This window comes from Homo sapiens, chromosome 13 (assembly GCF_000001405.40).
Source record: "Homo sapiens chromosome 13, GRCh38.p14 Primary Assembly".
Taxonomy (NCBI): domain Eukaryota; kingdom Metazoa; phylum Chordata; class Mammalia; order Primates; family Hominidae; genus Homo; species Homo sapiens.
This window is the reverse complement of record NC_000013.11, coordinates 71,420,713-71,997,428: the sequence shown is the minus strand read 5'-3', so window position 1 is coordinate 71,997,428 and position 576,716 is coordinate 71,420,713. Positions and strand designations below refer to the sequence as shown.

Genomic DNA, 576,716 nt, shown 5'->3' with positions numbered 1-576,716 from the left:
ATCAACACACAAAAATTAGTTACGTTTCTACACACTAAAAATGAACCATCTGAAAAGAAAATTAAGTAAATGATACAATTGATAATAGCATTAAAAATAAAATATTTAAGTATAAACTTAACCAAGAAGGTGCAACACTTTTATACAGAAAACAATACAGCTTTTAGATTGAAGGAAATTAAATAAGACACCAATAAATAGCTCCCTCATATTTGCAGATTGAACACTTAATATTAAGATGTCACTACCCAAAGCTATCTAAAGATTCAATATAATCTCCATCAAAATTTTCAATTACTCAGAAATAAAAAATTCCATCCTAAAATTTATATGGAATCGAAAGAAAACTTCAATCGCCAAAATAATCTTGAAAAAAGCAAAACAAAGTTATATATCTTGCACTTCCTGATTTCAAATTATATGACAAAACTATAGTAATCCAGACAGTGTGATACAGACATAAAGGCAAACAGAGACTAATAGAATAGAATAGAGATCTCAGAAATAAACCATCACATATGTGGTAAAATGATTTTTGACAATGAAGACCCACCATTCAATGAGGAGAAGAGTCATTTTAACAACTTGTTTTTGGAAAGACTGGATACCTTTACCTTACATCGTATACAAAAATTAACCGAAAATGATCAAAGCCCTAAGCAAATGTAAGAGCTAAAACTATAAAACTCTCAGAAGAAAACAGGAAGAAAGCTTCATGACACTAGATTAAGCAATAATCTCTTGGGTATGACACCAAAGCACAAGCAAAAACAGAAAAAATATATAAGTTGGACGTCATCTAAATTAAAAACTTTTGTGCCTCAAAGAACATTATTAACAGAATGAAAATGCAACCCACAGAGTGGGAGACAATATGGCAAATCATATATATGATATCATATATATGATAAGAAATTAATATTCAGAATATATTAAAAATTACATCTCAAGAACAAAGCAAACAACCCAATTAAAAATAGGCAAAAAACATTAATAGATATTACTCCATAGAAAATATACATTAAGTACATGAAAAGATCCTCAGCATTACTAATCAGCAGGGAGATGCAAATCAAACCCACAATAAGATAACACCATTAGGGTATAACCATTAGGGTGACTATTATTAAAAATAAAACAGAAAATACTTGTAAGGATGTGGAGAAATTGGAACCCTTGTGCATCGCTGGTGGGAAGATAAAATTGTGTGGCTGCTAATGAAAACATTATGGTGGTTCCTCAAATAATTAAACATAGAATTGCCGTAATATACAGTCATTTCAACTTCTGCATATATATATCCAAAAGAAGTGAAATCAGGGACTCAATCAGATAATTGTACATCCATGTTCATAGCGTCATGATTTGCAATAGCCAAAAGGTGAAAGAAACTCAAGTGTCTGTTAAAAGATAAATAGATACATGAAATGTGATACACACACACACACACACACACACACACACACACAATGCAGTATTTCTCAGTCTTAAAAGGAAGGAAATGTCACCCAGTGTGGTGGTGCATGCCTGTATTTTCAGCTACTTGGGAGGTTGAGGCAGAAGGACCACTTGAGGCCAGGGGTCCAAGACTTCAGTGAGCTATAATCATGCCTGTGAATAACCACTGTACTCCAGCCTACAGTGTAGAAAGATCCCATCTCTAAAGCAAACAAATGAACAATTAAATAAATGGAAGGAATTTCTGATATAACACTAAGTAGACTTGTACATACTCTTCTTTGAGTTGATCTTTTCCTAGCTATCCCCATAAATATTCATAAATTTTTTTGAAACTCTTTTTAATGTTTTATTTGCTCATTTAGAAAAATAATTCAAACATGAAAAAACAAGGAATGACCTCTTGTAGTGTAGAAAATCAAAACATTCTATTTTTAGAATAACAAATGAACAGAGAAAATGAAAAAGGGCAGAAAAACATTTAATTTGACAATCTGTCACACACAAAATAGAGCAGCAATGCTGTGATGAACAGACCACTACATATGGAAGAAACAATCATTTATCCTCAAGTGTTCTTGCTTTTATTCTTATTCCACAATTCTTTGTAAACTTGCAAATACAAAATATTCTAGCATGAATAGAAGGGAAGATGCAGGCACAACAAATTCAAGAGCAAATGTGTAAATTTAATTTACCACTGAGGAATATGAGAAATTTGCATCAATAGCTTAAAGTTGCGTCTTGGTTCCTTTAAGACAACAAGAGTTTTCAACTCCTTCTATTGAAATACATTCAAAAGGAGAAGCTTTCTTCTTTCCAAAACATTTTAAAGTTGAAATTCAATCGAACTATAAAATTGCCTTTCTTCTCAGGGAAACACCCAAATTCATCTATTCTTTTTTAAAGATTTTTTTTTTAGAAGAAAGAAACCTCTTCTGATGAAAACCCTACAAATGTTTGGACTGATGCTATTAAAAAATGCATGATCATTTTAGTTCACTTGAATCCCTTGTTTCCTTTAGAAAAATGCGTTGGTACAGCTCTCTGCCATTTGCTTTCATGACTCTATCAAGCATCTCAAGATCACTGCCTAATAGTTTGCAACTCTCCTTATTCTCCCACAAATGAACTCATCAGCTTATTGTGACAGCTTAGTTTATCAAGAATCCACTTCTTCACATTCTGACTCATTATATACATCTGAAAACATTCGTATTTTCCTTACACAAGTGCTTAAACTCATCATACATTAGCTTCTTCATCTGTCAAATGGGCTAATACAGGGTGATGTGTGAATTGATTGATATTAATAATAATAGCTTACATTTATTGAGTATATTATGCACTAAGCACGGTGCTTAATGTTTTACATTTGGAGGAGCATCATAGTGCAGTGGTTAAAGACCTGGGCTCTGGGTTCAAACAGCCTGATTTGAAACTTTCTCTAATTATTCCCTACCAGATATTCACATGTAATTGTGGGCAAGTTGCTTCATTGCTCTGTGCCACAATTTCCTCATCTGTAAATAATAATTCCTACCTTATTGAGTTGTTATGAGGATAAAATGAGTTACTAATAGGGCCTGTTATTTGTTAAATAAAAATATCCTTACATGAGTTAAATATTTTATACCCTAAACACATATGAAGTGCTTGAATATCATGAATACTGAAAAAACTTTTTTATTCTTAATCTGAGTTTACATATATTTTGTAATATTGATGTTATTGATAAGCAAGAAACAATGATTAAAGCAAAAGAGAAAATCAACACTTAGAGGTCTGACTTAACCAGACCTTCTGCTTTGGCCGGTTGCAGGGATGAATGTCTTTGTAACAGCTGGAGGAAGGTTGGTGGAAGGGCTTGGTTATCTGAGAATGTGAGAATGAGTAGTGTCTTTTTGGGATTTTTCTCTGTTCTCCTTGTGCACATCTCCTAATTACACTCATCCTGCTGATATATTCTCTCCATACTGGGACTTCCTCTGGCTCCAGCACTAGGAAGACGAAATACAGTTGTAAATTCTGTAACCTCTTTGGTACCATTTCATGATAACCTTGAGGGTCACAGTGCATAGTTTGAGGAATACTGGTTTAAGCTATATTTTCTCTGCTTGTTGATGAGTGTGTCATATGGGACAAAATCAGAGGCCATCCAGAGGTTGAGATGTATTGCATGTATTGCTTTTCTGCTATCTACAATGTCCTCTGCTCTGTCAGCAAAGGCTATTAGATTGGTCTTTGATAACTTGCTCTTCTAACTGGTGTTAGTTATTACCTTGCAATCTGAGTGTTTACAAATTGATTTTCATGCTCCAATATTTTTACATAAACTGAAGTTAGCATGGATTGGTCTATAATTTCTAGCATTTACAATAAGTTTTTAAGCAAATCTTCATAGAATCTTTCTCCTATCCTTTGAGCATCTCTCTTATCACCTGTAAGTTCTCAGGATAATTCAGCCAATTCATTATTTCACTGCAAGATGACTGTTGTCAGCCCTGCTGAGATAAGCACACACCTGTATTTTAGGCTGTTAGACTCTGCTGTTTGTATTTTATCTTGTTAACCTTCCTTTTTATCTCTCTCTCTTCTTCCCTCTTTCTCTCCCCACCTTCCCTCGTTCCCTTCTCTTTCCTTTGCTATACGAGTAAAAATAAAGGCCACATGAAAAATTGCTTGTTATGAATTAACTTTCTTTAATTTTCTTTCTTACCATAATGGAATATTAATAATGCCTGCTGCTTGAAGTATGATAATCATACTGTGGTCATGTTTTTTGAAAGAGTTTTTATCTTTCCATGATATGTGCTAAAACATTTCAGTTTGAAGTTATATGGCTGAGATTTTCTTCAAACTAAAGCCAAGCCATAGGCAGGTTCAGGTATCTAATAAATATACCAGGGCCGGAAAAACACAAGAGCTTGCTGAGTACCTGGTGTCAAAGCAGGTGGTTCATGGAGGTCCTGATTCCAGACTGATGAAGAGAGCTGACAATGCTCCATGTGTGGCATTATGATAACATCTCGGAGGTCTTTAATTCATACCTACTTTATATTTATAAATAATAACTTATCCGAGTGTGCTTACACAGAAAATGCACAACATGAGGATTTGGCTGGTATTTGTGTGTTCTTGTTCTTTTTCTGCAAACTCTACATCAACACCACCACTCACTTCAACATCATTTCTATGCTGATTTTTCTTCCAGCTCAAATGCCATCTCTGCAAGAAGCCTCATATATAATAGTTCCTTTCTCTGGATGAGTCTGTCTTGACCTCCTTTATGGCTCTTCCATGCCCTACAATATATTGTAGCTGTGTACATATCTGTGTCCATATTCATATCCTCTACTTAACAAAAAGCTCCTTGAGGGTGTTTTCTGTTTGTTTGTTTGTTTGTTTGTTTTTGCTCTGTTGCACAGGCTGGAGTGCAGTGGCACGATCTCAGCTCACTGTAACCTCTGCCTCCCGGGTTCAAGCGATTCTTCTGCCTCAGCCTCCTTAGTAGCTGGGACTACAGGAGCACGCCACCACACTCAGCTAATTTTTGTATTCTTAGTAGAGAAGAGGTTTCACCATATTGGCCAGGCTGGTCTCGAACTCCCGACCTCGTGATCAGCCCACCTTGGCCTCCCAAAGTGCTGGGATTACAGGCGTGAGCCACCGCGCCCGGCTGAGGGTGCTTTCCAATCCAATATGTCTTTATGTCCACCAGCACCCAGTGCTTTGCTAAGAAGTCTTCAATAAATAAATGTCTGTTGAATGAATAAATGGTGGGTGCAAAAGTTTCCAGACAAGGAAAGGCAAAAGCAAAAACACATCACTTTGGATCTTTCTGCAAAGTAGTCTTCGTAGATGAAAAGACTCTTCTAGACTTAATTAACAATAAAAACTTCATTAACTCATAACAGCGACTAGTATTTGCTGCAGCCTTTCTACAGAACATTGTCTCTTCTTTCAATAGCAGATCAATGGCCACATTTTGTAGAATGATTTGCTCATAAGCTGTCAACATCCACATAGCTCTTTTGTACATAAAGCAAGATAAACTGAAGTTGGAATTGGCTATCCGGAAAGTTAAACTACTTCTCTAAATACAGAATGCATGTTTACTGCTTCATGAGCCTTTTGGCAGTTTCCCTAAAATGACCAGCATTACAGCCATGTGAACATTTTGAAGATTACACCACAGCCATTCTTGTCTTTTTTCTTCTCCAACGATTACTATAATGTGTTCATTATGGGAAAGCATGCCCTAACAATGCCTCGCTGAATTTTAAGGGAGCAGTAGTTGAGAGAAGCACTGTAAGTCCGACAACCGTTAAGAAATCAAAATGTACAGACCAAAACTTATTTTCAAAGAAATTAAGTTCCAAAAAAGTCTCTGGGTGTGTGTACTGTTTTGGAGAGTTTATATTCTGCTGCTAAATACTGTAGTGGCCGGAATAAAAGCTGACAAGAATTTTTTTAATCTATATTTTAAAATAAATAGAATAACAAAATTGGCACTCCTCAAATTCAGAGATATTTGCTAAGGATTTTTTAAATGTGTAAATGTAATCATCACAGTCTTATTGCAAAGAAAAACAAAAGGAAATAATTTCTGTTTTTGTGTTTATATATGATGATGAAATAGGTAAGCATCAAACATTGAACATTCTATTTCTTTTCAGTCTTGTTAGGTAGATGGATGTGGCAGAGACTGTTTCCCTCCCAAACTGTGTACTTTGGTCCAAGACCAGGGTGAGGCAAGCAAGGCAGCTAGGGCTGGAATATGTAAGGAGACTCTCAGATTTCTGCAAATCCCGGTCCTGCATTTGTGTGACCCTGAACTGGCTGACCTTGAGAATGACTGGCTGACCTTGACAGTGACCCCTTAAATTTTGCATACTCAGCTTCTGGCTTGCTTCATTCAAATCGTGGCAATTGCTTTGCTTTGCAGCTTGACTGCATTTCCCAGCCTCCCAGATTAGGACGTATCTTGTAACTGAATTCTGTCCAGTGGAATACGGATAGAGTTAGTGTTTGCCCCTTCCAGTCTTGACCTACAAAGTTCTCTAAAGTATTGTGATGGTTAATTTTATGCATCATCTTGATTGGGCTAAGGGATGCCCAGATAGCTGGTAAAACATTATTTCTGGGTTCGCCTGTGAGGGTTTTTCTGGAAGAGATTAGTGTTTAAATCAGTAAGCTGAATAAAGAAGATCTACCTTCACCAACGTGAGCAGGCATCGTCCAATCCGTTAAGGGCCCAAATGGAACATAAAGGTGGAGGAAAGGCAAATTCTCTCTTGTTGTGTGTGTGTTGGGACATTTATCTTTTCCTGCTCTCAGACATGAGAGCTTCTAGTTTCGGGGCCTGTGGATCCTGGGACTTACAGTACCCTTTCCCCTGGTTCTCAGGCCTTCAGTCTTGGGCTGCAAGTTACATTAGCAGCCCACCTAAGTTCTCAAGCTTTGGACTTGGGCTGGATTATACCACTGGCTTTTCTGGATTTCCAGCTTGTGGACAACATATCATGGAAGTTCTGGGCCTCCGTAATCATGTGAGCCAATGTTTACCATAAATCTCTTACATGTAGATATCCTATTTGTTCTGTTTCTCTGGTGAACCTTGAGTAATTCAAGTACAATCCTCCATGCTTCTTTCCCTCTACCAGCTGATAGAGAGGGATTTAAGGATGTAAACTAGGGTGCAGCCACAGTTTGGAAGGAAACTGAGTCACAGAGTTGCACAGAGAGAAGAAATGCTTGGGAGAGCTGTCCAACCAGAGACATCCATGTTAGATCCTTGAGTAAATAGAAATTAACTTTTATCATTTTAAGAAAATAAACGTAGGGAGTTGTTTGTCAAGCCATTAGCCTACTCAGGTTTATAGTCACTATAATTTCTTTATTTTTTTCTTTTTGGAGATAACAAAAGCTCAAAAAATCTGTTAGTTGCTAAAGGTCACATAGCCCAAGTAAGCCTAGGATTTGAATTCTAGTCTATGTGTCTTTAAAGTGCACATTATTCAACCCGCTCATTTTGTGTTCTAGAAATCACTAGAAGTGACTACTGAGAATATACTTAATTCAATTAGTAAATCTTTCCAAATATGTATCCAAAATGCTATATGATAGTTTCTCAAACACTCTCAACCATAGAAGCTTTAAGTGAGAAAATAAGATGGGATTGTTCTTTACAGTAAGTCTTTTAAATTAAGTAAATTTACCATAAAAATGTAGCCCTGTTTGGATTTGAGCTGCACCCCACCTCCCACTCCACACACCACACACACACTACAGGCCCCCTTTCCACTGTGGCTCACCAGATCCTCCCAACTTCCAGATTTCTGGCTCTGGTTCTATTAGATTCAGCCACAAATTGTGGCAAATAAAAGTTGATGCAATACTAAAGCGTCATAGAGAAGAAATATTCCCTCTTCTGCTTTATTGATCCCCAAATTTTACTGGGAGAAACTCATATTCAAACAGTGAAGCCATCAGTATCTATTTGTTATTCTTACAAAGGATAGTTCATTTGTAGATCTATTCTGCTAGGTAAACACATATCCAGGGTCTGTTTGGGGTTTGTTAGTTTTTTGTGTAGAGAATCAAGCCAATTACAGGGAGCAACACGAGACAAGGGCAGGAGCACAGCCTGTAGAAATCAGCTCCCAAGTCCAACTAAGGCACATTATCCCTCCAAACCATGAGTTTACTGATTTTTCTCTCTTCAAAGCAAATCAACGAGGAGACATGTACATTTAAAAATAAAATAACTAGAGTTATTTTTAAAATCTCTATGGTTTTAATAAATAGCTCTATTTATTAAATAGAGAAATAAATAATAAACATTGTAAAACATCACAATGTTTTTTTTTAACTTGATTTTTATTTTTTTTATTTTAAGTTCCAGAGTACATGACCAGGATGTGCAGTTTTGTTACATAGGTAAACATGTGCCATGGTGGTTTGCTGCACCTATTAACCCATCACCTGGGTTTGAAGCCTAGCATGCATTTGCTCTTTTCCCTAATGCTCTCCCTCTCCCCACCCTCCCCTGACAGGCCCTGGTGAGTGTTGTTTCCCTCCCTGTGTACATGTGTTCTCATCCCACAATGTTTTCTTACTGAAAATGTGGAAACGTCTACAACTGTTTTTTGTTCTTTTTTCTTTTTAATTGAAAGGTAAAAATTATATATACATTTCTGTATTGCTTTTTTCATATGATAAAAAAGGATATAGTAACCCCACCTTATCCTCGGGGGATATGTTCCAAGACCAACCTTGGATACCTGAAACATCAATTAGCACTAAACACTATATATACTATATTTTTTTCCTATACATACATACCTATGATAAAGTTTAACTTATAAATTAGGCATGGTAAGAGATTAAAAGCAATAACTAGTAATAAAATAGAACAATTATAACAATATACTGTAATAAAAGTTATATGAATGTGGTCTCTTTCTCTCTCAAAAGAGTCTTATTATATTGTATTTACCTATATTCAGACTGTGGTTGGTTGCAGGTAGCTGAAACTGTGGAAAGTGAAACCACAGATAAGGAGGAACTGCTGCAAACATGAATATCTTTGAAGCTGGTTTTCTTAATTTAAGTAGTGAAATGATGTGGCCTAAGGAAAAGATCGGAGTATTTGCTTTTGAACGAGCGTGATTATTTGCCTGGTTCTTTCATATATTATATAAATAACAGGAAAATCATTTAATATCTCCAATATTCAATGTCTCATTTGTAAATCAAACACATTAGTAATATCTAAATTATAAAGTATAATGATATGAATATCTTTGTGATAAAATTGATCGTAGAGGATAAAATTGTATTATGTGTGATAGGGCTTAATACAGATACTTATTCTTTTGTTTTTTTTATTTTTATTTTGTTTCTCTCTCTTCCAGGTTTTGTGATGTCATAGTAAATTGTAAATGTTCACATAAAGCCAAAGTGTAATATAAGATTTTTTAAAAAGGGCCCTGCTTACTCAGTTTCATGAGCAAAAGCACTGCAATTCTGATTGCAGCTTTCTGGTAGAGTGATCATTGATGTCTCCCCATGCCCTGTCTTTATTCTCTCATCCAACTAATTTCCACATCCAGTAAAATGTACCTCCTAAATAATTTCCCATTTCTGCCTCTGCTTCCATTTTGACATCAGTGGGACCTAATTTAAGCCCTTGTCAATTTTATTCAGATTATTACAATATACTAACTGGCCTCTCTGCTATTACTGTTATTCCTTTCATCTCCATTTTCATTTTAGATTCTTGGGGTACATGTGCAGGTTTGTTACGGGGGTATAATGTGTGGTGCTGAAGTTTGGGCTTCTATCTATCCCATCACCAAGATAGTGAACATAGTACCCAATAGGAAGTTTTTCATCCCTTTCCTCCCTCCCTCTCTTCCTCCTTTTGGAGTCTCCACTGTCTATTATTCACATCTTTATGTCCACATAAACCCAAGATTTGGCTTCCATTTATAAATGAGAATGTGTAATATTTGGTTTTCTGTTTCTGTATTAGTTTGCTTAGAATAACGGCTTCCAGCTGCATCCATGTTGCATCTAGCTGCAAAGTACATGATTTTGTTCTTTGTTATGGCTACTTAGTATTCCATATTGTATATGTACCACATTTTCTTTATCCAACTCACCGCTGATGTAGCTATGTTAATTCCATGTCTTTGCTATTGTGAATAGTGCTGCAATAAACATAGAAGTGCATGTGTCTTCTTGGTAGAATGTTTTATTTTCTTTTGGGTATATACCCAGTAGTGGGATTACTGTGTTGAATGGTAATTCTGTTTTAAGTTCTTTGGAAAATCTCCACAGGGGCTGAACTAATTTGCATTCCCCCACACAGTGTATAAGTGTTCCCTTTTCTCCACAACCATGCTAACATCTGTTATTTTTTGATTTTTTAGTAATAGCCATTCTGACTTGTGTGAGATGATACCTCATTGTGGTTTTGATTTTCGTCTCTCTGACGATATTGAGCTTTTTTTCACATGCTTTTTGGCCACTCATATGGCTTCTTTTGAGAAGTGTCTGTTCATGTCCTTTGCCTACTTCCTAATGCAGTTTTTTTCTTGTTGATTTGTTTAAATTCCTGATAGAATCAGGATATTAGTCCTTTCTCAGATGCATAGGATGCAACTATGTTTTCCCATTCTGTAGGATGTCTGTTTGCTCTGCTAGTATTTCTTCTTCTGTGCAGAAAAAAATAGGTCCCATTTGTCTATTTTTATTTTGTTGCATTTGCTTCTGGGGTCCTTGTCACAAATTCTTGCCTAGGCAATGTCTAAAAGAGTATTTCCTAGGTTTTCTAGAATTTTTATAGTTTGAGGTCTTACATTTAAGTCTTTAATCTACCTTGAGTTAATTTTTGTATATGATGAGAGGTAGGGGTCCAGTTTTATTATTCTGCATTGGTTAGCCAGTGTTCCTGTGCCATTTATTGAATATGATGTCCTTTCTGCATTGTTTATTTTTCTCAACTTTGTTGAAGATCAGTTGACTATAGGTGTGTGACTTTATTTCAGAAGTCTCTATTCTGTTCCATTGGCTTATATGTCCATTGTTGTACCAATACCATGCTGTTTTGATTACTATAGGCTTGTAGTATAGCTTGAAGTCAGGTAATGTGATAACTCCAGCTTTGTTCTATTTTGTTAGGATTGCTTTGGCTATTTAGGCTCTTTTCTTGGATCCATATGAATTTGGGAATAGTTTTTTCTAATTCTGTGAAAAAAAGAGATTGGTAGTTTGATAGGAATAGTGTTGAATCTGTAGATTGCTTTGGACATTATGGACATTTTAACAATATTGATTCTTCCACATATTAACATGGAAAGCTATTCTGTTTGTTCTTGTTGTTTATGATTTCTTTCAGTAGTGTTTTGTAGTTCTCCTTGTAGAGATCTTCCTTGGCCAGATATATTCCTAGGTATTTTAACTTTTTTGTGGCTACTGTAAAAGAGATTACATTCTTGATTTGGTTCTCAGCTTGAATGTTATTGGCATATACAAATGCTACTGATTTGGGAAAATTGATGTGGTATCCTGAGTCTTTGCTGAAGTTGTTTATCAGGTCTAGGAGACTTTTGGTGGAATTTTTGGGGTTTTCTAGGTATAGAATCATATTGTTAGCAAAGAGAGATAGTTTGACTTCCTCTTTTCCTACTCAAATGCCTTTTATTTCTTTCTCTTGCCTAATTGCTCTGACTAGGACTTCCAGTACTATGTTGAATAGGAGTAGTGAGTGTGGACATCTTTGTCTTATTCCAGTTCTTAAGGGGAATGCTTATAGCTTTTGTTCTTTCAGCATGATGTTGACTGTGGGTTTGTAATATTTGGCTCTTACTATTTTGGGGTATATTCCTTCAATGCCTAGTTTCTTGAGGGATTTGATTGTGGAGGGATGTTAAATATTATTGAATGCTTGTTCTGGGTCTATTGATATGATCCTATGGTTTTTGGTTTTAATATTTTTATGAGGTGAATCACATGTACAGATTTGCATATGTTAAACCATTCTTGCATCCCAGGGATAAAATTCACTTGATTGTGGTCACTTAACTTTGTGATGTGCTGCTGGACTCAGTTTGCTAGTATTTTGTTAAGGATTTTTCCATCTATGTTCATTAGGGATATTGGCCTATAGTTTTTATTGTTGTTGTGTCTTTGCCAGATATTGGTATCAGGATGATGCTAGTTTCGTAGAATGAGTTAGGAAGGAATCCCTCCTCTACAATTTTTTGGTATACTTTCGGTAGAATTGGTATTAGCTTTTCCTTGTACATCTGGTAGAATTTGGCTGTGAATCCACCTGATCCAGGACTTTTTTAATTGTTTTTTTTTTTTTTGGTTGGTAGATTTTGTTATTACTGATACAATTTCATTACTTGTTATTGGTCTGTTCAGGATCTCTGTATCTTCCTAGTTCAACATTGAGAGGCTGTGTGTTTCCAGCAATTTATCCACTTCTACTAGATTTACTAGTTTGTGTGCGTAGAGATGTTCATAGCAGTCTCTAAGGTTCTTTTGTATTTTGATCAGTTGTGATGTCACCTTGGTTACTTCTGATTGTGCTTATTTAACTCTTCTTTCTTTCTTTTCTTTATTATTATTATTTTTTTAATGTGAGACAGAGTCTTGCTCTGTCACCCAGGATGGAGTGCAGTGGCACAATCTTGGTTCACTAAAACCTCCACCTCCTGGGTTCAAAATCAAGCTAGTAGACCATCAGTCTTGTTTATCCTTCCCCAAAAAACAAATTTTCATTTCATTGATCCTTTGTATGGTTTTTGGGATCCCAATTTCATTTAGTTCTGTTCTGATTTTAGTTCTTTATTTTCCTCTGCTGTCTTTCGGTTTAGTTTGTTCTTGACTTTTTTAGTTCTTTAAGTGCAAATTTAGTTTGTGAATTTTATATCTTTCTTTGTGTAGTAGGTGTTTCGTACTATAAATTTTCCTCTTAACACTGCTTTTGCCGTATCCCAGAAGTTTGGGTATGTTGCGTGTCTATTATCATTGTTTCAAATAAATTTTGATTACTACACCAATTTTGTTGTTTACCCAAAAGTCACTTAGGACTAAGTTGTTTAGTTTCCATATATTTATGTGGTATTGAGAGTTCTTCTTGGTATTTATTTTATTTTTATTCCGTTGTAGTCAAAGAAGATCCTTGGTGTGATTTTGATTTATTTTGAATTTATTAAGACTCGCTTTATGGCCAAGCATGTGGTCAATCTTCAAGCATGTTATATGTGCAGATGAAGAGTGTGTGTTCTGTTGTTGTTGAGTGGAGTATTCTGTAGATGTCTACTGCGTCCAATTCAATTGTCAAATTTAAGTCCAGAATTTCTTTTTTGGTTTTCTGCCTGTGATCTGTCTAATGCTGTCCGTGGGGTATCAAAGTCTCCCACTATTATTGTGTGGCAGTCAGTGTCTTTTCTTAGGTCCAGAAGTAATTGCTTCATAAATCTGAGTGATCCAATGTTGGGTGTAAATCTTATTATTGCATTGATCCATTTATCATTATGTAATGGCCTTTTTAGTACTGTTTTGCTGTTGCTGGTTTAATGTCTTTTTTAATCTGATACAAAAATAATAACGCATCCTCTTTTTTGTTTTCCATTTGCATGACCAATCCTTCTCTATCCCTTTACTTTGAGGCTATGGGTGTCATTGCATGTGAGATAGGTCTCTTACAGACAGCAGAGGATAGGTCTTCCCTTTTTATCTAATTTGCCACTCTATGTCCTTTAAATGGGGTATTTATGCCATTTACATTCAAGGTTAATATTTATATGTGATGTTTTATTCCTATAATATTAGCTAGTTGTTTTGTTGTCTCAATTTTTTAGTTGCTTTATAGGGTGTGTGGGCTATGTGCTTGTGTGTACTTTTGTGGTAGCAAATATTGTTCTTTTTTTTCCATGTTTAGAACTCTCTTAAAAATCTCTTGTAGGGCCAGTTTGGTGGTGACAAATTCCTTTAGCAATTGCTTGTCTTGGAAAGACATTAATTCTCCTTCAGGTATGAAAGTTTGTTTGTCAGGATATGAAATTCTCGGCTTGCATTTCTTTTCTTAAGAATGCTAAAAATGCATCCCAATCTCTTCTGGTTTAAATCATGAAATTAAGTCAGAAATCAATAGGTTCTTTGATACCAATAAAAACAAAGAGACAACCTACCAGAATCTCTGGGACACAGCTAAAGCAGTGTAAAGAGGGAAATTTATAGCACTAAATGCCAACATCAAAAAGCTAGACAGATCTCAAATCAACACCCTAGAATCACAACTAAGAGAACTGGAGAACCAAGAGCAAACAAACCACAAAGCTAGAAGAAGGCAAGAAATAACCAAGATCAGAGTGGAACTGAAGGAAATGGAGGCACAGAAAAACTCTTCAAAAAAATCAATGAATCCAGGGGATGGTTTTGTGAACAAAATAATAAAATAGAATGCTAGCTAGTCTAATAAAGAAGAAAAGAGAAAAGAATCAAATGGACACAATAAAAAATGATAGAGGGGATATTACCACTGACTACACAGAAATACAAACTACCATCAGAGAATACTTTAAACAGATCTATGCAAATAAACTAGAAAATCTAGAAGTAATGGATAAATTCCTGGGCATATGAACCCTCCCAAGGCCGAACCAGGAAAAAGTTGAATTCCTGAATAGACCAATAACAAGTTCTGAAATTCAGGCAGTAACTAATAGCCTACCAACCAAAAAAATCCCAGAACCAGATTGACTTCCAGCTGAATTCTACCAGTAATACAAAGAAATTCTACCAGAAATACAAAAAAAAAAAAAAAAAAAAAAAAAAAAAAATGCTATCCACGCTCATGGATAGGAAGAAGCAATATTATGAAACTGTCCATACTGCCCAAAGTAATTTATAGATTCAATGTTATTCCTATTAAACTACCATTGACATTCTTCACAGAATTAGAAAAACCTGTTTTAAAATTTATATGGAACAAAAAAAGAGCCAGTATAGACAAGACAATCCTGAGCAAAAAGAACAAAGCTGGAGGCATCACCCTACCGGACTTCAAAGTATACTATAAGGCTTTACAATAACCAGATAACCAAAACAGCACGGTACTGGTACAAAACAGACACATAGAGAAATGGAACAAAATAGAGAGCTCAGAAATAAGATTGCACATTCACAACCATCTGATCTTTGACAAACCAACAAAAACAAGCAATGGGGAAAGGATTCCCTATTCGATAAATGATGCTGGAATAACTGGCTGTCCATTTGCAGAGAATTGAAACTGGACCCCTTCCTCACACCTTATACAAAAATTAACTCAAGATGGATTAAAGACTTAAATGGTAAAACCCAAAACTCTAAAGATCCTAGAAGAAAATCTAGGCAATATTGTTTAGGAAATAGTCACAGGCAAAGATTTCATGATGAAATTGCCAAAAGCAATTGCAACAAAAGCAAACATTGACAAATGGGATCTAATTAAACTAAAGAGCTTCTGCACAGCAAAAGAAACTATCATCAGAGTGAACAGGCAACCTACAGAGGGAGAAAATCTTTGCAATCTGTCCATCTGACAAAGGTCTAATTTCTAGAATCTACAAGGAATTCAAACAAATTTACAAGAACAAACAAACAACCCCATTAAAAAGTGGGCAAATGACATGAACACACACTTCTCAAAAGAAGACAATCATGCAGCCAACAAACATATGAAAAAGATTTCAATATCACTGATTATTAGAGAAATGCAAATGAAAACCACAATGAGATACCATCTCATGCCAGTCAGAATGGCCATTATTAAAAAGTCAAGAAACAACAGGTGCTGGTGAGGCTGTGGAGAAATAGTAACGCTTTTACACTGTTGGTGGCAATGCAAATTAGTTCAACCATTGTGGAAGACAGTCTGGCAATTCCTCAAAGAGCTAGAACCAGAAATACCATTTGACCCAGCAATCCCATTACTAGGTATATACCCAAAGGAATATAAATAATTATATTACGAAGATTCACACACACACACACACGTATGTTCATTGCAGCACTATTCACAATAGCAAGAACATGGAATCAACCCAAATGCCCATCAGTGATAGACTGGATAAAGAAGATGTGGTGCCTATACAGCATGGAATATTATGCAACCATAACAAGGAATGAGACCATGTCCTTTGCAAGGACATGGATGAAGCTGGAAACCATTATCCTCAGCAGATTAAAGCAGGAATAGAAAACCAAACACTGCATGTTCTCACTTATAAGTGGGAGCTGAGTGATGGGATCACATGGACACGAGGAGGGGAACAACACACAGTGGGATCTGACAGGGGCTAGGGTGTGGGAAGGGAGAGTATTAGAAAGGATAGCTGATGCATGCTGGGCTTAATATGCAGGTGATTGATTGATAGGTGCAGTAAACCACAATGGCACATGTTTACCTATGTAACAAACCTGCATATCCTGCACATGTACCCCAGAACTAAAAATTTAAAAAAATTTAGAAAAAAAGAATGCTAAAAATGGACCCCCATCTTTTCTGGCTTGTAAGTTTTCTGCTGAGGAGTCACTATTAGTCTGATGGGTTTCCCTCTATAGGTAATATGATCCTTTTCTCTAGCTGCCTTGAAGATTTTTTCTTTTATGTTGACCTTCGATAGACTAATGACTATGTGCCTTAGAGATGTAGTCTTGTATGGTATCTTACAGAAGTTATCTGGATTTTTTGCATCTGCATGCAGACCTCTTGGGGACATTTTCCTGAATTGTATTCTCATACATGTTTTCCAAGTTGCTTACTTTCTCTTTACTCAGGAATACCAATAAGTCATATATTTGGTCGCTTTACATCCCATGTTTCTCAAAGGGTTTTTTCATTTTTTTTAATTCTCTTTTCTTATTTTTGTCTGATTGGGTTGATTCAAAGGACTAGTCTTTGAGCCCTGAAATTCTTTCTTCTGCGTGGTTTAGTATTTTGTTAAGGCTTCCAAGTGTATTTTGAAATTCCTGTAGTGAATTTTTCAATTCCAGAAGTTCTGTTTGGTTCTTTCTTAATATAGCTATATCATCTTTTAAATCTTGGATCATTTTTTCTGTTTCCTTCGTATTGGATTTCAACTTTCTATTGGATCTCATTGCATCTTTTTGCCATTCATATTGTGAATTCTATATCTGTCATTTCAGACATTTCATTCAAGTTGTGATCCATTGTTTGAGAGCTTGTGAGATCCATGGAGATGATGAAACACTCTGGATTTTTGTATTGCCAGAGTCCTTATGCTGGTTCCTTCTCATCTGAGAGAGCTAGCTGATGCTTCCTTTTTTATTTGAATTTGCTATCATTTGTATAGGGCTTTTCTATTTTTATTCTTTTTTCCCTTGGTGTGTGACTGTGGTGTACATTGTATATCATTTATTGGCTTCAATTCTGTGTGCTTTCAAGGTGCCAAGGCCCTGTGGGGGTTCCTTGGTTGCAGATAGTTTTGTGCAGTGGCTTTTCAGACATAGCATGTTGTAGTGATATAATTTTGTTTCAGGATATAGTTCAAGCTGTGGTCCAGTAGGTGGCACTTAAGAGTAACAGCTAGCAGGTAGGAGCAGGAGCAGAGGTAAGAGAGAAGCATGAAAAGTGCCCTCCCCGGCCCCATGCATATTTGCCTTTAGTGGGGGTGGAGCTCCCCCACCCTAATGGGAAGAGCTGCCGCTGAGTCCACAACAGTGCACTGAGGTTGGGGGCAGGAGACGAGAGATGGTTTTCTCTCCACATCTATTACTAGACTATAATGGTGCTTCCTCCAGGAGCTTGTGCCACTCCCATGTTTCCTTTGATCCAAGACAGACTGGTGAGCTATGCACCCCCCTCCATTAGAGGCAGATCATGCTGAGGGTTAGATCTCTGGTTTCGGGTATTTTCAGAGGGAAAGAGTCTGTGTAAGTTCCTTGATTATGTATAGCCCTTATATGGTGGCTTACCCAAATGCTAGTTGTGGTAGTGATGTACTAGGCATTTGAGCAGAATCACAGTGTCCTGTGGGTCCCAGGTGGCAGCAGTCTCAGGAATATTATCTTATTCCCCAATGTTAATGCACTTGTGTCAGATTTCCTATTGTTTTGTACTGCTGTTCAACCTCTAGACCAGTAAATGACTCTTATGAGTAAGAGCCAGCTATAGCCAATACAGGTGGTATATACTTGACTCTTGTTTACTGAGAGATCTCTGTCACCTCATACAATGGGCTAATCCATGGAGTGCACAGTGGTCTGATCTCACTGCTCAGCCCTGGGAGACCAAGATGGGTGGGGCCAGACTGGGCAGGCAGCCCTACAAGTCACCCAATTGCAGACACAGACATCAGATCTGTGGAGGGGGGAGATGGGGCAGCCAGCAAGTGCCCAGAGGGTGCCTAGGCATGGAGCTGGGAAACATCCTTAGCCCCAAATTCTCTGCATGGGGGCCTCTGGAGGTGACCTAATCTCCTAATCCAGAGGAATGGATGCTCTGAATGCCTGGAGGTCTGCCTGAGTATGGAACAGAGGGGGCTCCACTGCACCACAATCTCAGGAGAGCAGGCTGGGGCACCCAGCAATGACACACACAGGCTGCTTCCAGGTCGCCAGGCTGGTCCTGGCTGCAAGTCTTTTTGCCCAGGAGAAACCACTGCTGTGGCATTTCTCCTCCTACTCTGGACCCGTGAAGGGGGAGAGTATAATTCCAGCACCTACTGCTGGGTGCTTTCAACACTCATTGCTCAATTCTGGCTGTGGAGGCCCTTTCTCCACTCCAGAATAAGCGCTCCAATCTCTGACCCAAGAATAAAATGCCTGCATAGTAGGAATTTAAACAAATCAACAAGAAAAAAATGAGCTGCACTAGAAAGTGGGCAAGGGACATGAACAGACACTTCTGTCTGGATTAGAAATTATCAAAGGACATAAACAGACACTTCTCAAAAGAAGACATACAAATGAGTCACAGTGGGGAGACTGTCTACCCCTCTTATGTACTGGGGCTTGACTCACTTTTATCAACCAGATGCCGTCACGGAGGCTGTTTGCTCACTTTCTCCTCCCAAGGATCTGGGATGTCCTTTGCTATTCCAATGGATTCCCATTTTCCTTCTTGAATTAGAGCTCACACTTTAAGCATGATTTTGCAATTTCCAAATGGCTGAGGAATGCTAAAAGCCTCTAATCCACCATCTTCCAGACATTTCTTCTATTATTATTTTTTTAAAGCTTGCAGCACTCCAGATTCCAAGGCAATCTCCCATCCACGTCCTACTCAGGCCTGCCCCTGCTTAGCTCCTGAGCTCAGATTAGATCAGGCATGTTCAGGGTGGTATGATCAGAACCCTGACATTATTCATCATCATTTTAAAGCCATTTTTTATACTGTACACAGAATTATCTAATTAAAAAATCAAGCCTGATACCGTCCTAACAAAAATTTTTGTTGGCTCTCTAACACCACAGGATTAATTGTTCTTGCCATGACATTGCCTACAATAATCTGGCAATTTTAAACATCTCCAGCTTCATCAGTGCCCACTCCCAGCTCTAATTTTATTTTTTTAATGTCATGAAACGACTTACCATTTCCCTGCCACAATTTGCTATTCCTCATTTGGGTCTATGCCTTTGTTCATGCTGCCTTCTCTTTCTGGAATGCTCTCCCATTCCAAACCTTTATTCACCTAATATATTCCTATCTATTAATTCTCATCTCAAGATGTCTTCACTGATGTAATCAGGTGGGATGATGCCTCTTTTCTTCCCTACCATAGCAGATACACTTATATTTACCATAGTAAATATTTTGTTTAAATTCCTACTATGCAGTGCTGAATAAATTACATTTTCAGTCTTCTATTCGTAATCTCCGGAGTAAGCTTTTGTGTATTCCATCTCTCCCTTTCCAAATGAGACCCTGAAGTTTGGAGTGAAATATACCTCCATCAGAAGTTTAGAATGAAATATAGCTCACCCTCAGGCCTAGGGGATGGGCCCTGATCAGCTTGAGACAATCAGCTTATCCTATCTTCCTCATCTCTGGGATAACTTGGTCCCATCGTTTTCATCAGGGATGACCAGGAAACCCAAGCACCTGTACCTGGCACCCCTCTGAAAACAGTAATGGTTTATGGATGGACTAATTGAAGAGAATCTCAGCACTTTTGCTGGGAATTACAGAATGTTGACGTCACTTCTTCTGCTCAGCTTGATGGTGAGAAGACGTGATATTTGGAACTGCTGTAGTCTCGGTGAGAGAGTCTGAAGCTGTCAGAGGATCCTCATGTGGAGCCTGAATGTGGATGCCACTTGAGGAAACAGCATTACCCACTCCTTCGTGTCGGTGACATTGCTTTAGTTCAGAAACAGATAGCACGAGATATTAGAGTATCTGCTCAATAATATTTATGCCCCAAATTTCCCTTTTGCTAAGCAAGTTTGGGTCTAAGATTTCTTTTTTCTGTTTCACTTACAACCAAAAGAATTATAATACTAAATATCCTCCATAGCTTATGAGTACTTCGAAGACAGACATTGTGCTTTACTCATTTTTGTTCCTTCAATGTCTCATGAGGTCCCTAACCCATAAAAGGATCAGAATAAATAATTTCTTAACTAATAAATATATTTGCAGCACATCCTGAAATTATTCTATAATGTAAAGCTTATCTAAATCAATATATTCACTCAAATTGAAAAAGACTGACCTTCCCCCCTATGTATTGAAAATAGAAATTCCCCAATGTTGAACTAGTTATGTAACCAATGATAAATAGTGCATAGTAGAATTTTGACAGTCACTTCTAATATAGGAAATTATGATAATGTTATACCTATGGAAAATGTCCCTTTCCTCTTGCTTAATTTTTTCTGGGTCTCTATCACCTTCTCATCTCTCCTATCTTACATTGTTCCATGTTCCATTTACAATTCTACACAATACTTGTTTTCATATGTTCAGCTGTTTATTCCCACTTAAAAATATTATTGTTTGCTCTGACTGTGATTATTAAAAAGTTTCATTTTAGGTTCAGAGTATTCATTTAAGGTATTTATGTAGCTCTAACTACTATAGCTCTAATACAATACTTCTCAAGTTTGGGCAATACTGTTAATGCCAGTGTCACATTGGACAATGTCTGTTGTTTGTTGCCTGTTATCCTGAGAAGAAATTCTCTCTTTGTAAGTCTGTACTAGAGGAATTTCATTGTTTTGCACTGAAACTCTCCTTCACCCATGTGAATGGGAAAAATTATAAAGTCAGTCCCAACTTTTTTTTGCCAAAATCGCTATAAGTGTTTCTACCAGTTTATGGTTCCAGCAGTTTTCACTACAGGTCAGCAGATCTCAATTGCTGTATCTTTCGGGATTTACCTGTCTCCCTAGATATGAAGGCACCAGTCAGTTTACCCTGCTACCTCAGCACTCCGAAGGGTGAAAGAATAGCCATTGATTTTCCGTTTGTTCATGTTTTCATGTAAGGGTGAAAGTGATGACTTCCAAGATCTTTACATGTCTCAGGTAAAACCACAAGTCAGCTTAGGCTTTTTGAAGGTAAAGACAATTTTATCTGGGATTAGAGATAAACTTCCCTGCTTCCTATGAACTGCTAATCCTATTATATTTTCAGTGTCACTAAATATGTCTGTGAGTTCTCAGGGACCATGATTTTAACTTTTAAGGGTTTCATACAAATGCTGGCGAGGATGTGGAGAAAAGGGAACTCTTGTACACCATTGGTGGGAATGTAAATTAGTACAGCCACCATGGAGAACAGTTTGGAGGTTCCTCAAAAACACTATAAATGGAGCTGCCATATAATCTAGAAATCACACTGGAAGGTGTATACCCAAAAGATAGGAAATCAGGATATTGAAGAGACATGTGCACTCTCATGTTTGTTGCAGTGCTGTTCACAATAGCCAAGATTTGGAAGCAAACTAAATATCCATCAAAAGATGAATGGATAAGGAAAATGTACATACACACAATGGAATACTATTCAGCCATAAAAAAAGAATGATATCCCGTCATTTGCAACAACATGGATGGAACTGGAGGTTATTATGTTAAGTGAAATAAGCCAGGCACAGTAAGACAGACATCACATGTTCTCACTTATGTGTGGGATCTAAAAATAAAAACAATTGAACTCATAGACATAGAGAGTAGAAGTATCATTACCAGAGGCTGGGAAGGGTAGTGGGAGATGAGGGGGAGGTTTGGGATGGCTAATGGGTAGACAAAAATAGGAAGAATGAATGAGACCTAATATTCGATAGCACAACAAGATGACTATAGTCAATAATTCAAATGTACATTTTAAAATTACTAAAAGTATAATTGGATTGTGTGTAACACAAAGGACAAATGCTTGAGGGTATGGATACCCCATTCTCCATGATGTTATTATTATGCATTGGATGCCTGTGTCAAAACTTCTCATGTACCCCATAAGTATATACATCTACTATGTACCCACAAAAATTTAAAATTAAAATTTATTTAAAAAATAATAATAAGATAATAAATTGAAAATTCATCTATTAATAAAAGTGACTTTTATGCCTACTATCAGGGATTTAAGGGATTTTTTTTTTTTTAGGAATCATATTTGAAAAAATAAACAACTGCTTTCCTAATAGTTTTAACACTCATGTGCTAGTTGTGATACCTGCCTGGCCAAAACTTGATCTAATGGAAATAGTTCTGACTGGATGGCCACTTATCATGGATTGTTCCACCAAGAAAGAAATGGAGATTCTGACTTAATGGATAGGAGTTTCAAAGGTCAGAGTATCAAGGCACTAGTAACAGGAGAGGTAGCTAAAAAGATATACTAACTGAGTTTATTATGTAAAGGAGCTGTGATGAGGGGTGTGATCACAACTGAGCCAAACCTGAGGAAGCAGAATATAAGAGCAGGCAGATGCTCAGAGGCATTAACAGAGGGCACTATAGTGGGAAAAGGCAACCAAAATCCAAAGAGTAGCCAAGAGGGAGAACTGAATCCCACCAGCAAGATTTCAGGGGCCAAGCTCTCCTGCTGCTAGGATCCCAGAGGGGATGTGAGGTTTTTACTAATACCTCCAGCCCCACCAGCATCATCATCAGCATCAATTCTTACATCATTGAAGCTCGACTCTATTGTAGTTCCAGCTGCCACTAAGATCTGCTTGGTTCATTTTCCTAGTTTGTTTGTTTTTATAAGACCTACTTGGCTAAAGACCTTGATTTTTTTATTCCAAAAGGCATCCAGACAATAAACACCTCTACCACTTAAAATAACTTGATCAACTCTCTGCTCTGCTAAACTAGCATAATCTAATGAAGAAATTATGATCTTAGTCTTAGAGTTTATGCAAGGGTGGAAAAGTCAGCCAAAATGTCAAATTTTAAGTAACAAACATTTTTCTAGCATTTTAATCTAGAACCCCTTTCAACATCTTTTCTATCTTCCATATTAATATGTTTTTAGTGGACTCTTATCATTCATTGCCCAGCATCCATGATGGAAATTAATATGATAAAACAAATGTCAATGCATTAGTGGATGTTAAGGGTGGGTTAATGTGTCAGCCTTTCTTTAGATAATATATATGCTTTTGAAAGGGTTTTTTTTCTACAATAGAAGTGGAGGCTGGAGTCAGATAAATAATTTTTGTCATGGTTATAATTAAGACAATCTAATTTTTTAGCACATACTAGTAGCCTAGAAAAATAAGTTGTTTATCTTACACCTTTCTACAATTGGGTATTTCACCTGTAAGGTTTCAATAATTGTTAATTGAAACTATTTTAATCAAATCAATGACATTTTGACAGAAAAGAGCCCTCTATTTTGTGCATTTGTCTCACAATGCAAATTTATAAGCCCTTTAATATTCACTTCTACATGCTTCTCCAGATTTCTTGCATACAGCCCTCTTATATCCATTTGCTATTTGTAAGATTTCATGGTTGCATTTTCTGTGTTAACATATCACAATTTGTTCTTCCATGAGATAATAAAACACATATTTCAAAATTTTTCTTTACCTATTAAACATCTTTTTTCCCCTGATTTGGAAACGTCCTTGACGTTATCCAATTTCAAAGATTTAAGCTAATCCAAAGAAAAAGCAAAAAGTCAAGAATGTTTCAAAGGTTTTTTTAAAAGGTTCAACCTAGAATTTAGAATACTTGACTTTCACTTAATTTTTGGAAGCTACATTGAATTACTGATGAAGAAATCCTTCCTTTCCACCTTCCTTTCATCTTTCCTTTGTTTTGTACCCGATGATTTCTTAAAATTATGCCCAGAGAATCCCTTAAATATTCTGCAGAGATTCTCAAGTGCCCTCTCATGTAATAAGACCAACAGGTAATGTAGTGACAAAAATCTTGTGAATAAAAACTCTCACTACTTACAACAGAAAGTCTAAAGTCATTGTCATGAAATATAATGTAGTAGATGCCCATATACTTTCAGTCCTAAAAATATCACACAAACATTGAACAACTACTGCCACGAGGAAATCAATATATCTGAATAAATATCAGTATGATTGTATAATTTAAAACTCAAAATGAATGCCACTACTTTTGTTTAATCAGTTTTATTGTTTAATCCATCTTGACAATGAGGTACATTTATTTTCCAAAGAGCTGTAGGATCATTGTCATATGGTGAGTGATTCCATAAGATGGTTCAACCTCCACTCAGGGAGTTGATCACACTTCCACAGTGCAAGACCATTAAGTCATTTTTGTTTCCTCCCTCAGTACCTGCCCTCCAAAATGCATACTCTGCAGGTAAATCCACAGGACATAGTCAAAATGTCCAAATGTTCTCTAGAGTAATCCAACCCTGCATACTGATCAATCAGAGAATACTTTGTCTTGCATACTGATCAACCTTGAAAAATAAAGTTCACTAGCAATGAAATGGAGAAGGAAAGCAATAATCTGTTTAAATTTGGACCTAAACATGATTTGCCTGAAACATCTAGACAATTTCATGGAAGTAGAGCTTGAGATATATATATATTTAAATTTTCTGGGTAATTGCTTTGGATCTTTTCTTTTTGCTAGCATAGACCTTGGGAAGGTCACATTAGTCCCACAAACCTGTAAAGGAGTAATTTGAAATGCCATAAATAACAGAATATGTGGGCACATATTTATTAGGGTTCCTAAAATAAAAATAAAAATCATATATTTATATGCTTTGGGGCTATAGGTGATTATCACTGTGCAAAATATTGTACCATGTATTCAATTTCTATAGCATTTCTTTTAGCATACTATGATTTATAATCCTATAAAAGCTCATCTATTGCAAAAACCTTTGGAGAAGTATGTAGTGAGAGCCAAATGGAAGAAAAATCTGCTTTTTAAGGAATATATAAATGCATCCTAAGTGCACACCATTTGATTCATATACAGCAGCTTTAAAATGCAGCATACAGTTCACAAGCTATTGGTAGACATGCCTATCTGAAAGCAGGGATAAATATGTGATGGAATATTGGAAACTTTGATAAAGTATAATTGGTATCAAAAGTCAGTAGTTATAAAAATTATTTATTACTTATTTAGCCAGGCTTCTCTAAGTCTGTTTTTGCTAACATTTAAAGAAGCAAAACAAAACCTTAGTCTTACAGTAAATTTCTTTCTTTTTTATGTTTTCTGTTATATTTCTAACTTGTATTCTAATTAGGAACTTCCATAGATCAAGAACCAACAGCTTCCTTCAGCAGCTGGACTCCTATCTGAGTGTGTTGTGTGTGTAATAGCTTCAGTAATTTCCTTTCTTTTCATGTGTCTTTTCTCTATGTTGGCTGCATTGTTTAGAATGAGATTTCCTTTACAGTCAGTACCAGGTTTTGGATATCTAACTTGATTTATAAGCTCTCTATATTTTTATATTATTTTAAACGTTACTAAAATTTTCTCGGATCTAACTGGTTTTTGCCAAAGCTCTTTATTCTCATCATTATTCTAATATAAATTCAAACATTTAAAATAATCATTAATATTTTATATAGTATGATATTTAACAAATAGTTGACATTAAACTTTAAGATGCATGTTGTTTTCAAAATCTGACATAATTTTTATTATTCTCTTTCATAACAGAATACAGAAGGTATGTTTAAAGTAATAAAGAATATTCATTTTAGATTTTAAAGATCTTCAAATGTAAAGAAAATCAGAAATGAATGAAACATTTAAGTATAAGTTAAAGGAACTGGAATTTTTGTCGTGGAGTAGCGTGGTTAAGATATAAGCCAACCAATCAGTGCCCTGATACAAAATTTCAGTCTAGGCTTAAACAAAAAGACACCACTTCTCATTTCTGTCCCCTCACTGCCCTTCTGTGGACTTACTTCTTTTTTGTGTAGGTCATTCTAACCTAGGTATACAGATAAAGTTGCATTTTCACAAAAGGAATTCATAGCAAATATTGATGGACACAGTCATGTCCATGCTCTACAGATTCATGAAAACATCATGAAAAAAAGCCTAATTCTGGACGGTAAACACTATACTATTATATATATATTAGTCTTTTACTACAAAGAACTTTGAACTGCAGGCAAAAAGGCTTGAATTTAAAGACTTTTCTGCTCTAGAATAACGTCTATTGTTCAAAGTCTCATAACTCATTAAAAATATCTGTCACTTCAAGAAAATTTCCCTAATTCTTTCCCCAAATCAAAATGATTGAGAATCTAAGAGAATGAAAGAAGGAATGACATTTTATAAGATAAGAACTAATTTTCATATATAGAATTAAAGAGTTAATATAAAGAAGCAACTTAGAGATCATTAGGTTCAGAACATTCTTTTCACTTGCTAATTGGCTTGGGCTTTGGATAACTAGACAATGTGACTTACTGGCAATGCCTTTAAAAAAACTGCCTTAAAACAAAAATCAAATATAAAAATAACAATCACCAGTATGGTCTTCTTTAAGAGTCCAAACCTTTGGAAGGCAGAATGATTTTGTGTGACACTGATTCCTTTAGCTCAATGAAGGACAGGCAGTGATGAAGAAATACGCAGCCAGGTCAGAAGGAAACTGCAGCCACTTTCTCTTTAGCAACAGCAAGTTTGATTCTGAAATCAGGTTATAGAGAAGGGGTAGAAGAAGAAAATTAATTTCCTCTTTCTTTCTTGTGTTTCTAATAATAGTTATCATTTATTAAGTGTATTCTGTCAAATACCATAATAGGTGCTTTAAATATATTATTTAATTTAAGCAGAGAAGCAATCTTAGAAAGTTTAATATTTTTATTTTCATTTGCAGATAAGTACATTGAGGCTTAGGTAGATTAATTGACTGCTTGAGGCCACACAGCTTATAGTGGCAGAGCCAGAGTCAAAGCACAGACATTGACACTGAGGTCCATTTTATTCCATTCCATTATGCTGTTAGGGTACTTTGGTTGCAGGCAATAGAAACTGACTCTGGTTAATGTAATGTACGCAAAAAGGAAACTCATGGGAAGGCTATAGGGAAAATCATAGAATCAAAAGGAAGAGTAAATTTAAAAGCTGGAAAAACCCAAAAGACTTGGTGGAAGGATTTCTAGAAGACACCATATCACACCTCCTTGAGTGAGCTTTAAACATTGTCAATAATTATGTTCCTGTGACAGGATTATATTCCAAGGACCAACTTGCCTAGGTCTGGTCACCCACCCGGTAAGAAGGAGAGCTTACACTTTGGCAAGATCTCACAAGAGTGTGTCCAGTGAGAGAGAAATAATTCAAAAGGAAATTAGAACGTTTTCACCTCCCCTGAAAATTGAGTGATTGGTTGCTAGTTTGCTTTTTAAAAAAATTTAAAAAGCCCATGGCAGCTCATATAAATTTTTCCTATTATGAAAGGTTCTTTAGTCTTTTATATGTTACAAAACTATAGATTTACTAAAGGCTCCACATCATCTTCCTTTCCTTCCCCTGTGTCCCTTCTGCTGCACTTAGAGCAACACACTCCATCTTGGGGGTATTCCTAGGTTATAGAGAGGTGCATATTAACACCTTAAAGGTACACATTGGAGACACCGTGTTTCAAGCTTCTACCAATCGATATCCAGGTTGCCTTTATTTAGAAAATAAAGCACCGTCTTTGGAGTTAGGCAACAATAAGAACAGCAATTATCACCAATGCTTAAACAAAGCACTTATTAATGCCGAATATTATTCTAAGAGTGTTCCGTATTCTAACTCATTTAATTTTCACAGCCCTATGGAAAAGGTACAGATGAAGAAATGAAGACTAAAAACACTTGCTTCAAACTAAAGACCTGCTACATTACCAAATAATTTGAGTAAGTCATCAGCTTTGACTGAATCAGTTTTATCATTTGGGATAAGATAGTGTCTCACTCATCGGTTTCATATGACGAAATAAAATAGTGCATTTAAAGTTACAACACAAGTCATTGATGAATAGAAGGCACCAAGTCTTCTTCCTGCAAACTAACAAACAGCCAATATGATGAGCTATATTAGCTCCCATAATTACTCCTTTTTTTCAGGAGCCTTATCAAGAACAAAAACTTCAAGTCCAATATTCAGTGTAAGATGCAAAAAGTTACAATTTATTTCTACTTTAAACAAATCATCACTTTATTTCAAAAAGTCTTTATTTCTTACATGAAAAAGTAAGTTCACAATATATATGTTTCTGGATGACAAAATTTATTTTATAATAAATAAATAAAGATTGGGGTGCAATTTTGGCAGAATTGATAACACAAAATCTATGTCACTGTTTGACAAAGTTGTGATGTCTATATTCATGAGTAATGGAATTAAAATACCTATCAAATCATGGAGTTTGAGGAAAAGTGTTTTGGGAGAAGTAACTAGAATACCTATATGTGATAATATTAAACAGTACAGCTTCTTTTTTATAGTAGAACTCTATTATTTGTATTTAATTGTATTCAAGGATGACAGGAGAGAAAGAAGACAAGCAGGGAAACAAATAATGGAACTGTGTTCAAATTATACAGCTAGCATAGAAAGAAAATGACTAAATCTGTACAGGGATAGCATCCACAGAGAGAAGGTAATATTGGAGCTTGGATTTGAAGAATGAACCAGAAGCAAGAAGAAGGCCAGTCAGAAGGAAAAGCATGAACAGTGGCTTGGGGTACTAAGAAAGCCTCCGGCCATTGTGTCTTCTGCAACTCCAACTGTGAAAGGAATGGCGAAAAGCAGGAAACAAAGCCAGAGACAGGAAGGGCATTACCAAATTCTTATATAGCGTGCTCATCATGTTTTCTGTAATACATTCTTTATAGCTTTACTCTCCACTGTCAGGAAAAAAATGATGAAAACCTATTGTCTTACGAGCAAGACAAAGAAACCATATTTTTTTTTTATTCCCTCAATACCTCTGACATTGTCTTAAGAGTAAAAGCGACAGTAAGGTTCAGAAAACAAAATAACTTGCACCGTGGCCATTTTTCCACAGGCAGAATGTAGAATGGAATCATTAGGAAGTAATCTGTAAAGTTAAAGTGTTTTAAAGAACAAGAAATTTGAGCTCAAAGAGATGAAATACCTGCTTTGCTCAAATCACTAAGTGAATTAGGGATGGAATGTGAAAGAAATCCCAGGTCTCCAGACTCTGATTTATGTTCTCAACATTATACCACACTTCCTCTAAATATCATAATAAATACTTTACATATATACTCAAATGTGTGAATATAGAACATATATATATATATGTAATTATAGACTTAAAATATAAACCAACATATAGTTGATTGACTAAATCCAAACTTGTGTATTAATTTGTAAAATAATACACATATGGTGGATCTGGATACTTTCAGGACATGAAAGAAATCTGATGGGAGGGTTTGGAAACACTTACACTTTTTTTTCCCTTGGTTTTATCAATACTGAGCTGGGGGTACCCTGGAAAATAATTACTACCTTTTCTCCATCCTGTAGACCACCTTCTAGCCTTTGTGACTTTGGTAAGATGGAAGCAAAAGCAACTTTTGTCTCCTGTAAACTCTGCTTAAGGTCTTCAGAAACATTTTTTTCTCTTCTTCTTTTTTGTTTAATTTTTATTTTATTTATTTATTTATTTTACTTTAAGTTCTGGGATACATGTGTAGAACATGCAGGCTTGTTACATAGGTATACATGTGCCATGGTGGTTTGCTGTACCTATCAACCCGTCATCTAGGTTTTAAACCCCGCATGCATTAGGTATTTTTCTCTTTTTAATCCAATTTTCTGTTCATTACTCTCTGATGTTTACTTTGTTGCTTCCTTAAAAGTTAAATTGCAAGATGCTTTTTTCTGACATTGCTTTCCACCAATAAAATTTAATTCCCCTCCTTTGCCTTCCAAAATACCCCATCCATATTTGTATCTTAGTGTCCATAACACTGTATTGCCCTTAATCATAGTATTAAGCTAAGCTCCTCCTGAAATTGTGGTGAAGTAACACATGGTATTATATTTCTCCATTATGCTAAGTCGTCTGTGGACTTGGTGACTCTTTAGGGCAACTGTTTTTACATGACTGCTCAGGGACTCAGATACCTTGGCAACTGTTTTCACATGATAGCTCAGGGACTCAGACACCTTGGACATGGTAGCCACACTCTCCATAACATGTGGCTTTCATGGCGAAGAGAGCTACAGATTTTCACACTGACTTTTATATGCTTTGGTCAGAAAATGTTAACTGAAATGTTCTTTCATAGACTATTTTCTAGAATTGGCCATACAGCCATACCAAATTACAAGAGAGGTTGGAAATAAGCAGGAATACGTGGATATTCACTGAGCCGCAAGTATCTTGGCCACATTGATTTTCATTTGTCATCTCTCCACTAGTTTCATGAGGGCAGGAACTACATCCAGTACTCTCTTTAAGACCTACTTAATTTTGGATCCAGTCTCCAAATGTATGGTTCATGGAAATTCAATTTCTCCTCCAAATTGATGCAAAATCCTAACAAATTACATTCCTGCCTTGATGTTTGCACCCTCCATCCCAGATTACTTGTATATAACATTTACCCCAAACCCAGTTTACTCAATTACAGAAAATTAGCCCTTCCCTGAATTGCAAACACACACACAAATGCAGAATAGCAAAAATGAAAACAGCAGTAAGAGGTACACAAACACATGCCTTTGTGAGAGTAGGTTACGTTAAAGAAGTTGTGTTGGGTTTTGGAAAGAAGGGAAGAAGAAATGGAGATGAGGCTTACATCTCAAAATGCCAACAAAAACAAAAACCTCAAATTAAATGTTGGGCATCCATATTCTGGAACAGGTCCTTTGGCCACTCACTTCAGAAGAATTGCATCCTTTTCCTCTTTGCTTCCTCTGCCTTGCTGCACATTGTCTCAGTCTTCCCTCTTCCTCCTCTCCTCTTCCGTGTTTGCTCATCCTTCTGCTTATCTGTTCTTCCTCCAAGCAAAACAAAAGCCTCATCTCATTTCCTGAAGAGGAGTTTACCACACATATTCCCTTTGTTTCTAGAGCTCCTGCTTGTACATATCCCTTTAAAATCTCATCTATACCTTCAGCTGTATATGCAAGGCATTCTAAACGAAGATAGTTCTTTCCTTAAGAGGGATTTTGGTATCACTATTGAGAAATATTGCATTTCCGTTCCTGGTGCCTTGATATTTACTGTGGTTAAATAAAAATCTTTTGTTTGATTAATGAATTTGTTGAAAAGTGAAAAGCACACATTCAGACAGCTAGTTTTGTAATATTTTATATATAACAGCTACCATTTTATTCTTATGTTCAACATCACTAGAACACATCACCAGATTTCCACTTGAGATTCTGGCAATGTCTTTCTGCATAAGCTCTCTCAATGCAGTTAATTATACTATAAACTTTGTGTATTATATAATCACTTGAAGCATGTGATACCCCATAAAACAGATTTGTCCGAGCATTATCCAAAAATAAAAAAAACTTTAATGTTAAGCTTTAAAAAATTTTAACAACTTTAAAGATAATTAAGAACTTTAATTGTATTATTAATTACAAACATATATTTTGCATCAATTGTATGGACAGATGACAATTATTCCTAAATAAAATATTTAATATGTAAACCACATTTTTTTCATGAATTATAATAACAGTTTTTTATTGTTTTTGGTGTTTTGTTACACCATTTGAGTGTATACAAGAATATACAAGAATATATGTTTCTTTTTATTTTATTTTCTTTAAAAAGTGTATGTTAAGAGAAGGACTCTTTGTGTACTGCAAAAATGTAACAAAAGGTGAGAAATTAATAATGTAACATAATCCTTATACACTTGAAATAAGAGGCCACCTTTGTAGAGTTCTTAATGTGTGGTAGAAATCCACTTTCATACTCAGGAGCAGCGTTTAGTAATTTTATAATTAAAAAACAAGGTAATGAATTAGGGTTAAGAGTTAAGTTGCTGCAACAAGAACAAAAACGTCTAACATTGCTTGCTGAAATAACCACGTGGTTTTTAGTTTTGGTTTTGTTTATGCAGCAAGGCTTTTTTGCATGTGGTCATTCAGAAACCCGTGCTTCTTCCATTTTCTGTTATCCCCAGTGATGTATCCCTAATATCCAGGAAAGCTGTGTCTCAGGCACATCTGTGCTCTTGATCTTGTGAAGGGGCAGGTATAGAGGAGGAAGAACACCATCGCAAGCTGTGACGCAGCTTTGACTCAGCAATGTTTTAAGGACCAGGTCTGGAATTGGCATCCATCACTGATGCTCAACTGCGACTGATAAGAATTTAGTCACATAACCACAGTTAACTGCAAGAGGCTGGGAAAACTAGCAAACGTGGTTCCTAGTAAGACATGCCATCAACAACTCTATTACTATGAAAGAAGGTGAGAACTTACTTGGCTAGAAAAGGAGCAATCTTTGTCATGGTAAATTAAAGCAGAGGATGGTAGTGAGAAGGATGAGGATGAGGATAAAGCAGACCTATCATGACCATTTTATTTTAACTTAAATCCAAGTATGTATTTATTCATTAATCTTTTGCTATAGGACAAAAGTTTTTTCTCTGAAAAATGGGTCTACCTCAAATAGAATCCAACATAATCTTTCTTTCATAAATACTTAAAATGCATTCTCCAGGATTCTCTGCAATTCCTTACAGTGAAGCCACAATTTGAAATCATTTTCAAAGCAAAATAATTACAAAAATACTTCTAGATTTGCATTATTTTCTGCATTTTTACAGTTATCTTGTCTCTATCTAATTTGACACCATAATAATAACTTATTTTCATTAAGTTTTGTAATTTTTTACTTATTTAAAAAATCTTCATTCAATATTTTATGAAATTACATTATTACAGGGGCTGGGTGCAGTGACTCACACCTGTAATTAGAGCACTTTGGGAGATCGAGGCAGGTGGATCACCTGAGGTCAGGAGTTCAAGACCAGCCTGGCCAATATGCTGAAACCCCATCTTTACTAAAAATACAAAAGTTAGCCAAGCATGGCGGCATGCCCCTGTAATCCCAGCTACTCAGGAGGCTGAGGCAGGAGAATCGCTTGAACCCAGGAGGCAGAGGCTGCAGTGAGCCGAGCCGAGATCATGCCACTGCATTTCAGCCTGGGCGACAAAGCAAGACTCCATCTCAAAAAAAAAAAAAAAAAAAATTACGTTATTACAATAATAACTACCACTGGCAAAACAGATTTAAGAACAAACAACTGACTCTGCATAGGCAAATGGCTCACCCAGCAGGAGCAGACAGGACATAGAAATTCTAGAAACTTTCCTAAAGTTGTGAACTGCTCCTGTGCAAGGGAATACTGAATGTCAGTTAATTTAAGGGGGTGTTTAAATGGCAGAGTTTTTAACCACAATCAGAGATATTTCTCCATAGTGGCGTATGGTCGTACAAATAATTGGAGAATAAAGCATTTTTCTGATGATTATTGGTAAAAGGTTGTATACAGCTCCAGAGCTGAACTAAGAATATACCTACATCCAGACACCCGCAAGAACTGCGGTACTGTATCTATCTCAGTTTTCTCTAACTACAGGTTTGCCATATAACAGTATAATTATCCCTGAGAATTTTGGCCATGTGGTAGGTGATATCTAGTGATTGTTTTCTTCTTTAAATATGACATGTAACTCCAAGAATCAGGGAAACATTAATATCGTAGTAACACGACTATTTTTTAACAGCCCTGAAAACAATGTTCCCCATCTGATAAGGGTAGAAATATTTTCACATACATACCAGGCTCATTCTTTAATTCAATACTTCTCACACTGTGCTTCTTGAACCAGCAACATTATTAACACTGAAGAACTTGGTAGAAAGAAAAAGAAAAAAATCTTAGATGCACCCAGATCTACTGAAATTCTGGGATGGGATGCAGCAATCTGTTATAACAAGTCTTGAAAGAGCTCTCAGAGGAGAGTTAGGGCAGGTTCCCCAACCTCCAGCACTCTGTACCTACATTTCAGCAACACAACAGGTTCTTGTGCTTTCGTGCATACCTATGCAGAATTTCTTCTGCACTCTTTCTCCCCTTGCTTCTTTCTCCAACATACCGGGCAACACGAAAGCCCAGCCCAGAGTGATTCTATTATAGTAATGCTGCTTCTTTAATTGCTTGCCAGTCTGGGTTCTAGAACATCATCATTTTAGAAACAAATCACTTTATTTTCTATCATTGGGTCCAGTGTAATTAATTTTGGAAACTTTTTTTTTGAAAATAGAAAGCAATGCAAAAAAAAAAAAATAGGAAGAAATAGGCATTTCTAAAGAATAATGAAGGGCTTACCTGCTATTTGTATTTTAGTATTCAACTTATTGTTTACTGAACATTCATTATGCATCTAGCAGAATGACATATGTTCGGAGTAATAGCACGTTTTAAGTGTTTATTCAATTTTTTAAATCTTACACCTGTGATAAACGTCAAGGTTATAATGTTTTACACAATTCTTACTAAGACTGTTCCAAGATTGTATAATGCAGATTCTTCCATAAAATTCACCTAGGATAATGCTATTATTTTTAACTGATAAATTTTAAATGGGTTTTGAAGATTAATAGCATTTTCATATTTATTGTCAAATCATCAATTTCTAGAATTATTTTTTAAAGCACGTTTTAATTTATATGTATCATCTTAAATTTTTTCTTAAATATTGATCATCAGTATTGTCTCAGTTGTTCTTTACATAACAATTTTCTTACATTCCAAAATATATCATTTGGCCAACCATACTTATGATCATTTTATGCTATTCTATGTTATAGATTTTTCTCTATTTGTCTAAAAATGTTTTGCAGAGGCTCATAAAGCTACTAAATCCGGGCATATATTTTTTAAATAAGGTTGTTTTCTGGATGTTTTTTTCTGGTTATTGTCAAATCAAGTAGTCATGACTCAGTTATTTTAAAAATGGAAACAAAACAGTTTATAATTCATTATTTCACAAAGGTATGCCTATTTCATGACAACTAACCCTTTATTATTGGCATAATAGAAAAAAGGCTCTCGTGGTGAAAAATGAGAAGAAATTAAGCTGGCAGTTTAGAATGGGGAATGACACTTAAAGTGAGCTCTGTGATTCATGTAGAATAATCTATCCTTCTAACGTATTCGGCAGCTAATTATAATGCTCCTCTAAATCAATCTGTTTCATAACCATATTTTTTCAAAGACTACTGTTCAAAAGCTAAATATAGCCCTAGACATCTCAAAATTAGAGTGTTTCCAGGAAAATGGTGACTTTAAAGAAATGTTCTGGATGTCAAATTTGGACTGTTTAACCAAAAAAGTGATAGTATTCATTGAGTCAAGAATGTATTCTCCAATAAATTACATTTAGGGTTCTAAGCAAACTGTCAACTACTTTTTCTAATTGTGCAGATTTTATTTCCTTTTACTTGAGTGTTAGTTTACTGCTTGCGCTAATAGTTATATCTTTACAGTCTAGTTCCATGGTGAAGCTGACAAATATGTATTTCTTGTTCACCTGGATGATTTCGATCTGCACTCTAGGTTTTTGTAAAAAGCAACCTAACTCACTGAGCTTTTTCTTGCTGTCGTAGAAGAAAGTAGAATAACTACAACTAAGTTTTCAATAAATTGGTTTGAGTTGTCTCTATAATCTTTTCTGGATGTTGACACTGTATAGCAATATATATAGAAATAATAATCTTAGCTTAATGTATCCTCAAACATAACATTTCTTTACTGAAATCTTATCTTGGTACTTAAATATAACTTCTATCTTGAAAATATCTCAATTGGTCTCCTCTTTTAAAATAGCAATGGTGGGGAGGGGAGAGGCCCTAAGAAAATGTATCTATTCTAGGACCTACCAAGTTAACATAACATTCTGCAAATCATTATAAATTTAAGATACTCGATATGGTCCTGAAATACCTCTAAACTCCAACTTTGTTTGGGTTTGGAGGATACAGCATCATTCACTATTCTGTGTTAAACCATGCATTCAGTTGTTTCCATTTATATTGCATCAAAGCAGTTGAAATCCAATTGAAAAGTTTCTTTAGACAGCCATTGTGTGGGAACATGATGTCAATATTAATAAAGGCTGAATTTCCCCTTGGCTCACTTCTTACAGATAAGCTTTTCAATAATACACTGCTTGCACCAAAGGTCTGATGGGACTGGGAATAGTAAAAAACACTAATAAAAGAATGTTGAATGTTTTTATATTAAATTTCCCCACAGGCAAACTGAAAAGCCTACTTAGAGAACGCCAATCAACGTGGCACTTATTAAATGTAACAAGAGTCCTGTTACAACAGATCTTTAAAGCCCTAAAAATGAATTAGGAAATAGAGACAAAAGACAATTGCAAATTCATTTTTAAATGCAAACTCTGGACATATCACCTGATATGTGTAAAATTGATTCTGGCTTGTTTGATCTTCAAAAACTATTCATTAATGGGAGCATACAACTTAACGTTTTTTTTTTTTTTACTTAAAGGAACTAGGCTTTTTACCTAAAATAATTTTAGATATTTGTTTCATAAACTTATCAAAGAAAAATAAAAGACATACATAAATTTTCACGTTCTATTTTTTTAAATAATAAATACAATAACACACCAGTTCAGTGACTAAAATAATGACTGGATAAACTGGAGAAAAAGAGGCAATTGTAAAAATTAATGTCAGCCTAGCAAAATGAATTGCAACTTAGAACAAAAATAAATGAGTTTTTGAATGCCGTATCAACATTAACACAGGGTTTGTCCTCAATTCACAGACTCACCAACCATCACTTTCATCTGAAGTTTGGCAATATCAAGATGGTGACACATATATTAAATCTGCCCATCTTTGAGAACTTGACCCAAGCTGAGACTTTGACTTGAGTTCAGTAATAAAAATAAACTCAATTGCTAAACATCAGTTATTTCTCACACACATAGGAGAAAATGGGAATGGTCACTGGGACTTCAGAATAAAATGTAATGGCTTAGAAGTAATTTTTTTATTATAGATTCTATAATTCTGTTTAATATCATGATAGCTTTATTTCTTACTTCTTACAAGGAGCTTCCAAAAAGTCAAATTTTCCAATATCCAGAGAAATAAGAATTTTTTAACCTTTTAAGTGGGCATTATAATAAAAAAAAATCCAGAATGATGTAAATGACATAAACTTCCTATACTTTTTCGATTCAATAAAAACATATTATGTACCATGTATGTGACACTATATGTTTATAAGCATATATATGTAATATTTTCTGTGTATATAAAACATTTATACTTTTTTAAGAAAATCAAATAAACCTTTTGAATATAGTAATTCAACTTGGCATTCTCTATCAAAATTAACTAAAATTGTAGTTAACAATTTACAGAAGATAATAGAATCTTCAAATTAAAGCTACAAATCAAAGCTATTTTCCTTTATTATATGTCTGAATAACTTGTCAGCATGACAGTCACTGAATTTTATATTACATTTGAAGTTTGCTGAGATATAAAAATTGGTCAGGATGTAGAGTATTTTTATTTAGAGTATTGTTATGTATTTATTTCCAATTCCGCAAATTTCATCTAAATCCTCAGTGTGGGGAGGATTTCAAAGGGGGGCTCAACCTTTGAACACTTTTATAGCCATGGTAAGCTCTAGATTTTTTTTTTTTCCTGATGCCTTAATGAGAATCCAACTTATCCATTTTGAAATATAGTAAGTTTATTTTTTCAAAAATATCTTATACTCACTCATATTTTACCTACTGGCTCTGTTTTATGTCAGTTCAGAGTTTTGTATCTTTATATTGATCACTAGTTAGAAGAATCTGTTAAGAATCTGTTAATAATTGAGAATTAACATTAGCACATGACAAATCTGATCTGTTGTTTGGCTTTATGGATTTACTTTTGCTTTGGATTTATTACAGCTAAGGTATAATTCTCTAAATTGTAAACTCCTATAGGAGGAGATTTCTATCTGAACCTTCTTTGTATCCTACCTGGTACCTAAGTCAGACATTACATTGTAGATACTTATATAAAAATGTGGCTTTAGTAGTGATGATATTAATATTATATGTTTTTTTCCTAAGGAACATGTTGATACATAGTCTATACATATCATGCACTGAACTTGTATGCTTATACTTTAAAAATCAATTACATAATACCAAAAACCTAATGTGCCAGTTTTAAACTCTTTCATTTTTGTTACAATTAAAATAAGTTGTGTTGGGTTCAATAAGCGTTTATCTTATAACTAACTGAAACCACAATTTAATTCAACTGTATATATAATAATATTTTATTTTTCTCTTAAAAACAATAGTGACAAAGTGGCACACCATTCTTATTCCTTTTCATTCTTTGGGATTTTTCTCATGGCATTTATATCCCAGTGGCTTTTATAATTTAGGTATTTTGGTTGTTCCAAGTGAAGAGGAAAAGGAGCATTTAAGGGTAACTTCAACTAGAGATCAGATGAGGATAAGAACTAAAAAAAAAAAAAAAAAAAAAAAAACTCTAGGTTTTCTCTTTGCTTTTGATCTAAATGAAACTTCACAAAAGCATAAGCTTCCTGCAGATGCAAAAGGGATTTCACTACAATCATACACACAATCTGTAAAGTATTTGTACTTATTTGGTGGTTGAACAGTGCTTACCTGTAATTTCATTGCTATACCCATACTAGCATCCTAGAAGATAACATTATGTATGCAAAGTTGCTTTGTAGACTACAAATATGACTAATGTTTCTGCTCTAAACTAAGATCCTAATTATTTCCTCATTCAGACAATTTTAATTATTTAGACTCCAATAAAATTTTGGCTATAAAAAAGGTGTCACATTTAGCCTTTAAGTGGCCATATATCTGTATATGATTTTAAATTCATATTGAACCTTTTTATTTTCTCTAAATTTCTGTTTTCTCCTAAATATGAATGATGAAATTGAATATTTAAATTAAATAATAGCAAATATTTCTCTTAATTTTTTCTTAATTTATCATTGCTTCATTTTCTTATTTCTCAATTGCTACAGATTTCAACAACTGGTACTTTGAAATTTAAGTCCAAACCTGAACTTATACGGTAGAATATTGCTTTGTGCCCTTTTTATACAGTACAACTTCCACTCTGGTTATATAGAATTATATTATACAAATCCTTTCATTGACAACTTCTGGCACAATTTTACAATAATATATGGATTATATATTAATCCATGAACACTAATTTTTAATGATATTCAAAATAAAATACAGCAATATAGCCACTATTGATGTTTAAAATGTGCTGTTCTTTTATGTAAACTCAGTTTAATACATGATCAGAAATATACAAAGACAAAAGTTTTATGTAAACACTTAATATGGGATAAAGATATTTCAAATGTAAGCATTACAGTGGCATGTGTGTGTTTTTGATATAGTTTTTCATAAATAAGAAAAATAATTAAGAATTAACATTAGCACATGCCAAATTAATCTATATATATCATTAAATAGCAATCAATTCAAAGGCAAGCTCTTCTAAAGTGCTTCTAAGTTTCACCCACTCATGCCTCTAACATTTCTTTTCCTGTTACTAAGTTTAACAAAGAGGAAAGATCCTGAAATACGAAAGAAAAAAGGGGAATTTTTGACATTAAACGACTGAACCTCAGTTTTTTTCTGTCAATATAAGCATAGATATCCATCTTAATCTGGTTATCATAGAAAATCAGATGATTTTAAAACTAAGTACAAAGTGTGAAAAGATAAACAAATATAGTTTAAACTCAGTGAAGGAGGAATTTATTTGATCTTGTATGAAACTACGTATTAGTGAAAAGGTAACAGTCTAACAACTAGAAAACAATGCTCAGTACATTTACGTAGCCCTTTGAGGTTTAATTCATGTGTTCTACATAGATCTACATACACTTTAATACATCTACATAGGTGGTCTACACACATCTAATAGATGATTTGAGAATCATCATTTGTAAAGTATTGTACAAATGTACAGTATTTTAGACACTCCAGAGACTAGGACGCTGATTAGAACTGAAAAATTAGGGGTTATTTTCAATTCTGATACTATTTACACTCCTTGGGGGAATTGTTTAAACCCAGTCTCATATTTTTCTAACTGCAAAATGCCTTTCCCCAAATTAGAAGACGTCTGAGAGTGAATAATGTTTGTTCTTACCTCCATGGAAAGAAACATCATAGATATATGGCTAAAAGTTTAAAATATCACCAATGATACAGTATTCAAGTTGAAAGTTTCACAAAGTAAAGGGACAAAGGTGACATCCATTTCAGCTTTTTCTCTTTCCTTGAATTTTTGATTTATATGACTCAAAAGGTTAATCTTAGTAAAGCACAGGGAAAAGATAGTTATCCAAGTGACATTTGCAGACATTCTACAGGTATGATATATTAAAGGGTGCATTTAGGAGTCCAAGGAATATTGGAAAATACCACACATAGACAGTTTTAACATTGCTGCCTTCTTGTCAAAAGTACAAAATGATCAACATGGAAAGGCATCATTTACAGTCAGAATTTGACTGGAAGGGATTGTAAAAAACAATAATTTCAATTCTGTTATTTTTAACCCAAAGTTATTGGGCAGCAATTCCGTAACTGGTAACAATTTTCCAAATTATAATTAAGTACACGTGAATGAAAGAAATCCAATGGGGTAGCGGGGGAAAAGGTTGATTAAGATGTTGTCTTCAAGGAACCTAAAGCCTTGTGAGGCAGACATATTTAAACATGTAAATAGTGCAAGGCAGAGTAAAGTAATTGCCATTTAGAAGTTCAAAGTGCTTTGAGAGCCCATAGGAAGAAGTAATTAATTCTGACTTGTACAGTGGGGAAAGCTCCATGAAAAAGAGCTTTCGAAAAGGGCCTTGAAAGAGATGTAGTAATTTGGTGGGTAGAGGGAGAGAAGACATTCCATGCCGAGGCAGGGACATCATCTTAGGCCTCTAGGAGCTGGAAAGAAAAGCCATGGCTTATATATTTTAACCGGAAATTTATATAACAGTAGAGTGGGAATGTGAAGACTGATATTTGTATTTTCATATGTATATAAATTTATCTAGGATCTTTGGAATTCTGGAAAAATTGTTTAGAATACTTACTGCAAAATAGTTTCCCTTGTCTTTTAACACTTGTATGTTTTAGATTTAAATCATGTTTACTAGCAATTTAGTTTTTAATCAGTTATTATATGTATTTAAAGAATATGTATAACTTCACTTCTTATATATAAGTATTTTCTAGTTTATTTGATTACGTGACATATGTGTACACAAAGTGGGCCTTGTTTTCCTATGAAATCTGAGATGCTTTTCACCCAGTTGCTGGAGTTGAAACATTCTGGTAAGGAAGCAGTAAAATAGGCATCAGCTTCATTGCGTGCTATTTAAATAAAATATAAAGTTATTTATATTTAAATAAATTTGAATAAAGTTATTTATATTTAAATAAAATATAAAATTAAACTTGAGGCCAAACTCCTGCATCTTATAATACTCTTCTGAACCCTGAGGTCTAGAACTTTTACCTTCTTTAGTTATCTTGCAGTGGGAGAAGAGGAGGAGAGAAAGCCTTTTCTTTTTTAATCTTTAGAATCATTGGAAAGAACGTTTATACCAAATACGTACTGGTATTGTTATTTGAAGTATTATATACATGTTTGGGAAACAAGGAGCCAATGCTTCATTCATTTACTTTATTAATAGTTATTTTAAATGGAAAACATTGCATTAAGATACAGTTCGTATCTGAATAATATATTTGTCCAAGGGAATAAGGGACCTCATTATTTTAAAGTGTTTCTTCTTATAGCTACTACTAAAGCTCCTTCTACCTACATTTTATTGGTCATTATTTTTAAAGAGGAATCATAAAGTAAATTCATTTGTTTTTATTTTTCTTTTTTTAACCTACAAATTTTCAGTGTATATTCCTAATATTAAAATAAGGAAGTTCAATATAATTACCAAGAACCGTGAAAACATAGCTATTACTCCCTACGGCTGCACAATCCAAAGCATCTCCGGGCTCAGGTTGAAATTTTAAATGCCTGGCCTGCCTGGTAATGGGATGGGATCCTGTGGTTGATGCTCTGTGGACAAACTGAGGAAGCAGGTTCCTGGGCCAGCAAGAGCTGAAAGGCAGCAGTCAAACTACTGAAGACTCTTATGCGAGGCATCCGGCATCCCAGGATGGAAACCGGAGCCCTCAGACAAGAGCAAAGAGGTGATGACCTTGAGGAGTCAGAGCCTGGAGAGATCCCTGAACCACTTGGGACCCAACTGAACACTTCTGATAGGCTGCCTAGGAATTAACCAAGGGTGGAAGGGATGTGTTAAGGATATCTGCCCGGATATTACTATTCCTCTAGACTGTTGATATCCAATCCCTTGAACTAACAAAAAAACTGCAGAAATAAAATAAAGCAATATGTTATCTTTGTATGAGGCTGATGATTCCTCATGGCTCTTTATTTCAAAATAGCTTCTAAGAATGGGGAACAAAGTATAGATAAGATTTTGATGCATCCCTTTTTGTCTAGGGAAGAAAAAAGTTTTGTAAAGGAAAATTATACTTATTACAGAGATGTGAAGGTAATCAGTAAATCAATAAATCAATCCATAAATCAATCTAATTAACTTTCTTTAGCCTTCATCTTCTTACACTTCAGAACAGAACAATTTCTTGTAACACATTTCTTGTTATTCAGATCACCAATTTAAAAAATTTTACTTTAGCGCATGCAATTTATATAATATTAGCTTGCTTTTTAAACTAAGAGCCAAAAAACAAAGTTCAGTTCCCTGGTAAAAATATATTTTTTCAGTTAAACTTATGTGATTTACTTTTGTGTCTTTACCCCTAAGGTTTCTGTAAGTGTAATCAATCAGTCTGTTTCTTACAATCTACTTATTTTCTTATAACGAAAGCATCAGCCCAGCAGGAGTAAAATATATTAAGTCATGTGAACAAAATAAAAAAATTTTGTTGCAACATCACTTCTAAAAATCACAGTTTCTCCATATAATTATAACTTACTTTTTCTGTAACTAATATGTAATTATTTGAAGCACTATACTATAAAAAATCTAGCTTTATATTTATACTTGTATAACATACATAGTGAAGGAAATGAAATCTATCTTATAAAAGATAGAGCTGTGTGAAATTGCTAATATCCAATTTCTTTTGATTTTTTTTCTGTTGCATATCATTATTTATTGAAAAGGAGATTAGATATGTTTTCAGCCATTATAAGTTTACTTTTTTTTTATTTTCTAATTCTATCATTTTATTTGAAAAAAAATTTTTTTTATTATACTCTAAGTTTTAGGGTATATGTGCACAATGTGCAGGTTAGTTACATATGTATACATGTGCCATGCTGGTGTGCTGCACCCATTAACTCGTCATTTAGCATTAGGTATATCTCCTAAAGCTATCCTTCCCACCTCCCCCCACCCCGCAACAGTCCCCAGAGTGTGATGTTCCCCTTCCTGTGTCCATGTGTTCTCATTGTTCAATTCTCACCTATGAGTGAGAATATGCGGTGTTTGGTTTTTTGTTCTTGCGATAGTTAACTGAGAATGATGATTTCCAATTTCATCCATGTCCCTACAAAGGACATGAACTCATCATTTTTCATAGCTGCATAGTATTCCATGGTGTATATATGCCACATTTTCTTAATCCAATCTATCATTGTTGGACATTTGGGTTGGTTCCAAGTCTTTGCTATTGTGAATAGTGCCGCAATAAACTTACGTGTGCATGTGTCTTTATAGCAGCATGATTTATAGTCCTTTGGGTATACACCCAGTAATGGGATGGCTGGGTCAATGGTATTTCTAGTTCTAGATCCCTGAGGAATCGCCACACTGACTTCCACAATGGTTGAACTAGTTTACAGACCCACCAACAGTGTAAAAGTGTTCCTATTTCTCCACAACCTCTCCAGCACCTGTTGTTTCCTGACTTTTTAATGATTGCCATTCTAACTGGTGTGAGATGATATCTCATTGTGGTTTTGATTTGCATTTCTCTGACGGCCAGTGATGGTGAGCATTTTTTCATGTGTTTTTTGGCTGCATAAATGTCTTCTTTTGAGAAGTGTCTGTTCGTGTCCTTCGCCCACTTTTTGATGGGGTTGTTTGTTTTTTTCTTGTAAATTTGTTTGAGTTCATTGTAGATTCTGGATATTAGCCCTTTGTCAGATGAGTCGGTTGTGAAAATTGTTTCCTGACTTTTTAATGATTGCCATTCTAACTGGTGTGAGATGGTATCTCACTGTGGTTTTGATTTGCATTTCTCTGATGGCCAGTGATGATGAGCATTTTTTCATGTGTTTTTTGGCTGCATAAATGTCTTCTTTTGAGAAGTGTCTGTTCATGTCCTTCGCCCACTTTTTGATGGGGTTGTTTGTTTTTTTCTTGTAAATTTGTTTGAGTTCATTGTAGATTCTGGATAGTAGCCCTTTGTCAGACGAGTAGGTTGCGAAAATTTTCTCCCATTTTGTAGGTTGCCTGTTCACTCTGATGATAGTTTCTTTTGCTGTGCAGAAGCTCTTTAGTTTAATTAGATCCCATTTGTCAATTTTCACTTTTGTTGCCATTGCTTTTGGTGTTTTAGGTATGAAGTCCTTGCCCATGCCTATGTCCTGAATGGTAATGCCTAGGTTTTCTTCTAGGGTTTTTATGGTTTCAGGTCTAACGTTTAAGTCTTTAATCCATCTTGAATTAATCTTTGTATAAGGTGTAAGGAAGGGATCCCATTTCAGCTTTCTACATATGGCTAGCCAGTTTTCCCAGCACCATTTATTAAATAGGGAATCCTTTCCCCATTGCTTGTTTTTGTCAGGTTTGTCAAAGATCAGATAGTTGTAGATATACGGCATTATTTCTGAGGGCTCTGTTCTGTTCCATTGATCTATTTCTTTGTTTTGGTACCAGTACCATGCTGTTTTGGTTACTGTAGCCTTGTAGTATAGTTTGAAGTCAGGTAGCGTGATGCTTCCAGCTTTGTTCTTTTGGCTTAGGATTGACTTGGCAATGCAGGCTCTTTTTTGGTTCCATATGAACTTTAAAGTAGTTTTTTCCAATTCTGTGAAGAAAGTCATTTTGATCTACAAAATGAGAGTTATCAATTGTTCAGTGTAAATACTAGAATCCACAATTATTCAAAGACATTTTAACTGTTCCACCTAACTTCTCATTTATTTACTTTCCTGATTATATATTACGAAATGAAGGAGACTCTGGAGTATTCATAGTTCTTTTGACTAAAAAGTTATCTCTGCGTATGCTTTAGAAACAACCTTCTTGAAAGAATGCCCTCTGATTCATTGCAACTCACTGGCACAACCTAGTAATGACTGGCTTAAAGTTTCCAGCTTCCGCTGCTCTGCATTTGGTATGCTATGGACAACCTCAACCAGTTTTGAAAGCATACACATTTTTCTTCTATATATGGATAGGGACTCTAATATATCTTTCAGCTGTATTGTTTATTTTGATTTGTTGTATTATTTATTCTATTTTTTAATACTTATTTGATAATTATCCTGAAAAATTATCGAAGCTACTAAAATGATTTGAAAATAAAATTTTCAATATAACTACGAATGGCCTTTCAGTAGGCCTTTGGTTAAATTTTGTTTCTTAGAATTATAGTAAGATTTGAGCCTCATTTGAAGTTAGGCTGTCAAAATGCTACTGAACTAAAACATTTTTCTCTATTCATTGACATAACTCTGGTTCATCGTGGTGTTCTTGTCCCCTGCTAAGGTCAAATAAAAGAAATACCTCTAAGAAGAATACCACTGTAGTTTCTATAAAAAGTTCCACTGTGAATGCTGGTCAGTATTTTATTCAGTGGCCCTTATTTTCAAAGGAAAAACAAACACTTGCAAGTTTTACTTTCAGAACTGTGGAACAAAAAAAAAAATGCTGTGTTTTTCTGATGAATTGATATGCTTGCTTCAAGATAAAAAGAGATCTGTATCCTATAATATTTCCCTTTTTGCTTGGGCTACTTGGAACCCCAGAGTTAAATTTGGTTTTAATTGCAATACCTTCAGCATGATTTTTGAAATACTATCTTGTCCTTTTGCTTTGATGATTGTTTTTTCCCACTAAGTTAAGATCCTTTTTGTTTGTTTGTTTGTTTGCAAAAAAGCCATTAGTCTAGCTTATGTTTCTAAAGTAAGTTTAATATAAATAAATACATAAAAATATACCAGATGAAACTAGCATGCAAAGTCATCATTCTATTTATAGACAAACTAAGAAAAATAATAATGCCTAGAAGGCAAATGAGTTTCAAAATGTAAATTTACAGAGGTTTGACAAAATAAATGATGGAAATGAAAACATTTTGAAAGGTTTTTTATTCTATAAGGTCTCATAAAAAAATACTACGAACAAGTGAGGATCTTTGTATTTGCTAGTATTTTTAGTTGAAAAAATAAAAACTTGGAAATTTACTCCCCAAAAGTAAATCTATCAAAAGGTCTGCTTATCAAAAGATCTGTTTCTGGGATTCAGTAAATAATCAGTCACCACAGTGTATAGACAGATTCTGCCATGTATTAACCCTGCTAGCATTGTGTCTTCAGGGTTCAATGCTGACCATCACTTTAGGATCTGCAAAGTGTTCAAATGCCAAATCAGGTAATGCCCATTTTCACTGATAACCAACCATTGCAAACATCCCAGGCTTTTGTCAGCATGGCAGGTCCAGAGCCATCCATCAGTGCTGGTATTTCTGTCATATGCATTTAACTTCAGCACCAGGCAGCCGCTCAAAGACTTAGTTATTGAACATGGTTATTGCCGCTGCAGAGGTGGGGAAAAGGCAAAGCATAAAGTTGTGTGTTTTTAATGGTCTGTGTTGGCAGTTATTAAGGAGCTTTTTCCTTTGTGGAATCATTGACTCTAGTCTTGAAGACAGAAAACCTTTAGGACACATAATCTACCAAACTGCTTCCTGAAACTTTATAAAGTCTTTTGATTTGGAAGAAAGGATCTAAGCTAGTTAATAACAGTTGCTGCATTGCTTATTTTAAATTCCAAAGTGGAACAATGTGCCTTCTTCAGGGCAATATTCATACCATATGCTTCTTACTGTTTTGATTCTCTAGGGTACAGTTGAGCAAACTGAACATCAGATAGTGTGTTCTATCCTCCCCAGCACCTAGGTCATATTCTGGGAATAAATTAGGCTGAAAGAAGTGCATTGACTCTTCGAGGCCACTGGGGTACTATTTAAGGAATCACATGTGAAGGACAAGGGGTGTTGCTGTCTTCCCAATATCTGGAATAGAGATGTATTTCAAGCCTTGGCAGAGGAGTGGACCAGCTAATTGTCTGTAGTTTAGTGTGTGGCTACAACATGAATAGACATACTTTTGAAGAAGGCGGTCAAGGTGTGTTGAGATATGGTGAAGGGCAGAGGGGGATGGTTCAAGACATCATGAATCAATAATGAGATCAATTCATATATTAGAGCATATTGTACAATATTTGGCTTGTTAGAATTCTTGGGGTTTTTTTAAGAGACAAAGTTTAACAAAGAGGTTATTACTTCAGATGGGCCCTAGCATGTACAAGGAGATAAAGTAAATGTAAGTAAAAACACATTTGATAGTTTTAAGTCCATTTGAAAGAGAATATCTTTTATGAGAGAAAAACTGCAAAGACAGAAAGAATGCCTTGAACATGTATCTCATAAAAATATCTTTTCTTCAAAGAGTTCAAAGCATTTTAATAAGTTAACTTGCCCTTATAACTTCTTTTTTCAGAATTCCAAAACCATAAAACAAACAGAAACTAAACCATCTTTATGTTTATTGTGTCTGATGAGAGGGGAAAATGTCTCTGCTAGATAGAAGGATAATCTTTGAAAGATTTACTGGTGTGAAACTTTCCATTTTCAGTCCCTGATTCTGGCTTTTAATTTCTGAAAAAATAAATAAATGTACTCATCCCTCTCCTACCTAAGCTCATGACTCAGAACATTTCCTTTCTCAGCCTATGTAGCATCAGTTTCTGAGACTTTGTATGAAAACTACTATGTCCTTGATTAAACCTGTTACTGAGTATTAGAATATAATTTATCATTTTAGTTATCTCTCAAAAATTGATAATTAGTATGATAACCTAATTATCCTGGAGGGTAAAGGGATTACTGTGTCTAAAAGTATTTTCCTTGCTTGCGTTTTATCAAGAACCAAACTGGAGAAACAAAAGAAGCAACTATCACAATAGCAAAGAAACAGGCTCAAAATAATACAGAACAAATTGAATGTGTAATTGCTGAAGGCATGAATACAGTAGGGTGGAGTAAGAGTAAGGTGGAGTAAGGCTTCACAGAGAAGAGAAATTGGGAATCGAACTGAAATGAAATTATAGTGATACGTCAAAAGATAGTATTAGCATTCAACAAAAAATTACTATAATAGGTAATGGCGTTCTACTTAGTAGAAAACGCATAAACATAGAACTCTGCTAATGCAAATATGCTCACAAAAGCAAATATAATTTAATATTCAGTCATCGGTAAACTAGGCTCGGACCAGGATAATTTCCCAACATGCTCATCTAAAATCCAATGTGCTACCAGCCTGGGCAACATAGACAAAAATTTTAAAAATTAATCTGGCAGGAGGATCACTTGAGACAAGGAGTTCAAGGTTCCACTGAGCTATGATCACACCACTGCAATCCAGTCTGGGCAACAGAGCAAACCCTATCTCTAAAAAAAATAAGAATAAAAATAAAATCCATTGGGCCAGAAAGCAGTCAACTTCTTTATATCAACAACTGATACCATCTTGGCCTAAATCACCATTACTTCACCCCATCATAGTCTTCCATCTAGTCTTTCTGCTTTTACCCTCGCCCCTCTATAATGCATTATTAATATGGCAGGTAAAGCAATACATTCAAAATGTAAGATCTATGGCACCTTGCAACTACAAATACTTCAGTGACTCTCTAGTCCATTCAAAATAAAGGCCTTATGTGAACTGCTTTCCTCATGCCCCCATTAACTCCCTGATTTAATCAACGCTTCTGCCTTTGCTCACTCTCTTTAGCTACACTGGTGCTTCACTGCTCATCAAAACATCAACAAGTATGCCTTCTTAAGGCCTTTTCCCTGGCTATTTCCTTAACCTGTAGTGATCTTCCTCCAGGAACCAAAGCCCATCTCTTTCTCACCTCTTTCGAGTGTTTGCTTGAATGCCACCTTCTTGATGAATCTTACCTCCCTTGACCAACCTATCCGAATTTACATCTGCTCTGACACTCACTTCTGCTCCATAGTCTGGGTTTCTCCCTCCATGCTCTTTAATTTCCATCTTACTTATCCCTTTCCAGAATTCTGGAAGATTATATAATTTAGTCATTTATATTTATTTTATACCCCCTTACATCAGGATGTAAGTCCCATGTCTCATAAGGGCAGATAGTTCTTTTCTTTTCTCTTGTTTTCTCCTGGTGGCACTGGGGATTGGTTTTGAATACTGATACTTTCCAATTATCTTGAAAACTCCCAGGCTCTTAGTGTGCCAGTCAATACAAGAGAAACAAGTGTTGCAAGAAAAAATGTGAACACTGTATTCTAATCATTTTTGTAATCCCTTACTTAGTTCAGCATTTTGGTACATCAAGGTTATTCAGTTTAAGTTTGCTAAACTGAATTAAATCTCTAAGGACTTTTAAAAAATTTTCTCTGCAACTATGAATAATGAGAAAAAAATATAAAAACATTCCAGATATGAATAGCAATTGAAATTTCTGCCATAGACTGTGGGGAGTTCTGTGGCCTATAGTCATTTAGACACGATTTAGTCTTAGATGTTTTGATTGTTTTTTCTCTGATTGAATTAGTAATCAAACTTGTAATCAAATATAAGAGAAATGGTACAACTCTAGATTTCTGGAAGAATATATATTTGAGTTGGTTATTTGTGTTATGCCTTTTTTTTCCATGAAACTAAACCCCTCAGAATTTTAGCTATGATGCTATATGTATTTTGTTCTGTCAGATCTGAAATTTGACCACTAATAATTTTTTAAGTCTCCTATTAATAGTAAAATTCAAGTAAGAAAATTCTTCTTTCCACATTAACAGTTAGGTTAGAATCTGCCACTCTTGCAGAAAATACACAGCAAGCCTTTTTGGAATTGAGAGGGTATGATAGATCATATTAGTATATTATGATATTAAAATTAGCATTATATAATAAGAAAAGGGATTATAAACAGTTTGGGAGTCCTGAGGCTTTTATGAGTGGGTGTGTTTGTGTGTGTCTATGCTGACACACACAATTGTTTCTGTAGCAGCAGCAGTGATGTTCTTATTTTGATGAAAAAGAGACAAAAGGTTGGTAACATAAAGAAAGTAAAGGCAGTAAGTAATAACAAATCGAACGTCAAGAAAAAGTAGTTTGGAAGTGCTAGAAATTGAAAGGAAAGGTTGAAATAGGCTAAAGTTATAGACTGCTGCTTTAAATAGGATTTCTTATAAATTATATTAAATACTAAATTTAGGTCTGGTTTTCTATTTTGTGTTTGAATTCCTGTTGCTACACTTTTTTAGAAGGAAAGCAAAACACATTTTTTATGAACACATCAATAAGTCGTCTAGTTTCAGTATATTTTGTGTGGAAAATTCACTGCCTGTGGCTCCTCTGAGACACTTTACTGACATTTCTATTAATTTCATTGGATTTTAAAAACCTTTGTTCTACGGGGAATTTTCTTGTTTCTTTCAAGGAAGGAGTCAACCTAGCAGAATGTTGTACTGCATTAGGATCCAGGCATCTTGTGGGATCTAAGCGGGATTTTTTGTGTCTAAGAGAATTGTGCACCCTTAAGTTCTGTATGTGAGAAACCAAAAGGAAAACCAATGAAAAACCAAATTTAAACAATTAATTGAAATGCATTATGTAACTAAGAGTAATATGTGTCCTAAATTCGGATTTGAACATATGGAACCTTGCTATATTAATTTACTAGAGTTTAAGGTCAGATTTATTTTAAAAACATCAAATATGTATGTACTTAACCTTTTTCTTTTGTCATTTGAAGCAATGGAAATCAACCACTTAGATGCCTGCTGAAAACTTCTGTGAATTCTCAAAAAAACAAAACAATAGTTTTGAAAAGTACCATAATCTGTATCTTTCTCTGATGTCACAGGCATAAAGAAATAAAAACGTTTTAACCAGCCTCACAGTTACATGTTCAAAGCACAGTAAAAGATTATTTCCTCCCTTAATTCCACATTTTAGAATTTAGTTGTAGTATTCTACAATAACGCTTTTCAACATAGACCCTTTAATAATATCATATGTTATAGAAATTATGATAATATTATAGTTTATAAGAAGAAATTATTTATTAATATGTAGTGGATATTAAATGATTAGAAGATACATCCCTTTAATATTTATCACCCTAATTGCATATATATATCCACATCCCCCTCTCAAAAATAAAAAAAGCTCTGTCCGGTTGGTTAATCTCTATTTTGAGTTATCTATTTTATCCTTTGTTATCTTTGGCCAATGAAAACTAAAAGCAATCTTTTGTTTCAACAATAATCTAATTATTGCTGCATTGTGCCCCAACATTTTTGAAGAATTGCCTTTCTATTTATATAATTTTCATTACAAAATTCATCTTTTAATATGTCCAAATGTTTTTGTTTGATCACTTTTCTCATCATAGTAATTTTTTAAAAATCTGAACTCACAAACATTTGCTCTAAAAATTGGAAAAGCTCTAGTAGTTCTATGCTGGGGTTCATAGATGCCATGGTTTGATATATGAATTATGCTATAACTCTAAAAATCATAACATTTACAATTCTGAAATAGTTACCAAGTCCATGATTTATTCCAAAATATAATGCTGGTTTAAAATCTTGCTTTCATGATCTTGGGCTTGTGATGGGTTGATGTGATAGTCTTGTGATTCATGAGGATGGCTCATTCATTATTTTTGAGTGGGATAAAGATAGTAGAGCTTATTTATAACTCCCTTAATTGTTTGAAGCTAGAGATGGAAATATAAAATTCTACAACTTAGTTTGCCCTATTCTTGCTTGTATTGTAGCACAAGGACAAAGATTCATTAAAGAGACCTTTAAAATGTGTTAATCTAGGTACTTTAATGAAATTTGTTTGCAGGGCAACCTGTCCCACTTATTTATGCTTAGTAGTATTCATACATAATGGTAATGTGACTGCTCATCTCTAAACCATTAAGGAAGGAAATATGAGAAAAGGGGAATGATGATTAATTTGGGGTGGACTACTTCAAAGGTTTTTGCCTTTTAGAGAGAACTATGCTTATCTTACTTAGCCTTAAAAAAAATTAAAAATTTGAATTAAAATATGCAGCAGACCAGGAACACTGTAAAATTGAAAAGGTAAGTAATATTTATCATTGTGAGTAAAGTACATGAAATAGATTTAAAACATAGTTTCTAAAAAGTTAAAGGTTTTCAGCGTCCATAAACTCCATATCTGAAAAGTAAATGTGTCTTTTAGGAATATTTTCCTCTTCTTTGACTATCTTTATATTGTCAATCCTCCTTCTCCCCTTTCTCAGATAAAGAAATGCCTCAGATCTTTTATGGTTCATCATTCCACTTGTGCTTCTGATCTCACATTGTTTCCTTTGAATTATCACCTTTCCCCTTCTTTTATTTTTATTCACTTCTCTCTAGTTTAGTTACTTTTGCAAATACTAAATACATGTCAATATAACACTTCCTCTGTGAAACAAACCACTGCAATATGGCTGTGAAACAAACCACTACAAGACGTAGTGGCTTAAATCTGTTATGATTTGTATTTTTCTCATCCATCTGAAATTTAGGCAGAGATGAGCGTTAACAGCTCAGCTGTGATTCAGCATCAGCTGAGACGGTTCAAAGCAGGCGGCTGGAGTCATCTGAAAGATTGTTCCTTCATATGTCTGGAGGTGAATGTTGGCTGTCAGTTAGGAAATTTTCTAAAGCTGTCAGCCAGAACATACTTCATGTGGTCTGGGTTTCTTCATGACCTGATGGCTGGGGTTTAAGGGAAAGCATCCTGAGAGAGAGATCCAGGCAGGAACCAAATCACTTGAATGTCCTAATCTCAGAAATCGCTCAGCATTACTTCCACTGTCTTCTACTTCTAGAGGCAGTCACAAAGGCCTGCCCAATTTTAATGGGAAGCAAAATAGATTCACCTCTTGATGGAGTACTGAAAATATTTTGAAAGAGCCTAGTGGTACCAGAAATGCTGCTGTGTACTTTTGGAAAATACAATAGTCCAGTCTGCCCACATTCTCCACCCTTGCCCTCCTCCAAGAACTCCTTCAGATCCCACTACATAGTCAGGCTTACACTCAAGAATCAGGATCTCTTTGTCTACTTCAAGTCCAGATACAGATGAGGCTCCTCAGGTGCAGTTCTTCAAGTGCAGGCCTATGAATTCAGATACCTCCTCCCCCTGACACCCAATGCACGATGGTGAGACAGACTTAATAGATAACCACTATCAACACCATAAAAAAAGGTGGAAATGGAAGGCCTACAGCAATTACTGGTCCACAGAAATTCTAAAACCTAGCTGGGTACATAGCGTTAGTTTCTGGATTAGGGCTCAGGATTGCTACCTGGAAATGATCTCTCACAGCTCTTGACTCTGCTGTTTGTACTCTTGGTTCTACCTTCTGGGAAATCCTTCATTTTTCGTCAAAACTAGCTGGATTTTGCAACTAAGTAGTTTCCTCAATCTCTTTCCTGCCCACAGTATAGAGATCTGAAGACATCTTTTCATTTTCTGTTTGTCTTTTTTAGTTCAAGCTGGCAGTATTGCTACTAGTAAAGTTCTCTTTAAAACTTTGTGGCTTTCCTCTTTTTTTTGGAGACAGGGTCCATTCTCACATTGCTATAAAGAACTACCGGAGACTGGGTAATTTATAAAGAAAAGAGGTTTAATTGACCCACAGTTTCACAGGCTGTACAGGAAGAATGGCTTGAAAGGTCTCAGGAAACTTACCATTATGATGGAAGGAGAAGAGGAAGGAGGCACATCTTACATGGCTGAGGAGGAGGAAGAGAAGTGAGACAAGGGAGGTGCCACACACTTTTAAACAAACAGATCTCATGAGAACTTACATACTATCTTGAGAACAGCAAGGGGGAAATCTGCCCTCATGATCCAATCACCTACCACCAGGCCCTTCCTCCAACACTGGGGATTACAATTCAACATGAGATTTGGGCAGGGACACAGATACTAACCATATCACTCTGACTCTGTCCTCCAGGCTAGAGTGCAGTGGTGGGATCCTAGATCACTGCAACCCAAATTCCTGGGCTCAAACCATCCTCTTGCCTCAGCCTTCTAAGTAGCTGGAACTATACATGTGCACCACCACACCCAGCTAACATTTTTATTCTTTTTTGTAGGGTTGGGGTCTTACTTTGTTGCCCAGGTTGGTCTTGAACTCCTAGCCTCAAGTGATCTTCCCACCACAGCCTCCCAATGTGCTGGGATTACAGGTGTGAGCCAAGGCACCCAGACTTTAAAAATCTTTGTAGCCTTCCTATAATTGTTACTGAAGTTTACTCCTTGAGGCAAAAGACACACTCACAAATCTCATTGAGATAAACCCTTCTCTCTTTCATGGGTTTTCTGTAAGGATGTTGATGAATGTTACCCTGAAGATTTTTAGAAACTCCATTATTATTTAGTGGAGGAGGATCTGTGAGGCACACCTTCAAGATCCTTAGAGGGCCTTTTGTCTGACAAAGTTGCCTGACAAAGTTATCTGAGGTGTTGCCATAACTCTTTCTGAGTTCTTAACAAATGAACATATAGTCCCACCCTTGATTTTATCTTTGTTCTGAAAATATTTCCAAATCTGAGAATCATGTGGTTGGGTATGAGAAAGTATTATTTTTTAACTCAACAAGGCTAGACTCCTTACTATTTTAATTTTGCTTGAAAACTGAACAATTAATTTTTCATCTGTATTTCTCTTCTCTCATTTTATTACAGACAGCAAAAAGAAACCAGGTGGACTTTCAGTATTCTACCTGGAAATCTTCTTAGTTAGATCATCCAATTTACCAGATATGTTTTCCTTTTTCCACGTTACCTCAGGCAATAGTGTTGTAAACTTTCTGTCACTGCATAACAATAATCCCCTTATTTCTTGGTTCCAATATCATTTTTGTCACTTTTACTTAAACTCTTACTGACAGTCTCTTCTGGGGCAATCAAACTTTCATTAAGAAAAGCCCTTTAGATTTTCACTAACACTCTCCTCAAAGTTCTTCCAGTTTCTACCTACCGCCTGCTCCCAAAGCCAGTTTTTAAGTTTGTTATAACAGCATACAACTTCTGGGACCAAAATCTGTTACAATTACTGTGGTTGCATCACAAACCACCCCAAAACTTAGTTGCTTGAAAAGTAAACATATTTTGCTTTATTAATCTGCACATTTTACAGTCTCCAGAGAGATAGCTCATCACTGCTGCACTCAACATCAACTGAGGTGGCTCAAAGGCTGGAAGCTCGAGTCATCTGTAAGCTTTCTCAATTCCATGTCTAGAAATTGATACTGGCAATCTTCTGGGATTTTTGTGGGGTTTGTTGGGCAGATCACCTAATCTAGCTCTTCTAGGTAGCTTAGGTAGCCATACAACATGGTGGCCAGATTCAAGTGCAAGTATCCCAAGAGAGATGGTCAAAGAGAAGGTATATCTATTTTAACACCTACTCTTTAGAGATGCTCAGTGTCACTTATGCCACATTCTATTCATTATGGCAGTCACAAAGGCCAGTACAGTTTCAATGGAAGGGGAAACAGAGTCTAATTCTTGATGAGGACTAATGGAGTTTTAGAAGAGAATTTGGAACCAGAAATATTGCTCTCCATTTTGGATAATAGAGTCTTATGATCTGCCACATACTGTCACCCCTTTCTTTTTTTTTTTTTTTTTTTTTTTTTTGAGATGGAGTCTCGCTCTGTCACCCAGGCTGCAGGCTGGAGTGCGGTGGCGCGATCTCCACTCACTGCAAGCTCCACCTCCCAGGTTCATGCCATTCTCCTACCTCAGCCTCCCGAGTAGCTGGGACTACAGGCGCCCGCCACCACACCCGGCTAATTTTTTGTATTTTTAGTAGAGATGGGGTTTCACCGTGTTAGCCAGGATGGTCTCGATCTCCTGACCTCGTGATCCGCCCACCTTGGCCTCCCAAAGTGCTGGGATTACAGGCGTGAGCCACTGTGCCTGGCCACTGTCACCCCTTTCTTACCTTAAATTTATATCTCAACTAACTATAATCTTGCATTTTTTCCCATTTTCATTTATTATGGCTCTTATTTAGTCCAGGGTTCTGTAATTATTGCAGTTCATTGCAGCCCTTGCATGCACACATGCGTGTGTCTGAATATTATTTACATTCAAATGGGAGAAAAAGAATTGGAAATAAGCCACAGCCTCTATCTCATTAGTTTTTCTTTGTTGTTTTGTTTTCTTTTGTTTTGTTTTTGAGACAGAGTCTGGCTCTGTCATTCAGGCTGGAGTGCAGTGGCACGATCTCGGCTCACTACAACCTCTGCCTCCCAGGTTCAAGCGGTTCTCCTGCCTCAGCCTCCTGAGTAACTGGGACTACAGGAACGTGCCACCACACCTGGCTAATTTTTTGTATTATTAGTAGAGACAGTTTTCCACTATGTTGGCCAGGCTGGTCTTGAACTCCTGACCTCAAGTGATCCACCTGCCTTGGCCTCCCAAAGTGCTAGGATTACAGGCATGAGCCACCATGCTCAGCCTATTCCCTTAGTTTTTGTTAGACAGTCACAGGGTGCATATCAGCAGATGTTAGATACCTTAGGTGCTGATTTTTGAGCTATTGTCTTTTATGTTTCCCACCCACCCACCTTATATGCTCTGCAAAACCATATTTCTCTCTTACCAACTGGCTCTCTGTTAGACTTCTACTCATAGGTGCTAGAGGCAACTTGAAGGAGAAAAAGGCAAAAGAAGGTTGTCATTCTCTCCTGTTTGCTTTCAGCTCCTCTCAGCAATACCCAGCAACATTTCTTCATCCTGACAATAAATGTTTGCTCTGGTAGCAATAACTAATTCCACTTTGCATTTGCTCCAACACTTTCAGAAATAACTTCCCCAACCCCACTAAAAATGGAAGCATCAATTGGCTGATACCCCCTCTTCAGAGGATAGAGTCCCAGCCCTGTAGTGCCCCTCCTCCTAGATCAGAGCCACCCCCATCCCCTCCTCCTAGATCAGAGACACCCACACCACGTAGTAGCACATCCTTCTCGAAGGACTGACTTACAATTTTGTGTGACCCCTTCTCCAACACTCAGGTTGCAATAATAGCCCCTTCTTCTGTTTCTCCAGTCCTGGGAGTGGAAGCTGCTTTTTGTGGTTTCTACCTCTGTGATAATTTATGTACCCTTTGTGCCCTTTCACTTCTTCATTACATGCTTAACAATGCTCAATGCCAAATTTTTTCTCTTGAAATAACTGGTGTGGTTTCTGGAATCTGAAATGAACACTAACGGATATAATTGACATGCTTTATGTCTCCTGCAAAAAACACCATACAGAAATTTACCTTCCTTTATGGTTAAATCGCTTTACTTCAACCTCCCTCACTTTTTTCTGAGAGGGGATATACAAGAATAAAATAATTTAAAACTGTAAAGTTCTTTGAAGTGCAGTAAAAAAAGTAATTGTGTGTATTATATTTTAAAAATAAAAATGGTGACAAAATAATGCTAAGAATAAAACTAAACAAACAAAAAAATACCACAAATTTTATCATATTTTTCCTTGCTTTCATGAATTTTGCATTGTCTCTATGAGTCAGAGTGGTGAAAGTGATGTATGAAGTCACCAGAGAATCAGTGTCTGGTTGCATTAAAGTCCTTATTTTAGCAAAATTTGGCATATACACTACCTCTTTTGTCACAAATAACATACATGAAATACACTTAAATTTCATTTAATGTTGGATAGTCTATATTGTTTTCAAGATGACACAAATAAAATTATCTCTGCAATAGCATTATTTATAATAATGAAAACTTATGGCTCCAAATTAGATTTATGTGTGATATGTTTAATGTAACAATTTTCTAGAAAGCAAGAAAGTAATGTTACCTTACCTTTTATATTATAGGCATTAATATTATATTAATAGGCATTATATATTATAGGCATTAACAGGAATAAGTAGGAAAAAAAAAACTATGTTGTTTTGATATTATTTGTATTTTCCTCCAAGTTCTTATCAATAATAGTTTTAACATACTGATATATTTATACCTTTTAACCTTGCAAAGGATTTAAAAATTTTTTATCTCTAGTTCATAAAACTAACTTACTATCCTCAACCCCTTTGCTGCACTGATTTTTACCTCCTCGATTTTTGTGTATAAAAAGTCAAACTCTCCCTGGGGTGATAGGGCATTTGTCCCGTGTTGTGTGTACTTTTGGCTGTCTTAGAGAACGTGAGAAGAGGGAATGGTGACTTCCGTTTTGGTGTAGTTTCTAGAAACGTTGCTCATTTATTTCCACTTGCTTTGTCAGAGCTAGGTCAACCCTAGAGGCACTCTTTCCCACTCTTTTTTGTAAAAAGGAAGAAAGGGCAACGGATAATTAGGGAACACGGACTCAGACATTAAAGAAAAAGATGAGCCTACTGATAATGGGAACCTTAAGGGCTGTACTGTTTAAGTATCTGACTCATAGGAGCCACTCAAATAATAATTAAATAAATGTTTTAAGTTTTCCTGGGTGAGTGAACTTTTCATGTTGGCAGGAGCCTCAATCACCTATGAATTTCCTAAGGAAAATGTTTAGGTTATCCTTGGATTTCCTCGAATGCAGAAAGGATGGTTGTTTTCTTAATTCAAACATTGAAAAACAAACAAACAAACAAACAAACAAACAAAAACCCACGGAGAAACTTCACCCTAGTGAATGCAATTCTGTAGACAGAAATTGTTAAGAATATAGGAAAGGTCAATACTTAAACGTGAAGACAGAATTTTGTCAAAAATAAAGTTATAGTTTAAAAAAGCAGCAGGTAGGTTTTAACTTACCTATTGTGGAATTTAACAGGCAAATCTCAAATCTTAGGGGTACACATTGCAGGAAAACATACACAGTATTCGTGAAACATGGCATTGAGCTACAACCCAGGACTGTGTGGTAGTAGACAGGAAAGAAGTAGAAGCAGATTTACTGGTATTTTCCCCATAATTTGGCAATCCTGGGTCTTTATGCAGCTAGACTTTGGAAAATCAGCAAATGAAGATGCAACTGTCAGACTCACAACTGTCACAATTAACCTCAGCCAGAAATTCTAGGGACTGTCTTTGATGCTAATCATTTAGCTTGCCTGAAAACTAAAAGGACTTTGGTAGAAAATTAAAAATACAGGAAGACAAAATATACAAGGTAGAGGTTTATGTCTTGGAGAAAATATATCTAAAGAAACAATTTGAGTCTCTTTTGCTTTATTTTGTTTTGGTTATAGTTTGTTTTTGTGCATTTCAACTGCAGGTAAAAGATTTATGGTAATAAATCTCCAAGTGGGAGGAAACTGCATGAGATCATTTTCACAGTTCTCTCACTAGGAAGGTAAGATATTATGTATCTATTATAGAAAATAGACAACAGAGCTCTAAGAGTGGGTAAAGAAATTGCCCTTGGTCACATATGGTAGTGAAGTCGGAGACTAGAACCCAGATCTCATGTTTCTCATTTTTAGAATTTTCCACTATGTATGCTTCTGATTTCTTAAAGTATGAGCCATTAAACAAATCTAGCACTATGTATTCAAAATACACTTTGAAAATCTCTAAGGTTATCTAAAGTTACCAGTAACAGAAGATGGAGTCTAAGTTATATTCTTTTGCATGTGATTTTAAGGTTTTGAAAAACATGAGGTCAAAATGTTCCTATCCATTAGTTCTGAAAATGCCCTCATTTGACTGTGATTGACAATTTTTGGCAATGATTGATGGACTCTGATGCTCAGTGATAAAAAATGACAGCCTTAAGTGTTTTGAAGAAGTTACATTTCAAAGGAATTAAGTTGCTAATGGATTAACAGTGGTCAATGAAGAAAAAGTCCACCACTACTTTCTACATTACTGGACTATCATTTGTCATAGAATACTGATGATCATTCTCACAAGTTCTTTCCGAGATTTCAATGAAACAGAATTATCTTTCAGGCAAGACTTTATTTTATTATGAATCCTAAGTTAACCCATTAAGTCAGCCACTATGCCCTAGGATGTGATAGTTCACTGGAGACAGCACTAGTTCGCTAGGGCACTTCCTTCATTAACATCAGCTCTTTTGATAGACCCAGAGTACATTTTCTCAAACTCACACAAAATGACAGGACAGTTAGACCAAAATATCATTTTCACTTTGGCCTCAGATCCATGTTATTATTGTAATTATGACTAGTTTTCTAATGAATTATAAAATTCTTTTGTCTTTTTATATGAAGTTAGATGTAACCATTTTTACTTCTTAAAAAAATTGAGGCTTCAATTATGTGCTTCATTCATCGGGGATCTTATCCAGGGAAAAAAATGATAATTTGTGAAGAGTCAATCCAACTATTTTGTCAATAAATCTCCCAGTAAAATACAATTTTGCCTCCCAAGCCAACATTTTTTTTCCAAATTTCTTCATTTCTGTCAATGGTATTAATATCTTTAAAATAAATAAGTATTGACCTATACTCATCTTGTTTTCTTACTTTCTCTAACCAACTCCATTTTATTTCTATATGTTTTAATTACTTTTGTAATATGTTTTGCATTCTTCACTTTTTAAATTTCCATAGTTATCACTGTTGTTCATAACATTAAGCCTAAATAATACAATGGCTTCAATGAGATTCAAAAATAAATTTTCCTAAGTTTAGGCTGAGGAAACCATGCTTAACAGTAGTAGCATTTGTGAAAAATCATAAGAATCGTGGCGGACAATTCACTCAGCATTAATCTACAAACAATCATCTTGGGTTGCAGCATCAGAAAGACATGCATTGAAACTTAGAATGTGGGACAAGATGATGTAATGAGCTTTGGAATTTAATCATCTGGATTTCAATCTTGATTGTCTGACCTTAACTCACTGCCAGGTTTCTCATCTGGAAAATTGTAGATAATGATAACTATCACTTATTGTGTATTTACCCTGTGCCAGGCAATACATGGCAGGAAGTATGCCTTATTTCATTTAACTTTCATAGTAACCCTGCTAAATAAATAACATTATTATTCCCGTTTTACAGAGGAAAGCAATGAGTCCCAGGAAGGTAAATTAATTTGTTATATTAGCTATGTGACAGAACAAGGGCTCCAACCCATGATCTCAGACATAAGAACTTGCGCTTTAAACACTGAGCCTTGAGTGAGTTTATGCATGTACATGACTCACATTGGGCTAGGAACATAGTGGGTGTTCAATAAGTGTTGGTTTCATTCCCTTATAATTTCATTCTAGAGTGTGCTTGTTAGAACGTGCCTTAGTGTCTGACATCTCAGTGTCTGATTCAAATCTGCTATGCTTTTCTTTTATTCCTTATACCCTCTTCCCTTAATGCTCCTTCTGAACAACTTCAATCTCCAATCTGACCTTTACCTTCTTCTCTATGTAGTTTAGACTCCATGGCCCATCTTTTCAGTGACTTAGTTGTTATTACTCTATTTGATTTTTACAATTATTCTTTTGTTTACTTTACCTTATCCTGGAACAATTCAGTTGCTAGAGCTCAAACCCTTCTCATCTTAAAACAATGTCATTCTTGAATACACACCCTCCTCTAGCAACCATTTATTGCTTTCTTTTTAGGTAAAAGTCTTAAAACTTCTTGAAAGAAGACTTCACAGTTACTGTTGCTACTTCCTTACATCCTATTTATTCTTCCCCCAACTCCGTTCTGGCTTCTGATTCATTTCTAGCCACTATATTGAGAATGTACTATAAACTAAAGTGAGTTGAAACATTTGAAAAATGAGTAGGATGATGAAATGCATGACAAGTAGCAACAGAAAAAGCATTGGGCACATTCAGTCTGAAGAGAAAAGGACTCTGAATGCACATGATACCCATCTTCAAAGTCTGTGTTTTATGTTACCCCAACAGATGAAACTTGATGGGTGAATGAAATGCATAAAGAGAGGTGTCTTATATCAATGGAAACTTCTTTCTAGCAATCAAAATTGCCTAAGGGTAAATGGATTGATTGCCTTAGGAAAAAATATCAGATTTTTGACTAGAACACAAAAAGCATAGACTTGAGTCAAGTATAGACTTGGCCTTGGTTACATTCTGAGTCTTTGGCTAGAAACATCTTGTTAGGAGACTTCTGGCTAAGCAGCACATGAGGTCAATAATATCACCATTCTTCGCACCCTTTGTCAAGTTGCACCTCAGCCCCAAATGGGAGGCCCTTTAGTCACTTGTTTTAAGTGTGCTCTATTATCCTCTCATCTCCACAATTTTGGTGTTTCTATCACTCTCCTAATTGTCCTCCCACCACTACTGTTTGGCCAACACTTTCCCCTGTGTTCTCCAGGAACCATGACCCATATTAACAAATTACCCTATAGCATTGTCCTCTTCACTCAGTGTCCAATTTGCCTTCTGGTCTTTTTAAAAATCTGACATTATCTTGAAGCAAGTTTGTCACGTGTTTCACTCACCAGTGTCAGTAGCCCATTCTCTCATACCCTTGTACCACAGGGCCAAGACTCGGGTTCACCTTCTTAATCTTCAGGGCCCTTTCCAAACACGTACTCTTTAACTTTCCAGAAACTGCTTCTTTGAGAGTGCTGTCATCCAACTATACAGCTGTTTCTGCCTTTTGGGAATCTCCTCCACATTTTCTGAATATACACTATTCAGCCATAAAGACTATTTCAGTTTGCCAGAGTGATTTTAATACATACCTTGCTGAGTAGTCCAACTGGTAGCCCTTCAGTTCCTTGCTCTTCTTAGTCCCAGCTTCTTTCACCTCTGCTGCATTTCAGAAGCATATTTCCAAGATTATGTTCTAGATATTTCTCACACCTATCATTGAGCTGACTTGTACCAAAAACATGTTTGGTTAATACATCACTCTTCTTTAGTTCCTTACTCAGATTCACTGTAGAAACTTAAACATAAACATCTCAGTGTCTGATTCAAATCTGCTATGCTTTTCTCTTATTCCTTTTACTCTCTTCCCTTTATGCTTCTTCTGAACAATTTCTATCGCCAATCTGACCTTTACCTTCTTCTCTATGTAGTTTAGACTCCATGGCCCATCTTTTCGGTGACTTAGTTGTTATTACTCTATTTGATTTTTAAAATTATTCTCTTGTTTATTTTACTTTATCCTGGAACAATTCAGTCACTAGAGCTCAAACCTTTCTCATCTTAAAACAATGTCATTCTTGAATATACACCCTCCTCTAGCTACCATTTATTGCTTCCTTGTTAGGTAAAAGTCTTAAAACTTCTTGAAAGAAGACTTCACAGTTACTGTTTCTATTTCCTTACATCCTATTTATTCTTCCCCCAACTCCATTCTGGCTTCTGATTCCAACACTTCACTGCATCTACTTTCACTAATAACTTCATTGCCCTCAATATTACCAGGCCCAATGACACATTTGTTGTGCTTATCTTGCTTCATCTCTATGGCAGTTGCAACTGTTGAATATTCATCCTCTCCTGAAACCCTAGTTCTTCCTGGCTTCTGTGACCCCTCTCTCCTGACCCTTCTCTCCTAGAATTCCTCCTTTCTCTCTGATTTTTCTGTACTATCTTCTTCCTGTGTGCTTGTTTCTCCACAATATTGTACTTTATATTATCAATTAAATTATCTTCCTATATATGCTCTCTTTTTACACACACACACTCCCTAAAGGATCTTTTTTTTTTTTTTTTGAGACGGAGTGTTGCTCTGTCGCCCAGGCTGGACTGCGGACTGCAGTGGCGCAATCTCGGCTCACTGCAAGCTCCGCTTCCCGGGTTCACGCCATTCTCCTGCCTCAGCCTCCCGAGTAGCTGGGACTACAGGCGCCCGCCACCGCGCCCGGCTAATTTTTTTTTTGTATTTTTAGTAGAGACGGGGTTTCACCTTGTTAGCCAGGATGGTCTCGATCTCCTGACCTCATGATCCACCCGCCTCGGCCTCCCAAAGTGCTGGGATTACAGGTGTGAGCCACCGCGCCCGGCCAACAAATCTACTCTCAAGCAAGCAAGAAAAGCTCCAAGCCTTGCATGAGGAATTCACCTCCATAGCCCAAACACTTCCCACAGGCCCCACCTCCCAACACCACCACACTGGGGATCAAATTTAAACAGGAGCCTTGGTGTGGACAAACAAACAGTATCCAAACTATCTTTTAGCCATCATCATTCATCCATCATCTTTCCACTGAAACCTTCTTCTCTTCCTTTACTGCCCATCTCAGGGTATGGCACCATGTTGTCCTTGCCAGAAATGTTGAGAGCCATTTTGTATTTCCTTTCCCCGCCCCCCCACCCCCAACATCTACTCAATCACCAAAGTGTTCTTTCACTTATTCAAAAAAATTTAAAAACATGTTATGTACTACTACAGAAGAAAGATTCATATGGGGCAAATTATACAAGAATGTAGATGCAATATTATGAAAATGTGTAATGTATTATCTTAGCACAGTCTGATTGAGTAAACCTGCCTAATGCCTCCAAGCACATCTTCTCTTCTTTCCTTTTTCACAATCCTGTCTGTTTTTCTTCTACTTTGTTGCAGTAGCCTCTTGTTCTATACAATCTGGACCCTTTAATCTACCTTCCTCAGAGTTGTCAGAGTGACCTTTCTAAAATGCCATTTTGATCATGTCACTAGCTGACTTTCAAACCTTAAATGGGTCTCAAGGCTGTCATGCTATAGTTCACAGTTCATAGCTTAACATCCAAAGCCCTTCACACTGAGACTCCAGGCTTTTTTCTAACCTTATCTCAGACCCTGTTTCACTTGTTTTTATTACTTCCTTATAGGATGCCTGTATTCGTGCATTCTTACGCTGCTATGAAGAAATACCTGAGACTGGGTAATTTATAAAGGAAAGAGGTTTAGTTGACTCACAGTTCCCCAGGGCTGGGGAGGCCTCAGGAAACTTACAATCATGGCAGAAGGCAAAGGAGAAGCAGGCATCTTCTTCACAGGGCAGCAGAACAGAGTGAGTGCAAGCCAGATGCTTATAAGATCATCAGATCTGGTGAGACTCACTCACTCTCAGGAGAACAGCATAGGGAAAACTGTCCCCCTGATCCAATTACCTCCACCCTTGGTCCCGCACTTGACAGATGGGGATTATGGGGATTACAATTCAAGATGAGATTTTGGATGGGGACACAGCCAAACCATATCATTGCCTTTGTCCTGCAATGTGTGAGGTTGTCTCATACTTCTAGACTTTCTTTCTTATGATTACCTTCTCATAGAATACGCCTTCAGTCATTATGTTCATCTAGCTAATTTCCAGGAAGTCTTTCCTGATAACCAACTGCCTCAAGTCTTTTTGAGACATCCTTTCTTTACTCTCATATATCCTTCCATATTACCACTATCATGGCAGTTATTATTCACCAAGCATTTATTGAGCACCATTTAGTATACTTTAATTTACCTGAACTTTTCCCTACCACACTATGAGCTCTTTGAGAGGACAGAGTATATTCCATTTTAGGTTAAAGTCCCAGAAGCTATATAAGGCCTGATATACAGATAACATACAATAAATATATGTTGAGTGGGTGAGCTCCTATCAAAGAGTTACTGAAAGAAGTATGCCATATACTGGAACTTAGTGGAATGCCCCATAGCCTAGTCACTAGGACCTCTGGTTCTAGAGCCAGGCTATTTACATGAATGATAGATTAAGTATTTATTAGCTCTGTATCCTTGTGTGTTTACCTAACCTCTTTAGAGCTCCATTTCTGTAAAATGGAGACAATACTAATCTCTATCTTATAGAATTGTTAGAAGATTACATGAATTGATACATGTAATCACTTTGAACAGGATCTTCTCATAGTAATAATTTAATAAAGATCATCTATCGTTGTAACCAGAGACCCAACATCCACAGAATGACCACTTCATTTTTGCACATTAAGTTTTGCAGCAGACATCTTGTTGATCTAGTTCATCTTCAATATTCCTGCAAACTCTGAGGCTGTATGTATTTATGATAATCAAGTCATGCATTTCATTTGTATTTCAGTAATTTGGGTTATTATAAGCACTCCCAGGTTCATTGCAGCACTATTCAAAATAACCAACTTATAAAATCGACTGAAGTGTCTATCAACAGATGAATGGATAAAGGAAATCTGGCACATATACACAGTAGAGTACTATTCAGCCATAAAAAGGAGGAACTCTTGTCATTTGTAAAATTTGGATGAACATGGAGGGCATTATTCTGAATGAAATAGCAAGGCACAGAAAGTCAAATACTACATGTTCACATTCATGAATTGAATCTGAAACAATTGAACTCATAAAAGCAGAGAGTAGAATAGTGGTTACAGAGGCTGAGGGATAGAGGGGATGGGGACATGAATGGCAAAGGGAACAACACCTTAGTTAGGAGAATGAGGGGGTTTTTTAGATCTGTCACAGAGTATGATGAGTATAGTTAATAATGGCATATTGTATATTTCAAAATCAGAGAGTAAATTTCAAATACTCACCACAGAATATGTGTTTGAGGTAATACATATGTTAATTGGTTTGATTTAATTATTCTATTAGGTTTATGAAAGGAAAATATCTTGAGCCCCAAAATCACTAAGCAAAAGGGAAAATTCTAGCTAGGAACTGCTCAGGGCAAATCTGCCTCCCATTCTCTTCAACGTCATCCCTCTGCTCACTGAGATAGATGCATATTCTGATTGCCTCCTTTGGAAAGGCTTAAGCTTATCAGAAACTCAAAAGCAGGCAACCATTTGTCTTTCACCTTCCTGTGACCTGGAAGCCCCCTCCCTACTTCGAGTTGTCCCCACCTTTCTGGAAGGAACCAACATACCTCTTACATATATTGATGGACGTCTCATATCTCCCTAAAATGTATAAAACCAAACTGTGCTCCAACCACCTTGGGCACATGTCGTCAGGACTTTCTGAGGCTGTGACACCGGCGTGCACCCTTAACTTTGGCAAATAAACTTCCTAAAATGATTGAGACTTTTCTCATCATTTTTCTCAATTGACAGATTGGTGCAAAAGTTATTGTGGTTTCTGTCATTATTTTTAATGGCAAAATCTACAATTGTTCTTGCACCAACCCAATACATTGTATTCATATCATCACATCGTTTTGTACTTCACAAATATATACTATTATAACTTGCCAATTTAATATAAAAAATAAATTTAAAAAAAGCATATAGCCTCAGTTGTAAAGTGTACTAAACTGTTCTTGGTGGAACTGTGGCAAGATTGAGAGTAAGCTTGATCTGCTATGTGCCAAAGGTATGGATTAATATGCCTAGGCAGACCTCATTTCTTTCTTCCTTTCTCATTCTCCAGGAAAATTATAAATCAGTTTCTTTCAAAGCTCAAAGGCATGGGGAGAACTCAGGTATGATTTAGGTAGGTCTCCATAACCTAGGTCTGACCTTAAGAGCAGGAAGAGTCTTGAGACAGTGTTATAATTTGATGCGTGATGTGCAGTCAAATAAGCATTCCTACATTTTTAGTGGTAGAGCTAGAAATCAAGACCAGACTCAGTCCAATCCAAGAAACATTTATTGAGAATTTGACACATAGCCCTCGACTGTAAGATGTAAAGGCAATGTGGTATAGTCCAAGCTCCTGGGGGACTCTGAAGAGAGAAAAGGATAGACAATGAAACCATTATGATACTGTAGGAAGTGAGTTCTAACACAGATGACAAAGACTAACAGAATTTACTATTGTGGGACAGAGGAGTGAACTTAAATCATGCATTCAGGGAAACAAAATAGTATATAATTAGAACAAAGAATGATTCGTAGATGCTTGCCAGGCATGAAAGAATTAGAGCAAGTGGAACAATGAGATAAAAGCACAGAGGCATACTACATGCGGTTCAATGAGTATGGCGGCATTCAAGAATACATTTTGAATGGCAAAGAAATAGGACATAAGGCCAGAAGAAGAGGGTTTTACATCTTACATTAATGTATTCTGGTCAGCACACCAGTGAAAAATTGGTGTGATAACCAGGAATCAGGGCAAGCCTATCATATTAGATGTTCTTGATCATGGTCAGAAAGATTTGACCACCGTTCACAGATCACAGAATCCAGCTTCAAGCTCAGGTTCACCAGACTCAGGAGAGTAAACTATTATTTCCAGTCCTTCAACTAGTAGAGAGAAATTCTTAATAGTCAGACTATGTTCTCACTGGTTTTGAGACCCAGCAAAGATGAGGCTGCAGGTGACTAGTGGTTAGCTAATGTCTCTGGACAGAGCAGTCCCACATGGTGCTACCAAAGTCTTGCTTTGCTAAAACGTCTCCAAGTGAATCAAATTCACCAACGTTATTTACATGGCCCCCTAGTATGCTGCACTTAACTTGAAAGTTTTTTTATACTAATGATTTCTGACTTCTATTTTGAAGATTTAAATATTCTGCATTTGGAGACTCATATTTATTATATTAGGATAATATAGTCTATGATACGGGCTGAGGAATTGATAAATCTAAAGGATATCAATTTTTAGGTTACTTATGGTTAAAGAATTAAACATCTGAAAAATAATTTTTTCCTTTGTTTTCTGAACTAATAGTTATCTGATAGTAGGCAGTAAGCATATATGAGAACAAATTGGCTAAAAGACTTGGTAACTGAATCATCTTCACTGCCATTTTGCCACTGGTTCTCATTAAACTTCTCTTCCATTCTCTGCTGCACAGCATTTCTACTCATAGGAAGCTAACCTACTTATCAGTCCCTACCTCTGACTTGCTTGTTTCCACCTTTGTACCTCGTTACCCTTCCTGGATAGCTTTTCTCCCACCTTTATACTGGATGGGAATCTCTTATCTGCTAATGCTTCAAAGAAGTCTTTTCCAGATCACCTCTGGGCTCTGCTCACTGATGACTAAGGATCTGCATCCATCAACTGTGAGTTTACTCTCAGATTCTTTCCTACCCGCTTTCTGCTTTTCTCTGTATTTCCGGAAATATTTGTCAGATTCCCTTGACCTCTGATTTCGAAGTCAAGCCAATGGGAGACATTAGTGGAAGATTGGAAGGTGAGCTGAGGGGAGAATGTAGGGTGTCCCTCCTCATCTTTCTCCATCCTGTGGCATCTCTGGCAGCAGCAGGGGGTCATATCTCTACTGTGGAATCAACTCCATGAGCCTGACCTCTGTGCTTTCTGTTCACACTGGACAGTCCTGGCCTCTGGTTCTCCCAGCTTTCTATGGCTGATGCTCTCTGAATTGACTCACTGTTTGTCTTCAAGGCTTTTCCTTTGTCTGGGTTACCAAAACGCTGAATAATATAATGTATTTTTATTTTTATTATTTTTTATTTTATTATTTATTTATTTATTTATTTTTTAGAAGTAGTTTCACTCTTGTTGCCCAGGCTGGAGTACAATGGCGTGATCTTGGCTCATCGCAACCTCCCACTCTCGGATTCAAGTGATTCTCCTGCCTCAGCCTCCCGAGTAGCTGGGATTACAGGCATGTGCCACTACACACTGCTAATTTTTGTATTTTTAGTAGAGACGGGGTTTCACCATGTTGTCTGGGCAGGCTGGTCTCGAACTCCTGGCCTCAGGTGATCCACCTGTCTTGGTCTCCCAAAGTGCTGGGATTACAGGCGTGAGCCACCACACCTGGCCTTAATATATTTTTAAATATTTGTAGTATGTGTATTCTATATTGACTGCAAGTTTCTTTATAAATCTTTCCTTTGAATAAGTGGACACATTTTATTATCCCTACTCAGGTTTTTAGTCACTTAAAGAAGGAAATGCATATCTGTAAATTCATTACTTAGACCGTTTCCTAAACAAAACCTAGCCTAGTGTTCTTTCTGAATGTAGTTGGTTTTAAATTTAAAAATGACTAATGTTCGTGTCCCCTTTATCTTTGATTTAGTTAAGATTTAGTTACTTTCTAAGATTTACTTTCCTTTACCACATTAGTCATCTACGTTGAACGTAACACCAACAACAATAAACCACCTCAATTGTACCAAGGAAACCTAAAACTTGCAGCCTATTGACTGATAATGAGTACAACTTGAATAGAAATGGGGCAGGAAATACAATCGATAATACTATAAAGTACATGAATATTCATGTGTCAGAACCATCTAGAAGATATTTTTGCTGTTATTCAGTTTATAGAATTTTGTTTTCAGATTTATTAATTCATTCAATAAAGGTTTTGGGGTTTTCGGTAAATACTTGATAAATGCCAAGCACTGTTTCTGTTGGTACTAGGGATATATAGCAAAGTATAAAAAAGGCAAAAATCTTTGCCTTTCAATGTATTCTTTATATATTCCTTGATCTATATAGAGGTAAAATAAATGAGTAAGAAACAAGACGAGTTCAATAAAACATAAGCCTAGGATTTAAACTGGCAATTTGCAGAAGAACATTAACAATAACCACGTGGGGAAAAATCATCTTTTAGTAGTGAATGCAGATTTTTTTAAATAAGATATGTTTCCACTTTTAAATCAGAAAAAATTTAATTATATGTATAATTTAAGAGGCTCCTGAAGCTTGTGACTTGCAGGCAGTTTGTTACTAGGGGCTGTACTCTTAATATCCCACCACAATAAAATGCCTTTCTGTGAAAAGATGCAAGAATGTTCATTGAAACATCATCATAGCAAAAAAAAAAAAAAAAAAAGGCGGGAGAATTTATAGAAATGTTCAGAAACAGCAGATGGTTTAAGCAAACTATGACAATGCAACAGAACACTATGCTGCTTGTAAATTATTATTTATTGTACTTATTGACAGGATATATTGTTACTTTTTAAAAGTGTGCTCAAAAATATGCATTCAGCAGGATTCCATTATGAGGAGAATAAGATTTTAATTGTTTGTTTTGTTTGTTTATCTGTTTTCACTTATATTTTCCACAATGAAAGTAACTTGGTTTAATGATAATTATATACTGTTACATACTTGCAACAGATCGGCCATGTGTGGCTCTTAAAATCAAGTTTCTTTAGCTGAGATTGGGTAATAATACTACCTTATTCAGAAGTCTGTCTTATTAAGGCTTTTTGACTGGGTGTGTTACATTTTTAACATGAATCAATTTAACATAATTATCTTATATATATTTTAAAGGGCCTGGAAGACAAGTACCTTTCTAAGCATACCTATATAGTTTGATTGCAAAAATTCTTAAAATAGCTTTAACCCATTAAAACCTTAAGAGGATTACACAAGCTACATTAGTGCCTGGACTGCAAAAAGCCATAATGAACTTAATATTATTGCTTTCCCAAATATAGACCAATTCTTAATAGACTATTTTACAATGGGAAGTGCCTTTAGGGGTCAGTATAACAAAATTAAGATCAGTTTATATAGCCTTACAAAAGGTCTGGTGGCAGCATAAAAATGTCCAGTGTAATTATTTGGGAGTTCGTTAGCTCACACATCATTTTCCTTCCCAGGCTTGGTTCATAATGAAGTGGGCTGACATATCTCTGGCCTTTCCTTCAGAAACTGCATTTGTGTTGTGCTGTTTCTCTAATAGAAAATGCTACTTAAATTTATCTTAGTCAAAGTCAAACTTAAAGTTGTTGGAACTGAGATGTGAGACTGATTGGTCAATTGTCTTCAGGTATTTAATGTGAAACTAGCTACGGAGGTAACTTTTTTCTTTTTCTTTTTTCTTTTTTTTGACAGAGTCTCACTCTGTTGTCCAGGCTAGAATGCAGTAGCAAGATTATGGCTCACTGCAGCCTTGACCTCCTGGGCTCAAATGATCCTCCCACCTCAGCCTCCCGAGTAGCTGAGACTATAGACATGTGCCACGCCACCATGCCTGGTTAATTTTTTTTTTTACTTTTTGTAGAGATAGGGTTTCACCATGTTGCCCAGACTGGTCTCAAACTCCTGGACTAAAGTGATCCCCCCACCTCGGCCTCCCAAAGTGCTGAGATTACAAGTACCAGCCATGGCAGCCAGCCAATGAGATACATTTTAAAAGAGCCATCATGTGCTAAAACCCACTGGGCATGAGACCCCCCAGTGACTTTCTCTCCTTTATAATCTTCTTTCCACAGTCCAGATTTAGACCCCTGCTGCTCAATGGGTAGTCCATTTGCTGGATTGTCTCTTTGCATCTTCAGAAGCCTGATTACTTGTAGGTCTAGTATCCTCCGTATCTTCTCTCTTAATTCAAGGCTGGATTAAGCAGACACTATTGGTATCACATAGCTTAGCCTTCTTTAGTCTAGTGCAGTGGTTGGCTGAATAATTTTAGGCATCTGAGAGCATGTGCATAGCATTGAAAGGGCAGATTTGGTAAGCAGGTCCTTTAGCGATATACTTTAGTTGGTTTTTCTACGGTAATTTTCATGGGCCGGAGAAAGTGAACTCCTTCTTCAGTGCTTTGTTTAAAACAAAACCCAAAAACTATATTACAACACAGCAGAATGACTTTGTGTCAATAAACATAATGCTTTCAATTTAATAGAAAAATACTTTTGAACATGCATTTTATATGCTGAGTTATTTCATATTTGTAGGCAAAAAAATTTGAGATTGTGTGAGTGGTTCCATAATTCATTTTCATAGCAGTGCTCACCATAATTTGGAATTGCTTTCCAGCTAAGAGAAAACTTGCTCAAAGAAGCCTGAAAGAATGTTTGTTCCTACAGTGGTGTAAAAAAGACCTATGTCCTTAATACTCTGGGTTTTCTACTCTGGTTTTTGTAGAAACTACTGCAAAAGTTGAATTATGTGAAGGCCTAACGATGTGTTGAGGTTGTTGATTAGAGTTGAGTTTAGCTTTAAATATTAAACACATTTCTGCTTACCCTCAAAGTGAAGAACTTCCAGAGTCTTGAGATTTGGATGTTAATATGCTTGAGAAAAAGAAACAATTACTTTCAAAAATGACCTTCTTAACAATTTCTGACCAAATTTCTTATCCCTCCTACAGCTTCTATGTTGATTACTTTGTTTTCCAAATCTAAGGGAAAAAATAGATTAACACGAATAAATGAATTTATCTTTATTAGTGTACTGTTAGCCTACCAGCGAGAACACTGGTCCCATTATTAATGTGTGTATTTAGAGGGAAGTTTTTTTTTTTTTTTTTTTTGGTTGTTTTTACTTGACAAACTCTATATCAAAATGGTGAAAGTTACGCTTAGCTTTCAGTGCTAAAACAAATGTAGCTCGGTAGGGAAAAAGCATAGATTTTAAAGTAGTCACCAAAACCCAGGATGTGGAATGTGAAAAATCCCTAAATTTCATCTTTGGCTTTTTCTTATGTGTCAATTCATGGGTGAAGGGTACATGATACATAAATAGTCTGTGCTGAGTGAAGCAGTTAATTAACATACCAATAGTATCCCACTTAATATTAGTCAATGGAATAGCTTCCCAAAGGAAGAATTGGACTGTACTTGAAGTTATTACTTGAGTCATTTAAACTGACATTGGGCAAGGCATCAGAGCACAGGCTATAGGGAATATACCTTCATCAACAGAGTGAAGGGGCAGAGATGCCTAAGAAAAATAAAGATAGATTAACTACCTCAAGGTTTTTGTTACAGTTTTTATTTTTCTGATGCTGTGAAAATAAAATTTAAATCATACATAATTTTATATTTTTATACTATTATTGTTATATAGTATTACCTAATTTTTATTTAATGAAATACATGAGGCAGATAACCTGTGGGAGAAATTTGTTTAGGTCTGGCAGCTTAATCGGTTTGACTGTTTTGAGATATTCAAAATGAGATGTGTACATAAAATTTGACTGCATATGTAATTATTGTAAATAATGTTTTATCAGATTTGTTATTAATGATTCCCTTAAGATTTAAAGGTTCAACCACTGTATTATTCCTCTACCATTATGGTGTGTCCCATATAAATTACTTAATTCTAGGCATATATTTCTATTTCTTAGAAGCTTTATAGAAGTCCCATAGTTAAAACAATCCATATTGGAATGTTAGTGGTAAACCTCAGTTGCATAAATAATTGTGATCTTGTATAATGAATAATTTAGTCATACTTTAAAAATAATTCATCAGGAACAACATGTGAGTAGGAAACACAATGAACTGCTAGCCTGTGAATGCTATCCAGATGCTACTATGTGCAGATTGTTGCAGCTTATTACATCACTTTGTTAACTACACCTCCTTGCCCTTCTAGGCTCCATCCAAAACCAATGGTTGAAGGAAATGATCGTATTATCATCATCACACTCAAGTTTAAATAGCTTATATTTGAATAAATACAGTTAAGTCAGTGGTCAGTCTTCAGCAACTAAATCTAGAACCTGGGCACAGTGCCAAAGTTGTAGCCAATTCCCAGGCTGCAAGTTAGTCTAATATAAACCAGCACCACTTTTGAGTTTATCTATCTGCACTCTTCTAGTCTGAGGTCTAACTTAGTGGTCCTCAACGCGGGGGAGATTACATTTAGCAGTGCCTGGAAACGTTTTTGGCTAGTGCACCGGGTGAGAGAGGAGCTAGTGAATAAAGCCAGAGAGGCTGCCATACATCCTACAATGCCCATGACAGCCTCCCACAGCAAACATTTTCTGACCCAAAATGGCAGTCATACCTAGGATGAGCAAGCCTGGAAGTAACTCAAAGGCCCCCAACCTTTTATTGAAGAAAAATGAAATCTTGAATGATTGTAGGGTTGTATGCACTTCTTTTAAGCTATGAGAAAATCTTGTAAGAGAATCAAAGTTCAGCAGAAAGCTTTGCAATTCTGGATCAGAGATGTATAAACTCAGGCTAAGAGAGACCTAACAGGCGGTATAAATGACTTAAGCAGTTGGGGTGGTATTGCCACATTCTGGTCATCTTAAGGGAGCAGCTACTATCCAGCTTTAGGAATTTGTAGCCAGGCAGGAAAAAACGCCTACTGATATCAGAGCTGCTCATTTTTCAAAATAATCCAGAAATCTATATTTTTATGTGAAAATCCCCTGCATTTTAAGTATTTCTAACTAATTCTATTTTAATCACTAGGAATGCCAAACAAAATGCACCTAGGGATCAAATTTAGTTTTTCTGGCCACTAGTTTTTTTAACCTCTGTTCCCAGTTCTGACTGCCATGGGACTATTTGTTCATTCATCTCATTCACCTAACAGACACTAATTGAATACCTATTATGTTGATAGTGTGGAGGATAACTAGGATTATGCAGGCGCTCATAGAATTCTTGGTTTTTCTGAAATGGTGAGTTTAGTCTTCACTGTGTGTCTTTCACTGAGGATCAAACTAACTCTTTATGATTCTAAGTAATGTGTTTTTAATTGATTGATTGACTGATTGATTACTCTCTTTCCATTCCCTTAGAAGCTTTTCCTTTTAAAGTGGGAACATACACTTGAGTATCTCATTTCTCAATTGATATTTAGCAACTCATAGCAACCCAGGGATAGTGTTTGCAAATTAAAAGTACTACATTTAACAGAGATTTTCTACTCGACAATTCATATTCTTAGTTCCTGTTTCTTTCCCTTTTCTTCAACCCTTATCCTTAACTTAATGTCCACTTCCATTTACCAACACTAAATTAATGATTAAAGGATTTAGGAAACTAAGCATTTTAAAAGTCCTTTAAAGAGGACTTTTAAACAGAATTTGATGGAATGAGAATTTTGAAATTAAAACTATTGTCTTTTGCATAAGCCCTGCTATCCTGACTTATATGTGGTAGACCTTGTTTAGAAACTCATGCCTAATAACTTGTTTAATTCTTGCAACAATCCTGGGAGATTATCTTAATTTTGTAGATGAGGAAACTGTGTCAAAGATAAGTTAAAGAACTTGACAAGTATCACACAGCTGGTAAATGTTGCCAATTTGTGGGCAAAGCCCTTGCTCTTAATCACTATGCCATGAAGTACAACAGAATCAATATGTTGGCTTAAAGTTATGGTGGTGGGAGTAAGAATTAAAGAAAAAGTAAATTTTTCTGTACTTCAGTCTCCCCAAGTCTCTATAGAGTTTGATTTTGCTCTTTCTCCAGGCTCTAACACACACACACACACACACACACACACCATTTCACATGGAGTCAGACACCAGATCTTAAAAAAGTATATATTTTGGAAGAGCACAGCCACAGTCCTGAGTCTGTGAATAAAGGAGCTACATGGCTCCTCTCTTCCAGGGTGTATTAACATTGGCTCTCCACCCTCACACTGTGATGGCAAGAATTAGGTTAAGTAGTTTTTGTCTTCCACACTCTCTTCTAAGCAATTAACCCAATTTATACACAATTTTAACTATGGAATCTAACGTAATCATCAATAGCATTTGTTATTTAGTTCAAATCCAGATTACTGAATCTTTTATTTGCAAGTTTTAACAATTAAATTGCTCTATTTCCAAGCTTCATTTTTAGAAAATAAACATATAAATTTAAAAAATAGGTTAAGAGTAAAATCCTTGTACATGATTTACTTTCACATAATTTAGAAAAATCACACCTAAATGTACGATACATTCTATTAGTACAATAGAAACATTTATTTGTGAATCAGAATTTATTCTCAGGCAATTCAAGGAAATAATTTTCCTTTAAAAAAAGAAACCTTTTTTTTTGTTTGTTTTTACCGTAAACGGACTCATTAGTCATCTGCAGTGTTAAGGAACTAATAATTGTTTTTTATGCTTTTCAAGCCTGTTAATTTAGTAAACCTATAATTGAAAAATGAAATTTCACAATAAAATAATATAACTCCGTCCATGTTGCTATGGGAAAGTAAAGGGTTTCCTCCTACTTTAGTTTATTAATTTTCAAATAATGCTTAAGGGCTTGTTATGATAGTTCTTTACAAGGTATTAAATATATAGTTATCCAGACTGTCTGGGTTGAAAACTAATTACCATTAGAAACTGAAACACTTAGGCTTGTTATTTCTGCAAGTCAAACAACTCCAAATACAATTTTCATTTTAAATCCAACGTGCAATGATCCACAGCTATCCTCATAAGAAAAACCATAATCTAAAATATCTCTCTTTCCTATTATTGTTTGTAAACAAGCCAACCAGAACTTAAAATGTGGCATTAAAATGAAAGTTGAGACAGGAAGTGAAAGCAGTAATCTATAAGAACAGAAGAAATTTTAAATGGAGCTATGCAAATAATTTAAAAATTATTTGAATGCAACATTGCAGAAAAGGAAGACAGGAGTAAAACACATTATCAGAAGGAAAATATCCAACAGTATACAGACTAGAAAGTATGTTCAAGACTAAGTGAATAGGGCTTTCTATACTTTTCATTGGTACTGCTTACTTTAAACCCTTTTGCAGTGATATTTTTGAGGGAGCCACATTTTTAAAAGTAGTAAGAATAGGAAAGAGAAGTTTTACTATTCAAAAGCAAAATGGAAGCATAAGAACACAAGAAATCTCACATTTTAACTTATACTTTTAAATGATCAAATCATATTAGAGTTTTAATATTATTTCTAGACAGGATATTTATAAAGAAAAAGAGAGTGTCATTGCCATTGAATAATTCCAAGGCTTTGAAATTTTAAAAAAGTTAGAAAAATATAACAGACACAAAAGCACTGCAAATGCATGGTAAAATAGTGTTAATATTTCTCGATGTTTACTGAATGAATTAGGTGTCTATCAGGACGCATGACCTGTGTTAAATGAATGTGAGAAAACTATAAAGTTTGTGTTCGTGGGTTTGAGTAGGGTTATGGAGAGTTCAAAGGGGGAAAAAGATCGTTTTGAGAAGTCAAAATCTTTGGTTTAATGCCTGCAAAAACTGGCCGTGCTGCTTCAGTACTTGAAAAGACAGTGACAGTTGATGTATATTGTGTAATACCACACACAACTGCATGTGCACTGACTTTACCAGTCAAAAGCAATCTCATGAAATGAAAAATTGTTTAAAAGTTTACATTGGATTATATTTTATACAATTGATATGTTCTTGAAAAGTTATGGGCAAACATAATTATTAGTCAATGGAAACATTTTTCAATGTTTTAAAACATTTTAAAATAAATTCCGAGGTCTGTCTTTCTGTAAAAGTTATGTATCTCATCTTAATATTTATTCTATATTTTGTAAACTAGTTCATACTGAGACACACTTTCTGTTAATGAAGTTTTACTTGTCAAAAAGTCAATTCCTTTAGGACCAACTACAATCTGTCTTTGTTTTTGTTAATTTATTTCCATATTTTAACATTTTCTTAACTTTAGAATATCATTCCATGATGGCAACTATTAGTGTATAGAAAATAAAATGAGAAGAATAAGAAATGTGGCTGGGATGGTTGAATGTGGAATCATTAGCTTGGCAACTTCTTGACATTGTTGACATAAAGAGGTGGAATGTGTGGGAGAGACTGTTTGCCTTCCACCAATGTAGTCTCTTTTTCATTCCCAACTTTTCATAATACTTAGAAAATTGACACTGCTTAAAATACATGAAATATGAACCTCTGACCTTTTTCGATTTTGTTCCATTTTGATAACAGTAACAAAAACCACAATAATGAATAATAATAACATTAACATTTATTGAGCAATTACTATGTCACTATTTTAAACCAAACATATCCCTTCATTCTGACTCTGTCTTGATTCATTTTCCTCTACAAGAGCTCTACCATTTTGCACACAATAGAAATTTTATTCATTTCTTGTCTTTCTCTTCCCACCAAAATGTAATTCCAAGAATACCCCTAAGGAGATACTGCAGTAATCACCCTAGAAACTACCACTTCTATTTCTTTTTATGTGAGATAACTCATTTCCTGCAATGTTTTAGTAGAAACATTTTTGTTTCCTACAGACCAAGAAAAGCAGGGGAGGGTCTGATAAGACCCTGAAAGAGGAGTAAGTGTGGAATACAAGAATAACAGAAAGACAGCAATGTGGTTAAATTTTAGAGAGCGAGCTATTGGAAGAGGCAGGAAAGGCCAGAACACACTGCCTTTGATGTCACAGCAGGATGGAAAGGCTGTAGAAAATGAGAAGCCATCAAGGGTTTTAAGCATGAGAGGTATACGGTCTGTTTCATCTTTTAAACAAATCTTTCTGGCTACTTGGAGACTAATAGACTTGGATTAGATTGTGGGGGCAAAATAGACTCCTAGAGACAAGTTAAGAGAACTTTACAGTAAACCAGACAGGAGGTAATGGTGGTGGCAGCAGAAAAGGAACAGTACTCATACTGAAAATATACATAATGGTGGTAGAAACAACATGATTTTCCAATATATCACGCTAAAATAAGCTCCAGGAAGACAGAACTTTTATCTTTCCTGTCCATTGTGGATTTCTGGAATGTACATAAGGGCCTGGCACATAATAGAAGTTCAATAGCTATTTGTAAATCGAAGGAGTAAATAAATGAATACAAGAGCGGTGGCAGAAAAAGACATTTTTGCTTTAGGATAAGGAAATTAAAATACTATTTTCCAATTCATGAAACTAGAATGGTGCACCAAATTTTTTGCCTTTTCTAATAGAAAATTGTGTAAAGTTTTCAGTTTTTTTTTTAAAATTAAGAGCTAACCAAGGCCGGGCACAGTGGCTCATGCCTGTAATCCCAGCACTTTGGGAGTCCGAGGCGGGTGGATCACGAGGTCACAAGATCGAGACTAGCCTGACCAACATGGTGAAACCCCGTCTCTACTAAAAATAGAAAAATTATCTGGGAGTGGTGGCACGTGCCTGTAATCCCAGCTACTCGGGAGGCTGAGGCAGGAGAATTGCTTGAACCTGGGAAGCGGAGATTGCAGTGAGCCTAGATCGCACCACTGCACTCCAGCCTGGTGATGGAGCAAGACTCCATCTCAAAAAAAAAAAAAAAAAAAGAGCTAACCAGTATTCTTGGATTATGTCCTTCTTGACTAACGTTCAATGTCCTTTGACCACATATGAAATGGTGGTGATGGTGTAATAGAATAGGTTTGTGTTCTGTTTTACTTTTTGTGGCTTTAGAGGGGAAAATTAAAAGATGGAAACCCAATGTTATGCCACAGATTTTATATATATATATATATATATATATATATATATATATGACACTTGAAGATAGTATATATGTGTGATATATATGTGTATAATATAGATATGCAGTATGATATATGTATAATATATCTATGAACTATATTGATATATATGTATATCTATGAAGTATATATGATATATATGTATAATATATCTATGAAGTATTTATATATATAAATATATATATATAGAGAGAGAGAGAGAGTTTTACTTTACTGAAATCCCAATTTACTTTACAGGAATCCATTGTTTTAAAATGTCCCCTCTCTTCACATCCTAATTAAAACTGAAAATAGTAAAGTGCTCAGAAAATTCCTATACACATAGGGAGGGGTGTGTTTGTGTGGGGGGGTGTGTAACAGGTAACCACCTGTATTTAAATGAGCTCTGTTCTGTCCTTAGCAAGCAGGGGTAAGCATATGCTTCCTTAGACACTGGAAAAAAATTAATCCTCCTTTTTATGGAGAAAGTATTGTAACTCTAATATTTATATTGATGAAAGATTATTTTTCATGAAAATAAGCTTTGTGGTTTTTTTTATCTTTTAGGTATTGATTTTAATTCTCCTAATTTTGGCTAAGTTTAATTACTTTCCATAATAAAGTTCCTAACCATGAGACTGGGTTTCAAGTCACTACTGTAGTCACAGCAATGACCTCAATAATCAGAGTATCTCTCTTGTGGATATTTCTAAATAAAGCTGATGCAATTTTCTAGTCTAATTTATATAAAAGGAACTGATCTAGGCCAAATAATATTCTTATGTGTTTATACTGGGAGAAAATGTGGAAACCATCTTAACATTCAAGAACAGTTCTTACTCTACAGATTATGAAATACCATTTATATTGTATTGAAAATTCATTACATATTTTCTTTCGCTATTGAGTTGCAAAGTGAGGTCATATAATGTGAAATGGATTGTTTTATGTAACCAAATAGGTGAATGCCTGTTGGATATCCTTACATACAGATTATTCCTTTAGAATCAATTATATTCAAAAGTTTTATAGCATGCATTTTAAACCTTTATATGAATGTGAAGTACTTGCTACATAGACAGCTAAAATGGAAGTCATGGAATTCCCTTCACAGAACATGTAATTGTCTTGTTAAGGGTGAACCTGAGCCATTCCAATTTCTAACAGAAACATGCACACCCGTTGTAGAATAAAACATGTCAGTATTACTTGCCCCAGTCAGATTTGTTTCTTTCAGCCAAATATATTTATTTTCTCAACAGCATTGAAATCCATTAATTCATTTACATTCCAGATAGGAGCTTCAGTTGCCTGAATGAGTGACTACTGCTATTTGTAAATATCTAAAAAAAAAACAACCCATGTCTATCTGATAATAGGCAAGTTGAAAAAGAAAACCTTTACATATGGCTATATTGTTATTAATTGTTTAAAATGTAATTCATCTGGTTTTCCTAAAAAATTAAGGCAATATGGTAGCATGTACTCTTTCTTGACCAAAATATATTGCCTCTTACGTATAAAGTGTAACACTCATGCAAGTTTGAAGATAAAATATTAGACTTTTCAAAAATCTAAATAATATAATGCAAAATCAAGCTCCTTTAAGCCTTCAAGTGAGTGATTGCTCCTTTAATGACTGTTAATTGTCAAAATTATATTTTTGCATTCTTAATTTTAAAATAAAATCTCATGATCCATATCTTCAAGAAGTAAACACTCTTGTAGGCAAAAGAGCAATGCTTAGTTGCAACATAGGTAGAATTAGATTGCTAGGGTTGGAGTCCTTGCTCTGCTACTTATAAGAATTATGGTAGTGATTTTGATCAAGTTGCTTAATTTCTTTTTGCCCATGTTTTCTCATCTTTAGAATGGGAATATTAATAATACCTATCTGAAAGTGCCATAACACCTAAATGAGTTGATATTCGTAAAGTCATTGTTGAGTGCCCAATAAATTCCAAAAATGTTTGTGGTCTAATAAATAACATGCTTGCACCAAAATAAAACTAAATCACATAATAATAATAACTGTCATTTTCCAAATCGAGTGTTCTGAAATGATGAGAATCTGCTGAAATATGGCAATGCAATAAAAAGAGGAGTGAAAAACAAAACTAGACATGCTTCAAATTATCTGAAGTCTCTTCCCTACCATTAAAATCAGCATCACGGACTTTACTGAAGTACTTCCATTACCATTAAGTCAAGAGACAGATACAACCTCTGCAATATTGTTTTTCCGTGTTATGATTAAAACCATGATTTGCCTTGAGGTGTAATTGAAATCTATTTTACTGTTGGTATAAAATATTACTGACATAAAGAAATTAGGGGACATTGCCTTTCCTGTCTCTGCCCCAGACACTGCAGCGCCCAAGATGTTGACATCCAAAAAGAACTGGGTTGCCATTTATGAACTCCTGTTGAAGGAGGGAGTGATGGTGGCCAAGAGCGATGTCTTTATACCTAAGCACCCAGAACTGGCAGACAAACATGTGCCCAAGCTACATGTCTTGAAGGCCATCCAGTCTCTCAGGTGTCAAGGCTGCATGAAGAAACAGTTTTCCTGGAGACATTTCTACAGGCACCTTACCAACAAGAGTATCTAGTTTCTCTGTAATTAACTGCCCCCTGAGGTAATGCTGCCCCACTGCGTCACAGTTGTCCTGAGATTGGCAGGCCTTGGTCTAAAGGTCTGGAGGGCCAGTGGCGAGACTCACAAGAAGGGAAGCTGACAGAGACACCTACAGATGGAGTGGTGTCCCCCTGATGCCAACAAGAAAGCCAAGACTGGGCATGGGTCAGCACCTGAATTCCAGATTTGATCTTGGACATGATCAGCCACCTCAGTAAAGTTGGAGGAGATTATTTGTGTTGAATAACATGTAACCAGAAAAACTTAAAAAAAAAAAAAAAAAGAAAGAAAGAAAAAAATTAAGGACCTTTTAACACTATTCTACAGAAAAAGCAAAAATATTCTTAAAAATAACTGTTTTTGACTAGCAGGACAGCCCCCTAAGACATGTGGGGACATGTGTATAATTAGAGGGGTATATGATACAGGTTTAAATAGTTAAAGGCTGTAAAGCAAGCTGACAAACCATTAAGTAAAATCTATCTTCCTATCTTGACAAATATCCTGCATAGTAACCTGGATGATCCAATACAAATATACAGTAATAGAATCCTCAGTTCCCTTAGAGGGTCATAGCTGATTGCCATCCCCAGGGCATCTTTCCCTCTTTGCCTGCTCTTCTTTTCCCACCTGGGCCAGGGTCATGAATTGCCTCGGCATGAACTTGGAAGCCCCAGCCCTCACATCCATACTCAGTCCTCACCTCCCTCAAACATGTGCCCTGTCATAACCTTTCAGACCTTAAGTGACCTATTCAGTCCTCAATGAGGCATTCCAGGAATAGGCATTTTCCAGCTTCGTAAAAGATGACTTGGGTTTTTTGAGTAAGAATTTATAGGCATGCACTTGCAGATGTTCCCACAGTACCAAGCATTTCTCTCTTTGAGTGGAGAGGTACGTGGGATCAAGGCAAGGCCCTCCCATGCCTGGCTGCACTGACAAACAGGGCTACAATCCAAGAAGATCATTTTCATAAGCCACACATGAAATCAGCCTCCTTACTTGGCAGTCACACCTGGCATGCAACAGGAAATTTAAGGACATAATAAATATTTTCTACTAAAATACACTGTTTATACTGAGTGACCTACTGCTTCTGGATTATTTAGAGCAACATGGTTTATTTAGAACAACATGGGTCTGGCCCATTTTTCTTAGATCTTCCTTATTCCCACAAGCTTCACCTAAAACAGTGACCACATTGACATACTTATATAAGCTCAGTGTGGTCACTCATTCAGTGAGTCAACTATTCCATAAATATTTACAAAGCATTCTATTCTGTGTCTGAAACAGAAACAGCACTGAGGATATAGTCTTCCAAAAATAGACACTATTTCTGCCTTCTCCAAATTTAGAATCTAAAAAAATTAATAGTACAAAGTTAATCATGATGCTGTGTGATAAGTAATACCTAATGAGCTCTAAGAACACATAGATGGCTACCTTGAAAAACAAGGGAGGCTTTCCTGGGGGAAGTGATTTTGAGCTGAGACCTGAAGGAGAAGTAGGAATTAACCAAGCAAAGAGGTGGGGAAGATGTAGAACAGAGTAAAAGAAAACATGCAAGTTTAAGGAATCGGAGGCGTGCACACACACACACAAACACACACACACACGGACATATGGTTACAGTTGGTAGAATTTGAGAAGAGAAACAAGCGATGATTATGGTGTGCAGAAGTCAGATCATGCAAGATCTTGAAAATCATATAAAGATTAGACTTGACTCTCATAGTAGTAGGGACCATTGAAAGGTTTTACACAGTAGAGACATGATCAGGTTATTGCCTTAAGAAACTCACTGTGACATCAGAGTAGATAATTTATTAGAAAGCCTGTGTCATGATCTAGGCAGCATGTAATGGTGGTCTCACCCAAGGCTATGACAGGAGTTTTAGGAGGAAAAAAGAGCTTGAAGAAATTGGAAATTGAATCTTACTTTGCAAGCAGAACTTGCTAAGTGTGTGGAAGTGAGGGAACTGGAGAATGAGGAAGTCCTGGATTTCTGTCTTGGACACTTGAGTTGGTAATCTATTATTACTTAGAAGGGTTAGAAGAAGGTTCAGGTTGCAGAGGAGAGGAGGTAAGTGAGTTGATCCGTGTATTCTCAGGTATGCTGAGTTTAAGACAGTGGTGGGACATCTAAGTAGAGAGGTGTCTATGAGTCAGTGGAGACACATAGGAAAGACACTTAAGCTGTAGGAATAGATTTAGGTAATATCAGCATACAGAGAGTCAATGAAACCATAGGAAAGAACACAGAGCACCAGAGGGAATATGTGGGGTGAACATAAAAGTTGGAAAGCAGAAGTCTGAGCATAGACCAACAGAGAAAGAAGAAATTGTGGAATGGGAGATAAGCCAGAAAAGAACGTGAAAGACGGTGAAGGGAATACCAGAAGTGTTAAATGCAGCTAAGAAATGTTTAAAAATAAATTACAAAAAAGGAAACTTGAGCGTCTACAGTACAACACTTTATATTCATTCAGTCACACACTCATATGCACTAGTTTTTCCCACAGACTATACACACTTACAGTCATACCCACCCATACTTTACATATACACACACCCACATTTACAGACACCACACACAACTCCATAAACCTACAGGCAGGACGATACCACATATAGAAATTCTCATTCATTGAATTCAACCTCAGGTCTCTGATAGCATATTAACTATTAATTTAAAGATGTCTAGTGATTTTAAATGAGAAAGCTTTGGTTTATGGCTTAAACAAGAATATAGCTCAGTTCTCCATCTGTTAAGTGGGCACAATAATACTAGCATAGGGAAGTGTTGAGATTTAATTGATGTTTACACAGTGATTTAGGGGCCTAAGATGAAAGCTGCTATGCAATGCTATTACTCTTGGGATTGATGGTGGTGACTTACCTTAGCATTTGAGTATTGCAATATTCTAAACTACAATGTAATCCAGGATGATAAAATATATTATTAGATGACTTAGAAGTAGTAAGACTATGACTAAAATTTCCTGCTTGATGTTTACATTTCATTAACTTTTTGATGTCTACTCAGTTTTAGCCCTTATTTGTCATGCAGATTTCTTATTTTCTGCTTTGTCTTAACTTCTTACTACAATTTGGCTAAAAGGGACCTTGGGAATCTTCTAATTCGACTTTGCATTCAACAGATGAAGAAAATGCATCCCAAGCTTATGTTGTTTATCCCAAAATCACCCAGTTAGAATTTAAAATCAAGTTCCCTAACTTATGATTTTCTCTACTAGAGAATATTTCACAAGTAAGAAAATAATTCTGAAATTAGAATTCCATAACAGAAAAGGATTTAAGAAAATGTTGCCAACAACAACAAGATAAACAGATTAACAATAGCTATGAGAAGGATGAAATTACACTTCTTTTTAAAATTAACATAAGAGATACTTTAAATTTAATATTGAAAACAGAATAACCATTACTGAAGAAAACCAATACACAGTGGAAGCACAACAGGAGGATGAAAGTAATTAAAATTCATGAATTACAATTGAGTTATCCAGGTTCGTCTATTGTTAGCCTTGATGAGAGGAGAAAAAGTGTTTGCTCTGGATATCAGAAGATGTGATTTATTTTTTTCCAATAAATATTTTTTGAATTCATCTTATGTCCCAAATATTGTGCTAGGTTCTGAGGATAAAGGAGAGGGGGGAGAAAAAGACCGTTAAGATCACTGTTTTCATTTAGTTTATAGTGAGAAGGCAGTAAATAAGTTAACTAATAAAAATAATTTCAGATTTTAAAAAGTACTATAAAGAAAATGAACACTATTGTTTATCTGAGCTGCTAATTTAGATAGAACAGTCTAGAATGAAGGTGACAGTAGGCCTGTAACCTATAAGATGAAAAGGAAGGAGCCAAGTGAAGAATATGAGGAAGGGTGTTCCAAGCAGAGAGAATGACATGACAAGGACAAGCTTGGTTTAAAAGAAATAAAAACAGCCAGGCGCGGTGGCTCACACCTGTAATCCCAGCAATTTGGGAGGCCGAGGCGGGCGGCTCACTTGAGGTCAGGAGTTCGAGACCAGCCTGGCCAACATGGTTGAAAACCCATCTCTACTAAAAAGAAAATACAAAAATTAGTGGGGTGTGGTGGCAAGGACCTGTAATCTCAGCTACTTGGGAGGATGAGGCAGAAGAATTACTTGAACCTGGGAGGCGGAGGTTGCAGTGAGCTGCAACTGCGCCACTGCACTCCAGCCTGGGTGACAGAGCAAGCCTCCATCTTAGAAAAACAAACAAAACAGCAAAACAAAACAAGCTAGTATGTGCAGCATACAGTAAGTGAGAGCGTTGTGTGAGGGCACAGTTGGCAAGGCCCACATTGTGTTGCGCTGTGGAAGTGAGGTTAGGAAGTTTGGGCCTTAGTAGTAGAGGAACTATAGACGTGTCTTAATTACGGCAGTAAATGGGTAAATATGTTTTCGAAAGAGTGTTCTGATTATTGCACTGAGATTGGGTAGTGGAAGGAGCAACACATGAAATGAGGGAGAATTGCTCAGAAACATTTTTTTGGTCCAGATGACAGCTGATGGTAGCTTGGACTGAGGAGTGACAATGAGATGGAGAGAAATGAACAGGTCTATGGCACATTGCTGGAGCAGTGGATGTGACAAATGAAGGAAGAGAGGAGTAAGGATGATTTGGGGGTTGAGAGTTGAACAAGTAGGTGCACAATAGTGCTGTTTACCGGAGTGGAAAGACAAGTAGAGAAGCAGTTTTTAACTGGGGTAGTAAATAATTTGTTTTTGGCTTATTTTCAGTTTGAATATTTATTGACATCTATATGGAAACATCAAAGCAGCAGTTGGATATGCAAATCTTTAGCAGCTCAGGGGAGAGGGTATGAAATATATAAACTTGAAAGTTATATTCATATAGTACAATAGCAAATTTCTGAAAGATAAAGAAATCTTAGAAGATAATAGAAGACGACCTAGGAACTGAACTTTGAGGCTCAAAACAGGTAGAAGAAGCCACAGAAACAAAAAAACCAACAAATCAGACTGAAAGAGAGTAACCAGACAGGGAGGAGGAAAGCCAAGAGGATACAGTGTCTCAGAATTCAGTTGTATCGGAAAGGAAGAAATGGTCAACCATGTCCCACCCTTAAAGAGGTTGAATTAGATAGGACAGATAAATGTTGTCTGACTGGCAACATGGAGGTTGTTGGTGATCTTGACAAAACTAGTTTTGCGGTGCTGAAGATAAAATCAGACTTGTATCAACTGAAGAGAACAGTCCAGGGGAGCTGTGAAACCATGAGTACAGACGAATATTTCAGTAAATTTTTCAGTGCAGAACAGAGAAACGGGAGCACAGGTAGCAGAGCCATTGAAGCAAAGATGGTGTGTGAGAGTGTGTGTTGTGTGTGTTTGTGCGATTAGAGAACTAGATCAAGTGTTCATACCAATGAGAATGGTTTAATAGAGATTGTGCCTTAGATTAGGATAGACAACACTGTTAAGTATAATCCTGCATATTTAATTTTTGTGATTTGACAATTGCTCCTCCATGATGGTGCAGACATCTGGGGAGGGCGACATCTCGTAGAAGGCATGTGAAGGACTCTAAGTGACTACATTGTCCTGTAGCTCCCAATGATATTTATCTGAAAACTCAAGGAGGCTATATGGAGAAAATGGATGTATTAGTCAGACGTTTCAGTGCCTGAAAAATAAATTATTCTAAGTGTACCAAGCAGAAAGGGATTTAATATAGGGAATTATAGGGAATTAGATGCTTATAAAATAATTGAAGAGGACAGGGATTGGAGGAGAAAAAGTGTGAAGGCTGCCATACTATTGGCTTAAAAGTCATACCACAGTCATCTTGTCAGAAAACCACTGCTACCACCCAGCCATGAAGCTGGTGATATGTCATGAGAATGTCTACTCACTGCCAAGACTCACACCTTTCAGGCACAAGTATCCATACTCATGGTCACTGAAAAATGTCATCTTTTTCACCTCCCAATCTCACATTATGTTGTGTTTCTTTTTTTTTTTTTTTTTTTTTTTTTTGAGACGGAGTCTCGCTCTGTCGCCCAGGCTGGAGAGCAGTGGCGCGATCTCCGCCCACTGCAAGCTGCGCCTCCCGGGTTCACACCATTCTCCTGCCTCAGCCTGCCGAGTAGCTGGGACTACAGGCACCCACCACCATGCCCGGCTAATTTTTTGTATTTTTAGTAGAGACGGTGTTTCACTGTGTTAGCCAGGATGGTCTCGATCTCCTGACCTCATGATCCGTCTGCCTCGGCCTCCCAAAGTGCTGGGATTACAAGCATGAGCCACTGCACCCGGCCAACATCAGAAGTTTTAAAATGCATTTTTGTTCTAAAAATAATTTTTATTTGAAAATTTTGGTTCTAAAACAATCTTGGTATTATGTAGAACAGAACAAATAAAAAATCCTACTCCACTTATCTCTCCAAAAATAATGATTACTGAATTTTCCAATACATCCTTCCCTGTGTATATGAACAGTCATCCCTCAGTACCCACCAGGGGTTAGTTCCAGGATCCTTGGGGATACCGAATTTTGAGAATGCTCAGGTCCCTCATATAAAATGGCAAAGTATTTGCATATAACCTATGCAGATGCTCCCATATTCTTTAAATTATCTCTAGATGATTTATAACATCTAACACAATATAAATGCTATGTAAATAGCTGTTGTACTGTATTATTATTTGTGTTAATTTTTATTGTCCTACTATTATTTTTCACTGATTTTTTTCCTGAATATTTTTGACCTGCAGTTGGTCAAATCCACGGATACAGAACCTAAATACAGAAAATTGACATGATATACATAGTTTGATTCTGTTTTCTTTTTTTGTTATTGTTGTTATATAAGTGGGACAATACTATATTTATTCTGAGACATTCTCTTTTCTTCAGTTCACACATCCTGGAGATCTTCTCATGTAAGCACATACAGATTTACCACAATTCTTTTAATATATTTAATCTCATACATGGTGATGGATATTTAAGTTCTTTCCTATTTTTCACTTATTGTCACAGAACCTTGGGCGAGTCTTATACATATTTTGAACATCCAAAATGTACCTCAAGATCCTCCATTTCTCTTTATCTTTATGTTTTACTTCTACCACTGTAGTCCAAGTCACCCCCTCATCTGGATCTGTCTTCTAGTCTCCTCTCACTTCCGCTTTGGCTGATTTCCAATCTGTTCCCCACACCAAAGACATGAATATCTGATTTTGCCACTCCTTCCTTAAAATGTTTCTGGGACCTCTTGTGCTTATCACAGACTACCAGACCTGCATGACATGCACTCAAACATCTCTTTAGTCTCAATCATCTCAATCACCACCCCCACCCTCTGCCTGTGTTCCCTGTTCCCTTTCTTCCTCAAATGAGATGAGCTCTTTCCCATCTCTGGGCTTTTGCACACATTTCCACTTGAAGAACATCTTTCCCTGCCACTCTTCATGGAGCTTTTCTGGCTATGCACCAGCCAATGTCTGGCTCACCTACACTCTCGCTGCTTCAGAGACTCTTCCCTGTCTTGTCCATCTATGTTACAAATCCCTGCAATATTTCTTCACAACATCCAACATGGTACTTACCACAATGGGTAATTATTTGTGATTTTTTTTAATTTGTCTTACCCAATAGGCAAGTATATTTAATTCACTGTATTATCCATGACACTTAGCAAACATTCCAGTAACATAGTAGATGATCAATAAGTATTTACTGAATAAGTAACAAATATATAGGCTCCTAATTCCTTCTTCCCTCTTACTTTGCCATGTATTTCCCATCTAGAATCAGAGAGAGAGAGAGAGAGAGAGAGAGAGAGAGAGAGAGAACTGAGTAGCTGTCTGAACAATTAAAATGTTAGGGAACTTTTTAAGGCAATGAGACTGTTCTTTATCCTACTGTAATGGTAAACACATGACATTATGCATTTGTTAAAATATATAGAGCTGTACAGCACAAAAAGGGAACCCTAATGTAAATTATGTACTTTAGTTAATGTGTTAGTATGCCTTTACCAATTATAACAAAGTAATTCAAGATATTACTGACAGGGAAACTGAGGGTGGATAGATAAGAGCTCTCTGTACTTTCTTATCAATTATTTCTTTATATCTAAAACTGCTCTGAAAATGATGCCTATTAATTTTTAACATGCAGGGGAAGTAAAATGGACCCTAAAAAGTTGTTATTTCAAGCTCAGTTATGGGGGAGAAGTCTTCTCCCTTCCCATGCCCAATACTCACTACAGCTCTCATCTCATTTCCAGTTATTTTTCCTACCAGCTTCCTTATGAGTGATAAATGCTCTGGAAATTTAGATGTCCTTAAATTCATGTGCAGCCAATTTCTAGTAAAATAGATTGTGTTTCATAGATTATTTTTAACTCAGTTGTAAGGAATTCTGAACACACCAAATTTTTCATACAAGCAGTGTTATCATTTGAAGTTACATTGCCAAGCTAGGCGGTTTATTCCAAGGTGGTGGAGGAGGCCTTAGGAGGAGAGGAAGAAAGGAAGAAACTGTAATTCCAGTGCTTTGAGAGGCAGAGGCAAGAAGTTTACTTGAGCTCAGGAATTCAAGACAAGTATCGGCAACATAGTGAGACACCATATCTAAAAGAAAAAAAAAATTAAGGAAAAGTAGCTGGGCATGGTGGTGCACTCTTGTAGTCTTAGCTGCTTGGGAGGCTGGGACAGGAAGATCACTTGAGCCCAGAAGTTCCAAAGGAAGAAAGAAAAGAATAACCACTACAACTCCTAAACACCTGCTCTGTGCTAAACACATATGCATCCATGCATTTTATGTCTGCCCAGCAGTATTTGGAGATTTGAAAACAGTTACTATTATTGGCATTTTGTAGTTGAGGAAACAGAGATTTAGAGGGCTTGAAAATTTGTCCAGAGTTACACAACTTAAAAACTTAAAGTCTTTCAGAGAAGAGAATGGAAATATTTAGATTGAGATAGGAAATAAAAAACAAACTACATTCACATGCACAGAATAGTTGAAAGTCAAATTTTAATAATTTCAGCAATGTTTATATTCAGACTACTTTTGAAAATTCCCAGAGATTTTATAATTACTCAATATAATGTATTTTAAGATTAAAATTTAAAAATTATCAGTAAAGATTTTCTACAGCATTTGATATCTTTTTTTCTCTTGCCCTTTTCTAATAGTTGATAACAATTATTATCACACAAAGAGTAATTCTCCATGTGCATAAATGCATACCCTGAAGTGTCTCTTCCATAAACTCAAATATTTAGCCCAATACCACCAATAAAAACCTAGTCCAGACCATTGTGAAGTTTGCTCTGTGGGAAGAAAATTCAGAGAGGATTAATATGCCAGTTTGTAAAACAAAAACTCTTACCAAAAAAGAATTCATCCTTTTATTGGATGGTTTTGCAGAGTTTGTGGAGTGGTGCATAGTGTGGTTATGGTTTTGAAATGCTGTGATATGCTTTTCTGTTTGCATTTCCTTGTACTGACCTTCATGCATTCCTCCCAGAAGCATCCATGTACATATGGAAGCGGTGGTGTGAATGGAGGGGATTGGAGCCAGCTTAGATTTGTTATAGCAGGAATGCAAAAATAAAGAGTTACTATTCCGTTTCTGACACTCATAACAGGATTTTGCAGCAATACAATAATTTTAAAAGACAAATTTTGTTCAGAAAAAAACAAATTTTTGGAATCCTTTAATACTCATGAACGTATCAGGATGAATCCAAGAGGAATTATATCATGTGGTTTCTTCCAAAGAAGGGAGAGGAGACCTCTTCTTGCTATAATCTAAATGCAGAAACTTATCCTATAGGGAATCTGGTTATGACATAGAACGGTGACTTTCACATATTTTGACCAAAACCCTCAGGAAGAAATGCATTTTACCTTATCACTCAGCACACAGAAACAGGTATAAAATGAATATATAACCATAGCTAAATATATGTTTAAAAATAGAAATTAAAACTCTGTGAAATGATATTTAAAAGTTGATATGAAGGTAGAGAGAGGGATGAATAGGCAGAGTACAAAGAATTTTTAGGGCAGTAAAGTCTTCCGTGCGGTGAATACATGGCATACATTTGTCCAAACCCATAGAATGTGTAACACCAAAAGTGAACTCTGAAGTAAACTATGGACGTTAGGTGATAATGTTGTGTCAATAGGCCCATGAAATGTAACAAATGTGCCACTCCGGTGGGTGATGTTGATTGTGGGGGAGGTCGTGGAGGGGGTCATGGTGAGGGGTAAATGGTAACTGTACATACCGCTCAATTCTGCTGTGAACCTAAAACTGCTTTCAAAAATGAAGTCTACTAAAAAATTAACATGCCCTGATATTTTCTATTCTATTTATTATTATTATTCTTTTGTGACAGGGTCTCACTCTGTTGCCCAGGCTGGAGTGCAGTGGTGCAATCACAGCTCTCACTGCAAACTTCGTTTCCAGGGCTCAAGATCCTGATCCTCCCACCTCAGCCTCCCAAGTAGCTAGGGCTACACGTGTACGCCATCACTCCCGGCTAAATTTTTATTTTTGGTAGAGATGAGGTCTCACTGTGTCACCCAGGCTGGTCATAAACTCCTGGACTCAAGCAATCCACCTGCCTCAGCCTCCCAAATTGCTGGGATTCCAGGCATGAGTCACTGCCTCGCCTATTTCAGTTTTTTTAAATGAGCATGAGGCCTCAATTTGCTCAGGTGTTTCAAACTAAAATTTGAGAGGCATTGATCAGGTGGAAGGAAAAGCCTAAAAGTTGCCACCTCACAAAAGATTGTGAGGAGAAAAGAGAGATAAGTAGAATAAATAAAGCAGATGAGTAAATAATACAGATAAAGAGAGAAAAGCCCTTTTCCTCCGTATCCTCTAGGAACAGTATTCTACAGAGAAGGTGTGTTTAGAAACACACAGAAACACCTGAGGGAAATTCCAATAGCAGAGAAGCTTTTGTCTCACTTCCCATTTGGTATTCCTATGGAAGGTCATTGCCAGCCTGGCCTGCAGCACCCTGCTGAATTGACATCATAGCAAGCCAGGTGATACAAGATGGTTAAGAAAAGCAGGGGACCCTGCTCTGCTCCCCAGAGCTACCCTTAGGTCACATGTGGGCCAAGTGGGGCCTAGCCATTTTCACATGGACCCAGGAGAGACACACCTTACCTGAGGCAAACTAATAGGGGTGGGGGACATCAGTGGGCTTGAAGTGGGCCTCTAATGTAGGGCTGCAGGGAGGTTTACTGAGGTTGCTAATCATAGCTTTTCTAGCCAGGAGCAGTAGCAGCAGCAGCAGCAGTGGCAGCAGCTCAAGTGGAGTAAAAGGAGCCAAGGCAGACACCAAACTCTCAGCAAGTTAATGGAGAGGCCAGACTATAAGTTGTACCCACAGCAGACATTAACATAATAGCAAAGGTCAAAACTCATACCTCAAGGATCACACCAAACTTGTTTTTAATAGAAATGTCCAAAATAGGCAGGATGACAGTCTCCACTCATACACACCATCCAAATCTCCCATAGGTACATCCTTTTAGAAAAACCTAATCAATATCCAGAATGCTTGCTGCATCTAGGTAGCGTAGTAGTTAGCTTTCCAACACAGAAGATGAGTGAAATGGAAGTCCCAGGCATACGGAATGTAGTTTCAAAATTTTCTAAACTAATAATATTAATAATGATAATGTAAACTCAAAAGTATAAGAGATTGTGTCCATAAAAAGAGAAGTTATTGAATCAATCATAGTATGTCTAATAAAAATACATTAAAGCTATTGATATAAATATGGTGATTCATGTATGCAAGAATTCATTAATTCAAAAATTTTATTGAACTTTACTATTAGATTAACATTTCCACTATTAAATGGAGAAGTCTTAGGGTATAAGACCCCAAGCACAATTAAAAAAATCAGGACCCATGCACTTATGTCAAGCTGTGCCTTCCACAGATTCTCATTTAATTATCCAGACAAACTTATTACCCTCACTTTACAAATAATAGTAATAATTAGTCCAGTGTTAATTAACTTTTCCAGTGGGGGACAAAAGCAAGATTTAAATCCAAATACTCTGACTACACAATGGGAAATTACAGTAATTTAGTCTAAAATCATAGAAAACCTGTACTGTTTTGATTTATTCAAAGAATATCTCATAGACGATAAATGTGGATTTTCAATGTTCTGGTGTATTTCTATAGATGAACATTTTGAAACTTAGGTTGTGTTCTCTTTATTATTAAAGAAATGTTCAGGGTATTCTCTTTCCTAATTAGCAATTCCAATGAAAGTATGAAAATCTGTGTACAAGAAATAGCTTATTAATGGGTAACTAACTTTACTCATCTACCATTTAAAATTATTTGTTCAAAAATGTTGCTTACTTTTCTCTTCATGACTAATTCACAGCTAATGTGATCTATGAATATATATGCCATTTACATCATAAAGAGTTAGCTAAACAACCTTCAGATAATGAAATCACTATTACATAGGTACCCTATACTTTATTTTTTACTTTATTTCAGCCATGCATTTGAAAAAGAAGTCATTATATGAAAAAAGACACTTGCATACACATTTATAACAGCACAATTCACAATTTCAAAAATATGAAACCACTAAATGCTCATCAATCAACGGGTGGATAAAGAAAATGTGGCATATATATACCATGGGATACTACTCAGCCATACAAAGGGACACAATAATGGCATTCACAAGAAACTGAATGGAATTGGAGGCCATTATTGTAAGTGAAGTAACTCAGGAATGGAAAACCAAACATCATATGTTCTCACTTGTAAGCGGGAGCTAAGCTATGGGACAAAAATGCATAAGCATAATATAATAAACTTTGGGGACTCGGGGGAAAGGGTGAGAAGTGAGTGAGGGATAAAAAACTATACACTGTGTACAGTGTACACTGCTTGGGTGATGTGTGCACCCAAATCTCAGAAATCATCACTAAAGAACTTATCCACATAACCGAACACCACCTGTTCCCCCAAAACCTATTGAAATAAAAAACTTTTAAAAAGAAATAAAATACATACATAAATAAAAACATCACGATCAACAACAACAAAAAAAGTAAAGTGGCTTTCTCCATGTGATAGAGAAGAGGAAGTGTCTAGGAGGAAGCATTTGGGGACCTTCAAGTTTCTGGCAATGTCCTATTTCATGACCTTTCTGGTTGTTCCATGAGTATTTGCTTAATGATCATTCATTAGGCTGTACAATCTTATTTTGTGCACATTCCTATATGCATGTTATATTTCACAATAAAAATGTTTAAGGAAGAAACAAAAGAAAACTGAGAAAACAGAATAAAAAATAAAATAGAATTTTATTTCAAGTCAGTTTAGCTTGCTTGCTTTAAAAAATTATCTTAATACTGTACTCTAGAATCAAACATTATTGTTTGTTGTTTCAAATCTAATTGTATATATCCTTTGGAAATATCTGTTACTTATTAACAATTATTATCAGAGTAACCACTTTTACTGAGGCATCTGGGAAAACATTAGAAAAAGACCCAGTCCTTTACTGTGGGCAGTACTAATGTATTGGTTCTTCTTTTTCCTTTATATACTCTCTCTTTCCAGAAGTTAATCTGTTCTCATGACATCAACCATTTTAATGTCTTGATTTCTCCCAAATATATGTATATTTCTAATTTGTTTTTCAAAAGAGACACCTTGCTATATCTGTAGCCAGAATGTAGGATGCAGGGGGACCTGGAGGCCTTCTTCTGTATTGTTTTATGATGCATTCTGATACCCTTAGTGTCTGACTCACAGTAAGGATTTAACAAATATTTGTCGAATAAGCAGATGAATGAATGTAGCTTCTGAGTAAACATTTTCATTAATTTAATGACAAACAACTAATATATTTTTAAACAGAGAAATATAAATTATATATCTTTATGGTGTACAACTGATTTTTTTGTATTTATTTATTATTATTTAACTAGCTGATATACTCACATTTCACAAATCAAAACAAAATACAGTAGTGTCACTGTACAGTAGGATGACTTGTTAACTAAAGTTGTCCTCCTTCTTTATCACAGTTTTTGCTTTCTGCAGTTTCAGTTATCTGTGTTAAACCCTGATCTGAAAATATTCAATGGAAAATTCCAGAAATAAACAATTCATCATAAGTTTTTTATTGATACATAATCTTTGCACAAATTTGTGGGATACATGTGATAGTTTGTTACATACATAGAATCTGTAATGATTAAACCTGGGTATTTAGGATGTGCATCTTCTTAAGTATCTATTATTTCTATGTGTTGAAAGCATTTCAAGTCCTCACTTATGTCTATTTTGAAATTTACAATACGTTGTTGTTAACTGTAGTCGTCCTACTCTAACATCAAGCGTTAGAACCTATTCTTTCTGTGTAACTGTATTTTTGCACCCATTAGCCAGCCTCTCTTTATTTCCACCCCAACACACACCCACATCCTTCCCAGCCTCTAGTAACCATCATTCTCACTCTTTACCTCCAGGAGATCAACTTTTTAAGCTCCCACATAAGTGAGTACATGTGATATTTGTCGTTCTGTGTCTGTGTTATTTTTTAATGTAATGACCTCTAATTCCATCCATGTTGCTGCAAACAACATGATTTAATGCATTTTTACAGGTGAATAATATTCTACTGTGTAAATGTACCACATTTTCTTTATTCATTCACCCATTAATGAATGCTTAGTTTCATTCCATATCTTTGTTATTGTCAGTAGTGCTGCAATAAACCTGGGGGTAACGCATTCCTTGGATATACTGATTTCCTTTCCTTTGGATAAACATCCAGTAGTGAAATTGCTAGACCATATGGTAGTTCTCTTTAGTTTTTCTTGAGGAACCTGTACTGTTTTCCATAGTGGCTGTACTAATTTACATTCCCATCAACAGTGTATAAGAATTCCCTTTCCTTTACATCCTCTCCAGCAGCTGTAATTTTTTGTTTTTTTTTTTAATATTAGACATCCTAATTGGGATAAGATGATATCCCACTGTGGTTTTGATTTGCATTTACCTGATGATTAGTATTGTTGAACACTCTTTCATATACACGTTGGTCATTTGTGTGTCGTCTTTGTAGAAATATCTACTTTGATTTTTTGCCTAATTTTTAATGGGATTTTTGTTTTGTTTTGTTTTGTTTTGCTGTTAAGTTGTTTGAGTTTCTTTTATACTGTGGATAATAGTCCCCTGTTAGATGAATAGTTTGCAATTATTTTCTCCCATTCAAAACGTTGTCTCTTCACTCTGTTTTCTTTGCTTTTCAGAAGCTTTTTAGTTTGGCTATTTTTGTTTGGCTATTTTTGTTTTTGTTCCCTATGCTTTTGGGGTCTTAGTCAAAAAATCTTTGCCTAAACCAGGTGGAATATGTTCCCTATGTTCTCTTGTGATCATTTTATAGTTTCAGGTCTTATACTTAAGTTTTTAATTCATCTTGAGTTGGTTTTTGTATATGGTGATAAATAAGAGTCTAGTTTCATTCTTCTGCACATCCATATCCAGTATTCCCAGCACCATTTATTGAAGAGGGTGTCTTTTCCCTGATGTATGTTCATGGTGCCTTTGTAAAAAATCATTTGGCTGTAAATTTATGGGTTTATTTCTGTGTCTTCTATTCTGTTCCATCAGTTTTTGTGTCTGTTTTTATCCCAATACCATGTTATTTTAGTTACTATAGGCTTGTAACATATTTTGAAGTAAGATAGTGTGATGCCTCTAGCTTTGTTCTTTTTACTCAGGATTGCTTTAGCTATTTGAGCTCTTTTTTGGTTGCGTGAAACGTTTAGAATTGTTTTTTCTATTTCTGTGAAAAATATTATTGGTATTTTTATACGGATTGCATTGAATGTGTAAATTGTGTTAGGTTGTAAGGTCATTTGAACAATATTAACTCTTTCAATCCATGAGCATGGGATGTCTTTCCATTTGTTGTGTCCTCTTCAATTTCCTTCATCAGTGTTTTGCAGTTTTCCTTGCAGAGATCTTTCATTTCCTTGGTTAAATTTATTCCTAGGTATTTTAAATGTTTTTGTAACTATTGTAAATGGGATTCCCTTTTTAAATTTATTTCTCAGTTACCTCATTATTAGTGTATAGAAATGCTATCATTTTTGTTTGTGAATTTTGTATCCTTCAACTTTACTGAACTTGTTTATAAAATCTAAAAGTTTTTTGGTGGGCTCTTTAAGCTTCTCTAAATATAAAATGGTGTCATCTGTAAAAGGGGACAATTTAACTTCTGTTTTCAAATTTGGATGCCTTTTATTTCTTTCACTTGCCTGATTGCACCAATTAGGACTCCCAGTACTATGTTGAATAGGAGTGGTGAAAGTTGTCATTCTTGTCTAGTTCCAGTTCTTAGAGGAAAGGCTTTCAGCTTTATCTCATTCACTTTGATGTCAGCTGTGGGTTTGTCATATATGGCCTTGATTATGTTGATGTATGTTTCTTTTCTGCCTAGTTTGTTGAAAGGTTTTATCATCAATAGATGTTGATTTTATTAAACGCCTTTTCTGCATCTATTGAGATAATCATATGATTTTGTTCTTTATTCTGTTGATGTGATGTATCATGTTTATTCATTTGCATATGTTGACCCATCCTTGCATCCCTGGGATGACTACCACATGATCATAGTATATTATCTTTTTGATGTGCTGTTGGATTCAGTTTGTTAGTATTTTGTTGAAGACTTTTGTGACTATGTTCATCAGAAATATTGGCCCAATGTTTCCTTTTTTTATTTTTGTCCTTGTCTGGTTTTAGTATCAGAGTAATGCTGGCTTCATAGAATGAGTTAGAAATAATTTCCTTCTCTTCTATTTGTCAGAATAGTTTGAGGAGAATTGGTATTAGTTCTTCTTTATAAGTTTGATAGAATTTGGAAGTGAAGGTGTCAGGTCTTGTGCTTTTCTTTCTAGGAGACTTTATTATTGATTCAATAGCATTACTTGATATTAGTCTGTTCAGGTTTTCTATTTCTTTCTGATTCAGTCTTGGTAGGTTTTATGTGTCTAGGAACTTATCCATTTCCCATAGGTTTTCCATTTTATTAGTGTATAGTTCATAGTAATCTCTGATGATCTCTTGTATTTCTGTAATGTCAGTTTTAACATAATATTTTGAAATATGCATACATTGTGGAATGGCTAGATTGACCTAATTAACATATGCATTATCTCAGATACTTTCCTTTTTTTGGTGAGAACACTTAAAATCTACTCTTTCTCAATTTTCAAATATGAAATATATTGTCATTAATTATAGTCACCATATTGTACAATAGAGCTCTTGGGTTAATTTCTTCTAACAGAAATTTTGTATCCTTTGTCCAGCATCTCCCCAATCCCATTCACACCCCAACCCCCAGCCCCTGGTAACTTCCATTTTACTCTATGCTTCTATGAGTTCAACTTTTTAGATTCCACCTACATACATTCCACAAGTGAGATCATGTGGTATTCGTGTTTCTGTAACTTCATTAACTTAAAAACTATATTCAGTGCCTCCTTTATTCCAGGCCTTATGCTAGACCCTAAAAACACAAGTTTATGTAATACATAGCCATTTCATACAGGACCTCATGATCAATTGAAAGTGCTAATGATGTTAATACATAAATCAAATATACTATTTCATATGCTATAAGAGTGTTTTTGGTTAAATATATCTTTAGCAATTTTGTCAAATATAATGGCCAAAAGTGTGTATCAATGATTTTTTAAAATCTTATAAGAAGAAAATGTGATATTTTTTCTTATTCATTGTCCCACATGAATTATATACACAGATTTGAAAGATTAGGCCAAATTCAGTTATCACAGGCTCATCAGAAATAGATGAAGGAGAAACAAGTCTTCCCAAGGAAAGAAGTAAGTACCCCAAGGTATGTTGAAACCGATGGGAATGAATCATTGCCCAGCCTATGAGGGACAGGATGGGCTCACAGAGGCCTATAGCTCTTTGGGCTTGGCAGAAGTAGCTAACAACTCAGGGAAACTGGATCAAAGAGATGCTGGAAACCAGGTAAGCAGGAGTAGGAAAAATGGGGAAAGTGGTCATTTTTCCTTGAGGCATTTCTAATTATCTGGTCTCCAATTCTATGCATCTGCTGTCTTCTTTTTTAAGTCTATATCTGCCTCTATTTCTCCCTTCTGCAATACCTAATCCCCTGTCAAATATCCACGACATGTGAACTTAACTATGTTTACATTAGTTTGAAAAAAATACACTCCTGTATTCCTCTGTTATTTTGTTATGCATGACGGCTGGGTGCAGTGGCTCATGCCTGTAATCCCAGCACTTTGGGAGGCTGAGGCGCAAGGATCACTTGAGGTCAGGAGTTCGAGACCAGCCTGGCCAACGTGGTGAAACCTCGCCTTTACTGAAAATACTAAAAATTAGCCTGATGTGATAGCACGCGCCTGTAATCCCAGCTACTCGGGAGGCTGAGGCAGGAGAATTGCTTGAGCCTGGGAGGCAGAGGTTACAGTGAGCCAACATCGTGCCACTGCACTCCAGAATGGGTGACAGATCAAGACTCCATCTCAAAATAAATTTTAAAAAATGCGTGAAATGTATTATGTATTTCTTTGTCCTTAAAAAATGTTATTTCTTTTTACTTAAGTATTTTTTCCTAAGGTAGTTTTTGGTTTAACATTTTTTTTCACTCCTGCCATATCCATGAGTCTTAAATTAAGTAATAATGAATCTACTATGCCATAACTTTCTTTTACAATATGAATATTTTAGCTCTTGAGATTTTTCTTCCTGGAGTATACCATATTCCACCAAAGGAGATATTTTTAACTAGCATCTCAGGAAAGCTTTCAGCAGAACCCAATTATTTTCTGACCACCCTTTCTTGTTCCTCTTAACCTGCAACAATTTAATTCTTGCCCTGAGTGATTACTCAATAATTATTTTGTGGGAGACTGAAAAGATTGCCTGGGGCCCCTCCACCTTCAAGTCTGGCCCTGTCTCCAACATAGGGTGCGGGGTGAGGGAGGGGGTGAGCTGAATGTGCTCTTGGTGACTCGGGGGTTAGTTAGCTGGAGGTGTCAGAGGTGTGAAACAGTATTTAAAGGTAAGTGTTGGGAAGAGGCATTCCTGAATCAATTAGAAGTGTGTAAAATATATGCCATCCTTTGCAGTAGATCATGGAAGATGAAAAGTGTTTCAGCAGCATTAAAGAATGATTTATCTTTTAAAAGGATAGTTCACAGACAAACATGTGTCTAAACATAACCTTGTGCCTTGAATGGGCCAAAGTTACTCCAATCATTATCAGCACTCTCCTTACTTTCCAACATTTTTATCCTTTTTTTTCTTTTTTTATATATATTTTTTCTTTTTATTATACTTTAAGTTTTAGGGTACATGTGCACAATGTTCAGGTTTGTTACAAATATATACATGTGCCATGTTGGTGCGCTGCACCCATTAACTCGTCATTTAACATTAGGTATATCTCCTAATGCTATCCCTCCCCCTTCCCCCCATCCCACAACAGGCCCCGGTGTGTGACGTTCCCCTTCCTGTGTCCATGTGTTCTCATTGTTCAATTCCCACCTATGAGTGAGAACATGCAGTGTTTGGTTTTTGTCCTTGCGATAGTTTGCTGAGAATGATGGTTTCCAGCTTCATCCATGTCCCTACAAAGGACATCAACTCATCATTTTTTATGGCTGCATAGTATTCCATGGTGTATATGTGCCACATTTTCTTAATCCAGTCTATCATTGTTGGACATTTGGCTTGGTTCCAAGTCTTTGCTCTTGTGAATAGTGCCACAATAAACATACATGTGCATGTGTCTTTATAGCAGCATGGTTTATAATCCTTTGGGTATATACCCAGTAATGGGATGGGGATGGCTGGGTCAAATGGTATTTCTAGTTCTAGGTCCCTGAGGAATCGCCACACTGACTTCCACAATGGTTGAACTAGTTTACAGTCCAACCAACTGTGTAAAAGTGTTCCTATTTCTCCACATCCTCTCCAGCACCTGTTGTTTCCTGACTTTTTAATGATCGCCATTCTAGCTGGTGTGTGATGGTATCTCATTGTGGTTTTGACATGCATTTCTCTGATGGCCAGTGGTGATGAGCATTTTTTCATGTGTCTTTCAGCTGCATAAATGTCTTCGTTTGAGAAGTGTCTGTTCATATCCTTCGCCCACTTGTTGATGGGGTTGTTTGTTTTTTTCTTGTAAATTTGTTTGAGTTCATTGTAGATTCTGGATATTAGCCCTTTGTCAGATGAGTAGATTGCAAAAATTTTCTCCCATTCTGTATGTTGCCTGCTCACTCTGATGGTAGTTTCTTTTGCTGTGCAGAAGCTCTTTAGTTTAATTAGATCCCATTTGTCAATTTTGGCTTTTGTTGCCATTGCTTTTGGTGTTTTAGACATGAAGTCCTTGCCTATGCCTATGTCCTCAAATCCATGTGGTTTTCTGTTTCTATGTCATACAAACTGAGATGACTCTGGAATGAAATTATGTAGTGTTTAAAAATAATATTATGTCGTGTCCAGAAAATGAAGACAGCAAAAATTACAGTTATCTATCCATGAACTAAAAAGGTGCTCAATTAGAACAAAATGGCAATTGCGGCTTCCAGAACTAGGGTACTTCTTAAATACAAGGGCTGTATTAATGATTTTGACAAGCAATCTAATAACATCATTGGAGTTAGGAAAATCAACATAAATCTCATTACAAAGGGCTAAAAATATTTTGGATGCACATTACTTGATGGAGGATATTTTCAAGCAGACTGGTGGTGAGCCCTTAGGAAACAGAATAGCAAAAGGGTAGATAGAAGATCCACAAGAAAAGTGAAGAAACTACAGAAAAGCAGATAAAGGATTAGATACATTTCAATAAGGCCAAAATGTCAAGATGGTGGATAATGAGATAAAACTGTATAAGGAAAGATTAAGATGCTTTAAATAAAACTGCATTTACCTGTGTAGCTTTAGGATTTCAGTAAACAATTAACAGACCAACAAATAGCACTCACTTTTATCTTCTAGCTCTCCTAGCTTTCTAGACATGGATAAGTAGATTTTCTGGAACCAAACTTCATATTATCTATTTACAAGACTCTAACTTAATATTAGCAGATTGCAGACTCTATAATTAGCATTCATAAACCATTTTTATAACCAGTTCTGAATTGGTTTGTAGGAATTGGTATCTATGACACTGTCTATACCTTTCCGGTGCTATAAATTTTTGTCTAGGACATAATTATCTGACTCCCCAAAATTCTGTCTCATAATTACATGTACATGTAAAGTTTTTGTTGCATAATGGACTGTGTAAGTGAGCAATGCCATATTTGCAGTGGACATTTATTCACAAGAAATAGTGACAACTTAAGTGAAAAATTATTGTATAAAACTAGAAAATTGAATAAAGCACCTAGAAAATGCATAAAACTAGGTGGTAATCAGAATGTCAGGACAGATGAAGAAAAAAGCAAAAGCATCAACTCAGAAGCCCAAAAATGGTGGTGGTGGTGGTGGTGGTTGTTTTGCATAAATTGTCTGTGTTTAAAGTTTTCAGCATCATATGTACAAGAAGAATGAATGCAGATATTTTCAATTTTCATCTGCAATATCCCACTTTAAAAAAAAAATTGAATCAGCCAGAGAGTTAAACTTTTCTATGTGAAACTCCACAAAGAAGTTGAACAATTACTGAAAGTAAAAACAGTGAGGTGGCATAATTATAAAAACTTAGAGAAGGGGCATGGCAAGTACAAATTGATTATAGACTTTAGTCTTGTTTGTTGTGACATTTCATGAACAAAGCTTTAGAAATGAATGTCAGGGAAATGTTCACATTCTATCCTAGTCCTGTGGTCCTATTTTTATTAGTTTCATTTGGGATTTTCATATATTCTTAAAATTATTTCACAGCTCATTGACAATTTTAAGACACTTGTCTAGGAACTCAGCATGCTTAGAATGAATGTAAAGTAATGAAAGAATAATGCACAGAATGGAAATTTTGTTCACTAAGATCTCACCCTCACAACTGCCACAGCCTTACAGAACAGCCTGGGGGTAGTCACAACACAAATGTCTCTGTTTCCTCACTAGGGGAATGAAGATAATCATACGTATCTATCTGGCAGAAGTGTTAGGAGAATTAATTAATGTTTAGAAAGGGCTTTAAAACCCTGGATGAAAGTTACTAGGTAAGTACAAAGTGTTATTATGATCATTTTAATAGTTATGATTACTGAGATATTAAATGTATGATATGTATTGCCCTGCAAATTCTAGTCTGGGTGGGCACCGCAGTTTACAAATAAATGAGTTAAAATAAAATAACTTTAATGTTTGGGTTTTTATTTTGTTTTCTTTGTGAGACAGAGTCTCGCTATGTTCTCAAACTTCTGGGCTCAAGTGATCCTCCTGCCTCAGCCTTCCAAGTAGCTGGGATTAATTTTAATACTTGTTCTTAATTTTGTTTATAGCAATGTGTGAGTGGGCAGGACACTTAACTGTTTCTGTATTTCTATTCCTTAACATTTCATTTTAGCTTTTAAAAACATTCCTAAAAGTGAAGTTCTATTTAACAGATGACTGGTAAAGATAAATGGTATTAAATAGGGCTGTTTCTCCTGAAGTTTCTAGAAGACATTTAGTGCTGAAATCCACAGACTGCTAGAATGAGCTATACCTGGAAGAAGCAAAATCCTTGTCTCTTGATGGGGACAATATTGAGAAAGGTGGTTTAAAGGGTGTAGTGTCCTGTCTCCCCAGTAAACCTTCCCTATTGTATCCAGCTTTTAACCAAGACTGAATGGCATGGATGGAGAGAAAGTAAAGCACACCTAATGGAACATTCCATTGGTAAGCTGCAGTTGTGAAATATGGCTTTTAGAAAGCATTTCAGTGGAAGATCCTTAACTCCAGTAAATTGACATGGACTAACTAAAACCATTCAAAAACTTACTTTTATGTTTGTTTAGATTTTTAAAAATCCAGAAATGAAGAATAGGGGCAACATAAAGAAATACAAAGAAACACATTAACATACAATATTTCAAATTAAGGATATTCTCAATGGTTGAATAAAGCATTCCATCTTTAAATCTTTTGGGTCTCTTGAACCCTCCATTTATCGTACGTGTTCCTTTCTCATGAATATATATTATGTAAGAGTTTATACAGGTGAATGAAGAATTAGTATAGTTCTGTATGAAAAATAATTATAAATAAGTATCTGACTTTCCCTTTGTCTTATGTGAATCTGAGTAATCAGAAATAGAAAACTATTTGCTCTCACCCTACTGTGTCTCATTTGTGTACTGCAAACCAAATATAAGAAACCAGGAATTTTTAGAAATAACAGAAGTAATAGTGAGTCCAAATTAATTAACATATTTGAACCAGTAGAACGTAATCACTTGCTGGTATGAAAGTTGAGAAGTTTCATCTAAGTGTAGAAAACTGAAATTATTTGTCACAGATACGGTGCCCCATAATAAAAGAAATAAAATAGGAGATCTCAATCGTTGATTTAAATCATAAAGAGAAAGTGAGCTCACTTCCCATTGCATCAGGAGAATTGGTGCTGTGAACTCTGCAAGTGAGGTTCATTGCATGATGTCTTAGGAAAGTGATCGAGATTATGAATTTTATTCATGCTTGTGCCTTTAAACATGACCAGTTTACTGGATATACTGAAGAAGTTGAAGCAGAAAATGGAGATCTGGTTTGCTTTAATGCAAGCAGATGGCTAGGTCATGGAAATTCTGAAGAGCTATACTCAGCTGCTTTTGTTACTGTTGTTAATGTTTTCTACATAAAAACTAACAATTTTATGAAAATGAAAACTTTTCTAATTGAATGTATGCATCAAATTTTGTGCTAGGCAAGGATCTTTTTAGCATGGTAAATATAAATATCAGAAAGGTTACCATTTAACCAAATTTCAGCGTACAATTCAGTGGCATTAAGCACATTCACAATATTGTGCAACCATTGCTACTGTTCATCTCCAGAACTTTCTCATCCTCCCAAATGGAAATACTGAACCCATTAAACAATAACTCCCTGAACCTTCCTGTCCCCCAGTCCCTTGTAACCTCAGTTCTACTCTCTAACTCCATGAATGTTCGTATTCTAGGTACCTCATAGAAGTAGAATCATACTATGTCCTTTCTGCTGCTTTATTCATGTCAAGATTTTTTTTTTTAAATAAAAGGACTGCCCTAATATTTCTGGCCAAAGGTATCAACTCTAGGCCCAGCTTAGCTTCATTTTGTCTCTAGAAGTTCCTTTCTTCCATAAAATTACCTACAGACACTTTCAGTATGGAATCAAATAATTGTGCCCTAACGGAATATACATTTCTTCAAATAAAGAAGAAAGCTTTAGGCTTCTAAGTGCAGTATTAGTGATACAACCAGAGTATATAAGAGACTCATACTAGCCTCCTAATTGTGACGTTTTATAAGGGTAACTTTGCATAAACTGCTTTGGATCTGCTATTATGTTGCTCTTTTAATGCATTTTTTTGAAAAATTAATAAGCTATTTTTAATCATTGCCCATTTTTGACCAAAGAATAAAAAATAAAGCTTATTTTCAAAAGAACTTCTTATCATGTGACCAACTTTTTCAAAGCGTAGATACCCTTGTCTAGTCTTATCTTTAGTCATGGTCAATTTTTTCTTATGACTTATACACTTTGCTAGTTTGATTTTATTCCATTCTGCTTTTTTCTTTAATGTCACTGTGAGTTAGAACTTTTCTGTGTTATTCACATCAAGAAAGCAAAGTCAAATGGCACAGACAACAAAGTAAACCAGGCTTTATTAGCCCCAGTAACTGAATGTCCAGAGATAGGGCAGGCTCCACAGTTGCCAGTTATAGTGGTCACCATTTCTTTTGGTTTGTTCTGTTTTCTGGAATCTTCGCTTCATTTCAAGTCCCCTTTCCAACATGACTGCACAATGTTTGCCAGAAGCAATCGAGACCACATTCCCTCTCTGCCAACTGCAGAGAAAGTGAGAGCCTGTACTTCTGTCTCAGCATTTCAAATAGGAATGCGAGATTTTTTTTGGTACCACTAAAGTCCATGCCCACCCCTGGACAAATGACAATGATCAGAGGACTGAAAGAATGTGCTTAAAGCTTAAAGCAACTGAAGACTTATTGCTAGGAGGAGTCAGTTTTCTCCAAAGCACCTACGCTATGATACTGAGGTAATTCTGGGAGGTAAGAAGGGGGACAGGGTGCATGCCGATCCACCGCAGTATGACTCGTTATCACGTCCTGTGAATAAAATGAGGAAATATTTCAAAATTATTTAAAAATTTACATTGGGGAGTATGTGGCCATTCTCAGGTGGAATATTTCATCTAGATATATATTACTTTACTACATATAAAGCTTGAGTATACAAACTTTTAATTTCCTAATTTAGAAATCTTAGAGCATAGTGATAATATTTGGATCAAGGATAGCATACAGAACATGAAAAATGACTCTCATCTCTTTTCTTGTTGACATATGATAGAAAAGTAAAATGCCTGAGGCCAGGCATGGTGGCTCATGCCTGTAATTCCAGCACTTTGGGAGCCAAGACGGTGGGATCACCTAAGGTTGGGAGGCTGAGGCACGAGAACTGCTTGAACCCGGGAGGCGGAGGTTGCAGTGAGCAGAGATTTCGCCACTGCGCTCCAGCCTGGGCAACGGAGTGAAACCCTAACTCAAAATAAATAAATAAATATTCAGATAAACTTTAGCTCCCAATCTGAGGACATTGCTGTCCTTTTCCTCTTTCTCTTTCCTTCCCTTTTTGTGGAACAAGAGCAGGGCTGAAGAGAAGTGGTGGAGTTAAGAAAGTTTCAGAATCTGATAGAGCTGGGGGTAGAGAATGCAGTGAGGCTTAGAAGGTGGGTAAAGGGCTGGGGTCGCTTAGGTAGTCAACCAAAGGGGCCATGGCAAGATCATAGGCTAATGAGACAGCAAAATGGTCAAGGTCAAAGAGGTAACAAGCAAGTTTGGGATATTGGTTATGTACAAGGAGATAAGACAAATAAGTACATACATTGAAGATAATGGAAGTCAAGTTTCTCACTATCAGGAATACAGATATTGGAGAAACTAACTGAAATGAACATGATGAAATTACTGGATTGGAAGTGAAAATCTTGTATAAATTCACAGGATAGATAGGTAGATAGATAAATAATAGATGTAGATTGAAATAATGGATATAGAATAGATACAAAACATGTGTGACACACACAGATATTTTTTCTATTTACTTATCTAGAAATGTATACACACATCCATTTATTTCTTACTTTGTTTACTGAGAGGACCTAGAAGCTATGAAGTACACGTAGCAATGAGCACACCTAACCCTGGACTCTTAAGTCTTTTCTAGTGAAAGGCATTTTCATTAGATAATTTTTAAGTGACTTTCACTTTCTCTAATACATTTTTTGTAATTCTATTTTGTTGAATATATTTTTACATTCTATTAATGTGTTTGATTCTTGGTCCTGATTTTGGTTTTGATATATAATCTTCCACAAGAACCAGATTCCTTAGAGAAATGGCTGATTCCAAGACCATTGGCATGAAAAGCACAAAAGGAACCTGGACCCTGTGCCAGAAACTAAGAAACTCCCAAAGAATGACATGGGCATGTCAAAATGACAGAAGCCAGATGGAATAGACTCCAACTGAACAACAAATCTGGGCCAATGTCAACATGAAAATAAAGAATAATAAGGGGAATACAATAATTTAAATTAACAAAGTCATGATTTCAATAGAAGACAAAGATTTTTCTTGCAATAAGATGACAACTTGTAAATGTAGAAAGAAAAACAGAAATAGATGAACACAATCTGGCAACCATCACAGTGGTGGTTGATTCAGGTGAGTCATGAATGGATATTAAAAGCCAAGGGAAGAAACTACAAAATATAGGGGGTGGTACCAGTAAGACCACAAAATAAGATGATAGATATCAATACAAAAATATTAGTGATTTCAATACATGAAAATGGACTATGTGACCCATTTAAACCACAAAGATTATGCAAAGGGATTTAAAATAAAGGTAAGGCCGGATGTGGTGGTTCAGGCCTGAAAACGCCAGCACTTTGGGAGGACAAGGCAGGTGGATTGCTTGAGCCCAAGAATCCGGGACCAGCCTGGGCAACATGGCAAAATCCCATCCTACAAAAAATACAAAGAAATTAGCTGGGCATGGTGGTACGCCCTGTAGTCCCGGCTACTTGGGGGGACCAAGATGAGAAGATCACCTGAGCCTGGAAGGTCAAGGCTGCAGTGAGCCGTGATTGCTCCACTGCACTCCAGCCTGGGCAACAGAGTGAGACCATGTATCTAAATTAATTAATTAATTATACTAAAATAAAAGAGTTCCATGTTGTTCACAAAAGATATCCTAAAATATAAGGACATTGAAAACAAAAAATTTAATAAGGTTATAACAAATTAATATTAAAATATAAAATGTCCACTGTGTTTATAAGGATATATTAGACAAAATCAATTGAAAAAAATGTGTTAGAGAAAATGATAGCCAATTAAAATGATAAACATTTCAATTCACCAGAAAGACATATGTATTCTACCCTTGTATTACCTCAAAACAGAGCGTCAAGTTATTTAAAGGAAGAGTTGACAGAACTATGAGGGACTAGACTAATCCACACAGAGAGAGATTTTAGCACAGCTCTCTCCATAATGATAAATCATGTAGTCAAAAAAATCAGTTAGATTATGAAATCTTTGAACCACAAAATTAATAAGGTTAACTAAAAGAAGCACATAGAATATAGAAACCAATTACACTCGTGATTGTAGGATATGCTTTCTTTTTAAGCACACATAAAGAATTTAAGAATACTGATTATGGCTGTATTACACAAATGACTACTCCAAGGATCCCTCAGCCTCAGCACTGCTGACATTTTGGTCTGGATAATTCTTTGTTATAGGGATTGTCCTGTGCACTGTAGGATGTTTAGCAACATCCCTGCCCTCTACCCACTAGATGCCAGGAGCAACAAACACCCTTTATCTTCCTCCCTCTACCCCTCCATCTCTGCTGTTAAACTCATCAATTCCTAGAATGTTGAACACTTAAACATATAAAGCAAAAAAACAAAATTAAAAAAAAATCTCAAAGAATGAGGTTATGTTCTTAGGATAGGGAAATTTCTTATGCAAGACCCAAACAGAGAAATCTATAAAGGAAAATCTGGAATTTGACTATATTAAATAAAGAACTTCTGCTCATCAAAAACTATCACAAATAATGTGAAAATAGAAGAAACACACTGGGAGAATATATTTTTAACATATTCAGAATATGTAAATTCTGTACATCAAAAAGAAAAACATAAATGGTAACTTACATAACTTATAATGGGCAAAAGAGCAGACACTTGACTGAAGAGGAAAATTCAAATAGCCAAACAGCATATAAAAAAAACTCAATCTTAGTAATAAGGTAATATAAATTAAAGCTGCAGTTGGATTCCATTTTATACCCCCTGGCTGCAACATTTCAAAAGTTTTATAATATCAGATGTTAGAAATGATGTGGAACAACTTTTGAAATATTTGGAAACCACTTGACTCCATCTTATAAGTATGAAGATGTGCAAACCCCATTATCAAGTCCAATACTAGGTATATACCCTAGTATCTTAGTCTGTTCTGGCTGCCATAACAAAATACCAGCAACTTAATCAACAGAAATTGATTTCTCACAGTTCTGAAGGAAGGGAAGTTCAAGACCAAGGTGCCTGCCAATTAGGTTTCTAATGAGGGCTCTCTTCCTGACTGCAGATGGTTGTCTCATTGTATTCTCACATGGCCTTCCTTGGTGCTTGCTAGAGAGACATAGAGAAATAGAGACAGAAAATCTCTTCCTCTTGTTATGAATCCACCAATTGTATTGGATTAGGACCCTATCCTTATGAGCATATTTAACTTTACTTCCTAAAAGCCCTATTTCTCAATACAGTCACATTGAGGGTTAATGTTTCAGCATAAGAATTTGGGGCAGGGACCATAACTCAGTCCATAGCACCTAAGAATGTGTTGCATATGTCCACCGGTTAACATATGCAAGATTCACAACCAACACAACTGCCTGGTGAAACCCCAGCCCCATTGTGATGGCAGTCTCCTAATGACCAGACAAATCATGAAGCAATCACAGAAAACACAACCCAGCTGAATTGACCCAGACCAGAAGCGTCATCCCAGACCTCACACAAAAGAATAAGCTAAATCAAATGTGATTTTTTTAAGCTGCTAAATTCTGGATTGTACGTTTATGCAGAAAGAGCTAACTGATATAATAGGCTAGATATTTGAAATATCTCTGAATTTACACATGCTTCAAATTTATCCAAATTGAATCCAGTGAACAAGTGCTTATTATATGCATATATGTCTTTTTCTGTAATTATATAGGACAAAATCCCCTACTCTCTAGCTGGTGAGATAAAAAAAAAATGAGATACAAACTAATTCAAAATGTAAATGACTAAAGATGGAAACAGTAGTTCAAGGCAATATTTTAATAGATTTTACAAGACAATGGATTACTCATAGCTACATAATGGATAAAATAAATGATAAAAGAGAAGTGTTTAGACTGAGATTATCAGGAAAGTTCTTAAAGATGAGGTAGAATATAATTATTTAAATCATTTATACTTTGATATTTTATTCATTTAAAATTTATCTGGTCATTCAGGTGAAGTTTAACTGTTTCCCAAAAAGCAAAGTTCAATGTGAGGATTGTCATATATTAGGCAATATGCTAAACCCTGTAAATTAAAATATGATTGATACTTGTTCCCTGTAATTAATGAAGACTGATACCATATATGATAACAAATTAAAAATAGAGGTAAGTATCCCATAGAAGTGGGATAGTTACGTCTTTCATTGGTTTAGAGCATCCTTTTTTATTTCTTTTTTAACTTTTAAGTTCAGGGGTACATGTGCAGGTTTGTTACATAGGTAAACTTGTGTCATGGGGGTTTGTTGTATAGATTATTTCATCACCCAGGTATTAAGCCTAGTGCCTATTAGTTATTTTTCCTGATCCTCTCTCTCCTCCCATCCTCCACCCTCTGATAGGCCCCAGTGTGTGGTGTTCCTCACTATGCGTTCGTGAGTTTTCATCATTTAGCTCCTCCTTAGAAGTGGGAGCATGCAGTATTTGTTCCTGTGTTAGTTTGTTAACGATAATGGCCTCCAGCTCCATCCATGTCCCTGCAAAAGACATAATCTCATTCTTTTTTATGGCTGCATAGTATTCCATGGTGCATATGTATCACTTTCGTTGAGGGATGTCCTAAAGGGTAAAAAATCATTAGGTAAGCAAATAAATATTGGAGGATATAGTCAGAACCAAACCCCAAACATGTGAAATAACACAGTATAGTCATACTACTTGAAGTAGGTCGTTTCTTATTCAATAAACATGGAGGAACATCTTTATTTCAATCTCTGTACTAGAAAGAAAATACAATAAAGAATAAAATAGAAATGGTCCAAAGGAACTCTTACCAATGCGGATAGTCACACAATAAAAAAGCAAACAAACTAAGGTAAAATTACAAGTTAAAAATAATGCGGCCAGGCGCGGCAGCTCACCCCTGTAATCCCAGCACTTTGGAAGGTCGAGACAGGCGGATCACGAGGTCAGGAGTTCAAGACCAGCCTGACCAACATGGCGAAACCCCGTCTCTACTAAAAATACAAAAATTAGCTGGGCATGGTGGCACGTGCCTGTAATCCCAGCTACTCAGGAGGCTGAGGCAGGAGAATCACTTGAACCTGGGAGGCAGAGGTTGCAGTGAGCTGAGATCATACCACTGCACTCCAGCCTGGGCGACAGAGCAAGAATCTGTCTCAAAAAAGAAATTAAAAAAAATTATGCCATGAAGAAAAAGACCAGAGTGCTGTTCAAAGTCTAATGAGAAGCGATTGAAGTATTTTCACCAGAAGAGTAGCATGATTTAATTTGACAAATTTAGCACTTTAGACTTTCTAAGATAAAAATTATAACTGGAGCTGAATTGTGTCCCCTCAAGATTTATAAGTTGAATCCCTAACCACTACCTCCAAATGTGACTGTATTTGGAGACAGGGCTTTTAAAGAGGTAGGTAAGTTAAGATGAAGTCCTTAGGGTAGGCCCTAATCCAACCTGACTGATGTCCTTATTAGGATGCTTAGAGAGACACCAGGGGCATCTACAGAAGAAAGACCATGTGAAGACACAGCAGCAAAGTAGCCATCTGCAAGCCAAGGAAAGAGCCCTCTGGAAGAAACTGAACCTGCTGACACCTTGAGATTGGACTTCTAGCCTCCAAAACTGTAAAAAATGTTTCTGTTGCTTAAGTCAGTAGTACTTTGTTACTGTAGCCCTAGCAAACTGGTTATTGATTTCTTTCTGTCTGCTAGCTAGCTAGCTATTTAAAACAGGTCAACAAATGGTCACAAAGTAGAGATAATAATAACAAAATAAATATTAGACCTGGAGAGTATCCAAATACAAAAACAGGAAAGATAAAGTCTCCTAGGTCAGGCTTAGTCCTAATTTGAACTTCATGCTGGAGGTGAAGGAGTACCATTGAAGAGTTTTAGTATATAGACTTCATGACCTATATTCAAGATTTATATTGAAAGTGGTACTCTCAAGCTCCACTATAAATCTGGAAATAATGTGGATGGATGAAGGGAAGGACTGGGAAAGGGAGTCAGCTCAGAGACTCTAGGAACAGTCCAATCAAGAAATGGTGAAAACCTGATGATCTTAAACTTCCCTGTTGCAATAGGAAGAGTGTCAATAGAGAATATACATCTCTCGTTTGAAGAATTGGGTTTAGTATTTAAGAAAGTTTTGGAATTATCACTGAGAGGAAGGAGCGATGGAGCTGATTAAGGACACATAAAAAGATGGTTGAATGGCTCTCCACTCATATAGGAGATCATACATTCTTCCTGATTGTATAGTATTCTTCCTGGTGTCTGGTGACTTGTCCATCTAGCACTTCTCACTCTTTCACCTGGAAAAGTCTTTTCCTTCCGAAAAATTTCTGTCTCCCATGCTAGGAATCTCCCTCAAATTTGAGCTTCAATGCTGTTTAATTACTCTGCCCCAGTGGTCGCACTGATTGAGCTGAGTGGAGCATCTGCCCCAAGCTGAACCAATCCTAAGGCCTAAATGATCACTGATAACTAACATATTCAGAACTAGTCATTATTCTAAGTTCTGCATAGTAATTCATTTAATCATCATAGCGATGCAATGAAGTAGGTACAATTATCATTTCCTTTTATTCATATAAGAAAATTCAGGCACTGGGATGTAAACTTGTCCCAAGTCACAAATAGACCAGGTTTTACATTCCAGGAATCTGGTTTCACATTCCACACATTCTTAACCACTACCCGATAATGCCCTTGATCAGTTTCTTCATCCAGAAATATGCACCTCTTCCAAGATGACCCAATAAGAATTCTTCCTTGGATTTGTGTCTTTGGGTGCTGGAGTTAGAAGCAGTGTGCATGATTGCTTCTAGAAACTATGAATCCAGTTGTTTAGAACCCAAACTGAGGAACTGAAGAAGACACCTTGACAAACGTGTCTTCAGAAATCAGAGATGATATGAGGAGACGTTTGAATCTCTGGTCAAAGTTATCCCTGAGACCAACTGAAGCCGTGACTTCTATTGATGTGATGATGTGAGCTGATTCAGACCCTTTCTAGATGAACTGGCTTAAATTTTAAAGCTTGCAACTAAGAGTCATGAGTAATCAAGGATACAATTCTGCATAACTGTGGGAGAGTGTTTAGCAATGCTCAGTCATCCAGTGGGATGGCAGATAGCTGTTACTGCTGGCTGGGAATTCACCAGGCAGTTGTGTTAGGAAGACAGGAGCGCAAATAAGTTGAACATGTGAAAAATAATCAGGTGAGAAAATAAGTGAGGACAGAAGGGAGTGGTATCCTTGGGGAAAAGAAAGCAGACTGTGGAGTAGGCTTGGGCAAGTAATTTAATCAGCCAAACTTTAGATGCCTCATTTTCTTACTGGGATAAGACAAATTGCCTATCTTTCTTATGTATTACGAGGATTAGATGAGATAATCCATATAAACTATCTAGCACAGTGCTCACACAGTGCTTGGTACATAGTAATCCATAATATAGTTGTTGTTGAGATTAAGTGGCCAATGGTATGGGAAAATGGATTCGCAGAGAAGGGGATGTTTGAGCGATACTGAGGATCAATGAAGTCAGTTAGATAAGAGGATGCAAATAATCTCCCTTCTCTTATGCCTCCATGCCTACTTGTTCATCCCCTAACTTGCAATACAGGTGATACTAGACTCTCCTACACACATTCCATAGAGGCTAAAGTCATAGTTTAAATAATGCACATAGATGATCTCAGTGATAAAATCTAAGTAATATACAAAGTTAATAAAGACAAAAAAATCCAAAACACTGTTAAGCATTTCTATTTTACGTTTTTCTTTGCAACCAACATAGTTAATTATTAAAACATTAATATAAATGTAATTGCATCATCAGTGATGAAATCTCTCTCCTGCCTGTAACAAATGCGATATCAGCTTGTACTTTGCAATAAGTGATGAAGAAACTTCCAGATGGAGAGGTTTAATTTGTGAGATTCTCCCTAGTCTATTCGCATTGGCTTTAACTTTCATTTTAAATTACAGAGAGAATTCCCAAAATTTCAAATAGCCCCAAGAGATCTGGTGAAATAGCTAATCTCTTTCTACGAGCATGCTAACAAAAGCAATTTCTTACGGAGCTATGTGCTACCCAGTGGGACTGATAATGAATCTGCATTATGGTAACCTTTATAGGAAGGGAAGATAAGAAGACCTTTTGGGGAGGTGTATTTATTAGGTGGTGAATGTGTCTCTCCGCATGTGGATTTTTCTGTTTAGATCCATTTTTCACTCAACTATGCCAAGACCTTCTATCTTTCAGTTTTTGGAACACCTCTGAATTTATACAGCCGATTCTATTACATATCACAGTGTCACAGTGTCAATAAATATCAAACACCAACATGCTGTATAGCTTGCTCACTGTTCCATTGCTCTCATTTTGAAAAAGCAACCACATTTACATAGATCATTGTGGGCTTTATACTAATTTCCCCCTAAGATTTATAGAGTTCAAGCTTCTGCTCACACAGAGTTCTGTGATTATTTATTTATTTGTTTATTTATAAATTGGAGGTAGGGGAGCAGAACTTGCCTGTTGTCACCCAAATATAAAAAAGCGGCATTTACTGGGAGTCTCCTACAGAGGGCACCTTCACCTTATTGGAAACCCAACGGAAAGAGAAACTCAGTGGTTACCAGAATAGTAACTAAACCTTAAAGGCAGAAGCACACGCTTGCTTTGCTAACCAGTTTTCTTCTCTATGGTATCTTTGTTACCTTATCTTTAATGGAAAAGAGCTGGCACCCTTTGTATAATCATTCATAGATTCAGGCCAGTAACACTACCTTATTATTATGTTCAGCTTGCTTGTGGGTGAGCTGGAGACAGCTGTTCATATTGCCTAAGAGGCAACAGATCAATGAAAGGAAGGGAAGGACAAGTTTTGAGCTGCCTTTTTGCAACAATGTCCTTTATACAACAGAGGATATTTTTAAAGCATTGTATTGGAAAACAAAGGCTGATAATAAAGTATAATGTTTACATAACAAACCTTTGCTGTGTTGTTATGATTAGCAAGTGCTTTTAGACTAAAACTACTTAAATGGAAACAAAAAATATATATTTTTGGATAAAAAAAATGCCATGCATTATAGACTATAAATCTAAGAAAGTAATTGCTATTTAGAAAATTCTGAAAATAGGCATGTGTGAGCAAGTATGTGTGTGTACAAGTAGTGTGTTTCTGAGTGTGTGTGTGTGGCATAGAAAGCAATTCCTTGAAACTGTTTCTTTGTAGCTAAATTATTAAAAGATATTTTGTGATCATATTTTTAAAATAAGAGACTATACTCTAAAAAATATAAGTACATATTCATAGAAATTATTCTTTAAAATTTTTTTCAATATAAATTAAGTGCCATATACATTTAGAGGGCTTGACATATAACATTAATCTGATGTTGATTTTTGAATGTCTTATGTTTTATAATAGCTAATAATATTAATATACATAAACTCAAGATGTGTAAACAACACTTTATGTATTTACCTTTGACAATTCCTGATTAGGGGGCTTCCTGTGGAAATTCAACAAGTAGTAGTCAGATTTACTAGAAGAATATTTTGAAATTTTGCCTAAGAAAACTTATCAAAATACTGATGATGATTATTCCTGAATGTTAAGGTTAAAAGAAACATACAAGACATAAGTTTGTCTCTTTACATTTGCATACAAAATACTATTTGTTTAGTTGCTGAATGTACCATCTAATACCTATTATATTTACAATGAAGCTCATCAATTATAGATTAATTATATATTTAATTATATATTTATATTTACTATATTTATATATAATATAATATAAATATATATTATATATTATATATTATATGTAATATAATATAAATATATATATTTATAGCTATAATTTATATATATAATATAAATTATAGATATATATCTATAATTAGATATAGATATAGATATAAATTACAGATATAGATATAATTATAGATATATATAATTATAGATATATATAAATAATAGATATAACATAAATATATAAATTATATTAATTATATAAATAGAATTTCATATTCGGTGCTTAGAAGTAATTTAACTACCAATTGCTACTATAGGCATAAAACATTTGGGTACATTTCTGCTTTCTTTTAAGTTTAGCTTGAAATATACTACAATTAAGTATAAGTGCATTTTAGCTACTGAAATTAGTTTGACCTTACATCTTTTTTAATGCTTTAAGAAGTCAAGGCCTACAGCTTCCTATTAGGACCAAATGTTCAGATTATTGGAAATTTAGTTCTTCTTTAGTAATCACAATTATTAATTTGTCAACCAAATCACTTGCATAAAAACATAACAGAGAACAGCCTGGTAAGCATGTATTTAAATTTATGCTAATGCTATTATCAATGTGTTTCAAAAATCAGTTAAATTAGTTTCTGTGGGAAAAAGACCCATTTTCTAGTTCAGCTGAGTTTGTTGCCTTGTCTGAGAAAATGCCTAGAAATGCTGCATCCACCTGCCCATGCATTCCCGCCTCATTGTTGACATTTCCCGGTGTTTAGTGGTTTCTACCACTTTGTTGCATTCCAGAGCTCGAGGCACTTCTTTGAAGATGCAAGGCCATTCAAGTCTTCCTTACTTTGCAGCTTCACTCTAAAGGGAGAGTAAATGAACAAGCCACGCAGTTCAGACAATTTAAATGTGGCAGCAGGAGGGCATGCGATTGCTCTGTTAGGAAGAGCTGTGAGTGATCCCTGAATCATCTGGGAAACAAGTAGAAAGTGACCTTTCTTGAAATCAGGATGAAAAAAGATCGGAGAAAGAGGCTGAATAGTCCCATATGGAAAGCAGACTGAGGTTGGTAAGAGACTATAGAAAAGTGTTTATGGAATCAACTGCTGGCTCAATTGCTGGCTCATTGCCTGATTTTGCAGCACACTCCAACAGGTAGGTGATTTTTACTGGTGGATGCTGCCATTTTCTAACCAGAGGAAACCAGATCACGAAAGTCAAAGAACCACAAGGCTTTGTGCAGTTTGACTTTCTAACATCACATACAAGTGAAGTATTTCTCAAGATCTCAAAAGGTCTTGTCCCTGAAATAACAGTTGCACAAGTTTTTTGTTTGTTTGCTTCCTTCATCCCCATTATGTTGCACTGTAGCATATCAGTGCATTCATCTAAGTAGCCACTGAGAACACATCAGTAGCTCTATTATTTGAGCACTCTGAGATCTGTTATACAGAAATAGAAACAGAGAATCATGAGTTTAGACCCAACTGTGCCTCTCTATTATTTTTTCAATTCTCTTACATATGAAATGAAATAAAAATATTTCCCCCTTTTACCTCAGAAAGTTTTTTTTTGAGGGTAGTTGGGAGAATAAATCAATGAGGACTTGATTTTAAACCAATACCTGACTTAAGCCTTAACTAGCTGTGAGTACAAAGGGACATTCTCATATACTGCTAATTGTCAATTTTCTCTTTTGCAAGATCAGGAGTGATATATAGGGATGAATCTGTTGAGCTCACAGTGAGAGGCAGACTACAGTTCTATCCTGACAGTGTTACTGAGATTGCCTCAGATCTTGAGGGGAAGGATCGGAAAGCCATTTGTGATGTCTGACATGGTCACAGGGGAAATGGTAGCATGAGATCTGCAATGTTAGGATTAGATGATCTTCCAGGCTCCACTAACACAAAATTTCAATGATGTTATGGTAATAAGACTCAACAGAAATAATGTACAGTAAAGGCTGATAGGGACGAATGTCTTTTTCTCCTTTGCATCCTCAGCAACTAGCATATGGTCGGTGCACAAAAATAAGTATGCTTTATATAACAGAGACTGCTATGTACGTTAAAGTGATGGTGATGTTATAGTAAACAACTTTACAAATTGTTGCACATATGCACGCTTACTCACATTTGGTAGGTAGAATTTCACACACGAATCTACTTTTCTTCCTCCTCTGCAGTAGCACTTCAAGATGTACTCTCACTTATATTTTCAGTCTTGGTGAAGACTCTCTAATGGCTCCTCTGATGACTAAGAAAAGAAGATTCTTTTCTAAATGGGTCCCAAATACAAGCCATAGTTACAGGCCTACGATTCTTTTCTCCAGCTATTTCAGACCCAGTTTCTTAGCATTTCGGATTTTTTGCCCTAAGAAGTGTCCTAAATTCATTGTATATTAGGACAGAATTGAATGAGCATATCTAAAATTTTGCTACTTATCAATATCTTGTTCTGAATCAAACAATATATCATTTGGAGAAGGAGCATTTTATGTAATTTGGGGGCAAAGAAAATGGATCGCATAGCATACTAGCAGTTTTTAATTACCCAGCTAACATTTACTGGGCACCCCACAAGCCCTAATCATTATAGTGGATATCAAAAGCAGTAGAAATGACTTGAGACCACCTGAAGAGAAACATATCAACAAGTGTAAACACATAAGATAATTGTCTCTCCCATCAGAATGCAGTGTGAAAATTATTACAACACACAGGAATAAATCAGCAAAGATTCCTGGATGTGTGGCATCTTGAGCCAATCAGTGAATTATAAATTCTGACTTAGTCAGGAATAGTCATTTTATTTAGTTTCTTCTCCAAATATGAAAGAATATATTATGAAGACATGCTGGATGTGTGAATGAACGGAACTCCGGTTCAAAAACTAAAATGACTTTAAAGCATATGGGAAAAGCATGTGCCTGAAGATGACAGTATTGAAACCTCTCCCCAAAGGAGGTATACTAAGAGCTGGCACTTGGATTGTGCTAAGCAAGAATAAAGAAGTCTGTAAAGAATTCTTAGGAAGTACTTTTTTATATAATTATCCCAGCCTTCTCCTGAAAACTGGAGGAGTGAGGGGTTGATCTGGGAAAATCTATTCAAGTAAAATACTAACACCAACAATTTAGAGCCTGGCATGAATGTTAGCAGTAGACGGTTGCATTACTATTTGTACAGATTATTTTAAAAACAGCTAATTTCTTAGTTTCACATGGGCCAGGTGCATTCTCAGAGCCATTGTGTCTTTTTCCATTTCATTGTTTTAAAACTGCACCTTTTTTTCAAGATTTAACCTTTGCTAAAGCATAGGGCTAAGACACAATCACAACAAAACACCTCCCCCTTAAAACCAGTACTTCAGAGCCCTGTTAAATCAAAAGAAAAATTCTTTCTCTCCTCCCCAGTCCCACAGCCCTCAGGATTTTAAATGGTAATGATCAGTTCATTTGAGAAAATGGCATTTTAGTGCTTCCCTTCACAAGCTCTTAAGGCGTATAAGGTGTCTCTTTCCCAGTGATGTGTACCTCCTTTTGTTTTCTAGCATTACTGGAACTGACCTGGCATGGATCACTGGGTGAGCAGGCAATCTTAAACACTTCTCATATAAATTACTGGTTCCTTTCCAAGTGCAATTGCTCACAGGGTAATACACCATTTTACAACTCTGATAGCAAAGTCTCTTCGTTCTACTGAGTTCCACACCCCCCACTAATCCCACCATCAGGAAATGTACAGACAAAAAGACTGATGGAGATGTGAACCTCAGAAATGTAAACTCTTGGTTCAACTTCCAGTATGTACATAGTGGACAATTTGGAATCCTTCAGTTCTTCTCTTCCCTTCTTGAATTCCTGTCAAATATTCTTTTCTTGGTTTAAAAGCCACCAATGAAAACAAAAATATCAAAATAACATACTTCACATATGTAGAAACTAAAAAAAGTGAGCACTAATGAATATGGACAGCTATTAAAATATATTTTTAAAAACTTTCCAGAGAAGAAAATAATGCTCACATTTTATGATTTATGTTTATTAGATAGAAATGACACACTGTGCTTCCATGCAAATGAAGCTCATGTTAAATGAGCACTCCTAGATGCACTGGATGCTAATGATGGCCACATTTTCCAAACCAATGTCTTTTTTCCCATAAACTATAATGACAAGGTGTGTTTTTACTGACAGTTGACTTGGATCAGAGCATGCAGTATTGTATTTCAGGTTGTGGCTTTGTAAAACCCTGTAACTTTCTTTGAAGTTAAACAGTGTCAGTCTGTTTCCATGTCTGAATAACTCTTAGAAGAGCCTGCCTGACCCAAGTCAACTCCTTGAAACATACTATTTCCCCATAATTGATGTTCCAAATGAATGTCCTTTCATAATAAAATGTGCTGGAAAACAAAACAGCTTTGCATCCGGCACAAGTTGCATCATAATTAAATTTTATTTTATCCCATCGAGGCATGCTAAATGTTGAGCAAAATATAATTTTAAGTAATTTGTTTGTATTCTTATCTGTAGGAGTTGGAAATTAACAGCATTGCTAGTTTGCGTTTACTGTTAAGCCTGGAGAGCAGAGAGATTGCTTTGCAAACATTACAGTTATTATGTCTGCAGTTGGTACTCTTTGTATAAATTATTGATCAGCCAGCTTATTTTTCTTTCTGCTTAATGGATATTATAGCATAGCCGTTTACAACGCTATAGTTAAGGTTGTGTCAGCACTTCCATTATAATAAACCCTCTGTTACAGGGGTTTATAACTTGTTGTAAAAATTTGCTCTGGGCTGAAACTTGACATACAAGATCTCAGGCTAGAAGGTGGCAATTGTTCTTCTTTCAACTTTTTAAAAAATCTCTTTGTTCTGGAAGGCAATAAATAAATAAACACTTTATTCTTTTCTAACAATCCATGAAATTTCTGACTTCAAATAAAACAATTTTTATAGGCTATTTGTTGGACAATGTCCTCTTCTTTTGAGCATAGAGAAAGAAAAAGGACCAAGATAATAAGTTAAAACAACAAAGCATATAGAAAATCAACAGAAACTTTTATAATGAAGTAAAATACATTTCTCCTAAGGCTGAAAAACTACAGAGTAATTTATGCTTCAATATCAAACATATTTTTATGCTATAACAGATTATACGTCCTCTCCCCACTCTCAACTATGTCTCTTGAGCAATTCATATGCCTTCATGCTGATCTTCTTTAGAGGAAAGCGAGTGTTGGGTTATTTAAAGAGAAAAGAATATGACAATTAGAAAATGCCATATATTAAAAGGTACAGTTACAAGTACAATATTTATTACAAAACTAGGGATTTAAATATCTGTCTGACTTTTTGACCTTATTTCAGTCAAGTGCACCATTCCTCTCACAATGACCTGATTTAAGAGATGAAGGGGATTAATCTCAATTTATATTATTCTTGTTGCTGCTTCCTTTTACAATCTGACTCTACAATGATCTCAATGTATTTATTTTTTTTAATTGAACAGTAGGCTGGGCAGCCCTTAATACCAACCTACAGATGAAATTAAGGACACTTAACTGGAAGTAAGTAGTGATAGAAAAGGATAACTACATTATCATGGAAAGTTGACCATGTGTCATAGAAGCGATGCAGTTTGAAATGAGGGAAGCAATTCCAGGATGAATTTTTTTTTGTGTGTAACTATTCTTCTTGCCACTACCTTCTCTCTTCAATCTGAGTTTAGAGATTTCTGAGAATATACCCCATGACCAGTGGAGTATTTTTTGCCATATGTCACCTTCATCCTGAACCAGGAGAAAAGGTGATGAGGATGGGTTAGGGAGGGACTAACAGTGGTGCCAAATGGCACCATTTGTCTATGGGAACTATGTAAGGTGAATGTGAATAGACAATTACAATGCATTCAGTAAGCATATATACACAGTCCACGCATTTCCATGGTGTAAAGCAGAGCAGAACTATTTATAACCATTTTAACCACTTCTTTATTAAGAATGAAAGTTGGCAATATAAAGTTGAGTGCTTCAAGTTATGATCTGTTCTCCTTCAGCTCCCTACCTTTTGTCCTTTGGGTAATTCATCACCAAGCTCTCTGTGCTTGATTAGAGAATGCATCCTTAAGTCTTATATTGTTCTTGAGGAGAAGGAGGGCAGTGGAAAAGAGAGGGAAGGTATGGAAGTAAGAGTCATCAAAAGTCAGAAGTTGGAAGGAAAAGTGGGGAGACAGAGACTGAAAGTGTAAAAGTAAGGAAGTCTTTGCTTAAGGTAGTTGAGGTTTATCTGCTGAGCTGATTGAGGAGGCAGTGCGTCTGAGTTAAAAAGGCTTGAGAGAGTCACTTGGCATAATTTCTCCATCTTCAATGATTTACTACTGAAGTGCAAACATCAATTTTGGATTCTCTCCTGAGAAACGTTTAACAAAGTCAGTGAACTACTGGTACCCTGATATCTTTTTAGATTTGCCAAACTTTGATAGCTCTTTAATAAACCTATGCTTGAAGTTGATCTTTTTTTTTTTTTCTCCTAAGGAAACAGGTCCATTAGTAAATATGTAGATATAAAAATGATCTTCCTCTTTACCTCTCCATTGTGATATATCTTGGAATTGTTGAGAAATGCACTCTATTGTTAAGGCTATTTGTGCCGGGTGTGCTAATGCACTCTTTGATTGAGTGAATTAGCAGTCATAACAATCTGGCAGTCTGGCCATAGAAGTGTGCTCAAATTGATTTGTGTTATGGCTGGACTGGAAAATCTAGTGTTAGTTGTTTTTTGCCCTGGGGCATTGTTTGTACCAAACTCCACTTTTCATTTAATTTTCCAATACATTTTGAAAGATTGAAATGCTTGTGATCAACATTTGATCTACTTGCATTATTTAAAAAAAAATCTGAAAGTAATTTCAGATTCCAAAAAACCCTGCTTTCAATTAGAGTAAACATAATTAGAGTGACGTCGTGCTTAGAATGGTAAATCTCCTTTTGAATCTATTAAGCATTTTATCTCCTTGTCCTGTCACTGAAAGGGATTCATTCTATATCTGGAATATGCATCTGTATGTTTTTGTGTATGTCTCTAAGAGAACTTGGGAAAAAATTAAAATAATAAAATTGCAATGAATCTTTTCTTCTTGTCATTTCTGCATATGCCCAAATTGTTTCCGTTTCACTTAGTGATGCTATAGAAAGAGGATACTCAAAGCTTTTAGGAAAATTTGAGATATTCAAGAAATACATTCAGATATATATTGCCTTTAAGTTACTCCATCATTTTAGTTTTTTATATGCTATGAAATATGCATTTCCCTTTTTTCAAATAATGATATCAATTATATTGAAACTCTGAAGGTTTAAAGACATGACTTATCCTGGCTTTGTCAATATTTGTATCTTTCTTACAATCTTCTGCTTTGCAGTCATTTACCAGAATTATAATGCAGCATGAATAAACCTAAAAAATGACTATTGATTACAGAGAAAGCTTTGTGAAATGATTTAGTCAGTTTCCCCACTTGAGAAATCAGTGAATAAAATAGGTCAATAGATAAGAATGGAATGGATGTAATACAGTGCTGTGTTTCCCTGGGTTATAAAAAGGGTCAGAAATAAATCCCCATAGAATTCATGTTTTCATACTCATAAAATAAAATGATACTTACCAAATCCCAACTCTATGTCCATCTTTCTACAGATTTATTCTTTTTTAAACCACAGGTTTTGTAAGTATGTTTTTATGTGTCCCTGTTTCATTTCCCTGTCACTGCCCCTTTTAACCAAATAGGATGCCCTCATCATCGGGCTAAAGTGCCTGTTGTCATCCAGGTATTCAGCGGGACTTTAGCTGCAACAGCTACTTTGTATTTTCTTACTGTCTCTTGCAACCTTACAGCTCTTCTCAAAACTGCATTTCATACTGTACTGAACTCTGCATCCTGTGCCGATTTTTGTTAAGTAACAGATAGCAAGACCTGAGACCACTCTCTCTGTTAGTTCCCATTCGTAGGGATCTCATTGTCGGGCGGGGGGTGGGGGGGGTTGTGGGGGAAGGGAGGACGGGAAAAAGGGAGGGGAGGGGCCAGAAGGGGGCAGAGGGAGGGAAGAAAATACCTTCCCTGAACTGGTACAAGCTAAGCTTCAAACGATATCCTAGGAAAGAAATTAAAGACTTCTTAATTAGTGCAGCAATTAAGCTTTCTTGGTAGCATTTTAATCAGCACAGGCCCTATCAAAGGACAAACAGAACGATTTGCAGGTCTTTGAATTTTAAACAGTCTTATTGATTTCAGCACAATACGTCTTCACAAAACACAGGGAGAATTTTCTAATATCAGTTACAGTACTTTGAGTTTTGCTTATGCAAATTGAGTGAAGGTTGGGGAAGATGAGATGGAGAGGACCTGAAACAAGCGGAGATGTAAAACAATAAACAAGCAAGACAAAAGCTCTAAAAGCTAAAGATGCAATGGAGTGAGAATTCAAAATCTCTAAGTTGATTTATCTGTTGTTGTTAAATAACTGTTTGCCTTACTCATTGGCAACATTTCTCAAAAAGAAAGAAAGAAAAAGAAAAAAAAAGGAAAGAAAAAAGAGATAAAACCTTCAAAATTTTCAAGGCTTTTATTTCCTACATATTTTAATTTGTGCTATATGCCTTTTCTAATCCTATTGTTTGATTGAAGGGGTAAGTGGTGGTTCCCTGAACTGATTTTGAGACCTGAGGTCAGGAGAAGGAAGGCTGGAGAGCTCTTATTCAGGTGGGGGCAAATGTCTCTCAGCCCTGCTTCTGAGTGGAGCACGTGCTCGGAGGCAAAGGTTTCCCTGCAGTAGAAAATTTGGAGTTTGCTTCGAAGCAAGGTGGGATTATGGCTTGGGCTGCTATCATTACCTCCTGTCTGTAGCTTCCGAATGTGTCAGGTATTGGGTGAGTGATAGTTTAAGGAAATGTAAAAAATGAGAATGGTAATGGCAGATGCTCGGCATTTAATTCCCATTCTTCCATTTGTGGGTCTAGAACTTAAAATAATGAGACTATAGTTTAGTCTTTTAAAACCATATCAAAATTTATTAAAGTTAGGCATAGAATTCGAAAATAAAATTAGCTTTTCAGGGCTTAATACTTTCTTCCTCCCCTCCCCTCATTATAATAGTAGTTTGGTATGTCTTAAAAAAGTAATATTTTCTAAAACATGCAAAAATACTTAAGGAAGTGTTTTGATGTATGTGATATATATTGAATTCCTACTTTTACCCATAACAAATTTGAAGACTGAAACATAAATAAAAATTATTTCTGAATGTATTACAATACATTGGTTAACCAGGCCAAACAACTGTTTAAACTTTAGTTGTCCTTGCAGAAGTTCATGGACTTTTCTGCAACAATCGATTTTCTGAATTCTTATCTCCCAGGAAAGCCTCCTGATTTAACTGCTATGTCCCAAAAATTTTAGTATAATCATACACTAATTAGTCCATAGTGTCATATTTCTATTTTTCGGTAGACAGTTCCTGCACTATTTGACACTGCGATTCACAGAGTTCAAAGGCTTAAAATGATATAGAGAAATGTGATCATTTCAACACCAGAATGGCAAAAATTTTATTATAAAATTTCCCAACCCTGTGAACCTGCTACTAACAGTTTATTTTAAAAATCTGTCAAATGCTAAAGCATTGCTTCATATCTTATGAACTTACTGAACATGTGTGGACCGGTTCAAAGGCTAACTAATTGAAGATACTTGGAGACATGAGCAGCAAATAGATTTGACCCATATTCAAATGATATGTTAGTCAAAAATCCTTGAATAAATACTTCAGTGCAACAAGTTAGAAAAGAAAAGAAAAGGAAAGAGGAAGGAAAGGAGGAATAGAGTCAGTCTAAACTCAGCCTCATGTTGTTTTAAGCACAGCTACCCAAGTCTTTACAAGTCAACTAGTGAGCTTTGTTTTTGTTCTTCCCATTATTTACAAAACATATATTTACTGACAAATTGAAAAGGACTTTCCAAAACTACAGCAGCACTTTTCAAACATGAAAAAAAAAAAAAAAAAACTATTGTGTTGTCCAAAAAACACATTAGCAATTGGCTTTGGGTCTTAAAGGACATGAGGATAGTTGGTTACTGTGTAAGACAGGTGAATTAATTATAGAGTTTTGGGTAAGAAAACCCTTTTTCCACTTTCTAAATCTTCAAGGATACCTTATCTCCTTGATAGCTCTAGGTTTAACAGGTATTTCTGACTGGCTTTTGGGGAGACAGTGAAGTTATTCTAAATCATCCACATCAAGGCAAGCATTTCTTTCCACAACCTATTAGGAAATATGGAATTGAATACAGAGCTTTCCATTATTCTTAAGCGATTTCGGACTGACTTTCTTCTCACCACTTGAAAACTGTCCTGGAATTTTCACTATCTTTATATAAATAAATAATTTAGTAGAGAAATAAACAATCAGATGCAAAAGAACATTACGCTTTGCTTACATGTGAATTTTCCTCAAAATAATTTCTGAATAATCGTGAAGTGGGGGCTGTGTTTTCGTTTCTAGCTCATTGCCAAAACGCGTGGAGATGGATCCTAAATCCTGGAAGGAGAGAGCTCGGCGCGCTCAGGCTCCTCTTTAAGTTGGCGGGCGATTGTTTAGAAGCTTTGGAAAAAATTACCAGTCCCCGCGGACGAAATGGAATGTGAGACATGCAATCTAACGGTAGTAGTAGAAGAGAAGTAGATGATCTCCCTCTCCTTTTCCGATCGCCACTTCTGTGTCCCCGGCTTTTCCTCTCCGTCCCTCCCACAGTTTCTTTCCGTATCCTCCCCCTCCCCTCCTCCTTTCCTCGCACGCTCCCTCTCCAGTGTCTCGCGCTCTCGGAGTCTCTGCTCCGAGTTCCTGGTTGGATAATTTGGGTTAATACTAGTGAGTGAGGTTTTTGCGGCTTCAAAGGGTATTTCAAGTTTCCGGAGCTCCTCCCCTCTGCACCGTGTGACAACAACAACTCGTCCAGCCGGCAGCCTGCACTTTTCAGCTCATTTTCTCTCTGTCATTCCCCTCTCAATCTTTGATCAATGTACTTGCCAGGGAGAGCCCAAGTCCTTCAAACCTCCTCCTTTTCACCTTCATCCTTAACTTTGTGCTAGAGCGAGACCCACACAACAACAGCCGACCCTCCCCGCCCCACCCCCACCCCCAAACCAGCCCTCGATCCCAGCCCCCGGAGAGGACTCGCATTTCGACTTGCGGGACACTTTTGTGCGTTCCTCTCCAGAGCGCCTCTCGTGCTCGCCCCTCTTGCGCTCGCTCTTTATTACCTTCACCTCCTTTTCTCCCCCTTCTCTCCCTTTCTCCTTCTCGTTCTCTCCCGGAGTTGTTGTTGCCCCCCTCGCTCCTTCTCCCCCCTTTTTTCCCCTTCCCCTCCCGGGGGTGTGTGGCAACTTTTCCTCTCGCTTCTCCTCCGTCTGTTTCCCCTTATATGTGACCATGGCAGTGCCGGCGGCTTTGATCCCTCCGACCCAGCTGGTCCCCCCTCAACCCCCAATCTCCACGTCTGCTTCCTCCTCTGGCACCACCACCTCCACCTCTTCGGCGACTTCGTCTCCGGCTCCTTCCATCGGACCCCCGGCGTCCTCTGGGCCAACTCTGTTCCGCCCGGAGCCCATCGCTTCGGCGGCGGCGGCGGCGGCCACAGTCACCTCTACCGGCGGCGGCGGCGGCGGCGGCGGCAGCGGAGGCGGCGGCGGCAGCAGCGGCAACGGAGGCGGCGGTGGCGGCGGCGGCGGTGGCAGCAACTGCAACCCCAACCTGGCGGCCGCGAGCAACGGCAGCGGCGGCGGCGGCGGCGGCATCAGCGCTGGCGGCGGCGTCGCTTCCAGCACCCCCATCAACGCCAGCACCGGCAGCAGCAGCAGCAGCAGTAGCAGCAGCAGCAGCAGCAGCAGTAGTAGCAGCAGCAGCAGTAGCAGCAGCAGCTGCGGCCCCCTCCCCGGGAAACCCGTGTACTCAACCCCGTCCCCAGTGGAAAACACCCCTCAGAATAATGAGTGCAAAATGGTGGATCTGAGGGGGGCCAAAGTGGCTTCCTTCACGGTGGAGGGCTGCGAGCTGATCTGCCTGCCCCAGGCTTTCGACCTGTTCCTGAAGCACTTGGTGGGGGGCTTGCATACGGTCTACACCAAGCTGAAGCGGCTGGAGATCACGCCGGTGGTGTGCAATGTGGAACAAGTTCGCATCCTGAGGGGACTGGGCGCCATCCAGCCAGGAGTGAACCGCTGCAAACTCATCTCCAGGAAGGACTTCGAGACCCTCTACAATGACTGCACCAACGCAAGGTGAGTCGGGGGGGATAGCCCCCGCCGCCCGCGCCCCTTCCCACCAGCCTGCTCGCCTGCCCTCGCTCCTTTCCCGGCGCCGCTCGCTCTGCGCGCCCGCGAGCCGCGCGCCCCGGCGAGCGCGGCCCTCTCCTCTCCCTGCTCGGGGCTCGCCAGCCGCGCCCGACCCCCTGAGAAGTTGGCACCTCACCCTGCCCAGACCTCGCTCTTCGGCCCGGTCCTCCCCTTGCCCTCTGGGTCCCGGGGATGGGCTGCTGTGGGATGTGGGAAAGCCGAGCCTCGGGGCGGAGGGGACGAGAGGGAGGAGGACGGCGCCTTTGCTGGAGCCACAGCCCCCTGCCCCGGGCGCGCGGGCGCCTGGAGACCCCTCTCAGCGCTGCTGTCCGCGTTCGTGCGCTCCCCAGGACCTGGGTTCCACGGCCAGCCTCCCGGCACCGACAGGGCTGATCTGTGGCGCCGAGCGGTGTCCCGGGGGCGGGGGGAGGTCGTGACCTGCTCCGCAGGGCTCGGGGAGCGGGGAGACGCGCTCCGGGTGAGGGCCCCGCTGGGAAAGGCGAGGGAGCGGACCAGCACCCGAGGAGGGCACTTTGAGGTCGGGAGGGAAATGACCCGCGAAGCTGAGAGACCGGGTCCATCCCGGGGGATGGGCTCCGGGGACTTGAGCTCCGAAGCCCGGAGGGGAAGCCAGCCGAGGGGAGGGGTCTGTGTGTTCGCGCATGTGTGCGTGTGTCCGCGTGTGAGCGAGTGCGTGTGCAAAGGAAATAAAGGGGTACGGTGGCCCCGGGGCAGATGCGAGGGCAACCAGCAGGTTTTCTTCGGTAGGGGGAGGTGACCGATTGCCCGAGACTCAATGGAAGCTGAACTGGAGAGATTAGGAAGGAAAGCCACGGAGCGCGCTCTCTCTCGATCTCTCTTTCGAGTTCTCTGTCTCTTTCTCTCCAAAGTGTGTTTTCTTTCTGTCTTTCTCTCTCTTTTCTTTTCTTAAAGGTTAGTAGCTTAAGCAGCGAGCAGGTGCACACTTTGCACTGGGATGCTCAGCGGCCCTGATACTCTGTGCCTTGGCTTCCCCAGCCCAGCAAAGCGCGCGCACGGAGGAGGCGGCGGGACCGGTCCCCAGCCAGACCAGTTTTATGCTAATGAACGCTCAGTGGGGGAGGATCTACCAAGAGGGGGCGGGAGTGGGGCAACTTGTCAGTTTCGGGGTAGAGATGATCATTCCACCCCCTTTCACAGCGCCGCTTTGTCCCCACGGTTCTCTGCAAGGAAGCGCAGAGGCAAAAGTTCAGAGTGAGATTCCGGGAGAAAGAAAATAGGGAAAGTTGAAGACCTGAAGCGGGCACGTGGGAACTGCGCGCAAAATTTGCGCAGAAACTTCGGTACCCTCCAAATAAGTTTGAAGATTGAGAGAAGGAGCGGAGTTAGTGTGTGCTCCCGCAGAGATAGGGAAACTTAGGTGGAAAGGAAGTGTAGCAAGGAGACCAGAAGGACATTGGGTTGAAAAAGCGCTAGCTCTTTTTTCCATGGAGAAAGACTTCTTCTCTGTTAGTGCCCGGGAAGGCTGTGAAACGAAAAAGATTCGAATTCCAGTCCAGCAAATGTCCTATCCTGACCTAGCCAGAAATTCTTTTCCGTGTTTAGGTATTCTTCCTTCCATGGGACTTGGGTGTGTTTGGGCTTTGAACCTTCGACTATTTTGGGGTAAATGTTGTGTGTGTGTGTGTGTGTGTGTGTGTGTGTGTGTATGTGCGCGCGCGCGCTCAAAAGTATGGACAGGTGGCAGTAAAGATGGGGGGTGGTGGGGGTCGCGGAAGCAAGATCACTAAACGTCATTTACTCAGATAATTGGAGTTCTTGGTCGTGCAGAATGTAAAATATTTGCCCAAAATCTATATTAAAACTATTTGAATCAGGACAGGAAAATTGTTCTGGAGTTATGAAGAAAGCTAGGTGAAATTTGAAGCTAGTTCAGATACGATTGTTATAAAATTGTCTGCCTATCCAGTAAATTGGTGAATTGCTACTTTTTTTTTCTCTTTAATAATCAAACATCTACTCTCCTCGGTATCCTCTTTATGTGTTTCTTACAGCACACTAGATACTAGATAATTAAAGGCCATTTCACATACACACACGTAAACACAAAAAATTACTGGAGAAAACTTTCTTCAATGACTGCATTATAATAAATGTTATAATCAATGTTAAACTCGATTTATTCCCTGAATTTTTGCCTAGATTTGAAGTCCTCACCATGTGGTTGGAGAATATTCTTTAACTTTTAACTAAATATTTTTCAAGTTTTTTCCCCCTGAGGTTAACAACAGATCTGGAGTTTAAACTTGCAGAGCCAAGATAAGTTAAATCCAGTGGAACTGTTTATCTCTTCACAAATATCTCATCACTACTGTAATTATGTTTCAGTCACCTGGCCTTAATAATTTGCAATTACATGTGTTGCTCTAAAACCCTATTTCAAGTTATTTTTAAGTTAAAGGCGGGAAGTTTGTTGATTTAGTATTGTATTTGATCATATATCAACTAAAAAAGCTTACTCAAACTTAAATACATGCAATATTGTAGTCATTAACTTGAGAAGGTGTTTAGTTGCAAATACCTACCTTGGTTTTCCTAACTCTGCCACTGATTGAAGAAATTGAGAACTTGTAATGGAACTCCCTCTCACCAAATATACTGTTTACCCTATATTATTATTTTTAATGATTATTATAAGCATTATTGTCTTATTTCTTACCTTTGAAAGCTTTGAAATGTTTTGCATCTTGCATTTATAAAATTATGATTACTTTTTTCATTCAAGTCAAGTTTATATCTTTGCTGTGAAGAACCTTTTTTATTCACCTAGATGTATTGATTTATTTCACTTTGGTTTCTTTCTCCTCTAGCTACTTAACAGGCTAAGGGAGTAATTTATGTAGAGTATAAGAGAAGCTGAGCAAGAAGGGAAACTGTATAAAATTACTATCTATACACCCATATATGTGTGTATATAATTTATACATGCACATATCATAATTTATATACAATGAGAAACATCAAATCTTAGCACTCTCAGCTTTTTACAGAAACTATGTCTATCTCTTAATAGCATGGAATAATAATACCAGGGATTTTGAGGAACCGAAATGATGTTACAGAAAAGTAAGGTTCATAAACTTGCTCAAAGTGGCTCAGTAAGTTAGTAGCAAACCTTCGAGTGGTTTTAATTTGCTTAGGGCTATTGCATTAGTATGTTATCTATGAAAACTAGAATAAATGTTGAAGCCATCTGTCATTACCACAAGGAGGTGAAAAAGAGACTATCACCTGCTAGACAGTAAAGCTAAAAAATAAAGGTCTCAAAACATGAAAGAAATGTAAAGCTAAAAAATAAAGGTCTCAAAACATGAAAGAAATGTAAGGACATATATTTAAAAGTTGTCAAAGGACAAAGTCTGTCCTTGATCAGCTTCCTCCAATTATTATTTCAAAACTAAACATTAGTTGCATGAACTTGGCTGTTGCAACAGAGGTCAGTTAATTAACTGCTTACCATTAAATAACAACAAAAAAAGAAAAGTAATTATGTACATGGTCAAATCTCTGTTTGTATAAGTCAGTTCCCTTTTTGTAGATTTGGGTTAGGATTCAATTTTCCACGAATTCAGGTTTTAAAAAAGTGACCCTGTTTTATTATGTTATCTAAAATATTCATTTCTTTCATTGTTGTAAGAAGATAATTTTTTCTCAGGATCTTTCAAACAAGATTGTGATGTAGGTTCTAAGTAACCCTAGATTTGAGGGGTTTTTAACTTAAGTAGATTCCAGTTAGTCTTATATATTTTTTAGGCACATACATATATTCACAAACAGAATTCTTTTGTCTTAAAATACCATCCATGGACAAAATATTGAAAGTGTTTTATGTTTCAGTAGTAATATATGAATGAAATTGTAGTGTAAGAAGTACAAAACATTTTCCAACTCTTGACTCTATTTTTTTTTTTTTTTTTTTTTGGTTAGGAGTTTTAATAAAGATGGCAAACCGAACCAGTCTATATTTATTTAACATTTGCCCTGTTGCCTGGTTTTCAATGACACAGACTTATGCATTGATATAGAAAGTTTAACATAAATATAGATTCACTTCTAACAGATAATTACAATACTTGGCACAGAGAAATTAAAGAATTGCTTCAAATGAAGAGAGACTCTGCTTTTGAAGTTTTCGTATTACAGTAGATTAATGCTTCCAATAACGCCTAATGTCTCATTTTATATCATTTCAAAAAGAATAGGGCATAATTAGAAGACTAAAGCTTAAATATGAAAGTTTGCTTGGTTCCACAATTTATTTCTGTATGTTTTTAAAGTGTTAGCAAATTACACTTTAATAACTAGTGTATGAATAAAATATAAGAATATTCTAACCTAGAATTTACTTTGTTCAGTCAAATTATACTGCAGGATATAAGTTGTTGAGTTATTTGGATAATCTCTTCCAAACCTGTTGTTTTTCTAAGAGTTAGTCTCTCACAATATCGTGGTTATTTTTGTCAAAAGTGAACATGGTTATGATGATACTTTACTTTCTGAACTCCACATTTAGTTAATGCTCTGATGTAAGAAATTTGATTTGTACATATGATATTTTATTTTGTGAAGCTTCAAATATTATATAAAATAAACTACACGACAGGCTTTTTTCCTCTAGAAAAATTCTGGTATTCACATTTGACACATAGTTTTAAAATCTTCATTTTTTTAGTCCAAATCTGCTTTTTTTTTGGATTATTCTATTAAATCTCACTCCAGTTTCATGTCAACTACTGGGACAAATATTAACCACCCTCTTTTTGCCTCACTGCATCCCCCAACTCCCTGAGATGTGACACCCTATATTGACTAAAGTCTTGGCAGGATTTGAGCATAAATCACTCTTGTCTTTGGCGATTTACTACGTGTGATTCACCAGCATATGAAAACATGATATGCTTTATTGTTTCTCATTTGATGTTTTGTTTTTAGAGTATAAGTAGCATTAGTAAATTAGCTTAATGTGCAACCAAGTAGTTGTTATTTTAAGAACAATTTGTGCTTTAACTATCAATTAGTATTATTTTATCTTTCCAAGTTATTTTACTAAATTGCTTCATACAATTGCTTTTGTCAGTCAAGTAAAATAGTCATTTCGATTGCATTGTATGAGCAACATAGAAAACAACTACTGCAAAATATAATGGGAAATTAAACTCTCACAGGTTGTAAACTGTCTCCCTTTGAATCCTTGTCTGAAGAAATTAATTTGAACTATGCCTTCTAAATAGGTACAGGTGAGTCATCTAGATTTCATTAAACATTTTTATTTTAAGGTTTTTGTTACTTGGTTCTTTTAAAAAGTTAAACTTTGTTTGAATTTATCTTTCAAGTATTTCCTTTTCAGCTTGTTCACCAAAAAAAAAAAAAAAGTCACATTAAGTTATATATCTTTAGAATAACAGGAAATGTAAAAATGGATATTATTGGCTTGGGTATTTAAAAATGTAATTAAGATAAAGTTTTATCATTTTATGTTTGAATTGTTATAAAAATAGAATGACCTTAGCATATGTCAGCATGTGCCATTTTCTTACTGAGGTAATGCTTTGTGATTGGCCAGTTTAAGAGATGTATATCTGCATGCATGTGTGTGTGTGTGTGTGTACATACGTATGTCTAAATACTACATATTATATGTAGTATATTAATATATTTATATAGTATATGTAGTTTGAATATTCTAGCTAAGACTACACTTATATTTTCAGGCTTTGGGACTGCATTAAGGAGACCCTTCTCTATTATGTTTGTTATGTTCAATAATTAAATTTTTAAAGAAGAAAACTATGAATTAAGAGCCCACCTAATGGAGCTCAGATAAGTGTAACAGCAAAGGCTCTGATCTGCACAGATATGTACATCTCAGGCACAGCAGAGGCTCTGTGCAAACCTACATTTTGCTCAAATTTCTTGTTTCCTTCTTCTCAATCTGCCAAAAATATTTCTAGTAAAAAGTAATTTTTGCTACTGTGGCTGTCTTGTAACTAACTTTTATTTGCTGATATTCGCTTTTTAGCAAATGTCACATACAGGAATGACTTCATTAGGATAGTATAGTTAGTTTACCAAATTATTGCTTTGGAAAACAAGAATACCAAGGATAAGATATTTATATTTGGTCCACTAATTAGTTATTATTAGATTACTGGTGGATTACTTTATTTGTTACACCTATTTATTTTAAGGAGGTTTCTGAGAATCTGTTAAGAGTGTGTCCATTGTTGCTAGTTTTAGGCAGCTAATGATTAGCTTTATATATAAATGTACAAATGACAATGAAAAGAATTTTCAATCCACTATAAATTAGTTATTAGACAATCAATAAAAAGGTCATTGTTTTTCAAATTAATGATACAATTAAAATTAATTTAATGAATAGCAGATAAATGTCCAATTAAAAAATATATGTCACATCACATATAATGACCCAAATCACCACTTGATCCAAAGTCAAGGACCTTGAACCAAATGCATTTAAAATGTATTGGTTTATTCGGACATAGATTTCCTTTATAAGAGAAAAGCATTCGAATTCACCCATTTAAAAAAAATCATCTTTCATTCTTTCTAAATTGGACATTAAATTTGCCAATGACTGCATTGTGTTAAAGGTGTGGTCCTTTTGCTTTCTGATCCAAATTGGCTTGGAATTGATCCAGGATTTCAAGCTGGGATTCTTCTGCACATTTAAATGTATGTGACTTGATTGGAAGTTGTCAAAGACAACTCATTAAACTGGAAATCTCACTATGTCATTGTTTAATTGGTCTTTTTTTGTTGTTGTTATAAGTATATTGAAGTGTTGTAAACTACAAGCACAGCAACACACTGAATAGCCAGTTACTTTTTAAAAAAGTTTTAGAGAGTAGTGATTGATACTGAGAGAGAGACACACAGAGAGAGAGATACAGAGAGAGAGAGAGAGAGAGAGAGGCAGAGAGAGGCAGAGAGAGAGAGTGCTTAACTGAAGTATCTATAATAATGTACCGTACAGGTTGAATACAATACCTGGAATACATTACATTTTTCTAGCAGGAAGTAAAAGTGAAATAAGCCAGGCACAGAAAGACAAATACTGCATGATATCACTTACATGTGGAATCTAAAAAAGTTGAACTCATAGATGCAGAGAGTAGAATGGTGGTTACCAGGGACTGGAGAGCTGTTGGTCTAAGGTTACAAAATTTCAGTTAGATAGGAAGAAAATGTTGTACAACGTGGTGATTATATTTTCTATGATTTGAAAAATAGAAATAAATATACTTTGATTTGACTATAAGTAGATCTTTAAGAATCCTGAAGTGGATTTTGAAGATAGCCTATATTTTTGACAAAAAAAATATGGATATACTTTTAAAGCATGATTTTCATGAAGCAAATACTGCAATAGGCCACATAGTACATTGGTTGATGTTGATTGGTAACATTGAATAATTGAGAAATGTTTTTGTTTCCTTAGCGTATATGAATGGAGTGGTAAACATGAAGTATTAAAAAGTCACAGTGTTAAATGATCTTTGAATTTGTATGGTATCAAGTGTTTGTAAATAATTAGATTGCCTTTCCAGTTACAACAGGAAAAAAATAACCTTATTTTTCTTCAAGGGCAAACAAAATATATCTTAAGAAAGAAAGTGTACTACTTGAAAGGGAGATATTTTATGGAAACATACAGAAGCATTTGCAGTAAATATTTATCAATTCCATTTAAGGGATACTGGTCATTTCTTCAGTAAAGGCAATGAAAATAAATCTCTAGAATATGTTAACTAAGAAATAGTGTATTACATTCACTTATCAGGCAGATGGAGTATTTTGTTAAAATCTTAAACTGTATCCTGATATTTTATTAGTAGCAACAGTAAATGGGCTGTTTTATTCATAGTCTTATATTTTAAAGACATATTGTTTATGTATGAACAAAGTAAATCACTTAAGGTGTAACAAATCTTTGAACCCATCATAGTTCTGCTAAAATATACTGATGCATTCAACAGTATTACTTTCTATTTTATGTTTCAAATTTAGGATTTTTATTTAATTTGATTATTCAAAATGATATTATCTTCTTGAGTTAGGCACTTACACTTAAATAGTGCCTTTTGATTTTAAAAGAATAACCTGGAACACTTTTATTTTTCATAATACCTGTCACACATTTTATATGAGGATGAATGTTCTTGTGTGTGCAACAAGTGTAAAATTTTTATCAGTAGTTTAGAGAACTCTGTGGTGGATATTTTTTATATGTATTAGCATTAGCTCATTTGTACTCTATGCTTTAAATAATTGTCGTACATTTGGTAGAAAAGCCTTTACATACATGTATATGTGTTGTGTAGGAATACATTCACACACACACACGCAAACATAACATATACACCTGTAGGATGTAGGGCCACAGGACAAATAACTTAGGAAAATACAATTGGCTTTAATTTTACCTTTTTGTAGCACATAAAAACATGAAACAATACATCAATAAACAGGTCCTATTTTACTGAAATACAACAGAAAAAAAGAATTAATTTTAGAGTTAAAGAAGTAGTTTATACTTAAATATTTTAGATATAATTATGCAAGGCTATATGGTTATTAGGACAGTGATTAAAAACAGCTTAATTTTTCTAAACCTTTTTTATGATAATGTACTTTAAATTCTCTGTTTAAAAATATATGTATAAGAATTATTTTATTTGTATAAAATAGATATTAAACGATTGGGTATTAGAATCTGTACATTATTAAATGACACTACATGTGCTTGATGCCCTTGCTCTCTTTCTTTTATTGGTTTATTTCATTGCTTCTTGCACTTAGAGCCAGCATATCCTTTAGAATCAGTGAATAAATGATAGGAAAACAATTTCATAACATAAAGGAAAAGAGACTGTTCTAAAAGCTTTGCCATCAATGAGATGAGTTAGGAATGAGGTCAGTGGGTTAATCTGCAGGTCTACATAAGGAGATGTGTATTACCACTTCTTGCAGTGGACTATAATTGTCTTTGAAAACACCTAGTAAAGATCCAGTTAAATTGAAATCAATTACTTTCTCAATAATTCCATGGCCTATGTCAAGTCATTACGTCATCGGTAAGAGTGCAAGCAGGCATACATTTTTTGCAACATAGAAAGACGCTTATAAAACAGTGATGACTTAGAAGTTTCTGCTTCATCTAAAGCTTATGGAATTAAAAAAACTTTGTACAAAATATAAAACCTTGTACACAGTATTCGGTAAAAAGTTCATCTTTGCATTTAGATATTTACATAAATACAAGTATTTCACATTACTTTTTGCATCTTCTGGTAGGAGAAAGTATAAGTAAGTGAAAATAGTTTCAAAATATTTTATGATTGTCATCTCTGACACCTTTATTCTTACCCTCTAAGAATGCTCTGATAAGTGTGTACTATAATCAAAGATGAATATATGTCTGCTGTTCACTGATTTTTTTCTTACGCACTGTTGACAGTATGGTACATGCAGATTTGAACTTGTAGCCAGGAACAGTGCTTCCATGCTTCAAATTGCCAAAAGACCCCCAGGGACAGAAACTTGACCTGCTTTTATGAAACCATAGAATTACATTTATACAAGTTACCCCATGGGAAAGGAATGAACTGATCCCAATTCAAACCTTAATATTGGAGCCTTCTGGGTCAAATTTGATTTTTCTTTCTGTTAACACCTGTTTGGCTACCATATTTAGTACCTTTATTCTTAAGAAATTAAAAAAATATTATTCATCAGTGGTATTTCACAGTTAAGCCAAAGTGCCATCAAAATTTTGCAGCTATTTAAGTTTTCTCATGCTATTAAAATGTTACTTTTTAAAACAAAATTCTTCTCTTTATGTATATATCCTAGATTTAAGGAGTATAAACACAAATTTAATTAGATATAAAAACAACTATTTTGTACTTTTTAATCAATTTCTCTTTACTAATGAGTCAGTCCAAGTAGGAGAAGAAACTTTTTTAGGACCTTTTCCTTGTAATAACATTTCCAAATAAGGATTTTTCTAGGAATATATTTAATTTTTCTTAGAGTCACACTTTAAATGGTTATGTATCTAATTTTGCTTTTAGTTGGACCACCTGACAGGGTTTCCAGAATGCTGCTTTTGCTACTACTAATAATAAATGAAGGTGGTCACTGATAAACTGGATGCATAAAAGATATTTTTATTTTAGCTGGATTCACTTTACTTACATGAAATGGGCCTAAGTTGGACAGCTGAAGTTAACAATTTGTTCCAAATAAAGAAGAATTTAGGTGTGTAGTAGTTTGCTTCATTTCTGTACTATGCTATGTCATATAAATGCAAATGGATAACTGATATAAATGGGTAAGGTCATAGCATCTCTACTTGTTTGACAGTATTAAATGACTGCCATTAGATTACAGAATCAAGACCTACTTCTCCATATAGAAAGACTTGCTCTCAATGTTGTATACACCAAAAACATCTTATAGATGGTAAGGCAACACATGTATATGCTGTCACAATTATGATGGTTAAATAATTCCATCATCGGGTTTTGAAATTGAGGTGAGCAAATTCCTTTTCAAATTAAAAGTTAAAAAGAATTCCAAAGACTTTTTATTCTTTTCTCACTTAACATTGAATAAACCATTTGGATAAGTGGTTATTGGTTATTTCCCAATAAGAACCAAACATAAAAGTCTCTAATAATAATTATACTAAATCAATTCTTGGAATAGAGGAAAAATATTACAATTGCCAGTGGAAGGTATACCACTTTCCTTACTATCATAAGTCATGATCATCTAGGAAAAACTATTTGGAGTTTTAAACATACATTGTTGATTCTTTTTCTGTTGGCTGCTAAGTGACAATCCACAAACACTTATTTTCACTGTAAATTAACAATTTTTCTGCCTTGGCCTTATACTTATCATTTGAATGAAGATGAAAAATCATATCAGTTCTTTGGCTGTTTCCTAGTATCACCTGATGCCATATTTATAAAATACCAATATTTAATTATATACCTAATTTCATTTAAAAGTTTACCCCAACTAGTTTCATGGTGATTTAACATGGCTATTGCACTCCACTCTCTCTAACTGTGATGGAAGGAAGGAAAGTAGGTAGATCATAAGATCATTGTGCTGGTCTTAAAAGTAATCTATTTCAGAAAAGGCAACCTAATCTGACTTTTGTAATGGTGATGATATGAAGTTTCTATGACCTTTTTTGTCTTTCAGAGGCACTTTCTAGCTCTCTTTCCAATAATGATTGATGTTACACACCACATGAACTGGAAATAAAGACACGTTAAAAACTCTTGCTATAAAATGCATGAAAGGAGAGGGGAAGTTTTATTTTGTAGGCAATCCTCTAAAAGTAGAGTAATCCTTATTACTGCACAGAATTGTACATGATACTCAAAATAGGAAGCCTTTAGACACCAAACTAAATTTCATCTTCTTACATACCCTTGTCATCCAAATTATCATAACCCACCTTTATTTTTTTTTTGAAACTCTAGTGAAATTGTGCATGAAATAGAAACATTTTACCATGAAATTTACCTATAAACATCTAGCCAAAAACAGAACAAACTCTGGATTTTTGAGCTATTGATATTTAGAACAGATCCCTTAAATTCAAAATTGTGAAATATAATACAATTGTATTTAATTACAGTATTTTATTCCAAGCTTAGGAAATAAAATTAAAATGGCATATTTGATCTGGAGTAAACTTTTTTGCTCTCTTTTTTTTGGAGAGTGGGTTAAATAAGGGCCCATGACAGGAATGCTGTTTGTTTTTCACAAAAGTTGTTTGTGATTTCAGGTACCCTTGGGAAATCTCTTGATCAGTTTCACATCTGTTCCTGTCAAAGTGGGTGCTAAGATACCGGTCACCCAGCAACCATGTCCAAGAGGGAATTGGGCCGATAATAACTTCAAAAAGGAATGACAGATGCTAGATTAGGATGAAAGACAAAACGCATGAAAAATGAGCTTGTTAGAATCAAAAATTTGTTCAAGCACCTTTATGCAAATTAAATGAATATTGAATATTTGCATGCAGTAATTTCTACTTTTTCATTTGATTGAAAGGAAAAGAATAGTGCATTTAAACTCACAAATGTGACTTCTTTCTTTTGTACTAATTAACATACAAAGCAGAATCTCTTTTTTAAAAATCAGATTAGCCACCTGGGTTCTTAGAGCTCCACTAAGTATATTATAATGTTTTTCTTATGAAAATGGTACATTTTAAGAGGACTTGGTTTATCTAATTTTTTAATAATAAACAGTGTCATGTGAATTAAGATTATTTTAGATGAATATAAATCCATTTCTTGAGAAAGCCTTTCAAAAGTAACCTTATCCTGTTGTCCTTGAAATTGGTTAATGTACATTAATAAAAGATCACTCAAGATGAGTTCACACCAAAAGCACAGACTTCTCATTGACTGGTTAAATAACAATGCATTAAAGTAAAGCAGAGTGGTGTGCCCTAAAAGAAAGTAGGCAGAAAGATCTCTTCAAAATTTAAGATGCTCTTTGATACATTACCAGTTTTTCTATTGAACTGTTCAAATACTAATCAGAATTTAGAAGAGCCTGATAAAATGTAGTGATTGAGAGAGGTTTCTGAGTCTTGGTTTAGCAATGTCTAATGTGGTCACGTAGAGAAATTGATTTTCTTCAGAAATTAATTAATTTTTCATATCGCCCTAAGCTGCAGTTAAAAAGAGTGCATACTTGTCTGTTTTTTCCAGAAATATTGCCTAATCATATTAATACCATTGCCCCAAGGATGAAAAGATAATTGTACAAATGCATTTGGAAATATGTATCACTGAGTATTTATGATTAAATTATGCAAATGACCCAGCTCTCATCCTTTCCAGACCCAGATTGTCTAATTAGGATTGATATGCTGAATAGATGTTCCAGAATTTGAATACAAGCATGTCCAAGGAGCAGAAAATTGGAAATGACAAGGCTGAAATCCAAAGAAAAGTGTCTTTCGTTTCTATACTTTGTTAATGTGCTGTTAGCAGTTGAGGGTTTTTTCCCTCCCTTTGGCTATTTTGTGGCTCATATGTCCTTATTAGAAACAAGTATGCAAAACAAATTGAACTTTAGCCAATAGCATTTTATTTGTATTTGGTGCTTATTTAAAAATAATCTCTTGGTCATTCAAAGAGAGCATCGCTATTCCTTTGCTCCAAACAATGTAAACTTACCCTTAATTGGGTGAATTTTTAAGCAAACTTCCTCTGAATTAGGATCACAGCTTTATTTCAAAGCTAGCTCTCTAAACTTAATGGTATACCAGGACAGTATTTTCTAAGGATATGCTTCTTGAATCTATAGTTCATTTGTTCATTCCTTCACTTAAATGCCTATCTTCTTGTAGTTGGAGAACACTGTTTAAGCAACAGTTCTGATTAGGAAAAAAAAAAAAAAGCAGCACTTTAAATGTAACAATGTTTGAATTTGAGGTCCTCAGCAGGCTTTCTCCCTCATTGATTACACTCATTCATCTCAGATGGAGGGGTGGTCGCGAAGAGCAAGGAAGGGACTGAACTGTCAGGACTCCAGCCTTTGTTAAGCAGCGGGTAGTCACTGCCTCTGAACTCGGCTGGCTCCTGCTTCCCATCTGCAGGATGATGGATTGCTATGTTTAATACATTTGAGCTTTTGTCTGTCATAGTGTGGACAGACAGTACTATCAGTGATTTCAACAGTGATTAGAAAACAGTTTCAAACCATTCCTATTGGCCAGAGAGCTTCCAGAAATGTCTGATGAAACATACTCATTGGTACTCTCGCCATGTAAACGTGTAGTTTAACTAGGCGGAGATTGTACACTCACTGTTTAAACTGATGCAGAAGCCCACTGAGAATGACTAAACCACATATCAACTTTTGAAGAAAATACACAAGACAATTTTAAGAATCTCTGGGGTCTCAAACTAAAAATTCATCCGAAGTAGTCCCAAGTTTCAGATGAATTTGTATTCTTTATATAGTAACAACATGTGCTTGATGGCAGGACTGTATTCCATAAATTATGATGTCAGTTGTTGCTATGCTCATCAGTATTGAGCTATCTAGCAATATTGGGGTGGGGGTTAGAATGTGAGGACTATGTGAAAGCAGTAAGACAGGACTTGGCATGTGCTACGCTGGGATTTGCTGAGCTGTGGGGGCTTTGTGGTTCACAAGTCCAAAGGGTGAATGATTTCAACAACAAGAAGGCCACTATATACCAGCTCAGTATTCTCCCTGGAGTGTCTTATTCTATTTACAAAACTGCTGCTAATAAATACAATTAGCTAAAGGAAAAGAAACTATTCTTTTAAGCCATTAATAATATAGGCAAAGTTTTATTTCAAGAAGGGGGCATAATAAATAAATCAAAATGGCCAATAACATCATTATTTACTAGTTATAATGTAATATACTAAATGTAATGTAAATTATAATGTAAATTATAAAATGTGTTTAAACATGGAGTTTTAACTGTAGCAGTAAATAGGTAATTATTAAAATAATAATCCAACCAAAGTTTTGAAACAAAAACCTAAATCAGGAGAAGCTACTTGCCTTTGATTAATCTCTATTAAGAAGGAGGTTAAAGACAAAGTTTATGTGGTCAACAGCAAATGTCTGATGAGAATAAGAACTCCAGATCTTAGATTATATTTCCTCTTACTGATGTTCTGACACTGAAAAATTTTCACCTGGAATCCTTTCAGTAAAGATTTCTGGTCTTGAATATGTGATCGTAAGCATACTCATGGACGTACATATCACAGCACAAATGCGCACATACACACATTGCATTTCTTTTGAACTAGTACAATAGCTAAAGATTTTGTCATTTGACATTACTTGTTTGGTAATAAGGATAGGTTGTACTGTACCTCCTGAAAGAGTTATAAAAATATTCACATATTTTACAAATTGTCTTGTTCATTGTTGCATTTTAAAGTTATTGAAATAGTGCTCAGCTTAAAAGCTGTGCATTCATTCAGCATATTCTAAAGGAGTCATTTGTCAGAGTGACTCAAAGACAGTGGCCATAAGTCCTTCTGTATGGAAATTATATAACTGGGCTTAAGTAAATCTGAATTTTTAAATCCAAATTTTCACAATTTATATAGCACATATATAGTGAATTAATGTATTACTCCTCAACATTTTTGTACTGAATCATGTGTGGTTTTTAAACTTTTAATAGTGAAATATTAAGTAGTTTCTTATTGACTTTATACTTGCACGTCGGAGGTGGGCAGGGAAGTGGCGAAGTGTTCATTCTTTTAGAGAGGGATAAGGTATAGAAGGAAGCTATTAGCAGGTCATATCTCTCAAAATCACTGTGTTGGGAGGGAGGAATCTTCTATCAAGTCAAAGGGAAATGCATGGTTTGGACAACTAGAGTTAAGGATCCTGGCCTTGCACTCCTAGTGGAAGATTGCATGGAAGGGCCCGAAGGTGTTGAGTAATACTCTGTTTTAAAGTAGAGCTATCTCATGAAATGAACATAAATTACTCTGTTACATTACTTCTCTAACTATTTGTTAATAAAATTTAAGGAGGTAGCCAGTAATCAGTAGGGACTTAGGGTATCCTGACTGGGAGACAGACTTTAACAAGAGGAAGGAAGTTTTGTACCAAATGTACTGATGTATACCTATGAGAGCTGTAGATCCTTCCCCAACATATTATAGGAAATATAAGTGCTTGGCAAATTCAAATGTGTATTTTGTCCATAGATGGACCTGTTTGGGCTGTTCAACTAGATCTTGTGCAACATTAGGAGTGTAAGCGTATGTATACATTTTTGTGTACACACGTCTGGATGTACACTGTAGGTTTTCAACTCCTGTTATACACATTGTTAGTCTTATGTTTAGTTAGGCACCATAATTACAAAGTAATACAAGTCATTTGTCTTACTGTAGTTAAATAAACAAAAAATACCTGCTAGAAACTAAGTGAATGAGTTTCTCATGAAGCTAAATGAATGAATTTGATATCTGGAAATGTTTCAGAGTGGAAGAATATTAGAATCTTCTCTGATCTGCTCCATCTGTCTCTAGTACAGTGGCCTCTACATGTGTGCACAGCAGCTCTGGTCTTAGTGTCTAGCTATTACTATTTGGTAGATCCATAGATGGGGGGGAAATAAGGAGTCAGGCCAGCAGGTTCAACTTCTTATTTCTCAGTAGCTTCCTATAATGATTCCACCTCTAATGAGGTGAATTACTACTGCATGAAAAAGGAGAAAAAAGGGTTTTGGCCATCTTAGCTAATAAATCACATTGACTGCCTGGCTGATCAGATCAATTGTGCATAAATCAGTGCTTTAAAGAGTCTTAAAATAAGATTCTACCAAGACCAGTCGATCCACAGGCTTGTGTAACGGCAGGTCTCTTGCCCATAGCAAACTGTGCAGGGGTTCACAGTATTGAGACAGTTACATGTGGCCAAATGTTGAAATGAATGTTTCACATCTCAGAGGCATGGCTCTGGTGTGTAAAGTAGTTAGTTGTGACTGTCAATGGAAGTATTTTCATCTCCTCCAGTTCACACTTGTTACTTAAGGTAGCAAGAAAATTTAATTCTGAATACATACACAAAACTCAGTTTTTTAAAGCGTTAGCAACAAGTGTAATTTTTAGGAAATGTTTCCCACAAAAATATCATTATGTTATTTCAAAAGAAATTGTCATTAATATCCAAGGGAAGTATTTTATTATCACAATATCTCTAGATTTTAGATTAACTAATGTATAGACACCGTAGGGTCATAAGAAGAGTCAGGAAATTTGATTTTAGGTTCCAAGTATGTGAATTGCCTGGGTGAGTGATGTCGGATAGTGGGAATAATGGAGATAACTTTTCTCCTTATTTCAGAAGGTTGTGAAGATAGGAATGCGATTAGTTATTTGAAACTACTGCAGAAATTGTAAGGTGTGTTTCAAGAATTGTCATCTGGGCCAGGTGAGGTAGCTCACACCTGTAATCCCAGCATTTTGGGAGGCCAAGGTGGGAGGATCACTTGAGCATGGGGGTTCCAGACCATCCTGGGCAACATAGTGAGAACCCCCCCATCTGTACAAAAAAATTTTTTTTAATTAGCCAGGCTACTTGGGAGGCTGAGACAGGAGGATTACTTGAGCCTTGGAGGTCGAGGCTCTGCAGTGAGCTGTGATAATGCCACTGCACTACAGTCTGGGTGACAGAGTGAGACTGTGTTTCCAAAAAAAAAAACTGAAAAAGTTGTTTTCTGTTTAGAATTCCCAACTGAATTTTTAAAACTCTCTTACCAGAAGAGCTTACAAAGCACGAAGAAAAATCTATTTTTGTTCTTGCTATCACAATTTGCTCTTCTTTCTAAAGAAATACCAATTAAACTATAACAATCTAAAGGAAGTTGTGAATTCTGAAAAATTACAAAGTCCTTATATACATATAACGTTTATTAAAATTGTATTAACACTAACTTTCAAAGAAAATTTGAATGACAGATTAACATGGTTAAATTTTTGAGAAGCAAGATAAGACAAACATAGTCATAGCATATGTAAAAAAATACCATTTTTTTGGGGGGGGATAATGGCTTCAGTATCTATGGTAACTGTCATGCAACTCTATGAAAACAGGAGATTCTATAGAAAATTAAAGCGGGTATTATTGAATCTCTGATTTCTTTTTAAGTAGGCCAGAGCATTCTATGATGGCTAAGTCTCCAGAATTTTCTTAAACTAAATACAAAATTTATAATTATTCTGTACCAAGCGTCTCCCAGCACAGTGATTTTGAGAGATATGACCAAGCATCTCAAGATCCCCTAAATGATTATTTTCTGTAGTCTCCCGTTTTGAAAATAAATTTGAGCTAGGCATTCAACCATTTAGCAAAAACTTGGTGCCTGTCCAATATTTTGTGAACACATCAATATAATATTACCTATATCCGAATACTATTGTTCTTCCTTTGTCAGTAGATTGATTGCAGTGCCTTATGTTAATACACCTTGTTTCTCCCTTATTATATTGTGAAATTTAGTAAGTTGTTAAAATCAGATCTAATTGATTTTCTCCATGGCATTTGGCTACAAAAGCATCTCATATCCAAAATTCACCACAGGAGAAGAAATCCAGGTGGATTCTTTTGTGGCATTTTCACTTGTGTATTAAAAATTGTGAAATATTTTTCATCACTGTTAACATTTTAAAATGTAGCTATATAGCTACTTGCTGATAGAAGATGATACGGCGATTTTTCAAAGTCATAAATAGACTTTATAACTTGAATGAATTCAGTTTCTGGTAACTAACATTTACTTCCCTGGGATTATTGTGGTGTATAGTTTTGTATCTATTTGTGCTAAAACCCTCAGATACTTTCTAGCACATAGTAGGCACCCATTATAAATGCAATAGACTTATAAGAATTTTGTTTGCATATTATTGAATTACTTGCAAATGCTCTTATGAAATTCATAATTATGGGGCATTTTGATTATGACCAATAAATTAAAATAGGAATGCAAATACATATGTTTTAGATTTTTATATAGAAATAAAAACAAACAAATGAAAATATATGTAACACTAGTTCTTAGGTATATTACAAGATGTCTAATTCCTGGATGCTTCCCATATGCTAATGGTAGTTTAAGCATAAACATATAGACTTCATATATGTATATACTCATATGATTTTATAGGGCCGAGGTTTTGTCTTTACCTTTATTATTATTAATTAAGGTTTGTCTATCAGATTAGTTATGAAAGGTCACCAAATGCATAATTTTTGAAGTATCTAAACATTTAAATTGAGTGGTCAGACCAAAAATAAGAGTATATGTATTAGCAGTTTGATAATTACATGCTACTATTTTTAGTGTTTAGTGTTTGATAGGGATTATATTAAATATTTTAAGTACGTGGTCACCTTCACTCCCAGTAACAGCTAGCAGAAATAGGTTCTAACTATTAGTTTCAAAGATGAGGGCACTAAAGATCAGAGCAGTTAGTTTACTTGCTTAAGGTTTGACAGCTAGTACCTGACAAGTAGAGGTAATAGAACCCAAGAAATCTCATTCTGAAAATTTTATTTCCTATTATATTGTCCTATTCAAATAGTACTTAACCAAAGACTATCTATCTATCTACCTACCTACCTATGGAAGAGTCTGGCCTTGTCGCTCAGGCCGAGTGAGGTGGCGCCATCTCGGCTCACTGCAAGATCCGCCTCCGGGGTTCAAGTGATTCTCGGGCCTCAGCCTCCTGAGTAGGTGTGTGTCACCACGACGGGCTTATTTTTGTATTTTTAGTAGAGACGGGGTTTCACCGTGTTGGCCAGGCTGCGCTCCGAACTCCCAACCTCAAGTGATCCACCCGCCTCAGCTTCCCAAAGTGCTGGCATTACAGGCGTGAGCCACCACGCCCGGCCGATTTGACAAATCAACTTTTATTTATTTACTTTTCGTTAGTCTAAATCTTTGAGAGGTACAGCATCACATGGATTCTGTGTCCAGTGGCCTTAGCAGGAAGATTGCTTCGGAATTTGGCATGAACCATGCCGCTGTTTCCGTGCGCCGGAGTGAACCTTCCCCAGATAACTCTGGATTTGTTTGGTTTGCCGCCAGGAGTCAGTGTGCTGTTCTCGCTTTGTGTACATAAGCGCATCTCTTGCCCAAATACAATTCAGTTTCTTCTTGGGCATAAACACCGTCAATTTTGAGAAGAATGAGCTCCCTTTGGTTCTGGAGACCCACTCCGCTTATAACTAGCAAAAAAAAATGGCCTTCGACCACAGCCTTCCAGACGTATTTTCTTTTAGAAGTCCTGTTCCCAGCAGGCCCCATAGGCTCCAAGACGGCGGGAAAAGACTGAAAAATGTTAACGAGTTCGTTATCATCATAGGGACTCTTATCACACAACAAGCAGTACCGATAAGGTCATAATTTGCTTATAAGATAAAATTTAAAATTGTAGTGTTAATTTATTAATCTAATTTATATCTTCAGATAGTGGTCCTCAGTGGGGAGAAAGTAATACATAAGGATACTGGATTATGGTCTATTATAATTCCAGTCCTTTCTTGACAAATTCTAGTTCACTCTCCATACTTATTTCACAATTCCATCTCGTTAATACTGTCAGAGTAAGCTATTTTGATTATGGCTTGTAAAGCCTACTGTAGGCAGTTTGTAATAAAGTTTCTTTCCAGTTTTTAAACTGATATGTAACTATGGCAAGTTTGGGAGTAGGAACTTTTCCTTTACATGCTGTAATCTAGAATCAGCTTCATCATCCCATGTCAATGACCCACTTGTATAAGTTCTTCCATCCAGTTAGTTTGCCATTTTTTGATGTCTTTAGATTATTATTATTTATTTTTCACAGCAAAAAAGTATTATAGTTTGGTATTTGGCATCCTCATATTCCATATGAATAACTTGTTTTTCATATTGGCACACTTTCATGATGTGCAAATTCCTTAGTGGGGTAGTTCTTAACTTTGCCCATCTGTGTTCATTCACTTTATTTATAATAACATTTTTAGAAAATTGACATATAACAATTGCACATATTTATGGGATACATAATGATGTTGTGATACATGTGATCAGATCAGGGTAATTACCATATCCATCATCTCAAACATTTATCATTTCTTGGTGTTGGGAACACTAAATAATCTTCCTTCTAGCTATTTGAACCTATATCACATATTATTAACTATAGGTACCCTACAGTGCTATAGAACACTAGAATTGACTCCTCTTATTTAGCTGTAATTTTGTGTTGTTTAACAAATCTCTTCCTCTTCCCTCCTTTCTCCTGCCCTTCCCAGCCTTTAGTATCCACTGTTCTACTTTTTACTTCTGTGACATCAACTTTTTGAAGCTTCCACATGAATGAGAACAAGTAGTGTTTAACTTTCTTTTTCTGTCTTAACTACATTTAACATAATGTACTCCAGTTCTATCCATGTTGCCTTGAATGAGAGGATTTCATTCTTTTTTATGGCTGAATATTGTTCCACATTTTCTTTAATCAAGTGTGGGTAGTAACAGTTTTTCACCAGGTTAGTTATTATATAGGGGAAGTGATGGAAGTCTTATTAAGGTAAGGAGTTAACGGTGGTATAGCTAAATTTTGTGAGTTTTTCTGTTAATGTTTAGTGTCTCATCAATGTCATGTCAAAGTCTTGAATCACAAAAGATCATGTATAAATGATATATTGCATAAATCAAAAACAAAAAAAGTATTATTTCTTAGACATTTAGGAGAGGAGGTATAGTATTTCTATAAAATATTTAGCAATGCCTCCCCTCTTTTTAATGGTGGTTTGTTGAATTACATCAACTGTATGTTGAAAAAGTGGGCTGCATCCTGATGTTTCTGATGTTTTTTGCTTCTACTCATGATTGAACCTATTGGTGGATGACTAAATGCATGGATTCATTGCCAACCCCTGCCTTGCTTGCCTGTCCAGGATTACCTGTACTATTTATGCACGACCTTATGTCATTTCAAACTAACAGTATTTTGTGAAACTAAGTAAATTCATGGAAACCTCTGTAGTTGAGCCTTAAAACCATAATTTTAAGCATACCAGAATCACTCAGTTCTAAATTCTATTAATGGATGCTCTTGGAAGTCTCAAATCTTTACTTTTTCTTTTGTAACTTTTAGTGCTAAGATTCAGGTGAGGGGCCCTTCTGTGGGAAAATAAGGATATGCTGAAGGAAGTAGTGCCATTTTCATTTCCCCTAGAGACTTCTGTCTTAATGGGCTGGCTTTGTCCTTTTTCTCCTATGCAGTTTGATTCTTCGCATTTATGACTTCCCTAGGGCAATAATTTGCAATGCTTTGCAAATAGTATGCTCATTTAAATATTGATAAGGAATAAATGTTCCTAGTTTAAGCAATGGGCAAAGCTGCCTGTAACCTGCACCATAAACATATCCTCTTAAATGACCCTGATACAATGCATGGTTGGTGTGCTTTCCTTTGGTTCAATGTACAACGAAGAGTGTTGCACTTGGGGCTTGGTATATAATATATTTGAAGGGAACTTTCAGCCTCCCTTGTATGTGTTTAATAAACAAGAAAAGCTTCTTGAAGAATTGTAAACTTCAGTCTAGTGTGGAAAATTTGGAACATAGAGTACTATCATTTTTCAAAATCCAATAGAATCCTAGAAGCATCAGTACTATGCTTTAAATAACATTCATGATTGGGCACAGTGGCTCACACCTGTAATCCCAGCATTTTGAGAGGTTGAGCTGGGCAGACTGTTTGAGCCCTGGAGTTCAAGACCAGTCTGAGCAACATGGTGAAGCCGTGTTTCTATAAAATACAAAAAAATTAGCCAGGCATGGTGGCATGTACCTGTGGTCCCAGCTACTAGAGAGGCTGAGGGGAGAGGATTGGTTGACCCCAGAGGTTGAGGTTGTGGTGAGCCATGATTGTGACACTGCACTCCAACCTGGGTGACAGGGTAAGACCCTGTCTCAAATGAATAAATACATAAATAACATTCAGTACATTTAAAAATAACTTAAAAAGTGTAATAGGATAGTTTGTGACTCAAAGGATAAATGCTTGAGTGGATGGATACCCCATTCTCCATAATGTGCTTTTTACACATTGCATGCTTGTATCAAAACATGTAACGTATACACCTACTACATACCCATAAAAATTAAAAATTAAAAAAATAAAAATAACATTCAGATAATGCAGGATAGCAAAAAAGAAGCCATACACATTTTTCATAGTGCAGTAGTTTCAATATTTAAATGATAGAAGTGTGTCTGTTCCATAAATTATAAAATGTTATTGAAAATGAAGATTCTCTTTAAACAAATCATGCCTCATCTGAGCATTCACCTTGTTAGCCAGTGCTCTAACAAGACACCCAATTGACAAGTCAGAAGAATAGATATCCTTGGATTGTGAAATCATTTTCAGCCTATTGTTAACCTTACTGAGTAAATTGTAAGGGGAAATATTTTAGTATTTTAAAATTTAACTTTGAGTAATAGGTGAGTATTTAAATATCTTCTTTTTTTTTTTCTTCTAACCTCCACCAGCAATTCCCCATAATCCTTTACCATCTTATTTCCAACTCTCCTTGGAATTCATGCCATTCTTTTCTCTACTTGTCACATTACTCTGCTATCAGAGTCCTTTATAAATATCTTTTTAACCTTTTTAATCAGACTGGGTCATACTCTGTCACCCAGACTGAAGTGCAGTGGTCTGATCACAGTTCATTGCAGTCTCAACTTCTGGGGCTCAGGTGATCCTCCCACCTCAGCCTTCTGAGTAGCTGGGACTGCAGATGTACACCACCATGCCTTGCTAATTTTTTTTTTTTTTTAATAGAAATGGGGTTTTTGCCATTTTGCCCAGGCTGGTCTTGAACTTCTGGGCTCAAGCAATCCACCCACTTTGGCTTCCCAGTGCTGGGATTACAGGTGTGAGCCACCACGCCCGACCATAAAATTTGCACTATAAAGCGTTTTCTCCAATTCTGCTATCAGTATTATTTTTTGTTCACTTACCTTATGCCAAGCACTAATTGGAATGCATTTCTTATCTCACTTAATCCTCATAGCAGTCTTATCTCCATTTTATAGAGGAAGATATTGAATTACAGAGAAGTTAAATAAATTGCCCAAGGAAACAGGTACTAAATGAGTTATCTGAGGCTTTCTGATTCCAAATTCTACACTCTTTAGTACACTATACTTGCAGCCTAAAATGAGTTGTATAACCCATTTGAGCTTCAGTTTTCTCATTTGTCAGTGAGGGAGCCTAATGCCTAACCAGCAAGATGAAAATTTGGGGAAAGGAGGTTGAACTATGAAAATTATGAATTATGAATTATGAGATGGCATTTGTAAACTATGTAGAAGTTAGTAGGAATTCAATAAATGCCTTTTGTCATTTTCATTTTTCCAGTTTTCCAGGTCATACCTAGGAAATAAGAGTCAAGAATTAGGACTTATAGTAGAAAAGTCATAATGACCAACTTACTGGCAGCAGCTCTTCAGTGACCTTAGAAAGTGCAGATTGTTTTTCCCCATTTCTAGGCAGTTTGGTCCTCCTTGGTAGTAATATTTGTTTATCTCTAGTGTCACAAACAGCTGTGCTTGTTTGAGTGGGACAACCACCATCAAGAAAAGACTCAAGGCTGGCAGCTGTAACTAAATTTAATTTTCACCTACATTTCACAGTTTATTTATGGTGAGAAGTGTTTCTATGCAAGCATTCTTTCAGTGAACCAAGAAAAATAGTCATATCCAGGCTCTGACAAAGAACTTAAACTTTGGGATTTTGTTAGAGGTAAAATTAAATAAGGAATTTATTCCTTATTAGAAAATAGGTAGTATCCATTAATCAACCTCTTGCCACCTCCTCCCTCCCCGCTCTCCCTTCCCTGTGTGCAATTATTATGTCAATTAAAAATAACAATAAAAGCAAAAAAAAAGAGAAAAGACATAATTATTTTTTAAAGTTCTCTTTTGAGTTGCCTCACAGCACATATACGTATTAAATTTTATATTAATGCTGTTAGAAACCCTGGGAAGAAAATATTGCATCAGATGAAAGGCAGGTTTAGAAGATAGCAAATAAAGTGGTTTAATATTTATAAACTTTTTAGAGTTGAAATCTTATGATTTCATGGCATCCACATATTTTAGGTTTCAGAAAATATACAGCTGCCAGGAAAATGAATATCCTCTTCATGAAGGTTACCCTATTTAGGCTTCTTCTAAAACATACAGTAAAATACTCCTTGGGCTGGTAAAACAACTGTATCATCATAATCTAGATAGAGGCTAAGAACTTTTTGTGTTTCCCATCTCAACTTTGTACATGTTCTTTAATGTTTGTAAGACGGAAAGAAAAGTGATAAACTCTTCATCCAAGCCCATACATCACATCCATCTTGGAAATCTAAGCTTAAAGACATGAATATAAAAAAATTGAAATCAAATTTATCTGCTCAGATATTGATGTGGTCATTAGAAGTTCTTTTTACATACTTTACTGCCTTGCTCTATTTTTATTTTATCACTTCTCTTATTCATTTTGCAATTTTCGTTATTCTTTATCTTAACTTTGTAGCAATGGCAAAGGATACATCTACATTAATGAATTTAAAGCTTCTGAAATGAAAGCAAAATAAGCAGACATAAATATGCAAAGGCCTAGAATGAGAATGTGAAAAAAAATGTTATTTTTCATGGATTGTAAATTGGCCTGGCTGGAGATTAGGATATATCTATTAATCGGGGTTGTGAGATTGCTCTTGAAATATAGGAACCGGCCAGCTCAAGAAGGGCCCTCTGTGATATAATTAAGGAATTTGAACTTTATATTGTAGATAACAATAAATCACTGGGAAATTTTTTTTCCATTGGAAGATTTTTAATTAGGGGAATGATATGATTGAATTTGTGTTTTGGATAGATAACACAAATTGAAGGCGTTTTAAACCAGAGATTTTAATAATCAGTTTTAAATAATTAAGGCTGTAGACCCAGCGTGGTGGCTCATGCCTGTAATCCCAGCACTTTGGGAGGCTGAGGTGGACAGATCACTTGAGGCCAGGAGTTTGAGACCAGCCTAGCCAACACAGTGAAACCCCATCTCTACTAAAAATAGAAAAACTTAGCTGGGTGTGGTGGTGCGCACCTGTAATTCCAGCTACTTGGGAGGCCAAAGCATGAGAATTGCTTGAACCGAGGAGGTGGAGGTTGCAGTGAGCCAAGATCGTGCTACTGCACTCCAGTCTGGGTGACAGAGTGAGACTTTGTCTCAAAAAAATAAAAATAAATAAATAAATACGGCTTTAGTGGGGATATAGGGAGGAAAACATAAAAGAAAAAGTAAACTAAAATGGAAAGACTTGAAAGAGCTGTGTGGGGAAAGAGAAGTAAGTTGACATTAACTCTCTAGTTTTTGCTGAACAGTATTGTAAGTCTAAGATCATGAGGAGGAGAAGGTTTAGTGAACATAAATAATCCATTTTGAAGACTTTGAGTTAGATGCTTGTGAATTATCCAGGGGATGTTAGAAACATATATTTGGAACTCAAGGGAAAAGTTAGGGCAGAAGCCCTAGATTTTGGTGTGAACTCCTTTTTTAATTTTATTTTTATTTTTATTTATTTATTTTGAGACGGAGTCTCACTCTGTTGCCCAGGCTGGAGTGCAGTGGCATGATCTCTGCTCACTACAAGCTCCACCTCCTGAGTTCACACCATTCTCCTGCCTCAACCTCCCGAGTAGCTGGGACTACAGGCGCCCGCCACCACACCTGGCTAATTTTTTGTATTTTTAGTAGATACGGGGTTTCACCGTATTAGCCAGGATGATCTTGATCTCCTGACCTCATTATCCACCCGCCTTGGCCTCCCAAAGTGCTGGGATTACAGGTGTGAGCCACCGTGAGTTTTAACCGTAAAATAATGAATGAGGTTTTTAGATGGATTTCAAAGTTACTGTATGAACTGACATTTTAATAATTTCTTTATGATATTAAAAGCACTGATTTTTTCTCTCTGTCTTCTGGATTCAAGTAACTTTGAAAACCACATATTAACTTTTAAAAGAAAAAAAGCATTCTTAATAATTCTCAGAGGTCAAATATTATTTTTCCATTATGAATTATTCATAGTTAAATGGAAGTCAAACATAGAGACCTGCAGAGAGCAAGTCTTTCTGTGCTGCTGAGTCATGATTGTGACTCGAAGAAATACCTTTATTGTGTTTGATTCTGAGCTTGTGATAATAACTAGTGTCAAAAGATGGGAACATTCTGTACCGGAATTTGAAAAATACCACTGAATAAAAATGAAAGCTCTGTTAACAGAATTCACCTTAAACTGTAAGCTGACCTTTTAATAGAAAAGCTGCTGCAAACCACAAAGGTAGGCTCCACGGAATGCAGCCGCAGATTGAGTTTGCAGAGTGTGCTGGCTGATTCAATCCAATGCTAATGGGAGGACAAGTGCAAAGGATAGTGCCTTTAAAATAAACACAGACAATTAGGAACAACAAATGAAAATCATGATACCATTGAGAAAGTGAGAGGTCATGATCCGGTGCAAGTCATTCTCAACTAACAAACTAAAATTGCTTCAAAATTGCTTTTTAACTCAACTCTCTCACACCAGATGGCTTATAAACAATCATGCACATTGTTTTGGGTGATACGATTGTTTCAAGGGATTGATACCAGAATTTGGTTTCACTATATCTTTATCTTAACAATTCTATGTAGTATTTTTAACTCTTAGAGTCTGTATGTAATAAAAATTCTTTTCTTCACCAAATTGGTGAGTTTGTATGTGCCAAAATATTTTTGTTAAATAAGAGAACACACTTATAATCAAAACCAATGTACAAAGCTATGACAGTTACATCTACTGGAGAATAATGTGTTGTTCTCACTGAACTCCTTTTTGCTAAAACTTCTCCATTTATGAAATTCGTTACTATTGTGCAGCATCTATATATTAAACAATGAACTCCACATCTGCAAACTTTAAATCATCTATTAACTTTAAAACATCTATTAGCAAAAATTGTCCCACTGGGGGCAATAGGAATCGAGTCTACCAGTTTTGTTCTTAGTTTTTGAGTTTATATTTCTCTTACACCTCTTCACTAATAATTAAATGCAGTATCAACATGGTTTTGAAGTTTAAGCTATCCAAGCCATTTGTAGGTTGGCACTTCTTTTTTTTTTTTTTTCCCTCCCCCCTCCCCCCTCCCCACCACAGTCCCCAGAGTGTGATATTCCCCTTCCTGTGTCCATGTGATCTCATTGTTCAATTCCCACCTATGAGTGAGAATATGCGGTGTTTGGTTTTTTGTTCTTGCGATAGTTTACTGAGAATGATGGTTTCCAATTTCATCCATGTCCCTACAAAGGACATGAACTCATCATTTTTTATGGCTGCATAGTATTCCATGGTGTATATGTGCCACATTTTCTTAATCCAGTCTATCATTGTTGGACATTTGGGTTGCTATTGTGAATAATGCCGCAATAAACATACGTGTGCATGTGTGTCTTTATAGCAGCATGATTTATAGTCATTTGGGTATATACCCAGTAATGGGATTCTTAGACCTTTCATACTCACCTATCTGTTTTGCCTGCCATCATTCCTTCGCTTTAATAAGGTCATTTCTGACCTGGTTGAAAAGGAATATAAGCCGTGTTAATTTTCAGGGTTTACCAATGTTGACTATCTATACCTTCTACCTACAGTGGAGAAGCGGTGATAAATAGGAGTAACAGTTACCCAAGTTTCCAGCTCAGGTGTCTGTTACACTCTCACTACTTCAGCAGAGTGTTAAAAAAAACCCATATTTTAGAAATGCTACTTTACAATTGAATAAATAATACTATTACAGAATATGTATAAATATAAGATACTTTTATCTACCATTGAAGTTGGTGAATCCAACAGTCATTTCATAGTAGGTCTACCCAAAAGCTTTCAAGGAAATAAATGCTTTTATATATTATCATACGTGTAAAACTACTCCATGCATAGATCTAGCTTAAAATAAATTCCAAATGAGGAAGTATATTTACTTAATATTACCTTAAATTTGCCTTATTATTTAAGGTAAATATTACCTTAAAAAATGAGAATAATGCATTTTCATTTCCCCCTTAATCTTTCGTTTTCACATTGTTACTCTCTCCTGTTACTACTAGAATTAAGAGGCCTCAGAATTGTGTGTGTGTATGTGTGTGTGTGTGTATAAAGTGATGAAAACTACATTTTATCTACTCAATGCATATTTGTTATGCACCTAATATATGACAGGCATTTCTTCTAGGTGTTTTGGATAAAAATCCCTACCCTCATAGGGCTTCAATTCTAGCACTCATGGTTAGGGGTGGAGAGGGAGGCAATAAAGAATTAACATAATCAATAAGCAAATTACGTTAAAAATAGGACAGAGTGAGAGAGCTTGGGGTATGAAGAGTGGGATAGGTGAAATTTTAAATAAAGTGGTCAGAATGAGGCCTACCTCACTGAGAAAATGACATTTGAGTCAATATTTGAAGGCGATATGAAGAGCTCAAAGGCATTTTAACAGAGCTTATTTTTCTTTGCATTTTCTCTCGCTTTGGTTTCTAGCTTAGTAGAGGAGGGAAATAGGAAGTATGGATCAGAGTTAATGCTATAAAGCTTTGCATTATCTACAAGTAGGAAAATATTACATTTTTTTTCCTGCAATTCTAAGGGACAAGAACAAACTATGCTGCAGATAAAAACTAGGTTTTAAGATCTTTTCTCTGCCACTTGCTGGCTTGGGGATTGTAGGCACGTTTTTTAAAGTCTGTGAGTCTTAGCTTACTCGTCTAAAAGTGGAATAATCTTGGGTGACATTAAATGAAATTATGCATATTAAGCACTTAGCACAGTGAGAGACATAATAACCACTCAATAAACATTGACTATTAATTTTTATTTAATATTTTAGTCTTTTTTTTTGGAAAATGTAGAATTCTTCATAGCCTACCAAATGGGACTTTCTCTCTAATGAGAAATATCTAGAATACTCTATAATGGTACCTTTTTTCTCAAGATGGTGAAAGGAATAAAATGTGTGATTCAGAATTCTTTGGCTAGATTTATTATTAGGCAATTATTGAGCAAGATAAGGTAAGACTATTACCAGTTCCTGAATCTGAGTACCTATGATAAACTGTGTTCAACCGTTCTGCTTTTAATTGGAGTATTAGTGAACTATTTTATTTTTTCAAGTTGGTAAATAGCCTGCAGTGATTACCATTCACTTGGTTTTGTATTAAGAGGTATAAATATCTTAAATACAATAGAAAATTTCCAGATCTCTGCGATTTTATGAGATAGTAGAAGATTTGTAGGAGAATGTTAGAAAATGAATCTGTATAAACTTTAATGTAAACTTCTTTAAAGTGATTTTTTTGTTGTTGTTTGCTAGAAGATTGACTTTCATCACTTCTTTCATTCCTTCAGAGTGGCATAGATAAGGTAACCATAAAATTAATTAGCCGAACTAGGACACTCTTGAGAATAAACAGAAACAATATTACTAATTCTGTTGGGACAATAGGTATAAACTAGGACTATCATGGGCAAATGGGGATATATACAGTCATGGACCAATAGGGCCTCTTTTTTTCACCAATACATAAAGGATCAATCACCAGTAGCTTAGAGATGAGCAGTTTTTAAAAAGTCTGAGATAATTTTTACCTCTGGGATAATTTTAGGAGACAAGACAAAATTACCTTACTTGGAGGCAGGCCAAGAGAACAGGATTCTTACCCTTGTTGTTTTATTTTCATTTTAATAAGCATTACAGAGTTTCTCATGAATGACAGTGATTGCAAAATTGATTGAAAGCTCATTTTAATTCAGACTTCTCCATACAATATTTTTTCTTTAGTTTACTTCTTCCAGTCCTTTTGCTCTGTTTCTTGTATTTGTATACATCTCAGTAAACAAGCCTTTATTTGCCTTGGCAAGCTCTAGGTATTTTATTCATTAAGTGAACAGGCCGGTTTCTTTTCTAACAGACTGGTGGTTACCATTTCAAACAGCTCCCTTTGGTCTATTTTGGTCTTATTGTGACTCTCTGAGCCAACATTTCCAAAGTTTTCACCAGCAAATATGTAGGAAGAACAATGAATTTTGGTGGGGAGTTGAGGAGAAATGGGAAAAATTTTGGCAAGCTTGCTTTTCTGTCTTCTTATCTGTTTGGCAAATTCCTGGGCTGAGCCTCAACACTAAATTTCTCTCCCTGCACATGGACAAACACTGAGAGAAAGACAAATGTGGGAAAAGGGAGAAGTAGAAAAAGCAGAGGTAAAAATGCAATGCCTGGGATTTTCAGAATGCCGACAAATATGTGGGTATCTATTCAGCTTCCAAAAATTATGCATCTTCTCTGATTCCCAATGCAAAAATGTGCACATGATTTCTTTGATCTCAAATGGGTATTATTCCCAATATCGTATTAAAGTCCCAATTTTTGAAATGGGAAAACGAAACCAATTTAAGTAGTGCATCAGATGCCACTTAAATGTTAAGGTGGGTCCACCCTTTATAAAATGAGAGAATTGGTCAAACATAGGCTACAGCGGGGTGCGGCGAGGCAACAGAGCCGTTAAAAAGCGTGTGGAATTCTATGCTGAATTCTTCAAGTTCTGACTTCATTCATGGGACTACTTTCTTTTATATAGATAGTGATTCCAGAAATAATGTCCCATAATAGTATTTCAGAGGTGCTCTTGGGCACAATAGCTCTAGATAGTGGAGATTAGGTAGATATTTGGGGTCTTACTTCACGGGCGTGTTATATGAGAACCTTTGCATCATCCATTTTGCTTCTAATCACGTTTTCCATTTCTGGTGTGTGCTTCCCTCATAACCCTGTTTTTATATCATAACGTTTGCTGTATCAGCACCCATTCTCTTTCCACTGCTCAGTTTTAAATAGCTTCATTATGAAAAATATAGTACTTAAAAACATGGCACAAATGTGTATTACTTCAGCACAAGATAAAGAGATTACTGAGAAGTGCACTGACTGCTGAAGTAACTTTATCCTAAGGGATATTTCGCTACTTTAATTGATTTTTTCTGTCCATTTTATTAAGAGTCCTTGGAGAAGGTAAATGGTAGGTTACCTCCTGGAAACAAAGGAACATTTGACGTATTTGTTATGACTACCAGTGTGTCCATACTTTTGTAAAGTTAAACATTTTTTTCATCATCATTTCAAAATTACTTATACTGATGAATAAAAAGATGAGGATCAGTTAGTTCCAACCCTAGATAGGGTGTACTTGAATTTTAAATATCTTGTGCTATTTCAGAGAATTAATCTACGTTTTACTTATTTATGCTAGTTAATAAATTGTAGTTTTGACAAAACTAGGGATTACAATTTATTGTATCAATTACTATTAAAACATTTTAAGACACTTTTTTATTTTAGCTTCACAAAGCCATCCTAGGCAAAACTGCATGACACTGTCGAAGGTCTTTAAGTGGCGTCTCTCACTGCTCTTAGTTATAAAAGTTTAGATGAATGAATACTCTTATAAATCAAAAAAGCTTATAAAGTACCCAGGCTGTGTCACCAAATCCCATAGTTGGTGTGGGCTCTGAATTGTGATATTCATACAAGTTCAGGAATAGTTAAGTTCCAACATTATCACTCCCACCTGAAATTAGGATACTGTAAAAAAAATTATGATGCTACACAATATGTTTATAAATCTCTGTTTTAGTCTATCAACATCGTTGTTTTCCATCATTCTCTCCACTTATACTTCAAGTAGTAATGTGTACAAATTAGGTTAACGGATGCTTTCAAACAAAATTTAGTTTAAATTTGTTTATTCTCTTTATAAACAAAGATAAACAAAATAAAAAGGATGAAACTATGAGACTTTCATGAGCCTCTTTAAATAACCTAGCTCTGTATCTGGGTGAAAGTGACCTACATCCACTGGACCATAGAACCCATCCCTCAGTGGGTCCTGGGGCAGGTATTTCTCACTGAGCATCCCTAATACTCCTAGCCCAGGTGCTACAGATGAATCTGATGCACTAGGATTCTTTTACATCAATGTTGGCTCTCTCTTACAAAATGTTTTCTCTTCTTGTAGCTTTCAAAACGTTCTATTCACATAGATCTCAGAAGATTCTGAAGGGAGCGCAACTTCCCTGTTAGCGTCTTTCTGAAGCTATATGGATTTCATTAAAAATAAAAATAAAAATAAAAAAGTAGGGAGTGGAATTCAGATTGTTTTACTTAATTGTCTTCTCTCAAAAAAGAGGAAAAATAGAGATAAATTAATTACTCCTCTTTTTAGAATAGTAGGAGTTATCTATATATAAAAACAAAGCAATTTAATGTTGGCTTGGTCATTTAACTTAAATACAATTGAAATGAGAATAAACAAAATGAAACAAACTGCTTTAATTGAACCTAGGTGGCTGGATATCATGCCTTCTCTTACATTTTTACATTTCCAGTAGTAGAAGATGTCTTATTTTGAGAAGCTAAATTGATCAAGGTCTATCATTTGAACAAGTTCCTCTTCTATAATAACAAAAAAAATTTAGGTAGTTCTAACTCTAGCTATGATCTACTTGATTTTTAAGTATAATTTTCTATTTGGGAATATTCAACATCAGTTTTAGTCATCTACAGCCATTTTTTGACAAGAATGGAGATTGCAACTTATTTTATGAAAATTTACTATTAAAACATTTTCTTAGTTTAACTTTTTCTGCTTTTTACATTAAAAACAAAAATCGAAACACTTATTTTTTTATGTTTATGCAGGCCCCATGCATTTTAGCTAATACTTACTTTTGACAATATCTAACATGTTGGAGTCAAATTATTTTGCTATTGGGGAGAACAATACTCTCATTTTTACCATGAATTGTTGCTTTATTGTTTGTATTCCATGGCAATGTTATACATTTTGAAGAAATAAATATTCTCTTCCTTTGTCAATAAGAGATCCACTTCATTTATTCCCATTTAGTTGTCTTCTCTTTGTCAGGATTTAGACTAACGAGAAAATCTTAGAAAGATCCTTTACTGTCTAAACACCAAGCACGCAAATGCTTCTCAATAGAAATAACACAAGAAATGCGTTCAAAGACAATACCTAGCCTGAGAAATTCTTGTGTGCTGACAGCTCTCCAACAGTGTTGTCACAGCAGGAAGACATCAGTTGAAGAAACAGATAGTGACCTCAAAAAAAAGTCTGGTCAGCAGTGTGGACAGGGTTTCACAAGATTATAAATCACCCCAGGGTCGCTCTGTTCCCACCATAAAGAGAGCATGGTCGTTTTATTGTAATCTAATAAGAGATGGGAGCAAAGGACAGCTCCAGTGTGTGTTTGCAAAAAAAATTCTTGATTACAGTTTCAAAACTATACAGTTTCCCTGCTATTGAAGTGCAGATTATAGGGGTTAAGGCCATGTTAGGATTGGATTACCTTTTTATAGCTGTATGTTATCCCTCGGTTCATGAATCAGAAAGTACTTAAATTAAACTGAACATTTGGGAGCAATCCCAGTATGTAGCATGGTGGTAGAAAATTAATCATGATTTTGTGATAGATTATTAAGCTGTTCATTTGAAGGGGGTCTTTCATAGAATCAGAAGATTAACTCTCTGGTGGGTATATAGTAGTACAGAAAAAAGCCCACCCTATATATCACAAGTTATGTTAGGACTCATTTTAGAGGGGAATGATTTAATGAAAGACAACATGCATTTATATAAAAATGTGTATGAGATCAAAACATCACTAGCAGATTTTCAGTTTCTCGGACCTTACTATTTTTTTTTAACTTGTATTTATTAGTTTCTATGTTTATTTTTATATAATACTATTTAACTTAAACCATGTGGTTACTAAATATTTTAAATGGGGCATTTTAACATGAGAAAAACTAACAATTCCATATTCGAAATATTTAGGAATAAAAAAATTACTCCAGTTAGATTAAGAGTTACTGAGGAAATAGTAGCCACAATTTTGAAGGAAAACTCTAAATGTGATGACATTTTAAAATAGCACATGCCTCTTCATTTGCCCTAGAAGCACTTCATGTGGTGGCGAAAAGGCTTTAACTTTATTCAGTCATTTTATCGTTTGTACTTAAGCTTCTTCAACACTATTTGATCTATATACATTTCTGGGACCATAATCAGGCATCCTACCATTTAACTAGATTTTATTCCCTAACATATTGCCTTTGCTTTGTCAGTTTGTTCCTCTGGAACCATGCTGACATCTCAAGATAAGTCCTATCAGTCTTGGGCTATTGACTGAATTTGATTGTGAAGAAGCCATCACTTAGAGTAGAGAGAAACAGGGTGAGGTGTTATTGCTAAGAATATACTTTATGTTATGGTTCTAAAATCCAAAAGTAAATAAGATGGGATTGGCAGCTCTTCCTTTTTTATTAGGCATAAGATAGATTTTGAGAGCTCTTTTTGTCTTGTCTTCTTTTCCCTTCAGGAGTCACAAACCTGGTAGTTTTGCTCTCATTTACTTTCTTGAGCAGAGATGAACGTGAAAGGGAATTCTGGCTCTCGAAGGATATTAGACTGGTCGGTTAAACATAGTGGGTCTTTAATTCATCTCAGTTTATTTTCCACTTGTCAATTTCTCTTTGTCTCTTCCTCATTTATATATGCTTAAGTAGGTGAGTAGACAGATTTCACTGTTTCTCTTTGCCTTAGACTTTCTCTAGTGCTGCTAAAAGCACTACGACAGGAACTGGAAACTGGAAATGATCAATATCCAGACAAGTTCTATTATTTTTTGAATATAGAAAACATTTGTGACTTCTACAACTTCCGTTGGCTGAAAGAACAAAAGCTCTGGGTGTCACTGCAACTTCAAGCTGCAAATGACCAGAACAATAGTACTCAATTTCTTATTCTAATTTACGCTAACTTGATTCTGTTTCCTATTGGCTATCATAAGAATTTTGCCTATATAAATAAGATAAATTTGATTGCAACCTCTCAGATATTTTCTGAATCTGTTAGTGTTGTAGGTGTGTTTCGTATTCTTAACTTTTTTACTACTTATGTTAGTAAAAGATAAATGAATATATCTACTTAAAATATTTGGTGATTTTAAGAAAGTAAGCTATTCTGATTTCCTATAAGTAGAAAACATATCATTGATCATTTATAGTGGAACTACTCCTCTATTTTTACACTCTCCCTAGGTAAAGCATACAAATTAATTCACAGCAACCACCATCTAACACTGGAATTTCTCCTAAGGCTAAGACTTGTGCACAACCATCTGTTTTACATATGCATTTTTTTCTTGGTAATCTTTATTACTAGATGGTCTCAAATAGAAAGTACATAAGTGCAAATGCCAACATGTATTTTTGTTAGTGGTGCTGAATAGACTGGTTAAGGTAGACAAACAAATGTACTTACTTTGATTTATCACTTCTGACATTAGCATGTACCATACTGCTCTCCGGGAAGCAAAATGGTTGCACCTGAGGACAGTGATATAAACACTACTTTGATTATTTGAAACAAACCATTAGGCTTTGATGAAAGAACTATTACCATGGTGGATCCTTTGCAGGAAGAGAATGCTTGGAGATAATGGATGAGCAGCCTAAAATTACTTGTTTAGAATTTAAAGAAGTCAAAGCCTAGGTTTGAGGAGGAAATAAGTATATAAAGCAAATTTAATTTTGTATAAATTTATACAGTTGAATTTTTATTCCCAGTACGTACTTAGTTGCAGTGACTTTCTTGTTTTAGATGAAATTTATCCAAATTAGACAAACTTATTCTAAAGTCAAATTAATTGTGTTTGAAAATTAAGTCCAAAGTCATTCTATTCTATTTTTCAAAAATAATTTCCTAAGATCAGGATTTTATTTATTTGCATCTAGAAACTACCATATGTTTTGTCTTACATTTAAACACACACACAAAACCAAGCCCGATGATGACTTCAATACATATTTATCTTATGTGATTTGTAGATGGAGATTATACTTGGTCAAAGCATGTATATAAAATAGAACCACAAACTATTAAAACTTCCCCAGTCTAAAGAAATTTTATTTAAAAGGTACAATTTAAACTAAAATATTTAAGTTTTTGAAGAGGTTAATGCTTTTAACTTTCTTACGTTAGTACATAAATGTGAACTGAATGTCAGATTAGACAACTTTACTCAGTATTGAAAAGAAAACTACTGGTCTTCAGATAACAGGATTTAAGTGAATTTTTGTGGGAGGGGAGTGAGGAGGAAGAAAGTAGAAAGGGGGTTTAGTGAGTACAAGCATGGCAACAGTATAAGCATAAGGCAACAGCCGTAGTGATGTCTGGATAAGGAACACCAGAAATGAACCTGAAAGACTGGGGGCCTTAGAGACCAGAGAAGCCAGGATGGAAGTGAGGAAGAGTGGGTTACTCAAAGATGGGAACCAGCAGGCTAAAAGGAAAGATCAAACCACAGAGGCACCATGTAATGAAGACAAACTCAGGGTTTTTCTTAACTTTGCCTTGAGCCTACCCTAAAGTCTGTGAAAAACAAAGAACATTTTAAATAGTCTGTCTTATTAAAATGATTTGCTTTAGAGATGGCACATTATGCTTACGCTAATGTTTCATGGTTGAATACATGCTTTTGTGCTACAAACCGTGGTTTATAGTTTAGAAAATATAAAAGTTGAAAAAGATGTTTAAGAACATTATTTTTTATTACCCTACTTTATATTTGGATGTCGATGGCACGGGTGTAACTGGCTTAATTCACCAATGAAGAAATGTAGGTTTCACAGAGGTTAAAGAACTCACTTAAGGTCAGGAACAGTAAGCTGTGGAGAGAGAAGCAGACACAGATCTTATCACTCTGTCCCGAGCCTTTCCGTTACCCTGTAACGCAGCTTAACACTTTTGAAAGATTGTGGTTTCCTGATCCTCAGAGTTCAAGTCTTCCTCAGAAGAGTTTAGCACAGAAAACAGTGCAAAAAATAAATGTCCCTATGTGATTTCATTTTCAGTATATTTCAAGCTAATTTATATATAAATCTTGTTCACAGAGGAGCGGAAAGGTGGCTTCTGTTTAGTAGCATTAAAGGCAATCAATTTGTGTTGCAGATATTGACACAGCACCTGAATTTACATAGCTCTGGTGCAGGACCTCTTCTTTACTTAGTTAATCAAAAGCTATCAGAAGAATTATAAATTTACAGATAACCTCAGGTAAATAGGAAATGATTTTATGTGATTAATAGCACTATTCTTTGTTATTGTCCACTACACAATGCAGTTGCTCTGAAATTCAGTCGCTGGTTTTCAAAAAAGGAGCCCAGGCGCTTGCCTTAATGAAGGATTTGCTATTTAATCTTTGCCTTAAAATTGTGAATATAGGAAATCCTAATCAGCTATATATTTATGACTTTTTCTCCTATTCTTTTCTCACTTCTTCAACTGGCATGCACAGTCTGAAGTTTTATTATTAGTGACATAAATTAAATTGTAAATGTTTAAAGGGCACTGTCACATTGAAGGTGAATCCAATGTTTTTATAAACTTAATAAGGAGCGTTCTATCAATGACCTTATTCTTCTGTAGTACGTTGACAATCTTTTGATGTAGTCCTCACTCCCTTGTTCTCAGCTCATTCTCTGGGTCTGCTGGCGCTTCTGCTATTATGGAATCATTTGCTGGTTGAATGAATGTTTTCTCAAGTTTGGAACTTACTGTGCAACCCAAAGATGCCTTACCAATTAGGTTGCACGTTTATTTTGTTTTTTGCCATCTTGGCATTGAAGGCTATATTCTTCAAATTAATGAAGGCCATGTTGTAATAATTAGTTTTAAGTTTCTGCAGCCAATACGTTATATAACAGGAGGTGATCTAGTTCACGGAGTTGTAAGTCAGTAGGTTGGCGATTCAGCCCCGCCTGCATCCCTGGAAACAATGATTGTAATATTGCCTTCTTAGATATTGGTAAGGTGGAACTAGTAAGCTGTGTTTAGAGGCATAAAAATGGATTTGCATGCTGGAGTTTGGACTCTAAGGCAGCAAAGTCCAGCTTTTTCTCTTCTACTCTATTTCTTTATTTTCCATCAAAAATCATTTCACATTTAGATTATCAAAGTGAGTCTAGAATGTTAGAATCCACTATCAAGATAATAATAATACTCCCACTCTCCTGGATGTTCTTAATCCTCATCCTAGTGGAATTTGAATGTCTTAGGAAAATCCTGTACATACGTAATTGTAAAGCTTTCGGAAGACTTTGGTTCAGGATTACTGATGCTTCCCTATTCCAGCTAATAGTAAATGAAGATTCACGCAATTAACCCCAGTTGAGCAGTCAACAGTTTGTGAGTACTTTCTTGGTCAGGCACTCTTCTGGTTGCTGAAGAGAAAATGGTTAAGAAAGTGGCAATTTCTGAGTCCTCAAGGATCTACTTCGGAATATACATATATAAAGATGTAAGTGAAATAAAATATATTAAATGCCCTTTTATATGTGTAGGTATGCATATACATATATAATAGGCATCATTATATATAATTAATCATATTTTATTTTACTTGTATCTTTATGTATACACAACTACATGCCCTTATGGCAGCAGAGGTAGTGGTGGCAAAACAAACCTCAGTGGGATGGCATGGACAAGTAGGGGAATGGGAGAAGAGACAGGTTATAGATGTTCCTAGGAATGCCATCTAGAGGAGGACCAAAGGGAGAAGGTACCAGCTGGCCACGTGAGAAATCATGATCACAGCCTTGCTCATAAGAAATGGTTTTGTGTAGCCTGGAAAACTGCAACCATTTTGAGGTAGAGTACTGGGAGAAAATTCTTGAAAAGTAGGAAAGACTTAGATCAAAGGAAGTTTCTTTTATTTGTTTATTGTTGAACTGATTTAATTTAGAATCATTAAAAAGAAACCTAAAATTCAGTGCTTATCAAAATAGCAATATGTCATACAGAATCAGGATTAGGAAAAGAAATGATAAAGTTGGCAAATATGTTTTATTTTGATATGTATATACTATATGCAACACAATTTTGTTGCTGTAAAATGTAACTTTTAATGGGAAGCAGTCAAATGGATATTTGAATACACATTTTTAATTTCCAGTTTTTAAGATGCAAAATTTGGAATCAGGATTGATATGCCAAAGGCAGTGGACTCAGGGTGTGAATTCTTTCCATCTCTTTAGCTTTACATGTGCATGGATACAGCTGTTTGCATGGTTGCCAGATGTTAGACTAGGGGCTTCAGGAATATATTCCATGTATTGGCTCCTTCCCAGAAGCAAAATATTATAGATTCTAATAATGTTCTTGAAATATAAATACAAGTTGTCTTTATTTTTAGACTTTTTTAGGTGTCAATCAGAAACATATTGAATAAATATATGTCTACCTAAAACCTGGTACACAAGTGTTCATAGCACCATTATTCATAATAGCCCAAACAAAATAACAAGCCAAATGTCCATCAGCTGATGAATAGATAAATAAAATGTGGCGTATCTATCCAATGTGTATTACTCGGTATTAATAAGAAATAAAGTGCTGATACATGGTACAACATGGGTGAACCTTGAAAACATTGCGCTAAGTGAAAGAAGCCAGCCACAAAAGACCACAGCTACATGATTCCATTTGTAGAAATTGACCAGAATAGGCAAAATTACTCACACCTAAAGTAATGATTGCCTAGGTCTAGGGATTGGGGTGGAAAGTGACACTTAATAAGTATGTGGTTTCTTTTAAGGGGAACAAACATATTATAAAATTGAACTTGGTAATATATAGCCCTGTAAATATACTAACATCATTGAATTGCATACTGTAAATTAGTGAATGTATGATAGGTGAATTATTTATCAATAAATCTGTGAAAAGGAAGTATATTAAATAGCTTGGATAAAGGAGTGAGTTAAATAATGCAAAATTATCACCTGTGCAGTTTATTTTTTATAAAATTCTTAAGTAAAATATGAGGACTAAATTAGTAAATGAAAGAGAAAACTAAATATGAAGCACATAAGACATTTAAGAGCATCTTTTTTGTTATTTCGTTTGAAATATGTTTAAACCTTTAATCCATCAATTTTGGTATGTGTGAAAATTAATAAATTAATAGCTCTCTTACCTTCCAAGTCAATCAGTGATGATTTTCCCATTTCTTTCTCCTGTGGGGGCCTCCTTAAGACTTCATTATTTGGGTCATTCTTTGAATTTAATGGCATGTTTTTTTCCAATTATGAAAATAAATTTTAAGCAACAGTATTAAAATTCCCATGTTTATGAAATGTATAAATAGTAATATCCTCAGCTTTAAATTGCTCAAGTCAATGATTGTGTTTGGACAGAGCTTCCACTTTATTGACTTTATGAGAGGAAAAAACAGAAATATTTTAGGACAAATTCCTCCATTGTGTAAACTACTCCCTGAGAGTAGTAAGGAGTGAGAATAACTCTTTTGATGAAGTAGTAATTGAAATAATACCCTGGGGACGAGAAAGAGTTATTTTCCAAAGCAGAAGAAATGATGTGGAGAATTGTAGCTTTAGCCAAAAGAAAAACTCTAGTTGCAGACCTAGGAAAAATTAAATATCATCCCTTCCCTCTCTCACTCATTCATTCATTTATTTTTCATTCATTCTGAACATACTCATTGAGTCCCTGCCATGTGCTGGGTGATTATTACTCATGCATATTACTCTGGCAAGAATGTTTCTTTTTCTTACTTATCATGTTTATGTGACATTCAGCAATTAATGGGGCATTTTTTCAGAGTATTAGGGAAAGTTCCTCTCCATCTCTTCCTTAATTTCAGTCTGTCAACTTGTTTAAGGACATATGTTGCCTTATTTTATTTTTTTCATTTTCTGAGTACTTATTTGATGTTGAATATAACTGAGTCCCTCCTGACTCATCTTTTAAATAATAATAATACCAATAATAATATAAAATGTTCATAGTTATTACGTAGATCAAATTTAGTGATTAATGTGTAGAGTTTAAATCTTGGCTCATTGTAGACAGCAAGTGACAACTCTGTTGAAGAGTCTCAACGTAGGTAACACATATTCTATATTATTTTTTAAATTGAATATAATATAATTGTATTAGTTCTTTTATTACATGGCATGTGGCAAGAGGTTTGAAGAATTGTGAACTATTCCATATAGAAAAACATTAGTAAGCTATTTCTCCTTGATATCCAGTAAATTAACAGAATTTACATAACAAAATTTGGCAAGTGTTTGATATAATTTCTGATAAATACTTAGCCTTGTATTTTGAGTGGGGGAAGTGTATTTCAATAATTATGCATTATTTTTGCAGATAGTAAAACGTCAAGACAAATAGCCTTCTTTTGTTTACTGATTTGAAATACTTTCATATGATCATTTATCATTTAACAGTGCTTATCTTATAACGAGGTTGTCATTGAAATAATTTTGGTTTGTTTTTTTTCAACTTTATGATAACTTGGCTTGAAATGCCTTTTCAAACAATCAAGAAACAGATAAATTTTATCTACAATTGCTTTCTTTTAGCCTTATGTTTAATGCTACCTTTGGCTATCTGTGATATATGCTAAATGACTTTCTCGCCTGTTCCATATTTTAGATACAGGTTTAACATCCAGAAGTACTTCATTATATGATGATTTGGATTGTAATACCAGAAATAAAAGGAAATGTATTTCTCAGTGCATCAGTGAAAAAGTTTAAATAAGTTAATCACTTGTCTTTATGAGGCCTTTCATTTCATAGCTCGATAGCTCTCTAAAGTTCCATTGTCATTTTTTAGTATCATTATGTGCATGCATCTAGAAACAGGAGGTTTAGCTAAGAGATGAAATCCTTTTAATTTCCACTCTGAACACATTGACCCTTTCCTTTGTCTTAATAATAGAATAACTCTGATTGCTGGATATTTTTAACGGAAACAAAAGATTGAATAATTTTGCTGTCTTATCTTTACAGCTTGCAAAAGGGGGCATTTTAATGAAAGGGTTGCTTTTGTTTATTATGAATAACTATGGAATAGGAAAAAATAATTTTTTGAATATTTTATTTTTTAATTTATGAACACAGTTAATCATACTCATCTTTATAGAAAATAATGAGTCAGGGCATGCCACCGCTTTTGTGTTGGTGCTGTGTTATTTTACAGGATATAGTCCCTCAAAGGTACATTTTCTGTTGAATTTTAATAGCTGTGAAGCCCTAAGTTCAAATCTATGTAAATACATTTTTCTTTATTCTTTACTAATAATACGTTATTTTCAGATTATGATTTTTTTCATTGTGGAGAACTGTTAAATTATTAATAATAAAAGCGAGAGATGTTTTGTTTCTTGTTTTGTGTTTCTTTAGTTCTCTCCCTCTTTCCTTTGGTATCATATAAGGTCCTAGTGAACTATTAGCCACTTGCTCCAGCATGGAGATTTTGAAAAACCCTTACGTTTTAACCTTCCCCTTAAACTATGGTGTCTAAAGTGACAGGTTAATTTCAAATTCAGGTTTGATTGAGTATATGCCACTTTTTACATGCTTTCCAAAACTAAAATAGAGCTGTCTTTAGAAATTTTTGTATTAGGAAAATTAACGCTAATCGAGGAAAGTTTGCTTTAGTTAATTCCCTTTCCACATTCATTGCAACTTTTGGGAAACATGCAGTGTGTTCAACATAATAACATACACGAGATACACAAGAATGATGAGAGCCCAGCAGCAAGTGCATCTAAGGAATGCTCATCTTGCACTTTTGCTTAATTTAAGAAATGTATTAGGAAGGAATCTAAGAAAATAAAGACATACTTCATTTTACTTTTACTATATTAAAGGTGGCACAGGTGTTAATCCATGTAATATTTTGCAAGATCTTATTTTGAACTTTTGTGAGTATCTCTGTTCACTACAAATATAGTGGAAATCACATTTCCTTTTCAATTATATTATTAACTTATTTAAAATGGGATAGTTTAATACATGACACTAAAAGACTCATAAGCACATTTAGAACTAGATTTCATTGAAATTGTATGTGTGTGTGTGGTTTATGTGGATGTATTTATATATAATTTTGCTGGTTTCAGTGTCTTTGTCTTTTCTTTTCTTTTTTTTGATGGAATCTCGCTCTGTTGCCAGGCTGGAGTGCAGAGGTGCGATCTCGGTTCACTGCAACCTCTGCCTTTCGGGTTCAAGCAATTCTCCTGCCTCAGCCTCCCGAGTAGCTGGGACTACAGGCACACACCGCCACGCCCAGATAATTTTTGTATTTTTAGTAGAGACAGGGTTTCACCATGTTGTCCAGGATGGTCTCGATCTTTTGACCTTGTGATCCGCCTGCCTCAGCTTCCCAAAGTGCTGGGATTGCTGGTTTCAGTTTTAAGGAAGAATGTGAAGTAGATAATACTGCAGTCGTTTAATAGTTATCAGTAGGGAATTATTAAAGAGACTGTGGATATCTTAAATGCTTTATGATGATGGCATACAGGAGCAAAAATGAAAATTGTATATTGTTTTAACTTAAAAAATAGAACTGTACTCTCATCATCTAAATGCATAGACCTATAAAGAAAATATATAACTAATGTAGGCATTAGGCATTCCTAACTTATAGGTGTAGAAATTAAAAACTGAATATTTTGAAGAAAACAGATGTTGCCTACATTAAGGGGAAAATTTTAAATTTAAAATCTTAGAATTTAAATTTAAATTTAAAATCTTAGAATTTAAATTTAAATTTAAATTTAAAATCTTAGAATAATCAAGCTGAGAAGGGACCTCAGGATCGTGCACTCCACCCAATTTGCAGATGAGAGAACTGAGGCACACAGGAGGGACTTTGAAAACCTAAAGGAGAGGAAAACTGTGTAGTAGTTGGATCATGGGTGGAAGTGGATAGAGTAAGTCATTTTTCAACCCTAGTAAAGCAGAAAAGAATATTAACACTAAGTCAGTTAAAAGGAACTAAGCACCATGTAAGAGGATTCACCTACTAAAACCAATGTTCACAAATGGGAGAAGTAGGCAAGCCCTGTTGAATGCGGCTATCATTCCAGATACTTCAATCAGGAGTCTATAGAGTATACCTCCTACCATGTCCACTTATGAACTTTTCCGGTTAGTCCTGGCTTTCTCATGCTGCAACCACTTTGCAGTACAGCTAGCTGTCTTATTGGCCTCTGTTTTTGTCTAGAGCTCTGCTATTTAGATAGGTAAGGTTGTACTTTGGGTTTTTTGTTTTTGTTTGAGATATGATTGAGGGTGTGATGAGGTCATAAGAAGAGAATTACGAAATATCTTTCTCCTTCCCATTTTGTTCTCTGTTTTGGTTGTTCCAGTCTAATATACCTCTCCTTCCACTTTTGTAGAACAGCTTTTAGAAGATGAATGACAATCCTATCCTTTCTCCGTGGAAGTCATACTAAGAAAGTGGTTTATTACAAAAGATTTCTAATGCTCTTTCTACATGAATGTGGATTTATAACTGTATGTTGTTTCTTCTTGTGATTATTTTTATTAGACTTACATTTCCAAAAATATATATTAATATTTTAATTTGACATATACCGAATTCTGTTTTTTTAACTCATGATTTAATGCATTAGTCTAAAGCAAAGCCATCCAAAGAATATTATGTGAAACTTAAAAGTTAAAACTTCAAAACCTCTAATGCATTCCTTAGCACTTGGAATAGATTCAAACTTCCTACCATACTCTACAAAGCCCTGGTCAAGGCTTTAGATAGACTCTGTGGCATCTTTGGAAATTGGAAAAGTCATCTCATGAGCAATCACATCTCCTTGGTTGCAGAAGGGTGCTGCTACTGTCTTTGGATGCAGAAGACCATGCCTGTCCTTGTTTGGATACTAGGATAATGGTATGGTGATACTAAGATAAGGGGCTGGACTTCCTTGAAACCCCTTGGCAGACCCAGCCAATCTCTCGGGCAGTGCAGTAGATGCACTGGACTGTCTGGTATTTCTCTTTCTTCCATAGAAACTGTGCCCCTTCATATCATTCTGTGATTAATTTCGGCCCCTATTCTTTTTTTTTTTTTTTTTTTTTTTCGGTAGAGGCAGGATCTCCCTATGTTGCCGAAGCTGGTCTCAAACTCCTGGGCTCAAGTGATTCTCCCACTTCGGCCTCTCAGAGTAGTGGGATTACAGGAGTGAGCCACTGCACCCAATACAGTCCTTTTCTTTAGGTGCCAGTTAAATGAAATGGAGCCATTTCTGGTCCATTCTAGCTAATGTCATCCACATCTTCTCCCCCGAGTACCCTTTGTCACATTGTGTTATATTTTTGTTTGAGTCCTTGTCAATATCTGAAATTATCTTACTTGGTTTCTTAGTTTTACCTTTTCCTCATTTGTGCATGAATTCTTTTGAACAAGGACTTTGTTTTTTCACTAGTGGATACTTAGTGCTAAGAATAAGAATTAATTTCTTTGTTAGAAATTAATGTTCCTTGAATGATGAAACAGAGCCTTTACACCTTCAATTTGCTCTTTTTCTGTCAGTAGTGGAGAATGGAATGTGTACATTCTTATTATATTATTGCTGGTGGAAGGAAACATTGGTAGAGACAAAGTCATGACCTCTAATCCTTTCTTACACCCACTAGAAAAATACCATGTGATACCATGACCATGAAATAGACTTCCAGCTACAGACTGTCAATCCCAGACCAGGACCACATAAAATGAAAGGAGAGAGGCTCCAATGACACTCTATTAAGTTCCATGCTGGATATTTTCCATATGCCCTTCCAGATCCACACTGCGTCTTTGCCCCTCGGCTTTGCTCTCTGGGAGCCAGATTTTTATGGACTGCCTTCTTGGCCTACCTTACCCTGTAGCTTCTGGATGTGTTCATTCTATGCAAAGTGCCAGCTGGATATCAGGAGGAGAGAAGTAGGGGAGAGTGAGGTCAGGACATTTAATTCTCTTCCTTCCTTCCTGCTGCCTTAATGAGCAGTGGCTTCATCCCTCTTCCAAAATACACAGTTCTTGCAGGGAGACTTTCCTATAGCTTCAGCTCCATGTTCCAATTGCAGCAACTGGTTGATCTCCTCTCCCTTTTAGGCCTCCCACACCTGGCAGCCCCAGGATGCCACCTTCTCTTTTATTGGTTTACTTCAATTCTGCTGATACTTTAGCGAATACTCCCTACATCATCTAACTCTCTCCAGTTAATAACATCTGAGGGGCTTGTGTTCTCTATAGAGACCTTGATGGATTCAGGTCCCTTCCTGGGAGTTTCATGATTAGCAAAGATGTATTTAGGAAACTAGAATGAGAATCTAAACTGAAAATGTGCTTTGGGAACTTGCTATATATTGATAGACACAGAATAGCATCCAAGTCAAAACTAAGCTTCTTTATTGTCCACACTCCAAAGGAGAATCCACTTTCAACTAATGCCTGTATTTACTTTACCTTTTTGTTTGTTTGCTAACTGGAAGATAAAAATATGTTTAGAAATTTAGTGGTGAATATTAGCTACGATCCATGCCTAACCTGGAGGATGGACTGGGCAGTGCAAGAGTAGAGACAAGATGACCAAATAGGAAGTGGCTTCCTTGAAGAGGCAAGTTATGATGGTGATTTGGACAAGGGTCACAGCCCCGGAGATGATAATTAACAACCTACAGTGACTTCTCACAACAACCAAAGTAAATCCAAAGTCTTTATTGGGACTTTCAGGGCTTGCATGGCCTGTCCTTTACTGTCTTCTCCAAATTCACCTACCATCAAGCTGCATCCGTAATAACCTATTCTCTGGTGTTGCATTCACTGAGCTCATTTGTCTGTTTTTTCATTATGCAAATCTCCTCTTACCTCTTCAGAGTGACCTTCACAGACAACCTAGTGAAAGCACACTTGCACCCAGCATACTTTCTATCAGGCCACCCTGTTTTCCCTAATTATAGCATATATTTCTTTTATTTTCTTGTTTCTTATTGCCAAACATTCTAGTTCCTTGAAGGCAGGACTCCACTGGTCTGTTCTAGCACTGTTCAATAGAAATATTGTGTGAGACATAAATGTACTTTGAAAATGGCTGGGTGCGGTGGCTCACACCTGTAATCCCAGCACTTTGGGAGGCCGAGGCAGGTGGATCACTTGAGGTCAGGAGTTTGAGACCAGTCTGGCCAGCATGGTGAAACCCCATCTCTACAAAAATACAAAATTAGTGGGGCATCATGGCGGGTGGCTGTAATCCCAGCTACTTGGTAGGCTGAGGGAGGAGAATCACTTGAACCTGGGAGGCAGAGGTTGCAGTGAGCCGAGATCATGCCAGTGCACTCCAGCCTGGGTGACAGAGCGAGACCCTGTCTCAAAAAAAAAAAAAAAAAAGGAAGAAAGAAAGAAAGAAAGAAAATATTTAGTAGCCACACTAAGAATGTTAAAAGAAACAGGTGAGATTAATTTTAATCATATATTTTATTTCCTTAATACCTTAAAAATATTATTATCTTAAGATGTAGTCAATATAAACAAATATTCAATGAGATGTTTTACTTTCTTTTCCATAGGAAATCTTTGAAGTTCAATGTGTCATTTACACTGATAGCATGTGCCACCCAGACATTTCAAGAAGTCACATTTCAGGTGCTCACTAGCTACATGTGACTAGCTGTTGCGACATTGTTGAGTGCAGGCCTAGTTCCCTGGTGTGTCCCTAGAACTACCAACACCTAGAGAAGGGTTTGCCATTTTCTAAGAGAACAATAAGTATTCAATAACTAATACATCAACTGGCAGGATCACATTGTATCTTGACATCTTGGTGTGTGGAGCTGTAATGATGGCAAAGAGAACCAGAGTGTTGTACTTGTAACAGCACTCTACACAACTTACAGTCCTGGGAGCTGGCATATGGGCCATCCACAACTCTATGACTTGGACAGTTCCACTGATCTGTGCCATGGTTTGTCCAATCTGTGGAGTGATAAGGTTGAACTATTTGATCTTCAATGTCATTTCCAGTTCTAACATTATATATTTCCTTTCTCCTTTATATGTCTTATTTTTAATAATTTTGTTTTACTTTATTCATTCATAATTTTTGTAGACGTATGCTTCCATTTCTCTTTTTAAAAAACTTTTATTCTAAATTCAGGGGTACAAGCGTAGGTTTCCTACACAGGTAAACTTGTGTCATGGGGGTTTGTTGTACAGGTTATTTCATCACCCAGTCATCAAGCCTAGTACCCATTAGTTGTTCTTCCTGATCCTCTACCTCCTCCCACCCTCCACCCACTAAAAGACCTGAGTGTGTTGTTTCCCTCTATGTGTCCATGTGTTCTCATCATTTAGCTCCCACTTATAAGTGAGAACATGTGGTATTTGGTTTTCTTTTCCTTTGTGAGTTTGCTAAGGACAATGGCCTCCATCTCCATCCAGGCTCCTGCAAAGGACGTGATCTGTTCTTTTTTATGGCTGCATAGTATTCTATGGTGTGTGTATATATATATATGTGTATATATATATGTGTGTATATATATACACGTGTATATATATACACACATATGTGTGTGTATATATACACGTGTATATATATACACACATATGTGTGTATATATATACGTGTATATATATACACACATATATGTATATACCACATACCACATTTTCTTTATCTAGTATATCATTGATGGACATTTAGGTTGATTCCATGTATTTGCTATTGTGACTAGTGCAGCACTGAACACGCACATGCATGTGTCTTTATAATAGGATGATTTATATATATTCCCAGTAATGGGATTGCTGGGTCAAATGGTATATCTTCTCTTTTATTTTTCTTCACATATTACAATCTTGCCTTTCCCCAAGAAGTAGAGTCCAGGCAAAAATGGGATAAAGGGTCACATGCCCCTGATCTAACAGCTTCTCCTTATATCTGTCACATTTAGCAAGATAGTGCCATTTCCAAAGAAACCCCTGACTGTGTTTCTGTTGCAAGTACATTGTATTATATTTTCCTCTTTGATTGTTTAGCTGTTTTAAAAATTTTGTTAATTTTAAGACAATCTTAGTTTTGGTTAATCTGAGCTTATTTTATTTTATTTTATTTTTTTTTGGAGACGGAGTCTCGCTCTGTCGCCCAGGCTGGAGTGCAGTGGCGCGATCTCGGCTCACTGCAAGCTCCGCCTCCCGGGTTCATGCCATTCTCCTGCCTCAGCCTCCCGAGTAGCTGGGACTACAGGCGCCCGCTACCACGCCCGGCTAATTTTTTGTATTTTTAGTAGAGACGGGGTTTCACCGTGTTAGCCAGGATGGTCTCGATCTCCTGACCTCGTGATCCGCCCGCCTCGGCCTCCCAAAGTGCTGGGATTACAGGCGTGAGCCACCGCGCCCGGCCTCTGAGCTTATTTTAAGACCTGACAAAAATGTTAACCTTCTTTTATGTTGACATAGTCTGTAGTTCAAGGTTATGCATGTTGAGCATTCAGTATTATACCTGTCACGTGAAATTTTGCTTATATCATTTATTGAGTTTTAATTACTTGGGAAATTGTTAAACTGTTTTCCTAAAAAAGGACTTGAAAAATCACTCAAATCAGTGTTCCAAAAACAGTTCATATATTCCTTATCACTCTACTCTTCAATACCTTTTTCAATTATTTTAAATTCTGAAATGCCCAGTTGTCTTTCTTTTTATAAATGGCTTTAAATGCTATTACCACCTTGTTTGAAAATGTGTTATTTCACAGTCTGCATCTATATGTAAGAAAAAGTGCTTCACCAAGTTAAGAAACAGTGTTATTTTAGGCAATGGTAATAATGAATAACACTGTGCTTGACGCCTGGCTCTCGCTCAGCTACTCCCCCCGCCCACCCCCTTTTTTAAGAACAACATGAATACTTTCAAACCCACACCTAGAAAACAGTCTGTGGTGGTTTTTACTTGGGCAGCTTTGTTTGCTCCAAGGAATATTTGGACATTAGCATAAAGGTTGCACATGTTATACAAAGTGTAATTAAAGAAGCTTTGATCCCCAAATGTCAACTAGCTTGCTAAGTGTCATAACAAAGTGTCAAGCATCTGGTATACAGTTAATTTGTAGTCATTAACTCCATATTGTTGATGTGACAGTTTGTTAGCAAAGCAAGCTTGACGGTTGCATTTTGTTCTTGATTGACACCTACAGACCTCCCCACCCGTTTAGTTTACATTCCTGTTGAGGTTTCCTCAGGTTGCATTTTTACTGCTTAATTTCCCCCAACTTGTTAGTTGAAGTGCTGGCAAACTTTTAAAATCATATGCTATGTTAGTACAGAATTTCAAACTCCTTCTCTAAAATGTTCTAAGTTTGCAATAATGCTGGAAATGAAAAAAAGCTTCATGATCTTTCTTCAGAATTTAAAGATTTCTTCAAGTAATGTGACAACACATGCATTATCCTGATGCATAATTGTCACAAATAACATATTTATAAGACGACAATTGCTATGGCAATTAATCTAGTCAACAGTAATTTCTTGTACAGTTCCATTAATATTTCCACTTTTCAAAGGCTCAGAAAACAGATAACTGGATACTTCATCATATTCTTAATTGCATTGATTTAATCCAAAGAGTCCATTACAATCTAATTTCAGTCCTTTAATGCTTTAAAATTTTAGTTGTATTAAATTATCTGCAACTTGTTTGGTGCCAGGTTTTTACCACTGTTATTAATAGAATCCCATTTAAAAATGTTTTATAAGATACTTGATTTTTTAAAATATTATCTCTTTATACCGATGTTACAACTATACATGCAGCATATTACTTTAGTAAATTATGTGAAGGAAGAATTAAGTATATTTTCACAAAGTATTCTAAGTAAATGGATGTAAACAATTTATACTTATTTAATTCTTATAGGTTGGGTTGGTTATGTAGCTAAGCTAAGAAACATGCATAATTTATAAACTTGTACAAAATTGTGGCAGCAACCAGAAAGTTTCATTCACTAAAGGTCATTCTTAAAAACTGCCCATTTGGACAAACCAGACTTTATAGACAAGCACAATGAAACTGCTGATGGAAAGTTTTTACGTTTTTATTTGGTTAATCTAGCTTACTTTCTGCCAACAGATAAGGCCAGTCACTACATTTGTTGACAGGCTCATAATCAATTTGTTTGATTACTTACATTAATTTTATCCTTTGCCCTCAAATAATTATTCCGAGACTACAACATCACTGTGGAGACACTCCTTGGCTTGAGGGCTTAACGTCACCATTTAAGCCATCATTTTGCCCCCAAATTGGCATTTCACATTGGATAGATATCTTCATCTCTTTAGGCTTTGGGTCTCTTGATCCATAAAATGAGGTCACTACTAATGTCTTATTTTTTTTCTAACTCTAAAAATTATGATTTTGCATGTTACTTTACATTATTATTGAAAAATGGCAATCCCTTTAAATATTGATATGACATGCCTCATAGAACTTGTGCTTTTGAGTCTTGTATATATTCGCCTAGGTGAACACTAGTCTATTTATTAGATGACTTGCATGAGAACTAGTCAAATGAGATCATATTATAGGTTTGTTCTTAAACCTATTCTGTGCTATGATTGCTTTATTTTCCCAGTTGTACTGTCTTTGAGCTGGAGGAGGAGAATACATCCTCCCTCAGAATGAAGAAAGGCAACCTCATTAGTGGAAATATAGGTAGGCATCTGTGGATGGAGTTGATAACGCAAGTCTAGATGTTAGAGGAGTTATGGGAACTGCAGCTTGAGTCTGAACTCTTGGGTCTGACTCACCTGCATTGATCACTAGCTCGATCACATCCTAAGAACTTGGGCAAGTGACTCAACACATAGGGCCCTCTGGTTTCTTTATCCTAAACATAGAATAGTATCTAACTTGCAAGACTTTGTGATACTAAATAATTTTATGATTATGGGTAAAATGTCTGACTCTTAGTGAGAGCTCTATAAATAATAGTTCTAACTACTAAAATAGTAAACTTGGGTTACTTTAAAGTTCAATTTAATCTCTTCTTCTCTGTGAAAGAAAAATAACATAGTAGGTACTCAGTTAATATTTTTCAATGAATAAAGTCCATTATATTTGTTAGACCATTGTTAATATGTTTAAGATGCTAGACATATCAGAAAAGATTTTAGTATAAGCCATGCATGAAACCTATTGGAAGAAGAATGACTTAGGCAGTGATGGTATGAAAGGGCAGTGATGACTTTTCACATCTTGCAAAAAGCTGGGCTTGGGGCAGACCCAAGCAATTTGAGGCTGCCTGACTGTGCTGTTATTTAGCACTTAAACTTATATGGAATTGTGACTTAAATACCAGTCACAGTTTAGGAGATGTAGATATTTGAAATATAAATTTGGTCATGGGGGTCAGGATAAGTGCATTTGAGGTTTTTTCCTTTTTTTCCGTGGGACACAACATTAGCCTCTTCTTATTAAGAGGAATCTCAAGTTAAATAATAGCATATATTTGAGTAACATATAATAACATGTACAGTGCACATTGATTGGACATACATATTAAACGCTGGCGTTAATTGGAAATAGACTTTAGGGAACTGTTAATTTTCCTGTTGGTACTATTTTGATGTGTTTCTGATGGTGCCATTTTGATGTGTTTCTGATGGTGCCATTTTGATGTGTTTCTGATGGTGCCATTTTGATGCCTCTAACCACCTTTGACCTGTCCTCTAAATACTGATTATAGCATAAAATTTTGGAATAAAGGTAATGTGTCTAATCTGAATTCATCAAGATAAGAATATAATTCTTTTAAGAGTAGAAGTTGATTAAATACAACTGAAACAACAATTAATGTGCAGAATTATCCTCTAGTTAGACAACAAATAGACATGAAAATAAAACATATCAGAATGTACTGTGCTGATACATTCTGTAAGGGAGACAAGTAGACACCAAGGATCATGGACAGTTCAATTTATATCCTTCAGAGTGGAAACTTTTTTTATTAAAATGCAAACAAAACTAGAGCTTTATGCTCTGTATTTAAACATATATTCTTTGAGTTTAATCCATTGAAAAATCTATTAATAAATCATAAATCCAGAGTAAAAATAAAAGATGTGGAAATAAACTGTGATCCTTAAAATTAGTAGTGGGAGCACAGTTTTAAACAGCTGTAGACCATTTTAATTTGTAAGTCAGTTTTTAAAAGATTTCAAATACATGACAGAAAAAAAGTAAAGTACTAGAGAATAAAAATAGGTAGAAGGAAAGTTTTTCAGTTCATTCTACTTTAACTTATAAATACATAAGATAAATTTGCAATAAAATAATCAGTTTAAAAAATGAACTGCTGGTATAGCAGTTTCCCAATATATTCTTACAGATATTAACTTACATTATCCTCACATGTAGATATTATTAACCCCACTTTACAGAAGTAGGAACTGAGGTTCAAGATGTTTTGCCAAAGGATGCTCCAGTTACCTTCATGTTACTTGCTCTCTGCACCAACATGGCAGGTGAAACAGCAAAGGTAGAGAATGAGGGGGATATCCCTGGCTTGAGGAACCCAAAGCCTAAGTATACTTAATACTTATTCCAAGAGTTTCTCCATAGTTTCCTCGTGTTGAGTTAAATACTCTCCAAGATGTCAGAGGTTGAATCATTAAATGATAGAATAGTAGCAAACTAGTGGTTTGTAGAGGTGATGCAGCTCTCAGAGAGCTTTATTCTTTATTAGTTCATAAATCGTGATGGAAAAATCACATGGGCCATATCTAACATCTGGAAGTTGTACTAATTTCAGAAAGTATTTTATTTCATGAAAATCTATTTTAAAAATATTTAATCTGTAATATGGAACATACATTTTATATTTTTAAATAACTACTTTTTAATTATTTTAATATTTCACACTGTGATAATTTTGCTTAGATCTTCCTGGAGAGCAGTAACACTAGTCTTAAAGAAAACATTTTATGTTTGTATATGTAATTCAAGAATATCAAAGGAATCTATAATCTAAATTTTGATGTATTTCACTGGGACAAAATTAATAAATTAATAAGAACCTTTACTTGCCAAATATAATCAGATATCTTAGTTAGGGATAGAACTGGTGAATTAGTATGGAAGGGAAGTGAACTATTTCTCTTATTGTCTTCAAACCAATATTTATAAAATATTCACAGGATATTATTGAAAAAAAATGTTCTGGTTCAGTAGAATGCCTCTCTATGCTGATTTTCCTGTTGAGCTGGGATATTGGTAATCTATACTAATGAGTACAAGAGCCATTGCAGATTACAGTATTTTGGGAATTAGCAACTAAGCAAAACACACAAATTAAAGAATCAAGGGCATCATAAAATGTACTGTATCATAAAATCTACTTGTTCATTTATTTTGACAAGTGTAGTTTAATTTAAATTATTTATGGTACTGTGTACTCCACAAGTAACTGTAACGTAGTGCATTTTGTTAAAAATAATGAAGTTGAAGCTATATGAGCTTTTAGATATCATTGTGCTAAAAGATTAGAGCAATCAATCCATTTTTTCTTTACCATTTCTACAGACTTTTCTACACACAAATTCATAGTATTCATAGTATTTTCTTTTCCTATTCAGCCACCTGAGTTCACTGTATATCTTGGCAATTATTTTATTACTTATACTTTAATTAGTGAATTCTTTGGGAATGAAGTTTTTCATAAAATAATCCATGTTAAAATAAATGAAATCTCCCACTAATCTAGTGATTTGTTGTAGGTGTTCACTATTCCACTAAGTTACATTCTTCCTGTTAAAGTTTACAAATTGTAGTTCCATATGACAAAAATATCTCTTTGCCCGTACTCTTTTTGTAAAGTGTAGTGTGATAGTAAGGACACTGCTTTGGCATTAGATAAACCTGAATTCAACTCTTGGCCTCATTCATGCTATTTAACCTATCTCTCAGCTGTAAATGGATTAATTCTTTCTAAGTGATAACGTTTTTGTGAACTAGATAAAAACTGAATTATCTAGTACAGCGCCTGGTATTTAATAGTCTCTCACTAAGTTGTGGTTGTCATTATATTAACTAGTGTTAACCTCTGAAAATTTGTGAAATTGGTAACATTGGTCTTCAAAATCAGCTTTCTCTTTCTACATTTTTGTATGTTGTTTTCTTTCAGGACAGTGATTCAGTTCTCTGTCTACAGCATACACACACACAGCATTGTCTACTATGGCCTTCCAGAATACCAGAAAAATATTTAACATTCACCACACCTGTCTCAATCTCTTTTTCTTGAGGACTCTGAACTTTCGGGAATTAACACTCAAAAAGTGTGGTGCTTAAAACTTTACCTGTTTAGCTTCCTTTAGAACTGAGACCTTCATATTAGTTAATTTTTGATTATATTATTACTCCATCCATTGCATCCTTTCTACCTCTACACTTATAAGGCCCAGTAGTTCTGGTATTGAAGAATTATATCATTTGAGCACATACATTTGCTGTGAAGTTATTATCAAATAAGACTATGTTCCATATAAAAGGCAACACTATCTTCTTTGGAAAAAATAAGAAATTGATGTTACTATATGCTTAGCAGCAATTACATTCATTTAAAAAAATATTCCTTATATGTTGGGTAGAGTTTTTGCTTAAGTTTTACTTATTAATTTGTGGCACCATTTTCAACTTAATTTCAAAAGTGCACATCTTAAACACTATTAAAAGATTCTAGGCTGGGCATGGTGGCTCATGCCTTTAATCTCAGTACTTTGGGAGGCCGAAGTGGGAGGATCACTTGAGCCCAGGTGTTCGAGACAAGCCTGGGCAACATGATGAGACTCTGTCTCTGCAAAAAACAAAAAAGTTAGTCAGGTGGAGTGGCAATGCCTGTAATCCCAGCTACTGTGGAGGCTTACCTGAGCCCAGGAAATTGAGGCTGAAGTGAGCTGTGATCATGCCACTGCACTCCAGCCCAGGCAACAGAGCGAGACCCTGTCTTTATTTTCTTTTCACATATTTGTTTTTTGTTTGAGGTATGTTATAAATACCTTTTCACATGAAAGATTTAGATAGTCATGAAGTTATTACTAAGAACCAAAATGACAAAACTTTATTAAAAATGTAACAATCATCCATTTTATTCCTCCCCTATTGAAACGCTTAAAGCATATAAATGGTCTATGCTTTAGAGAATCCTTCAGAATTACACATATGTCAAGAAATCTAATTTGTATGCATCAGCTTTCATTCCTGTGTTTGTGTTGGCTTTAAGTAGCAGCACAGCTTTTAATTGTGAGGTTTTAAGTTCTGCAATTAAAATGTACCCTTTTTACTAGGAGGGTTGAGTGATAGTTTTTGATTTACTTTAGACAGTTTAGACAAATTATATTTAAAAGAACATAAAGATGCACAGAGCATTTCCTGATTCAGAGAAGGTCAAAGTGTCTTACTTGCATTTTTTGAAAGTTTTACCTTGAATAACTAATGATTCTTCTTACTGTATTGACTAAACTTCTCTAAAGACATACAAGCAGGATGTCAAACTGCTTTAAAACATCAACTTCTTTGAAATCAATGACCAAATGACCTTGAACAGAATAGGGAACATGATATTTTACATCTCATGATGTTTTATTAAAATTACTTCTATGAAGGATGCAGAAATAGATTACATTAGTGCCTCCAAAGATGCTTATATTTCTCTTTTTATTAGTTATGTGTTTATAAAAATAATGAAAATTCTTTGCAAACTACTAGAAAATTTGTTTAGAGCTTTGATCATAGCAAAAGTGTAGTAGAAATTCTGCAGACAGATGTTTAATTTGATCAAGGGAGACCATAAAATGGATAATCCTGGTCAATAATGAAAGTTGAGGTCACAGAAACAGGTTTGTGGAATAATGACCACAAAAAAATCTCATGGAGACCTTTGAGAAGAAGCACAGTAAAGAGGCATTACAACTATGAAATAGAATTTAAATTAATTCCAAAAATTCTGGGGATATCTGTGTAAGCCAGAAAGAAAAGCATTTCAAAGACACAGAAATATAAAAGAAAGCAATTTAAGATCTGCTTGGTGTAAGTGGGTATGGTGAAGACGTTGGTCCAGGTTGGGTGGTGATGTCAAGGAGAGAGTAATGGTCAGATCACAAAGAATCTTATGTGTAAGGATATTAAGCAGGGGAGATGTATAATTCAGGTTGTAATTCTAGACTAAATAAATTACTCCGACTACATTATTTGATAAGGTTGACATTAACATCAGGAAAAGTAATCAAGAGACAACTGTAATCGTAGAGGCTGCAAATAATGAGGACTTTTTAGACTAAATTTACCCAGGCAGTGTCAATTGGACATAGAAAATTTGGTAAATCCAAGAAATATTTGGGATTTTGAAGTGAGAGATATTGCTAAAGTATTTGGATAGGAGTAAAAATTGGCATTTGGATTAATTTTTTAAAATATTTTTACTGTATCTGTCAATTTTCAGGAAATCAATTACCAAAAGTTGATATTAACATCGATGTGATGTAGTGACCAAAGATACATTATTAGATTCCTATTTCTAGAAATATGTCTCAGCAAAGGCATAATAGCTTAAAATAAAAACTTAATTTGTTTTTTGGAATTAAAGCAAAATAAAAATTTACTTGGACCAATCTTAAACCACACACTCTGTTTTCTCTCTGAGTTTGGAAAGATTTATGAAGTTGCCCAGTTGTTAATGGCAAATAACAGCTGCTATTTTTACATATTGAGGATTTTTTTTTTTTTTTTTTTTTGCAATCTGTGATAAATACTGACAGAACGTTATAAAATGACAGGGGCGAGGGAAGTGCGAATGAACTGGCAAACACAAGCTTCCACTATTTATTTTAATCTCACTGAAACTACAGTACTGAACTATAAATATATTAGCAAATAATGTTATTGGCATATTTTTGTGTTGGATATAAACATGCCATGTTGGATTTGTTTTTGGACATAAAACTACCATTTTAATAGACAGTTGTTAATATAGCACAAATATTACTTGTGCTGATATGAGGATGCTGATTTAACTTGTTCATTCTGTTCTGCAAAAGCAGGAACTGCCTTGGGCAAAACTGCAAAGTGCCAGAAGTTCCTCTCTTGGGCTTTTCTTCTCATTCCTGGAACCCACCTATGCCCCGGAGTTGAAGCACTGTCCCTATTTACTTCCCTTGTGTGCAAGAAGCCTATGATGGTGTTCTCACCATATTACCTATATTGTAATGTAAACTCATCTCTATTTTATAATTTTTAGATTCATAATCGGTTGATGAAAGAAATTAACTAATTGTGGTATGTTAATGAAAAAGTCATGACATTTTGGAAGAACTCCATCACTTTGGATCTAATTTAAATAAATCACACTCTCCATGGAGATCTTAGACTACATAGAGAAGTAGAGTGATACCATGATAAGTTAGTGAAAAATATTTCACGATAGGTAGGCCAAAAGTAGACTAATAGTATTGTGATATAATGATGAGCTTTGAGAAATCTGTTCAGGAAATTCTTCATAATATGTAACACTGCTTAGATTTAAATAATTTGATTTTGATTAGAATGACATTAACAAGTACTGATATGTAACAGGTACTTAATGTCTGAATTTTTGTACTTAAGTCTTTGTGCTTAGGGTACTTATCAGTGGCTGACTGCCTATAAGGCAAAAACATTTAAAAATAGAATACAATTTTTTCTAGTTAAAAATAATGGAAAAAAAAGAAATTGTCAGCTTATGTTCTCTCACATTCTAAGTTAATTTTGTGACAAGTTCCATTTTCCCAGGGTATAACATTAATGCCACATATCAAAAGGAAACTGTATAATTCTGTGCTGTGATTGTCGAATGGCTCATGGAAACTACTTAAGTCTCAGCAAAACACTCTTGATTTGTATAGCTAAACACCTGGGAAATTTAAAATAATCTAGAACGACATTTCCTCAAATAGCCTCAGATTTTAATAAATGAAAGATTTGAAGAATATATCTCTTTAGGAAATTGTCCTTAATTATCTTTTGATGAAAAATTCCACAAAGAAAATAATACAAAAATTATAAAGAATTTGGCCAGGTACAGTGGCTGACGCCTATAATCCCAGCACTTTGGGAGACTGAGGTGGGCGGATCACCTGAGGTCGGGAGTTCGAGACTAGCCTGACCAACATGGAGAAACCCCATCTGTACTAAAAATACAAAGTTAGCCGGGCATGGTGGCACAAGCCTGTAATCCCAGCTACTCGGGAGGCTGAGGCAGGAGAATCGTTTGAACCCGGGAGGTAGAAGTTGCAGTGAGATGAGATCATGCCACTCACTGCACTCCAGCCTGGGCAACAGAGCTAGATTCCATCTCAAAAAAAAAGAATTCAAATGAATATTATTATCGCATTTCTTTCTCCAAGCAAATATAAAAGCTGTGCTTTGTATCACTGTTAAAATAAAACCTCCTCCTAATTATTGCTAAAATATTTGTCTAATTAAAATACTAAGCATTTTCAGAAGACTCTAACGGTAAACCAGGGGATTCAGTGCATTTCAGTTCTATATTTCTGACATTTACAAGGATGACAGACAATGCAAAAATAAAATGTTATGTGTTTTCCTCAAAAAACAAACCACAGCTGGTGGGTTTAATTTTATTCCTACCAGCCGTGACAGCAGGCTTTTTAAATATTGAAAGTGTGAATTAAAGCTTCTGCAAAACAATTGCCATATAAATTTCCTTAACCACTATGAATTACATATGAAATATCAAAAAATTGTCCTGGCTTAGCTGGGTTCATTTTTAAACATAATGGGAATAGAAAATGTTGACTCTTTTGAGGCAACCGAAACCTCCCAGAGAATGTAGTTGAGTGTTTGCGTCTCATAGATTTTGGTGGTTGTCCTCAAAACCATCAAGAAAGTAGCCATCAAGATTCCCTCCTTGTTTTCTAGTCATGTCCTGGTACTTTGATGATAATTGTATACAAATGTATAAACCTTTGTAAGGTTATTGACTCTTTACAATCTAGCTATCTGATGATAAAACTTTCTCTGAAATTAAAAATATTCTACGCCCCATTTGGTTCAGTGGCTACTGACATGTGAGTATTGAGCACTTGAAATGTGGCAAGTATAATTGAAGAGCTAAATTTTAAAATTTACTTAATTTTAATTTAAATAGACACATGTAGCTATTGGCTACTGTATTGCACAGTGAAGATCCATAACATGAAGGGTACAATACTGTGTTCTGTGTTCCAGAGAAGACAAAGCAAACAAACGTGAAATACTTCTCATACGGTAGGTAAGATAAGATATAAATATGTAGGTAAATAATTAATAATACAAGTCAGGATGTTGAAAAAGATTTTAGATAGACTAAACCCCTTGAAAGAACATATTGAAGCAAAAAGTGGGGAAAGATCAATTCTAGTTTATGATGGAAGAGAAAGGTTTATGGAAACAGAAATGTAGACAAACTTTGACTAGTACCTTAACAGGTGGAGCTAATGGCATTCCAGAGGGTGGGAACTTTGTGAGCAAATGCAGCGCTTTGGCAAGAAGAGGTCCAATCATGTAGCTAATGAGTAATAAGATTTAGCTAGAGGGTCAAGAAAGAAGAGCCTTGAATATTGGCTAGGGCCTAAATACGGTAAGCAAAGAAGTCTTAAATATTTAGTGGACATAAGAGAATCAATCTCTAAAGATGTAGGGAGGTGAAATAGGAGGTTATAAAGTGGCCCAGGAGAGAGGTTTGATGCCAGAATCACACTGGTCGCAGTGGTAAGAGAAGGAAGATGATGGGGAGGAATGTCTTGGGTGCATTCTCCCATAGCTGCTGTCTCCTATAGTAGCATGTATTATGTATTTCTTCTCTGAGACAAGGTCTCACCCTGTTGCCGAGGCTGGAGTCCAGTAGTACGAACATGGCTCACTGCAACCTTGACTTCTTGGGCTCAAGCAATTCTCCTGCCTTAGTCTCCCAAGTACCTACAAGTGCATGCCACCACGGCCAGCTACGTTTTAAATTTATTGTAGAGTTAGAGTCTTGCTATGTTGCCCAGGTTGGTCTCTAACTCCTGGGCTCAAGCAATTCTCCCACTTTGGCCTCTCGAAGTGCTGGGATTACCTATGTGAGCCACTACACCCAGCTTTGTAGCATATATTTTTAAAGGGGAAATAAAAAGCCAATCTGTTCCTCCTGTACACCTGTAGCCTTCTCAGCATAGTACCTAATTATATTTCATAGTGGTTTATTTTCAAATACCCAGTCCTAGGCACAAACACATGACAAGATGTCTAAGAATCTAGCAAGATCCAATGCCTTAAGGCTTGATTTTAAAGAGAGGAAAGAGAAGGTGCTGAGATATCAGCCCGTTTTCATTGCTAGATTACATTGATAGTGAATAGATGGGAGGAATAGAAGGGAAATACAAACTTACTATTTCTTTGTGAGCTGATTTAAGCCTGATTCCATGTTTATAAATTGTGAGAAAACTTAAAGCTTTTTCCACGAAATAAATGTCTAATAGGGTCATGATTTTTTTCTTCATAATTTGCTTTCGAATGAGAAAGTTAGAAAATTTAAGTAGAGACTTCAAAATATAAGGGTAAGTTGTCTATGTGAGGAATATTTATTCATATATGTAGTAGTTACAATTGTTAAGCTTGAGAAATTTGCAAATTTACAATCATGGGCAAATGCTTGAACTTGGTCGCATATAAACAAGAATATACTTCGGTTTAAAATTTGTAAATATAAGTTTTAAAATGTTCAAATAAAGAAGTGACAGTTCCAATTCTTTAGTAACTATCCTAGTTAAACGCATCAAAAAATATACATGAACAGTTTACTTGTAAAATGTTATCATACTGTTAGAGAGGGTGTTTGTTAAGAATCTAGTTGTGTAATGAAATTGCTAAACAGGATGTTAAAGCACTACCAGGAATCTTACACATCTTCAGCATATCAGAAATCATGCAAATGTTGGGCTCAAAGTTTTAGTTTGTTCAAAAATGCTTTCAGATATTAAATTGGTATCTTGTTCCCATAAATACTTTTTATTGATGTGCCTTTGTTTTAGGAACATTTCAAAATAGGACTTAAGAGATTAACCTTAATATGTTCATACACTTTGAAATTTTACCCACAAGTTATTATGACAAACATTTTGTATATAATGAGAAAAGTTTATTTTCTATAAACGCTGGGTAAATGTTGGAAGCAGAAGGACTTTGTTTTTGCCAACTGTTTGCTTAAACCTACACAATTAAATCACAATTATTACTGCTTCTCTGAACAGTTTCTAAATTTTTGGTTCACATATTCCTTGGTTTGTAGATGTGTATGTGTGAGCTTTTAATACAACCAAACTTTTAGCATATCTATAATCACTACAGTCGTTTTGCATTTTGAGTGTGTTTGTCTCATACTCTGAAAACAATGGTATATTTTTTATTGCAAATTAATTTTGTTTTCATTATTCACAAAAGCCTGCAACTCTTTTAGTTATTAGACCTTCTTTGTTTTGATTTAAACATATCCTCTTACTAAAATTGTTTATATTCTTCAGTTTATATTAATATAAAGAATAAAATTTTTGTTTTATTTTGTTTTCCCTGGATGGAAGATTTACACATACTTGCCACATTTTCTGGTTGCTCTCTGTTTCTGTTAGCTTTCATCTTCAAGCTGAAATTTTTCTAATTCTTTGTCTTTCTTTCAGTAATTTAATTCCACCAGAACAGATTAAATATGCTTTATTTATATTAGCATATAAATTAATAATGATTCAAACAATTATTTAACAAATAATAGAAAAAAGTATTAAATGGATTCACAAACCCAGTTAGCCACTGCTTGTGACTCAGATGCTGATAGCCCTATTTCTCAAAGTTATTTTTTCTCTCATGTTTCTAGGCTAAATTTAAATCGATCCTGGAATATAAGAAAAATAAAGGATGGTGAATATTTGCTAAAAAAGCAGACAATCTGAAAGGATTAAAATGCTTTAATCAGACAGGAAAAAAAAAGGCTCTGGCCACTTGATTAGGGCTGATTTCCACCATCTGCTTATACTTACTGAGGATCTAGCCCTGACTGAACACTAATTTGTGCACTTCCTAGAAATTGAAATCTCTCAGCAAGCAAATTAACAAGAGCAGGGATTCAGCAATAATGGAGCTCCTCGGCTTTTGTTTCTCTCTGACAGATGGACAGGGTGCGCTCAAATTGAATTCAGCTTTAATTGCATTGTGCCATTTAAAATTTTATCTGCTCCACAGATTTTGTTTACAGGTTTCAGGATTCCAAACCTTTGGAAGTTTTTTTTTTTTTTTCTTTTTTCAGTACTGGGCAAGATAAAGAACATTGTAATTCTGTGTGACTGGAAGGTGTTCATTACAACTCCTTACCCTGAAGGGTGGCACGTTAAGAAAAGGAATTATGTTTTAAAGTCTGGGGCAAATGGGAAACAATTCAGACTTTGCATATGTTCAAATATTAGCAGCTCATAAATAAAAGTAACCAGAAATGCTCTGTATTTCATATCTAAATAAGAAAGCAATTTGCCTTGTTTCAATTAATGCGTTTCAAACTTTGCCCATCAGTGTATCACTTGGAACCGCGAACTCCTGAATTCTAGAGATAAACTTTTTTGTAAATGAATCATGATGTTCTAAAATTACTTTTAGTTTCTGCTTGATTGACAGTCTTCAGATAGAACTGACTTACATGAACTGTTCTTTTGAGCAGAGGTATAAAATACTAAATCATTTAGGCATGTCCTAAACATTCCTGTGAATCTAATGCTGAAGATGCATTTGTTGCAAAATTGCTTGTCAATCTACAAGCATTTCCTCATAAATCTATGGCTTAGTAGGTACTAAACTCTGACATTTCTGGTGGCAAACAGAGATCCTGAGAGCTTGAATATACCATCATAAGATTTGATTTGCACCCTATTTATGTGAAGATTGAAGACTTTCAGCTATTGAGCACCTTTCCAGGAAGGACTGAATTTGCTTCACATAAGGCAAAGAGTTCAGCCTTAGGAATTTAGGGATGGAGGACTTCAAGGGAAAAGAGTGGATTCTCCAAAGTCTAGAAACACTGCTGTGTGCTTGTCTGTAAGTTACATGTGTATAATGCACACTGTAAAGGCTTCTGAAATATTTTATTTACTTTAAAATACATAGTTGCTATTTGTTTATATTGTTTTATTCCATAATTTCCTTCCATTTAAGACTAATTTGTTCACAGGATATTAGCAATGTGCAATGTCTCCTCGGATATGGCAGAGTATTTTTTTTATTGTTGCAGAGATTTTTTTTCAAAGGGACTTTCTAAATTATTAATAATAATTAAAATGATCAAAGAGCGATATCTGAGGACTTCAAATTAGCCGCTGAATCCTATTAAAATACCATGTAGATGTTTGGATAAAGCAATTTCATCCTAGAAAACAGGCTTACATTTTATCATAATGAGTCATCTTAATATTTTTCAGAGGTCTCAGCTAAATGAGGATTTGAAATACTGGTTAAGTAATCAAGTGTAGGTGTTGTAGAGAACATCTTAGTTTTATGAACTTTAGGAAAATCTCTCCTGATAATTCTTCATATGCTGTACCTACTTTCTTTATAGGCAGTCGGGAGAGAAAGTGTCTGTTGTAAAAGAGCAAATGTTATCACTACACTTAAAAATCTAGAAAGAAGTTCATCTAAAATTTTTGGCTTTTCATGTTTTATAAACAGGGCTTCACTGAGCGGTAGAGAGTGCTGATCTAAAAACTATACTTGCTTCCCAAACTCTTGTGTTTTCCCTTGTGTTTGTCAAATTGTGTTTATTTTATTCTTTTTAGTGCTCCGGCTATTAGATTTCTCAGCTTTCTATTCCCCTTTGCTTCTTTGCAACCATTGGAAGCTTCTGTGCCTTATTTTAGTTCCTTTCTCAGATGTTGTTCTTAGAAAGAATTAAATTTGTATATAATCACAGTGTTTGAGAGCCGAATGGAACCTTAGAGATAGTCTTGTCCAACTTTCGCTTTTTATAAATGAGGAAACTGAGGCCTGGAGAGTTCAAGCAACTCACTTGAGGCTAGCCTGTGTGTCAGCGGAAAGGCCAAAATTAAGACCCAGACTCATGAATCTCGTCAGAGAGAAATTTCTGGAAATACCAAAGAGTTCACTCCCCACCCCACGTAACTCCTAGTGCAGTATTCATTCTAAACATAAATAGAAAAAGTATCCATAAACTGATCACTAATAAAATAGTGTACACACATATAAGACACATGAACAATCAAGATTTTTTCCATCCGAAAATGGAGATATAATGATTCCTCATTGCCAGTAGTCATAATGCCTACTGCATTTGTAACTCAGACCCATATTTTTTCCTTTTGGCTCTTCCAAAATACATTCTGCACCTATGCCATAAGCATGCATTTGTAGATTCATAGCTTCAAATTTTGGCAATTTGCAAAACCACATGGCCAGATTTGGGCCACTTCTACTTAGTTGGGAATTCCATCATAGAAATGCCAGTCAGGGTGCCGAATGAACCTACTGTTCTTTTCTTGCCAACACAGTGGTTGAGAGCCGGTATGTGCTATCTGTCTCGGTTTTATAGTCTGGTACAATAATGTCATTGCCCCATGTGGCAAATGGTGTAAGCTATTGTAAAACTGTTTGTCTATGTGATTAAGACATTGCTGCAGTGTACAGCACCAGCCAATTACTTTTTTAATTTAATTATAGCAGAAAAAAGAGAATAGCATAATAGAAATTCTTGTCATAGGGAATATGTAAAACGTAAATTGAAGAGCCATGAAAATTTCATGCATTGGCAGCCAGATTTGTTTTTATTTTCAACTTGTTATAAAGACTGCATTTATTCAATGCCGTAAAATAAGACATACCAGCATTTAGTAATTACTTAGTTCTACATCAAAATAATTATATCCTGTATGCACTTGTGATCTCCTTTACTGTATATGAATGTACAAATAAACACTTCTGGGCCTGTATCAGTTTTTACTTTTAGACAGTGTAAATAAAGCTGAATCTTCAACTTTCAAATTAAAACTGATAACCTTGGGCATTCAAGGCTTTTATAAAGGAAGGGGGGAAACTTTAGCTTCCTCAAAACAGGTTGTGTCTCTGGAATGCTTCTGGGACTAAAGAGATCAATTAAGTGTGTATAAACAAACAGTTGGAAAAAAGCTACTAAAACAACAGAGGAGAGAGCTCTCTATTGGGCTCCAGAGGCCTGGGGGAGCGAAGTTTCATTAACTGGATCTGAAGTCCTATGGCCTTCTATAAACAGGCATTAATTAAAGAATGTAAAAAATAAAGTTTCAGACCTTGCAATATGTTAATGATCATATGATTCAGGGCCTGGGAAGGAGAAGAGCAGCAGAGGTCATAAAATAAGCATGAAGCATTTAATATGAGTGCTTGGCAGGGATTTCTGCAAATTAGTTGGTTATTTGCTGGTCCAAAGCAAATTAAGGTGATTTTGCTTCACTTGCTAATTTTTTATGTGCATGCTTGGCAAAATGTTTTTCACAAATGGATGAAGGTTATTGTTAATGGCATAATGAGAAATATTAACATATTTAAATAAACTCCAAAATTCTGACATACGACACAAGCATGCAGTTTTTATTTAACACAGACATTGAAATTCTATTAGGATCTGAAGATGGTTTTAGACGAAATTATGGAAAATACTCAAGTCATATTGTTTGGGTGTATGAATGCACCTTAAGTACTTCTTCATATGTTTGCATAAGAGTTTTTGAAAAAAAATTATAGGTAATGGATATATATATATATATATATATATATATATATATATATATGTATGTAACAAGTTCTCTTTAAAATCATCTTTCATAGTTCATTTGCTTGATGCCGGAAAGGGGAAAAGTCAAACAGATAAAAGCATATCCCAAGAGTAAGATACTAAATTTAGTCATTTAAGTCTGCTTATGGTGTTTGGAGAGGTGACATTTTTGAAACCCTGGATTTGGAGACACACAGCCTGCTTTCTTTCTTAATTTACTTTTCTATACCTATTTTTATTTTAATTTTGACCAGGCTAAGTTGTTCTGTGTTTATATATTTCTACTTGGTTCCCCTTAAACGGTTACATTTCATCTGGGGACTTAAAGTGGAGTTTAAAAATCGGAGCAACTTCTCTGGAAAACTCTTTTGAAATTACAGTGAAACTGTTCTGTCACTTTAATTACCATGAAGTTGCACAGAAGTACTGAATTTGGCAACAGATCCTTATATAGAAGGAGGTGCTGGAGTAGGATGCTGCTATTGACATTGTTCTGTTACAGCAATTTTGGATGGACAAATTGCAGTTGAGAAAATTTCATGACTCGGTAAAATGAGCAATGATGACATCTGTGGATGCGGGTCTGTTCATATCCTTGCAGAGCCTTTAGGGAAATAAATATCTCGGAACATTCGGTGAAGTGAAGCTCACTCAATAAATCAACCTGACACAATAACACTTCTGGCACATGAGCCCTACTTCTCCTCAGCACCAACTACCCCTCTGTGTTCCTGTGCTACCAAATGGTGTCTCCCCATAGGCCTCTAAATCAAATCATAGCACACAAATACAGTGAGAATTTATTGGGAATTGGTTTTGTTCGGCAAAAACATTACTTATTAGATGAACTGAAATGATAATAAATTTTGACCCTTTAAGGACTGAGCCAGTTCAGTCAATGTACTGTTTGATGGAAGGCATCTAGAATTATCTTAAGGGTATCATCTTACCATGAGCTGTTTTAAGTTTTATTGGGATTACTTTTCTAATTTTCAGCTTAATTTTTTTGATCACATCACATGGAATGTACTGTCTGCAAGTACCACGTTTTCTTTTCTAAATCCTTCAGGGTGAAACTGGGACATTTGTTAGGAATATTTAAAGTAATGAGCAAAAGCTAAAGTGCGTGTATATTAAAGCAGCTTTGAATCAACACAAGGTAAGTACAGGGTGGTTCAAAAATTACAATATGCAACTAAAGATTTCTACCATTATTAGTAAAATGATCATACCTGAGTTAACAAAGTGAGAAAGGAGAATATTATCATTAATAATATTAGAACTATTGACACATACGAGAGGATTATGTTAACTTAGGTGTATTTGGAATTTCTATATGTGAAAAAAAACAAAACAAAGAAATATAATATTAATATTTCTTACCATGGAGAAATAATAGCTGGTTTCTATTTTTATTATTTCTTTCACTAGAGATAGTAGTTAACAAAGAGGATCAATAAGAGAAACCAGTTTCCTAACCCTAAGTGTCCGTAGATGTCCTTGGGAAATAAAATATTTTTCTACAAGGCAAAGTTTACTGGTGAATTTTCTAATTGAATATGTTTATATGAACTGTCCAGCTTACAAATTAGTACTATATATTACTTGTCTTTTATACAAAGTGTGTGATGTGTCTCTATGTGATTTTCTTCTTTATGAGATTTTCTTTATGTGATTTCCTATCATAGGCCTTATAATTAGTTTGAAATATAATATTTTTTGTTTGCTTACCGGCCAAGTGAGACACTTTTTATCATAAACATGCCTTGGGAGATGTTGGAAATCTTTCTGGAGGAACAGTGTGTAACCTTAAATCATTCATTAAACCAAAACATTATGGCATTTCTAATGGGAATTACTAATACTGAAAATTTGGTTAATAGTTTAAAGCTTTGTCACCAGCCAAATTTGTAGAAGTGATAGTATAATATACTATGTGTTATTGAAAAGAAGAAAAGTAAGATTTTTATAATAGCTATAGGTTTATCTGCTTATAGTTTTGATCTATAAGGAATAATTCCATTAACTATTTTTATCCAACTGCAAGAAATCTGAAGGAACCCTTAATTTTTCTTTAAAGAAACCTTTAAGTTTTAATGATATTCTGGTACAAAAAGAACAAGCACTATTATTCTAACTTCTTTTTCATGAAGAAAATAATAATACCTAAAGAATTGAGGCCATTGTGAAGTCACTTGCAGAATTAGTAAAGTTGAGTGTTATAAAATCCAAAATCTAGAAGAGATTTCTTAAAAGAAGCATGTTCAGTAATACAAGGCATTCCAGAAATAGAGTTGCTTGCTTCCTTCTTAAAGCTCTTGGGAAAACAGAAGTCTACAGCCTTGCTTGGAATGTTCATGTCTCATAACGCTCTCTTAGATATATTTTTCGTAAAGATTAGCCCAATTTCTTCTTGCTATACATTATTCATTCTGATAATTATCTATCACCTAAGCACCTACTGCATACCACTTACCACGCCAAGCTATGTACATGCATTTTTTTAAATTTGCTCCTTCCAACAATATTGCAGGGAAGATATTATAGTGCTCACATTAGAGATGCAAGGTTAAAATTAGATGAGGTTAAATACTTGATCAAAGTTATACGTCATACAAGTGGCTTGGAAAGTATATTTGGCCGATTTCAAAGTCTGATTTGTTTTGTTTTTTGTTTGTTTGCTTTTTCTCAGTAGCACATACTGCCCCTGGACCATTGATTGCCCTATATCAGACATTATACTAAGTGCATAGAAAGGTACATGATATGTTTTCTTTCCCTCATTTGGAGGAATCTGACTCCAAATAAATGATTTCAGTGTAAAATGAGAATGCTGTGGGATTATAGACAAAGAGTTACCAGCCCTCCCTCGAAGAGATGGAGAGCCTTAGGGAGGAGCTGGGAGTTGGACCAGGTCATGATGTTTAAGTACAAGGCAAAGGAGAGGAACGAATCCAGAAAGTAAACATGGTTCACTGTGGAAATATCAAGAAGTTCTGTAGGTGAATTGTATGGAATTTGGGAGAAGCATTAAGAAGTGAGATTTTTAAGTTAGAAATGTGAATTTACTCCTATCTTTACAGCGTTCTTGAAGTACTTGAGGCCCATTAGTGTCATGTCTTTAGCTTAAAAAACAAACAAACAAAAAAAAACATTTTGTAAATGCTTTGATCATTTTTCTTCCTAAGTGGAGAAGCAAATCTAGATATGAGCTTCTAAATTAGAAATAGACTTTGCTGAAAATAGTGATATTATCTCATTTTATACTCTTATTTATGTTACTCAGTAACATAAAAAATTAACTAGGACTTCCAATAATGGTTTATTGAAATTTTCTTTTAACCATTCTTTGGCTATGGTTTGAGTATACTATATTCTATGTATATTATTTGTTAGCAAGGTTTAAGATATGCTTAAGATTATTGGAAAATAAGATCTTGTACTCTATAAAGTAAGGTTTCTTTTTAAAGGGCATTAGTTTTTTGTTTTTACCTTTCAGTTAAAATGACAGGAAACTAAGATTTTGTACTTGAATGTCAATTCGAGGGTTAAAAATTAGTATAAGGAATTCTGCCTATATTTACCTTTTAAAAATAGTTGCTTGTTGGGTGCGGTGGCTCACGCCTGTAATCCCAGCACTTTGGGAGGCCGAGGTGGGAGGATCACCTGAGGTCAGGAGTTAGAGACAAACCTGGCCAACATGGTGAAACCCCATCTCTACTAAAACTACAAAAATTAGCCGAGCATGGTGGCACGCACCTGTAATCCCACCTGTATGAGAGATGAGGCAAGAGAATCACTTGAACCCGGGAGGTGGAGGTTGCAGTGAGCCGAGATTGCGCCATTGCACTCCAGCCTGGGCGACAAAGCAAGACTCCATCTCAATAAATAAATAAATAAAATGGTTGCTCATTATTATTTTTAAAGGAGATTAGTGGGTAAGCAAACCAATGCAACCATGACAGAATATTTGATGTGGAGACACCATGTTAATTCACCTAGGATTTGGTTAGTCCTGCCCTGGCAAGGCCCTTTTTGTGTTGAATTGTGAATAACTATACATATGGGAGATTGATACAGGAAAAATGGGTTTGAAGGTTTACAGGAATCTGACTTATTGAATATGTGATTGTACATCTCATTGACTCAGTTTCTCATCTCTAAGTTGAGTTGACGGAGAGCATGGGCTTGGACAGGCTGGGTAAATATCTAGACTGTGCCACTGATTCTCAGACCTTGGAAAGTAACTTAACTACTTTATACCTTTTTTTTTAAGGAAAAAATGGATAATAATTGGACCTAATTATAGCATTAAACACAGCAAAATGCCTGCCCCTTATAAAGTCTCAAAACATATTGAAAAAATTATTAATGGAAATAAGGAGGTTTTAAGACCAGAACTGTGATTTGGATTCTAGCTCCAGCTCGCCCTCCTACTCATTAGCTGTACGACCTTGGTCAAGTTACTTAAACTTTCTAAACCTCAATTTTTTTCACTAAAAAAGAGATTACCGGCTAGGCATGGTGGCTCACGCCTGTAATCCCAACATTTTGGGAGGCTGAGGTGGGAGGATCGCTTAAACCCAGTAGTTTGAGACCAGCCTGGGCAGCATAGTGAGACCTCATCTCTACAAAAAATAAAATTAGCCAGACAAGTGGCACATGCCTGTAGTCCCAGCTACTCGAGAGGCTGTGCTTGGAGGATTGCTTGCAGCCAGGAAGTGGAGGCTGCAGTGAGATTGCACCACTGCACTCCAGCCTGGGCAACAGAGCAAAACCCTGTTTCCAAAAAGAAAGAAAAAAATAAATAGAGAGAGATATCACTGGGTTGAGAAGTAAGTAAAATAGATGTTCACATACTTACTTCCCTTTTGTCTTCAATCTATAGCAAGGAATCTGGAGACTTGGAAGGAGGGAGATTGAAATGAAAAGGGTGTCTTAGAATGGAAACTTAATTCAGATTCTTCCATTTTGAAAGTCGCTGAAGAGTCTTCTACCACTTCTATTTTCTTGAGTCTCAAAGATATAGTTAAGCAGCTTTCGACTGAAAATATTAGAAGTTCAGTTCTTCAGTAAATACATGTTCTAACATCCTTAAAGTATAACTCAAAGATAACTGAGAATTCTGGACATTTAAGTAAAACTGCTAACTAGTTTTACTCTTTTTCACAATTTCTGCTTAACTATATGCTACTTTTGGAACAAGTTAACCAGTGTTTTGTTATGATTGTCATTATTTCAGTTAAAACTTTAAAAATGTATTTTTCTTAATATGTTTGATACTTCTCCCATTGAAGAAGTGAATTTAGTTGAATTGAAAGAGGCTACCACACAGGTTAAAAGCTGCTCCAAAAGAGAGGACCTTTACAATAATATTCTTAGGAATATAGTATTTTGCAGCTCTCATATTAGTCCACTGTAGGCTACTTACCTCTTTCTTTCATTCTGTCCTCTCCTCTTTCATGAAGAGTCAGGTAAAATTAATGTAGGTGCTCCTAGCTCTAGTGACCAATTACTAATATTTCCTCCCAACTGAATGTGGCATATTAACACTGAGAGCAAAGAACTTAGTGTCTACAAAATAAAGTTAGGGCTAGATAAAGTCGAATGATGGCCAGCCACCACTAAGAGTATATGCCTCCTTCTAGTGGCATGCTCAGTTTCCATTTAATAGAGGGTGATATTGAACATACAGTGACCACGGATTGATCATATACAAACATCTGACCAGGTTGAACTCTCAATTTAACATCTCAATTTTAAATTTTTACAAGTTGAGTTTGACAATATTTTTTGTTCACCCTGTATTGTATAAAATTATTTTCAGAATTTATTGTCTATTATCAAAACTAAAAGTATCCTTTGACTTTGAGGAAAATAGGAACCGTTAGCCACCATCTTCAGAATAATGTAAAGGCTGATTGATAATCATCCATCTTGTTTTTTTCCTGCTGTCTGGATTCCAGGGGTGTGTGTGTGTGTGTGTGTGTGTGTGTGTGTACAAAACACTTATTTTAGAACTCACATTTCCTTTAAATACACAATTTGTTCTGCTTTAAATTATACTTAATTATTTATTTCTATCTACATCACATTTTGCAAACTAGAGTTGAGCTTAATATGTCATTTATTCAGAGAAATTTACTGGGCGGAAAAGTTAGAGTAAAATGCATTGGGTTGGGTTATATATGAAATGTTAACAAGTATTAAAGTGGTCTCAATACCACAATCCGGTAAGGAAGCAAGATCTACAGGATAAGAAGCTAAGAAGAAAAGTAATTAAAAGGAAGCGACACAAGAGGAAATGCAAAGACATACATCATCATGTACCAAATGAGTGATACAGTTAGAGTGTCCCTCCATGGAAAAGAGGGTGAGCTTTCCGTGGGTTGCTGAGGTGGCTTTGGTGGAGAGGTTGCTAGCTAGAGCTAGACTTTAATAATACCAACCTAGACTTGATTGACCAGCAAATATGTGAAATGAGCAAACTATATTGGAGCTATCTGCTTCTTTATATACTTAAACAAGTTGTAGTTGGGCAGTCATCAAAATATACTAGTTTTGATGAAACTTTATTGCCCATCAAAATATTATAATCCCATTTAACTGTGAATTCACTTGGAAGGTTAGTACTTTTAAGAATAGTTCCACACTCAGGCCAGGAGCGGTGGCTCATGCCTATAATCCCAGCACTTTGGGAGGCCAAGGCGGGTGGATCACCCGAGGTCAGAAGTTGGAGACCACTCTGGCCAACATGGTGAAACCCCATGTCTACTAAAAATACACAAAAAATTAGCTGGGCATGGTGGTATGTGCCTGTAAGCCCAGCTACTTGGGAAGCTGAGACAGGAGAATCACTTGAACCCTGGAGGTGGAGGTTGCAGTGAGCCAAGATAGCGCCACTGCACTCCCGCCTGCCACTTGGGGGACAGAGTGAGACTTCATCTCAAAAAAATAAACCAAACCAAACAAACAAACAAAGAATAGCTCCACCCTCTTATTTTAAAAATAAATTATCAAGAAAATAATCTGCATTAGCCTCAGAAGATAATATTTCTTCATTTAGTGTAAATCATTGTTTGACGTCCGAAAGAGCAAATGGGTTATATTAGCACAGCTGGTTGCACATGGCACACTTTTAGGTGTAAGTAAAGAGAGTTAGTCCTAAAGAATCTAGATTTGACTAAAGGAAGATCACTGTAATATGCTTCTGATAATTTTGGCCCATTGTACATTAATACACAGAAATGCTATCTTGGGAAGTATCTAAAAATCGTTGTCATGTCAGGGTTTCAGTCAGCTGTTTCGTTACTGGATATTTCTTGAAAAATAGTGGATCATTTGAAGACCTAATAATTTGAGTTTTGTTTGGCAGATTTAATGTTCATATGTTGTTGATGTGATCATTTAGCCTATACTTCAATTACCGGGGGGCTCTATGAACTGTTTTGTAAATTTTGAGGTAGTTGCTTTGATGCAGCTGTAGAATAAAACAAGAACACCTAACTAAATAGCCTTTCATCTTTCCTTCAAAGCAAGAAATAAAAATAATCATTGCAAAGTAATGCTTTTTTGTGTTTCTTAGATTTTGACTTTCCTGATCACCTGGAAGTTACTAACATTAGTTTGTCTTGCAAAGCCAACATTTGTAGAACCTCTTCTATGTAAGAGAGATTGAACTAAATGAAATGCATTTTTCAAGTAAACTTTTTGGTAGCTCTCATTATACTACTTTGGTTCTCATAATATTTAACTCTAGATTTTTGCTTTTATCTTTGTATATCACATAATTTTAGAAGGCCTTTTTAAACTACAGCATCTTAACCACCAAATATTTATTAAACCTCCACATCCCTGCATTATGCCAAAGGCCAAAACGTGAAACTCTAAGTCAAGTCATCAAAAGAGTCATGTTGACTTCTCGTTTTTCTTAAGCGTCAACATTATAATTCTTGACCCTAAGGAGACATTTTAGAATTGGTTCCTGGGTTTTAGTGGGACTTCTAGAGATGCTTCAGTTAAAAACTATCATGCATTAAGCAAATCCATGCTGTGAAATCACTAAAAGGTATATATAGGTTCGACTAAAGCATTCGTTTGTTTTTCTTTTGCACTGTAAGAAAAAAAAAGTCTGTTTCAAATCCTATTTGTCCCTTATCTCTGTTTGTTCAGTTGTTTTTAATATCACATACTGAAAGAATTTCAATAGCAGTTTCACCATGAAGTCATTTGTTATCCTTCAGCAGGCTTTTGCCTACTGAATTGTAAAGCAGTTCTGACTATTTGCATCCTCCAGATGGAGCGGCATATAAACACTCCCAGATATTTCTGGTAAGTATGAAAAAATATCTTATTTGTCCTTTCTGTGAATAAATAAGAGAATGTCAAATTTTATAGACTAATAAATTTGTATGCCGGCACTGACATTGAATCTCTTGTGGCCTGCATTGTCACAGACCCTGAGAAACACATTTTTTGTTGTTGTTGTTACAGATGAATACTAAGTCAAATAGAAGCTCAATAAAAGGCACGGTTTGATTGCATTGTTTATGTCTGTCCAATATTCTAATTCAGTTGCAATATGCCATGAGGAAATGCAATTTACATGTTTCCCAGGTTTATTGCACAACAATCACTCACTCATATATACTTCTATCTGTCAGAGAAAACCCCACTAATGGGTTAAAATGCCCTTTAGCGTGTAGTGTGCAACAGCTGCCTTCCCAGTAGATTTAATGTTAATATTTATAATGTACTCTTACAGATATAGAAAAAGGTGATAGTGAAAGGCAACATAAATACCTAAATTTTTTAAATCTAAAACTTTTGATATGTTTATTATATATATAGACTTATATGCACATATGATAAACTCAGAAATAATACTTTTTATGGGATAAATCAGATCCCATCAGTTCAAGCAAATCTTTATGCACTTTTCCAACTTAAGATTAAATTTATTTCTTATTTTAAATTGATATGCATAACATAGGGTGTCTAATCTTCATATTCAGTTAAATAATGAAGCTCTGCAATATCAGCTGTGATTGACAGTTTAATACTGCTTTTACACTTGCCAGTTTTCATATTAAATCTTCTAGTTTCTTCCTAAATTAAATGCACTGTGATCTAAACAGAGTAAAATCATACATTTTACAAAGTAAACAGAATTAAATAACTTTTGAGTTAAATGTGTATAGTAAGCACTGAGAATTTGACTTGGCTTACTTTATCCATGTGAGATAAAGGAATCTTGTGAACTGAATACAGACTGATTATTTTCCAGTCTGGTTTTTTTGGAGAAGGAATTTTAATAAGTAATACATAATATTTATTTTCTTTCATTGTTACAATTAAAACAGAACTTGGTATCATATTTGTCAACACTGATTTGATTTCTGGAGAATAAATTTTTCTAAGTGCATTTTAGTTGAATGAAAGTATATCTGAGATATAAACATTTAGAATCAATTGTAATAATGCTTCAGAATGGAGGTTTATAAGAGTTTGGAAGCACAAATTCTATTTAAGTTATTACAACAGCATATTTGTATGCATTTTTTCCAATTATGAGCTGTGAAAAAAGGTTGAAGTTCAACTTGGGTACATTATTTTCATTATGATACATTAGCCACACATGTCTGCCCAAATGTCCTTGATCTCTCCAAAAGTAACCATAAGAAATTAAAAGTAACAATGTATTTTACATTTTATGAACTAATATAGCGGTAGAAGAAGGTGTGTGTGTGGGGGGGTATGTGTGATGTGTGTGTGTGCAGTAAACTACCCTATAGCAGACAGGACAAATATATTTCTTCACATTTGATTCTAAATTTGGAAGTTATCACAATATTAAATTATTTGATTCGTTATATGTTAGTATAAACATATAGGTATATATATGGACATACACAGAAATGTATATGCATATTTGTGTATATAAACACAGATACTCACACATATAAAAGCCACAGGTTTGGCCCAGAAACTGGCTATAAGAGTCTTTATAGACTAACTGAATGTATGAATTGGAAAGAACATTAGAGTGTCTCTAATCCCACCTCTTTGTTTCATAGATTGATCCCCAGGAAAGTTAAAATGGTAAAGTTGAACCAGATCTCACATCTAGGGATTCTAAGACCTGACGTCTGTCTTCCACATTGCCTATTTGATTCTGGCATTTATTGTATCTGTGAATTGTTTTGGAAATTTCTAGTGGCCTAATATCTCAGCAGTTACTACAAAAACCCACCCACACATACACATACACACATAGTGTGTTTATATATTCACATATACTATACAAACTGTATAAATATCAGTTAAACTGTCACTAAATTCTATACACTACTATATCACTGTATTTTTAAAAATAGTTCCAAAGAAAGTGCTATTTGAGCTCCTTTCAGTTATTAAGTCTCCTAAACATTTATCTTTTGTTTATTGACATGAGCCTCCCAGATTTCCGCTCATTTTGTTCAGCTGTAGTAAATTTGGCATTAAAGGATGATATTCAATCCTTGCTTCCTTTATAGAGTTGCACCAAAGTCAATGAGAATGTTACGCAAAAATAAAGGATAAACTATGGCCCGGGAATACTCATTTAAGACTGTAGCGCAGACCCACAAGACTAAGTTCAGTGCCTAGTAAGGGGTGCGTGCTAAATTTGACATTGCAGAAGAGTTTCCAGCTGTTGGCTTGATATGAAGGAGGAGAGCTGTTTTTATGACTGATTACTGTCCTCGGGAGAAAGAGGCAAGCGAAGCGAGGCTACATCTCTCCAATCCACAGAATGCTGCGCATATTCTGTAGCAATGATTTGCGAAGGCTCATAACTTTAATGGTTCATCATCAGGTGTCATGATTCTAGGCTTTGAAAATCCTAAAACCTAGGAAGGGAAGAGAAGGAATATGTGTAACTAAAGATGTAAAAAATACTCTAATAAAGTAAGATTACCTTTTTAAAAATTTCATGCTGATGATAAGTCACTTGTGGCTTGTCTCTCTAGCTAAAGTAACACAACTAGACTTTATTTGCCAGCTGTACTTAGAGATCTTGATTTTATGTTTTAAAAAATGTCATCTCTTCCTTCAATCACTTGTAAGTCCCCTGTAATCTCTTTTTAATGTAAGCACGCTGGAGTTTTCCCTTTTGTTTGCTGCCCTTGCATTATTTACTTTGATCTGCTGTGAGAAAATCTGAAAGTGTGTTGTCCTAAATGCTAGCATCTCACCAACAAGATTTGAGGCCTTGTAGTTCGCATTGAAGAAAAAGGCTCTTGTGTGAAGACGCAGGTTTTGTTTAGTTCTCTCTCCCTGGTGGGAACCTTAATTGCATTTTCTCTCTCTCACAGTGGCTGGCTAAGGAGTGCCTGCCTTCCCTGCTGATGCTGAAGTTTTCAAGCTCTATTACTCTGTGACGGAGAAAATTCTTTGGTCCAGGAAGAAAAGGATCAGATTTTTTTTTAAGTGTTTAAATAAGTATTGTCAATTTACCATGCACAATAAACAAAAAGAAGAAGAAACATTAGAAAAGCTTTTTTTTCCCCTCTGAAATTCTGATAGAAGTTTTATGTCACTCAGTTTATGAAATAATGGATTCTAAATATCATGAAGAGGCTCAGTCCTCAGGGCAAAAAGATTGGACTTAATAATAGCCAGTAAACAAAAAATATTGTTAATTTGTGTCCTTTCTTAGCCATTCTTATATGATTAAAATGTATATTCAAAGGGCTATTTCTGGAGTTAATATTAAATACTGAAATGTATGCCATTTTCAGATAGGTTGTAAAGATCTAATTTTATTAACCTTTTTACTTTCTATTATTAATACAACTTACAGAACATGTAAGCAATAGGGTTGAATCATTAGATCTACAATAAATATTTTAATTTGTTTCTCATCTGACAAAATATACTTCACCTGCCTGGCTATGAAGCTGTGGCCGCCATGTCAACTTCCACTTTCTATGTTTTCCATCCTGATGGGATGCAAGGCATTAAGAGCATCTACTTACAATTTCAAACTGTCTTAAATATAGAAGCTATATCGATCTATAATACACAAGGCATGTTTATTGTTTGAGGCCTAAATGCTTACATGCACATGTGCATAAGCTAATTGTATTTTTAAAAAACTATGTCTTGCTATTTCAACTAAAATAGATGATTCAAGTACGTATTTTATTTTTCAGGGCCTTAGTATTATTTTTTTCTTTCCTGTGGCTTACTCCTGAATCTTATATTGGGCTCTCTACCCGCCTTTTAAACTTTTTCCATTGTTAGAGCTATGTTTCTCTTGCAGCCTCCTTTTATTCACATTTGCCTTGTTCCAAGCTGTTGTCCACCAATGCCTGCCCCTCATGGTGCTCCCTTGAAAGGTATGCTCTCTGGTACTTGCTTGCTAGTGAGTTGAGAGGACCCTGCCTGTCCAAGAATAGCAGTGGGGTTTTGTGATGCATAGTTGAGTAGACAGTGCAAAAATAGGTAGAAGAAAGTAGCATGGGATTGGTTAGTTGAAGAGGGAGCAAGAGAGAAAAACATGTTAGGATGTTAAGCATGTGAAGAGAATAAAGATGCTGGGTGGAAAAAGTGAAGATACCTTTCTAGGGATTGGGATTATGGATTTTAGCTCTGACCATATGCTCCCATTAGTAATCATTGGGCCTTTCAGGCTTTGTGCAATGAGCTGAGCCCAGTCAACAGAGTCTTTTCAGCTATATTGAAAAGCAGTGATCCAACACATGAAGTGAAAACATCTCCTTGATACAAGAGTACACACGGCTTTAGGAACACATTAACATTATAAGACAGATATGATTGTCATTAAAAACAGCATCAGGAAGCCTAGGCCTTGCCTTATTATCTTAAAACTGGTTAGCAATGTAAAGGGAATTTTCTAAACTCTAACTTAAATGCATAATATACATTTGAATACGGTATGCTCTTTGGGTTATCTTCAGGATAGTGCTTTTTAAATCTTAACAGCAATCACATTTACAGCTAACAAGAATTTACTTTTTTTCATTGAATGATTAACTAGCAGGTGACACAGAGAGACACACTTATGTAACTTTGTTCTTCCTAATTAGTGCGAAATAAAAAGAAATTGAAGCAGATGACAAAGATACAACCGGGTTTCTTAATAATTTTATGGAGTATATATGTTTAACCTGGCGAATTCAGGAGCTAATTGGACCCTTATTAATTTTGTGGTTCAGAATACTCTTACATCTTAGAACTCTCACAATTGAAAATAAGAAACAAATTGCATTTTTAGAGAGTTCAAAGGACTCTGTTAGCATATTTTATTTCCCCTGAATCCCATTATATATTTTTATATGTGTACTTCTTAGAGAAATTTTTCTAGTGATCATCGCTTTTCTAGTGATCATTACTATTTATTATAGACTGAGAAAGAATAGTCAATTAGGATCCATACATTGCTGAAGTCTTAGAACAGATCTAGATAATTCAGCAAGTGGCTATTCTATTTATCAGCACATTTTATTATGATAGAAATTCTTTATGATGAAGGCTGGGGAACCTGATTATTTTTTAAAATAGGTCAAGAAATGGATCAGAAAATCTGCAGGGGATTTATCTCTGTTTCTAGTACTTCATAATGACAAAACTTTTCTTGGCTAATGAGCATGTCTGGGTGAATTCTAATATATAAAGAAAAGGGTAGGAGAGGGCAGTGGACTTCTAAGAGAATTTGTATAATTGCAGTGATTGAATTCAAAAGATTGGAAATAGTTTGAGAGGAGTAAAAAGTGATAGATAAGCCCCAGTTTGTGAAGCCAAACATACTCTGTTTTCTTATGTGAGTGGGTGTGAATCACATGAACAGAAAGGAAAATAGGCCATTTTTGTGCATTGTTGTATACCAATTCAGAGCGAAAATAATGAATTTTTCTACAAAACTCTGGCCTTAAAATTTTCTACTTTCTTTTTCTTACATGAGCACCATATTTATTCTAGCTTTATTCTACCACTACATTTAATTATTTACCCATTTTCTGTGAATTCATTTACTGAAGCACTGTTTACTGAGTGCCTACATGGAACAGGTACTATCTTGCCTACACATAGAAGTTCTAGAAGTTAGAAAACATCTTAAAACTAAAAGACTGGAAAACAGTGCAAATGTACTCCTACTTGTATGAAATTATCGATTTATTCAGGTCCTTGGTACCATTACAAATCCAACTGTTGTGCTAAAGTATACATCACCTTTAAAACAAAACTTCAAATTCACTGTACTCTCTCTATTTCATAAAGGCAGCAACCTCTCAGTTGTCCTCAATAAGTTTTTACTTTTATGCTAACACTTTTGTTATCTTTAGTTTTTTTTTTGTTTTTTTTTTTTTTTTAAACCTTGGAGAATATGTATTTCATCTCCCAGGATGAGAGCCAACCTATGTTAGTGAGTAAATAGAGTTAATACTATCCTGTTTTTTATTTTTATACCTCTTAAAAAAGGAAACAAAAAAAAAACCTTAAATCAAACCTAAATTATTTTGTGTCTTTTATGTTTTTTTCCATTCATTCTTTAAATGCCAGCTCCAGTGACACTTTCTCTGTGAAACTCTCCCTGCCCAGTCACTCTGAGCAAGAGTTAAGTATACCATAGAAAGATATTTAAATTTCAATCACTCCTCTTAAGACTCCTTCTTATAATCTATTGTAACCATTCCTTCTTCTCTGCCTTTCCTACTAAAGGCAATGCTCTTGGGGGCAGGTATCGTTGGTTATCGTTTCTGTATTCTGGTTCCCTGGTACAATATCTGAGCCATAAGAGTACAGGAGATATTTCTTAAATTAACTCAATCATCCTATAATTACTGTTATCACATTATTTTTATCTTACATTTTTGGAACCTCTGCCTGTCCTTTGATAGGAAAACATAAGCGGGGATCTTGATCTTGTTTGTATATGTTAGTGACTAAATTTCATCTCTTTCTTTTCTGTAGGAATATTAAGTACCTTTTCCTAGACTTTAGTTATAAGTTTATGTTCAGAATGAGAATGGAACTTGATAGTGATTAGCCAGTTTTCACCGTATTTTGTTCATCTTGAGTTGCCTTTTATTGTTTTATGAAGGCATCACTATGGATCTAATACAGCTATCTTTAGGTTTTGATGTTAGACCTCCAAATCCCTTACATGTCATAATCTTTCTGGTGATAGTGTTGTAACTCCTTTCTCTGTGCAGGAACGTGTGTACGTCTGTGTGTATAGCCACTGACTGGTCTTTTGAAGCAATGCCTTTATCTTTGTTGTTATCTTTCACTGTCAATGCCAGTTTCTTATTATTGATCCTTCCCTCTTTCACTGTCAATGCCAGTCTCTTATTATTGATCCTTCCTGTGATAATGGCTTGAGGGACTTTGAGGAATAATTTTTAAAAAATATTTTTGGTGGAAGAAATCTTCTTACTTTGAAGAAATTAGATAAAATAATTTCAACTTTGGCTGACAAATCCTGCCCTCTCGTTGGTTTATTAGCCTGCAATAATACCTATTACTACACTGTCTAGATTCAAATGTGCACAAATAACTGTCATGAATAAGTATTTTATTTTTGATTTCTCAGGATTGTTAGGTATGAAAATGAAGGTAAAAACTCTGGTTTAGTGCCTGCCAGAGTACGCACTATGGGAAAAAGCAGATGAATGGATGCTGATGACTAAGATAGTTCCTGATGCTGTGATTTTTATGGGAGATTTGTAAAGAAACTATTCACTTTAACACAAGATAATATTTGATACAAACTTTACCAGTAATACAGATTATTAGGCACTGGGACTACTGGAAGGATAAGAACACAAACATTTCTTTTTCAGTTTATTTATTTATTTTATTTTTATTTCTATTTTGTTTATTTATTTATTTATTTGAGACAGTCTCCTGCTGTCCACAGGCTGGAGTGCAGTGGCATGGTCTGCACTGACTTCAACCTCTGCCTCCCAGGTTCAAGCAGTTCTTCTGCCTCAGCCTCCTTAGTGGCTAGGACTACAGGCATGCATCACCATGCCCAGCTAATTTTTTGTATTTTTAATAGAAACGGGGTTTCACCATTTTGGCCAGGCTGGCCTTGAACTCCTGACCTCAAGCGATCCACCTGCCTTGGCCTCCTAAAGTGCTGGGATTACAAGTGTCAGCCACCAGGCCCAGCCACAAACATTTATTTTCTAATGAAATGATGTTTAATGGGTTTTGCAGAATAGGAGGATGAGACATGAGTGAAATGTGTCCATTTTGCCTGAAACTTAAGGGTCTGTAGGATGATGAGATAGTTACAGCTTTGGAGATATATTTTACTGGGCAACCAATGTCTAGTTGAGAAATTGGTACTTATTGCAGTAATCAGTGTAGCATCATTCAAGCTTTCTGAAGATGGGATGATCTGATCCAATTCAACATTTTAAAAACATATGTAAAGGTTCACAAACCTTTTGTGTAGTGTGTGTCAGAAAACAGAAATAAGGAAATGTTATACTGAACTGAGGTTGCCAACTCATATCTCATAGAAACATCATTTTGTTCAGTCCAGAGTGATCTTTGAACCACATGAATTATGCATCAAATTTACCATGAAAATTCCAAAGAAAAATCATAATTGTTAGGTCGTCTAAGAATCCTAAAGATCTGGACCTTGGCCAGGCATGGTGGCTCACGCCTGTAATCCCAGCACTTTGGGAGGCCGAGGCGGGCGGATCACGAGGTCAGGAGATCGAGACCATCCTGGCTAACACGGTGAAACCCCGTCTCTACTAAAAATAGAAAAAATTAGCCGGGCGCTTTGGCGGGTGCCTGTAGTCTCAGCTACTTGGGAGGCTGAGGCAGGAGAATGGCATGAACCCAGGAGGCAGAGCTTGCAGTGAGCCGAGATGGTGCCACTGCACTCCAGCCTGGGTGACAGAGCTAGACTCCGTCTCAAAAAATAAATAAATAAATAAATAAATAAATAAATAAATAAATAAATAAAAATAAAAAAGATCTGGACCTAGTGTTGGCATGGCAACAGTTCTCTAGAGGTGAGTTACAGTTGCTTCCTTTCTGTGGACCTGTGTGCAGGTTCACTGTGGTTCCCACAGGATTTGTTTGTTCCCTGCCTGGTTCTTGAGGCATTTGAGCTTGTGGCCTTTATTATAACCTAATGAACCAAAGGGAAGGCACAGTGAAAGTTTCAAACTTACCATAACAAAATCTCGCTCTGTCACCCAGGCTGGAGTGCAGTGTCACTATCATAGCTCACTGCAGCCTCAACCTCCTGGGCTCAAGTGATCCTCCCACCTTAGCCTCCCAAGTAACTGGACTACAGGCACGTGCCACCACACCCAGCTAATTTATTTTTATTTTTTGTAGAGATAAGGTCTCGCTATGTTGCCCATGCTGGTCTTGAATTCCTACGTTCAGGTAGTTCTCTTGCCTTGGCCTCCCAAAATGCTGGGATTGCAGACATGAGCCACTGAGACCGGCCTATTCTTAGCAATAATTTGAAAATGTATTTCACTATTCAGGGAGTGTAACAAGAAAGTTAAACAAAACATTAAAAAGGCAGGAAAGAAAGTGATTTCACTTTTATAGCACATTTTTTATTTTACCAAAGGAAGAGTAAAAGTTAAGTGAAGGAAGAGAGGGGAGAGAGGAACATTCTTTTCATTAAGAGAATTTTTTTTTTTTTTTGAGATGAAGTCTCTCTCTGTCGCCCAGACTACAATGCAGTGGCGTAGTCTTGGCTCACTGCAACCTCCGTCTCCCAGGTTCAAGAGTAGATTTTCAACACTGATAATTCTATCAACTTGTAGCTAATTTTCAAAAATATGTGGTAGCCTCTGTTTCATACCGTGTTATTTGTAATGCCCTGCATATTTTATTTGATATGTTTTATAAGGGATAAACAAAATAATATATTTAATCTAAATATACATAAAGTGCTCCAGAATCCTCTGAAATTTAAATGATAGTGTCAATGTAAAAATAATGTTATTATTTGATTGATCACATAAAAATGTTAATATCATATAAATTTATATAGCACAATGAAAAAACTCTAAAATGCCTCACTGAACCTTCCTCAGTTCCCTCAACTTGCCAAGCTCTTTCTAACTTTTCAGTCTTTGTGTATGCTTTTTTATCTGGAAGCCTCTCCCGTTCTTTCCCTTGCTGATGTAATTCCTATTCTGGTCACAGTTCTTTTTAAATCTCTATTGATCTTTACCTGACCCTTATCCCCCAGTAATGTTTTATGGTTTACACAGCCTTTTTATATATAATATCCCATTTGATCCTTATTATTTTCATTCATTCATTCATTCATTCATTCCTTCCTTCATAGGATGTTTTTGAAGCACCCACAATATGCCAGGCACTAATATAGAGAAGAGGTTTCCAGAGATTTAATAAAGAGTTTTTGTTCTCAGCTCACAATATAGTAGGAAAGAGAAATAAGTCTGCATAATTCTCTGTGGTGAGTCCAAAACTTGAGATTTGCACAAGTAGAAACATAAAATAGGTGGATGCGGTTGAGTAGAGGTGGCCAGGGATGGGAAGGAAAAAGACAGGGAAACTTTTTTGTTGAATTTTGAAGATGTCAAAGAAGAGATCTGGGAATAGAGGGGAAAGGAGAGGTGGAGAGGTAGCAAGTATCTCCATCACTCCATGAAATGGAACTATTTTTGTTTGGTGTGGTTATTGTTTTACCACTTGAGCTTCCAATATGGTTTAGGTTGTATGCAAAGCGCTCTGCAAGCATTAAGTCACTCATTTTATTAAATGACTCAGTAAAGTAAGTACTTTTTACAAGCAAAAAGTTGGAGGTCCAGAGAAATTAATGTGTCTTACTCAAAGTATATTTTGCGTTGCCACTTTCTGCATTCTATTTTCTAAATGGTGATGTTAAAAGGGTATAGCTGTTCTTTCTCAGATATCTGGATGTGAATGAAGTTAAGTTTTGTTCTAAAATCCAAAATCAAACTCTTAAAACGTTTTCTGTTACCTTTGCATGTTATATATATATGTATATAAATATATATATGTGTATATATACGTATATACGTATATATACACATATATACGTATATACGTATATATGTGTATATATACGTATATACGTATATATATACACATATATACGTATATACGTATATATGTGTATATATATACGTATATACGTATATATGTGTATATATGTGTATATATGTATATATGTGTATATATGTATATATATATATTCAGCCCTTTGTTTTTGTTAAATTCTCATCTTTTCACTATATCCACACTGTAAGAAAGTTTGACTTAGGTATGACAGAAGAAAAGGTATCAAAGTTAAGTCTTGCAAAATGCCATTCAAATCTTGCTGAAAAAGGGGAGCAACTTTCTTTTCTAAATCTGTGTATATGAATGGTTACAATGAAAATATCACATAAAGCTCCAACTTTCTGGTATCTGCCTTTCTTTAGTGATCATTTGATAAACAAATGCCATGTTAGACCAGTGTTTCTCCTAGGGTAACAATTCTATAAACTATACCAGAACAAATTTATTGTTTCCAAGTTTAATTTTTTGGAAATGTTATTCTTAAAGAAATGATAAATATATGAAATTCTGAAAGGAGCTTACTATGTGTTTCAAGAGCTATGCTTAAAACATATGATTTCTACATATTGTTAGCAGAGGAAAGTTGCAGTTTATATTTCTTTACTTTCATTATAAGAATTTTTTTTATAAACTATTATAAAGAAAACAATAGTTATGCCTTTTGAAAATTAAGATTTTTTTACTAGATTTTTCAACTTAAATTTCTCCAAAAATTGGGGACATTTGTTCAACATTATAAAGCTATAATCCACAGAAAGTTAATTTTAAAACTATTGAGTGCTCTCATTTGTCACTGAAGGGAAGTTTGAAAACAGAAATCAGGGAGTTTATTCCTCTAACATTTACTCTAATGTTAAAGACAAAGATCAGTAAAATGTATATCTCAAAATATTAATTACATTTGACTTATGTAAAAATCAAAGTATCAAGAAATTAGTGAGTTAATTGTCAGAAATCTGGCTTCTACTACTGATTCTGAATATCACCGACTGAGTTGTCTAATCTCTTGGAGCAATGCATTGTCTTTTGTAAATTGAGAGAAATAACTAGCTTATTTATAAGGTCCACTTCAATTCTGAAGTTTTATAGTTTTATTTATTTATTTATTTATTTATTTATTTATTTATTTATTTATTTATTGTAGACAGGGTCTCACTCTGTCGCCTAAGCTGGAGTGCAGTGGTGCAATCTCGGCTCACTGCAACCTCCTACCTCAGCCTCCCAAGTAGCTGGGACTCTAGGCACAACCCCTTACTACCAGCTAATTTGTGTATTTTTTGTAGAGATGAGGTTTTACCATTTTACCCAGGCTGGTCTCAAACTTTTGGGTTCAAGCAATCCACCTTCATTGGCCTCCCAAAGTGCTGGGATTATAGGTGTGAGCCACCACACCTGGCCTTATAATTTATTGATTTAATAATTCATATATACTCAATATGAATGTTGAGAATAGTGGGAATATTACACATAAATACTTAAAATTAAACGTCTGACAAAGGTTAGCAAGTCTTCTATTTGTTGTCCAGTAGAAATCCAAACTAGACAAAACAAAACAAAAATTTAGGAAAAAATATAGCTCCAATCTACAAGTTTGGCGTTTGGATTAGTTTTTTTGTGTTTTAAAATGATGGACATAATATAGATGCAGTCACTGCCAATATAATTATATATAAAATCACATAGATTGTTAAAAGCAAGCTAGGATAATGCAGTTCAGAACAATTCTTGTTTATTTATACATGAGTTTCTAGAAGAGGGGAAGTGATACTAAGTTTGATTAGCATCAACGATGTACCATAAAATTTTTGAAAATTTTGTCTACTTAATGCTTATAATAACCCTATGATATAGATGTCATTATTCCCATTTAACTCATGAGGAAACTGAGACTTACTGTTCAAGCTACCAAACAGTTTGTTGGAGACACGCTAAGAGCCAGGACTGTCTGACTCTGAAGTTCCTGTCTCTTTAAGGCTATACCGTACGGACAAGAAGAAGAAGGTGGAAATGTTTCCTGTCTCTTTAAGGCTATACCGTACGGACAAGAAGAAGAAGGTGGAAATGTTTCCTGAGCTCCCCTTTACCATTTTAAGGAACTCATCTGAAAACAACAAGAGGGTGATTGTTGTAAACCATGGGGGCAAAACAGTGAAATATATTTGATAACAGGAATTACAGGAAGCTGAAAGAATAGATAGCATAATTTGGGATAAGACAGAAAACTATGAATAGGCCTAGAGTGCTTTGAGGATGCTTATCAGATGTTTGCATTGGAGGTCAAGAGGCTTCTGAAACTTCTGGGACAGGGTCTGGGTGGGGAGTGATGAAGGAAGAACAAGTTGTAGAGATCAAGTCAGATGAGAAGTCACTTGCTGAAGGTAAAAGATAAAGAAGACAAAGAAAAAAATTACCAGTGAGTGACAAAGTAAAAGCAACAGCAGGGTTTATTTGGGGTGTAGAAAAGATGCTAGTTTTTCTATCTGGGTAAGTAAAATTTAAATATATGTTTTATTCAGTATGAAATGAAATGATATGTAAGAAGGTACCCTCAAAAAGTGAAAAAGCAGCTGTATAAGATTATTTCACATGACTTTATGAATGATACCTTTTCAATGAAAGCAAATGATCCAGGGACTCTTAGGAATTAAGACTGTTATTTCTCCTTTTTTATTGCTTATTATAGCATCACCCAAAATGGAAACAATGAATTAGCATTAACTGATCTAATTCTTTATTAATCAATATATTAAGAAAATATTGCATTAAAATAACATCTAAAGTTATAATACCATACTATTTAACTTTTCTTTAGGTATTTCCAAAATTAATAAACTCAATTATACATAGGTGTTACATGTCAAAATTAGCCATGGTAACTCTCACTTCTATAATCTGACCTTTCTAAAAACCTGAAAATCAAAAGTTTATCTTGAATACATCCTAAAAATAGCAGTAAAAAGTGACTTCATAATGGTGTTGCCAACCTTGGTTGTGAAACATTTTACTATGGACTATTTCCCTCATAGATTGTGCCCATTAAAAATGGTTCTGCTAAAATTTATAGTGTAATAGTGACTTTGAGAAATACACAGGAAGGAAGGAAATGTTTGGTCAAATTACTGCTTAATTATTCCAAAGCTGGAGTGACTGGCTTTGTTTTGCGCCCTTTTACTGAATAACTTTTGATAACAATCAAACTGAAAAGTCAAGAAATTAACTTTTATGGAAATTGAGTCATGCCTTAAATTCATTTTTAATTCTTATACTGCTTATTTAGTAACCAATAAAACTAAACCAAGTTGTGCTATGAAGTGAAGGATCATAACTTCAAATAAGCAATTCCATTTTCTCCATTATCCCTACACTTGGCTGGCAAAGAGTCTCTAGGAATTTTTTAATGTATTATTTAAAATTGAAAATACTAATGTTCATACTAATATGATGTTAGATTTTTCAGTTATGTTTACTGGCAATAACAAAAAATTTAAATTCAGTTCTGTTTACTGCCTATCATTGTGTTATTTTTTCCTTCCTCTGTCAGTGACCTTCAAATAATCTTAATAATATAAAGGAATGTCTGTGACAACTATATTCAGTTTAGACTTCACATTTTACAACTAAGACAATGTTACATATAAATACATAAGAACATATCATAGCTAATGTATATATCTTTGTGTGAATATGCATTTGTTTATATATGTATCTATGTTTATTTTTAGAGACAAAACTTTAAAACCAATACAAAGATATTAAATCATTTTGCGATTGTACTAAGACAGTAGAAAGTGAAATGAACATACCATTATCTTTTAAAAATTTATATCACAGCCTTAATTACCTGGTTTGTCTATATGGCCATGGCACCAGAATAACTGTTATCTGTCTGTCTTCTTCAGTTTGTCAATTTGAGGTGGCAATTGTTTTTCTTGAAGAGACTTGCCCTGTTGCCCAGGCTGGAGTTCAGTGGCATGCATTTATGGCTCACTATAGCCTCAAGCTCCTGGGCTTAAATAATCCTCCTGCCTCAGCCTCCTGAGTAGGTAGGATTACAGGCGAGCACCTAGCTAATTTAAAAAAAAAAAAAAAAAAAAAAAAAAAAAAAGCTTGTGTTGAGATGGAGTCTTGCTCTGTTGCCCAGGCTGGTCTCGAACTTCTGGCCTCAAGAGATCCTCCTTCCTCCATCTCTCAAAGTGCTGGGATTATAGGCATGAACCACTATGCCCTGCTAGGGGAGCATTCTTGTAGCACCTTTCAGTGATATCTTTTGGTAAGCAAGATGGCACCGATTTCACATCACTTTTGGCCTAGCGATATGTTTGTAAAGACCTAGGAACAATGATCTTTCTAACAATGGCCTGTGTTGATGAATCATCAATTTAGTTTCATAGAAAATGACAGTGACCTATTTTGTCCCTGTCTACCATAATGCCTTATGGTTTTCTGAAGAAGAGTTGGATTTGTTAGAGATTATAGTGCCTTTTGAGGACATGTACCTAGAAAGTGTGTTCTAGAATGGACAGCATTCTGATCTAATACAATGAGCACACTGACTTTGGAGTCTGATTAACCCAAGAATGAGTCAAAAGTTACTAAGCTTTTAAAATCCGTTTCCACATCTGTAAAGCATGGATTATAAATAATGACTTCCTCAAAGGGTTGGTATCATAACTAAATTATACGGTTTCTACCATATAATATGCACTCAGGAGGTGTTTCTTCCTTCTGCCTCCACATGTTTTCTACTGTAGTGGGATGGCAGGACTTCATCACTTCTACCTTGAAACCTACAGTGTCTCACAAGGCTGCAGATGAAGAGAGTCATTCCCATTTAAAGAACACTATGTTATGTTGTCCAGTCTATTTGCATGTTGATAACAGAAACCCTCCATACTGAGAAATATAGACATGACCAGATTATTGTGTGATGTGTAAAATATGAAGATAATTTTGGCAATGTAGCTTCTACCTTAGAAGCTAATTGCTTGATTTTGCATCTGTTTTCAGAATACTCAGTGGAACTTTAGGTGTATGCATTCTAGTTGTGTATACCAATTTGTAGTTGACTAATTCTGCAAATCTAACTGATTAATATGAACACCAGAAAAAAATAATTTCACTTCAGGGCAATGTTAACCCAGGGAGTCACATCACTGAATATCATTTTGAAAATTTGTTTATTAAAAACATTTCTTTGACATTGGAGCAGCTAACTTGTTTGTGGTGTTGTTGCTATTGTTCCTTTTTTTTTTTTTTTAAACAGGCAATAGAGTGACTGGCCTGTGCCATTATTCTATTTATAGAAAGTAAAATTAAAGCCTTAAAGATAAACATGCATAGTTTGTGAACAAATGCAAAACAACAACCTTTATGAAGATTATTTGTACGCTATTTCCACTGGTTTACTCCAAAGATATATTCTCAATGATAATAAAGTAATAAAAGATTGTTTTCACAGCTGTTTGTCTTTGATTACATATTTCTTTGAAGTACTGTAATAAGACAGACTTTGAACCTGGAAAGAGATCAAATAATGAATTGTTCTGCTTTGTGAAGCTTAAGAAGGGATTTTATTGTCGAAACATATAGTGCGACATATTTTTTCTTCTAACAGTTAAATAATGGTTGAAAGTACTATGAGATCATTACAGATGGACTAGATTAAAAGTCTTGGGGCCAAGTGTTAGTGATCGTTACCAAAAATTGGTGCTTTGGTTTAAAAAGTCAGGTTTTACAATTACCAAACATTTCATTGGTTTAGTTTTGAGTTAAAATAGAACACAGTATTAATGCTAGAATATATTCTCAGACTTGTAATATTTATATCTAAAGACAATATAAAACTTACATTCACAGATCTCAAAAGACTTATGCCAAATTTGTTATCCACTTCAGGTTTAGGCAGATTAGATTAAAGAGATTCTGTAAATTAAACTAAATGTCATTAGATAAAAGAACATTAACAAACATCATATGGTTTTTCTTTTATCTAAACTAGCAATTTTGAAAATGTAGCGGAAAGTTCAGTAGTAACACTCTTAATAGGTTTTCAGATGTTACATATGAATATGGTTGTAACTATTGTTATTTCTACCTAAATTTTCCGCAAGAATTACATAGTATCTATCAATCAGCAGAGGTGTGGTACATATTTTAAAATAATAGAATTAGGGATAATCATTGCAGCACTTTGCTCAACCTAGGATATATGTACTATGTAGTATCATTATAAAGCATTAAATGGTAATTGGGTGGGCATTTCAATATAGCATATTTTGTTATTATAGTTATATCGAAACAACATTTTGCTTTTGTAAACACTTGGCAGTTCATGAGTATACATTTTAGAGAGTAAGAATAACATGTATGTGCATATTTTTAGATCTCATTTATTCAGCATACTATTTCTCTAAACTAGTTTTTGTTGTATTTGGAAGAAACTTTTTTCTTTATTTAAGATATAAACCTTTCAAATGATAATTTTCATGGAAATACTAGACAAAGGAATATTGTAACTTTAGAGTTTTTATGATGAAGGTGTGTTTAAGAGATGTCACTTTGATATTTTTACATTATGTCCTACATTTGTCAGCTAAAACCAGGATATTGCCTCAATGAGAAAAAGCATGTTCTGCACTTGTCAAAAGGCAGTAAGTAATGATTAAAATAGCAGTGTGAAACGCTAGGAGATTAAAGTGATGCTAATGATAAGTGAGAGAAGAAAAGGGCAAGCTATATTTTAATCCCTGAGAGAATGGTTAATGACTTCTATTGCCTGAGATTAAACTAAACCTGTCTCATCAGCTTTTTCTGCCTGGTGAAAAAAAGCTCTCTGCACTTTAATTTATTAAAGTCTTTTAAGGAAGCACATTGATCTACAGAGGTTAAACTTTTAAAAATTGTGCAAAATACACACAAATGCTTTAACAAAAGTGTGATTTTGTTGCTTTTAGGCATGCTCACATATTCATAAAGAACCCATTGTCTATTCCTTAGTATGTTTAATTAAGGAATGTTAATTACTCAAACTAGAAGGTTTATTCCTTTTAAACATCAGAACATATTCATATTACTGTGTAGGCAAGGGGCAAGTATACTGTAGAGGATATCAGTCTATATGAAGAGATTAATTTACAGTTGTAATTACTGCTTGGTTTGTTTAGAATAATACATGTACAGTTCAGAAAATGAATTATTTTATTTTAAAACCCTTTTAAGGATAGTAAATTGTAATCTTTAAATAGATCAACTTGCCAGTAACTTTAGATAACACGTTATTGTGAATTTCAATGTTTGATGATTCTCTTGGACTTTTAATTATAGTGGCTTTTTTTTTTCATCCTTTACTCATCTTCAACCATAAATGGTAACCCACCTTTATGTAACTAACATTTACCTTTATACAGTAATATTTACCTTTTCTTAGTGAGATAAAGAGTGTGTGTGTATGTGTGTGTGTGTGTAATGATATGGATATAAGAAGATGAATAATAAGAATTTTACTCAAATCCTTTCTATGAGTTTGTAGCCCATAAAAATGTTTAACATTTACCAACACTATATCTTAATTATGTTAGGTTATCTATCACAACAGAATAATTTCCACCAAATCAGGTCATAACAGTTCATTGATTCTTTGTAACAAGAAAAATGTTGTTTCTACTTTCTAGAATGGGATACTTGCCCTTTCTAGAGTTCTGTAAGTTCTACTTTGGTTCAAAAGTTACTGATTAGTTGCAAAAATGGATGCAGGGATACTTAAATTGACATACTGATTTGCATTTAAATACTAAGTGACTTTTTAATTCAACAATTTCGTGGCCGACTTGTATCTCAGCTTAGAAGAAATCTGTCATTTGGTCATTCTGGCAAAGATTTATTTATTTATTTATTTATTTATTTATTTATTTATTTATCCTTTTGCTTCTTTTTGCATTTGCTGGTGGTGTTCTTCTTCATAATTCCATTATTAATACTCCTCATTCTTAATAGTATATTTCTTTCTATTGACTAAACCAAGAGCTATAAGGAAGATCTTTCCTAAAATTTCATTATCTAAAATATTTTTAAAACTTTATTTTCTATGTAACTTTTTAGGCTAGGGAGTTTAAACTGAGTACATTCTTTGATGTTAATGAAACACCAATTTTTCTGAAGGCCATGTAGCCCTAATGAGCAGCTTCTTATAAAAGAACATTTAATCAAGGTTTATTTTTAACTTGTTTAAACAGATCTAATAGTTTGTGCTGATTTCATTTCAGTATAATAATTGCTAGCAATCCTATTAGTAAGTCCTAGTACAGGGAAGTTAACACAAATTCCAATCTAATGAGAGTGGTGTCACAGCAAAAACCATGTAGTCAAGGAAAGATCAGTATTGCACTGGAGGGAAAGAGGCACCTGGCTATTCTGTACATAGTTTTGTTGCCATAAGTCTTTGAGTTCTGAGTTACTTAATGCTTACATGGAATTTACTAGATTTAGTTAATTCAGTTTCTTATGGCCTTTAAAAGGCAAAAAAACTTAATGAAAACAACACCTACTTTAGGGGGACGTTCTGAGAAAATAAATTACGTTTTCTACCCAAGCACATTTTGGTACACATAATTTTCTTATAATAAAGCCTATTATGTCACTTAGTTTTAATTTGTTACAAGAGCATACATAAAAATTAATCTTTAAATGCGTTCTTTCCTTCTTGAGCTTCAGATTGAAGAAAATGAAATGTTACTGGATTACGGGGCATGTGAATAATATAACTGATAGAATTAAAGGATGATTTAAGACTAGCAGAATGATGGATAATTTCAGCTGATATTGTATAATAGGATAATTTTTAAAAGAGGTGACAAAATAGTCTGATTAAGAGCCAAATATTTTAAATACCGTTAACTTACTATTAGAATTGGTTTAAAATAACATTGTTGATACTTTAGACTGTTCGGTGAGTGTGAAGATTTCATTGCATTCAAAAATGAAAACAAGATAAGAAGTAAGACTCTGGTAGAGAAAACGTACGAAGGCAAGGATTTCAGGCCTTGTAATGAAAGTGCATATCTGCCAAGTTCAGGTTATAATCTTTTAAACTTTTTATTACTTAATATGACACAGTGACATTTAAAATATGGAGAAATTGAAGATAAATAATATGGAGTGAATGGCAGAATTGATTTAAAATTTTAAAGCTGTACTAAAAGTATTCTAATGCACTGAAGGACATTTGTAAGTTATACATTGTTTATAGGTTTCTGATGAGAATCCCAAAGCATAATGTATTAGAGCTTGCCTTTGCCATGAGGGCAAAAGAATATTGTCCATAGAAAATAGTGGATAGTAAAATTTAGCCTCTTTTTTTATTCATGTAAATCATCTGCTTTTTGTGAAAGGTTTTTATGCATAAGATCATGTCACATATTACTAATTTCAACCAATAACTGATATATTTGGTCTTCTGGAGGATTTCTTTATGAGATTATCATTTATTGTTCTAAAAAGTTGAAATTAGAATAACGAATGCTGTGAGAACTGTGATTTTTATACTCTCAGTACAGAATAAGGAGTACTTTTTCACAATGGTTTTAAAATCTTGGTATGCTGATAACTTGATGATTTAAAAGTATCTTTTACTACATTTGGTTAAAAACTGTCTGATATACAATCTACTATTTTTCAGAAAAGTGACCCTCACAAAGTGCACATGATACTCAACCAAGGTGCTTGATAACAATGTAGATTTATTGGTCTCATCCTGGATATACTTAATTTCTCACTCTAGGAGCAGAACCTGGAAATTCTTATTTTTAATGAAGTTCCACAGGTGTTTCTATTGCACACAAAAGTTTGAAAACTACTATTTTAGAGAGAGTGCAACACTTCATAGGCTAAATGGAAGGGTCTATTTTTGGCACTTTGTTAGAATAAACCTAGAAGATTTTTAGTGTAGAGTTTTTATATGGAATCTTTAATGTGGTTAAGAAAAAAAAATTATAAAGGCATTTGTAGCTTTAAATATGAAGAGTATGTGGTACATAGATGACAAATTTAGGACATCTTTCACAGATGCTGTATACTCAAATGAATCATGTCATCTGGCTCAAGTTGCTATTCTATCTTAACTGCAAACAAACTCACACTATTTGTACTGAATGCTTATACAAGTTGCATTCTGAATACTAAGTTGGCATGTATTTACAAATCTGAGAGAACTGCTATGTTTAATGCACAGGTTGTCATAGAAACTAATTAACTTTTATTTCCATGTCAAGATAAAGTAGTGTAATACAGATGAAAATTGTAGCAAAGGAAATAGTATCACAACTAAGAGAAAAAAAGCTCCAAGACTCAGAAAATGTGCAATCAAAATGCGTGATGTCAAATAACTCAGTGGTGGATTGTTTTTAATTCTGCAAATTATGATGTTAAAAATTGTACAGACAGAGTCCACATTTTCCTAGAGCTGTTTAAGCAATTTAAATGGAATTTGGCAAACAATAGATTTAGTATAACATCTATCAAACAATGCCAGAAAAGTTTTCCAGCTTAAAGATTATTCTGTATTTATTTGAGCTGCCTTATTTTGTTCTACAATTACCTGTCTTTTGAATTAGAGAAGAAAAAATATGTCATCCATGAAGCTCACAGTGTGCTCAGGGCTGTAGAACTGTAACTGCAACACTTTTAAAAACATCTTATTTATTTGAGAGCAAATATTAATACATTTCATACTTTTTTCCAGTCACATTTGTTGAATATGTTTTCATCATAAGAAAGCAATACACCCTTCTGACATAGGCCAGAGAGGAAAGAAAAGAAAGGCAATCTGTAAGAATAAAGCATGAACTTTCATCACATCTTGGCACATCCTAAACCTTCCTACCTGCAGTAAGCTTTCTCCCTGGCCTAGTCATTAGAGAAATCGACATCTTTTTGTGGCCTTATACTTGTTCCAAAAAGTGAGGATGGAAAGTAGGTAATCTATGAGTCATCTTTGTTTTGATTATGGCATGTCTTATTCAAGGAGAGTGACGATGAAGGTAGAATTAATGGTGAAGAATATTAAAAGAAAGAGGTCAAGTAATGTGATTGAATCGCTGGGACTGGAGAGACAATAATGGGGCTTATATTCTTTAAATGATTTTAATGAGAATATACTTAACATTCTGAAATTCTAATTATATGATAGCCCATAGTACTCTTAATACTACTAATAATAGGAAATTGCAGAATTCAATACGTAAAAATTAAACTTTTTAAAAATGCTAAACTTTGCCTATGGAGCTAAATTATATCTTATTTTAAAATATTGCTTCATTGCTACTTATAATATTTTTAATTATATTATAAAACATATTCTTCTCATCCCACTGAAACTTATACAGAAGGAAAAGTGTTAAAGGGCTAGGAAAATATTATTTCATCATTTCTGTTCCATTAGAATTCACTTGGGTGGCTGAGAAAATGGTTTATGGATTAGAGAGGGAAGAACAAGCTAAAACATTTCATACCTTCATCTCTGATAAATTCCCCAAACTCATTCTTTGCATCTGAGCCATAAATAACAACCATGCTTTTTGCTATAAAGAGCTTTTTGCCTACACCAGGTCTTTTGTCTTGGAGATGAATGCTATAATAAATTTGGAGTCTTGGGGGGGCATTGTTTGAACTATAACATTATGGTTTACAACTGTTGCTTCTATGATGAGGAGGATAAAAAGCGACTGTGAAGCTTGATCTCTGTCATAGAAATGGATTAATATTTCAGTCTTCAATATGGGTCAAGTGTATGATTCTCCCCAAAGCAATTCACCATGATTAATTTTTATTATGTGGTCATTCAGATTCTCTTTATATTCTTAGATATTTTATTCCCCCACCAAATCGCCCCTTGAAATACTATAACTTAGATTTTTCACATAATAGCAGAAACACAAGATTTTTAGATTCTTATAACAGTTTTAATAAAACCTCATGGAAGAAACCTCTAAAGTGTTTTCTCAAAAATTATATGAATAACTTAAATAATAGTAGAAACTTAAATCATTATATTGATAATAATTAATATTAACTTAATTTATTGATAAACAGTGTTAAATATATATTAATTGCAAAGTAATATGATGTTTTAATTTGCCAATGACTAAGTAATTAATTATTAGGAAAATGTACTCTGTCACTGGGGAAAAAATGGCAGTTGCATAAAGATGTAGCTTTTAAAGTCACCTTTTTCTGAGGAGAGGAGGGTGTTAACTAGGAAAACAAGACCTCTCTGTTGTCTTTGTTATCTTTATCTAGACTATAGTTTTTCACATATATCTGCAAGATGCTAATGAGTTTAAAACTTTGGGGGAAAAAAACTTTTTTGGCCTTTAATTAAGTGAGAGCTTTTTTTTTTTAAGCCTTTTCTCAGGAGGAAACTGACACATTTTATGTGTAAATAATTTCATGTATTGAAATTGTTTTTTTCAGTGCTTTCATTCCTCCCTTTGCCCTGCAAAATTTAAGGAACTTCAAGATATTAATTTTCAGTGCTTACATTAAGAATTCCTACAAAGTACTTATAAGAGCAATCAACAAGTCTTATTCAATTATTTATTTTACAAGTTATTGTTGGCAGTCTACTGACTGCCAGTCATGTCAATTGTAAATTGAAGGGAGCCATGAAGCTGTGGGAAGCCCAAACATTCCCTACAGACAATTATATGGGGAGAAATAGTTACAATCACTGGGATCAGGGCTAATGGAGGTTACATTATGTTTGGTACAACTATATATAATTTAGTTTTGCTAGGCAGTAGGTCTCAAACCTGGCTACACCTTAGAAAAAACTGGGTTGCTTTAAAAAAATTCTGATGCACAGGCTTCACCTTAAGAATCTCAAGAGCTGAATGAAGCCCGGCCATTGGAATTTTAAACATCTCCACAAGTGATTATAGATTCTAAGGTACTTAAAGGCTACAGGTGACAACCTGAAGAGAAGAGGGTACAGATGGAGAATGAGAAGGAGAGGTGAGTAGGAAATTTAGGGGAAATAGTAAATAATCTTTTTGAGGCCAGGCGTGGTGGCTCACGCCTGTAATCCCAGCACTTTGGGAGGCCGAGGCGGACGGATCACGAGGTCAGGAGACCGAGACCATCCTGGCTAACACAGTGAAACCCCGTCTCTACTAAAAATACAAAAAATTAGCTGGACGTGGTGGCGGGCGCCTGTTGTCCCAGCTACTCAGGAGGCTGAGGCAGGAGAATGGTGTGAACCCGGGAGGCGGAGCTTGCAGTGAGCAGAGATCGCGCCACTGCACTCCAGCCTGGGCGACAGAGCGAGACTCAGTCTCAAAAAAAAAAAAAAAAAAAATGAAGAAGAAGAAGAATAATCCTTTTGAGCAACAGCATTAGATTTAGACCGACTCTGTTTCACATCCTGGCTTGGTCATTTTCTTATTCCATGACTGTAGATGTTAGTTGTTATGGAAACATTACTTATAAAACTGGGGGTCTTAAATCTCACTTCCTAGGATTGCTAGAAAGAGTAAATAAAATAGTGTATGAAGACATTTCAACAGTGCTTGGCACATCCTATGATAACCATCATTATTACTGTTTAAAGATGGCTGGAGAAATGGGCAGGAACCAGATAATAATGGCTCTCATTTATTCTTGTGTTTAGATTTTTATCTTGAAAAGAATGAGGAAATATGGAAGATTTTTAAGACAGTACATTACATAACAAAATTTGCATAGTATAAGTAAGACTCTAGCATCCCATTGTGGGACAAATTGGAAAGTGTACTACAAATGGAGGCAAGAAGGCTAGTTAGAAGATTATTATAACAGTCCCTGTGGAAAATAAAAAGAGCCTTTACTGAAACAGTGACCACAAAAATGGGGAAAAGCAGATGGACGTGACAGTGCCTCAAGGGGTAGAACCCATGGAATTTAGTCACAGATTAGAAGCTTGTGGGTAGGCAAGGATAGATGGAACAGGTGAAATCATAAGTTAATGTCTTCCAAATGCCTGGTTTGTATGACTTGATGGATGGTGCAACAGGAAGGGAATACAGAATGAGGAAAAAGATAACAAATTCATGGAAATGTTGCACTTGAGATAACGGTAGAATAATCAGGGGCTGGTATCCAGGGTTAGTAGACTGTATTGGTATCAGTGGGGACCCCTGCTTACCTCACTTGAAGATTGGAAATTGGAATGAATGGAACTTTCTGGGTATAAGGATTTTGAGAGACAAGGAAGAGCTAAAGATAAAATCTTGAGTAATATCTACTTTTAGGAAAGAGTGGAGAGGAGGCTTTGAAAAAAGGGAAGCATGGTTAAAATGTAAAAAGACAATAAATTACATTGTTTTAAAGTCCAAAGTCCAAAGACCAATCGTATATTTCAAGATGTAAACAGTTGTCAAGATGCCTAAGAAATTAATCTGCAGAAGAGTTCTCCTAATGGATATGTCATCAGATATTTACCACATTGGCATACCTTCAGATTGTAAAAGTAAAGAAGTAAAATAAGAGCTTTTGCATTGTGCATATATTTATTGAGCATGTACTTTGAGCACAGCAGTAGGCCAAGCAATTATTAGATATGGGGAGTGAAAACTTACGAGACTTATACCCTAGTGAACTACATCCCAAGACAAACAGCATTCTGAGACTTCATCACTGCTTCCACTTATTTTTAATTTAGAAATTTTGTGGGCTGTTTATGTTTTCTTTTCTTTGTGCCTTTATTGAATACTTTATCTCATTTATAACATTTATAGTTTTATATAATTAAATGTATTATAATTCTTTTACAATTTTTTTATCCTAATTTAAATTTTTTAATATGGGCTCTCACTTTATTGCCTAGGCTGGAATGTAGTGGCTGTTCACAAGCACTATCATAGCTCATTGCAGCCTTGAATTCCTGAAGTAATCCTCGTGTCTCAGCTTCCCAAGTAGCTGGGACTATAGGAACATGCCGTCACACCCGGTTAACTGTACTGTATTTCTTTGAGTATGATTGCATGAAAGTTTTCCAATCCCTATAATTAATATAGCATAAGTTAGAGCTAGAGACCTTAAATGTTGTGGTGAGAATAATATTAGTTAAAAATGAAGTGCACATAAAGGCAAATAATTATTGTTATTATTTATAATGATAATGATATTCTTTCTTATATCACCCATATTTTAGTGTCATAAACCCTGATATTTGCTCTACAGCCATTTATATTTATATCCTGGTACCCAAGATTGTTGTGCACAAGTTGATATTCAACAAATGTTCGTTAAAAATACAGATAAATGAATAAAATGTTTTGCAACATGGCATAAAGGTGGGCATTTTGCCCCTGGATGTTATTAAAAGGTGAGTTTGTATAACAGGTCCAACAGTTGCATTAAATCTGCAAACATGTGTTAATTATTTTGACCAGTGTTTTCTGCTGAGCATGTGCCTTTATAAATGATATTTTTGCTACTTTAATTTTAATGATCGATTAAAAGGTTTACTAATTGCAAATGAAATCTTCTGTAAAAAGGAATATAAATGGAGGAATGCAGAGTCTCACATTAAGATTAGAAAGCCAGGTGCAGTAATGTGCACCTGTAGTCTTAGCTACTTAGGAGGCTGAGGTGAGAGGATCACTTGAGACCAGGAATTTGAGTTTAGCCTGGGCAATACAGCAAGATACCATCTCAAAAAAAAAAATCAGGGAAGAGCTTTGATAAGATATTAAACACATAAACTATTCCAACCAAACAGGCTGAAACACAGTCTGATCTCTTAGCTTTTATATTTTAAGTAATTATCATGGGGTTTGAGCATTTGTGATCAGAAAGAGATCTTGGAAATAATCTATAACAACACCTGTAATATCTTATAAGCAAAAATGAGAGGCAGTGTAGCAAACTGTTCAACAGCACAGACTTTGGAACCCAACTGCCTGAATTTCAAAAGTGACTTTGATACGTGACCAATGATATAAACCTGAATTTATTACTTCATGGCTCCATGCCTCAGTTTTATAATCTGCAAAATGAATATAAACATATAATACTTACTTAATAAAGCAGTCATAAGGAATCAGTGAGTTAATATATGTTAAAATGCTTCAAACAAAACTAGCAACTAAATAAGGTGATATATACATGTGAATGTTGAGGATGAAGATTATGACACTGATCTCAGAGAGTGTTAAGATACCAGTCAAAGCAACATACATGGGGGATTATTCCAATATATGGTGTCATTTAAACTTGTCTTCCCATATCTGTGGTGCAAGCCGTTTTATATGCCAGTGATACGTCACTTATGTTTATTTGCATTTTTACATGACTTGGAATGACTGAGAAAAAACTACATTATTAAATTGGTCCAATATTAATAGTACCAAATTTTAAATTTGAAGGTAAATTTTGAAGGTAGTGTATCTACCACTTAGATGTACATTCTTTTTTTTTTTTTTTTTTTTTTTTGAGACAAAGTTTCACTCTTGTTGCCCAAGGCTGGAGTGCAACAGCGCAATCTCAGCTCACTGCAATCTCCGCCTCCTGGGTTCAAGCAATTCTCTTGCCTCAGCTTCCCAAGTGGCTGGGATTACAGGCATGCCCCACCATGCCCGGGTAAATTTTGTGTTTTTAATAGAGACGGGGTTTCTCCATGTTGGTCAGGCTGGTCTCAAACTCCTGACCTCAAGTGTTCTGCTCGCCTTGGCCTCCCAAAGTGCTGCTCGCCTCGGCCTCCCAAAGTGAGCCACCACGCCGGACCTAGATGTACATTCCTAAATAATTTTTTATTACATCATATTCATCATTTTCTTCATATCACTTACTCATATGTGACATTTTCTTGCTCACTCATTTGTTCAGTTGTAGAGTAAATCCAACATGGCAGGAACTTTGCTTGTCTTTTCACACCTAAATGTCCTAGTCCCCAGAAGAGGGACTAAGACACTGTAGGCCTTCAATAAAACATATTGGGTGAATGAATGTCATAGACTGTGATCCAGCGATATGGGCTTGGCATGGGGGAGTAAGTCGATTTAAGTGATACTGAACTGATAGTGCATTTGTATACAATACTTGACTCAAGTTCCAGCCCCTACCTTGGACCAGTTATTTTACCTCACCGAGTCTTAGTTTTCTGGTCTGTATAATTAATACAATTAACATAACAATACAGACTTTGAGGTTGTAGTGAGGAAAAAAATTAGTTAATAATTAAGTATACATAGCAGGCACTCAATTATCAATATTATTATCAGTATTGCTAGTAACACTCCTAGTTAAATCATCCACATTTTTGATAGTTTATTAATATAAATATTATCTATTAAATCACCCATGTTTTAGATATATTTATTAATGAAATTAATAAAATAGTGTTGACAATATCACATATGGCTTTATCTTGATAGTAATATAAGGATCCCCTACTCCTGATTTTATTATACAAATTATAAACACCATCAATAGTTTAAGTCCTTGCTTATCAAAGTATGGCTCCAGGACCGGCAGAATCAGCATCACCAGTGACTTAAAAATGTTAGCATCCAGGCCCCATTCCAGACCTACTGGATCAAAACCTGCATTTAACAAGCTTCCCTGCCTGCCCAACCCCAGATGATGTGTACGCACATTGATGTTTGAGAAGTCTGTGTTTCAGGTGATATTTTTAAAGGCTAGTAAGTATTTAAGAATCCCATAAGAAAGGGAAAAATGCAAATATTCCTCACTAAAACAATTCATCTCGCTTCCTACTTGACGATGATTTTAGGACAGGAGAATATAGTATTGTAAAATTGAGAGGAAAAGAGAAGAAGTTTATAGTTACAATCTACCTATAGGAAATTTTGTCTTATTGCATAACATGGACTCCCTTTTGAGTCAGCGCTTATAAGTACAAGCAAAATGGTGCTATTATACACATTGTACCCTCTGCCCTATAGAGTGAATTACAAAGTGTGAAAATATAATGACTACTACCGGGATATTTAATAAGAAGGATAAAGTAATAATTTAAGAAAAACGATTTCCTGAGAGACTAAAGATTAGGATTAAAATGAGAGTTAGAATAGCATAGAGGTAATTCAACATTTGATTAAGGACTTAATCTACTTATCTTTATTCAATTCAAGCTTTTTTTTTTCAAATTATTAAAATTTGGTGAAATGAGAGTTATTTTTAGATGTTCTTGCCCCGGAGTAAAAGAGTAGTAGATAGAGGATATAAGGACATACAAGATGAAGGATTTAAGATAACATTGGTGATAGAGACAATGGATTATGAAAATGATCACTTTATATTCTGTAAATTTCCTGAATTCAAAATGCCATATCAAAATTCTCTGATGTTTATGAAAAAGAAAAGTTATAGTGGAATGTGCTAAGTGTGTGGATGATGGGTAGTGAAGATGATGATCCCCATGAAGAGATTGGGGTGAAAAACCAAGAGAAATAAAGAGAGAGAGAAAAAAGACACATAGAATTTTGATAACTGAATTGTATTTGGAAAGATAAATTGGCCAATGGCACTGAAAAAGAAATCCTCACCACTACAACACCCTTGAGTTCATAAATATGCCAGTATCTATTTTTTCATTATTAGTAGACAAGGCTGTGTCCTTTCCTTTGATGACGGTAACGAGTTCTATGACATTGCCACTTTGAGTTCTTGCTTCATTAGATTGGGTGACTGTTTATTTGAAATTGTAATGAAATATTTACTTTATAGAGCTATAAGGATTAACTGTGATAATTGAGTGAGGCTGATCTGGAGCTTTCAGTGTAATAGGTCCCCCTTGTTTGAATACAGAGCGCAGTGAGAATGAACGAGCAAGTGAGTGTGTTTCTGCCTGTCACTTTCTTTCTACATGTTGCTTTTTCTTCTGGAGATAAGTGGGCCTAATGCTGAACAAATACTGGAAATCAGAAGCCACTGAGAATCATTCGCCTCTCGCTTTCCCATGGCAGCATGATAGACGCTCAATCAAAGAACCCCCTCCTCTCAGCAAAGCAACAATTTTGTCACCACGAGCAAATCCAATTGAAAAGTCCCTTGGACTGAGAGGAGAACTCCAGTTGTCAGAATCAGCAAACAGAATGAAAAGAACTAAGAGGAGTAAATTGGCACCTGGGGCCGCCGTGGTAGCCTGTGATAGGCTGTGGCATTGTGTTGGGTAGACATTCAGCCATTTTCAGATATAATGGGAGAAATTAATGCAAATGAGTCAATGGAATGAAATGCATTTTAATGCAGATTTGAGGGACTATCCTGAACTGCTTGATAACAAGTCGCTTTAAGAAAAGGCTTACATTGTGAGGACTCATTTTTTCCCCATTTCTTCTCACTAGTGCCTCATAAGGGCCCTTTGTTCTCTAAGTAAACTCTTTCTAAACTATTGACATTGCTCATTTATGTGAATTTCAGATTTTTTTTTTCTCCCTGACAAAGTAGCCTTGGGTGATCTGGGAAAACGTTAATTGCAAGAGGACAAGGAAACTGGCTGAAACAAGAAATGCAGTCATTAAGTGTAATGTTGCAGTTGTCCATGCCTCATTATAACATGCATACAAGGCAATAAAATGCATGTTTCACAAACAAATCTTTTGACAACTATAGTTCAAGAGCCTCCAGCTGTCCTGCTTTTTTACATCTATTTCTCTTGGTTTAGTAATCATTATTGAAGCTAAACTTTAAATTCCCAGAACAGTCCTTCATATTATGCAAGAACCATGAAGATATTAGAGTTAAAAATTGTTTACTTTAATATTTAAAAATATTTGCTTTCCAAAGTTAACTGGAATTTCTCACTAATGTTTTGTTTTGAAAATGACACTTAATAATAGTGAGGGCAGCGTGGGGGTTGGGGGGAATGAACTTAATCCCAAAAAAGGCACTCTTTTATAAACCAATATTTAAAATATTTAGCTCCCTTAGGCTGTCTTTCCATGAAGAAAAAATAAAGGCTTCATCTTCCACATTTAAGGTCATGATGGTTTCACTGGACTATAAATGCCTATCTTTTTTTTTTAGGGACAAAAATAGTTAATCAGATGAAAAGGTCATCAAGTCTTAGTGCAGCTTAAAACTGGTGAACTGTCAGACTCTCAAGTAAAAGCAGCCAGAAAGGGGAAAAAAAGGTAACAGATTCAGCATTGTCCAAAAGTTCCAGACCAGTGATTAATGTGTAAGATAATGGACTTGGGAAATGAGTAAACACTCCCCATGCTCCCTGCTTTGTGCTTGAACGACTTGATGACAAGGGCAGAGCAAGGTGAGAATTTAAACAGGACCACAGGAAAAAAAAAAAAAGACAAAGACTGGCAACAACATAATGCGAGGGAGGGGGAGTTTACTGGTTTGCAGTCTAAAAGGTACATAATAACTTTCTTCAAAGCAGGCCTTAACAGTGTACTAATTTAAACTTCAACATGGGCATGGAATTACCCGTAGAAATTATATGCCACTCAGTCATCTTTTAATATACCGGATATTTATATGTACTTGTTTTCATTTATTTGTTGTTAACTTCCTTCGGCAGACCCATTAAGCATTTAGATACATATTTGTGTTCAGATGTATCATCCTCAGGGAAAGGAGATGCTGTATTTTGATTAAGTGGTGCGTTTCAAGGTATTTCAAGCTATTCTTAAATAATTATATAGGCACATTTTAGAGTATTCCTCCATAAAAAAATATTTGAGGATCTGGATGCCTTGCTAGCTGTCGCACTGCATTTCTTAGCAATCTGTCATCACTTGAACTTACACTTTTCTTGATCACATTGAAGACCTTTTATATGTATAAAACATTTATTTACTTTGAATAAAACTTGTTTTGTTTCCAGGTTCTCACTCCCTGTATTTCTTTAGACACCTACAGAGGTGTTTTCCAGGGATCTCTTTTTATAGGATCAGTAGCTTAAACATGTTAATTTTGTCAGTCTTTTACATAAAAATCTATTTCTGCTCTGTCAATCTGTTTTAAATGCACACATCACAACTGACACCCACTGAGGATTTATTTGTCTCTAAAAAAATCCTGACAATTTCTCTGGACAAATGTTACCCATCACCTTAAACGGTGCTTAATGAACTTTGAGCAATGGCCATGGAGAGACTGTGTTCACAGCCCTAAATCTCTATATTGTTGTCAGGTAATCAAGTCTTCGGTGGTCAATTTAAAAATATTTGAAATTATCATATTGGTTCTGAATACAATATTCATCATTTTTCTTTTAATCATAGAGAGGTTTGTAATTATGTTTATGTATATTTTGTAAATTAAGTCCATAATTTAAAAAATCTTGATATTGCATCTTCCTAAAGGCACTTCAGTGATTCAACCCTGAAAAGCATGATAATACAGAAATGCCATTGTGATTATCAACAACTGGATTGCTACTTTCAAAGTACCTTTAAGGCCAGGCGTGGTGGCTCACACCTGTAATCCCAGCACGTTGGGAGGCCGAGGTGGGCAGATCACCTGAGGTCAGGAGATCAAGATCAGCCTGGCCAACATGGTGAAGCCCCATCTCTACAAAAATACAAAAATTAGCTGGGCATAATGGCGGGTGCCTGTAATCCCAGCTACTCAGGAGGTTGAGGCTGGAGCATCGCTTGAACCTGGGAGGCAGAGATTACAGTGAGCCAAGATTGCACCATTGTACTCCAGCCTGGGCGACAGAGCAAGACTCTGTCTCAAAAAAAAAAAAAAAAAAAGTACCTTTAAAAATTCTCTTGGCTTTTCAACAACAGACTGGTGAGATTGGCATTATTACACCCATTTCTGTGATTAGGAAAAATGGTCCCTACAGAGGTTAAGTGATTTGTTCAGGTTAGACAACAAAGACTCTACAGAGCCATTTGGCCACTGGTCCGTTTATTTTACTAAAGCTCCAAAGAAAATGCCTTTAAAAAAATCAAGTTATTTCCTTATATTGCTTGTGTTCTAGTGCTTATGGCATTTAGGGTATTAAAACAGTTTTTCTTAATTTTTCTTTTGATCCCAAGTCTTGAATTACTATGTATTGATTTAAGTGATATTTTAACATTTAATTGAATGCATGTTTATTATGAGTTACTGAGGCATAATATTAATTATTCAAGCTAAATAAACTATTTTTGCTTTATGTCAATAATAAGCCCTTTCAAAAATCTTCAAACGTGTGTTACATTTTTATTAGGACTTTTAATACATATTTCTCATGTTTTATGCATTGAATTGTACTTAACAAAAATCAAACAGTCACAGTATATGAGTTTTTTGTTACAAATTTGTTACGTGAGCCATCGTTTCTCCTGATCCTTTACATTCACTATGTCATTCTCACAAGTGAACAACATCCAGGCAAGCATATATCCCAATTTGACGTCTCTATGATAATCAGATATTCAATTCTGCTTGATTTAAAGCAAACTTTCTATATATACTGAGAGTTATGATTTTTCCTTTAGAAAATTGAGTGGATTTCAAATTTTGCTATTAAATATATTTTGCTTCTAAAAATCTGAATTTATATTTCTACTCTAAAGATGATTGTTTTGTATTATAATTATACCATTTTATATCAGTCTTCCTCATTAGACTGTGAGTTCATCCAGTTAGAGGAATCCTGCCCTATCTATCTTGACCTTTATTTCTGTGATTGCCAATACAGTGTCCAGGACATAGCTGCCACTCAACACAGTATCTTTTAAAATAAAATGTTTTTTTTTTTCATTGTTTTGAAAACAAACCCTAAACCATAATATAAGTCCTTTCAATATTCTGAGAATGTTGAATTATAAGTTTTAAAAGGATAAATGAGGGTGGATGTTCAATTCTCTGAACCCTGGATTTCTAGGAAATAAAAATGAATTCCTGGTAGATGGGGTCTAAGTATACTTTTAAATGTCTTGGCCGGGTGCGGTGGCTCACACTTAGGTAATCCCAGCACTTTGGGAGGCCAAGGCGGGCAGATCACGAGGTCAGGAGATCAAGACCATCCTGGCTAACACTGTGAGAACCTGTCTCTACTAAAAATACAAAAAAAAAGAAAAAAAAATTAGCCGAGTGTGGTGGCATGTGCCTGTAGTCCCAGGTACTCGGGAGACTGAGGCAGGAGAATTGCTCGAAACTGGGAGGCAGAGATTGCAGTGAGCCGAGATCGGGCTACCGCACTCCTGTCTGGGCGACAGAGTGAGACTTCGTCTTAAAAGAAAAAAAAAATAAAAAAGTCTTTAGTTTACGCATTTTAGTCTTTAAATTTAAATAATTTAAATTTTCTAGCCATTACTTTAATATTTAACATTTTTTAGTATTTTTTCCATACCGTCTCAGCCAATAAATTAATGGTCTATGATGAATATTCTCTATTATTTTGGTATAGTATCATAAGTTTAAAAGTAATGGTTTCCATATATTTGTTGCTAATGCTGTGATTAAAAGAAATACTTTTAGAATTCATGTGAAAGGAAGAGAGTAGGCAAGGGACAGACTTGATTTAGTTTGAAGACATTATACAAGTCTGTCTCTATTCTTAGATAGTAATTTGGGGAAAGTAGTATCCCATGTTCTTAAAGATCTATGTGAAGAAATTGATAGCTACATCATTTCCTCTTAATGTACTGAATTAAAAGTTAGGATACATACCTTTCAGACTAGGTTCTGCTACTTAGTAGCCCTGGAACTGTCTGAATTTCAGGGGTGCCATTTGCAAAACAAGACAAATTAGACCTAACTTAAGACTTCCTAGCTCTAACAATAATCTTGGGACCTTGGGACATTGACTGCAGAAAGAAGAGATTTAACTAGCTTTGGTCAGAGCAATAAAATTAACACCAGTTTCGTCTGGCCCACTGATGTCACAATTTAAACTTGAAAGAGAGTTCTGTGAAAATAGCTTTTCATCACCATTGTTTTTCTGATTGGGGTCCATGTTTAAATAGCTACCTGTATAACAGCCTTGTATTGCAGCTTTAATATCCAAAATATCTTTTTTTCCTCAACTCATGTGTGATATATTAATAAAATTCTCATAAACAGATTTTTCTTGTTTTGCTATACTTGATTGAGGTCTGCTATAAAAAATTAAAGCTACTAAAGGTGGGGAGATATCGGCAACTCTGTTGAACACTGCTATTCAGTATTAGCCAAGTGGAGTGTTTCCAGGCAACATCTTAGTATGTAGAATCTACCCTGAACATGATAAAATAAAACTCATAGACAAAGTTAATGATTTTTCTTGTTAATTTTCAAAGAGAAGATGAAGAGATAAAGTAGTTTATGATGATTTCCCCCCGGCCCCGGTCTTTTTGCCCATCTCCTGGATAAAAACAGAATGATATTAAAAGCGATGTGACCCAAGGAAGAAATGATATTTAACAATTCATAACATACTTGCCTTATTATTCTACCTCTTTGTTTTTTATTAGACTCTCCTGCAATGCAGTGAATCACCAGATAGTGGCGTTTTTTACGTTTTGCAGAGTTGTGCGATATATTTGTGCCTTTTTTTTTTTCCTGGTTATGTCTAAAAGATATAATTTGGCCTACATTTATCTTTAATGGAATATTTTTTGAGAATTTCATGAAATACTTTAGGAAATGTGAGACACCCTGGGGTATTACAAAATCTGGGCTGGAAATCACTGGCCCAGAGAATGGTTACTAAAGTCTGACAGCTGTTGGGTCAACGGGCTAAGCCATTTAACCTCCATAAACCTCATTTTCCTCATCTGTAAAACAAAACTCTTAGTGCTGACCTACTTCATAGTTCAGGTTGGCAGCAGCTAGGAAAATACTGAGAGTCATCATCCCCTTGCAAAGTATCAACTCCCATATCTTCTAAAGACTGTACATACCATAGTACAGATACTTGATTGCATAGCATGAAAGGGGGCAAGGAAAGGTAAATTATTATTTGTAGTTGGACAGGAGCCAGGAAGCATATCTCATATTTTTAGAGATATTAATTGGGAGTATCTATATCCAGAGCCATGGGCGATGCCAGAAGGGAAATGGGCACGATCAGAGAGGAAGCACTAACCAGGTGAGCCAGCTGTGAATTCCTCCATTTTAAAGCACTAATAGAACAGTCTGGAACTTTGCTTGAGGAAATACATATTTATTTTGCTGAAACAGGATATGAAAAAAAGAGAAAATGGAGGAAAATAAAAGTAATACTCCAGTGGATGATGTATAGAGTACATTAAAAAAGATAATCATGAGTCACATTAAGTCAGAATTAAGCTGCTTCTGATTTAGTATGTTATTTTGGTTTCTCTTTGCATCTGTGGCCTGAACCAATTAAAATATTTTGAAACAATAAAACATTTGGTCATTTATACTTTGACTATGGCATGAGAATTACTCTATATTACTTTTGTATGATTTGTACACATGGCAACTAATATTTCTTGTATAGTAGTTTACAGCTCTTGGCAGCTTTAGGGGTAGCTGATCACAGTGACTTTGGTTTTAAAAAGGAAATATGGAATAATCCAAAAAAGAATAAACCATTGCAGATAATTGAGAATTGATTATATTTCACACACTCAAAATGTGGAAAGTTCTAAAGTGCTCTTCCACTTGCGAAGCAAGTTAGGTAGGCTGGTAGTGAAATATTGAGGGCAATTTTCTTCATACTATTACTGGAACAGTGTCAGCAAGGCAATCTATGAATGTTTGTACTTTTTCAGACCTGGATATACTAACTTCGTTATTTATATATCTTGGTAAGCGATAAATGAAAAAGGCATTTAAAAAACTTGCATACTTCTTTAAGTGATTACATCTTCAAGCAGATGTTAAAATAAGGATTAGCCTTTTTTTGCATGTGATGGTGCACGAACCTTTTAAGGAATCTGTGAATTATTGCTTTGGTTCAGCAGGAGTGCAGTAAGAAGAAATGTACCTCATCTGTAATACACTGTGTAGACTAATATCAGCTCCTTTTTTCTTATATTGCAGCGAGATATTGATCTGGTAAAATGGTACCATATTGGAGCTGTCTGTTGTGGTATTCATCATGCTGTCACATCCCTAGTGCCTTGAAGTTATTGGAAAGTGGAATTGAGAGAGTTCTGTCATTTGGTGTGGCAATCCATTCACAGGACAGTCACTACAATATTTGCAGTGGTTCGCTTATTTTTCTAGCCAGGATAGCTTCACCTTTAGTAACAAGAGGGCCTTTCTATTATCCCATGCATAGTGGTATTAATAGGTTAGGTTTAACTCTTCTCTGGCTTGCTTTCCTTGTGTATCATTGCTCTTTTCTAGTCACTGCTCACACCTGCTGCCTGTCCTGATGCTGATGTATTGGGCTTATTTCTGTGGGACTAGTATATCTGAACTGTGACTTCAAGTCCCTTATGCTTTTATCTGACGGTGGTGAGAAGGCAAAAGATGAACTTTTATATGTAGAAAGCTTTAGTTTCTTCACACACTAAAATATCAGTTAATGTTAAAAGAGCTTTCAAAATATAAAAAGATACTGTCAATCTTCAATGACTAGATTAAGGAGTTTGAATGAATTATTTTTGTTTTGGATTCTTGCTGGCAACCTGATGATTTTAGTAGAATGTCATGTTTTCTTAAAAAATCAGAAATGACAGATTTTGTTTGGGGGAAATAATTATTATCTACTAAAGAGTGTTAAAGTGTATAAAGTGTTGTTAATCTTTAGAAAGATGAGTTCCTGAAATTCCAAGTAATAATAATTTCAGCTATAGCTAAGTAACTGAGCAACAGAGAGAGAGAGAGAGAGAGAGAGAAAGGAAGAGAGACAGACAGAGAGAGAAAGAGAGAGAATTTCCTGGTTTGTAGGAATTTAAATGCAATTTTAAAAGTTGAATAATATCAAACTAGGTTACTATTTTGATAGACACTAATGGAAAAATTATGGCTACTAGAAACCAAGACTATAGTTCTTTGGAGAAAGTATATTTTTAAAATCAACAGTTGAATAGAACTAAATATGCAAATATATGATGTATTTAATGTACGATTGTGCACTATTGTTAATACACATTCACAGCATGCACTGTAATAGCTCAGAAGGAGCTTTCAGAGCATTTATGAGCTATGACATGCATTTATATTGAGTTATCCGTATGTTTTCTATGCTAATCTTAAAAATGTCCACTTATTTGCTGTTGCTTCAGGAGGATTAAAACCTCTGAGAGGATGGCATTTCAGTGACTTTTCTATTCTTTCATTAGTCAGTATTTTTGTTTATATCACACTTACTATAAAGGAAATACTAAGGGACTCACAGAATCAAGAGAGATTTTTTAAAATTTCAATAAACAATGCCATAAATTGGGTGATACATAATAGTAGAATTCACACATAAAAGTTTTTAAATAAGTAGCAAAGCAGTAACAAATATTGATCACAAGGAGTGTATAAGTTTTTGTAGAAATACTAAGTTCTCATTTCAGTGACATATTTGGCTTAGTTTGCATTATTGCTTAATATGAGATGAAGCATATTATTTTAAGAGGTGAGAAAACCATACAATCTAATATTTTGTTGACATATTTTTCTATTATTTAAAATTGTTAGTTTTTTACTTTTTACTTTCATATTTACTCTTACTCCTGCTAGATATTTTTCAGAATGTATTTTCATTTTAGATAGTTTACTCATACTACATCTTACATCAGGACATGCTAGAGGTGAGGGTTTATTTCTGGTGAATCAACATGTAAGATGTAATTATAAAATAATTTCTGTATCCCATTAAGAATTTAGATCAACAATATCTTCAATTATTAGACAGGGCAGAATTTTGCAAAGCCATTATTGTGCTCTTGGTATTCACTAGAATGGACAGAAATAGAACATCACTGTCCTCTGTAAACAGTTTCAATTTGATCTGTGTACATGATAAAAATCTTGGCTTCTCAATGCATTTAGGTGCTGTCATAGCTGTTGTTGCCAAATAAGAATGCAGTGTGATGTTATTATAGTAAACAGCACTTAAGCACAGCTGGCAGAATTGATCAGGGCCACATTAGAGTGAACTTCAACAGATGACTGACGCAGCAGAAACAATAACTGAATATGCAAACAGTTCTTGCAGTGAATGCTCTGGGGATCAGGCACCATTATTTTTGACTTTGAACAGGGAAAAGGGGCAGATTTGTAACCTCCTTCCATACAGAAGGGTTCTGGGTATTATGTAAACATCTGACTGCCATTTATAATGCTGGTTAGTTACAATGCAAAACTGAAGCCTCTCCTGACTATTTACATTCCATTAATTATTAAAGGAGAAAAACATAAACATCAGATAACTTTGTTTAATGTTTCACATAGGATTTATTTTTTTTAGCCATCTTTTCTCAATTAATGTTAGTCATCAAGAATTTCTGGTTTAACTTGGACAACAATGTGTGTGTTTCATTGATGGCTCCCACCCCTTCCCCTAATTATTACAAGAGCTAATTATGTGAACTACATATTGCTGTTTTCTTATTGTAATGATTGAATCATTAAAAGTAAGCAGTGTAGAAATATTAGATAACATTTATTCATGATATTTCTTTTATTCTTGGTTTTAAAGTCAATTTCTATTTTGCTAATAACTAAAAATATCAAAAAGCCATGCATGGTAGTGAGGACAATTAAATTAAACAACACTTTCATTTCCTAGTTCAGCATTTATTTATTGAATTCTAAAGAAACAATTTGCACTTTAAAGCAATATTAAACAATTATTCTTATAATATACTCTAGCTAAGACACATATTAAATGAAATCATACATTAGATTGTTATTAAAGGGTACATTTACTTGAAATGCTAACTTTTCTCATTCTTTTTGTTAGACCCTTAATTCTGTTGTCATTCATTCATTTGCTATGTGAATTTATTAATTAAATAAACACAGATGTGGCATTTTTGCGGCAGTGTAAGGTACAGTTTCTTAGTCCAAGGATTAGGGAACAATTCAAAAAAAGCAATTATTGCATGGTAGGGTAAGTGGTTGCTACTGGCATGCAAAGAGAGTGTATTTCAAGAAGCTCAGGTATTTCAGGGAAAGTTTTCTAGAGGAGATGATGTTAAAGTATAGACTCTAAACATCGGTATAGTGGAGTGGGGAGGAGAAGCAGGGGAAAGGAGGATGTTCCAGGCGGAGAAAGAGCATGAGAGAAAGCAAGCTGTTAAGAGTGAATGTGACAGAATTTTTGAACTCTGTATGATATTTATTCCCAACAGAGTACCTGGCACATAGTAGGTGCTTCCATAAATAGTTGCTTGAAAGCATAAAAGTTTGAGATAAAGACAAGTGTTTGTTTATTTTTGTCTTTAACTTGGCTTTCACAACTGGTGGTCCCTTTCTTCAATCATTCCTCTCCGGATCCTCAGCTCTCCGCTTATCTAGCTCTTACCTCTCACCCTCATGATGCTTGTTTTCAAAATGGAGACAATAATGCCTATAGCATGGAGTTGTTGTGAAGCTTGGAGATGACGGTTACGGAACTCGTGTTCCTTAGTCGGGTTCACAGAATGGTATAAACGACTAACAGTTTCCCAAGTGTTGTTCCTCTCTACAATATTAACATTTCTTTAGTGCATCATGTTTTAAATCTGAGGGATGATTCCTTAATTGTGCACTTAAGGGAATGCCTGTAATTTTCTCATTTGAAAGAGGCTGAAAAAGGTAAATTTGTCAAAATATTAGTAATAATAATTATGTTTACTGAGTACTGACTCTGTGCCAAGCACTGTGCTAAGAGCTGGGATTTGCGGCATTATCCATCATTCATTTGGTGTATCAGCCCAGGTTTTATCTGATTTGTTCAACTTTTTCTTAACAAATGCCCCCCCCTCAAAAAAAATCTAGTGTGTTCTCAAATTATACATTAAATAGAAATTAGTCATTGGATATTTTTAGGCAAATTAAAATCTTCATAATTTACACACAAAGTGCTTGGATTTTGGATTGGTGAACAGAAAAATATAGAAAATAGGGCCAGGCAAAGTGGCTCAAGTCTGTAATCCCAGCACTTTGGGAGGCCGAGGCGGTGGATCACTTGAGATGAGGAGTTCGAGACCAGCCTGGCCAACATGCTGAAACCCCATCTCTACTGAAAATACAAAATTAGCTGGGCATGGTGGCAGGCACCTGTAATCCCAGTGACTCAGGAGGCTAAGGCCCAAGAATCGCTTGAACCCAGAAGGCAGAGGTGGCAGTGAGCTGAGATCATGCCACTGTATTCCAGCCTGGGTGACAGAGTGAGATTCCATCTGAAAGAAAGAAATAAAAGGAAAGAAGAAAGAGAGAGAGAGAAAGAAAGAGAGAAAGAAAGAAAGAAAGAAAGAAAGAAAGAAAGAAAGAAAGAAAGAAAGAAAGAGAAAGAAAGAAAGAAAGAAAGAAAGAAAGAAAGAAAGAAAGAAAGAAAGAAAGAGAAAAAATATTTTTTATATTTCAGGTAACATAGAGAAAAATTAGTAAAATCTAATCATGTTATGAAAGATGATATATTAGTTAAGAAAATGTCCCATATGTTTTTGTTTTTGAAATCCTTACATTATTTTCTGAGCTAACAAATAGGCATTGTTCTTTGAAAACATGAAAAGCAGACTTCCAGTTAGCTTATACAGGGCAGACACCTCAAGGCCCTGGGAATGAGGATTGCTATAGTAGTAGACAAAGAGGGACCTGTTGACCTTTATTCAATGGTGCCCCCAGAGTGAGCTCAAGGGCAAAGGATGTTCTGGGGATGATGGAAAATAAGCAACAGGAATATCATTCTAGCGAAGCAAGCAGACCCTCCACTGGGTTCCCTTAAATTGATTTCTCTTTTTAAAAACTAAGGGCTTGAGCTTGTTTTATTCCATCTGTAAAATGATTTCCAAGCACTTTTTTATCTCTAAGATCTCTTTAGCTGCCACTCACTGTGATCAGTTTTGGCCTTATGAACTGAAGTGTATGGTCTCAAAGTTGTATTCCATGTTACTTTATTTATCTTAGATAATGTCCCCTACCACTTTTTGCTGAGCAGAGACAATGTTACCCTGCTTCACTTTGCTTTCCCCCCCTCAACATTGTTTGGAGCTTGCTCCTTTTTTTTTTTTCAGATCCCAATATTAACAGAGCATGTTCACAACGTGTTAATCTGTGTGAATACATTTGTAAAGCTGGCCAGTAAGTAATAAATTTGAAGGTTACTTTGGATGGGAAAAGTATTCTAACTGTACTTAATCTTTTTATAGTTGGAAGTCAACATGCTGTCCCCCAAAGGTCTCTCCATATTGCTTTTTGCTTTTCACCAGATTAGATGGTTTATTTGCCTGTCAAGTTCATGCACAAACTGGGCAAGACCTTCCTGCACCTCAGGAATGTGAGAATGGACCAGGGTGGTCTCCAAAGTCCTACCTATCGGTCCTGAGAAAGCTGCTACAGTGCTATACAGGGACCCATTAGGACACAATTCATTAAAAATTCCCAGAGAAAGGAGGCTAGGATGGCAGAACTCAGATTTCCTTGCTTCCTCCCATGGACCCAGTAGAGACACTCTCAAGGTAAATGTAGCTCCCAAATTTATCTAAAACAAACATGTAGTGAGGAAACTCACAGAATCTCCTAGAGCATCCTTGTATGGAAGCCAGCCTGGGCATGACATGAATGCATTTTTAGCTGGGATGCCTGATTTTCTTTTTTCTGGCAGGGGGATGGAGTCTCACTCTGTCACCCAGGCTGGAGTGCAATGGTGCGATCTCTGCTCACTGCAACCTCCGCCTCCTAGGTTCAAACAATTTTCCTGCCTCAGCCTTCCTAGTAGCTGGGACTACAGAAATGCACCACCTCACCCAGCTAATTTTTTAATTTTTTTAGTAGAGACAGGGCTTCACCGTGTTGGCCAGGCTGGTCTTGAACTTCTGACCTCAAGTGATCCGCCTGCCTTGGCCTCCCAAAGTGCCAGGATTACAGGCATGAGCCACGACGCCAGGCCTGGGATGACTGATTTTAATTATTTTTTCTTATTAATTCTGTACAGTGTGTGGACTACATTACATTACAGTGTGTGGACTACATTACATGATCTAGTATTAACTCTCATCATTGTGAACAATTTTGAATTGTAGGTAATTTTTCCTATAAAAATTACCGTTCCTTTGCAGAAAATAGATATTATATATCATACAACTATTTGTATATACAAACACAATATTTAAATACATAAATGCAAAAATAGTTGATAGATATAGCTATTATGTGTCAGTACATATACATATGTGTTAATACATATGTGTTACTACAAGATTATGTGTTAGATATTGTGTTAATACATATACATATGTGTTAATACAGAAATGTGTACTCTATCAAGCTGAATATTTTTGGCAGGAAATATTTACCACATTGTATTTTTAGTATATCTTAAAATATATTAAAATAAATACATTCACTAAGTCGACATAGCTTTGACTTATACTTAGTGAAGACATTAGAGAAGTCCTAGCCACTTCTGGGAAGGAACCCAGAAACTTCTCTAACCTTACATGAGCAACCAGTGAAGGCTGGCACCAGTAGCTCATAAGCTTGATTAGATAACACAGGTAGCCTGCAGATACTGTGGAGGTTTTTTGTTTGTTTGTTTGTTTGTTTGTTTATACCATTTCTTTTATCAGAGATGCTAACACTGAGCACAGCAAAGAATAGGTTGCTGGTGCTCTGGGGGTATAAGAGGATTCCAAACAGGACTTTAGTGGTAAGGAATTTCCAGTGACCTGGGAATTTTTGTAGTTGATTTCATCTTATTAAAATCATTATGCCTTTTTTAGTGCCACATTTAAAAAACATATTGCAGTTAAGTGAGTTTACTTTTCATCAGTGACCAAATCTGAACTCCAAATGTGATTGATTTTTGTATTCTTAAACTCTAAGCTTCCACTTTGTCATCTATAAAGGGAAGAGTTTAATTTCAACATTTTCTTCCATTCCTATCTATGGGTTTCCTCTTCATTCATGTATATTTTGGAAGAATCTTTCTTGTACATGATGTTGTTTATTATTTTATTTTATTTTATTTGAAACAGGGTCTTGCTCTGTCATCAGGCTGGAGTGCAGTGGCGCAATCTCGGCTCAGCGCAACCTCTGCCTCCCGGGTTCAAGTGATTCTTCTGTCTCAGCCTCCCAAGTAGCTGGGGTTACAGGCGTGTGCCACCACGCCCAGCTAATTTTTGTATTTTTAGTAGAGAGGGGTTTTCACCATGTTGGCCAGGATGGTCTCGATCTCTTGACCTCGTGATCCACCCGCGTTGGCCTCCGAAAGTGCTGGGATTACAGGCTTGGGTCACCGCGCCCGGCCGCATTATGTTGTTTATTATGATGTAACAATTACTTTTAAAAAATATTGTCTTATCTCTTAGTAAGTATAGATAACTCTAATGTTTTGAGGTGTAGTGGTGGAACATGGTAACCCCTCTAGGTATTTTCCCTGCAAAAGCCCTGCAGTTTTATTGGGATTGAGTACACCGTTTTGTTTGCATAATGGCAGTTCTCAGTGTAGTCTTACTCCAGTTGGTGAAATGTAAAGCACCACTCACTTTGTAACATTGTCTTTTGGGCAGAATTGCACAGTTATACAAAGCAGTTACATGATGTTCTTGTTTGGTGACTGTTTCTCCAGGAAGATTCACATTGAATTATTTCTTAATCTCGATGTCACGTTTTGATGATACAGCTTAGTTGGTGGAAACCTGAAATCTGTGAAGCTATGTTTCATCTAGCCTTCTGTGCCATGCCATTGCAATTTAGACATCCATTAGAATTTATATATTATGATAGTATAATGCAATTTGCATATTCACCAAGTAGCAAGAAATTATTGCTTTTCTTCCCTTTGATACTGTGAGGTCATATCTGACATGCATACTAAAGTTTGGATGATAATTATCTTTTGGAGATGCCATTACTGCAGAGCATCCATTTTTCAAAGGTATTTGTGTGCCTATTACATATGTTCTCATGATAATGAACCTGTAGTAGAACTTTAAAAGAAAAGAAGGGGAAAACTAAAGTGGGGACAGATGAGTTCTTTAATAACTAAGAGATTTGTGGAAAGAAATAGTAGACAGAGAGACTTATTTTGAAACAAAAAAAAGGAATGAAAACAACCCTTTATAATATTCAGTGTCACATAGTCTACAACCTGATTGTATAAATGTGGTTTCATTTGATTTTCACAGCAATCTGTAAGGCAGATGATATTATTGCCACTTTATATATGAGAAACAATATTCCGAGATATGAATTTGCAAAAGGTAAAAGAATAAATAAAAATCCACAAAACTTCTGATTCTAAATCTAGTATTCTTTTCAACCAAACCTTGCTGGGTTGCTTATGTAGAATTCATGTTTGACTCCCAAGACAAAACTGGTAGAAGGTTAAAGAAAAATTCTAGAGTTTGCTAAAGCATATATACACTTTTAACCTATGATGTTTCATGAATTTAAAACAATTATAGAAGTTCCTTTCCTTTTTGTATGGATTCTCATAAAATCATATGAAATTTGATTTATAGTTTTCATAGAAATGTTTAAATCCCAACCAAAGTGGGCACCCATGTGTAATATTCTTCCAGGATAGTTGTTAAATATGTGATTGCATATTCTTAGCAGCATGGTCTTACTGTTTGGCTACACTAATTGTAAGAGTTTTTGCCTTCTTGTGGAAGTAAGAAGTGTCTGTTTGTTCCTGGTTCCTATGTGGATAGGCCACACTAATTCCCCTACTGCATCACAATTCTTCAGAATTGTGATAGGAAAGATACTTCTGGCTCTACCGTCCTCCAGGCAGGATATCACCATACCTTTAGTGCTTCCTCAGCTACAGCTTTCAGATTTTACCTCTGGTTGCTTTCTAGTTTGTGTATGTCTTTCTTGAACCGTATCAGGCATAAGCTAACCAATGCAGAAGATGGTGAGAATTCTAAGTGCCTTATCTGGGACACTGTACTTCTTTTCTTGTAAACTTCTAAAATTCATGAGCTATATTTCTGCTTCATTGCTGAATTACAATATGTTATGAGGTAGTCAGTTTATCCATTGATTATTATTTCCAAATCATCAAATGGTTCAACCTTTCTTTGTTGCTTTTTCTACTATTTAGGGAGGTATCTGTAACTGCACCAAGTCAATTTATTAAGTGCAATGCTTTTAGTAAAATGACACCTTCAACAGAGGTCAGGACAGTAAAATTTCCTTATTTACACCTTATCTGTCCTCTGTGGTATTGAGGTTTGGGCATGAGAACCAAAAAAGTAATTTGGTTCCTTTGTTATATTTTCGTTTTTACTTTCCAGGGTTGGGGGCTTTTATCAACCTGAAAAAATCTTTCTATAAATCAGTCGACTTTCAACATAATTAGGAGAAGCTGAGATGACATGGAAATAAATATTTCTGCAAAGGGATTCAGTCATTTTATTTGAAAAAGACATGAAAAGTTCCTTTAAAATATAATTTTCTTTTTTGCTAACATGAACAAATTAGAAAACTTTTTTTCAAACATTCATATCAATCTTCCTGAAACACTAATATTTATAAAGCCATAAAATCTGTTTAAAGGCAATTAGGAAACACAAATTGTCTAAGGAATTAAGTCCCACATCTCTTACCTGGCATAGGATATTCTCCAAATCAGATTCATTCCTGGCCTTTGCCATTTATCAGTTCAAGAGACTTTAGCAAGATACTGAAACCCTCTCCATTTTCTTATCTCTGAGGAAGGATGTATCTACCTCATAGAGTTGTAGGGACTGTGCGAAAAAGCAAAACCTTTAGCAAAGTGTGTGGCTCCTTGTCTTTAATAATCAGCAGTCCTGATTCTGCTGTATAGAAACAGCAACCCTTGACTTCAGACAGACCATGCAGTCTTGTCACTATTTCTCAAATATACTATTAGGATTCTATTTCCATGTATCAACTTTATTGGGGTCTTCTGCCATGGCTTTTCCCCCCACTCTGTTCCACATATCTAGAGTGTGTTCTGCTTTGGGGTTCACAAAAAATGTATTCCCTGATTATTCCTCCCTTTAGTGATCTGTCCTTCTTTTGGCATTCACATGACAAGTTTGCCAATAATTTCGGCAGTGAGTTAAGTGTATTATACAGCCTTGCTTAACTTCTGTCTTCTGGATATGTATGTCTTGGTCTCTATGCAATTGGAAACTCATTCTACTATGTCCATCATATCACTGTGTAAATACCAGGACTTCAGTAATGGTTATTTAATTCAAAAAGTTGTCCAATCAAGAAGTCAGTGTTTTAACCCTCACATATGTTATGTGACTTTAGGGGAGAAACTTTACCACAAGATTCATAAATTTCTACAGAGAAATAGCACATGGAATAAAAATTATTAGACTATCTTTAGAGAGGAGATGCTGAGTAGGAACAAGAGAAAAATAAAGGCAGATTTTGCTTATTTAAGTTGTCTATACTGATCCCTCTGCAAACTGACTTTTGGGAAATCCTTGAGGTAAAAAGGAAGATTGAAATGTTTCCAGTGTCTTAGAAAAAAAAAATGTATAAGATGAAGAAGATGATGTTGAAATATTCCCAAGGTGACATTTAGAAGAGGCTGCAATTCTGCAGACAGCAGAAATCCCTTTACTAATAGTAAAACATATCTTTATTTTTCATTGACACTTCTATTTTGCAGAGAAAACTACAAATAAAACATTTCTTTGCATTTTTCTTCCTTTTTTTTCCCCAATGGAGTAAATATGAATAAATTTTAGGAATGTCTCATATTTAACTAATGAAATTTTTGCTTGATAGTGGTTAGAACATTTTACATGTTATAATTTCAACATTAGTATGATATTTGGAGGGACAAGAAGAATAAAAAACTGGTAACGACCATTGATATTTAGAAGTTTAACTGAGGAAAATTAGTAACAAATTAAATTTCCATAGCATATCAGTAAAAACTTGGGTTCCAACTAATCTGTGGGGCTATGTATTAGTCTGTTTGCATGCTGTTGACAAAGACATACCTGACACTGGGAAGAAAAAGAGATTTAATTGGACTTACAGTTCCACATACCTGGGTAGACCTCAGAATCATGGCAGGAGGCGAAAGGTACTTTTTACATGGCAGCGGCAAGAGAAAAAGAGGAAGAAGCAAAAGCGGAAACCCCTGATAAACCTATCAGATTCTGTGAGACTTATTCATTGTCATTAAGAATAGCAGGGGAAAGACTGGCCCCCATGATTCAATTACCTCCCCCTGCATCCTTCCCACAACATGTGGGAATTGTGGGAGATACAATTCAAGTTGAAATTTGGGAGGCGGCACAGCTGAACCATATCAGTCTGTATTATCTCTCTTTTTTTCTGCTTTAAGTGACTATACGTAGGTGTTGTTTTCAGGGATTATACATAGGTATTCTGAAAGATGGGGTTATTTTCTGTTTCATTCTTTGACTAAGTGGCTTCTTTTGTCCTTATGTGCCAGAATAGCCTAAAAAATGAGAGAAAAATCACTCAAATAGAATTAAAAAGATTTGGGAAGAAAAATTATTTATTTTACATCTTTATCCATTATATCTGTTTAATAAGTTTATTTTATAGATTTAAATAAGTTAATAAGAGTTAAATTACATTTCAAATTTAGCATAAAAAATAATCTCTCTTAGACATATTATCAGAGGGATCATTAATTTTATCAAGCATTTTGAGGGAATGTATTATTGTCTTCAACAGAAAAATAAAAATACAATACTAAATAAAATAAAGAAGTGGATTGTAGGATTTTCCCCTAATAAAATGTCCCAATCTCTTTTTCATTTTAATACTTCCCCTTAACCATAATGAAGTAGAGTTGAGCTCCATTCCTGGAAAAACAATAAGACGAACAAAGTTCTTGTTTGATCAATGTTTTTATGCCAGCCTGTCCTTACTTAGCAGTATCTGATAAGGCATTTCCTTGTGGGCATTTTTCTTTTCTTCTCTTTTCCCAATAATCAAAATTAAAAAGTCAATTATTGAATGACTTCCATGTGCTTGGTACTTTGCAATGGAAATTTTGCCAAATACGCCATGAGTAATATTTCAAGAAACTGTTTGAACTTGGGTGGGAAGATGATATGTACATAGCAAGTTACTTCTAAGAAAATGGAAAGATAAAAACAGCATTGTAGAGTTAAGAGGAGAGTTATAACAATTACTACTAGTTTTTCTTTAGAAAACTAATAATTTACTGTTTTATCTTGAGAGTATATTGCTACTGGGCTGATGTGGGCCATTTCATGTTATCTTCAGTGATACAAAGTAAAAAGTCTTCGCTTTATCTGTCAAGGCCAAAATAAAGTGTCAAGGCTAAAAGGTAGGTAGATGGCTTCCATTTTAACATAATTTTAAAAAAATGTTTAGGAGAATATTCAAATCTATGTTATAATCTATGTTTTCAGTATGAAAAATGACAACATATTATACATCATATCATCATGTGATAACATGTTCAAAATAAAGTGATTCTTGTAACTTTTCACTTAAAATAATACATTATGTACTGGGAAGTAACTGCTATGAGATATTAAATACACCCACACCCCAGGCAGTAGCACATGCAATATCTTATTCAGCTTTATGACTGTTGCTACCTTTACCTTATGCTTTAACTCTGACAGTTGATCCTCCAATTTGAACTGTCTTAACATAAACAATTTTTTTCTTTGAAGCACAATCACTTGAAATATAAATAAATCAATATATTACTGAGGAGTTTTAAAGAACATAGGCCAAGGTTTGATTTCTATGTGATCTTTAAATTTAAAACATTATCTGCTTTCTAAGATGTCTTTTAATTCCCTGTGCTTCATGTTTAGTTGGTTTCAAATTGTCAATAAAAATAGGGACATACTTTTTAAAGAAAAATACTTGTTAAAGGAAAGAGTTCTTGAAATCATGTAATTTTTTTTTTGTTTTGTTTTAGAGTGAATTCTTCTTTAATTGACTTGTAAAGAGTGAAGTATTTGGAATTCATTTTATTTGATGTAGGTAGTAGAAAATAGCTTGAAGAAGATATGCCAGATGTGCGATTTAGCTGTCTTCATCAGTCTTGAGAAAATAGAGTGAGCAAAGGATAAATCCAACAGTTGTTGAACTACTTTTGCGTGTGGGATTCTAGTTAACGAGACAATGTCTGGATGCAATTATTTGGAAAGTTCTTGACCTTTTATTTGTACAAGTTGATATAATTATGATTTCATGAGGAATGGTTTTGAAATTCTTAAACCAATTTTAGTCCTGTGTTTATATTGTGTCTTTTACTTTAGAAATCCTGGAAATGTTTTCTACTTTTAACTTTTACAGTGTGTCTTTAAAAGCTCACGTTATTAGCTTCAAAGTGTTTTAGTTTAAATTCCCATTTCAAAGAATTATTCTTGCTTAGTTACAAAGAAAATTTGTAACAGCATTCTATGATTCTTAATTCAAATGCCTTCATATTTTTCTATTTGTACTTGATGATAAAAAATAGAGAAAATAAATACATGTGTACCACTTCTTACTGGCCAGCTAACCAAACTTAGCAGTCAAGTAACAGCTGCAAAAACCACTTCAGGTTCCTAGCTCTATTTCTAGAGCTGTCTTGTCCAGGACAGTGGCTGCTACCCACCTGTGGCTCTTGAGCACCTGAAAGGTAGATAGTGCAAACTGACAGTCTTTAAGTGTAAAGTACTTGACAACTTTAAATAAGATAATAGGAAAAAAGAATGTAAAATTTCTCAATAATTTTCATGTGGGTTACTTATTGAAACATAATAACTTGAATACATTAAGTAAAATATATTGTTAAATTACTTTCATCTCTTTAATTTCAATTTTTTAAAGATGCTTACAATTTTATATGGGGTTTTCATTATATTTCTATTGAACAGTGCTATTCTACACACAAGCTCATCTTCCTTAAATATTGTTGGTGCCTCGAACCATGATTCCATCACTTCTTTTCATTGGCCAATTTCTTTTTTTCTTTTTTTTGAATTGAGACATAGTTTCACTCTTGTCACCCAGGCTGGAATGCAATGGCGCGATCTCGGCTCACCACAACCTCCACCTCCTAGGTCCAAGAGATTCTCCTGCCTCAGCTTCCCACGTAGCTAGGATTACAGGCATTCACCACTACGGCAGCTAATTTTTGTATTTTTAGCAGAGATGGGGTTTCACCATGTTGGCCAGGCTGGTCTTGAACTCCTGACCTCAGGTGATCCGCCCGCCTCGGCCTTCCAAAGTGCTGGGATTACAGGAGTAAGCCACCGTGCCTGGCTGCCAATTTCTCATAATAGTTGTTGATTCGCGTTTCTTCCTGTGTCCAATGTAGACTACAACTTCTTGTACATTGTCTTCCATAAAAATTTATTAACTTTCTCAATTCCCCATTAAAGTAACCTGCAACTTCTTCATTGCCAGATCATCTCAGTCCTTATTCTCTTTTCCTTTCTGTTTTTTTTTCTTGAGCATTTGATAGTTTTCTGTCTTTTTTTTTTTTTTTTTTTTTTTTTTTTTTGAGACAGAGTCTCGCTCTGTTGCCCAGACTGGAGTGCAATGGCACAATTTTGGCTCATTGCAACCTCTGCCTCCCCGGTTCAAGCAACTCTCCTGCCTCAGCCTCCTGAGTAGCTGGGATTACAGGCAGGTGCCACCATGCCTGGCCAATTTGTTATTTTCAGTAGAGATGGGGTTTCACCATAATATTGGTCAGGCTGGTCTTGAACTCCTGACCTCATGATCCTCCCACCTCGGCCTCCCAAGGTGCTGGGATTATAGGCTTGAGCCACCTCACGCAGACAGTTTTCTGTCTTTTAAATTTTCATTTTGCTTGTTTCCATCCTGATCTCTTTTTCCCTGAATTTTATTTCTCAATTAATATTGTAAATGTATCTTTTTCACCATGGAATTGTTTATCGAGTATTGGAAAAAGTATGGGACAAAATTCCCCTCTCTCCTCACTCACCCTGCCCCAAGTACACCTTGTTTTACCTATATTTCTCAAGACTGAGATTTGCTACTCTCTATTGGTGGAGGGGAACTCCTATTTAAGAATCACTTCCATGGGGAGCTACTCTTACTGATGAAAATTTATCAAACCCTGCAAGTATGCAAGAATACTTGAGGTTCTCTTTCTTAAAATATCAAATAACTCGTGCTTTGAATGATTACTTCCGTGCAGATGACTTCCAAATATATGTCCGTTTTTCTCCTCGGAACTACTAGTATTTGTCCCATTACTGAAGAACTTCACATATAAATTCCACCACCACCAAAATATATTAAAAACTGAGCTTATCTTCACTTTCAGCGTTACTCATCTTGTTTCCAGCAGGATCTCTTTTGTTTCAGCTAACCAGGCTTTCATATTTTTAGTCATTTTTAATAGAGACTTTGCTCCCTGAATCCTTGCATTTTATAAGCTATTAAACATTGTTGATTATAACTTCATTTTCTCTCAACTTCACCATTCCTATTGCCTCTAGTTTATAATATTGCTGATGTAGTTTGGGACATGATAGACTTTAGGACAAATGAATCTTCTAAATGATTTCCTTGCCCACAGACTTTCCATTTATGTTTGAAGCCAAACTATACATCAACAACAGCAAAAAGAACCCTCTCCTCCAAAAACCTTCAGTAGTTACTGATTGATTATAAAATAAGTCAATCTAACTTTTTAAAATTTAAGGCTTAGTATGGTTTCCAAACTATTTCCAGATTGATTGCATTCTTCTCCATTTTAAAGATGCCTTCATCAACTAAACTACTGCTGTTTTTCATAAATATTGTATGTTCTGTGGCTTTAGTGCTTTGGCTGTTGTTTGTCCCTATGTGGGGAGGGTACTTTTTCTGCCAAATCCCTCCTTCCCTTACCCCAAGTCTCGAATTCCAAGTTCCATTTGTGTTCCAGAGTTCCCTCAAAGGCTACCTGCTCCAAAACTATCTTCATGGTTTTGCACAACGCCTAGTTCTCTCTTCTGAACTCCCATAGCTTTTTCCCTTCAACTTTTTTTTTCTTTTTTTTGAGACGGAGTCTTGTTCTGTCGCCCAGGTTGGAGTGCAAAGGCGTGATCTTAGCTCACTGCAGCCTCTGCCTCTCGGGTTCAAGCGATTCTTCTGCCTCAGCCTCCCAAGTAGCTGGCTAATTTTTGTATTTTTAGTAGAGACGGGGTTTCACCATGTTGGCCAGGCTGGGCTTGAACTCCTGACCTCTAGTCATCCGCCCACCTCAGCCTGCCAAAGAGCTGGGATTATAGGCGTGAGCCACCACATCTATAATCTTCAACTTTAAAGTGTCATTTATCAGATTGTATATGGTGTTATGGTTTTCCATAAAGATGTTTTATATTCTATTTACTCTCTAAGAAGACAGGATCTGTGTCTGATTCCTTTGTTTACTACAGAGCTGAGCACATGGTATTTAATACATTATAGATTATGAAAGTTCCATAACTATTTATCAAATAGATGCATGTACTCATATACATCAGATCGATTAAGAAAACACACTATTACTGCTCTAATCCTATTGCTGTGATTGTCTATTGTTTTTATACTTCTGGGTTAACTATTGAATAAAAGGGTAAGCATTCATATTGATTTGACTCCCTCTTTCTTACGGGAAAAAAAATAGCAGTGCACTTTGAATATATTAGAGTGCTTTCACTTTTTCATTTCTGCCATCCAACCCTTTCAAGTATATCGGGCCCCATTCCATTTGTCTTTCAGCAATCACACACTTTTATATTTATATATATATTTTAAAATCTGTATTCCTTTTTAAGATATTTACCTTTTTTCCTTAAGCTGTTACTATGCTTTATCAGGTGTCTTTTTGGTTTTCTCAATAAAATTGCCCATATGTTCAAGGCCTTTGTCATTATGCTTTAGTACTTTAGTGAAGGTATGCTGCAGTATACGTAAAAAGTCCTTAATAAATTTTTGAATGAATCTGATATGTGATGGCACATCATGGTAATCTATTCTAAGGTGAATCACAAACAGCCTAGACTATATGTGTCCTCTTAACTTTGAGATTTGTTTTCAATAATTATTACTCTTTGGTCACTTTGAACAAAAGCTATTTTCATAGACTCTGGTCCTTCAAAACTCTTTCCTATTGCTTGGGGTTGATGTCTAGAAAATCCATGCATACCTCTACCACTCTGCTGGCATTTTCCATACTCTCTGTACACAGCTCAGTATATTTTGGTAGCTAGTATCATGGAGATAGATTTTTAATGCATTTTATATGACCTTTTAAGAAAAAGTGAGGTGTGAAATAGCCAGCAATCATTTGCAGCTGCCAAAAATGCCATGCAGGGTGCCTTTGATTTTACCGACTGCCACAATCTGGTTCAAATCCTTGTCATTATCTAAGACAAATTTCTACTCTGTTGTGTTATAAAAATAGATTAATTATAATAAAACAGGTAAAATTTTGAAATGGATTACCTTATGGGAAGTAAAAATAATTGGACTCTTTCCCTTAATTTCTAAATTACTTCTAGAATAAGAGAAATGTTTGGTGAAGAATCTTAACCCATCTAAGCAATGCGTTTGTCAAGTAGGAAGGGATATATATAATCCCATATATATACACGTATATCCCATATACACATATGCCATATACACGTATATCCCATATACGTATATCCCATATACACGTATATCCCATATACACGTATATCCCATATACACGTATATCCCATATACGTGTATATCCCATATACACGTATATCCCGTATACGTGTATATCCCATATACACGTATATCCCGTATACGTGTATATCCCATATACACGTATATCCGTATACGTGTATATCCCATATACGTGTATATCCCGTATACGTGTATATCCCATATACACGTATATCCCGTATACGTGTATATCCCATATACACGTATATCCCGTATACGTGTATATCCCATATACACGTATATCCCGTATACGTGTATATCCCATATACATACGTGTATCCCATATACACGTATATCCCATATACGTGTATCCCATATACATATGTATATCCCATATACGTGTATCCCATATACATACGTATATCCCATATACGAGTATCCCATATACATGTATAAACCATATACGAGTATCCCATATATATGTATAACCCATATACGTGTATCCCATATATGTATAACCCATATACGTATATCCCATATATATGTATCACCCATATACGTATATCCCATATATATATCCTGTGTGTGTATATATAAATATCCTGTGTCTGTATATATATATATATCCTGTGTGTGTATATATATATATATCCTGTGTGTGTGTGTTTATATATATGTATATATACATATATGGGATATACATATATGTATATGGGATATACGTATATGTATATGGGGTATACGTATATGGGATATACATATATATGGGGTATACGTATATGGGATATACATATATATGGGGTATACGTATATGGGATATACATATATATGGGGTATACGTATATGGGATATACATATATATGGGGTATACGTATATGGGATATACATATATATGGGGTATACGTATATGGGATATACATATATATGGGGTATACGTATATGGGATATACATATATATGGGGTATACGTATATGGGATATACATATATATGGGGTATACGTATATGGGATATACATATATATGGGGTATACGTATATGGGATATACATATATATGGGGTATACGTATATGGGATATACATATATATGGGGTATACGTATATGGGATATACATATATATGGGGTATACGTATATGGGATATACATATATATGGGGTATACGTATATGGGCTATACATATATATGGGGTATACGTATATGGGATACACATATATATGGGGTATACGTATATGGGATATACATATATATGGGGTATACGTATATGGGATATACATATATATGGGGTATACGTATATGGGATATACATATATATGGGGTATACGTATATGGGATATACATATATATGGGGTATACGTATATGGGATATACATATATATGGGGTATACGTATATGGGATATACATATATATGGGTATACGTATATGGGATATACATATATATGGGGTATACGTATATGGGATATACATATATATGGGGTATATATGTATCCCATATACATATATATATACACACACACATATATATTCAAGTGTGTTTTTATTTTGATTTTATTTTATTTTTTGAGATGGAGTGTTGCTCTGCCACTCAGGCTGGAGTGCAGTGGTGCAATCTCAGCTCAGTGCAACCTCCGATCCCCAGGTTCAAGTGCTTCTCCTGCATCAGCCTCCTGAGTAGCTCGGACTACAGGTACGGGCCACCATGCCTGGCTAATTGTTGTATTTTTAGTAGAGAAGGGTTTCACCATGTTGGCCACTGACTGTGCTTTGGTTTGGCTTATAGGAAATAATTTTTATGAACCAAAATTACATATAACATTCATTTTAAGAGAATAATATGAATTATTTATGATGACAAGTGAACCATTATGTAAAATGCTACTGTCATTAATAAAATGGCACCTTATGATGTGAAATTGCAAAATGACTAGCTTACTTTTAGGAAGTCACCAACACACTGGGATAATCTGATTGACAATTACATCATATTTTTATATTTAAGGAGTCCTTGCTCCTGTGTGCTGTCTAAACCACTGGTGGATGAATACTTTTAACAATTCTTAATATATATTAGTGCAGTGCTGAAGTTATCAAAGTGGGTCCGAAGAATAAATATATCAAATAGCAGTAATAGGCCAGGTGTGTTGGTCACACCTGTAATCCCGGCAGTTTGGGAGGCTGAGATAGGCAGATTGCTTGAACCCAGGACTTCAAGACCAGCTTGGGCAATAGAGTGAGACCTTATCTCTACAAAACACAAACAAACAAACAAGCAAACAAAAAACTTGGCCAGGCATAGTGGCGCACACCTGTAGTCCCAGCTACTCAAGAGGCAGAGGTGGGAGGATAGCCTGAGCCTGGGAGACAGAGGTTGCAGTGAGTCGAGATTGTGCCACTGTACTATAATCTTGGTGTCAGAATGAGACTCCGTCTCAAAAAACAATAACCAAAAAACCCCCAAATAGTAGTAATAATTTAAAATTAGAATAAAACGTGAGCACTTATGATGTATTGTTTTTCACCATTTATGAATACCATTTTTTTTTAAGGACCTTGCTATATGGTTAGGGTTTGGTTGTTTGGAGGTGAAATTGGGGAAAGGCATTCCAGACAGAGAAAATGATATGAGTAAGTATAGGCAGATAGGAAAGATCATGGGGAACCAAGAGAAGGAATTGATGGTAGAAGATGTTAGAGTGAGTTTGGAATCAGACCATAAAGACATTCCAGTGTCATGCTAAGAGGTTTGGAAATAACCTATAGGGGAGTGATTGACAAACTGTTTCTAGAGACGGTTAGATAGTAAATATCTGTAGGCTTTGCCAGCCTTGTGGTCTCTGTTGCAACTATTCAACTTTGCCATTATAGTGTGAAATCAGCCACAAAATAAACAAAAGGTTGTGGCAGCATTCCAATAAAACTGTATTTACAAATAAAGGTAGGCAAGATTTGGCCTACAGACTATTATTTGCTGACCTCTGCTCTAGAGAAGAGGGACCCAATTGGTGACTTTTTTTTTTTTTTTTTTTAGAAATAGTCTCACTCTTGTCACCGAGGCTGGAGTGCAGTGGCGTGGTCTCAGCTCACTGCAACCTCCACCTCCCGGGTTCAAGTGATTCTCCTGTCTCAGCCTCCCAAGTAGCTGGGATTACAGGTACCGACCACCACACCCAGCTAATTTTTGTATTTTTAGTACAGATGGGGTTTCACCATGTTGGCCAGGCTGGTCTCGAACTCCTGAGCTCAGGAGATTCATCCGCCTCGGCCTCCCAAAGTGCTGGGATTACAGGTGTGAGCCACTGCGCCTGGCCCAGTTGGTGATTTTTAGGCAAAAAGGAGAGGTAATTAAACTAACTGCTGAACTAGGACAGTAGAAGAGGTAATGAAGGAAGAGATAGATTGGACAGAGCTTTTGAAGTAGACATTATAGATTTCATGAAAAATTCAAGGAAAAAAATAAGTCGTCTTTCATATTCTGGAGCCTAGATGGAGCTATAGATAATGGTGGAATCAAGATCCCCCAAATATTGGCAGGCTGGAATGATAGATCAAATATAGTTAACATAAGTTTTATAAAGGTCAATGTATGATCTTCGTTGAAAGGATTCAAAATGGTGTACTTAGCAGTTTACATTCAGAAATTATTTGAAGATTTTAGTTGACTACTCTCAAGCTCAATTATGAGTTTGAAGAGACAGCATAATGAAGCAAAAGAGTATTGAAATGATCTCAGAAGAACCCTTGGAACTATAAAACTAGTTATTCCATTGGATCCTTAAAATAACTGCTGAAGAATGTAAGGCATGAACTTTTCTCTATAGAGACAGAATATTTGGGAATTCAGATCTAAGTTTCTTTCACAATTGGATCCAGTTGGATTGAGCATCCATTCTCAAAACTTCACAATATTTTAACCTCAAGCAATTCTGACAGCGGAGTCTAGTCTACGATTTGAGTGTTAATATTACAACCATGGGAATTAGGTAAAAAGAATATTCCATAACACCATTTCTAAAGAACATCAAGAAACAGGCCAGGCGCGGTGGCTCACGCCTGTAATCCCAGCACTTTGGGAGGCCGAGGCGGGTCGAGCACGAGGTCAGGAGATCGAGACCATCCTGGCTAACACGGTGAAACCCCATCTCTATTAAAAATACAAAACGTTAGCCGGGTGTGATGGCGGGCGCCTGTAGTCCCAGGAGGCTGAGGCAGGAGAATGGCATGAACCCGGGAGGTGGAGCTTGCAGTGAGCCGAGATGGTGCCACTGCACTCCAGCCTGGGCGACAGAGCGAGACTCTGTCTCCAAAAAAAAAAAAAAAAAAGAAGATCAAGAAACCAAGGAAAAGAGAAGTTAAGTGGCTTGCTTAAAATCACCTTGCATTCTAGTAATCTAGTAATAGACTCAACATTAGAATCTTGTGCTGTTGTATTTTTAACCCAGGCTTATCTGTTTAATAACACGACTGGCTCTTGAAGAATATTACAGAGAGAGCTTTCCTCATGGAGTTCAACTACTTTAGACACTTCAGATTATTGCAAAAGTGTTCATTCTCACCATCTTTATGTAAGGTAGATAAACTACAATTAAGTAGGTAATAGTTAATTGCTATAACTGTATTCCGTTTGAAAAAAATATAAATTAAAATATATAATTTTAGGTTCCTGATATGCTTTGAATGCCTTAAGAGTCTCAAAAGGACACAACTACATTCTGAAATTAAGAAAATGTAGCCCTTAGAATTGCTTAAAATCATCACATTTCAAAAAAAAAATACTGATTTGTATAATTGTAGCTATTTTACATGACAATTATAACTAATAAAAATAATGATAAGACAATAACAAATCTTAATGGCTGAATGTAAAATAAAATTTGCTTTCTGCTAAGTAAGCTCTCAGGTGCACAACAAAGTACATAATGCTTTAGGTGTTTGTGTGTCTGTAAATGCCAAATAATGAAGAGTGTGTGTTTGTATATATCTGTACACACATATACATATATGTGTGTATGTGTGTGCAAACACTCATATGTACATGCTCACACAATATATAAAGGAAGAAATTAAAATTAGACAACATTATGCAATAAAAGTAAACATTTTGTGATTGATTTTTTGACTTTGCGTGCATGACTCATGCTTATTTCAAATACATTCAGAATGAGTAGACTTGTCCTTCATGTGATTGAAAACATACATTTTACACAACTTTTTATTGCTTCTCTGTACTTAGCTTTTAATCTAGGAAAAAGAAATGTGTAAATAGTTTAAATACTTGATTCCTCTTGGAGAATAAGTTGGTACAGAATAGAATAGGCTGGTAGCCCCAGGTAATGACTTCTGCCTTTCTTAGAACTTGTTTTCACCTTTGTTGCTTTATTTTTCTTTATTTTTCTCTTTTTTTAAAATTATTATTATACTTTAAGTTTTAGGGTACATGTGCACAATGTGCAGGTTAGTTACATATGTATACATGTGCCATGCTGGTGTGCTGCACCCACTAACTCGTCATCTAGCATGTTTCTTTATTTTTCTAGTTATAAGATTAGAAAAACTGATCAACTTTCATTGTACCATGAAAAAATGTCTTTAATCTTATGTTTCTTTATAGACATGATACATATATACAGAATAACTTGTTAAGATGATTTTTGAGTGGAGCCGCAATAAATGTTCATTCCATATTATTGCATTTAGGATACATTGGTAAATCAGAGGATTTTAAAATAAAGGTGGATTGGTAGTGAATATTTCTGTTACCCAGGTGCCCATCAGGCTTGGCTTATTCTGCTTTATGGCCTTGTAAACAATTTTGAGAAGTTTTATTATTTTTAGTGTACGTTGAGTAATTCTAATTACCTAATATTCTTCCTCTGGAGAGACTGAAAACTTCGACAATACACTAACAATTGAATTCACATATGCATATTTTATTTTAAACTGATTCTAAACAAGTTTCATTCTGTGGGTCTGTCATTGTGTTTGTCATTGTTATGCATAGATTCCACAGGACCTGACTAACATTTAACAGTATTAAGGGATGTAACATACATAGCAGTATGCTAGCAAGAGAGTGATTTTGTGATAGCTTCATTTTATGGATATCAATCCTGATTACTAGTGATAGACTACCATAACCCAAGATTCTTTTCAAGGTCATTGCCATGTTGATGCTTTCCTTAATATATTTACTTTTCCTAAAGAGGAGTGGTGTCCTTTTATGTATTCATTTGTGTGTGACTTTTTAAATAAGTATCTCTTAAAATCTATCAGAATGTTCTCTCATATGTGTGGACTAGATAGATTGCATTCAGAAATGCCATTTTAGATCTGATTATTAATCTAAAGGGGCTATGAAAAATAAAAAGAAAGCAAATTCATTTTGGGAATAATTTATTCAAAATAAATGTGCACTCTGGGACATGAAACAAGTTCACTTAATCTGTACAAACATTTAATGCAAAATCTTCAATTTAAATGAAGTGCCCCAGGTGAAGCTCTCCTCTCTATTGTCCATCACTCTTAGATGTTTTTGTGTTCTTTTACTTGGGATTTCTTCATTAATCTGGGGTAAATTCTTTTGTAGGATGAACTAAATAAAAAAAAGTAAAGTTTTCCATATGCTTTCCATTCACTGTCTATTACACTGAGTAAGGAAGCTGATTATCATATTTAATTTACATAGTTAAAAAAACCTCAAAAACCAAACAAAACCCAAACAGGTGGTTTGTATTGAAGAAATAAAATAAGCATTATTATTATAGAATAGGTCAATTCTTTTTCTATTACACATTACTTGGATAGAATAAAGTAGACAGCTCATGCTGAGAAAACTGAAATGTAGAGAATGCAAGAGTTAAAAGACAGACAATACACTCAGTAGTGTCTCAGGCATGGATCTCTGAAAATTATGAAGAACCATCCCACTTGAATGAATAAAAAGCATGAGCTTATCTGTTGTTTGCTTTCAGTTTTGAAAGTCATTTTATAAATTGGGGATGCTAATGATTTCATCCTTCTGATTAAATTTATAGAGTCATTTATTTCTCCTATGTTAAATGTATTTGTGAGGAATTCATGGAAATTATTTTTATTGCTGAATACAATTTTTTTCTCTTTAGAGGCACAGTTTTTGTAAAGTGAAAATATTTATGATTATGCTAGTATAGTCCTTAGAGTCATTTACTCATTTCTTTAGACTCTTCGGGAGCAAAATCAACCAAAAGGTGTCTTTGGTAATTTAACACTTAACCTGAGATGTTAAGGTTTTAATTTGGGAAATTCTAATTTTGGGTTCTAAATGGGTGTTTCCAAAGAGATATGATCATAGTTTTGGCAAGTATCATACAGTAAAATAAAATCCCTCATGTTACCAAATGAATTTTCTAAATATTTAAATTGAATAAAATGCTTTCTTTTTATACTGAAGTATATGCACTTCATAGAAAACTAATGATTTTGAAAGGTAGTTTTTCCCGTTTTTCTATTTAATTGACATTTAATTGACAGCATGTTTTCAGGAGCAGAGATTTTTGAGAGTGCTGATACATTCATATATTTTAATTGTAGAAATCCTGGACATGAGGAGTGTTTTGCATTAAGTTTCGCACCTGATCACATTCCTGTTGGAAGGTTTCCAGAGTGTGGTCTAGAAAGGACTGTTACTTCCAACTTGTGCCACTGAAATTAAGATCTACTCCCCAGAGAAGACAAGTGAATTAACACAGTATGCTTTATGCACAGTGAAAACAAACTAATTTGGGTTACTTACTACTTTGCTTAGAACTGCAAAAAGTGCAGTAGCATATACTTGCAGCTGATTGAGTGAACTCCATTTTTTATATTAAATATAGAATCAGTGATTTACTACAGGGCTTTGTTTCAGGTTCTTCTGAAATGCTAACAGTCTCTGAAACTAGGCTTTTGTGCCAACTACATTCCACAGCAACATTCTCTTCCTTTTCCATGTCCTCATTTTCAGCTCTTTATTGGCTGATTGTTGATAGCAAATAATAAACATTAAAAATCAACAGACCTATAACCTACATCTTTGTACATATCAAACACATTTGAATAGGGAAATATCATCAATGCCATATTATTAGCAAATAAAGAATAATCACTCAGACATGAAGAAGTATTCAAAGACTGGAAGATTTTGGTGATGAAGACAGGCGAAATAATAGAAATGTGCACCAGGGCTGTTGGTGTATCTTGTAGGGAAGATCTAGAAAATTAGATTAATCAAGGAGCAGACATTTGGAAGAAAGTTTGTGTGAATGCCTGACAGTCTTGCTCTTTCCCTCATTTCAAATGTTGGCAGGGTAGCAGGCAGCTCCAAGGGAAATGTGCTCCTTTCATACTTGAGTAATTGATGAATTGTATGCAATATGCAAATGAGAATCCATAAATCTTATGAATGACAGCTTAATTTATGTGAGCCTTAATGAATGCAGGATTAGATTTTAATTAAATATCCTCAAAGGCACCCTGAGTAGTAGATTTTTTTAGGCCTTGTTTTTTGAAGACTTGTTTCTCAAGCAATGCATTTTACAAAAGCGGAAAATCAGGCAAAGAATTCAGCCTATATTTTAATAATAAGCATTGTTTCATTTTACATAGAAAACAGCAGATCAATTGATTGGTCTTTAACAAAATATGTATAGATCTATTTATTTTCTAAACATTTCTCTAAATTCGATTACTTTTATTGTTGGTCTCTGATATCATATGCTATTTTTAATTCTGAGAAAGTTATTAAAACTTTACTAAAAAATATACCAGAGCTAAAGAATTGTTTAATAAGAGATATATTAGATAGATAAACATTTAAAGTATCAAATATAATTAGAATAAAATAAAGTCTTCCTAACCATTGTTTTCTTTTTCAAAATTGCCTCTCTAGACAATACTTAATGAGATAAGATGATAAATAAGACTATTTTATACATGATATTTAATAAGGAGACTTGTATACTAAAATTAAACTGAAATGATGTATACTCCTGTGGAATAGTTACCTCTTTAATTCACTTTAGTACCTTGAATTTAAATATAGATTTTTCATTGCCTATTTATTGGATGACAAAAAAATCACTTTATTTTTCTATTAGGCGTATACTTTTTTACTTAGAATTTGTTTAATTTAGGATGAAAATGCACATGTGATTTGGATGTTTAGATATCCAAACAATTATTTCTTACATTTAAAGCGTTTTCTTGTTAAGTCACGCTGAGTTTACTGTTTTTAATACTCATCAGTTGTTTCAACTAAATCAGTTTTAAATCTCAGACATGGAAGTATTCTTTTGCTTTTTCTCTCAGTAATGATACTAGTGCCTATGTGCATATAAATAGGAAAATTCACATTTTCCCCTATTAATGAAACAAACTTATAGGGCTTCAACATGCGGTCTATTCGCCTCAACTCCCTGTAGCATTACAAGTGTATAATTCATTGAGAAGAATAGAGGTTTAAAACATGCCAGGCAGAGTCTTGGTCCATAGCTGAGATTCTGAGGGGGAAGCATCTGTGAGGACCTCAACTGAAATTGCATGCACAATTTTAGGTAAATCACTATGTGTTCATTAATGATTAAAGGGGTCCGTAACTTTCAACAGGTTCTCCAAGGGGATTTGTTATCCAGAAAGACAAACTATAATGCAAAAGACAATAGCAAATACATAACTTTGTGGAGCAAAGTGTATCTATTTGAAACCAAAAAAGCCCCATGTAATCCAGTGCCTTTATAAACCATGCAGCTTTCTAAGAGATCAATCATGTGTAAGCATGCTTTCCTTAAATCTTCCACTCATATTTTTTAATACTGTATTATTTATTTTCAGAGCAATATCCAAACAAAATATCCTGCATTTTTGTTTTATTTTCAATGATGATTGCCATCCCAAATATTGTGAATTAAGGAGCTTATTTCTCTAATAGATATTATCAATTATATTTTTAATGTGTTTATGTAAAGAACATCTACTAATCAAAGTAAAATTTATACATGCTACATAAAATGGCAATATAATTCTAGACAAAACAAATTTTAAGATATTTAGCAAAAAATCAAGATTTAGCTAGCTTTAAAGTTTATATTTTATATAGTTTCATCAACTTTACTCTTATTGGTACCACTCCTTCCCTAGGGCATTTTACTTTAATATTAAATGTTAGATACCACAATGCACTCAGAGAAAGAGAGGACTAACACTTGAATGAAATGACAGCTTTTGAGAGGAGTTTTAGAAGTAGAATTCGATATTTTGGTTAATTTCTATTTACTTTCTCTCTCTTTTGTCTTCTTTTTTGAAACTCAGCTGAATCCGTAGGTTCATTTTCTTAGAGGCTACATTGCTCAAAACAATTAAAGCTTTGTCAAGAAAGGTGCCTTTTGAGAAACATGGTTTTTTGACGCTAACATTCATATTGCTTTGATGAGACTTGTTTTGCTAAAAATTTTTCAAGTCTTTTTTGTTGTACTAATTTTATGTTCAAAACCATTATTTTCAAGTTTTCTTTTGAATTTTTTTTTTACAGTTTCAGTTTCACTAAGATATGCTATAATCCACATGTAAAGTCCGTTTTTTGCCAATTGTAATATCACATTTTGATGTTTTGCACTTGCAAATGGAGTGTTAGAGAGAATTGCTTGTTCCTTTGCAAACCCAAAAGTTATAGTTAGTTGTGATTGACATTCATTATAACATAAAGGTTCATCCATGAAGAAACATTTCTAAGACGAGTGTTTGAGACTGCCAAATATTTGAATGTTTTTATTCCTCTAAAGTAGTCTTTATGGAGCTAATTGGAGCTTAAAAAAATACAAATGGACATAAATCATAAAGAAACTTACTTGCAAGTTCCTTTACAATTCTTCTCTGTTTAAAACTCTAGGCATAACATAGTTTCTTTCTTTTGATATCATAACTAACATACATTTTCTATGTATTTTTTGATATAAGTAATACTTTATTCAATTGACTTGGAAATAACCCATCTACTTTGCTGTGTATAAAAAAATTCAGAAATGGAAGTATATGGTATAGTTGTATCATATCAAGAGTGTTTCCAAGTTATTTTGAACAAGTTATAGAGCAGGTTTTAGGCAAATGTTGATGATCTCAGGATTTCTGTTGGTCAGTTGGAGTAATTTAAGATTTAAATTGGCATGCATTGAATATATTGTTTTTAGTTATTATAAATTTAATTTTATTTATTCATTCAGTAAATTATATTTGCTAAAGGGCAGAAAGTTTTGCCTAGTTGGGAGTCACCAAATGGAATTATCCAAGTATAGCAAGCTGTCTTCAGTACAGTTTTGATGAAGGTTTTCAAATGTAAAATTACTTCTCACTTGAGCTAAACAGGATAAATACAACTATAAACCCCTTAGAAGTTTTTGATGATAGAAGTTTTTTCATATTTGTTTCCTTTATTTTGAAAACAAACAAGTTGGAACTAGTTTCCATTAGATACGAATTTATTTTTCTACTTACCTTAGGTTTAAGTGAATGCCTACAAAATTTCAATACTGAGAGGGCTTTTCAGACTAATCTAAGAATTGCTGATTCCTATCAAAATAGTCTGAAAGGAAAGTGAAAACAAAAATACAAAACAGGCCAGGTGCAGTGGTTCAGGCCTGTAAGCCCAGCAATTTGGGAGGCCGAGGTGGGCAGATCACTTGAGGCCAGGAGTTTGAGACCAACCTGAGCAACATGGTGGAACCCCGATTCTACTAAAAAGACAAAAATTAGCTTGGTATGGTGGCACTTGCCTGTAATCCAAGCTACTCAAGAGGCTGAGGTGGGCGGATCACTAGAGCCCAGAAGGCAGAAGTTGCAGTAAGCCAAGACAGCACCACTGCACTTCAGACTGGAAAAGGCAGTGAGACTCTGTCTCAAAAAACAAAACAAAACAAAACAAAAAAGCAAAACAATAATTTATCATTTAATTTGTTAAGAAACAGAAGAGGATTGATGTGGGATTAGAACATAAATTTTTAAAAAACCACCTTACTAAAAACAGATTTTATTGCGTCAAATGCAAGTCAACATCAAAAGAGGTTTTTAATATTACTGTTCAGGTACCTATTTATTTGTGCGGTCTGAAGTTATAAAATATCTTAAAACATAATGCCAAATATTTGGGGAACCATGTTAACCATGTTAACTAGGACACATTTTATTTTATTTTTTAGATAGGATCTCACTCTACTGCCTCGGCTGGAATGCAATGGTGTGATCAGGGTTCACTGCAGCCTCAACCTTCTGGGGTCAAGTGATCCTCCTACCTTAGGCTCCTGAGTAGCTGGGGCTACAGGCATGTGCCACCACGCTGGACTAATTTTTTTTTTTTTTTTTTAATTTGTGTAGAGACAAATTTGGCCTGGTTTTCCCAGGCTGGTTCTCAAACTCCTGGGCTCAAGCGATCCTTTTGCCTCAACCTCCCAAAGTGCTAGGATTACAGGTACAAGCTGCTATGCCAGACCTAGACACATTTTAATAGGTTTTATTTTATTTAGGATAGAGAAATGTACAACGGTTTCTGGTTTTGACACAACAATCCATGAAAAAGATGAAAAGAAACCTGGAACTCAGCACATTCTGCTCTTTTGAATATAGATGGTACTGAGTCATTCCTTTACAAAGTCTCCAAATAACAGAGATATTCTAACCCTAGCCCCTGCTCCTAAGCATTGAGGGAGGAGGTGATAAGAATCCTCCTCCTCTCTTTAGCTACACCCCCAGCTCCATCGTAGTTTATGAGAAAGCCACGAATAGTATATTGAAGCCCCACAGCAATGATGTAGACATTGAACCCAGAAAGTTGAAGTTCATACAAGTAAAAACTGAAACCTGTACCTTCTGACCCCAAATCCAAAGCTCTTTCCTCAACTTTTGAAACTGAATGATACTGTGTGTCTGGCTTTTCAGTACTTTATCAACATATTTAGAACTATTGTTTCTAGCAAGATAAAATAATAAATGAGAAAATGATATATATCTGTTTGGGGATTATTTTAAATGCATACAGATTTTTACATTGATATAAGCCAAGCTCACTATGATGATAGTTTTCAAGTATTATTATCCGGAAGTACCCCCTTCCCAATTTTCAAGTTCTGTCCAGAAAGCTATTAAGTAACCAACCACTGCTTTCTTTGGTGTTCGGTATGACTTAGTCATGAGTAGCTGCAACTGGGAGTTTCACATAGGAAGGACTTGTTATATTCCACCTCGTAGTCATTAGAAGGGAATGTTGTTCTGTGAATTATTTTTTCTAAAAGAAGGAAAGAAGCAAGTTGATATTTTCTCTCAAAAGGTAGAAAATCTCATAGGAAATCAACAAATGTCAATATGGAGGGAGTTAGTAAGAAAACAAAACTTACTAAACTTCTTAAAATCACCCAGAATGTCTGTAAGGAAAGCCAAAAGGAAGATGGTTTCCTCACTTTCATCCTGATTGTATTACCTGTTTATAATACAGAAACTCATTTATAGCAAATGGCATATGCTGGTTGTATACTGCTAAGGAATATTACTTTCTAATATATAAATTATTCAAAGTGATGATTCATATACTGGAGTAAAAATAATTTAATGGTATAGACTTATAATTGCCTAAGAGCATAATTTCTAATTCTATCCTTATAATAAATATCATTCTAATAGATACACTATTCAAAAGGATTATTAAAGCTTCAGGTATATATTCATAACTTTAAGTGTCTATAATGTACCACTCAAGAAGTAAAATGCTTTAACATATTGTTAAGAACTTTCATCTAAAATCTTATTTTTTAAATGGATATCATATTTCTTTTTTTCCAACATACTTTTAAGGAAGAAAAAATGATATGAGGATTTCTTAATTATTTTATGATATCGCACAAAATAAATAAAAACCTAAGTTAAAACATAATTCATTGCACAGCAAATTACTGAAACAAAAGAGAAGAAAATGAGGACTAGTCCTTTTTTATTATTCATATGACTTGGTGATTATTTTAGTTCTTTTGAAATAGTGGCTGCAAATGAAACGTAGACTGTTAATTGTGACATTGCTATCAGAAGCCTCTAAAACCAAGCTGCTTTTAATGAATGCAAAGTCAGATAATTACAGAATTTGGACTACCCCTAGTTACCAAATGAGTAAAAGTGGCATTTAAGTGTTTGGCCCTTTAGTTCAGAGCTCTTAGTAGATGAAAATATGTTCATCTCTTACCTCCCCTAGTGATAATTATAATTGTATTGTTGGATCACATCTCTTGACTCTTGTGTAATTTAGCTCTGTCAGCATTAATCTCTTGGCTGTTCACATCAGTGGAACTAAATGTCTGCTTAATATTATGTAGGTTAGGTGGTTGTCATCCTAGTTGGGAGAAAACAATGAAAAAATTTACTGTGGTGTTAGGCAAATGTATTATGAGGGCATCAGGCTCAATATCTGAACATCGACACTATGTATAGGGAAATCATGTTTGGATATAGATTTTTACTTTCTTCAAATAAAGGATTAGTGTTGGCTTTGTTTCTTAAATATCCATAGGTAATGTTTCCCTATTTTTTCCAACCAATATTATTATTGTTGTTTGTTCTACAGTATTTTTAACAGGAAATAGCTGTGGATCATCAAGTAAGAGAGAAATGCATTTTATAATGCAGATTTACATTTTCCTTTCAGTATGTGATGACAGGGACATTTATCTGGGTGTAGGAACAATCTGACAAGTGTGAGAGATAACTGCTTGATATAAAGTAACTACTGCAAGAAAATAAACTTTTTGATAAAGACATCTTAGAACTGATAAGTAAAGTTTAGAGAACATAACTGTCTGCTATCATGTATCATGTTTTTACCTTTATATTGATCTGGATCTTTTATATGGATAGCAAAGCATTGACAAAGAAGGACTAAAGTAGACATTTATATAATGCACTTTCAGCTGCAGCATTATCTTTACATGTTAGCAGGCAAAGGATTCATATTTCATTAAAATACCGATAGTATTCTTTATAGAATCTGAAAATTTAAACACCATGGAGTGCTTTGGAATTTTAAATGAATGGTTTTCATTTATATTACATTTTAATTTAGTTAGTCAAACACATTTGTTAGACATGATTATGAGCTGAGCCTTGAACTAGACGTTATGGCTGACAATAGGGTAACAAGGTGTGTCTCTTGACACACCTATATATATTTCTGAGAGAGAAAATATATTTGGGGAATGCAAAAATGTGCTGTGAACAGCAAAAGATTTAAAACTTAGTAAGAGAGCATACAAATAAATACTATTCATATGTCAGTGAAGTCCAAATGTCTGCCAGCCTCCTGGAGTCCATTCTTTCTTTTCTCCCCTTCACATGCTGGAATAAGCCATGCTAGCTTTCCTTTGCTTTCCTGATCAGACTTAGGCCTTTTGCACTCACTAGTCCATTTGCTGAGACATTTTCTGCTGATTTTCCCATAGCTTCACCCATCCATAGCTGCTAACTTCTTGATATTCAAGTCTCATCTTCTTAGAGAAGTCTTCTGTGTACAAGTAATTTAAAGACAGCATTTTAGTAGTTTATTCATCTATTTATGTGTTGTCTTTCTTCACCTAGATTCTTCCCCAGTACGTAATAAACTCTCAATAAATATTGAACCAAAAAGATAAATAAAGAACTAAAAGTAGAAACAGTTAATATATTTCAATAAGGCTTCCTGGGGAGGTCACTTTTTATTTTTATTTATTTATTTGACAGAGTGTCACTCTGTGGCCCAGGCTGGAGTGCAGTGGCGTGATCACAGCTCAGTGCAGCCTCAACCTCCTGTGCTCAAGTAATCTTTCCACCTCAGCCTCCAGAGTAGCTGGGACTACAGGTTCATGCCACCAAGCCAGGCTAATTTTTAAATTTTTTGTAGTGATGGGGTTTCAGTATGTTACCGAGGCTGAGATTGAACTCCTTGGCTCAGACAATCCTCCCAAGGCCACTTTTAAAATCTGTTTTTGATGGAAAGAAAAGTGATACTCTTCTTCTTTACCCAAAAGAAAAATATAGGTAATAGAATAATACACACAGATAGTGAGCATAGTATAGAAAGTGTACTGTGACTTCTAGAAAAAAATCTATGTCTATTCTTTGCATTGCATGAAATTGTAATGTGAACTGAAATGTAGTCAAATTGGTGAGAATGTGGGGTGTTAAGTTTGTAAAGAGGCTGAAAGACCAAAAGAAGAGGCTTGGTACATGCTACAGTAAGACATGGGATCTATGTTGTTCCTTGAGCAGAAAATCCTATGATTAAATAAGCCATTCTATTTTGGGTCAAAGACAACCTTTCAAAGGTGGCCTACAAAGGCTCATTTACTTTTGTACTTAAGAAATAGCACCAGAGGTTGCATTCATACAGAAGAAGGAGCCTCTTTTAAATGCAAATACTCATAATTTAAGCTTTTAACTTTAATTATCAATTAAATCCTCGCAGGGTTTAGTTGACTGTTGAAAGCAAAATACTAAGATGTGTAGATGTCTGGGGTGATGGGTTTAAATGTCAATGGGAGGAGTAAGAATGCCAACAGAAAAGAAAGCTCCACTAACAGTAGAGACATGAAGATTGCCAGATTATAATTTTCCTAAAGCTTGCTTTGGCTATTACTTAAAAATCTTCTTACCTAATAATTTTTATTCTAAAAGCAATGGGTAGGATGGTTTATAAATGGGAATGTTGATAGAGCAGCCAGTTATCAGGATAACATAAGATCCTAAGGAAATATGCACCTAATTAATGAAATAGCAAACAAATGGAAAAGAAACAATATGTTTGAATACATAATCAACTCTACTTGGTGATGGAGATTACAGAGAAGGGAATACAGTTTTAGAAGAGAAAGAGGCCTCAGCAGTGGGTGAGCTAAAGCCTGTAACAAATGCCAGTGTCAATTTTACAACATCCTGATATACTGAGTAAGTTATCTAGCTCTACCTGAACATTGAAGGGAGAAGGATCTGGGAGAAAGAGATTTCTATTTTTTTTTTTTTTTTTCAGATATGGTCTTGCTCTGTCATCCGGGATGGTGTGCAGTGATGCGATCATAGCTCACTGCATTTTGGATTTCCCTGACACAAGTAATCCTCCTCCTGAGTAGCTGGGAGTATAGGTGCACCACCATGCCCAGCTAATTTTGTTTTAATTTTTAGTGGAAATGAGGTCTCGCTATGTTGCCCAGACTGGTCTTGAACTCCTGAGCTCGAGAGATCCTTCTGCCTGGGCCTCCCAAAGTTCTGGGATTGCACGTGTGAGCCAGTGTGCCCAGCCGGAAGAGAGCTTTTTTTTAAGTCTAACTGTTATGCTCTTTCTTCCGTTTGGCAAAAATAATCTATTACTGAGTTCATAAGTGAAAGGAATGAATTTAATCTGTCTTTTATTTGGTTAGCTTTTATTCAATATTTTAAGGTTCCCATTTTGTTCTCATCTTTTCCATGTGAGACCATATGCTCTCTTTCCTTCTTCATTTGTTCTGGACTTTCGAATCCTTCAACCCTGTGGTTGTTCTTTTCTGGGGCCTTCTAGGTGATCCATGATCTTTTTAAACACTGGGACACGTGATTCTACAGAGTCTTTGGGTAGCAAAAGACCAAATGAGAGTGACATGCTCTCATTGGTTCTGGTTACTCTAATTAACACTTATTAATATTACTGTACTTGATTTCTGTGTTTTTTTTTTAATTTAAAAGTTTTTTTGGACTACTAATTCCATATTGGTTTTGACTGAAAAAACGAAAGAGATGTTAGATCTAAAGATCTGACTGATGAGCTTATGATGAATATGGCAAGTCTCAAATGTGGCTGGTATATTCAATGGCATACATCAAGATACAGGCTATCATTATATTCCTAAGTAGCAGGAATCTGAAGAAAACTAGATTTTTTTTTCCATCGACTTTATATTTTCCTCTCCCTGAGAGTTACGAAATGGACAATTTAAATTATGAATGGAAACGCAATTTAACGAAAAAACATAAAAATGTGTAAATAAGAAACAAATCTAAGCGGGCATAGAGGCATAGAATTAATGTGTGTGTGTGTGTGTGTGTGTGTGTGTGTGTGTGTGTGATTACACACACAGGTCCTTGCAGTGTTTTCATTTCTGGTCACCACCTTAGCAAACTAATCAATGAGGCATGAACTGCTATCTGCAGTGAAAGAAATGTAAAATAAACCAGAGATAATCCCTCAGTTAAAAGGTTATTCTGTGTGATAAAAGCTATTTTGTTAATTTATTTACTTACTGGTACAGTGAGATAAAGTGAAAGTACAATTAGGCATTTCTTGTTGAAAGAATTTTAAAGGGCAATGATGACTTAATATTCTGTATTATTTGACTGACATTTAAAATAATTTTTAAACTAAAATTTTTTGTAGCACACAAAATTGTGTATTATTTTGCTTTAGTTTATTTTATATTTTGAATTTTGTAGGTGTGTACATAATATAATTGATTATTCAGTAAAAATGAATATAAAATCTTCTTTGGATGAATCCTTAGCATTAGGTCTCTTAATTTAATGAGGGATGGAAATTTTTTGGAAAGGCTATTCCTGTAAAGTAATATTTTCTGTTAATTACATGCATGATGTATACTTTAAAAAAATAGTTAATTACCTAATGCATGCAAGGCTTAAAACCTGGATGACAGGTTGATGGTTGCAGCAAACCACCATGGCACATGTATACCTATGTAACAAACCTGCACATATATCCCAGAACTTAAAGTAAAATAAAAATAAATTAAATTCAAAAAATAATTCATTTGTTTCTTCTTCAGCTGATTCATCCAGCAAACAGTAATACTTTTATCCTTATTACCAGACCATTGAATTCTGGCAAAAGAGGAATATATAGAACATAGTTGCTGCATTTAAAGGTTTTGTTGGCAGACTAAAATAATACATAAATTATTATGTTAATAGAAAGACTAATATGATACTATGGTATTCCATGATACAATAGAAGTAAAAGGCAATTGGTGAGCACTTGGGAAGATTAGGGAAGAAGTTGGTGAGAATTGGTGTAGGGCTTCTCACATGTACAACTGAAGGAATGGGCATTTCAGGAAGAAGGATTAGATCTGTAAAGCATGAATATGTGAAAGTAATTAGGTTCCAACTACAGAGTGAGGGTAGGAAAGTTATGAGAAATTATACCTGAAAGGAATTGAGGTGCTAGATTTTGAAGAGTCTTGTATGCTATGATAAGAAATTTGGTGAATATTTAGATTCGCAGAAGGCACTGAATGTGCTATAATGTTATTTCTATATAGAACACTTAGGTCAGTATCAAACACTACAGGAACACAGGAGGACCTGAGAGAAGGCAGGAGCAATGTGAATGAAGAAGAGAGTGAGTTGGAAGATGTATCATAGGCAGAATCAATAGAAGATGATGATTATTAAGCTAAGAAGTAGAAAGTACATTGAAAAAGAGGGAAGGATTGGGAAGACTCTCTGGGCTCTGGTTTTGGGGATTGGATGGATGGTGGTTTATTTTCTGAGATATGTAATGCAATAGGTAATGAGGTGCAGGTTTAAGGTAGAAGATAAGAAGTTTACATCAGACATGTTGAATTTGAGGCACTTGTGAAATGTTCAGATATCACTTACACCTCTAGAAAGATAGATTTCAAACTCAAGAGAAAAAGGAAAACATTATTTCTGTATTCCCAGATGTTTGTTTTAATAATTGATAAGCTAAACTTCAATTTAATTTCTAAGCTGATATGAAATTATTTGAGGGGTATAGATTTTTCAGTCTCCAGAGTTTTTGTTATTTTTTTTTAGGAGAAACAACTGAAGAAAATTATTTTTCAGAGCCCATTAATTGTTCCCCGAGACTGAAAGTTGTCTTTTTATTTACATAAAAGACATATCTCGTTCTCATTGGAAATACTCTGCATTAATATACTCTATGTTCACCAATAGACAGCTATTGAAATTAGCTATTTCAATAGATATCAACAGCTGTTAAAATTTCTGTATAATACTTTTACTCAGAGAAATCAGGCAGGGCAGGAGGAAGAATAGTGACATTGAGTTAGAAATGAGATTAAGATAATGGCACAAATATAGGAAACCGCCTTCTTAGGTTGGAAGAATGTACCCTGAACAGAGCAGCATACACACAGCCATCTTTTTCCTTTGTGCTCACTGTTCACATTCTTATTAAATGCTCTATGCTAATATTAGCTTCTTTGACTATTTTATTTCAGGTTTTTAAGTTTTATTGGCTATAGCACTTCTTGAGGGTGTTAGGGAAGGGAAGATGTGGATACCAAAAGGTTAAGTGACTTGTCAAGGTCACACATCTAATAAGTGACAGCTTCTGTCTTTTGATCCATGGCAAAGTGACCTTTTGTCTCTACTATTCAGAGGCACCATGGTATAATGGAATAAGTACAGGCTTTGAAGTCGGAGATACATGGATCTGACATAAAGATCTAAAATTTATGAGTCATGCTGTTGGGCCAGTCAGCTCAAATTTCCTCATCTGAGAGATGGAGATAATAATATCTGCCTAAAACGGTTGTTGGAATTTAAATGAGATAGATATTTTACTTACCTGTTAGTAGATGTTCTGTGTATGTTAGCTATCCCTTTTTTCTCAGTTAAGTCACAACCTTAACTCCTTGTTCTCAAACTTGGAAAAAAGAGAATCAGTGAAGCCACTATCAAGAGTTGAAAGGGTAGACCAATACTTTCTCTGCCTATTTTATTTCTTGGCTTCATGATCTTCTTTCCATCCTTTCTATTTTAAAATACATTTTTAAAAAATCTCTCTTATTGGTGCCCTAAATATTCTAAACATTGATAGGTTTCTTTAAAGTCAAATTAGTGTTTAACCTGCACTTTCAGTAATATTTTTTATATTACTACTTGGAAAGTCAGCTCAAGAACGGGATAAAAATATTAATCCTATATTTTCATAAGGAATCTTTACTAAATATAATAAAATTCCACAGATGTCTTTTATTTTTTGTTTCGTCCTCCCATTTCTCAAATGTGTATAATACTGGATGTAAGCATACACCAATGTAAACCTACACCTACAAAAATGAATTTCAACTAATAACTAACTTACTCAAGTTAAAGTATGAACAAGTTGTTGCTATAAACATGATACTTTTCGAAAAGGATTCTTACTATTTTGTAATTCTGGAAAAATATTATTTTAAGGACAACTATTGATACAATGGCCCATGTCCTGTTTTGTTTTGTTTTGTTTTGTTTTGTTTAATTGTCCCCGTTTCTTCGTTCTGTTAATATTTTTAACTCCTTTTTATATGGGGGCAAAATTCTATTTTCTTCTTATTGGTACGTTGAGGCCTAGTGTTGCCATAACAAAAATCTTATCCACATGATCCAACTCTCCTATTGGAACCACTGAAACTGTTTCTATGAAAGTGTACCATAAAATAGCCCATATGAAATAATATTCAGGAAGATATGATATAGCTGAGCATCTATTTATGCACAGTTGACATTTTGAAGTAATTCATAATAGTTAATATGTAATAAATATATGATATTCAAGTATCTGTAGAGACATTTTGAGAGAGCTTCAAGTAATGATAGAATAACTTTTCCTTACCATTATTTTATCTTTATTAATTTTTTCTTAATATTGTAGTTGAAAATAAGAAGTGGTAAAAAGGCTGAATCTGAACTACCTCTATAATACTTATTTATGATTATTAGAAATTATATTTGTCTAATTTTTCTGAATTTGATCATTCTCTTTTAAAATTTTGCTTGTAGTATTACAAATTCTTGAAAACTGGATTTAAAACAAAAATCTAATACACCTTTTATTGAACGAGATGGGAATGATGCTACTACAATTTATCTAATACATTGCTTATCATGCTGCAATTGCAGAATAACAAATATTTTAATTTGTATCTTTAATCAATTATGTCTTCATACCTTTATTGCCTGTAGAAGAACATAGACAAAATTTCATACAGTGTTACCTTTTAAGACAGATCACCATGAGAATTTAATAAAATGACTAAGTTAAATGTAAGATTATCTAAATCTATAATGATTTAAATCATCTGTTTTTTACTAATGCATCCAGAAGCTTTTTTTGTGTGTGTGGGATTAGGCCTTATCTGCAAATAAACTTTGGTAGTGATATAATTATAAGAGAACAATAATATATTTCTGTAGTCTACCATTTAGTCCATGTTTTATGCACGTTTAGACCATTGAATTAATCTCTGAAACAATAGAAATAAATTCTTTACTAGAAATAGCTTGCTTTTGCCTTGGCTTTGTGGCAAAGCGACATTAGGGAACATATATGGTTGTTGTTGAACCTGATTGCTTTAGCAGCCCTTGGGTTGATAGTATCAGGTTCCAGCCTGCCCTGCTAGGTCAACGTGGACCCAGGGCTTTAAAGAGAAAAGTTCAGGGAAAGTTCACTTCTATTGTTTTACCATGGTTACAAAACAGAAAGGAAAAAAAAAAAAAGAAGAAGAAAAGAAGAAATCTTGGGCTTGTGACCCCTTGCTGCCATGGGCCCATTACTGGCTTCTTTTTGTTTTTGTCAATTAAACATTGCATCAGAGAAAATTAAAACTTACAATAATCTATAAAGGAATAGAAGCCAAAGTTTATTCTATTATCACTTGTAGGCAATCCTCAAACATATTCAGTGACTGCTAGAGTCATTGCTATAAGTGTTTAATTTCATTTTAAATGTTATTTAAATTTTCCATTAGTGAAATATGAAAAGGTTGTTTATTGATTTTTTGGGGGGTAAAGGAAATAGTTTATTAAAAATAATTTAACGCTGACTAAATAGGTTGAAATAAGTATTTATTTTAAATTAAGGGGGGAAATGTAAACTAAAGCAACATTTTCATTAAAAAAATTTTTGTTTACCTTAAATGGCAAGAAGTTGTGATATGTAATAGGCCAGCATGTCGTACATGGAACAACCTCTAAGTTTCTTTTGAATACAGCTAAAAATTCAAACCAATTTAAAATCCTGAACTTTAGACTACAACCTAAACTTGCAGAAATTTTTGTTCTAAAAACATTTGCCAAGTGTTTGTTCTGAGGAAGGTCAATGCAATGTAGTTTATTTCACATTTTGTCCTCTGAGCCTATAAAATATTACAGCTAAAGCAGTATAGCTGAAGCTATTCTTATTTTAAAAATATTAATGATACCCATAATATGTATGTTATCTATATACCCCAGACATAATCATTGCCTGATATTTCAATTTAATTTTTGTCCACATTTTATTTTTAATATGAATTGATATTCAAAAAAAAGGTTTTCAGATTGAAGTTCTAAGAAAAAAAGATTTAATTTCTGAAAAAAATATGATTTAAGAATATATATTCAAATGAATTAAAAGAAATCTACATTAGATATTTCTTCAGTAAAGACATTATGGGTCATTTTAGAATTTCTATTATTATACTAAAAATCCTGTATCATTTTTTATTTGTCATGCATTCCAATGCCAGAGATGAGAAGTGAAGGGGGGATTACATAGAACCAAGATAACAGATGAATCTTTGTAACTCTTTGGAACGACATTAGCTATGGTTATATGCTCATTTGTTTATTGATCCTTTGCTGTTTTGGTTAACATAATTTATTTTCCTTGAAGTCACCTGTGTCAAGCATAGAACTGAACTTTCTCATGATCTAGATAGAGTGTAATAAAAGAAAAGGGAAGTATTTAAGTATCTATTTAAATGAGTCAGACAATGTAGCAAGTATCAAAAACATTCCTCATGTGACTTTTATCATATCATTTATAGTAATCAAAAATAACATTCGTGCTAGTCTTATCATAAATACCTGCTATTTTCATTATCACACTGAAATGACAAAATTTTAAATGGTCCCCATATTGCTTATTCTTTTAACATGTGAAGGATAGATTTTTTAAAAAAAATTAATTCTGGTTTGATTACAAATGATTATTTTAATCTGTCATCCACACCTTTTCAATGTGGTTTACTCATGTTAAAATGGGAAATATTTAATGTGTAGAATGTTTAACATTGCTGATGATCACTTCTGAATAAAAAGGACTGCTTGAGTAACCGAATCAGGTAGCAGATAAAAAGTAGTTTATGACTTATGAATTCAGAGGTCATCTAGTCCTTCACCTGCCTGCAGACAGGACTTACCTCAACTATTCAAGATAAATGGCTGTCTTAGATGTTAAAAACCTTCAAGAGAAGAGTCTGTGGAGACCTTCCCTGATAACCTATTCTAATGTTTAACTGCTCTAATGAGAGGAAGAACTATTTTTTCATATCTCATCTATATCCCTCCTGTTGCAGTTTAAGTGTTGATACTTATTTTTAATGTTATTTTCATGCTCTTTATTGCTGTGTATTCTGAATTTATTATTGGCCAGATTTTCCCAGTGCATGAAGTGTTAGAAATAAATTTCATGCATTTTTCAAGGATCCAGCCTAGTGTATGACCTAAACGTGTATTGCTTAACTTCAATGGCTTTGCAATCCTGTTTTCTTTCTACTTAGAACCATTTCTTCCATCAATAAAGAGACATAATTATTTACTTTTATATAGAATAACTGACTAGGGTATTGTTTGATCCATTCATGCCCCAGTGAACTAAACAGCTGTAATATGAATTGGTTAAGTAATATTTAATTTTTCTAAAATTTACCCCAGAAGTCAACTTCTAAGTGTCTTCCAAAAGGGAATTCCTCAAAGACTATCAAACCCTAATACAATTTTTAAGTAAATTTCTTTGCTTTGCAGATGTTCCACTGAATTCATTTCTTCTGCTATTTTATGTAAGAATTTTTTAGTAAAGAGGGAAGAAAGGAAATGTTGGAAGATTTTTAGGCAGGCTGTCATGTGTTTTCCTACCTGGCCACCTCCAAAATGATACTTACTCAAACCTTATTTTGTCTTTTAATCTTTCAGTGTCTTTCAAATAGAAGCAGTTCAAAAATCTAAATTCCTTAGTGTGGCTTACAAGATCCTTTATGATAGCTCTTGTTCACTTTTCCATCCTGTTTTTCTTGTAACACTCTCCTCCTGTTCATCACACACACACACATAAACACACACACACACACACACACACACACACACACACACACAAAACCCTCATATTTGAACCTCACTTTCAGGCCCCATAAAATTCTAGTTCTCATTAATCTCTGGGGCTTTCTATGATCCTCTGCGCATCCCTCTCAATGGTCCAATTTGCGTGGCACCTTTTCTTTAAAATTTGGCAAAGATGAAAAGTCCTTGAGATGGAATCTGAAGGGAAATGTAATTTTCTTTATAAAAATCAATTTATTAATGTATTTACACAGCATTATTTCAAAGTCAAGCCTTATGATATTTTGAAGTCAGGAATTGTCTTTTTCTTTCTTTTCAATCCCTCTTCAGACAAATAAAGTTCTAGTCTCTGTTCCCAATAAGTAGACTATTTATAATCACATTTGGATGCAAGATATTCATAAAATTACAAAAAATATATGTGTAAGCCTAGACAACATGGTGAAACCCCATCTTTACAAAAAAATACAAAAATTAGCCAGGCATGGTGGTGCAAACTTGTAGTCTCAGCTATTAGGGAGGTTAAGGTGGAAGGATCGATTGAGCCCAGAAATTCGAGGCTGTAGTGAGCCGTGATCACGCCACTCCACCACTGCACTTTGCTCTTTGAGGCAGAGCAAAACCCTGTCAAATATATATGTGTGTGGGTGTATTTATTTATTTATACAGTAATGTTCCCTTATCTGCAGGGTGTACATTTCCAGACCTTCAGTGGATTCCTGAAATGGCGGACAGTACCCAACTCTCTATATACTATGCTTTTTTCTATATGTGCATACTTATAATAAAATTTAACTTACAAGTTAGGCAAAGGAAGAGATTAGCAATGACTGATAATGAAATAGAGCAATTATACCAATATGCCAGCATCACTACTCTGGCCTTTTCACACCCTTATTAAATAAAATAAGGATTACTTGAACACAACCACTGCGATACTGCCACAGTTCATCTGGTAACCACAAGAGTTAGTTACTAAGTGACTAAAGAGTGGGTATACATGGCCTGTATACTCTGGAAAATGGACAATTCACGTCTCGGTGGGACAAAGCAGGACAGCACAAGATTTTATCACAGTATTCAGAATGGCACACGATTTAAAACTGTGACATGCTTATTTCTGGAAGTTTCTATTTAATGTTTTTGGACTGTGGTTGGCAGGGGTAATTGAAACTGCCAAGAGCAAAACCATGGATAATAGGGGACTACTGTATATATAACGCATTTTATTAATCAAGGGAAAATTTTATATATTTCAGTGATGAATTGATATTTTAAAAAAGTACATATATAAGTTAAGTTTGGCTATGAAGAAGTTAAATCATTTAAAAAATACGGCCAGGCACGGTGGCTCACGCCTGTAATCCCAGCACTTTGGGAGGCCGAGGCAGGAGGATCATGAGGTCAGGAGATCGAGACCATCCTGGCTAACATGGTGAAACCCCGTCTCTACTAAAAATACAAAAAAATTAGTCGGGCATGGTGGCGGGCGCCTGTAGTCCCAGCTACTCGGGAGGCTGAGGCAGGAGAATGGCGTGAACCCGGGAGGCTGAGCTTGCAGTGAGCCGAGATCGCGCCACTGCACTCCAGCTTGGGCGACAGAGCGAGACTCCGTCTCAAAAAAAAAAAAAAAAAACAACAAAAAACTTGGAAACCCTGAGAAAGCTTATTGACAAAGTAATAATCATAAGCAACATTTTAAGAACATTTAGAGAAGAATTGGATGTAGAAAAGTTGGTAACAAACAATACTTGGAAGATATTAGCTTGCTTATCTGAATGTTTTGCAAACCATATTACAAGAATCACTGTAGGCTATTTAAATCTTCAACGAAGATTATTTTGCAGTTATTACACTTAGATATATTCTTCATAATATATTATATGTTAATATATTCTTCAGTTTCATAAATGGTATTGATGAGATTGGATACAAGAAAGGGTAGCAGTTTGATATGGGAAACACCAGAAAACTTCTATTCAAATGTTTTATTAAATAGTTTTCAACTAAGTATTTTAGCCCAAAATAAAACATGCAATCTCTTTCTCCAGATCTGTATTTGAAAAAATGAAATTATACTGATTTCAGATAATCCTCTCTTTAAAATAATAATTTACTAAGTTAATATGGTCATATTCCTATTTTGAAGGAATTAAGTTGAGAAGTGAAAAACTTAATAAATGAACTGCTTTGATTCAATCAAGTCAAGCTTACTTTTAATACCAGACTTTAATTTGACTATATGGTTTGCTTGTTGATTGCTTTGTTGTTATAGATCGAGGCACAGGAATAAGCCATGCAGAAGAGACTATATATTTCAAATGCACCCTTAATCAGGGTTTTTATTTTGTTTTTACTTTTTTTTTTTTTCATTTTTGGTTTTAGTGAAAATCGCCAGTTTGTTTGTTTTTTGCTATAAAACTTAAGTGCTTTATTTTAATTTATAGGTGATTACTAGCCTTTGGAGAAAAAGAAGTTAGATTACTCACCAAGTATATTATTATGCTTTTCCACTTCAGTGGGCCTGGTGAAACTTTCTTATGAGCTCTCTTTCAAGGATAAAAGCCAAATAGTGGGAGGTGTTTTTGAAACACCATGTGCCCTTGAGTATGGCTCACTTACCCATCTCTTCATCCTCCCTTTCATTGTTCTCCTACAGCCTGTTATTTTTAAATCTAGATTTCTGCCATTATCTTCTATTAAAGATGCCACCCTCTAGTCTTTTTCTCCAACTTTACGTTTACACCAATTTACATTTCATTCCATTTCCTTGCTTAAAGTTATTACTTTTCTTATAAATAAAATCTAGGTAGGCTTTTAAGGCCCTTGGAAATCTGATTACAAATTATCCTCTCTTAATTTCATCTTCTCTAGATGTAAGAGCCTAATTATTACGTCTAAACAAATATTATGTCATGCCTTTGTTCTGCTTCTGTTCTCTGGGATTATTTGCCTCTCCTTACTTTCTTTTCCCTTGCCAAATTCCAGTTCACTTTCATGACCAAGTGTTCAGGGAGGCTCAGGGCTACTCCTTCCCCAAAGCCCACCATCTGCATTTGGGCACCGTGTACACAGGCTCACTTTCAGGACAAGCCCAGTGCAAAATACAAATGTAGGGTCCCTTATTTTAAAATGGTAAGAATTCAAGATGCTGACAGCAGAGCATTAAATCCAGCAGAAGAAACTCTTCCAAGCACGTGACTTGTGCAGCTGCACAGGTTGCATGCCCTGCTGAGACTTCCTCAAGAAATGCTCCCATAGCATGTAGTTCACATCTTTATTATGTTGCATTTACACAGCATGCTTACTGCATGTGTATGTATGTGCCTGTCACCCCAAGAGCTTGCAAGTTCCATGAGGGGACAGACCTGTCTTAATGTTCTTTCAAGTCCTTTGACCTAGTCAATTTCCTCACAGGAAGAGATACTCACTAAATGTATTAAATTAAATGTGAAGATGACTATGGGAAATAAAAACATTCAAATGTGTGTTTATCTAAGACTTTAATATCAAATAATTTGTGAAATAAAGTTTTTAGATATATTAAAATGAAAATCATAGTTTATCAATACGGTCTTTAAAACAGTTTAAATAGCGACAGTAAACTCTTACTGTACCGAGGCAGATTCATTATAAATGTGAGAATTCAGTTGGAAATAGAGTTGAAAGAATAATTCTAGGACATACAGTATTAACTTGACTTTAATATGAGAATTAATGCATTTTAACATTTTTCAACTTTATATAATACTTCAAATAAGAATGCATATTTTGGTCTGAAAAAAATAGATATAGAATAAAATTGTGTAGTGAAAAAAATTACCACAAGCCAAGAGAATTATTCTGAAAGAATTTAGGTGAGTGAAATTATCAAGAAAACATGATAGTTCATATTCGTGAAGAAATCAATTTTATTTTTGTATCAAGCCAGTGCTTGAAAAGAATGGAATATGTCCAAGTAATCACATCACATGTTTTTGCTAAATTTCAGATAATTAAAAATAAATAGCAAACAAACTGGGAAATTATGTCTTATTGTTTTGATTATTTCAAATCTGAATATTTGCAAATATGCTATCTTTGTTGGGATTTCAATTAAGCAGGCTGTTATTAAAAATACATCTCACTGTAAAAAATATAAATATGCTACCCAATAGATTTCAATTAATACTAAGTTCTTAAATGGATGAAAGGCTAATAATATGTTTTAATTAATATAAAGATTAATAATATAATTAATAATATGTTTTTATCCCTTTTGTTGTCCTGATTCTTTATAGAAAATCAAGGAAGTTGTACATAATAAAATGCCACTTAAAAACTCTAAGATGATATAGGGTTCTATTGTGAGTTCTGTAACATTCGCATTAGAAAATATCCTATTCTGACTGAATTTTTACATGACTTGAAGCTGGTGGTAAAGGTAGAGAATATTTATGATGACAAGGTTTTGATCACTAGATTTCTTGATTGATAAGAAAAAATATCTGATAGTTTCTAAAAAGAAAAATAAATATATGCTATTGTACAAGGGTACAGAAGAAAAAGGATATAAATTGAAGGTTAGTTGTTGAACAAGTGTGCTATGGAGAAAAGGGAAAAGGAGATATGAATAGAGAAGCACACTTACAGAATTTGTATGAACCATATGATAATTACTAATTGTTTTAATGGAGACTTCATGACATGCTCAGAAGAGATAAGACTTGATTTACTTGATTCTAAAAAAAAAAAGAAAGACTTTTCATATAGAGATCTAAGTGGTAATTCCAAAGTCTTTTGGCTCTTTAACATCAGAAAATAACTTTTCCCAAGTTTTTGCTATGGAAGGATTGGAGGAGTTTCTTTGGTAGCTAACAAATTGCCTATCTGCCTATACATTCATTGATAGGCTTGAGCTATGTGAATTCAATGAAGAATTCAAATCCATAAAACATTTTTTGAATAAATTCATTTTTAATGATGTTTAATGATTTTTTAATGATGAGTTCTAAATGATGTTAAACCACTGTCTTCCATACACTTCAGCAGTCCTTATCTACTTATAAGCAAGTGCTCATTTGCAGACAGGTTTGTTAGTTTCTTCAAGTGAAGCCCAATGTGCTGAGAGAGTTGTAGCCAACAACATTTCGGTCCCTAAATAGCGCTTTAGAGCATTTTCTAGTTTCTGGTTGTGGACTTTATTCTTTTTCCCAACCCAGAGTCATTGAATAAATAAAGATAAAAATCTTAACACAAAATATTATTACTAGAGGAAAACGAAGTCCAAGATTTATGACAGTCTACCTTGACAATATTCACTCTGTACTTAGCTGTTTGATAATTTTTGGTCCTGTCCTACACCTTATATCTTGAACAGCATTATCTCCAAACACAATGGATCACTCTTTATATATGTGCTAGGAAATATAGCTTAGTGCTAGTTTCAACATCACTACCATAAAAATGTGAATGTAAATGAATAGTCTTTTAATCAAAATGTATCAGAGAAATTACCGAATTTATTTTATTTTTGTATTTTATTTTTTTAATTATTTTATTTCTTCCAAAATGATTTTAGAGGAACTACCTTCAAACCAGTACAAATATTTCATAAATAGTATCTGGCCGATTTCTAGCCAATTGAGCAATTTGTTGCACAATAAGCCACCTCATGTCTTTCAGTAAAAAATAACATTAAGTTCAAATAATAAAGACGTTACACAATAAATTAGGACACAATTAAAATTTGCTTTAAATATTTCTTGGGGGGAGGGGACGCCATACTTCTACTCAATAAAGAGAAACATTTTCACAGTCCAGAGATCTTTTATTTTTATTTTTTAAATACCTTTTAAGCCATGAATCCACAGGGAAGAGGTTCCAGCAGCTCAGGCTCCCTGCCATGGGTTCTCATAAAGTGTGCTTCTCTGGGTGGAGCAGGCTGGTGCTTCAGTTGCACCCAGGTATGTTTCTCTTTGGCTTCCTTCTGTTACTGATCACTTTCCTTCACACATTTCAGGAAGCTATCTCAGCTCTTAGAGTTCTTCATATACTCAGTACGCACATTAATTCTCTTTGCAAGAAGCTTGCCCTTAACTTGTTTAAAACAATGTCAACAGCATGCTGGGGAACATGGTAGACTCTTCCAGTTTTGCCATGGTAACACCTGTGGAGCATTCCTTTTTGAACAGTACGCATTCTCTTGATGTCTACAATATCACCTTACAGATTTGCATATTCGTGGCCAAAGGATCAACTCTATGTTGTCTCAAAGGCCTAGAGAACATATATCAGGTGCCTCTCTTCTTTCCCTTTGTTTTTCTCATTTTGATGAATTACTGGAAGATGGCGGGTCCAGAAAAAAGGACTGCATTGATTTTTGAAGCAAAGAAGCATACTTAAATATATTGTATTTTTTAATTAAAATCGGTTTGTCTCTACACTTCCTTATTTGAAGAGATGAAATGTCATCATTAAGTAGTTTGAAAGTGAATTTTTATCACTCTATTTTGAACTCAGTAAAATTTTTTCACATTGTAATAACTTCATTTTAGGCCTGTATTCATCTTCCCCTCCATACTTGGACAGACGGTCTTGGATTATTTGTTAATAATCAGGTACAATATTTAGTAAGTCAGTGTTTATCAATATATCTGTCTTAACATGTAGACTTCACATAGCTGGTACCATCATTTAAAATCCAACTTTCTCTCCTCTTTTCCTCCCCTAAGGGTGAATGCAGAATTAACTTGAAGGAGCAGATTTGCTGTGATTAGGGGTCTACTCTTAGTCCTATGCAGTTTCCTTACCCTACTCATAGGTGTTGAAAGCTTTGAGTTTCTTTTCACATAAAGGTTGTTTACTTCTGATGCATTCTATCTGCAGTTGAGCTCTAGCATACATATGCTCTTCATTTTAAGTATCACAAAAAATAATTATGTTATTTATGACGCATCTTGTGCAGTCAGCTTTACCTGCAGCAACAAACAATACCAACATCTCACTGGCTTATGACAACAACCATTTCTTTATATTTGAGGACTGCTGATCAGGGACCACTCTGCTGAGCTCTGCTATGGTCTGCTGACCCATGCGCTCTCATAGAAGACAACAGAGGCTCAGGAAGGGACAGATCTATGTTGGTCCATGTCAGACTTCTTCCCAGTGACGGTATATGTCACATCTGCTCACATGTCATTGGCCACAGCAAGTCTCATAGCCAAGCTCAAATTAAAAAAGGAGGAAAACCTTCTATAATGAAGAAAGTGTTATTCTCATTCTGCCTATGTGAAAGCAGGGCAAGGTCAGGAAGGGAATAGCTAATTGTGAATAATACATGGCACTTATTAGTCAACATGAATTTATTAAATGCCCATTATCTTTTGACTCTGCTAAGATACTATATGACACACAATTAAGAAAATTAGTCCTTGTTTAGAAGTAAATTTTTAAAAAGAGAACAGTTTAAAAATGATTAAATCCTAACCAACTACTGCTTTACAATCTAGGTTGAGATGGCAATAAATATGTTAGACTATAAGTTGTTAAACAGATATTTGAAAATCCAGTCATATATATTCCTAATTAGCTCCTGAATAAGAGTGGCAAGTCTCTTTAATATGATCCTCATATAACCTCTTGGAATGTTATGGTCTAATAATTTTTTCTCTTGTGCAAAATTCTTGTGAATTGATTAAATTGACTTTAGAAGAGATCTATTTTTTTCTCACTAATTTTAAAGAAGTAATTTATGGTTTAATCCTTTAAAATAAAATTAACTCTCGATTTGGCAGCATCATTTATGCTGTTGTCAGTACCACCTTTTCCTAAGATAATTATTATCATGTGTTTCAGGAAAGATGTTAGGGTATATTTCAATGCTTTTCTTTTTTTAATCAGCATTGTTCCCTGTCTCAATAAATCTCTATTATTATACAAGTTCAATGCTACCTTTTGCGTGACAATATTTTCTGCTTCAATGTAGAGGAAAAATAAATTTAAAGTAATTACTTTCAGAAGTTTATTGTTTTATAGGACTGTTGTAAGTATATAGGATGCAAAGCATTTGTTAATGTTTGCTTGTTAAGCTCACTGAAGGTAGATGTTTATACAAGCCCAGAATTATTTTCTTTCTTCCCTGTTCCAAAGTACTTCAAGCTAATCAAGGAAATAATTCACTGGTGGCAAACTTTGGAAATTGTTTCATAAGAAATCTAGATTTAAATATGCTGTATGATTTTCATTTTAATTTAGTAAGTTAAAGGGGAAGTTTATATAAAAATGATATGCAATTTAGGATCATTTTAAAGTTGAGAACTTCATATATTTCAAGTCTTTAGATGTGAATAATTTGAGCTTGGTGTATACATTTCTTGTGACTTGCGTAACTTTTAAAACTAAAAGTTAGAATAAAATGGAAAAACATGGATTTTGCATCATTTTATATATGTGTTAAATACTTTATTTATTTATTTTTTTGGATAAGAAGAAGAGGAAAAAGAGAAGACAGATAACAGAAACTGAAGCTTTCCCATGCACACGCAGGCATGTGGAGTTGGTATCATGACACTTAATTTTCAAATGGAAAACTTTGTTTTAGTGTCGCAAGAAAGCACTGGACTAGAAGTTTAGGCTCCCCTGTTGAAAAGCAACTATATAATCAAACACTGTAAAACAGTACGGAATTGAACAAACCTTCACACCTCATCATGAAATCTGAATTTTTTTATTACTCTGAATTAATTTACTTTTCTGTTTACTTACCCATATTTTATCATCTCACACAGGATACTTTCTGATTTTTATTTTCATCTTTCTACCTCCAGAAACTCTATCTGTAGTTTAGTTTTAGTCCATCATTTTAGTGTGCATTTTAGATTTCATCTCCAAACCCTAGTTACTTCCTTAACTACCTCCTATCAATCCCCCTTTTGTTCTGTCACTATCTCCCATTTCCTTTTTTATTTGATTTTTCTGGATTGCATCTTTGATGTTTAGATGATTTTCACTTATATATCTGAACAAGGAATCATCAAATAGAAAATATTTTGTAAGAAGATACAGAGATATATGCATCATTCATTATAGGAAAAAACACGGTTACTAAAGTACTACAATTTTTGGAAAACAATTGCATCTAAAGTTATATGTATTAATTATAACTCTGATTGTCACATATTATATTGCATTATGAAATCTCAGATTTAAATATACACTTACCTAAGAAAATGTCTCGATTATGTAGTAATTTAATAACCATTTATGTTTATTGACTTCAAATAGCTTAGTACATATATATGAACATTTATTAAAAAAAGATTTAAATGAATCTGTGTTTTTGTTAAGTAAATGCTATCCTTGCTTGCATATCAGTTAATAACCTTTTGCATCTGCCTTATTTCTGATGTATGCATGCAAATTATAAACATCTACTTATGCTTTAAGATCAGGGAGGATTGATAAAATTTTATTAGCAAGTCAGATTTTAAATTTTAAAAAAGTCAAGTGCTGGTTTTGTGTTTTTTATTCTATAATTGGGGAAAGGTTCCTAGAAAATACTTCACTAAAGTTAAAATTTAGAAATCCATGGATTTTGCATTTAACTTATTAAAGGCTAATTTACTTTGAACTTCTCTTAACTAATTAAAAGCTCAGATAGAATCAGGGATGTGGAAAGTTTGGAAACATCAACTTGCATTAATTTTGTTTTCAAATATAAAGATTTTATTGTATACCCTAACTCCATGGGAGGTAAGAACATCTTCTTTCTTGCCATATTACAGTATTACTATATCTGTGCATTCAGGGCTGTCCAGGTAGTCACAGTGACTTAACTTAACCTATGGCAAGTCCTTAAATGTAACTATGTTCATTAGGACTGCTTATTTCTAACTAAGCTTGCTCTCTCTCTCTCTCTCTCTCTTTTTTTTTTTTTTTTTTTTGAGATGGAGTCTTGCAGTCTTGCTGTGTGTCACCCAGGATGGAGTGCAGTGGTGCGATCTCTGCTTACTGCAACTTCTGCCTCCCGGGTTCATGTGATTCTCCTGCCTCAGCCTCTTGAGTAGCTGAGAATACAGCCGTGCGTCACCACCCCCGGCTAATTTTTGTGTTTTTAGTGGAGACGGGGTTTCACCGTGTTAGTCAGGCTGGTCTCGAACTCCTGACCTCGTGATCCGCCCAACTCGGACTCCCAAAGTGCTGGGATTATAGGCGTGAGCCACCATGCCTGGCCAGCTTGCTCTCTTAACAGCAGGGGTGGCTTCCTGTTTTTACTAAGATCAATTTTTTTCTTTGCCTTTTCTTATTTCCTGTTCTCAATGCATTTGCTAGCTCCATTGACTTCAGCATATATGGAGGATGCCAACGTGTGTCCAAACACTGTGTGTCTCGTGTGTGTGTGTGTGTGTGCACATGCATGCACGCACACACACTTTTCACAGACTTTCAGAATGAATTATCCTAAGTGGTCAAGCAAATAGTGACTAGAAAACAACAAAAAATAATTGGTAAAATTAAAACGTGTAATTAACTGTTTTAAGCAATTCAGACTCAGAAATGTAGTTAAATAAGAACAGGAGCATTGCTTTTAACATTTTTTTAATGAAAGTAAAAATATCCATTTTGACATAAAGTGAGACTATAGCAATTTCATATAGTTGGCTATAAAATATAGTTGGAAAAGCTGATACAAGTTTTGATATTTCTTTGTTAGTTATGCGTTCCTATAAATAAGACCAATATGCACACTCAAGGCATCCCTTCAAATATTTCTTCAAAGCTTATGAAAAGTTTTGTGTGAAGACTGAAAACAAGAGAAATTATTTGGATTGATGCAATAACATCTTGTCCAGCAAGATTCTCCATTCTTTTTTCATCGTGTTCACATTGACAGTTTATATACCAGGAAGGTTTTGTTCATAAACTACTCACCACACACCACCCATTCAAGGTAGAGTAAATCCTATCGGTGAACCCAATAAAAGAGTATAGTGCTTTTACTCCAAAGAGGCCATGCCTTCTGGGAAGATATACTACTCTTTGTCATTCAACCAGGGAAGCCTTGAGATTGAATAAAATTCATTGTTGAAGCCTAAAGAAGGAAAAGCTAGTTTTTGAAAAAGTCAGGCTAAATGTTACCAAAAAATGAAATACAATTTTAAAATTGACTGCTTGGAAGTGTAAGTAAAGAGGAGAGATTTTAAAATGTAGTTAGCAATCCTCGTGTCTATATTCATTTTTATCTTTTTTCCTTTAAGAAGTTTTTGACATAGTATTTTCTGGTAAAAATACTTCCTTGCAATTGTAGCTCCCCTTGGTATACAGGACTTTTGAAAGCTGAATTTGCCCTAAAGTATTTTAGTTTGTGAAAGACAAATAGCCAAGTTATATATAATTGTGAATAAAATCTACCGTTACAATCCTTATGTTCAGTCAGTTTAGAATGGATTTCTAATTATTTATTTTTTCTTTTTACATGCACTTCTAAAATAAAGGTCTTCTGTACATACACAGTTTACTTCTATCCAACATTTTCAGAGTATTAAATGTTTTAGTTTTCCCTGGTGTGTGAAAAATAATTGTTTTTTAATGGCACTAAATCTACCCCTGGATCCCCTAGTACCTTCCGTGTTTCTCTGATTTAAAAATAAATAAATAGAACACAAAATCTTGTTCACTGCCAGATATTTAAAGAATTTTAAAAACTAGTAAGAAAGTAAAGATTTAATAACATATTGCATCCACAAGAGGAAAATACTGATAGCCTATACAAAATATGATCATACTGTTGTCTAACCTGTTGTAACACATAAAAATCTACAATGGACAGGTTTTTGTATTTTTAAAATCTAGATTTCTATAATATATATTTTAATGACTTACTATAATTTCAGTCTAGTATACACCGTAATTTATTCAACCTAACACAATTATATGAGCCTTTAGGGTTTTATTTTTGCATATTCTCTCTCTCTCTCTCATTATTTCTTCAGAATGAATTTTTAGATTTATCAATATAAAAGTGTTGGTTTAAGTAGCATTCATATTTTAAATTTCAATACAGAGGACTAAACGTTCTTTGAGAAATATTATATTCTACCAGTGTCGTATCAGTATGTTTTAGCTTTGCCAGAGTGATGGCCAAAGTATGATATTTTATATTTGATTTGATTTTTAATTCCTTATGTGCTAGTGAAATTGTAAATCTTTTAATGTTTATTAACTAATTACATATGTGTATTATTTTTCTATTCATATGCATTTGCCATTTATTATTGGATTTTTCATTTGTTTTATTATTTACTTATTTATTTATCTATTTTTAAGACGGAGTCTCGCTCTGTCACCCAGGCTGGAGTGCAGTGGCGCGGCTCACTGTAACTTGCACCTCCCGGGTTTTAGCAATTTCCTGCAATAATTATCCGTCTTTTACATACACATTTTTCTTCTTTGTCGCTTTATTTCAGAATTAATTGTCTTAAAAATGTTTTTAATTTGTATGTGTATAATTCTATCAATCATTTACTCAGTACTTTCTGGCATTAATGTCATTCTTATAAAGTATTATTCCAAATATAGACTTTTTACTCATTTGTAATCTGTAATCTCCTTTTAAAATGCATAAAATCGGGCTCTATTTCAACTTTTCAAATAGCCAGCAAATTTTAACACCATTTTTAAAATTAATATAGCCTTCCAATGGTATTAAATGCATTATTTTAGGACTTTCATATATTACCATGAATATATAAGAAAGAATCTCTGAGTACAAAATGTGCTATTATAGTTTAAAGGTGGTTTATTTTTGATAATCTAGAACCCTGGACTAAATAATATAATTAAAAATTGACACTTCATTGTAAAAGTATAAATTAAAATTTAAGTACATGTGTCTAGATTTGTAAGCCATGTTTAAAAATTTACATATTTGGGCATAGACTACTTTGGTTGATAATTTCAAGCTCTATAGATTGCTATAAGTTGAAAAATTTATGGATGATTCTGTTTCCAACCACATCATTTTGAAGAGCTAAGATAAATCCAGAATATTCAGTGGGAGACAGGGTAATGCAAAGAAGGCACTAACTCAAAAGCCTTCCACTTTATCATCATTATCAAGTTGGCGCCATACACAACACTCTGACAAGTCGGAGTACCATCCTTTCAGGTCTTTAAATAACTGCTAAGACAATGTTGATTCAGATGGCCATAGATCAGCAATGTGTATCCATTCCTTCCTTCACCCAGTCATTCATTTTTTTTCATTTAATAAATATTTATCGAGTCCCTACTTTGTGCCAAACATTGCTCCTCTAAAATGGGGATATTCCAGTGAACAAAACATTCAAAATCTCTGCCCTCATGAAATATGCAAGACAGATAGTCACCAATAAACAAGTAGCTATGTGGTATTTCTGAACAACACTGAAGATAAAAACACAGTGAGGTGGGAGAAGGGAACTATTAAGTGGACCCAGTGCACTTTGCGTAGTGGTTGGGGAAGGTGAGACATGGGGATGTTTGACTGAAGAGCATTCTAAGCAGCAGCAACAGCAAGTGGAGACAGGAACATTCAATTCTTTTTAGAGATAATACGTATATTTTTAAATAGTAAATATATTCAGAGTCGTGGAATAGCAGTGCAGTCTTAAAAGTGAATTTCAGGCCGGGCACGGTGGCTCATGCCTGTAATCCCAGCATTTGAGAGGCTGAGGTGGGCGGATCACCTGTGGTTAGGAGTTCGAGATCAGCCTGACCAACATAGTGAATCCCTGTCTCTATTAAAAACACAAAATTAGTCGGGTGTGGTGGTGCATGCCTGTAATCCCTGCTATTCGGGAGGCTGAGGCAGGAGAATCACTTGAACCTGTGAGGCAGAGGTTGTAGTGAGCCAAGATTGTGCCATTGCACTCCAGCCTAGGCAACAAGAGTGAAATTCTGTCTCAAAAAAAAAAAAAAGTGAATTTGAAAAATTATCTAGATATGGCTATTTGCTTCTGATGTAAGTTACTTAAGGCTGAAACATTTTTATGATTAGCATGGCAATTTAGCATGGACTTTTGCACAGACAGGCCTGGTCCTACTTCTTTAGCAGTCTGTGATTTATTCAAGTTACTTATTCTCTCATAAGGAACCATTCCATTCATCTCTAAAATGGGCATAATGATGATAGTTATATCATAGAGTTATTGTGGAGATTAAATTATATAATGTGCATCAAAGTGTTCAGCATAATGTTAATTACACTGTAAATTCAGTTATTATTAGATCTCATGATTTCTTAAAATAATTTCAACATCCATTTTAGATTTGGGGGTACATGTGCAGGTGTGTCACATAGGAACACTGGGTGATGCTGAGGTTTGGGGTGAAGATGACCCCGTCACCCAGGCAATGAGTATAGCCCAGATTGGCATCCCTTAGCCCTTACGCCCCTCCCTAGATCTCATTGTTTTTCATCCCTATCTTGATAATTACAGCTAAATTAATTTTCATGCTAACCTCATAAAAACCTATTAAATTATGAGCACTGTACTTCACATACTATCACTTCCTAAGTATGAGTGTCATAGTAGATCACACATGGCCCATCTGTGAAGGCCCTATTTTAAACACTCAATATTTGCTTTGCCTTTTACAGTATGATCTGCAGTTGCCAAACTCAACCCTGTTGGTTGAGTTAGCCAAGGCTACTGAACAAACACAATTTGCTGCCCTCTGTAATGGACAGTGGAGGAGGGCTTTAGAAGAAACAAGCCTTGGTGATTATCTCAAAGGACTTGCAATATAGCTGGGAGTAGCATAAGAAACATAGTGAATTTACCGAAATGGCCTCACTGATTCTTTGCAGATGGAGCATTTGTTGAGGCCTGGACACACTCATCATTTCTGGTGAACTCCACATTTTTCTGCCTTGGAGCCCTTGACCATGTCATTTGAAAATCTTCAATGCATTCTTCTCACTTTCTCTCTGTTAGTTAAAATAATACTCACGCTTGAAGACTCATCTTAAATGCTTTTTTTGTCTTTAGGTTTTCTGAGAGTTTCTTCTCTTTTTCCTTTCTCTTTCTAAAGTCACTTAAAGCTTAGTGTCATAGCTATGTATTCTAACAATAAGAAGACGACTTTTGGAGAGAGGGTTATATTTTGCTGCCTTGTTTCTGCCATGGTATCTAGAATCGGCCTTTGCATGCCAGGGTCACCTAGCACATGTCTGTGCACTAATAATGTTGGAAAGAGAGGACGCATTTGAAGTGAGTCATCAGATCTAAGGTCCTGGACTGTAAGGGAAGTTTGACCAAGACTGAAGCCGTGTTTTAAATATTAGAAAATCCTCTAACAAGCAATGAAATTAAAAATTGACTGAAATATGGAATTCTGTCTTCTGTTTTAAGAAATCAAAATGTCATAGCTGTTGTCTTTTCTAGACTTCTCTCTAATGTAATGTTAGTTACAGGTTTAATCAAGAAACTATTTTTTTTCAATTTGAAATAATAAGAAAACTTATACTTTTATTCTCCATAATTCTATGCTTCAATGTATCTTTGCCTCAGTTTCCACACTTATAAAATGGAAATAGTATTTCCATCCCAGAAGTTTCTTGAATTAAGTGAAATAATATACATAAAGTGCTCAAAAGAATTCTAGTTCATACATTATGTAATTTCTAAATGTGAGCTATTATGCTTTAGCCAGTTTAAACAACGCTTTTAAGGCACTATGTTTTTAGTATTTTAAAATATGATTCAGCTATAAATAAATAAGGGAACATGGGAATTAGGATAATGATCAGGATTTTAAAAGCAGCCTCAGCCTAGTATTCCAGGAGAAAAAAATTCCATGGTAAAACAGTGTCTATTCAAGCTTGAAAGGACAGGTGCCAATGACTTCTCCAACTCTGTGGTTCCGGTAGTTTATATCTTAATTTCTTATAACATTGAACATTAGTATTAAAAGGTCATTTATTAAAGAAAATGCTTCATCAAGAATTAAATAAAATTCAATGAATGTAAATCATATTAACAGCAATGTTTGGTGCATAGGTAGGTATCATCTATGTCAGGTAATGAATTAAGCAGGTTATTAAATCTCTGCAGGCTGGAAACAGCCTTTGTCTATCTTAACATCACCTTTTCATTAGTTCATAGGCCTGGAATCCTCACGGGGGCATCAAAAAGTTGTCAGGAGGTCTCTGAATTCTGGAGTTGGTGTCTGAATTTGTGCTTCAGGATTACGTTTCTTGACAGCTCCTCATGCATTACACAGTGGAGGGGAATGGCGGATGTGTGTGTGCTTGTGTGTGTGTGTGTGTGTTTACAGGTTTCTCAAACAAATTAGTTATGTACATTTTCTCCAGAGGTGGCATACAAATAACTTGTCAGTGAAGGGTGAAAACATGCATTTTAGGTTGCGTCAGCCATCTTGCCTCTGCATTCATAAGTGGGAAGACAAGATTGTCTGAGTTCTGATTTAATAGGTTTTTTTACCCTCATTTGAGACTACATCTCTAAGGAGCAATCATTTAATACAAACAAAACTATTTTTCTACTTTTGTGATTTATATGTGAAGATGCTTATACAGTAATCCCCTTTACCCATGGGGGATATGTTCCAAGACCCCCCATGGTTGCTTGCAAGTGTGATAGTACCTAACCTTATATATGCTGTATTTTTTCTATACACCCATGCCTACCTAGGATAAAGTTTAACTTATAAAGTAGACATAGTAAGAGATGAACAACAAGAATAAAATAGAACAAGTATAACCATACACTGTAACAAAAGTTATATGAATGTGGCCTCTCTTTCTCTCATTCAGAGTTTCTTCTTGTACCATACTTATTTTCAGACAGCAGTTGACCACTGGTAACTGAACTCGAAAAGCAAAACCAGGCCGGGCGCGGTGGCTCACGCCTGTAATCCCAGCACTTTGGGAGGCCGAGGCGGGCGGATCACCAGGTCAGGAGATCGAGACCATCCTGGCTAACACAGTGAAACCCCGTCTCTACTAAAAATACAAAAAAAAAAAAAAAAAAAAAATTTGCCGGGCGTGGTGGTGAGCACCTATAGTCCCAGCTACTCGGGAGGCTGAGGCAGGAGAATGGCGTGAACCCAGGAGGCGGAGCTTGCAGTGAGCCGAGATCACACCACTGCACTCCAGCCTGGGCGACAGAGCGAGACTCTTGTCTCAAAAAAAAAAAAAAAAAAAAAAAGCAAAACAAATGGATAAGAGGGTATTATCATACCAGATTGTTGAATGTATGTGTGTGTGTATGTGGACTTACTTTACTAACTTTTAAAGTTACTTTACCAGTAATTTATGGTTATGGCTGCTTTATTTTATAAAGATTTATGCACACTCGCTGTAGTTTTTTCCTTCTTATTGCTGGTTTGCTATAATTTCTTTACAAAATGTGTCCTTCTTATATCAAAAATATGACAATAATTTTGATTAAGATTAAGATAATAAGTGATTACAGAAAAATGAGATAAAACCCAGTTGAGTAATGAATTTCCATCTTATGAATACAAATCCCTATTACAGTAAAGTATTGAAGGGGAGATGGATTCATTTTTGATTAGATTCAGATTTTGTCTATGTAGTTGATAATATAACACCAAATTGTGTTCTATTTAAATTCTTCTTAAATAAGGCATCACAAGAAAATACATTTAAAATAGGTGAACGGGCTGGGTGTGGTGGCTCACGCCTGTAATCCCAGCACTTTGGGAGGCTGAGATGGGCGGATCAAGAGGTCAGGAGTTCGAGACCAGCCTGGCCAATATGGTGAAACCCCGTCTCTACTAAAAATACAAAAATTAGCCGGGCATGGTGGTGCACGCCTGTAGTCCCAACTACTTCGGAGGCTGAGGCAGAAGAATCGCTTGAACCTGGGAGGCAGAGGTTGCGGTGAGCCAAGATTGCACCACTGCACTCCAGCCTGGGTGGTGACAGAGCAAGACTCCGTCAAAAAAAAAAAAAAAAAAAAAAAAAAAAAAAAAGGAAAGAAAAGAAAGAAAAAGAAAGGAAAGAAAGAAAGAAATAACACAGGCAAACAAATCATGATATCCTAAAGATGTTTGACTAATAATCAGTGCCTACCATCATATATCTAACACATTTCTCAAAGTCAGAAATATGCAGACAGTACAGACAGAGAAGATTTGACGTATAAAACTATTAGAGAATAATTATGTGCTGGACTGTGTGAGACTAACCATGCTAAGGATGGGGAAATGAAAACTATTTCAAGTTAGATAACTACCTGCTTTGTAAACCTTTCCCTTTGACCCAATTAAGCACCAAACATTGCTGTTAATATGATTTACATTTATTGAATTTTATTTAATACTTTATGAAGTGTTTTCTTTAATAAATGACCTTTTAATACTAATATTAGATGTTATAAGTACTCAAATTTGAGTACTTCAGCCTTCATTACAGAAGTGTATGTGTGTGTCTGTGTGTGTGTGTGTGTGTGTGTGTGTGTGTGTGTGTAATGGGGGGCTATGCCTCTATGGCTGTTTCGTTACTTAGCACCCCCTCCTCTCCTTCAGTTGACAAACTCCTGCTTGCTCATACCTCATCTTCCCTGAAGCACCCCCATGACTTTGTCCCAACAACCATGCTCTGCAACATTTACTACAGTATTTAACACGGTTTAGTGTAATTCTCTATGTATCGATGTATTTCCCAAAATAGACCATGAGCTACTTGAGGGAAGGTATAGTATTTTGTTGTTATTTCCACCACATATTAAAAGGTCAGGCACATGGACATGTTCAATTAATGTTTGTTGACTACATTAACATGCAAATCTGCTACAGTGGTAGTATTACACTGTGCTCAGGGCTTGGCATCTGAAGCCAGATTGCCATGGTTCACAACCTGACTCTATTACTTTTAATATGTGTGATATTAGGTAAGTCATTTTACTTTTACTTTCTGGGCTCAGGGCTTGGCATCTGAAGCCAGATTGCCATGGTTCACAACCTGACTCTATTACTTTTAATATGTGTGATATTAGGTAAGTCATTTTACTTTTACTTTCTGGTGTCTCAATGTCTCACCAAAAAAATAAGGATTGTAATAGTACTTATCTCAAAAGTTTGTCAAAGTATTAAAAGAGTTAGATCACATAGTGAATTTAGCACAATCCCTGGCAGTAGATAATATAATTGCAATTATTTCGTTATTTTATCTACTATTCAAAAATAAAACAAAAACATTTGGAAAAGCAGCCTTTAAAGTGTTGGAAATGGCATCTCCTACAAAGGAAAGTTGGATATTATTTTGAGATAGGAGCAATGGGTTCATATTGGGACCAAATTAACAATAACCTGAAGAAACAGAATGATGGTCGACCATTTCCACTGCAAGTTTATAAACAGGTTCTTCGCATATGCCATTGAAATGAAAGACCAAATGCATTGCTTTTGGCTCAAACAAAATATAGCCAATAGTAATTGCTGTGAATATCTTGTCATTTGAAATGTAAATTGAAAAATTACAAAAGGAAAACATTTTTATTTGTGATTATGGAGTTCATAGTTGGTGTAAAAAATTGGTTTAGATACTACTTGGGGTCTCACTTAGTCATCCAGGCTCGAGTGCAGTGGTTTGATCACAGCTCTGTGCCACCTCAAATTCCTGGGCTCAAGGGATCCTCTTGCCTCAGCCTCTTGAGTAGCTGGGACTACAGGCATGCACCACCATGCCCAGCTAATTTTTAAATTGTTTGTAGAGATGGGATCTCGCCATCTTGTCCAGGCTGGTCTTGAACTCCTGGGCTCAAGCAATCCTCCTGCCTTGGCTTCCCAAAGTGCTGAGATTATAGGCGTGAGCCACCGCACCTGGGCTTGGAATAGGTTTTAATATTAAATTTAAATTTTCTAGAATATTGTTGTGAGGTATGACAGGAGCTTTGAGAAAGAATCCAATATAGTATTAACGTTTTCCCAAACTTTAAGAAGGCCACTTACAATTGTTTCTAATTATTTCAGAATTTGTTCTTTAGGGGATTCTAGTAAGCTTTTGCACATAATTGTAAAAGAGAGGTGTTGTGGGTAGAATCATATGTGGCCTGGAAGACTTACGGGAAGAAAGGAAAACTGTAAGGTGATTAAAAGGTTAAAAATATTTAGCTTTCTAGACAAACATGCCACTAAATGAAATTTGCAAATGGTATTAACTCTGGGAGAAATCATATATGTAGATGCATAATGTATGCTATAGAAAGGTAAACATAAATAGTATTAAATTGTATATCTCTTTAAAACTTTAAGTTGCATTGAAAAGCATTTCAGTCTCACAAAATATTCCTCTGTATTTTTGTGAGTGTGGGAAAGTAATCTGTTTGATGCATTTACTTATCAAGTGGTAAGTGACTTGATTCACTTTATAAAGGGACATTTACCATGGATGTAAAGAATTCCAGTTGAGGCAAGAATATATCCATCTCCCTGATCTGATAAGGTTAGGCTCCAAAAATATATTCATTAAGTTAACATATCTTAAACTAAGTTTAATATAATACTTAATATATTCTAAGATTAGTATAACTAATATACATAATGGATTTTAAATATCTTCTTAACTTAGACCTTATGTATATTCTAAAAAAGGGGAAGAGGACTTAGAAGCTTTAGGGGCGAGGGCGAGGGCGAGATTATCCCAACTACCTACGACAGGAACTCTCTTTAGTATTTTAGGCTGTCATTAATTTTTAACACTTAATATACAAATGCTTAAGAGTGGCTTAGTTACATTCCAATGTGTTTTAATTCTTTCTTTGGGGGTAATTCCTTATTCAGTATGTAGTAGCTCCAACTGAGCTGGAGACTTCAGATATTTTGTCTTTGGCTTTTTAAACAGGTTTTATATTAAATAAATTTCTTGTACTATTTTGGTTGTATACAGTGTGACTTTTGAGGTCAGAGGCCACAATAATTTATCCTCACCAGAGTAGCTAATTTTAACTTCTGTTTATTTTTTGTTAACGATGCTTTTAGTTTACTGATATTAATTTTTTTGATAATGGTGAACTCTTGCATTTCCTCTGGTAGAGAGTAAAATGTTTCAAGTTAGATGATCACCTGCTTTGTAAACCTTTCCCTTTGACCCAATTATTTCTTACATTGCTCAGTATTCAACTTTTACAGAATTTGGTCAAATATGTATGCAGTAATATTAATAGATAATGGTAACCAAAATGATGAGGACATATTGGTGTGATGTAAGGGTAAAGCCCCCCATTCTGGCATCCGGTGGAATATGTGAATTGCTGTTTTCCTAACTTTTGGGGAATAATTCTCATGTGCCCTATGACATATAGAACATGGTTTGGTACTGTTGAGAGATGAGAAATTTTCATAATTCAAATGTAAATCATACCATTGATTATATCACATTTGTTTAGAGCACAAGTCTTTAAACAAACAACAAACAAACAAACTCACTAGCAATGGCAGGTTTCATGGTGAACTAAGTTTAGTAAATGCCTATGTTACCCCATTCTTGGAAATTTGTAATGCATATTAATATAGTGAAAACTCTGATAACTTGCCCCAGTAAACAAAATTAAAAACTTCAGGAATCTGTCAAGTTCTTCCACAAAACATACATATGCTTAGTAGTTTAATTTGAACACAGAATCTTTTAATTAAAATATACTTTAACTTTTTCCCCAGGGAACATTTGTATTTTGCATATTTGTGTATGTATTTATTCATTTGGTGTACTGAATTACCTGCCATGTTAATAGTTGAGAGAGTGCTTTTGTGCTTGTGAGCCAATAAGCTGAAAGTGTTCACAAGGTGTCCACTGGTGATATTTGTAAGCAGGTGCCCCATGGACCTCTGTATTTTGGTGAGTGTGGGAAAGTAATCTGTTTGATGCATTAGTTCATAGTCTGTTTGTACTGAGAAGTGCACATGACTGGGACACACAACTACACAGAGAACACTAAAAGTCCAAACAAATGTGGAACGTGAGAATGAAAATATGTTCACATTAGTCACCATTTTAAAAAGTGTATCCCTCAAAGCTTTACGAGCAATAGGAAAAAATTTGCATTAGAAGGGAAAATAATGTTAATCATATAGCTTCTGGATGATTTGGATTGTTGCCTCTCAGGAAACTGAAAAAAGGAAAAGTTCAACTAACAAGTTAACAACATCTTTCTAAGGGAAAACTATGCATTGATAAACTGAGGATTCCAAATCAGCCGCTTCTTTTGGCGAAATATTGATATACATACATTAATCTTAGGAAGTCCTTTATATCCTTTTGTGCTGTTGGGTCTATTTCCTGAGGTTTATTTAATCTAGACGATGTCAGTGATTATTTGTGCTTTTCATAGTTTATAGTTCTCACAAGGATAATATTTTTGTTTATAATCATCTGCTTTTTAGCAGATATTTTAGAACTCAAATGGAAAGGAAAGATTAAAAGGACAATTATATGTGGTTAATTATATGAGATAGAGGCAAACTTCAGGCACTAATAAAGTTTAGCTAGGGTCATGATTTGTCCACAATGAAGTCTCTGAAAAATATGATCCAAGTTGTTGAAGTCAAATTAGTTTTAAAAGTTTGTTTTATGTTGGGGTGCGGTGGCTCACACTGTAATTCCAATGCTTTGGGAGGCTGAAGCGGGTGGATAGCTTGAGCCCAGGAATTCGAGACCAGCCTGGGCAATATGGTGAAACTCGCTCTTTACAAAAAGTACAAAAATCACCTAGGCATAGTGGTGTGTGCCTGTAGTCCCAGCTACTCAGGAGGCTGAGCGGGGAGGATCACCTGAGCCCAAGGAGGTTGAGGACGCAGTGAGCTGTGATCACATCACGGCACTCCAACCTGAGCAACAGAGTGAGACCTTGTGTCAAAAAACAAAAATTTGTTTTTATGTTTTAAACATAATGTATGTTTATGACAGAGAAACGAAAATCTTCATATGTAAAAAAAAGTAACTCTCCATTCAGAGTTCAAAGATAAGCATTCAGTATTTTAGCATATTTCCTTTCAGTCTTTTTTTCTATGTATTTATTGCTTCCTTTACTTGATTTCTGTCTCATGTGCTCTGATACGCCCATATCTGCAGGTTTGTATCTTACTTTTTCATGTTACTTAGAAAGTAAGCATTCCTGTATGTTACCATAAACTTATAAACATGACTCTTCATGATTCCATAATGTTCAAGTGGCTATGCAAATCATTAAGCAAATTGTAACTTTCCCATCAGAAATAAATTATTTATATGTGTATATATATAAAATGTATAATATAAACATACATACATATATAAAGTTTACAAACCTCTTGGTTTTGTAGGAGCAGTTTCCTAGAAAAAAATATGCAGAATATAACCACAGAGTTGGAACTTTCCTTGCGTAAATAGATCGGAGAGGGCCAATGAACTCTTGCAGATCAGCAGAGCAAGTTGCTTTCACTCGTAAATGCTTGTTTGTGTCCCAGGATTAATCTCAGTGCTCATTTGCTGCCATGTATCCTTCTGCTGCACTTACCCCACAGATTATTTAATTTTATTGTCCTTCTTATAGAAGGGCTTGTGTCTTTATTATTGAAACCCTAATGTCTAGCCCTGTGCTTATATACAGTAGCTCTTTTCTCTTGAATAAATGAATGAATGAATGAATGGTTGAATGGAACTTTTCTTTCCTTTCTCCAGGCAGGTAGGATTTGGACTTAAAATTTCTGCTGGGCAGCTACTTTCACATTTTCCAATGTGTAGACACCACAGTTTTTGTTTTTGTTTTTCTGAATTTTATTTGTTTCTCTGCCCCAACTCTTAGAAAGAGAATTAAGCTTAATTTCTCAAAAACTACTGAAGAGATTAACAAAAGATGATGTCCACAAAGAAGATTGGATATTGAAAATTCTATAAAGTACTCTAACATCTCTTGCTCTTTTGCACTAAGCTTCTTATTAATTACTATCACTTTTGTTAAGTTCAATTTTGACTTCACCTTAAATAAAAACAATAAATGGACCTGGAAAAGTTAGTAAACATTATACAGTTGTAGGAGAGAGACTGAAATTAGCATGAGATTGATTTAGTGTTATAAACTAAGGAAAGAAGACCCCCCTGGCGATCTGTCTGTGTGTGGCGGGTTGGGAATGGGAGTGGGTGGGAAAGCTTTTTATTTAGAACTGCAGGAGAAAGTGTGCTTGGGTGAGTTCCCTAGTGTTTGGGATATTAAATGTGGATGTGGACATCTCTAAGCTATTGCTTTCCTCTTTTAATGCAGATGTTTGAAAATACTAAAGCCTGTACTAAGGCTAATGCATGAAGCTGGCAAAAACAATTACCAAAATCATAAATTGTGATTTTATTCAAGCTATTAAGTGTAATTATTTAAGTGAGGTCTTCCGTTTGATTAGAGCTAGGAGAGTTCAGCTTGCTCTAATCCTCTGGGATAGAAATGGGTCGCTCTTATAGAAAATGATGGGTTGATAGTGGCTACTATTGAGATAATTGAACATTCCAGAAGAAAATGCTTTTTTCATTGTTTCGCTTCCTCTTTTCAGTTAAGTTTTTGTTTTTCTAAGTATTTTCTTTTTAAGAATAACTTATTTCTAACAAAGATACAAAACACTTCTTAAAGAAATCCTGATTTAATCAAGTTTTCTAAGTTAGGTAGCTTGGTCAAGTCTACACCTTCTAGTAAATTGGTAGAGCCAGTATCACAGCTGGATCAATCCAGGCAATAAAATCTGTGATTTTGGCCAGAGTATTACTCATGTTCTCTTGGAGGTTCCCTAAAATGCCTTTGAAAGAAATTTAAATATTCAATTATTTTACAGTTATCTTCCCTGAAGTATTCAAATCCCCTAGGAGTTAATGACCAGGATTGCATAAGGATAAAATATCAAGCCTGTCAATAAGGGAACCTAACTGTAGGTTGTGAAGGGATAGAGAAAAGTCTTGTTAATAAATAAATTTTCCAACTTCTCCTCAGCCAAGAAGTTGGGAATAACTCCAACGAGAGGTTCATAGTTGTTGTCCTGTTCTTAGGCAAAAGAATAAGTGATTTACTTGTCCCTACAAGTATTTTCTTTCAGTCCCTTTCATTCTTCGCAAAGGCATCTCACCTAATTGAAAGTAGTCCCCAGTAGGGTGTTAGCTGATGGCTTTAGGGTGTTACCACCACCAAGAGTATTTGCATTTTAATGAAAGGTTTTAAAAGAACTTAAAGCTTAAAGACTGAAAGCAATAAATCTCTATTGGTGGAATTTGAGGCAATGTGATAGATTGGGCAGGAGATATCTGTGGTGAAAGGAGCCCACCGGGTCTATTCTAATCACAGCGTGAATTAAAGTGTTCCTACTTAGTAGCCTCACTTCTACTTCCAGAGTGAGGGCTGTGGGGACAATTCCTGTGGCCAGAATAATAAAGTACTCCTAAGTAGTTTGATTTTCTTTAAAATCAAAACAAGTTAAAGGGCTATACATTTCAAATCTTTTAACTTCCTTGTTCTTTCCCACTTTTTCTGTAGCATCTTGCTTGAGATTTCCCAAACCCTCTATTCTATTTTCTCTGGGCTTGAGAAGTATATTTAGCATTACGTTTCAAGTTAGAGTTTCAAACTCATTCTGTGCCTTACTTTTCATTTCTTGGAAACTTTATGACCCTGGAATTGATAAGGTAGTATACTTGAAGGATTTGGGAGAAATGGCTTTACGAATAGGGTTATTATTATTATTTTTATTATTTTACTACATAGAGTGAACCAGACACTGAGCTACATTTTAAGGACACACAGATATATTTTGTGCAATTTCTGTCAAGTAGCCTTGGGAGATAAGCAAATAATCCGATTATTGCAATCAGTGCAGGAAGAATTATAGGTTCCCCATGCTCTATCGTAGAGCACAGAAAAAATACTAACTAGAAGTGGTTGGTAAGAAGGATGATTAAAGTTTAGGCAGGTTTAGTCAGATAAAACAGGAATGAGGATTGGTTGGCATAGAAAAGGGCTTTGATGGCAAAGGAGGCAGCATCTTTAAAGACAGTGTAATAGGAGACCAGAGCCACTCAGGAAACTGTTAAGAAACTGAGTAGGGCCAAATATAAGCTATGAATGTAGGAATAAAGTGTTGAAATTGGAAAAGCCGTCAGGGACCAAATATTGAAATGGCTTTGATGCCATTTCAAGGATTGTGAATCCAGTAGGGAACCACTGATATCTTTAAGCAAATGGAAAGCAAGGTCAAATTTGCATTTTATAAAAATCCTTCTGGAATTAGCATGGAGAGTTGTTTAGACTCTGGACTCTAGACTCTGGAGTGGGACAAAATTGAATGTGTGTCTTGGAAGAGTTTGGAAAGCTGTAACCATGTATCAAGAAATGAGGGATTGATCTGGAAGGTAGGAGTGGGGATATAGAAGAGAAAATAGATTAGAAAGGTAACCTCAGAAAGATAATATTTGAGTATATAAAAGAAGGAAAAGACACAAGTGACTCCTGGATTTTTGGCTTAGTCGGTTGGATTCCATTTCGCTGAACCAGGGGAAAGCAAAATAGGTATTAATGGGATAGATGCTGAGTTCAGATTTAGACAAGCTGAGTCTTAGATTATTATAGAACATCCGAGCAGAGATTTCCAGCACATAAGCATTCATCTGTCTGAATCCCAGGAGAAAGATATGGGCTATAGATATATATTTAGCCCTTAGCCCTTAGCATCTAAGTGATGCTAATAGAAGAGATCACTCAAGGAAAATGGATACTATCAGAGGGCTGTTGATTGACCACAGACAACTAAACAAGAGTTAAAAAGCCAACTGAGAATGAGCAGCAATCATGAGAAAGTAATAATAAGAGGAAGTAGCTTGAGGGATACTTCAAGAACAATAAGCACGACAATATCCCTATGGGTTAAGAAAACACAAAGACAAGCAAACAGTCTTGCTCGTTTTCCAACATCCTCCAGGATCTAGCCCTAGGCAATAACTCTGAAAGTCTCAATCACTGCTCCTCTTCCTATTTGACTTGTTTCAGCTCATTTGAAACAATCCTGTATATCCATACATTTTTCATGGTTTCATTTATTTCTCACATTCTCACTGGAGTGTAATTTTCTTTTATTCTTTTCTTCTCCATGGTTAATTCTTCTTCAGAATTGTCTTCTAATGTTCCCGCTGCCTTCTTCCTTCCTATGACATGGTAGTATCATCATCCATCCTAACTTCCAATTAGTATTCAGATTGCAACTTTCTTATGGGATTTAGCACTTTACAATTTGCATCATAGTTGTTTATGCACCAGATTCTTCCCCTTTGGCAAGAATACAAACTTCTGAAGTCTAAGAACCCGTTCTCCTAAATTAGCCTCCATAGTGCACCTCTTTGAAAACAGCAGGTACTTAATAATTATTTGCTCAATGACCACAAACATTACCTACCTAAATTAAATAGATAACATCTTTGAATCTTCTGATAAGTCTAGGGATCTCAGCCAAGGCAAAACATGAAAATGCTTATTTATGAGGTTATATCTGTTAGTTTTGAAATATCTAGGCACGTTTTGGCCAAATAAATGATGGGAGAGCATTTCATAAAGCACATTTATGATACAGAGGCAGAAAGTGAAAACACAATGCTAAAACTTTGTTTTCAAAAATTGTAATATTATATACTTTAGGTTGTTTTCCATTAATGATTGCCAATAGCTGTCTCTACCTCTGCTTATAACTGTAATAATTAATCTTGTGCAATAGGCATGTAAAGTACAGTACTGCTAAAACACAAGGTATTTTTATTTATCCTAAAGGTACATATGAGATGCTACACTGGCAGTTCCTTAATGATACCCTACAAATAATCCTAAGCCTTTCAAGTATATTTTAGTATATTAAAAGTAAGGGAACTTAGTGGGGGATGTTCACTTAAATAGAATAAGGGTTAAATGATAACTTGACTTATCTTTTAAATGACAAAAAATAAAGAAATTGCAAGACCTTTTCACACATTAGATATGTATTGTCATTTATCATCTAGATATCAGGCTAGCAGTGCGAAGTAATAAAACATATCATCGAAAAATGTGCTATAGGTCTGAATCACTCTTTCATTCCACCTCCCAGCTAACTGTAGTATTAAATCAAACAAGCAGAACATTTCCTTAGGCAGCCATTGCCTTTTAATTTCCTGAAGAACCTTAAAATATCATTCATTACAAGTACTACACATATTTGGTTTTTAAAACTCTCATAAATCAATAGCAGGCTGACTGTAATAATTATTACAAGTTAGTGCATAATTTTCGTGCTGAAGGCTGCATGCAGAACTTTAGCATATGCAAACGAGGCAATTCAAACTGTGTATAGATATTAATATGAAGAAGCAGGTAACGAGGTGCAGGCTATGAATTATGCATCAGGAGTGGCTGATCTTCAATGAGGAAAATGAATTCAGCATGTAATCTAATTAGTGATGGAAGTCTATTACATCTAACTGCAAAAGCAACCGTCCTTGAAACAAATTTATTTACAGTCCATGTTACCACTTGAAACAACTTTGAAATGATGTGTAAGACAATAGCTTAATTGTAAAAATTTTTTGTTTGTTTGTTTCAGTTCTAGACCTGGAAGGCCTCCTAAGAGGACTCAAAGTGTCACCTCCCCAGAGAACTCTCACATCATGCCGCATTCTGTCCCTGGTCTCATGTCTCCTGGGATAATTCCACCAACAGGTAAGACTGCTACTCACTTATGCCAAAAAATATTAAAAATCAGCCAATGTCGTAGCTTTTATATATATCTGTGGTGACATCGATATTTACACACATCAATTATATTTTGTGCACACTAAGATAATGTTACTGAGATAATTTATTTCAAAACTGCATTATGATTACCATCTTTTCTTTATTTAAAATAAAATAAAAGCTGAACTGAGCACAGTGCTAGAAATTATTTTAATTAATCCTACCACAAATATCAAACATCAAATTATTATTCCTATTTTCTTATTAAGGAATCAAAGTTCAGAGAAAATCAGTGACTTTCTCAAGGTCACTCAGCTGTAGCTGTCAGTGGTTATTCAAACCCAAGTCTTTGGATTTTAAACTTGTTTAGCATTCCAGAAATTGATAGACATGCATCCAAACAAAAGACAGTAACTGTATTGAATAGAAATGTCTCGTAATTTTTCACAAACTAATACGTTTCTATTAGAACCCATTTGAAAGATGTTTATTTCTAGAATTTTGAAAATGTATAAGTAAAAGAATAGTCTTGACTTCATAAGCTCCATACCATAAAGAAATTTCATAATGCACTGGAGCAAAATTAATTCGTTTGATTTCTACCCCCTGAATGGGTTCATTAATTAGATTATTTACATAAACATATGTTTGCCCATCTTTATTGTTTCATCAGGAAATGAGCCAGATCCATGAGCAAATTGAAATATTGCTGATATTATTATATAATATAGAATATTTATATTAATGTTTTTTCTTTATCATATGTCTATTAAGGAAATATACATAGGAACATATAAATGTCATGTATTATAATACAGCTGATACAAGAAAGGTAATCAGGCAAGATGAGAGTTTTTCTTTTTTCTCTAAATTCCTGTATCAGTATTGTATTTTTCTTTGTAACATTTGTCTTTCTGTGTGCTCTGATATAATCATGGATTAATCTTATTTCATATGTCATAATTGGGTGGAAGTTTCTTGACATCAATGACTGTCTCTAACTCATCTTCATTTTTGCAGTAATGTCTAAACAGTTCATTCACCTTTGTGGATATTTAACAAAAATCATTGAGTTTAATTTGTAGCTATTTCGGCTATTTGTTCATTTTATATATTTAATATTTTTTTCAGCAAGGCCTCAATAATTTTAATTTTAATTTTAATTTTTGTTTTTAAGACAAAGAGTCTCCCTCTATTACCTGGGCTGTAATGCAGTCGCTCAGTCGTGGCTCACTGCAGCCTGGACCTCCTGAGCTCAAGAGATCCTCCCACCTCAGCCTTCTGAGTAGCTATAACTACAGGCACAGGCCACCATGCCTGGCTAATTTTTGTATTTTTTTTCTAGAGATGGGGTTTCTTCATGTTGCCCTGTCTGGTCTTGAACACTTGGACTCAAGTGACCCATCTGCCTTGGCCTTCCAAAGTTCCTGGATTACGGGCATGAGCCACCATACCCAGCCACCAAAGGTTTTTAATAGTAAATAATTGAAAATTCCATGAAAATATTTTTATACTAATTTCATGCATGAAAAATTGAGATATAGAAAAATGAAATCAATAGCTGAAAACTGCCCAATTTCAAGGCAACTATCGTCATTTTACTTTATTTAATCATGTTTTTCAAGTAACTGAATCCTACTGCCTGATATTCTAATTCCAATTTGAGATTTGGAAAAATCAAATAGGTAGTACGTTGTTAATCCTTGCTCATTTATGTTTAACTGAATGATAAAGATTTCTGTTTAGAAAATTTGGGACTTGGGAATTACATAGGAAAATCTTTTATACTACATATGAAAATCTTAACTTCTCTTTTCCGTTTTTTTTTTTTTTTTTTTGAGACGGAGTCTCGCTCTGTCACCAGGCTGGAGTGCAGTGGCGCGATCTTGGCTGCCTTAGCCTCTGGAGTAGGTGGGATCACGGGCATGTGCCACTACGCCCGAATTTTTTTTGTATTTTAGTAGAGACGGAGTTTCACCATGTTGGCCAGGATGGTCTCGATCTCCTGACCTCATGATCCATCCGCCTCGGCCTCCCAAAGTGCTGGGATTATAGGCGTGAGCCACTGCGCCTGGCCAACTTTTCATGTTTTATAGCTGAAAGACTCAAGTGTGAAATAAAAAAGACCTCAGAGTCTTTGTGACATAATTAATCTCTCAATGAACCATGTTTCTGATGTTTTTTTTTTAAATAACCATTTTAATAATCATTTTTTCTGTATTTAGTAAACTTGTGTTGACTCTGAATTGTTACTTTCTCACAGTTATAAGAGAAAAAATGTATCCTAGATTGTATTCATATTATAATAGGGAAGATTTGTCTGCCCATATTTAATCTTTTAAGATGAAGATGATACATAGTTCATTACCAAAGTAATGATTAAATAAGATGATACCATGAAAATGTAAATAGCAACACCTCACATAATTAACACCATCAAGTAACTTTCGGGTAAGTAAGTGGAGTTTCTAAATAAAGGAAGGTCATATTCCAAAGTCCCAACTCAAAATATTAAATTATTTTTTGAAAGAACTCTTTCTGAAATGTATTATGCACTTGCCGGCTTGGTGAACAGAGACACCGAAGATACTTTAAATTTGGTCTTTCATTTTTAAAGTACGATCATTTTCTGTATTTCAATCACTGTGCCTTCTCAGACATTCTACTTTTGTTCTTTCCTATATGTTTTGAACCCAGAAACCAGGACTTCTGTCAAGCTAAGCATTATATCGAAAAAAGACCTTAAACAGCCATGTTCTAAAGAAGAATGAGGAAATGGAGGCTCATTAGGAGCATAAACTGGATTAGAAAGGGGATGTTAGGCTGGGCCCGGGGTTCAGGCCTACAATCCCAGCACTTGGAGAGCCTGAGGCAGGAGGATTGCTTGAAGCTAGGAGTTCCAGACCAGCCTGGGCAACATAGCAAGGTTTAGTCTCTACCAAAAATCAAAACAATTTGGCTGTGTGTGGTGGCCTGTGCCTGTAGTCCCAGCTACTGGGGTGGTTGAGGCAGGAGGATCACTTGAACCTGGGAGATCCAGGTTTGTGGTGAGCTATGATTGTACCACTGCATTCAAGCCTGGGCAACAGAAAGAGACCCTGTCTGAAAGAAAAAAAAGAAAGAAGGAAAGAGAGAGAAAGGAAGAAAAAAAGAAGGAAGGAAGGAAGAAGGGAGGGAGGGAGGGAGGCAGGGAGCGAGTTAGTTTAGTGCCCTGTAGACCTCAGCAAACTGCTTTAGAACAGGGTGTGTGAGCCAGCTCACTACTATTTTGCTTACTTTCAACTTTCAAACATTAGTCCAAAGATTTTAGGTTGCCAGAAGTTTGACTATTGCACATGAATGGCGTTACCTTCATATATTCAGTATGATTTCTCTTTTTATGTAAAATTTTTCTAGATGCAGAAGTTTAGATTTTAGGGAATACAGAGTAATGCCTTCATATACTGGGGAACATATCTTTACTGTCTTAAAACATTAACTGGAAATCTAATGATCCTAAATACATTTTATAATTCTCAAGAAGTATATAACATCTTTCTCCCACAACAGTCTACCGAATGCTTTAGTGTATTTGGGGAATATGACTAAATATGATCATATAGACTTTTAAATTTGCAGGACTTTATTTATGTACTTTTGTATTCTGAGAAGTAACATTTGAAAACGATAAAAAGATGTAAATATATCTTCAAGGTTGCCTAACTTTGTCCTGTGAAAAGAAAATGGATTAATTTAGACAAATTTATAAATACCTATTGATCGGCTAGGGGGCGGTGGCTGATGCCTGTAATCTCAGCACTTTGGGAGGCTGAGACAGGCGGATCATGAGGTCAAGAGATCTAGACCATCCTGGCCAACATGGTGAAACCCCATCTCTACTAAAAATACAAAAATTAGCTGGACATGGTGGTGGGCGCCTGTAATCCCAAGTATTTGGGATGCTGAGGCAGGAGAATCGCTTGAACTCGGGAGGCAAAGTTTGCAGTGAGCCGAGATCGCACCACTGCACTCCAGCCTGACAACAGAGTGAGACTCTGTCTCAAAAACAAAACAAAACAAAAAACCAAACAAACAACACCTATTGATTCAGTCCTAATCACTTTTATTGTTTCTTTTCAAGAATTGAACATTGGAGTTAAATAATAGTTTTCCCTGGATGCATTTGTTTTCTTAGGAAAAAAAAGACTTTTTTTAAAAAAAATGTATTTTCCCAGTCTTAATATTAAGTATTTAGGTATCTATACTTGAAACAAAAACAAAAACAAATACAAAACAAAACAACAAACTTTGAGATTGCTTGTGGAATTTTTATGTGTTATTTTGGCTGCTTGAGTGGGCTTGTGTGTAACCTTAGAAGGGGTGTGGGCAGATGGTGATAATTTCTAAAAGTTATGGTTGTCACCGGATGCCATAGCAACCAGAAGTTGAAGTTAATGAAAGAAAGAAAGTTCTTTGTAGAGTCACACAAGGCAATACCTCCTGCTGTGGTCACTGCATTTATTTTGACTGAGCACTTGTCATAAATCATTTTTGATAATAACTACCAGTTTGAAATAATTCATCCTAGCAACAGACTTCCAATAACATTCATACTTTTTATAAGATGACGTCTATTTAAAATTAAGAAAGGGGTTATTTAGGAATTCAAAATACTCCCCTCTTGTCCAGGAATGCAATTTGGATAGTGTATTTGCCAACTTTCTGATTTCATCTTTAAGTCAGTATGCAAATTAATTTTGAAATACAATTTTCATAAAAATACTAAGAATTAATTGAGTCCTCAGTATTTGCCTTTGACATATAAAAATTATTTAGTATCTTAAAAATACACTCAAATTAAATGAATGAATGATTTGTAGTTTTGTCTGTTGGATATGTCTTTTCCCTCACTGTGATCTTGTAGACATATAACTAATACGTATTCAGGTAAAGAAAGCAATTCTACACACATACCTTATGCTTAAAAGGTAAGAATTTATAACTTGCAAATTTATCGTTTTGGAAAAAATACTGGACCGGGGCAATATTAATCTAGAATTAATCCCATTGAAACATTCTTATCTTTAAAAAAATTTAGAGAAAAATGTTCTCATGTAGTGAATTCATAAACATATTTCAAATTTAATTTTCTTTTTTTCTACTAAATAGTAAACAGCAACAATATCTAAACAACCTCTTTTGTAATATTAGCATTTGTAATAGTTTAAATGCATTAAACATTTCAACTTCTCAGGAGAAAATTTACAATGTAAAACTGTGCCTAGGCTGGGCACGTGGCTCATGCCTGTAATCCCAGAAATTTGGGGGGCCGAGGCGGGTGGATCACCTGAGGTCAGGAGTTCGAGACCAGCCTGGCCAACATGGTGAAACCCCATCTCTACTAAAAATACAAAAATTAGCTGGGCATGGTGGCAGGTGCCTGTAATTCCAGCTACTCGGGAGGCTGAGGCAGGAGAATCGCCTGAACTCGGAAAGAGGAGGTTACAGTGAGCCAAGATCACACCATTGCACTCAAGTCTGGACAAGAGAACAACACTCCATCTCAACAAAAAAAAAATTGTGCCTTGTATGTTGAGAAGTTTATTATAATAAATGCTCTGTATTTCATTGGGATACTCACAAGTAAGGAGAACACAAAAATGCACAAGTATAAAACAGCCGCAAATTGTTGGATTGTCTTCACTAATAAATTAAACATAACAATCTACTGTATGCCTTACCCAAAGAATAAATCTCATATTTACTATTTAAACACTTGATGTTTATACAATGTTTGTATTTTTTTTATAGTTTAATGTATTTTAATAGCAAACTTACAGGAACAGCACAGAAGACAGACAACATTAAAAACATGTACTTGCATGTAGTACAACTCAGAAAAGTATAGTGAATGGATGGAATCTACTGTATGATAAAAATGCTACAAACACCATTTAGTTGCCGTCAATAAGAAGTTTACTTGTTTTAAAAAAATCCAAATGCTGGCATTGTCCAGAAAAATTTAACAGGTTTATTTATGATTATTATAAAGTTGAACCGCTGAAACTTGTTCACTGAAACATTTTAACTTGCATTAATGCTTTACGTCTCCACATTTATATTAAAAATTCACACACAAATGAAAACGGAAAAACTGCCAATACCTGATTTCTGTCCCCTATTTTTCCACTCGCAATCATAGACTTAGGTACCTTTTGACCCCATGGAAAAAAAATATCTAACGTTCAGAACTACCAATAACAGGAAGAAGAGAAAAAAAAAAATTTTTTTTTTGAGAATGAAATGTTTCCCATCATAGTGGATTCTTAAGCACGTTCTCCACGTATGCGGCGTGCTAGCTGGATGTCTTTTGGCATAATTGTTACACGTTTGGCATGGATAGCACACAGGTTGGTGTCTTCAAAAAGGCCAACCAGATAGGCCTCACTTGCCTCCTGCAAAGCACCGATAGCTGCGCTCTGGAAGCGCAGATCTGTTTTAAAGTACTGAGCAATTTCTCGCACCAGACTCTGGAAGGGAAGTCTGCGAATCAGAAGTTCAGTGGACTTCTGATAACGTCTAACTTCACGGAGCGCCACAGTACCAGGCCTGTTACGATGAGGTTTCTTCACCCCTCCAGTAGAGGGCGCACTCTTGCGAGCGGCTTTTGTAGCCAGTTACTTCCTGGGTGCTTTACCACCGGTCGATTTGCGGGCAGTCTGCTTTGTACGAGCCGTGGTACAGAGACCTCCTTACTTACCCCCCTTCTCTTCGGCTGGAGCTCGGCGAGCGAGAGGCGGCGCTGGCGTTGGAGAGCGACGGCAGCGCGGTGGCGGCTGCGAACACCGTTTGTATGTGTTTTCATATATTTATATATCTAGGAAATATTTGAGAGGTTTGATACTAGACATTTTGTTGAGGATAGCACATTTAACCTATAACTACTTAGTACATGTTCCCTTTGTACTTTTCTTGAAGAGAAAAATTAAAGGGTATGTCTTCTTTTTTTTTTCCTTTTTGTAAGGCCCACCTAAACTTTAGACTTCATCATGCAATTTATTAGTTTCCTGTGCCTGCCGTAACAAATTACCACAAGCTTAGTGGCAAAACCACAATTTATACTTGCAGAGTTATGGAGGTTGCGAGTCCAAAATCAGCATCACTGGGCTGAAATCATGGTGTCAGCAGGGTACCCCCTCTGGAGGCTCTAGGGGAGAATCCAGTCCTTTCCTCTTTGAGCTTCTGGGAGCTGCAGGCATTTCTTGGTTTTGTGGCTGCCTGGCTCCAATTTCTGACTCTGTGGTAATGTCGCCTTCGTGTGTGTGTGTGTGTGTGTGTGTGTGTGTGTGTGTGTGTGTGTAAAATCTCCCTCTGACTCTCTTTTAAGGACACTTGTGATTGTATTTAGGCTACATTAGATAATACAGGATAATCTGTCTTAAGATCCTTAATATAATCACATCTACAAATAATTTTTTTAAATATATAAAGTAGCATTCACACATTTCCTGGATTAGGACATGGGCTTAATTTTGGAGGCCATTGGCAGCCTACGACATCCAGCAAGTCACTAGGCTAAGTATTATGAGAAGTCCAGGTGGGGTATGGTAGATATGCACACAGAAGATTTTGGCCTATTTTATTCACTTTGGTATCACTGGTGTGTAGAATATTGCCTGGCACAGAGCAGATATTCAAACTAAATATTTGTTCAATGAATATGGCTAATAAATGTTTAGTAAAGGATTTCTGAGAGAAATTATTATGCCTTACAATTACAAATTTAAACACTGGTGTGTTAATGTAGCTTCTAAAATCCCATTAAGCACAGTTAGGCTCCAGATTAAAGATGCAGCGTGTAGAGCCTAATGGAAGTATACTAAGTGTATGGAAGGCATTATTTGTTTGTTTATAGGTTATGATGGTTACATTTAAGCATAATCATCAATTGATGGAATTTAAATCTCTAAATTGATGCTCTAGAGAAGTGACATTTATAGAAATAACATAGTAGCATGGAACATATTACTCTTTTTTTATTATTATACTTTAAGTTCTGGGGTACATGTGCAGAACGTGCCGGTTTGTTACATAGGTATACACGTGCCATGGTGGTTTGCTGCACCCATTAACCTGTCATCTACATTAGGTATTTCTCCTAATGCATTCTCTCCCCCAGCCCCACACCCCCCAACAGGCACCGGTGTGTGGTGTCCCCCACCCACCCCGTGTCCATGGGAACATATTACTCTTTACAATTCCTGCATATACAGGTATATATAACTACATTTGTACTATATTATATAATCCTTTAAGATTAGAATTTTCATTGTACCTCCAGTATCTTGATATATAATTTAATACATATAAATAAAATATATTTCTTAAGTTAACTGAATGTAAATATAGCTCTTGTTATGATGAACTACAGAAGAAATATATTTACTTCTTTTTCCTATGTAACATGTTAAAACAGAGTACTTCTGTTAAATCACAATATACCCTGGGTCTGTTACTAGCATAGATATTCATAAAAATCATTTCTTTCTTATCTCTTAGAGCAATGATCTATTATTTTTAGACTTAATTAAATAACCACATATTACTAGACTTCTGGACAGTCCTCTCATCTACTTAATTTAGAAGAAAATTACCATACTTTCTTCCCTAATTTATTTCTCTCTTCCAGGTTTCTATTGAGTTCTGTAGTCTCTTTTCCTACACTGGTCTGCACTAAGAATTACAATCTGCTTATACTTCTCTCTCAGTAGATTTCCCATAATGAAGTTGCTAATGTCCTTAATTGAGTAACTGCAAGGTATTATTTGCTTCCTTTTAGTAATATGATGCCCCCTTTGACAAGAGAAGTTTACTTACATTAAGAAAAGCAAATCAGATTTTCAGAGTCAACTTTTGATTATGACAGTGGACATTGTATAGATTACCTGGAGCTTTGTAGCTTCACAGATATCCATTTATTTGTGAAATTCTTAGTGTTCTAATCCCTTGGTTACATTGTGGATGTGCCACATGTTGTCTTTTATTGCTCGCTATAATTTTTTAACCAGTAGGAGGTGCAGCTGGTATCTTACGTCCCTTCCTAACCAAGAAATGCGAGAAATACAAATATTGTTTATTTTAGTGCAAAGCAAGATAAACTTTTTTTATTTTTATTTCGTTTATTTATTTATTTTAGCCTTTCCCTTTGATAGGCTTTCCTCTCTGAAGCTAGCCTCAAAGCTTCAACTCCTTCCCTTAATGATGTGCTGTAGGTTAGTTATTAAAGATTTAACCATAAAATGTTGGAACTTCTTTTTATTTTTTCCATACTTTTTGGGGATAAGTTTCAGAACTTTACTCTGTCCTTTGTAAAGATGTAAAATTGCTATGAAAGGGTTGGCAGGAACAACATTTCTAGAGAAGCTGGCAAAAGCCAGAAAGATCATAGTGTTTATAAAAAACCTTGCAGTTTGTGTCCCAAAACATTTATTATCCTACTTATTCATTAACTTAAGAACTGATTTAAACGTATTCTGCATGTAAAATGATGAAGAATTTCATTTGGCTCTGTAACCATATAAATGAACATTATGGTACAACTTTGGAAAGTGCTAATATAAACCTAAGCTTAATAGATAGAAATATAAAGTCCAGATAAATGGAAAGAACAGTACTATTTTGCTCTACACTTCAGATGGCATCTGGAATATTATGTTCAGTCATGGCACCACAATTTTTAGTAAGACATTGACAAACTTGTGAGCATTAAGAGAACAGTCATGCTGATAGCAATTTGGAAATGATGGTGATGTTTAGTCTTAAGAAGGCTTACAGATAATCTGAAAGTGGATGATACAATAGAATCATATTGTGCACTTCTGAGGACAGAAATCTGATAGAATAAATTGCAGAGAAGTCTACATTGGCTTCCGTAAGAAAGAGCCTTGCTGTGTGGAGAACTGTCAGAAAGTGGAATGTATTACTAATAAAACCTCAAATTTTCCTTCTGACAGAAATGTTCAAGAGAAAACTGGGATGAAAAGTTGTTAGCCACGGTTTTTCTATTCAATTTATTTAATAGGCTATATTGTTTATGTTACAAAACAATACGATTTTTTTGAAAACTTATTCTCCCTCGCTAACCATCAGCTGTAAATTTTCCCACTTTAGAATTACTGTTGTTAGTTAAATTTGAAGGCAATTTTACATTGAGAGGGAGGTAGGTTGGGGAAGACCACCTTGTTCCCTTCTAATTATGAAATATGTGGATTCTATTTTATTTTACTTTTAATTTTTCTCCCAAACATGACATGGTGTCTTTCTAGTTAAAAGGTGCCTGTTCATATATTCATTCCTACTTTTTTGTATGGTAACTTAAAATTACTTTTGAGATGCATGCTTTATATTCTTAAGCAATCGTACTTGCTACACTGTTTTTTATGGATGGAATAGTTAGCTTCTGAATAAAACTGTGACTATGGTAAAGCTAACGGATACTTTTTTTTTTCCAATTGAAAGAGATTTTTACATATATTTTTTCTTTTGTCCTCTCTCCCTTTCTTTCATGAGAAACCCTAAAGGGTTCCATAGCTGTAAAATTAGTCAATAGGAGGAAATGGCAATTATTGAATATAATATAAAGAAATATTTAAAGTTGTGATAGGGTTTGGAATAAGGATGAATATGCTGTATTATTTTAAACAGTAAACATCATCAGAAATGATAAAACAATGACATAAACCCTAAAGATATTTAAATGAAAGACCTTGAACTTTACTTAGAATTATTTTGATTTGACTTTCTGATTTAAAAAGTAAAGTCCCAAGAGAGAAGCCAATCGCCAAAATTCATAGGAATCTTTCAGGCACATGGTTTTTAAAATATATAATAATTGAGCCATTCAAATTTTTTTGATTCTTCATTTCTTTCACCTGTAAAAATAATCTTTTTATTACATCAAAATTATGCTTCTCTAATTGTCATGAATGTCAAATGACACAATTTATAGTAACATCTTGTAAGTGATGAAGCTAGACAAAGGTAAAGTATTATTGTAATTAGGCTGATCCCAGTCTTATTCAATGCCATTGCTAACTTTCTTTGCTCAAATCAACTCCATTGGATTTAAAAATAAAGTTAATAACTTTTAAAATGTATAGTTTAGGTATAGGAAGTCTTAGTTTGTCAAGCTATTCATATTCACATATACTCTATAGATTTTGCTAATAGTATTATTTCATAACACTGAAATTTGGTTATGAAATGTTTACTTTTTAGGGACTTAATGACACTGAACTCTCTTTATAGACTTGTGGACAAAATAAGTTTTAGGGATATAAAATGTCATTGCTACTGTTACAATATATGTTCAAACTATCACATATTGCTTTCAGAAATATGCACATTACAAATGGTAGTAGACCTTAAAAATGGAGATTGCTTTCAATTGATTATGGCTGTATGCTGAGCTATTTAATTGTTGGAAATGAATTGACATATTGTAAAGTAAACAATGAAGCTGATTTTCAAAATGATAAAACTGTAACCTAATTCAATAAATTGAATCAGATTACGCAAACGTTTTTGCACTTCATTAAGGAATTAGTCAGTATAATTAATGGGAGAGCTTTTTATCATGTTCACGTGTTGATATATGGCTGAAGATATATACAGTAGACTAAACTATTTGAAGATCTTTTGTGCCATTTCACATTAATTAAAGTTGCCACAGACCTAATTCCTAGAAAATGAATACCATGGACTTTTTTTTTTTTTTTGGCTAATTTAGGATACAATGAGTAGGTCAGGCTATGACTCTTTTCTTTAAAAGACATTTATTGATTTTTCAAACAAAATGGTATTGTGAGTTGGCTCCTAACTTAGAAACTAAAAGGTCTGGCCTTTATTCTCTTCCTCATCGCTTGCTAGCTGTGTGACATTGAGTAACACTACCTGCCCTCACTTGTTCAGCCATTACAGGTAGGAATTGGTACCTATTATGTTCTAGTCAATTTAGGTTTTATGATCCCAGTTTATTGATTATATTCCTACATCAAGCTGCCTTCTGAAATACCTACTTTATCATGTAAAGACCACCATCATAAGTTCTGCCTTATTTCTTACTCAATAGGACTTTGTGAAGAACATAGTAAGCGAATGCAGCAGTCCCCAACCTTTTTGGCACCAGGGACTGGTTTTGTGGAAGACATTTTTTCCACTGATGGGGGTGGGTGGGAAGTATGGTTTTGGGATGATTCAAGCACATTATATTTATTGTGCACTTTATTTCTATTATTATTACATTGTAATATATAATGAAATAATACAACTCACCACACCATCTGCAGGTGATGGGAGACAGTGACAGATCATCAGGCATTAGATTCTCATAAGGAACATACAACCTAGATCTCTCGCATGTGCAGTTCACAATAGGGTTCCTGATCCTATGAAACTCTAATGTCCTCACTGATCTGACAGGAGATGGAGCTCAGGCGCTAATTCAAACAATGGGGAGTGGCTTCAAATACAGATGAAGATTTGCTTGCTCACCTGCCACTCAGCTCCTGCTGTGTGGCCCAGGTCCTAACAGGTCAAGGACCCATACTGGTCTGTGGCCTGGAGTTTGGGTACCCCTGAGCTAATGTGATCACAAAACACTTTGCAAAGTGTGACATAGCAAGATGCCATCCGATTCAGAGTTTTATGATGATGATTTTTAAAACAGATAATTTGCTTTGTTTCACATGGAATACCAGTTATTTATCTCTCTATTTGAATGTTTGAATATATCAGTTCTGGGAATTATGGGTTCTTTCCCATATTTATGGCATCAGGTTATAATCATTTCTTGTTTCTTTTTTTGTTTTTTATTTGAGACAGAGTTTTGTTCTTGTTGTACAGGCTGGAGTGCAGTGGTGCGATCTCGGCTCACTGCAACCTCTGCCTCCTGGGTTCAAGCAATTCTCCTGCCTCAGCCTCTGGAGTAGCTGGGATTACAGGCGCCCATCACCATGCCTGGCTAATTTTTGTATTTTTAGTAGAGACAGGGTTTCACCATGTTGGCCAGGCTGGTCTCGACCTCTTGACCTGAAGCAATCTGCCTGCCTCAGCCTCTCAAAGTGTTGGGATTACAGGTGTGAGCCAATGCATTGGGCCCATTTCTTTATTTTTAAAAAAAAAAATTTTGTTTTGTATTTTTCAATTAGATCAAATAAAATATTTTTTTCCCTGATACAGTTCTCTTATGTCATTGATTTGTTTTTGTCTATTATATATAGAATTTTGTGATTCATATTTAACTTACTGGAATACATCCTACATGACTTTTTGATTGAATATCATTCTATTCAGATAAAACACATTTCCATTAGTTTTCATTTCAGAAATGCAATAATTTTGGAGATACTATTTTTCTAAAGATATATATTTTTAATTATTTGAGCTTACTTCCTGGGATGTAAGGATATAATTTCAGGAAAGAGTGTTGAGTTTTTAAGGATTAAAGGGGATGTAACACTCTGTTTATTCCAAAGAACTATGCAAATGTAAGTTATTATTTTGGGTTTAATTTACAAATGTGATGCTATATTATCAAGATTATCTTTAAACATGTAAAATGTTTAATATTAAAGGCAATAAAATGTTTAGTTCCCAAAGTAAAGCATTATTCCTTAAAAGTCAAGTTTTGGACCTATTCGTTTTCCTATTAAAACATCTATTTTCTAAATTTGAAAATGTAACATTGTGAAAGTTTTTCAAATGTATCCCTCTATTTGGATACCTTCATTTATCTATTAAAGCAGTAAATGCCCTTTGTATTATCTATTATCTTATATTGCTTAATAAAATTCTTTTAGGGAATTAAATTATGGAGAAATGTTTAAGTAGGATTCCATGGAACCATGTTGATTCAAATGAATATAAATGCAAGTATGTCTAAATTCCAAGAAAATTAATCCCTTAGTGTTACAATATAATGATATTTTGAAGTTATTTGAGCATGAAATTCATCTCATCATACCTAACCTTTAAGTAACTTATTGAATAAATTAAGTTTAAGGATACTATTCCAAGGAGAACCTGTTACCATATGACCTGTCCATATGAGTTGTCTTTTTGATTTATAATGGCAATTGCTTTCTCGGCATGGATTTCATGACATAATAATATTCTATGAATTTTTGAAATTACAGTGAGTTCCACATCAATCATCTATAATAAAATACTATATGTATCAATGAGAGAGAACTATTGGAATATAGACATTTTAGAAATATGTACTTCCTCCAAATACCAATGCCATTATTTTAATGAAATGGGGTGGTTTGCTTCCTTTGATTTTTTAAAATTGATCATAAAAACTGTCAGCATTATCACTCCCATTAGCGTATCATCCCATCATCTGAACAGCAATCTTCATTTTACCTTGAATATGTTGACTGTCTGTCCAGCAAATTCTGCCTAGACCACTTTTGATCTTGGCCTGAATTCCAGAGAATCTATTGCTTCTGGAGTTTCTATGCATTAATATTTTAAATTTCAGGATTATAATTAAACACATATGTCATGGACTACCATTATCTGGCCATGTTTCTTTTATCTGTAAGAGATTCAGAGAGATTTAAAGTGAGATCTTAGTCATGTAAAGAATTGACTGTGCTGCTGTTTTTTTCTCAGTTTCTCTTTAAAAAATATTGAAAATTCCTTGTTATAGGCCTTCATGTGTACATATTCCTATTCTATATGAAAAAAACTGTACATAAAATTTGACATCTGCAGCTGCTTCATTTTTTTGTTTTTATTTTTATTTATTTATTATTTTGAGATAGAGTTTTGCTCTTGTTGCCCAAGATGGAGTGCAATGGCATGATCTCTACTCACTGCAACCTCTGCCTTCCAGATTCAAGCAATTCTCCTGCCTCCCAAGTAGCTGAGATTACAGGCACACACCACCACACCCAGCCGATTTTTTGTATTTTTAGTAAAAACAGAGCTTCACCATGTTGGCCAGGGTGGTCTCGAACTCCTGACTCAGGTGACCCACCTGCCTTGGCCTCCCAAAGTGCTGGGATTACAGGCGTGAGCCACTGCACCTGGTCGTTTTTTACTTAATATCACTTTTTGCTCCTAAAATGTCATATCAACTAGCATGCAGGGTTCTTTATTCTCTGGACATATTTTTATGTCATCTTTTCATTACTGATTATTACATGTTCAACTGATTTATTTTTATAATAAATCCAATAAAATGCATAAGTTTAGCATTTCATAAGTAGCATAGTTGGAAACCCAATTAGTATATTCAAAGAGAATATTACTTTTTAGAAATAATTTTTAAAAGGCTTATTCAAATTTATAATTCTCACCGTATGGGTTAGAATAGCCATGGCCATATTGCAGATGCAGACCACAATAAAGAATATTTTGACAAATGAAAAATATTTGAAATTTGCTTCCAAATAATTGCTTGAGCTTATCTACATAGTACTTCTCACATCTCTTTTATAGATATTCTTGCATTTATAAAGCATATTTATTAAGACTTTGTACATAGGATATAATCAACAGAAGTAAAAACAACTTGTCAGTTACATTTGCATTTAATTTTAAAATTCCAACTACTTTTATATATACAATCAATATTTATGTCTATGTATATTTTTTTACCACTGCATCTTCTATTGCTAGCGTAGTTTCTGGCCAAAATGTTGTTAAATTAAATATGATTCCATTAGTAAGTATAATAAATTGGTTAAAACAAAAGGCACTGCAAACAATTCATAACTAACTACTACATGGTAGGAACATTGCTAATAGCTAATATATCATTTCATTTATTTCTCGTGTCAATTTATGAAGGAGGTGTTGTTTGTCTCATTTAACAGATGAGTATTAAGGTACACAAAATTTAAATAGTCTGCTCAAATGGAAATGAAGGGCCCAATTGGGGATTGAATTCAGTGATAAATAATTATAAATCTTGTTTTCACTATCACTTATGCTATTTCCAAGGAATCCATTAATCTCTTTAGGTAACATTCATATTTTGATCAGAATTGAAAGAAGATGAATTGAATTTTTCATTGATAAAAAATTGTTAGATGAACTTTTTAAAGGACAGGGTCAAATTTTAAAAGAACACCTCAGATTTTCATTAGCATGCTTAATCCTAATTTCAGAAACTTCTTACAGCACCACTGCATGTATTGGACATGTAAGTTAAATTATTGCATAGTAGGCGTTTTGGTCACTAGTTTACACCATAATATCTTCTAGATAGTGTTTTATTTCTCTCATAATACTGGTGGAAAGCTTAAGAACTGTTTTAAAATAGTTTCATTTTGAAGATTTATATATTTTATAGTTACATTTTAAAGTGTTGAGATGTTCAGTCTCATGATTTTTTGGAGGTAGGGTATATGGGGGTAGCAAAATGATAGATTGAGAGATCTTAAAAATTATATTTCCACATTATTGACCAAGCTTAATTCATTAATATTCCATTATGTTTGAATTTTAGTTCTAACTTAGCTATTACTTTATTGAGTGTGGAAAAGTCTACTAAACTTTTTTTTTCTTTTACATTGCACTTTGTTTGCTAAATAATGCAGTACTAATAGACTGACAAATGTTTTATGCTATTAGAGTTATTTCTGAACGTTATAAATAGTTCAACACATTGTAGTGTTAGCTGTAAGTCCCAAGCATGCTACTTTACCCTAAATAATTGAAAAAATAATTTCTTAACTTTTATTAATAACTCACTCTTATAGTCTTCATTTACCCTATTGCTCATTAGTAGTAAATCTCTGTGTTATTATTTATTTGTGCAATTGATAAAGCTCCTGGTCAAAGCAATGTCACAATTGGCATCCAAGGGAAGTTCAGCATAAGCTCTTTGGCTCCAGAAATTATGGTCATACTTTTCATGATACTATATTAGACATTAAACTGTTTGATATAATTAGCAAAAGTAGTTGAAGCTATTTTTCAAATATTCAATTTGTATGTTATTATTACAAGATTTTGGAAAATACGAAGGCGTCACTCATAATCCTACCATGCTGTATAAAGTATATTTCCTTTGTGTTTATTAACACTGAGTTCTTGCTCAAAAATCTATGGAATATGTACCAAAATATCCTATTTCTTTCCATTTTTGAAAATGTGGTACACCAGTTATTTATAAATATACTACAGCCAACTCCCATCATTTTAAAGCAAATATGGTAAATTCACAATTCTGTCATTAGTATCATTCCCCCCTTGCATTGCATCTATAACAATTGTGGGTCCTTTTATGTTTTTATTGTTTTCACACCAAGATCTTATTGAACAGGGAATAGAGATTGTTTCAACCATTTATGGCTAGTAAGCATCTCAAATTCTACATGTATTTAGTTATTCTGCTTTATCCTGTTTTCCAAAAGAACAGGTTGTTTCTTAAATTCACAAAAAGTTTAGTCTTGATAGAAAAATGAACCTATAGCATTTTTATTTTGTATTGAATCTCAAAATCCAAATGAGAGATTTGAATATTAGGACCTTGACTTGACTCACCTCTGCTTAATTTTGACAGTTGTCTTAAAGTGAATTTAGTGTTAAATGAAATTTTCTGGACTGATAACTCAAGACCTGAAGGGAACAATTCTAGTGGTGAGAAAGTAATTTTCTGGCCTAATTACACCTTTGGCCTCACTACAAAGTCTGTCAACAAAAATGCCAGGTTTGATCATGATTTTTTTTGACATGTATTCACCAATCTACTTCACACTGGAGATTTTTTTTACAATAGCATTGGGTATTTGCAACCTAACTAAGATTTTACATCTGGGAATAAAACCTCAGTGTACTGTTTCCAACAGGTGATTCACTTAAATCTGTTTTAAATGAAAAATTATGTGGATATTAATGAACTTTACATATTGAACTCTGGAAATCTACATGGCCATATTATTTGAGACAGCCGTGTGAATTATATCAACTATCGTCAAATACCTGGTGAATTGGTTTTTTAAAACAACTGAAAAACTGGAGTCTCCAGAATCTCTATTTCTTATTTATATTCACTCTGAAACTAGCAGGGTTAGATAAGCTAATAGTTGGGCATCTATAAAACTGGGCTCTTTCTTAAGGAGATTTGGGTCCCTGTAAGGTTGATTAACCTTAACCACTAAATATTGGTGGCTAGTAAGCAAATGTTGGCAATTCCTTTAAATTTCTGAGCGTGAGTTTCTCTACATTTCAGTGCTCCAGTAGCACATTGTTTAGCTGTCAACCCTTGAATCTTTTCTCCAATAATGCCTTGACCAGAAAGCATGTATCTGTTGCATGTTTTTCACCTGAACCTAGGCTCTACTCCTCAAATTTGAATTGTCTGTCTTTTCAATCTAGCTTTTTGCTTTCTCCTCTCTTTGCATTTTTTTCTCTTATGTTTTATTTAAAACATTTAAAATGACAAAGTTGTTTATGAAGCCTGTGTTTAGCAGAGGCTAAGTTCTGATGAAAGAATCAAAGTAACAAAGATAACTGATTGATGTTATTGAATTATTGTCTCTGTTGTTCTGCTGTTTAACTCCTCCATCTACTTTTGATACATTTTATTCTCAATTGGAGAAGTTACACACACACACACACAATCATATACACAATTACACACACCCTTTATTTCCAAATAAGTAAAATATTCATAGTCATTAAATAGAGTATCTTCTTGTTGCAGAAAATCTGAAGTGAATATTAGATATCATACAATATATTCATAACTATTTCAAAATTTATTTGTGAAATGCGCACTTTAGAAATGTTCCTTTCATAAATATTCAACAAATATTTATGATGAGTTGCAAAGATGAATGACATTGCCACTCAGTAATCTATAATTGAAGGTACAAAGTAGCAATACCAAGAGAGTTACATAACAGCACTATAAATTTTTTCAAAGAGGAAGAGAAAACTAGGGGTTAAAGGCATAATTATTCTCATTATAGTGGAAAGTGCCATTTTTATATTGGCTTAAAAAGAGTATGATTCAACTCAAAACTTCATTTGTACAACACAAATATGAAAATTAAATCCGATAGCAATATTTTTTGTGGAAAAATATATGAGTTTCATGGTATTACAAAGCATATAATGTGGCTGTTTGAAGATTCAAGGCAATCACTGACTGATTAATGAATATGTAATTTTTAGATCATTAGAGTATTAGTAATTGTTACCATCTATTGGGATTTATCATATTTCAGTTACTAAGTCCTTTTACATATATTAGCTCATTTAATACTGATAAAATATCTGTGGGTAGTTATTACCATTTCCATTTTACAGATGAGTAAATTTTGGCACTGATTTTTCTTGCTCAAGACTGTTAACATAACTGCCAAGCCTGTTTCCTGAATCACAAGGTGACAGTCTTGTATGTTTATCGGCAGCATTGGGATCATTTATGGTTGTTATATTTTGATCGTGATTTTTAAAAAAGCATGTATTCATCAGTTTATTTCATTCTGAACCCTTTTAACAATAGTATTTGATGTTTTCAACCTAAGCAAGATTTTTACATCTGGGAACAAAACCTCTGTGTACCGTTGCCAACATGGTGATTCACTGAAGTCTATTTTAAATTTGATGCTGTGTGGCTGCTGACAAACTCTACATATTGCTTTGTTTTGGCAGCAGCCTTGTTTGCTTAGACGATATCAACAGTATTGTGTCCATTTGTGGTTGTTACGTCTTGAGAGGTCATGATAGAAAACATTGCCCAAATTGGGTAATCACAACTGGAAGTTATTACATTAACATTGGTTGAAGGAAATGAGAATATTTAGAGAAGAATGGGGGCTCTGAGTAGGGACATTATCACTGTCTTTGGATATAGTTACGGAGGTTACAGATTAATTCTCCATTGTTCCAGAAGGCAGGACTGAACGAGTGACTGTCACTCATGGGAGAAAAAATGGTTCAAATATGAGCCCACTGAGAAACTGTGTGGACCATATTGCATGGAAATCTCATTAGAAATGCCTTGAGTACTCTCTCCCAGGTGTGTTGTACAGGGATGTTTTACATTTAGGATAATGTTATAGTTATTATTAATTCTAAGATTCAATCTGCCTATGAAATAGAAATAAACTTAATTTCAAGGGATCTTTTTTTCTTGAAGATTTTCATTTGATATTTTATTATGGGAACATATAATCTAGGAAATGTATCCTCCTTCTCAGGATTATATGGAAACAATATAATTTTTGAGTTAAGTGTTTGAAATATAAAATACACACATTTGATTATATCATATTTAGATGTATTAATCTGTCTAATCATATACATAGTCATCTATATTGATAGTCTTCCATTAATTATTCCATTGTATAGAAAATGTTGTAATATCCCAGAACATAGTAAATCATGTTCTTTCTTTTTTCCTGCTACTTTAATTTGTCCTTTGACAGATTTAAGTGACAAAAAATAAAATCCTTATATTTTACCTAATAAAAATTAAATTGAAAATATCTCAGGAAATTAATTTTACTATGTGCTAAGATATTTTCTAGTGATTAAGTTCATATTTACTCAAGATAAAACAATGTAACAAAATTAAAATTGTTCTTATGAGTCATATATATATATGTATGTGTCTGTGTGTGTATGTGTGTTTAAGCAGCTAGTATTACTGTTATTCTTTGTAATAAACAACATGGAAAATCTTATAAAGATATTTGAAAACTTCTTTTTGCTTTTCCCCTGTCTAGGACATGAGATTGTTCTATAACAATCTTTTTCTATAACAATGTTATAGAACAATCTCATGTCCTTTTTTTTATTATTTTCATCACTTTATCCATAATACTCTCTAAAGAGTGTTACGTCTATCACTAGATATTGGACATTTGATGTCATTTTAAACTTGTCAGTGACTAAAAAGAAACTCATTATTTCTTCTATAACAGCTAGACTGATTTCTCTCTTTTTATTAGTGGTAATTTCTGTTTTAAATAATTACACAGACTAAAGAACTGAAGGAGTTAACTATAATTCCTAACATAATCTAACATAACAAAAGGCAGCTTACACATTACATAAAAATATTTTAGAGATTTATTTAAAATCCTAACATATTTTAAGAATCCATATACTATATCATCTCCCAACAACTTTCTGTGGTACATGTAGTACCATGAGAAATTAAGACTAGGGTTTGCTGCTGAAAATCAGCCAGATAATGGCAGAGAATTTGAATTCATAACTCCATGCCTCTGCTCGTCCCAATATATGGGGCTATGGTTGTCTCATAACCCCAATACATTTGCTTACTTTATTCTTGGTGAAAATAGAATGATTTTGTGTTGTATTATAACCCTAAAGTTATTACCAAACATATTTTAAAATTGTTAAATTGAAAATGGGTATACATATTTTATATGCCAGATCTGAAATATTGACATGCTGTATGTTCAAAACCCTTGTATATAATTATGACCCTTCTAACATTAAGCAGGTGACTGGATTTAATATAAGTCAGGCATAAAGTGCCCTGCATGTAGCAACATAGTGAATCAAGCAAATTATCAAACAGGAAAGCTCATTTTGTGCTCAGGGCAATTTCGGCTGCCAGCACTTATACATCAAAATTTCACTCAATGTACAATTGATTTTATTTTATTTTGTTTATTTTTAATTCCCTACAGCAGGCTATGTTAGTTTTGTACAATGCTGTTTGCATCATTAGGTTCCTAAGAAATTATAGTTGTTTCAGTCATGGTTGACCAAAATATTATTCTCTTCTTATAGACCATGGATATTGGTTCTTGAATGGGTACCACTGAATTGAAATTGTATAATGCCAGTGACTCAAATACACACAACACATAACACACAGAAAAAGCATTAGTGTTGTTAGAAACATGAACATCTAAAAACTAATGCTGTAAAATCAGACAGCCAATGTCCATTAAAGATATTTTCCACTTCAAGGGAAGAGGTTCAAATTAAAGTTTGAAAGTCCAGTCTTAAAGCAGGAATAAATTCCTGTGTAAGATGATACATGTCTTCTTTTCACAGTTGCTTTTTATGTTGCCTTAAAACATGTCAAAAAAAAAGAAAATCCCCAACAGAGGAGCCTAAAAGGAATGTCAGCTCTGTGGTTATGTAAATTGAATTGAGTGCTTTACAGCAGGTTTAAGATTTTTATAACTCAGAAGTTGTTAACAGCCAGCTGGTTTGTATCTGTTTTTTATGGTTATTCTTGTCATATGCAGCCTCCACAATTCTTAATTATATTTTATGGTATGTGTTTTCCTCCTCCTGAATCCCTTAGCCACTCTTTGCTTTACAAGATATTTTCCACTGGGAAGGGAACAAGCACAGAGATGGGACTTCATCATTGGAAATACAGTGGTATAATTACTTACCACTAACAGCTCTACAGTGTGAAATTCAAGTAACTTTCCATTGCAAATTCATAACCTTCTATTAGAGCATTGAAATTGCTTTAATGTAACAATATCTGCTTGTAAATTTGTGAGCCACCCCCCAGTAAGAGTCAAAAACATGATTATGACACTCTTTGTATTCCATTTTTTAGAAGAAGTGATATACAGAAACTTCCTTCCTTCCTACCTTGTTTCCTCTCAGTATTCATTACGTAAATTAATTTCTGTCTCATAGTTAAGTTCTAAATGTGTACTTTGTTTTCTATTTTTGATTATACAAAGAGGTAGTGACTTCTAGTATGGTTCTAAAAATCTTATGTTCTGGTTAAAAGGCATTTCTTTTAGCCTCAGAGGTGTGAATAAACTTTTCTGAGATTTTTAACACCCTAACTTAAAAATTGGGCTAATATTCAGATTTTTCTCCTAAGAAAAACAGAGTGAAGAAATATGTTCTGAATTTGAAAAAATGTTTTTAAAAATCAAAATGTGTGCAATTATCAAGGAAGTATATGTGTGCTTATTTCACAGGGACATTTTTAGAGACTTCAAATCTTTGAAACTATGTACACATTTTTGGTATTAGTTCTTTGCAAAATAAAAATATTCCAGCAAGATCTCTTCCTCAAATCACAGTTTCTAGTTTTTGGAATACAATGTTGTAGGTTTTAGACTTTTAAATAATCACATTGAAATATATTATAGCTAATATTTCCTACAAGGTGAGAATATTTAGGCCAAGTGAAGGAGATTAAAATAAGTAATATGTTTTGGTATACATTACATGGATATAGTGCTTTTTTTATTACTTTTTTTTGAGATGGAGTTTCGCTCTTATTGCCCAGGCTGGAGGGCAGTGGCACGATCTCAGCTTACTGCAACCTCAGCCTCCCGGGTTCAAGAGATTTTCTTGCCTCAGCCTGCCAAGTACCTGGGATCACAGGCTCCCACGACTATGCCAGCTAATCTTTTGTATTTTTAGTAGAGATGGGGTTTCACCATGTTGGCCAGGCTAGTCTCAAACTCCTGAACATAGGTGATCCACCCGCCTCAGCTTCCCAAAGTGCTGGGATTACAGGCATGAGCCACAGAGCCTGGCCATCAATTTTGAGTATAAGAAATATATAATGCATAATGTTCAATGAAACAATAAATATACATCCCTAAGAATGAATTTATATAATTCAGTTTTATTACCTTGATAGGGGAAATCACCATAATTATTGTGATATGATATTTTCAAACATTATGCCTTTTAGTCACATATCATAGATATACTGTGTTTAAGACTACAGAGTTATGGTTCAGAAAGATTTATTTTGAGTCACTGAACACTTTCATTTTAGTGTTAAGGTATTTAATAGAAGTTAGTTTTTCTTCTTTTAAAACTGGATATCAAAGTACATTTTTTATTTTGTGTTGAATTATTTAAGTTCGTGAGTATACTTTTGAAAGTAAATTCAGGGACACGGTGGCTCACACCCGTAATCCCAGCACTCCGGGAGGCAAAGGTGGAAGGATTGCTTGAGCTGAGTTCAAGACAAGCCCGGGCAACATAGTGAGACCCCATCTCTGAAAAAATAAAAAATAAAAAAATAGAATTACTCAGACATAAAAAAGAGAAAGTAAATTCTACTCATGAGGCATGTTTCTGTGTTAATCATTTTGAGATTTGGTACATTCACAACATTTTGTACTGTGTATGTATATGTGGGTCTCCACTAGAAAGTCAAATGAGCACCAGACGAAATTGTGAAAAAGAATAAAAAGAAACCTTTTTTTTTTTTTTTTATTTGAGACAGGGTCTCAATCTGTCACCCAGGCTGGAGTAAGAATAAAAGAATAAAAATAAACTTTTTTTCTTCTTGAGACAGGGTCTCAGTCTGTCACCCAGACTGGAGTGCAGTGGTGTGATCACTGGCTCAGTGTGGCCTCAACCTCCTGACCTTTTGGGCTCTAGCAATCCTCCCATCTCAGCCTCCCTAGTAGTTGGAACTATAGGCATATGCCACCATGCCCAGCTAATTTTTAATTTTTTTAATAGAGATAAGGTCACACTGTGTTTAAATGCTGGAATTACAGAAATGAGCCACTATACCCGGCCTAGGAAGCATTTTTGAATGTCAACCATGTACAATGCACCATACTAGGAGACATTTTATATACTGTAATTTATTTTCCGCAAGATCCTATACAGTGCATGCAATTAGCTCCATTAATAAAATGAGGACTCTAAGTCTCAGGTTAGTTAGTTGACTTGATCAATAATTTATAACTAAGAAGCAGTGGAGACAGTTGTTTGATATGTATATGCACACACACACATGTTTATGTATATATATGTGTGTGTGTGTATATATATATACACATACCTGTACACATATATATGTTCATATATATGTGCATATTTATATGCGCATATATATATATATATATATATATATATGAAAGAAGAACAGTCAATCTGTACTCAAGGTAAAGGAGATGAGTTTTCAAGTCAGTATCTGTCTATCTATATCTGTCTATCAATCTATCTGTCTATCTATCTGTCTATCTATCTATACTTTTCAAGTCAGAATATATATATTCTGACTTGAAAACTCATCTTCTTTCCCATGGTACAGATTGACTATTCAAAAATGTTTGGAGATATAACAGTGTTTTGATTTTGTTAGAGAAAGCTAATTTGTCAGCATTATAGAGATAGGATGACAGCCTATGCAAAGGAACTAACATAATTTAACAAAAATATTTAGGAAGAAGAAATAAAGTAGTAAAAATGTTGGAAAGAAAAGACAACAAGCATGGTTAGAGAAGGATCAACAAAACGTGCTCCAATTTTGGGTAAGATAAATCAAACAGAGAAAATTTAGCCTAGACTTAGACTGGTGGCCATAAAATGCAGTTTAGTTAGCTGTTTTCACAGGGTTAAGGAGCTATATACTGACAAATAGAAGTTTGACCAGATGCCCTATTCAGTAGGCAGAAGAAAAATGTTAGGCCAATGATTAAATTAAAATAAATAAATAAATAGAAGCTGAGAGTTACTTGATCTGATACTGACAGTTTGGACTGAATAGAAGTATAATTTGGGCATGTGGTGAGGAAGAATGCAGAATGAACAGGGAATGCCCAAGTAATGACACAGGCAAGCAAAATCACACTTAAGGCTCATCTGAAGTAGTTTACCAATGTAAAACAATGGCTAAATATCTTGTGGGACTGGACTGAATTAAATAAGGAAAAAAAAGACGCAAGACCAGTGTGCTTCTAAATAAAGCCCAATACCCAAAATCCCAAATAACTTACTTTAAAAAACTTGCTAATGATAACCTTTGAAGTATGTCACGCAAGTTTCAAGCTCATTAAATTATTGGCCAATTAAAAATTACTTTCTACTTTCTTTTTTATATGCTTCATAAAAAATGTGACTGTTCCAGAATTTCCCTTTAATAACTTTTTCTTCTTTGGCAGATTAATTTAGACCATGTTGACATTTTGTAAATAAAGTTTTCTTGGGAATATGAACAAAATTAAAACACCAACAAATTAAAGCAAATGAAAAAGAAAGATGGGAAAAAGTGAAATAGTATTCTGATTTAGGACTGCAGTATTTAGAACACTGAAGGATTTAAGTGTCATTTCTAAGATTTTTAATTTTAATTTTTATTTTGTGTGCTTTCATTAAGAAAGAGGCAGCCAGGCTCAGTGGCTCACGTCTGTAATCCCAGCACTTAGGGAGGCAGAGGTGGGCAGATCACCTGAGGTCGGGAGTTCGAGACCAGCCTGACCAACATGGAGAAACCCTGTCTCTCCTGAAAAATACAAAATTAGCCGGGCATGGTGGCGGGCACCTGTAATCCCAGCTACTCGGGAGGCTGAGGCAGGAGAATCGCTTGAACCTGGGAGGCAGAGGTTGCGGTGAGCCGAGATCCCTACATTGCACTCAAGCCTAGACAAAAAGAGTAAAACTCTGTTTCAAAAAAAAAAAAAAATTAAAAAAAAAAAGAGACATCACCAATGTCAGCCTGCTATGCTTTCATGAAGGTTTTGCTAAGTGATGTCTTGATTTCTGTATTCAAGTGATTGGGAGAAAATCTTACACACAGAGTAATTAACAGTAAAAATAATGTAATAACATGGCATAGCATTATGATATGTGTATCAAATGAGTGGGGCAGTCATTGAGGGCTGAAAAGTTCTGAAGTTCTAATCATCACAGCTGTAGCCATCAGGGAAGGTTTCTTGCAGAAAGTTGAAGAAACAAGTTGCTTTCAATGATTTCAAATGAGCAATCTGGAAATTTTCTAGTTTTACATCTTCAGCTTTTCTCTGAAGTTGACTAAACTATGTTAGAGGTTACACATCACAAAAAAGTTAATGCTGCCATGTAGATTAGAATCATAAGTCTGTACAACATGCAAAGTAAGAGATGTTCTTTAATGAAAGATAAACCTCCAACTTTTCCTTTAAGCCTGCCTTTCTTCATTCCCCACCTATCTCTGTACCAAATAAACATTTTATCATTTTTTTATTGTTAGAATTATTTTTGTTTATCAAAGCCATCTGTCATATAATCACTGTATATGTATTTGAGATCATTTGGTGACATAATGGCCAAAATATTGGCATTTTAGGCTTTGAAGTTGAGTTGAATGTAACGTTTGTGAACTGTAATGCTTATGAAAACTCAAGTGCCAACACATTTCCATGTACTCGCATATTACACTTGGACATGTGGGTCAGTTTTTCAGTTTATTGAGGCCCACTTATAGTACAGTAGTTAAGAGTGTAAATTTTGGAGTTAGACACATCTGGTTTGAACTGACTGCCCCATTTATTAGTTGTATTTTATTTTATTTTATTTTATTTTATTTTATTTTATTTTATTTTATTTTATTTTATTTTACTTTATTTTATTTTATTTTATTTTATTTTATTTTATTTTATTTTATTTTATTTTATTTTATTTTATTTTGAGACAGAGTCTCACTCTGTCGCCCAGGCTGGAGTGTGGTGGTGCAGTCTCGGCTCACTGCAACCTCCATCTCCTGGGTTCAAGCGATTCTCCTGCCTCAGCCTCCCGAGTTGCTGGGATTACAGGTGTGCTCCGCCACACCCGGCTTATTTTTGTATTTTTAGTAAAGACCAGGTTTCACCGTGTTAGCCAGGCTGGTCTCAAACTCCTAACTCAGGTGATCTTCCCGCCTCAGCCTCCCAAAGTGCTGGAATTATAAGCATGAGCTACTATGCCCGGCCTATTAGTCATCTAATTTTAGATGGTTACCTATCCCTTTGCACATCATTCTCCTCATTTAAAATAGTGTATGCTTGTGTTTATACACACACCCATACATACTATAGATGTAGTACAATTATTAACAGAACGCTGACTATAGTTTTGAGCACACAGTGCAAATATAAATAGTGGTTCTATTCTTTCTTTTTTTTTCTGATGAGAACATTTAAGATCTACTCTGTAGAAAATGTCAAATATACGTCACAGTATTGCTAAGTATAGTTACAGTGATTCTTTTCATATTTTCTGGAAAGTTACTGTAATCAGTTCTGGCATTAAAAAATAAAGAAAATAGAATTTAGAATAAATGATAGTGAATACTTCAGAAATATGCTTACTTTTCATTCAGTAATCTCTTGTTATCTATAGGTAGATAAATACCAAGTTTATATATAAAGGGAGAGATTCAAACCTAGGCTTTGTTTTGCATCCAAAATATTCTAATATTTTTGGTACATCAGGAAGGAAAAGCACTGTAAGGAAAAGCTTTAAGAAGGGAATGCTCTCCTAGCAGGTGCGATAACCACAGGTGTCAGGTGTAACAATTACAGTAGGTAAAAGCCTTAGAGACATGCGTAGGGCAGCGTCTGCCTTTGCTCTTAGTCTGAAAATTCAAAGAGCCTTCTGAGATAAGAGGAAATGACAGATCAGGGAGCAGCACTGGAGCTGAATTGACTGACGGTCATACTTCACTCAGGCTTAGATTGTTTTGTTGTTCTTTTGGTAGAGTTTACTTTTAGTTCTTTGGTAAATGTGTTGACCTTAGAACCAGCTGATGTTTGTTGGCACTGGAATGAGTGTTTCTTCTTGTGAGTAAATTTGGAAGAGTGTGTTTCTTTTGAGCATGGATTTAGGGGCGGGGTTTATTGTGCTGCTTTCTCCAGAAGATTTGGGAAATGGGGATGAATTTTGTCATCAAATAATAGAAATTAAGTTGAACTGCATTAAATGATCACTTTGTAGGTCAAAATTAGTCAAATATCAGCAATTTCATACAGTTTAACCAAATGTGTGTTTTAGTTTAAGCTTCCGAATCTGGACTTGCAATATGTAGAAAGATGAGGTCTCATTTATCTCGAGTTGGGAGGACTCAAATTTGGATAAATTGTTGGCCCTTTAAATGATCTTCTTTAATTATGTTCTGTACTGGTCATCGCGGTCCACTTTTCTACATTTTCTAGATTTCATTTCTTGTAGTGTTGCTATTTATTTATTCAAAAAGTTAACGTTTATGCTATGGAGGGTACAAGAGAACAAAAAGAAAACTTAATGAGTTATGGCCTCTACCTTCAAGGAGCTCATAGTATAATTGGACAAGCTGGTAAACACATGATAACAATATAATTCAGTATAGCTATAGTTGAGATATCTGCAAAATTTAGAAGGTGAGGCGGAGGAAGACATAATCAACTCTGCTTCGGTGAATTAATAATAACTGATTATCACTTCCTAAGAGGTGATAATTTGTGATGGTGTTTAAACTATGCATAGCAGGGAGGGGAACGATTCTTGGCAAAGAGAACAGTGAAGGAATCAGATGCTGAGTTGAAGGATAGTTCTTCGGAGTTTTAAATAGAATAGAAAGTGGAATGAGTGCAGTGACTGGTCAGTGATATATGTGGAAAGGTAGGTGAGGGACAGGTTATGAAAGCCTAAGCATTGCTATAGATAAGGTGTTTGAATCTTGAGTTCTAGGCAATGGGTAATGCCAAAAATGTGCAAGCAGAGGAGTGGAATGACTTAATTTTGTGAAGCAGAAAAAGAAAGACAATCTGCCATGGGGAGAGGGAAGATAAAGGGACAGTAACGATTTGTTAGAGTGCTGAAATCTATACTAGAATTTAGCCTTGTTTTCTAATCATTTAGATGATGAGGAGGCAGCCTCACTGTTCCATTCGTGTGGCTTGGTGCATTGCTAGTTCTAAAGACCGATCAGTGATCTCTTATGTAATCTTTATAAGCATTTGCATTTATTAGGTACCTATGTCATATGAAACAAATAGGAATACGATCTAGCATGACAAATGCCAATTAAGTAGTTCCTCAGGAATTCAGAGAAACACTCATGAAGGGTTCATTAATTTACTAAAAGTCTAGTATTTAGCAAGAATATCTCTAGGAGCTGGAATAAAGTATTGAGTAAGACATGCTGTCTGTGTCACAAACATACATTATAGATATAATCTTTCTGAACACATGAATATCTGTATATATGTGTATGTGTGTGAGATACTAGTACAAATACAGCTTGCAGTTTCCTAAAATTTATTCCAAATAGTTTCATAATATATTCAGAAGCTTATGATGCATACATTTCATGTATATGCACACATATATATACACACATATACATATACATATACATATACATATACATATACATATACAGATACAGATACAGATACAGATACATATACATGCATTCTTATCTCACTCCCAGAGTGCCATGGCACTATCACAGCTCACTGCAGCCTTGACTTCCTGGCCTCAAGTGATTCTCCCACCTCAGTATCCCAAGTAGCTGGGACTACAGGCGTGTGCCACCACACCAGGCTAATTTTTGTGTTTTTAGTAAAGACAGGATTTTGCCATGTTGTCCAGACTGATCTTGAACCCCCAGAGTTAGAACCCACTCATAAACTTTTTATTTTGTTTTCTTTTTCTCTTTTCTTTTCTTTCTTTCTTTCTTTTTTTTTTTTGTGAGACAGGGTCTCACTCTGTTGCCCAGGCTGGAGTGCAGTGGTGCAAAACACAGCTCACTGCAACCTTGATCCCCAGGGCTCAAGCAATCCACTGACCTCAGGCTCCCAAAGTGCTGGGATTACAGGCAGGAGCCACCGTGCCCTGCCCTCATGCACTTTTGAAAGACCTATGACAATAGTTCCATGATGATATCAACAAATATTTGAGCAGCCATGTTTTCACTATATTTTGCATTTTTCTTCTGTGCTATAGCAATTGTATGTCTTTTAGTACAATGATTACCAAAACTGTATTTTGCTCTTAGAATAAATGCTAAATAGCTTATATAACAGTAAGTTCAAATGACCTTTGCAAATTTTTACTAACAATAAAAAGTAATAAGATGCTTAAGTATTTGATGGCAAATTTTACTTCATGCATAATGAATTACTTTTCATAACTGAATGTCAAGACTGGTTTTGTTTGTATTTATCTTACAAGTGGAGCTTCAAACTTGAATTAAAATAATTTGTCATAAAAATTATTAACATCAAGTAATTCTTACAAATTTATTATGATGAAGATGCACTGTCAATTTTAGTGATTATGTGAATAAATGTATGTGTTGAAAGATCATATGTAGTTGTCAACTTTTATCCGAATGCCTTGATGATAATTAGAATTCGGGAAAATAGAGTTTAGAGTCTCTTAGAATTCTACAAATCCCTGATTTTCTGTTTTAAAAGTTGTTTTGGTCTTCTATTACCTCACAGAGAGAGAAAGTGTTTCTTGTATAGAACTGCTTAAATGGGTCTATTTACCACATACTCTGAAAATCTAAATATCTTATTATCTATTACAATAATATTATTTAATTTGAATCACAGTTTGAAGTTAAAAATTAAATATTTTAACTTTTATTCAGTAAATTATATTTATGGATATGTAATTGAATGTTGACATTGAGAGTAAACAGTGTAAGGAAATGGAAAACAAATTATATTTTTCTGAGAATAGAAATACTTCTTGCTGCTGTAATATACCAAGTACTGCTTATGTACTGGATTACTTGACTATTAGAAATTGTCTGTGTAACAAAACTAGCCATTGACCAAGAAACCAATGTAATGGTAGAGGAAACATTGCTGATGTGCTCTTGATATGTATTGATTGATTTGTTCTTAGAGAATATGGGGGAAATACACATGATATTATTAGTTATTTGAATCTCCTTTTATCTATTCTCCACTATTCTTGGCTATTTCAATGTGAACAAACAGTAAATATATTATAAGGAGTGAGCATATTTAGGGGCTCCAATATGCGTTTAAAGAGACTTTGTGTGTATCATGGGGTAGCTTTTAATAAAGGTCAAAGTGCTTGGCCTTCCAGGGGAAAGACGAGGATTCTAGCTTGCTTCTGGCCTCTGCTCATAATGTGAGTCTGAGATTAAAGAATTTGAATTCCAAGATAGCACCAATTCTTATGTCTGCACTGGATAATTTAGTGACTATATATTCAAAGTCTAAACTTAGAATTTTTGTGAGATCCGTGTTGCTCGTATCCATTTAACTGGATCTCTTTTTCAGTGTGATTTTACCATGATATATTTCTAGTAATAAAATGTCCTTAAAGTCAAGATGTGTATAGTGAAAATAGGTAATGTAATGACAATGTGGATCTTTTTGTGATTTTTGCAATATTTGTTTATTTTCCTTTCCATTACAACATGAATTAAAATTTAGTTTTCATCATCTTAAAATTAGTTTCTATATGGTGTTTGTTATGGAAATTAGTGTCTTTTGATGTCAAAGGACACTAACAATAGCCTACATATATGGATTGCTTATGTTCTACCTTACACAGTTGAAGTTCATTATGTGTACTCCCTCATTTAATTTTTATATCCGCTACAACATGTTGTTGTTGTCAGCCCCATTTACAGGGCAGTTAAGTGACTTTTCTAAGGTCCCTTAGTAAGCTGTAGATCCAAATTTTACACAATTTTAAAATGTGGTACAGAGTTCATCCATTCATGTACATTCATGTCTCCCTTAATGACGAAGATACATTCTGAGAAATGTGTTTTTAGGTGATTTCATCTTGTGTGTGCATCGTTGAGCGTACTTACACAAACCTAGGTGGTATAGCTTACTACATACCTAGGCTATACGTATGGCTTATTGCTTCTAGGTTACAAACCTATACAGCACATTACTGAACTAGTGTGAGGAAATAATAATACAATGGTATTTGTGTAATAAGGATTTTTCAGCAATATTACAATCTTATGGGACCACTGTTGTATATGTGGTCTGTTGTTGATAGGAACATCATTATGCAGTGCATGACTATACTTACAAAACAAAATTTCTGGCAAGGAACATATTTACCTAGCAAGTTCCATTATTGATCCTGAGAAATAAAGTTGAAGGGGTGGATTTATGTTATTATTGCCATGGCCTTGACCCTACCATCTGTCCTGAACAAGTAGTGGCATCTCCTTCAGTAGTGAGGCTTCTAACGCATAAATGGCAGGAAAGGGGTGGCTATGGTGAGATTATAGGAAGGAAACTGTCATCATTGAACACCTCTATACCATACCTTTTATGCGTCCTATGGCATCTAATGTTCTCATCAATTCTATGAGACCTAAGCAATGTGATCCTGATTTTTAATGCTGCAAAATAGTTAACTGTGGTAAAAACAGTTGAGATCTTACAAACAGAAGCCATCTATCTAACGACTGAGAGGGGATTGGAACACAGCTCTTAGTCTTCAAAACCCATATTCTTTGTCCTATACCATATGCCTGCTATTGCTCACAATTTTTAAACTTTTAATTAATTATTTTTTTCCTGTTAATGGTATCAAAGATGGACATTAAGAGGAGAAAATGGCACTAACTTGGCCATAAACACATGTACTCTTAAAGCTATTGTTGTCTCCCTCCCTTTCACCCTAGTCCCCTCTTTCTCTCTTCTCGTCGCCTCTCTTGAGCTCTGCAGTTGCTGTATCATGTTTTTCTAAACTGGTCTGCACCATTAAGAATGAAGAACATGAGGTTAATGATTCTAGTACTGTATCAAAGCATTGAGAAAATGTTACCACCAATTTTAACCACCCCACTGTTACTGGAAAAGTTTGAGTGTCTATTTGATATAGCTCAAAGATGACCAGTTTTTTGGTGTCCACATTTTATTGTCATATATTTGATTGTATAGTAATTAAATGAAGGATGCCATCTTTGTGTTCTGTAGACATATCATCTTATTGTTTATATCTCTCCAGCTAGAGACAAGAAAGGAAACTCAAAGCAATTGGGTGCTATTTCATGTTTCTGTTCCTGGTAACTCTAAATATAAAAATCAAATTCACTGTGTAATTTTATGAAACTTTTCTGTACAAGGACCAAGACTTTCATTATGAGAATAAAGTAGTGTCTTGAAAACAACAATGATATTATCCTCTGAAACTAGGAGTTGCAGGTTAACTGTTGAGCATGCTTGGGAAAGATTACAAATATTGGAATATTGGAAATAGCAAAGTAAGTGGGCTTCTTTTTGAAGTTGGTAGCTATTTTCTTTAATATTCTCCAAGGAGCTTTTCTCACAGGCTTTTTTAGTTGCTCCACAATAACAACCCATCACCCCTTCTTTTCTAACAGAATCCTAACTTGATTCAGGTATTCCCATTGTTTCTCCAGTCATGCACTTAGGAGGTCTCAGCCCCATGTTCTATCCCAGTTGTGAGTCATGGTGGCCCTGTTCTCTTTGCCTATGATTGGTTGGGCATGATCAGATGATACAGTTTGACCAGTTAGAGCCTTTTAGATGTCCCGTGGGAACGATTTCTTCAAGGACTAAAAAGAAACATATAGCATAATCAGCTAATTCTTTTTTAGTTGGATTCCTGGAATTGCTGTAGCTAACTTTTTAATACTTTTTAATATGAGGGTTATCTACCAACAGATAGCAGAAAGGAAATATGGAAAAAAAATTGGGTTCTAGACATCATTGATTTCCTGATTTATCTAACTGTAATTGTGCTCGTGAAAACTCTTTGTACAAGGACTGGTATGTTTTCAAACTAATGTCTTTATTATTTAATTTGAGGATTTTTCTTACTTGCTGTCTAGTTCCCTTCCAGCTTCACAGCTCATGCTTTACAAGGTAATGATAAAATATGCCAAGACTTCACATTTGTGGCAGTGTTCAGAATCTCAGTTGTCATCCAAGTATCATTTTTATTAACAGTTATAAAGTGATTTGATAGTGTCAAATGACAGATGCTAAGTAAAAATCATTTTCGTTATTTAAATATTATAAGTCTGTTGTCTAAATGTATGATCACAGTTTGCCTATAGCCTCAGGTATACATAATGCTACCCATGCCTTTCTCTTTTCTCTATTCATCCATTTTTGCTTAGCAATTTTTACAAGACACCTGAGTATTGGTAAATAGTAATGGCACACATTCTTTGCCTTTTGAAATTCAGCAGAATCCACAATTAAATGGATATTTTATTGCAATTGTCTTTCAGAGTTTAATCAGAGTGTATTTATTGCTGCAAATGCAGACTTATAAATAATTCCACACTCACTAAAATGCTCAAATATGGCATTCTTATCATTATCACAAATTGAGGTACCTTGAATAAAACAAAATAAGTACGGAGGATTTTCTATTTTCCACTAAATGGTATATAAGAATTACTTTTTAGATATATTTAGTGTGTTTTTGAACAAATTGAAGTTTTTCATGTGATTAAACTTGATCAAATAGATGGATCAACTTTCTCTGTAACAATGAGTAAACTTGTAGATAGTGTTCACATTTTTATGTCCAAATGTAGAAAGTTGGGCTAATGGATCACTTCTGAAATTCTTCATGTTTTTATGACATGTATTAGACTCTGCAATTATCAACACTACTTTTTCCTTATTAGTAACTTTTGAGTGGCTGAAGAAAACAATTTGCTTTGACTGTATCACTGTTTAAAAGAAAAACGATTACAGAAGGGTTGTTTTTTTTTTCTTTTTTTTTTTTGAGACGGAGTTTTGCTCTGGTTGCCCAGGCTGGAGTGCAATGGCGCAGTCTCGGCTCACTGCAAGCTCTGCCTCCCGGGTTCAAGTGATTCTCCTGCCTCAGCCTCCCGAGTAGCTGGGATTACAGGCACCCGCCACCATGCCTGGCTAATTTTTGTATTTTTACTAGAGATGGGACTTTTACCATGTTGGCCAGGCTGGTCTTGAACTCCTGACCTTGTGATCTGCCTTCCTTGGCCTCCCAAAGTGCTGGGATTACAGGCATGAGCCACCGCACCTGGCCGATTGCAGAAGTTTTATATCTCTTTTGGTCCTGTTAAACAGGAAAGAGTATATTCCAGTCTCAAAGGCAATTTCTTGAAGGACTTTTCAAGACAGAGTTCAGTATCTCAGTTTGTTTCCAAACTTGAAATTTCTCAAGTTTCAGAAACACAGACTTATTAGGCCACCAGGCTAGTGCAGCAATGTTTAGATATTTCAATCAAAGAACTGTGTTCTATTACCCTAGGATCTATGTCAAGCTGTGGATTAGGTTAAAAAACCAACAAAAGCTCCTGGTGGTTGAAAGATTCTAAGTATTTGCTACATTACTGCATTGCAGGCATGAGCACGTTCTTTCAGCGTTTTAGTTTCACAATGTTACAATTAATTAATTGTGTCTGTCTAGCAAAAACACTAGTCGGAGTTACTGTCTGCACTTTTAATAAATCCTTTGAATTCCCTTGATCTTTCCTTATTCTTATCCTCCCTGTGTACTGTAGCACAACTTTCCCAAGCCCATAAAAATCTGATTAATGGAACAAAGAATTAGACTTGAGATACCTGCTTTTGTTACTCTCCCATGCTTCTCTGACCTTGAGATCACCTTCTAAATGTACCTCAGGCTTTTTCTCTTAAAGAAGAGTAAATGAGATGATTGAAATTATAAACCATGACCACTCTTGCTATTACTAAATCGTTTACGCACATACATGCAACTTGTCATTCACTTATGTACATTCTAAACTACAGTGTTTCGTTCTAGAAAGTAGTTGATATTTCTGCATTTTTCTTCACCTTTTTCTTCTTAAGCTCCCCAGTTATATGCCTATGTCAAAATTATGCAGTAAATAAAGAGGGGGGAGAATCATGTTTATCAATTGCTCTTCCGACAATGCTTCCCCTCCTAAACTTGGAGTAGCACTTTATGGTTTCTTGCGTAAAATCAAACCTGCTCGTTGATTCTAAAACCCTCTACTAATTTAATGAAAACCAATTATTCCAACTTGCTTTGGATTCTGGTATCTAGGCTTAACCACATTTTTCGAAACACCGTGTTTGTATCCTTAATATTCTATGAATAAAACTTGATTTTTTTTTTCCATTCATGATTCAGGTTAGATGGTCTCTTCTCAGAAGTCTCCTTTACTATTCTTGGCAAATACAGAAAAGAAACAGAGCTGCTGCTATAAACCTGCTCCATCCTTGACCCCAGAAGAACTCATTGCCTTCCAGCTGTGCAGAGTGCACTTCTTAGTAGGGAGCCTGGTCTTGCTTTCACCTGGTGCTGCTGGTGTAAGCAGCCATCATGTTCAGATTCAAAGGTGGCCAAGATAGCATCCTGGGGACATGTCCCTGGAATGAAGTAGAGCCCCAGTTCTGTCCAAATGCTGCTAGGTGGAATAGGGTTGGGTGCCCTGCTGAGAGCATTGTGATTTGTGGATAGAACCTGGCAGAGAGGGCCCCGTTAGTACAGAGCCAGCTCTCTTTCCCCTTTTCTTGCGGAAGATCTGAGGTATGATGCAAAACATTGCTTCTTCCTTGTCTCACAGTTTATATGAACTCTGTTGGTGACAGGAGGATCTACCTTATTTATACTGTGGCGTGGAAGTGGAATTGAGGCTGTGACAACTTTCATCCTCAACACAGTGCCAGCTGAAAAAGTGGATGTAGTTGAGAAGAACTCAGTTCGTTTACTTCTCTAGAAAATACTGATATAAAAACTACACATAGACCATTCATTTTTGGTTGAGAATATTAGCTAAGAAGATAAAAGTGTTCCTTTCAAAAATTTTAATTGTATATCAATTAATTATTTTGCTACTAGCATTTCTGATGACAGAGGAAGGATTTCTGCGTTAAAACAGGTCAGATAATACATAGATACTGTTTTATTTACAATGCATTTAATTAATATCAAAACTACAGTTGACTTTGTGCAATAATGACAAGATTATAAGGCATTATGTTGTGCTAAGCAGGAGACTACAATTTAAGAGTTAGTCTTTTCGGGAAGAAAACATGTCCCCCTCCTCCCTTTTGTAGTTTTACGTTGAGCTAGAGAGATTGTTTTCTAAGATTCAACACCTAAAGAAAGCATTTTTTTAATATTGTTCAAAGCTGACCTCTGCTTTTAGAAAAGTTTATCTGCACTTTTTCATCTGTTTAGAAACATATATTTTTGGTTAAGAGATCGAAGACAATCTCTCTTTGTCTTTTTTTTTTCTTCTTTCCCTGAGCTAGGAAGGTTGAGATAAAAAAGAATGACTGCTTTAAAAGTCACACATGGCTGTAATTTAATATTTTTTTCCTCTCATTGTCCGTAACAGTTGAAAGAAACCTTCAATGAAAGTTTATTAACTAGGCCAATGCCTGAGGCAATAAAGGTTCATTTATTACCAGTTTCTTGGCTGTTTTTCTTCTTCTATTTTTCGGTTAAACTCATAGCGTAAGATAATACTTCACAAAATTAAACCTTTGACCTTCTGTAGAGTTAAGTCTCCTTTGATTAGATAAAGTAACAATTTATGGTCCAGCATGAGGTTGCACATGAAATGAATAATGCAACAGACTCCGTGTGGACTGAGAATCTATTGCTTTTGAAAAGATGAATGCTGTTTAAAGGGGAGAAAGTCCGCTTAAGTGTGTTGTCTTTATTCAGTATGCACTTTAGCAATATTTCAAAAGGCTTTACCTCCAAGATAAAGTTATGTTTGAATTTTCTAATTCTCATAAGAAAGATGTATGGTAAGAGTATTGCAAAAAGCTTTTGAAACTCTTTGTAGGACTGTCATACATGTCATTATGCCACATATTCCAGGTATTACAAATGGCTGAATTATGAAATCTAATAAATGCATGAGAAAAATGACCATTGATTTTACAAATGGAGTTCCAAAGGATGGGACAATTAGAATATTGTAATTTCTAATCACATTATGTGCCACTGTGAACATTGCATAAATCAAAATGATATTTAATAACTTCATCTTAAGAAGAAAAGTAACAATAATAAAATATAATAATATTAAACTGAATTTGTAATTTTTTTTTTTGAGATGGAGTCTCACTCTGTCTCCCAGGCTGGAGTGCAGTGGCGCGATCTCTGCTCACTGCAACCTCTGCCTCCCAGGTTCATGCCATTCTCCTTTCTCAGCCTCCCGAGTAGCTGGGATTACAGGCACGTGCCACTATGTCTGGCTAATTTTTGTATATTTTTTTCAGTAGAGATGGGTTTCACTGTGTTGGCCAGGCTGGTCTCGAACTCCTGACCTCAAGTGATCTGCTCGCCTCGGCCTCCCAAAGCGCTGGGATTACAGCCATGAGCCACTGCGCCCGGCCTGAGTTAGTAATTTTTAAACCAATCCATGGGAGTTCAGTCTTTGGTTATTGTGATGTATTAATGTTTGTAGATAACAGCAGTGTTTTCAATTTTGTTTTGTTTAAGTCACCTTATAAATTTGAACTGTCATAACTCATTGACAAAAAAGAGTGACTAGATGTGAAATGTTCAGATATTTCTATTTTTCTATGTTCTTTTGAACATTTTTTGGAAAAGTTAAAAAGAATCTCAAATCCATCCATGAAAACATTGTATTGGAATTACCTAATTGCTACAGAAGAGATATACGTACTTGTAGAATCAGAATTGATGTTTACTTGTATCTTCAGCCAGTGGAAGTAGAGAGATGTATACATAGCATAGGTCGGTGTTTCTCACGAAGCTTTTGTGATTAGCTGGTTATTTAAATTACTAATTGACATGCAGAAGTTGAATGCTTGAGAGAAGTGTCTTAGTTTTAGTTTGGTTCTTTTTCAATTAGCTTAAATTATTTAAGGTGAATAAATCTACTGCAGTGATTTAGTTTCTTTTAATAGAATCTCATGGTACGGTATAAATTAGGTCAAGAGAAGTCATTGGATCAGTATAACTACAGACATTGCGTCTAAAATGAAGAGATGTTAGGAAAATTGAAGATTTGCTATGACTTACAAATGTTTTGAAACAAAGTAAAAGTTCCTGTCAGAATACACAAAAGGTTCACATTTCTTGGCATGTTAGTAACTAAACATTTCTTTCTGTTGGAATAATTTTTTTGCAGCAAAAAGAGAAGTGAATAATATAATACTGCACATTGGTAATTCTTCCTGATATATAATTGCTCTGTTCCTAGGTGAGATGGGTTGAATATAATAATCAAACCTTATAAAAGAAATAAATTCAAACCTAAACACCATTTATTTTTTGAACAGTAAGGTGTGAAGTCTCCTTATAATCAGACTAAGTAATTTGTCTAAGTCACACTCAAAGAATTAAGTAACTTGACCATGATTATGAAATTGTGCCAAGATAAGGGCTTCATTCCCTTTAACATTCCACCATGTAGGAGATGCCAACCATTTGAGACTATGGACCACAACTCATATTTCATTTGAATCTTCCTTATCACATGGCACTATGTGTTTTTCTAGATTAACTAGGATTGTTTTTTTCCATAATCCAACTTTAAAACTGCAAACACAAACCTACTTTTCAAAGCACTACAACTGGCCTCTCACTATTCACGTTTTCTTTGTAACCAGATGAGGAAAACACTTACCTTGTAGGTTGATGATGGAGCTTAAATGAGATGTTGTTATAAATGCTAGACCTAATGACAAAGAAGTAAAAAATATAATGCCTCAACCACTGGTTTCTCTGTTCCTATTGTTAACCAGTGACTCTGCATGTATATTGTTCCTAGCCCACTCAGACTTTGACCTCCACTTAGAAAGAATACTGTGTGTCTGTATTCTTTATTCTATGTGTGTGTATATATATGTATGTGTACATATATTCATACATATGTATGTATATATGAATAAATTTCTTGCATGAGTCTTTTCCTTGAAAAACATTTATTTACTGTATCAGAAGACTTTTGTGGCCACGTATTTTCCAGCTATTTTTATTTAATTAGATGGCTCATCCCAAACAAGACTTACATGTAAAAATAGCCACCTCTTTTGTTTTTTTTTGTCATTTTCTGTCCTCAACAATAAACTACACATGCACAGACCCCATGTGGTACTTGGAATCTGGAAAAAGAAAAAAACAACTGAGACATTGAGGTAGAAATGGATTTAGACAAGGATTTGCATGATATTGAGAAAAGTAGAACATTTGAGGAGATTATACTTAGACTGAAATGCCAGTGAGGTTATTCTTTTGCAGGAAATTACGATTATCGTATCTTTTCCTCTTTTCACTTATTATATTGCCTGAACTATCACCAATACATTAACAAGAAGCCTCTTAACAAAACAAAAACATCGTTTAGAGTATCACACACTTTCAATCACTCTCATGCTACTTAGAGCTACCTGCGTGGAGTCAATTCACTGAGTAATTTTGGCTGATGGGTTCTGTGAGTAGTAAGAAGTATTGGGCCTTAGACCAACATGAAGATATCTAATGCCTAGTTTATTAAATAATTGAAAAAGATATAATGAGAGGGGTGCTTAAAAGAAAATTAGAGTCAAGGCATGTCAGTTCAATTTGTTTCTGGTTGGAATTTGTTTTATATTCAAGATATGCAGAGAAGAATAATTTATTTACTCTTCTTTTTATTTCTTCCTCATTGTGCCCTATGTAATACATAGGATTCAGGCACAAATTATATTGTATTTCACCAATACAGTATAGGTTAAAAGTTTTGTGCATAAAGTTCAATGGTCATTGTTTCTGTGGCAGATACACTCTAAATTCTATAAAACTGAAACACAAACATTTAGATCAGATTTCTAAGTGGAGTCAATTTATATTGGTATATTTGTGACATACCTGAGTGTCTATAACTTCGACTTTCTATACAATCCATAAGCTACTAGAGCAAAGTGGGGGTCATCTGTTTCAAAGACTCCATAGTTTACTGTCTTCTGTACTTTTCTTTTTATATTTACTCATAGAATCCGTGTGGTCAGTGCTGAACTGGGAGTAAGGCGAATTGGGATTACTCTGTGATTATTTAATGGTGTGACTTTACAGAAATGATTAACCTCATTGCCCCTAAATTTAATCATCAGTAAAATAAAAGGGTTACATTAGGTAAAGTCTTTCTAATCCCCAAGTTTTATAAGTTTAAGACCCCAAGAGGTTGTTTAGAAATATTTTTCTAAAGGTAGTAATGTTAAAGGTGGAGTAAAAGTTACATATTTAAGACCTCATAGTGCCAAGTTCAACTTTTTATAAATTAGGTAACAGTTGATTTTAAACCAAATTATAGTAATTTAAAAGTTTTTATTGATTACGTTTCAGCCTGATTTTGGGTTAGTGATCAGAAGGTGAGCTTTTCAAAAGCTTTCATAGAAGTTCCTCAGTGATTGATATGGCCAGATGACTTCCCTATGGTGTTCCTTCTTTCTGATTTCACTTCTATAACCTCTTCAGTCTGAGAAATTGAGATTTTAAGCTATCCAGAAAAAGAATGCTAAATCTGATGTCTATTTGATTTATAAGTCATTATTCATATTATAACAACATCTTTCTTACTGTATATATCTCCAAATTAGTGGGGTTTTTTTGTTGTTGTTAGTACAAACATTTAAAAAATCTAATTCAATCAGTTGAAAGACTCAAAACTGGTATAGGGAGTGTTTCCATTAATGGCCTCAAGGATCAATTTTTCTTTTTCTCTGCAGAATACAAATGTGTTTCAAAGGCCAAGAAAAGTCAGTCTAATGGACATTAAGAGAAAAGTTCACACTCAAAATCTTCAGTCTAACCAGATTTACAATTAAGTTTTTTGTTCTATCTGCTTATCATTCTGGTTATTTAATCATTCAAGAGTGAAGACATGCATGTTTCAATCACAATTTTAATTTATTTAGAAAGCATTGAGAAATAAAATAACTGAAAGTTAGTGTCAGTTTCTGACAGCTGGTATTTAAATAAGGATAGGAGGAAAACAGGGTGAAAAAAGGTACTGGTGTTTTCAAATTGTTATATTGAGCCAAGAGTTCTTCTAAGACTTGGAGTGATTTCAATTGAGTTGTAATTCAAACTCATGTGGAGCTTACAATGCACCTTCAACAGAGTTTTGCAAAGAGTCTATAGGAACTGTCAGGAGCAGAAAGATTACTTCACAGTAATGACTGTTGAATTGAACTATGCTTTTTGATGTTTTACTTTCTGAATTGAATTGTTGGACAAGATTAATTGCACACGGTGAGAGTTTTAAATGAATGACTATGTAAGGCATTAAGTTTCTCTGTATGCCACTTGGGGAAAAATAGCTGAAAGGTTTAAATGAATAAGTGTATTTAATGCACAAAATGCCTGAGCTAATTTTAAAATTCTTTTGCTAACATCCTTATTGAAAATAGAAACCCACTTTATTCATCTGTCTTGGTTATATTGCTCTGGTTGAAGTAATTTAATATTCCTGCTTTCCACTAATCTTCTAGTTCAACAGAAGTAAACAATAGGTTTCATAAATTAAAAATACACTCTTCTGAACATGCTTATAAGATTAAAAAAACAAGGCTGTAAACATTTATGACTGAAACAAACTAGATTGTTCAAATACTGCCATGATGTATCATGTATATGAATATGGCACTGATATCAGTTAGAATGCAAACAAGGTTTTAAATGATGTGCCCCTTCATTTCAGCTGGAGAATCCGCTTCACACCATCTGCCTATCAGATGGTTAGGAACCAGGACTGCGTATTAATGCCACATGTTCGATTTTCCTCCTTCTTGTAATGGTTAGATTCATATTGCTAATAGCTGTGCATGAGCACTGTCGACGAAATTTCTGTGACGGTGGAGTGATGAGATATTTATAAGCCGCCTGTCTCTCTGAATAATCAGTAGGAAGAATGCCAGACATAAATAACTTATCAATTCCAAAATAATAACTACCATTGGCTATAATCTACTGCATGTTTAAAATGGTTTTGTTTAAATGTAAGCAAACTAACACAAACTAATAACAAGTCTATCATATGGAAAGTTTGAATACGTAACATCTCTTGGATATAACCCATTTTATTTAACTATTAAATTTGAGGAAATGCATTTTATATGGAATGCAATGTAAAAGTAGACAATATATCAAACATTTGGAAGTCATCTTGATGTCTTTGAAACCAAAGATCAAAGATTGGGCCTTTCAAGTTAATGAGCAAACAAACAGATCAGAGAAAGAATTTGACAGCAATATGTCTCTTTTATTGATATCTATAATCTACAATTGTAATCTTCTATTTATAAGTAAGGGTACTAACTTATTTGAAATAAATAAAATGGAGATAGTTTTCCATTTTTTTAAAGAGAGTAATCAGGATTGTATAATGGCATTTGAAGAATTTAAAGGCCGTTTTAATAAAGGTTGAAAGCAGAAGAAAAACACTATCTTTAAAAAGTGAAAGAATATTCTAACTAGTAAAAATGCCTGCATCTCTTCCAAAAGATATATCCATGGATTGGTTTTAGAATATAGAATTTAAACTAGTGAAGGCTTTGTCTTAATACAGCATGGAGTGAAGATTTAGTGATTTTATGATAAATCTGATCAATGTAGAGAGCCAAATCCAATGATTTGATGGAAACCTGATTTTTAGATATCCGTTTGCCAAATGGCTACATTCTCACCCTATGCTGTTAGGTACTTTTTGTCCTATTTGCACCTTTGTAATTGAACAAAGGTAAAACTAAACATAGAGACATGATGGATCGTATGAGTTACTTCACAGTTTCAGTGAGCATTTATGGAGGGGGAGGGCTTGATGTGTGCCCAGGCTGTTGCACGTTATTTCACCTTCATTCTTCACAACACACCTGTGAGGTCAGAATTGTTATCCCTCTGTTTAGAGATGAAAATTTTGAAGCATGGGACATTATATAACTCGCTGCGCCATCCCAGATAAGTTAGATGCATCTTGTCCAAAGTTTGCATGGCTCTTTGGGGTGTCTCTCTCCCCCCAGCCACTGTATTATACATATTTCTTATAAGAGAGTGAGTCTAGACTACAAATAACTTCTATGCTGGTCAGTAATTTAGCAGGAATCTTAAAATACTTTAGTGGAATATCAAAAAGTGAGAATAAAAGTAAAAGAAATTGACTAGCAAAGGTAAAAATTTTTAACAATAGCCCATTTTTAAAAAAAATCTATAATTTACTCTGAAGAAGCAAGCATAAGTTTGCATCATAATTCAGATAGTAATATGACAAGCCACGTTTCTAAGTTCTGTGTAAAAATTTGCTCATTCTTTTAAATTTGCAAGTGATAGTTTGTCAAGATTCAATAGGAAAGAAAAAGAAATCTAAATACATTGCACCACTTAAGGCAGGTAGTGTATTAACCCAAGTTTGATATACAGTTCTTTTCCTGAAGACCAATTGGAGGCCTAGAAGAGAGAACACAATATATGACTTATTATCTTTCCACTGAAGGAAAACTTTTTTTTTTTAAAGAAACCTTTCTCAATCCATTTTTACGCAGTGAAAAATTATTATTATTATTATTATTATTATTATTATTTTTACTTTGTGTTGTTTTGTTCTGTTAGAAAAGATTTTTAAAGTCATCGTTTCTTGTTTGGAAACTGATGAAGGAATTATAAAGCATCTCTAGCTAATCAAAGTAGTTTAACTTGTGCTCACAGGATTCACTGCCTAGGATCTCAACCTCCTAAAAACATCTGGAAAATGAACTTTAAATATGCATTAAAGTTTCTCCATTTCTGATGATAAAATTAGATTTAGAATCTTTTAAAATAAAATTTAGACTTCCTTTGACTTCTCAGTTCAGTACATTTTTGTCTTGGTGTAGGAGATACTTTTATGCAATGTGTTTTTATGCAAAACCACAGATTCCTTAGTCCATTTCAGAAATATTCTGTGGATGTGGGCTTGGAGAACATCACTTCTGTCTTTATCATGCACTGCAGCTGATTGCCTAGTTCTGAGGGAGAAATGGGTTGCTTGAATGAAAAAATGTAAAAGCAGGGTGGGCGCAGTGGCTCATGCCTGTAATCCCTGCACTTTGGGAAGCTGAGACGGGTGGATCACCAGAGATCAGGAGTTCGAGACCAGCCTATCCAACATGGTGAAACCCCATCTCTACTAAAAATACCCCAAAAATTAGCCAGACCTGGTGGTGTTTGCCTATAATCCCAGCTACTCGGGAGGCTGAGGCAGGAGAATTGCTTGAACCCGGAAGGTGGAGGTTGCAGTGAGACGAGATCCCACTACTGCACTCCAGCCTGGGTGACAGAGTGAGACTCTCTCAAAAAAGAAAAGAAAAGAAAAATGTAAAAGCAGTGGTAATTTGTAGTATAAGACAATTCAAAGTGGGATATGGAAGAGGGGGGAGGGTAGCAAAAATTTCCCTGAATCTGAAGACAGGGGAGAAGATCTATGATAAGTGAAGAAAGGAAGGAAAAGGGTGTGGCAAATGTTATGGGTTGCCAGTGTTTACACCAGTGGACAATTCTTGATTAAATAGAAATGTTGTTATAGTTTATATTCTCTATTTAGTATAGACCAAAGACTTAAGTTATTTTGTGAATTTATTACATGAATTTTTTTGTTGTTGTTTTTAAGGCAACTTTGTTTGGGAACAACATATACAATGAGACCTCTATTTAAGGCTACTGTATAGATTGTAAGCTATGTTTTTAGAGACAGGAAATTGGAAGGGATTTGAGAATTACATCAGGGATTTGAAAGGACCATTGCAAGGCCAACAGGAAGTTCAATAAATGCAGAGTGGGTTGAGGGTGGTGAATCTTTTGTGATCCTCTCCAGCCCTAGGCAAGACATACCTTTGGAGAGTCATGCTTTATATTAAGTTAATGAGATTTGTTATTCTTAGTCTATACACACTTAATGTAACATAACAATAATGTTTTAAATTACTTTCCATTGACATTGCCAAAATAATGACCATGTTTCTCCTGTGGCTTTCCATGTAATCTAATTTGATAAGGATTTGTTCATTCAGTGACAATATGTGCCAAGCACCGCAGCAGATGTTTGGGATATATATACGAAGAAAGTATTTCTGCCCTTTTAGTGCTATGACCTAGTTAGAGGTCAGAATCCTAATCCTACTCTCCTTGGCCCCAGCCCCCAGAAAAGAGCAATAAAGAGTTTAAGAGACTGTTTTTCTCTACTGGAATTGCTTATTAAAATGACCTGTAGAATAGTAAGATTAACCAGATATATACAGTTGCAGAGGCCTCAAACCAGACCTGATGATTCAGAATCTCAGATGCTAGGGCTGAGCTATTTGCATAGTTTAAAACTCCATGGGTGACTCTGATGCACAGCTAGGGATGGCAGACTCACATACAGCAGGGTTGATGCAAACACAAGCAAGTGGGGTAGATTGGGGAAGGTCAGGTACAGCTCTTTAAAAGAGTAAGCCATGAGCTAATTCTTGAGATGTTGAGAGCTCTTTCCTAGGTAGATAGTTAAGAGTCAGGAACCTGAGCCTCCAGCTCTGAGCGCATAATATTTAAGTGATGACATGAAGAAGGCATAGGCAAGTCCGGGGCCAGGACATAGAGGGCTTTTCTGGAAAGTGAGAACAGAATATGCAAAGACTGACTTAAAAGAAGGAATGAAGTCGTTTGCTAGTGAAAAGGAAAGAAGGCCTATGTACCTGGAGCACAGAGAGCAAGGGGGAGCCGGAGGAGCAGGAATACATACAGATAGGCAGGGAACTGAGAACAAAGGGCGCTGACAGCCATGAGAAGCACTGGACTGGATCCTAAGAGCAAGCATTGAATATATATTCAAATCCTCACTTTCAGGCCAGGTGCCGTGGCTCATGCCTGTAATCCCAGCTCTTCAGGAAGCCAAGGCAGGTGGATCACTTGAGGTTAGGAATTCGAGACCAGCCTGGCCAACATGGTGAAACCCCGTCTCTACAAAAAATACAAAAATGAGCTAGGCATGGTGGTGGGTGCATGTAATCCCAGCTACTCGGGAGGCTGAGACAGAAGAAGAGCTTGAACCCTGGAGGCGGAGGTTGGAGTGAGCAGAGATCACGCCATTGCACTCCAGCCTGGGTGACAGAAGGAGACTCTGTCTCAAAAGAAAAAAAAAAAAAAGGAAGAAAAAAGAAAAAATCTTCGCTTTCATGAGGTTTGGCTGACTATGACATGGATAGTAAGAGATTGGAGATGGGGGACGTGCTATTATATTGAGCAGGACTCTAAGAAAGAAAAGATGGGAACTTGTACTGGTGGGGAGGGGCAGTGGGAATGGAGAAAATTAGTTGAATTGGAAAGATATTAAATAATTAGAATTGAGAACCCATCAAACAGCCAGGTGAGTTAGTGAAACTAAAATCAGCAATTGTTGCATATGTCATAGCTTGCTTTCTGCTTTCATAAAACTGGGCTAAAAGTAGAATATTAAAAAGTGTTGTAGTTAAGTTACAGCATGTAAAAGTGTATGAGTGTGTGTGTGTGTGTGTGTCAGTGACACACATATATCTTTTGGACTTTGTATTAGAAATGTAAAACTGGGAAAAGCTGTCATAGAAAAATAAAGGAGTACTATAAATAAATCAGCTAAATAATAAAATCATAAAGAATATTTTTAAAAGTCAGGGGCTAATCCAGTCACCTAAGGACAAATGTGATTATTCTAGCTGAGAGGGCTGTGTCAGGCCACAGATACTCTGCAGAAATTATAGTGAGGCCAAGCCTTTCTTTTTAACAAACTAGAATGAATAGCATGCCTAATGTTTACTAAACATGATGTGGCATTCCTCACATAGTTTATTTTATTTATCCTTATATTTTTTCTTGGGGATTAGAATGGTTTTACAGGTGAAAAAATTATATTCAAGATAATTGGATGGTTGGTCCAAGGCCATATCATGCATAGTCATGGTTCCTGGTACTTAATTTGATTTGGATCTCTCTGATAATAGTGAGTTGTAAGTTTACCTTTATTATTTGAATACTGTGAACAAGTTTTCCCTGCAGCACAAATCCAAGACAAAGACTTTTGAAGTCATAAATTGGAGATGGGTCAACATCAGGTAACCAAGGAAAAATGGGATGTTCACATTGGTGACAAAACAAAATTGAGGAAGAAAGATTTGCTGGAAAACACAAAGAGACTTTTAAGAGAACAGGAAAGAAAATTTTCTGAAACATCTTTGAAGGAAATGAGTAATTGGGGAGAAAATTCAATCATAGGAAGATGAGAGAATCAGTTCAAGTTGAGACTTAAAAGGCAATGAATGTTCAGATCAAACCCAGATGGATTCTTTGAGTTTAGATTAGTGCCTTTTAAGGGGTGATTATCAGTTTTTCATGTAAAGACCCAATCTGAAGGTCTTGTTGCGTTGGGGTGAAAGTTGTCAGGGCCTCTTTGGTCTGATCTGAAGGAAAGGTGAAGTCTTCTTCTAACCTCTAAAAAGCCAGCAGAGATTTTCATGGAAAAATACTTCCTTATAATTCCTTGGGCAGTAACTTATTTGCTAGAATAACTAGAAGTGATGATTAGTGGGGAGGAAAAGGAGGAGAGCGGTGCTCAGGCTCTAATCCACCAGCTGGGATTGGAAATAAATCACACAGATAAATTCGAACGGCTGGAGCACTGTAGTCAAAAATACTAAAGAAGCCACAGTAAAAAAAAAAAAAAAAAAAATGGGTGGGGTTGGGGATATTTATCTTCTCATAGACTTAAGGTTTTAGAATTAGGAGAGATCATTTATACATTCCAGTGTCTGTCATTTTGCAGATGAGGGATGTCAGCCTGAAGTGAACTGACTTGGCAAAAGTTCACACATTTAAGCAAGACAAACCACTCCCCTGCTCAAAAACCTCTGCTTATTATCTCTCTATATAAATATATAAAGTCAGAACAGCATGGTCTTAATTCTGATCTTCCGAGATCTTGTCTCAAACTCTGTTTCTTTTCTTTTTTTTTGTCTTTTTCTTTTCTTTCCTTTTCTTTTCTCTTCCTTTCTTTTCTTTTTTTGGGACAGAGTCTCACTCTGTCACCCAAGTGTGCTCACAGCTTACTGCAGCCTCAACCTCCTAGGCTCAACTGATTCTCCTACCTCAGCCTCCTGAGTAGCAGAACTACAGGCACAGGCCAGCATGCCCAGCTACTTTTTGTATTTTTTGTAGAGAGGGGGTTTTATCCTGTTGCCCAGGCTTGTCTCAAACTCCTGGGCTCAAGGGATCCGCCTGTCTCTGCCTCCCAAAGTGCTGGGATTATAGGCATGTGCTACTGCACCCGGCTCAAACTCTATTTCTAATTTAATGTCTGCCTCTACCCCCTGTTCTCTGGATGGATGAAGATGAACTATTCTGGACAAATTTTCTTTGCATAGTGGTTCAAAGTGTCAACTCCGAGGCCAGAGTGTGCTGTTTCAAATCCTGTGCCATGGTTTTCTAATCTGTAAAGTAAGGATAATAGTGATCAATCACAGAGGGTTATTAAGATGATTAAGCTACTTTTATGTCACTTAAATCAGCACTTAAATTTCATAACTAGAAGCTAAGTGTTAGCTTTCATTACATTGTATTTTATTTTTTAACACCTTAAACACTGGGAATAGCAAGCTGTGTAGCAACACATGCTTCCTGCCATTGAGTAGTTCACAATCTAGTGAGGAAAACAGGTGTCCCAACAGACCATTCCAGTGCAGGGTGGCATGTCCTATAACAGCAGCACAGGTATAAACGTGGGTCAGGGGGAGAAGAACAGACCAGGCATCCAGGCAGCTGGGGGCCATGGAATGGGAAGACTTCTAATGAGTAGCTTTTTTCAGGAGGATGAAAAGTCAAGGAAATGTTTGTCATAGGGCAAGAAGGTTCCAGGCAAAAGGGAATGGCATGTGTGAAAGCACATGCTTGAAGATGCAGGTCATGTATGGGTAATGGTGACATCTGTGATATAGCCAGGGTGTGGATGACAATGAAGAAACTGGGTGAGGAAGTAGGTTTACACTCCTTGTGAAAGGCCTTGTGGATTCAGTTAACAGTTCAGATTTTTCCCTCCGTGTAGGCAGCTACAGGGGATTTTAAGCAGGAAAAGACATATTTAGATTCGTAGATTGGTTTCTTTAAGAGATAACTGTCGCTGCATTTCCACTATTAGCCTTCTACCTGTGAATTGTGTTTCTGTTAATATTTAATTTTGGACTGTAGCAATCAATCTCCCCCTTATATCAATGTTGTTTCATTGTCTAGTTGGGAATGAGTATAAGTTATCAAAGTGTTGCATAAAGGAATCAGATACTCTAATAAATGTTTGTATGTTGGTTATAGCAAGTACAGGAACTATTAAATGAAAAATCAGAATTTGAATTACCTCATTTTTAATTTATTCTTTTAAGGTCTGACAGCAGCCGCTGCAGCAGCTGCTGCTGCTACCAATGCAGCTATTGCTGAAGCAATGAAGGTGAAAAAAATCAAATTAGAAGCCATGAGCAACTATCATGCCAGTAATAACCAACATGGAGCAGACTCTGAAAACGGGGACATGAATTCAAGTGTCGGTAAGTTTTATGTTCGCTGAAACTTATTGTGATCACTTTGCTACTGAATTACAGTAAATGCTTTTCCAGAACAAAACTGTTGGCTACCCATTCAAAAAGTTGGCACTTTTAGCTTGAAAACACTGTATGTTTGAGGATACCATTTTGCCTCTCTAACAACTAATGATAATTGTTCATTCTAAAGGAATAATTAGCAACATTATTTTTAATTATAGGATCAACTTTATGTCTGCAACTTCTAAAATCATTCAGCTAACATCTTTTATAATACAAAGTTTAATCAAGAGAATTCTAAAACATTGAGAGTAGCTAAGGTGACAGAGAAATATGTACAAAGGAAACCCTAGACTTTACTTTTTTATTCTTTTAATCCATTTGTTATCAAGTAAGAAACTTACTACCATTGGCAGCAAAACATATAAACTTAGCCCTTTCATATGCTGCCCAGAATACAGATTATGTTGATGATTAATTCTTTCTATAGATAATGGTTACCAAGGTCTCTCCTTTTAAAAATATGACTTTAATTTTCTTGATTTTTTTTCTTTCCTACCATATGGAGAAAGATGAAAAGTTAACTGTCACTGTCAAACCAAAAGGGACAGTTTTACCTGTGCCAACTATCCATTTGGGTAATTCATTTTGTCAAACACAACTTCAAATATGGGTTAATTTTTGTATTAATGAAATCCTTAGCATCTGGATGTTGTGGGGCAAAACATTTTTTTTCTGCTATTGCACTTGTATTGTTTCTCTTTAAAATACAGTGACCATGCTCAAAATATAATTAACAAGAGAAATTTGGATACTACAAGATGTATGCAAGATACTATAGCCAATGTATATTTATGAAGACCCTAATAACTCACGGCCATTCAGTTAAATTCTCTTTTCCATGCAGCATTTTCATAGATTATTTCTTAAGTTAATTGTCAGCTCTCTACTTTCAATCCATTAAGACATAGTTAAGGGTATATAAAGGAATACTGTGGATTTTAGTAACAATCATTTTCACAAGAGCTGTCTGGAAACATACACAGACATGAATATTAGAGTAAAATATATAGACAAAACACAAAATACTGTTTCAGTGATGCTAAAAGGCAGCTTTTGTAATGTAAAAAGGGGAAAAATGCATCTTTTCAGCACAACTATGTAAGGGAAATTGCAAAGGACCAGCAGTAGTGGATTTGAATGGAGAGTAGGTGTGAGTGCGAGTTCCTAGACGGATGAAAAGACATGGAAGAGAGCCAAAAGAGATGGCCCTACAACTGCAGAGGACTAAGGATAATATCTGTGCTCATGTTTGTAATGCTCCTGGAGGGAAGACAGGGAGGGATGAGGATTGTTTCGGTCATGGTTTACACACATATATTTAGACATTTAAAAATTAAAACAGAATTGAAGCAAAATGCAAGAATTATAATTCTGTTTTTAGAACTATTACTTTAAAGTAAAAGCCTTTTATTAGACTGAGAAAATGGGGCACTGTTGGACACTTTTTAAAACAAGTAATTAGCCACTTATACATTATATCTATTATTACAAAACAATCTGGATTGTTTTCAAAATTTTAGAAAAGGAGGCTGTTCATGAAGGCTGTTCTTAATAGTTGGTTTTATGAGAAGGGATTCTTAAAATAGGCAATTTAACAACATTTAAAGCAAAACACATTAAAACATGGTATCTCTGTTTGAATTTTCCAGAGCAGAAGTTGGCTTTGCAGAAATCAACAGGCATAAGATAAAGAGAACATGGTTCATAATTAAGCATCAACATATTTTTCATATTTGATAGTACATGACAATATTTGCCTACTAACCAAATTGTAGCTTACTTTAATTATTTTGGTACGTAGCCTATCGCAATGACTTAAAAACAAACAATTTGAATTTTCTTTTGTATTTTAGCTGGAATAAATGACTTTTTTTCATTAAGGTATGCAGTTGATGGATATTACTATTTTTTAGTTTTGACACCCCCCATCCAACGCCAAAATGAACCAAGAGCAGAAATTTACTTGAATTTTCCTAGAAAGTCTTAATAGTTTGAGATTGTGCTAACATAATATCGGTGTTGCTGCTAGTCCCTAAGGCATTCAGGTCATTTATATTAGATATCTGTAGCTGATTTGGGCAAAAAGATGTTATCATTGTAATTTTCATCCTATTCTCACATGCTGCTGTCCTCTAAGAATTTCCAATTTATAATATCCTTCCTGAACACCTTCACCCCAGGTATATATCTAGAGATCAAGTAAAGTGATTTTGGGAGGGATGTGGTAATGGGGGAGGTACAAAGCAGTGGTGAAGGTGGGGGTTGAGCTGCATCAAAGATCAAAGCAATTCCTGAATTGCAGCTTTGATGGCCACAATCTTCTCTGGTTCTGAGGACAATGCCTGCCTCTTGGTAAGTGTTCAGTAATGACTTGCTCTGTGACTTTGTAAAGTATGTAAACTTTCTGAGCCCAAAACTCCATATCTGAAAAATGGCATAAATAATAGTATCATATCATGAGAATTAAAATACTTGTCACATTATTTATTACAATGTCTGCTTATCAAGTTGTTTGGTCATCAGTAAGGTTGGTAGATTGGGGATTGCTTTTGCTATTATTATTATGATTTCTTCAAATCTGTCCTCCTGGAAATCACCTTCTTCCTTTCTTACCACCATCAACTGCTTCCACCTGCTTTTCCATTGTCTCTGGTAGCTATTACTTGCTAAGCTGCAGGCCTGTGAGGAGATTTCAGGGCAGCTGTTGCATCTTAGAGATTTTGTAGGACATTCAATATTAGCTCATTCTAGGAATACAAAAATAATCACAACACAGGCCCAGGACTCAGGGGCATACAGTCTATGGATGAGATAGGTAGGTAAGCAGGCAGTCATAACAGGATGTGCTGAATCCTCCAGGAGAACCGATTACCATGAAGTGGTTAGGAAGCGGTGCTGAAGCACATGAATTCTAGAAGGAATCCCAAGAATCTCCAAGGCCTATATTTTAGAATACAGACTGCTCTCATGAATCTATCAACTGTTGACTCTTTGAAGTAGTGAAACCCTTCAGAGGGGTGCTACTTAAATGATGTATTGTTGCTACTCAGTCTTGCCCAAATCCGGTGACATTTCTGAAGACAATTCAAGGCTCTTGTTTTCTCCTGCACTCATCTAGCTCATAAGTTCTGTTAAACATTTTAGGCTTTTTTTTTTTTTTTTTGTAAGAGCGTTGTTTTTTTCCTTGATTGTAAATGAATCCTTAAAGCCCCAGATAACAGATTATGTTTTTGCTTTGTTTGGTTTGATTTGCTGGGTAAGACGACAGGAAAAATTTGTATCACACAACCCTTCCCGGTTCATAATAGGAACCTTAGAAATTAGCCAGAAAAAGATGTTTAAAGAAAGCTTTGACAATGGTGAATAATTATTTTATATCCCAATTTTACATGGTAACCTTGAGCTCATATCTTTCCAACAAAATGATCACTTTAGGAGGAAGTGAGCACCTGAGGATAGATCCGAGTGAGGCATCAGCACACTGAGTAAAATATATGGCCATGTCGCCATTCTCCCTCATCCACAATCAATTGGATTCTTTTAGTTTAATATTTACTTGCTAAGATGAGATGCTAGTCTGCATGGTGATAAACAGTCTGCTCTTGGCATCTGAAGGTGACCTGTCAGTTCATATGGACAAATCTCCTGCTTACTGAAATGTACAAAATAAATCATTAAAGCAGGCAGGTGCTCATTCCCAGATTTAAATCACCATAGATTTATGATTTGAATTAATGCTTCATTTGGCCATAGAAATAGATGCTGAGACAGATGATATGCACTGGTTGGGGTTTCCATACTGTAGCCATCCTGATATTGATTACTGAGATGTCTTTGCAATCTCTTGTTTATATCAAGTACTATCTTGTGACAGGTTGGCTGATATGAGCTACATTGCAGATAAGAAGGAAAAATGTCCTGGATTCTTTTTAGTGGCAACACTATCCACAACATACAGGCCAGATAAGTTGCTATTTTTTTTGCTTTAAGGACTGATCTACATAACCAGCTTAAAAAATGCTGCTTGGAAATTGGGACTGGGATAATGCAAAGGCGGAATTTAAAACCGGTGAACCCAAGGTCAATTTGATAGTGTCTATAGCTATGTTTTAATCTGTTTATCCTTTTTTTGGCATTATGCACACTTTTGAGAATACTAAATTAATCACAATCAGTTTAATCTAAATAAAGGAAACTTAATTTTACTTCTAGTTTTTAAATAGTATATAAATATTGACATAGTGAGCATCTCTTAATCGTTTCTATGTTATTTAAATACTTGCTAAACCTAGTATCTTACTCCCTTCCTTAATGACAACAAAGGAAGTAACTCTTTAAAGATAAATACATTAAATATTATTCCCAAGTGCAACATTTTGTGGAGTATAATTTACCAAGAGGCAGGAAAAGACTGCATTTTTACTTCTCTTAACATTTTATTTAAGGAAAACACTATGTATACAGTTTAAAAAATACTTGGAGGATTTAAGAGGGACCTTTGCCACTAGCTAATATCTGACTCATAGAACTGGTAAACAGCTATCAACAATAGTAGATTGCTTGCTTAGTAGGAAATGAGTTCATATCTATTCAAAATGTAATCTCAAAACAGATGTCCCAAGAAAATCTCATTGTTTAAACCATAGTCATAACCTTCTAACTGCTGTAATTTCTTTAAGGAAGGGAAGTACTTGTAAGACTTTAGTATTTTCTCTTTCTGAACATTGTGGAACATAGGCAAGGGTACACTAATGCCCTGATCAACAAACCTGAACACATTTCACATGCTCAAAACATATGATTGTTTTTCATTTTCTCAAACTTGTAATCGTTACAAGAATGTAGAAGTTTCAAGTAAGATTAAGGACTTGAGTTTGAGAATAAAGCCGTCACCTTCAAGGGTATTTATCACTCCTTAGTTCTTCTATTCCTCAACCAATAAAACAAAACAAATATATGAAGGGAAAAAAAGCCAGGCAGTTAAAGAGATAAAATTATCTTCTTCAGCTCACCCTACTCTTATCTTTCTTTAATTTTAACCATTCCTGCAGAAACAAAATAGTTTATGCTGGAGTCATTTCCTTTCTTCTAACACATGTGTCTATTTGGAAGGAAAAGATTAATTTTATGATTTCAGGAAAAACTCTTGGAGACCTTGAGAAAGCAAATAAAAGGAAACTGAGAACGCAGGCCACCAAGCAGAGCTCTGCAATTGCACATTGGATTCTCTGCCTTGGCAATGTTAATGAACCTCAAATCCTTCCTATAATTAGATGAGGGAATTGCTTATATTTTCAAACAGATGATGCTGCTATAATGAAACGATTGACAGGGAATTTAAGAGTGTCTACAGTAGTCATTTGGTTTCTGTTATAAAAAAAAAGTTTAAAAAGAAGATTGGCTTTAGACATAGGTCCTGAGAGAGGTAGTAATTTACATAGCATGCTATGACAGGTGTCTTTGTATAGTAAGGAAATAAAATGGAAGACTAGAGAAATGATGGGCAGGTATAGCAATTTTTTCAGGGAGGGGGTGTCCTATGCTTATTCTGCTTAGGTTCTTTAAAAGGGGCCGAGACTCAAGAGATGGAGCCGGATTGAGTGCACAGCTGTAACTGCTGATGAGCTAATTGCTCCTTATCTCTCAGCCCCATTCATCTTCATTTTTTACCAATTACTGAGAATTATCTGTGTTCTCAGTTGGATATGAGAGTTAATCCTTTTTGGTTAAGCTGGCAGTACTGTGAGCAGATTCCAAATCGGAGGGTGAAAAAGCCAAAGCAAGCTTGCTCTAAAAATGTCTCCAGTTCAATTACAGTATCACTGATTCACAAGAAATTTGCTATTGTTTAACAGATTAAATGTAGAAAGTTTTTTTGTTTGTTTGTTTGTTTGTTTTGGTAACTAGAATGTTTTTCTGCCTAACAATGATTTTTAAGATCTTTCTTCCTGCCTGGTGAGTAAAACTTAACAATATTAACAGCCAGTCTTGTAAACGTGGAGCATATACAAGACTACCCTAAAAGTCCAGAAAGATTCTGACACATGAAATGAGAAATATTTTAGAACTGATAGCTGTCAATTAATATATAAGTAGTTTAATTAATGAATTTGCTCTCTGTAGCTTCACATGTGGTCAAGAAAGTATGTTCAAATATAAATCTTTTCACAAATGTCCCATTAGTGGATATTTTAATGGAAGACCACATAAGCATCTCTTAAAAGTATAGGAACCACCATGGTTTGTAATTCAATTGATTAAGAATAGGCCATATGGTTAATATCATCCCCTATGCAAAAGATATCTTCATATCCTGAAATTTTTACACAAAATTGCTTACCCCAATAATAAAAGACAAAAAATGTACTAAGCTACTATTCCATCAATTTAAATGCATTTTTAAATATTTACTATTTATGGCAATTTTTCTTCATTATGTATTTTAAACAAGATAGAGAATTACCAGTTTGACAATGATTAGGAATGTTGTTATTAAAACAGTATGTGCACTTCACTTTCAACAGCTTTGAATTAGAGTCTAATGTGAAAATCTAAAGGATAAATGGCTAATTTAATACAAGATTATCAAAACATCATTGTGTAAAATGTGAATATGTTATTGTGTGACCAAGTAAGTCCTTCTAGACACAGCCAAAAACTCAGGTAGGGGAGCAGAGAGCAAAATAAGTCAGAAGATTTAGCTTCCAGTAATAATGTAGTTAATAAATAACTTAACTACTTAGATAAGTCACTTAACTGCTCGTCTTTTTTATTTAATAAATAAGGAATTTTTGCCTAATTTCTCTGTTGGCTCTAAAATTCTTTGATTTTTGAAACCTCAATAAAAGATAAAGGGCAAAAAGATATTTTTGACAGTAATTTTTAAAATAAAAAATCAGAAGTAACCACATGTTCCAAAACAAGGCATCCTTAAGTATACTATAACATCTATTTACATATTATGCAAGCATTATATGATGGATAAGTATTGACAGTATTTATTTTGAATATAAAAAAAGGATGATGCCACTTTTTCTACCTTGGTACTATGTATCCTTTTCATTAGGGTTTGGAAGAGGCTAAATAAGAGTTAACATTGCTATGTTATTGTGGAAAAATTATGAATATTAAAAAATATAGCTTAAATTAGATTATTTTAAAATGTCATATGAGTATATTAATAACTGATCATTTTATGAAGCTCTTTTTCATTATTTTCTAGAAATTGGATAGCATTATTCTGCATTTTCTCTCATAATTTGTTTTTGATCTTTATTGTTCATGTAAAGGAATAGAAACATTAATGATGGCAACAGGTGACTGTGGAAAAATACATTTCTATATTAAAAAAATCATTTTTCACTTTGAAATATTTGAACACATATTCTTAAATCCATTTCTATATGTAATAAAATCATTACAGCATGATTTATAACATGTACTAGTTTCCTATATAAACTATTAAATGTATTTTTGATGCAGATAAGCAGAAGGCAGAAAATATTTTTATTTTTGAATGTGATGTCTATTCCACTTCATGAAAACTTTTTTTTACTTATATGGACAGTTGGAGAACATAATTCAAAAATATTATGCAATGTTTTTGTTTTGATTTCAATATTGCTAATTCTAACTAATGACTAGATAATAGAGTAAACCTGTTAATTCAAGCATATCATATTAGGAAATAAAAGTTAAGTGATTTTATTTGACACTATATCCTCATGTAATTATAAAATATAAGGATGTATATAGGATGTATCATATATATAGGATATATCCTAATGAATATGTTATGTGGTAGACTCCATTACATTCCAGGAGGATGAATATGTTTTCATCATGGAAAGTCCTGGAAATGGTAATTATCAACCTACAAAAACATGCTATACTGTTTACGTAAAGTTTGTAAAGAAAGTAAAAAGAAACCACATATTTCAGTGTAAAATAACCCCAGGTCATATTCAATTTGTTTAAGATCAGACAATTCTTTTTTTCTTCATTAATATGATACTCGATTGTTTTATATTTGAATTTCATATGATTGATGATGAGGGATTAAAATAAATATTTAACTTTGTTTTATAAAATATAATGTTTGCTAATACATATTTTTAAATATCTCATAATGTCTTGATATTAAAAATATATGTTTAGAGATTTTACTAGGGTGTTTGTAGTCCAATATTGTTTTGAATGTGTGCACACAAGCTTATAACTCTGAGCCCAATGCACCTGTCACCAGACCTAGTATTTCACATTCACGTGACCGTGATTCATCTCTCAGTTGTACAAATATTCCCAAATTATACAAAACCATTTGTATCAATCATGACATGTGAAATCTAATATAAAATAGTGAAACTAAGCGATAATAAATAAATAATATAGTAGTTGACATAAATGTCTAAAAATGTCAATTCATTAAGATGAAATAATGTAGCACACATAGTTTTGCGTGCTCTTTATGCCCCATCCCCACTAAATGAACCCAGATAATTTGGAAGATAGGAAAGAACGGAGGATTTAAATATGGTTTTCTTTAACAGCAGGTCATAATGGAAACACAGACCCTTACATTCAGTGCTGAGAGAATTACCAGTTTGATAATGATTAGGAATGTTGTTATTAAAACAGTATGTGCAGTTCATTTTCAACAGTTTTGAATTAGAGTCTGCACTAATGAAACGGATACGGTTTCCTTCACAAAGGGCAGATCTGTTAGTTAATATCGCTGCAGCAGTGCCTCGCAGACCATGCCTTTAGCTCTATTTGTATTTCACAGCATGATAAGCAAAGAGTGTTGATTTTCAAGGATCCTGCTGATGAAAGGTAATGGCATTATTACATCTTTATCTCAAAAGCAGAACTGAGTGGTAAATGATTTTTTTCTATGTTGCACAAAAGATTTCTTGGTTAGAAAGCCTTTTTTATTTCTTTACATCGTTTTAGTCTTGGAAATGATATGTTATTATTTAATGTCTGCACAGCAAGCTTGAAAGCACCTAATAGCGAATGGATTGGAAGTGAAGTACCTCCTGCTCACAGATATGGATCTTCTCAGTCACACGCTGTACCAGCTGTCATCCCAGCCATACTGCTGTGATTTAATTAGTCTGTTTATGTCCTTTCTAATAATATTTCCATCTCTATGAAAGGGCAAATGCGACAGGGACTTTTTCCCTTTTTGGTTCTGCAGACTAAAGAATGTGGCCTATATCTGATATGTGGGGATGCAGGATTGAATCACCATTCCTGTCACTTCAAGCTGTTGATAAATTGTTCGGCCAAAAAGTGTAGTGTACTTACTTCCTTGGGGTCATTTGTAGGCTGGGAGTAATAGCTGCATAGCGACAAAGAAGTGTGTGTGTGTGTTTGTGTGTCCAGTTATATACATTATATATGTAATATATACAACATATATATGCACATAGATAACATATGTGTGTTTAAAAGTTTAAAAATTATAAGAAAATGTGTACTTTGCATTTTTATCTACCTCATGCATGGCTTTATGGCACATATTTAAGTCTTTTTATCAATTGAGTTCATCTATAATTGCAGCATTTCAGGAATTCTCAGGAAAATGTTTCACTTTTCTAAGTAAAACTTTAAAAAAAATAAATAATTCATCTATGATTTTACTTCTACATCAGTATAGATTATGATCTTTGGAGAAAATATATGTTTCATACTGGAAGATACTACATTTTAAGATATCTGAGAAAGACATCATCATCCTCATAAAACATTTAATATTTATATCTTTACTTAGATTTTTTTCAGAAAGCATATTTAACTTAAAATGATAGCTGAAGTTCAAAACATCACACTGAACACACAAAATTATGTAAGTATATGTAAATTAATAAACAAATGTAAAAGTGTTATGACATTATTTAATATAATGTGCTGATTAATAATTTATACTCAGGCAGTATGCCATCTGAGTGACAAGCCTACTTGAAAATCCAGTGGCCTTAGAAATTTTCTTCTGCTTTCAGATTCTATGACCCTATTATGTTCAGAAGACAGATCCATATAATAGAGCTGAGGGGAAAAAAAAGATAGATTTTCAAAATCAATTTCAATAGTTTTCATTTTACTCATGTTTGTTTTTGGGAGAAATAGTCTTTATTATTTATAAATAATCTGTTAATCAGTTCTATGTGTTTTAGTCTGCTTTTTGGAAATAGTTTAGTGTTTCTTCATCTCTCTATAGTTTAAGTGCTGAACTTGTGTCACAAGGACTTCTAGATTATCTTGCTTTTGCTTGTATCTTTCTGTTTTTGCTCGCTCATGCTTCACATTTGCATATCCTAACTATATTTTTGGAAATGGCCTTATTAAAACAATGGGTCTATCAGATAATATAAGTCTGATATTCACTTTACATAAAAATATTAAAGTTAAACATCTTATCAAGGTGGTCAAATTAGTTTGTAAATTATTTTCTTTAGCAATCTGAATCTCAGCCTCCTACAGTTACCAGTTTTAAAAACACACACAGGCACATGTTTAGTTTCTTCTGGTACTTTCACATACCTGCCACTGTCCAAGCCTATGTCTATATCAAGAGAAAAAGCTATCGTCTAGAATATATTAAAATACATGTATCAAAATGAGTGTAAATATTATACAATTTCCTATTTCTATTAGTACATATTGGCACTGTTTTCTATTGTTTAGAATCCTTACTTGATAATATATGACCTTAGCAATTACATAACTTAGCTAGACACTCATACACAAACCCCACATAATTGAATCCCTCCTACATTTCAGCTTCCAAGAATCTCTCATTAACTTAATACAAATATAAACTGAATTTACTGAATATATTCATTTTTGTAATCTGTTTTCTTAATTATTTTATTTTGGGAAAATATAGATATATCTACTGTCTTTTCACTGAAGTACAATTTCAATTTCTCTACATTTACTCTGCTGTTGAACCTAAATGTTGACGATTAAGTTATCTTGACATGAACCATTTGATGCTTTGAAAAAACCCACCATGAAGCATTTGATGGTATTTTTTATTAATTGGATAAATGAATTGTGAGATGTGTGATTGCATGATGATGTACTCATTTAGTTGTTGCTTTTTGCTTTTACTAATCTCTGTCATATTGGATTTATAAATGGAACAGAGTGACCTTTGAAACTGTGATGGAAATGAAGAGATAAACACAACTTGAAAGGACAAACCAATTAATATCAATGTGTTTGTTACACATACATGAGGAATTTTAATCCTTTGCTCTCTGCAGTACATTTGTGGTTCATTTGTTGAGTAAGGGAGCATACTTTTTTATAGTTACAGATTTAGATCTTACTTTTTCTAAAATATATAAATTTATATGTCACCATATATATATATACACACATATATATATAAAACAGAATTAGATTATTTTTAGTGCATAAAATGTTTTCAGCACTACCTTTAAAAATTTTGACAATATAGCCTTTCTAGAAAACATTTAAATATGTATTCACACCTATGCAAAAAAAAATGCATATAAGGTATTCATGTGCATTCATCTTATGTATTTTAAATATAAATACATTGTAATCTTAAGTGCAGTAAATTATTGAATAGACCTTGGTTTTGTAAATTTAGACACATAATTGATCCTCTGCCATTGTCCCTAGAATACTTTCTAAAATTCCTGATTCAGGGATCATCAATAAAGCATTTATTATTTTAACCCATTGACCTGTAATATTAAAAAGTATTTTTTAAAATCAACAATTATACTTGAGTAGGCTTTTAAAATAAAATCTGAGCAGTCATTTATACATTATTTTTACCTCGTGCCTTCCCCAGTTTTTATGTAATTAGGTTTATTTTTCTTAAAAAAAAACCCTAATTCTGCTGTAGTGTGGATTTTAGTACACTTGCACATTCTACTTCATTTAATAGCTTAATTATAGAATATAATCAATTTAATATGCAGGTTTTGAAATATTGCCATTGATGCACAACAAGGAAAAAAGTAATACAAGCTTGACATTTTGAAACACTAGCATTGAAAGACTTTAACTTCTAATTGATTTTTAAAAGAGTTCCCTGGAAAAGTGAGCTCAGAAATGTTTATAACAGCTTTGGCAACATTCCAAAATGTTTACCACAAAGCATAACTCAGCAGTTTCTGAGTTTTTCTATCAACTAAGAAAGATGTGTCCTATAATTGGCTTAATCCATGTTGATATTGAACCCCCCACACAGATGTTATCTTTTTAAAGACATAAATTCTCAAAATGATCACTTCAATATAAGAAATGGCTTCACTTTTTCCAACCAGGGAAAAATTCTGAACAAGAAAGTTATGGATGAGCAAGGGGTATATCTTTATATTTTGTGAAATTACATATTTTATTTCCTCCTTGCCCTTCCAAACCTTGTTTAGTAAAGCTGACAAAAAGAGGATGCATTTTAGATATATTAATATCATAGTCACTTACGGTTGACTGTAGGTGTGAAAAACTTCCACAGCCAGCTAAAATGTTAATGGATATGACATCCATTTTATTTTAACAAGTGAGCAGACCAAAACAAGTAACATTGAACGCAGAAATTATTTTAAAAGGCTACTGCTAAGTATTTTTTTTAAAAATGATTCTGTTGACTAGTTGTTTGTCAGTTCCTGTACTTTTTTTATTGATTGCTTTTGAATATATAGCCCCATGATTGATGCCAAGCCTACGTCCGTGAGTGAAAAGAGCTCAATTTACACAGAAAATGAATATACAAGCTTTATTTATATCTGTACTTTCTAATATTAATTTTGTAATGTGGTGTTTCTTTGAAAGAGGTCATAGAGTAGTTGTAAATGTTGTTAACTATTTTATTCTTCCGGGTCTTTGGTTTTAGCCTATTTGCTTTTTCACAGGTGTGATTCAGGGCAATAATGTGATATTTCAAAGTATGTTCAGCCAGAATGAATCACTTATTCATAAGCATTTCTTTTTTGAGATGAAGACTGCAGCATAATTGTATAACATCTACTTATTCCTCCAGGAATCTGGAGTGATTTGTGGTTTGAAATTTCTGTATCATAAACTCATGCAGTGCAGGCAGTATTACATTTAGTCAATAACCAGGAATTCTGATTAGTTGGCTGTAAATCATGAATGTTGAGAAATAAAGGTGACAAAAACAATTAATAAAAAAGAAATAAATTGATAAAAACAGGTAATACAGTAGACAGTATTCCCTAATTTGTCAAAACCATCTATAATCCAGCATGAGTTCTAAGAAATAGGTCTGCATGCAAATGTCCCTCAATACCAAATTCACATGTTTTGTAAAAAAATTTGACCCTGCTGGGCAGAGTGGCTCAAGCCTGTAATCCCAGCACTTTGGGAAGCCGAGGCAGGTAGATCACCTGAGGTCTGGAGTTCGAGATCAGCCTGGCCAGCATGGTGAAACCCTGTCTCTAATAAAGCCGGGCGTGATGGTGGGCACCTGTAATCCCAGCTACTCGGGAGGCTGAGGCAGGAGAATCACTTGAACCTGGGAGGTGGAGGTTGCAGTGAGCCAAGATCGCGCCATTGCACTCCAGCCTGGGCAACAAGAGCGAAACTCCATCTCAGAAAAAAAAAAAAAAAAATTGAACCCCGAAACTGCATTAGAAACAAATATTTAAATGTCATAATTCTCTCTCTCTCTCTCTTTCTATGTATATATATAGATATTCCCACTTTTACACTATTCTGAATCCAATACCCTATTCTTTTCTCATTTGTTCATTTTAGAGACAGGATCTCACTCTGTCATTCAGGCTGGAGTGCAGTGGCAGGAACCATAGTTCACTGCAGCCTCAACCCCTGGGCTCACATGATCCTCCTGCCTCAGCCTCCCAAGTAAATAAGACTACAGGCATATGCCACCACACCTGGCTATTTTTCTTTTTCTTGTAGAGACATTGTTGCCCAGGTTAGCCTGGAACTCCTGGCCTCAAACGATCCTCCCCTCTTGGACTCCCAAATTGTTGGGATTACTGATGTGAGCCACCACACCTGATCTTCTTTTCTCATTTAGAGAAAAACAAAATAAGCAAAAACTCCTGCACATAATGAAATTGGACATAACTTTCATTTCTTAGGCTACAATACTGTTCCAGTATAGACAGGTTTGACCTAAAATTCCAAGATGCATGCATACCTGTCCTTCATGCCTCCAGCTGTTCATGCATGCATCATTTCCTTTTCTGTTCATCCTCACACAGCTCCAGTTTCTTAATACTCTGTAATATCTACCTCTAGTCTCCCCAAAGCAATCTTTGGAAGTAAGGGGGAGGAGAGAGAGAGCCAAAACATGGAAGTGAAAATTGGGAAACAACAGAATGTTTGTGGTTCAGCATTAAAAATACAAAATCTGGTGCCATGTGGTTTTGGTGTAAAACATGACTTTTTTGTTTGTTTGTTTGTTTTTGCCATTGTTAGGACATTTTTGCCTTCTTACTTAGCCTCTATGAATCTCAGTTTCCTCATCTGTATAATAGGTATAACAATTTGAAATATTACATAGGGCTCTTTGGGGATTATTTGGGTTAAATTAGTTCTCTGAACACTGCTTGATACACTGCAATCACTATTCTAAAATTTCTTAAGTAGGTAATAGAAGTAAAATAATAAAGGTGTACATACACACACACACATGAACATTCATAGATGTCTTCTAAAAAGCTAAGACTTTCCAGTATTCCCAGAGTCTCAATGTTAGTTCAAATCATATAGAATATTGCCTCCTCTACATGCCCTCAACATTCATTTCTTATCCAAGATCTTCATTAGTTGATCATGACTGAATATTTATCCAAAGAGTGTCTTATGGATTATTTACTGCAGTCTCTGAGCCTGTGTCAAGCTCAGGAAATATGCTACAAGATTCAGATTACATTGCTACACTTTTTAAAAAGTACGGGCACACAGGAAGAGGAAAGTTGTCAGTTATTTCATCTGCATATTTTTAAAAATAAATCAATAATCAGCCAGTAAACTTTAATTGAAAAGTTTTGTCTCATTTTATGTTATCAGACAAAATATGTACTCCAGCTCTAAACACAGACATTACTTTATTCAGTGCACATAAGACTTCCTTTAATTAGCCCTTAATAAGCTTGGTTTAACTGGGATTTACCGAAGAACAGTGGTCATTAACATTAGCCAGATTAAGACTGTGTTAATTACTATTGATAGATAAAATAACGCCTAAAAATGGTTTAAATTATTTCTACACTTATGAATTGAAAAGAAGTTTGACACTTTTAAATAGAAGTTGTATTTTATTTATACTTTAACATTAAATAATGACTTCTTTACATGTAGGCCTACAACAATAGAACATAAGCTTTTATAGTTTAAGTTTTACAGCTTCTTTAGGTTTACCATAAACATGGGATAATCTTAAAATATAAATTTTGATTATTTCCTGGGATATAAATATGGAAATTTTTACATTTACTTTTATGATTTATGTTACATGATTTTAGTTAGAAACAGATACCTTACTTATACGTTATCTTCAGAAGACTTAGTTATCTTTTTTTAAAAAAAAAACTGATAGATTCAAATGATTTCTTGTATTTGGAGAGGATTTTGTTACATTTGTGGCTTTTTTTTTTTTTTTTTTTTGAGATAGAGTTTTAGTTTGTCACCCAGGCTGGGGTGCAATGGTGCAATCACGGCTCACTGCAACTTTGACCTGCTGAGCTCAAGTAATCCTCCTGCCTTAGCCTCCAGAGTAGCTGGGACTACAGGCATGCACCATCACACCTGGCTAATGTTTTTATTTTTTGTAGAGATGGAGTCTCACTGTGTTCCCCAGGATGATCTGGGACCCCTGGGCTCAAGTGATCCTCCTGCCTTGGCCTCCCAAAGTGCTAGGATTACTGGCACAAACCATTGCCAGGCATGAGCTGCCCTAGTTTTGGCATTTTTATATTAATGATGTCTTAATGTTTATCCTTAGCCTTGGTGTCACTTTTCCCCATCATATATGTGTGTTTAATAGTAACTGAAATTTGGGTTTTTTTTCCTCCATGTGCATAATTTCTTGGACATTATATCAAGTTAAGCTATTTCTCAGGATTCTGTAAATAGTTTCTGTGTTATCCATTCCTACATCCATTCTCTTGAAACTACTCTTGCAGAATAATAATATTTATTGGATTAATGTGTATGAAAGCAGGTCAACTACCCGTGAATTCTGGATAGACAAAACCAATGGAATTCTCCTCGTTTTCATTCTGCATAAAATTATGCAGTCCAATGGTTAAATTCTATAGTTAGTGGTAATATACTCTCCCCTCCATGATGATTTAAACCATTCTCTTCATTAAAAGATGCATAACAAGAACCTTCATATAGTTCCAGGCAAAATGGATTATAAATAAATACAATCTTATGCCTCTGCATGGACTCTGACTTTGGTCAGTCTTCCTTAAGCTCAGTACATAGCAATCTTTAAGAAAACAAACGAACAAACAAACAAACTCAGATGCTGGGCGTGGTGGCTCATGTCTGTAATCCCGGTACTTTTTGGAAGCCAAGGCAGGAGCCCAGCCTGGGCAACATGGTGAAATCCCATCTCTATAAAAAATACAAAAATTAGCTGGGCATGGTGGCACACACCTGTGGTCCCAGCAACTCGGGAGGTCGAGATAGAATTGTGTGAGCCCAGGAGGTCCAGGCTGCAGCAGTGAGCCATGATCACACCACTGCACTCCAGACTGGGTGACAGAGGGAGACCCTCTCTCAAAAACAACCACAAAAGCCCACAACAACCTCAGACAGTCAATCTAGAAAATTAGGTTTCATCCTTAACATGTGTAATCTGTTTATTCTTCCTCCAAACCATATCTAGGATTCAAATTCCTCTTTGCACTGCATCCATTGCCAGTGCGATAACTCAAATTATCAGCACTCCCCACGTTGGCCACTGCAGTAACCTTAACCAGACTTCCTGTTTTCACTCCTTGTCTTTTTAAATCCTCTCGCCTTGCAACAGCTACAGTGATGATTATGAGGCATAAATTCATTCATAAGATTTCCTTTTAAAAAATCTTTCAATGGCGTTTCATTGCACTGATAATAAAATTCAACTTCCTTAACATAGCCTGAAAAGACTCTGCATAAAGTGGAATGCTCCTCACCTCCTCTCTCAAAACTCTTGGGTTATTCTTCCCCTTTTCATTCTTCCTGCCACACTGGCATTTCTCCAGTTTCTCAAACAGACTACGTCCTTTCTTTCTGCAGATGTTCTTAAAAACTGGCCAGTGGATCTCTGTTCTCTTTGTTCTTAAATTTTGGAATTCCTACTCATTTTCCAGTCTCTGCTTAAATGTCTTTCCTCGAATGCTAAAATTAAAATCAGTTCTTCAAGTCTGCTCCATCCTATATCACCCTGTTCTTTCTGTTGCACTTTGCACAATCTATAATAACATCTTTATTTGCAAGCCTGTTTGCTTCATAACCATCGTCCTTCCTGAGACCATCAGCTTGCTGAGGGCAGGGCAGGCCTGGCCACATTGACTGGCATGCACTATCAGTCAATTATTCAACAAATAGTCCTGAATGAATTCTTAATGAATGAGTACTCACTAAGCAGGAATGCTTTTGTATACATTATTTTTGTTACTACAGGCTGTCTTATTCATGGAATTCCTCTAGATGCTTTTCCAATAGAATATTTCCTTCATTTTAAGCTGCATTTTGCTCAATGTCAGCATTCCAGAGTTTTACTATGTAGGGTGTTATAATCTCATTTTCTTGTACAATGCACGTCTACATTTACTTATTCTTTTCATTTAATCTGGAACATAAAACGTTAATATTGTTGGCATTTCCACTTTACAGATGAGTAACTTGAATCCCAGAGAAGATCGTTTTTTGCTTGACATTATGTGACTTTTAAGGTCGTGTAATGAAGGCAGGGTCTACTGTTTGGACTCCCACTTTGGTGTTTACTCCAGGTTATTAGGTAGGGAAAATAAGGTCTAATCTTTTTTTTTAAGAACATTAAATTAGAAATCTAGAAATTTGAGTTCTAGTTTAGTTTTGCCAGCATCCATCTTGTTGACCTTGATGACATAAGGTAAACATTTTGTGTCTTACTGTATTAATTTGGTTGATTACAGCCGTTTGGAATGGAAAGTTCTCAGTTTATATAATTACATTATTGTATAATATAATATAACATAAGGAATTGGTATCTTTAAGTCACTCAAATTAACCTCCATATTATGGAGTGAGGAGAAAGGATTCTACTATAGCATTTCAGGAGCATAATATATATACAGCGTTGAGATTTCTGTGGCCATAACTCATAACACTATGGAGAATGTAAAATAAAATTTGGATCGGTATGCTATCAACTTTGTTATGTATCACTTTCCATGTTCTTACCCTTGCCCAACAAATTCCCCTAAACTTATAACAACAAAAATATCTTTTGTGATGTTATATCCTTGTTTAATACCTTTTTATTCATCCTCATACGATTGTCCCTCAAATAATATGTATTCTCTGTATCTGAGCTCTTTTACATAGTATTGGATTATACTATAAACCCTTTGTGGCAGGGACCTTGTCTTTTTATTTGCTCTATAAAACACCATGCACATCTTGGGAATTTTATGAATAATAATAAAAAGGAGGCAAAAAAGCTTTCATCAGCAGTGTTTTATTTTGCATGTGAATTTAGAGATGAATTCATACCATTGTCCATATTTCTGGAGAAATAGCTGCTTATATTACAAAAGTTGACTACGAAAAAAGCATGTAATATTAAATCTGAAAATTTACATTGCTGGTATAGAAAAAATAAATGAAGCAATACAATTTGCTTTTTCCTGCCCTTTATAAAAATATTGCCAAGTCTGGCATGTGGTTCATAAAATCAAACATTTTCTAACACAGCTGTGCATGAGGAAATGAAATACGGAAGGTATAAGAAACCACCTGTTTGCCAGAACAGAAGTTTCAAAAAAGATAAACAGCAGAATTTTACATGAATCCCTGTTGAAGATCTATTCCGCTATTAATACTAAAGCCTTAACACTTATTCTTCAAACAGGTGTTTTGCATGTGAATTGAAGGCTGAATAAGTCCATGGACGATTCATTAGTAAACACCATTTTTTTAATTCAGTACACAAGATGATATTGAATACAACTGTCAAAGATAATTTTGCAACCAATTCAGTTTTAAAATCTAAAATTATAACAAACCGCAAATTCCTGTTTATTCCAAATGCTCTCCTTTCCCTTCTTTATCTTAGTTTCAAAACTCTCATGAACTTGACAGTGTTCTCCCTTGATGAAGAGAAAGTCTGAATTATGCCATAAATCATACTGAGCTACCAGAGAAATTCAAATTGCTGTAAGCACAAGTGCCGAGGGACTGCTTATACACTGCCTGAGCCATAATGCAACGTTCACAACGAGATCATTGCATCATAATCTCATTCTGACTGTGATATGCTTTGTGTGTATGGGGCTCAAATGTCAGAGAGAGAGACAAGAGTGATTATCAGGTTAGATTGCTCTCCTATTTTAGGTTAAACAAATGATCAGAAAAATACATTAGCCCGTATAAAATATTTCAGAATTAAAAACTTCCCCAAAGATTTATCTGCATGAGACACTTCTTAGTATGCTTTGTCTAGGTAGATTTAACACTAGAAGTTCTAGAAACAGTTGAGAGATCTTTTAAGATCCTTTTTCTTCTTGTTTACTAAGTGTTAGTAAACTCTTTGCACCCCAAACACCAAGCTTAAAGAGATGTCAAACAACAAAAAACTTCAGAATATTTCTAATCAATGTAGAAAATGTATATATGGAAAAATTCTGGTGAAATTATTATTATACTCATATGATATGTTTTTGTGTTATGTTAATGTATTGAATCTTTGCCAGTGCCTATGTATGTGCATATGTATGTCTCTGTGATTTATGCAGATGCTCTCTCTTTAAGATTTATGCTTGGCAATTATGAGATGCTTTGTAGTTTGTTCTCATATATAATAGTAGGAAATTACTAAAAACAAAACAAAACAAAAACTAGATTTTCCCACTTCTTTGCTTGAACGAGGGGTAGAAACATCACTTTGAATGAAATAGTCACGACCATCGTAACTTTCATATTCTGTATGACAGTAGAATTCTGTTCAGTAAAGCGAATATAAACATTTTTGTACAATGCTCTATAAAACATACAGATATCCCTGTTTTAGTGTCCAGTTCTCATTTAATATCAGATCAGATAGATATTATATTCTAGTTCTATTTAGTGGTTCATAGAACCTAATTATGTTGTCCAGCATCATCTTTCCCACTTGGAAATTCTAGGAAGATGACCACATCCACTGCAAACAAGAACATTTTTTTTTTCTATCAGTGTAGTTTGCCTCTTTTATTTTACAGTTTTGTATCTTATCTTAATGAACTGGCCATACTTTAGAACAAAGTTGAATATTAGGTTCTTCATTTCAAATTTATAAAGACTATGTCTCATTTCTCCCTGATATATGATGTCCTTTGAGGGTTTCTGTAAGTATATTTTTAAAAATGAGAATGTTTCCTTTTTTTACTGACTACCATCCAGAATGGGTTTTTAATAATAAAATTTTTTATATTTATCAAGATAAAAAGTCAACTTCTGGCTGGGCGCAGTGGCTCACGCCTGTAATCCCAGCACTTTGGGAGGCTGAGGCGGGTGGATCACCTGAGGTCTGGAGTTCGAGACCAGCCTGACCAACATGGTGAAATCTCATCTCTACTAAAAATATACAAAGTTAGCCGGGCGTGTTGGTGAGCACGTGTAATCCCAGGTACTCAGGAGGCTGAGGCAGGAGAATCACTTGAACCTGGGGAGTGGAGGTTGTAGTGAGCCAAGATCGCGCCTGGGCTACAAGAGCAAAACTCCATCTCAAAGAAAAAAAAAAAGTCAACTTCTAAGGGTTTTAACTTTTTAACTAGTTGTGTTTACTAAAACAAATGACTAATATTTCATAAGTCTGATTCATTCAGTCTTCAATCTAGACTAAAGAAGCATGGTTTCCTGTTTATAGTATGTACACAGCACCAGGAAAACATCAACATATATTCTTAATATTCTTATCCACATATCATTGTGAAACACACGCGGATGTTTGTGTGTTTATATGTATGAACTAAAATAAATTGCAACGGTGACTTCGTATGGTCACAAAAAGAGAAAGATCTGTTTTCTGGACTAGAGATATGGATGATGTGGATTTTTTTTTCTATGTATATTTTTTAGTCTCCATAGTTCTCTAGAACTAGGCACATAATAATAAACTTCATATTAATCTATCATATTTATTGGTGGTTTAGAATAAATTTTATACTATTGTTGATGTTGCTTAATATATTTATTATAAAATTATACTTGCTTTAAAGGAAGGATTATTACTTTTCTCCTTTCATGGCTTAGAACAAAGCAAAAGAAAGCAAACAAACCAAAAATATCAATTCATGTATCTTTTGTCCATTTGCATGTTGGGTAGAGTTCCTGTTTTATCTTCCTCAGTTATGCCATGTCTTCATAAGGAGAGGTACAATTATCTTTATATCCTCAAACTATGCCCATGTATTCTATAGTATATACTCAGGAAATTCGTTATGGCCAGTGCATGTAAAGTTTGCAAAAGCTCCTATTCTCCTATTGGCACAGAGCATGAAATAATTATTATAAAAAACAGAATGAATTTGCCATACTCAAGCCCATACATTTTTCCTTTTGAAGAATCATTATACTTCAGTCCTTATTAATTCTAGAATAATTTAGTTTTAGGATTAATTATAAGTGAACAGATATACCATATTCCAAATTTGGAATATTATTCACTGTTGATATAAGTTGAGACATTCAGAATATGATGTGTTAATCTATTGATATTTGAGGACTTGAGAGTAAAGTTTATTTTTAAGAATTTCTGGTAGCCATATGGTAATAAATACTGTCTAAAAGTCTAATATAGAGTGAAACCTTCACCAGACTATTGGTATGATAGTCTAGTAAGGTCAGAAGCTCAGAGGTTTTATCCATGCTATTTTATACACTACTTATGTTCTTAACAAACCAACATATTCATTTTCTCTTTTGTAATGGGTACATGATGGACATAATAACATCTTGTTAATAGTTTTCATAGAAGAAACGAATTTTAATGTGTATTAGTCTTTTGTAAGTGGATTTGTTTATATGTATGCTGGATGTTATTATTACCCACATGGTTTAAATCTATATCCATGATAATATACATACTGTTCAGAAAAAGTATTTTTCTGATGTGTATATAAAAATGTTTTGCAAGAGATTCACTTGCAAATTCAGCATTATCTCTCTTAAGGATAAATTCATGAGGATGTGTATCTTACCCATTTTATATATATATATATATACACATTGTAATCTCTATTACTAATATGCCTAATTCATAATCTACATCTTTCTCATTAATATGGAAATTGTTACAGAGTATCATGATTGTGAATTAATACATATCACTTAAGCGTTCTGGGCATCAGTATCTTCATTCCTAAACTGAGGGAATAAATGCAGTAACTTTCAAAATTTCTCATTGTTTAAAAACTTTTATTTTTTATGACACTGTTCCTTTGAAACTGATACAGCTGACAGGCAGTCTGAATTTTGTTGGTATCTTTCAATTTATCACGTTTTAAACACTCCACAAAGTCCCAGCCCAGAAACAGGAACATGTGTGCTGTTGCTCATGATAATCTTTGTATATGCTCAGTGAAATAAGTTTACCATAACTTAGTAGTCACTTTCATCCAGAGAATTTTTCCTGGTGGTATTAAAACACAAAGACTACTATCACACTGGTCTTTAAGGGGAAACAATAAATAAAACACAAATAAACAAGCTCCTAAGAGACAATTCTTATTCACATTTGCTGATGATTAGAGGTACACTTGGCTTTGAAAGTCATGCCCATTTAACACAGTATTTTTAAAAGACTTACTTTTTTCCATGTAACAGCGATATCAGAAATGCATTTCCTTGAGTTACTTTGAAAAAAAATTTTAGAATTGTTACATGGCTTAGTACCTGTACAATCTAACTGTCTTTATTGAGATCATAGCATATAAGGTAGAATGTTTTATACAAAACAATAATAAGCCTGTATACATGAATTTAAAACAGGAATTTTTAAATATCAAATAGAAGAAATGCAACGTAAGGATTAAATTATCATATTGTAAAAAGTTATGCAGGTGAACACCTTGTTATTACAAATATAAAATGTAGCCTGAATAAATCTATGAAAAGCTCTTTTTTAAAGTGCAATTATATCCTGTAATGTGTAGTTTTTCCTGTCCCTTATGTTTATTTTAATTTTAATATGAAAGAAATGATCATCCCATTTTCTTTGAAAGTGGAATAAAGGTAAAACCACAAACCTTTTGAAAGAATTCCTTTGTTCCCAATCACATGAGTGTTGTTGGAACAAAATTTTGCCACCTGCCAGAGGCTTTAAAAACTAAATCAAAAGGCTCACTACTTCAAAATGCTCAAACTAAAGGTAGGCTTCTGGATGAAAATGTAATGACTAGATCATTCTCATCATACATTTATTACAGTGCAGCAGAATTGATGGATCTTTTGCTACCTTTCACTAGAGAATAATTCATAAATGAAAATGAAAATATTTAAATCATGAATAGCTATTTTATTCCCTCATTCTACCTGTTAGGGATCTAACATTTAGGGTGTCTCACTATGTTCATATTAAAACTTCCCAAAAGAAATAGAGAGGAAAAAGGTGAAGTATTTCTCACACTAGTTAAAACAATTCAGTGTTGGCATGCTTCATTAACTGTTTGCATACAAGAGAAAAGTGCTTTCTGATGAAGTGGAAAACCAACTTGGGACCAATTTTCCACAACATAAATTCAACACTCATTCTACCTCCTGATACCTTTGTATTCAAACTATCAGGAAGATTTTTTATATCTGTCATACCAGTAATCATTTAATACTTCTATTTTAGATTCTGAAATCCTTGAAAATAGTTCTATTGTAGATTCTTTATTTCCTTAGAATAATTTTAAGATGAACATCTACTAATATTTTTTCATAAATGTGAATTCATTGAACTGACAGTTATCAAACTGATTTAGAAAGAATTCTTATCATGTAAGAAACATAATAAACAGGGTGTTAAAATGGACAGCTTAAACAAAATATTGTTTACATTCAATTTTATTCTGTTTCTCCTCTCTATATAAAATATTTGTAAATAGATGTAGATGTGTGTATACATTCAATATATAGTTAAGCAGCATAATGAAGGTGATGTATTAAACATTACTGCAAGTCTAGAATATCATTTATTACAGTACTAGCAGAAAAATAGTACTCTAGTAGATTAGCAGAAAAAGTGAGTGCCAATTTGAAACACCATTGTTGATCACTGTATCACAACAGTGTAGCTTCAGTGAGATAGGTGAGTCACTCTGCCAGTTCAACACATGATAGCTGCAAAGTGCCACCAAACACAATGAAGTCATCCACAGTCCCTACTGAGTCTAAGTTATTATTCAGTTTATTACATAGCGTTTTGTCTTCATCAGCAATGTTCAACAATCACTTTCAATTACACGGGGTGAGAATCTGGGAGACTGTCTTCACTTCTCTGTGGTTGTAAATTCATATTTTCTAGACTCTGCATGGGGAAAGAAAAAGGACATTATAATATTTTTATTTTCATAATAAAAGTAAGACTTATTGAAGAGGAAGAATCTTTCATTTTTCACAATATCATAAAATATTTCTCTTTTAATGAATTGCTGTGAGCCAATGTTTTTGTTGAAAACATTCTTTGATAAAAGCTTAAAAATGATATAAGCATACATGTTTTATTATATGAAAAGTAATCAATTATAAATATTCACACTGTGAAGCATTATTTTATCACATTTAGTATATTCATTCATTATGTTATTTAAATTTTATTTCATTAAAACTTGGTATATTATTCACACTAAACCAAGTGATCTTATTGTGATTTCATAAATAGAAGTTTGTCATACTCGAACATATCTTTTGATATTAAAAATAACATCATGTTATTTCATTTGTTTCTTTCAAATATAATATCATATTACAATACATTAGTTGTATCGTTCAAGCTAAGAATATATTCCCGATATGAAGAATATGTTGAGTAGTGTAAGTTTAATATTTAAAAAATGTAATTATTGATTCAGTGAACTAAATATATTAAACATGTAAAACATTAGATTCTTTTAGTATACAGGCATAGTCATCTTTATGGATTTTTCCTGAAATGTTTTATGTAAATCAAGAGTTTTATCTAATCAAGCTTTAAGGGAATCCACTACTTAGAAAATATTTTAATATAATGCATTTTCTTAAAGTGAACTGCATCTATAGTGATTTTGAAATTCAAGCCATTTTGCATAAATATTGCTTATGCATGTATACATTTATAGACCACTTTGTCAATGGGGGAATAAAAACAACTGAGACCAAGAGAAGTGTTTCGGTTTACATGTAAACTAAATGAGACCAAAGGAGGTGTTTTAGTTCCCTGTTTGCTATTTTGATTAAATTACTGATATGCAAGAGAGATCCTTTGAAAGTCCCTTTGTTTTGATTTATTAGCAGAATATGATGCTAGAGCTGATAAGATAATGCTTTTGATGCAGGAGGAGATAAATGAGAAATTGCTCCATTGCCATGTGACACCTGGGTTCTCTAAGGTGTCTAGTTTTACTCTGTTCATCTATTGGCTGAGATAACTTCCATTTAGATACTGAGAGTTGAGCTCAGTTAAAATACGTTTTTATATTTTTGTTTCAGTTATGTCACCTTCATTAGTTTTAATTCCTAAAAAGACCATATTATTGGAAGCTTATAAAGCCGTAATTTCTACCTTGGAAAAGTAACATTTAACGGTTTGGTTTCATGAGAAATTGTCCATTCTTCTGAGTGCATGGTAATGGTATTGGATGAGTTATAATCAGTCGTCCATCTGGAGTGGTTCTTCTGTTGGTCTATTGAATATCAAAGTAGTGAAGTTCCACTGTGGAAAGTTGAAAAATTTAGCTTGTCTGTTTTTATTTATCTGTTAGGATACTTAGTTCATTTTTACTTAATCACTTGATTTGATGTTTATTGATTCAGTAAGTATTTTTATAGTAAATATGTGCTTAGGTTTTAAAGCACATTTTAAAGTATGAGATAAATGAAAAATTAACTAATTGGAAAATAGGATTTGAAAATATCAATAATCACTGAAGTTTGTGAAATTACATGAAGTGATTTTTATATTGCATTTTATTATTCATTAAATATGACATCAGTAAACTTTATTTGTAGAGTTTTGAAAAAATGCTTTCATTGTATAAGTCAAATTTTGTGAATGTATCCCATCAAGCCCCCCACAATGTGACATAATGGCATAAACTAGGAGACTAATTAGATATATCTTCACAACAGTTATATTCAGCATTGATGAAAACTTCAATATTATCAAAGTTACCCTGACATTCCCTTTTGAAAATACAAATAGGCCTTTATTCTCCTTTGTAATAAAGAAACAATAACTTGTAATGTTCATAATTTTATTTACATGGAGCATAATATCGGTATCACATACAAAATTTAGGTTAATTAAAGCATAAATTTTCAACTAATGTAATGTATCCCACATATATATCTATTTTTCTTGATAGGTAATTTATATAAAATATTATTTGTTGGAGTATCTATCCCATTTAAAACTGGCCAACATATAATATTTTAAAATTCGTTATTTGTATAAACTAGACACTATTTTATCGTTTCATGTGACACAGAAAAGAAAACAAGTTATACACCTCTGAATATGGTGGAATTTTTTTAGCTATGCTATCACAACTCTGCAGAGAGGTGGTTTATTTTCCTAAAATAAACACTGAAAGTGATGCACAGCCCAGCCACTCAATGCACACATTTAACACTCACCAGGAGGGAGGTTTGGTGTACTGAACACACTAAGTTTTAGATCTCAGAAGGGGCTTTACAACCTGTGGTGTAGGCACACTTCTTTGAGTAGAAAGTATGTCATTAAAATACTGCCCTCTTACAGTGACTTTAAACTAGGATAGTTGCGATTGTTTTTAGTCTGTACACAGCATGAGAAGCATTTTGGTATTTTCCTGGAGTAATCCACCATTGGTATACATGTCCTAATGGGGGAAACCAGTTTCTTCATGAAAAGTAATATTGATTTTAATCCAATATGTCAAAAAAATTCAATTTTTCCAAAACAAACAAAAAAGCAACGATTGTGGTGACCGTTACATTCTGTATGTCACTACCAAATTGTAGACAAAAATTATTAAACAGAGAAACTGATCTTAATTTTATTACTTCAATAGCCAATTAAATAGTTAATTTAAGTGGTTCTCTGTGAATAAAAAGAAAGCAACGTAATTGAATAAAGTGTATTTTACTAGTTAAAAATATTCAAGTAGCTTATGTTGGCATCACAGAAACACATTCTCAATGAAAACATTGTGTATTGTATTATTAACTCACAGCATATGATCTCCATTTCTGCCTCCCTAGATTTCTCTCCCCCTGGGATAGTAACGATGTGGACTCACACATTTATTATATTAATTAGAAATCACTACCTAATATAATTATTCTGGCATGCACATGGTGAGTACTGAAAATATTATTGACAGAATTTCTCCATTTAACTGTGGTGTTAAAAAGATTTGCATGTCTAAAACAGCCTTGATTAGATATTGTTTTTGACGACTCTGCTCAGTGTTTTACTAGATGCACATTAAGCATGAGGACTTTTAGCACGTCTGAAGTAACATCTGCTCTGTCTTTTTGTTGCTGGGTTCATGGTATAATTAGCTCTATATTTCACCAAATACAATTTTGCTCCCATGGCGGACAAAGCAGCATGAAGAAAACATAAATAATTGCAGATTAGAGAAACAGAAGGCAAAGTGGGTGTAGATGGCTTTGATAAAAAAGGGTTAAGGAGAATAGAAGGTCAACTCATTATTAAGAAAAAAAGGAGGCAGTTAAAATTAGATATGGTTTATTGTAATTAAAGAAAACACACACAGATTTTCCTTCTAACAATGTTTTCTATTTGACTAAATAATTTAGTGACTTGCAATTATGCAGTTTATTTTATATTTACTTAGAAAACACTTTAAGAACTGTGCATGCTTGGATACACAAAATAAAATTTAATTATTAAAGGAAATGTTGAAAATATACAGGAAATTTTGTGTTGCTTTCCAGAATGTAAAACATATTTTTTGATAGTGCCATATTTATAGAGTCAAATTAGCTCAATGTAGCCAGCTGGTCAGGTATCCATAGCCTGATATTCTGATTTTACTGTGCCTTCAATTAACAATTAGTCAATATATTTGCATGAGCCAAGGGTATTCAATGCATACTATTGAATGTTTATTAAATTTGTAACTGTTTACTGTATGAAAATATCTAGCTCACTCATGCCTCATTGTTTAGCATTACACAAATTACATAAAAGAATATTGCATAATATATATAAAATATGTACAAGAGTCAAATGTTGAAATAGCATATTCTGGCAACCCATAACATGGGTTATTGTACTATTTTAAAATATGCTATATGATCAGTGGTTACATTAGTTTCAAAAATGTGAAATGTAATTATTCTCATCTTTTACTTTTAGACTACAAACTGTAAAACATTTTGACCTGATAATAGAGTACTGACATTTACTTTATTTCAATCAGAAAAAAAGTCCTCAGAAATCTTTAAAACAAAGTATAAGTTTTTGTTTTTGTTTTGTTTAGAAAAAAGACGGGCAGAGATTTTGTTCCTACAGGTGTTCCTCCAATAGCACAGAATAAGTAAGAATACAGAAATGTATTCTACTTCACTCTATATCTGAAGCATAAAATTCATATTAACTAGAACAATACAAGGCAAATAAAAGAACAGAAAGCAAGAAAAAGTCATAAATTACTATGTAGTGATGCGTTGAAGACAGTTTCATAAATATTATAAAAAATATTTTTTCCACTACATGTTTTCCTGTTGAAGAAAAAGGGACGAATATTTCTGTAATATAAGAGTATATTTTTCATATAAATAGCAAGTTTAAATATATTAATCCCACTGATAATATCTGGGAGATTTTGCCATATTCCTGTGAACTCCAGATGTTCTTGTCCAGCTTGCTTCAGGCGGAGAAAGAGATCGAAGAGGTGCAAGGACACATGTAAATAAACCATTTCCAGAAGACAAATGCCACCAAAGAACACTGCGTTATTCGCCTATTAATTATTTGGTTTTCTTTTATCTTTGTTAGATAGATAGAGAATAAAAAGCAAATCCTACTTTGGCACAGATATGAATATTTAAGTGGCATTTTTTTTTCCGGAATTATGGAACCTGAATTGAAAGAGACCATATGATTGAACTAGTTCTTAGAATCTTCTGGAGAGATTAAAAAAAAAAATAACTGGAGTTACACCGAACCAACAAAAGTATAATCTCTAAGGGTGAGGGCAATGTATTGAATTTTTTATTTGTTTCAGGTGATTCTAATGAAAAGTCAGTTTTGAGAATGACTTAATTCTAGTCTAATTACCTTTTGATGATTGAGTCCTCTTTATATACTTTTTTAAAATATAAACTTGAAAACCATTAGTTATCACATGTCCATTATACCAGTCTATCTGTGGATAACTTTGACTGTTAGAAAGAATTTATGTAAATTATGCATAACAGCCATTCACAATGTGAGAGTCCTTTAGGTGTTTGAATAAAACTGTAGTGGATCCTTGATTTTTATTGTGCTTATTTTCTGGCTATTTTATATATAAAATGATTTCCTGGATCCTTCTTTTATAATTATATAAATATGCATGTATACTTGTATATATGCACATGATATATATTATAAGGATATAACATATAATCATTGTAGTTATAAGGACAGGTAAATCAAATTATATGGAAAGACTTTATTTAGTTAAATATATCCACCTATATCTCAGGATTTGGGCATATATAGTGTGAAAAACTAGAAAAACTTTTTAATCCAAGTTTTAGTCCAGCCAGTAGTAGTGGCTTACTTATGTGGCCATTATTTCTGAATGAATATAACTTTTGTTTATGCTTTGCAGTATTTTAAAGAAAGGAGCCAAGAACTTGAAAGTTGTCTTGCCTTGGGCAAGCTACTGTCTTTCGAAGGATTTGCATCTACTAATTTTGATTTCTAAATCTATGATCTTTCTACATCAGAGTGTCTTTCCTATTGGTTATATTGATCAAGCATATCTGAATATTTTAGTTGTATTTGGTGATAAACAATTATAGTTCCTCTTTCTGTGAGTTTCAAATAACTGATTAAGACATTCAGATATTGCCATATGATTTTTTTGGCCCTATTCCTTAATACCAGGGACTATGATTTGATACTAAGACTGAAAATTATGGTAAAGACATTTATTCTGCTTTCTCATATCAGTTATTTTGTATCTTCATTATTCAGAGGCATCTCACATTATATCTGTGTCCTCTAAATTATCTTATGTGTGTGCGTGTGTGTGTGTGTGTGTGTGTGTGTAGAAATGTGTTTGTGTGTATGAAGAGGTAATACAAAAAGGAAAGTCTTTTTATATACATGTAAAAAAAATTAACATTAGCATAATTAGTATGAAATCAATGAGAGGGTTATTGACCATTTCCCATGTTAATAAGGTTACTGATTCAAAATAGTGTAAATACAGAAAGTAAGGAGGTTTATCATTCAGGGGAATTAAAGTCAATTTTATTATGTGCATATAAAACAAGATACAGGTGGAGAGATGTGTATTAATTGACTTTTCCTGCTCTACAGTTCCAATTCAAGAAGTGGACAATATAGCTTTGAGTGTCTCTCTTAAAACCCTGAAGATGGCATATAAGTAAATTAGATACAAAACTTTTGCCTGTTGGTTCTGTTCAGAACAAGGGAAGAGGATGCCATTTTTCTACCCCTGAAAGCCCAGGAATTGTTTAACAGCATTTCCATTGTTCAGGTTGTATAATTCATAAACCTCTTTAATACCTGAATTACATTACATTTAATGAAATTTTACTCCTAATTCATTTGATTTAGCTAAAACTTGCCTTTAATTTTGGGTCAGAGAATTTCAGCAATTTTTTCTGAAGTAGTATTAAATTATTTAAAACATGTGAATAGTGCAGTCCCATCATTCTGTTAAAACTCATTTTTTAGATGAATGCTCAAATGTCTTTTTATTTATATCATCAGCATGAGGCTTAAAATTATAATAATTTTATCATGGTTTGACTTATTTTATCTTTAGTTTTTATAGTAAAGTTTTGTGGTTTAGAAAAATGACATGTTTAGAGCTATACCCTTATATAAATAAGAGATTTATCCAAATATAAGAAGAACTCTAAGACCTAGACACTTTAAAAAAGTTAGAGCTGACCCTGATTTGAGAATAAACAAAATATAAAAATAACTAGGGTAAAGTTTTGCTAAGATTATGCTCCTTTGCAAATGTGGAAAATCACCAGATTTCTGGTGCCCAAGAGTATCTTTCCCACATAATTTTCACCATCGCCGAGGGAGAGTCTGTTGACTTGCAAGTAGAACTATTAAATAGGTTTTCTATTTTGAATATGTGATAAATGATAGTTCAATTTGAAAGAGGGCTGCAAATATAAATTTTCGAATACAGAGTGGTTTAAATAGGCTTTTGAGTACTGGCAACTCAATCATGGCCCAATTGGGCATTATTTTAGGGGAAAATTTATGATGTAAATCATGAGTGGTTTATATACATTTTCTACATCACAAAAGAGTGTATAGAATCAAAAAATAAGCGTCAGGCCGGGCGCAGTGGCTCACGCCTGTAATCCCAGCACTTTGGGAGGCTGAGGTGGGTGGATCATGGGGTCAGGAGTTCGAGACCAGCCTGACCAACATGGTGAAACCCCGTCTCTACTAAAAATACAAAAATTAGCCGGGCGTGGTGGCGCATGGCTGTAATCCCAGCTACTCAGGAGGCTGAGGCAGAGGAATCGTGTGAACCTGTGAGGCAGAGGTGGCAGTGAGCTGAGATTGCGCCACTGCACTCCAGGGTGGGCAACAGAGCTAGACTCCATCTCAAAAAAAAGCATCAATAAATTTTAAATTGCAACATTTATCAAAATATTTATACTGTGTCTTCAGTTTTAGGGTTTTCCAGGTCCCATTACTGTGGTCCAATGAAACAAAATTATAGCTAGTGCATCTTAATATAAAGGGTTTAATTTTATTTCTCTTTTTTTCCTATCTTATTTCTGCCTATTTTTTTTTTTTTTGACAGGGTCTTGCTCTGTTGCCCAGACTGGAGTGGAGAGGAGCCCTCTGGGCTCACTGTAACCTCTGCCTCCCAGGCTCAAGCAATCCTCCCACCTCAGCCTCCCATATTTTTTTTCCTTTTTGGTAGAAATGTGGTTTCACCATGTTGCCCAGGCTACTCTGGAACTCCTGGGCTCAAGCGATATGCCCACCTCAGCCTTCCAGAGTGCTGGGACTACAGGCATGTGCCACCCTGCCCGGCCTGCCTTTCTTTCAACAAAACAATTATCCTCTTGTTAATAATAGGGCCTCCAATTTTTTGAGCACTTACTAGGGACAAGATGCTGTATTTTACTTGTGTGACTCAACACAATGTAACAGGAAGGTAGGGACAGTGATGATCATCTTTTGACCTAGTAGGGAACTGAGGCACTGAGAGACCAAATCAATTCCCCAAGGCCACTGATTTGAATTCTGATTGGATGCCAGAGTCTGGAGACAACCCCAGGGTGCACTGATGAGAGCCCCATGGTGAAATCACACTGAGGGAGGTAGAGAAGGGGTTTCAGTAGAGGACTTTTCCAACAATGTTTGTCTTTACTGGGAAATAAATTGTGTGCATTTAAGCCCTTGGGCCAAATGGTAGGTACTGTATAACACTACTGTGTAAAAACACATGTACAGCTGTTTTATTTGTTTTTCATTTCTATTATGTTTAAATTTAAAAAAATTATGTATACTTATTGTGTACAGAATGATGTGTTGAAATATGTGTACATTGTGCAATGGCCAAGTTAAGCCAGCTTACGTATGCATTAATTCACATGTTTAACATTTTCTTGTTGTAAGAACACTTAAAATCTACTCTTATAGTGACCTAGTGTTATTTTATAATAGACAATTTGACCTCAAATAAATGTCATGAGGTTCTAGCTCAGAAAAACCCTCAATTCACGCTACATCACAAAAATCATAGCTTATTATACCAATTCTTAGAAGTAAACCATTGAATAAATTTGAAGTGACTGGCTTGAGTGACATTTATCACTTCAAATACCAGTTTTCTTTCAGCTTGATTTAGACTTATATTTAATTAAATCTTTTGGAATGGAAATTAATATTAAATTTACATGCAATATATATTGGCCACCTGAGTCATCTTAGGCTATTTGTTGCACACTTCTTTTATGCCCCCTCCAAGTCTTCAACCTCTCCTTGAAAGTCCTAGCTATATACCTATTTGCCCACAAATTTTGAATATAGGATTTATGCTTCTATAAATTCAAATTGCTGTTTGTCTGCCAAAAATGTAATTTTCCCCTCATTAACCTACATTTCCAGTGTTCTGTTTTCTGTGGAGACCTTCCACACTTGCATGAGTACACTCTTCACCTACAGTGCTTTGTTCGTACCTATAAAGTAGCAAATGAAGATGTAGCCCTAATACAACATGGTGAGATAATTTAACTATTTGAGGGTTAGGCTTTGTGATGACATTGTCTTGAATTTTCATAAAACAGTAATAGTCTTCCTTACATTATCCATCTCTTTGTTTATATGCTTTCTGTAAGTCATATATATTTCTAGCACAGTTATTACAAGTACAATGTATTAAACCATAAATATGAACACAGTGTATATAAACCAGACATTTCTACTTTGTTTCCAAAATCCCCAAAGTGTATAAATGCCATGGTATCTTTTCCTCTCCAGTAGGCTATTAGCGCTTTGAGGGCAGAATCATGTCGTCTCTGTATTTTCCAGTATTTGGAGTAGTGACTCACACGGCATGCAGTGGTTACTCAGTAAATGAGTTAAATGAATAAACAGTTAATGAATAAGAATCCTGAAAACAAGGGAATAGTAAGTAAGCTATTTTATATTTTCAAGATACACTATTTCCAGTGAAAACCTAAAAAATGAAGTATGAAATAAGTTCATAATTTGAGGCCATCTACTTATCCATTTTATTCTTCCAGAAATAAAAAAAAAATACATATATGTGAATGTTAGTGTCCCCACCTGTGGACCCTACCCTTCAAAATGGTGATTCAAGTAGGAGTTTAGTATGGGACATCACTTTAAAGTCTCTAAAAAAATAAGTTCTTGGACCTCTTACCCCAAATCTGTTAATTCTTCATTTTTCTCATATCAGTTATTGGTAACTTCATTTTTCTACTTAGAAACTGCATGTTTGTGTCCCTGCAGCATTCATGTTGAAACCTTAATCTCAATGTGATAGTATTTAGAGGTGGGGACTTTGGGAAGTAATAAGGTTAGGAGGGTAGAGTCCTAATGAATGGGGTTTGTGCTCTCCTAAGGAGTGGGCAGAGAGGATACAAGGAGATGTTTGCAGTCGGCAACTCAGAAGAGTTTCCTCTTAGAACCTGACATATTGGCACCATAATGTCAGACTTCCAGCTTCCAGAATTGTGAGAAATCTATATTTGTTGTTTAAGCCAACAAGTCTTTGGGAATTTTTTTATAGCAGTCTGAACAAACTAAGACACTTGTTCATGCCTAAAACCTTGGAACCATCTCTGATTCTTCCCTCTGTTATACATCTAACATATCCACAGATCCACCTACTTCTTTCCTTCTCCATTATCACCTGCTGGAATTATCGTGAAAGTCTCAGAACTCAGTTCCAAGCTTCCTCCCTTCTTTTTGATGGTAGCCAGAGTAGTCTAGTTAAATACAAATGTCAAATCAGGTAGTTTCTCTGCCTATAATTATCCCAAGGCTTCCTATTTCATAATCAGTGAAATAATACAAGTCCTTCCAATAACCTACAATCCCTTCCACGATTGGGCTCCTGGATTCTTCTCTACTCTGATTCCCTTTCCTTCATCTCTCACCAAAACTCACCTCCAGCCAAACAGGGCTCCTTAACATTGCTCTAATATCCCAGGAATGCATCTGCCTTAGAGTCTATGCATTGTCCAGCCATCTTCTTGAGATCCTCTTCATCCAGAGATCCGTACATATATTTTGTTCTCTCACCTCCTTCGAATGCTACCTTCTTATTAAGGATGTTTATACATAACCCTATTTTAGATTGCAACCTGTCTCCTCAATATGTAGATACTCCCTATCCTCCTTCCCTGTTTTATTTTTCTCCACAGCCCTTAACACAATCTGATATGCCATGTATTTTAACTAGTATATAATTACTAGAATGTCAGCCTTGTGAGGCCTGGGACTTTGTTGTCCACTTTGCTCATTGCTAATCCTAGTAACTAGAACAGTGCCTACAACTAATATTTGTTGAAAGAATGAATTAAGAGACATATGTTTTGAGGCACAGAAACATATGAAAAAATAATACTGCAAAACAGATTCAACCAAGAGAACTAGGGGCCGGTTTGTTGATATTTAACAAAAACATTAATGTTTCCAGAAAGACCTAAGGAGAAAAAAAGTCCTCAAAAATCTTTGCACTGAAAAAGTGATGATGAAACAGTTAAAACATTTATTTTCTAAATGTGACATGCTCTAGGAGCTACACATCACTTCAGCTCATGTTTACACATTATGTTACTATAACTGCTTAAAATGTAGGGATTTTTAATTGAATTTTATGGCTGGTCTACATTGTTGACAGTAATTTTTATGTTATAGCTTATGAGTTTAGTCATAGAAGGATAGAGAGAAATTTCCATTGATGTAATAAAATATCTATAAAAGTAAAATGGTGTTTCCTTAGTAGGTAGTTATATCTCTCTAAATCTCTGAGCATGCAATTATAAATAAATGCATTTTGAGAGTGATTATTTTGTAAATTAAATAGCTTTCTTTAAACATTAAGAATTAATGATATATTCCTAGATTTGTTACCTAAAGTATATATTTTACACAATTTCCTTTTAAAAATACCTTTGTAATATATTTACAGATAGAATCCCAAGACTTTCTAAAAATTTTTTTATATTAGAGATGTCCATATTCAAGTAGATTATTTTAATACACAGCATTTGAAAATAAGTTCAATGTTTATGTCTTTACTAATTAGATTTTATTTAAAACACCAAGTTATGAAAATATGCATTTTATGTTTTTCTATATTATGTTAATATCTTTTAACTAGTTTTTAAAATGGTCAATATAGGTTTTTAATTGGAAATTATATTGTTAACCTATACTTATCATAATCAACTAATTGATTGAAATATTTAAGATTTTATTTATTTAGGAACATTTAGAATTTTAAATTTTCAGAAAATATACTTATTAGTCAAATTCAATATGAACCAAAACTTCACTTCTTCATTCTTCTTCATAGTTATTAATAGTCACTCAAGATATTTTACTTACTTCCTCATGGGAAATGATGATGAAAAATGGGAATGTTCCATTGTTATTGACCTTTAAAATCTCTTAAGTTAAGGATTATGAATACTTTTAGCTCAAAGCATACATAATCTTGCTATTTTCTTTTTCTTCTACATATTCCCACTCAACAGCATTTTCTTGAATTTTAAAATGGATAACATTCATTTGACATTTTGCAGTCTAAAAATTAAATTTTCATGCTTGCTTTGAATACATCTGGGAAACTAGAAATGAAATTTTGATAGAAATAAAAATGCCACTGGGAGTATTATTGATTACCCAGAATGTGTGGCTTTCATTTACCAGTTAAAACATATTAGCTAAGTCATCTGGAAATGGGTTGGCATCTATTCTTTCAATCATTAATATAATAGATAATTTAGATCCATTGTCTGTAAAAGCTTTCAGATGATCATAAAATGTTAGAACATAAAAGATCTGATTAACTTTCTAGAATCTAGACAATTGGAACATCATTTTCAGAGAGTATTAATATCTCCAGATTATAAGACAAGCAGTCACAAAACATTGGTTTGAACATTTATACCATCTTCGATAAAAGGATGTTCCTCTCTTTCTTGTTAACTGCTAACTTAAAAATAATAAAATTAAAAATAAATCCCCAGTGCCTTTTACATTGTCCCAGCTCAATTCCTGGCTTTAGTCAATCTAGCATTCTATTTAAAACTCTCTAATTCTTCCTATTTTTCTGTGGTGAGGTGCTCTTATGCACTACTTTTATTCTCGTGTCAAAATCCGTACTCTGAGGCAGCTGCCTAACAATTACATGTGCTTTTACATTCTCATATTTTCCTAAAATTGAAACCATTATATAAATGTTAATTATGATTTATTGCCCTTATTTGGAATGCCAGTTTACTGAATGCCTACTCTGGACCATACTGGGTTAAGTCTAGGCAATTCAAAGACTGAAGATGAATACTTTACCTTTAAGAAATTTAAGGAAACTATTGGAGGAAGATTGCTTTTTCTCTTGTGAAAATTGAGATTGTCACATTCTACTTGGATTTCCAGAATTTATCAATTTTAATATCAGTTTCAAATTGTATTCCCTTTTACTTGTAATGCTCATACTGTATTAGCTATTTTTCGGTATTGAAATCTGCTCCCCTCAAATCATAATATTTGTAAAGAATGGTCATAATTTCCTTTCTATAATTATTATAAGTTCCAAATTGGCATGGTAAATTCTCCTTTTCTTCTTTTTTCTTTTCTTTTTTTCTTTTCTTTTTTTTTTTTTTTTTTTTTTTGAGATAGAGTCTTGCTATGTCTCCCAGGCTAGAGAGCAGTGGCACGGTTATGACTCAATGCAACCTCGACCTCCTGGGCTCAAATGATCCTCCCACCTCAATACCTCAAGTAGCTGGGACCACGGGTGGATGTCACCACGCCCAGCTAGCAGTTTTAATTATTTTTTGTTGCCCAGCCTGGTCTTGAACTCCTGGGCTTAGGTGATTCTCCCACCTTGGCCTCCAAAAATATTGAGATTACAGGCATGAGCCATGGCACTCAGCCCCTAATTCTCCTTTTTAAAATTTTCAAAGTACTTCTTTCTCCTCCTCATGCCATTTATATAGCAGGTGCTTTGTTTATACTCATCATCTAATCTATTTGATAATGTGGCCCTTCTCTTTGATTGTTGCTATATTACACAGAATTTTTAAGACTGCAAAGGTAATATGGACAGCCACACCTAACTTTTACTAATTTCTGTAGTTTGTCTGCTACCTCACAATGAATAATAAGTAGTTATTCCCTGTGAGGTAAAATTAACTCTAGAGAAAAAGCTCCCTTTTTTTGTTTTAACTAGCTTTTTTTTGGATTCTGTTGTTTGGCATGGCAGTGATACAATGGCTTTGTGTAAGAAACGTTAAGAGTAACTTTTTAATCTTGTTCTTATTTTCTGAAGTCATACTAGGGCAGTATTTGATTTAGTAAATTAATGTAACCTGGATGTTCTAAATACCTTAAAATGTCATCAGATACTACAGTATTTCTTAAAGTGTGGTTCCAGGTCCCCTGGAAGGGAGGGTTCCCAAAATACTTCCAGGGAGTCCAAGAAGTCACATCTCATTTCATAATAATACTAATATATTATTTACTTCTCTTAAACTGTCATTCCCTCATGAGTATACAGTTGTTTGTCAGAGGCTACATGACTCATTTCATCACAACAGGGTGAATGCAGAAGTGGATGTCAAAATCTAAGTGACTTCTTTCAAGCCATTTAGTAAAGAGTTTTGCAAAAGTGTAAAACAAAATGTTTTGCTTCTTACCATATTTTTGCATATATATTTAAGATTTTTTAACAGTTTTTCCTTTCTAATGTGGTAACTATTTATAATCCATGTGTATAAAGAAGTCCTGAAACCAAGATGTTTGAAAATCACTGATATGTAGATCTATGGATTATAAAAAAAGCTCATGATTTTTTAGAATCTATATTAGAAATCCTCATGTATTTACAGTGAGTTGTATTCTAGAGTTTTCTTTAAAATTGCTTATAGTCAGTGGAAGTAGTGTGAAGGAGAATAAAATAGTCTGAAATGAAAAACTGGGAAATTGAGGCCGGTCGCAACAGCTCATGCCTGTAATCCTAGCATGTTGGGAGGCTAAGGCAGGTGGATCACTTGAGATCAGGAGTTTGAGACCTGCCTGGCCAACATGGAGAAACATCATTTCTACTAAAAATACAAAAATTAGCTGGGAACAGTGGTGCATGGCTGTAATCCCAGCTACTTGGGAGGTAGAGGAGGGAGAATAGCTTGAACCTGGGAGGCAGAGGCTGCAGTGACCTGAGATGGCGCCCCTGCACTCCCGCCTGGTTGACAGCCAGACTCTATCTCAAAAAAAAAAAAAAAAAAAAAAAGAAAGAGAGAGACAGAGACAGAGAGAGAAAAAGAAAAGAAAAACTGGGAAATTGTAGATGACTTTTTAAGCAATATGATGCTCTCAGGAAGGCGGACAATGAAGATGAACTAAAAGTTATTTTCAAAATCTCTGTTGATTTTTAAATTATTGTTAGATAATATCCTATTTTTCCCCCATTCTTATAAATAAAATGTCAGTCCTAGCAGGAATATTTACTAAACTTTTCTTATGCATCTCATTCATTCAACTAACATTTTGTAAGGGACATCTCTGTGTAAGGCTTTCTAGTCTATGGCTAATTCCAAAGTGAATATGAAAATGTATCCTTCACAACTTTCATTCAAACTGTATAACAAATGGCAGATCTGAGATTCAAGCCTATAGTACAACCAGTGAGGCCAGATTGTGTATTTATCCATCAAATTTTAATTCTTCAGAATTGAGAAATTTGGTTCAGTAAACACATGTTGAATATGCAAAGAATTCCCATCTACCTTGTCAAAGCAAGGCTTTCCTTTATTAAGATATGTGTACTCTCCAAATAATTTAAAACACAATATAAGTATGACTTTTGTGGTAAACTATAAGAATGGTTTTCCTTTGACCCTCTTCTTAGATTCATGATATAGAGACTTGGTTTAATTATATTAATGATTTTTTGTGAGCTTATATAACAGGTTTTCTTTTTCTTACTGATATGAGATGTTTATAGTGCGCTGTGTGGCTTGTGAACCCAAGAATGCTTTATGTTTTTAATCTGAAGAACAGCCGTAATGTTTTCTTTATATTAATTTTCACCTCTTTAGATTTCCATAGAGGACATTTCAAAGATTTATGTTTAGCATAAACACTTCTTTTAGTTAATTGTAGAAGTTTAACACTGACTATATTTACAGCCCCGTAGGTATAGTTTAAAATGTACATATTAAACAGAATTGCTCTCTGGCATGGTTTAATAAAATGATCTGTGTTATTAATTATACTTTTAGCATGAATGTGCTGTCATTTACTGAAATGTAAAAAAGGAAAATCAGTGATAATGATGATAATATAAAACATCAATTATATTAAGTTAGCAAATTTTGTTCTTTTTTCAGTATTTGATGATTTATGCTTAATGAGGCAAGGGGTTGAAGTTTATTTCAATATGATGAAATTTCTAGATTTATAATTAGTATTATACTCATATCAGGTCTTTTTAGGTGAATCAAAACGTCAATATCAATGAATTTAAAGCTATATCCCCAAACTGAATTAAGGAGTTGTGTAACCATGTTCACATTTTTAATACTGATTAGCTTCACTCCTAGAGTAAGATACTGACTTACGGTCTACAAAATGAGTATATAATTTGACTTAATGAATATGAGATCATCATTTATTTACTATGTTTATCAAAATAAAATTTTGTAGTTTAAAAATACAGGCTACCAAAAGCTGAAAAGAAATAATCTCTGTGGTATTTAAAACTACAAAAATAATAATTATCACTATTTTTCAATTAATATTTCTCCTTTTCTTAATCAGTTTTAGGGATACTTAAAGCATAGTTCGAAATTAGAGTTGACAGTTTCAAATACAAACCAACCAACAGTGTAATAAAATCAATACTTACATTTCCCTTGAGGCCACTATTTACTGTTTGCTGCACCATTTCCTTAATGGAATGGCAGTTATGTTTGCAGAAACCTTCTAAGTACCATTTTATGTTTTAACTAAAAGCAGCTTTCTTGAAGAAGTATGATAAAGAAATTTTTGAGTTACTATTAAAAATTGTCATAACCAGTTAGTGGTTCGTATGAGTGCAGAGAAGGCAGCCTTCCTTTTTATTTTATTTTTTTGATAAACACTATCGCATTTCATAGGGAGTGATATTTTGCTAATAATGGTAATATGTCTTTTATGTCTTGATTATGATGGACATTGACTTAATATTTAAACATCTCGCTATATTTAAACAACTTGCTCCATTTAAATAAACACATTTACAGTTACTAGGTTACATTTCATTTATGGATTGCTTTTGGCAGATAACTATAGAAAAAATTAAAGAAAGGGAGGAAAATAGCCATTTATTTATCTTCACACAGTAAAATTATTGTGTGATTGACAAAGTGATTTACTAATCTCATTTAATGGCTTAGTGTTTCTATTGTAAGAATTGGTCAGTAATTTCACTTTTTGTTCATTATTTTGTGTTGTTTTTTACAAAAAATTGTTTCTGAAAAAATGACTTCAGAATTACAATAGACTATCATTTGTCTGTTCCTTGTTTTACTGTACTTTATATTGCATTTGAAATTGTCTAATATGATATTCTTATGTGAATGCTTTAGGTAGATTTGCATTTTTGAGGATTTAATCAAAGTTAAAAAATCAAGTTATTTCCATATTTGCTTTTGGTTTTGTATTCAAGATAATAACAGCATAAGAATTATTTAAAATGAAAGGGTACTTTTTACCTCCCAGAGGAGTTTATGTGTGGTCAAACTTTGTTTTTATTAGTAATTGTACAAACTAAAGTAGAGAAGTTGTGTGAACAGAATTCCTGGACTTTTTAGAAGACACATTTTGAAACAGGATATTGAAAACAAAGTCCATTGGCCAACTCAAGTCTTTTTACATGATGATGTCAGCAACTATGTCCTGTGATAAAGCTGCAGTATTTTCATGACAAAGAAAAATTCATATCCACATCTTTAATAAATGGAGGAAAAAAAGCGTTGTTAGTAGATTCATCCGTTCCCATCTAAACCTTTGTAGCTTCTCTCAAACTGTAAATATTGAGAGTAAGATCAGAATAAATGTGGTGTTGCATCAAAATTAATCGCTAAAGTTATTACTTACGGTGTCACATGTATTCCACATTCAGGCTTTTCACAGAAAGCTTTGAAGAGCCCTACAGGACCAACCGAATGTAATTGATACAGAATCATTGCTACACAACAGCTGCAGTAACAAGGTGCTGCAGCTTTTACTTTAATCTACCTTTCTTTCTGAGAGTTTATTATGTTTTTGAATTTATTCTTTTGTAGATCTGGGAGCTATCTTTTTTATGGAAATTAATCTTTTTAGAAGATTTGTACTCTCTTTTTCAAACACTAATACATTCATTCAAGTATCCTATTATTCAGATCCAGCTGGCTTTTATCTGGTGATATTTACTTCAAAAAGCCAAGTTAAATGGTATCATAGATTAATTCTCAGGGCACAGAAAAGCTTTCTTAGAGTAAAACATGATTTGGTAATTACTTGAAATATCATAAAAAATCACAGAAAATGTCAAAAATGTGTTGTATAATCCATCATAATAAGAAACTTCAAAAAGTTGTTTCACTGAAGATGTGGTATTCCAAGTCCATCATAAGTTTTTATTTCAGTCAAATATTATATAACGTATAAGTTTGTTTGAGGTTTTAACAAACTATATCATGAATTTTAGTTTTCTGTTGTTTGGTCACACAAAGCAGTGAAACTTCAAAAGGGGCATTATCCACTGCTGTCTCTTACATAAATCAAACTGGAAATAAGACACATTTTACAATTCAATTTAAGATCCCACTGAGACAATAATGTTGCAAGCTGTGCATTTTGCAAAGTAATATAGTAATGTCTAGTTTGCATTTTTGAAAAACCAAATTAATCACACTTTATTGAATACGTTGGAGCAAACCTAAAATTCATCTATTATTAAAAACTTGTGCAACAAACACAAACTATATTTTATACATAAAGGACAAACTCATTTATTCATTAGGATAAAACACTTGGAGTTTGCATTTTGTAACTATGGAAAGAAATGACATTTGCTATTGGGGCTTTTTTGAATTTTTAAAAGCAGTCTATGTGTAGCGACCTGCTTGAAACTTTATTTTAGCATGTTAAATTGTACCAGGTTTTAAGCTTTCCAGATAAAAATAGAAATTTAACCGAAAAACTTTGGGCTATTAAAACAAAAATCATTAAAGTAAGTGATATAATGTGAAGGGACAACTCATACAAATGAAAATAATCACATTGGGTATTATTTTACATGTGAGAAACCTATAATAATATGATGATTTGATGGCTTTGATGAGGAAGAGAAAACTCTTCCTGGGCAGAATGAAGGCTCATCATGCTATTTGATTTTTTCAGGCTGAAGATAATAAGTACTTTCTGCATGTATATATTTTTAGGTATGCAATTCCCTATAGTATTAGATATAAATTATTGTGGTATCTTTTGGAAATTATTGCCTACACGATATATTATATATTGTCATTTTTGAGAGGTCAGTATTGAAGAAAGCTGGTGAATATAAGAATTGTGAATAGTGAAGAATAGTAATAAATAGTGTGTAATACTGTTTCAATGTCAGAGTATTACACTGTTTTCCTATCTGCTGATGTGTATAATATTCTGTTTAATAACAGTTATTTGAAGTGCCGTGTGATATACACTTTGCACCAATAGAAATTGCAATATTAAAGCATATTCCCCAGATTTAATTTTTCTTTAAAAAAGATTGAAGCAACCTTGTTACATTTCATAAACCTTACTATTTAATCCTGAATTTGGGAGGAATATTCCCTTTTTAGCATCTCCAACTGTGTCACTCAGGGAGGGTCTAAAAGTTATCTGTTAACCTGAATCTACCAAGTACCCTCTTGCTTTTCTAATAAGAACTCCACATTGTTGACTCAGTTATTGGTGAGCTGGTACCCCCTGTCAAGAAAGGGTAAATTATATCCCTGTATGTGAAACCTTCCAAACATGATACAGATAGTTTTTTCTTAATTAAAAAAATATTAACTGCAGTATAAAAGGAACTACAGCCAGTAGGTTTAGATATGGAGTAGAGTATGCAGTAACCACTTGTCCTCACCCAACATAATTGTTTTGTCATGGCTGGCTCTGAAAGCCAATTTGTTCTTCAGTCATCTTCTTAGAAAACTCTAATGATAGAGAACACAAGATTTTTTTTTCTATTTTATCAATTTTCCAGTGGCATGAAATATGAGATTCAGGAATCCTGCCCTGGTCATATCAATGTCAATGTGGTGGATGACAGAACTCAGGATGATTATTCCTGATGATGAGTTTCTTCTCCTCCTTCTGACTATCTGATACATCACTTTAATCATATCTCTCCTCTGCCTAAGATGATGACCAAACTCATCATCCTGACATCTGAGAACTTTCATAATCTGGTCCTAGCCTACCTAATTCCTTCTGACTTCTCAGACTTTCCTAATATGTGTTCTCTCCTCTAGTCAATTGAGGTACCCAGCTGTCATCCAGACGCACCGTTTATGTATGTCTTCGCCTCACTGCATGGCCCAGGCAACTCTCTGAACTGGGTGTGTGCTGTTGTGCCGTGGAGAGGACATGGGGCCAAAAGGCCTGCAAACATCTTCCAAATTCAGCTCTTTTTCCAAAAGGCTGTGCGACCTTAAGCACTTAATTTAATCACTCTGAACCTCAGCTTCCTTTGCTGTAAAATGAGGGTATTAGACTTTATGGTGCCATCCTCAGCAAAGTCTTTACCTTATTGCATCATTTTGAAATATATTTTTTTTCCAACACACATGCTTACATGTGCTCAAATACACACATGCACATGAGAAAATTCTTTTTCATCCTTCCATAATTGGCATATAATATTACTTTATTTATTTGTTTATTTTTTCAACCTCCCTGTAGTTTTAATATAAACTCCATGAGGATATAAAGTTTCATCTGCTTTGTCCATTGCTATCTCCCCAGTACTTACAACAGTGCCTGGCACAAAATAGATGTTCGGTATATGCTAAAAAAATGAATGAACAAATGATTTCAATGTCTATTTTGTTCTCTAATATTCTATGATTCAAATATATACAGAAAAATAAACTGTAGGTTGTATTACAAAGTTTAAATGCAATTTCTTGCTCCTTGGCCTGTACACCATAGCATGCTGGATATATATATATATTTAAATTATGTTTTCTGCTCTATTTCTTTGTTTGCTAGTTTATATGACTGCATAATAATCTTAGTCTGATCGTTTCTGTTGTCTTGCCTCCCTAAGATTTCCAATATGCAGGGTTAACTTAATTTTGGCATAAATAAGAACATAAATTGTTTTTCAAAGCCATCTTATTTCTCATCTAAAATTTAAAATTTTATTAATATTAACCTGAATAAATGCACATAATTAAATGATTTTCAAAAAATATTTTTTTTGAAATATTTTTTCAACAGTTCAGTAGAGAACTGTTTCAATAGTTCAAACAGTTCAGTAGAGATTTGACACAGTTCAAAAATTAAGCCAAGTTCTATTCTTAAAGTCTTAATACTTTTGTGAGTTAATTAGATTTAAAATGGATAAATATATTTAAAACACCCATCATAGTAATTTGCACACACAAGTATTAAAAGACAAGTCGTCTTTCCATTATTGTTTATTGGTATGTCCATAACACAATTATGTTTCTTGTGAAATGGCTTAAAGATACTTACACTAAGCGTAAAGTATACTCCAGATGTTTCTTTCTGAAAAGCAACTCTTCATAGGAAGCTCACAGAGCAAAATTTCAAAATCAAAGAAGAAAACAGTTTTTACACAGATCATTTTAACTAAAGGAAGTCCTTAGGTATTTAATTCGTTTTGAAAAATTTTGTTTTAGTCTAGTAGCTGAAGTCTTAAGTGGTTGTTTCATATAAGTTATTTTAATTAAGAGCAACATTTGTTGTAAGTTTAACAAGGTGCATTTACCCAGGCGACCTCAAGTCTTAGGCCAGGCTTATCTAAATGAGAGCATCTGTATATGATGATCTTAATATTCTCTGATGTAATGATGTGAGAGAATGTGTGTGGTAGAACAGGCAAAAAGTAGGAAGTGTGCAATATTTTAACATTGGAGGAAATATTAAAATTATTTAAGACAGTTTGAGATTACAAAGAAAATAACAGATTATAGTAAGTATTTTACAATGGAGAATATTTTTTAGAATCAGATAACGATTCATTGTTAATTAAAGGCCCCCTGGATGATGATGATTCTTATTATTATTTGAGACAGGGTCTTGCTCAGTCACCCAGGCTGGAATGCAGCGGCATGGTCATGGCTCACTGCAGCCTCTGCCTCCCAGGCTCAAGCAACGCTCCTGCCTCCCAAGTAGCTGGGACTACAGATGTATACCACCATGTCCGGCTAATTTTTGTATTTTTTGTAGAGACGGTTTCCCCATGTTGCCCAGGCTGGGCTTGAACTCCTGAGTTCAGGTGATCTGCCTACCTCTGCCTCCCAAAGTGCTGGGATTACAGATGTAAGCCACTGTGCCTGACCATGGAGATACTTATTTTTAATAGGTAGATTTCTCTCACACTGAAAGTATTTAAAATTCAGTAGCTTTATTACTATTATTTCTAGATAACGATAATTTGAATACATGTTATTTTTGTAAGTTGAGGATTTTAAAAAATCCTATTTCTTTGACCATTTTAGAAAAGATGCCATATTTCATCATTCATTATTTATTTTTTACCAAGGCATGTACCTTCTTAATATTGATGTTGGGAAAAATTTTTGCAAAAAAGAAACAAAAATGAATGTGACTGATTTAGCTAAATGCCATCCTGAGTTGTTGTCTTTTCTAAACTTAAACCTGTGTTTAGCACTCGAGTCAGACATTGAATCATTGTGTAACTTTACCTAGGTTCATACCCCCTTATATTCTTCATTGGTCACATTATGGTTACAATAATTAAATTAGATCATTTTTAAAATAAAAAGAATAAAAATGTTTAAATTTTACTTTATATTTGCCTATGAAGATTGATATTTTGAGAAAATAAATCCTTATTTAGAAACATAGTTTTTAACCCTCTTTCTTATTCTAACTCTCATTGTCATGGCAATCTACAGAAGAGTTTTATAACCATTTATTCTTGGGATAAAAATGAGTGCTTGTATTTTCCCCAAATTGGAGTATAAAGGTAAAAATAAAATTATCTGTATTGCTGCTGATCCTAAGTATTCTTTCCATTGCCAGCAGCCAAAATTTTATTGGTCCTTTTGACCTTGAAAACCTCCTCTTCTGAATGCCTATGAAAAACTGATGAAAAGTGCTTCGAATAGAATGTCTTTACTATGTATAATAGAAGCTATGGTCAGAATGATTTGGTTTCATATAAACAGTAGCTTTCAACAAGTCTGCCATCTGCATGTAATCTACCCTATAATATAATATTATTTCAATGGTCCTTCAAATATGCTGAATTCTTTTCTGTTATATGCAGTACCTCTATTTAAAGGCAGCCATCTCCATGTTTTTAAGATGAACTTTGTAATTACTGGATATCCTAACTGATTATCATATTACAAGTTGGACTAATGGCACATTTTGAAATTATTCTTAGTTGTGTCTATTTGGTTTTGTCTTTCTTTAGGCTGTCTACCTTAAATAGTAGTTAGGATTGTTAAATCTTTAAATTCAATCATAATGTGCATTCATTCATTGTTAATTGAGGGCCTAAGATATGTCAGGCATTCATGTATTCGTATTGATTATCTTATTAAAAAGAATATTTTAGCTTAGAAGTAAGTGGAGAAACTTGAATATTATAAAAATGCATTAATACAATCATTTGTGCTAAGAATTTATTATAATCTGTGTAACTTGTATTAAACTATAGGAGTCACATACCAATATTTGCTTATTCTTGCTCAGCTCTTCAGGATTAAAACATTATGCAATTTGGTTTATTTGAGACTTATTCTATGGTTTATAGTAGAAATACACTTTTGGTAGCAATACCTTTATTCTTTCCATATCTGCTTAAAGCATCATGGCTTAATCTACTATGTACAAATTAATGACTTCCAAATCTTCCTCACTGGGCATCTCCTTTTCTTCCAAATTTCAGTCCCATATTTATAATTCCCTGTTGTCAATCTCTGCATGACTATTACCGAAACATCTCATATTCAACCAGTCCAATATTGAACTGAATTTTATTTATCGTAAAATCTGATCTTTATATGGGTGATAAAAAGCTTGGATTGTGAATTCAGAGTTAGGATAATGAATATAAAAGCTTAACAAAATGCCCAACACATTTTAAGTACATGATATATACTAGATGCTATCATCATCATTATTGCCTCCTTAATAATGCCACTATACAACAATTGTTAATCTAGATGCTGAATTCATCTTTCATATTTTACTCACTTTATCTCCATTTATATCTCAATAGTTACTAAGTTCCATTAAGCTTATTTCCAAAATGTTAAACATATTACCATTCTTTATCTTCTCTATCTTTAATTACAGTTAAGAATAATAATTAGGGCTGGGCGCGGTGGCTCATGCCCATTATCCCAGCACTTTGGGAAGACGAGGCGGCAGATCACGAGGTCAGGACTTCGAGACCAGCCTGGCATTGTGAAAGCCCGTCTCTACTAAAATGCAAAAATTAGCTGGGCATGGTGGCGTGTGCTGTAGTCTCGCTACTCTGGAGGCTGGGCAGAAGAATCGCTTGAACCCAGGAGGCAGAGGTTGCAGTGAGCTGAGATTGCACCACTGCTCTCCAGCCTGGGTAATAGTGAGATTCTGTATAAAAAATAATAATAACAATAATAATTAGGCAAATACATGTTATTATATGTGCATGTGCCTCTCCTGCATATCATAAGCTGCTCCATAACAAAGGCTGTATCTGAACGCTTTTATTGCCACAATGATACTTACCAGATGTAAATGTGAGAATTGGTCTGGATTTGAAGCTCTCAGCTCAAAAACTGATTGAAAGTTAGTCTTACCTTATTTATTTCTGTGGATACAATGATGAGAGAAAAAAAAAAAAAGACACAGGCTTGACCACGTGGAACTTACATTAAGACAAACTTTTAAAATATTTTTCTTAATAACAATGGGAAAAAAATGAAGACCCCTAATCAGGGGAGTGACAGTGTAAGATTTGTAATTAAAAGTAGTGGTCCTAAATTTGATTACAGCAGCTGAGGTAAAAACAGACAAAATAGAGATGAATAATAGAGATGAAATCAATAGGACATGAAAAAGGAGTTGGGCGCTGCTGGTGCACAGGAAGAGATGAGCAGATAAAGTGGATTCCTAGGTTCCTGGCTTATAAAACTCGCCGGTGATGTCCTTCTTTGAGGCTAACCAGGTTTAGGAAGGAGATAAATTAATACTTAAATCCATACATATAAAATATCAAGACAATTGCCAAAACATACCATCTCACTTGTGAAGGTTTTATGCTTTTTGGAAAATTCAATAGCAATTTTCCTCAAGTGGGAAAAATGTTTTCAATTTCAACACAAATAATTGAAAACTGATAACATTGTATAAAACCATGAAAATTAAAACTTATTTCACCTTGCCATGGGCAACATTTGTACATGAGCATAAAAACATTAATAATATATACTTTGACATTGATTACCCCACTAACAATCTATAAAATATAACTCACCATTTTATTTAATGTGATTATAAATCCATAGGGAAATTACAATATCCTTAGAGAAAGAATTTCTAGTTCATTGGTTTACCTAACAGAAGAATAGTATGGTGAGGTAAAGTTAGAAAAAGTAGAAATTCATTAACATGGCAATAAGAAAGGCTAAAAGATGGAAAGCAAAATTAGCATAGATACTTTATACCAAACTGCTTTATTTTGAAGAACTGTATGAATAAGTTTTAGATAGCAAAGTGTGTATGAACATTGTGTGGTCATTTCTACATTGTCCTTTATCTGTAATCAAATTATACTTAAGTTGTAGAAATTAACCAGCTTTTTTCAGTCTCATTTCCACTGACTAGCAACATTTGGCTCTTGCTTACAATCAGCTTATAGTCTGTATTTACAAGACACCCAAATATGTAGTCAATACAAATCAATCTGGCTACTAATTTTTTCTTATACAAAAATCTATGTAACTATTTACCCAGTCTGCATTTCTTTGTTTTACCTTGGTGTGTGGATCTATTTTCCCTGGTTAACACTTACAGCATGGTGCTAATGAGTCCAAAGAAAACAATGGCATCAAAAAACCAGTGTTTTCTGATATAGTTATCTCTCTCTTCTGCACATATAGTATTTTACCTTTTATCTTTATAATTATGACCCTACTTCTTTTAGTTTGAGTTGCATCAAAACTTTCTGAAATTTACTACGACATAAGGAAAAATACATGAAGCATTGTTATTTATATATAGAAATTCATTTAAATAAATTTTATGAGTTCCAAAATGAAAGCTATTTAAAATTGAAACCATTGTCTATTTTCAGCTTCCTAATGCTATTTTTGTTTTTCATAATTATCCAGTTTCTCAGGATAAAGAAGCCATTGTTTTTAGTAATGTCTGCCTGTTCATTAAGTATCGTTTCATCTTACATTAGTCACTTGGATATCAGATCTGATTTTACGGTTTGTTTCCCGTTCTCTTTAGTTCAATAATCATTGGCCGTAGTAAAGAATATTCAGCCAAAATTTAAAAATAAGCAGTTCTAGTTTCCATTAATTTGTGTGTGCTTTGTACAACTTCACTTATTGTTACTTTCAGCACCATTGTGGAGTATATAGGGCAATACCAATATCTTAAGTAGGTGAAGAAATTTAGAATTAACAAAGTTTTGATGAGTCCAAGAACACTAATAGCATCAGTATTATGTTATAAACAATGCATACAAAATAAATATATCAAAACAGCTCTGCATTCAAAAGAAAACATCATAGGTAAGATAAAAGTCCCCTGGTATGGCAAGAGTTTCACATTCCTAATTAACTATATCTGACATTCCAGTAACACAGGGTAAGATTTAGTTAGTGATAGATAACTAAAGAAAAATATCTAATTATTTATGGGAAAGTAACATATTTTCCTAAATGATATATTTATAGGTAATGGGGCAGTTAGAATTTATAACAACATTATTTTTCTCTCAAGAAAAAAATAAATTGATGTAAGAATATTAAGCCAAGCAGAATTGGTTACATGAAAGACAACCAGTTCTTTTTTTACCCAGAACCTCCAAATCAAACATGATAAATGTGCTGACCTACTCTGCGGACATTATTTTGCAATACCAGTTAGGAGGCACTTGTGGCATTTTCTTTGCTAAACCACTACACTTAAAACAGGAACATTTTAAACTGTGTCCCTAATTAATTATATCCCTAGAAGATTTCTTCTTTTCTCATTTTAGTAGTGTGATAAAGTCAAACCAAAGCATCAGGAGATTTCAGTGTTTTTATATCCTAAAGTAGATCAACTGGGATTAAATAGTTATTCAAAAGAATACCTAAAGACTATATTACAATAACTTTCATGAAAGGACTGTTTCCGCAACTCATGCAAAATAGTAGCATTACTGCTGACGTTTTATATCATTTTTTTAATAGAGTGAACTTAATCCACTAAAAGATAATAACTTGTTTATTCTCTCACCTACCTCTGAAGTAACAGCTGAACATCTGTAGCACCTGTGACTAATATTTACTTTTATTTAGAAGTTTTGTTTTCGTTGTTAAGATGGAGTTGACGTCTTTCTAAGTGGTCTCCAATGGTATGGAGTAAATGCCTGCTCTTGCCGTCATTTTCATTGTAAACAAATCTTGACAATGTCAGGTTCCCGTCACAATCTATCAGTGTCACTCAATAAGCAGTGGTGTGACCGTTAGTCCCTTTGCGATTTGCCTCCTTTATCAGGGTCAGCCTGTGGGAAAATCTTAACAAATAGTTACATGTCACCTAGGTATAAATGATAGTAATACAGTAGTCAAATATATTTTTACTATTTTAATGCAAGTAATTTAAAAGGCATTTATATTTTACAGATCACTTTAGTTTTGTGTTTATTTTATGTGTCTTCTATCTAAAATGCATAGAAATACTGTGGACTTCTCTTTGGGAACCTGTTTCTCGTTGGATATATTTAGGAATGAAATGAACAAATACATGAATATGTATAATTATTTGGACTAAGACTATAATTGGTGCCGTGCGTACACACACTCAAAATTGTTATTGTGTTTTTAGTAGAGAAACTAAGAATATCTTTGTCCAAAACATTTTTCATTCCCTTTCCTACCTAAAAATTGTGCTTCCCTTTATTTCTGTTTATTCTTTCCCTTTATTTCAGTTTATTTACAAGAACCAGTTACTAAAATTTGATTTATAATATAGCCATATTTGTTATTCATTTTCTTGTGTATGTTTATGTAACAGGATATTAAATACAATTTTTCCTGTGGTCTCCAACAAGAACAAAAGGTGTCAGGTACCCCTCATTTTAAAGAAAGTAAAAAACAATTGTGCTTATTATAGCAACTGAATCAGCATTGCTGTCTTAACTATCACTCCAGACTCCATGAACAACCACCTTCTTCCTTTCTAAGAATGGACCACACTCATTTATGAACACTCATTTATAAAATGGGATTTGAAGAGATCATTCTAGTGAAAGGACAGCAACTGACAGGTATGGCTGTGGTTTAGTAATTCCTCTTTGGGCATGCTTCCTCACTGAGAAGGTCAAGGGAGGAAAATTCCAACAGAATTACTCAAGGATTGCGGATGTTTCCACCTCGTTTGGTAGCTAGATTTCTGCTTAAGTGTGAACTGCTGATTGGGAGCAGGGGTTGGAGGTGGTGGTAAAGAACTGAGGAGAAGGGAGCAGGCTGGAGAAAGTGGGCATCAGAACAAGAGGACTTACACCAGCAGGAGGACCTTAGTATCAAGAGGCAATGGGAGTTTAAGGAGCTTAGACGATCATGAAGCTGGAGGAGAGTCTACTGTGAGGGACTTGTGCAGTTAGGAAGTTCCTCAGTAAGGATTCCCTTGAAGGATCAGACATTACCACCATGGAAATGTTTAGATTTAGGCCTTTACCACTTGGAAGATGTCAATGGCCTAAAGGAGTAGCCACAGAAGTTGTGGTGCAGGGGAAATTTAAGCAGGAACCATTTAAGCAAGAGACATTTATCTTATTACCCAGAAGAAGGAGAAGAGGAAGACAGGATGGTTGAAAAGCTGAGCTAGCTTCTGTCTTCTAGATACCTAGACTCTAGAAATGGCTAATGCTAGTGGGGATGGGGAAGCAGAGATGACAGTTAACTAGAGTGGATTTATTATACTCAAAATCTGCTCAAGGCTCTTAAGGGACAGAATAGGGAACCTTGACAAAGCTTTTTTGAAGGCAGTAATTAGAGGAAAACGAAAACCATTTTATATTTGTAACCCATCATTTCTGACTATTCAATAATCTGGTGCCCTTAGAGTAGAGATGGCTTTCACAATTTAGGGATATATTTCTGCATTTAAAACCTGGTCCATCTTAAAAGATGTATCATAAAATGCAATAAAAATATCAAGTGAGGGTGAGCCAAGGAAAATAGTCTGAGCCCATGAAGACTAAGACATTGCATCAAACTTATTTTTCAGAAGCTTTGTTTTAATGTTGTAATGGGGAGGCACTAAGCGGGGAGAGGACCTCCCACACCTACTCCTTACATATTTGAATTTTAGTTACACTAAATCTTGAAATAACCTTGCTTGTCCCATCTTTTACACAGAAGAAAATCTAAACACACACAGTCACTCTTTATATATAAATTCCATATATTTAAATATGTAGTTATTAGTATATTCTTAATAGCAGTTAAGTCAGTTTTTTCTGTTTCTGTCTTCCCCTGCCAAATGTTAGAAATTTCTTATATATTGAATCTGCTGCTGTTTCTTGCAGTCTTAATAGTAAATATGAATTTTAAAGGTATTTATGTGTGTATATATGTTTGTGTGTTAAGCATAGTGCATATATACTGGTTTATATCGTGCTAATATATTGGCTTAAAATAAAATTGTGAAAATATGCACTTAATAACTGTGGGCAGGTCTTGTTCTGAAGTGGCCTATTTTCAATTCTTATTTATTCATGCTAATAGAGGAAAAGGATGTTATAAATAATGCAAAAATCACTTACAGCTGACTTGGTTACATATTGTATATTTTTCATCAGACTTAGTTTCTTAATTGTTTGCTCTATTTATTACCCAAATGAGCTAACATCATGAGTATTTAACAAATGATGATTGGCGGAGATGGCTAGAAGCATTCTATGTAGTGAGAAAATCTAATATAGTATTAGAAACTTACTAGAGAAAATTCACATATGAATGCTTGATATTTACCTGTGCACAAGGGACTGATATCTGTGACGCAAAAACAGATGTGAAAATGGGTAGTGTTTTATCTGTAGTTTTCAGAGTGATTTAATCAGAATTTTAAGATAATATTTTGTACCTTAATAATGTGAAAAATAGAGTTATTGTGCATCTCTACTGATATGAGTGAAATTTAAATATATTTGCAGAAATAACTATTTCCCATTTATTTATTTATCGTGGCAGTAAGGACTTCAATAAAAGAGGAAATTAGTTTAAGTGAACAGAAAAAAGTAGATTATAGCTGTAAATGGAGCTCAAACTGAATCCAAAATAATGAATGTATATTTTTCCACTCCATATTTTAGTTAATTATCTTCAAATATGCACTCTACTATGAAAATGTAATCGTTACATTTGTTGAAGATTTTAAATGAAGTATAAAATATAGAGAAAATTACTTATTATTTCTAAATTTCCAGGGCAATTTCTATATTAAAATAATATTTATTCCAAAGCATGATTTCTATATCCCGATAGTCAGTTTTAACTGATAACATACAAGGTAAAATCAATGCTGAATCATAACATTTGACCAAATCAAATCCCACAGATTTTGTGAATTAAGCCTATAATAAAAAAATTGCATGTACTTTGATAAAGGCAATGTAAAGAGCAGATGTTTAAAATGTGTTATAATCATAATCTCTTGATATCATACATTTGAAAAATTCATCTATTTATAGTGCTTGCGTGTTTGACTAGTACCTAGGGATAAGTGTCAAAAAAGTTATGAGAACAGAAGTAAGGTGTATAAATTTGTGAATATGAAAAGAACTTTTATATCACAGTGTAGGAGCAAGCTGGAGAAATTTCTTTTATGTAAGTCATTTCTGTATGAAGCTATAAACTTTTTTTTAAACCAAAAGCTGTCATGGTTTCTTGTAAAATAATAAAGATAATAAAGATATCCATTTTAATTGATTCTTTTCATTGTTTAATAAAATTGCTTTGTTTGATTGCTGAAGAATTTGAATTGAGTTTTCATTACCCACTTCTGAACACTTTACTCTAAGATCCAGACAGTATTGAGCTAATTAGTTTGAATTTATATTGAACCTTAACTGTCTTCATGAAGTAAATGGAAAAAAATCATGGCAGTAACTAAGTATTCTTCATTAAAAACTATGTCGTAGAGATTTTACAATGAGGCTTTTAGCAGAGCTAAAGCATTAAATTGGAGTTTTACCAACTTTGTTGTTTCTATGCATATTATATGAAAATATGGTTTCTTTTTTTAAGAAATAAAAAAGTCATGAGCTGATAGGGATATTACAGAAATTTCCTCTAAGTGGATAGTTTGTATTTTCAACAGATTCAGTTAAGGAATAAATTAATGTTAAATTAATTTAATTTGGGAGCACATCTAAATTGAAATGATTTATAAACACCTTCCAAGGAGTGTTCTAATAAGGTATTTCATGATCTTTTTAAATCTAAGGCATTGCTACCAATATTGAAATGCAAGCCCTCAGTTGAGTGGCATTGACATGGAGACATAATGTATGTTTCTCTTTATTTGAAAACAAGTGATGTATTTATTCACACACACATGCATGCATATTTAATTTTTGCTTTGGCATTATATTCTATAAAGTGATCTTTTGTGTTCTCTGTACAATGTCTAACCAAGCTGGACGTTTAATGGCTTCATTTTTTGGATTTGCTGTGTAATGAAGTTAGGCACTTTATGTGATGGCTAGGATGTCATTTCATGCAAGAATAACTTTGCATTCTATAAATATTAGTGTGTTTCAGTTCCAAGGAGTAATTAATTATCTGGTTAATATAATAGAGACCATTTCATATTAAGCTGGATAGCCGAACAGTATTAGACTCCACCACTAGGTTAAATGTTGCCGGAATATATATTTTTTTAATTTTGAGATCCTATACAAGAAATAGAAAATCAAAAAGAATGTGCAGCTTAGGGGAAATTTACTTACCTCGGCTTATTTCCCTAGAAATCAGTTTTCCAACTCCAAATGTGATACATTTTTTAAAAAACTCATTTTAAGTTAGTCATTGGAAGATTTGGAATAATATTATATCCAAGTAATTTATATTCATTCCCCACAGGCAGCAGTGATGGTTCCTGGGATAAGGAAACACTGCCCTCTTCCCCATCCCAGGGACCTCAGGCCTCTATAACCCACCCCCGCATGCCTGGAGCACGTAGCCTTCCACTTAGTCATCCTCTCAACCATCTTCAGCAGAGCCACCTTCTGCCAAATGGTACGATGGCATTCTTTAGTATTAAAAATCATAGTTTTTTTTAAATTGTATTTATCAGTTGGCAAAATAGGACATAATAAAGAGATATACTATATTTACATAGCTAATTGGGATAAGTTAAAGAAAACCCTAGTATTTTAAGCAAGATTCAGACTGATTATAGGAATAATATAGCAAAGAATTGACCATTTGTATTAAACACAGGATAAGTTAGGAAATGATAAACCAGGGCACCAAACCAGATAGCTGTAAGCCTGGTTTCCCTGAGTAGTAAGTGAAATTTTTGCATATGAAGAGGAAAAATATTGTTTCTTTGACTACCATTATTAGAAAACTTTTGACTGTTTCAATTTTTAATGATTTATGTCCTCCAGAGCAATGATGATATATGTGCATTTTTTATAGGACTGGAACTTCCTTTTATGATGATGCCCCACCCTCTAATTCCTGTCAGCCTACCTCCAGCATCTGTCACCATGGCAATGAGCCAGATGAACCACCTCAGCACCATTGCAAATATGGCAGCAGCAGCACAAGTTCAGAGTCCCCCATCCAGAGTTGAGACATCAGTTATTAAGGTAATTCTTTTTTTATACAATTATTTTGGCATGTTCATCTTAAGCCACCATCCCTTAATCCATTTTTCTTATTCCATAAGTACATCTGAACTCTAAAAAGCTAAGTGATAGTAAATAGACTATTAAAAAAAATCACTTGTAGCAAATGGCCCCAGGGGCACATTACTTAGGCAGGCTAGGGTTGCTTTAAATTCTCTATATATCTATTAAGATAGAGAAAAACATAGGACATTAAATGTTATAGTTCAAATTGTGTGTGTTCTTACATAGGTAGTTGTGTGTATGCGTGTGTGGTGTTATGAGCATTTATGTGTGGAGAATCAGAAGACCAGAAGGGATAAGTTTTGCCACTTCCTAGCTCTGTCACCTTAGACATGTAATTCAATCTTCCTGATTCTAGTAAATATCTAATAAAGGCATAATCCAGTGTGGATTATGTTGTAAAAACTAAATGAAGTAATAAAATTGGAAGTTTCCATAAATTCAAAAATACACTAAATTAAAGGTAACATTATTGTTATATAAACTTCATATGTGCATATATACACAATTCCGTCTCCTCTATCCCTGTGTATCTGTGTGTGTATGTTTGTGCATCGTATGTGTTATATATGTAAATATGTTTTACTTTCATATTATTTTAAAATGTGTACTTAAATCAAAATATTTTAACTGCGTTGTCTGGCTAAGGAGTAAGAAATAACAAAAAATTAAGAATAGATTATTAATTTTTAAACTAAGTACAAGATATTTTATGCTGCATGATCATTATTTGACATTACAATTATCCCATTTTTCTGAATACAATACACTTAAATTTAGGGTATCCTCTGGAGCACATCTTATATAAACGGCCCTGTTCAGATCACAAGGTCAGAAGATCGAGACCATCCTGGCTAACATGGTGAAACCCCGTATCTATCAAAAATACAAAAAATTAGCCAGGCGTGGTGGCGGGCGCCTGTAGTCCCAGCTACTCGGAAGCCTGAGGCAGGAGAATGGCGTGAACCCAGGAGGCGGAGCTTGCATTGAGCTGAGATCGTGCCACTGCACTCCAGCCTGGGTGACACAGTGAGACTCCGTCTCAAAGAAAAAAAAAAAAAAAAAAAGGCCCTGTTACTACTTACATACAATGTGGAGTAACATACAAATAGGAATTGTTCTTATATTAATGGCTCTAAAAACAAAGATGTATCCCAGATGCTTTGGTCATTTTCTGTAGTATCAATACCAGAGGAAAAAATAACCAAAAGTCTCACAGAAGACCTGGATCAACTACTCAAAGATCACCACCTCAGAGAGCGCCAGTGAGTGCCACATTGTTATCAGCCAAGGAACTGATAAAAAGACCTTTGAAAACTCTTCTCTAAGAGGGATATTGTTACCAGATTATTCAATAAGCAAGATATCACCGTATTGTTAAATTTATGATGATGTTAGGTAATAGGTATTATTGAGAATTCAGCACTCTGATTGCCTCACTCATTAAAGTTATCTAGAAGAGGAGTTTGGCGGAGGGAAAAACCCATTTAAGTCTTCCCATCATTGTAGTCAATGGCTACTTTAAGCAAATATTACAAGGTACTAAGTATTAATGTATACGATGTGATTATTCTCATTAAAAAAATCTGGTCGTGATTACTATAAAGAATCATCTCATAATATTAATTATGTAATTTTTACTTTTAAAACTGGTAACTAAAATCTCTCATTTAGGTAAGATTTACATTAATAAATAAGGCAAACATATTACAGAAGAGCAGCTTTTAGCAGTTTAAAGTCATAATGGGTGTCTAAATTATGGCCTGTAGCTAATATTTGCATGAGGGATGGCTTACATATTCCTGCATCAAAAAGCCTTTATTTATATCAGGATACTTGATTTATTTTATTTTGCAATATACACATATTTTAAAAAATAGTTGTGCTACTTGTTAATTAGAATACTTAGGGGATCTCCTTTTAATACATACTTGGTTGTCAGAGTTTAGATAAGTAGGAGGAAGAAGTTGAGTTTCCTCTGGAAGAAGTCTATAGAAAATAATTCAGGACTCAATGATTGGGAAGTCAGAAACATTCCTGTGTTTTCCTAGATTAAGTTTAGGAATGGAAAGGAGGGGGATATATGGAGAAAGGAAGAAAATACACAAAAAGAGAAGAAAGTGAGGTCGTTTTATGTTTTAAGATATGTGCCAACACCTACTAAGTCATAGAGATATCTCACTTCTTCTCCTGTTGCAAATATTTTCAGAAACTTGGTTACATGCAGATTAAAGGGAGTTGTGGATTTTGAAAGTGTTGATGTAAATGGTAATAGTAGCAGCCAAATAGGGAACAATGGCTCTAATTGAGAATGATTACAAAAAGTAAAATCTGATAGTTTTTATTGCCAACATCAAAGTGAAGTTCAATTGGCTGTTGTGGAAGGGCTGAAAGGCCCATTTTTTATCATGGTGCCCTTATTATTTTGTGAGACAGGCCATTTGTATAGCTTCGAATTTGACACTGACAGGTAAAGATTATTGAAAGTAAACACATTTTAAGAAAGGCATGAGACGATTCTAAGCAGTTATAGATGCTTAAAGACATCCACATAACCTGATAAAAATCAAGTGAGTGTCCTCAGAGAATAAGGGTGAGGAATAGGTCCTCCAAGAAGTTCTAAGTATTAGAGAGGAGAAGTTAACAAATCAACCTGTCTAAATGTATATATTGGTTGACTGTATAGAACAAGAAGAGTTTATAAACTCACCTAATAGATGTTAATTAAGTTTAGTTTTGGGGAAGTTTTTATTTTCCTCAAAGAAAACAGCTGACTCCTATGTCACCTTTAACAGTATTGGACACGTGGATAACTAGAATATGGACTACACATTGGTTTGTCTGGGAAGATTCTATTAATAAGTGTGAAAGTCTGTTGCAAGTGACGTGTTAAATGTCATAGAAGATTGAGCCTGTATGACGGAATTATAAAGCAACTGGAGAAATAGTCTTTAAACAGAAAATAGAACTTTGAGAGATGTTCTAAATGCTGGAATATACCATTTACATTTTTTAAGAGTAATGACAAGACTTAAAATTAAAACTCAACCTAAATGCAAATGGCAATAACAATTTGTAGGACAAAAGAGAAGCAAAAATACAGCTTTCAGAGTTATATATTTTAAAAATATTCTTTGTTTAGCTGTTTCTATGAAGTAAAGGAGCTCCAAAAGTTTTTTCATTAACATATCAATGCCAGTACATGAAATGGAGCAGGGTCTGAATCCCCAAGCTGCCAACGTTGGGTGAAATCTATTCTGCTGCTGGTTTTCATGGCCTGTGAGTTAAGAATGGTTTTGCATTTTTAAGTGGTTGGAAAAAAATAAAAAGAAAAATATTTCATGACACATGAGAATTATATGAAATTCAAAATGTAGTGTTGGTAAATAAAGTTTTTTCTGGGGACAGAGCCATATCTAAATTTATGTAATGTCTATGGCTATTTTCACATGCAAAGACAGAGTGGACTAAAATACTTGCTGTTTGGCCTTTTACCAAAAAAGTTTGTCGATACCTGTGTTAGACCTCTGATTATCCCAAACCCACATGAATCTCAGACTATGGAAAACTGAAGCAGCTCAAACTAAACTCTCAAACACAATAGAACCAAGTAGAAAAAAAAATTAAAATAATTGAGAATTTAGGGTTGAAAGAATTAAATGCACTGAGGAAAAGAAAACTAGATAGATGAAGACTTTCCCACTATGGCATTGTTATTTGCTTTACATGCAAGCGTTCATGAGAGAGTCTGCTAAAGCCTTGAACTTAGACTTTCTATGGCTGGTTGTATTGAGTATAATCAAGATTATTTTGAGGAGGAAATTGACATACTCTTTAGACAATAATAGGTCTAATTGAAATTCCTAGTTGTGTGGATATATGCACAATTTCCTCTCCTGTCTCTCTCTCGCTAAATATCTGTGGGGATATATTAAATAATTATAAACTGTACCTGTATTAATTTCTTATGTGTCAATGATACCCATATACTTTTTCTGTTTAGCATTCATAGAACATAAAGCAACTTAGACTTGAGATGTTATGTAATTCAGCTTCCCCCATAATGGAGAAATAATTCCCACATCCTTCTTATTCATTTTCATATATCTAAGCTTTTGTAGGATGCCTAATCTATTTTCAGCAGATTTAAGAGTGAGAAGTATATTCATTAATCAAATTAAAATTTGCATCTCAATAGCTTCTACCTTAACTTTGTTATATTTTATTTGAAGAAAAATGTCTACTAATTCTTCTAGGTTCTAGCCATTTCAATATTTAAGCCCTCTGTTTTAGTGCCTATAGTGTTTCTGTTTTCTAGGCCAATTATTCTAATTTGTTCTGACTATTCTTCATCTTTTTGGTTGCCTTCTTTTTATTGAAGTCACCCTCTATCACACCATACTCTAGAAGTGAATTGTGCAATGAAGAGACACTAGACATCAACCTCAATTTGGACAATAATCTATAAATGTAGTCATAGTTCCAAAGATTTTGTTTGGTAGTTGAATGTCTGACTCAGTACATTTCATGCCTTTCTGACATAAAATTCTGTTAAGCCAGTTTTTCTTCATCTTTTATTTGTGTTAGGAATTTTTATTTATCCACATTAAGATTTTTAGTTTCCATTCCATTGATTTAGGGTCTTCAGATACTTTGGAGTATTAACATCCCAGACTATCACATTAGCTATTTATGCCACCTTTGTATCATTTCCAAATTTTAAAAGGATGTATTCCTTTATTACGTTAAACGACTGAGTAAAATAAACAATATAAATCAAGAGATCAATTTCTCTTGTCATTGGAGAATTCCTAATAAGTTGAAATGTTCTATTAATTGATTCTCTTAGGTATCATTCATTATGTAACCCAAAATTCTCTTGAATGAATCAATATTTTTCTCAGTTTTTATTTAATAAATTCACAATGTTATAAAGATTTTGAAAAGGGCGTACTTGCTGAAATAGAAGTAATAGTGAAAGGAAGAAACGCAGCATATTTTAGTGATTTAAGGCATGTGTTCTGAAAAAAGACTACTTGGATTTGCATTTCGACTTTATCACCTCCAACCAGTGTGACCATAGACAAATTATTTAATATATTTGTATTTTATGTAATAACAGCACTACCCCATTAGGTTGTCATAAAGATTAAATTACTATTTATTTAATCTTTGGAAGTCTTTATATACCAACATTATTTTCTTCTCATTACTATTTTGTTTTCTCTCCAAGTATCCAAAATCATTTGTTTAAAAGTAAGTTCTAGAATTTTGCAGGGAATCCCTGTCAAGCCTGTGAAATATAGTCATACTTCTATGGTGAGACCTCTGTCTCTCTGACTTTCTATTTTTTTTTGTTCTGCTCATTTTACCTAATAAAAATTTTATACGCAGCTTTATTTTAATCAGGACTTTTGGGTTTGTAGTGCATAGTATGCAAAGCAGATTTTTAAATGCATTTTAAGATTTTTTTCAGAGATAACATAGAACTGTTTTTGAGAAATATGATGACATTCAAATTACCCTACATTGTTGGATACACATCTTTCTTCTTATGACACATTACAGTTTTCTGAAAATAGGGAATATGACTTAAATTCGTTAATTTTCTTTGCTGATCTGTTATGTGTCTCTGTGTGTGTCTGTGCATGTGTGTGTGTGAGAGAGAGACTTTGTGACATTCTCATTTAAAGAATTAAACATTGAAAAACGCTGTTTATAATTGTACTCATACTTTAAAGCAAGTTCTTAAAATACTGTATTAGGAAACAGGATGTTACTTGCATGAAGTTTAAAATGTGAAAAGATTATAAAAACTACAACCAGAGTGACCTAATTCACAAAGTAGAGTGAATCTTAGAGCAATGTGACATCATATACTTCATGTTGGTTTTTAGTTACAGAATAGTTTATTCTTTGTACAAACATAAAAATCTCCAAGTGTATGCAGAGCTTTTAGACATAAATTTTTTTCACAAAAATTTATTTAATTTTACTTGGTTTTAAAAAATAATAAGTATGTTCTCTTTAGGTTTATTTGAATATTGATATTAAATATGAAAAAAGATGTTAACCTAAAAAAGAAAGTATTACAACACAACCACCACTAATGAAACATCTAGGCCTTGAAATACATCACATGTTTAAATGCTTGATTTTATAATAATACTAAAAAAGAAACTCATTGTTCACATTTGGAGAATTTGGGGGGAACTGATGTTTTTAAAGGACAATAAAGGCTTAAAGATAAATACATGGAAGGGATCAAGCATTTTTCCTGCCTTTTCCATAAAAACTGATCCTAAGAATAACCAAATGATTCATGAGGTAACTTTGTGATCATAGAAACCTTCTAGAAAATAAGTGTGTAGGAAATTACAAGCCCTAATGAAGTGATGAATTGCGACCATGATCATCAGTGGTGGCTGGCATCATAAAAGGCAACCAAGCAGACATTATGCTCATTATAGAAGCTTGCAACACCATCTATGAAGTAGTCGTACCCCCACATCAACTTGTACCAAGCCTCCAGAGGTAACTATGCAGGAAACTCAAGGGTCAAAGGAACATTGGGATGAATTAGACTCATCAAGGGAACTGCAGATGAGAGGCTCATAGTGGTGGTGGTGGCCTGTAAGAACATACATTTGTTCCTTACTAAGTTAAACATTGACTTTAAACATTTACCATGCAGGAGAGATTGATGCCAGTTAAAGGCAATGCTGGTCAAATCAGCACTTACCTTTTTTTCCTTGCTGTTCTTCCTTCATCTCTATATCCCTTGGCTGTAGTAAAGAAAGAAGTCCTACCTTTTAATTAAGACGCCAGTATTCATTGTCAGATGGTGCTGAATTATAATTCCTGAGTCAAGATTTTATTTTGCTGCTTAAAGCAAATTTATATTATCAAATAGCAACCTAAAAAGTTACAAGGCTATGTGAATTTTCATACACACTTGGGAAAAATATAGTCCCCTACCACCAATGAGTAAGTTCAAAAAGACAACAGGAGAATAAAGTTAAGTTGTTTCAGATTATATTAAGTTGTTTCACGGGGTCTTGCCAGTTTCATGTTTAGAAAACTTGAGTATTTATGGAGTTCCATAATCAAAGTTTTTTTTTAAAGCTATGTAAATATTATTTGGGGCTTCCTCAGCTATGGAATCTTGATTTGGGCTGCCTGGTCCTCAACTAGGTGTAAGCATGCTAACATCATTGACTGTCTCTTAAAAGTACTTTTAAGCATTTTTCTGAATACAGGATTCCAATTCTGCTATTTGTCTTCTTTGCACATTTTTCCAAAGCAAAGGAATTTGAACACCACTCTTAGTGTCAATGATGTTGCATTTCACTAACAACATTTACCAGGTGTGATATATGCTCCATGGGGACAATAATTTTTGTCAGTTTTGTTTAATTTTATGTAACCAGAACCTAGATCCTGCCTGGTACATAGTAAGTGTTCAGTAAATACTCATTGAACTAATGTATTTGAGCCTGAGTTTTCTTAAAGCTGAGAAGTTTTGGTTATATAAAGTGCTGGTCAACTTCATCAATTTTATAAATTAAAAGTTATATGAAGATAACATTTAGGCTGGGCACGGTGGCTCACAGCTGTAATCCCAGCACTTTGGGAGGCCTAGGCTGGTGGATCACTTAGACCAGCCTGACCGACATGCTGAAACCCCGTCTCAGCTAACAATACAAAAAATTAATCAAGTTTGGTGGCAGACGCCTGTAATCCCAGCTACTCAGAGGCTGAGGTAGGAGAATTGCTTGAACCAGGGAGGTGGAGGTTGCAGTGAGCCGAGATTGTGCCACTGCACTCTAGCCTGGGTGACAGAGCAAGACCCTGACTCAAAAAAACAAACAACAACAACAAAAATTTAATATTACAAATTGTTTTCCCACTTCTATATCCTGTTCAGTTAGAGAATCTCTATTGAAAAACAAAAAATGAAGAGAATTAAAAGGAGAGCAAAATAAATAAAAACTAAATGAAATAATCCTTTAGAGAAATGAGTTGTGATTATACTTACCCTAAGAAAATATTTTAATTTGATAAAATATAATACATTTTTAAGGTGCAGAGAGGAGAACTGAGATAATGAAATTTTTAAAATGTTTAATCACATGTGTGTAGTACTGAACATTTTACACTGTTTATTTTAGAATTTGAGTATGTTGTTTTTGAATTCTATTTTTGATTCTGAATTATCCTACACACCAAATACTTCTTGTTCTTCCCAGAGGCAAAAATGCAGCTTTTCCTTTTTTGTCCTCCGGTTACTATTAGTTTATTAGTATGACCTTTTTTTTTTTTTTCAGTGAAAGAGTGCTCCTCTTAAATTTTCATTTATTATTGTGGCGAGTTTTATAAAGATGGAACATTGCAAAAGATTGTGTTTTATTGATTGGTAAAGTTGATTCAGGACTATAAAGGAGTGTGTTGAAGTATTAAATTAAATATTCGTTCTCTCTGTCCTGCTTCAGCCCCTTATTGGACGTTAAAGGGTATTACACAAATGAAATGATAAATCCAGTTTACATAGTTTTCTTATAGACATTGAACTGCTTCTTTCTTATTATGTCTGAATAAAACTCATTATCTATTTTGTTTCAGTAATAATTATGAGATTCCCTCCTAAGCAATTCTTTATTGTCTCCATTATTCTCCATCTTATAGAATACTCTGGAAAGGCAAGCATATAAATATGATAAAAGAATTAAGCTGTTGAAATAAATTAATTTATTGTGCAACAATGTATTCAAATCTTACTTGCTCAATGGATTTTACTTTAATGAAATTCTTCAAAGAACAATACATTAGGTTCCAAAGATTGAAATTATACATTAAGTAAAATGACTGAATATGTTGTGTCTCAATTTATAGAAAGTTTCAATTGAATAGTTAAGCTTTTAAATCATAAACACTTGCATAAATTAAAATATTTTCTTCAAATAACAGTATTAACTGTTGTTTTTGTATCCTTTGTTCTTGAACACAAAACTACAATTAAAGCAAAAACTAAGTTAAAGGTAAATTAAATACTATTATTTTACTTATACATATTTACTGAGCTTTATTATGCTTTTAAAATGCATTTTACATAAAGATTTCAATCTAATTTATTTTTACTTAGTATAATATGCCTTTTTAAGAGTATTTTGGATGTGTAAATGAGTAACTGAACAATTCATGAATTAAAGGGATGATCACAGACAACTTTGACATTTAAGTACATTGACTAATAAAGCATTTTTCTACTTATATGGGAAATGTTAAAATAAACAAGGAATTATTTTAATGGCATAATAATTGTTTCCAGAGATTTATGCATTAAATATTTAAGCATTTTATGAGTTAAATATCTCAGAAAAATTATATTCTCATGCTTTCCATTAGCACTACCAAGAAATCTATTATGACAGGAAAATCAGACTTGCAAAATCATTTTAGAGAGACTGATTTATTTCAAGATTGTACTTTATGTCTGTTCAGCCAAACATGCATTAACATAATGATTAAGAAAAATGTTAAAATTTATTGATAGATAAGCATTGATGTGAGTGAACTTTGGAATAAAATAGAATGGTTAATTTAGAAAATTCTCTTTATACAAAAATATATCAATGCATTTTCTTAAATACACACCATGTATTTCTGTGTAATCCAAGTGCTAACAGTTAGATGTATTAGGAATTAGCTCTAAAGCTTAGACAAACTATGCTTCTATTAGAATTTCAAGAAATCAAGATTAGACTTTAAGAGTATATCTCTGGACATGTATGCAGTTAGCTGCAGTATTGTTTCTTGATATATTTATACAAATTATAAAGGAGTTCTACATATAGCCTTATAAATGCATCCTCTATGATAAGTGCGCAAATACTCCAAAACCATACACAACTAAACTTTTGAATTATGGTGTGGCTAACACAAGCCAAGATTGTCTTTTGATTTGTGATTACAATGATTTGATATGAGAATATTGCCATTTGAAACTTCTTTATAGTTTAGGGTAATTATAATTAGAAGACAGGAAGTAAGTTTTGGCATCCAGATGTGAAGTTTCTGCTCTTTTAAGTCATATACATGTTTGTTTTTTAAAACTGTTGGTCGTTTGTTTGCCTTAGACGTTTTAGAAGCATACATGCTTCATTTTGTTAGCTTGGAAAAGTAACTGATAATATATTCGTTTTCCATGTTACCTGTGATAAAGATTTCAAAATATCTTAATCTGCAAACTGTAAAGTTGGATGCCATCTTTCTGTAGTATCCTAGCGTGTAACAAATGCATACATGTTATAAACGTCTCTGAACAAGTTAGTTTCAAATTTTAATATCTGGGATGTATGTTTGTCTTTGTCCCCCCTTGTTTTCTCTCTCCTCTTCCCATCTCTTCTCTCTGTCTCTTTCTCTTTCTCTCTCCCTCCCACTTATTTGCATATTTGCAGTATTTTAAGTGGAAACCCCACATAACTTGAGATGGAAAATATATTGTGTGTTGCTTACATTTACCTACATATCAGTTTTGCTATTTGCATAAAATAAAACACTTAATTGTTAACCCCGATCAATTAAGGTAAAGGGCTAATGCTTTTTAGTATAATACTAACAATACGTCTGCCTTCTGTGGGAGTTTATTGTCTTTTACAGAAGCCTATCAGCACATATTAGCTCTGTACAAAAACTCTTAAAGTTCAACAAGTTATCATTACGACAAGATTGTAATACGCATTGCAACTTTCGAGATTAAAATTTAATTGACCTCTTTTTTCTTTTCCTTTACAATATTGTTTTGTCATGAAGCTTCTTATAGCGCTTTTTTTTTTTAATTCCATGGAATATATGTTAGGAAACCATTTTATGACATGGATTTGGGAAAAGGGCTTGGCTATTTTTTCTGGTTATTTTCATTTTATTTGTCAGGGTCTTCAAAATGAAGTCTCAGCATATCTGTTGAAGATGTTTATTGGCAATGTACATCATTGAAAAATTAAAAGAGTGTGACAAAAGTACAGCTCAATCTTGGTTCCATATTAAAATCATAGGGAGAGCTTTTAAAAAGATACCGAAGTCTGGGTCCCATTTTAGACCTAGTGTATTAGATTTCTAGGGCCACTGTAACAAAGAACCAGAAACTGGGTACCTTAAAACCACAGAAATTTATTGTCTCTCATTATTGGAGTCTAGAAGTTCAAAATCAGGAGTTCATGAGGACCATGCTCCCTTTGAGATACTAGGTAGAATCCTTCGCTTTCTATAGCTTCTGGTAGCAGCTGGCAATCCTTGCCATTCCCTGGCTTGAAGCTGCACAAGTTTAATCTCTTCCTCTATGGTCACATGACATTCTTCCCTCCTATCTTCACATCTACTTGTAAGGACACGACTCACGTGGGATTAAAAGCCACCCTAATCCAGTATGTTCTCATCTTAACTAATTATGTCTGCAAAGACTCAGTTTTCAAGTACATTCATATTGATAGGGACCAAAGGTTAGGGCTTCAACAGATCTTTTTGGGGAACACAATTAAGCCATAATACTCAGTAAACCAGAATCTCTGGGAGTGAAACTCAAGCATAAGCGCATTTAAGAACATGCCAGGTGATTCTGATGTGCAGCAGGATTTCAAACCATCATGGTGCTAATGGAATCACTTTGACCAAAGATGAGCACGATCATCATTCTCACTGGCAGTACAAAACCTGGAACCTCCTATTTGTTTTCCGTATTAAGTTAACATTGACATTTTGGAAACATTAGCCTCCTACAGGCCAATTACATTTTAGATTTTTTTTCTCTATTTTGTAATTGCATATTTTCTCTCTAATAAGGAATAATGTACTAATTATTTATAAGTACATTATACATCTACATACTTTATATAGTTTTCTTCCACACTTTTAACTATTTATTATTACAAAGACAGTTCATCAAGGCCTGTGTCTGTTAATAACTGAGGGTATAAATATTTTGCTGCTCAAAGTAGAAAATGTTCACCAATGGGTACCTTCTTTCTTAATCTGTAATTCCATTTATAATAGCTAATTGGAGACATTTATAGAATCTACTTGCAGATTTGTCTAATGGAGAATGTACAGAGCTTAGAGAGGGAGGTGTGGAGAGAGACAAGACTGTTGACATAAAATAGAGTATCAGGAAGCACAGTACCAAATTTCCCTGGGACATGATTGATATATATTTCATAAATGTGCCCTTAATACAGTTGTGTGGTTGAATTGAAGCTAGGTGTGGTAGGTACTCTGAGAATTATTTAAACCAAAGAAAATTATTCCAATATTAAATAATAATCCATTTCCATGATGCCTGAAAATGTGACTGAGTATGTCCAGAGCAGTACTAGGATGGAATACCTGTTAAAAACTCCTCTGGTATTATTATTATGGTCAGTCATGTTGATAATGTGTTTATTACATGATCTTTAGATACTTGCAGAAATAAGGGAATATATTTAAAGATTTCTTCAAAATGATAAATAATCCTTCTTTATTCTCTGAGATCTTTGTTGTCTAATGGGTTCTTATTTGTTTATTTTTGGGCGTCTTCCTAGGGCTTACTTTTTCTCCAGAGTGGATTGACATTCGCCATTACTGCAGTCACGCTTACCTGTAGAACCATAGTTTCATAGACCATCTTTTTCTACTTTATTTGGCTTGCTCAAGATAAACATATCTTTTAGTACAGTTAAATGCTGATGAAGTAAAGTGTTTATTCTCTTTACATTTCTTATTGTATTGAGAAAAAACAACATTCATTAAGTAAAGATCCGTTGTATTTAACATCTTTTCTACCCTCCTTCCCTCTCTTGCTGGTGCAGGAGCGTGTTCCTGATAGCCCCTCACCTGCCCCCTCTCTGGAGGAGGGGAGAAGGCCTGGCAGTCACCCATCATCACATCGCAGCAGCAGCGTGTCCAGCTCCCCTGCTCGGACTGAGAGCTCTTCTGACAGAATCCGTAGGTCTCATACTTCTACTTGTCACCATTTTAAACTTTATTAGGGTTCAGCTGGATTTTCTAATCAACATGCCCTCATTCCAAATAGATCTCAGATGGATCATGTTCTGAAACTCTGTAGCAATAGCCATCTCTCAAAATTATGTTTCCCAGTTTGCAATATCATGAGGTATGATACTACATTAACAGGTCCTGATATAAATTTCCTCTCTTTGATGCCACATATAAAGATTTGAGCTATGAAACAGAGAAAATAAGTAACCGTTTAGATTGGTTTCTGAAGTAAACACAGCCAATTCTCAAATATCTAGTGTCTTGGTACACTGTTTATGGATTATTCAACATCATTCCTCAAATCCTACTCTGCCATTTTTGTAATTCACTGACTTTTAAATTTTATCCTTGTGTTAATGGAGATATCCACAAAGAGAAATCAGTTAAATTCAAAATACTAAACTTAAAAAGCATACATTTCTAAGTCATTCAGGTGGTCAATGGATTAAATAATTTGAAATTAGCTAAGTTTGAGAATTTGAATTAGTAACAATCAATAATGCATAGTATTGCCATATATTGTTATTTTTAAAATTTGGAAAGTAGGGCTGTGTGTTATTTTATAATATTTTCACAATATTTAATCTTGGTAGTTATGGCCAAGAAAATTAAGAATAAAGTTAAAATGCCATCCAATTAACAAGTGATTTTTGTGTCTGTACAATAATCTCAGATTGTTCTTTTGATAAATGACTATATTAAAAGAGAATAACTTGTTTGATAAAACCTATATATATTGCTTATTCCCAGAATTTAGCTATTATTTTATGCAATTATGTTTATAGCATACACTTCATCTAATTGTACAAAGTTTATTTAAGTTATTTGGTTGTCGAGAATATTTTCATAATAGGAAAGCATTTTCTAGAAAGTCACTTTATAGGTTATAAAGGAATGTATGCATAAAGTGAAAATTGTTGATCTGGGAGCTATTGAAGTGGATAATTTAAAGATTAAGTTGAATGCTGTGTAAATAATTATAAATAAAAGATAGTCAATTATTGGCAATTATATAGTTCAACATAATACTAAATATATATACTTGCTTTGGCCTGCCGGAAACGTATTTCCTTAATTTTGTAACTTTATATACAATTTTAAAACAGTTTTCAAATGAAATATTTACTGTATATTTTTATGGTATGTTGACACTAGAATCAGAAATTTAATGATAAATATTGGTTTCATTATAAGATATTGTCATTGGAAAGGTGCTGTCCTAGAGAAAAAAAAATTGGAACAAAATGAAAATGATGGACAGATGGGGGAAGATTTGAATGAGTTTTGTTATACATTCATGTTATTTTAGTAATGGTAATATTCTTTTTTCAATTTTTGATAGAAACAAAGGAGACATTTTTGTATGCCTGGGATACCATAATTGTTGAAATGGAAATACATCCACATCCACACACATACATATATATGTACATATATGTAACATATTACTTTAAAGTAATTTTAGACTAACAGAAAATTTTCAAATATAATGCAAATCATTCTTATGTGTTTGTCATCCTGATTTACCTCATCAGTCAACCAATCAAGTTCTCTGAAAGTGATATCTCAATATAGGCATAATGTCACCTAGTGCTTCTGTCATAGATTTAATACAACTTTATCTCAAATTCATCATCGTTTATCTTCTAGAAACAAGAGCATTATTTTACATAAGAGAAAAATGATCAAAATCAGGAAAATAACATTATTATAGTACTAAAATTTGAACTACAGTTTTTATTTAAATTGCACTGGTTTTCCCACCAATATTTTTTAAAGCAAGATTTTTTTTTTTTTCTAGCTGCAAAAGCCAATCTATGATCACACACTACAATTAGTTGTCATATTCTCTTAGTATTCTTTAATCTGGAACAGTTCCTTAGTCCATTTTGTCTTTCAGTAACTTTTTTTTTTTTTTTTTTTAGTACAGGCCATTTATTTTGTAGAATGTCCCTCAGTTTGGATTTTTTTATGTTTCCTTTTGATTAGTCTTAGGTTATGGATGTTTGGTGGGAATCACACAGCTGTGATAGTGTGTCCTTCTTAGTGAATCATTTCAGGAAACACACATTTCTACAGTACCAGCAATAAGTTTATCACTTTCTTAAGGTGGTGACTACTAGGTTTCTCTATTGCAATATTACTTGTTGTTGATGTTTACCTTTGTAGATAGTGAGTGCCTGGTGAGAAAAATATCTTAAGACTATGCAAATATTCTGTTCTTAGCAAACTTCCATTCACTAGTTTTAGAATTATCCCTTGATCCTGAAACAATTATTATTAATGGTGTTTGCCAAATAGCAATTTCTACTATATTATTCTTATATTTTAAAAATTTACATTTTCCAGATAAAAATCTTGTTTTATGCAAAATAAAAATAAAGTGAGGTGATGTCATTTTCAATATTTTCTGCATATTCTGACAAATTATCATGTTTATCAGTTATCACAGTGTTTTTAGGGATAGATTATAAATTTAAAGGTAGACCATTATATTAATATTATAGTTACTGTTGAGTCCAAGAGAGTTTAATTGACTTATTGGAACCTTGTGTGTTATGGTGTTTTTGTGTTTTGTTTTGTTTGTTTTCTTTTGGGCCATAATAGCGGTCCATCAGAATGGGTTGTCCATGAACCAGATGCTGATGGGCTTATCACCAAATGTACTTCCTGGGCCCAAAGAGGGAGATTTGGCCGGTCATGACATGGGACATGAGTCAAAAAGGATGCATATTGAAAAAGGTAATGTATGATTATATATTCCTTGTTTTTCCCGATTCAATAGATTTTAGAACTAGATTTTAATCACACAATGAAGTCTATCTCTACATCATGTAAAAAAAAAGCATATAAATGTTTTTAAAATCCACAATATTAAGTACAAATTAAACCTATTCATTCAACAAAAAAGAGATAAGAATGAAGACCTGCTGCACTTCTCTTACACAACAGGTAAGTTACAATTTAGTTACCAGTACATTAAAAAAAAAAGTCCCAATTGTTATCTCTCAGTTCCTAAAGGGTCTGCTATTTGACTTTTTCAATACCTTCAGGGTCACTGTCATTTTACTTAGCATGATAGAACAATAACAATATAGAAAGGATTATTCTGTCTTCTTTTGAATTAAAAAAACAGTTTACAGACCAATAAGGAAACAGAAATATATTTTATATGTCAATGTACTACTAGTTGTTTCAAGATATACCAAGAAACCTCAGGTTCTACATAGCTAAAAAAGTTTCTTATATTTTGTTAATGTCAATCAAACCCATTTTTCACAGGCAAAAATGTGTATTTTCATGCCTTATTTGATAATTCCATGAAAAAATTAAAATATTTTAGTCAGCATATTAGAAATTTATTCTTGGAGATGCAAATACGTATTTTCAAATTGTAAGTGTTAAATTGTGGATATAAGAATCTTCCCACCTATTTTTTATTTTAACTTAATATTTTCAAACTTTATAAATATAGATAGGATAATTTGCTTATCTTTTTTTGACAAAGCCATCAAATAATCAGTGTTGTGAATAAGGGTATTTCTTTGGAAAACATAAAAGGGGCACAATTAATCAGCTGTCAACAAGGAAAGGAAACAAAATTGGGTATTTAAATAATTGAACAGGAATAAATGCGTGGAGGGAGATTAAGTTAAGGAGGGGTACCTTCTTCCCACCAAAAAGACTACTCACAAAAAAGTAAAAATGCTTACATAAAACATTTCCCTTTCAGCATAAAAATAGCTCTGCTAAATCCCTTAGAGAGAAGGAGTATATTTCTACAAATTAGATTATTTGAGCTATGGAATGTCAGAGAGAAAACAATAATCTAGGTACTAACATGTTAACATCTAGGCATAATTGAGAAATAGAGACATTAATAAAATTTTTACATTATTTATTGTGAAACTTGATATCAAGTGCTATTTATATTAGGCATTCGAATGCAGTGCACGACTAGGTCAGATGGTCTCTAAATTTTTAACTTACATTTTTTTCACAACCTCTTCATTAACAATAAAGCAGAATGTCATGTATATTATCCATCATATTTATTTTGACCTATACTTTTGATATTTAATAAAAAATCCATGCATAGCAATATTGTAAAAATTAGTATAGTGGGGCTGGGTGTACTGGCTCACACCTGTAATCCCAGCACTTTGGGAGGCTGAGGCAGGCAGATCACGAGGTCAGGAGTCGAGACCAGCCTGACCAATATGGTGAAACTCCGTCTCTACTAAAAATACAAAAATTAGATGGGCGTGATGGTGCGCACCTGTAGTCCCAACTACTCGGGAGGCTGAGGCAGAAGAATTGCTTGAACCCTGGAGGCAGAGGTTGCAGTAAGCCGAGATCGCGCCACTGCACTGCAGCCCGGGTGACAGAGTGAGAGTCCATGTCAAAAAAAAAAAGAAAAGATAAGAAAAATTAGTATACTGGTAAAACATAAAGTTTCATCGAAGACTCAAGTTTTAAGTAATGATATTTAAATATAATAATTAAATGTATGGGTGTCACAATCATTCTCCACTAGGGTTGAGCTAAAGGGTAAAGCCCTACAGAAAATTATTTGAGTCACTCTTTTCTCAATTTTCCCTTACATACTATTTACCAAGTTTAACTTGGGATGCATAAGAAGGAAGTTAATTTATGTTATACAATGAATGTCAGGATATTAGAGCTAAATTCTCTTGCAGCACCATGGTGGAGAAGGGCTAAGAGAAATATACAAGTCCAGAGGTGGTAGTGAAGAGAAAAATACAAAAGGAATGACCAGTACTAGAATTGGAATAACAAATCTCACTAGAATTTTTGGTGGAGAGCTTTGTGCAATGTTATCCTTTGAATTGACCTATATTTTTCATAACTATTCCTTTTTCATATGTCAAGATTTCAATCTCTCTACTTATTTATTATTATTATAATTTTGCCACTGTGGAGCATTTGTTGAAATAATATACTAGGTTGATGATCTAGGCATGTTTTAAAGTATTTGCTTTGTTATTTGGAAGTTATTTCTTCATTGCTATCCTTCCACTACTAGAATGTACTACATTTGCTTTAAACAGACAAGGCAGTCTTTGAGTGCATACTGATCTGGGCTGAATTACTGGAAGTTTCTAAGAGATAGACAAGAGTTAAAACAACTGTGGAGATCACATGCTTTAAGGATTAATAGCAAGGCCAAAGGTGGAATTTTCTGACCTTCATAAAGCACATTTATATGAAACACATTAGAACATTCTGACCACGAATATACATAAAAACTTACTATATCACTAATGGTACTTACATCAAGGTTTTATAAATTGTTTTGCTGTAAGAACAAAGTCCTTGACCATAGCCCGACAGTTTCCCAATATTTTGACATATATTTTATAATGACAAATAAATTTTTAAGATTCTCCCTAGAAATGTGAAAGTATCATTGATTTCAAATGTGTATATGTAATCTCAAAATTTTAATAGATTTTGATACTATTCTAGTAAGCGTTTTGTTATGTGATGCTTTTCTCTTGTGTGTACCTTCTTTTATCTAGTTTTTAATATAGTGAATTAATAGTAAATATTCATAGGCTTTCTAAATTGATAGAAACTACGAAATTAAAAATTGTTTTCTTTCATGACAAAATTTTCATGGGCCTCATAATATCCCTGTAACTTTCCTACAACTCATATCTCTATCAAACAGATAACTTCATTTAGAGATAGATATTTGTGGAGAAATTAATTGTATGTTCGTTACATTTTAGGCTTGAACCTATATGTAATTTGCTGCCTGCCAACTAAATTATTCAAAGGACAATTAATTCTTTAGAAAACACTGATTCCAAAAATAGATGCCAAAATTTATTTGTATTCTGAGAATCACTGTGGTCTGAAATCTTAAGCATCAGTAACTTAAACATTTTATGTTCTTCTTAATATTAAATAGCTATGGGCTCCATTCTATTAGCCCAAAAAATTAAGTCACCATTAGTTGAAGGACCAGAGGTTTTAACTATTGAGTAAATTCATTCCATTTTAAAAATAAAGTATGCTCACATAAGGTTTTGAGCTTAGGGAGAGTATAATTAAGGCATATATATATGCATATATATATATATATACTATATATATAAAATACAAAAACAAATGTTATATATATAACAATATAAAATACAAAAATATAAAAATACAAAATGCAAAAACAAAATGTTATATATATATATAAAACAAAAGTTTTAGGCTTGAATCTATGTCAGTTCACATCCATATATATGTATATATATATATGTATATATATATCCCATATATGTATATATGTATATATATATGGATATATGTCTAATATACATATATGGATATATGTCTAATATACATATATGGATATATGTCTAATATACATATATGGATATATGTCTAATATACATATATGGATATATGTCTAATATACATATATGGATATATGTCTAATATACATATATGGATATATGTCTAATATACATATATGGATATATGTCTAATATACATATATGGATATATGTCTAATATACATATATGGATATATGTCTAATATACATATATGGATATATGTCTAATATACATATATGGATATATGTCTAATATACATATATGGATATATGTCTAATATACATATATGGATATATGTCTAATATACATATATGGATATATGTCTAATCCCACATATATATATGGGATTACAGCACCCACCACCACGCCTGGCTAATTTTTGTATTTTTAGTAGAGACAGGGTTTCACGATGTTGGCCAGGCTGGTCTCGAACTCCTGATCTCAGGTGATCCACCTGCCTTGGCTTCCCAAAGTGCTGAGATTACAGGGCGTGAGCTACCACACCTGGTCTATTAGTTCTGTCTCTTTCTCTCTCTCTCTCTCTCTCTCTCTCTCTCTCTCTCTCTATATATATATATATATATATATATATATATATATATATATATATATATATTCACATCCATATATATATATATATATGCATGAAAACTGTCTTTCAGCTTTTCCAAACATCCGGAGTCCTCAAGAGCTTTCTGTGTTTTAAAACATTGCTGATCTTTTCCCTCATTCTAAATATAGTGGAATAGGCTGTAATAATTGACATTTGTGGTATATAAATAGGCTCACTGTTTCTTGATGCTAGAGCTCTCTGTTTATCCTCCACACATTTGTCCACTGACGCTAGTTTACAGTGTTGCTCTCTCATGCATAATTTGTTTTGGTTTTTCTTAAATTGCTGCTACTTTCAACAAATTTTGGAGCACACTTCTTACCTTGCCTGTAACTCAATATGTACATTTTTGTTATTATACGATTTACCTAATTTTTGATTGATCAAAAATTATATATATGATGGAGATAAGCCTATAATATTAACTTCTTCCAATTATAGAAAACTTAAGCATTTATAGTTGTGACTAACTGTTGCATACCTAATTTGTATTATTGTATTTTGGTCTTGGATTAAGTAGTCCAATGTGATGTAATCAATGAGTAAATATTTACTGAAAGCTAGATATGTGAATGAAAAGAAATGAAATGCAAATCAATCGCTCTCTTTCTCTGTCTCTCCCTTTCCTCGTTAAAATTATACAGATTTTTTTCTTGATATGTCATTTCTCCTACAGATAAGGCTTTTCTCTTCATTTGTTTTCATAAGAAATAAGAAAACTTTCTTTCACTGGTGACAACTTCAGGAGACCAACATTTCAGAGGCAGGACTAATCTGAGGGAGGCAGGAAATCCAGGGGATTTGCTTCAGGCCATAAAGCCCTTCTTTTGTGTCATATTCTGCTTGGTGGGGAATGCTCAAGATTTCCAATGCTCAACATCTCCAATGCTTAACATCTTTGTATAAAAACTTTTCATACTGGTAATCTAAAGTGAAGGACACAGCACTAAAGACAATAATGTAGTTAGCAAACTGGCCATATTTGGCTTTTTGTCTCTTCTTTATATTTTAGTCTTAGCATCCAATCTTATGGACCATTTTCATACAAAGCCCTTTTGAAAGAAAATCATTATGTATCACTTTATTCAAGTTTTTGGAAATAATTTTTGAAATATATTTTTATTTGTGCAGTTCTCATTGTTTAAAAATCCTAACTTAAATCAAGATTGAGTCTTCAAAAATGCAGCAACATGAATGGAACTACAGGTCATTGTGTTACGTGAGATAAGCCAAGTACAGAAAGACAATAAGTACATGTTCTCACATACATGGGAACTACAAAAGCGTATCTCATGAAGGTAGTTAGATTGCTGGTTTCCAGAGGCTGTTTAGAACAGTGGGGAGGAGAGAGGATTAATGGGTCCAAATACACAGTTAGATAGATGAAATAAGACCTAATGTTCAATAAATCAATAGGGTGACTATAGTTTACAGCAATCTATTGTATATTTCAAAATACCTAGAAGAGGATAATTTCAAATATTTCTAGCATAAAGAAAAGACAAATATTTAGGGTGATGGATATCCCAATTCTACTGATTTGGTCTTTAAAAATTATGTAAATGTCTTAAACTATCGCATGTACTCCCAAAATATATACATCTATTATGTATCAATAAAAAATTAAATTATAAGTAAACAAATGGCTTTTTTCTTTTAAATTCTAAATAGATCTTATTCAAATTAATCAATACTAAATATTACATACAACAACTATATGGGAGCCTGTTAGTATCTCCTGTGTCTATATAGAATTGCATAGACTAAAAGCCTTTTTTCTTTAAAATTTTCTATATTTTGATAATGTTAACACATATTATAGGGCCATGAGTATTTTCACTTGTAAAATTCTCTAACACGCAACTTCTCCTTTACTTATACCATCTAAATATATCTTTTGTTGGCATATCTCAAAGTCTCCTGTAAAATATTCTATTACCTACCTATGTAATTTTCCTCCTCAGTTTCCATGCCTCGAAAATAAGTGTTGAACTTAGTGCCATCACTTTTAGTTCTGTGATTATAACACTGGACAACAACAACTTTCTTTGGATCCCAGAGCTCTTTCTTAAGTAGATAGCAGATTTCATATGCAAAGCCGTAGCTCAGCTTGCTTAAGACACTGGTTTTGTTATTTTATGAATTATTTCTAGGAGCAGAGCTTGTAATAATATTTCAATGACAATTGAGGAAAATACTTACTGTAAGATATTCATAACAGCCCTGTAAATGATGGGCAATTGGTATAAAATATAGACTATAATATTTATTTACTTTTTACCCATGCGCCTTGATGACCATCACGTCACACTGAACTTTCAAGTTTCTCAAACATCCTCTGTCCTTTCCTACATGATTTCTGTTTCTTTCCTTACATGGGATATGTATGCCTTCCTATCCACTAGTGTTCAGCCCAAACTTCTTCAGGGCAGGAGCTATGTCTTCTCACCTTCTTTGTATACTTAGCACAGGGTCTGGCATTAGTGGGTACAATAAAGTTCTTTTCAGAGTTAAGTGAGATAATATATGTCTGGAGTGCTTGATGCATATAAATATCCAATGGAAACCATTACTACTATCAAGTTAGCTAATGAGCAAGTGGTTTGATTATATAAATTGGAAAATATACATGCTTTAAACCTCTGAATTAGAATATTATCTATTTACAATTCATAATACCACAGTTATCATGATTTACATTTGACCCCAATAGGAAATTTGAAATTATAATATTGTAGACAGCACTTTGATTACATATAGCTAAAATGTAATGTGTACAGTTTTGGAGGAAAAAATTGCTAAATTAACTACATTAATCAGCTATTTTATATGTCAATGATTGTATTAAAAATAATCTTTATTTATTTAATACAATTTCAATGAACCTAGAATTCATTCAATAAATATTTTGAGGAGAAACATGTGTGTGGCTGTGTAAATCACAGGTGATAGTGGGTATTAGATGTGAATAGGCTACAAGAGAGTGGGTTAGAAATCAAACAAGATTCCCTCTGATGGGTAGGAATTCTGTCTTTGAACTACTCACACATGCCACTTGTAAAGTAAATTACTACAGTTTTACATAAAGGTTACATTTCCCAGGAATTTATCATACAAGCAATATGAATATTATATTTAAAAATAGAGTCATTTATTGGTGTTGACAACCTCAGTGGTTTCTCAATTATATCTCCAGTACATCTTTTCTATGTTTAGATTTTAGCAACTTTTTTGTATATTTGGAAAACTGAATCACGTTAATATCTACTGATAATTTTCATGCACTATATGTCAAAGAGACAAGAGCAGTCTTATAAATGCTATAAATTTATACATTATAGTAGTTTTACTTGTGATCAGATGAGATGCCTTTTCCGCATTTAAAAAAACTATTATTCCACTTAATCTGCTTTATTTTCTTAATACGGTAGGTGTAGAATGACTCACTTCCTCACTGTTTAAGAGATTGTTTTTATATAGTTGTGCAAATAGATAATATTTTTAAAGCATTAAACGTGAGGTAGAGAACAAATTACTAGTAGACTCACTTATCAGTTTCACATTGAAATTTGCTTCATTTAATGATTTATCAATCATCATAAATTCCCTTATTTTATTGCTTTCATCTAAGATGTGATTGGATAACTTATTATTTGGCTTAATGAATTGGTTATCTCTAGTTTTTTTTTCCTGCAATTTACTAGCATATTGCTAGTAGATTTCTTTCAGTTTTGCTAGTTTCCAGTTGATAGTTTGCATAGTCTAGTATGGAAGTGATCTACAGAGGAAGGTTATGTGTATTTTTTACTATGTCTATTTGAGTGAGAATTTACCCCAAATTGAAACTTTTTCTTTTTCTTTCTTTCTTTTTTCTTTTTGGTGACAGAGTCTTGCTCTGTTGCCCAGGCTGGAGTGCAGTGGCACAAAACATGGTTCACTTCAACCTCCACCTCCTGGGTTCAAGTGATCCTTGGGTCTCAGCCTCCCGAATAGCTGGGACTTCAAGCACACGCCACCACACCGGCTACTTTTTGTATTTTTAGTGGAGATGAGGTTTTACCATGTAGGCTAGGCTGGTCTCGAACTCCTGGGCTCAGGCAATCCACCCACCTCAGCATCCCAAAGTGCTGAGATTACAGGCGTGAGCACCACACAGTGCCTGAAAGTTAATTTTGAGAATAGTAATTAACAATCCAACATTGTTTAGTGGAGCTGAAGATGTTTTTATTTTGCACATTTTAATTTTGTAAATGGACAGCTATGTTTTTTTCCTCAAAGAACTATAAAACACTTGTTTTCCTTCCTTGGTTAGACTTATTTAGAAATGTACAAAAATGACTGTTAAAAGTTCAGTGATTCTAACAGCTTTCTTATTTTTTAATATGAAAGAATAACAAAATTCAAATTCTGAGTTTCCACAGATATCAGATTACTCTGTATGATGATGTTTTTATGGAATAAAGGAATAGAATATCTGAAACTGCATATATTTTGACCTAATAGTTTTGAAGTTTCTAACCTGAGATATAAACTGCCACATGGACATATAATAATTTGACATAATAATGACTTTTCTACAAACAAAGTTTTTTATCTTATGGCTAATCATCACTAAATACAAATAAATTTCTTGTTTGTTCAAAATATCTTCCAAGTATCTAAATTTTTAAAAAGAGAAAGTGTTGCCACTTAAAAACATATTTTCAATTTTGCCTAACACTCACAGTCTACTTTTATTAAAATTTTTTATAACCTCACGTGTGCACACGTATACCCCTGCATACACACAAATGCTTTAACTTCTCTTGGTAGATGATGGAGTGATCTTGCATTAAATGCTGTATTATAGGTTAAGAAGCAGAGTAACACCCCTGTTGTTTCTTGTGCTTGGAGCAGTTTGAATTCTTCCATCAAATTGGTAGGATGATTTAACACATTCAGTCAGCCTTGTTTGCAGGGCTTGTAAATAATAGCCAAGCTTAGGTAAATCCCAAAGACACTAGAACTAATTTGAAGTTTATATGAAATAGATCAAAAGTTAATATGGAACTAGTGGTTATTATGTTTAAATGCATAGTAACCTGATGATATTTTGAAGGTATTTTAAAGGAGATATTGCCCACCTGCTATAGAAAACTGGGTAGTGTTTTTCTTTGACTTTTCCTTGCTTACTACCACTTAATCTTGTCCTTTTGACAAATTATTCCTAGAGAGGTATGTGATAACTTCTGTGTATAACAGTTTTGTCCCAGTAGAAGCTGCATTTTAGATTTTCTTTAAAATTTTACATTACTATTGTTGCTAGTATCTTATGCTACAGTTTCAGAATATTAAACAAGTACAATTGTTTTAACTACTGTGAAATTGACAGATGAAGCTGAAAACCAAAAGCACCTTTCATGGGATTTTAAACACCATTTTCCTCCATATGCCATCCCAATTATTATTTAGATATTACATTCCTAATTTACTGTTAAGGTTGATTAGAATTCAAGCCTCTCAAAAGCATGCACCAAAGGTCTTGGGCTGTGGAAAACATTTTTATAAAATAATCCATTAATGCAGAGGAGTGCAACTAAATTAGTTAGCAATTTGCTGAGCATGAATTAATGAACAGAGCTTCTTCCAGCTCCCAGAGTTGTAATTTTCATAATAACCTCAGACCTTTATTTGGCAGGTTGTTTAGTTTTTTCGTTTGAAGGTTTTCATTAGTCTAATGAGGACTGTGCAAGGGCGAGCAGTCAGCACAATTTACATGGGGAAGCTATCATAATAAATGAAGCAATTTGAATAACACGCAAGGGTTTATGCAACAAGATAAGAAGAGATTGTAGAGCGAGATTTAGAGGTAACCAATACATTAGACCAACTAATAACTGAAGTAATCCCAATAAAAGGCTTAAGTGAAAGGAATGAAATTAATGATATATACAAAGTTGTAATGATATGATACATGATTCATTAGATTAATAAAATAAGTATTCAATTGTTTTTAGTGCTTTTGGTCTAAGCTTTGTTTATATCAGACATTTTAATTAGGATTGTTCTCTAGATCACTTTGCTTAGTTAACTTTTAGACCATAGCTGAGGTTTTTAATGATATTTTTTCCTTCTTATTTAATCTTTATAGCCTTGATAGTTCATTGAATTAATTATAAGCAATATATTGTGTATAGAAATGCTTTTTAAAAGTAATTGCATATAGCTCTACCTAAGTGGTGATTAAACTTTAAGAATGAATGCTCAATATGTTTCTAAATTCTTAAAAACAACTGCTTTTGCTTCTACTCCAAGCAAGTAAAGTACCCTTATGTTTTAATGTTCTATAATTTCATATCAAAATAGTAATAACTAAGTATTATTTTATTGGTATATTTCAGGAGGAGCCATTTATTAAATACATTATTAGAAATTTATTATATCCAATGTAAATCTTTAAGATACAAGTTAAAAAATTTACTTTAAAAAAGCCATAAATTAATTTTCTTCTTTATATATCCCTCTTTTGAAAAATGTAATCTGGTGCACAAGTGCTTGAGAATTATACTTTTGTGAAGGTAAATCAGTCTGACAATCCTGTGTGCTTTTACGAAGCTGTGATCTGAGGAAACAGTTGATAGGATGATTTAAAAAAATTTTATTGCAAGCAATATAAACTTTAGAAAGCTGATCTGTTTGACATATGGAGCCAAATTACTTTAAGTAAAATGTAATTTTCTACATAAAAATGTATCAGCCTTCACTGGATCACTACCTAAAGGGAATTCCCCTTCTACTCAGATATCTGTATAAGTGGCCAAAATTGATGGATATTTATGAAGGCTTTGCCATTCTGTGCTCTTCTTCTAAGTTTGGAATTACTGCATGCCTCTCTGCCTTGATTTCAAATCACAGCTTCTTGGATGTAGAAAATTTAATAGATAATTATCTTCCCTTATGTTAATGAAGGGAACAAGTTGTTTAGTCTTCATTTGTGAATATGTTAAAGTTATGTTAGGATACTTTTAAAAAATCATGATGGCTATATATTTCAAACTTGTGATTACATTTGTCTTTATGGTTCTTCATTTAAAAGACAGCACAAATGAATTATTTTGTGGACTATATTTTGTTAAAAATTTTTCAATAAAAAATACTTTCAGAAGATGAGACAATCATTAATTAGTTGAATGTTTCACAGGTTCATCCCTTCCTTTCCTTCCTTCCTCCCTCCCTTCCTTCCTTCCTTTCCTCCCTCTCTCCCTCCCTCCTTCCCTCCCTTCTTCCTTCCTTTCTTCTTTTCTTCTTTCTTTCTATCTTTATTTAAAAATCGTGATAACTATGAGATACTTTGAGGTTACTAATGAAGCATGAAAATAAGTATATAATGCTTTTATACTTTCTTCAATTTGCTATATATTGACCTTATTATTTATCATGATTGTTATTATTTATTATCCATTCCATAATAACACAAGTAATCTATTATGGAAAAATCTTGAATTCACAAAATAGTTTTATATTCGTCTAAGAGATGACTATCACTGGAAGCACTCTAGCATGAGGGTAAGAAAATATCCTCGGGATTAGACTTCTCTATTTAAGTCCTGGTTAAAATTTCGAACTTGGGAAATTAGCGAATGTCCGTGACCTTCAGTTTCTTCATCGGTAAAAATTCAGTTTGTAGTACTTGAAAAAAGCAAGTTTGTTTTTATAAAAATTAGCAAAACTGTTCCATCTGTATGGAGCACTGTATACGTGTTGTGCCATATCACTCAGGGTCCTATCAGAAAACAGACAGCTCATAGAAGTAAGATAATTCAAGGTGTAGGTACAGAGGATGATGCAGTAATCTAGGGCTTAGTAGAAGCCAGGCTGTCACATTCTGGTGCTCCATCTGATCTGCTTGCTGGGTTGTTTAATTAAGTAATCTATCCATAGGACTTGGATTCATCCTAAAGTCACACAGATCAGAGAGGAAGGCAGAGAGGGTGGACAGTGAATCTGGAGGGCCCTGATAAGATTTGTAATTCACCAGGTTGCAAGTTCCATGAATATGTGGTGGGGTCTATATTATTTACAACTGGATCTTCAGTGTCTGTCACAAAGACTATCATACTGCAGTGTGTTGCATAAAAGAGAATGATTTATCTGTTCAATTATCATTTAATATAAGTGATAGCATTTAGAACAATACAATTCCAGGAAACATTTGTGAAAGGACATAGGGAAGTTTTGCAGTCATAATCTCATACATTTAAGTAAAATCACAGTAAATGATTTCTTAACAGCATTATTTTTTTAAGTGAGCAATTTTCTCTATTAATTTATTCATTCAGAAATTTGTTATTACCTGCTATGTGGTAAGCACCACTGTGCTTGTTGCTAAAAAGTTAGAGATGAATGTTAAACAAAAGGACGTAGGACATTGTTGTATTTTCAAACCATACTGAGAAGTTTTTGAATAAAATCAATGATAATGAAGACTAAACCCATATATAGGAGTTTATCTAAACTATAACCTCTATTCAAAGTAGTCATGTGTCTCATGGCTTTGTTTTTCTTTTACATTTTACTGGCAATAAGGAATACGCAGGAAGATTTCCATTCTCTCTCTGCCACACCTACCCAATAGATATAGTTCTTTCTACACCTATGGCTTGTTTGAGAATTGTCATAGGCAGTTGAGTGCTTTAGTGGTAAGGTGGGATGATTCTAGAGAAAGATATGTGGTAAATCACTATCGTATTAAGAGAGAAGGTGTGGTTCTTCTTGGGAAATCTTAGTGGAAATAGCCTATTTAAACCTATGGCTGAGGATAAAATGCCTTTCTGAGTTTTGCTATAGTTGTGTGCTTTAGTGGTAAGGTGGGACAATTCTAGAGAAAGATATGTGGTAAATCACTCTCGTACTAGGAGAGAAGGTGTGGTTCTTCTTGGGGAATCTTAGCAGAAGTAGTCTATTTAAATCTACGGCTAAGGATCAAGTGCCTTTCTTAGTTTCGCTATTATTTACAGATGGGACAGAGACTACGCATGACCTATGTCATAAATTAAGTATTGTAATCAAGGGGAATTTTTTGGAGATGAATGGTGCTACATTCTCCATATCAGTATTGTCCCCCTTATATCTAGAAAAATATCCAAATCAAGGCAGATGGGGAGTTTAAGCAATATATCTACTTACCTCACAAGATTTCAGTTAGATTCCCTATGCATCTCTTAGAAAAGTACTTGGCCCATGGTATCTGATCAAGCATGTTAGTTCTCATTGTCTACTGAGAAATAAATCAGAATTTTAACAATGTCTCTCTTTAATCATAGTAATAGAAACATTATGCGAATCAAGAGTTTTTTGATGTTTTTTCCTCTGAATTGAAATGTATTCATTTGTTCTTGTAGAGTTTATTATTTGTTTTAATCATCTAAATATCTTGATTTTTCAGTTCATATCATCCTTACTAGGATTCAACTTGATTTTACGAAAAACACTGGATTAAATATGCATAAAAGACTCCAATGTGGGATGTGTGCTGATTCCAGTGTATCCTCCAGACATTACTGAGACCAAAAGTGATGCAATTACATTTTCCTTTTGTTGCTTTTGCATTTCTTGTAGTGAACCTAAGTCCTTCAGATCCCAATAAACATACAACCTAAATTCTTCACATACCATAAACACAGACCTTGTTGTTTCCTGACTTAAATCCAGTTTTCAAACTTAGGCAGTGGGTGAAAGGAGAGAGAAGTCTATGCCAATAATATTGGAAAATCTCTTTTATGCCATTAATTTCAGTTCCTCAAGGATCTTCAATCTTTCCTTTCATGAATGTATTTTATTTTGCTGTGATCTTTGTTAGACTAAGAGCTTTCATAGACTTGGAATAATTTCTGATAGTAAAATAGCTGAGCTTTTAATCTCCTGAAAATGCTCACTTATTGTTTAAATTGAATATTACTTTTGGCATCAAATAGCCAAAGTTCTCAGCTTCCTTATATAGAGGTAGACTGGCTTATAAGTTCTTATTTTCTCTATAACATGTGGATGGTACAGTGAGAAACTTTGAAGTTAGACTTTAGATTAGAGTTTATATATTTTCTTTGCAGGAAAATTTGGCTTCCAATAAAATTCATATATGAAACACTCATGTATTTTCAGTGTTCTGGAAATCATGGCAGTGGTTTAAGATTAAACAGACTTTTCTCATTGTTTTAGACAAGCCAAAGAGGAGAGAGATTTATTTATTGTGGAAAAATTTTAAAATAGAAATTTAGAATAATGATAATGACATTATTGATATTTAAAAGTCAGCTATCGACACATGTATTTTTCTCTATCAATTCTTTATAGCTAATAATTTAAAGTTTTTACCATGAAATGAAGAAACAGCCTGTATGATAATAACTCAGATGATTAAGGAATAAGTTATATTTTCATATTGTGATGTAATAAGTTTATCTGAACCACAATGTACTTTTTATACCTGATGTACAACTTTGAACTTTGTTTTTTATTTTATTTTTCAAGTATGTATGTATGTATCTATGTATGTATTTATTTATTTATTTGAGACGGAGTTTCGCTCGTTTCCCAGGCTGGAGTGCAATGGCGCAATCTCAGCTCACTGCAACCTCCACCTCCTGGGTTCAAGAGATTCTCCTCCCTCAGCCTACTAAGTAGCTGGGATTACAGGTGCCCACTGCCATGCCCAGCTAATTTTTTAGTATTTTTAATAGTGAAGGAGTTTCACCATGTTGGTCAGGCTGGTCTCGAACTCCTGACCTCAGGTGATCTGCCTGTCTTGGCTTCTCAAAGTGCTGGGATTACAGGAGTGAGCCATCGTACCCGGCCTGAAATTTGTGAAGATGAAAAAAAAAAAAAAAAAAAAAAACTGGGCAAATATCAGTGACTTTTCCACAAATGTCAATAATTTTTTAAAAAGGACAGCAAGCTAAAGGATGTTAAATGTTTAAAAAGCTCCATAGAATTCTACTGCAACTCATTTTTAGAACCCTTAAAATTAATATAATTGAAATAAATTGCAAAGCAAATTTCACAGGGTATTCTTTTTCTTTAATAACAAGAATTTAACCCTTAACACCATGTAAAAATGTCAGTGTTTTCATTTGATTATGGCAGACTTCTCTTTTCTGACAACAAATGATTCATGTGATATTATCAATAAAAATGTAAAATGCCATATAAATGAACTTATATATGGAAAATGTAACCTATAGAATAAGATATGTATACAAATCGCAAGTCCAGTGTGCTTCTTGTAAAGAAAAAGTTTTATTCAGATCTTAGAGTCAAGCAATGAATTTATTTCTTTAATTGATGTTTTTATAATTGATACTTTTATTGAAGGTGTTTCATAGTTTATTTGCATAATTAAATATTAAGGCAAACTATGCCAGTTTGTTTTATAATCATGATCATTATGTGAAATAAGCTCAAACATACAATAAAGTTTAAAAGCCCTTACAAAAGACATTTCAGGAAACTATAAAAATACTTCTTTGAGTAACTGATACTCATTGTCAAGGAAGCAATATTTCTTTGGTGTTGGTTAGTAAATCTCTTGCACCTAGTTGTAAAGTATTCTGAAGTAAAATTTCTATAGAACCATAAAGAATCAGGTTTTTTAAAAAATAAAATTACATATGAACTTCATTATCCATAAGGAATAGCATCATAATTTGCACTTATTACTTATGAAAATATTTCTAGGATGGTAACGTAATTCATTATTACATAATATTTATTTCTCTCCTACTTGAGAAAAAGTGCTATGTAACATGATAATCTAAATTTAACAATACATAAAATAAAAAACATAGCATTTCCTTTATAATAGGCATATTAATAGGACAAGTATATGTGTTAAGGAAAGGGTTTATGGGTTAATAGATAAACAATCATATATTTTTATGTTGGTGATCATTTAATCAGTGACTTTAAAATTTCTTTCCATTTTAATTTAGGCAATATTATAGAAGTTGAAGTTGAGTTTGTTCAATGTGATATTTTTGTCATAGACTAAATACCCTAAGTCATGAGAGTTACATAAATTAAGATAAAACAAAAACCTACAGGTTGCTGTAATGTTCAGAGCTCTATAAGGTTTCAAAATGATCTTTACTCCATTGTAAGAATTATGATGTCATATGGAATGAAAGCTCCATAAAAAATCTGGATTTTTTGATATGTAGTATCAGTTTCATTTATTAATGATAGTTATGGTGATATATGATTCTGTGATAACCCACATATAATATCCATCCTAAGAATGACATGACCAAAGGCATTTGTAATTATATTTACTTCTGAAAGATTATGGTTTATAGTTAAAACAAAAGAGGCATCCTGTCATTTTCTAAACCCGTTAAATGTGACAGAATCTATTTTTCTGCCAACTTGTGAGGACCAGGCAGAGAGCAAATTTGCTGTGGTCAGCTAAGTGTAACCACTGAGCAGGAAAGTGAATTTAATAATGCATTATTGTTCTTCACTGAAGGTGAACTGTTACAGTGCCTTTGTTATAGCAGACTTTGCCTCTGCTTAGGTTTCCAGATGCTGTGTAGATTACCTGATTAAAATCTCTAATGCATGATAAAATGTACCAGGTATACTTTTATATTAACAGAAATGCATCCATTTTAGGGCCATAATACTGAATCTAATTGGAAACATTTTCCAATTATATTATCTAGTGAATTTATATTATAAATAAATATGATATACAATATAGAATAAATGACATGGAAGCCTAAATTCATAAAGTTTATCTCATGCCAATGATAGATCATTTTATTGATACTGAAATAAAATTTACCATATTTTTGATGCAATTAAGAATATGATCTTTTAAATCATCTTTATTTTGAATGTTATTTTAAAACAAAGTAAAAAATACAAGATACTCTTTAAAATACAACCAGTTCTTTCATGACCGCATTCTTTGTATTGCCCTTCCTTTTCCAGTTCCATCTTTTTTGATATTTTCTCTTACAAATACATTGATCAACCATAGTACTTTCATAAAAGTTTTAGTGCTGATTGAGTTGAAATGACAGGAAATAAATAAAGCTTGGTGTAATTTACTTTCTCTATTTTACCCAAATTTAATTCACTAAAAAATAAAATATGTGTAAAATAGCATCTTAAGAGAATTAGCCAGAAATACAAACTTTATTTAGGAAAGCAGAAATCCTCGGGGAATTTGTGCACATTGATTCCTTTTTTACTGCAAGTTTTTATATTGATTATAGTTCCTATCAGTAACATTTTCAGAGAGTTTATGGATATATTGCAGATTGTGGGCTTCTGTTAACCACTGGTATTATAGGCTCATGGTTGATAATCAAACAGTTAATTTTATAGTTAATTCTGACAGGTTTCTAGAAAGTCTTTCGAAGGAAAGATTTTCTGTAGTCCACAACTGAAAGGGTGCACACAACCTAATCTTTGGTTGTCATTGCTGAACTTTATGGTTAAGAGGCAAAGAAAAGCATTTTTCTGAATATCAAGAGCACCCATCAATGAATATCACTACGGGCCATAGAACATGCAAGTTCAAGAGACAGAAGCAAAACAGGAGTTGACAAAAAATAGTAACAGCTAGACCCGGTGTGAGAGTGTTTTTATACAACAGTGAATGAGAAAATGATTTTCACTATTTCTTGCCTCTTAACAAATAGAGCTGTGTGTATATGGCAGAACCATAACAATTTCAGCTGTTATACATTTGCATTTTGAATATTTAGACATTAAACATTTAAATCTCATTCAAAAGATTAAAAAAATAAAATATAAGGAACTGTGCAACATCGAGGAATGAAAGATGACTTTTATGTGATAAACATAAATATCCAATAACTGCCTAAAATAAACTCTGAAATTACCATGTTGACAATGTTATTTCCTCTTTTTAAAAGGACAAGAAATATGAAACGAAATTGAAATGCAACAAATACATGTTTTAACCTGACCCTGAATCTTGTGTTTATTTTTGTTTTAAATAAAATCTAGAGCTCCGTAGGTAAGATAGGTGCCAGCATTTGAAACTGCAGTCATTTTTAAACTGAGTATGTTTTTATTTTTAAACTAAATGTACTATGCTGTTTGCATTTCCTAAAAATATCCAGAAACTCTGGTAGTTTGTTGTTCAGTGCTCCCCTGGAGAATTCATGTGAAGGTCTAAATATTTTATACTGTTGATTTTATTAAAATGTGAAGATCCATTTTGTGACCGTGTAAATGGAATGTCAGTGTTTCCCTTCGAAGTTCACATTCCCTTGCCTGTGTTCTGCATATTCCTTTTCCTTGCTCAGAATTCTTATATAGGTAAGGAAGACCTTCCAAGGTTTCTTTTGCCACGCTTGCTTCTCCAAACACTACAATAAAATCATTTTGATGAAGTAATTGTGTTTTTTTTTTTTGAGGAAAACAAAACATCAGAAACACTCCCATTATAGAACCACTAGTTGGGATTATCTACCCTAATGTATCTTCTTTGTAATACTCATGTATCACCTCTGTAATCAAATGACGAAATTGAAGATGGCACTGAACATTTCATTCTATGATTGAAGTAATTAGATTTTTAACCTTAGTATTATTTGAATCGGTTCCATTTTCTAGCCTTGAGAAATAATCAATGTGGAATACTTAAAAGAGCAGTGGCCTAGTGTGGGGCATTGAGTTTTAAAGGTCAAAAACAATAGTGTAATGTGAGATGCAGTTTATGAGTGATTGTGTTTGCTGGTCTAGAGAAGTAGAAAAGGGTTCATCGAAAATTCAGAAGCTAGCATATCTGATGCATAAAATGAGTTGGATTTTTGTGGGTGATATTTAAACTCATAGAGAAAATATCTACATGGCTCATGTATTTATGATTTCAGTAGAAAGAACCTTATGAAAAAATACAACAAATATAGTTTTACATTTTTATGTTTGTCTAGTAAACAGAAAATATTCATTGAGCAGCTATTCTGGATCAAGCTAGATAATTCCAACTAGATAATTGGAAATACAGACAACAAGGCACCTCATGGAGTACAATTTTTAATGGAGAAGACAAATTTGAGACAAAATTGAAGTTTAGTGTGATAAATCTAAAAACTACAATATTTTCAAGATGGGATTGAGAAATGACTAATCATGAAGGAGCCTTTGAAGACTTTATTTATTCTCTCTATGGAACTCTAACATTGTTATCATATAGACATTCCTGAAATTTCTTTGCTTTTCCCTACTTCTGCCTTTTTTCCCTTCAATTATTCATTGAGGTCTGAGGACCAGGCACTGTTCTAGCTGCTGGAAGCAAGATGATCAACAAATCCCCTGCTCTCATAAAATTTATATTCTTATCAAAGATATCAGCAATAAGCAAGTAAATGATAAACACAGAAACGAACATATGAACTTATATTAGTTGGTGTTTTGTGTATGACAGATAAGAGACTGGGAAATGTGATAGTAGCTAGGGTAGGCTTTCATACATAGGATGGCACCAAGAGGCTTCTCTGGGCAACATTTGAACTGCGGCTGAATGATAACGCAAAGGCAGTCATGGCAAGTTCTGGTGCAGTGGAGCTGGGGAGACATTTTAGGCAAAGAGACCAGCAGGCTCAAAGCCCTCAAGCAGGATGAAACTGGCATGAATCCTCTTGGCCAGAGCATAAAGATTAAAGCAGACACATGGTAAGATGAATTCAGGGAGGTAGGGAAGTGATCAGAGCCTGGAGATGTTTGCATTCTTTGGTAAGAAGTTTGTATTTTATGAGTATCTTTTGAGGATTTTAACCAGAGGAATGACAGGATTCTAATTGATTTTTGCATTGAAAATATATAATGGTGTGCGGAGCTATAATTAAATAATAAACTAATTAAGAGGCTATTAAAGACCTCTAGGTGAGAAATGATGGTGACTTTGACTAGGGTGTTGGCAATTAAAGTGGAGAGAAATGGATTGATTGAAGTGGTGTTGAGCGGATTTCTTGAGGAATTTGATAATGGGGAAAGGATGATAGAAAGAGAAAGCTCAAGAGTGTCTCCTACATTGAGGTTTGCATGCTTTGTGAAGTCTATCCTTGTCAACCACCTTCAACCCACCATTCAGCTTAGTGCCCCACACAGAATAAACACTCCAAGTTTTTGTTGAATGAATGCATGTCATAATATTTATTGAAGTTGATCTGAGGAATGAAACTTGGCACATAATTTCCATAAATGTAGAATCCTTGGATTTGCAGCCACTGGGCAACAGATGCAATCAAGGCATAAGGAAAAAATGCAATTATTATTGAGACAGTCTGTTTCTTCTCATTATTATGCTCTGTCTCTTAGAGCACACTGCCTCCAGGTCCGTAATCTCCTAAGTATTTACTATTAGCCCTAGGGTTTGAATAGCAAGGATGTGTCAAGAACTTTCACTAGATATGAGATTTCAGCATTCCATAGACTAACACTTTAACCAAAGTATCTCTACCTAGATCTTTGGGATAAAATTGCGCTTGAGAAAGATTTCTCCTGATAAAACTTTTTGAAAGCAATTATTTTGAGTGTAAATTTTAGTTGTTTTGAATTTTGATGTTTCTGAATACATTTATCAATAAGATACAGTTATTTAAATTAGATTTAATTGTTCTAATTTCTTATTTCAAGAGATGATAAATTTAGCTGGATCAGTATTGTTAAATTTTTGACTAGAATAAAGTTTAGGAGGAACAAATCAATACATTTCTCTTAATCATTTACTATCAAAATGAAATAAAAGTAAATAGTTTTATCAAATAAAACAAATATGAGAATTAATCATTTAAAGATAGTAATACCGTAATTATTATGTTTAACCAATTTCTACGTCAAGTTTGGTGGGAAATTTTCAGTCATTATTATCCAAATAAACTACTCTATGTACTTAAGTGCATGTTTTTACTTTGATTTAGTCAACTTGGAAGACAATGTTAAACTATTGTTCAAAACATTTTTAAAAAAAATCATATAAGATAGCTTATTGAATCTTCAAAATATTTATACAAATATTTCCAGTTGTTATAGAGCTTGTTCTAGGTATTCTGGGAAATTATCAAAAAGATATAAAATCAAGATTGGTAAATAAACTATGCGCACGAACAAGCTAAGTAATACAAGAGGACACTATAAATATTTGTATGGAAAATAAATTCAGCATCAAAGCAGTGTCTTGGGGGGAAAAAAATGCGCCTGACTTTATTTAAACCTTTTTTAACCCTTTGAACTGCTGAAGGAATTTACCATATTTGTTAATTAAGGAATATTTACCATGTTATTTTTATATGAGATTTGCTAAGTCTGTCTCCTTATTTCATGACCAAATTTGTGATAATCACAATCACTCTTTATTTTTGAGTTCTTGGTTAACAATAACATTCCAAATTTTAAATGAAAATCTTAATGATACATTATTTGGAAATTCTTATACATGCTAAAAGCCAGTTGAACATTTTAAATTTTGTAAAGAAAATTCACATGATATACACCGATTAGTATGTCTAATAACATCTAAAAATGCAACATCTATAAATATGCTTCTTTAAGGTTTTTCTAATACCAAACCTTAATCAGTATTATACATTATAAATTGTATAATACAGTGTTAATATACTGATAATGGTAAGCTTGGTTTTCTAAGTATTATTTTTCTATCTTAAAAATTAAATAAATTATGTAAAACATTTAATATTTATTAAAATAGTTTTATGAAACATAGAAAAACTCTGATTTGTTAAGTTATTATTCTGGGAGTTAAAGAGTCAGATAGTCACTAGATCTTTTTCCACGTGCTTTTAGCTTGTTCCTCACCTCTTTCATATGAAAATAAAATTACATTCTTCTAAAATTTCAGCAGCACTATTTGCATAGAACACTCATTTAGCTCTTATAAACAAGGACAAAATTAAGTGCACAGTTTTACTTGAATGGGTACATTTAGTGATAAATTTCAACTTGTTTTTCGTTCAATCATCCATGCACCACTAAAGATGAGTTATAACTTTATTATTTTTATGATATTGTATGACAATGGAATTTAGTTATTATTGTTTTAAATTTTACCTCTTATTCATTTTTTTCTCCACACATCAGAAGAGTTCTTAATGTAAGTATTAAAGATTTAAAATTATATTTTATATTTAATTTTAAAATCTAGATACTGTTTCTTCATTTCTTTTCCTTCCCCATAGTTACAATTGCTCACTTTGGGCATCATCAAAACATTGTCTACTCTTAAAAACTAAAAGTTCTGGTGTTGATGTTTTGCTTAATTTTAGAAGTAGAACTTCAATATGATCAATATGTTTTTACTTTTCATAATGGTTTATGTAGATATTATTAAAGTAATAAATATTTCTCAATGATTTCAAATCATTAACAAAGTAAATATGCAATTAAATTAACGAGCATAATTTAATATTAAAGACAATTAACTATTTTTTAAATATTTTTGTCCTTTTATTGTTGCTATTGATTTTTGAATTTTTCCTTCGATTTATGTATTTCATGTTTAGTATACCTTCAGTCTATCAAGAAAGTAAACAATAATAAAAATGTAAATCAACATAAAAAATATTGCCTCACATTGAGAGAACATTTCAAAGACTTTTTATCAGTTGTTCATTTTCCCCTGTCAGATGTTAAAATCTTTTACTACCCCTCATATTGCACAGAAATGCTGGTCTACTGATAGTGTCTTCTTGTAGCTAAGCTGTGAAGAAGTCAAAATTTCATTTTGTAAAGGCAGTTATCACGAGGAGTGCTGCAGGCCTAGGTTATTGGTCCTTATTTAGCCGACCCAGAGATAAGATGTCTAATTTCCTGACCAAGCTTCTCATGTGTTTATGTAAGTCTTTCTCTCTCTGTGCCACTGGGGTGGGGTGGAGAAAAAGAGAAATGACCCTTGTTGAAATACCAATAAAAAATACATACTGATGCTATTCCTCAGTACTCTTTTATTCTGGATACCTAGCTATCAATACAGTAAAGTGTGTGTGTGTGTGTGTGTGTTTGTGTGTGTGACACACACTCAGAGAGAGAGAGAGAATGAGACAGAGAGATAGACAGAGAGAGACAGAGACAAAGAGAAAGCAAGAAAGGAAGACCTGATAAGTACATTCCCATAGAGATTTCATTGAACTAAAGAGAGAGTGAAAATATCAAGCTGTTTTATAGGAAAATGTAGAAAAGGTACTGAAGAAAAGACCCTTAAATAATTTGATGAGATTATTTTGAATGGCATATTAGAATTTAATATAGGCCGGAAATAACTGTGGTCATGACTTTAAAGTAATATCAACATCATAGTATTTAAGCCTAATTTAAGCCACTGAGGAAAATTAGGCAAATAAGTAACAGCCAAGCTTGGAGTTTTGTCCTAAAAGATATAAATTTCACTGTCACGTTTCCTTTCCTTTTCTCATGCTGATCTTTAGATTGAAAATACGAGGAATTACTTATGAAACTTTTTTATTTCCTTGAAAGCTGACTTCCAAATGAAAAATAGGGAAATGGAGAAAATATTTCTCTAAAAAAATTTCTCTAATTGCAATTAATGGAAAATATAGGAAAAAAATCTTATACGCTTTGAAGAGCTTTTCTCTGACTCACAGTCTTCATTGTCTTTTCCTAATAATTTTTTAAAAGAATGTTATTGATATCTCTCCTGATTTGTTTTTTTTTTAAGTCTTAAAACAATTTTCCTGACCAGTTATTCTAAAAGTAAAGTGGTTTATCGGTACAAGCAGGTAAAACCTGAATAGTTGTCTCTAATCAGATAAAAATATCTCCTACATGTTTCTTGGATTCAATTGTGATTAACTTTTCTCAGTATAATGTATCCCATAATTAGAAAAATATATTCTTATCATTATTTAAAGTTAGGCCTAGCCTTGTATATTTATTAACTAGAAAATTTTATTTGATTCATAAAAATAAAACTAACAGTGAAATATATTTATATATGAGTTGATATAATCACAACTACCCCAATTATTTTAAGATGCTAAAACAAATGCAAACCAGAAGAGGTTATTAAAGCTGTAGTCATAGATTATTTAGATAGAAGCATTTTTTTCCTAAATCTATTTCCCTAAAGGGGAAGGGAGCTGAAGTATACTGGCTGAAAGCCTACTAGGTACCAGGATCCTTTAAACATGTGAACACATTAGCTAGGTTTACGCCTTTCAGTTCTCCCCAATATCTCTTTCTTCATCAGTAGCATACATTTTTCATAATTAACATAATTAAGGTATATATTTATTCATTTTTATTTTCATAAATATTTTCCAGTTACTTTTACTTTGGTATTGGAGAGCCCTTTCTAAATTCCTTTTGGTGGAACGGGAGTTAGTAAATAGTAAATTTCCAAAAGTGTCAAATGAATATCTGAAAAATTAAAATGCATTTAATTTCATAAATATTTCTCTTTACTCTTTTTTCCCTCTCCCTAGTATTTCTGAAATTCAACTAAATTCTTAAACAGATAGGAAATATATCTTTTTCTTAAACTCTCTTGAAAGGTTAGATTTTAACAATATAGTCTAATAATGCAATGTATTTGAAAACCCCAAAGAACTATTGCCAGCTAAAATTATCTTTTCAAAATGATGGAAATCTAAGGATGTAACAAGTGTCCATAATGGAACCAAGGACTTTATCATTATTTGGTTATCAGAGACCTTAGAAAAAGTAGTTCACTAATATCATTAGCTTATATTCTGCTTTCCAAATGAAAGAGAGAGTGAACATTGTAATAGTAAGAAGTTATTGAATGCCTAATATGCACAAGACACAGTATAGTATGCACATATATATATACACACATACATGCACATGTATATACACACACATATATATGTGATTATTCCTCAAAAGAATGATATAAAAATATAATATTTATTTTAAGAATGAGGTCTAAATACTCAATGTGATCGAACAGGCATTCCAAAGAGGTCTTTGACCTGTGAGCCTGTGTTTTTCATTTTGCTACCCTGTTTAGAGAACAACACTTCCGAAAACAAACAGAAAATGACAACATTAATAACAAAATTACTCAGAGCCCTTAAAAATCTTACTTCTATTTCCCAGTAATGTCATCTCCACAGATGTGTATTGGGAACTGATTTTTTTATCTATTCCTTTGCTTGCATGTTTTAATATTTCAGGAGTTAACAGGCCAAGTCCTATTTCTGAGTTCATTAAAAAAAATTGATAAGCTCATTATGCAAATTAAATTTATTAGACAGAGTTTTACTTTGTGCATCTCATATGAGATTATAAAGTTTCAGAATTCATTCTAGAGGGCCTCATCCATAGTTGTACACCTCTTAGAGATTTGCCATTTGAGTTTTTCTTCAATTCTCATATACTTATTCAAGGACAAATATCTCTTCTTTATTTATAAAGTTATGAAGACCTCCTTAGACCTTTCTTCAATAGGTGCATGTGAACACAATGTATTTGAAATTTGGTTATGTTCTGAAATAGTTTGAATGAACTTATATTTATACATGCATGATAAATATAAATAATTTAATAAGACATAAAATCCAAATAAATTTAGTCATTGTTAAACTAAATAACTCTTCCCGAAAAGTTAGAGGAATACTCTCCTCCTAATAAGATATGTGTAAATGTTCATATTGACAGAATTCCTGTTGTTTAGTATCTAACAAGAGGAAGCTATCTACATAAATTATAAAATTTTTCAGAATTATCTCACTTTTGATATAGTTATATATATGTTTTTCTAACTAACTTTCCACCACCTGCCTTCTCCATCTGTCCTCCATCCCTTACGTTGATCATAAGAAGGGAAGAAAAATAAGCCGGGAGATGATACTCTAAATCCAACTTAGAAATTATCTTTAGAATTCTTTCTTTCTTTTACTTTATTTGGAAGGAAATAAAATGGAATAAAATAAAAATTATTTTTACAGATGAAAGAAATCTGAGGTCTTTACCTTTCTACACTTATTCAATATGCATTTATTAAATATTAATTATTTGACATGATGTCAAAGTATTAGTTTCTAATATTAAGGATATGATTATCTTAATTCACAAGATGATCGGCAAATGTAATTTGCTTGTCTTTTTTTTCCTTTTGCCTTTATGAAAGAATTAGAGGTCTGTAAATTACCAAGAGAAATGAGATGTGAAACTGAGAAGGCAAGTCAAGTAGGCATGTTAGAGGCAACTGACTACTTTAGGCAGGGCTGCAAGCTCACTTCTTCCACTATGGGTTCTCGGCCAACCCTTTTTCCTTTTCTAAAAAGAACAATGTTGTAATCTCGTTTAAAAGTTCAAATAACTTTTTTTTTTAAATTAGTGTCTTTGTCCTTGTCCAAATAATGTAATGTAACTTTCTTTTAACAAAGAATAAGATAAAATGTTTTAAAATAATCATTACCATGTGAGTTAGTAAACTGTAGAACAGACAGCAAAGAGTACACAAGAACAATTATGAAAACATGCTTTCTCTTTCTGCAAGTGCAATGTGACCTCTGAATTGATATATAGCAATAAGAGAGCCTTATTTGTGGTTCCATGCTCTTCTAGTAAAACAAGTAACATTAAATTTTCTCTAGTGTTCCAAGTCATATATGTCCACAAAGCATTACATATTTTCAATGATGGTGTTGTGTTACTCATTCATACTTTTAGTACTTCATTTTCTATCTTCAGTGTTCAATTATTTTGTGTTTATTTCATATGGCATGAAAGGTCTTTTAATTTGATTTAGATAAGACCTTTCAAAAAGAGAAAAAGCCAACATAATGCAAATATCATTTTTTAACTGCTACCTAACTTGACAAAAAAGATCTATTTATGTAAGTATTTTTCTTTATCAATTAAAGTTTATTAATTTGACTTTCATTGCTTACACTCTAATGGCCATTTTCCTAAAAATACTATTTCCCAAAATGTTTGTTTTCTACAGTATCAGTTACTTTGGATCTTATCTTTGGCAAAAATAAAAATAAAATATTCACAAACAACATGGAGGTTGTTTGAAACTTTATCATCTTGATTAATGGTTTAAGGATGGTGAGTTGTTGAGTTTGCACTTAAAAGATGAATGGTGATATACAGATGCAACTGGATTATTCCATTTGACAAAATTATATATGAAAAAGTTATCTGAAATCTTTAGTGAATATTCTCCGAAGTTATTTTCCAACAGCATAGCACAAGAGAGAGAATAGAGGCCTGGTGGCAGGTGAACCTGGGTCCACATTGCAGTTGCCACATCTACGATTTGTATAAATATAGACCAATAAAAACTACCCAAATCAGCTGGGCGCAGTGGCTCACTGTAATCCCAGCACTTTGGGAGACCGAGGCAAGTGGATTTTGAGGTCAAGAGATGGAGACCATCGTTGCTAACATGGTGAAACCCCATTTCTACTAAAAATACAAAAAATAGCTGGGCGTGGTGTCAAGCGCCCACAGTCCCAGCTACTCAGGAGGCTGAGGCAGGAGAATCACTTGAACCAGGGAGGTGGAGGTTGCAGTGAGCCGAGATCGCACCACTGCACTCCAGGCTGGGTGACACAGCGAGATTCTGCCTCAAAAAAAAAAAAAAAAAAAAACCCAAATCACAATATTGTTTGATGTACTATGTGAAATCACATAACAGTAACATTAATACAACTTCTGGCACATAAGAAGTGCTTTATTTGCATTTCCCTTACCATGTGTTACCATACTCCCAGTTTCACTTTTGGTAAATATATACATTTCTATTATCTGTTATCAATTAAAGGTCCCGTCTTAATGCATAGTTGCCAATTAACAAAATTCACTAGATGTGAGATTTAAGAACATTCTGTTTTAAATATTCTCTAATATTAATACCATTAGTAATGATACTAATTTGCCTATTTTTAATATTAATATTAATAGCTACCTTTTATAGAACATTTAGTGTGAGACAGTACTCTGTTTTGTAGGTAGGTTATCTCCAATCTTCAAATGACTTGCAAGGTGGAAGTTATTATCTTTAGTTTCCAGGTGAGGTTCTGAAAGGTTAAATGACTTGTCTAGGTGGACACAACTATCATGAAGGGAAACTGATGTTAAAATCTGTTTTTCCGGCCCGGTGGATCACGAGGTCAGGAGATCGAGACCATCTTGGCTAACAGGGTGAAACGCCGTCTCTACTAAAAATAGAAAGAAACATTAGCCGGGCGTGGTGGCAGGCGCCTGTAGTCCCAGCTACTCGGGAGGCTGAGGCAGGAGAATGGCGTGAACCCGGGAGGCGGAGCTTGAAGTGAGCCGAAATCACGCCACTGCACTCCAGCCTGGGCGACAGAGCGAGACTCAGTCTCAAAAAAAAAAAAAAAAAAAAGAAAATCTGTTTTTCCGTTTCTAAAATCTGCTTTTTCCTGAAGCAGTGTTATTCCTTGAAGAAAACATATATTCCATAGTTGATGAAATTAACCTGTAAATAGGTGAATGTATTGATTTGAATTCTAAACTGCAGTCTCATCTATAGAAACTTTATTTTTTACACTTGATATATTCCCCGGTACGATCATTGAATTATTCTAAACAACTTTTTCTTGCCCTTATGTCTGAATGAATGGTATATACGGTGTGTCATCTTTGAAAAACACAACAACATATTTCTTTCCTTCTATACTAAATCTGCTTGAAAACTAATTGAAAATGTTGGATTATTCTTTCTCATTTTTATCAGATTTGTAGATTATCTTACATTCACAAAAATCTCATGGACAAACATATCTACATTTGCATACCTTAATCATTGTTTCCCATAACATTGTTATCATCTTGAACTGTTATATGGTTATATGCCTAAGAGTTAAGGGATTCTTTAAAAAAAAAAGTGTTAACAAATTTACCAAGGACAGTTCAAAGACCTTTGTCATTTTTTTTTTATTAGTAACTTGCAGTTTCATGTTGTTTGTTTAGTTTTTACTACCTTTTTCATCCAGAAAAATAAGTAAAAGCCAATATAGCTTTTGAAATGGAAAAATTGTTTCAAATCATTGGCAAAGCTTAATGACTTCTGACTGCTGAGATATGTTAATTTAAGCCAGACCAAATGTTCCTCAGCTGCAAATATTTGGTGTTGTTCACTGGGAACTGGCAAGATTTATGAGGGCCCAGTGGCAAAGACTCTGTGCTCATATCCCTCTCATTGTAATTGTTTCCCATGTTCAATGATGAAGGACCGATACGGAAGAAAATACCAACTTTTCAGGGGTGGTCACTTAGACTCAAATAAGATGCTATTTCACATTTGATTTACTATGGCATCCTCATGCCATCTTAGTTATCAAAGCCCTTTCAACTTTTCTACTCCAATTTTGGGAAAATACAATCTGTTACTATCCAAGTTGCTCCGAAGTTGCAACGCAAAGAAGGAAATGACTTACATTTGGCAATTTGTAACTATAAGATATGCAATGGTAATTTAAAAGTTATATGAGTAATGTGTAGTACAAATATAAGTATAATATGCTTATATTATTTTTAACAGCATTTTAACCTCTTTTTATAAATTAGTTGTGATGCATTCAAGAATAACCAAAGATATTTTAATTTAAATTAAATTAATAATTTAATCATTATTTACTAATTTAAATAATTGAAATAATATTAAATTGATCTTGCAAACATATTGAAGGCAACTCACATTCTGCAAAGACAAAAAGTAATGCTGTTAAATACACATGAAAATTTATATTTATGTGATAATCATTTACTGTTTAGAAGTATTAATAATTGCAAGTGTTTTTAATACCTCTTAAAGATTAGATATTAATAACAGAAATAATTCCAAATGAATATAATATACAAAGTTTAAGCTTTCCAACGAAGAACTGAGCCTAGGGCACATTCTGACACTGAAGGAGACAGCTCAGGAAGACTTCACTGAGAAGAAAAGCAAGTCTTAAATGTCTAACAATAATTCAGCAAATAGCTTTGTAATACTAGTGCAGACCACCTTGCTCTTACATAACAGTAAAGTTTATTGTAAGCATTCTTTGTATTAGTTATTATACATACATATATATACCTATATATATATATATATATACACACACACATATGTATGTATGATCATGGCAGAACAATTCTTACTTCAAAATGATTGCATTTAAAACTAAGTCATAATCAAACCTGTATATAGTGCTTATTATATACCAGATGCAAGTTTAAAGTTACATGCACTAATTCTCTGAGTTCAAAAATGACTTTTGGAAGTAGGCACTATTATTATTTTTCCCATTTTACAGATTAAGAAATAGATACCAGAAGATATTTGTAGTCAGTATGTGTGCTCTTAACCAGAATCCTTTATGACTTTTCAACTTCCGTTGTCTTTTAGGAAATAGGTCAACAATTATTTGCTTCCATTACAATATGATAAGAAAATGGAACTGCCAGTGAAGACAGAAAAGACCTTACATGTTTATTCAAATGCTTTGTTACATACCCTGAATTTTTATCCATATAAAGGCACAGCTGGTAAAATATATGGTATTTGTAAAAGGATGAATGTATTTGCATTTTGCATGTAATATCACAAGACTCTATGTATCGTTAAAAGAGTCAGTCTCTGCATTATTCCATATTGAATTCCTTAATTATGTATCTCTGTATAATAAAAGGAAAAGTGCTGACAGAATGCAGTAGAAAAATCTAAATTCTTTTCTTGCAATAAATGTGACACAGATTGTATAAAGCAATATTTTTGCCCTTGAAATGTTTAGAAGCATTGACATTCTGTCCACTAAATTGTCAGCTTGTCTTTAAGGTTAGAGCTTCTAAGTTCTTAGCATTTAACACACTGACATTGATCTCTTGGTTCTTCAAACTTGTATATCAGCAGCAGTCTCGACTTGATTTTGAAGCAGAGCATTAAAAATGTTATCCTTGATGGTGATATCTCATAATTTCCATCTATTATGCTAGGATTTTTGAATCAAGTTTCCAATCTTTAAGCTTCATTCCAAAAATACTATTAATCTTAAAGTTTTTGATAAGCTTAATGTTAGAAAATGTCTTAGTTATGAAGAAACAGTGAAGTAGATAATAAAATACAAATCTAAAAGCTAAAGTAACTAATCGGTTCCAGCCTGACAAATACTTAAAGAAACCATTTGAATAAGAATGTCCACAACACTTATTATTTTGTTTTGAGGACTTGGGTAGTCCTCATGTCTTCAATTACTTTCCCAAGATTATGGGAATATTTCCAAGAAAAAATAGGCATACACATACTCTTTATTTGTTAATTTTGAATTTGTGTCTGTGGGGAAAATAATTTATATTGTTTAAAATAATATTTATTAATTCTTGACAATAACGGGACTTTCCAGATAATGTTTTCATTAATCCATTAGTTGGTTAAAGAATCACAAAAAGAAATGTCAGTGGGATTTTTTTAAAAAAGATTTCTTTGATTCTCTCCACCCACAGGCTCTGAGCAAGGCAGTAAATAGTCCATTTTTGTTAATGAAGCTTCCCTCATACAGCTGGGATTGTTTAATATTTTACGAGTGTTACTTTGTTTTGCTCTCAACGATCTCAGGCAGTTAAGGATTTATGAATCGTGTTTTTCTCAGCCCATCTGCGGTTTCCTATCTTCCCTGGCCTTGAGAATATGTTTAAATTTATTAAAGCGAAGCAAAGGCTCATTATTTCAAAGGAGAGCCAAAGTGACACAGTGAATTGGTTATTAATGGAAAGGCACTGCCATAGGGCGATTGAAATTTAATGATATCCTACAAGAAAAAAATGAGGGTGTCACTTTCCAAAAAGTCATGCTAAATGCCAGCCTTTTTAAGGTCCTGCCGCTAATTTTATGCCTGCGCACAGTAATGTTTTCAAAAGCGTTTAGGAAACACGGACCAGTGACTGTACTGATTATCCTTTTCACCTTCGCGCCTGTTCCAAATGGGTTTGTGCAGTGAGCGATTTAATCTCTAAATATAGGGAACGTTAAAAAAAAAATAACATTGCTGTTTTTCACAAGCTAAGGGCCTTTTGCAATCCTCCGGAGATGGACTTGCAAATATGCTATCTCCATATGCTCTCAATAAGCTCTCAAACTGGCGGATCACCAAAAAAGAAAAAAAGCAATCCCTTCATTTTTTTTATTTCTGTCATTCAAAAGATGTTTTAATGTCATAGTCTACAAACTATATTTATTAATACTCAGCTAACATTCAGCTTGAGCTACAAAATGGGATTTGACGTAATTTAAGTTTTCCTTATTTAACTTAGGCTCTTCATTGAATTACAGTATCGAAAGACCAAAATGCCACTTCATCTCGCCCCATTTAATGCAAACCAGAGATGCCTATCTATTAAAAAGCACACTTTGTTGATATATTGAATCATTCTTTTTAGAGTTACTGACTCAGTGATTTCCTGTATTAATTGAAATATCCATAAATTATTTTTAAAGTTATCTCAAATTCCTCTAGAAAAAATTGTTGACATGATAATGTAGCAATCATGCTTCAGGACATTATTTGCCATACAGATTTCTGAAAGCCTGGTTTTCATTTTACAGCTTTTGCTTTATTTGAATTATTCTACAAGTGTAATCACTGTGGTCCTAATGTTTTTCTCTGTATCTCTTTCAAATATGTTATTGAAATTTGAAGAGAATCGCCAGGAAATGGCACAAGTTAAATTTAGGGTTTTAGTTCAATTAGACTTGTGATTCAGCAATTTAAGCAATGTGTTAATTACATGAAGTAAATACGAACATTTTTAATGCAAAAACAGCATTGGATCTAGTTTTAATGCATCTTTACTTGCTGAATATAAACTAAAATGTAAATGGTGCATTTGACATGCACTGTGGTAACATATAATTTTCACATACTGCATATGGTAAAATTAAATTGTCTACTGGTGGCAAACAGTTTTTGGAAGTAGAATAGAATGAGTTCTTTTTCCTGTTTATGACAAAACACGTTATTCGAGAATTTATGAAATTAATTTTTAAAAATTAAATTTACACTCAATTCAGAATTACATTAATAAGATTTTATAACTTGTGATCACACATTGGGGAACTTTTCATTTATTCTAGGTCAGAGTGTGAATCTGAATAGATGAGAATAATGTTCAAATCTAAGAGACAGTAATGCATCTTGTAGGAGAAAAATCACTTGGAAGAGGGTGTCAAGGACCCACAGTTTAAATTTCTCTAGGCCCTTCCTCTCTTTTTACAGTAAACTTATCATCCTATAATCTTCCTAACAAAGACATAAACACTTTGGCTACATATATTTTGATTGTTTCACGACAGTTTACTGGAGGCTGAGCAATGACAGATTTCTTCATTGTCTTTTAGCCAAAATTTGTCCTTTAAGTCATTTTTGTTGACTGCCCCTTTTAGCAGCTCACCTCACAATGAGAGAGAAGACAATTAATGGGAGGGTGATTTATCACTGCCAAAAACTGTCAAGGACTTCAGTTGTAGCTGGAGAAAAAGCAATTTCACATTATGGCATTTCATTCTGAATACATTGTATTTACAGCACACAGTTTTATTTTCAGAGCCTATTATCAGGTGAAACAGTTGCATCTGAAATGTTGTTTGTGACATAGGTGACCTGTTAGGATTTGATAAGTATTTACGCCAGAGCACAAGGGGCTCACACATCTGCTGTTGGCAGAAGCAATGGAAAAAAATAACCTGGAAATGAGGCGTTTGATTTTTCTGGTTCCTACACTCGAGCATCTGTTGCTATAATTAAGTGGCATTCAGTAATTGCAGAGCAATGGTGAAATAAACATATGCATTCTTGCCAGCTTTTAGGATTTGGTGTCCTTACAGTAGGAGAGACAAGCAAAGTAACTTCAGTAAGAACAAAAGGTTTTGTAGCAAAGTTTAACAATTAACTTTTCGATAAAAGAGAGAAAAGAATTTCACATTAGAAAACAATTTCATCAAAAAGCGAAATAGTATACAGTTTTAGAAGAAGGAAGTCCCAGAAACATTCAACCCTTGGAATAAACTTTTCATCTGTATGGATGTCGAAATGGGTTAAACTGTCATTCCTGAATGTTATATTACAGGAGAGTAAAAGAATAATAAAAATATAGTTATTACTCATATTAATGGTATTGTGCCATGAAATAGAGATTATAGTGAAATCTGTTTAATAAACTGAAGGTTGTATTTGGTGAGTTATAAGAAATCAACATGTATGCACTGGAAGTGATCCTCCCTCCTCAGCCTCCAGAGTAGCAGGGACTACAGGTGCTCACCACTGCGCTTGGTTTGGAACTTGACTTTTAATAGCAGTATGATGGATTATTTGGGGCGAAAGTAGTGTTCTCATCAAAATAGACAGAAAGCGATTCTCAAGGTAGGGAGGTGCGGCGTGGTGGTAGGAAGGGCTGCAGCAGAACCTCAGGTTTTTTTGATTTATAATCCACAAGTCTCAACCCTCTTCCCCCAGTACTTCTGAGATCTGAATCTCAATGTGGAGGGAAGAGTTTGAAAAAGCTACCCAGTGTCTTCTGAGGTGTTCTCATTGCCACTCACCCCACATTGCAGAGAATGTTTTGCCTGTGAAACAAATAATAGTTTATATTAGCAAAACTTGAAAGCTCTCTGCTTATGAATACTACATCCACTTACTAAAAACAATTCTTTGATTAATATGCTTTATGTTCCATTAGTTATTCAGAACAATCCAGATTCTTCCACAAACAGAGTAGAACAATTTGGATTTGGTTGTTATACTGTAGTAGTTTGCAGTTTCCTGGAAATGTCACATGACAAATTCCATTGTGCTATAAATAGTTCCACAACAATGACTTTTGAAGTGAAGAGAAAATGTGAAATTCAAACTCTATTGAAATCGAAGTTTTAGCATATATTGTTAAAGTTGAATAGTTTTCATTATTATTAGTATGGACAGTATGGTGTTTAAGTAGATAAAGGTACAGTTACAAAGGTGAGGCTCTTCGTCTTTAAACCATTTGAGAGGGAACCATGAAGCTTAAGTATGGTGTAGAGGCTGACCGCGTAGGCGATTTGGCATTTTTATGTGATGCTCTGGGATCAGGTGATTACTTTACTTTCTGGGTGAAGAAAAGACATGAGGAATCACCCATGAAGAGATGAGAATGATAGATTATGGCTTCATAGTGTCAAAAAATGTTGGACATCTGCTTAGAGGAAACCATATAGGAATAACAGTTACCTTGCCTTTGAAAGACTGAAGAATCATTTTGAAGTTCCTTTTTTCTTTCCTCCAGGAGGTGGTTTTAAAATGTGTTTTAAAATAGGTTTAAAATTTTGGATTCCCATTCAAGCAGTATTGAATAGTAGTGAGATTTAGACCTATGTTAAACCTACATATATTTATACATCTCTATCTACATCCATATCCATATTCATATGTGTATATTTTTAAGATGACAAAATCATAACCTATTATAAAGGGGACAGAAAGAAAAATATGGTCCCTGCCCTCCATTTGCTTTCAAAAGGTATAGTATTAATAGAAATCTATTACATGCACACACTATATGCCAAATATTATTCTAAATACTAGAAGTGTAATAACTTAGTCCTCACAGCAACTTACAAGACAGCTGCATTACTGTTATCTCCATTTTACAAATGAAGATAATAAGACAGAGTCCAAGGTCATGTGGCTAATAGATAGCAGTCAGGTCTGGGAATTGAATTCCAGCAGTTTGGCTCCAGAGCCCATGCTCTTTGCCACAATGCTATTCACTTAAAATAATGATGAATACAGACATGTTTTCTGGACCTGTAGAGTTTAGAGCTTAAAAGTGATGTAGCTTAAATGTATGTATGCTTTATAAGTGGGAAATATAGTATATATGCTTACAAATTATCTTTTTAGCCTACATATCTGCCTACTAACTTACCTTCTCACCTAACTACCATAATACTATGATATTATTGGAATTAACACTATGTTAATATTGATTTTAAATTTCCCTTTCTTCTTTCTCCAATGCAAGGATCTTTGTACTTTCATATACTTCCTGATATCAGGCACACAGGCTGCTATTGTTAATTCAATTTCCTTTTAAGTCTAACTATCTCCCTTGGATGAACTATTCCTTGATTTTATATGTAATTGTCTATAATTGTATAACATAGTTTTTTTGTGTGTATAGTTCAATCTATACTGTCTATACTTAAACTATTTATTTTGATTGTAATCAATAATTTGTCCCTAGCATTTTATTTTTTGGTTTACATACTAGATTCCTGGATCCTTATTAACTTGTCCTTCTAAACTTACATATGATTATCTCCTTTAATTTTTTTCTCAAAAGTCTTCATTATTTCACCTTCCCTAATTCTTGTTTAGAGTTTTGGGGACAAGCTTCAATTTATTCTATATTTAATCTGGATAGTCTAAAATAATTGCAATAGCATTTTACAAAAATCCTGTGGATTGAACTGTTTCTTCATTTCCATGAGGTTTGATGCTCTGGCAAGAGTATGGCATTATTACACCTAATTCTTACCATAATCTTCTGAAGATGGTACCATTTTATCTCTGTTTTAATGATGAGGAAATCTAGATCAATAATGGGATACAACTGCCCAAGACTCAGAGTTTAAGAATGACAAAACATGGAAGAAACCCAAATTTGACTTCAACTAGTGCTTCTTCTCTCTAAGCTGCCTTATACTCCAGTGGCTTTGGACTTGTTTTGTTTCCATTTGATGCTAAAATTATTTTATATATGGAAATTTTAGAAAATATAAGCAATGGCAATGTGGTGGTGACCATATAAATTTGCTTGTTTAATGGTGTCTTGATTCCTGTTCAAAGGCTTAAGCCTGCACAATATATGTGCTATGTTAGTTAGGATATATATATATATATATATATATACTACTTTGGTTTGGACACAAACATCTAAACAATAAATGATCTGAAACATTTGTGGTGAAGTGTTATTTGGTGCTCAGAATTATTTCATTTATTAATTTTCAGTGTGATTGGTGTTTCTTTAAAGAAAACTTTAGAATTCATTTTGTACTTATGTTGTATTTAGATCAGTTTATTAATAAAAACATTAAAAATCTTAACAATTATATTTACCTAAGTAAAATTACTGTAAACAGGAGAGCATAATGGTTGAAAACATGAGCTCTGGATTCAGGGAAACAAGATTTCACCTTTAACCCAATTACATAATGAGCATGCTATTAAATTGTGACATTTATTAGCTCTATTAATCCTTGTTTTATAAATGGGAAAAATGGGAATAATTTTGGAAAAATGGTAGGAAACCTGCCTAATGGAGAAGTTCTAAGAACAATTTAATAATGTAGACATGGGTAACTATTGTTCCTACCATGTTTCATCATCATCAATCATCTCTGCAGCCTATAGCCACAAATTTACCAACAGATTAGGTGCCAAAAACTCACTTGTGATTTGTTTGAAAGTTTAAATACTATTTCCCGTCATAGAATAACATTATAAATATAGGTTAGAGCTAATTGAAATAATGCTATCAGCTCATTAGTGATACACTATACATTTGTTATGGGTTAAATAGGCTCTCTGGAGAAACCAGAACTAGACTATTTAGAATGATTATGATAAAGGGTGCTACTAATCTTATTGTATAGAACAGAATCCAGCAATTTTTTTCTATAAAGGGAGAGATAGTAAATATTTTGGGATTATTGGACACATAATTTCTGTCTACACAACTACTCAACTACTCGACTCTCCTGTTGTAGTGAGAAACCAGATGTATATGGTATATAAATGAACAATTGGGACTCTGCTTCAGTAAAACTTTACGGATCTTGAAATTTGAGTTTCATAAAAATTTCAGATGTCACCAAATATTCTTCTTTTTATTTTATTTTTTTCAAACATTTCAAAATGCAGAAACCATTCTTTGCTCACTAGCTGTACAGAATCAGGCAGCAGGTTGGATCTGACCTATGGTCCATAGTTTGCCTACCCTTGTTCTAAAATATGATTTCTGTTTCCTCTAAACTTTCTTGTTCCAAAATAGTTTATTTCAGTCACCCCTGTCAGCCTCTCACCTCTCAGGTATCTAAAAGGTTCAAAAAAATTGAAAACTGATTATTTTTACAAAAAGCTTGAACACACATGGACTAAGACAGAGTGTTAGTAACTTGGAACCTGAATCAGAAGGCCCAGACCCCTTATTTTGAAAGCAAAGGAAATCATCTCATACCTAATGGAATTGCTATAAAAGACACATGAAATGATACTTTAAGTAATCATAAGTTAGGTAGCACTGTAGAATTGGGAGACAGAATTTTACTATATTAGTTTGTTGGAGTCATCATAACAAAATGCCACAGCCTGGATGGGTTAAACAACAGATTTTTTTTTTTCCACAGTTCTGAAGGCTAGAAGTTCAAAATCAAGGTTTGGGTAGTTTTGGTTTGTGCTGAGGCCTCTCTCCTTGGCTTTCCAGATGACTGTGTCCTCATATGGCCTTTCCTCTGTGCATGTACCTCCATGATGCCTTTTCCTCTTTTTGTAAGGATATCAGTCCTAATAGATTAAAGGTCTCACCCTTATGACCTTATTTAAACTTAGTTACATCTTTCAAGGTTCTATCTCCAAAAATAGTCACATTGGGCATTATAGCTTCAACACATCAATTTGAAGGGACATATTTCAGTTCACACTAGTATTACATATTAATGATTAAATTGTCCATTAAACAAGGTAGGTTACCAAGCTGAATCCCCTTAGATATGACAGAGGTAGAGTAGTTGGTGTTACAATGAGGATACATTTTATAATAGCTTCTTCAGTTAGGCTCACTATTTAAAACTGAGGTTATTTCCATCTGAGATAAATCAAAATAGAATGAATTATATTACACTGAATTTTGGTTGGACTAATTTGTTTTTGTATTTGGTATAGGAAAATAAAGTGCCAAGGAGTAAAATTAATTTGCTTGATAGAGATTGATTTTTGACCTGAGAAAGGTTAGACTAGCAAATGCTTTTAACTCCAGGAATAAGAAGCAATGCTTCAGGACTTCTGGTTGTGCTCATGCAGGAGACTTTGGCCAAGATATAGAGTATGTTTCCCCTAATGTTTTCTACTTCTTATGACTTCCTTTCCAGTGAACATTGGACTACTTATTTCCTTAACGTTTATTTGGTATTTATCATGTGCACCTTTGTTATTGTTAATTTAATCCATGTGTATTTGGCTTCTAAAGACCAAAATGTAGTGAAAGATAATGTAGTCTAGAAAAATCTAGAAGTTTTACAAAAAATAAAGAAATAAAGTCCACACACAACTACGAAGACTGACAGGTGTTTAATGGACACACATTCATAATCAAGCTCCTGTTGACAACCATTATTTGAAGATTCAGTTATATAGTTAATTTCTTTCTTTTAAGCCAAAAAGTGGCAGTTGAGTTAATTTTGTCAATAATGTGTAGATTCATGTTATGGGATGTAGTTTGCTAAGAACCTAGTGGAAGCCATATAAGTAATTTTAATTGAGATTTTTACAACCATTTGATAACAGTGTTTTGATCACTGTAGTTAGGGCAGGATTCCAACAGTGGCCATAAAATCTGTGACTAATCCATTGAGTCACCCAGTCTCTGTCATATATTGTTTAATGGCGCATGCTACCAGAAATTATTATCACTTTCTAGTGATAATTTTTAAGAAGAGAAACTTTGTAGACACAAAAGATGAATATAAGTTGAAAACTTACGCTTATAAAGACAGTTAATAAAACATCCCCTCACTAAGGTATATGAGAGTATACTCATGTATTTATAATGGCTCTTAAGTCTCAAATCATATATATATATATAAACATAAAAATATATGTGTGTGCATATATATATGTATATATGAGACTGATGAATATTTTAACTTTCCTTGGTTAATGTTTGTAGGGCACTTACAGATGCTAGAATAATCTCTAATGTTTTTGCTCAATCTGCTCTGGAGATGGATGAAATAAATAGTTTAAACTAATTAATGTAACACCAGCTGTTACAAGTGCTTGGCAGACGTCTGTGCGTTTTGATGGGCAGGGAGCGGCTGTTGTACTTGACTTTATTTTAGTACAATGTTGATCACAGTGTAAGCTGGAATAAATGACAAGCCAAAAGAAGGAACAGAGGATGAATTTCATGTAATGAAAAATAAATACCATCTTCTTTTTCTAAAAATATATATGTGTTTTAAGGTGGGGGAGAGAGACTGTTGGGCTGGACTTCATTAAGTCATAAGGCGTTTGACAGCTGCTAGTTTAAACATGCTGCTAAAATACAGGTACGTGATCTTGGACACTGTCCTTGATTTTTCCAAAGGACCTATTAAAGTTGCAGGTATGCAGTGTCAGCTAGATGTTTGAGACCCTCTTTCTGCTAATTAGACGCCTTTAGAAAAAAAAATAAAAGGAAAGATACTATAGTCATCCAGACAAGATAGGGGAATTATTTTAATTGTACTATTTGAGCAAGTGGAATGGGAAAATACTGGGTTTTATGGCTTGGTGATTATGAATATTATTATTTTTAAGTTTCTACAAGGTATTTGCATCTACTTCTGTACATCTAATTCCCTCATGGAAAAAAGCAAAGAAATTAACCGCCAGCAAAATCTGAGCTCTCTTGGTCCACTGGAATGGAATGGAACTGCCTATCTCCTTGTGATGAGGGTTTCTTTCCTCATCCTACAATGGATAAAAATCCTCCTACCAACGTGCTTATTGTTTCCATAAGCGTGAAGTTTAAATAGCCTCCTAACTTCTTTCTTAAGTTGGAGGGCAGAATCGTTGTGCTCTGACAGAGAAATAGTGGTTGTTATCTCAGTGTGTGCCAACATTAAGATAACAGTGTCATTGTGCAGATTGTTACCCTGTGAATTTGTCTAATAAGTTATTACAACGTGTGCAGAGCAGATGGCAAGTGTGCTCCTGAAAGAATTGATGGATAGGATATGATGTCATCAGTGAGATGACAAGGTTCACAAGGTACTTGACCTCCAAGAATAAGTCCTAACTGGTTAGAATTCTAAATGGTGAACTTTGGTGACACTAGCTAAATGGGAAATATGTGCAATTTGTATTTCTTTATGGTGGTGTTTACCCCCTTTACTGAACTCCACATAATGGGATTTTGTCCCTGAAGACTCAGAGATATTGTTGGAGGGTTGCACCGTGTAACCTTCTGAGGATTTCAAATACAAATCTACACATCTAAACTTTAACAAAATCATAGCAAATGTTATTTATGAAGTCAGGTTCAGAGCTTTCCCTTTTTTATATGTATATATGCAGAAAGAACATAGTTAAGACATCCCATTAATTTTAACATGTTATCACAAAATAGCAAAATGCTGACTCCGTGAAAATATTCAGTGCATAAAATTAAACTTTTATATTTTCGTTGGAATATGTTTCTATATATACAAGCCTAAAATAAGCTGTCAGAGATCCTGATGTTGTCTTTATATTTTCATTATGACTTTACTTGCACTTACAGGGGACAGACCTAAACACATTAACATTTTTACTTCAATATTATCTTTTTTAAAAATTTCAATTGACTTCAGAATCTCTTCCTTATCACCTATGAGTTGTGATCTCAAAATTTACATTGGCCTGGAAAATGTATTCTGGAAAAATATCATAACATGTGTGATTAAAGATATGGTGACTCAAAGGAAAGGTAGGCAAAGTGTGATACTAGTATATGTGCATTGTGCAAAATCAAATAAAAAAACCTAACCATTTATAATTGTTGTGTGGGAAGAGGTTGACTGATTAAAAGACATGCCCAAGAAGAAAACATTGTAGATTTATTAAGGAAAGGACTAAGCATCAAATGCATGAACTTCCATCTGCTAAACATTCTTGACATCAAATTTTACATATAAGCTGACAAGAATTCTAAGGTCTAACAAAAATAAATTACCCTAAGTGTGGTGGGCTGCATTATCCTTTTTGTTCATTTTGAATAACTAAGCTGAAGTTATAAATAGGCAAGAATTTTTTTAGAGACAAGTTTCATTTCATTGAAGGAGATGAAAGAAATGTACACATATAACTCTGTCTAACATAAAGGATATGCATGTTTTTGTGGCAATTTATGAAAGAATATTTAAGTCCTTGGAATAGTAATTTCATTATGAAATATAACTATATATATCTATATATACACAATTGGTATTAACAAAGTTATAGTAATAGTAATTTTTTATCAACTGAATGAACTTGAAGATAAATTACCCTACAAAGTTTATTCATTTGATAACTTTACATGAACTTGTAGTAGCAGAAGATGCAGAAATATAGTATTTTAATTCATTCTTTTTTATATAAATCCTTACTAACCGTAAATAAAGTTCTGAGGGTTTCTTAATTACTTTACATTGACAGCAAAAGTTTAGCCTATAGTTGCAAATGTTATAGCAATGAATTAATTTTAGAGCAATTACTTGGTAATATAGATTATAATTTAGATTTAGCCTTATCTATTTGGATATATCAAAGCCTATATGTTTAAGCCACTTCTTAGCTTATACTATCATGTGTTAATATTGCCTAGATGATTAGCATAATTAAACAGTATTCTGTCAATGTATATCAAGTGATCAAAGGAGCTTATGAAATTATTTGATAAATTATTCAAATGGACTTTTTATTTTTAATATAAATGAGATAACAGAACTCATATCTCATACCACATTGACACTCAGTATTGATTATATGGCTAAACCATTTTCAGGAGCTGCCTTTACTTAATCTGATCTCTTTTTCTGTCTGAGGCAGATAAAATATTAATACAAGGTAAATGAGTGTTCACTGAACTTGCCATATGGCCCCTGTGGAGGACAGAGGGGCCTGGGCAGCCTATGGACTTGCCATATGGGCCTAGAGGGAAAAGGTAAGTATTACACAGAGAACAAATCTACCATATGGACTGGGTGGAGCACTTGAGACTGTAAATACTTTCTTATACTGGAGCATGTTCACAAAAGAATAAAAACCACATAAATAATACATTATACAAAACCCTTGAAAATGGATCAATTGTTTAGATTTAATATGATGCTTTCAAGCAATGTCCAGAGCATATAAATAATCATGGTTTACTTTGAAATGGCAAAGAGGATCATCAATCATTTACCCTTGACATTTTTACATTGCATTTAACATCTGTTCCATAATAGCATGGTACAGTAATATACTTAACATCATATTACACACTGAATCTAAACAAATAAATATAATACTAAATTAGAGTTTCTGAATGTTTGCCTTGCTTCTACTAATATTTTTGCAAATACTGTATTATCTGCCCTTTTCATCACTTGAATTTTTTGTTATTATATAGAGCAGATGAAATTAAGCAAATGGCAAAAGCAATTTTCTTGGTACAATCAAACCTCATTAATTTGGTTTCTGCTAATATGGAATTTATGATAATTCAGCTTGGGCTTGATAAAGTTTACCTTTGTTCTAGATATAAAGAAAAGATTTGCTAAGCCAATTATTAGTATAAACAAGATGACAATGAGCATGTTTAACCCACTTAAGAGAGCATACTTTTAAAGGATTTCAGCACATTAATGGAATGCAAATACATACTGCTAATAACAAATGAGTCTAATTTAGTCTTTGAAACAGGTCTTGTAGTACCTGTATTTGGTAGCAGATGGTTCCAATTACTGTATATATTTCTAAGTTCTGTGCATATTTCTTTACCGTGTCTATTACTTATATTTTGTGGAATTTAAGCCTACTCATTTTCACCAATCACTATCTTATTTTAGTCTCTAAAGCATCTATGTCAATTATTTTTTAAATGTATAATCTTTTTAAAAATGTATAATCTTTAAAAAAAGATTATTCTTCTAGATTTTCTTCCAAGGTATATACCTTGATTCTTTTGTGGGTTTCTTAAATAGGGTTTTATAAGTGAAACAACAAAAGGCCTTTAAGAATCAATTTAGACACACACAGTTTGGCAACTATGGATGTATTTGAAATTGTATTTCAAGTTATTTGTGCAATTCCTTATAGCCAATTTACACATGAATACATTAACATTTATTCATACAGGAGTTTGATATGTTCAGGATCTGACAACACTATATTGAACACTTTGAGATCCAAGAAAAGTTTATTAAAGGCCAAAATTATCCAAATTTTTGGAGTTTATTGGTCTACTGGACCAAATATTTGTGTTCACGCCAAATTCTTTATTAAGAATTTGGTCTTTACTCAGTCTTCAGAGTTGACATTTTACTTTCTCCTCTGTTTTAGTATTTTGCTTTCCTTTTGTGTTTTCCTGTTATCTCTACAGAAGGACATTAGAGCGTCTCCCTCTGTTCCCTTACTTTTTCTCCTTTCATATAATGGTACTTGTTAATCCGTGCGGTAAACCAAAGGGAAATTTATAGTACTTTAAATTAAAAGAATGTGTAGGGCAGAGGAACATAATGCAGAGAAGGCTAGGCAGTATGCAGAATGCCAACAGGTGGGTGCCAGGAAAATGGGTTATAGCAGGAAATAGATAACAAATGAAGGCCTAGAAATAGAAGGCAAAAGTAAAGTTTCAAAAAAAATTGGTATTTGAATGCATTAGGGGATGCTTGACCATGGAAAGTTGGGTTCTGGGTTGAATTTCCAAAAAAGAAATGCTGAAATTGGTAACATAAGAAGTATAGACCTAGGGAAATGAAGCGTTTTGAGCATGGAACCAAGACACACTTTCTGGTATAGAATGGACCTCAGTTACAGTTTTAGGAATAAATCCTGTAGGGAAGCAAGGCAGGGATATAATTACTAGAAGCAGGACCCAAGGCCAGAGTAGATCAGTAAAGACAAATTGATGCTGAGTTTCTGTTTGTTAAATCTCCTAGCTTAATATGCCTTGTATTACTCCTTCTGCTGAAACAAAAGATTGGTTTCAATAGTTGCTGGCAGTTGGAAATCTAGTTAAAGGCTAAGTGGCATATGTATAAAGGCAAGGAAAAGAAAGGTAATCATTATAATTTTAGTTCCATACCTAAGAGGCTAGTAAGGTTTGTTCCTTTCCTTTTTCCATTTTTTAAATTTTATTTTTTTAAAAGGAATAAATGTAGACAGCTGTGATAGCCATTCAATGCTCTTGAATTGAGTTTTTCTCTTTTTACTTTATGTTTTGTTTTGTTTATATTTCCATCTTTCCCTTAATTAGAAAACAAGTAAGAATTTTGGGCTCAGGGTTTCTAGTAAATAAAACAAATCTTTATTTCCAGGGGACCATTATCAAGCACTCATATTTTCCTCCACTCTGTATTGTGGCTCCATTCTAGAGGGTTTCCTTTCTAATTTCCTCGTTTGTTTAATATCACTACATTTTTTTTGGCTCTCAGCACATAAATGAGGATTTTTCTATTTCACTTGTACTTCTTCCTCATTTCAGTTTCCTCACAAATTCCCACAAATTTTTTTCTCAATCTCTTTGGAACAAGAGTGCCTAACCAGTCAATAACAAGGTTATAAATAGTAGTTTTCTAAACTGGCTGCCACCACCATGCTCATCTTTCTTCCATACTCACATGCGTGTCATGTGTCTACTCTGTAAAATATGGATTGGGATGTGTAATGGACCTCCCTTGTTAGTCCTTGTTACTGTTAGCATTGCTCCTACAAGAATTCCATAGGCTTTTACAAGCACATAACGTAGTGCTGTAGAAAAAAGCAAAAACAAAAACATAGTAATGAATTTGTATAAACATTATTTCAAATTCTGGCTCTGTTCCTGTGTAATATTAGGAAAATTACTCAATCTCTTTAAGGTTCAGGTTTTTTTATGATGAAAAGGAGATAATAATTCTATGCAACATTTTTGTGAGAGTTACATAGAATAATGTGTTCAAAGATCTAGTATAGAGATAAAAGTATTTTACTGCAACATTTAATAATAGCAAACATTTTGAAACAAACTGAACGTTGCAATAGAGGAAGGCATAAATGAGATAAAACATTGCTGTGTAATGGAATACCATTCAGCACTTCAAATGAATAAATAGATTTACATGAATCAAGCCTTAAAACACAGTTTTGAGTCTCAAAAACATAATGAAAGTTGAAAAAATATATTAATGGCATGATATTGCTTATTTAAATTTAACCTAAAATATGTTCAATGTTTCTCATAGTTGCACACAAATTTGGATAAATCTATGTCTTTGTAACTCTATGAACTAGAATGTCACACTAACGATTCATCTTGTTATTTGACCCTGGAAAGGAGGGGAATAGAATGGGACTGAGATTAACAAAATGATAGGAGGAGGTGTGGGATTGGATAATGAAGTGTTCATTTTTTGAACATTTTTTTTAGGATATCTATTAGATATCCCCGTAGAGATGTGAGTCCAGAGATGAGGGCACTTCAGGCAAAAGGTCTGAGCTAACGCAAATAAATTTTGGAGGCATCAGCATATAGATGGTATTTAAAGGCTTGTGTCTGAATGAGATCATTAGAGGATTCGTATAGCAAAGAGAAAAGGTCAGAAGGCACCTGTTATGTCTTAAGCTTAAAAGGACTAGATAAGAATGAAAAGCGTTAAAGAGACTAAGAAGAAGCTGCTATTGAGGTTTTGGGAGAAGAAGAAAGAATAGTGTCCTGGAAGCCAAGTTAAGAAAGGGTGTCAAGAATGAAGAAATGTTCAATGTGTCAAGGGCCTCTAATAAGTCAAGTAGAGGGAGGTCTGATAATTGACCATTGGATTTGGTATAATGGACATCACTGTTAACTTTGATAAAAGTAGTTATACTAGAGAACTGGGAATAAAAAGTTGACTAGAATGAGCTCAAGATTAAATTGTGAGGAAAAGATAAGATAACAGAGTATAGTTAACTCTTGAAAAAGAAACTGAAAAACTGGAACAATAATTAGAAGGAACGATGGTATCCAGGGATGTTTTCTTTTTTCCATTAGATGGGATATAATATAGCCTGGCTATATGCAATTAGAACTATTTAGTTAAGAGCAGAAGAGTCTGTAAAAGAAAGGTACAATTGCAGGAGAAATTTGAGGCAGTACATTTGAGGCAGAGAAGAGAAGGACTTACTGAATATCATTGTTAATATTTGGAAAAACCAGCTCTAGGACCCATATTGAAAAACTTAGTAAAAATATAAGCCGACTGTTTCCTACAGAATTTTAAACTTCGTGTTTAGGATTGTATTTCTTCTTTATATTTTTACCACCTCTTTGACTCCTTCATTACAATTTAAGCCCTGATAACCTTGTACTTAGACATATTATTTGTACTCTTAATTTCTCACACTAGTTGTATTCACCTTTCATCTATTAGTCTCATTCCTAATTTTTTCTACTAGTTATATTTTATATATTCTTCATATTGTTATGAGTTGGTTTTAATTCACATCCTTTCCAGTTTCTGATCTGTTTCATGAAAGAATGTTTTTGAGTTTCACTGTACCTAGCACATTTCATTATTGGACTCAGTTGATAAGATTAGTAGAGACAGAGGTTGTATCAGATTCTGGATTTCTTTCAAAATCATGCTGAAAGTTTGAGAATTCAGTTTATAATGAATAGAGAGCAGGCAATTAAATCATATATTTTATTAATGAGTGGAGTGAGGTGTGGTAGTAGAAAGATCAGTCAAAAGCAATGCACCTGTTAAGGTTAAATATACTAATAGTACATTTATACACCCTGGTGTAGGGTGACAGTTGAAGAGAAACACAGAAATGTTAAGAATATTTTGAAGGGATAATTTGGTGAGTGTATATGTGAGAAGAAAAGTTAAATACATCAAATCAAAGCTATTCTTAGAATAATTTCAAAGATGGTGGTATCACTGCGAGGAATAGAGATGATAATAGTGAAATGCATTTGGGGAAACTAAGTTTTTTATATTATTTTTAATATGCTTAGGGTGAGGACATGTAGATAAACTCAAACTACAGCCATGTAATTAGTTAACAATATTAATTTGGCCAGGTGCAGTGGCTCCTGCCTGTAATTCCAACACTATTGGGAGGCTGAGGCAGGAGGATGGCGTGAGCCCAGGAGTTCGAGATCAGCTTGGGCAACATAGTGAGACCTTGTCTCTACAAAAACTAAAAAAAAAAGTTACCCAAGTTGGTGTATGCCTGTAGTCCCAGCTCCTTAGGAGGCTGAGGTGGGAGGACTGCTTGAGCCTAGGAAGTTGAGGCTGCAGTGAGCTATAATCATGCTACTGCACTCTAGACTGGGTGACAGAGCAAGATCCTATCTATCTACAAAAAAAAAAAAGTAATTTTTACCACATTCACTGTTTAGATCTGTCTTCCATGCATATAAAATGATACTAACAAGTACAAGTTATTCTTTTGTTTTCATTATCTTTCTAAGAGAAAATAAAAATTGTGAGAGTAATCATCATGAGAGGGAACAGAAGCCCAAGTCAGATGAAGAAACAGGACGAAAATACTTGGCAATTCACAATGAATTCAGGCCACGTGAATTATATCACAAGATATTTAGACTAAATTTACAGTCAAATATGCTGACCCACAAAAGAAGTGATCAGTAAGTAAACGTACTAATATGCAGCTATGATTTTTTTTAACTGGACAGAGGCACAGTTCACTTGCAGTGAAAGAAGTGCCTCCATAATGACCCTGAAGAAGATTCTAAAATCATTCCTTAAAATAATTTCTTAGAAAACATGAGTGCAATGACTAGGATTTGTATGGGCTCATCAGAAAAGCATTCTTTTAATCTAGGCTCATTTTCTTTGCCCAACAGAGAAATGAGGAAATAATAGGATGAACAGATTCCAGTAAACATTTATAGAATTTTTATGTTTAATTGTTAGCAATAAATAGATGATAGACAATTAGAAAATATATTAACATTGGCAGGACTAAGCCTAAAGTGGAGGTTCAGTTTAGAAATTTGATAATAGGTTGAGATAATAAATTATATACATTTCCAAAAGTTATGTATTATCTCCATATATTAAAACCTTAGCCATGCTGTAAGAATTGTGTCCTGATTATCTTTCATTCTGGAATTATAATTGTTCTCTTCCAGGTAGTCAGTCCAAGGATGGACTAGATGTCCTCACTTGCCGTGACAGTTCCTCTGTCTTATCTTTGTTAGAGTATTTTCTATACAGTGTTGCATTTGGCATTCATCCATAAATATTTCTAGAGTGACTAGTTTCAAATTTGTCTAATTTTCCAGCTGAACTAATTGGCAAAATAAAATGTATTCATATTTCAAGGTTAATTGCATTTCATAAAAAGTTCCTGATTAAATTTATGATTAAATTTAACAATTGTAAAAATAGTTTTGTTAGTGAAGGAAATAACAACTTTCTTAAAAGTATCATGAGATTTTTGAAGTTATTGTTATAGGAGGCACTATATTAAAATTCTCTGTGGAGAATTTCTATGCTAAAAAACAAAGTTGGGGAATAGATTTTAGAATACATTATAAGATAAACAACAGAGAATACTATATTTATGAGGATTCCCAGCTTAAAGGAAGAAACACTAATATGAATGATCTCCTGTCACTACTGCATGGATAGATCGGGGATGTATAAGAATCTTAAGATGAGTAGGTTGCAAAAATTTTCTCCCATTTTGTAGGTTGCCTGTTCACTCTGATGGTAGTTTCTTTTGCTGTGCAGAAGCTCTTTAGTTTAATTAGATCCCATTTGTCAATTTTGTCTTTTGTTGCCATTGCTTTTGGTGTTTTAGACATGAAGTCCTTGCCCATGCCTATGTCCTGAATGGTAATGCCTAGGTTTTCTTCTAGGGTTTTTATGGTTTTAGGTCTAACGTTTAAGTCTTTAATCCATCTTGAATTCATTTTTGTATAAGGTGTAAGGAAGGGATCCAGTTTCAGCTTTCTACATATGGCTAGCCAGTTTTCCCAGCACCATTTATTAAATAGGGAATCCTTTCCCCATTGCTTGTTTTTCTCAGGTTTATCAAAGATCAGATAGTTGTAGATATGTGGCATTATTTCTGAGGGCTCTGTTCTGTTCCATTGATCAATATCTCTGTTTTGGTACCAGTACCATGCTGCTTTGGTTACTGTAGCCTTGTAGTATAGTTTGAAGTCAGGTAGTGTGATGCCTCCAGCTTTGTTCTTTTGGCTTAGGATTGACTTGGCGATGCGGGCTCTTTTTTGGTTCCATATGAACTTGGAACCAACCCAAATGTCCAACAATGATAGACTGGATTAAGAAAGTGTGGCACATATATACCATGGAATACTATGCAGCCATAAAAAATGATGAGTTCATGTCCTTTGTAGGGACATGGATGAAATTGGAAATCATCATTCTCAGTAAACTATCGCAAGAACAAAAAACCAAACACCGCATATTCTCACTCATAGGTGGGAATTGAACAATGAGATCACATGGACACAGGAAGGGGAATATCACACTCTGGGGACTGTTGTGGGGCGGGGGGAGGGGGGAGGGATAGCACCGGGAGATATACCTAATGCTAGATGACGAGTTAGTGGGTTCAGCACACCAGCATGGCACATGTATACATATGTAACTAACCTGCACAATGTGCACATGTACCCTAAAACTTAAAGTATAATAAAAAAAAAAAGAATCTTAAGAGCTTTATGTGAGTTTTGAAAATGCATGTAAATGTAATATTTTTATTTATTTCATTTTAGTTGTATTTATTTAAATTTTTCTAATGTAGAATAACATTAAATAACAGTATAGTTTTTAATCTATATCAAGAGGATGAAGGAACAAAATCTGCATGTTTTGTTTGCTTATTCAAATGTGAAATGCTTTCTAATCAAGTTGAATATTTTAATTATTTTTAAATTTTTAGTCAATATTAAGTCATTTATGGAAATTGCCTTTCAGTCTGTATGCCACTTATAATTTGTTAATCTTAGGTATATAGGCTAAAGTGGAAAGTACTAGAATATAGAAAGTAATAGTAAAACTTTCAGTTTCTACCTGGTTTTTTCATTCTTATGAAATCTTAGTATATGAGAAGGAATAAGTAATGAAAGATAACTTATTATCTAACAAAATAAACTTATTTATTTGCCTAAAGCTTCTGGTGATATTTAAGGTAAATTAATAATTGAAACAGAACAGAACAGTTATTGGATTTACTAAATATGGAAGAGTTCTACATATGATATACCTATATGTACCTATGTACTTATGTAACTAAGTGTATGTGTGGTGTGCAATCATTTAGGTATACACACACAAACACACACACACACAGAATCTGCTTTACTTTGAAATTGCTTCAACAGTAGACTTATATGGTTATTTTATCTATAGTAATATAATGTATCTCAAGCCTTCTAAATATACTATTAAGAAAATTTTTAGGCTGGGCGCAGTGGCTTACGCCTGTAATCCCAGTACTTTGGGAGGCCGAGGTGGGTGGATCATGAGGCCAGGAGATTGAGACCATCCTGGACGACATGAGGAAACCCTGTCTCTACTAAAATACAAAAAAGTAGCCGGGCGTGGTGGCACACACCTGTAATTCCAGCTACTTGGGACACTGAGGCTGAGGAATCACCTGAACTTCGGAGCCGGACGTTGCAGTGAACCGAGATCTTGCCACTGCACTCCAGCCTGGCGACAGAGTAAGACTCCAGAAAGAAAGAAAGAAGGAAGGAAGGAAGGAAGGAGATATCTAATTAACAAATATATGTGTTTCTAAATTTGCGATTTCTCAGTAAGTTAAAACTGAGTTAAGTGTACACAAATAGTCGAAGAGATTAATTGATTTCATTGTGAAATATTTTTAAATAATGTATTGATTCATCCTACATGTAAAAGCCAGGCACCATTCAAGGTATAGGAGACACAACAGCTCACAGTACAGAGAGACATCTTGTTCTTAAGGAATTTGTATTGTAATTGAAGAAGACAAACAATAAGGAAATATATAGAAAAATATCAAGTAGTAATAATGGTAGCTTGATATACATTGAACATGCCATCGAAATAAAAAGTCACTGGTTACATAAGAATGAAATGGTTCTATATTCTCATGATACATCCATGATTAGGAAGAGTTGCCATTTCTGTAAGATCATGACCAACCTTCTCCTGAACATTCTGAGCTACAACTTGATGATCAGGTCTGCAAGACTTCACTCAAATCTGGCCTTATTACATCTCAAATTCCATTCTAACCTCTCTCCCCTTAGCGATCTCATCCACGCTGCCTTTCCTCAGTTCCTCCTAACGTGTTATCTTCCCAGGTTCAATTCTTGATCTGAGCTATGTCTTTTACCTTGAATGCATAAATTCTTCATCAATTAAACAAATTCCACAAAATAAATATGAGGCATTCATACTATTACACATATAGAATACAAAGCAGAAGATAACAGGAAATACTTTAATGAATGCAGATAACACAATGTTTCTTTTTTAATTTGAAATTTTAAAGTAACTTTAAAATTTCTAATAATTTTTCAAATTAAATTTAAACATAGGTATTAAAGTAAAACAACCAAGATTTCTCGTGTTAATTGTTGACTTTTTGAGCCAACAGATGTGTATTTCTTAAATAGAGCACATTGAAAAGCTAGTAAGTACAATTTTATAAATCTAACAACGTCATCTCTTTTCTGTGCTACAAAGAATGAGTGGTTATAAATTGAAATTATTATTTTTAACTTATATATAGTAGAGGTCCAGGAATTTACATTATGTTTTTATGCTCTGAGAGTTGCAAAATAGCAGCTGTGCTGTTAAAGAATCCCCTTCTCGCCAAGGGAAGAATGCTGACAATGACATAAACATACACTCTTAACTTTTTATATTTCCCTAAATCCTAAAAATTAGTGCTCTCCTTTGCATTTTTATATGGCTATGTTATAAAACAGTTAGTTTTAAAGGAAAAAGTCGTAAAATCTCAATAGGTAAAAGGGATATAAAGGTCACTTAATTTAACCTTCTGTCAATTTCTAAGAAATAGTTTCCGTAATATTCCTGACAAGAAGCTTATGAACATTTGCTTGGACACTCTGCCGTGGCAAACCTGGGATTGCCCAAAACAGCCAATAGTATTTTTAAGTAGATGAACCAAATCTTACTATAATGTTATATGCATTTACTTAGTCTCTTTTGCTGCACAGGGCAGCCACAAATGTAGTTTATTATTTAGTAAATATTGGGATTTTAAAATTTAGAATTTAAATCTCCTAAGTTATTTTTATATGATAAATTCACATTTCTAAAAAGGCAACTCAAACAAAAGCAGTTTTTATTATATCCCTTCTCATTCATTCAGGCTCATCTAACTTAAAGTAAGTAACTACAACTAAAATTTATCTATGTTGCTATGAGAATAAAAGGTTTAATAAATTAACTAGTTTTGAAAATAAATTATATCAGATATTCAACAAGTCATATATAAAAATATGTTATGTGCCAGGCATTGAGGCTGCACAGGTGAATAAATGGACTGAGTTCCTTCCCTCACAGTTTTTCATGTTAAACAAACAGACAGAAATAAACCTGTAAAGAAATTTGATAATAATTTTTGATGAATTTGATCATGTGAAATGATCCTGGTAATATATACTTGTAATCAGTTGTTGTATGTGGGAAGGAAAAAATGAAGTGGTTCTAGGTATGACTTGAAGAAACCTTTGTCATTTACATACGGTGCTGCCTGTCCCAAGAGATGGTGGCAAGGCAAGATGGGAAAGAAGGGACCCATTAAAACATACCTGTAGCTTAAGCGAAGTCATTGTACTTAGTAAATTATCAGACTTACATAAATTAATTTTTCTAGACCAGCAAACTGATGCCTAGCTTAGGGTAGCATTCCAACAGCATGTTGCATGCCAGCTTATCAGAGCAAAGTAGTCACCAAGTGCAATGGGAAGTCCCAGTGCTAGCATGGAACACATTGACGCAGTCAGGGAAGGAATAGTGTCCAATACTGAAAGACGGTGATTTGGAAACCTACACAAGGTTCTTATGGTGACAAATGAGGCAGATTCATGACTAGGATTACAGGATGAAGGAATTCAGGAGAAGCTAAATTGGGACAAATGCAGAAGATAATTTGTTGCATTATCCAAGGTTTAATTGCATCTGATAAATGGGTAAAGCATGAGACTTGCTCCTTCTGAAATGAACCTCTTGGACAATAATTGTTTTGCTTTAAAAATCCTTAAGTAGACTTTGTGTTTTTACCCCATAGAATGCATGCATCAATTTAAAAGTAGTACTTTCATGGTTAAACAGCTCCGACAAGGGAAGTATAGACCTTGTTGGTATGGTTAGCATTTGATAAGGTGTAGGGTGGAGAAATTTCCAAAGAGATATTCTGCATAAGCTACCTAAAGTTAAACTTGATATTAAATGTCCACTATACTCATGGTTAGAATTTTCTAGTCTCATCTGGGAAGATTCTGGAGTTTCATTTCTGGGATAGGTATCTTAGCAATTAATCACAGATAATCACAAATAATCATAAGTGTATCAGTAGTAGTCAATTTGATGGAATCTAGGCTGGTTGATGTGAACATAGGCTTGGTTTTAGGGAATAAGTCAAGTCCTAAGGCGGAGGAGTGAAATGGAAAATCTCTACATTTGCCTTCTATTCCAAGATACAATTATATTTTTTGAATATATATTTATGGCACAAACTTGAATGCACATATTAATGTATTTTTGAATGCCCTTAAAAAATTTGTGTGTTACTCCTTGGGTGTTTAAACAACATGGGCTGTGAAATAAGGTTATTTGGGCTCAAATTCAGGCTGCTGTCTTTCCTAGTTGAGTTACATTGGCAAGTTAATTAACTTCTTTTACCTCTACATATTAATGTGTAAAATAAGTATAACACTAGTAAAACAGTAACAGAATTGTTGTAAGGATTAAATGAGCCAGTGCATGCAAAGCATTTAAAACATTGCTTTGCACACATAGGAAGCACTCTCTGTGTGCTAGTTATTTATGGTAATGATGAACATCATCATAGCAATGCCTCTGACTCTGAAGAAAGAATAAGTTATAAGTTAATAGAATCTTTACTGAGTAGTATTCCTTTTCTATTAACTTTTTATTATTGAAAATTTCAAATATACATAAAATTAGAAGAGTACTGAATTCCCATATGCCTACCCATCATTTTGTTTTAACAATGGTCATCTCAAGGCAAATCTTGTCTCATACTTCCACCCAATTTCTTCCCTTCTTCCAGAGATTTTTGAAGCAAATCTCAAACATATGCTCTGTAATCTGTACATATTTTTAATGTTTTTCTTTTTTGTTCTACTTTACGTTCAGTGTATATTTTCTAAAGATGGGTAAATCTTTTCTTAAATCACAAACACATAATCTTTATCACTCCTAAAATCTCTTAACATTTACTAAATATCCCATTAGGCTTCACATTTCACCTGTTTTCATATATGCGTATATGTGATGACTGAAAAACCAAGCACTGCTAACATACTTAAAGAGGTTTATTCTGAGCCAATGTGAGTGTCTGCAGCCTCGTGTTACACAGTCTCAGGAGGTCCTGGGAAAGTGCGCCCGAAGAGATCGAGTTATAGTTTAATTTTATACATTTCAGGGAAACGGGAATTGCCGGGAAAATCATAAATCAATACATGAGAGATATACATTGGTTTGATCTGAAAAGGCAGGACATCTCGAACCAGGGGCTTTTACAGTCATAGGTGGATTTTAGAGACTCTTTGATTGACAATTTCAGTTGAGAGAGTTAAGCTATTGTTTAAAGACTTGAAGTTCGTAGAAATGAATGCTTAAGTTAAGATAAAGGGGTCTGTGGTCCTATGATGCTCTAACAGAGTCAGATTGGAAACTGAGCCACAATATTCAGGCTTAATTTAAAAAAAAACCACTTTTTAAGTAGATTCTATGATTTGTAGGGCATGACTCCCTAGGCCTCTTAGATAGAAGTTTGAGTGAGAGAAAAAAAAAGGCCAGAGTTCAGTCTATATATGTATATTTGTGGGTGGCCATATTCATGGAATCATTCAAAATATTGTGCTTTCCATGTATTTCGTCTAAATTGACACTTTATCTTTTAATGAGAAAAGAAATGAGAATCTTCAGACTTGGGTTTGAAAAACTTTGGGTCAATCAGTTATTGGGCTTGTTTCATCTGAAAAATGAAGAATGTAGATGAGGTGATTTCCAAAGGCCTCTTACATTTTTTATAATTCCATGATAATTTTAGTCTAAAAGTTACGTGCAAATTAGACTTTGAATATCAGTCCTCAACACCAGAGCTAGTGTGTATTTCAGGGGTATTATTTGAGAATCGTTCTGTTTTATTCACATAGCAATGACACTCATTTTCGGCTTGGAGACTCATAAATGAATTAGAGCTATGCAGAGCTGATAAGAAGAGAACAGGGTATCAAACTATGGCACCCTGTGATGGTGCCTAGCATTTCTCTTCATTTTTGCTTTACTTCTAAAGTCATATTAACTTTGAAAAGGCCTTGGATTTATGAGACAACTCTTCCTCCCTCCCCCCGAAAATTCTCAAAGCACATTTCAGAAACTCATTTTTGGCAGATGTAAATTTAAGTAAATTGGCCAAGGTCACAGCACAATAAGGGCAGAGTTATCAAGGGAATGCAGTTTCCTGCTTTTTCCACCATCCATGAAATTAGAGTAACTCCACCCCTTAAAATAAAAGGGTCTACTTTTTTTTTTCTTTCTGAAATTATAAACCTTGATTTGGAAATTTTTTTTAATCATTAACTCAGACTTTCAAAAGTGGTCATTTAGAGCTGTGGAATGTTTATGGGTGCACTATGCATCTACTATTACTATTACTGAACATCTTACGACCTCTACAATTTGTTTTAAAAGGGAGTGCATTTTTTGTTTGAGCTGAACCATCAGATTTTCTTTTCATGCGGTATGACATGAGGAAGAATCTATCTGTAGGCACAAAACTGGTTCACTTTCTATGGGCAAGCGCAGACTTTAAAGTAGATTATTAAAGTACACAGAAATAGAAAATTAGATCAGAAGTGATGTTTTACTGTGAGGTCTTCTTTGGGCCTTATAAAACGAGAAAGAACTAACCTTGTTCTATTTCTGAGTTCTGAAAAAAAAGCCTCATAGCAGGCATATCACCTTTAATTAGGTTTCTGCTTTTGGGAAGCATTTTACCAGCCCCCTTTCATTTATTTTTAATGATGTTATCACTAACAGGCAAACAGTCCCTTAATAAAACAAAAACAGTTTCTATATAAAGCCTGGTGTACATGTTCTGAGTCAGTCATCTAAAAACAAATGTTATGATTGTTTCCGTTGTGCTCTTAGAACACTTAATGGCCCTACTGTGCAGATATGCAAAACATCAACCTAGGAAATATAACCGTGTCTGTTTTGCAGCTTTCAATAAATGCTTTCCCATATTCACCTGCAGTATCAGCAGTGAGGTTAAACCTACTGGGTCATGGAAATGACAGAAAGGTCAATTAAGTGAATCTTTTCAGCCTAAGCTATGCCAGTTCTTGCATAAACACTGATGACTTATGTCAAGCAGATGTGAATGCAACCCAAAATATTTGAAAGTTAAATCAGTGTGTGTGTGTGTGTGTGTGTCTGCGTGTGTGTGTGTGTGTGTGTGCGCGTGCTCGCATGTGTGTGTGTTTAATGCTTGGTGCCATTCCATTTTTTTCCAAGAAATTTCAAATTGTCAAAGGAACAAAAACCTCTGTACACAGATACCCGAGTTCTCAAGTTTTGTCTCCTCAGATGAGTTTGCTAAGATAATGATGGATTTGCTGTCAAGGCCAAGATTGGAAATATTAATAGATAGCTTGATCTTAGAATTTCTGAATACAGAAATTTTTGAAATACAGATACAGAATAGCCAGAAACTAAAGATTCTTTTTTGAGCATAATAATAGAAAATATGATTTCCCCCTAAAAATACAGTTTCTTCAGGGAATTGGGGTTCCTGATTTTCTTGAGCTGTTATCCTTGCATGGTTTCCTCATACAACCTCTTGACCTCCCTCTAGTTAAGTCTTCCCCAAAATTCAGTGCCCGTTTCTTGCCATGGTGGTTTTTTTTTTTTTTCTTCTTTCCCCTTTCAACTCACATCATCTAAACAGAATCTCTTCTTTTTTCTAAATAAGCACCAGGTGCCATTTGAATCACTCTTTTGGCATATAACCTTATTGAGATTATAAATGCATGCATTTAAAAAATTTTATTCCTAGAGCTTCCTCTTAACTCAAGATAATGTCTGTGAAATTGCCTCGTAATCAATAGAGTGGTTTTCCAATAGAAGGTATTTTTAGTTTTACTATCATGGATGTGGTATAACCCTGGGACAGGCAAAGACTATATCCTTCTCATTTTTGCAGTCTGTATTCCTCCAGCTTTTGCTTTGCCTTATCTCATTCACATATTCTTTCAGTAAATATTAATAAGTACTTACTATATGTTAGGTAGCTGCGACTAGATGATCGATTTCCTCCTCAAAAGAGTGGTCCCCAACTTTCATAAGCATCTCAAAAGAGAACTATTCAAAAGTTAAGACTCACTGATATAGGTGATAGTTGCATATAATAAGCGTGGAATACATATGCATTAAATTAGGCAACACTGTGAGTTTGGTGTATTTTTGTAGCAAACCTCCAACATTCTGCCAAACACAATGATTTCATTCCCATATATTTTTTTTTCTTTTATTCACTCAAACTCAAAATTCAGAGTTCTAATGCTGCTTGAAGTATATCCAAGAAGCCTCTTAAGTGGTTTTATGTTATTCACAGTCTATTTCTGCAAAACCTGTACTGTGTGTGTATGTGTGTGTGTGTCTGTGTATCTGTGTGTGTGTGTGTGTGTGTGTGTGTGTGTGTGTGTGTGTGTCAACACATATTTCCTCTAGGTCCTGCCACCTGAAGAGAAATTGATAAACCAGTTCATATTCTTTGCCCTTTCCCAAATTATTTCTATCAAAGTCAATTTTAACCAAACTAACTCAGGGTTAGTCCATATAAGGAAACTGATGTATACAGTAATAATTCTTTCATCAACATTATACATCTTCATCAAAGCCTTATCAGAGAGACATAATATAGAAACTACAGACTTAGAGCAGGGGCGCAGTGGCTCACGCCTGTAATCCCAGCACTTTGGGAGGCCGAGGCAGGCGGATCACCCAAGGTGGGGAGTTCGAGACCAGCATGACCAACATGGAGAAACCCCGTCTCTACCAACAAATACAAAATTAGCCCGGTACGGTGGCCCATATCTGTAACCCCAGCTACTCGGGAGGCTGAGGCAGGAGAACCACCTGAACCCAGGATGCAGAGGTTGCCGTGAGCCGAGATTGAGCCATTGTACTCCAGTCTGGGCAATAAGAGCGAAACTCAGTCTCAAAAAAAAAAAGGAAGAAACCACAGGCTTATGGTACAAGAACAGAATTTCCTCCGTGGCACATTGAAGCCAAGTTTCCAAAATGAAATTTATAAAATGTATAATTGATTGGATTATTTGTTAATTATTCATCCATTCATACTTTATATTAATATAGTATTTTATATTTTACAAAGCACTTTCACATGCATAATCTAATTGGATTTAAACTATAATCCTTTGAATTGGTAATCATCGTTTTAATAAATAAATGAAATGAGTCTCAAATAAGAGACAGGTTCTTAGCTCTAAAATTTGCTTGTACTTGGTAGAGCCAGGACTTGAATTCATACTTTCTTAATCAAGCCTGGTTTGCTTTTCATTTTACCATAGCTGTATCATGTCTTGCATTTTGGTGTCAATTTTATAAAAATTTCTGGAGTAACTTTAAATCCAGAATTTGAAGAATGGGCATTAAGTAAAATATAGGAAATAAGTTTTATTCCCAAATACCTCTAGATATTTTATATGCATCAGCATAGATATATAAAAGTCATTTTGATAAATTTTAATGTGATATTTCAGAATTCCTTATTTTCTGAGAAGATGGAGGTAGAAAGAAAAAACATTTACCTGATAATTTTTTCTCCTTTTTTTATCTGTATATATTCTTGTGGTACAAGTGTAATTTTATTATATGGATAGACTGCATAGTGGTGAAGTCAGGGTTTTGGATATCCATTACCTGAAAAGCCTACATTGTACTCGTTAAATAATTTCTCATCATGAACCTCCCCCATTCCCACACCCTTCTGAGTCTCAATTGTCTATCAGTCTACACTCTATGTCCTTGTACACATTACTTAGCTCCCACTTATAAATGAGAACATGAAGTATTCATCTTTCTATAACTGACTTGTTTTAAGATAATGGCCTCCAGATCCAGTCATATTGCTGCAAAAGACATAATTTCATTCTTATTTATGGCTGAATAGTATTCCATTTTGTCTATATATATACACATACACAATATATATATATGTTGCATATCTTTTTGTGTGTGTATATATATATATATATATATATATATATATATATATATATATATACATAGCAATTTTTTTGTTTTTTGGGAGACAAAGTCTTGCTGTGTCGCTCAGGCTGGAGTGCAGTGGTGCCATCTCCGCTCACCGCAACCTCTGCCCCCTAGGTTCAAGCCAATCTTGTGCTGTGCCTCAGCCCTCCAAATAGCTGGGATTACAGATTCATGCTACCACACCAAACTAATTTTTGTACTTTTAGTAGAGATGGGGCTTCTCCATGTTGGTCAGGCTGGTCTCTAACTCCTGGCCTCAAGTGATCCACCTGCCTGGGACTCCCAAAGTGCTGGGATTTCAGGCGTAAGCCACTGTGCCCGGCCTGTATCACATTTTTTAATCCAGTCATCCCCTGATGGACACTTAGGTTGATTTTATATTTTTGCCACTGTGAATAGTGCTGTAATAAACATACAAGTGCAAGTATCTTTTTGATATAACGATTTCTTTCCTTATGGGCTGGTATCCAGTAGTGGTATTGCTGGGTCGAATAGTAGTTTTCTTTTTAGTTCTTTGAGAAATCTGCATACTGTTTTCCATAGAGGTTGTACTAATTTACATTCTCACCATAATGTATAAATATTCCCTTTCCTTTACACCCTCATCAATATCTGTAATTTTTTCTTTCTGTAAAATTTATTATTAGTATCTACTGCTAAATTAAGCCGAGAGTGCCTAGAGTGAGAATGAATCAGTACTGAGGTTACAATTGAGCTCAGTTTAAACAACTGTGTTTTATGTCTGGAAATAATTTTCAAAATTTTTTAGGCACCAACCCTTAATCTATAGATTATTTATACTTCTACTCCAATTTAATATGTCTAGTAAGTTTGCCAAAACACTTATAAATGTATCTTTCTGTATATTTGTGATGGACATTTATTAATATAATAAAATTTTATATTTTTATAAGTAATTGTTTACTTCTGTATGGAAACTATTTTATTCTCTAGTATTTTGCTAAAATCTTCTTCACTTTGCCAGTATAGAAATAGAGAGTTTTCAAGGAAACTCCCAGATCTGTTTTAAACATTAAACATGGAGATATTTTCCATTTTAATAATACTGTATACTTCAACTCGAAATGAATAATTGTGAATCTCTTTGTAATGTGTGCTTTTCTAGAAGTGATTGAGTGTTTTTCTATTTGGAATTTGTGATATAATAAAAGACATTAGAGACCAAAACACACAGACACACATTAACTTGAAAGAGAATATATAATCCAAACCCAAAGGGATTAGTTATGAAAATAACAACTGAGTTAGATTTTATTAACAGGAAAGAAAACATTTTAAAAGTAGAGGCCCATTATTTTTTTAAACAACATTGTTCCTTAGGATATCCTGCTAAATTGTTATGTGTGATAAGATTGGAGAGAAAAATACTTTGTCTTACAGAGGCATCAATCTTACTGATAGTCAGTTATTGATAAGTGACTTAATTTTTAAACATTTTCTTCTCTTCCATTTCTGGTTTCTCATTTTGTTTTCTATTATTCTAATTGACTGTATGTTGTTATAATTATCAATGTATTTATTATATAATTATTAAGATGTTAATAAGTAGTTTTTCTGGTCAAGATTATAATATGTGCTGCTTTATTTTTCTTTAGAAAACCACTATAGTTTCAAATAACTGAATTAAAAAACAAATAATTCTTAACTTACAATGGCATTACATCCTGATAAAACCCATCATAATTTGAAAATATTGTAAATTAAAAATGCATTTAGTACACCTAACCTACCAAACGTCATTGCTTAGCCTACCCTACCTGAAATGTGCTCACTTACATTAACCTACAGATAGGCAACTTCATCTAACACGAAACTTATTTTATAATAAAGTGTTAAATATCTCACATACTGCATATTGCTAACCCAGGGGAAAAAAAGTCAAAATTCAAAACTCAAAGTATCAAAATTGCAATGGTTTTATACCATTGTAAAATTGAAAATCGCAATGGTTTCATACCATTGCATATTGCTAACCCAGGAAAAAAAAATCAAAATTCAAAGTATCAAAATTGCAGTGGTTTTATACTACTGTAAAACTGAAAATTGCAATGGTTTCATTCCACTAACAACTTAATGTAGAGAACTAGCATAACTGCCAGACCCTACCCATGTGTAGTCCTCTAAAAAATAACAGTATTCTAGTTACTGCATCTTTTGAAAGTGCTTAATTTTTTTCCTAGGAAGATGCACTTTTTGCTGCATCTGATTTGCCATCAAAGGTATTGGGAGTGCTGCCTTATAGGTGACTGAACTGTGATCTAATTTAATAAAAGAAAACAAGATAATTTAAGAATCTTATAAAGTGGAGCTTGTAAACCTAAGTAATTAATAACTTGTTCTGAAATTTTACTTGTATGACTCATTCTTTTTCAGATATTACATAGATATTCATAAATCTTTGAAATTAATAATTTTAAAACTTTTAAAATTTCTAACTCCAAACTGATACATTGTTACTCTTCATCATAATAGGTGAGAAGCCCACTTAAATAATTTTTTATAAATTTTTATAAAAAGTATTAGAAAATGTGGAATTTTACATTTGTGTGGTCCTACATTTGTCTCATTTAACCTGATATTTTTTTGTAAATGAGGAAATTGAATAGAAAGAAGTTGTTCCACGTCCAAAGCAGCTAATACTAACTGAACATTTAAGTTATTTTTATTATATTTGCCAGAGAAAAAGTTACATACTGTTTTAGTTATCCATAGCTGTGTAATAAGTTATACCAAAACTTAGTGGCTTAAACCAACAAACATTTATGTAGGATTTATGATCCTACAGTTTCTGTGGCTCAAGAATCTAGGTACAGCTTCCCTGGGTGCTTCTGGTTTAAGGTCTCATGGGATTGCAATCAATCAACCTGTCAGCCAGGGCTGCAGCCATTAATGCTTTAACTGGTTAGGAAGAATCTACTTTCAACCCAACTCGTGAGGTTGGCCCTCAGTCCCTTGTTGCATGTACGTCTCCACAGGGCTGTCTCATGTCATGTCAACTGGTTTGACCCATGGCAAGCAATGCAAAAGAAAGAGAGAGAGAAATGGAAGCTAGACATTTTATAACCAAATCTCTGTCTCTGAAGTGACATCTCATGTTTGTTGTATTCTTTTTGTTAGGTCAAGAGAAAAGGACCAGACAGGGTGTGACTAACAGGATAAGAAATCATCACAGTCCCTCTTAGAGGCCACTTCGTGCTTACTACATGCCCATAAAAAAAAAAAAAAACTCATTAAGAACATGTCACAAAAAAGTTAAAATATTTGTTATGTAACTACCGTAAACAAAAAATCTCAAAAATAATACAATTGGAATGTGGACTCTTGATTAAATCATCGTATTCTTCATATGTTATTCTTGCTGATTTTGGACTGTGTTTATGTAAGAGTGTGTCCTTGTACTTAAGAAATATACACTGAAATCTTAAGGCTTAATTGGGGAAGATGGTTCAAACATATGCACCCTCCCTCACACCATACACACACACATACACTCACACACACACACACACACTCACACACACACAGAACAAGAGAGGGAGAGAAGCAGAGAGAGAATTTAAAAAAAAAAAAGTGACAAAATGTAAACAATTGGTGAACTGGAGTTTTATTACTTTTCCAGAGCTGGCCATAACAAATGACCTTAACCCTGGTGCCTTAAAACAACAGAAGTTTATTATCTCACAGTTCTGGAGACTAGAAGTCCAAAATGAAGGTGTCAGCAGAAATGAGCTCCTTCCAAGGGCCATTTTTTATCTCTTTTAGCTTCCAGTGGTTGTCTCCCTTCCTTAACTGTAGGTGAAACATTCTAACATCTGCCTAGTTTTCACTTTGCCTTTTCTCTTCTCTGTGTCTTCTCTTCTGCCTCTTTCAAACCTTTCTCTGCTTTTGTCTTAAAAGACACTTGCCATTGGATTTAGGGTCCATCCTAAACCAAAATGATCTCCTCATCTCAAGATCTTAACTTAATTCCCTCTGTGAAAACCCTTTTTTAAAGTAAAATAACATTACTTGTCGTTACATGTCAGGAAGTATGAATAAACATATAGTTTGCGGTCAGCCATTCACACATTACAGGACTATGAAGGAATTCCTTGTACAATTCGTGTAACTTTTCTGTAAGTATACAATTATTTTAAAGTAAAATGTTTTTTAAGAAAACAAAAAAAAACAAGAAATTACATTGTCAAATGCTATACTAATCCAAAAATCATGACATCTGACTAGCCAACTTTCTCTTAAAGATAAGCTTAGAAATATGTACAGATATATCAATGAGAATAAGGTATTTTGTGAATTTGTATTTCATCATCATTCACTCTTTGAAGTCAGTGGAGATTATGTGATGTCAAAACTCTCTTCTACATTGGCCTCTCAAACTTTTGCTTTAATCTTCTTAGAACATTTAGGAAATCAAAGGTCACTTTTATTTCAAAAGGTGGAACCATGGTCCCAATATTACAATCTTTGTAGGAAGAGCTAAACGAAATCTTCTATGATATTAATTGCCACAAGATGACAACTTTATGTCTGATAATAGGGTCATGAGACCCAAAGGAATATTCTTGTTTGTTTGATCTTCAAGTAGTTTGTTTGTGTTCTTTTCAAAATTGTGTATTGACTTTAAGAATCATTTTTTCGCTTCTTAAACATTCTGCCCCAAATTTGCTAATTTCTTATGTACATATTGAATTAAAGCGTCCTTACGTAGTCTCTTCGCTATGTAAGATGATAAATGAAGGAATCCAATTAGATAAGTTTGTAACAAATAATAGCCTATTCTCATACAGCTGAAACCACGAGGCCCAAAATGAGCGTTCCATTAAAACAGCTGCAGGAAAAAATGTGCTTACAGGCATGCACGCACACATGTACATATATATATACAGAATTTTACTGCTATATTTGGATAAATGGAGTATCTGAAGAAATAATGAGTGAAGGAAAACTGTATTAGTGGCTATAGGAATTAGCTATTTAACAATTGAAATCAGTCACTCTAGGCTACATGAGCCTCTTGAGGCTTTCTGTTTGTGTTTTTAGCATTTGATCTCCAGTATCCAGCACATTGTTTATGTTAAATAAATACTGGCTACATAAATTTATGCATCATGAGTGATTTAATGATTTAATCCACACAACAGCCAAATGTAGTCAAGCATAAATGCACTGAAGTTAAATCAAATAATTATGGGGATGATGAAACTTATAGCCTAAATGTGTGTAAATGTGTACACATACATATGATTCTTTATTTTCTTGGACAGTCTTTAATAATTGTGGAATCATAGATTCTAAAGCTGAAAGCAACTTCAGGTGGTCATCTGGTTCTATGCCTTTCTTCAAGAGACAAGCAATTATTATCCCCATGATCTATTAAGCCACATTTTCTTTAGCATGTGACAGCTAAGGTGATGATGATCGAAAGATATTGCTCTCCATTCTTAAACAATTTCACATGCACATATATGTTTAACAAGTGCCTTTCCAGAGCTATTATGAGAAAACACTAGCAGCCTTGGTTTGGAAGAGCAATTTATGATAGCTAGGTAAATGGTGTCCAAGATCACCTTGCTCACATTAGCCATGCAGCATCCCTGCCCCTGCATGGCCATCTTTCTTTAACCCTGGTGACAAGTGTGATTAAAAAGAAAAATAACATGAGTCCTACTTTAGTTTGCTTACTCTGTTTCTTCCTCTAGTACTTGCTGCCTCAGATCATCTGTCTCAGTAAGTTAACATAGGAGGAAGTAGAAGGAGAAACTGCAAAGTCGTGAGTGTGAGAGGAGTTAATAGGAGGCCTTCTGGCCGTTACTCCCCTCTCCAGCTTTTCTTTCCTTTTGGTTTATTAACTAGAAATGTGGCAAGGTGAGGGAGATGAATTTAACTTGTTCTGACATTAGTGAGGGACAGGGAAGTGTGGCAGCTTCTACAATATTTCTGCCCCAGAGAGACGTAATTGGAAAACGTGTTGTGTGGTTAGATGGTGTAATGAAAAATAAAAGAATGATTGAGGAGAACAGTGGAATCAAATTATAAGCATAAGGCAAGTGTGCTGAAGTTTTTAGCTACTTGCAAAATTGAGAGATACTATCGGGACTGTGCAAATACATTGCTCTGATTAATTTTCCTGGGGTGAAATATGAAAATATTTATAAAACTGAGGATCCTGCCATGAATAAAATTTTCTCTGTGATTATGATAAACTAAAATAAGCCGTAACTTGTATCTATCTTATGTGAAACTGTAAAAATGGTTAAACAATAAAGAAAACTGAATAAAAGGATTTCACTGTGAGAGGTGAAAAGAATCTGTATTCATGAGTTACTCTAAATTGCTTAAAAATTTGAAGAATATTCAATAAGACTAGTTTATTTTGAAGGGATTTTTAAATTTGATTCCCTGAATGTTGTTATAGAAGTAGCATTTTATTACTCTTCCTTTATACCGTTTTTTATGTATGGAAGCTATAATTTTTCAATATGAAGGTAAAAGGTCTTCAAGTTCAAAAAAATTATGTCTTTAATTTTAATGATGATGAATAATTCAGTTATAATTTAGAAATACATATTTGGATTCCAGTTTTTCTTTTTAGGTGTAAAGTGAAAGATTTTAACTTTACATTCTTTTGTAAATTCCTTAAGAATATATTTGAACAAACATTGATATAAAGGAAGGGTTAATAGAGAAAGAAGCTTCCTAATATACAAAGCCCCTCTCTTATATGGAGCTCTAGAAATACTCTATTGTCAATCCAAACAGAACAAACTAAAAGGAGATAATTGGGAAGGTGCCCATAAAGTCAGCCTGAATATATTATCACAACTATATATGAGATAATATTTGTTTTAAAAAGATTCTATGGCACTGTAAACTCAGTCTCATTAGAGACTGCATTTAAAAGGCTTATAAAGTTACTCATTAATGTTATCTTGTTGTATCTCCACAGCTTTTTCATTAAAGAAAATTCAGCAGAAAGCATTTTCTCCTGATAGCAGGAACCAATTTGCAATAAATGTTCTGGAAACCACTAGGGAAGCCATTACTGAGGTCTAATAAAAACAGACAAGCGTAACTTGTTCTATATTTTTGTTTCAATCACATGCAGATGAGACCCCGCTTTCTACACCAACCGCAAGAGACAGCCTTGACAAACTCTCTCTAACTGGGCATGGACAACCACTGCCTCCAGGTTTTCCATCTCCTTTTCTGTTTCCTGATGGACTGTCTTCCATCGAGACTCTTCTGACTAACATACAGGTAGGCCTTTTTACAACCTGGAAGAAAGACATATGGAACACCCTGTTGTAGATTTTTTTTTTCCAAAATTTATACTGTTCCTACTTAATCCCATTAGACTGACTGAAACATGGTATTAAACTCTTCAAGCAACTTAGATTTTAAACCTGTTACACTAATCAAATTAGCTTAGAAATACTCATATATATATATATATTCATATATATGTATATTAAGCCATAATAAAAACTTAGATGAAAATGACATAGGCCTTTAAAATTCATTCTGTCTAAAATGCTCTCTTTATTACCAACTAATTGGAGGAATTTAACTGTTTAAGTTTGTCTGATTTTACTAAACAACGGCACACTAGTTCTAATAAATATTTAGTTATTTTTAAACTGCTGGACTTCTAGTGAGGAAATGATATGTTTAGTCATTTAAAATATGTCTAATTTAGAAGAATCCAAAAAAATGCCTTCTTTCATAAATAAGTTTGTTTCAATTAATAGAATTTCTTCAAAGACTAGACTTCAAAAAGCCTTACCAAACTTTCCACGGATTTCCTATGTGGTCCTCAGGATGTATATTTTATGTACAGTACATTATGAATCAAAAATACTTACAGTTAACAATAACATAGAGTGTGGAGCCAAGATAATAAGAGTGTTTGGGATAGAAGAAAGCATAATTTTCTTGCCCACACATGAAGTGATCATGTGGACCCCAGATGGAGATTTTTGTCATCTACTTCTCCATATTTGGGTAGCTAGTGAGTAGTAGGCAGAAGTTGCTGATAGTGTGCTGGTAAGCTCCTTTTTAGAAAAATTCTTTTACTCTAACATTCCATCCTCAGTAATATTTTTCTGTACACATATCCTATCATATTAAAGTTTCCCCCAGTGGAAATGTAATTAATTTTATTTACCTCTCCAAGGACATAACAGAAGGCCTTTAATGTAACATATCTTCTCATCTATTAATATGGCATTTTTTAATACTAATGTAATTAGAGTCTCCAGAACTGTATTCAACTTTAAGGTTTTATAACTCAGTAATTGAAAATCATCAATCCAGCCTATACTAAATCATGGCCAAATAGTCGATTATATAAAACAAAAGACTTTTCTTTCTAAATTTCACCCATATTATTGTTTATTATAAGATAGTGCTTTTAATGAATTTTTCTTATGTTAAGGTAAATGTTTTCAGAAAATATCCCTTAACATTTCTGAATTTATGTTCTGAAAAGTAAAGGAATAATTCATTTTCTTATGTATAAAACTCAATATGAAGCAAAAGAAAAGCTATTTGCATGGATTGTCATTAACTGAAAGCTCTTTAACCAGGTCAGTGAGGATTTAATTTCAATTTCAGCAGAGAAAACGTTTCTGGGTTTCATCAGTGTAAAACAGCATGCTCATCTGAAGAGCAGGTTTGACACATGGACTCTTGAATTGTATATGACCACTACATTTCAAAGTCAAATCCTCTCAGTTTGGAGTATTCATCCACACTCTACGGACCAGAAATACTCAGATTAGGAATGTTATCCACATCACCTCGAACTATAATTATTTCAGAAGGAAGAAAAGAAAAAATAAAAGAAAGAAAGAAAAGAAGAAAAAGAACACTCCAGCTTTAAAATGTACACATTTTAGACAAATTACTCATTGTAGGTGGCTCTAGATTTAATATACTCTCCTTTCCTACCATATGCCTTCAAGACATATTTTCAAAAGAGTAGATAAAAGGACAATGGTCAAGACAAGCTAAATAATTTATTTCTATTCCCAAATTATAGGGATCTGGGACTGATAAAGTTAGAACACCCAAAATAAGAATGCTTTATTAAAAATAAATTAAGGGTCGGGTGCCGTGGCTCATGCCTGTAATCCCAGCGCTTTGGGAGGCCAAGGCAGGTGGATCACCTGAGATCGGGAGTTCGAGACCAGCCTGGCCAGCATCATGAAGCCCCGTCTCTACTAAAAAAAAAATACAAAAAATTAGCCAGGCATAGTGGCAGGTGCCTGTAATCCCAGCTACTCGAGAGGTTGAGGCAGGAGAATTGCTGGAACCTGGGAGGTGGAGGTTGCAGTGAGCTGAGACTGTGCCACCACACTCCAGCCTGGGCATCAAGAGTGAAACTCCATCTCAGATAGATAGATAGATAGATAGATAGATAGATAGATAGATAGATAGATAAATAAATAAATAAATTAATTAATTTAGCTTGTCCGCTTCAATCTTACTTATATGTATGTGTATATATAGATGCAGTTATCATATATTTATATGTATGTCTAATATGCATATGCATATATTTATACATGCATGTACATATGTGCCCACAAGGTGAAATAAAAATTAAAAATCCTACAGAATTTCATGCACATGTATATTATAAATATATATATACACACACATACATATACAAACACACACATATTTATTGTTAGTAATGATTTCATATCATTTTACAAAAGCTTGCAGATGCTAACTCTTTTACTATTGTCACATTTACTGAGTTATGGTATTATCATAGGAATGGTATGGAATGTTTAAACAGTCATGACCCCGGATTATTAGGTATACAGTATAAATGTGATTGCTGTCCAAATTCTAATATGGGTAATTACATTCTGCCTACCTCAATTTCCTCTGCAGTTTCAATTATATATAATAGGGTTCTGTGCTTTCTATGCCAAAATGGTACATACTTTTTGTGTAGTAAGTTTAAAGTTCCATTTTTTAAAGATGTTATTTTTTATTAAAATTAATGACCAAAAAACCCTTTAAAATAACGTGTTTTCATAAAGTGTTATTGTTCTAATGATCAATAATTTATATATTATAATTTAAAAAGCCTGGATTTTTAAATTTGTAATGATTACCACAGATGTCCTTTCCATGACATCATCATCAAAATTAAATTTTTGTCAGTTATTTCTTTGTGTTTTAAAAGAAGATCTATAGAAAAATACTATAATTATATGTGAAAATTTTGTGTTTAAATTTTTATTTTAAAATTTAAATTTATAAAATGTACATATATATAAAAATTGGGCACCAGACTTTTGTTAACTATTTGAGCTATACTGAATTCCTGCATTTAAGTGTTATAGAAATTAAAAGTTAGCCAGGTGCAGTGGCTCATGACTGTAATCCCAGCACTTTGGGAGGCCTAGGTGGGTGGATCTCAAGGTCCAGAGATTGAGACCATCCTGGCCAATATAGTCAAACCCTGTCTCTACTAAAAATGTAAAAATTAGCTGGGTGTGGTGGCACATGCCTGTAGTCCCAGGTACTCAGGAGGCTGAGGCTGGAGAATCACTTGAACCCGGGAGGCAGAGGTTGCAGAGCCAAGATTGCGCCACTGCACTCCAGCCTGGCGACAGAACAAGACTCCCTCCAGCTAAAAAAAAAAAAAAAAAAAAAAAAAGAAGAAAAGAAAAGTTATAATGAATGAAGTAAAAAGAAAAAAAAAGACCTGTAAAAAAAATCCTATGTTGATATATAAAAAATTATATTTAAATTTTATATTTAGAAATTTATAAAATTTATATATATAAAAAATTGGGCACCAGATTTTTGTTACTGCTTGAGCTATACTACTTCCTGACATTTGAGTGTTTTAGAAATTAAAAGTGATAATGGATACAGATATCTAGAGTAAAAAACTAATTTAATTTAGTGAAGAATATGGATACAGTTCAGTTTTTGATTTTTAGAATTGCTTTTATTTTTTCTATATGGCATTTTTTTTTCATTGTGGTCTATCTTTCATTATGGCTTCCTCTTTCAATCCTGTCCATGGAGAACAACCTGTGAGATTTTATGTAAGGAGACTAAAATTTTAGTATCAGTTAACTGGATATGACACCGTCAAACATGAGCTACCATTAGAACATGATCAAAGGATAATTCTGCTTACTCTTTTTTCTTTTTTTTTTTTTAAATTTAAGACGGAGTCTCCCTCTGTCGCCCAGGCTGCAGTGCAGTGGCACCATCTGGGCTCACTGCAACTTCCGCCTCTCAAGTGATTCTCCTGCCTCAGCCTCCTGAGTAGCTGGGAGTAGCCTCCCACCACCAAACCTGGCAATTTTTAAAAAGCATTTTAGTAGAGATGCATTTCACCATGTTGGCCAGACTTGTCTCAAACTCCTGACCTTAACTAATCTACCCACCTCCCAAAGTGCTGGGGTTACAGGCGTGAGCCACCGCGCCCGGGCCTACTCACTTTTTAAAATCTAGAACCTTTTGGCACATAGGGTTGTGAACAAATTATTTACTTTGTTTATCTTGTTACAAAAAGGCTTTAAAAAGTGGCTTACAAACATTAAAATAAGAATAGTTAAATAACTAAAAAGTGAAAATGTAAAGTTTAAGTAGAGAATATAAAATTTAGTTAGGAGTGAGGTTAGCATTGAAGATATTTGCCATGAGGGGATATATGATTGGAGTTTGGTTCACTATAGTCTACCTACATGGAAGAATTAAGCAAACAAGAAAGACCTAAAACATATGTTAAAACCACAATAGCTTCAGCTTGGCTGGGTGCTGTGACTCATACCTGTAATCCCAGCACTTTGGGAGGCTGAGGCAATAAGACCACTTGAGGCCAGGAGTTTGAGACCAGCCTGAGAAACATAGGGAGACCCTGCCTCTACAAAAATACAAAAATTAGCTGGGCATGATGGGGCATGCCCACAGTCCCAGCTATTAATATTCATGAGGATGAGGCAGGAGGATGGTTTGATCCCAGGAGTTCAAGGCTACAGTAAGCTATGATGGCACCACTGCACTCCACCCTGGGTGACTGAGTGAGACCCTATCTTAAAAACACATACACACACAAGAAATGGCAGCTCCAGATTGATTCACTATAGCCTAGTAAATGGACATAATCCAACCATGGTATCTAGGAGGAATTATTCTCTACTTCTGTGTTTGTGGGAAGAAAATGAAAAAGAATTAAGTATAAGACTGAACTATAGTCATGCATCACTTAATGCTGGGGATACATTCTGAGAAATGAATCATTGGACAGTCTTAGAGTTGTGCAAACATCATAGAATGCACTTATACAAACCTAGAGGATATTGCCTAGTATATACCTGTCTATACAGTATACCCTATTGCTCCTAGGCTATGTACCTGTATAGCAGATTACTATATTGAATACTGTAGACAACTGTAACACAATAGCAAGTATTTGTGTGTCTAAACATAGAAAAGGTACAGTAAAAATATGATATTATAATCTTATGGGACCACCATCATATATGCTTGCGGACCAAAAAGTTGTTATGGAGGTGAATGACTGTACTCTGATTATCTATCTTCAGTTCTTTACATTTCAATATCATGGCCAATAATTTTACTTTACTTTTCAATATATTTTAAAATAAAATAATAGTTTCCTTATTTACATTAATATATAATTTTAATTATAATTTAATTATAAAATTATAATTATAAAAATTATTGTAATTATAATTTTATTATGTATTCATTTATATTATATTAATATATTATTTATTATAAGGTATTATTTGTTATTTATTATATTAATTTTTATATAAATATAATAATTTTAACTGTAACATTAAATTTAATCATAATTTAATTATTGATACATAATTTAATTATAATATATAATTATATATAATATTAATTAGGAGAAGACTTTGCATAAACCCCAACAAAATAGACGTTGAATTCAAAATATGGGGAAGCTAATATCAAATATATTGGCCCTACATTATATGTTTTTATTTTCAATCGTAATTATATATTATGAGTCTTCTCTTCTTTGTTCCTGTCATACATCGGCGTTGCAGGACAATAATCATAGCATTAAAGAGTATGGTATTATATTTTGTTACAAAAGCTTCTCTGAAAATGTGTCAGTTGGGCCGGGCGCCATGTCTCACGCTGTAATCCCAGCACTTTGGGATGCTGAGGTGGGTGGATCGCCTGAGGTAAGGGGTTTGAAATCATCCTGGCCAACATGACAAAACCCCGTCTCTACTAAAAATACAAAAAAATAAGCCGGGTATGGTGGCACATGCCTGTAATCCCAGCTACTTGGGAGGCTGAGGCAGGAGAATCGCTTGAACCTGGGAAGCAGAGGTTGCAGTGAGCCGAGATCGCGCCATTTGCACGCCAGCCTGGGCAACAAGATCGAAACTCCATCTCAAAAAAAAAAAAAAAAAAAAAAACTGTCAGTTGATACTGTACTATTGATTATTTGTTTGTTTTTTGGTCTACAAAAGTTCCTGATTCCAAGGGACATTATTCTTTTTCTCCCTGAAAAGAGACCAGGGAAACATTAAAAGAATAATAAAGAAGACTAAGTAGCTGGACAGTTCTGATCTAGGCACACTCAACTCAGTATTTGGGATTTTCAGTCAGTCTCTTGATTCTTCTGCATCTTGGTTTTCTCATCTTTAAAAGTATTTGGTTAGGATGGTGATTGCTAAAATCCTCTTCAACTAAGGTGTTTTAATTTCATTAGAAGCAACACATTATTGAGAACAAATTTTATCACATGAGTTTCAGTGACACTCGAGAAACCTTAGATATTGTCTGATTCTGAAATAAATTTATGTTAAATACAAACATGGATCAAGTAAGCTTCTCCTCCAGGATCTAGCTAGGTTATTAAGAAATGTTTCTTAGCAGTATTATTTGAAGTCTTCTTATATAGACAGATATTGTACTTTCTAAGCCGTATCAACTGTAGAAACATTGCTAGATACAGTACCCTTTAAAAAAAAAACTCAATCTCTAAAAAATGATGAAAATAATTTACAAATTAGATTATTTTAGAAAACAATGACATTTATGTAGTATAACAACCATTATGTCTCACTCAGAAAAAAAATTTGGGGTCAATCAACTATTGTCTCTCACCATTGCTGTGGCATAAACTTAAAATGTATTTCATTAGACTTGTCATTAACCGACTTCAGTATCCTAAGAACCATCCTCCCCTTGGAGAAAAAATCATGCTTTAAACCTTCTATCGTTTTTTGTCATTCACATTTTTGCCACAGCATTTTCTGGATATTGCATGTCCAAGTGAGATGCAGCATTTAACGTGACCGTTTGCACGTGATCAACCTGGAAATTTTACAGAAGTTACACAAATCTGAAAGTATTATTATCATTGATGGCTACAATGGTGTCCTAAAGATTTGTAGATGTTCTGAACACTACATCCTATTGCTTTTCCCAGCCCCCTGCTGCACTGAAATTTAATCCGTTTTCTGTATTTTTTGAAGCAGAGCTGTCACTGGCGGTAACATACTTTTGCATATGCATCAGTTTGGCTCTAGTACAGATTTTTGTTCACACTGGACTCCTACTGATATGCACTGATACAAAGTCTAAAAATTACATTTAATTTTATATAGCTTATAAGTAGTCCCAGAGAGTATTGGATCCTAAAAGCTAATATTTTTCAGACATAATCAGCAGGAATAGGTAATGTATTACCATTAGTCACATTAGCAGCAATTGTAACAAAAGGAAACAGTAAACATAAATGCTCTCAGCAACTTCATTCTTTACAACGAATATTAATATAAAATTACACAAATTAGAGTTGCAGTTTAACATTATTCAACATGTTTATTCATAATGATTGTTTCACATTTAAATAACACCAAAATATTGTGTTTTGTCAGCCAAGGACAATAATAGTTTAATAGTAATTTATTTTAAACAGCTACTGATAATACAACCAATCAACACATTAAGTGGTGCCAACATTGGCATCTTGCTAAATAATCTCTAGACATTGCACACAGAGTACATCTTTCAAAGATAAGTCAACAAGAGCAATCAGAGCAGAAAATTAGAATTTGGTATCTTAGAATTAAAATACAGCTAAAGTTTTAATTGGGGTGATCTAAAAGGGCACTTGATGTAATGATCTCTTTCATTTGTTACTAATTGTTTGTTCCTGACGAAGAAGAAGCCTACACAGGAATGTTGTTGAATTGAGTTAAGATGGCAGTTTCCTTAGCAGCTATGTTTTACTGTTAAACAAAAGAGTGGGGAGGGGCAACCTGCCACGGAGAAATCTTTCTTCAGCTTGTTTCATATCACAAGAATTATACCAGGAGATTCAGGGTCAGGTATAGCAAATATGGAATAATTTGTATGTGGTCAAAAGAGAATAAAATTGGCTTACAGCAATGCTATAAACTATATTGGTAGACTGAAGTAAAACTATCTGTCTATTGCGCTTACAAGTCAAGCTGGAGTAGAAATTCCTGATTCGAACTGCTCACAATGTCTTCTTGCAAGGGAGTCACATCCTAGAGTACATCTACAAATGACATCAACTTTCATCTCATTTTAACTTCAGTTGAAAATTTCAGTCTCTGACACTCACAGACCAAGGCAAAATATCTTCTACTTCAAAAACTCATTTTGTATTGCTGAATTGAAGAGAAGTTTTAGCTCTAATTTTTACTAGTAACTGTTTCAAAGTATCTTAGGAGAGAAAACAGAGAATGCTTTTTATATGTTTAACATATTTCCATATCTAATTTTCAAGAACCTTAAAATACTGCTAATTTTTAAAAGCATACAGTATGTCAAAATATATACATATTTATATATTCACCATTAGTTGTATGAATAAACTTTGCTTTCTCCATATGTTCTTTTAAATTATTATGCTGTCTAATCATTTCCTAGAAGTTATCCTGAGTTTATTACAACCATCTTGAATGGCTTTTTAAAAAGTAATGCACTACTAAACCAAGTTTTAGATCGCTTAAATATATTACGTATCTCAAGAAAAATGTAGCAGTACTATAATTGCTATTTGTGAAATTTTAAAATCTAGTATATAGTAGGCACTTTCTGGGCCCTGGGGGCATAGTCCTGAATGAGAGAACATGTCTCTGCCCCAGAGAGCTTACATTTTAATAAAGAAGACATAACATAAATCAGTAAACAAATAAATATATGTCAATACCACATAATGATACATTCTATGAAGAATTTTAGGGAGGGAGTAATAAGATACATTTGGAGATAGGGTAGTAAGAGATGGCCTCTCTTGAATGGTGACTTTGAGCAAAGATGAAATGAAATGAGGGTGTGAGCCATGCAAAGATCTGGAGGAAAAGCATTCAGGAAGGGAACAGAAAGAGCAAAGTCCGTGGGGGCAGAAACAAATTGTTGCATTGAGGAACCAAAAGGAGACCATTGTGGCTATGTGCTCATGGTAGGGAGTGGGAGAATGAGCTCTGAGGAGAAAGGTGAGCACTGCCAGAATCCTGGAAGGTTGCATAAACCATGTCAGATAATTACTTGTGGAGGAGTTTCAGCCTAATTTCCTTCTCAGTTCTTATTTTTTAGACATGCTTATGTGCTGCCCTTATTTAGCTTTGGATCTAGATATTCTAATTAGAATATCTACTTAGCTTTGGATCTAGATATTCTAATTAGAAGCAATTAAACCTGCATGCCATAAATATTTGTCTTCCGAAAATAGTTTAATTAGACTTAGGAGTTTTATGCTTTAGTTATAGTATTTGTTCTAGTGAGTGCAGAGTGAATGCGAAAGAATTAGGTCATTTGATCACTGGGTTCTTTGCTTTGAAAATGCTTTTAAGTAATGAACGAAATTTGCTTTGTATTAAAATATTACCATTCCGAATATCTTCTTTGTACAGGGGCTGTTGAAAGTTGCCATAGATAATGCCAGAGCTCAAGAGAAACAGGTCCAACTGGAAAAAACTGAGCTGAAGATGGATTTTTTAAGGGAAAGAGAACTAAGGGAAACACTTGAGAAGCAGTTGGCTATGGAACAAAAGAATAGAGGTATTTCCAAATTTCCAGATAAGTTAAATATTTACAGAAAATATTAAACATATTAATACTATGATGGTGATTTATTTTGAAATTGTAGTATTTTTGTTAATTTAACGGTAGCTAAAGTTCAGAGCAGAATTTGAATCCTAGGCTCATTGTATTTCTTAATCTCCAAAGTACATGTTTTCTTTTCTGTTCCTACCTCAGGAAATTGAAATACATCCATTACATCATTAATTATATAACTTTTATTGATTGTTGAGTTTAAAAATTCATGTTCTTTAAGATAAGAATAAACTCTAATGATAGCCATGAAGAAAAATTTTATGTTAATTCACAATTGCCCTTTGAAAAACTTGAGTTAAACTCATAAAGCTAAAATAGAAAATACTGATTATTCAAGTGAAGCAGGTTTACTAAGATATTTATCAACTGAAATTGAAAATGGATGAATATCTGAACAAATGACCAAAGTTAAATGTTTGTATAATTTTCTTTCTGAAGGCCTCATTTTCATCCAACAAGGTCAAGTACACAGAGTAGAAACTGATATAAATTCTTATTGGATAAAATAATATTATTGATCTGTGAACTGCTTCTTTTGTCACACTGTATGGTGCATCTATAGATAATTTTGAAGGTCATTTATATTTGCATGTTTATTTTATGTATGAATTTGAAGATTATTTTGTCTACAATCAACTGCCTCTTTGCTTCAACTATGCATTTAATATATATCCAATATAAATGCTCCACATTATTTTCCTTTATATGTTTGAAATGGTCATTTAAAAATAGTTGTTTCTATTTTGTCTTTAAACTAGCAGGATTTACCAGGTTGTTTTATTAGCTATTACGAAGCAACAGTTAGTGTATTCCTGGAAGTTGGTCATTTTGGGACACTGTCATCTCAGATGTATAGCACAGTTCTAAATAATGTGGCTTCACATAGATTCAGGTATTTAAATAATCAAAACAAGGTAAACATTGATAATGGCTGTATTCCAAGTGAATAAATAAGTTGGGTCAAAGAACTCAATCTATGGAACCAGCTTCCATGAGACAGCCATGTTTTTATTTTGTTCTCACTTAATTTTGTTTAGTCCTTTTTTACAGAACTTAAAAGCAGGCCCGGGGATTCCTAAAGTAACCCTTTGGTTACTGGAGAGACCTTCAGAATTTTATTGGTTCAAACCTTTTGGGAGGATTTACATTCTGTTTTCTTTCGTTAACCACTAGAGGGCAAAACATTCACAGATCACACCGTAAAGTTCCCATTTAATTAATTACGAACAGTAAATTCAAGGCAATAACTATCAATACTTATCTATTATGAATGTGCCTATTGAAGCAGTGTATCACCCTGAAGAGAGAGAACATGACGATCCCATTTGGTTCAATCATGTAGGAGGAAACTGTGAGCGGTCAATGGCAAAGTGCAGGGTATTAAGCCTTTAGAGCCACAAGAGTGTACAATCCAAATAAATATTTCAGAAATTACTGTTTCTTTACAAAGAGACTCATAAATAATCATTTTTGGAAAGGGAAACAGTAGGCAGGTAATTTTGTTAAGGTAAGCACATGATTTGCACACCATTAAATAAGGGAAATTAACGTTTAAAATCAGTTTCAATTTCTTTTCGTATAACACCATAGCCAGTGTACATTTTGATACAAACAGGTTTTTAAAAATATATGATACAGCAACAATACACCTGACATGTAAATTAGCTTCCATCTTAAAAATATTAATAATAGGCCGGGCACGGTGGCTCACACCTGTAATCCCAGCACTTTGGGAGGGCGAGACGGGTGGATCATGAGGTCAGGAGATCCAGACCATCCTGGCTAACAAGGTGAAACCGCGCCTCTACTAAAAAATACAAAAAATTAGCCGGGCGTGGTGGCAGGTGCCTGTAGTCCCAGCTACTTGGGAGGCTGAGGCAGGAGAATGGCGTGAACCTGGGAGGCAGAGCTTTCAGTGAGCCAAGATCGCGCCACTGCACTCCAGCCTGGGCTGGGCAACAGAGCGAGACTCCGTCTCAAAAAAAAAAAAAAAAAAAAAAAAAAAAATATATATATATATATATATATATAATAATAAAAACAGGATTATGTGGAAATTAGAAATTAAAACTAAAATACTTGAGTCGTTATTATTTTATAATTTGATTATTCTGCTTTAAAAATGTTGCTGTTCTTTAATCTGTAGTAAGAAATCAAACAGTAAATATGGAATGATTAGTCTTCATGACTAAGAGAAGCATTTTCTCATACTGAGTCTGTCACGTTGATATCTACAATGTTTATCAACCATCAACAAAGATAATTTTAAAGAAAAATGCATATTCCCATATGCTGAGTAGTTACCATATGTATACATATATATGTAGTAAAAGTTAAAACAATTATCCTCCAGAAAACATAGTTGATATACATTTTGTAAAGAACAGTAGTTATTATTTATCGAGTATGTATCATATACAAATATTTAAATTGTCCAGTTGGAGAAAAATGTTTCATAATCAACTTTTTGTATTATCTATTTTTTTAAATATAAAAGGCTCATTATTGTTACCAGCAGCATATTATTATTAGCAATGGGGGTTCATACTGCCTCAGATTTCTGCAGAGTGAAAGTAGAATAATTTTCTTAAAATATATCATAGTACTGTAAATTTGCTGTGAGAAAAATATTCTCAGGAAATCATCGTAACTTCATCCAAACAAAAACATTTCTGTTCTATACATTAACAATAATTAAAAGTATTTTTTCTAGTGTACAAAAAATATTTATTACATTTCCTAAAATTTTAAGAAAGAAATTATTAAAAACTGAGTTGGTCTAACATTGCTTTCCAAAGCGTTTTTAGGGGAGATGCTCCATTTGCTGGTCAAAATTGATGCCCTATGAGGAAATAGGAAGGAGGCATGCTTATAAGCGTTTGCACTATCCAAATGACTCTGCACTATTGTGATTCAAGGACAGAGAACTAAGCCACAAAATTCATTTAATCAAGCTTCCTTTATCAGTGAATACAAACATTTACTAAAATTAGTTTCCTATTAAATTTATCTTTACATATGGCAATTAAAGCCATTCTTGTAATGTAATAGTTCTAGGCTAAAATAAAAATTGGCTTTCTTATTATTTTACTGGGAATTATTTTAGATAAAGGTGGAGATTTTTGGAACTTTCTTTTTATAGGTAGACTCAGTTCAGCAGGAAAACAAAATGAATAATATAAAAAATATAGACCATTTGGAAATTAGCAGCATTATGAAAATTTAAAAATAATAATAATAATATGCATACACTCTTTTTTAGCCATAGTTCAAAAGAGGCTAAAGAAGGAGAAGAAGGCAAAGAGAAAATTGCAGGAAGCACTTGAGTTTGAGACGAAACGGCGTGAACAAGCAGAACAGACGCTAAAACAGGCAGCTTCAACAGATAGTCTCAGGGTCTTAAATGGTAAGAGGGTGTATATTATTGCATGAATAACTGTCATTTTTAATGCTTAAAGGACAGTTTAGGCATGTGTTTGTAGTTTTGTATGTTTCTATATCTTGTGATTCATTCAGCTATACTTGAAGCTGAAAGCAGGGTGGGAAGAACGTGTTGGGGAAAATGCCTTATTTTATAGGTGCTTCCACTGTTTTTTACTGAACTCCAGCATCTGGGACTTGGCATTACTTCTCTGCTTAACCAGATTTTTTTCTACTGAAGCACAATAAAATAGTAATTTGAGAATTTCCGAACCCCATCCTCTTTTATGAACAATGTTGCATTGCTTACTGTTCAAATCTTCCGAAAATTCTTACGGTTACAGTTTTTGTTCAACCTTTAAAAGATGACAAAGATTTACGTAATTTTAATTCAGCACCAAAGTAACAGGTTGCTCTTTTTTTTTAAAGGACAATAGGAATCAAATGAAATATGTGTCACTCTTACCTTTCTGTGCTTTTAGACTCTCTGACCCCAGAGATAGAGGCTGACCGCAGTGGCGGCAGAACAGATGCTGAAAGGACAATACAAGGTAGGAATTTGCAGAAGGCTATAAATCTAGATCTTGCTATATGAGTTTTTCCTCAGCTTTAGCCTGCTATTCAAGCATGTAGCCTACCATCTGGGCCACATCAAAACAAGTTCAAACAAGGTCAAGTTCATCTTGCTTGTTTATATGAGTGAATTCATTTTGTGCTGATAGATTTTCTTTAAATTAACAGGTCATCTCTGTTTATACAATGCAATTAAAAGGAATAATTAATTTTAAACAATGTATGATTTAATCTTGGACACAGTAAATGTGCTTTATTGAATGTGTGAAGCCCAGTCTAATGCAGGAAGGGTTTATAAGTTCTGTGCTACATAAATAAAATATGTGGTTAATCAAATAGGTAGTTCTTACAATTTAAAAATGTCTAACTACTCATTTTTATGACAGTTACTGCAAGGTACCTGCAAAATAGACTAGTTGAATGTTAACAATAAATAAGACTGTTTAGTTCCTATGTGGATTCCAAATGTTCTGTATGCCATTATATACACTTTAATAACACAAATCTGCTGAGTAAAATCATATATAGCATACCAAAGGGAGTTGTATTAAATGCTCAGAAGAGCTAAATATGTATATTGTCATGATCGTACTATTAGAAAAGAATAAAACCAGAAGGTAGCATTTATAGGCAAACATCTATTCCAGACGACAAATTCAACCTAACAACATGAATACTAAACAGTAACAAGAGCATTTGTTTTCTATTTAAAATGAAGGTGATTCTTCAAAGGGATGCCTAAAATGATTAACTGCCATAATCCTCCCAATTGCTTTTATTCTGCATTTTAAACTCAATCATTTTTAGGATATCATATGACGTTAATTGTGTTACTTAATCAGCTCCAAATATGTCATTCTTGGCTTAGTGTAAAGGAAATATACTTTTGTAAACTATCATATGTGCAAGAAGTAACAATCACAAACTTGAAGAAACATTTTTGAGGAAAGAATGGATTTTTTTTTGCCTATATTTATTTTACCTGAGGCCATTCTAATTAATTTGTAAATCCTAAGGTTTGAATCATATGTTATTATGAGACATCTTGGATATACAAGATTAATGCTATTGTAGATATAGAAAAAGATCTGAATTTTTAGAGTACTATGGATTTCAGCACAATTATATTGTGTATGTGTTTGTATGTATATGGTTATGACAATTAAAAGAATCCTCTTGCATCTTATAAAACTTACATACACATGTTCAAAATTACTGTTAATGAAAAAACCAGTCCTCTTTATCAGGGACAATAGCACCAACAAGACAAATGCAAATATCAGCACCAATGTGTACATGCAGGGGCTATTCACGCATTAGATAATGTCAAAGTGGTCTCAGAAAGCACATGAGCCCATAGATAAGTGTGACATATAAATCATCTGATATACACAGAATCCTCAAGGTGGTCAGAAGTCAATCTAGAAAAAATTGAAACAATATCGTCCTGCATATAAATGAGAGATTCGTTGTTAATATTAAGAAGTGATTAAACATTTTTGTATGGTTGATGATATAATATGTATGCCACCCATAACAACATGTTGGTTGTTAATAAGGCTATGGTTATTTTTGTTTGAATTTGTCAAATTTACATATGTTCAAACATACATTTTAATATAGGTAAAGTCTTGCTGTATGAGGCTGAAATGTTGACAACTTTCAGTTTCCATTGTTGTGACTGACTTATTCTGAAGAAAAGTTTTAATCACAAATTGCTTTCCTTTTAGTATCCAGAATCTTACCAGTGGAGGAATACAGTAAACCTATGCACCAACAACTTAATGGTTAGGGAAACAAAACATTTGTACAACAATTATACATAGTAATTTAAAACCATATACACATTTTATGGAATTATTTTTGCCTTTAATTGTAATAGAAAATCCTCACTCACTTTATTCATTCATTCAGCCTGTCCATTGTTGTACTGGTCAAAATGTACAGTTGTTTTTTAATAAAACATACTAACTATTCATTATATTTATCAGATAATATGACTTTTCCCAAATTGTAATAAGAAAAAACACTGTCAATGAATCTGTTTCTAGCTGTTAGTTGCTAAAAGATATTTTACCAGCAGTCAAACTATTTCAAGACTCTTAACATAACAGAGCAAAGAGATCATATTTGCTATTCTAACACCCTATTCAATAAGCTTTATTAGCCCTTTGAAATTTTTTTCTAACCTCAGACAAAATTCATACATTTGGAAGCTAACAAACAGAATACAATTAACTGTGAACAAAAGCAATCAAAGAAAGAATACTGTATTTAGTTAAATGTTGTCTAAGGACAAGAAAGGGAAAGGCAAAAAAGAAAGAACCAGAACTCATTACTAATTTGTGAAACGGTCTATGTCATGCCTTTTGGGAGCCATGAGCACCTGCTGCTTCACAATTCAAGAATGACACACACACAGCCTCTCACACTCATCACTTTCTCTCTCCAACTGTCCCCAAGCCCAGGTGTTATGACATTCTTTGTATTATTTCTTGCTCCAAATCCAACCATAACTGAAATTATTTTCTATTCCAAAGTAAACTCAATTTATTGGGAAAGACAAAATAAGCCCACAGGTTTTTTAATTTTTTCATGTATTTTTAACATTTCTGGCAATAAATAAATGCCACACTTGGCCCAAGAGTTAGTCACCTAGAAGTTGGGCACTTAAATACTTACTGCTTGAGTGCTAAGTAATTACCCCTAAATATGCACCTCTGGGTAGACTAAATATTGCCTCATTGGCATTTTGTATCACCATTTCTATAAAACCACAGAGGTGGACAAGAGGAATCAAGAAAGTAGTTTAGAAAGTATTTCTGAAGAAAGAAGCCCTAAATAATTTACTTGCATTTTCTTAATGAAGTAAATCAGCTCATAGTACGCAGGGTAGATTCTTTATTGCTGATTTTCAAATAACTAGGAATTCATGAATTGTAAAAATGCTATAAGTACAGAACAGACATTCAAAAATTTTAAAAAAACTTCTTCCAGGAACTGAAATATATGGCCATTAACTCTCTTATGCCTTATGTCACACAGATTTATATGGCATGATTTGTGTTGGACTTTGAAAAATTTACCCTACTCAAGAATTTCTCTAAGATCTTTTGAATCTATAAAGTAGACAGAGTTCATAAAAACAATCATCGAGCAGTGTTTTGGGCCAGTCAGTAAATATCCCTCAAAACCCCTCTGGCCCCTACACATATATATGCACATACGCGTACATTTTATGTAGCCAAATCTATAACATGATGGCTTTCTTCAGCTAAGTCGTCATCTTATTTTATTCCTTCTCCTTAGGCAACAGCATCTACTTTCATAGTTTCCTTCTTTTTTCTTTTTCTTTTCTTTTTTTTTTGAGACAGAGTCTCACTCTGTTGCCCAGGCTGGAGTGCAGTGGCACCATCTCGGTTCACCATAACCTCCACCTCCTGGGTTCAAGCGATTCTCCTGCCTCAGCCTCCTGAGTAGCTGGGACTACGGGCGTGCACCACCAGGCCCGGTGGTGTTTTTAGTAGAGACGGTGTTTCACTATGTTGACCAGGCTGGTCTCGAACTCCTGACCTTGTGATCCGCCCAGCTTGGCCTCCCAAAGTGCTGGGATTACAAGCGTGAGCCACCGCTCCTGGCCCCGTAGTTTCTTTAACTTACATATTTAGAAAATTTATAGACATTTTTCCAATCCACTCAGACATCTCTTAAGAGCTCCAGATAATAATATCCAACTTTTTATTTGGTCGACTCACAGAGACCCAAAAGTTCAGTGCACAAAACGGTATGTATCCTCTCCCCTCTCCCCAAGCCTGCCTTTCTCCAGTGTTCCTTCCCTATGGCACCCTAATCCATCTAGTCCAATATTGTCGTTAATATGTAATGAGGGCAGAGTGGAGCGTGACATTTCCCTCCCTCACTCCCTCATCCTCTATGCCCAGTCACGACTCTTTCCCTCCAATCTCTGTGCTCCCATCATACTGGAAGTTTTTGTTGTTGTTTCACTTCTTTCCCCACCTATTGGAGACATTTTTTCTTCTTCCTTGCCTTTACTTAACCACCCCTTAAGTCCCAGCTTGGAAATATTACCTCAAGGAACACTTCCCAGACCCCTCACTCTCCCGCTGTGGCAACTCCCTGCCCCCTGGGACTAGTTCTGCCTCTTAGAGGTTCTTACTACACCTTCCATTTCTCCATAGGAACATCTGTACATGCAGTTCCTTGTTCAATGCCTTCTTCTTATCTCTATGGTAGCTGGGGCAGAGCATAAACCATGCATGTTTTGTTCACTGCCATGTTCCTATTGTCTGAGAGAGTATCTGGCACATAGTGGTGCCTGCTATTCCCTGAAGGAATGAATCAGCCATCGAGGAATTAGGACCTATGTTAGATCTTGTGGATATGAAGATCCTTAATGTTCTGACATTTCTCAGACTTTGGTTGAAGAGACTGATGAGAGGGAAAAATGGATGACCTAAGAAACCCAGAATTAGACCGGGTGCGGTGGCTTACAACTGTAATCCCAGCACTTTGGGAGGCTGAGTAGGGCGGATCCCAAGGTCAGGAGTTTGAGACCAGCCTGGCCAACATAGTGAAACCCCATCTCCACTAAAAATGTAAGAAATGGGCCGGGCATGGTGGCAAGTGTCTGTAATGCCAGCTACTCGGGAGGCTGAGGCAGGAGAATCAGGCTGAGGCAGGAGAATCACTTGAACCTTTGAGGCAGAGGTTGCAGTGAGCCGAAGTTGCACCACTGCACTCCAGCCCGGGCAACAGTGCGAGACTCTGTCTCAAAAAAAAAAAAAGAAAAAACAGAAAGAAGGAAACCCAGAATTAATGTTTATATGCAATAGCTGAATTAACAGGATGTGTTTATTCTTCGTTTGCATTTTTAACTTTATTTTCTTCTTTTCACATTTGACGTAAGATTTGGATTCTATAAATACTTAGATCCAATTTTCCATTTTAAATTGATATTTCACTTACCACAATAACAAAAAGTTCATTTTCAAACTAGTAGTTTTTTGCTTTCACTTTTTAAGTAAAAACAAGTTTTTTAAAACCAAGAAAAATAATTGTTAAAACCAATGGCGATATAGACCACAGTTCCTCTGACATCTTAGACTATCTGCAAGTTGTGCTTGCAAAATCTTGACTTCACTTGAAAGTACAACTCTTTTATTTACATCCAATGACCATAATCAAAACTGTTTGGCTTTTTCTTCTTTTTTGACTGATCTTAGATCATAGAAAACCAAATATTCTTCCAATAAAAAGACATAAAAGACTTGCCTTCACATTAAAAATCTTTTTTCTAATGTAAAAATATCTTCTTTCTGTTTGCTAAACATTTGAAGATACATGCTGAATTTTAAAATTATTCAGTTTTTCAACAAATATTTATTCAACGTTGATGATATGCCAAGCACACTTTTATGTAACTGCTTTAACATTGGGAAAGGACTTTAAGATAAAATAAATCTCCTTATTGTGCAAAAGAGGGGGCTTAGTGAGGTTGGATGACTTGTTAAAAGTCACACTAAGAGTTTATTGGAGCTAGGACTGTAAGTCCAGTTGCTTTCCACATCTTGTTCTTCCTGGTTGCTTTTAGATTAGGATTGTTAAATTATTCCCTTCTTACTCTTTTACAATATATTATTATTGTTGTTGTTATTTGTTTTGTTAACTTACAGCTCCAAAGAATCATATTTCATGTCATTCTTATGATGGGAATTTACATCTTTGAGCAAGCTTTTTTTTTTCTTAAATCAAATATGCTGTCACTCAATGAATTTCCTAGTAATACATTTTCTTTCATTTAGACAGGTATATTAATAGTAAGTGGAAGTATTTACTCATTAAAATAGTTAGGTGGATTGGGAACTGAAATGTATTGAGCCTTTCCTGTGTATTCTAATTTAAAGGCAAGATCACCTAAGATCAGAATGACTGATTAACTTTCTCACAGTCACACTACTAGTTAATGGGGTTTCTGGGTTTCTGGCATTGAATCGAGATTTATGACTTCAAAGTCCTTGTTGCTTCCACCAAAACTTTTTACCCAGGCTTACATGTCCCTTTTATAAGATAACCACTCCCAACCACATCACTCATTTTAGATAGTTAGCTTGTTGCCTCTTAATGACCAAAAAGTCCAAAACAGTGTACTGCCAACGAATGATATACAATTGAAAAAATGTTTCCTTTCCTGCTTTTTACTTTTTCATCAGCCATTGTGCCTATATTATGTTTATAGACACTTCTAGACACACTGGGGGAAACCCCACTCTAAGCAAAGAAAATAAAGTGACAGTGAAAAAATTAAGACAGTAATCATATTTAGAGAAAAAAATCTACAACTTAACATGTAATGAATTTATGATAAATTTACAATGTCAGCGACAGATCCAATTTTGATTTAATATATGACATTTGGTGAGCCCCTTTGTTTCTTTTGACGTATGCATTTGAATAGAAGTTGCTAAATGGTATCCCAAGACTTTCATACTTTAACAGCACTAAATTGTATCCTACTTATACTTACCACTTTTAAGATCTTTATGAAAGTATTGTTCAAGTTTGATTGTCATATAATTGTTAATGCACATTTCAATTTCTAATATGACTTTTAAGATCGGTGTGGGAATGGGGGTTCCTTAGGCACTTCTATGGAAGCTAATAGTTAAGAAATGCTAGAAATCACATCTAGACTGAAATCTCTGCCCCATTGTTTCCCCCACCCCTTTAGCAATAGCTTAACCTCAAAAGGTCATTGTGAAGATTAAATAAAATAATCCATGTAAAGCACTTAGCACATGCTGGGCAATAGTTTGTATACAGTTAAGTTTTAGATGTTAGTATTAAATTTTATTATTACAATATATTTACTACAGGTCTTGGCAATTGGTAAACACTGAAGCTGTTATTACTTTTAATATGTAATTTACTTTTCCCTTTTTGGGAAATCGACTTGTGTTTATAATACAATGTTGAATTATTCCCATAGTAAAGTGTTTGTGGAAATGTCCAAGAACTTTTTAATGTTACCTAACCACGTTTTCCATATTTAAAAGTGTCTTTATTTAGATTGAAAAGGGGGATGTGGGGGAGAAGGAGAGGTTTCTTAGAAACACAACAAACAAACAAATCAGGACTAAAACTGTTTTCGGGGCTGCCTGCACTGCATATTGACTATTGATTAGTCATTTAGAAATAAGTAATCACCATGGGTATTACCTTAAACCATTTTTCTCGATCTTAAAATATAAATATTAGAATTATGTTACTATGAACAAAACAAAACAATAAATTTCCCTCTAGTCCCTTGGCACTGGTTTCTGGTGTTTGGCAGCATTTCTATAAAGCTAATCAATTTAAGATGTCACTGATTAAATTGAACAAAAGGTGATATTGATTGTAGGCAGTAAGCAATAAACGGACTATTGTTCTATAGTTATTATAGGTCATTGTTAACTACTCATTTAACTAGACAATCAGTTATTAATATTAAACAGAAAGTTTTAGCGATACCCATAAATGTTAACATTTTATAAAATTTTAGAATTTTTTTTATTTCAGCATAAATATTTTATTCTTTTTTATTTATTTTATTTTATTATTATTATACTTTAAATTTTAGGGTACATGTGCACAATGTGCAGGTTAGTTACATATGTATACATGGCCATGCTGGTGTGCTGCACCCATTAACTCGTCATTTAGCATTAGGTATATCTGCTAATGCTATCCCTCCCCCCTCCCCCCACCCCACAACAGTCCCCAGAGTGTGATGTTCCCCTTCCTGTGTCCATGTGTTCTCATTGTTCAATTCTCACCTATGAGTGAGAATATATTTTATTCTTTTAAAAATATATTTTAAAAAGTAATACTGTTTTTTAATGTAACTGGATATGCTTGAACTCCAAATGCTGAAGGCCTCTTGTGGGTTTTTGTGGGAAATTACTTCTTACATAAATTAAACTATACGTGATATAGACATAGTAGGCATTGTTTAAGTATGAAGCTGCTCAAAATAGTAATAGAATGTAACTCATTATAATTATTTACTATGTAAAAATATTTAAATACATTATTTTCGTAGAGCTAGTTTTCTAAACTGGTCCTTACGAAAAAGAAACCATTGTTATTATATGTCTGTGTTGGGACATTTCATGAAGTTTTGTGATGTTATTTCAATTAGACAGAGAAAATTTAGGCATAATGATTGAGCTTAGTTTGTAATATATCTGTTGTCTTTTTTTTTTTTTTTTTTTGAGACAGGGTGCTGCTCTGTCACCCAGGCTGGAGTGCAGTGGTGCAATCACAGCTCACTGCATCCTCAACTTTCCAGTCTCCAGCAATCCTCCCACCTCAGCATCCTGAGTATTTGGGACCACAGACGTTGTGTGTGAGAATGCCCAGCTAATTTTCATATTTTTTGTAGACACAGGGTTTTGCCATGTTGCTCAGGCTGATCTCGAACTCCTGAGCTCAAGCGATCCACTTGCCTCGGCCTCCCAAAGTGATATGATTACAGGCGTGAGCCGCCGCACCCTGCCTGGCATCATGTTTTTCTAGTAAAAATAATGTAATAGGGGGTTGGCACTATGAGAGTTCGGGAGATAAATTACTTTAATCTGGGAATATCAAGAATGATGGATTGAAAGTGGAAGTTTAGAGAGGGGAAGTAGACATCGTGCAACTAAATTGCCATTAAATATTGAAACAGAGAGTTATTAACAGAAAATATAAATGTCTTGTTAGCATAAATAAAGTTGAAAAAAATAAATTAAGTTGGCTTGCTCATAAACATGTTTGTGGTTGGGCTTAAATAGTATCTGGAAGACCAATAGTCAAAAATAGTGATATATGGAAACTGGGAAAGATATTAGCAGGGGACCCTAAAGATCAATGCTAGATCCATTTTGATTTAACATCATAATTAGTAGCATGGAAGAGTGGTTAAACAGTGCACCGGTGAAATTCACAAGTGATCCTAATTTAAAAGTTGTGACACATCTCTGCGGTCAGTATAAACATGCAAAATAAACTTGGGGAATTTAGAAATTTAAGGAAGAATGAAATAAGATTACCTTTGTAAGAAAGAAAATTTAATTTTAACATCTGTTTTTAAAGAATATTAAGAAGCTCAACAAATATCAATGATAGTATATGCCCACTTACATCTTTTTATGGTACTATAGTAACAACAATTAGCTGCGGGGCTGAGGGGAGTATCAGACAAGAGGTAGAAAAATCAGCTGCATTTAAATTTCATATATGTATTTGTACCGATGATACTTTTTACTACTATGAATTCCAAATAACTAGGAAGTTGCTTTTTCATTATAGTCAATACGTTAATTTTTAAGCATTTTTATACAGTATAGTATTATCTTCAGATTTATGAAAAATATATTTATAAGGTTTTGCTTTGAGTTTTTTTAACCTTTATTATCAAGTGAAAAAAATGATGGTTCAGTTGGAGCAAGTTATCCAATTAACTTGTTCATCAAACATCATCACAACAAAAAATGTATATAATGACTACAAAAGCTGAAGAAGGTTATCATTTAGTAATATAGATAACAACTAACTCTAATAGTTCATATTCACAAAGCCTGCTTCCTCTTTTTGTATTCATCCCCCATGGTAAGGATATCCTAGCCATCTTAGAGAAACTTTAAGAAACACAGTGGCTTCTTTAAGATAGAGCATAAATACAATTAATTTTTTTTCTGAGAAATGTTATACTTCAAGAGTCATAAAAGTGATCTGAAAATATTTAAGTAACAGAAAAAGAACCCCCATTTTAAATCTGTTCATTACAATACAGATTTGTATGAGCAAAATAAAAAATTGGTATACAAATGCATGGTTATGGAAAGTGTGTTATTAATTTGATAGCATGTATATATTTAGACATTCTAAGCATATAAACTCTTTGATATAAATTCTTCTTTAGAAAAAAACATAATCATTTAAACTATAAATATAAAAATGCTTATAGTGCATTATCCTACCTCCCATGGTTAGGGACAGAATGCAGACATGCCACAATAATGTTGTTTTATTTCTACTGTTCAAACCATATTAATGAGAACATCATTTTGGAGAACTAATTATTTCTATTTGTCTTGTGTCACACTTTCTAATTCCCCTATATTAGCACAGCCAAAGCAAATTAATTGCTTTTCCAGTAGTTGAACCTTGTCCAAGAATGAGCTCACATTCCCTTCCAGTTTCCCTGTTTCTGGGAGTGCATTGTGTCAGAAATTTCTCTTGATACTAAACATAGTCTTGAGAATATCTTTACAGATTTCTGTGTGCTCACTTGATGAAATTTCTAAGTTTAAGTGACCCGCCAAGAAAGATAAAGTTCTTAGCTGCAAGATTATACATCAAAACAGTTAAAGTGAAATTAAAATTAAATGAATGAATCTCACTGAAGCAAAAAAAGCAGTAATTAATGGTTCCCTTAATTGTCTTCATAAAATATTTGCATGGGTCTAATTTGCATAATTTGCATGTATTAATTAATCTTTCAAAGGAATTTTGTGCTGAGAGAAGCCAAAAAATCTCTTTGTTTTATTTAAGAGCTAATGAAATATTTATCTTCTTTAATGAACTTCTCATCTTCATTAAAATAAAAATTGCACAAGTTTGTATGTTTTAAATGTTTTTATAATTGAAGTATTCAAAAAATCTCTTTAGTCTTACAACAGCTGAAAAACAAACATATTATTTTGCATTCAGTATCATTTTAACAACAGCAACACTTTAAAATAAAGAAAGTTCAATTTCACTTTCTCAAAGATGGCAAATCATATGGCAAATACATACAGCGATTTAGTTTTAAAAATAAGATTTATAAAGACCAGCTCATTTTTTTTAATGACAATGTTATTTTTATGGCTGAAATACTGGGCAATTAGAGGGTATGGGTATTTTTCTCATCCATATGAGAAAAATCAGAATGTTTAATTGTTTGGGAAATGGTTCATTGGTTGAAAATATTTTAGCTGGTTAAAAGAAATTAGTCTGTAAAAATCTATTTGTTATTATTAACAACTGTTAGATTGACTGACAGTGTTTCCTGGCAGAAACTACACAGTTCTAACTTTATTCTAAATCTATCTGCTAAAGAATTGCAGCAGGAGTTTCTCCTCTCACAAACTAAGAGATCATAATGAAAACCAAGAGCCGTGCCTTGGAAGGGATGAAATCCAAAATCTCATCAAGTGCCAAATAGTATACGTTCAAGGGAACTGAGGAGGAATGGAAGGAGAGAGCCTGGAAGTTAAAAAGACATAAGGGAAAGGATATTGGTGATCTCTTAATGGGATTGTTTTTGACACAGCAGTGTTTCAGGATATTACCAAAAAAGAACATCATCTAATACTTCCAAAGCAATTTAAGGTTTACACAACTTTTTTACAGGCATTATTTTTATTGATCTTCACAGTAAACCCATTTTATATTTGACGAAACTGAGGTACATAGATGTAAGTCACTTGGACTCAAACTGTAAATCCAGAATCTTTGAGTTCCTTTGTCTCCATACGCCTTGCTTCCTACGTGACAGCAATCTTTTTATGTCATGAGAATTTATGAAGTGGCTGTGAGTGACTAAATGTTAAAGTAGATAATGAGGGTGGCATAAATTTATGAGGATTAAGATTCAAAATGCAAATATATAGTCTTTCTATGTAAAGTTTAGTAATGTGATAAAATCAATTAAATTGACTTTAAGTTTCCTGTAGGATTCATCTTTAGTAAAAAGGCATTTTCATTAGCTTGCATTTTTCTCAAGACGTTTTCTCTAAAATAAAACAAAGTTTAGTTTTCTCTAAAATAAATTCACTAGTTTACAGGGATAATTAATAAATCAGTTACACAATAAATGCCAATACAGATTTTATTTTACTAATATCGATAATGTATTTAAATAACTGGTTTTAAAATGAGTAAAATTAACATTAATACAGTTTAGTGCTAAGAGAGTAGTGCTGAACTGAGAGTAATAGTCTAGTGTCAATACTATCATTCATTAATGTTGTGACCTTGGTAACTCACTTTAACTGCTAAGTCCTGTTCTAACACTGATATTTTTATTCTGTCAAAATGGCAAAGACATCTACTTTGTTCACTGAGTATAGACACACAAACACATGCACACACACGCATATGTATTCATGGTTTATGTGTGTGTGTGTGTGTGTGTGTGTGTGTGTGTGTGTGTGTGTGTAGATAGATAGATTCTAGACCTGGAATTCCTGGGTTCAAATTCCCATGCTGCTGTTAACTGTATAATACTAAGTATAATACCAAGTGTGTAAATTACACTGTTTGATGTTTTGGGTTCCTAATCTGTAAAACAAAGATGATAATAACATTTTATTTGTGAAATTGTTATGAAGATTAAATGAATTAATACACGTAAAGAAGTTAGAACAGTAACTGGTAGAGGCCGAGTGTTGAAAAGATTTTGCTATTTTTACAATTATGCACAAATTTAATGTAATAGTAGTTGAAATTGTGTTTATTTTTGGTAAAAATTAAACATATCTTGCATTCTCCTCAGTCAATGATTTTTTTTTTCTGTATGTGATACATAGCTGTTCTTTGAGGCATGATTGAGCTGGAAAATGAAATAAATATTCACCAGATTTTCCAGAGCATTTAAAAAATTCATGACATGGTGTGAATTTCAATAATTACATCAATTAAAACAATATAGCACAAGGAGTTTTATTTGCAGCTACATATTATATATAATTATTTATCTCTTTCAGAATAAAAAATAAACTAGTTATTGTTGGCTCAAATTTAAGATGGAAGCATTAGAGTGTCTTGATTTTTCTATTATATTTGGCAAATTTCTCCTAATATGATTTGTATTTTCATATAGTGTGGAGTAACTGCAGACTCTTCTAATTCATATATAATCACACTCCAGAGATAGTAAATCTCCAAACATAGTTCCACTTAAGCTTACTAATTACACCTATAAAACGATGAATGATGGCTACAAATTATTGGATCTGACTTTCATTCTTTATTTATTTCTCCCTGGGAGAAAGAGTGCTGGATGGGGAGATTTTAGACCATAAATTATTTCCATACATATTCAGGTGTGCTATGTTTAACTTTGATTTCATACCCTGGTTTAACATTTACATTTAGTTCATAAGGCTTATGAAGTCATCTTAACAGAATTAAGAACTAATTATTTGATTTCTATGGTAAAACAATATTATATTAATAATTTTGATGTCTTTATTTTCTTAGTGGTTTATACTGGTTAATATAGTTTTAGGCCTCTCTTGTTCCAAAGTATCATTGTCTTTTGACTGTCCTTACCAAATTTCTCCAGAGAAGTTATATACAATTTCACAACCTGGGCCTTATTCATAGTTAAAGGATAGTGATTTGGAGAGAAATTTCACTAATGAGAAATGTAAGATAGCAAGAATGGAAAGCACTTTCCTCTTCTAAACCCAATAGATAGTAATGAGTGCCAGCCAACCCCAATGGGACCATAAGCCCAGTAGTACCATATTTATTCTCTAAAGGAACTCCAAATACATATTTATATGCAAAGTTGCAGATTCTTAAAAGCAATGTAGAAGCCTGAGTATGATGCGGGCTTATTTATGTTCTCTGATAATAGTAAGAGAGATTTTTTAAAACCTCTGAATAAAAAACAATTATAATACAGCATAAACAAATTTGAAAATAGCAGTTCAGTCATAAATAAAGGAAAAAGCTCCCAAAGCTCTTTTGAATGAATGCGATGACTTCTCCTAACTGCTTTGAATTCAGACTTACTTTTGAGATAATATTTTGAGGGCCATCTTCCTACATCTTCTTTTACATTTATGCCATTCAGATTAACACCATTGTGTTAGGCACTTAAGTGGTATAAATATTGCAAAGGATAAAAATGCCCAATATTTTTATTATGTAAATTCTAATTATTCTTCTTAAATGATTTGAAGGAAGAACATTTAAAGAAATTGCAGAAGATGCCTTAATTTAAAGGGTTGATTTATTATATAATATAGTAGCTAATAGGCTTGTATTTCCCTAAGAGTTCAGGACCTAGCCTGGTTAATGTGTCAAAGTCTCAATTACAGAAAATAGTGAAGTAAATGTAATAGATAAGAGAAAAATATGTTAATGGAATAAAGTCACAGGTTTACTGTTTATCCTTTGGAATACATTTCTTGTAATTCTTCATATCTTTGCTGGAGGAGACCCCATTGAGGTTTGTAACATATTTGCACTTACTTTCCAAGGGTTACCAGCAGTGGAGTCAAATGGGACTGGAATAAGCTTTTTCTCCATGTTGTTTCATTATTCATAGATATTTTATTGTAGTCTTGTAATGAGATTTTAAAATACAGGCCAAATTCAACCAGTGACTTATTGCTCCTTTTTACACCCACTAATATAACAAATGAAGGCAAGTAGCCCTAATGCTTTGACTGGTTTGGTTTCAAACTAGACAGAAACCTCTTCACTGGCTCCCAACAAGACAACCGTGTCAAGCCCAAATCAAGGGCACAGGATGGGGCATCAACACCACCCAATCATCCACCCAGAAAACATGTAAATACACTGAAGAATATGAGCTGTCATGTTAAACAATAGAACAAATCTCATTTTGATCAAGAGCTGGGAATAGTATTTAGCTTAGTTTCTACATTTCCTCATCTCGTAATTTCACACTCACCACAAGAGTCTCAACTGACTAATTCCAAAAACACTGATAACATTTATCTACACAGTGAAAATGTTATGAAATTAATGCTTGAGTGGTTATAAATCAACACAGGAAAAGATGTGGCGAATTTTCTAGAATGTTTATATACTTAAGTTTTTTCAGTATAACTAGATTTTTGTTTTCTGTTTCTGGTAAGCCATATAATAACTGATTTTCTAAACTAATGTGTAAATATTTAGTTTGGTAGGTAATTGCCTACTTGGATCTCAAATGCAGTTCTTGGTTGCCTTGGTTTGAACAGTGTTTTTATGTATGACTCTTTTCTTTGTGAGAAAATTAGAGCATAGACATTTATTTAAACCCAACAATGCACATAGAAGGGCTGTGAATTCTCATAGCCTAGTGGTTCCTTTGCATGTTATTTTATAAAACACAAAAAATGCAAAAACCTTTCCAGTGATTTTCCTAATGGTAAAAATGCATAGTCAACAAAAGGGTGAAGTTTTATGATGCATTACAAATCTGCAGACTTTTATATTTTAACACTTGCAGTGCTTTAACATGAAAAAATATGTGTATAATTTTAGCAATATTAGGTGACTAATGATACTTTAGATTTATGAGAGACTTGAAAATAATAAATCTTGTTTTTCAGTATTGGCAGGATTTATGATTTCTGAATAAAATGAGTTAGCAATGTGAAAAATATAAATATAAAATACTAGATTCTTTCTTCTTTGGGCTTAATTTCAGTTTTAATTTCAGTTTTAATTTCTTCTCTACTTAGCTTTTCTCATCTCCCTTTGTATACCACTATCTGAAGGTCTATGCTTTCATATGGTTTAGCTAATAAATACAAAATATAAAGACATCCCATAAAAAAAGTTCTGGATGTTTCAAAATCATGAATTTAAGTTATAATGAAACCTCAGAATTGCTCTTCTCATGTCTTTCACTCAAATAATTTTCATCCATTTTCTCTCTTCCTGAAACACTACAACTGTTATAAAATCTTCACTGCAGTATAGAATGGAAAAAATATGGATGAACACATTCTTCCAGTATGGCTTCCAGACTGCTATCAATATACTACTCTGAGAATTATCTTATGAACAGTTTAAGAGGACAAAATTTTAAAATAGCTCTTTGTTTTTAATACATATCCTCTTGAATTTTCAAAGTCCATGTTTAGTATTTTAAAGACACCAAGATCCTGCATTAAAGTACTGCATTAAAAGTTAAGCATATTTGACTTATTGAACTAGCATTTCCTAAAAGTATCTGACATAAAACCTTTTTATTGAATTAAAAGTAATAATATTTCGTGGAATGAACTTTGGCAAACTATTGTCCGTAACTCTTGTTGAATCTATCTGTAGCAGCCAATTCACTTTAACAAATGCTTATACACTGAAGTGCAGGGCCAAAAAAAACAAAAACAAAAACAAAACAAAAGACATATCCTTTCTAATTCACTTATAATCTAGTGGGATATACAGAAACAAATACTTCTAATAAAATACATATTTAGTTAATTGTTTTTAATATAGCTGTAGATATCAAGATGTTGTTCAGTGTGGTAGGAATTTTAGGTCAGGTTTTATTTATATAAAGGTGTGAAATACTTATGCATTAGATTTTATTATATGAAACAGAAACAATTTTAATGAATCAAAATATATCATGTGTATGTGTGTCTAAATATTTAAAAGCCAATATACTCTATACAATATTTAGGTAGTCATAGTTTCAATTTTTCTAGTAGAACTCATTTTTAGCTTTGTTGGCTGTAAGATCTCACACAATATTGGAAGCATGCATCTAAGCCTAAAATTGATCTAATAGGTAAAATCTAAAACTTTAGAAATTTTGATATTTTTTCCCTAAGAGATGTAAAAGGTCTAGAATTCTCATTTAATAAAGTATCCACTTTAACCCAGTACTTCTGAAATGCATATAAATTGCTTTCAGAGTACAGGCAACTGTCAGAGTACATTCCAACTGGCTGATTGATGAAGATTTATTTAAGTCAAGATATGTAAGTCTAGATCTTTTGAGAAGCCATATTATTAACATATTTTGCAAAATTTTTGCAAACAGGAAATAAATAAATATGATTGTTTCTCAGTATGGAATTGGACAGATTCACAAATAACCTTTATTAAAGTTAAAATCTGGCCTCTGCTGTTTTTTTTAAATTCTGAAATCAATATAGTAAATTCTAAATAATATACACATTACATAAAAGGTATTCATATAGGTGAGAATAAAGAAATAAAAAATGTAATTCATTCAGAAAAGAGGTAATGAGTGTTCATCTTTTGGTATTCATAAGGAATAGAGTAAGAAATATAAGGGGTAAGTCAAATTGTAGTACTAAGAAAATGCAAAAGCCAAATGGCTGTGTTTGAATTTCATAATCTGGGAAAGAGATCCAGGCTAATGTAGATGATGATGAGTTTGGCTTACTAATATGGGGTGTGATGTGACAATGTGTCATTTAGATACAGTTGTAGAGTAAGCACCTCAGGAGATATGAAGCAGGCATTGGAATGTGAAGTCCAGATGAGAGACACAACTTTGGACATAATTGAAGCTGACAAAAATCTCTTATATTGAAAATATAGAATCTCTTTGCATAATCTTGATTTTATTACTCTGAGAAGTGAGTCAAGCCACTCTCCACTTCATCCTTCCACAAAGAAAAGACAGTAATAAGAGCAACGAAGGCAACATTTCGAAGCAAAGTATGTTCAAATAGCAATGAGTTAAAACATTTTGTAACATGTTACATTATCCTTGTATGAAATGAATGACCTAATAGTTTTTAGAAATGGATAAAACATAAAGCAGCTTTTTTTTTCGTGGGAGTTAGAAAGGATGGATTTGAATTTTGTCCAGGAAAGTGAGTGTAATAAAACTGGGACCAAGAAATTTACAGTGTTAGATTATGTACATGAAATTAGAATAGTGAATGATAAAAATACATAGTGTTATGTTAGATAATTCATGTTTTGACTTAGTTATTTTGCATCTTTGTTGATTCTGCAGATTTTATCTATGACAAAGTGTCAATTCAACTCTTGCATTAAGAGACATGTATTTTTCATGATATTGTTCCATATGGCAATATGTTGGATACCAGTCCTTTCAAGTAATCAAACTTACATTGAATAGAGTCATAAACAAAAAAGCAACAATAATTTACTCTCATTGTAAGCTTTTCCTTCCGATGCATAGATATTTTTTGCAGTCATTTGAACAGTATAATGCATTCTTATTTTGATGAAGGGGAAGTAAAAATTATTCTTTAGTCTTGGTAAATAAAGAAAAACGTGCTCATGTAATAGTGTCCCGATTTATCACAAGAAAGTGTAGGTTATACCAAAATAATACTATTCTCACACGATATTTTAAGCTTTAGGAACATCATGATCTCTTATATAAAATGCATTTGGTAATAGAGTCATCAAGTGTCTAGGGCTGCAACGTTTAGAATTTTTATCTGAGCACTGAACTTGTAAAGAAATAGAGCTGTTACAGATGGCTATACAGCTTTGAACTCTTTATACAGGCACCACGATGCTACCAAAACCTGACGGGGAAACAGCCAACGTTTATTATCCAAGACATAGAAGTTAATATTCTTAAAGCCATGCAAGTAGGTTTTCCTGAGAAGAAATGAAATTGAAGTCTGTCCAGTTGAAATCAATGTAGATGACCATGGATTTTAAGATAAAATCAGCATTTTGCATTGAACAGTTTGCTATCGTCCAAGTGCAACTGTGAATTAGCCCTAAAAGAGTGGTATAGAGTCCCTATGGTGGGAAAATAAAGATTTTTATTATAAAGTGGTTTAGAACTAAGGCTAGATGAATTCCTTAAATTCATAATGCTTCTCGAAATCTAACCTTAATTCAGGATATAATGATCTACATGGTGACATAAGTTAATTTTATTCATGTCACAATCACTAGTGATGGGAAAATAAGGCAATACTGACAGTAACCACAGCCACAAGCTATTAATTTTAATGGAAATAGTGGCCTATGTTACCATGACCCAGGGCAGAATTTCACAATGGGCATGAAATATACATATATCAGCATTTATCTTCTTTCTAAATATATGCACATTTATTATAATATACTTTGCATGTTTAGTTGTAGAGTTTTTGTGTTTATTTTTTGAAATTATATTAAAGAAGTTTGGCAATCTTGTGAAATTTAATATATGCTGAGAACAAACCGGAACTTTCAAAAGATGTAAATTATAAGTCCATAGTGCTCAGATGTTTCCTGAAATTCTTTGTTTCTAGAGATAGAGACAATTTGTAAATTGCAAAATTATCTATTAGCATTACAGTTTTTTGTAATAGGACATTTTGCCTTTTTTTGTTGTTACTGCTTTCCATTTTAGAAAGCACTTAGTGTCTTACATTTGTTATTGTTTGTGACCAGTTTGTTGATCTTTTCATGAGCAATTTGCAAAGGATGAGGTCTGTTTCCTTAGAAAATATGAAGTATGATAAACAATAGCTTTAAAAATGGTAAGATACCAGATTTAACTGAAATAGATCTCAGCCAATTACAATCACTAAATCAAAAGTTCTCAGGAACACTAAATATGTTGCCTTGTTTCATTCAATCTGGTATCTTTTTAGATGCTTTTAAGGGACAGATCTAGAATGTGGTTTTCCTCTTTTGCTTTTTGTCAGTTCATTAAACTGTAACAACTTCAGCAGTAGGGAGCTAAACAATTGCCTGGGTAAGTTCTGTCGCAGTCCATCTAGTTACGTGATATGATCATTATTATTCTGAGATATTTTTGATCTGAGAATTAAACTATTTCGAATTATTGTTTTTATTTCTGAGAAGGCCACCAGATATCATGAAATAATATTGCTCTTTAAGGAAAATCTGTTTTTATTCCCAGTACAATCAAAGCACCCTAGGATAATACAAGCAAATTATTTCCACCTACTGAAGAAGATATATATAGGTACACATATAGGTAGATATGGATATATCTATCTATATCTATCTGTCTATATAGACTCCATATATGGAGAGATAGATATATGATATATCTATCTATCTCTATATATGGAGAGGTATGTGTGTGTGTGTTTGTGTGTGTATGACAAAACAAATCTTTTAAAAGTGTGAAAATAAATAGTTTGTGATTTAGAATAATTTATCTTTTCAATAGCAAATCAGATGTTTGTTTTGATTTTTGCACATTAAGAACAATAAATGTTCTGGGAAACATGCAAGTTAGCCTTGTTCCTCTGAAAGGCAGGCAGGCTCCTAGGAGAAATCAAAGGCAGCATTTGGTTTGGTGAGTTCACATGATCTGGAATTATGTTAGCAATCTTCTCTGTATTTCAGAAGAAAGCAAACAGAGGTACTAACACACTAAAACTCACAAGAACTAAAATATTTACCTGTGACATTGACCAGAACATCTTTTCTATCACGGAATGACTATTAGTGTCACAACAAATTACCTCAAAACTTCATGGCTTAAAAGAATATTTACTACCTCACAGTTTCTGTGTGTGAGGAATTGGGGACTAGCTTAGCTGGGCCTTCTGCTTTGGGTACCCCAGGCTACAGGAAGGTGTTGGCAGGCCTACAGTCATCTCTAGACTCCACTGAGGGACACTCCACTTCCAAGCTGACTAATGTGGCTGTTGCCATGCCTCCTGTCCTCAAGAGTGCTAGACTGAGGGCCTGGGTTCCTTGCTGGCCATTGGCCAGAGGCCACCATCAGTTCCTTGCCACACGGTACTCTCCACAGGGCAGCTCAATACATGGCAGCCTGCTTCATCAGATCAAGCAGGTGAATAGATCTGGGGAAGAAGAGTGTGCCCACAACTTGCAAGTTACCGTCTTTTTAGAACCTAATCTTGAAAGTGACATCCCATCATTATTACCATATTCTCCTCATTAGAAGCAAGTCCCTAGGTACAACCCACACTTAAGGAGAAGGTATCATGTATGGCTGTAATTGTAGGAGGCAGGGGGCATTGCTGATCATCTTAGAGGATGCCTACCACAGAAGGCTCTTCAGAAAATAAAACTGTCCAGTTCCCTAGTGAGAATGGAATCAGAACAAGGAGTGTGATATATTCCTACTATTTAATGGATTCAGGAATATATCTAAAGACAGAGCAGATGTCCATGTTTGTCTTTGAAAGTAACATCATCCCTGTCTGGTAAATTTGCTTGATTAACTGCTTTCTCCAGGCTTCATTTCAGGGCAAACATTCTATTGATTCTCATATTCTTCCTTTAGTTATGATATTTCTGTCAATGTGCTTCTTGCCTGTTTGCTAGTCATTCTTTTTAATATAACGTTGCACATCTTTGAACTTATCTCTTCTGTGTTTTTAGTGCACAGAGGGCCACCTTACTTAAAAGTTCTTGTATAGGATGTTATTGTTCTCACCCATATACTGTCTAAATATCAGTTAATGATTTCATTAGGTAAGATATAAAGAAAAGTTATTTCCCTATGAAAGTGTCACTTCTTTAGCTAGGAAACTCTCATATTTACTGAAAAGTTTTGAGAGCTCTTTCATTGAACTTTGCCTGTCATTTGTCAAGTTGAACACTGTCAGAATCTCAGCTCAGCTTTTTGTAAACATATTAAATAAGGCTTTAAAGATGTAGAACTTTATTCACCCACAGTTACCTCCCTAAACAAGTATAATGTTTATTAAAAGTAACAAATTAGTCATGTTGGAGAAAATAGAAAAAAAGTAGAAAATGCTGAACTTTTAAAAGCCAGATGATGAGTTTTTTTTCTTCCAAACTTAGAAGAAAATAACTAGGCTTTGACAAGAGCTGCCCTTCTAATTGCCACCTCTGGTTTTTTTCTTAGAGATAACACATAAATTTATTCTGACATCTCAATTTATTCACAGGATTTTGTCTGTTTCTTGCAGTTCTGAAAAGATATAAAGGCTTGAAATGAATCAAAATATCCCTGTTTTCCTTCTCTGTAGCATCTTATTTGATCAAACAAGAAATCATTTTTCTTCTATGCTGTGTTTTAATTAAGTATATTAGATAATATGTCCATTCATTACTTAGGATCAGATTTGCACTTATATGATTATTTCCTTCCACCCTTGTTTCTTAGTCTTCTTTCCCTCAGAAAGGAATAGAAGAATGGAGAAAGTAATAAGAGATTTCTTTGTCTTTCACTTTGATGAAATCCAGAGGTCTCACCTCCCAATCAGGACAAGGTAACCTAAGTGCAAAGTACCCCATTCTCACTTGCTGGTACATTAACCACTCTGATGACTTCTTGCTTCTTACTAATGAATATTTAATTAGAAGACACACACAAAAATACTTTACCAAAGCATTTCTCCAGCAGTATAAATTTTTTTCTTTATTTATAAAAGCAAAGCAAAACTTTAAAGAGGGCATGTGCTCTGCTTTTTGTTTTTGTTTTTGATAAGCTTTTAAAAGATAACTTAATATTTATTTCAAATAGAGTCAAACAGAACAGTAATTTCTTACACTAACAAATGCACATTGCATATGCAGTCCTAACTCAGTAACAGGTAATAGTTAAGCAGACTTCATAAACTTTACAATTGTAAATTTGCCATTAAAACATGATAGACCAATAGACTAGAATCTAGCTAATGTCCACACCCTCTGTCGAGTTTCAAACCTGGTATTTCTGGAGAACTCTGTTAAGAAAATCATGAACCATTTGTTTTCTACCTAATACTTGAATAAACTTCTCAAAAACCTCATTGCTAAGCAGGAAAAATACTTATCATGAGAACACTGTCCGTATGACCAGTGAAACAGTATATGTGGATAGTAGAAAGGGTAAATCTTTAACTAGTTATTAATAAATATCTGATATAGCTGACATATTGAAATATCTGATATAGCTGATGTAATTTTTTTTAATTTGTGTTTGAAAAAAGAATTTAAGCTAGGTGCAATGGCTCATGTCTTTAATCCCAGCAGTTTGGGAAGCAGAGGCAGGCAGGTCGCATGAGTCCAGGAGTTTGAGACCAGCCTGGGCAACAAGGTGAAACCCTGTCTTTACTAAAAATACAAAAATGAGCCAGGCATGGTGGCACATGCCTGTAGTCCCAGCTACTCGGGAGGCCTACAGGAAGATCACTGGAGCCCAGGAGGCGGAGGTTGCAGTGAGATGAGATAGTGCCATTGCACTCCAGCCTGGATGACAAAGTGAAACCCTGTCTAAAACAAAACAAAACAAAACAATACAAAAAAACAACAAAACAATTTAAACTTAGAGAAGTCCAGGAACAGTGTAAAAACTATCATGTATTCTTTACCAAGATTCATCAATTATTAATATTTTGCCTCCATGTGTTTTAGCATTTTCTCTGTCTATATAATATTTTCTGAAGCATTTGAGAGTAAGATGCACATATTATGGGCCTTTACCTATCATCTAATCCATAGTTATTTCAGAGTATTTATTAACAATAAAGATGTTCTCTTGTATGCAAACACAGTATATTTATCAGCTCAGTAAATATTTCATTGACAATACTTTGATCTGATCTGACATCCAACTTCCAATTTTGTCATTTGACCCAATAATGTCCTTTATAGCATTTGTTTCCCTTCATTACTGAATCTAAATTAGGGTCACGTGCTATATTTAGTTGTCATTTCTCTTTAGTCTCTTTAATCTTGAGCATTTTCTTAGTCTTTTAAAAATAATTTATAAAATTGACATTTTTGAAAAATACAGTCCTTTTCTTAATAGAATGTTTCTCATTTTGCATCTGATGTTTCTTCATGTTTAGGCTCAGGTCAGGTATGCTAAGCCAATATACTATCCCAGTGGGGCTGTGTTCTTCCCAAGGCATAACATCTAGAGCCACATAACATCCATCTTCTCCTCATTTTGTGGCATTAATTTTGATAGTTCCTTCCATATATTTTTATTGAGCCCTTTCCATGTACCAAGCAATGCTCAAGATGCTAGAAATACACAAATACGGTATTTTATCTGCTCTTAAGGAGATTTATAGCCAGTCTTTCAGAAATTTCTGTAGGATAGTGAAGCATTATACTTGTCAGTGTAAGAAGACAACTTGGGAGAGATGATAGTCTGGGTCCTATGCCACGTGCATAGGACAGGAACAACATTTAGGTTTTAGCAATGCAATATATGGGATCCCAACTGTGTGTACATGAGTTTAGGCCACTCATTCGTGACTAAAACACTTTGTCGAAGGGCTTTCTTAACATTAATCATATAATTGCCTGTTCTTTGTTGCATAGACAAACAATAGATAGTTGACGATGATGATGATGATTATCATCATCATAATTTTTTGTTAATTTTGCTTGGTTGTTGTTATGGTAATACAGTTTTAAGAACATTCAGTTCTTGAACAGATTTGAGTTCATAGAATCACAGGATGCAGATTTCGACCCCATTTGGGGCAGATCCTTGAGTACAGACTAGAATATCATTAATACCCTCTCTCTTAACCTTCATAGAACAGAATGAAGTTAGGGCTTTCCTCTGGATGAGGTTGTGGCTTAAGGGAATGTGGTTGGTTTGATCTTTTATTCAGAACCCTCAAACTTTCTCCATATCAGCAATAAGGCTGTTTTGCTTTTTGTTATTTGTGCGTCCACTAGAGTAGCTTTTAATTTCCTTCAAGAACTTTTGTTTTTCATTCACAGTTTGGCAAACTGTGCAAGAGGCCTAGCTTTTGTTCTGTCTAGGACTTTGACATGCCTTCTTCACCAAGCTGAATCATTTTTAGCATTTGATTTAGAGTGAGAGACATGCAAGTCTTCCTTTCATTTGAGACCATGGTAAGATTATTAATTGACGTAATTTCAATATTGTTGTGATTCAGGGAATAGGGAGCCCCAAGGAATGGGAGAGAGATGGGGTAATCAGTTGTTGGTGGAACAGTCAGAACACACGCAACATTTATTAAGTTCATCGTCTTATATGGGCATAGTTCGTGGAACCCCCAAAACAGTTACAATAGTAACATCAAAGATCATTGATCACAGATCACCAAAACAGGTATAATCATAATGAAAAAGTTGAAAATATTGGGAGAATTACCAAAATGTGACACAGTAACATTAAGTGAGCATTTCCCCAGTGCGGAGTTGCCACAAACTTTCAACTTGTTAAAACAAACAAACAAACAAACAAAAAACCAAAAAAAAAAAAAAAGTATCTGTGTCCCACAATAAAATGAAGCAAAATAAAAGGAGGTAAGCCTGTACCTTATCAAACTGTGTTTTACAGCTTTAGATGATCTCTTGTTCTCAGAACATTTTTTCTTGTTTTAGGGTACATGTGCACAACGTGCAGGTTAGTTACATATGTATACATGTGCCATGTTGGCGTGCCGAACCCAGTAACTCGTCATTTAACATTAGGTATATCTCCAAATGCTATCCCTCCCCCTCCCCCCACCCCACAACAGGCCCTGGTGTGTGATGTTCCCCTTCCTGTGTCCATGTGTTCTCATTAGAACATGTTTTCAACTAACCTGTGTTCTCTCATGTACTTTCTTATTTGAAGAGAACTGAAAAAATATATAAAAGCGGTTTGTGATTACAATTTTTTGGTCTAATTATTAGCCACAATCAAGAACTTTACTTCATACCAGCCTTTTTTAAAAAAATTTTTAATGATGCAATAAATTCGTTTACTTTAAGCTCTGGGATACATGTGCAGAACATGCATGTTTGTTACATAGGTATACATATGCCATGGTGGTTTGCTGCACCCATCAACCCATCATCTAGGTTTTAAGCCCTGCATGCATTAGGTATTTGTCCTAATGCTCTCCCTCCCCTAGCCCCCAACCCCTGACAGGCCCCAGTGTGTGATGTTCCCTTCCCTGTGTCCATGTGTTCTCATTGTTCAACTCCCACTTATAAGTGAGAACATGAGCATACCAGCCCTTTTTAGTAAGGCACATTATCTACTCTGATTTCAAATAAGCAAGGCCATGTTGGTCTATTATGTAATTCATTACCTATTTCTTTTCTTTCTTTTTTTTTCTTTTTTGAGACAGTCTCACTCTGTTGCCCAGGCTGGAGTGCAGTGGTTCGATCTCGGCTCACTGCAATCTCCGCCTTCCAGGTTGAAGCAATTCTCCTGCCTCAGCCTCCTGAGTAGCTGGGATCACAGGCATGTGCCACCACGCCCCGCTAATTTTTGTATTTTTAGTAGAGACAGGGTTTTGCTGGTCTCAAACTCCTGACCTCGGGCCATCTGCCTGCCTCGGCCTCCGAAAGTGCTGGGATTACAGGCATGAGCCACCATGCCCAGCCACTTCATTACCTATTTCTTATTGTGGTGTATTTGGAGTGTACAGACAAAGTACCCTAGTTGTTGTACTTTCCTGCACACAGTCTTTGCTTATTGTCTAGAACAGCACCCAGTGCTAATGGAAAAAGCATATAAAGAGGATATGAGGTCTAATATGATGTCTAGTCCTCTCTCACCTTGACCCAACTCTGTAGGCCTCAGGTTCCCCAGTTACAACCTTGAAAAAAAAAAAAAACCACAGAATCTGTTACTACTTTTTCAGTTTTTACTTTTTAATTATATTTAAACACAGCTTTGAATATATTAGTCTTCAAACATCTGGAAATCACTTGCACTGTTATTATCTGCATTTCATGAGAAGAACTGATAATTATTCAGTATCCTCTTATAAATGGGCCTGTGCAGAACATCAGTCTCACTAAAATATTTCTCATGTTTAATGTAGACTTTGTGTCTCTGCTTTCTTGCTTTAGCAGTAGCAGAATGTTCTTACTCTAAATATAAAATTATAAAAAAAGCAAGAAACAATATTTTCTTTAATTAGCTTCTTCCTTTGGGGGTTTTAGAAGAGGGGTTATGACTTGACAAAGATCCTTCCCATCTGTTCCTGTTTGTTTGCTTTTATTTTGACTTCCTTTCGTTGTCTTATCAAATATCACATGAATCATTAACATTTGTTTTCATCGCTTGCTTTGGTTTCCTTTACTTCACATGATGAAGACATTATGTTGAGAGACACACACGGCTACTATATTTTATATTAACCTCAGATTCTTTAAGTAAATATTAAACTTTCTGGACATGTGATGTGATATGTTTGCCCTCTGCTGTGTTAATATTTTCCTCAGCTCTGGAAGAGTGAGGCATCTGCATGTACAACTGTTTTGTGAAAGCAGCAAATATCCCTAGATTACAGGTGCCTGGATATAAGTTTTGAACAAATAGTTGACCTGTTTAATAAAGCTACTTCCTAACAGAAAACGCAATTTATTAAGTCCTTCGTGCAAAAGATGTGTAAAAGATCCTTGTGGATGTTTGTGAGGGAGTTCTTCCCAAAACTGGAATAGAAATCTATTTGCATATTGTGTGATACCTTCCACAAGCATACTCCATTGTTAAGGATTTTACATGACTTTCACAGTGAACAAATTGGATTTTTTGGTGTCAATTTGAAATTGTATTAATTTATATGTCATCTTCTTATATAAAATCTTGTCACATAATGTGAGTGGGTTTTTTTTTTTTTTTCTCCAGGCTGGAGTGTGGTGGCGCAATCTTGGCTCACTGCAACTTCCGCTTCCTGGGTTCAAGCAATTCTCCTGCCTCAGCCTCCCAAGTAGCTGGGACTACAGGCGTGTGCCACCACATCCAGCTAATTTTTTTGTATTTTTAGTAGAGTCGGGGTTTCACCATGATGGCAGGATGGTCTCGATTTCCTGACCTCGTGATCCACCCGCCTCAGCCTCCCAAAGTGCTGGGATTACGGGTGTGAGCCACTGCGCCCGGCCATATGATTGGCATTAAACAAACTTCATTAGTTTTTAAAATAAATGATCAATCTGTTCAATACTCTAGTTTTTATATATGGAATAAAAGCTAAATTCCACATCTGTCTATATGTATTAGATGTTAGCAATAACTTCATATAATAATACATTAAAAAATATTAAACCAAACATTAAACTTAATCCATGAATACAAAACTAGAAATTTTGAGATAGAATTCTCCTGTCTGTCTCCTCAGACACAGTGAATAAAATATCTAAAATCTATATACTTACTGGGTCTGATTTGATGGTTGCAACTGTAGTATTAAAATCTGAGATCCATTTTTACAAATAATTTACAAGTTTTTCTTCAATTTATTTTCTGTAGATCTAAATCTGCATAGTAACAAACAGCATACAAAAATTCACACGCACAATAAACTATTCAGTGATCCTTCTTATATACCAAATGCTTTCTTAGACACGAGATACTTTCTTATACACCAAATTATAGCTGTAAGCATCAAATCACAATGAACTTTGAAACTATTAGGAATTTGTAATTTAAATAGTTTCGCTCAATCCCTACTCCCAAATGCTTTTAATTAGAACAGACTTTTTAATTAAGTACTCCCATGCACAAAGTTTAGCTTGATGACTTTTCTGTCATATCAACCTCCCATGCAAAAGCAAATAATCATTGTGTTAAAGGAAGGTATTTTCTTTGAAACTACGCTGTAAGAATTCTAGTTCTGATTTCAGTTTGACCAATTGAGGCTTTGCTGACTAAAAAGAAGCCCTGCTCCCAGGAGGAAGGCAAAGAGCAGATCCACAAGGCAGCGAGACAAATGGTACTAGGTGTTTAGGAGTCAGTCCTATAATTCTGTATGTCAAAGACATCATATTTTTTCCAGGGACAGTCCAGTTGCTTATTAGAGGAAAAGTGATAGAGTGGAATGGCCATGAAATTTGAATTCACAGAAATGTCAAATCACTGCACTTCCATTTGCTAGCTCTGTGAAAATGTGCAAGATACTTAAACTCTCTATGCCTTAATAGCCTTATTTGTAAGAGGCATTATTTTCTTGGGTTGGTGGAAAGTTTAGACTTAAAATCGATATAGCACCTTTAACATCACAGGTGCTCAGAAAATGTTAGCTTTACTGATACGAATCATTATTGCCAGTTTACTTAATCTTAATGTAAAGCTTTCATCCATTTGAGATATCGAGGAATAACTGATTGGTAAACTTGCCTCAGCATGAGGAACAAACAGGAAATATATTTTTTCTGCGTCAAACACATACAGAAAGAACCAAAGACAATGTAGAAAATGGTGGGCAGGAGTGAGATTATCTAGTTAGAGGGTAAGTATGATGTACAACGAGTAACCTTTAATATAAAATGTATGAATCAACCCTCTGAGTTGTCAGATGTAAACAGCACACCTCCGAATAATGAGGCCTCAGCTATGGACGCACTCCAGGGATTCCAATAATCTCTCTTTTGCCGCTCATTTTTGCAAAGTCTTCTCCATGGCCCATGGCTTTTCTTGCTGTTTGAAGAGTCAGGAAAGGAGAGAATATTGGGACCATTATTATATAACATACAGACATGGCACAGTTTGAATTATAGGACCATATATCCTTCCTAGCACATTTGCCATCCGCCTTTCATTCAGGTGGTTTGTTAACAGAAGGCTGAGTTAGAACCACAGCCCCATAATTCAGAAGCCTGTTGTTAGTTCCCTGGGTATGTCCACATGCAGCTATTTACTGTGGGCTACAGGGCCAATATAACTTCTCTGGAACATTATAACATTTGTTTAAAATTTTGTTCCTACAGACTTTTATTGATCTGCAAGTATGTTTTAATAAATATGACAAAATTATATGTTAGAACTGCTTTTAAAATAAGGGTCTGTAAATGAAAGAAAGATAGTCAGTCTTCAAGGGTCTGTCTGTGCGTGGTGCATTTCTGCCTCCGGTGGATTCTGAAGTAGAGGATCTCTGATGTTTAATAATTATTTAATCATAGAGAACTACCTGAATGTGACAGGTGGGGTCTATTTTATAGCTGACATCTTTAATGCTTGATACATTTGTCCATCTGTTAGGAACATTAGCCAAAAATTTAATAGGAGACATATTTATTAAAAGTAGAATTACAGCAGATCAGATACTGAGCACATAATGTATGTAATTTTTATAAACGTGTTTTATATAGTACCCATGGTAAAGATGCTTATGAAATACTTATTACTGGTATATTTTACAAATCTAAGAGAGTTTTATTTAAAATATTTAGTTTTAGATAAACTTTAACATTTCTAACATGCTAATAATTTTTGTTACATAGGCATATTAATGAATTTCTTTCTTCAAAAGTTTAACATTTGAGGCCACACTAAAACTTTTAATGCAAACAACACCATGCTGAAGGCTTCTCATTCTAATACTGGCAGAAAGAGGCAGCTGCCTCTTCCACGGGGCTTATCGTGGGGGAGGCTCACTTTATATGACTTCAAAGTGAGATAAGCGCTATAGAGTAATTCTTAGGGTGATAGTATTGAGGAGTACTTAGTGGAGCTCTTTGTAGAGAAGTTCAATAGGAGGCAGCAGAAGGGGAAGTAGGGAGAGAGGGTGTACTTGTATTCTAGGCTTCTTGAAGGAAGAACAGACCTGAATATTCCAACACAATATAGAGTTTGGCGTGCTGTAGAATAGACAGGCCACTAAACCTAGGGGAGGGAAGTAAAAGATAAGACTGAAAAGGAAAAGCAGCACCAGCTTAGGTACCACTTTGTAGACCATGGAGAATAATTTGGCTAGTTAATGTAAATATGGGTCTTTTAAATAATTATTCATACTTAAAAGATAATTTGTATAAATCCATTTTTTTGCTCCTGGATTCTTTCTACTTAATATACTGCAGATCACAGATGATTAGAAAACTATATTTAATACTTTAGTTGCTTTTCTTCATTGTACAGAGACTTAAGAGTTCCACAGTGAGTACTGAAATGTTACTTTTGAGCAAATTATTACTTTTTATAAAGTTTATGAAGGACTTAGGTTAATGAAATTTGAATTCTGTGGAAGTTGACAAGGTCTCGGTTCCCTCTGTTTAATCCTAGGAAACATTGCGTATTTTTTAAAAAATAAGAATGGGAATGATAATCTCAATATAATTGAATACATGCTAGAAATAATGAGACAATTGAAAAGAGAGTTAAGTAGGGATAAATAAATTAAGGGATTAAGAATTAGAAAGCTTTGGCAAAAGTATCAACACTCCATCTTTTTGGATACTTCTCTATTCTCTGTTACTAGATTTTTAAACAAATCAATGTTACTTTATGTAGTAGAAATCATTTGAATCAAAATTATCTTTAGAACAGTCCAATTTTTAGCCAAGTGGTAGTAAATATACGAAAGACAGAAATTTTTGTTCTGTTTATTTTTATAATATTATTAGGTTTGTTTACTAAATAAGTAATTGAAACTCCTGCTATGCTGAAACCACAAATAATTATATATTACTCATATAATGTAAGTGAGAAAAACATAGTTTGGTCCCACAGGTGAGCCCAATTAAGCTAAGCAAACGGAAGAAATCAGGCCATATTCCATACGAAAACAATAAATGTTACACAATATGTCAACATGGTACTGCCATATCCTTAATTAGAAATAAATTTTTACCTAAATTATATGGCCTTGATACTAGTATTTGATTAATACCTGATTTAGGAGGTTCCAATCTTTATTTAATACCAAAATGTCTACAGCTGAACTGCAGTAATATTTAGTATCAATCAGAAATGACAGTTAGGGGCCAAAGAGGTAAAATCCCTTTAGACTGCATATCTACACATATCTACAGAGAGAATTAGACACAGTTTGTGCATGTCTTTACATCATTGCTCAGAATTAGAGTTCAGCAGGATTAAATACATGTTTTCACTGATTAATCTTAGGTTATATTTTATATCCAAACATGTATGCTATTTTGAGGGAGCAGATCTTTATTATGATTATTATATGTTTCAACTATTAAGAAAAATCCTAGTGTATGACTGCTGAACTGAAAAGCTAAGGGTATTTCTTTTTTATTTTTTCATTTATAACTATTATTTTTTAATAGAGATGGGGTCTCACCATGTTGCCCAGGCTGGTCTCGAACTCCTGGGCTCAGGCAGTCCTCCCCGCTCAGCCTCCCAAAGTGCTGGCATTACAGTTGTGAGCCACCACTCCCAGTCCTGAAAAGCTAAGGCTATTTAGCAACTTTCAAGTAATCATTATTATTATTCTTAAAGTTGAACTAGATTAATTTTAAGAGAGGCAACTGATATCTGACACAACTTATTAGCATTTAGCCAGTCTGAGGCTAATCTCATGGACATCCCTGCCTCTGGGAGGGAAAATTGTGGATTTGAGATGTTCATTATATGTTTTTATACTTATAATATATGTAATTACATATAATATATAATTACATTTAATAATATATATAATTATATATATAATTCAATATCTACTTTGTGTAAACCATATGAAATCTATATTTTTAAAGACCTATATCTGATTAATGCATTTATTTAACACATATTTACTAAACTTACAGTAGTCCCTCCTTATCTATAGTTTATCTTCCCGTAGTCTCAGTTACCCATTGTCAACAATAGTTGGAAAATGTTACAGTATTTTGAGAGACAGAAAGGCTACATTTACATAACTTATATTAGAGTATATTGTTATAATTGTTCTATTATTATCCATGTAGCTATAATTGCATCATTATTATCTATAATTGTTAATCTCTTACTGTGCCTAATTTATAAATTAAGCTTTATCATAGGTATGTATGTATACAAAAAAAAACATAGTATACATAGGGTTTGGTACTATCCATGATTTCAGGCATCCACTGGCAGTCTGGACATATCCCCCACAGATAAGGGAGGACTACTGTATACTCTGTGCAAAAGGGAGGACTCTGTATACTCAATGAGCAAAATAGAGTTTCATGACATCTTGGAGGTAGTATTTCAACCCTACAAATGTTTATTAAGATGTTTTATTGCAGCATTATTCACAATAGCCAAGATTTGGAAGCAACCTAATTGTCCATCAGCAGATGAATGAAGAAAATGGTGTACACATACGCAATAGAATACTATTCAGCCATAAAAAGAATGAGATCCTGTCATTTACAGCAACATGGATGAAACTGGAGGTCATTATGCTAAGTGAAATAAGCCAAGCACAGAAAGGCAAACTTTGTATGTTCTCACTTTATTTGTGGGAGCTAAAAATTAAAACCATTAAATTTGTGGAGATAGAGTGTAGAATGATGGTTGCCAGAGACTGGGAAGGTTAGTGAGGAGAGTGGGGAGGGAGTGGGGATAGTTAATGGGTTCAAAAAAATAGGATGAATGAATAAAATCTAACATTTGATAGCACAACAAAGAGACTATAGTTCATAGTAATTGGTACATTTTAAAATAACTGAAAGAGACTGGATTGTTTGTAACACAGAGGATAAGTGTTTGAGGTGATAGACACCCCATTTACCCAGATGTGATTATTATGCATGCATGCCTGTATCTAAATATGCAGTGTATCCCATAAATATAATATATGCACCTAATATTTACCCACAAGAATTAAAAACATTTTTTAAAAAGGAAGGATTATAAAAAATAGAAAAAAATGAGAGGAATATATAATTTGGGCTTACCAATATTTCTATGAAGTACGACATGATTTAACATTGCTGATATTAAGTTCCTTGCAACTTACTATATCCACTATAGATTGTATAAAAGTAGTTGTATAAAAGTTGAAGGTGAGGTCCATAAATATTTAGACTATCTTTTTTATTTCCTGAATGTACTATAGGTCATTTATGTTTTCTTATATTTTAATTCTTCCAGTTACCAGACATTTTGCAAACATTTACATGGCAATATGTACTTTTCAAAGCTCGGAAAACTTTCCTTTTCTGATTGTTCTCCTTTCTACTGTACATATTAAAATTTGAATTTCAGACATATATTAGACAAATATATACAAAGTTTAGGCCATACCAGGAAGTAGACAGTTTAGAGGGTATTAAATATTTGAGAAATATGCTTATGTTTGGTATTGTTATTGTTTTATTTTTGGTTTGGACTTTTAATTTCCTATTTCTTATTAGTGCTTCATTCAAATGGATTTATTCGATGTCTCTAAGATTTGATTTCCTTTTCTTTTTCACACAACTGTGTGTTTGCTCATTAGTAAAAGTTGAATAATATACAGTGTTTACATTTTAATATTTAATTGTTGGATGAATCTCACTTCAAGGGGTAAAGGCTATAGTTCATTGACAGTGATGAAATAACCTAGCTGGCTTTCATATAAATAGCAACGAATGTGCACAATAGTTACATTACATGGTATATTTAACAACACTGCTAAAGAGTAAGATGGGAGTTCAGTCTTTCCTGATGGAGATACACCTGAGTGCATTCAGAGAAAATTTGGTTCTGCAAGCTTGAAGGAAGTAATTGTTATTCAACAGAAATCAACTAACTTTGCATATCAGTAAAATACACACACATACTCTTAGCTATTTTCTGAGTGCTCTGGAACTGATATCAAAATAGCAAATATATATTTATGAGAAGTAGAAATGCTGTATTCTTTTCAGTCACATAAACTCAGTGTAATTATGAAATTAACTTAACTTTGAGAAGATATGAAAAATGTTACTTCTTAACCAAGTAAAGATCTAATAAAAACTACAAATTTTATATCAAGTTACATCATTTTTACATGCACATTTGTACCCCAAATACCATGCCATTAATTAATTTTTCACTGTTCATTTCTAGATGGAAGACTGTATTTGAAAACTACTGTCATGTACTGAATCTTTCCTGTTGAAGAAATCCATGTTATAGAAAAGAACTTTGCAGTCAGACATTCGTCATGGGAAAGTTCAGAAAAAAATAAAGTCCTTTTAAGGGAACTTCCTGAATTTTGTGTATTAATGTTCTTTAAAAGTTTAAGTATTCTACAAAAAAAAAAAAAGTTTTCTCCATTGATTTTCACCTGTGGTTCATACCAGAGACCTGAGAATGTTTGTAAATGTACAAGTATCAAAGTTCTTACAGTTAATTACTGCAACTTGCTGCTGGACAATTGTATACAGAGTTAAAGGCAGGTCTGAATAAGACCTAGCTTTGTTTTTTTCTAATGGAATGAACCATTTTCCTCTTCTGAAAATTCTGTATCTGAGCACATCAAGAGACTCTTGTAGCAGTGGTTACCCAGACTTACAGAATTATGTCCTCCAGAAACCAGCAAGAACACTTGGAATGAACGAATGAACTTGTAGGGGGCATAGAGGATTCTTGAAAAAAAAAAATGCAAGAGTGATTTTCTGTTACATTCAATTTCAAACTCTCTAATTGTGGGTTTTCTCCTGAAGAATTTTTTTTCACATACTTTCCAAAAGACCAACAAATGGATGTTGACAACAACCCAATGAAATAACATTTTGCATATCTGAAAAGAAGCATTGAATATAAGCCAAAAGCTTTCACTGAAGGTTTTTTTTTCTTAAAAATAAAAAAAAATATATAAGTGTAACATGTTTTCATTCCAAACTGGTAGTGGTATGTAGAATTAAAGATAATAATGTTGCTTCTTATTCAAACTGTTGGTCATATGTACAGTATATAAACATAAAACACACAAGGAAGGTATTATGTATGCAGTAGTATACTAGAGTTTAGGAAAATGAAAATTTTAGAAAATATGTTTTGTCACCCTGTTGGTCAGAAAGATGTCTTTCTGGTTTTAACGCATGCAGGCATGTAAATATTTGTCTGGAGTCACAGTATTAATGAATGAGATCTTAAGCATCTGGTGACATCAGAACTCTGTGTCAGCCACTTTTATTTGTATATTGAACCCTAGCTAGTGCCCCAAGCTGCACTATTGGGAATGGATTGTGGCTGAACAGCAAATCAAAACACCAGAAATATTTTTATATGTTAACGTCATATTATGTTAATGTTGCTGAAAACAAAACCTAACAAACCTTGATGTACCAGTCCAATACCATGTAGCGCTGAGTGATAAAGTTAAAATGTGCTGTGCTTCCCACCCTTGTCAGAGGGAAGGGTGGCTATGTGTTATTTTCACTGTCTTTTTGAAAGTTACAGTATGTGTTTTCACTTTCGTGCAGATAACTGGAAGTAAAGCGGCAAACAGTGCTTATTACATGCTAAAGTTACCTTCTCTTTGTTTTTTGCATATCTGGAATTACACCTTTAAAGACTGATATGAATCAGTACGGTCACTATACATTTTATGATTTTTCTGTCATCTTAAAATTGTATGATCGTAACATTATTTATTACCACAAAACAGCAAAATCTTCAATGTCTAAGAAAACTAGCTTAAAATGTTTAAATATAGTTCTGATTGGGTATTAATTACTTGATTAAGAAAAAATTAACATTATAGATACTCTGGCATTACGCTTCTATACCTTTTAGGTCTTCCTTGCAATACTGGAACATAATTCTTTTGTGTAGCTCACTATTAGCCAGCTAAGTTCATCTTTTTAATACCATAAAAAGGTTATATGTACAGTTCCTATTTTAGCTTGCTTACAAAGGGAGCATTATTTTTATTTAAAGTATTGCTAGTAAATGATTTGTAGAAACTTGGTTTTCTAAGCATAGTTCTTCCATAACCACCTTTTGTTGTTTGAGCACAAGGGATTCTTTTCCTAGTTCTATGTGTTTGTTTCCCTATATGCAGTCTTTAAAGGATTACAACACTTAAAATTGAATGGACTTGTGTCAAGCTTTTTGCATCATACATTTTTTGAAAGATTTTTAAAAAAGCCTACAACTTACATATGTAGTAGAATCAGCCATTGCTCTGCTCCTGGCATAGAGTCACCTGTTTGTTATGTGGATTAAATAGTTTTAAAATACATATTTGAAGACCTTTGAGAATGCTTTAGTGTTTGATTTGAAATAAAAGGAAATTTTAGCAAGGATTAAAGAAAAAAGCTATCAGCTGTATGTTAAGAGAGACTCTTACTAACATGTTGTAAATATTACAATTCATGAAATGTTATTGTAAGTCTGTAACTTAATTTTTTCCCTGTTTTAGTTATACAGGTTGGTTTGGAAATTTGTGTTTTGGCATAAACAAGTAAAATGTGCCCATTTTATGGTTTCCATGCTTTTGTAATCCTAAAAATATTAATGTCTAGTTGTTCTATATTATAACCACATTTGCGCTCTATGCAAGCCCTTGGAACAGAACATACTCATCTTCATGTAGGACCTATGAAAATTGTCTATTTTTATCTATATATTTAAAGTTTTCTAAAAATGATAAAAGGTTATTACGAATTTTGTTGTACAAAATCTGTACAAAAATCTGTTTTTACATCATAATGCAAGAATTGGAAATTTTTCTATGGTAGCCTAGTTATTTGAGCCTGGTTTCAATGTGAGAACCACGTTTACTGTTATTGTATTTAATTTTCTTTTCCTTTTCAACAATCTCCTAATAAAACTGTCTGAAATCTCCCTGTGACTTTATTTACAGTTCATCTTTATTAAATTTTGTGAAATGCATAGCATTGAAGGAATATTTACTTTCTAATGGGAGGCATCTAAAAACAACACAAGTCAGCTCTTTGCAATGCAAGGGGAACAATGCTCAATGATTTTATTTAACATGCAACTGCTTCTATCTCTAATATGAATTACTGTGGTGAAAAACATCATAAAAGCACACTCTGTAGTTATTGTTTAACAAGCAGATTTTCCATATTTTGTTTCTTGCCAGCTAAGCAAACTGCCCACATATACATGATTTATTTATGTACATTTCTCAGTTTATGAAGCTGTTATTTGTACCTTTTTTCTTTATATTCTTATATTCCCATGATTCTTATTTCACAAAGCTTTGTGCTGAATAATGCAAAGTAGACATGTTGATGGAACAAAATATATTATTCCCATATCTATGAGTGGAGATTTGTAACTCTAACTCAGTGTTTTGCTTTTGATCTCTATCTTTGGAAAAAAAATGCCTTTAGAAACTTTGAAATTACAATATCCTTTAATAATACATAAACACTTTAATCAATCAAAAGTGCAGCATTTGAAGAACTATCGGGTTGCTATCTCTGTGAATATTCTAAACATTCCCAAGAGAAAGGAAAATGAATTTTTCTGTCTAAAGGTATGATTTTAATGAATTCTTGAAACAGTATATTAAATTATGATTTTTTTCCTTAATAAAACCTAAAACGTTTATGATGTGACCATTACAAGCACATTTTTGTCTTCTGTCATCATATGTTTATGTCAGTAAGACTAGCACTAGAACATCATGCAGTCTCTGGATGTTAGTGAAACTCAGTGATAATTTAGGTTTGCCCCCATGTGTTTTCATTGAGACTAGCAAATTTATAATGTTCACAAAAGCTATTTATTACTAGAGGAGAGTATCTTATAAATATGTTATATGGATTGCATTTTTAAAATATGGGAAATAGAGATGTTAATAGAATCAAAAAGCTGTTGTAAATTGCCTTACAAAAATATCTTTTCCTTATGTGCAGGCTTGATGGTAACATTTATCTTTACTATATGACTTGTATATAAAAGCTGAACTTATCCTCATTTATTCATTTAAGCAAATTCATGAATAAAGCCTCCATTCTACACAAAGCACTGCACCAGACGTTGTAATGACTGAAGTTGAAAGCTTATAATTTTGTTGGAATGAGGAATCTTACTTTCAGGAAAATAAGATTCATTGAGCATTTTTTTTTTTGCTCTGTAGTGGAAATAGAACTGGCATTAAAAGGGTATTGCCATAGACACCTTTCTACTAGGTGGTAACAATCTAGTGACCCATTTTATACTTTAACCTTCTAAAGAACAGAGGTGATTTGGGAGTCAAGCAATTGGGTAGGAATTGAGAAAAAGGAAAGATATATTTTCCCCTATGTAAAACAGCCTATTAGTTATTTTTTTCATGTTTGCTCATTTATTTCAATCACATAATTCTTATCAATGATCACAAATGTTATTTTAAGGTAAGTAGCCTGTGTAATTACAGACCAAAAAAAAAGTTATCAACAAACAAAAGTTCCTGATATGTTTAGACTATTGCATATAGATATACAATATTTAATATTTATCCATCAGCATCAGTATATAGAGTAAGTAATGGCTTAAAATGATTCAAAGAGCACAGAACATAAGTTCCTAAATGCCAACTGAGTGATTTAGGTAATGGGTGACATTTGTAGTGGTAGCATCATTTACATTTAGAGATTAATGAGCTGAAGATTTTGAGCTGAACAATTTGATCAGTTAGGACTCTTCTGGTGGGATATAATAAAAACAAACTTTTGCAAGATTAAAGAGCAAAGAAAATTTGTTATAAAGACAGAAAGGTGCACATGGACCCCAAGACAACAACGCAGTCAGACCCCAGGGACCAGGGACCAAGGACCTTCTTCTACCTTCACTTTTCTGCTCTTTTCAGTGACTCTGCTTCTTTCTCCTCTCATTGCAGACACACTTGCTTCTCTTGTTCGTCACTTGACTCTTCTATTATTCAAGAGCATAAGACCCAGCCCACAGGAATGAACAAATCCTTCTCTCTGTCTTGTCCTAAGTCAGATTCCCAGAGAGTTCTGATTGCCTCGGGTCAGAGCACATGCCAGTAAGGTACCTTGGCAGTACATTAGATGAGTTTAGGGAATTTTAGAAATTATTGTGTCTAATTAAATTTGAATCTCTGGGGGTGAGGCTAGGGCATCAGGATTTTCAAGTTCTTCAGGTGATTCTAGCAAGCAGCTAAGTTTGCAGACCACTGTCTGGGAGATTGACAAATATTACATTATAGAAAACAATTAGTGGAGGTCCTGCTGTGGGGCAGAGAAATAGCTGGAGATGAATAAGTGTGCAATGTGAGCTGTGCACTCACACTACTAATGCCAACTAATGGTTCTGTAAAATCAATTAAATATTTTTGAAAAGTAATTTTAGCATTTTGAACTTAATTCTGAATTAAATATGAATTTGCAATACGAGGAATGCAATGATTTTTTTCTAAATAAAATTGATAAATCTGACCCCAGTTCCAACTGCGCATGGAGGTAAAAATTCTATCTCAGTCATTATTGATTCACCTTTGCTCTGAATGTCCTAAACATTCTTCTCAGTTCATCCCATTTGGGGAGAATCCTTGGTTTTTCATGCCTAGGATTAGCATGTGAGAAGCAGCCCCAAGCCCTTCTCAGAGAGTCTACAGGTTTGCGGAAGCAAAAGTTATGACATAGTCTGGTGTGATTCTCAATGTAGAAAGGGTAAATATTTAAGACAATTATATTAATGGGGGAGTGTAAAGTCGGGCAAAAGGAGGTAATGTTTTTATACGTAGCTCACACTGGAAAAATGTCAGTCAATTCAAGTAAACTGTGGTAAATTCTGCAAATATAATGTAGTATCTACAGCAACCACTAAAAATGCTCTATTAATATACACACTCAAAAACACCATAGATTAATCAAAATAGAATTCTATGCTATGGTGAGGTTAGCTTGCAGAGAAACAGTAAATATCTTTGGGAGTTGATCCAGAGTGTTAAGTTACTTTGCTAGTAGTCTCCAGTTCTCTCGCAGGTATTTTGGTTGCTCTTCCATCAATGCTAATTGTGTGACAAACTTTGTCTACTACATTAGGCAACAGATGACCACAAGTTGGTTGATAAATCTCCATCACCGTGCATTATCCCTATTTTCTGTTTATTGTGTGTAGTCACTTTTGATAATATATTTTAAACTTCTGCTTTAAAAAACAAGCAAAGACTTAAATGGTAACTATTTAGCTATTAAAAGTTATTAATTTGGCTGGTCGCGGTGGCTCACGCCTGTAATCCCAGCACTTTGGGAGGCTGAGGTGGGTGGATCATGAGGTCAGGATTTCAAGACCAGCCTGGCCAAGATGGTGAAACTCCGTCTCTACAAAAATACAAAAATTACCCTGGCATGGCGGTGTGCGCCTGTAATCCCAACTACTTGGGAGGCTGAGGCAGAGAATTGCTTGAACCCAGGAGGCAAACTTTGCAGTGAGATGAGATCATGCCACTGCACTCCAGCCTGGGTGACAGAGGGAGACTCCGTTTCAAAAAAAAAAAAAAAAGTTATTAATTTAAAAATCCCCATTGTTAATTTCTACCATGAGTATGGGAGCTGGGAGAAGATTGTCAGCACTTTTCTTACTAACTCACCTTGTGGAATTTATAAAGAAAAAGATAATCACAATGAGTTGGATTTTTCAGCTAAATTCCTTTGGTTATCATGTGCCTGGGTTCATGTATGCTGAATGGTTTATGGCTCCTTCCATTATATATTTTGATGCTTTTTAATGTATGTATGTTTTACCTATGTTCCCCCCCCCACAACACACCGCATATGGCTACAGGAAGACAATAGGTCCATATCAGAGCCAAAATAATAGTAATAATAGTGGTCAAGAGATCTTGGGAAATGAAGGTCCCTGCAGTATAGAACAAGGCAGGGCAAGACCAGAGAAAATGATCAAAGAACAAACAGGTAAATGGTGTAACAGCACAATGTATTTTTAGGGGAGAAAGGTGGAGAGAAATTTTTTTTTCCCCCTGAGACAGGGTCTCACTCTGTCACCTAGGCTGGAGTGCAGTGGTGCCATCACGACACACTGTAGCCTTGACCTCCCTAACTCAGGTAATCCTTCCACCTCAGCCTCCAGAGTAGCTGGGACTACAGGCCCACATCACCATTCCCGGCTAATTTTTGTAATTTTGTAGAGACAGGGGGTCAATAAGTTGCCCAGGCTCGTCTGGAATTTCTGGGCTCAAGTAATCTGCCTGCCTCACCCTCCCAGAGAGCTGGGATTACAAGTGTGAACCACCGCACTCAGCCAAAAATTCTTAATTGACTAACAGAAATGATAATTTAACATTTAGATATTATAGGTTTTAAAAGCTGACTGTGATTTGGGGGACACCCCCCATTCCTGGGGAATCTTTCACCTGCAGTTGCCTTGAAGAAGCCAGATGCACTTCCATTTTGATGGGTCACCTAGCACTCCTCTTTTATCTGCTGAGCTTTCACTATTAGGCCTAGCTATCTTCTGTTCATTCTTGAATCTGTACCACATGCGTCCACAGTAAATACTCCAGCATTATTACTTTGATAGACACTGGGAATGTTGAAGCACTCCCCATAATGCAGAAAACGCTCTGACTACCTTTTTCAGAGCAACAAACCAGACACATATTGCTACATTAAAAATTCAAGCATTAAACAGACACTGGTCCTCTGTGTCCACCAACCTGTAGGGGACAAATTGGGTTCTTTAAGTGGTCCCATTGAGATCTCTTCTCTAGACTTCAGATGAAAGACAGTTATTTTTCTCATCCTCTAGGTGTTTGAAGTAACTTGAACCAAAAGAGACCCTCAGCCCTCACCAACAATCATCTTATTACCTCTGATTCTTTATCCTACCTCTTAAATTTGTTTTACAATCTGGAGGGGGTGGAAAATGAAGGACACAATATTAGTTTCTAAATATCTATTTGCAAATTCTGATGATGATCTTGCATCTTGCCTTGGGATGTGGTATCAATATTATTTATTTATTCATTTAAAAATATTTTTAAATGTTTTGAGATAATTGTATATTATAGGCAGTTATAAGAAATAACACAGAGACATCCCATGAATTCTTCCCTCATTTACCCTCCAGGTGAACTATTGCATAAATATAGTACAGTATCACAATTGGGAAATTCACATTGATGTCATCTACCAACAAGATATCACCTGTTTTACATGCACTCATTTGTGTGTATATGTGTGTGTTTAGTTATATATTTTATCAAGTTTGTAGATTCACGTGACCATCACCACAGTCAAGATACAGAACAGTTCCATCACAAGGATTCCCACTATTATATTTTTACTGCTACAGCCATCAACTTCTCTCCCTATTTCCCTGAACACTGGCAAATGCCTAATCTGTTTTCCATCTCTATAATTCATCTTCATAAGAATGTTGTCTACATGGAGTCATACAGTCGGACACCTTTTGAGATTGACTTTCTTTTACACAGTGCAATGCTCTTAAGATCCATACAAGTTATTGACTTGTCAGTAGTTAATTCCTTTTTATTTCTGAGTATTATTCTGTGGTATGGATGTACCACATTTCGTTTAACCATTTATCTTTTGAAGGACAAGTGGATTGTTTTCAGTTTGTGGTTTTTATGAATAAAGCTCTATGTGGCCGGACGCGGAGGCTCACGCCTGTAATCCCAGCACTTTGGAAGGCCGAGGTGGGCGGATCAAGAGGTCAGGAGATCGAGACCATCCTGGCTAACACGGTGAAACCCCGTCTCTACTAAAAAATACAAAAAAAATTAGTCGGGCATGGTGGCGGGCGCCTGTAATCCCAGCTACTGAGGAGGCTAAAGCAGGAGAATGGCGTGAACCTGGGAGGCGGAGCTTGCACTGAGCCGAGATTGCGCCACTGCACTCCAGCCTGGGCCACAGGGCAAGGCTCCGTCAAAAATAAAAAATAAAAAAGCTCTATGTATATTTATGTACACTTTTTTTGGTATCAGTTTTTATTTCTTCACTCCCAAGAATGTAATTGCTGTGTCATATGGTGATTGCATGTTTAATTTTGTGAGAAACCATCACACTCTTTTCCAGAGGGGCTGTGCTGTTTCACTTTCCCATCAACAACGTATGAATGACCTAGGTCAGGCAGAAGCTGAGTTCTTCTCTCTGCCCATTGACACAGGGCACTGGAGGAAAAGAAGCTCACACCACCTCTTTCTGCTTACTTGATGCAAGGTGAATACCCCCACTGTGCCCTAATGACATGATTGAGGTGGGTGATGAATCTAAGTGGTAGCTAGTCCTGTCTTGCCCTGCCTCATTAAGTTTCATGGCTACCAGCAGGTCGGGGTGGAGGCTCAGCTAGCCCCAGCCAGCAGAGGGAAGGAAGATTAGCTCCCATCTGGTTGTTAACAGTGGGATCACAGCCTACCTCCTGCTTATACAGATGGGGAAGTGGTGTGGAGGGTGGTGGCATTGGGTGGAAGATCAGCTTTTCACTTGCCCCACTAAATGTGGAGTGTAGTTGGCTGTGGGGAGTGACTTTTCCATTGGTGCTTGGCTGTAGTTGGTTGTGTATGGCCAAAGAGGTTGTTTTGTTTGCCCACCATTTAACTGGTCCTTGGGGTAAGGAAAAAGACTGACCTTAGAGAATTTTATGTTTGGGTCTCATTGCAGCTCTTGCTTGGAGACTTCTGCAGGGCTGTGTGATACATGGGAGGCAATAAGGAAACCCAGGGAAGTCACGTCGGTATCATTCTTAAGGCTTGAGGCCCCTAGGCAGTCCGCATTCTTTCCACCTTTCAGAGACCCTCTCTATGCTTGTTTGTTGTCTTTTTGTTCAGAGTTCTTAGTTGTAAAAAAGGATCTGGGAGGAACAGTGCTATTCTCTTGGCCAAAACCAGAAAAAGAAGTGACGTCCCAGGTTTTTGTTTTTGTTTTTCCAATCTCAGTTAATTTTGTTTTGTTTTGTTTTAGTCTCGTCACATTGGAAGGGCAGAACTTTAACAAATGAGATCATATGGCATTATTACTTGCTAAGATAAATATTTAAAGCAATCATGACCAGAAACCAACACAGAATCTGCAAGATATCAAAATGTTTGTTATTTTAAAATATGCATTTATGTGATAGTACTATTTTGCAAAGTAGGTTGGGCATGATCTTGTAGTTAATGCGCAGGCATGTTTTATCATGAATTATTTCAAAGCCATAGAAAATGTGAAAGACTCACACCCTTTATCTAAGATCACTAATTGCTAATATTTTGCCCCATTTGCTTTCTCTCCCCTCTCTCTCAGAATGTGTAAGCAGCTGTGAACTATTTTTAAAAACATATTTAATATATTATATTATTTAACATTATTTTTTATATTAAAATGACCCAAATTTGGCCAGCAGGAACTCCCTCAAGCTGGCTCTTGTGTCCTTTCTATGGGTCTCCATTAATTGTTGAGTATTTGCTTGCTTGGACCTCAATAAACTGTTCCAGCCTTAGCTAGTACTTTTTTAACTGCTTGAGACCTTAAAACACACTATTTCAGCCAGGCACTGTGACTCACACCTGTAATCGCAGCACTTTGGGAGGCCAAGGTGAGCAGACAGCTTGAGTCTAGGAATTCCCAACCAGCCTGGGCAACATGGTAAAACCCCATCTCTACAAAAAAATACAAAAATTACCCCAGTATGGTATGGCAACAAGACTGTGGTCCCAGTTACTCAGAAGGCTGAGGTGGGAGGATCTCTTGAGCCCAGGCAGAGGAGGTTGCATTGAGCAGAGATCATGCCGCTGCACTCCAGCCTGGGTCACAAAGTGAGACCCTGTCACAAAATAAATAAACAAACAAACAAACAAACAAACAAAAACCCAGCTATTTCTTTAAAGAGTCTTAATTGTGAAACTTCAGCAGAAAGTAAGACTGATGTAGTTTCATATTACATAAGGTTAAATATAGTTGATTTTAAAAATTCACACTGAAGATCTGTTTCTAGAGGATTCAGTAAGTTTATATTTATTTCTAGCATTTTAATTATTTTTATTTATTCTAGTTTTCTGGGGTTTCTTTTTATTTATTCATTTTTTAAAGGCTGTGATTCGTCATTTGGTTTATTCTTCCCATAACAGCTTGGAAATCATACATCATACACTCTATTTCTATTTTGTTAGTAGTTATTCTTGAGTTTTTAAGAAGTTTACTTAATGTAGCAAAGGGTACAATATTTCCATACATTTATTTTTTTCCAAAAAATACCAGGCCCCTGAAATGCCTTCATTCCATTTCCTCTCTTGATGTTTTCAGATGCTCTTTTATTTCTAATTTTCATTTTTTCCTACAAGAACTTACTATTGCTAGTGGTTCGTCATTTTGTGTTTATATTATTATTATTCTTTATATTCCTTATTGTATCTCTGACTTCCTGAGTCATTTTTTTTGTTTGTTTCTGAAGATTATGTTCAAAAGTTTCTTTCCTTAATGGAGTTGTATAAGATTCTTTACTTTTTGGTAGTCTTAAAACAGCTTTATTTTTCTCCTCTTCTTTGACAAAAAATAAATTTGCTTAATGTTCAATTGGATTTTGCCAGTAATTTTCTCTTAACAATTTTTATATTCTTCTTGCTGGCTTCTGGCACCAACTGGTATTATGAAAGTGTAGTTTAAATATTGTTATTTGTAGGCAATTTGTCGTTTCTCTCGGGATTCTTTTAATAACTTTTATTTGTCTTTGGTGTTCTGCAGTCTGAAAATAATTTGTATAGGTGTGGACTTATTTTTATTTATTATATTTGGAAACCACTGGGCTTCCCAAATAGTTGAAGAGATATTTTTCTTTAATTTAGAAAATTCTAAGACATTATGTCCTCAAATGATGCCTGTGTCTATTTTTCATAATGTTTACAACTTTCTGGAATTCCAATGTAATTCTGTGTGAGACATTTCTACTTTAACTTCCAAGTTTCTTAACCTTCATTCATATATACTATTTCTTTATCTGTACCTTATTCTATGTAATTTTTCTGATTTCTCTTTCAGTCTACTAAATATCTCTTCAGATGTATATAGTTTGCCATTTAACGCTACAGAGAATACTCAATATTATTATATTTTCATTTTTTAGAAGTCTACTTGGTTTTTTTTAGACCTTCTAAGTTGCTCTTAGTGGGTTTTCTTTATCCACGTGTTTGGTTCTTTCTTTTATTTCTTTATATATTATATACATTATTTACCTATAGTTGCATACTTCTATATCTATTTATTGAACAATAAAGACATATTTTGTTTCTGAGAATTCCAATATTTTGTGTTATTGAGGTCTGATTCTATATTCATTATTTCTGTGATCCCCTCTAATTTCTTATTTCTTAATAATATAAAAATTTTGATTTTGTAGAGTTAGATAGAAGGAATAAATTCTAATGTTTGATAGCAGAGCAGGGTGACTATAGTTAATAAAAAAGTATTATGTATTTCAAAGTAGCTAGAAGAGAGGACTTGAAATGTACCCAAAATACAGAAATCATAAATGCTCAAGGTGATGAATATCCTAAACACCTTGACTTTATTACTACTCATTCTAAGCATGTAAAACATTATATGTACTCCATAAGTATGTACAAATATTATGTATCAAACAATTTTAAATGTTGATTTTGAACTCATGTTCATTGGAACTTTATCTATGGGAATTCTTGAAAATCTTGTTTGAGACTCTAATGCTCCATGGAGAAATTTTTTTTGCTTCTGCTAGATACCAGGGGCTCTCTTAACTAAAATCTAAATTTAAATTAACTTAAAATTCTTTTAGTTCATGGAGATAGTGCAAGTTTGAGGGTAAGTTTATTGTCCTAAATCTTCAAATGAGATTCCTTTCTTCTTTACCAAGAGTTACAGCTCATATATATTTTTTTTCTGACATCTACCTTTAAGAGATGGATTTTTACCACTTTAAGTTTTTAACTTGTATAGACTTTCTGATTCCTGGGTTTATATGAAATTCTCCACTCAGACTTTATTTCCCATATGCCATAATCATGACCTTTGAAACTGAAATTCCAAGTTACCCATGGATCTATAGATGGCTCAGAGACAGATATACTTTATATCCTTCCTCTTTATCAGATTTTCTTTTTTAATTTTTAAAGAAAAGAACCTTTCATGGAACCTATGCTTAGTCATCTGACCATTTTTAAACATTCTTATTTTGCTCTCTTATGTTCCTGTCACATTCAACTTGCTTGGCTGATACTGAAACTTTGAAACTTTGAAATTTTCTGCCCAAAATTTATAATTTTTTCCATTAAGACTTTTGTTTATAATGCTGGAAATTCTACTCCCTGTACAACATGGCTAGGCATTCCTTTCTGTCCCAACTTTGTCTTGTTAGCTCTTTTTAAATCTTAATTTTGGATCAAATCAGGTGCCAATTTCTCAGGTAGCATTTCTTAACAATTCTTTCTATCTAACTTAGTCAACAAAGGCCACAACATTTCTTGGCTCTCTCACAAGGCAAGTGACTACATGATTACATCTAAAAAATTGATTATAATGCTTTTTCTCTGATTTTTTAATAATATATGTCTTCAAGGAAACAAATTCTGTCTTGTTATATTTGTTGTACATCAAGCTTTGTGAATGATTTCTTGTATTTGATTAACAAATGTTTGCTAAAATAATTATGAAATTATAAACTAACTGGCCCTAAAAATGTTCTATCATTTAATATAATCCTGTATTTTATAGAGGAAAATGTTTTTAAGACCATTGGGCATTCAATGGTCTGAACTGATGGCTTATAATACTCAAGGCACTTTCACTAACTGTTGACAGAAAGCTCACATCAAATTTTCTTCGGCTAAAAAGGGGAAGCATCTCTCAAATTCAGGGTTTTGGTAGCATCTTTTATAGTTCAAATCAGGGCCTTAATAAAATAATCAAGATACTTTTAAAAAAGTTATCCAGTGAGCATTTCTGTTTTCCATCACTTTCAAGATTCATACAAAAGTACAATTCCTTTTAGCAATGATGCTATTGTATGTACTTAGATTCTATTTAGGTAGAAAAATAGAATATTTCTTCACCAACAGTGTGGCTAAAATAGCTCATTTTTTTTAACCAAATAAACACCGTCTCTTTTCTTTCTGTAATGATGTTGTGGATAAGTTTTTCCAGGTCTATAGCTTCTAAGTAAGAGCATATGACTGAATTTTAGTCAGTAGATTTAAGATAGAGTTAATGTATGTCACTTGTAGGCCTGGCCCATTGAAACTTTCCACATATTCTTTGTATTCTCTTTTCTTGCATGGATGCTGCCATCAGAGCTACAGTAGAAAACACATTTGATGACAAAATGGCTTGCACTTGCGCATTTCCTTAAATGCGTGTGTGAAATATAGTCCTCCTCCCTGCCCTTCCGCTTTCCACCTGTTTATTTGGGTAAGAAGTTATTTCTATTTATTTAAAGAAAAGCACTGTGGCTGGGCGCAGTGGCTCACACCTGTCATCCCAGTAGTTTGGGAGGCTGGGGCCGGCAGATCACCTGAGGTTGGGAGTTCAAGACCAGCCTGACCAACATGGAGAAACCCCATCTCTACTAAAAATACAAAATTAGCAGGACGTGGTGGCGCATGCCTTCAATCCCAGCTACTCGGGAGGCTGAGCAGGGAGAATTGCTTGAACCCGGGAGGCGGAGGTTGCAGTGAGCCGAGATTGCCCCAGTGCACTCCAGCCTGGGTGACAGTGACACTCCGTCTCAAAAAAAAAAAAAAAAAAAAGCATTGTCGGAACAATTAATAATTATTATGAAAACAAAATAGTTATTTGTTTGGCTTTTATTATTTAAATCTGTTCCTGTGTCTATGCTTGAGTCTCATAGCTCTAGAATTAGAAGAGAATTAAATCTATTAAAATCACTTTACATAAGAATGGGAGAGGATGAATTATTTACTGTGGACATACTGCAATATTTTTACCAGAAAAAAGTGAAATGCCAGATTGTCGCCACTCAATAGCCAGTGTGATTGTTGAGCGGTGCGTCAAATAAGTAATATTTTAACTTTATTTTTTAAATTTATATTTTTCATGACTAATTGACACATATTATCTCATTTGACCACATGCCCTTGTGAACTGTACAATATAGGCCATCTTATTCACATTTTACAGTTGTAGGCATGAAGTTGAATAAAGTTTAATAAATTTCTGTTTACTAAGTGTCTCTGAATTTAAATGAAGCAAATTTTTGGTTCATTTGAGGTTATATGTGACTGTGATAAAATAAGTGAAACTACATAAGAAATGCATGAAATCTCTATTTGCTGACTCCCCGTTCTGTGGACTTCCTGTCCCCTCTATATTCTTGCATACAAAATTCAAATAACTAGTGAGGTTGAAAAAGTAAGCAAAAGACAAAGGCAGAGATGAAGAAGATGAAGAAAAGATGAAAAACATAATGCAAGAGTGACATGTGCAAGATGGTAGAGTGGGGGAACCCAGCCTTTGTCCTCCCACAAAAAACAATTAGGCATTTATTCACAAATGAAAAAGTAATCTCTGGGTGATCTCAAGAGTTAAGAAGTTACACAACAAAGTGGAGCAAAAAGATGGGGAATAACCACACAAAATGTAGGAAGAACAGTTTCCTTCAGCCTGTATCATTTTATTCCCTAGGCAGGCACAGCTTAGCATCAAGGGGGAACACTGGTTTTTGAGTACCCCTAGTGAGGAGAAGAAGCACACAGTGAGCAATCAGCTTCCCAGCCTTTCAAGGCACTGCCCGGGGACACACTTCAGTTTCATCTCATCCAGATCACTGGGAGATAGTCATTGCTGAGACATCTGGAGACAACTAGGAGCAAAGAAGGATAGGGCTATCATTATCAGCCAAGCAGCAAGTGCTATCACTGTCCACACTGGCTTGCTTTCCTTTGCTGCCGAGGAACTTAATAGCCATTACCTCTGCCATAGACCCTCTGGAGAAGGAGACACCAGCACATCCTCCTGGAGAAGGAGCCACTGCTGCACCACCCTGAGACTCTCTGTAACTATATACAACTGGATGGGATGGTTGTCCCATGTGTGCCCATGCCCCAGATACCAGCTCCACAGCCACTCCATAAACACCTGTGCTTCAAACACCTGCACCACTACCACATACTTGCTCCTTAAACACTAGTGACAGTGCTGCAGCAAGTGCACCCATGTCCTAGACCCAGGGGCCTCAGATGTGCCCGTGTACCAGACCATGGCTTCCTGGCAGCTTCATGTGTGCTCATGCATTAGACACACATCCCACACTACTACAAATGTATTTGTGCACCAGGTCTCATGCCAAGAAGGATTCCCATTGGCCTTGGCCTCCCCTAGTCAAGGAAAAAGAGGACAAGAAGACCCTAGCAGACATTGCCACCAATATGGACACCTGAAGCCTTGACCACCAAGGGCCCCTGCAGTTTTCACCAATTGACCTCAGCTAATGAAACTGCACAGAGATTGTGCCACTGCATCCTCCCTAGAGCCATAGCTGCTACACCCTTCCCAGATGGTGCCCTCAAGCCTACCTGTAATTGAAGGTCTTTCTCCATTAAAATCAGTCTACAAAGTCTGGGAGAGGTTACTGTCTCCTCAAATACATGGACATTAACACAAGTCTATAAGAAATACAAAATATCAAGGAACATGACACCACCAATGGAATGTGATCATTTTTTAGTAATCTATTCCAAGGAAATTGAGATATGCCTAAGTAGGAAAAATAATTATCGTAAAGAAACTAAGCCACAAGAGAACATAGATAGACAACTAAACAAAATCAGGAAAGAAGAAAAATCCCCAAAGGATGCAAATAAGTTCAACAACCATAAAAAAGCAAAATAGAAGGAAATTCTAGAGATGAAGAATACAATGACTGAAATAAAAAGTTCAAGAGAGCTCCAACAGCAGACTTGATCAAGCAGTAAAATCAGTTAATTCAAAAACAGATTATTTTAAATCTCGCTGGTTAAGGTAAACATATAAACATAATATAGATTACTGTAACAATGTGATGGTGTTGTATAACTGACTCCAAATACTCCAAATCCTAATATAATTAAAGTTAAAAGATCAAAATCTGTTAATTAATATATAATATTAAAAGAAGTCACATTCTGATTACAAGAACAAAAATGGAGGTTAGTAAAAGTATAGCATTTTGTGTGTGATTAAAATTAAGTTGTTATCAATTTAAAATAGAAGGTTATTTATTTATTTATTTATTTATTTATTATTTTACTTTAAGTTCTGGGATACAAGTACAGAATATGTAGGTTTGTTACATAGGTATATGTGTGCCATGGTGGTTTGCTGTACCTATCAACCCATAATCTAGGTTTTAAGCCCCACATGCATTAGCTATTTGTTCTAATGTTCTCCCTCCCCTCACCCCTCCACCCACTAACTTGTTCCAGTGTGTGTTGTTACCCTCCCTGTGTCCAGATGTTCTCATTGTTCACCTCCCACTTATGAGTGAGAATATGTGGTGTTTGGTTTTCTGTTCCTGTGCTAGTTTGCTGAGGATGATGGTTTCCAGCTTCATCCATGTCCCTGCAGAGGACATAATCTCATTCCTTTTTATGGCTGCATAGTATTCCATGGAGTATATGTACCACATTTTCTTTATTCAGTCTATCACTGATGAGCATTTGGGTTGGTTCCATGTTTTTGCTATTGTAAATAGTGCTGCAATAATGATATGTGTGCAAGTGTCTTTATAGTAGAATAATTTCTATTCCTTTGCGTATATACCTAATAATGGGATTGCTGGGTCAAATTGTATTTCTTGTTCTAGATCCTTGAGGAGTCACAACACTGTCTTCCACAATGGATGAACTAATTTACATTCCTACCAACAGTGTAAAAGCATTCCTATTTCTCCACAGCCTCACCAGAATCTATTGTTTTTTCACTTTTTAATAATCACTATAAAATAGAAGGTTCTAACTACAAAATATTTTATGCAAGCCTTCATCTAACCACAAAGAAAAAAAAATACCCTGTAATATATAGAAAAAAGATGAAGAAGAAAGAATCAAAGCAAATCACTCCCTCCAAATAAAATAAAATACAATAAAAAAATAGCAAGAGAGGAAAGAGGGATGAAACAACTGCAAATAGACAAAAAAAACACTGATAACAATCTAGCTGATGAATAAATTAAGAAAATAATCTCATTTAGAATAGCATAAGAAAGTATTCAGGAATAAATTTAACCAAGAAAGTAAAATATCTGTACACTGAACACTATAAAATTTTGATGAAAGAAATTAAAAAATACAAATAAATAAAAAGATATACTATATTAACGGATTGGAATAATTAATATTGTTAAAATATCTGTACTACCCAAAGTGATATACAGATTCAATGCAATTATCTTAGTCTGTGCTGCTATAACAAAGTATCTGAAATTGGGTAGTTCATAAAGAACAGAAATGTCTTTCTTACAGTACTAGAGACTGGGAATTCAAGACCAAGGTGACAGTAGATTTCATGTCTGGTGAGGGCTGTTCTCTGCTTCCAAGATAGCACTTTCTTGCTGTTTCTTGCTGTATCCTCATGTGTCAGAAGTGGGCAAAAAGTGAAAATTTGTTCTCACATTTCAGAAGAGATGAAAGAGACAGGAAGCTTTTTAACCTTCTTTCATAAAAGCATTACTCCCTTTCATGAAAGTGGGGTTCTCATGACTTAATCACTTCCCAAAGGCCTTGTCTGTCAGTACCACTACAAGAGGAATTAAGTTTTAACATGAATTTTGAAGGGACACAAACACTCAAGCCATAAAACAATCCTTACCTAATTTTCAATGGCCTTGTTTACAAATTTAAAAAATTATAAAATAGTATGAAACTACAAAACACCTTGAATAATAAGTTCAATTTTGAGATGGAAAACAAAGACATCATATTTCCTAATTTCAAATTATATTACAAGTCTATAAAAATCAAAACAGTATGGTAGAGGTATAAAAATAGACAACAATAGAATAAAATAAAGAGCCCAGAAATAAACTTGAGCAATAGGGTCAACTAATTTTCAACAAGCCTGCCAAAAAGACACAATGTGAAAAGATATTTTCTTCAATAAATTGTACTGGGAAAACTGGATATACACATGCAAAAGAATGAATCTGGACCCTTATCTTACACCACAAATAAAAACAAACTGAAAATGAACTAAAGGTCTAAACATAAAACCTAAAACGTAAAACTCCTAGAAAAAAAAAACATAGAGGAAAAGCTTTGTGACATAGGCCTCAGTAATGATTTGGGGGGCTTTATGCCAAAAGCTCAGAAAACAAAAACAAAAATTAACATGTTGAACTATGCCAAACTAAAAAGCTTTTGCACAGCCAGGAAACAACCAATAGAATGAAATGGCAGCATATGAATAGAAAGAAATGCTTTGCAAACCATGTATTTGATAAGGTGTTAATATTTTATACATACAAATCACTAAAACTCAATAGCAAAAAAATGAATAGCCTAATTAAAAAATAGGAAAAGTACCTGACCAGATTTTTTTTCAAAGAAAAAATAAAAATGGCAAGCAGGCACATGAAATACATAATGGTTTCAATATTACTGCGGAATCATCATCATTAGGGAAATGCAAATCAAAACTACAATTAGACATGTGTCATATCTGTTAGGATATCCATTATCCAAAAGACAGGAGATAATAAGAGTTGGTGAGGATATGAAGAAATTAGAACCCTTGTTCATGATTTGGAAAAATGTAAAATGGCGTAGATGCTATTGAAAGCAGTATGATGGGGTTGCCTAAAAAAATAAAAATAGAATCACTGTATGATGCAGCAATCCCATTTATGAGTATATCTCCAAGGAAATGAAATCAATTCATCAAAGTGGTGAAATAAACACTCTCATGTTTATTTCAGCATTATTTACAATAGGTGAGATAAGAAAATCACCTAAATATTTATTGGTGAGTGAATGGATAAAAACACTGTAGTATAAATATTCAATGGAATATTATTCAGCCTTGAAAATGGAGAAAATACTGAATCTCAGGGACCTTATACCAAGCGAAATAAGCTAGGCACAGAAAGACAAATATTGCATGATCTCACCTATATATGGAATCAAAAAATATCGAA

The 576,716-nt window shown here is 34.4% G+C and overlaps 1 protein-coding gene and 4 pseudogenes across 7 annotated transcripts, besides 10 other annotated features; 2 read left to right on the top strand and 3 right to left on the bottom strand.

Annotated features, from left to right (window-relative positions):
- Positions 83,253-83,727, top strand: RPS10P21 (ribosomal protein S10 pseudogene 21; annotated as a pseudogene).
- Positions 118,023-118,302: an enhancer, noted in NCBI's record as "active region_7812". NCBI's record gives its function as "activates an Ori minimal core promoter by ATAC-STARR-seq in GM12878 lymphoblastoid cells {active_cell/tissue: GM12878}" and the evidence as "EXISTENCE:reporter gene assay evidence [ECO:0000049][PMID:35858748]".
- Positions 119,718-120,218: an enhancer, noted in NCBI's record as "OCT4-NANOG-H3K27ac hESC enhancer chr13:72451349-72451849 (GRCh37/hg19 assembly coordinates)". NCBI's record gives its function as "activates a minimal SCP1, AML or CMV promoter by ChIP-STARR-seq in primed H9 embryonic stem cells {active_cell/tissue: H9 hESC(primed)}" and the evidence as "EXISTENCE:reporter gene assay evidence [ECO:0000049][PMID:30033119]".
- Positions 120,219-120,719: an enhancer, noted in NCBI's record as "OCT4-NANOG-H3K27ac hESC enhancer chr13:72450848-72451348 (GRCh37/hg19 assembly coordinates)". NCBI's record gives its function as "activates a minimal SCP1, AML or CMV promoter by ChIP-STARR-seq in primed H9 embryonic stem cells {active_cell/tissue: H9 hESC(primed)}" and the evidence as "EXISTENCE:reporter gene assay evidence [ECO:0000049][PMID:30033119]".
- Positions 121,339-121,388: an enhancer, noted in NCBI's record as "active region_7811". NCBI's record gives its function as "activates an Ori minimal core promoter by ATAC-STARR-seq in GM12878 lymphoblastoid cells {active_cell/tissue: GM12878}" and the evidence as "EXISTENCE:reporter gene assay evidence [ECO:0000049][PMID:35858748]".
- On the top strand, positions 130,225-559,463 carry DACH1 (dachshund family transcription factor 1). Of its 7 annotated transcripts, NM_001366712.1 has the most exons (12): positions 130,225-131,507; positions 315,519-315,634; positions 366,712-366,873; positions 423,856-424,011; positions 424,417-424,589; positions 437,474-437,609; positions 440,271-440,405; positions 508,281-508,432; positions 518,113-518,260; positions 521,580-521,723; positions 522,220-522,288; positions 556,737-559,463. In NM_001366712.1, exons 1-12 carry the CDS (start codon positions 130,660-130,662, stop codon positions 556,772-556,774), a joined length of 2,277 nt encoding a protein of 758 aa, NP_001353641.1. In that variant the 5' UTR covers positions 130,225-130,659; the 3' UTR covers positions 556,775-559,463. The 7 variants fall into 7 exon arrangements, with proteins under 7 accessions (NP_001353641.1, NP_542937.3, NP_542938.3 ...); NM_080759.6 differs by lacking the exon at positions 423,856-424,011; XM_017020396.2 differs by lacking the exons at positions 130,225-131,507; positions 315,519-315,634 and adding an exon at positions 322,371-322,479.
- Positions 143,226-145,774: an enhancer, noted in NCBI's record as "VISTA enhancer hs138". NCBI's record gives its function as "enhancer in: neural tube[5/5] | hindbrain (rhombencephalon)[5/5] | forebrain[4/5] | eye[3/5] | cranial nerve[5/5]" and the evidence as "EXISTENCE:transgenic organism evidence [ECO:0001131][PMID:17130149]".
- Positions 151,077-151,509, bottom strand: RPL35AP31 (ribosomal protein L35a pseudogene 31; annotated as a pseudogene).
- Positions 165,108-165,713: an enhancer, noted in NCBI's record as "NANOG hESC enhancer chr13:72405848-72406453 (GRCh37/hg19 assembly coordinates)". NCBI's record gives its function as "activates a minimal SCP1, AML or CMV promoter by ChIP-STARR-seq in naive H9 embryonic stem cells {active_cell/tissue: H9 hESC(naive)}" and the evidence as "EXISTENCE:reporter gene assay evidence [ECO:0000049][PMID:30033119]".
- Positions 223,331-225,581: an enhancer, noted in NCBI's record as "VISTA enhancer hs188". NCBI's record gives its function as "enhancer in: eye[3/7]" and the evidence as "EXISTENCE:transgenic organism evidence [ECO:0001131][PMID:17130149]".
- Positions 236,573-238,045: an enhancer, noted in NCBI's record as "VISTA enhancer hs619". NCBI's record gives its function as "enhancer in: midbrain (mesencephalon)[5/8] | forebrain[6/8]" and the evidence as "EXISTENCE:transgenic organism evidence [ECO:0001131][PMID:17130149]".
- Positions 268,627-270,712: an enhancer, noted in NCBI's record as "VISTA enhancer hs137". NCBI's record gives its function as "enhancer in: hindbrain (rhombencephalon)[3/3]" and the evidence as "EXISTENCE:transgenic organism evidence [ECO:0001131][PMID:17130149]".
- On the bottom strand, positions 292,736-293,289 carry RPL21P109 (ribosomal protein L21 pseudogene 109; annotated as a pseudogene).
- Positions 321,958-322,362, bottom strand: H3P36 (H3 histone pseudogene 36; annotated as a pseudogene).
- Positions 375,998-376,292: a silencer, noted in NCBI's record as "tiled region #6884; HepG2 Repressive non-DNase unmatched - State 24:Quies". NCBI's record gives its function as "represses a minimal TATA promoter and a strong SV40 promoter by Sharpr-MPRA in HepG2 cells {active_cell/tissue: HepG2}" and the evidence as "EXISTENCE:reporter gene assay evidence [ECO:0000049][PMID:27701403]".

Coding starts and splice junctions, on each gene's coding strand:
- DACH1 (NM_001366712.1), top strand. CDS start 130,660: ATGGCAGTGCCGGCGGCTTTGATCCCTCCGACCCAGCTGGTCCCCCCT. Junction 424,590..437,473: donor TTGAGACATCAGTTATTAAG/GTAATTCTTTTT, acceptor TTGCTGGTGCAG/GAGCGTGTTCCTGATAGCCC. Junction 508,433..518,112: donor CTCTTCTGACTAACATACAG/GTAGGCCTTTTT, acceptor TTCTTTGTACAG/GGGCTGTTGAAAGTTGCCAT.